The sequence below is a fragment of the Lagenorhynchus albirostris genome, chromosome X, assembly GCF_949774975.1.
Source record: "Lagenorhynchus albirostris chromosome X, mLagAlb1.1, whole genome shotgun sequence".
Lineage (NCBI taxonomy): Eukaryota > Metazoa > Chordata > Mammalia > Artiodactyla > Delphinidae > Lagenorhynchus > Lagenorhynchus albirostris.
This window is the reverse complement of record NC_083116.1, coordinates 78,629,711-79,206,426: the sequence shown is the minus strand read 5'-3', so window position 1 is coordinate 79,206,426 and position 576,716 is coordinate 78,629,711. Positions and strand designations below refer to the sequence as shown.

Below are 576,716 nucleotides of genomic sequence, written 5' to 3'. Positions count from 1 at the left end.
TGCCTGGCATTTCTCATCTTCCTGTGGTTCCTTAGAACACTTCAGGTCACATGGCCACTTCGATTTGGTCAAATTTCTCTTTGGAACAAAACAGTGAAGAGTGTAAAAGCTCAGGGTTTCCATGGTGTCTGGCACTCCAGTATCTTCAGCAGGGCATCGTTCTTCTCAGCACAAACACGAGGTTCTCTGCCCAGCTCAGTATGGACACAGGGGAGAAGAGAAGGAGAAGATGATCTGATGCTGCAGGAGTTGATTTCAGGTCTGTATGCTGTTTCCTCCAGCTGACTATTTAAAATGACATCCACTTACCAATAATGCCTGGGATTTTCCTGAAGAGTCTCTTTTAGGAAGGTTGAAAGATATATTCTTGCTACTAGAGGTATAGTTACACTAAAAAATACAGCAGAGAGACTTTCAAGGTAGCAGAGAAATAACATGTGGAGATCACCCTCCTCTCCACAAATACATCAGAAATACATCTACATGTGGAACAACTCCTACAGAACACCTACTGAACACTGACAGAAGACCTCAGACTTCCCAAAAATATACATGTTTTTTTCCCTTTTTCTCTTTTTGTGAGTGTGTACATGTATGCTTCTTTGTGTGATTTTGTCTTTAGAGCTTTGATTTTACCATTTGTCCTAGGGTTCTGTCTGTCTGATTTGTTTTTGTTTTTGTTTTGTACAGTTTTTGGTGCTTATTATTGGTGGATTTACTTTTGGTTTGGATGCTTTCTTCTCTCTTTCTTCTTTATATTACTTTTTATTTTTTAATTTTTTTTAATTTTCATAATTTTATTTTAGTTTTTCTTTCTTTCTTCCTTTTTTTAGCCATTTTTGTCTGAGCTGTGTGGCTGACAGGGTCTTCCTGCTCTGGCCGGTTATCAGGCCTGTGCCTCTGAGGTGGGAGAGCCAAGTTCAGGACATTGGTCCACCAGAGACCTCCTAGCTCCACATAACATCAAATGGCAAAAGCTCTCCCAGAGATCTCCATCTCAACGCAAAGATCCAGCTCCACTCAACGACCAGCAAGCTACAGTACTGGACACCCTATGCCAAACAACTAGCAAGGCAGGAACACAACCTTACCCATTAGCAGAGAGGTTGCCTAAATCATAATAAGGTCACAGACACTCCAAAACACACCGCCGAACATGGTCCTGTCCACCAGAAAGACAAGATCCAGCCTCATCCACCAGAACACAGGCACCAGTCCCCTCCAACAGGAAGCCTACACAACCCACTAAACCAAACTTAGTCACAGGGGGCAGACATCAAAAACATTGAGAACTATGAACTTGCAGCCTGAGAAAAGGAGACCCCAAACACAGTAAGATAAGCAAAATGTGAAGAGAGAGAAACACACAGAATATGAAGGAGCAAGGTAAAAACTGAACACTAAGATCTGGCTCCACCCAACAGCCAGCAACCTCCAGAGCTGGATGCCTCATGCAAAACAACTAGCAAGAGAGGAACACAAACACACCCAGGCTGCCTAAAGTCATGCTAAGCTCACACACACACCAACAGATGCAGCCCTGCCCATCAGAGGGACAAGATCCAACTCCACCCACCAGAGTAATGGTTCCAGTCCCTCCATCAGGAAGCATACACAAACCACTGGACCAACTTCACCCACTGGAGACAGACAAAAGAAGTAAGAGGAACTATGAACATTGAAACCTGTGGAAAGGACACCCCAAACACAATAAGTAAGCTAAACAAAATGAGAAGACAGAAAAATATGTAACAGACGAAGGAGCAAGGTAAAAACCCACAAGACCAAGCAAGTGAAGAGGAGGCAGGCAGTCTACCAGAAAAGAATTCAGAGTAATGATAGTAAAGATATATAAAATCTCAGAAATACAATGGAGAAAATAGAAGAAATGTTTAACAAGAACCTAGAAGGAGTAAAGAACAAAGAAATAGTGATGAAGAACACAATAACTGAAATTAAAAATATTCTAGAAGGAATCAATAGAAGAATAACTGTGGCAGACTAATGGATAATTGAGCTGGAATATAAAATGATGGAAATAACTGTCACAGAGCAGAATAAAGAAAAAAGAATGAAAAGAAATGAGGGCAGTCTCAGAGACTTCTGGGAAAACATTAAACACACAAACATTTGAATTATAGGGGTCCCAGAAAAAGAAGAGAAAGAAAAAAGGTCTGAGAAAATATTTGAAGACATTATAGTCAAAAAGTTTCCTGATATGGGAAAGGAAAGAGGCAATCAAATCCAGGAAGCACAGGGAGCCCAACACAGAAAAACCGAAGTGGAAACACGCCAAGACACATATTAATCAAACTATCAAAACTTAAATACAAGGAAAAAATATTAAAAGCAGCAAGGGAAAAGCAACAAAAAACATACAAGGGAATCCTCATAAAGTTATCAGCTGATTTTACACAGAAACTCTGCAGGCCAGAAGGATATACTTAAAATGATGAAAGGGAAAAACTTACAACCAAGATTACTCTACCCAGCAAGGATCTCATTCAGATTTGACAGAGAAATCAAAAGCTTTACAGACAAGCAAAACCTAAGAGAATTCACACAATCAAACCAGCTCTATAACAAATGCTATAGGAACTTCTCTAAGCGGGAAACAAAAGAGAAGAAAAGAACCTATAAAACCAAACACCAAACAATTGAGAAAATCGTAATAGGAACATACATATTGATAATTACCTTAATTGTGAATGGATTAAATGCTCCAACCAAAAGGCAAAGAATGGTTGAATGGATACAAAAACAAGACCCGTATATATGTTATCTACAAAAAACCCACTTCAGACCTAGGGACACATAGAGACTGAAAGTAAGAGAATGGAAAAAGATATTCCATGCAAATGGAAATCTGGAGTACCAATACTCATATCAGACAAAATAGACTTTAAAATAAAGACTTTTACAAGAGGCAAAGAAGGACACTACATAATGATCAATGGATCAATCCAAGAAGAAGATATAACAATTGTAAATATTTATGCACCCAACATAGGAGCATCACAATACATAAGGCAAATGCTAACAGCCATAAAATGGGAAATCAGCAGTAACACAATAATAGTATGGGATTTTAACACCCCAATTTCACCAATGGACAGATCATCCAAAATGAAAATAACTAAGGAAACACAAGCTTTAAATGATACACTAGACCAGATGGACCTAATTGATATTTATAGGACATTCCAACCAGAAACAACAGAATACACATTTTTCCCAAGTGCACATGGAACATTCTCCAGGACAGATCACATCTTGGGTCAAAAATGAAGCCTCAGTAAATTCAAGAAAATTGAAATGATATCAAGTATATTTTCCAACCACAAAGCTATGGGATTAGAAATGAATTACAGGAAAAAAAAACTGTAAAAAAAATACAACCACATGTAGGTTAACAACATGCTCCTAAATAACCAAGAGAACACTGAAGAAATCAAAGATGATATCAAAAAATACCTAGAAACAAATGAAAATTAAAACGACCCAAAACCTATGGGATGCAGGAAAAGCAGTTCTAAAAGGGAAGTTTATAGCAATACAATCTTACCTCAAGAAACAAGAAACATCTCAAATAAACAGCCTAACCTTACACCTAAAGCAATTAAAGAAAGAACATTTAAAAAACCCAAAGTTAGCAGAAGGAAAGAAATCATAAAAATTAAATCAGGGGCTTCCCTTGTGGTGCAGTGGTTGAGAATCTGCCTGCCGATGCAGGGTACACGGGTTCGTGCCCCAGTACGGGAAGATCCCACATGCCGCAGAGTGGCTGGGCCCATGAACCATGGCCGCTGAGCCTGCATGTCCAGAGCCTGTGCTCCGCAACAGGGGAGGCCACAACAGTGAGAGGCCCGTGTACCGCAAAAAATCAAAAACAAAAACAAAACAAAAAAAACAAAAACAAAACAAAAACAAAACAGACAAAAAAACCATACATCTTTAAGTAGAAAAAAAAGCTGTATTTATAAAAAAAAAACTAAATCAGAAATAAATGAAATGAAGGAAAGAATGTCAAAGATTAATAAAACTAAAAGCTGTTTCTTTGAGAAGATAAACAAAATTGATAAACCTTTAGCCAGACTCATCAGAAAAAAAAAGGGAGAAGACTCAAATCAACAGAATTAGAAATGAAAAAGGAGAGGTAAAATCTGACACGGCAGAAATACAAAGAATCATGAGAAACTACAAGCAACTATATGCCAATAAAATGGACAACGTGGAAGAAATAGAAAAATTCTTAGAAAAGCACAACCCTCCAATAGTGAATCAGGAAGAAATAGAAAACATGAATAGACCAATCACAAGCACTGGAATTGAAACTGTGATTTAAATTCTTCCAACAAACAAAAGCGCAGGGCCAGATGGCTTCACAGGTGAATTCTATCAAATATTTAGAGAAGAGCTAACACCTATCCTTCTCAAACTCATCCAAAATATAGCAGAAGGAGGAATACACCAAAACTAATTCTACAAGGCCATCATCACCCTGGTACCAAAACCAGACAAAGATGTCACAAAAAGAGGAAACTACAGGCCAATATCACAGATGAAAATAGATGCAAAAAACCTCAACAAAATGTTAGCAAACAGAATCAAACAGCACATTGAAAGGATCATACACCATGATCAAGTGGTGCTTATCCTAGGAATTCAAGGATTCTTCAACATAAACAAATTAATCAATGTGATACACCATATTAGAAAATTGAAGGAAAAAAACATGACAATTTAAACAGAGGCAGAAAAATTTTGACAAAATTCAAAACCCATTTATGATAAAAATCTCTCCAGAAAGTGGTCATAGAAGGAACTTACCTCAACATAATTAAGGCCAGATATGACAAATCTACAGCCAACATCATTCTGACTGGTGAAAAACTGAAACCATTTCTTCTAATATCAGGAACAGGACAATTTGCCCACTCTTGCCACTATTATTCAAAATAGTTTTGGAACATTTAGCCATGGCAATCAGAGAAGAAATAGAAATAAAAGGCATCCAAATTGGAAAAGATGAAGTAAAACTATCACTGTTTGTAGATGACATGATAATATACATAGAAAATCATAAAGATGCCACTAGAAAACTACTAGAGCTAATCAATGAATTTGGTAAAGTAGCAGGATAGAAAATTAATGCACAGAAATCTCTTGCATTCTTATACACTAACAATGAAAAATCAAAAGGAGAATTTAAGGAAACTCTCCCATTTACCATCACATCATAAAGAATAAAATACCTAGGAATAAACCTACCTAACTAGGAAAAAGACCTGTATGCAGAAAACTATAAGACACTAATGAAAGAAATTAAAGATGATACAAACAGATGTAGAGACATACCATGTTCTTGGATTGAAGGAATCAACATAGTGAAAATGACTATACTCCCCAAAGCAATCTACAGATTCAGTGCAAACCCTATCAAATTACCAATGGCATTTTTCACAGAACAAGACCAAAAAATTTACAATTTCTGTGGAAACACTAAAGACCCCAAATAGCCAAAGCAATCTTGAGAAAGAAAAACGGAGCTGGAGGGAGGGATCATGTTCCCTGACTTCACACTAAACTACAAAGCTACCATAATCAAGAAAGTATGATAGGGACTTCTCTGGTGGCGCAGTGGTTGAGAGTCCGCCTGCCAATGCAGGGGACAGGGGTTCGAGCCCTGGTCCGGGAAGACCCCACATGCTGCGGAGCAACGAAGCCCATGAGCCACAACTACTGAGCCTGCGCTCTAGAGCCCATGAGCCACAACTACTGGAGCCCATGCTCTGCAACCTACAACAAAGAGTAGCCCCCGCTCGCCACAACTAGAGAAAGCCCACACGCAGCAACGAAGACCCAATGCAGCCTAAATAAATAAATAAATTTATAAAAAAAAAAAAAGAAAAAAGAAAGTATGATAGTGGCACAAAGACAGAACTATAGTTCAATGGAGCAGGATTGAAACCCAGAAATAAACCCACACACATATGGTCAACTTATCTTGGACAGAGGAGGCAAGTATATACAATGGAGAAACAACAGTGCCCTCAATATGTGGTGCTGGGAAAACTGGACAGCTACATGTAGAAGAATGAAATTACAACACTCCCTAACACCGTACACACATACACAACAAAAAACAACAGCAACAACCACACTCAAAGTGGATTAAAGACGTACATGTAAGGCCAGACACTATAAAACTCTTAGAGGAAAACATAGACAGAACACTCTATGACATAAATCACAGCAAGAACCTTTTTGAGTTGCCTCCTAGAGAAATGGAAATAAAAGCAAAAATAAAGAAATGCAGCCTAATGAAACTTAAAATCTTTTGCACAGCAAAGGAAACCATAAACAAGACACAAAGACAACCCTCAGAATGGGAGAAGATATTTGCAAACGAAGCAACTGAGAAAGGATTAATCTCCAAAATATACAAGCAGCTCATGCAGATAAATATCCAAAAAACAAACAACATAAACCAAAAATGGCCAGAATACCTAAATAGACATTTCTCTAAAGAAGACAAACAGATGGCCAACAAACACATGAAAAGATGCTCAACATCGCTAATCATTAGAGAAATGCAAATCAAAACCACAATCAGGTATCACCTCACACTGGTCAGAAGGACCACTATCAACAAGTCTACAAACAATGAATGCTGGAGAGGGTGTGGAGAAAAGGGTCCCCTCCTACACTGTTGGTGGGAATGTAAATTGGTACAACCACTATGGAAAACAGTATGGAGGTTTCTTAAAACACTAAAAATAGAACTACCATATAATCCACAATCCCACTACTGGGCACATACCCTGAGAGAACCATAATTCAAAACATATATGTACCACAATCTTCATTGCAGCACTATCTACAATAGACAGGTCATGGAAACAACCTAAATGCCCATCGACAAAGGAATGGATAAAGAAGATGTGGCACATATATACAATGGAATATTACTCAGTTATAAAAAAGAAAGAAATTGAGTTATTTGTAGTGAGGTGGATGGACCTAGAGTCTGTCATACAGAGTGAAGTAAGTCAGAAAGAAAAACAAATATCATATTCTAAATCATATATATGGAATCTAGAAAAATGGTACTGATGAGCCTAGTTGTAGGGAAGGAATAATGATGCAGACATTGAGAACAGACTTGGGGACACTGGGAGGGAAGGGGAGGCTGGGACGTGGTGAGAGAGTTGCATTGATATATATACACTACCAAATTTAAAATAGATAGCTAGTGGGAAGCAGCTACATAGCACAGAGAGATCAGCTTCGTGCTTTGTGACCACCTAGAGGGGTGAGATAGGGAGAGTTGGAGGGATGGGATTTGGTGATATATGTATGCATAGAGCTGATTCACTTTGTTATACAGCAGAAACTAACACAACATTGTAAAGCAATTATACTCCAATAAAGGTGTGTTAAAACAAAAAAAAAAAGAAAAGAAAAAGAGCCCTTGGTTTCAATGATATTTTCTATTATTTTTTGGTCACTAGTTTATTTATTTCTGCTCTGATCTTTATTGTTTTCTATATTCTGATGGTTTGGGATTTTGTTACCTCTTCTTTTTCTAATTATTTTAGATGGGAGTTTAGGTTTGTTATTTGAGATTTTTCTTGTTTGTTGCAGAAACCCTGTATTGCTTTAACATCCCTCTTAACATCCCTATTTGCTGCATCCCATTGATCTTAAAAAATTGTTGATTTATTCACATTTGTATCAAGGTATTCTCTGATTTCCTCTTTGATTTTACAATGGGCCCATTTTATTTTGAGTAGTATGTTTTTTAGTCTCCATGTGTTTGTGTCTTACTCTTTTTATTCTCTTAATTAATTTCCTTTTTCATACAGTTGTGTTTGAATGAATGCTTGATATAATTTCTATCCTCTTAAATTTGTTGAGACTCATTTCGTGGCCTTGCTTGTGATCTGTTCTGGAGAACGTTTTACATGCGCTTGAAAAGAATTTGAATTCTGCTGTTTTGGGGTGGAATGTTCTGTAGATAACTATTAAGTTCAGCTGGTACATTTAAGCTCACTGTTTTCTTATTGATTTTTTTGTCTGGATGATATGTCCATTGATGTAAGTGAAGTGTGAAAGTACACTACTATTTTTGTATTATTGCCAATTTCTCCCTTTATGTCTGTTAGTATTTGCTTTATATGTTCATGTGCTCCTGTATTGGGTGCATATATGTTAAATGATATATCCTCTTTTTGTATTCATCTCTTTATCATTATATAACACCCTCTTTGTCTTTTTTTATAGCCTTTGTTTTAAAGGCTATTTTCTCTGATGTGAGTATTGCTACCACAGCATTCATATCATTTTTTTTTACATCTTTATCGGAGTATAATTGATTTACAATGGTGTGTTAGTTTCTGCTGTATAACAAAGTGAATAAGTTATACATATACATATGTTCCCATATTTCTTCCCTCTTGCATCTCCCTCCCTCCCACCCTCCCTATCCCACCCCTCTAGGTGGTCACAAAGCACCAAGCTGATCTCCCTGTGCTATGCCACTGCTTCCCACCAGCTACCTATTTTATATTTGGTAGTGTATATATGTCCATGCCACTCTCTCATTTTGTCACATCTTACCCTTCCCCCTCCTCATATCCTCAAGTCCATTCTCTAGTAGGACTGTGTTTTTATGCCTGTCTTACCACTAGGTTCTTCATGACACTTTTTTCCTTAAATTCCATATATATGTGTTAGCATACGGTATTTGTCTTTTTCTTTCTGACTTACTTCACTCTGTATGACAGATTCTAGGTCCATCCACCTCATTACAAATAGTTCAATTTCGTCTCATTTTATGGCTGAGTAATATTCCAGTGTATATATGTGCCACATCTTCTATATCCATTCATCAGATGATGGACACTTAGGGTGTTTCCATCTCTGGGCTATTGTAAATAGAGCTGGAATGAACAGTTTGGTACATGACTCTTTTTGAATTATGGCTTCCTCAGGGTATATGCCCAGCAGTGGGATTGCTGGGTCATGTGGTATTTCTATTTGTAGTTTTATAAAAACCTCCATACTGTTCCCCATAGTGGCTGTCCCAAATCACATTCCCACCAGCAGTGTAAGAGTGTTCCCTTTTCTCCACCCCCTCTCCAGCATTTATTGTTTCTAGATTTTTGGATGATGGCCATTCTCACTGGTGTGAGATGATATCACATTGTAGTTTTGATTTGCATTTCTCTAATGATTAAAGATGTTGAGCATTCTTTCATGTGTTTGTTGGCTATCTGTATATATCTTTGGAGAAATGTCTATTTAGGTCTTCTGCCCATTTTTGGATTTGATTGTTTGTTTTTTGGTTATTGAGCGGCAGGAACTGCTTATAAATTTTGGAGATTAAACCTTTGTCAGTTGCTTCATTTGAAAATATTTTCTCCCATTCTGAGGGTTGCCTTTTGGTCTTGATAATGGTTTCCTTTTCTTTGCAAAAGATTTGAAGTTTCATTAGGTCCCATTTGTTTATTTTTGTTTTATTTCCATTTCTCTAGGAGATGGGTCAAAAAAGATCTTGCTGTGATTTATGTCATAGAGTGTTCTGCCTATGTTTTCCTCTAAGAGTTTGATAGTTTCTGGCCTTACATTTAGGTCTTTAATCCATTTTGAGCTTATTTTTGTGTATGGTGTTAGGAAGTGATCTAATCTAATACTTTCACATGTACCTGTCCAGTTTTCCCAGCACCACTTATTGAAAAGGCTGTCTTTTCTCCATTGTATATTCTTGCCTCCTTTATCAAAGATAAGGTGACCATATGTGCTTGGGTTTACCTCTGGGCTTTCTATCCTGTTCCATTGATCTATCTTTCTGTTTTTGTGCCAGTACCATACTGTCTTGATTACTGTAGCTTTGTAGTATAGTCTGAAGTCAGGGAGCCTGATTCTTCCTGCTCTGTTTTTCGTTCTCAAGATTGCTTTGGTTATTCGAGGTCTTTTGTGTTTCCATACAAGTTGTGAAATTTTTTCTTCTAGTTCTGTGAAAAACGCGAGTGATAGTTTCATAGAGATTGTATTGAATCTGTAGATTGCTTTGGGTAGTAGAGTCATTTTCACAATGTTGATTCTTCCAATCCAAGAACATGGTATATCTCTTCGTCTCTTCATATCATCTTTAATTTCTTTCATCAGTGTCTTATAATTTTCTGCATACAGGTCTTTTGTCTCCTTAGGTAGGTTTATTCCTAGATATTTTATTCTTATTGTTGCAATGGTAAATGGAAGTGTTTTCTTAATTTCACTTTCAGATATTTCATCATTATTGTATAAGAATGCCAGAGATTTCTGTGCATTAATTTTGTATCCTGCTACTTTACCAAATTCATTGATTAGCTCTAGTAGTTTTCTGGTAGCATCTTTAGGACTCTCTCTATATAATATCATGTCATCTGAAAACAGTGATAGCTTTACTTCTTCTTTTCCGATTTGGATTCCTCTTATTTTCTTTTCTTCTCTGATTGCTGTGGCTAAAACTTCCAAAAGTGTGTTGAATAAGAGTGGTGACAGCAGGCAACCTTGTCTTGTTCCTGATCTCAGTGGAAATGCTTTCAGCTTTTAACCACTGAGGATGTTGTTGGCTGTGGGTTTGTCATATATGGCCTTTATTATGTTGAGGAATGTTCCCTCTATGCCTAGTTTCTGCAGGGTTTTTATCATAAATGGGTGTTGAAATTTGTCAAAACTTTTCCGTGCATCTATTGAGATGATCATATGGTTTTTCTCCTTTAATTTGTTAATATGGTGTATCATGTTGATTGATTTGCGTATATTGCAGAATCCTTGCATTCCTGGAATAAACCCCACTTGATCATGGTGTGTGATCCTCTTAATGTGCTGTTGGATTCTGCTTGCCAGTATTTTGTTGAGGATTTTTGCTTCAATGTTCATCAGTGATATTGGATTGTAGTTTTCTTTGTTTGTGGCATTCGTGTCTGGTTTTGGTGTCAAAGTGATGGTAGCCTCGTAGAATGAGTTTGGGAGTGTTCCTCCCTCTGGTATATTTTGGACAAGTTTGGGAAGGATAGGTGTTAGTTCTTCTCTAAATGTTTGATAGAATTCTGTGAAGCCATCTGGTCCTGGGCTTTTGTTTGTTGGAAGACTTTTAATCACGGTTTCAAATTCAGGGCTTGTGTCTGGTCTTTTCATATTTTCTATTTCTTCCTGATTCAGTCTTGGCAGGTTGTGCATTTCAAAGGGTTTGTCCATTTCTTCCAGGTGGTCCATATTATTGGCATAGAGTTGCTTGTAGTAATCTCTCATGATCTTTTTTGTTTCTGCAGAGTCAGTTGTTCCTTCTTCCTTCTCATTTCTAATTCTATTGATTTGAGTGTTCTCCCTTTTTTTCTTGATGAGTCTGGCTAACGGTTTATGAATTTTGTTTATCTTCTCAAAAACCAGCTTTTAGTTTTATTGATCTTTGCTATCATTCACTTCATTTCTTTTTCATTTATTTCTGATCTGATCTTTATGATTTCTTTCCTTCTGCTAACTTTGGGGTTTTTTTGTTCTTTTTTCTCTAAATGCTTTAGGTGAAAGGTTAGCTTGTTTATTCGCGATGTTTCCTGTTTCTTAAAGTGGGCTTGTATTGCTATAAACTTCCCTATTAAAACTGCTTTTGCTGCATCCCATAGGTTTTGGGTCATCATATCTCCATTGTCATTTGTTTCTACGTTTTTTTGATTTCCTCTTTGATTTCTTCAGTCATCACTTCGTTATTAAGTTGTGCATTGTCTAGCCTCCATGTGTTTGTATTTTTTACAGATCTTTTCCTGTAATTGATATCTAGTCTCATAGCGTAGTGTTCGTACAAGATACTTGGTACAATTTAAATTTTCTTAAATTTACCAAGGCTTTATTTGTGACTGAAGATATGACCTATCCTGGAGAATGTTCCATAAGCATTTGAGAAAAATGTGTATTCTGTTGTATTTGGGTGGATTGTCCTATAAATATCAATTAAGTCCATCTTGTTTAATGTATCATTTAAAGCTTGTGTTTCCGTATTTATTTTCATTTTCGATGATCTGTCCGTTGGTGAAAGTGGGGTGTTAAAGTCCCCTACTATGAATGTATTACTGTCGATTTCCCCTTTTATGGCTGTTAGTATTTGCCGTATGTATTAAGGTGCTCCTATGTTGGGTGCATAAATATTTACTATTGTTATATCTTCTTCTTGGATTGTTCCCTTGATCATTATGTAGTGTCCTTCTTTGTCTCTTCTAATAGACTTTATTTTAAATTCTATTTTTTATGATATGAGAATTGACACTCGAGTTTTCTTTTGGTTTCCACTTGCATGCAATATCTTTTTCCATCCCCTTACTTTCAGTCTGTATGTGTCTCTAGGTCTGAAGTGGGTTTCTTGTAGACAGCATATATATGGGTCTTTTTTTTGTATCCATTCAGCCAATCTGTGTCTTTTAGTGAGAGCATTTGTCCATTTACATTTAAGGTAATTATTGATATGTATGTTTCTATTCCCCTTTTCTTAATTGTTTTGTGTTCGTTATTGTAGGTCTTTTCCTTCTCTTGTGTTTCTTGCCTAGAGAAGTTCCTTTAGCATTTGTTGTAAAGCTGGTTTGGTGGTGCTGAATTCTCTCAGCTTTTACTTGCCTGTAAAGGTTTTAATTTCTCCATCAAATCTGAATGAAATACTTGCTGGGTACAGTAATCTTGTTTGCAGATTTTTCTCCTTTATCACTTTAAATATGTCCTGCCAGTCCCTTCTGGCTTGCAGAGTTTCTGCTGAAAGATCAGCTGTTAACCTTATGGGGATTCCCTTGTGTGTTATTTGTTGTTTTTCCCTTGCTGCTTTTAATATGTTTTCTTCGTATTTAATTTTTGACCGTTTGATTAATATGTGTCTTGGCGTGTTTCTCCTTGGATTTATCCTATATGGGACACTCTGTGCTTCCTGGACTTGTTTAAATATTTCCTTTCCCATTTTAGTACAGTTTTCAAGTATAATCTCTTCAAATATTTTCTCAGTCCCTTTCTTTTTCTCTTCTTCTTCTGGAACCCCTATAATTCAAATGTTGGCATGCTTAATGTTGTCCCAGAGGTCTCTGAGACTGTCCTCAGTTCTTTTCATTCTCTTTTCTTTATTCTGCACTACAGTAGTTATTTCCACTATTTTATCTTCCAGGTCACTTATCCATTCTTCTGCCTCAGTTATTATGCTATTGATCCAATCTAGAGTATTTTTAATTGCATTTATTGTGTTGCTCATCGTTGCTTATTTCCTCTTTAGTTCTTCTAGCTCCTTATTAAGTGTTTCTTGCATTTTGTCTATTGTATTTCCAAGATTTTGGACCATCTTTACTATAATTATTCTGAATTATTTTTCAGGTAGACTGCCTATTTCCTCTTCATTTGTTAGCTCTGGTGGGTTTTTATCTTGCTCCTTCATCTGCTGTGTGTCTTCCAATCTTCTCATTTTGCTTATCTTGCTGTGTTTGGGGTCTCCTTTTTGCAGGCTGCAGCTTCATAGTTCCCGTTGTTTTTTGTGTCTGTCCCCAGTGGCTAAAGTTGGGTCAGTGTGTTGTGTAGGCTTCCTGGTGGAGGGGACTAGTGCCTGTGTTCTGGTGGATGAGGCTGGATCTTGTCTTTCTGGTGGGCAGGTCCACGTCTGGTGGTGTGTTTTGCATTGTCTGAGGACTTATTATGATTTTAGGCAGCCTCTCTGCTACTGGGTGGGATTGTGTTCCTGTCTTGCTAGTTGTTTGGCATGGGGTTTCCAGCACTGTAGCCTGCTGATCGTTGAGTGAAGCTTAGTGCTGGTGTTGAGATGGTGATCTCTGGGATTTTTTCGCCATTTGATATTATGTGGAGCTGGGATGTCTCTTGTGGACCAGTGTCCTGAAGTTGTCTTTCCCACCTCAGAAGCATAGCATTGACTCCTGGCTGCAGCACCGGGAGTCTTTCATCCACATGGCTCAGAATTAAAGGAATAAAATGAAGAAAGAAAGAAAGAAAGAAAGAGAGAGAGAAAGATGGAAGGAAAGGAGGGAGTGGGGGTTGGGAGGAATTAAGGAAGGAGCGAAGGAAGGGAATAAAAAAGAAAGAAAGAAAGAAAGAAAGAAAGAAAGAAAGAAAGAAAGGGAGAAAGAAGGAAAGAAAGGAGGGAGTGGATTTTGGGAGGAAGGAAGGAAGGAGTGAAGGAAGGAAGGAAAGAAAGAAAGAAAATTAAATACAGTAAGATAAAATAAAGTAAGATAAAATAAAATAAAATAATTAAAATAAAAAATAATTATTAAGAAAAAGAAATACTGAAGAAAAAAAATGAACAAATAGGACCCTAGGACAAATGGTGGAAGCAAAGCTATACAGGCAAAATCTCACACAGAAGCATACACATATACACTCTCAAAAAGAGGAAGAGGGGAAAAAATAATAAATCTTGCTCTCAAAATCCACCTCCTCAATTTGAGATGATTTGTTGTCCATTCAGGTATTCCACAGGTGCAGTGTACATCAAGTTGATTGTGGAGCTTTGAATCTGCTTCTTCTGAGGCTGCTGGGAGGGATTTCCCTTTCTCTTCTTTGTTCTCACAGCTCCCAGGGGCTCAGGTTTGGATTTGGCCCCACTTCTGCGTGTAGGACGCCAGAGGGCGTCTGTTTTTTGCTCAGACAGGACGGCGTTAAAGGAGCAGCTGCTTCAGGGACTCTGGCTCACCCATGCTGGTGGGAGGGAGGGGCATGGAGTGCGGGGTGAACCTGCAGCAGCAGAGGTATGTGTGACATTGCACCAGCCTGAGGCATGCCATGTGTTCTCCCGGGGATGCTTTCCCTGGATCCCAGGACCCTGGCAGTGGTGTGCTCTACAGGCTCCCCAGAAGAGAGGTGGGGAGAGTGACCTGTGCTCACACACAGACTTTGTGGTGGCGGCAGCAGCAGCCTTAGCATCTCACGCCCATCTCTGGGTTCTGCACTTACAACCGCGGCTTGCGCTCGTCTCTGGAGCTCCTTTAAGCAGTGTTCTTAATCCCCTCTCCTTGCACACCAGGAAGCAAATAGGGAAGAAAAGTCTCTTGCCTCTTCTGCAGGTCCAGACTTTTCCCTGGACTCCGTCCCGGCTAGCCATGGTGCACTAACACCCTGCAGGCTGTGTTCTTGCCACCAACACCAGTCCTCTCCCTGTGGTCAGACCAAAGCCTGAGCCTCAGCTCCCAGACCTGCCCACTCCAGTGGGTGAGTAGACAAGCCTCTCGGGCTGGTGAGTGCCAGTCGGCACTTATCCTCTGTGCGGGAATCTCTCCACTTTGCCCTCCGCACCCCTGTTGCCGTGCTCTCCTCCACGGCTCTGTAGCTTTCCCCCTCTGCCACCTGCAGTCTCCTCCCACAAAGGGGCTTCCTAGTGTGTGGAAACCTTTCCTCCTTCACAGCTCCCTCTCACTGGTGCATGTCCTGTCCGTATCCTTTTGTCTCTGTTTATTCTTTTTTCTTTTGCCCTACCCAGGTATGTGGGGACTTTCTTGCATTTTCGGAGGTCTGAGATCTTCTGCCAGCATTCAGTAGGTGTTTCGTAGGAGTTGTTCCACGTGTCGATGTATTTCTGGTGTATCTGTGGGGAGGAATGTGATCTCCGCATCTTACTCTTCCGCCATCTTCCCCCCTACCTCATGTCATTTCTATTTGCATGAAATATCTTTTTGCATCCCTCACTTTCAGTCTGTGTTTGTCTTTAGCTCAGAAGTGAGTCTCTTATAAGCAGCATATAAATGGGTCATTTTTAAATCCAATCAGCCACTCCATGTCTTTTGATTGGAGCATTTAGTCCATTGACGTTTAAAGTGATTACTAATAGACCTGTACTTATTGCTATTTTGTTACTTGTCTTCTGGTTGTTTAGTTAGTTCTTCTCTGTTGTTCTTCTTTTAGTTTCTTCACTGGTGGTTGGATAGTTTTCTTTGGTGATATGCTTGTGTTCCTTTCTCTATAGTTTTTGTGTATCTATTTTAGGTTTCTGGTTACCATGAGTTTCATATATGTTAACTTTGAACTATATGTACTTGTTTTAAATTGGTAGTCATTTAAGTTCAAACACATTCTAAGACATCTACATTTTTTACTCCCCTCTCCCACATTTTGTATTTATGGTGTCATAGTTTACATCTTTTGCTTTAATCCCTTAATTTTTTATTGTAGATATAGCTTTTTTCATTTTTTTTAGTCCTTTAATCTTTGGACTTGGCTTATGTAAATTGTTGATTTTCAACCCTTACTATATTTGCATTTTCTATGGGATTTTCCCTTTCTTATAGATTTTTACTTCTTTTCCACTTAGAGAAGATGCTTCAGCATTTCTTTTAGGGTACATTTTGTATTGATGAACTTTTAAAATTTTTCTTGTCTGAGAAGCTCTTTCTCTCTGCTTCAATTCTAAATGATAACCTTGCTGGGTAGAGTATTCTAGGTTGCATGTTTTTCCCCTTTCATCACTTTCAATATATTGTGTCAATTGACACTTAGGTTGCTTCCATGTCCTGGATATTGTAAATAGTGCTGCAATGAACATTGCGGTACATGACTCTTTTTGAATTATGGTTTTCTCAGGGCATATGCCCAGTAGTGGGACTGCTGAGTCTTATGGTAGTTCTATTTTTGGTTTTTTAAAGGACCTCCATACTGTTCTCCATAGTGGCTGTATCAATTCTCATTCCCACTAATAGTGCAAGAGGGTTCCTTTTTCTCCACACTCTCTCCAGCATTTATTGTTTGTAGATTTTTTGATAATGGCCTTTCTGACCAATGTGAGTTGACACCTCATTGTAGTTTTGATTTGCATTTCTCTAATGATTAGTGATGTTGAGCAATGGATAAAGAAGATGTGGCACATATATACAATGGAATATTAATTAGCCATAAAAAGAAACGAAATTGAGTTATTTGTAGTGATTTGGATGGACGTAGAGCCTGTCATACAGAGTGAAGTAAGTTAGAAAGAGAAAAACATACTGTATGCAACACATATATATGGAATCTAAAAAAAAAACTGGTTATGATGAACCTAAGGGCAGGACAGGAATAAAGACGCAGACATAGAGAGTAGACTTGAGAACACGGGAAGTGGGAAGTGTAAACTGGGTCAAAGTGAGAGAACAGCACTGACATATGTACACTACCCAATGTAAAATAGATAGCTAGTGGGAAGCAGCTGCATCACATGGGGAGATCAGCTTGGTGCTTTGTGACTACCTAGAGGGGTGGGATTAGGAGGGTGAGAGGGAGATGCAAGAGGGAGGGGATATGGAGATATACGTATACATATAGCTGATTCACTTTGTTATAAAGCAGAAACTAACACACCACTGTAAAGCAATTATATACCAATAAGGATGTTAAAAATATATATATATATTATCATGCCACTCCCTTTTGACCTCCAAGTTTCCTCCAGATAAATTAGGTGATAGCCTTATGGGGATTTCTCTTGTATATGACTGTTTTTTCTTGATGCCTTTAGAATTCTCTCTTTATCTTTAAATTTTGCCATTTTAATTATGATATATCTTGATGTGGGTGTGTTTGAGTTCAATTTATTTGGGACCCACAGTTTATCTGTTCCTGGATATCTGTTTCCTTCTTCAGGTTTGGTAAGTTTTCAGCCATAATATCATGAAGTACATTTTCTGATCCTTTGTCTCCCTCTCCTCCTTCTGGGACTCCTATAATATGAATGTTAGTATGTTTAATGTTGTCCTAGAGGTCCCTTAAACTCTTATCTTTTTAAATTTTTTTCTTTTTTTGCCGTTTTTATTGGATGACTTCCATTATTCTATCGTCCATATTGCTTATGCATTCTTCTGTATCTCCTAGTCTGCTGTTAATTCCTTCTAGTGTATTTTTCATCTCAGTTATGGTATTATTCAGTTCTGTTTTTAATATTTTCTACTTTCTTCTTAAACTTATCAGTGTGTTCATCTAGTCTTTTTCCTAATTCAGTTAACATTATTATTACTAATACTTTGAATTATTTATCAGTAAATTATATATCTGTTTATTAGTTGTTTTTCAGGGTTTTCATTGTTCTTTCATTTGAAACAAATTTCTCTTTCTTCTTATTTTTCTTAACTTTCCCTGACTCTATGAGATTAAGGTGAAAGAGTTACCTCTCCCATTCTTGAAAGGGTGTCTTGTGTGGGAGCATTCATATGCAGTTTTCATGATCCCAGTGGCTTTTGTGGGGGTACTGGATTTGAAGTGATTATGGGTCACATTTTCCCCCAGGTTACACTGGCAGCTACTACCTTAGTGGGATATATGGCTGTATTGGATTGGCTAGAGCCAGAACCAGAGCCAAATGTGAGCTGTGCTCAATGGTCAACACCACCCTATAGTGGCAGGGGCAGGGCCCAAGGTTCTGGAGTAGAAGCCCTGATTTTCAGGCCTGAGCTGGTTCTATTCCCTCCAAGTGTGTGCTCTCTCCCAAGCAATATTATCTCCACTCTAGTGGAGAGCAATGTGAAGCATGATGGGCTGAAGCATGCACCCTGTGTGGACTGAGGTTCATGCTGGAAGAGTCCTATCAAGTCTGTCAAAGGCCCAGCCTGTTTTCAATCCACTCCCTCTGCCCTGTTCCCAGGAGTAAGCAAACATGTGTGCACACTCTTCAGGATCAGTCTCAGTTTCTTACAGCTCTCCATTAAGTCCCATTGGTTTCCAAATCAGTTAATGGGACTCATCTTTGCAGTGTTGGACCCCAGGTTTGGGATGCCCAATATGTGGCTGGAACCCCTCACTCCCCAGGAAGGATTCCTGAGCCCATGGTATTCTCCTCTTCTTCTGTCTCCCCTGCTAGGAGCATGGATGCCAAACTAATTGCTTCTCTATTTCTACCCAATTCCATGTGGATCTTTCTTTATAGCTTTGTTTATAGAAAAGCCTTAGTGCTAGTCTCCAGTTTGTTTTCAGTGAGAGTTGTTCCACATGTAGATGTATTTTTTATGTGTTCACATAGGAAGCTGAGCTCAGTGTCTTCCTAATCTGCCATCTTGATCTCCCTTCCTCTCAAGTTTTTCTCTTTTGATCTTCTTTAAGCCACCATTTCTTCTGTTCCCATCTCTAAACAGCTTCTTTCTCTTCTTTGTGCCTGATGTCACCACCTGACAATTACAGTAGTATATTGAAGGTCCATAATATACTTCAACACGTCTCATCCAAACAAAGTCAGGGGGAGTACTCAATCCAAGTCTTACTGAGTGTCAGGCATCCATGCTAAACACTTCACATAAATTATGTTACTTATCTGATCACAAAACACAGGATATAAACTGGAAAGGGAAGAGAGGTTATTTCTTCACACCCATTCAAGGTTCAAAGGTCATAGGGACTGGTTAGAGCTTCTAACAAGGGGAAAGGCACCCTAGAAGAGATGGTGTTTCAGACCTGGGGCTTGGTTTATTACCTTTTGAGGAAGAGACAATCTAGGGCTGGTCATTAATTATTAACTAAAAGAGAAGGTCCAGCTGCCTCCTCAGCTTTACCCAAGGAATCACACTCTAGTCCTCAATTGTAGGAACATCCATACTTCTGAATTTTCCTATTGCCAGCTGCATAAAAGCTGAGCCCTGGTCTCAATAGGCTTCTTCACAAGGTCTGACCCCAGCCACTGTTTTGTGAAGCAGTTACCATAAATATAAAAATCATAGTACTGATACTATGATAAGAGCTTGAGGAACTGCCCAAGAAGTATCTTGTGGCTGGCTTTTACATCCTAGTGCGTAATTGGAAGCCTCAGTTTCCCTATTTGCATGACTAACTCTGTGTCTTTGGAGCCTCTCAAGGAAGACTAAAGATAAGGCATAAAGATCTTTCTGCATTGAGAAGTTAAGGCTTTGTTTCTATATGTTAATGTACACTTTTGGAAAATGCACTTTTAGTGAAAACTCCATTTCTGATTCTTTCCTATCCTAGTTTCCCAAAACACTATGGATGAGACTTCTTCAGATCACCCAGGTTCAGGAAGATACTTATTGGGATTTTTTTGGTGATAGGTAGATGGTTAGAGATGATGCTGAGACCCAGTACATTTCCTTATCAGTGACTTCTACACCACTAAGGTGTTTGGGAGAGGAGGGATTGTAGAACACACTTGAGAATTTTAGACAAACTTATTAAGGAGAGAAAGGAGGCTAAAGTGAAGTCATCCAAAAGACACAGACATTTCACTGAAGGTAATATAAAGATGGCAAATAAACACTTGAAAAGACGATCAACGTTATTAGTCATAGAGAAATGCAGATTAAAACCACCGTGAGATATCATTATACACCTATCAGAATGTGCATCAAAAATCAAGTATAGAAATTAAAAATAAAATAGTGATAACACCAAATGCTGGGAAGGATGTAAAAAACTGGATCACTTGTCCATTGCTGGTAGGAATGTAAAATGGTCAGCTATTCTGGAAAACAATTTGACGGTTTCTTAGACAAGAAACCATGCAATTACCATGACCCAGCAATTGAACTCCTGGGCATTTATCCTCCAGAAAAAAACAAAAAAACAAAAAAAACCCCACAAAGCTATGTTCACAGTAACACTTGTATATGAATATTCTTAGAAGCTTTACTGTAACAGCAAAAACCCAGAAACAGCCCAGATGTCCTTTAGCAGCTGAATGGTTAAATCAACAGTGGTACATCCATGCCATAGAATACAACTCAGCAATAAGAAGAAGTGAACTATTGATACACACAACAGCTTTGATGAACCTAGAGGGAATTATATTGAGTGAAAAAAAAAGGCAATCCCCAAAGTTACAAAGTGTATGATTCCAATTTTATAACGTTCATGAAATGACAGAATTATAGATATTAGTGATTTCCAGCAGTTAGTAAGCATAATAGGATGGTGGTGACTGTGGCTATAAAAAGGTTACATGAAGGATACATTCTATGAAACAGTTCTATAGCTTATTTCTGGTGATGATTACACGTTATAAAATTGTATAGAACTTAATCACCACACACACACACACACCTGAGTGCATCTAAAACTGGTGAAATCTGAAAACTGGATTGTATCAGTATCAGTATCCTGGTTATGATATTGTACTACAGTTATGCAAGATGTTATGAATGGGGAAACTGGATAAAGAGTACACAGGATCTCTCTGCATTATTTCTTACAACCGCATGTGAATCTACAATTATCACAAAATGAAGTTTTTTTTTCTATAAAGAGGATAAGTCAGGCCAAGTGTAATATATATTTTTGTCAAGATCTTAATTAGAGGGAATCAAATCAGTTATCAAAGCATTAAAATTTTAATGAATAATTTTTAAAAGAACATTTACCCTATAATACCACTGGTTAAAAAAAAGGGAGATAAATTTGGTAAAGATGATCAACCAACATATAAATTTGTACAAAATCTCATAGAGGTAAATAAATTAGAAACTCCATTTAAAAAATATATATATATATGAAGCTATGGTTTTATTCTGTTTTGACCACAGAGAATGTAGATGTGGTCACCATTGACTGTCCAAAGTGCTTTACCCTTTATTATAAGTACCCCTTTAAAAGCATCTTTTGTTCTGAGGGCTGTAAGCTCTACCCTTCCACCCAAGACTGATTAGAAGCCAACCAATTTGAGTCAATCCCCAAGCTAATGTCTAGAAAAGAACTAAACATCTCTGATTGTACATCCCCAGTCAAGCCAGCAAGATACTGAACGTTGATTTGGCCACTTGCCATTCCCTAACTAAGCCAGGTTCCCCATGTCTAGGATCATGTGCTGAATTACACCAGTGTGCACTTCAGGTGTTTGTGTGTGTTGGAGGTGAGGGGTAGACTGGGAAGGGCTGCTATATTTTGTTGCATCCTGGTTTTCTTGCCTACAGAACTTTTAACTAGCTTATTGAGTTCATCTATTGCAATTAAACCCAGGACTAAAAAGGAGCAGACTGCCCTGCCCAGTACTCCAGCTAGAGGAACTACTGAATATAAAATAGGGGAAAAGATAAACAAAGTATTGCTTTCTGAATCACCCAGTAGGTAGAGAGAGGAAGGTAAGAAAAGGAGGGGGAGTAGTTTCCTGGTTCCTGGGCAGAGAAAAATAACCTCATAGGTCTTTCCGGTCTTGGATTCTTCTGATGCACCTAATAATAACTGAGCACTATGTCTTGGCATGAGGCCCAGACTGTGACTCTGGGTTGTTCCCACACCATTGCTGAGGCAACCCCTTTTCTCACAACTCTGGTGGTGAGTCACACAAGAAAACAAACATTTCCTCACATGAAGTATGCCTGTAGACCGGTGCTGAGACCCCAGTGGGCAGGCTCTTGCCAGCAGGATTTGATGCAAGGTGGCCACTCCCTTCTGAAACAAGCATAGATGTAAGCTTCAATAAGTCTGACATTAGCTAATCAGTAGTTAGATATTTGATTACCCATCCCGGGGGAGTTATCCATGGCTTCCCTTTCCCCTCCATTCAAAATCCTGATGGTTTAAGAAGAACCCAGAAGGTTCCTCTGATAGTAGGGCCTCCTCTGATTAGCTAAAGTTTCCAACTTCGTTTCACAATCACATCCTTCAAATCTGGAAGAATTATATTCTAAATCAGCAGAATTGTCCATTTTGGGGGCAATCCTCTTAGAAGTGTGGAAAGTAAAGACTGTTATTAACCATGGGATGGTAAAACGTAGACCTTGAAGAAATTAAAATATTAGTGGATAGATCTAGGATGTTACATTATTAAACCCTTCTGTTTTATCCACAACCAAAAAGTCAGCCAAGAAAATGTTATCTCTATTGCTTCTGGAAAAGCCATGTCTTGTGCAGAGAAATTCTAAAGATGCTTGTTAGGGACATTACATTGAATAAGAAATGAAAATGTATAAGCTCAAAAGAGCCAAAGAAGAAGATAAAAGAAGTATTCCCTCTCTTGAACACTTTAGTCTTGTGTGGGGACTGCTAGTGAAGGCTGAGGCTGCAAGAGGAAAGGGAAGTTGAGTTATATCCATTATTACTGTTGTTCCTGAACAAAGGGGATGTGGGGGTTGTCTCACTTCCCCTCCATCTGCTTTCAACATAGTAGAAGTGCATTAGAAGAATACAGAGGCTTTACTTGCTATAGAAACCAGTTGGGCTCCTTTGTGCCTTTCTGATCACAAAGATCTCAGAGGGCCAATAAGTTGCTCAATTCCAAGGGGTACCACTCACATTGAAGTCTAGGTGAATGGTACTCCCTGAACTTGCACACAGTACAGGCTGTGCAACCCTATATACAGCAACTGTAACTCTGTTAAGAGACCCTTAACAAAAACAGAAAGGAAGCGGGGAGATAGGGGTGATCATGGGCTGCTGATTACTGCTTTCACAACAGCCAGACAAGACAGAAATGATGCCAAGAGCAACAGTTCAGCTTCTAGGTAGGTATTATTAAACACTTCCTGACTGTGAGACACAAGGAGATGTGATCCAGAAATGTTTCAGAACAGCTTCTTTAGGAGAGCTAAGGAAAGGATCCATTGCAGGAAACAAAATACAAAACAAAACAAAAAGCAGCAATTCATACATTACTATTTGAAAACTACTGTCACTGTTGTGCACAAAAAAAAAAGCCTTCTGCCATATCAATAAACAAATGGTGTTGCAGCCATCAAGCCATCAGCTGTCCCTGACTGTGCACCTTGAGGGGATTCAGGATGGAGAAAAATAGGATACTGGCCCTAGATAGTTAAGGTGCATATCAAAGGAATGATTTAAATGAGCCCAGACTCTTGTACCTTCCCATACATAAAAAGTACTAAACTCATTAACTTGAGATTTCTTGTTTTTCTTAAATTAACAGTAATCTTTTGATGTCCCGACTACTTGGTTTTTGTTGCAAATACTCCTATATATCCTGGCTCATCTCTTAACTCTTTGAAGTAGTCCCTCAGAGCTCTGCGAAAGGTGCCTCCCAGGCTTAAGTTATCAGCAAGTCTGCCGAATAAAACACAATTCTCAACTTTTAGTATGTGCATTTTTTTTTTAGTTGACTGCTTTTGGTGACCAAAAAAGGGATCCAGAGCAGGCTTTTCTCCTTTGCCTAAACTCTACAAGGATATGGAGCCTAGTATCAACAGAGGCCTCTTGGGCCTGTCCACCTCTTTGCAGATTCTGGATGAATTTTGGTGAGTCTCTACTGGTTCTTGGATCTCCCATTATTGGCTGATGATAGTAAGTTTTATTTGGTGGTGTTAAACCCTCTGGAGAAGAAAGTTATCCTTGAAACTTGGTTTCAATAATTGGTACCTGGATTATATTCAGCTGAAAGACACTGGGAAGATTTTGTTCAGTTTAGACACTGAGTTGGTTATCCTCAGTTGAAAGGCTGAGAAGACTTTGCTCAATTGAAAGACACTGAGTGAGGTTGAACTGGGTAATTAGGTAGAAGAATGGCTTGTTGTTTTCCTTGAATTGGCTACTTTAAAAGAATGTTAAAAAAAAAAAGTGAAGATATCTCATGAGAGAGTTCAACTCCAAAATGAGACATCTCCTCTCAGCCAGCAATGACTTTCTCAGGCAACTGAGAAACTTATGGGAGTAGTGGAGGCAAGTTCTCATACCATGCAGCCATCCCTATAGGGAAACACATTCATTTTAATTATCCTGACACAGTGTCCTTAGAAAGGGGAAGAAAACTTTCAAAATGAAAGAAAAAGGAATGACATATTTCCAGCCTCCAACTAATACCCCAGACAGGTTTATATATGTACAAAACTTATACTTAAAATACTTATTTAACTGTAAATTAAAGGCAATCTCACCTTGAAAATAACTAAGACAGGGCTCTTTTATTACATGTGCAGTTAAGTTAGATAAAGCCAACCTGACAAAACAGTTTTTAAGGATTCTGACCTTAAAGAAACAAAAGCCCTTTGAGGAGGAACTTGTATTTCTCTTGCTGTGTCTTTGAGATGTAAATGTTCTACATGATCTTCTTCTGTGTTTGTGTGTGTGTGTGTGTGTGTGTGTGTTTTGAGAATGTGGTCTCTGCCATCTATTAGGTACACATATGGTGTACATTTGGCAGCCAATCAAATAGACAGGGATACTGAGCAGTCTTTTGTCTGACTGTGCCATCTCTCAGGGTCTTTTTTGCCATCTTAACCTTTGTTACGTCAGCTTGTACAATGAAGGCCTTTACTTTTTTAGACCATTTTTGGGAATAAACTTTCTGGGTCTTGCTTAGGTAGCATCTTTTCACTCTCTTCTAGGGATGTCGCTTTCATCTTACTGGTTTGAGTCATGATTACGATATATCTCCTTAATGGACAAGTGATAAATCCTTTAAATTGGAAAAACTTCTAAATTGATAAAATTTTAAAGAGCACTCGTTATAAACAGCTGTTTTATTGGTACCTATATAAACAAAAACAACTTAGAAGGTGAAAGAAAAAAATATATATATATATACAATAGTTAACCTAAGAACTTCTTTAATTTAAAGTAAACAAAAGCAAGCAAACAAACAAAAAACAGTTTGGGAAGCCTTATTTCTGGTCTCTGCTTCCACTCAATGGGTCCTAGAGATGCTAATAAAAACATTAGAATAATTAGTGTTAATTATGTTGATTAACAGGGAAATAAGAAAAAACTGAAGATGAGAGAGGACAAGATGGCAGGGATGTTGGAGGACATGGAGTTCATCTCTCCCAACAAATGCATCAAGAATATATCTACAAATAGGACTCTTCTCATAGAGCAGAAGACCTCGGGCACCTAAAAGGACAAGAAAGATCTCTGCATAAGTGGGTATGATGAAAGAAAGAATAAGGGAAAAAAGAAGAGGAGAGGAAGCAGGACAGGACTGGTGCCCAGGGGTAGGGGGAGCCAAAGGAGAGGAGAGGTTCCCACATCCAGGGAAACCCCCTCACCAATGGGGAGATCAGTTGGGACAGAAGGGGAGCTTCAGGGGCTATTGAAGGAGAGTGCAGCAACCTGTCTGTGGCAGGCAGGATAAAGTGAGACTTACACAGATGGTCCATACCACAGCCATGTGCACCTCAGCCTGAGACATGTGTCTGCAGGTGAAGATGGGGGCTGGGTGCTGGAACGTGGGATTTGGAGAGAAAACCCTGGGAGAGGACTACTGATGGCTGCAAGAAGAAGGCCTGAGGGGACAGGAGTGAGGATGTCCTCAACTGGGAATGGTTGTGGAGGAAATATGGAATGCAGTAGAAGCAAGTCATTGTCAAGTGATGTGCAAGGGGAAGAGCCACCATTACAGCTTATTTCCACATGTACCAGCTCCTGTCCCCCCAGGCACTGGGAGGGTGTCCCACCGGGGCCGGCTCTCCCATGCACACAGCTGCTGGCCTCACTGCACACCTCATCACTGCTGGGCCTGGCTCTCATGTCCACAGCCCAGCACTGGGAAGGGCCATGCCAGGGATGAAACTCCTGGGCCCACAGCTGCTGGCTCACCCATTCACCCCTCGCCACCAGGGCTCCCACAACCCCAGCCACCATGCTGCCTCTGCATGCCCTCCTTGCTGGGGAAGACCCATGTGCTCCAAGGCAGCCTCAGGAGTAGGTAACTGTGGGTAGCCTACATACAGAGGTGGGGCTGAAACTACAGCTGAGCCCCAGGGGGCCATGCAACTAAGGAAGAAGAGCTGAAATCTCTCCTCACAGCTGCACAAACTGCATACTGAAACCTCCACAACCAGCTTTGTAAACTCAGTGCCTACAGAACATCAGAATAGACAATGACTGCTCCTGAAGCCAAGACGGGCATAGCTTTAGCAGCAGTAGACTTTTGTGGGCATATGCACATGGGGCTTGGGCCAGGCTAATCTGACCTGCCCCAAGGGCACCCACAGCAGGTCCAGATCCATGATTACTGCAATCCTGGGACCTGACTTCAGTAGATCTACACTTGTGGCCTGGTGAAAAAAATGACTCAGAGACACCAGGGCTAAATGCCAGCATACGAAAAGTTAAGGTGGGGCTGAAAGCAGTGCCAACAACAGTGTAATCTGAGAGCTCACACAAAGGGTGAAAGTTGACACAACAGAGCACACACACAGGTGAACAGCTCCAGAGGAGGAATACTCAGTCACTTCCTTCCCAGTGGGAATGCTACAATTCTGACTACCTTGCACTATGGATCAGAAACACAGTGAAGAAACAAATCTGGGACCCTCTACTCCAACAACTAGGGAACAGACCCCACCCCTGACTGGTCAGTGACAACCATGGAGCAAAGAGGAGGCCCCAGTCAATATCCAGGGCAAGCTCTTGTCACCACACACCAGTCAAATCCCCTATCAAAAGGATAATGGCACAAGCCTCTAGACCAACCTCACCCAACAGGGGGCAGACAACAGAAGCAAGAGGAACTATGACCCTGCAGGCTGTGGAAAGGAGATGACAAAAACTGAAAGTTAGACAAAATGAGACAACAAAGAAATATGTTGCGGATGAAGGAGCAAGATAAAAACCTACAAGAACAACTAAATAAAGAGGAGATAAGCAATCCACATGAAAACTATTTCAGAAAAATGATAGTAAAGATGATCCAAGATCTTGGAAAAGGAATGGAGACACAAATTGAGAAGATACAAGAAATGTTTAACAAAGACTTAGAAGAACTAAAGAACAAACAAATGGAGATTAACAATACAATAACTGATATAAAAGATACACTAAAAGGAATCAATAGCAAAATAACTGAGGCAGAAGAACAAATAAGCAAGCTGGAAGATAGAATGGTGGAAATCACTACTGTGGAACAGAAGAAAGAAAAAAGCATGAAAAGAAATGAGGACAGTCTCAGAGACATCTGAGACAACATTAAACGCAACAACATTCCAATTATACAGGTCCGAGAAAAAGTAGAAAAAAAGGGCCTGAGAAAACATTTGAAGACCTTATAGTCGGAAACTTCTCCAACATGGGAAAGGAAATAGTTACCCAAGCCCAGGAAGTGCAGAGAGTCCCATGCAGGATAAACCCAAGGAGGAACGTGTTGAACATCTATTAATCAAACAAACAAACAAACAAAAATACAAAGAAAAAAATATTAAAAGCAACAAGGGAAAAGCCACAAATAACATACAAGGGAATTCCCATAAAGTTATTGGCTGATTTTTCAGCAGAAACTCTGCAGGCCAGAAGGGAGGGGCATGATATGTTTAAAGAGATGAAAGGGAAAAACCTACACCAAAGAATACTCTACCCAGCAAAGCCCTCATGCAGATTTGATGGAGAAATCAAAAGCATTACAGACAAACAAAAGCTAAGAGAAATCAGCACCACCAAACCAGCTCTACAGCAAATGGCAAAGAAACTTCTCTAGGCTGGAAAGAGACCAGCAACTTAAAACAACCTTGTACATATATAGACTGCTAAATCACAACCTCATAGGAACAGCAAACCCCAAAACTACAATACATACACACACACAAAAGAAAAAGCATCCCAAACACAACACTGAAGTTGGTCCTCAAACCAAAAGAGAAGAGAACAAAAGAGGAAGGGAAGAAAAAAAGACTTACAAAAACAAACCCAAAACAACTAAGAAAATGACAATAGGAACTTACATACTGATAATTACCTTAAATGTAAATGGATTAAATGCTCCAACCAAAAGACATAGACTGGATGAATAGATACAAAAGCAAGATCCATATATATGTTGTCTACAAGACACCAACTTCAGACCCAGGGACATATACAGAATGAAAGTGAGGGGATGTCGTCCTGTCTAAGCGAAAAACAGACACCCTCTGGCGACCTACAAGCAGAGGCAGGGCCAAATCCAAAGCTGAGCCCCTGGGAGCTGTGAGAACAAAGAAGAGAAAGGGAAATCTCTCCCAGCAGCCTCAGAAGCAGCGGATTAAAGCTCAACAATCAACTTGATGTACCCTGCATCTGTGGAATACATAAATAGACAACGAATCATCCCAAATTGAGGAGTGGGACTTTGAGAGCAAGATTTATGATTTTTCCCCTTTTCCTCTTTTTGTGAGTGTGTATGTGTATGCTTCTGTGAAAGATTTTGTCTGTATAGCTTTGCTTCCACCATTTGTCCTAGGGTTCTATCTGCTCGTTTTTTTAAAATTTTTTTCTTAATAATTATTTTTTAATTTAATAACTTTATTATAATTTATTTTATTTTACTTTACCTTCTTTCTTTCTTTCCTTACTTCCCTCCTTTAGACAGCGAATCATCCCAAATTGAGGAGGGGGACTTTGAGAGCAAGATTTATGATTTTTTCCACTTTTCCTCTTTTTGTGAGTGTGTATGTGTATGCTTCTGTATGAGATTTTGTCTGTATAGCTTTGCTTCCACCAATTGTTCTAAGGTTCTATCCATCTGTTTTTTTGTTTGTTTGTATTAATTTTTTTCTTAATAATTATTTTTTAATTTAATAACCTTATTATATTTTACTTTATTTTATTTTACTTTATCTTCCTTCATTCTTTTTTCCTTCCTTCCCTCCTTCCTTCCTTCCTTCCTCACACCATCCCTCTCTCCCTCCCTCCATCCCTCCCTCCTTTCTTTCTTTCTTTCTTTCCTTCTTTCCTTCTTTTCTTCTTTCTTCCTTCCTTCTTTCCTTGCTTCCTTCCATCCTTCCTTCCTTCCTTCCTATCTTTCTTTCTTCCCTCCTACTTCTACTAATTCTTTCTCTCTATTTATTCTCTCTTTTATTCTGACCCATGTGGATGAAAGGCTCCTGGTGCTGCAGCCAGGAGTCAGAGCTCTGCCTCTGAGGTGGGAGAGCCAACTTCAGGAAACTGGTCCACAAGAGACCTCACAGCTCCACATAATATCAAATGGCAAAAATCTCCCAGAGATCTCCATCTCAATGCCAGCACCCAGCTTCACTCAACAACCAGCAACCTACAGTGCTGGACACCCTGTGCCAAACAACTAGCAAAATAGGAACAGAACCCCACCCATTAGCAGAGAGGCTGCCTAAAATCATAATAAGTCCGCAGACACCCCAAAACACACCACCAGACGTGGACCTGCCCACCAAAGAGAAAAGATCCAGGCTCATCCACCAGAACACATGCACTAGCCCCTTCCATCAGGAAGCCTACACAACCCACTGACCCAACTTTAACCACTGGGGACAGACACCAAAAACAACAGGAACTATAAACCTCCAGCCTGCAAAAAGGAGACACCAAACACAGTAAGATAAGCAAAATGAGAAGACAAAAAAACACACAGCAGGTGAAGGAGCAAGATAAAAACCCAGCAGACCTAAGAAATGAAGAGGAAATAGGCAATCTACCTCAAAAGGAATTCAGAATAATGATAGTAAAGTTGATCCAAAATCTTGGAAATAGAATAGACGAAATGCAAGAAACATTTAACAAGGACCTAGAAGAACTAAAGATGAAACAAGCAATGATGAACAACACAATAAATGAAATAAAAAATAATTTAGAAGGAATCAAGAGCAGAATAAGTAAGGCAGAACAATGGATAAGTGACCAGGAAGATAAAATAGTGGAAATAACTACTGCAGAGCAGAATAAAGAAAGAAAAATAAAAAGAACTGAGGACAGTCTCAGAAACATCTGGGACAACACTAAGTGCACCAACATTCAAATTACAGGGGTCCCAGAAGAAGAAGAGAAAAAGAAAGGGACTGAGAAAATATTTGAAGAGATTATAGTTGAAAACTTCCCTAATATGGGAAAGAAAATATATAATCAAGTCCAGGAAGCACAGAGAGTCCCATAAAGGATAAATCCAAGGAGAAACATGCCAAGACACATATTAATCAAAAATTAAATACAAAGAAAGCATATTAAAAGCAGCAAGGGAAAAACAACAAATAACACACAAGGGAATCCCCAAAAGGTTAACAGCTGATCTTTCAGCAGAAAATCTGCAAGCCAGAAGGGACTGGCAGGACATATTTAAAGTGATGACGGAGAAAAACCTACAACCATGATAATTCTACCCAGCAAGGATCTCATTCAGATTTGATGGATAAATTAAAACCTTTACAGAAAAGTAAAAGTTGAGAGAGTTCAGCCCCACAAAAGCAGCTTTACAAGAAATGCTAAAGGATCTTCTCTAGGCAAGAAACACAAGAGAAGGAAAAGACCCATAATAACAAACAGAAAACAATTAAGAAAATGGGAATAGGAACATACATATCAATAATTACCTTAAATGTAAATGGATTAAATGTTCCCACCAAAAGAAACAGATTTGCTGAATGGATCCAAAAACAAGATCCATATATATGATGTCTACAAGAGACCCACTTCAGACCTAGAGAGACATACAGACTGAAAGTAAGGGGATGGAAAAAGATATTCCATGCAAATGGAAACCAAAGGAAAGCTGGAGTAGCAATTCCCATATCAGACAAAATACACTGTAAAATAAAGACTATTAAAAGAGAAAAAGAAGGACACTACATAATGATCAAGGGATCGATCCAAGAAGAAGATATAAAAATTGTAAATATTTATGCACCCAACTTAGGAGCACCACAATACATAAGGAAAACACTAAGAGACATAAAAGGGGAAATTGAAAGTAACACATTCATAGTAGGGGACTTTAACACTCCACTTTCACCCATGGACAGATCATCCAAAATGAAAATAAATAAGGAAACACAAGCTTTAAATGATACATTAAACATGATGGATGTAATTGATATTTACAGGACATTCCATCCAAAAACAACAGAATACACATTTTTCTCAAGTGTTCATGGAACATTCTCCAGGATAGATCATATCTTGGGTCACAAATCAAGCCTTGGTAAATTTAAGAAAACTGAAATTGTATCAAGTATCTCTTCTGACCACAACATCAGGAGACTAGATATCAATTACAGGAAATGATCTGTAAAAATACAAACACATGGAGGCTAAACAATACACTACTTAATAGAGAAGTGATCACTGAAGAAATCAAAGAGGAAATCAAAAAATACCTAGGAACAAATGACAATGGAGACATGATGACCCAAAACTTATGGGGTGCAGCAAAAGCAGTTTATAGCAATACAAGCCCACCTTAAGAAACAGGAAACATCTCGAATAAACAACCTAACCTTGCACCTAAAATAATTAGAGAAAGCAGAACAAAAAAATCCCAAAGTTAGCAGAAGGAAAGAAATCATAAAAATCAGATCAGAAATAAATGAAAAAGAAATGAAGTGAATGATAGCAAAGATCAATAAAACTAAAAGCTGGTTCTCTGAGAAGATAAACAAAATTGATAAACCACTAGCCAGACTCATCAAGAAAAAAGGGAGAGGACTCAAATCAATAGAATGAGAAATTAAAAAGGAAAAGTAACAACTGACACGGCAGAAATACAAAAGATCATGAGAGATTACTACAAGCAACTCTATGCCAATAAAATGGACAACCTGGAAGAAATGGACAAAAACTTAGAAATGTGCAACCTGCGAACTGAATCTGGAAGAAATAGAAAACATGAACAGACCAATCACAAGTGCTGAAATTGAAACTGTGATTAAAAATCTTCCAACAAACAAAAGCCCAGGAAGAGATGGCTTCACAGGAGAATTCTATCAAACATTTAGAGAAGAGCTAACACCTATCCTCCTCAAACTCTTCCAAAATATATCAGACGGAGGAACACTCCCAAACTCATTCTACAAGGCCACCATCACCCTGATAGCAAAACCAGACAAAGATGTCACAAAGAAAGAGACCTACAGGCCAATAACACTAATGAAGATAGATGCAAAAATTCTCAACAAAATACTAGCAAACAGAATCCAACAGCACATTAAAAGGATCATACACCATAATCAAGGGGGGTTTATTCCAGGAATGCAAGGATTCTTCAGTATATGCAAATCAGTCAACGTGATACACCATATTAAAAAATAGCAGGAGAAAATTCATATGGTTATCTCAATAGATGCAGAGAAAGCTTTTGACAAAATTCAACACCCATTTATGATAAAAACCCTGCAGAAAGTAAGCATAGAGGGAACCTTCCTCAATATAATAAAGGCCATATATGACAAACCCACAGCCAACATCGTCCTGAATGGTGAAAAACAGAAAGCATTTCCACTAAGATCAGGAACAAGACAAGGTGGCCCACTCTCACCACTCTTATTCAACATAGTTTTGGAACTTTTACCCACAGGAATCAGAGAAGTAAAGGATATAAAAGGAATCCAAATCGGAAAAGCTGAAGTATAGCTGTCACTGTTTGCAGATGACATGATATTATACATAGAGAATCCTAAAGATGTTTCTGGAAAGCTACTAGATCTAATCAATGAATTTGGTAAAGTAGCAGGATACAAAATCAATGCACAGAAATCTCTGGCGTTCCTGTACACTAATGATGAAAAATCTGAAAGTGAAATTAAGGAAACACTCCCATTTACCATTGCAACAAAAATAATAAAATATCTGTGAATAAACCTACCTAAGGAGACCTAAGACGTGTATGCAGAAAATTATAAGCACTGATGAAAGAAATTAAAGATGATACAAATAGATGGAGAGATATATAATGTTCTTGGATTGGAAGAATCAATATTGTGAAAATGACTACTACTGAGAGCAATCTACAGATTCAATACAATTCCTATCAAACCACCACTGACATTTTTCACAGAAGTAGAACAAAAAATTTCACAATTTGTATGGAAACACAAAAGACCCCGAATACCCAAAGCAATCTTGGGAACGAAAAATGGGGCTGGAGGAATCAAGCTCCCTGACTTCAGACTATACAACAAAGCTACAGTATTCCAGACAGTATGGTACTGGCACAAAAACAGAAATATAGATACATGGAACAGGATAGAATTCCTATAGAAAAACCTACGCACATATGGTCACCTTATCTTTGATAAAGAAGGCAGGAATGTGCAGTGGAGAAAGGTCAGCCTCTTCAATAAGTGGTGCTGGGAAATCTTGACAGGTACATGTAAAATATGAGATTAGATCACTCCCTAACACCATACACAAAAATAAGCTCAAAATGGATTAAAGACCTAAATGTAAGGCCAGAAACTATCAAACTCTTAGAGGAAAACATAGGCAGAACACTCTATTACATAAATCACAGCAAGGTCCTATTTGACCCACCTGCTAGAGAAATGGAAATGAAAACAACAATAAACAAATGGGACCTAATGAAACTTCAAAGCTTTTGCACAGCAAAGGAAACCATAAACAAGACCAAAAGACAACCCTCAGAATGGAAGAAAATATTTGCAGATGAAGCAACTGACAAAGGATTAATTTCCAAAATTTCCAAGCAGCTCATGCAGCTCAATAATAAAAAAACAAACAACCCAATCCAAAAATGGGCAGAAGACCTAAATAGACATTTCTCCAAAGAAGATATACAGACTGCCAACAAACACATGAAAGAATGCTCAACATCATTAATCATTACAGAAATGCAAATCAAAACTACAATGAGATATCATCTCACACCAGTCAGAATGGCCATCATCAAAAAATCTAGAAACAATAAATGTTGGAGAGGGTGTGGAGAAAAGGGAACACTCTTGCACTGCTGGTGGGAATGTGAATTGGTTCAGCCACTATGGAGAACAGTATGGAGGTTCCTTAAAAAACTACAAATAGAACTACCATATGTCCCATCAATCCCACTACTGGGCATATACCCTGAGAAAACCAGAATTCAAAAAGAGTCATGTACCAATATGTTCATTGCAGCTCTATTTACAATAGCCAGGAGATGGAAACAACCTAAGTGTCCATCATCGGATGAATGGATAAAGAAGATGTGGCACATATGTACAATGGAATATTACTCAGACATAAAAAGAAACGAAATTGGGCTATTTGTAATGAGGCGGATGGACCTAGAGTCTGTCATACAGAGTGAAGTAAGTCAGAAAGAGAAAGACAAATACCGTATGCTAACATATATATATGGAATTTAAGGGAAAAAATATGTCTTGAAGAACCTAAGAGTAAGACAGGAATAAAGACACAGACCTACTAGAGAATGGACTTGAGGATATGGGGAGGGGGAAGGGTAAGCTGTGACAAAGTGAGACAGTGGCTGGACATATATATACACTACCAAACGTAAAATTGATAGCTAGTGGGAAGCAGCCGCATAGTACAGGGTGATCAGCTCGGTCCTTTGTGACCACCTTGAGGGGTGGGATAGGGAGTTTGGGAGGGAGGGAGATGCAAGAGGGAAGGGATATGGCAACATATGTATATGTATAACTGATTCACTTTGTTATAAAGCAGAATCTAACACACCATTGTAAAGCAATTATACTCCAATAAAGATGTAAAAAAAATATGATCATCTCAATAAATGCAGGATAAGCTTTTGAGAAAATTCACCAGCAATTTAGGTTAAAAGCTCTCCAAAGGTGGACATAGAGGGAGCCTACCTCAGCATAATAAAGGTGATATATAACAAACCTACAACTAACATCATTCTAAACAGTGAAAATCTGAAAGCATTTCCTCTAAGATCAGAGAAAAGACAAGGGTGTCCACTCTTGCCACTATTACTTAACATAGTTTTGGAAGTCCTAGCCATATCAATCAGAGAAGAAAAAGAAATAAAAGAATCAAAATTGGAAAAGAAGAAGTAAAGCTATCACTGTTTGCAGATGACATGATACTATACATATAAAATCCTAAAGATTCTATCAGAAAACTACTATAGCTCATCAATGAATCTGATAAATTTTCAGGTTACAAAATTAATACAGAGAAATTTCTGGCATTCCTGTACACTAACAATGAAAGTTCAGAAAGGGAAATTAAGGAAACACTCCCATTTACCATCACGTCAAAAAGAATAAAATACTTGGGAATAAACCTACCTACGAGGAAAAAGACATGTATGAAGAAAACTATAAGATACTGATGAAAGAAATTAAAGATGACACAAACAGATGTAAAAGATATACCATTTTCCTGGATTGGAAGAATCAATAATTTCAGAATGGCTATACTGCCCAATGTAACCTACAGATTCAATTCAATTCCTATCAATTTACCAATAGCATTTTACACAGAATTACAAAAACAAAATTCCAATTTGTATGGAAACACAAAAGACCCCAAATAGCCAAGGCAATCTTGAGAAAGAAAAATGGAGCTGCAGGATCAGGTTCCCTGAGTTCAGATGATACTGCAAAGCTAAGTCATCTAAACAGTATGATACAGGCACAAAAACAGAAATATAGATCAATGGAACAGGATAGAAAGTCCAGAGATCACCCCATGCATGTATTGTCACCTCATCTATGACAAAGAAGGAAATAATATATACAATCGAGAAAAGACAGTCTCTTCAATAAGTGTTGGTGGGAAAACTGGATAACTACATGTAAAATAATGAAATTAGAACATTCTCTAACACCATAACCGAAAAAAAAGTCAAAATGAATTACAGACCTGAATGTAAGACTGGACACTGTAAAATTCTTAGAGGAAAACAGAACCCTCTCTGACATGAATTGCAGGAAGATCTTCTTTGATCCACCTCTAAGAGTAATAAAAACAAAAATAAACAAATGAGACTAAATCAAACTTAAAAGCTTTTACACAGCAAAGGAAACCACCAACAAAATGAAAAGAAAGCCCACAGAAAGGGAGAAAATATTTGCAAATGAGGTGACTGACAAGGGATTAATCTCCAAAATATACAAACAGCTCATGTAGCTCAATATCAAAAAAGGAAACAGCCTAATCAAAAAACGGGCAGAATATCTAAAAAGATATTTCTCCCAAGAAATCATACAGATGTCCAAGAGGCACATGAAAACATGTTCAACATCACTAATTATTAGAAAAATCAAATCAAAACTACAATGTGGTATTACCTCACACCAGTTAGAATGGCCATCATCATGAAATCTACAAACAATAAATGCTGGAGAGGGTGTAGAGAAAAGGGAACCCTCCTACATAGTTGGATGCAATGTAATTTGGTACAGCCACTATGGGGGGACAGTATGGAGATTACTTAAAAAACTAAAAATCAGGCTACCATATGATCCAGTTGTCTCACTTCTGGGCATATTTCCAGAGAAAACTGTAATTCGAAAGGATAAATTCACCCCAATATTCATTGCAGTACTATTTACAGCAGCCAGCACATGGAAGCAACCTAAATGTCCTTTGATGGAGGAATGAATAAATAAGATCTGGTACATATATACCATGGAATATTACTCGGCCATAAAAAAGAAAGAAATAATGCCATTTGCAGCAACATGGATAGACCTAGAGTTTGTCATACTGAGTGAAGTAAGTCATACAGAGAAAGACAAATATCATATGATATTGCTTATATGTGGAATCTAAAAAATGGTACAAATAAACTTATTTACAAAACAGAAATGTACTTTTTTACAGAACAGAAAGCAACCTTATGGTTACCAAGGGGGAAAGGTGGGGGGTGGTGGTGGTGGTGAATAAATTGAGAGATTAGGATTGACATATACACACTACTGTATATAAAAGATAACTAATAAGAACCTACTTTATAGCACAGGGAACTCTATTCAATGCTCTGTAATGACCTCTGTGGGAATGGATTCTAGAAGAGAGTGGATATATGTATATGTATGGCCGATTCACCTTGCTGTACAGCAGAAAATAGCACAACCTTGTAAATCAAGTATACGCCACTAAAAAAATAATAATAATTTAAAAAAAGATGAACGGGAAGCCATCCCAATAAACACATTTTGGATTAAAAAGATACTAGATGGGAATCCTTTCACAATGTATGCATATATCAAATCATCATGATGTACAATTTTAATATGTTACAATTTTGTCAAGTATACCTCAATAAAGCTGAATGAATGAATGAATGAATACAGAAAGAAAGAAGAAAGAAAGAAAGAAGAAAAGAAAAAACTGAACAGAAAATCTAATGGTTTTTTGCCCTGCAAGGTAGAAATTTTAAAGAGACTCATCCCAAATGAATAATGAAATCTTTAGATGATTGTTTAAAAATGGGATAAATTAAACAGACATTAATGAGAGTAAATCAAAGGTTTGATACAACACTACCTAAGTTTGGATGGGCCAAAGGGACATTGTATTGATCTCCAATATTAAAGGGCCCCAAACAAGTCTGTTCTATTTACCCCAGTTTAAAAAACATATATTAAAAAGGCTGGAAGAAAACTACACTGAGATACCTGAGCAACTTGGGGCAACAATTATGTCAATTCATCAAGTTAAAAGATTGACAAAAAGGCCTGAGTCCCTTGACCCAAGCCCTCACTGGGGACTCCAGAGCCCTTTTTTATTTTATTTTATTTATTTATTTATTTACTTTTGGCTGTGTTGGGTCTTTGTTTCTGTGCGAGGCCTTTCTCTAGTTGTGGCGAGCGGGGGCCACTCTTCAACGCAGTGCACGGGCCTCTCACTATCGCGGCCTCTCTTGCTGCAGAGCACAGGCTCCAGATGCGCAGGCTCAGTAGTTGTGGCTCACAGGCCTAGTTGCTCCGTGGCATGTGGGATCTTCCCAGCCCAGGGCCCGAATCCGTGTTCCCTGCATTAGCAGGCAGATTCTCAACCACTGTGCCACCAGGGAAGCCCTCCAGAGCCTTTTATACAAAGTAGATTAAATGGTTGGGGGATAAAAAGTAAGAAAACTTCTAGGATCCCTTGTAAGTTTAAGCCTTGTTGATTGGGTTTTAATGGAAACTGAAGTTAAAGGTATAAAGGTTGACAGAATTGAGATGAAAGTTTATAAAAATTGTTATATTTAAATGGGCTTTATATATTTAAGATGGTTATATCTCTTTTGCTTAATTATACTGTGTGAGAGACATGTTTCACAGGGGAATGCTTCCCCTGTTTGGTATGATAAGACAGGGCATATAGATCTTCCCCTCAGGAAATATTAATTAAACATTCTAAAGGAAATCAATAGGGTTACCTGAGCCCATACAATATAAAGTAAAAAGTGGGAACAATATTCACGTACTAATAAAAACAATAGAGATTTTGTTCTGGGTCTAACCTGTGTCCTCAGAAAGAGGGCCTTGGTTGAATGCCTTATGCAGCCTTTGTAGATATGATAAATTAAACACTAAAGTTTTACAACATAGAACTCTTCACTTTCAGTTCAGTTGGAAATCTTCTCACTCACATAAGAAAACAGATTAAAGAAAATATAGTTGGGCAAATCAACCTTTTAATATCATTTAGGTGACAGACTTGTTCTTTGCAGAATTAAAGGCAACTGCCTTTGTCTTGCAAATCTCAACAAATCAGAAATGTAAATACAGCCCACAGTGACCTAAGCCTGAGCCTAATTAGTTCAATCAGGTAAAACTTGAATTAAGAAAAAAAAAAAGGTGGCAGGGGAGACCTTCTAAACTCAAACTGCTGGAAGGCTCCCTCACCCCAAATATAATTTACAACCTCCTTAAATGTTTATCAAGGACAAATTCAAATCTTAAAGTCTTTTCCACAAGTAGGAAAGTCTTAGTCATCTGAGAAAAAAATTTAACTTCTTCCATCTGTTATTTATAAACTAGTAAGTTTGTATTGTAATACCTGATTCAAAACTAAGTTTTTAAAGTGAAGCTATGAGATCTCTAGATTTGTCTATTCATATGTCTCTGTACATATTATACACATGAAATGTCTCTGCCTCCAGGAAACATTATCAAAATTAAACTTATAAAAGAGCTCTGATTAATTGACTCAAAAGTAAGCGTTTATGTTACAAGGAAGAACGAAATCTGACTACATGTTGGATCTGTTTCTTTTACTTTAACCTTTGCTTCCTGTTGCTTTTGCTCACTAAAAGGATACTGTCTATACATAATGGCCTGCCTTGGGGAACCCTGCCCCTCTGCCTGAATGTTAAACCAAAGTGCCTTTGTTCAGGGAAACATCCTGACACTGTCCACCTGTGAATGGCTACAAGAAAGAAGAAATTAACACATCCCCTCCCCAAGGCTGACCATTCTAGGAGATATTTGCAAGACTTATGACCTTTTTACTTTATTTCCTCACCTCCTCCCCCTCTCTGTTCTATAAAAGAATCTGGCATTCCAGACCCCAAGAAGATGATCTTTTTGAGACACTAGATTGCCATCTTCTCAGTCTGCCAGCTTTCTGAATACTGCCACTATTCCTTGTCTCAACACCTCGTCTCCCAATTTATTGGCCTGTTGTGCATTGAGAAGACTGAGCTTGGACACAGTAACACTTACGATTACATATTTCTAAATGTAAAAGAAACTGGTCAGAATAAATTTCATATTTATGTGATCTAGGAACTATTCAATATTAAATTAATATCTGATATTAAAGCTAGCTTAAGCTTGTTGGTTTAATCAATATAGACATGTCTTATTTTCTTGTACCTAGGTTTACTGAAGGTCAATAAGTTCATGTTATTTTTGTTACAGAGTTTGTCAGCAAGAAGAAAATTAACTTGGTATGTTAATATATGTTCATAAATTATAAAATAAAGGTAAACGACATAAGAGTTTTCAGTTGAACTCTTTAGGAATAATTATTTTTGGCGTATTGTCGACTTAATAAATACTCACAACCTAAAAGTTGAGAGTTATGTTTTATTCGGTGGGAAATTTTAGGACTTCAAGCCTGGGAGACAGCATCTCAAGTAACCCTGAGAGAATTACTCTGGGGAGGTGAGGGGGAGCTAGGATATATAGGAGTTTGCAACAAAGGTAATCAGGAACATCAAAAGATTATTGTTAATTAAGGAAAACCAGGGACTTCCCTGGTGGTGCAGTGGTTAAGAATCCACCTGCCAATGCAGGGGACATGGGTTTGAACCCTGGTCCAGGAAGATCTCACATGCTGCAGAGCAACTAAGCCCATGTGCCACAACTACTGAACCTGTGCTCTAGAGCCCGCAACTGCAACTACTGAGCCCGCATGCCACAACTCCTGAAGCCCACACACCACAACGAAGAGTGGCCCTCACTCGCCACAACTAGAGAAAGCCCATGCACAGCACCAAAAACCCAACATAACCAAAAATAAATAAATAAATTTATACATTATAAAAAAGAAAAACAGATATCCCAAGCTAAGGAATTTAGCACTTTTCTATTGTATGGGAAGATGCAAGAGTTTGGGCTCACTGAAATCATTCTTTTAATATGTATCAATACCTCAGCTCTCTGGGCCAGTATCCTGTGCTTTCACATCCTGAGTTTCCTCAGAGCTCACCATAGGGAGTGGCTGCATTCTGATGGCTGCTAAATGGCAGGTATTCTTTCCTTCCCAAGTTCCCTTAGGGCTCACCAGCTGACCGTCTGGTGGTGGCTGCAATCGCTTATGACTGTGACATACTTTGTTTATTGATATGGCAGGCAATATTCCATTTTTCAGTATGTTTATCTAAAATAGTTTCTCTAGAGTTTTGGTAACTTGAATTTTGCTAAATTAAGTTAAATGATGAGAATCCAATGAACACCCAAGTCATTTCAAATAAGATAAAATATTGAAACTTTAATTGCTAAACAGGTCTAAGTTTAACTACTTTTGTCTTCTTACAAGAGGAAAACTAAAGATATTTGGGGTTTATTAGACACATCTTGTAACACATTAAAGAAAGAAATTATACTGTGAAATGATGTATGTTTCTAAAGGTTATATAATATTCCTAAATTTGACAACCAGGACATGCTGGTATGACAAACAGTTCACAATTACTTGCTTCTTGGTTTTCAATAGAGATTAAGGCTCTTAAGTGTTAAAATTGTAATATATGTAATTAATTAGGTAATTGAATTTTGTTTTTAAAAGTAAGCTAGTGCAGGACTGCAGTTTAGTTCTTTCTTTCTCTGTAAGGAGAAGAAAGTTACCTTGGAATATTACTTTTGTGGACAGATTGTGTGAATTTATTTGCCTTTAAGTGATCTGTATTTGTTTTTCAAAATCTTTTGTCACTTTGGTTAAGTGAATAAGTATTGTTTCACATGACCTATGATTCTATTTGATCAAGTGTTTTAAAACCTTTTTGATATTTTTGACAAACTCCCCAAGTATCAAATTCTAACTAAAGTTATTTTGACTTCCAGCTAACTCTGGGATGCTTCAAAGGAAACCTGAGTCATATCAGAGAGAAATGTTAAACTAATTAGGCTTACTTGATATGTTAAATTATTTGAGAAGCATTGTCAAGTGATTGGAGGTAAACCTTCTTAGGTTACATTTTATGGGTAAATGTCATTAATATAGATGTTCCAAAAGTTATATGCAATTCCTAAAAATCTGATATGTCCTGGTATAATGTTATTAGGCATAATCCTAGTTATTATCTTAAAATGTTATATGTCACAGAAATATCCAAGTTTCTTGTCAATTGCATTGTAATTAGATCTTTAACCACACCATTTTAAGTCTTGTTGTTTATAGACAATCATTGCTTAATCTGACGCTTTTATAAAATGAATCACTTTGAAAGGATTCATAAAAAGGACTTTTTGATAAATATAAGTTTCTGATAACTTTTAGATCATTCCACTGAACTGGGTAAGAAATTACAGAACTCTAATGGAAAACCTGATGACTTCATCCAGATCAACAGGAATTATTTTTATGAGAGTGAATGAGCTGATAAATTTAATTTATAATTTTATGACTTTTTCTGAAACATACTGGCTTTTAATCTTTGTTTTCCAGAAAAACCTTTCCTCTTGCACTATGACCTACAACAAGTTGATGAAGTATACCATTGTAAACAAAGATGAAACATTTGTCTTTTTCTCTCTACCTGATCCCTCCAGAATTTGGTTTCTCCAGTGGCTCCCCTGTGAACTTGATGGTTTATTGCGACCAGATTGCACTAGTTATACTAATCATTGTTTTAATTTGTTCTCTTTATTTTCAAATTATTTATGCCTTGTGCCTCTCTCTGCTGCACTATGACTTTATTAATGTTACTAGCTGTATTACTTATATCCTGCCTGTTTTATAAGATTGTTGTCTCTTGCATTACCCAATGTGTACCCAGGCCTCTGACAAAATGATGGCTAAAGGTCTTGAGGCAGATGATCATATATATAACTCTACATAGAATAATTGTAATAGTGCCACTCTAGATATGGGAAGAAGCAACATGGGAAAACATTTCCTGGATCATAATAAACTAGTAAGACAGGCAATCCAGAGTATTTTAGATTATCAACAGGGGCTGATACAAAAAGAAACAAAATCAGCACATTGAGTGGCCTATCATCAAAATCTTTGCCTGATCTAAGAATGAGCCCTCCTAGCACCATGGGACAAAATTGGTCATGAAATTCCTCCCAACAGTGGTGGAGTTTATGACCAAGAGGAGGTACTGTGAATGAGGAATGTCGCCTGCCATATCAGTAAGCAAAGGATGTTGTAGCCATCAAGTTATCAGCCACTGCAGCCGCCTATGGCTGTGCACCCTGAGGGAGTTCAGGATGGAGAAAAGCAGGATACTGGCCTAGAGAGTTAAGGTACATATCAATGATCAATTGATATGTATGATCAATTGATCATATCAATTGATCAAATGATCATATCAATTGATCAAATGATCAATTAAATCATTTAAATCAATGATTTAAATGACCCCAGACTCTTTAATCTTCCCTGACACAGAAAAATATTAGTTCATAACTGGAGATGTCTAATGTTTCTTTAATTAACAGTAAAAATTTTAATGTCTCTCTACCTGGGTTTTGTTGCAAATACTCCTACATATCTGATAAGGATAAAGTAGAATAATTAAATATTTAGTTTAAAATCCCACTAGGGGATTAAAAACAGAAAGGGAATTTTAAGGGAGTTTGGGAGACTGTTGTAAGCTAATGACCACTCAAGAAAATAATCCAGTAACCTAGCAACAATCTACTCTACCTTGAGGTAAGACCAGATGCATTCAAGTGCCAGGCACACTCAAGCCACTAGTCCTGATACTTCAAACACAAGACAATAGATATGGGGTCTGAATCTTTTTTACATAAAGTCAGGGAGTTAATTGTTCTTGAAGAATAGCATATCTGCATGTAACCGAGACAGAAAAGGGGTGAAACTATGTGAAAAGGGACAGAAACTAAGTGAAAGGGGACATTATACTAAAACTTGAGATGAATTACCATATATTAGTATATGTTACCACCCTTTTACTAATATATATATGATTAAAATAGTGCCTTGACAGTCCCAGTTAGACCATATAGGGTCTAAAGAGGGACAAATGATGTAAGCCTTGATGTCTACCCCACGTTTTCTTTGATTATAAAAATGTAGCTCCCTTTGTTCTCTGGGCTGTGCTCCCTTGCCTGCCCGCTTGTATCTCTCACAAATGTCCTATGCTAATAAACTCACTCTTTCTATATCACTTTGCCTCACACTGAATTCTTTCTGTAACAAGACAAAAGAATCTGAGTTTCAGTAACTACTGGCACCAGGTGTGCAGTTTTAATTAAAAGAGAGTGGATTCGCATTCTAGGGCCACTGTTGAGCTGCCTGTGATTATCCAAAGTGCTACTTAAAAATTACATTTCACAGGCAAAACAATAGAAACATTAATATCAGAAACTGGGACCTTCAAGATGGTGGAGGAGTAAGACATGGAGATCACCTTCCTCCCCTCAAATACATCAGAAACATATATACATGTTGAACAACTCTTATAGAACACCTACTGAACACTGGCAGAAGACCTCAGACTTCCCAAAAGGCAAGAAAATCCCCACATACCTGGGTAGGGCAAAAGGAAAAACAGAGACAAAAGAATAAGGATGGGACCTGCACTTCTGGGAGGGAGCTGTGAAGGAGGAAAAGTTTCCACACACTTGGAAGCCCCTTCACTGGCAGAAACAGGGGAGGGCGAGGGGACAGCTATGGAGCCATGGAGGAGAGTGAAGCAACAGGGGTGCAGAGAGCAAGGAAGACAGATTCCCGCACAGAGGACTGGTGCCAACCAACACTCACTGGCCTGAGAGGCTTGTCTGCTCACCCGCTGGGGTGGGTAAGGGTTGAGAGCTGAGGCTCAGGCTTTGGAGTTCAGATCCGAGGGAGAGGACTGGGGTTGGCTACATGAACACAGCCTGAAGTGGGCTAGTGTGCCACAACTAGATGGGAGGGAGTCCAGGAAAAACTTGAGACCTGCCTAAGAGGCAAGAGACTATTGTTAAGGGGTGTATGAGGAGAGGGGATTCCTTCCCTGTCTGGTCACAGAAGGAAGAGCACCACCTAAATGAACTCTGGAGGAGGGCACGAGCCCTGGCTATCAGCTCAGACACCACAGATGGCCATGAAACACTAATGCTACTGCTACAGCCACCAAGAATCTTGTGTGCAAGCACAGGTCGCTTTACACACAACTCTCCCCAGGATCCTGTGCAGCCCGCAACTTCCAGGGTCCTGTGACGTAGGGATAACTTCCCTGGGAGAAAGAAGGGTATGCCTCAGGCTGTTGCAATGTCCTGCTGGCCTCTGCCATGGCAGGCTTGCCCCACATTCCAATTATAACTACCGTACCCCTCCCTCTCCCTGGCATGAGTGAGTCAGAGCCCTCTAATCAGCTGCTTTAACCCCATCCTCTCTGGGCAGGAACAGATGCCTGAGGGTGATCTACAGTCAGAGGTGGGGCCAGAACCAAAGCCGAACCCCAGGAGCTGTGCAAACAAAGAAGAGAAAGAGAAATTTCTCCATACAGCCTCAGGAGCAGGGGATTAAATACCCACAATCAACTTGAGGTACAATGCATTTGTGGAATACCTGAATAGACAATGAATCAACCCAGAATGGAGGTGGTGGACTTTGGGAGGAAATGTAGACTTGGAGTTTACTGTATGTGACTGACTTATTTCTGATTTTTATGTTTATCTTAGTATAGTTTTCAACGCTTGTTATCACTGGTGGATTTATTTATTGGTTTTGTTGCTCTCTTCTTTATACTATTATTATTACATTTTATTTTTTTAAATTTTAATAACTTTATCTTATTTATTTATATTCTTTCTTTTTCTCTCCCTTTTCTTCTGAGCCATGTGGCTGACATGGTCCTGGTGCTCCAGCCTGGTGACAGGTGTAAGCCTCTGAGGTGGGAGAGCCAAGTCCAGGACATTGGACCACCAGACGTCTCCTGGCCCCACATAATATCAATTGTCAAGAGCTTTCCTAGAAATCTGCATCTCAATGCTAAGACCCAGCTCCACCCAATGGCCAGCAAGCTCCAGTGCTGGAAGCCTCATGCCAACCAACTAACAAGACAGGAACACAACCCCACCCATTAGCAGACAGGCTGCCTAAAATCATACTAAGTTCATAGACCACCCAAAAAACAGCATCAGAAGCAGACCTTCCCACCAGAAAGACAAGAACCAACTCCACCCAAAAGAACACAGGCACCAGTCCCCTCCACCAAAAAACCTATGCAAGCCACTGAACCAATTGTACCCACTGGGGGCAGGCACAAAAAAACAATGGAAACTATGAACCTGAAGCTTGCAAAAAGGAGACACCAAACACAGTAAGTTAAGCAAAATGAGAAGACAGAGAAACATACAGCAGTTGAAGAACCAAAGGAAAAAGGCACTAGATCAAAAAATGAAAAGAAAATACACAGTCTACCTGAAAAAGAATTCAAAATAATGATAGTAAAGATGATACAAAATCTTGGGAAAAGAATGGAGAAAATACAAGAAAGGTTTAACAAGGGCCTGGAAGAACTGAAGAACAAAAAAACAATGATGCAAAACACAATAAATGAAATTAAAAGTTCTCTAGAAGGAATCAATAGCAAAATAACTGAGGCAGAAAAACAGATACGTAACCTAGAAGATAAAATACTGGAAATAACTATCGCAGAGCAGCATAAATGAAAAAGAATGAAAAGAATTGAGGAGAGTCTCAGAGACCTCTGGGACAACATTAAATGCACCAACATTCGAATTTTAGCAGTCTCAGAAGAAGAAGAGAAAAACAAAGGGACTGAGAAAATATTGAAGAGATTATAGTGGAAAACTTCCCTAACATGGGAAAGGAAATAGTCAATCAAGTCCAGGAAGTGCAGAGAGTCCCATAGAGGATAAATCCAAGGAGAAACACGCCAAGACACATATTAATCAAACTATCAAAACTTAAATACAAAGGTAAAACATTAAAAGCAGCAAGGGAAAAGCAACAAATAACATGCAAGGGAATCCCCATAAAGTTAACAGCTAATCTTTCAGAAGAAACTCTACAAGACAGAAGGGAGTGGCATGATATGTTTAAAGTGATGAAAGGGAAAAACCTACAACCAAGATTACTCTACCCAGCAAGGATCTCATTCAGATTAGATGGAGAAAATAATACCTTTACAGACAAGCAAAAGTTAAGAGAATCCAGCACCACCAAACCACCATTACAACCAATGATAAAGGAACTTCTCTAGGCAGGAAAAACAGGAAAAGGAAAAGGCCTTTGTGACCACCTAGAGGGGTGGGACAAGGAGGGTGGGATGGAGATGCAAGACAGAGAGGATATGCAGATATATGTATGTATATTGCTGATTCACTTTGTTATACAGCAGAAACTAACACAACAATGTAAAGCAGTTATAGTATAATAAAGATATTTAAAAAAAGAAACCCAAAACAATTAAGAAAATGGTAATAGGCAAAACATATTAATAGTTACCTTAAATGTAAATGGATTAAATGCTCCAACCAAAAGACATGGACTGGCTGAATGCATACAAAAACAAGACCCATAAATATGCTGTCAACAAGAGACCCAATTCAGACATAGAGAAATATAAAGACTGAAAATGAGGGGAATGGAAAAAGGTATTCCATGCAAATGGAAATTCAAAAGAAGCTGGAGTAACAATTCTTATATCAGAAAAAATAGAATTTAAAATAAAGACTACTACAAAAGACAAAGAAGGACATTACATAATGATCAAGGGATCCATCCAAGAAGAAGATATAACAATTGAAATATTTAGGCACCCAACTTAGGAGCACCTCAATATATAAGGCAAATGCTAACAGCCATAAAAGGGGAAATTGACAGCAACACAATAATAGTAGGGGACTTTAACACCCACTTTCACCAAAGGACAGATCATCCAAAATGTAAAAAAGATAAGGAGGGACTTCCCTGGTGGTCCAGTGGTCAAGAATCCACCTGCCAATGCAGGGCACACAGGTTCGAGCCCTGGTCCAGGAAGATACCACATGCCACAGAGCAACTAACCTCGTACACCACAACTACTGAGCCTGCACTCTAGAGCCCACAAGCCACAACTACTGAAACAGCAAGCTGCAACTACTGAAGCCCACGCACCTAGAGCCTGTGCTTCTCAACAACAGAAACCACCACAATGAGAAGCCCGTGCACCACAACAAAGAGTAGCCCCTGCTCACCACAACTAGAGAAAGTCTGTGCACAGTAACAAAGACCCAATGCATCCAAAAATAAATAAATAATAAAAATAAATTAATTATAATTTTTTAAAAATAAAAAAAATAAGGAAACACAAGCTTTAAATTACACATTAAACAAAATGCACTTGATAGATATTTATAGGACCTTCCATCCAAAAAAAACAGAATAAAATTTCTTCTCAAATACTCATGGAACATTCTCCAGGATACATCATATCTTGGGTCACAAATCAAGCCGTGGTAAATTTAAGAAAACTGAAATCATATCAAGTATCTTTCTACAACACAATGCTATGAGACTAGATATCAATTACAGGACAAAAAACTTTAAAAAAATACAAAAACATGGAGACAAAACAATGCACTATTTAATAACCAAGAGATCACTGAAGGAATCAAAGAGGAAGTCAAAAAATACCTAGAAACAAATGACAATGAAAACATGATGACGCAAAACCTATGGGATGCAGCAAAAACTGTTCTAAAAGAAGTTTATAGCAATAAAATCCTACCTCAAGAAACAAGAAACATCTCAAATATAGAACCTAAACTTACTCCTATAGAAATTAGAGAAAGTAGAACAAACAAAATGGAAAGTTAGCAGAAGGAAAGAAATCATAAAGACCAGATCAAAAAGAAATGAAAGAAACAAGACCAAAGAACAATAAAACTAACAGCTGGTTCTTTGAGAAGATAAACAAAATTGATAAACCACTAGCCAGACTCATCAAGAAAAAAAAGAGAGAAGACTCAAATCAACAAAATTAGAAATGAAAAAGGAGAAGTAACAGCTGACACTGCAGAAATACAAAAGCTTATAAGAGATTACTACAGGTAACTATATGCCAATAAAATTGACAACCTGGAAGTAATGGACAAATTCTTAGAAAAGCACAGACTTCTGAGACTTAACCAGGAAGAAAGAGAAAATATAAACATAACAATCACAAGCACTGAAATTGACACTGTGATTAAAAATCTTCCAACAAACAAAAAGCCAGGACCAGATGGAGTCATAGGTGAATTCTATCTAACATTTAGAGAAGAGCTAACACCTATCCTTCTCAAACTCTTCCAAAATATAGCAGAGGGAGGAACACACCAAAACTCATTCAAGGAGGCCACCATCACCCTGATACCAAAACCAGACAAAGATGTCACAATGGAAAAAACTACAGGCCAATATCACTGATGAACATAGATGCAAAAATCCTCAAGAAAATACTAGCAAACAGAATCCAATAGCATATGAAAAGGATCATACACCATGATCAAATGAGGTTTATCCCAGGAACGCAAGGATTCTTCAATATACACAAACCAATCAATGTTAAACATCATATTAACAAACAGAAGTATAAAGAGCATGTGATAATCTCAATAGATGCAGAAAAACTTTTGACAAAATTCAACACATTTATGATAAAAACTCTCCAGAGAGTAGGCATAGAGGGAACTTACCTCAACATAATAAGGGCCATATATGACAAACCCACAGCCCACATCGTTCTCAAGGGTGAAAAAGAGATACCATTTCCTCAAATATCAGGAACAAGACAAGGATGCCCGCTCTCACCCCTATTATTCAACATAGTTTTGAAAGTTTTGGCCCCAGAAATCAGAGAAGAAAGAGAAATAAAAGGAATCTGAATCGGAAAAGAAGAAGAAAAACTGTCACTGTTTGCAGATGACATAATATTATATAGAGAGAATCCTAAAGGTGTTATGAGAAAACTAGTAGAGCTAATCAATGAATTTGGTAAAGTAGTAGGATGCAAAATTAATGCACAGAAATCTCTGGCATTCCTATACACTAATGATGAAAAACCTGAAAGAGAAATTAAGGAAACACTCCCATTTACCACTGCAACCAAAAGAGGAAAATATCTAGGAAAAAACCTACCAAAGGAGACAAAAACCTGTACGCAGAAAACTATGACACTGATGAAACAAATTAAAGATGATATAAACAGATGCAGAGGTCCGGGGGAAGATGGCGGAAGAGTAAGATGTGGAGATCACCTTCTGCCCCACAGATACATCAGAAATACATCTACATGTGGAACAACTCCTACAGAACACCCACAGAACACTGGCAGAAGACCTCAGACCTACCAAAAGGCAAGAAACTCCCCACATACCTGGGTAGGGCAAAAGAAAAAAGAATAAACAGACACAAAAGAATAGGGATGGAACTTGCACCAGTGGGAGAGAGCTGTGAAGGAGGAAAGGTTTCCACACACTAGGAAGCCCCTTCACGGGCAGAGACTGTGGGTGGCAGGGGGGTGGGGAGCTTCGGAGCCACAGAGGAGAGCGCAGCCACAGGGGTGCAGAGGGCAAAGTGGAGAGATTCCCACACAGAGGATCAGTGTTGACCAGCACTCACAAGCCCAAGAGGCTTGTCTGCTTCCCCGCCAGGGCAGGTGGGGGCTGAGAGCTGAGCCTCAGGCTTCAGTAGGATTGCAGGAAGAGGACTAGGGTTGGAAGTGTGAACTCAGCCTAAAGGGGTTAGTGCAACACTTAACCAGGAGGGAGTCCAGGAAAAAGTCTGGACCTGCCGAAGAGGCAAGAGACTTTTTCTTCCCTCTTTGTTTCCTGGTGCATGAAGAGAGGGGATAGAGCGCTGCTTAAAGCAGCTCCAGAGACGGGCATGAGCCACGGCTAAAAGCACGGACCCCAGAGCCGGTCATGAGACGCTAAGGCTGCTGCTTCTGCCACCAAGAAGCCTGTGTGTGAGCACAGGTCACTAACCACACCTTCCCTCCTGGGAGCCTATGCAGCCCGCCACTGCCAGGGTCCCATGATCCAGGGTCACATTCCCTGGGAGAACACATGGAGTGCCTCAGGCTGGTGCAACATCATGCCGGCCGCTGCAGCCACAAGCTTGCCCCGCTTTTCATGCCCCACCCAACCCTGGCCTGAGTGAGCCAGAGCCCCCGAATCAGGGGCTCCTTTAACCCAGTCCTGTCTGAGCGAAGAACAAACGCCCTCCGGCAACTTACATGCAGAGGCGGGGCCAAATCCAAAGCTGAACCCCGGGAGCTGTGTGAACAAAGAAGAGAAAGGGAAATTTCTCCCAGCAACCTCGGAAGCAGCGGATTAAATCTCCACAATCAACTTGATGTAGCCTGCATCTGTGGAATACCTGAATACACAACGAATCATCCCATAATGAGGAGGTGGACTTTGAGAGCAAGACATATTATTTTTTCCCCTTTTCATCTTTCTGTGAGTGTTTACGTGTATGCTTCTGGGAGAAATTTTGTCTGTAAATCTTTGCTTTCACCATTTATCCTAGGGTTCTGTCCGTACATTTTTGGTTTGCTTGTTTGTTTTTTATTTAAAAATTTTTTTTCTTAATAATTTTTTTATTTTAATAACTTTATTTTATTCTCTTTCTTTCTTTCTTTCTCCTTTCTTTCTTTCTTTCTTTCTTTCTTTCTTTCTTTCTTTCTTTCTTTCTTTCTTTCTTTCTTTCTTTCTTTCTTTCTTTCTTTCTTTCTTTCTTTCTTTCTTTCTACTTTTTCTCCCTTTTATTCTGAGCCATGTGGATGAAAGGCTCTTGTTGCTGTAGCTGGGAGTCAGTGCTGTGCTTCTGAGTTGGGAGAGGCAACTTCAGGACACTAGTCCACAAGAGACCACCCAGTTCTATGTAATATCAAATAGCGAAAATCTCCAAGAGATCTCCATCTCAACACCAACACCGAGATTCACTCAACGGCCAGCAAGCTACAGTGCTGGACACCCTATGCCAAACAACTAGCTAGAGAGGAGCACAACACCACCAATTAGCAGAGAGGCTGGCTAAAATCATAAGAAGGCCACAGACACCCCAAAACACACCCTCAGATGTGGATCTGCTCACAAGAAAGACAATATTGGACCTCATCCACCAGAACACAGGCACTAGTCCCCTCAACCAGGAAACCTACACAACCCAATGAACCAACTTTAGCCACTGGGGAGAGACACCAAAAACAATGAGAAATATGAACCTGCAGCTGGCAAAAAGGAGACACTGAACACAGTAAGATAAGCAAAATGAGAACACAGAAAAACACACAGAAGATGAAGGAGCAACATAAAATCCACCAGACAGAACAAATGAAGAGGAAATAGGCCATCTACCTGAAATAAGAATTCAGAATAATGAGAGTAAAGATGATACATAATCTTAGAAATAGAATAGAGAAAATGCAAGAAACATTTAACAAGGAATTAAAAGAACTAAAGAGGAAACAAGCAACAATGAGCAACAAAATAAATGAAATTAAAAATACTCTAGAAGGGATCAATAGCACAATAAGTGAGGCAGAAGAATGGATAAGTGAACTGGAAGATAAAATAGTGGAAATAACTGCTGCAGAGCAGAATAAAGAAAAAAGAATGAAAAGAACTGAGGACAGTCTCAGAGACTTCTGGGACAACATTAAATGCAGCAACATTCAAATGATAGGGGTCCCAGGAGAAGAAGAGAAAAAGAAAGGGAATGAGAAAATATTTGAAGAGATGATAGTCGAAATTTTCCCTAACATGGGAAAGGAAATAGTTAATCAAGTTCAGGAAGCACAGAAAGTTCCATACAGGATAAATCCAAGGAGAAACATGCCAAGACATATATTAATCAACCTATCAAAAATTAAATACAAAGAAAACATACTAAAAGCAATAAGGGAAAAACAACAAATAACACACAAGGGAATCCCCATAAGGTTAACAGCTGATCTTTCAGCAGAAACTCTGCAAGCCAGAAGGGAGTGGCAGGACATATTTAAAGTGATGAAGGAGAAAAACCTACAACCAAGATGACTCTACCTAGCAAATATCTCATTCAAATTTGATGGAGAAATTAAAACATTTACAGAAAAGGAAAAGCTGAGAGAGTTCAGCACCACCAAACCAGCTTTACAACAAATGCTAAAGGAACTTCTCTAGGCCAGAAACACAAGAGAAGGAAAAGAACTACAATAACAAACCCAAAAGAATTAAGAAAATGGGAATAGAAACATACATATCGATAATTACCTTAAATGTAAATGGACTAAATGATCCCATCAAAAGACACAGACTAGCTGAATAGATACAAAAACAAGACCCATATATATGCTGTCTAAAAGAGATCGACTTCAGAGCTAGGGACACATACAGACTGAAAGTGTGGGGATGGAAAAAGATATTCCATGCAAATGGAAACCAAAAGAAAGCTGGAGTAGAAATTCTCATATCAGACAAAATAGACTTTAAAGTAAAGATTATTAGAAGAGAGAAAGAAGGACACTACATAATGATCAAGGGATCAATCCAAGAAGAAGATACAACAATTGTAACTATTTATGCACCCAACATAGGAGCACCTCAATACATAAGGCAAACACTAACAGCTATAAAAGAGGAAATCAACAGTAACATATTCATAGTAGGTGAATTTAACACCCCACTTTCTCCAATGGACAGATCATGCAAAATGAAAATAAATAAGGAAACACAAGCTTTAAGTGATACATTAAACAAGATGAACTTAATTGATATTTTTAGGACATTCCATTCAAAAGCAACAGAATACACATTTTTCTCAAGTGCTCATGGAACATTCTCCAGGATAGATCATATCTTGGGTCACAAATCAAGCCTTGGAAAATTTAAGAAATTTGAAATCATATCAGGTATCTTTTCTGACCACAATGTTATGAGACTAGTTTTCAATTATAGGAAACGATTTGTAAAAAATACAAACACATGGAGGCTAAACAATACACTAATTAATAGCGAAGTGATCATTGAAGAAATCAAAGAGGAAATCAAAAAATACCTAGAAACAAATGATAATGGAGACACGACGACCCAAAACCTACTGGATGCACAAAAGCAGTTCTGAGAGGGAAGTTTATAGCAATGAAATCCTACCTTAAGAAACAGGAAACATCTCGAATAAACAACCTAACCTTGCACCTAACGCAACTGGAGAGGGAAGAACAAAAACCCCCAAAGTTAGCAGAGGGAAAGAAATCATAAAGGTCAGATTTCAAAAATGGGGAAGAAATGAAGGAAACAATAGCAAAGATCAATAAAACTAAAAGCTGGTTTTTGAGAAGATAAACAAAATTGATAAACCATTAGTCAGATTCATCAAGAAAAAAAGGGAGAAAACTCAAAACCAATAGAATTAGAAATGAAAAAGAAGTAACAGCTGACACTGCAGAAATACAAAGGATCATGATAGGTTACTACAAGCAACTCTATGCCAATAAAATGGACAACGTGGAAGAAATAACAAATTCTGAGAAATGCACAAACTGCCAAGTCTGAAAAAGGAAGAAATAGAAAATAAGAACAGGCAAATCACAAGCACTGAAATTGAAACTGTGATTAAAAATCTTCCAACAAACCAAAGCCCAGGACCAGATGACTTCATATGCGAATTCTTACAAATATTTAGAGAAGAGCAAAAACCTATCCTTTTCAAATTCTTCCAAAATATAGCAGAGGGAGGAACACTCACACACTCATTCTATGAGGCCACCATCACCCTGATACCAAAACCAGACAATGACGTCACAAAGAAAGAAAACTACAGGCCAATATCTCTGATGAACATAGATGCAAAAATCCTCAACAAAATGTTAGCAAAGAGAATCCAACAGCACATTAAAAGGATCATACACCATGGTCAAGTGGGGTTTATTCCAGGAATGCAAGGATTTTTCAATATATGCACATCAAGCAATGAGATACACCATATTAAAAATTGAAGGAGCAAAACCATAAGATCATCTCATTAGATGCAGAGAAAGTTTTCTACAAAATTCAACACCCATTGATTATAAAAACCCTGCAGAAAGCAGGCATAGAGGGAACTTTCCTCAGTATAATGAAGGCCATATATGACAAACCCACAGCCAACATCGTCCTCAATGGTGAAAACCTGAAACCATTTCCACTAAGATCAGGAACAAGACAAGGTTGCCCACTCTCACCACGATTATTCAACATAGTTTTGGAACATTTAGCCACCAGAGAAGAAAGAAAATAAACGGAATCCAAATCAGAAAAGAAGAAGTAAAGGTGTCACTGTTTGCAGATGACATTATACTATACATAGAGAATCCTAAAGATGCTACCAGAAAACTACTAGAGCTAATCAATGAATATGGTAAAGTAGCAGGATACAAAATTAATGCACAGAAATCTCTGGCATTCCTATACACTAATGATGAAAAATCTGAAAGCGAAATGAAGAAAACACATCCATTTACCATTGCGACAAAAAGAATAAAATATCTAGGAATAAACCTACCTAAGGATACAAAAAACCTGTATGAAGAAAATTATAAGACACTGATGATAGAAAGTAAAGATGATACAAATAGATGGGAAGATATACCATGCTTCTGGATTGGAATAATCAACATTGTGAAAATGAATCTACTACACAAAGCAACCTACAGATTCAATGCAATCGCTATCAAACTACCACTGGCATTTTTCACAGAAGTAAAACAAAAAATTTCACAATTTTTACAGAAACACAAAAGACCCTGAATAGCCAAAGCAATCTTGAGAAAGAAAAACAGAGCTGGAGGAATCAGGCTACCTGACTTCAGACTATACTACAAAGCTACAATTATCAATGCAGCAGGGTATTGGCACAAAAAGAGAAATATAGATCAATGGAACAGGATAGAAAGCCCAGACATAAAGCCAATCACATATGGTCACCTTATCTTTGATAAAGGAGGCAAGAATGTACAGTGGAGAAAGGACAGCCTCTTCAATAAGTGGGGCTGGGGAAAATGGAAAGATACATATAAAAGTATGAGATTAGAACACTCCCTAACACCATATACAAAAATAAGCTCAAAATGGATTAAAGACCTAAATATAAGGCCAGAAACTATCATACTCTTAAGGGAAAACATATGAAGAACACTCCATGACATAAAGCACAGCAACATCCTTTTTGACCCACCTCCTAGACAAATGGAAGTAAAAGCAAAAATAAATGAATGGGACCTAATGAAACTTCAAAGCTTTTGCACAAAAATGGAAACCATAAACAAGACCAAAAGACAACCCTCAGAATGGGAGAAAATATTTGCAAATGAAGCAATTGACAAAGGATTAATCTCCAAAATTTACAAGCAGCTCATGCAGCTCAATAACAGTAAAACAAACACCCCAATCCAAAAATGGGCAGAAGACCTAAATAGACATTTCTCCAAAGAAGATTTACAGATTGCCAAGAAACACATGAAATAATGCTCAACATCGTTAATCATTAGAGAAATGCAAATCAAAACTATGGTGAGATATCATCTCACACAGGTCAGAATGGCCTTCATCAAAAAATCTAGAAACAATAAATGCTGAAGAGGGTGTGGAGAAAAGGGAACACTCTTGCACTGCTGGTTGTAATGTGAATTGGTACAGCCACTATGGAGAACCATATTGAGGTTCCTTAAAAAACTACAAATAGAACTACCATATGAACCAGCAATCCCACTACTGGGCATATACCCTGAGAAAACCAAAATTCAAAAAGAGTCGTGTAACAAAATGTTCATTGCAGCTCTATTTACAAAGGCCAGGACATGGAAGCAACCTAAGTTTCCATAATCGGATAAATGGATAAAGAAGATGTGGCACATATATACAATGGCATATTATTCAGCCATAAAAAGAAACGAAATTGAGTTATTTGTAGTGAGGTGGATGGACCTGGAGTCTGTCATACCGACTGAAGTAAGTCAGAAAGAGAATGACAAATACTGTATGCTAACACATATATTTGGAATCTAAGGAAAAAAAATCATGAAGAACCTAGGGGTAAGACGGGAATAAAGATGCAGACCTACTACGGAGTGGATATGAGGAGGGGGAGGCGTAAGCTGTGACAAAGTGAGAGAGTGGCATGGACATATATACACTACCAAACATAGAATGAATAGCTGGTGGGGAGCAGCCGCATAGCACAGGGACATCAGCTCGGTGCTTTGTGACCACCTAGAGGGGTGGGATGGGGAGGGTGGGAGGGAGGGAAATGCAGGAGGGTGGAGATATCGGAACATGTGTGTATTGCATGTATGACTGATTTGCTTTGTTATAGGGCAGAGACTGGCATACATTGTAAAGCAATTTTACTCCAATAAATATGTTAAAAACAAAACAAAACAGGGCTTCCCTGGTGGTGCAGTGGTTGAGAGTCTGCCTGCTGATGCAGGGGACACGGGTTCGTGCCCTGGTCTGGGAAGATCCCACATGCTGTGTATGCTGCGCCCGTGAGCCGTGGCCGCTGAACATGCACGTCCTGAGTTTGTGGTCCGCAACAGGAGAGGCCACAACAGTGAGAGGCCCACATACTGCAAAAAAAAAAAAAAAAAAAAAAAAAAAAAGCTGGAGAATTATACCATGTTCTTGGACTGGAAGAATCAACATTGTGAAAATGACTGTACTACCCAAGCAGGCTACAGATTCAAGGCAATCCCTATCAAACTACCAGTGGTGTTTTTCATATAACTAGAAGAAAAAATTTCACATTTTGAAGGAAACACAGAAGACCCCAAATAGCCAAAGCAATCTTTTATTTTTAACATATTTAATGGAGTATAATTGCTTTACAATGGTGTGTTAGTTTCTGCTTTATAACAAAGTGAATCAATTATACATATACATATATTCCCATATCTCTTCCCTCTTGAATCTCCCTCCCTCCCTCCCTCCCTTTCCCACCCCTCTAGGTGGTCACAAAGCACCGAGGTGTTCTCCCTGTGCTATGCGGCTACTTCCCACTAGCTATCTATTTTACGTTTGGTAGTGTAAATATGTCCATTCCACTCTCACGTTGTCACAGCTTACCCTTCATCCTCCCCATATCCTCAAGTCCATTCTCTAGTAGGTCTCTTTCTTTATTACCATCTTACCGCTAGGTTCTTCATGACCTTTTTTGTTTTCTTAAATTCCATGTATATGTGTTAGCATACGGTATTTGTTTTTCTCTTTCTGACTTCTTTCACTCTGTATGACAGACTCTAGATCCATCCACCTCACTACAAATAACTCAATTTTGTTTCTTTATATGGCTGAGTAATATTCCATAGTATATATGTGCCACATCTTCTTTATCGATTCATCCAATTATGGACACTTAGGTTGTTTCCATCTCCTGGCTATTGTAAATAGAGCTGCAATGAATATTTTGGTACAGGACTCTTTTTGAATTTTGGTTTTCTCAGGGTATATGCCCAGTAGTGGGACGGCTTGGTTGTATGGTAATTGTACTTGAAGTTTTCTGAGGATGTTCCATACTGTTCTCCACAGTAGCTGTATCAATTTACATTCCCACCAGCAGTGCAAGAGTGTTCCCTTTTCTCCACACCCTCTCCAGCATTTATTGTTTCTAGATTTTTTGATGATGGCCATTCTGCCCAGTGTGAGTTGACATCTCATTGTAGTTTTGATTTGCATTTCTCTAATGATTAATGATGCTGAGCAGGCTTTCATGTGTTTGTTGGCAATCTGTATATCTTCTTTGGAGAAAAGTCTATTTAGGTCTTCTGCCCATTTTTGGATTTGGTTGTTTTTTTTTTTTTTTTTGTATTGAGCTGCATGAGCTGCTTGTAAATTTTGGAGATTAATCCTTTTTCAGTTGCTTCATTTGTAAATATTTTCTCCCATTCTGAGGGTTGTCTTTTGGTCTTGTCTATGGTTTCCTTTGCTGTGCAAAAGCTTTGAAGTTTCATTAGGTCCCATATGTTCATTTTTGGTTTTATTTCCATTCCTCTAGGATGTGGGTCTAAAAGGATCTTGCTGTGATTTATTTTGGTTTTATTTCCATTCCTCTAGGATGTGGGTCTAAAAGGATCTTGCTGTGATTTATGTCATAGAATATTCTGCCTATGTTTTCCTCTAAGAGTTTGATAGTTTCTGGCCTTAAATTTAGGTCTTTAATCCATTTTGAGCTTATTTTTGTTTATGGTGTTAGGGAGTATTGTATTCTCATACTTTTACATGTACCTGTCCAGTTTTCCCAGCACAACTTATTGAAGAGGATGTCTTTTCTCCACTGTACATTCCTGCCTCCTTTATCAAAGATAAGGTGACCATATGTGCGTGGGTTTATGTCTTGGCTTTCTATCCTGTTCCATTGATCTATATTTCTCTTTTTGTGCCAGTACCATACTGTGTTGATTTCTGTAGCTTTGTAGTAGAGTCTCATGTCAGGGAGCCTGATTCCTCCAGCTCCATCTTTCATTCTCATGATTGCTTTGGCTATTCGGGGTCTTTTGTGTTTCCATAAAAATTGTGAATTTTTTTGTTCTAATTCTGTGAAAAATGCGAGTGGTAGTTTGATAGGGATTTCATTGAATCTGTAGATGGCTTTGGGTAGTAGATTCATTTTCACAATGTTGATTCTTCCAATCCAAGAACATGGTATATCTCTCCATCTATTTGTATCATCTTTAATTTCTTTCATCAGTGTCTTATAATTTTCTGCATAGAGGTCTTTTGTCGTCTTAGGTAGGTTTATTCCTAGATATTTTATTCTTTTTATTGTAATGGTAATTGGGTGTGTTTTCTTAATTTCACTTTCAGATTTTTCATCATTAGTGTATAGGAATGCCAGAGACTTCTGTGCATTAATTTTGTATCCTGCTACTTTACCAAATTCATTGATTAGCAGGACCTGGTGGGCAGGTCCACGTCTGGTGGTGTGCTTTGTGGTGTCTGTGGACTTATTATGATTTTAGGCAGCCTCTCTGCTAATGGGTGGGGTTGTGTTCCTGTCTTGTTAGTTGTGTTGGCATAGGGTGTCCAGCACTGTAGCTTGCTAGTCGTTGAATGAAGCTGGGTGCTGGTGTTGAGATGGAGATCTCTGAGTGATTTTCAACGTTTGATATTATGTGAACCTGGGAGGTCTCTTGTGGCCCAGTATCCTGAAGTTGGCTCTCCCACCTCAGAGGCACAGCACTGTCTCCTTTCTGCAGCACCAATAGCCTTTCATCTGCATGGCTCAGAATAAAAGGGAGAAAAAGTAGAAAGAAGGAATTAGAAGAAGAAAGAAAGAAAGAAAGAAAGAAAGAAAGAAAGAAAGAAAGAAAGAAAGAAAGAAAGAAAGAAAGAAAGAAAGAAAGAAAGAAAGAAAGAAAGAAAGAAAGAAAGAAAGAAAGAGAAGAAGGAAAGAAAGAAAGAAAGAAAGAAAGAAAGAAAGAAAGAAAGAAAGAAAGAAAGAAAGAAAGAAAGAAGAAAGAAAGAAAGAAGGAAAGAAAGAAAGGAGGGAGGGAGGGAGGAAGGAAGGAAGGAGGGAGGGAAGGAAGGAAGGAGGGAGGGAAGGAAGGAAAAAAGAAAGAAAGAAGATAAAGTAAAATAAAGTAAGATAAAATATAATAAAGTTATTAAAATAAAAAATAATTATTAGGGAAAAAAATTTTTTAAAAAGGAAATGGATGGAGGACACATGGTGGAAGCAAAGCTATACAGACAAAATCTCACACAGAAGCATACACATACACACTCGCAAAAAGAGGAAAAGGGGAAAAAAATCATAAAGCTTTCTCTCACAGTCCACCTCCTCAATTTGGGATGATTCTTTGTCTATTCATGTATCCCACAGATGCAGGGTACATCAAGTTGACTCTGGAGCTTTAATCCGCTGCTTCTGAGGCTGCTGGGAGAGATTTCCCTTTTTCTTCTTTGTTCTCACAGCTCCCAGGAGCTCAGCTTTGGATGTGGCCCCGCCTCTGTGTGTAGATCACCAGAGGGCATCTGTTTTTCACTCAGAAAGGATGGGGTTAAAGGAACAGCTACTTTGGGGGCTCTGGCTCACTCAGGCCTGGGGGAGGGAGGGGCACGGAGTGCGGGGCGAGCCTCGCCCGCAGAGATCGGTGTGATGTTGCACCAGCCAGAGGCGTGCCGTGCGTTCTCCCAGGGAAGCTGTCCCTGGATCCCGGGACCCTGGCAGTGGCGAGCTGCCCAGGCTCCCCGGAAGAGGGGTGTGGATAGTGACCTGTGCTCACACACAGGCTTCTTGTTGGTGGCAGCAGCAGCCTTAGCATCTCATGCCCATCTCTGGGGTCTGCACTTTTAGTCGAGGTTTGCACCCCTCTCTGGAGCTCCTTTAAGCAGCGCTCTTAATCCCCTCTCTTTGCGCACCAGGAAGCAAAGAGGGAAGAAAAAGTCTCTTGCCTCTTCTGCAGGTCCAGACTTTTTCCTGTACTCCCTCCCAGCTAGCCGTGGTGCACTAACCCCCTGCAGGCTGTGTTTGCTGCCAACACCACTCCTCTCCCTGCGCTCCAACCGAAGCCCAAGCCTCAGTTCCCAGCCCCGCCCTCCCCGGCCGGTGAGAAGACTAGCCTCTAGGGCTGGTGAGTGCCGGTCAGCACCGATCCTCTGTGCAGGAATCTCTCCGCTTTGCTCTCCGCACCCGGGTGGCTGTGCTCTCCTCGGCGGTTCCATAGTTTCCCCCTCCGCCACCCACAGTCTCCACCCACGAAGCGGTTTCTAGTGTGTGGAAACCTTTCCTCCTTCATGGCTCCCTCCCACTGGTGCAGGTACTGTCCCTATCATTTTGTCTCTGTTTATTCTTTTTTCTTTTGCCCTACCCACGTACGTGGGGAGTTTTTTGCCTTTTGGGAGGTCTAAGATCTTCTGCCAGCGTTCAGTAGGTGTTCTGTAGGAGTTGTTCCATGTGTAGATGTATTTCTGATGTATCTGTGGGGAGGAAGGTCATCTCTGCGACTTACTCTTCCACCACCTTACCTCAGCCCCCCAATGTCTGCCTTTTTACTTATTTATTTATTTTGGCCTCACTGTGTGGCATGCAGGATCTTAGTTCCTCAAACCTAGTCCCTTTGGAGTGGAAGCATGGAGTCTTAACCACCAGACCACCAGAGAAGTCCCTCAATTTCTGCCTTTTGAACAAAATGTTTAATCCATTTATATTTAAAATAACAAGAAGGCTTCTTTCTCCCATTTTTCTATTTGTTTGCTATATATCTTGCACAATTTTTCTCCCTCATTTCCTCCATTAATGCCTTCTTTTGCATTTAATTTTCATATTGAACCATTCTGTTACTCTTTTCATTTTATTTTGTGCATTTTCTGTAGATATATTTTGTGGCTACCATGAGGATGATATTAACATTCTAAAGTAATAAAAATCTAATTTAAATATATACCTACTTAACTTCAATGGTATACAGAAACTCTGCTTTTCTACAGCTCCAACCACATTTTTCTGTTAGTGCTATCAAGATTACATCTTAGTACATTTCATACACAATAACATAGTTAAATAATTATTTTATGCATCTGCCTTTAAAATAATGTAGAAAATTAAAAAGTGGAGTTTACAACAAAATCACAATAACACATGATTTATAATTGTCCATGCGCTTACATTTTCCAGGGATCTTTATTTATTCATACAGCTTCAAGCCATTCTGTTGTGCTTTTTCATTTCAGTCTGATGAACCCTGTTTGCATTCCTTTCAGGACAGATCTTTTGCTAATGAATCTTCTTAGCTTTTGTTCATTTGAGAGTGTATTAATTTCTTCCTCATTCTTTTTAACATCTTTATTGGGGTATAATTGCTTTACAATGGTGTGTTAGTTTCTGATTTATAACAAAGTGAATCAGTTATGCATATACATATGTTCCCACATTGCTTCCCTCTTGCTTCTCCCTTCCTCCCACCCTCCCTATCCCACCCCTCTAGCCAGTCACAAAGCACTGAGCTGATCTCCCTGTGCTATGCGGCTGCTTCCCACTAGCTGTCTACATTACGTTTGGTAGTGTATATATGTCCATGCCTGTCTATCGCTTTGTCAGAGCTCACCATTCCCCCTCCCCATATCCTCAAGTCCATTCTCTAGTAGGTCTGTATCTTTATTCCTGTCTTACACCTAGGTTCTTCATGACAGATTTTTTTCTTAAATTCAATATATATGTGATAGAATACAGTATTTGTCTTTCTCTTTCTGACTTACTTCACTCTGTATGACAGACTCTAGGTCTATCCACCTCACTAAAAATAGCCCAATTTCATTTCTTTTTATGGCTGAGTAATATTCCATTGTATACATGTGCCACATCTTCTTTATCCATTCATCTGATGATGGGCTCTTAGGTGGATTCCACCTCTGGGCTATTGCAAATAGAGTTGCAATGAACATTTTGGTACATGATTCTTTTTGAATTATGGTTTTCTCAGGGTATATGCCCAGTAGTGGGATTGTTGGGTCATATGGTAGTTCTCTTTGTAGTTTTTTAAGGAACCTCCATACTGTTCTCCATAGTGGCTGAACCAATTAACATTCCTACAAGCAGTGCAAGAGGGTTCCTTTTGTCCACACCCTCTCCAGCATTTATTGTTTCTCGAGTTTTTGATGATGGCCATTCTGACTGGTGTGAGATGATATCTCATTGTAGTTTTGATTTGCGTTTCTCTAATGATTAATGATGTTCAGCATTCTTTCATATGTTTGTTGGCAATCTGTATATCTTCTTTGGAGAAATGTCTATTTAGGTCTTCTGCCTATTTTTGGATTGGGTTGTTTGTGTTTTTTGTTATTGAGCTGCATGAGCTGCTTGTTAATTTTGGAAATTAATCCTTTGTCAGTTGCTTCATTTCCAAATGTTTTCTCCCATTCTGAGGGTTGTCTTTTGGTCTTGTTTATGGTTTCCACTGCTGTGCAAAAGCTATGAAGTTTCATTAGGTCCCATTTGTTTACTTTTGTTTTTATTTCCATTTCTCTAGGAGGTGGGTCAAAAAGGATCTTGCTGTGATTTATGTCATAGAGTGTTCTGCCGATGTTTTCCTCTAAGAGTTTGATAGTTTCTGGACTTACATTTCAATCTTTAATCCATTTTGAGCTTAATTTAGTTTATGGTGATAGGGAGTGGTCGAATCTCATACTTTTACATGTACCTGTCCTGTTTTCCCAACACCACTTATTGAAGAGGCTGTCCTTTCTCCACTGTACATTCTTGCCTCCTTTATCAAAGATAAGGTGACCATACGTGCGTGGGTTTATCTCTGGGCTTTCTATCCTGTTCCATTGATCGATCTCTCTGTTTTTGTGCCAGTACCATACTGTCTTGATTACTCTAGCTTTGTTTTATAGTCTGAAGTCAGGGATCCTGATTCCTCCAGCTCAGTTTTTCATTCTCCAGATTGCTTTGGCTATTCGGGGTCTTTTGTGTTTCCATACACATTGTGAAATTTTTTGTTCTAGTTCTGAGAAAATTGTCAGTGGTAGTTTGATAGGAATTGCATTGAATCTGTAGATTGCTTTGGGTAGTAGAGTCATTTTCATAGTGTTGATTCTTCCAATCCAAGAACATGATATATCTCTCCATCTATTTGTATCATCTTTAATTTCTTTCATCAGTGTCTTATAATTTTCTGCATACAGGTCTTTTGTCTCCTTAGGTAGGTTTATTCCTAGATATTTTATTCTTTTTGTTTAAATGGTAAATGGGGGTGTTTTCTTGGTTTCACTTTCAGATTTTTCATCATTAGTGTTTAGGAATGCCGGAGACTTATGTGCATTAATTTTGTACCCTGCAACTTTAACAAATTCATTAATTAGCTCTAGTAGTTTTCTGGTAGCATCTTTAGGATTCCCTATGTATAGTATCATGTCATGTGCAAACAGTGACAGCTTTACTTCTTTTCTGATTTGGATTCCTTTTATTTCCTTTTCTTCTCTGATTGCTGTGTCTAAAACTTCCAAAACTATGTTGAATAAGATTGGTGAGAGTGGGCAACCTTGTGTTGATCCTGATCTTAGTGGAAATGCTTTCAGTTTTTCACCATTGATGATGATGTTGGCTGTGGGTTTGTCATATATGGCCTCTATTATGTTGAGGAAAGTTCCCCCTATGCCTAATTTCTGCAGGTTTCTTTTCATAAAGTGGTGTTGAATTTTGTAGAAAGCTTTCTCTGCATCTATTGAGATGATCATATTGTTTTTCTCCTTCAATCTGTTAATATGGTTTATCACATTGATTGATTTGCATATATTGAAGAATCCTTGCATTCCTGAAGTAAATCCCACTTGATCATGGTGTATGATGCTTTTAATGTGCTGTTGGATTCTGTTTGCTTATATTTTGTTGAGGATTTTTGCATCTATATTCATCAGTGATATTGGCCTCTAGTTTTCTTTCTCTGTGACATCCTTTTCTGTTTTGGTATCAAGGTGATGGTGGCCTTGTAGAATGAATTTGGGAGTGTTCCTCCCTCTGCTATATTTTGGAAGAGTTTGAGAAGAATAGGTGTTAGCTCTTCTCTAAATATTTGATAGAATTCTCCTGTGAAGCCATCTGTTCCTGGGCTTTTGTTTGTTGGAAGATTTTTAATCACAGTTTCAATTTCAGCACTTGTGATTGGTCTGTTCATGTTTTCTATTTCTTCCAGATTCAGTTCGCAGGTTGCACATTTCTAGGTTTTTGTGCATTTCTTCCAGTTTGTCCATTTTATTGGCATAGAGTTGCTTGTAGTAATCTCTCATGATCTTTTGTATTTCTACCATGTCAGTTGTTACTTCTCCTTTTTAATTTCTCATTCTATTGATTTGAGTCCTCTCCCTTTTTTCTTGATGAGTCTGGCTACTGGTTTATCAATTTTGTTTATCTTCTCAAAGAACCAGCTTTTAGTTTTATTGATCTTTGCTGTCATTCACTTCATTTCTTTTTCATTTATTTCTGATCTGATTTTTATGATTTCTTTCCTTCTGCTAACTTTGGGGTTTTTTGTTCTGCTTTCTCTAATTACTTTAAGTGCAAGGTTAGGTTGTTTATTCGAGATGTTTCCTGCTTCTTAAAGTGGGCTTTTATTGCTATAAACTTCCGTCTTAGAACTGCTTTTGCTGCATCCCATAGGTTTTGGGTCGTCGTGTCTCCATTGTCATTTGTTTCTAGGTATTTTTTTATTTCCCCTTTAATTTCTTCAGATATCACTTCGTTATTAAGTAATGTATTGTTTAGCCTCCATGTGTTTGTATTTTTTACAGATCTTTTCCTGTAATTGATATCTACTCTCATGGCGTTGTTGTTGGAAAAGATACTTGATACAATTTCAATTTTCTTAAATTTACCAAGGCTTGATTTGTGACCCAAGATATGATCTATCCTAGAGAATGTTCCATGAGCACTTGAGAAAAATGTGTATTCTGTTCTTTTTGGATGGAGTGTTCTATAAATATCAATTATCTCCATCTTGTTTAATGTATCATTTAAAGCTTGTGTTTCCTTATTTATTTTCATTTTGCATGATCTGTCCATTGGTGAAAGTGGGGTGTTAATGTCCCCTACTATGAATGTGTTACTGTTGATTTCCCCTTTTATGGCTGTTAGTATTTGCCTAATGTGTTGAGGTGCTCCTATTTTTGGTCCATAAATACTTACAATTGTTATATCTTCTTCTTGGATCGATCCCTTGATCATTATGTAGTGCGCTTCTTTCTCTCTTCTAATTGTTTTTATTTTAAAGTCTATTTTGTCTGATATGAGAATTGTTACTCCAGCTTTCTTTTGGTTTCCACATTTGCATGGAATATCTTTTTCCATCCCCTTACTTTCAGTCTGTATGTCTCTCTAGGTCTGAAGTGGGTCTCTGGTAGACAGCATATATATGGGTCTTGGTTTTGGATCCATTCAGCAAATCTGTATCTTTTGGTGGGAGCATTTAGTCCATTTACATTTAAGATAATTATCAATATGTATGTTCCTTTTCCCATTTTCTTAATTGTCTTGGGTTCGTTATTGTAGGTCTTTTCCTTCGCTTGTGTTTCTTGCCTAGAGAAGTTCCTTTTGCATTTGTTGTAAATCTGGTTTTGTTGTGCTGAACTCTCTCAACTTTTGCTTGTCTGTAAAGGTTTTAATTTCTCCATCAAATCTGAATGAGATCCTTGCTGGGTAGAGTAATCTTGGTTGCAGGTTTTTCTCCTTCATCACTTTTAATATGTCCTGCCACTCCCTTCTGGCTTACAGAGTTTCTGCTGAAAGATCAGCTGTTAACCTTATGGGGTTCCCTTGTGTGTTATTTGTTGTTTTTCCCTTGTTGCTTTTAATATGCTTTTCTTTGTATTTAACTTTTGACAGTTTGATTAATATGTGTCTTCGTGTATTTCTCCTTGGATTTATCCTGTATGGGAATATCTGTGCTTCCTGGACTTGATTAACTATTTCCTTTCCCATATTAGGGAAGTTTCCAACTATAATCTCTTCATATATTTTCTCAGTCCCTTTCTTTTTCTCTTCTTCTTCTGGAACCCCTATAATTTGAATATTGGTGCATTTAATGTTTTCCCAGCAGTCTCTGAGACTGTCCTCAGTTCTTTTCATTCTTTTTTCTTTATTCTGCTCTGCAGTAGTTATTTCCACTATTTTATCTTCCAGGTCACTTATCTGTTCTTTTGCCTCAGTTATTCTGCTACTGATCCCATCTAGGGTATTTTTCATTTCATTTATTGTGTTGCTCATTGTTGTTTGTTTCATCTTTAATTCTTCTAGGTCCTTGTTAAATGTTTCTTGCATTTTGTCTATTCTATTTCCAAGATTTTGTATCATCTTTACTATCACTATTCTGAATTCTTTTTCAGGTAGACTACCTATTTCCTCTTCATTTGTTAGGTCTGGTGGGTTTTTATCTTTCTCCTTCATCTGTAGTGTGGTTTTCTGTCTTCTCATTTTGCTTATCTTACTCTGTTTGGTGTATCTTTTTTGCAGGCTGCAGGTTCATAGTTCCCGTATTTTTTGGTGTCTGTCTCCAGTGGCTAAGGTTGGTTCAATGTGTTGTGTAGGCTTCCTGGTGGTGGAGACTATTGCCTGTTTTCGGGTGGATGAGGCTGGATCTTGTCTCTCTGCTGGGAAGGTCCACGTCTGGTGGTGTGTTTTGGGGTGTCTGTGGGCTTATTATGATTTTAGGCAGCCTCTCTGCTAATGGGTGGGGTTGTGTTCCTGTTTATTTTGTTGTTTGTCATAGGGTGTCCAGCACTGTAGCTTGCTGGTCGTTGAGTGAAGCTGTGTACTGGCATTGAGATGGAGATCTCTGGGAGTTTTTTGCCATTTGATATTATGTGGTGCTAGGAGGTCTCTTGTTTTCCCATGTCCTGCAGTTGGCTCTCCCACCTCAGAGGCACAGCACTGACTCCTGGCTGCAGTACCAAGAGCCTTTCATCCCCACGGCTCAGAATAAAAGGTAGAAAATGTGGAGAGAAAGCATTAGTAGAAGTAGGAAGAAAGAAAGAAAGAAGGAAAGAAAGAAAGAAAGAAGGTAGGAAGGGAGGGAGGGATGGTGGAAGGAAGGAAAGAAGGAGGGAAGGAAGGAAAAAAAGAAAGAAAGAAAGAAGATAAAGTAAAATACAATAAAGTAAAATATAATAAAATTATTAAATTAAAAAATAAGAAAAAAAATTTTAAAAAATGGACGGATAGTAACTTAGGACAAATGGTGGAAGGAAAACTATACAGACAGAATCTCATATAGGAGCATACACATACACACTCAGAAAAAGAGGAAAAGTTGAAAAAAATCATAAATCTTACTCTCAAAGTCCACCTCCTCAATTTGGGATGATTCGTTGTCTAAAGGGGGGAAGGAAGTAAAGAAAGAAAGAACAAACGAACGAACGAAAGAAAGAAAGAAAGAAAGAAAGAAAGAAAGAAAGAAGATAAAATAAAATAAAATAATGTTGTTAAAATCAAAAACAATTATTAAGAAAAAAATTTTTTTTTAAAAAAATGGACGGACGGAACCCTAGGACAAATGGTGGAAGCAAAGCTATACAAACAAAATCTCACACAGAAGCATTCACATACACACTCACAAAAAGAGGAAAAAGTGAAAAAATCCTAAATCTTGCTCTCAAAGTCCACCTCTTCAATTTGGGATGATTCGTTGTCTATTCATGTATTCCACAGCTGCAGGGTACCTCAAGTTGATTGTGGAGATTTAATCCGCTGCTTCTGAGGCTGCTGGGGGAGATTTCCCTTTCTCTTCTTTGTTCTCACAGCTCCCAGATTTGGCCCCGCCTCTGCGTGTAGATCACCGAAGGGCGTCTGTTTTTCGCTCATACAGGACGGGGTTAAAGGAGCCACTGATTCGGGGGCTCTGACTCACTCAGTCTGGGTGGGAGGTAGGGGGATGGAATGCGGGGCGAGCCTGCAGCGGCAGAGCCTGGCGTGATGTTGCACCAGCCTGAAACTCACCGTGCACTCTCCCAGGGAAGTTCTCCCTGCATCCCAGGAACCTGGCAGTGGCGGGCTGCACAGGCTCCCCCAAGGGAAGTGTGGATAGTGACTTCTGCTCACACACAGGCTTCTTGGTGGCAGCAGCAGCAGCCTTAGCGTCTCCTGCCCGTCTCTGTGGTCTGCGCTTTTAGCCACGGCTCCCCCCCATCTCTGGAGCTCCTTTAAGCAGCGCTCTTAATCCCCTCTCCTCACACACCAGGAAACAAAGAGGGAAGAAATAGTCTCTTGCCTCTTCGGCAGCTCCAGACCTTTTCCTGGACTCCCTCCTGGCTAGCCGTGGTGCACTAACCCCTTCAGGCTGTGTTCACGCCGCCAACCCCAGTCCTCTCCCTGCACTCTGATCAAAGCCCGAGCCTCAGCTCACAGTCCTGCCCTCCCTGGCGGGTGAGCAGACAAGCCTCTAGGGCTGGTCAGTGCCGGTTGGCACCCATCCTCTGTGCAGGAATCTCCCCGCTTTGCCCTCCACACCCCTGTTGTTGTGCTCTCTTCCGCGGCTCTGAAGCTCCCCCCCCTCTGCCACCCACAGTCTCCCTCTCCCTCATTTTTGAAGGGTGATTTTGCTGGATATAGTATTCTCAGTTGATTTTATTTTTTTCTTTCAGCACTTTGAACATATCAACCCATTGCATTCAGGCCTCCAAGATTCTTGATGAGACATCAGTTGATAAAGTTACTTAGGATCCTTTAAATGTGATGAGTTGCTTCTCCCTTTTTGCTTCCAAGATTCTCATTTTGTCTTGGCTTTTGACAGTTTGATTATAATGTATCTCAGTGTGGGTATCTCTTTATTCTACTTGGAGGTTGTTAAGAGTCTTGAGTTTATAGATTCATGTATTTCATCAAATTTGAGAAGTTTTTAGCCATTATTTCTTTAAATATTCTTTTTAACCACTTCCCTTTCTCTTTCTGGAGCTACCACAATGCATATGTTGGTCTGCTTGATGGTATCCCATGGGTGTCTCAGTCTCTGTCCACTTTTCTTCCATCTTCTTTCTCTCTTTATCAAACTTGATAATTTCAATTGTCCTGTCTTCAGGTTTGATTCTTCTGCCTGATTAAACCTGCTTTGAAACCTATAATTGATTTTTCATCTTAGTTATTGTATTGTTCAGGTCCAACATTTCTTTTCAGTTTCTCTCTGTATTTTCTCTTTATTGATATTCTCACTTTGTTAATGCACTGTTTTCCTGTTTTTGTCCATGTCTTCCTTTAGCTCTCTGAGCATCTTTAAGACAATTGTTTTAAAGTCTTTATTTAGAAATTCTATCATCTGAACTTCCTTACAGGAGGTTTCTATTGATTTATTTTATTCATTTAAATTGGCTATACTTTCATGTTTCTTTATATGCCTTTGTGGGTTTTTGTTGTTGTTGTTGAAAACAAAATCTGAACCTTGGTGTGCTAAATCTGAAAATCAGATTTCACCACTTGGTTAAAGTTTGCTATTTTGGCAATTGTTGTAGGGTGTCTCTGTGCCAGGTATCAGCCTGAGGTGAAAGTGTAAGGTCTTCTCAGGTCTTTTCTGAGCCTGTGTCTTTCTCTGGTCATATGTGGTAGCTTTCTAAATTATCTGATATATGCAGTTACTTTTGAATTAACTAATCCTTAAATTCTTGTCTCCCAAAATGAGAAAAAGGGAAAAAAGAAGAAAAAAAATACAGGAGCTGTTCTTATAAATCTCCTGGAAGCCATTTCAACTTGAAGGAGAGGAAACAATGGATGTTGGGGATGAAACAGTGACAGCCTGACTCTTTACCTGAACCTCTGTGATCAGAAGCAATAATCAGTGATCAGAACATAGACCCCCCAATATTTGGAGGATAATGTCCTTATTGTCAACTCTGGCTCTCACAAGCCTTTTCCAGAATGCAGGCATTGCTGCTCATTATGGGGGAGTCTCCCTAATGTGAAATTGACTGAAATTAATCATAATTTACCAGTCTGATTTCCCCTGGAAACTTCAGTTGTTTGAATAGAATCCATAGTTCCAAAATAGATACTCTAGCAGTTTCTGAAAATACAATTCTTGTCTAGTGTACAGAGACAGATCCCTATTCTTTTCTACTCTGCCATCTTCCCTCTCACCTTCACTTTATTGCTTTCTATGAATGAATTATATTTCATTGTGTGGATATAACACATTTTGTTTTCCTGTTCATGAGTTGATAGACATTTGTGCTATCTTGACCTTTTTGTCTACCTATGAATAATGTTGCTATGAACATTTGTGTACAAGTTTTGGTATGGACATAAGTTTTCATTTCTCTTGGGTATATACCTAGGAGTGAAACTGTAGAGTCAAATGGTAACTTTATTTTTAACTTTTTGTGAAACTGCCAGGCTCTTTTCCATAGTGGGTGCACCATTTTACATCTCCATCAGTGATATATAAATGTTCCTCCACATCCTCATCAACAGTTGTTGCTAATTTTTATTATAGTCATTATAAAAGGTATGAAGTGGCATCTCATTGTGGTTTTAATTTGCATTTTCCTAATTCAAATTGACTAACGATGTTGAGCATATCTTCATGTGACTATTAGACATTTATATATCTTTGGATAAGTGTCTATTGGCATTCTTGTACATTTAAAAATTGTGTTATTTGTCTTTTACTTTGAGTTGTAATATATTCAGTTCTTTATACGTTTTTGGATACTAGACACTTAACAGGTATATGATGTGTAAAAAAATTATGTTTATTGTCTTTTTCACTTTACTGTTAGTATCTTTTGAAGTGCAAAGTTTTAAATTTTGATGAACTCCATTTTTCTTTTATTGCTTATGTTTTTGGCATCATATCTAAAAAGCCACTACCAAACTCAAGGTCATAAAAATGTGTATCTATATTTTCTTAAAAGTGTTTTATTGTTTAAGCTCTTACATTTAGGACTTTGATCCATTTTGAGTTAATATATGTATAAGGTCTGAGATAGGAGTCCAAATTAATTATTTCTCATGTGACTATCTAATTGTTCTAATGAAATTTGTTGAAGAGATTATTATTTCCCTCATAGCATGGTCTTGGCATCATTGTTAAAAGTAAGTTGGCCACAAATATATGTCTTATTCATTTATAGAAACCAAAATATTTCATCTGTCAGTTCATCTATATCCTTTATAATAAATAGTAAACATTTAAAATTTTTATTTACTTCTATGGGCCTTTATGCTATTAATGTTAATAATATAACATCAGTAGCCACAATGTTAGCAGTAACCATAGCAGTAACCATATATTGGGTATAATCATTTAGCTTATTACAAATTCACCAAACTGCCCTGTCAGTCAATCTTTATTTATCTATGTAGACCAAGAAGCAATCAGAAAAGACATGGTAAGTTTCTACCTTTGGCCAGATAATCATTTATCTCCTTTTTCCCAATTCATAAGGCTAGTTTCATTGCATAAAAGCAATGCAGTTGACTCACCTGACATGTTTGCATTCCAGGCAAGCCTATTATGGTTGTCCTGATTACCACTTCCTTTTCTAAGTTTCCACACATCGTTATTTGCATAGTCTGTCCCAGAATTTTGCCTAATGTAAAAATTAAGCTGTTTGGTCCCTGGTTTTCAGTATCTGCTCATTTCATTTTGGAAAAATGAAGCATTTTTCTGTTTCTTATCCTTCATAATTTCTCCAACTCTCCATGATCATTGGTTAATGCTTGTACTTGAAATGGAACCCAGCATGGCAACAAGAATTTTGAAAACATTAGTGAGGTACTCATGACATGCTCAATATACTTTGCCTGGGAGCAGAAAAATCTTCTTATTTTAGGATTCCCTTTTTTCTCTGGGTTACCCTGAGTAAAATTTTTAGTTCATGACAAATTTAGAGGCCCCAGAGAATGGAACTGCTACTCATCTGAGCCACTTGATTCTCTAAGGAAAGTCTAAAGACTCACAAAAGAGATAACTCACTGAGCAACCTTGGGTAAATTATTTCCACTTCTCTAGACTTTGATTTTTCTGCCTTAAAAATGATGGGATAGTCTAAGGAAATTGCGAAGGTCTTTTTCAGCTCTGAGACTGGATTTGCCTATATAGTTACCTACAGGACTCCAGAATATTGAGGTTAGAGAGATACTTATAAAAGAGGTAAAGAAAAGGTACCAATTCCTTTCCCCAGAAAAAATATCTTGGCTTTTCCCTCACACCTTCTCCACTACCAATGTATTCTTGACCCCAAAATAAACATACACAAACAAGGCTTAGAGGAAGGCAGGCTGACAGGAACGTGCAAGGCTCTAACCTCTCGGCTATTTCCATTGCTTGGTTCCCAGGGGCCTAGAACAGGAAGTCTCAGGAGAAAAGGCAGACAGGGCTGTACCATGCAGCAACATATTCTCCACCCCTTCAAGGAGAAGAGATGACATTCTCCACTGCCAAAATGGAGGTTGGGGGCAGTGGTGCATTAGAGAGCACAATTGCTCTACGGAGTATTAAAACAAATCTAGGAAAAGCAATTATAAAGCAACAGCCATCGGTTCCAGAGTGGTCAAGTACTAACAAGAAAATGGCCCAGAGTCAGTCTGATGACCCACAATAACAGCACTTCCGCAGGGGGTGGAACAGCTATCCCGAGTCAGAAGTCTGTCCTGTGGAGAAGATTCAGTCTCCCAGCAGCTAGGTGGTTGGGGACTAAGACCTCTTGGGAATTAGCAGAGGACAGGATAAAGAGGGAGTTGGTGGAGATGAGTAAAGAAGAAAGTATTTGGGAACAAAGCAGGGTGACAAGTAGACAATAGTAGGAAGAGAAAGAAAACTCATTTTGATTATATTCCATGTATCTGTTTCTATACTAGGCATTTTGTGGGTGTTGTTTCCCCTGTTACTCACAACATATCTAGAAGTAATTATTAGACCCATGTTACTAATATAGAAGAAGCTGAGGCACAAGCTGTGCAATGATTTGACCAAGGTCACACAAATATTAATAGTGAAGCTAGGATTCTAAGCCAAGTATACCTGCCTCCAAAAAAGCTCCTTTCACTACACCAACCTGCTCCTTATCTTTTTAAAACTGTAGTCACTTGCTTCCACTCTGACTCTCATCTCTCCTTAGCTGATTGATTCATTTTTTAATTTCATCCATCTATTTTGCAAGCATTTCTTGAGCCCTTATTACATAGTGGGTATGTTCCAGGCACTGGGAACATAAATAGGACTTTCATCTAATCCTGACCCATGAGGATCTCCTAGCTACTGGAGGATTCCAAAGGTAAGTAACTTTAATATGATATAGTCTGTGCTACAATAAGAGTATTTAAGAGAAAGTGTGTTGGTATGGGCTCCTCCAGAAAAGTTGATGAGTGTGCAGAGCCTCCTGGGATCGAAAGGAAGTCTACCAGTTGAGAAAGGGGCAAGAGTACACAAAACATTACTGCAGTATGAAAGAATGTGGTGCATTCAAGGGCAATGACATTGTTTGATAGGCTTAGAGCCTAGAGTGCAAGAGGATGGGGAAGTAGGGGATGAGACTGGAGAAATAAACCATGGTCCGATTATGGGAGGTCCAAATACAATTATTTTATTTAGTCAATAAATATTCATTGAATACTTACCATGTGCTAGGTGAAACTGAGCCAGACCCTGTGGGGCCTTCCCAGATGCAAGTCTCCCTGAGTCGCCTGCTTAACTTTAGCCTCCTAGGCCTTCTCTGAATTCCAAATAGCAAATTTGATTAGTTAACAATTACAGAAGTGAAAAAAGGCAGAAACTAGGGAAAGCAGTTAAGCTATCCTGATGCATATCCTTGAGTAATTTTGTAGAAACTATGACCCTCCACTTGGTGGAAGAAATTGACTGCATGCTGATAACAAACACATAGACCACAGACTGGTTGGAGCCAGAAAATTGATGATTGAGATTCCCCAAATTCCCAAAATATCACCCTGTTACCTCACCACCAACCAATCAGAAGGATGTCCACAAACTGATCATGCACCTGTGACCCTCACACCTAATGTTGCCTTTAAAAACCTCTACATGTAAGCCAATGCAGAGTTCAGATCTTTTGAGCATTATCTGGTCATTCTGCTTGCTTGGTACCTTGCAAATAAATGCTGTACTTTCCTTCACCTCAACCCAGTGTCAGTAGATTGGCTTTGCTGTATGCCAGACAAGTGAACCCGAGTTCAGTTTGTTAAAAATTTTGATGACCATGAAAGGCATCACTCTCCCGGGTAAGCATCTTGCCCATGGCACATCAGCATCTGGCTGGTGGAGGCTTGGAGGCTCTCAGATTCTGTACTGAGCACCTTTGTCTCAGGGGCATCCCTGAGCACCTGCCTCAAATCAGGCGTCATTTGCTTACAATTCTTTCGAGTTTCTGTTAAAGAAAACAAGGTATTGGCTGTTTGAGACATCTCTGGTAAATAGCAGAACTCACATATGACAACACCAGGGTATTATTCTCTGCCATTTGACTCCATTTGTTGGGACTTTCCCTTTTGGACTATGGAACTGAGACCCAGAGAGACCACTTAGTATTTATTTTCTTGTTTGCTAGATAATTGACAACACCATCTGTGAATAACAAAAATGAGATGCACAGTTCTGTCCCATCTTGTAGCCCATTAAGATGTTTTTTACTGAATTGAGAAGTATTTTGTTTTGCAACTATGAGAAAAAAAAAAGATATTTTACTTGTAACACCACATGGACACAATATTCTTTAGACTCCGGAAAAAGATGCTCAAGATGGGGCTCATTTGACATTCCAAAACTGGATTTGCCAGCTTAATAATACATCTTTTCAGAATTCTAAGGAAACAAGTCCTTCTAGGACCTTGCTTTTTCCTTCCTATGCCTTTAAGATGTAAATGTTCTACATGGGCTCTCAGGAACTTTTATCATGTCCTTGAAATGCAAACACAATAAACATTGCCTGAGACTACAGCCTTGGTTCCATTAGCAGAACCTAAAATTGAAAAAAAAAAAAAAAAGGAAAAGAGGGGCCTTTTAAAACTTGAGTAACCTTAACTTATTACAACTTCTATTTACAAAATAATGAGTTTATATTTTAATATCTGATTCATGACTATATTTTAAAATAAAACTATGAGGTATCTGGTTCTGTCTTTACATCTGTGTGTACATTATAAATATGATATATCTTTACCTCCAGAGGATTATACCAAAATCAATTTATGAATGAGCTCTATTTAATTGGCTTAAAGAAAATTAAGAGCTTATATAAATCCTCAAAAATACAAAAGAAACTAATGTGGGAAATATTTAATATTAAATTAATATTTTATATTAAAGTTTGTTGATTTAATTAATACAGACATGTTTTGGAGTCACTAACTTTGAATATAATATTTTTATTGTACCTAAGTTTACTATAAATCAAATAAGATATTATTTATGTTGCAATATTTGTCAACAACAAAAAATTAACTTTGTATGATAATATTTTCATAATTAATGAAATAGAGGTACATGAGATAAAAGTTTTTAGATTAACTCTTTAGGAATAATTATGTTTTAGGTATGTCTATCTAAAATAGTTTTTCAAGATTTCTGGTAACTTGGAACATTAGGGTTTTCCTAATTAAGTTAAATAATGAAAATTTGTAAAAAGTCTAGATGATTTTTAAATAAGATAAAACTGGAACATTGATTACTAGACAAATCTAAGTTTACTTAATTTTGTCTTCTTATGAGAAGTAACTAAAGATATTTGGGTTTATTGGACACATGTCCCACATTGAGAAAATAAATTCTGCTATGAGAAAATATATATTTATAGAAGTTATAGAATATGTTTATAAGTTTGCCAATCAAAAAATGCTGGTATGATAATTTCTTGCTTCTTGGTTTTTGCTAGAGATTAGGGTTTTATGGGTCAAAATTTTAACATATATGTAATTAAATTTGCTAGAACTTATAAGGGAAACTTTTCAGTGTGTAAAGAAAGTAGGATGCCATATCCCTTGAATTCTGAAAGCATGTTGATTTACAATTTTATTTCCTTTTTTTCTTGAATTTTAAAGCAGAACTGAAATGATGCTTTACATTATTTACTTTAACTATTAAAATTACTTCTTTGGTAATTCAATAACTTTGAAATTTTTGCAGACTGATAATAAGAAAAAAGAAGTCAAATTCTTTTTTGATTAAAAAACAGTAGGATATATGTTGTGGTAAGAGAAGTTATGAAGAATGGATAGATTTTTGTTAAGGGAAAATAAAATAATTTTGTCCTAAAGCTGGTAGTTTCTGGATGGGAAAGAAAATAAGGGACAGACTAATATGGATACAGAAGTTATAGAAGGAAAAGGAACCCTGAGAAAATAGTTTTGTGCATGGTCAAGACTGGCTAAGATTAGATTGAATTTAACAAAGTAAATGAATTTTTTATTTAAAGTAAGTTGGTACAAGACTGGAGTTTGGTTTCATCTCTCTGTTAAGAGAATAAAGTTTTCCTGGAGTACTGAGCTGCTTTAGATAACAGATTCTAAGTTTCTTTACATTTTAAGTAATCTGTTGTAACTTTCCATACTTGCCTTAGAAATCATTTATTGTCACTTTGGTTAACTGAATAAGTATACTTTCACAGTCACATATGATCTTATTTGACCAAGTAAGCATTTTAAAATATTTTTGATATTTTTGACCCTGAAATCAAATTATAAATGAAATTGTTTTGAACTCTAGCTAACTTTAGGACATTTCAGAGGGCCCCTGATACATCTCAAAGAGAGAAATTAAAATAAAGCTTATTTAGTATATTAAATTACATGGGAAGCATTGCAAAATGAATGGTGATAACCCTTCTTAGGTTACTTTGTATGGGTAAATGTTATTAATATAAAAATTAGGGAAATTATATGGAGTTGCTAAAATTTAAAAATGTCCTGGTATGCTATCAGTCATAATTCTAGTTATTATCTTAAATTATTATATGTCACAAAAATAACCAAGTTTCTTTGTCAATTGCATTGTAATCAGATCTTTAATGATGCCTTTTTAAGTATTTAGTCATTTGTTGACAGTTATTGTTTTACTCTGATGTTTTTGCAAAACTGTTTCATCTTCAAGAAAATTCACAAAAAAGACTTTTTGACAAGTACAGGTTTCTGAAAACTTTCAGATCACACCACTGAACTGGGTAAGGAATTAAAGAATTATAATTTAAAAAATGATGGCTTCATAAACACTTAACAGAAGATCAAGAATTAGTTGTTACACAGGACTGAGTGAACTGATACATGTGGTTATAATTTTTATGGGCTTTGTCTAAAATAATATTGGCTTTTAATCTGTGTTTTCCAGATATAAGGAAATCTTTATTTCTTAAGCAAAATATGACATATAGCAATTTGATAAGTTATACATTTTACATAAAATACATATTTATCCTTCCTCTCTACCCAATCTTTCCAGAATTTGGAAACTCTTAGAGAGCATTCTTATTTTTATGGCAATATAGTTATTTGCATGAATTCAGTAAGAATCTGTTCTCCTAAACAGCACACAGTTGGAAATATTTTTTATATTACCATGGTTTTGACTGAAATGTCATATTTGGAATATATGTAAAATCAAATATGACCAGAAAGCTTCAAAGAACTAAGGTGGACTTTATGGAGTCATAAAGCCCCTTGGAAAAACAACTTGGTACCTTGCTTACAGGGTTTCCAGAAGTATTTCCAGGTGAATAAGAGAGGCAACTTTCTGGCAAGTGCAGGAATCTCAAGATATTTGGGGGACCTAAAGAAGAGAGGAGTTTGCCCAAATCTGTAGATGTTGCAGGCAAAATCCGATGGCAAATCCTTGAGGTAACTTTCCTGGCCTTGAGAAGATTTTTAAAAGTTTGAGATTCCTTATGAAAACTTCCAACACAGCCAATTTAAAAGAGCTTATATGATCAATTGCACTTATGTAAATAATCAGGACAAGTTAATTGAAACCAGACTTATTTTGCAAGCAAATCAGTCTTATTTGGCTAGATTTAGTAGAAATGAGGATAATTTAGAGAGAAAAAATATGTTTCAATAATATACCTTTATGGATATTGAGGTTTTGTATATACCTTTGTGAATATTGAGGTAATGTATTTATTTCCTGCATCCAACATGGCTCCTTGTTGCTATGTTACATTTTTGTAAAGTTTAATTTTTTTTTTTTTTGCAGTACACGGGCCTCTCACTGTTGTGGCCTCTCCCATTGCAGAGCACAGGCTCCGGACACGCAGGCTCAGTGGCCATGGCTCACAGTCCCAGCTGCTCTGCGGCATGTGGGATCTTCCTGGACTGGGGCACGAACCCGTGTCCCCTGCATTGTCAGGTGGATTCTCAAACACTGCGCCACCAGGGAAGCCCTGTAAAGTTAAATTATTAAAAAGATATTCTAAACTTGTTTCTGAAGCTGATCACAATAATCTTTGGATGAAGATCAGATGCCCCATGACCAGCAACTAGGGGATTATGCACACTGTAAAAGACATAATATAAAGGTCTCTCATTTTAACCTAGATGAAAGGACCCTTATCAGTATTCTTAAGTATCTCACACACTGTAAAACTGCAGGGAATTGGCTCTTGAATTCATATTTCTGACTTTAAGAAAGCCTATACACTGGACTGGTCTATAGGAAGGACTTGTGATCTCAAATGACACCCACACCAAGATGAGAAGAAGACAACAGCAATAGTAGGTGGCTGACCCAAGAATTCGGACCAGGCCTATAAGACTCATCCTACTAATTCAATTTAACTACCCTATCAAAATTGAAAATTATTCTTTTATTTCTAGGTATACGTTTGCCTAGTGTTCAGGAGGGAAAACAAATTCTTTAGTAAAGTGTCAAAGTGCATAACTACTCATGACATATATCACTGCTTGTTTCAAGTCTACTGCTAAAAGCACACATATAATGTTTGTGTGGCTGTTTTGTATAACTGATAAAATATATAGCCCATAAAATGTTTCCCAATTAGCATACCTCTGTGCTTGTTCATTATGACTTAGTTTTCTCCTAACATTGATAACTAGACAGAAGTATGTCAACAAAAAGAGGCCTTTCAACCTTCTGTATTGATTAGATCCTTTGTCCCATGGAGCTGGGATGGATTTCTCCCAGGAAGTCTGTATCAATTAGATTTTTCTTTTTGTCTCACGGATCTGTCCCAGGAAGTCTGCATTTGGGGCAAAAGGAGTGAGAGGAAAGAGTTTTAGTGTTTCAGGCTTGGGCCACATTTGAGTAACAAGGGGCTTTAGGGGTAAGATCTCAGGCAAGTCAAATCTCAATTAAGTTCAGAGTTAGTTGATCTCTCAGGGGATGCAAGGCAGGTTATGAGGTGAAGGCTTGCCCCATTCTCTGCTTCACCATTATCCTTATAGATCTGATGTTTAAACATTTTTGAAATAAAACATACAATTAGTTTGAATAACAACCAAATAGATAGGGCTAAGATTACAATTAGGAATACAAATTTCAGTCTTGATTTTAAAAGGGACCTTACTCAAGAAGGCAACCAACTATAGGTCTGTCCAGTTCCAAGGGGTTTCTCAGATTTTTTTAAATAGTAATATTAGCCTTTAATATTTCTAATTGTTGGACCATCTTTTATGATTTATATATATAAAAACAGCACTTTCCTCCAAGGAGAGCACAGGTTCCTCCTTGTTGTGTGGTTATAGACAAAGAAAAAAATAAATTTGTTAGAAATTGACAAGACCAAGATACTTCGGTTTTGGGTACACAACTAGTGAAAAATCTGAATAGAGTTTGGATTTAGGGTAGTAAATTAAAGAAGTAACAAAGTTTGTTTATATAAGCTTCTTGATCTGAATTTCCTAATCTCTAGCAATAAGAATGTCCTTCTACTTTCAGATGCACCTTTCACATAGATTTATTTCCTGCTTTTGGGGAGACAGAAAGTAGGGTCAGAGTGTTACCTTGAGCTGGTTGCTACTTAATTAACTTTAATTTAAAATAATCAATATGCCATATTTTGGTGCAAGCTACCCTGGCCCCCAACAGTTCCTTCCTCCAAAACATCTCTGGAAATTTCACATATTAAAAGATGAGCTAGTGACTGTAATTGTGAGAAAACAGGTTAGTACAGTTTTCCTTTTCTTTGAACCAGTTTTTTACTTCTGAGAACAGGTCAGTTAGTTAAACAGTTATATTTTATTTAAGGAGGTGGTGATGCAGGTGGGCTCCCAAAGCTAGGCCTATAGTTCAAGCAATCAGGTATTTAACAAGAGACACTTCTATGGAAACAAAAGAAAAACAAAGGTTAATGATTGGAGCAAATTATAAACTATTGCTACCAACAGTGAAGGAGGGTTCATTTTTCTCCACACTCTCCAGCATTTATTATATGTAGATTTTTGATGATGGCCATTCTGACCAGTGTGAGGTGATACCTCATTGTAGTTTACAAATGAAAGTCCACAGACAGATGGCTTCACAGGCAAATTCTGTCAAACATTTAGAGAAGAGTTAACACATATCTTTCTGAAATTATTCAAAAAACTTGCAGAGGAAAGAATACTTCCAAACTCATTCTATAAGGTCACCAACACCCTGATACCAAAAACAGACAAAGATACCACAAAAAAAGAAAATGACAGGTTAATATCACTGATGAACATAGACGCAAAAACCCTCAACAAAATACTGGCAAACCAAATTCAACAATACACTAAAGGATGCAGGGACTTCGCTCGTGGTCCAGTGGTAAAGAATCCTCCTTAAAATGCATGGGACATGGGTTTGATCCCTGGTCAGGGAAATAAGATCCCACATGCCTCGGGTAAACTAAGCCTGTATGTCACAACTATTGACCTTGCACACCTCAACTAGAGCCTACGTGTCAAAAGCTACAGAGCCCACACACTCTGGAACCCATGCACCACAACTAGAGAGAAAAACCCACATGACACAACTAGAAAGAAGCCAGAACACCACAACTAGAGCCTACAACGAAGAGCCCACATGCCACAAGGAAAGATCCTGCATGTCTCAATGAAGATCCTGCATGCTACAACTAAGACGCAAAGTAGCCAAAAATAAATAGATAAAAATTAATTAATTAATTAAAAATAGATCATACACCATGATCAAGTGTGATTTATCCCAGGGAGGCAAGGATTTTTCAATATCTGCAAATCAATCAGTGTGATACACCACACTAACAAATTGAAGAATAAAAACCATATAATCATCGCAATAGATGCAGAAAAAGCTTTTGATAAAATTCAACATTCACTTATGATAAAAACTCTCCAGAATGTGGGCATAGAGGGAACCAACTTCAACATGATAAAGGCCATATATGACAAACTCACAATTAACATCATACTCAATGGTGAAAGCTGAAAACATTTCCTCTAAGATCAGGAACAAGACAAGTATTCCCACTCTCACCACTTTTATTCAACATAGTTTTGGAAGTCCTAGTTACAGCAATCAGAGAAAAAAAAGAAATAAAATGAATCCCAACTGGAAAAGAAGAAATAAAACTGCCACTGTTTGCAGATGACATGATACTATACAGAGAAAATCCTAAAGATGCTACCAGAAAACTACTAGATCTCATCAATGAATCTGGTAAATTTGCAGGATAAAAAATTAATACACAGAAATCTGTTGCATTTCTATACACTAACAACAAAAGGTCAGAAAGAAAAGTTAAGAAAGCAATCCCAGTTACCACTGCATCAAAAAGAATAAAATACCTAGGAATAAACCTACCTAAGGAGGTAAAATATCTTTACCGTGAAAACTATAAGACACTGATGAAAGAAATTAAAGATGAAACAGATGGAAAGATATACCATGTTATTGGGTTGGCAGAATCAATATTGTCAAAATGACTATATTACTCAAGACAATCTACAAATTCAATGCAATTCTTATCAAATTACCAATGGCATTTTTCCCAGAACTAGAACAAATCTTTTTTTTAATTTGTATGGAAACACAAAAGACCCTGAATAGCAAAAACAATCTTGAGAAAGAAAAATGGAGCTAGGGGAATCAGGCTCCCTGATTTCAGACTACAGAGTAATCAAAACAGTAGGTACTGGCACAAAAACAGAAATATATATCAATACCACAGGATAGAAAGCCCAGAAATAAACCTACACAACTATAGTCAATTAATCTATGACAAAGGAGACAAGAATATATAATGGAGAAAAGACAGCCTCTTCAATAAGTGGTGCTGGGAAAACTGGACAGCTACATGTAAAAGAATGAAATTAGAACACTCCCTAACACCATATACAAACATAAACTCAAAATGGATTAAAGACTTAAATGTAAGACCGGATACTATAAAACTCCTAGAGGAAAACATAGGCAGAACACTCTCTGACATAAAACCAGCAATATCTTTCTGGATCTATCTCCTAAAGTAATGGAAACAAAAACAAATGGGACCTAATTAAACTTAAAAGCTCTTGCACAGCAAAGGAAATGATAAACAAAACAAAAAGACAACCTACAGAATGGGAGGCAATATTAGCCAATGTTGCAACTGACAAGTGATTAATCTCCAAAATATACAATTTGCTCATACAGCTCAATATAAAGAAAACAAACAACCCAATCAAAAATGAGCAGAAGATTTATAGTTAGACATTTCTCCAAAGAAGGCATAAGGATGGCCCAAATGCACATGAAAAGATGCTCAACAATGCTAATTATTAAGAGGGCAGATTCGTATTGAATTTATGCAAACAACTATATTATAAGAAAATAAGAATACTCACGGAGAGTTTCTGAATTCTGGAAGGTTCAAGCAGGGAGAAAAATATAAACTTAAATTTTCTTGCAAAGGTATAATTTACCAAATTGTAAGTATTTTTAAAAATTTTCTTGTATCTGGGGAACAAAGGGTTAAAAACGGGTAATATTTTAGACAAAAATGACATAAAAATTATATTTTTCAGTTCACTTGATCCTATGAAATTAATTCTTGTTGTACTTGAGTCCAGTTTTTCCATTAGTTCTGTAGATCTTGCCAGATGATTGAGGGTGATAGTGACAGGGATAATTTCAAGAAATTTGCAAAGTTTTTGTTAAAACTCATATGATTTGGGACTTCCCTGATAGCGCAGTGATTGAGAGTCTGCCTGCTGATGCAGGGGACACGGGTTCGTGTCCCGGTCCGGGAAGATCCCACATGCCGTGGAGCGGCTAGCCCCGTGAGCAATGGCCACTGAGCCTGCATGTCTGGAGCCTGTGCTCTGCAACGGGAGAGGCCACAACAGTGAGAGGCCCGCGTACCGCAAAAAAAAAAAGAAAACCACAAAAATCTCATATGATTTGCCCAGTTAAGTGGGTGCCTTGGTCATTGGAGATTGTGGAAGGTATACCCCAAGTGGAAAACACATTTTCTAACAGTTTCTTTGCCATTGTGTTGGCATCAGTCTCACAGTAAGGGAAGGCTTTAACGCACCTAGAAAATTTCCATTCAATAACAAAAACATTTTTGTAAACCATACAAAGTTTCAGTTGAATGTAATAAAGTTGCAGATGTTCAAAGGGTCTAGAGGGAAGATGTCTGAGGCCTTTGGGAACAAAAATATTTCCCCCAAGCTCATGGACCTGACAGGTTAGACATTGTTTCTAGAATATTTTCACAATTTTATAGAAATCTCCCTGCCAATGACTATTTACAACTTGAATCATCTTAGCTGCACTATGGTGGGTGAAGGAATGCAAAATAAAAGTTTAAAATGGGATTGTCAGGTAGCCTGGAGGAGCAAAGTGGCTGTCTTCAGTTTCCCATAGCCCCAACTATTTGTTAAATGTACAGCTATTGTTTACCCATCCTAATTTTTCTGATTTAGAAGCAGAATGTTGCCATGTTACAAGGATATGAGGATGGCAAAATCAGGCAATGAGGGTTTATTTATTTTGCAGAAGCAGAATGGACTTCATCCCCATGTGCCATACATAATTTTTCTTTATTTGTTTGTTTGTTTGTTTATTTTTGGCTGCGTTGGGTCTTTGCTGCTGCACAGGAGCTTTCTCTAGTTGTGGAGAGCAGGGGATACTCTTCGTTGTGGTCATGGGCTTCTCACTGCAGTGGCTTTTCTTGTTGCAGAGCACGGGCTCTAGGTGCACAGGCTTCACTAATTGTGGCATGTGGTCTCAGTAGTTGTGGCTCACAATCTCTAGAGTGCAGGCTCAGTAGTTGTGACTCACAGGCTTAGTTGCTCCACAGCATGTGGAATCTTCCTAGACCAGGGATCAAACCCATGTCCCCTGCACTGGCAGGTGTATTCTTAACCACTGTGTCACCAGGGAACTCCCTACCATATATAATCTTTACAGATTCTTTCCTTGTTGCTGCCTTTGCATGAAAGTCAGGACATTTCCCTGATACTTGGGTTCAGTTCCTTTAGTGTGAGCCTGAATTTTGATGGCAGGCAACATTTTATGTCAGAATGTATAAGATTCCTGGAATTTCATACAATTTCTGGAACATTTAAAATACATAACTATACAGAAATAGTGTAAAGAAGACTTAATCTTACTTCTTATCTGATAATGGTTTCCATGTAGTTTAACATATCAAGTGTGCATAATTAGTGTTATATCCCTTTTTGTAAGTAGAAAGAACAAATCTCAAAGTCAGTTCTAAGTCAATAATCTTCATTTAGAATTTGATTTTAGGGAAATTTGTCAAAAGTATCAAAAAGTTTTTAAAACACTTAGTCAAAGAGGTCACTGTGAAATAATGCTTAATTACTCATTTAACCAAATAACAATTAAAACCTTCAAATATAGACGGTTAGATAGTTTTAAGCAAAACTTAGCTGTTTTAATATTGAAAGGACTACGTCACTTAAATCATCAAAGACCTGATAAAGACAGTATAGAACATAAGTGATTCTTTTGACAAGACATAAAATTTTTTTTTGCAGATTATGTAAAGATAGAGAAAAACTTTTCATAATCTCTTATTACTGACAGCAGACCAAAAGAAAAAAAATATTTTGTCCTTTTAACAGAGATCAAACCAAACTGTAATTTTGCACCAGTTTATTTTTTCATATTAAAACACAATTAATTAAATTAATGTCAATGTTATCTAGTCCTGACCACACATAAAATTCCTTTCTGAAGATTCCTTTTTCACAAACCTTTTAAAACTTTCTGTGCCCATTTTAGTTTATCCCTTGTTTTTGTCCCATTTAAAAATGAACAGCTTGAAAGCATTACTGCTAAAATCTGGAACAAGACAAGGATGCCCACTCTCACTACTTCTATTCCACATAGTATTAGAAGTCTTAGCCACAGCAATCAGCAAGGAAAAGAAATAAATGATATCCAAATTGGAAGGAAAGTGATAAAATTGTCATAATATGCAGATGACATGATACTATATATATAGAAAACCCTAAAGACTTCAGACAAAAACTACTAGAACTGGTAAACAAATTCAGCAAGGTAGCAAGATAAAATATTAGCATACAGAAATCTGCTTCATCTCTTTATACTAACAATGAAATATAAGGAAGGGAAAGTAAAAAAATCCATTTTAAAATCTCATCAAAAATACCAGAAATAAACCAAGGAAGTGAGATAATTATATGCTAAGAACAATAAAACATTGATAAAGTAAATTGAAGAAGATTCTAAGAAATAGAAAGATATCACATGTTCTTGGATTGGAAGAATTAATATTGCTAAAATGGCCATACTCCACAAAGCAATCTACAGATTTAATGCAATCCTTATCAAAATACCCATGATATTTTCCACAGAGCTAGAACAAATTATCCTAAAATTCACAAGGAACCACAAAAGACTCAGAATTGTGAAAGCAACCCTGAGGGGAAAAAACAACAAAAACAAAGCTGGAAGCATAACCCTCCCAGACTTCAGACAATACTACAAAGCTACAGTGATCAAACCAGAGTGATATTGGCACAAAAACAGATATATGAACAAATAGAACAGAATAGAGAGCCCAGAAATAAACCCACACACCTATGGTCAATTAATCTTTGACAAAAGAGGAAAGAATATATAATGGAGTAAAAAAAAATCTCTTCAACAAGTGGTCCTGAGAAAATTGGATGGCCACATGTAAAACAATAAGATTAGAACATTCCCTCACACCATATAAAAAATAACTGCAAAATGGATTAAAGACTTAAATGTAAGACCAGAAACCATAAAAGTCCCAGAAGAGAACATAGGCAAAACATTCTCTAACATAAATCGTAATAATATTTTCTTTGGTCAGTCTCCCAAGGCAAAATAAATAAAAGCAAAAATAAACAAATGGGACCTAATGAAACTTAAAAGCTTTTGCACAGAAAAGGAAAAGTATCAACAAAATGAAAAGACAACCCTCAGAAGGGGAGAAAATATTTGCAAATCATGTGACTGACAAAGGATTAATTTCCAAAATATACAAACAGCTCATACAGCTCAATATCTAAAAACAAACAACCCAATTGAAAAATGGGCAGAAGACCTAAATAGAACTTTCACCAAAGAAGACATACAGGTGGCCAACAAGCACATGAAAATATGCTCAACATCCCTAATTATTAGAGAAATGCAAATCAAAACTACAATGAGGTATCCCCTCAAACCAGTCAGAATGGCCATTGTCAAAGTGTCTACAAATAATAAATGCTGGAGAGAGTGTGAAGAAAAAGGAACCTCCCTGTACTGTTGGCGGGAATGTAAATTAGTACAGCCATTGTGAATAACAGTATTGTGGTTCCTTAAAAAACTAAGTTGCCAAGATAGCCAGATCCACCAGAAGGCAGAGAGCAGAAGCAAGAAGAACTACAATCCTGCAGCCTGTGGAACAAACACCACACTCACAGAAAGATAGACAAGATGAAAAGGCAGAGGGTTACGTACCAGTTGAAGGAACAAGATAAAACCCCAAGAAAACAAATAAATGAAGTGGAGATAGGCAACCTTCCAGAAAAAGAATTCAGAATAATGATGGTGAAGATGATCAAGGACCTCGGAAAAAGAATGGAGGCAAAGATCGAAAAGATGCAAGAAATGTTTAACAAAGAACTAGAAGAATTAAAGAACAAACAAACAGAGATGAACAATACAATAACTGAAATGAAAACTACACCAGAAGAATCAATTGCAGAATAACTGAGGCAGAAGAACGGATAAGTGACCTGGAAGACAGAATGGTGGAATTTACTGCTGCGGAACAGAATAAAGAAAAAAGGATGAAAATAAATGAAGACAGCAAAAGAGACCTCTGGGACAACATTAAACACAACAACATTTGCATTATAGGGGTCCCAGAAGAAGAGAGAGAGAAAGGACCTGAGAGAATATTTGAAGAGATTATAGTCGAAAAATTCCCTAACATGGGAAAGGAAATAGCCACCCAAGTCCAGGAAGTGCAGAGAGTCCCATACAGGATAAACCCAAGGAGAAACACACCGAGGCACATAGTAATCAAATGGGCCAAAATTAAAGACAAAGAAAAATTATTGAAAGCAGCAAGGGAAAAATGAAAAATAACATACAAGGGAACTCCCATGGTTAACAGCTGATTTCTCAGCAGAAAATCTACAAGCCAGAAGGGAGTGGCATGATATACTTAAAGTGATGAAAGGGAAGAACCTACAACCAAGATTACAGTACCCGGCAATGATCTCCTTCAGATTCAAGGAGAAAACAAAAGCTTTACAGACAAGCAAAGCCTAAGAGAATTCAGCACCACCAAAACAGCTCTACCACAAATGCTAAAGGAACTTTTCTAAGTGGGAAACACAAGAGAAGAAAGAGATCGACAAAAACAAACCCCCCAAAATAAGAAAATGGTAATAGGAACATACATATCAATAATTACCTTAAACGTGAATGGACTAAATGTTCCAAACAAAAGACAGAGGTTTGCTGAATGGATACAAAAACAAGACCCATATATATGCTGTCTACAAGAGACCCACCTCAGACCTAGAGACACATTCAGACTGAAAGTAAGGGGATGGAAAAACATATTCCATGAAAATGGAAATCAAAAGAAAGCTGGAGTAGCAATACTCATAAGAGATAAAATAGACTTTAAAATAAAGAATGTTACAAGAGACAAGGAAGTACAATACATAATGATCAGGGGATCAATCCAAGAAGAAGATATAAAAATGATAAATATATATGCACCCAACATAGGAGCTCATCAATACATAAGGCAACTACTAACAGCTATAAAAGAGGAAATCGACAGTACCACAATAAAAGTGGGGGACTATAACAACTCACTTACAGCAATGGACAGATCATCCAAAATGAAAATAAATAAGGAAACAGAAGCTTTAAATGACACAATAGACTAGATAGATTTACTTGATATTTATAGGACATTCCATCCAAAAATAGCAGATTACACTTTCTTCTCAAGGGGGCATGGAACATTCTCAGGGATAGATCACATCTTGGGTCACAAAGCAAGCCTCAGTAAATATAAGAAAATTGAAATCATATCAAGTATCTTTTCTAACCACAACAGTATGAGATTAGAAATGAATTACAGGGAAAAATATGTAAAAAACACAAACACATGGAGGCTAAGCAATATGTTACTAAACAACCAAAAGATAAATGAAGAAATCAAAGAGGAAATCAAAAAATACCCAGAGACAAATGACAAGGAAAACACATGGGGCAAAAACTATGGGATGCAGGAAAGCAGTTCTATGAAGGAAGTTTATAGGTATACAAGCCTACCTCAAGAAACAAAAAAAAAAACCTCAAACATTCTAACCTTACACCTAAAGAAATTAGAGAAAGAAGAACAAACAAAACCCAAAGTTAGCAGAAGGAAAGAAATCATAAAGATCAGAGCAGAAACAAATGAAATAGAAACAAAGAAAACAATAGCAAAAATCAAGAAAACTAAAAGCTGGTTGTTTGGGAAGATAAACAAAATAGATAAACCATTAGCCAGACTCATCAAGAAAAAGAGGGAGAGAACTCAAATCAATAAAATTAGAAATGAAAAATGAAAAGTTACAACAGGCACCACAGACATACAAAGCATCCTAAGACACTACTACAAGCAACTCTATGCCAAAAAAATGAATAACCTGGAAGAAATGGACAAATTCTTAGAAAGGTATAACCTTCCAAGACTGAACCAGGAAGAAAGAGAAAATATGAACAGACCAATCACAAGTAATGAAAATGAAACTGTGATTAAAAATCTTCCAACAAACAAAAGTCCAGGATCAAATGGCTTCACAGGTGAATTCTATCAAATATTTAGAGAAGAGCTAACACCCATCCTTCTCAAACTCTTCCAAAAAATATCAGAGGAAGGAACACTTCCAAACTCATTCTATGAGGCCACCATCACCCTGATACCAAAACCAGAAAAAGATACTACAAAAAAAGAAAATTACAGACCAATATCACTGATGAATATAGATGCAAAAATCCCCAACAAAATACAACCAAAGAGAATCCAACAACACATTAAACGGATCATATACCATGATCAAGTGGGATTTACACCAGGGATGCAAGGATTCTTCAATATACACAAATCAATCAATGTGATACACCATATTAACAAATTGAAGAATAAAAACCATATGATCATCTCAATAGATGCAGAAAAAGCTTTTGACAAAATTCAACACCCATTTATGAAACAAACTCTCCAGAAAGTGGGCATAGAGGGAACCTATCTCAACATAATAAAGGCCATATAGGACAAATCTACAGCAAACATCATCCTCAATGGTGAAAAATTGAAAGCCTTTCTTCTAAGATCAGGAACAAGAGAAGGTTGCCCACTCTCACCACTATTATTCAACATAGTTTTGGAAGTCCTAGCCACAGCAATCAGAGAAGAAAAAGAAATAAAAGGAATACAAATTGGAAAAAAAGAAGTAAAACTGTCACTGTTTGCAGTTGACATGATACTACACATAGAGTATCCTAAAGATGTCACCAGAAAACTACTAGAGCTAATCAATGAATTTGGTAACTTAGCAGGATACAAAATTAGTGCACAGAAAGCTCTTGCATTCCTATACACTAATGATGAAAAATCTGAAAGTTAAATTAAGGAAACACTCCCATTTACCATTACAACAAAAAGAATACAATAGCTAGGAATAAACCTACCTAGGGAGACAAAAGACCTGTATGCAGAAAACTATAAGACACTGATGAAAGAAATTAAAGATGATACCAGCAGATGGAGAGGTATACCATGTTCTTGGATTGGAAGAATCAATATTGTGAAAATGACTCTACTACCCAAAACAATCTATAGTTTCAATGCAATTCCTATCAAATTACTAATGGTATTTTTTATGGAACTAGAACAAAAAACCTTAAAATTTGTATGGAGACACAAAAGATCCCGAATAGCCAAAGCAGTCTTTAGGGAAAAAAAAACGGAGCTGGAGGAATCAGACTCCCTGACTTCAGACTATACTATAAGGCTACACTAATCAAGACAATATGGTACTGGAACAAAAACAGTAAATAGATCAATGGAACAAGATAGAAAGCCCAGAGATAAACCCATGCACCTATGGTCAACTAATCTATGACAAAGGAGGCAAGGATTTACAATGGAGGAAAGACAGTCTCTTCAGTAAGTGCTGCTGGGAAAACTGGACAGTTACATGTAAAAGAATGAAATTAGAACATCCCCTAACACCTTACACAAAAATAAACTCAAAATGGATTAGGGACCTAAATGTAAGACTGGACACTGTAAAACTTAGAGGAAAACAGAGGAGGAACACTCTTTGACATAAATCACAGCAAGATCTTTTTTGATCCACCTCCTAGAGTAATGGAAATAAAAACAAATGCGACCTAATGAAACTTGAAAGCTTTTGCACAGCAAAGGAAACCATAAACAAGACGTAAAGACAACCCTCAGAATGGGAGAAAATATTTACAAATGAATCAACGTACAAAGGATTAATCTCCAAAATTTATAAACAGCTCATGCAGCTCAATAGTAAAAAAACAAACAACCCAATTCAAAAATGGGCAGAAGCCCTAAATAGATATTTCTCCAAAGAAGACAGACAGATGGCCAAAAGCACATGAAAAGCTGCTCAACATCACTAATTATTAGAGAAATGCAAATCAAAACTACAATGAGGTAACACCTCACACCAGTTAGAATGGGCATCATCAGAAAAATCTAAAAACAACAAATGCTGGAGAGAGTTTGGAGAAAAGGGAACCCTCTTGCACTCTTGGTGGGAATGTAAATTGATACAGCCACTATGGAGAACAGTATGGAGGTTCCTTATAAAACTAAAAATAGAATTAACATATGATCCAACAATCCCACTACTGGGCATATACCCAGAGAAAACCATTATTCAAAAACACAGATGCACCCCAATGTTCATTGCAGCACTATTTACAATAACCAGGTCATGGAAGCAACCTAAATGTCCATCGACAGACGAATGGATAAAGAAGTTGTGGTACATATGTACAATGGAATATTAGTCAGCCATTAAAAGGAACAAAATTGGGTCATTTGTTGAGACATGGATGGATCTAGAGACTTTCATACAGAGTGAAGTAAGTTAGAAAGAGAAAAGGAAATATCATATATTAACACATATACGTGGAATGTAGAAAAATGGTACAGATGTACCAGTTTGCAGGGCAGAAATTGAGACACAGATGTAGAGAACAAATGTATGGATACCAAGTGGGCAAGCGGTGGGGTGTTGGGTGTGGTGGTGTGCTGAATTCGGCAATTGGGATTGACATGTATGCACTGATGTGTATAAAATGGATGACTAATAAGAACCTGCTGTATGAAAAAAATCAATAAAATAAAATTCAAAAATTAAAACAAAACAAAACAAAACAAACCTAAGCTGCCATATGATCCAGCAATCCCACTCCTGGGCATATATGTGGAAAAAACTCTAATTCCAAATTTTACATGCACCCCAATGTACATAGCAGCTCTATTTATAGTAGCCACAACATAGAAGCAACCTAAATGTCCATAGACAGATGAGTGGATAAAGAAGATGTGGTATATATGTATAGGATGGAATATTAGCCATAACAAAGAATGAAATAATGCCATTTGCAGCAACATGGATGGATCTAGAGAATATCATACAAAATGAAGTAAGTTAAAGACAAATTTCATATGATATCACTCACATGTGAAATCTAAAAAGGAAAGATACAAAAAACTTATTTACAAAACAGAAGTAGACTTACATACATAGAAAACAAACTTATGGTTACCAAAGGGGCAAGTGGAGGGGGAGCTATATATTAGGAGTTTGGGATTAGGAGATACAAACTATTATATATAAGATAAACAAGGTCCTACTGTATAGCACAGGGAACTATATTCAATATCATGTAATAAACCATAATGGAAAAGACTACAAAAGTATCTGAGAAACAATATATTGAATACATGTGCATATATATATGAATATATACCTACATATAAAAATATAACTATATATATATAACTGAATCACTCTTCTGTACATCAGGAAGTAACACAACCTTGTAAATCAACTATACTTCAATTTTAAAAAATAACCATCTTTAGGATAAAATCACTTTCTTTTTTCTTAACAAAAATCATCTCTATAGCATATACCTTTTCTTACCCTAATATATATCATATTTCTACTATTATACCTGGTACCTTTGACCAAATATATTAATTAGAATCTTAATCCTTTGAAATTTTAATTTTTAAATGAAAATACAAAAGAATTAATATTTTCTGTCTTAGCCAACATAAATATATTTTAGAAACATGTACACTTCATAGTACAATCTTTCAATAAAGCACAAAATATATTTACTAGTATACCCAAACATTCTTAGTCTCTGTAATAAGAGGTCAAAAGTAGGTAAACTTAGACTAGTTTAGCAATTAATATTTCAGTATTTTACCTTGTTTGGAAATGATCTAGGCATTCAATTAATTCTCATCATAATTTAACTTAGCACAACTCTAAGGGTGCAAACTACCAAAGAGATTTAGGGAACTATTTAAGTAGACATATAATAAAAGTTATTGTTAAAATGTTTACCTAAAATCCTTACCTCATTTACATCTTTTTAATTCACTTGTTCTTAACAATCATACTTACTCATTAAATTTTCATAAGACATTAAAGTAGTTAATAATTATTTTAAGATTTTTTTTAAAAAAGTAAACTTAGCAACAGAGGCAACATTAGCCCATTTGGCTAGTAAACCCAGGTAGAACAAGAGTTGTTTATCTCCATTATTTTTAATGCTAACTCTGAAGACATACCTGTATTAATTAAACCAACAAGCTTAAAATTAGCTTTTAAACTAACCTAGACTGTATGAACTTGAAAAATATTTGGGTTAGTTTTTGAAAGTTTTTACATAAGTGTCTGTTTGCTTAAGTCAATTAAATAGAACTCTTTTACAAATTAATTTTGTCAGCATTATCTTCAGGTAGGAAGATACCATATTTATAACATACACATATAGATATATAGACAGCCAGAGATCTCATAGTTTTCATTTAAAAAAATTAGTCATGAATCAGATACAGTACAAAACTCGTTAGTTTATAAATGATGGTTTGAATAAATTAGATTATTCTCTCAGGAGACTAAAGTATTTATTATTTGTAGAGAAGATTTAAAAAATCTTTCTTTGCCCTTGACAAGGAATTCTGAGGAGGCAAGAGGGTCCTTTTAGCAGTTTGTGTTCAAAAGGCTGTTTTTATTGTTAGTTTGTTTTTTTAAGTTTCAGGTTCTACTGATTCAGCCAAGGCTGCAGTGTCAGACAATGGAGACTGTGTTTACTTTTCAAAGACATAAAAAGATTTATAACTTTAAGGAACAGAGAAAGAAAATATAAATTTTCTCCTAGGAGTTTTTGAGTACATTTGTCTATTATCATGTCATGGGGTAATTTTTATTAACTTTTTCTTCAGTACAGAACAATTTTGCTCTAATATCCTGGTCTTTTATAATACTTACAATCACTTTGAGAGGAATAGATGAGACCTTGGGACTGGTAAAATAGGTAGTCCTTGATTTGTTTTTAGAGTTGTACTTCTGGTGTTGTAGAGATTTGCAAGAGAAAGACAGTTGTTTCTATTAGCCCTTGAATATTGGTTTCCAGGTGATTTATTTTCTGATTATTTGTAGGAAGGCACAGGGAATTGCTGAAATGGAACAGTATTTTTCCCCTTGTCAAGTGGACTTAGTTTTTAAAGGGGCTGCTACAACAGGGTGGTAAAGAGGCACTTCAGGCTCAGGGATGTCAATTGGTGGAGGAGGAGCATGGAAGGAGTCATTTGGACAAAAAAAGGGGGCTTGGGAAAGAAGCAGGTAAAGGGATGGAGGAAAAGATGCAGAATTGGGGGAGGAGACAGGAGAAGGGTGACAATGTTCAGCTGATTTTTCAAGTTTAGAGACAGTGTAAGTCAACTTTTCATTTACAGCTTGGAGGGAGACAATTTTCTCAGTGTTATGTTTAGAAGCCTCTAGGTACCAGTTACACTATACTTCCCATTATTTGTCTGGTTCTGATACTTTTCTCTACTCATGCATGATGATAAACTCATTTGGGAAGTTTACAATTTCCCCATTTTGGCCTATATAACTTTAAATCACCCCAAGCTAAATGAACTCATTTTTATAGGTAGCTATAGAATGAAGGTACATAGGTGTTAAACATAAAACCAGCAGGGGTTCCTGGGGGGGGGTACACCTTTCTTTGAATCTCTGCTATAAGAACTTCCCATTATTCTGAGTATTCACCAAAAGTAAAAAGAAAACCTGAAACCCAAATTTCTCACCAAGTGGCAGAGACAGAAAAACCTGAAACCTGAATCTAAAGTTGTAAAAAAATTTGAACCTGAATCTTGAGATAGAAAAGACCTTGAACCTGAGTCTCGAGGTGGAAAAAACATGAAAGAAATGCCCAAATAAAGATCTGAACCTTGACCAAATGGGAGGTTCACATCCAGGAGCACTCACCTTCCAGTCCCCATGTGACCGAATTGAACAAAATGGATCCGTGTAGGTACTGTACACTAAGTCTGAAGAAGTATGGGATTTCGGAAAGGGTCACTCTGGATCCTGCCCACTATGCCAGTTATGTCAACCAAAATTTCAGAAACAGAGACATGATTGAAGTAAAGAGACATTTATTGGAGGTTTATTAGGACTACAGCCCAGGAGACACAGTTTCAAGGAGCACTTGGCTTGTGTTCCACCAGATGACAAAATGGAGGAAGCTAACAAAGGCAAAAACTGCAAAGCCACAGTTAGTTACATAAATTATTTCTCAAGAATTATAATTGGAGTGGGCAAGAAGTAAGGGTGCAAGAATTTGTTGGAGTCTGAAATGGTTGCATATTTAAAAGAGGGACCTTGAGATTATAAGTTTGGAGCTGGTGGGTGTTCTAAATAAGACTGGTGGTGTTCTTGGGTTTAATATGATTCAGAGAAAAATTGTAGGTCTCAGTGGTGCAGAGACATACCTTAATGACCACTTGACTCAATTGTTGTATTCCTGAACTATGATTACTCCATTATAATTTCAATTTGTCATCAGTATCCAATATAAATTTTTGCTTTGTGGTTACCATGAGGTTTATATATATATATATATATATATATATATATATATATATATATATATATATATATATAAATATATATAATCTAATATATATATAGTTTAATCTTTTATATGTGTATGTACGTGTATACACACACACACACACAATGAAGAGAGGGAGTTCACTCTAGCATTTTGTGGTTTGCCAGCTATCATTATGTCATTGATTTCTAACTTAATTTCATTGTAGTCTGAGAGCATATTTTGCATGAATGCTATTCTTTTAAAAATTGTTATGGGATGTTTTATAACCCAAAATGTCTTGCTCAATGTTCTGTGTGACATGAGAAGAATGTGTATTCTGTTGCTGTTCGGTAAAATATTCAATATATGTGACATATCCAGTTGACTGATGGTACTTTTCTGTTCAACAATGCCCTTACCAATTTTCTGTCAGCAGAATTTGTCAATTAGTAACAGAGGGGTGTGGAAGTCTTCAACTATAATAGTGGATTAAGCTATTTTTCCCTGCATTTCTATTATTATTTGCATCACCTATTTTGTCACTTTGTTGTTAGGCACATACACATTAAGCATTGTTATGTCTTCTTGGAGAATTGACCCCTTATCAGTGTGTAATGCCCCTCTTTACCTTTTAATTTTCCTTGCTCTGAACTTGACTTTGTCTGAAATTAATACAGCTACTCTAGCTTTATTTTGATTAGTGTTAGCATATTATGTTTTTCCATCTCTTTAATTTTAATCTCTATCTTTATTTTAAAATGCATTTCTTATTATAAGACACTAATGAAAGAAATTAAAGATGATACAAATAGATAGAGAGATATACCATGTTCTGCATTGGAAGAATCAATATTGTGAAAATGACTCTACTACCCAAAGCAATCTACAGATTCAATGCAATCCGTATCAAACTACCACTGGTATTTTTCACAGAACTAGAACAAAAAATTTCGCAATTTGTATGGAAACACAAAAGACCCCGAATAGCCAAAGCAATCTTGAGAAGGAAAAAAGGAGCTGGAGGAATCAGACTCCCTGATTTCAGACTATACTACAAAGCTACAGTAATCAAGACAGTATGGTACTGGCACAAAAACAGAAAGATAGATCAATGGAACAGGATAGAAAGCCCAGAGATAAACCCACGCACATATAAACACCTTATCTTTGATAAAGGATGCAGGAATGTACAGTGGAGAAAGGACAGCCTCTTCAATAAGTGGTGCTGGGAAAACTGGACAGGTACATGTAAAAGTATTAGATTAGATCACTCCCTAACACCATACACAAAAATAAGCTCAAAATGGATTAAAAACCTAAATGTAAGTCCAGAAGCTATCAAACTCTTAGAGGAAAACATAGGCAGAACACTCTATGACATAGATCACAGCAAGATCCTTTCAGACTCAACTCCTAGAGTAATGGAAATTAAAAAAAAGTAAACAAATGGGACCTAATGAAACTTCAAAGCTTTTGCACAGCAAAGGAAACCATAAACAAGACCAAAAGACAACCCTCAGAATGGGAGAAAATATTTGCCAATGAAGCAACTGACAAAGGATTAATCTCCAAAATTTACAAGCAGCTCATTCAGCTCAGTAACAAAAAAACAAACAACCCAATCCAAAAATGGGCAGAAGACCTAAATAGACATTTCTCCAAAGAAGATATACAGACTGCCAACAAACACATGAAAGAATGCTCAACATCATTAATCATTAGAGAAATGCAACTCAAAACTACAATGAGATATCATCTCACACCAGTCAGAATGGCCATCATCAAAAAATCTAGAAACAATAAATGCTGGAGAGGATGTGGAGAAAAGGGAACACTCTTGCACTGCTGGTGGGAATGTGAATTGGTTCAGCCACTATGGAGAACAGTATGGAGGTTCCTTAAAAAACTACAAATAGAACTACCATATGACCCAGCAATCCCACTACTGGGCATATACCCTGAGAAAACCAAAATTCAAAAAGAGTCATGTACCAAAATGTTCATTGCGGCACTATTTACAATAGCCCAGAGATGGAAACAACCTAAGTGCCCATCATTGGATGAATGGATAAAGAAGATGTGGCACATATATACAATGGAATATTACTCAGCCATAAAAAGAAATGAAATTGAGCTATTTGTAATGAGGTGGATAGACCTAGAGTCTGTCATACAGAGTGAAGTAAGTCAGAAAGTAAAAGACAAATACTGTATGCTAATACATATATATGGAATTTAAGAAAAAAAATGTCATGAAGAACCTAGGGGTAAGACAGGAATAAAGACAGAGACCTACTGGAGAACGGACTTGAGGATATGGGGCAGGGGAAGGGTGAGCTGTGACAGGGCGAGAGAGAGTCATGGACATATACACACTAACAAACGTAAGGTAGATAGCTAGTGGGAAGCAGCCGCATGGCACAGGGCTATCGGCTCGGTGCTTTGTGACCGCCTGGAGGGGTGGGATAGGGAGTGTGCAAGGGAGGGAGACGCAAGAGGGAAGAGATATGGGAACATATGTATATGTATAACTGATTCACTTTGTTATAAAGCAGAAACTAACACACCATTGGAAAGCAATTATACCCCAATAAAGATGTTAAAAAAATGCATTTCTTGTGGACCACATGTAGTGTAGTCTCATTATTTTCATGTTTCAAAAGATAATTTCTGCACTTTAGTTGGTATATTTAGAATAATGATGTTTTAAGCGATTGTTTATATATCTGGATTAATATCTATCATATTTGTTAATGGTTTCTATTTGTTCATCATGTTCTGTTTTTCTTTTTTGTCTTCTACTCTTTTGTTCTTCTCTGGTTTTAATTGAGCATTTTGTAAGGTTCTATTTTCTTTCCTCTCAGTATATCTTTCATACTTCTTTTTTAACTTTTTTAAAGTGGTTGTCATTGAGCTTTGCAGTATACATTTACAACTAATCCAAATCGTCTGTCAGATAATACTATACCACTTCTCATGTAGTGCATGCAAATAACTTATAACAGAGTATTCCTAATTCCACCCTCCAATTTCTTATAATATTGCTGTTGTTCATTTCACCTGTCCATAAGCTATAATTAGTGAATAAGTTGTTCCTGTTATTATTTTCACTATTAAATCAATTAATAATAAGAAAAATAAAAGATCCTAATTTGCTTTCATTTATTCATTTAATAATGATTTTCCTTTTTTCATATAGATCTGAGTTTCTGATCTATATTCTTTCTAAAAAAAGTTTTTAAAACATTACTTACAAGGCATCTGTATTGGTGACAAAATGTCTCAATTTTTGTCTGCCTGAGAAAGTATTTCTCCTTCACTTTTGAAGGATAATTTCACTGGATACAAAATTCTAGGTTGGTGTGTTTCTTCCTTTCCACACCTTAAATATTTCACTCTACTATGTTCTTGCATGCATGGTTTTTGAAAAGAAATCTAAGCTAATTCTTTTCTTTACTCTTTGATAAATAGATTCCCCCACTCCTCCACCCTGGATCCATTCAAATTTTTCTCTTTGTCCTTGATTTTATGCAGTTTGAATATACCTCAGTGTAGATTTTTAAACATTTACCTTGTTTGGTATTCTACGTTTTCCTTTTCCTTTTGGTATTCTCAGTATGTGTATGTTACACCTTTTGCAAATGTCTCACAAATTTTAGTAATTCTGCTCTGATATTTCTTTCTTTTTTCTCTTTCCATTTCAGTTTTGGAAGTTTCGGTTTATGTTTCTTCAAGCTCACTGACATTTTCTTGGCCATTTACAAGCTATCAATGAGTCCATCAAAAGCTTTCTTTATTTCTGTTGTATAATGTTTGATTTCTAGCATTTCCTTTTCAATCTTTTTGATAGTCTTTATCTCACTCTCACTCACACATCTATTTTTTGCGTGTTTTCCACTTTTCCAGTAAAGCCCTTAGTTTTTAAATCATGGATGTTTTAATACTTGGTCTGATAATTCCAACATCCTTGCCATACCTGTGTCTGACTCTATCTCTTAAAATGTTTTTTTGTTTGTTTGTTTTGTTTTGTTTGTTTTTGCGGTATGCAGGCCTCTCACTGTTGTGGCCTCTCCCATTGTGGAGCACAGGCTCCAGATGCACAGGCTCAGTGGCCATAGCTCACGGGCCCAGCCACTCTGCGGCATGTGGGATCTTCCCAGACCAGGGCATGAACCCATGTCTCCTGCATCGGCAGGCAGACTCTCAACCACTGCACCACCAGGGAAGCCCCTTAAAATGTGTTTTTGCACTTTTGTATGCCTTGTAATATTTTTGTTGAAAGCCAAACATGATGTATTGACTAAAAGGAATCAAGGTAAATAGAGCTTCAGTATGAGGTTCTGTGTTTACCTGAATAAGAGTTAGTCTGTTGTTTACTGTTTGCTATAGTTGTAAAAGTCAGAGGTTAAATTACCTCTGGTTCCCCTGTTATTGTCCCCCTGATGTCTTGGGATTTCCTGGAGGTTTTTTTCTTAAACACGTTCTGAAACATGCAGTACATTTATTACATTACCTTGTTGCTAAACAGAAAACCTGTTGATATGCTGGGAAGATAGGAGAGGAGGAGCATTCTCTGATTAGGTCTCAGACTTTTAGTGAGCCTGTGCCCATGGGATGTAACCTCTACAAGTGCTTCTGTTTTTGTTCCCCTGTCAGGTGAGAAAGGGAAGCTAGGTGGGGCTGGAGCTGGTTATTTCTCCTTAACTTACCCCAGTCAGTTAAGATATGGTGAAATAGTTTATCTTGAGGGCAGGCCTTATTAAGAAGAATAGAATGTTCTGACTTTACTTTAAAATGTCTATTTTCCCTTTCCCCTGCTAGAAGTGGGAGGGGGTTTCTCACAGATCTTCCCTGTGGTAACACAGCATGGCTTCTAGAGGTAAAATTCACAAAAGTAGGTGCCCCACCCCGTGTCCAAACTGAGCCTCCAGGATTCAACTCTTTGAGGGAAATGTTTTCTATTCCTGTACTGGTTTCATTGAAGGGTTTTGCTCCTGGTCTTCTACTCCAGTTCTGTGATTCTCTGTATCTGCCCTTCTTTCTGTCCAAATTGGGGGGAAGTGGTTTGCCCTATGACTGCAATTCCATTTTTTTAACATTATACCAAATATATACTTTATTCTTTTTTTAAAAATTGAAGTATGGTTGATTTACAATATTATGACTTTCAGGCATACAGAATAGTGACTCAGTATTTTTGCACATTATACTTCATTATAGGTTATTACAAGATAATGTGTATAATTCACTGTGCTATATAATATATCCTTGTTGCTAATCTATTGTATGTATAGTAGTTTGTATCTGTTAATCCCATACACCTAATTTGTCCCTTCCTCCTTCCCTTCCCCTTTGGTATACACAAGTTTGTTTCCATATCTGTGAGTCTGTTTCTGTTTTGCATATACATTCATTTGTATTATTTTTTAGATTCCATAAGTGATATCATACAGTAGTTGTCTTTCGCTGTCTGACTTATTTGACTAAGGATAGTATTCTCTAGGTCCATCCACGTTGCTGCAAATGGCAGTATTTCATTCTTTCTTAGGACTGAGCTAATAGTCCATTGTGTATATATACAGCACATCTTATTTATCCAATCTTCTGTTGATGAGAATGTGCCTGGCTTCCATTTCTTTCTTTCTTTCTTTTTTAAACATATTTATTGGAGTATAACTGCTTTAAAATGGTGTGTTAGTTTCTGCTTTATAACAAAGTCAATCAGTTATACATATACATATATCCTCATAGCTCATCCCTCTTGTGTTGCCCTGTCGCCCATCCTATTCCACCCTTCTAAGTGGTCACAAAGCACCGAGCTGATCTCCCTGTGCTATGTGGCTGCTTCCCACTAGCTATCTATTTTACATTTGGTAGTGTATATATGCCCATATTACTCTCTCACTTCATCCCAGCCTACAGTTCTCCCTCCCTGTGTCCTCAAGATCATTTTCTATGTCTGTATCTTTGTTGCTGTCCTGTCCCTAGGTTCTTTAGAAAACTTTTTTTTTTTTAGATTCCACACACAAGTGTTAGCATACAGTATTTGTTTTTCTCTTTCTGACTTACTTCACTCTGTATGGCAGACTCTAGATCCATCCACTTCATCACAAACAACTCAGTTTCATTTCCTTTCATGGTTGAGTAATGTTCCATTGCATATATGTGCCACATCTTCCTTATCCATTCATCTGATGATCGACAGTTAGATTGCTTCCATGTCCCGGCCATTGTAAATACAGCTGCAATGAACATTGTGATTCTTTTTGAATTATGGTTTTCTCAGGGTGTATGCCCAGGAGTGGGATTACTGGGTCATATGGTATTTCTATTTTTGGTTTTCTAAGGAACCTCCATAGTGTTCTCCACAGTGGTTTTATCAATTTAGATTCCCAACGACAGTGAAAGAGGGTACCGTTTTCTCCACCCTCTCTCCAACATTTATTGTTTGTAGATTTTTTAATGATGGCCATTCTTAATGGTGTGAGGTGATACCTTATTGTGGTTTTGATTTGCATTTCGCTAATGATTAGTGATGTTGAGCATCCTTTCATGTGATTGTTGGCAATCTGTATATCTTCATTGGAGAAATGTCTATTTAGATCTTCTGCCCATTTTTGGAATGGGTGTTTTGTTTTTTGTGATATTGAGCTGCATGAGCTTCTTGTACATTTTAGAGATTAATGCTTTGTCAGTTGCTTCATTTGAAAATATTTTAGCCCATTCTGAGGGTTGTCTTTCATCTTGTTTATATTTTCCTTCACTGTGCAAAAGCTATTAAGTTTCTAGGTCCCATTTGTTTATTTTTGTTTTTATTTCCATTTCTCTAGGAGGGGGGTCAAAAAGGATCTTACTGTGATTTATGTCATAGAGTGTTCTACCTATGTTTTCCTCTAAGACTTTTATAATGTCTGGCCTTACATTTAGATCTTTAACCCATTCTGAGGCTATTATTGTGTATGGTGTTAGGGAGTGTTCCAGTTTCATTCTTTTACATAAAGCTGTCCAGTTTTCCTAGCACCACTTATTGAAGAGGCTGTCTTTTCTCCACTGTATATTCTTGCCTCCTTTATCAAAAATAAGGGGACCATAAGTGTGTGGGCTTATCTCTGCGTTTCTATCCTGTTCCATTCATCTATATTTCTGTTTTTGTGCCAGTACCTTACTGTCTTGATTACTGTAGCTTTGTACTATAGTCTGAAGTCTGGGAGCCTGATTTCTCCAGCTCCATTTTCCTGTCTCAAGATTGCTTTGGCTATTCGGGGTCTTGTGTGTTTCAATACAAATTGTGGAATTTTTTGCTCTAGTTCTGTGAAAAATGTCACTGGTAGTTTGATACGGATTGCATTGAATCTGTAGGTTGCTTTGGGTAGTATAGTCATTTTCACAATGTTGATTCTTCCAATCCAAGAACATGGTATAACTCTCCATCTGTTGATATCATCTTTAATTTCTTTCATCAGTGTGTTACAGTTTTCTGCATACAGGTCTTTTGACTCTTTAGGTAGGTTTATTCCTAGCTATTGCATTCTTTTTGTTGCAATGGTAAATGGGAGTGTTTTCTTAATTTCTCTTTCAGATTTTTCATCATTAGTGTATAGGAATGCAAGAGTTTTCTGAGCATTAATTTTGTATCCTGCTACTTTACCAAATTCATTGATTAGCTCTACTAGTCTTCTGGTAGCATCTTTAGGATTCTCTATGTACACTATCATATCATCTGCAAACAGTGACAGCTTTACTTCTTCCTTTCTGATTTGGATTCCTTTTATTTCTTTTTCTTCTCTGATTGCTGTGGCTAAAACTTCCATAACTCTGTTGAAAAATAATGGAGAGAGTGGACAACCTTGTCTTTTTCCTGATCTTAGAGGAAATGGTTTCGGTTTTTCACCATTGAGAATGATGTTTTCTATGGGTTTGTCATATATGGCCTTTCTTATGTTGAGATAAGTTCCCTCTATGCCTACTTTCTGGAGGGTTTTTGTCATAAATGGGTGTTGAATTTTGTCCAAGTTTTTTCTGCATATATTGATATGATAAAGTTTTTATCCTGCAATTTTTAAATATGGTTTATCACACTGACTGACTTGTGTATATTGAAGAATCCTTACGTTCCTGGAATAAACCCCACTTGACCATGGCGTATGATCCTTTTAATATGCTATTGGATTCAGTTTGCTAGTATTTTGTTGAGGATTTTTGAATCTATGTTCATCAGTGATATTGGGCTGTAGTTTTCTTTCTTTGTGACATCTTTGTCTGGTGTTGGTATCAGGGTGATGGCAGACTCATAGAATGAGTTTGGGAGTGTTCCTTCCTCTGCTATATTTTGGAAGAGTTTGAGAAGGATAGGTGATACCTCTTCTCTAAATGTTTGGTATAATTCGTGTGTGAAGCCATCTGGTCTTGGGCTTCTGTTTGTTGGAAGATTTTTAATCACAGTCTCAATTTCAGTGCTTGTGATTGGTCTGTTTATATTTTCTATTTCTTCCTGGTTCAGTCTCAGAAGGTTGTGCTTTTCTACGAATTTGTCCATTTCTTCCAGGTTGTCTATTTCATTGACATATAGTTCCTTGTAGTAACCTCTGATTATCTTTTGTATTTCTGCAGTGTCAGGTGTTACTTCTCCTTTTACATTTCTAATTCTATTGATTTGTGCCTTCTCCCTTTTTTTCTTTTGAGTCTGGCTAATGGTTTATCGACTGTGTTTATCTTCTCAAAGTACCAGCTTTTAATTTTATTGATCTTTGATATTGTTTGCTTCCTTTCTTTTTCAGTTATTTCTGATCTGATTTTTATGATTTCTTTCCTTCTGATAACTTTGGAGGTTTTTTGTTCTTCTTTCTCTAACTGTCTTAGTCGTAAGGTTAGGTAGTTTATTTGAGATGTGTCTTGTTTCTTGAGGTAGGATTTTATTACTATAAACTTCCCTCTTAGAACAGCTTTTGCTGCATCCCATAGGTTTTGGGTCATCTTGTTTTCATTGTCATTTGTTTCTAGGTATTTTTTGATTTCCTCTTTGATTTCTTCAGTGACCTCTTGTTTATATAATAGTGTATTTGTATTTTTTATACATTTTTCATGTAACTGATATCTAGTCTCATAGTGTTGTGGTTGGAAAATATACTTGATACAATTTCAATTTTCTTAAATGTACCAAGGCTTGATTTCTGACCCACATATGGTCTATCCTGGAGAATGTTCCATGAGCAAGTGAGAAGCTGTTGTATGCAAGTGTATGCTGTTGTTTTTGGATGGAATGTCCTATAACTATCAAGTAAGTCCATCTTGTTTAATGTATCATTTAAAGCTTGTGTTTCCTTATTTATTTTCATTTTGGATGATCTGTCCATTGGTGACAGTGAGGTGTTAATGTCCCCAGTATTACTGTGTTACTGTCGATTTCCCCTTTTATGGCTGTTAGTGTTTGCCTTATGTATTGAGGTGCTCCTACGTTGGGTGCATACATATTTACAATTGTTATATCTTCTTTTGCAATTGATGCCTTGATCATTATTAGTGTCCTTCTTTGTCCCTTGTAATAGTCTTTATTTTAAAACATATTTTGTCTGATATGAGAATTGCTACTCCAGCTTTCTTTTGATTTCCATTTGCATGGAATACCTTTTTCATCCCTTCACTTTCAGTCTGTGTGTGTCCCTAGGTTTTGACATGGGGCTCTTGCAGACAGCATATATATGGGTCTTGTTTTTGTATCCATTCAGCTAGTCTATGTCTTTTGGTTGGAGCATTTAATGCATTTACATTTAAGGTAGTTATCAATATGTCTATTTCTATTTCCATTTTCTTAATTGTTTTGGGTTTGTTATTGAAGGTATTTTCCTTCTCTTGTGTGTACTGCCTAGAGAAGTTCCTTTAGCATTTGTTGTAAACTGGTTTGGTGGTGCTGACTTCTCTTAGGTTTTGCTCATCTGTAAAAGTTTTAATTTCTCTGTCAAATCTGAATGAGATCTTTGCTGGGTAGAGTAATCTCGGTTGTAGATTTTTCCCTTTCTTCAGTTTAAATATGTCCTGCCCCTCCCTTCTGGCTTGCACAGTTTCTGCTGAAAGATCAGCTGTTAACCTTATGGGGATTCCTTTGTATGTTATATGTTGTTTTGTTCTTCCTGCTTTTAATATTTTTTCTCTGTATTTTATTTTTGATAGTTTGATTAATATGTTTTTTGGTGTGTTTCTCCTTGGATTTATCCTGTATGGGCATCTCTGTGCTTCCTGGACTTGATTGACTATTTCTTTTCCATTATTAGGGAAGTTTTCAACTATAATCTCTTCAAATATTTTCTCAGTCCGTTTCTTTTTCTCTTCTTCTTCTGGGACTCCTATTATTTGAATGTTGGTGGGTTTAATGGTGTCCCAGACATCTCTCTGACTGTCCTCAATTCTTTTCATTCTTTTTTCTTTATTGTGCTCTGTGGTAGTTATTTCCACTATTTTACCTCCAGGTCCCTTATCTGTTCTTCTGCCTCAGTTGTTCTGCTATTGATTCCTTCTAGAGAATTTCTAATTTCATTTATTGTTTTGTTCATCATTGTTTGTTTGCTCTTTAGTTCTTCTAGATCCTTGTTAAACGTTTTTTGTATCTTCTCCACTGTATTTCCAACATTTGGATCATCTTTACTATCATTATTCTGAATTCTTTTTCAGGTAGACTGCTTATTTCCTTTCCATTTGTTTGATCTGGTGAGTTTTTACCTTGCTCTTTCATCTGCTGTGTTTCTCTGTCTTCTCATTTTGCTTCACTTACTGTGTTTGGGGTCTCCTTTTCACAGGCTGCAGGTTCATAGTTCCCATTGTTTTTGGTGTCTTCCTCCAGTGGCTAAGTTTGGTTCAGTGGGTTGTGTAAGCTTCCTTGTGGAGGGGACTGGTGTCTGTGTTCTGGTGGATAAATCTGGATCTTTTCTTTCTGGTGCACAGGACCATGTCCGGTGGTGTGTTTTGAGGTGTCTGTGACATTATGGTTTTAGGTAACCTCTCTGCTAATGGGTTTTGTTGTGTTCCCCTCTTGCTAGTTGTTTGGCATAGGGTATCTAGTACTGTATGCTGGTCATAGAGTGGAGCTGGGTCTTAGCGTTGAGATGGAGATCTCTGGGAGAGCTTTCACTGTTTGATATTATGTGGAGCCTTGAAGTCTCTGGTGGACCAATGTCCTGAACTTGGCTCTCCCACCTCAAAGACACAGGCTTGACACCCGGTCGGAACACCAAGACCCTTCCAGCAACATGGCTCAGAAGAAAAGGGAGATAAAATGAAGGAAAGAAAGAAAAAAATTAAATAAAATTATTAAAATAAAGAAATTATTAAAAATAAAATATTTAAAAGTAATAAAAAAGAAAGAAAGAAGGGAACAACCTAACCAAAAAACAAATCCAGTAATGATAACAAGCTCTAAAATCTATACTAAAGTTGAAGAAGGAAAAAAAAAAACTGACAGACAGAGCCCTAGGACTCTCTAGGTAAAAACAATGCCATACAGACAAAATCATACAAAAAAGCATACCCATGCACACTCACAAAAAGAGAGAAAGGCAAAATATATATATTTTTTTAAAAAAGGAAGAGAGCAACCAAATCAATAAACAAATCTACCAATGATAATAAACTGTAAATACTAAACTAAGATAAACATAAAACCAGAAACAAATTAGATGCAGAAAGCAAACCCCAAGTCTACAGTTGGTCCCCAGTTTCACTGCCTCAATTTTGGGATGATTCACTCTCTATTCAGGTATTCCAGAGATGCAGGTTACATCAAGTTTATTGTGAAGATTTAATCCACTGCTCCTGAGGCTGCTGGGAGAAATTTCCCTTTTGCTTCTTTGTTCGCACAGCTCCTGGGTTTCAGCTTTTAATTTGGCCTTGCCTATGCGTGTAGGTCACCTGAAGGTGTCTGTTCTTCATTCAGACAGGACGGGGTTAAAGGAGCAGCTGAGTAGAGGGCTCTGGCTCACTCAGGCCAGGGTTAGGGAGAGATACAGAATGCAGGCTGAGCCTGTGGTGGCAGAGGCCCGTGTGACATTGCAACAGGCAGAGGTGTGTTATGTATTCTCCCAGGGAAGTTGTCCCTGAATCATGGGACCCTGGCAGTGTCAGGCTGTACAGGCTCCCGGGAGGGGAGGTGTGGATAGTGACCTGTGCTTACACACAGGCTTCTTGGTGGCTTCAGCAGCAGCCTTAACATTTCATGCCAGTCACTGGTGTCCATGCTGATTGCCACGGCTTGTGCCCACCTCTGGACCTCGTTTAGGCAGTGCTCTGAATCCCCTCTCCTGAAGCACCCCTCAACAATGGTCTCTTGCCTCTTAAGCATATCCAAACATTTTCCTGGACTCCCTCCTGGCTAGCTGTGGTGCACTAACCCCCTTCAGGCTGTGTTCACACAGCCAACTCCTGTCCTCTCCCTGGGATCTGAACTCTGACGCCTGAGCCTCAGCTCCCAGTCCCCTCCTGCCCCAGTGGGTGAGCAGACAAGCCTCTCAGCCTTTTGAGGGCTGGTCAGCATTAATCCTCTGTGTGGGAATGTCTCCACTTCGCCCTCTGCACCCCTATTGCTGTGCTTTCCTCCATGGCTCTGAAACTTGCCCCCCCTCCACCCTCATTTCCGCCAGTGAAGGGGCTTCCTTGTGTGTGGAAACTTTTCCTCCTTCACAGTGCCCTCCCAGAGGTGCAGGTCCTGTCCCTATTCTTTTGTCTCTGATTTTTTCTTTTTTCTTTTGCCCTACCCAGATACATGGGGAGTTTCTTGCCTTTTGGGAATCCAAGGTCTTCTGCCAGCTTTGAGTAGATGTTCTTTAGGAGTTGTTCCACATGTAGATGTATTTCTGATGTATTTATGGGAAGGAAGGTGATCTCCACATCTTAGTCCTCCACCATCTTGAAGGGCTCCCCTGGCTTCCGTTTCTTGGTATTGTAAGTAGTGCTGCTATGAACATTGGGGTGGATGTATCTCATTGAATTACTGTTTTCATTTTATCCAGATATATGCTCAGGAAAGGAATTGCTGGATCATATGGTAGTTCTATTATTTGTTTTTTGAGGAACCTCCATACTCTTTTCCACAGTGGCTTCACCCATTTACATTCTCACCAAGAGTGTACAAGTGTTCCCTTTTCTCCACATCCTTGCCAAAGTTTATTATTTGTAGATTTTTTGATGATAGCCATTCTGACAGGTGTGAGGTGATATCTCCTTGTGGTTTTAATTTGCATTTCTATAATAATTAGTGATGTTGAGCACCTTTTCATGTGCCTGATAGCCATCTGCACATCTTCTTTGAAGAAAGGTCTATTCAGGTTCTGTCGATTTTTCAATTGGGTTGTTTGTCTTTTTGATATCAAGATGTATGAGCTGTTTGTTTACTTTTGATATTAACCCCTTTTGTCAGTTGCAACATTTGCAAATATTTTCTCCCATTCTGTAGGTTGTCTTTTCATTTTGTCAGCAGTTTCCTTTACCATGGAAAAGCTTTTAAATTTAATTAGATCCCTTTTGCTTAATTTTGTTTTTATTTCTTTTGCCTTAGGAGACTGTCAAAAAAATATTGCTCCATTTCATTTCAAAGAATATTCATTCTATGTTCTCTTCTAGGAATTTGATAGTTTTGGGTCTTACATTTAAGACTTTAATCCATTTTGAGTTTATTTTTGTATATGGAATGTTCTAATCTCATTGTTTTACATGTGGCAGCCCAGTTTTCCCAGGATCACTTATTGAGAGACTGTCTTTTCTCTGTTGTATATTATTTCTTTCTTTGTTGTAGGTTAATTGACCATAGGTGCACGGGTTTATTTCTGGACATTCTATTCTGTTCCATTGACCTAGGTGTCTGTTTTGTGCAAATACCAAGCTGTTTTCATTACTGTAGCTGTGTAGTATAGTGTTAAGTCTGGGGTGGGGGTTACCACCAGCTTTGTTCTTTTATCTCAAGGTTGCTTTGGCAATTTGGTTTCTTTTGTGGTTCCATGTGAATTTGTTGTAGTTCTGTGAAGAATGTCATGGTATTTTGATAGGGACTGCATTAAATCTGTAGATTGCTTTGGGGATTATGACCATTTTAACAATATTAATTCTTCCAATACAGGAGCACTAAGTATCTTTCCATTTCTTTGCGTCATCTTCAGTTTTCTTCCTCAATATTTTACAATTTTCATAGTATAAATCTTTCACCTCCTTGTTTAGGTTTATTCCTAGTTATTCTATTGTGTCTTATCTGATTTTTAACTGGATTTTTAAACTTTCTTTTTATGATACTTCATTATTATTGTATAGAAATGAAACAGATTTCTGTATATTAATCCTGTATCCTGCAACCTTGCTGAATTCATTTATTATTTCTAATATTTTGAGGGTGGAAGCTTTTGGGTTCTCTCTATAAAATATCATGCCATCTGCAAATAGTGACAGTTTTTCTTCTTCTATTCCAGTTTGGATCATTTTTATTTGGTGTTCTTGTCTGATTACTCTGTCTAGGACTTCCAAATGATGTTAAATAGAGTTGGTGAGAGTGAGAATGCTTAACTTTTCCTGAATTAGCAGAAAGACTTTCAGCTGTTCACCATTGCTTACGATGTTGGCTATGGTTTTGTCATAAATTGTCTTTATTATGTTGAGATATGTTCCTTCTATATCCACTTTGATGAAAGTTTTCATCATGAAGTATGTTAAATTTTGTCAAATATTTTCTCTGTGTCTATTTTGATGATCATGTGATTTTTATCTTTCCCTTTTTTAATGTGGTGTATCACATTGCTCCATTTGAGAATGTTGAACCATTGTTGTGACCCTGCAGTAAATTGAACTTGATCATGGTATATGATCCTTTTTATGTATTGTTGGGTTCAGTTTCCTAATGTTTTGTTGAGAATTTTGCATCTATATTCATCAAAGATATTGGCCTGTAAGTTTTTTAAGTGTCTTTGTTTGGTTTTTGTATCAGGGTAATGGTGGCATTGTAGCATGAATTTGGGAGAGTTATCTCCTATTCAATTTTACTCAGTGGTTTGAGAAGGGTAGATATTAATACTTCTTTATTGGACTTTTGTGCTGGGAGGGTATTTTTTATTACAAATTCAATTTTACTTCAGTCTGTTCAAATTCTCTGTTTCTTCTTGACTCAGTCTTGGCAGGCTGTATGGTTCTAGAAATTTGTCCAATTTGTTGGCATATAAAGGTTAATTGTATTCTCTTATGATTGTTTTAAATCTCTGTGGTATCAGTTTTTATTTCTCCTCTTTCATTTTTTATTCCCTTTATATGGGTCCTTTCTCTGTTCATCTTGGTCAACCTGGCTAAAGGTTTATCAATTTTGTTTATCTTTTCATAAAAAAAGAGCTCATTTCATTGATCTATTGTTTTTCTATCTTTGTCTTATTTATTTCCTCTCTGATCTTTATTATTTCTTTTCTTCTACTTAGTTTGAGCTTTGTTCTTCTTTTTCTGCTCTTTTAGGTGGTAGGTAAAGTTGTTTATTTTAGATTTTTTCTTGTTTTATGAGGAAGGCCTATATCACTATGAACTTCCCTCATAACTTTTTGCTGCATCCCATAAATTTTGGAAAGTTGTGTTTTTATTTTCATTTGTCTCAAGGTATTTTCTGATTTCCTCTTGATTTCTTCATTGACCCATTCGTTTTTTAGGAGCATGTTGGTTAGTCTCCATGCGTTTGTTATTTTCCCATATTTCTTTCTGTAGTTGATTTCTAGTTTCATTATATTGTAGTCAGAGTAAATACATGATATAATTTCTATCCTCTTAAATTTGCTGAGGCTTGTTTTTTAGTGTAGTATGTGACATCTTGGGGAGAATGTTCCATGTTCACATGAAAAGTGTTTATATGCTGCAGTTTTTGAATGTAATAACCTATAAATACCAATTTATTCCAACTGGTCTATTGTGTCATATAAGGCCACTCTTGCCTTATGGACTTTTTGTCTGGGTGATCTGTTCATTGATGTCAATAGGGTGTTAACGTCTTCTACTATTATTGTATTATTTTCAGTTTCTCCCTGTATGTCTGTTAGTATTTGCTTGATACATTTAGGTGCTCCTGTATTGGGTGCATATATGTTAATGAGTGGAATATCCTCTTCTTGTATTGATCTCTTCATCATTATATAATGCCCTCCTTTGTCTTTTGTTATGGCCTTTATTTTAAAATCTAGTTTGTCTGATAGAGTATTATTACCCTCTCTTTCTTGTTTCCATTTTCATGAAATATCTTTTTCCATTCCCTCATTTTCAGTCTGTGTGTCTTTATCCCTGAAGTCTGTCTCTTGCAGACAGCATATTGAAGGGTCTTAGGGTTTTTGTTTGTTTGTTTTTCATTTTTGTTTGTGTGTGTGTGTGTATGTGTGTTTATCCAGTCAGACACCCTTTGTCTTTTGATCAAAGCATTTAGCCCACTCACATTTTAAGTACTTATTGATAGTTTTGTACTTATTGCCATTTTATTACTTGTTTTCCAGTTTTTTGTTTGTTTGTTTGTTTTATTTGTAGTTCTCTGTTCATTTCTTCTACTTTCTGTTATGGTTCAATGATTTTCTTCTTTAATATGCTTCAGTTCCTTTCTTTGTGTTTGTGTGTGTGTAGTTATTGTAGGTTTTTAATTTGTGTTTAAAATGTGGTTCATATATGTTGACCCATAATTATATCTACTTGATTTATACTGATAGTCATTTAAATTCAAACACAATCTAAATGATCTATATTGTTTATTACCTTCCCCCACATTTTTTGTGTTTGATGTCCTATTTTACATCTTCATGCTTATCCCTTTACTATTTATTGTAATTATATTTGCTTAGAAATATTTTTGTCTCTTAATCCATGTACTGGCTTATTTAAGTAATCTTCAATCCTTATTATGTATTTGCCTTTCCTATTGGGATTTTCCCTTTCCTATATATCTTACTACTTTTCCATTTAGAGAAGACACATCAACATTTCTCTTAGGGTATGTTTAGTACTTCTAAATTCATTCAGTTTTTGCTTGTCTGAGAAGTTCTTTGTCTCTCCTTCTGTTCTAAATGATAGTCTTGCTGGGTAGAGTATCCTAGGCTTCAGGTTTTCTTCCTTTCAATACTTTGAATATATCATGCCACTCCCTTCTGGCTTACAAAGCTCTGTAGAGAAATCAGCTCATAGCCCTCAGAGGTTCCCTTGTAACTGATTATTTGTTTTTTCTTGTTGCCTTTAGAATTCTCTTTTATCTTTAACTTTTGCCATTTTAATTATGTCTTTTTGTGGATCTGCTTGAGTTCATCTTGTTTAAGAAACTCTGTGCTTCCTGTACCAGGATATCAGTTTCGTTATTTAGGTTTGAGAAGCTATGAGCAGTACTTTCTTCAAATACATTTTTTGATACTCCTCTCTCTCTTCTTCTGGAAACCCTATAATTCAAATTTTGATATGTTTGATGTTATTCCAGTGATATTATATGGTGTGCTCATTTTTTAAAAATTTGTCTTTCTGTCTGCTGTTCTGATTGGGTCATTTCCATTTATCTATCTTCCAGATCACTTATTCATTCTGTGTCATTTAGTCTGCTGTTCATTGCTTTTAGAGGGCTTTTTATCTCAGATATTGAATTAACTATTTTTGATTGGGTCTTCTTTGTATTTTCTAGTTTCTTGTTAAGGTGATCTCTGTTTAGTTCAACGCTCTTCCCTAATTCAGTTAGCATTTTTATTACCAGTGTTTTTAACTCTTTTTCTGGTAGATTGTTTATTTCTCTTTCATTATTTAATTTTTCAGGCATTTTCTATTGCTTTTTCAATTGAGAGTAGTTCCTCTGCCTTTTCATTTTACCTAACTTTCTCTGTCTCTATGAATTTGGGTGAAACAGTTACCTACTGTGGTCTTGAAAGGGTGTTTTTATGTGAGAGCATCCCTATGTAGACTGTGTGTGCCCAATGCCTTTAGTGGGAAGGCTAGGTTTGATGTGGAAACCAGTCACATTTTTCCTCAGGATTTGCTGGTCACTGTCACCTTGGTAGGGATTGTGGCTGGTGATGGAGGAGATAGAGCCTATGTAACCTGTGAGATGGGGACCTCCTCTCTCCTCAGTGGCCATAACAGGGGTGGGGTCTTCCTAGTTGCTGGAGTGGAAGCCCAGAGGGTTGAGCTCAAGCTGGCTCTGTTCCCTTTGTGTGTGTTTTCTCTTCTCCACACACTGGGGCCTTTGTCTTAGAGGAAGGGAGTGCTAAAGTGGGGCTCATATACTTAGAGATGTCCAATGCACTGCCTGTGTAGGTGTCTACAGCTCCACTCAGACAGAGCCCATGTTCATATCTTTTCCCCTTCATAGCTGCCCCAGATCTAGTGCTATTCTGTGACATGGAGTGGGTGGGGCTGGAGCATTCATCCAGCTTGGGCTCAGGCATGTAATGAGGCAGTCCAAGAATTCCATCTGCTGCACTTCTGTCAGAAGTCTGGGCTGCTTCTGGGGTGCTGTTTGAGTGAGTGCCAGAAATGTCTGCCACTGCCCACTTGGGCAATGTTTTGGGCCCTTGGGTCACTTCTATGTCCCTAGATTGAGTCTTTTCCCAGGTCCTGGTTGCCCTAGATCTAGTGCCAAGCTGTGGCATGGAGAAAGTGAGGCCAGCATGTTTGCTAAGCTCAGACTGGCAAGCTCGGCAAGGCAGCAGCCATTAAGGAAGACCTCTCTCAACCCTGCCTGGGGGCAAACGAGCACCTGTGCCGTCCTCATGAGTCTATGCTTCTCTAGTCTTTCTATCTGTCCCAGAATTTCTCCAAGCAGCCAGTGGGCCTTGTCTCCTATGTGTAGGACCCCAGGACTGGGATGCCAGTCTGTGGCTCAACCCACTCACTCCCCAGGGCAAATGTTTATCCATGGGATCTCCCTTTTCTTCTTAGTACCCTCTTAGAAGCACAGGCCCTAACTTGATGCTTTTCTTCCCATCCTACCTGATTACATGTCTATCTTTCTTATAGCCTTCATTGTATAAGAGTCCTTCTGCCAGTTTCTAGTTAGTTTTCTGTAAGAATATTTTCACATGTGTATGTACTTTTGATATGTTCATGAAGGGAGAATCTACATCCTCTTACTTCACCATCTTTATTTTGACCTAAATTCTTTTTTAACTAATTTTTACTGGAGTATAGTTGTTTTACAATGTTGTCTTAGTTTCTACTGTACAGCAAAGTGAATCAGCTATACATATACATATATCCACTCTTTCTTGGATTTCCATCCCATTTAGGTCACCACAGAGAATTGAGCAGAGTTCCCTGTGCTATACAGTAGGTTCTCATTAGTTATCTATTTTATACATAGTAGTGTATATATGTCAATCCCAGTTCATCCCACCCCCTTCCCCCTACACTGTATCCATATGTCCATTCTCTACATCTATGTCTCTATGCTTTGCAAATAAGTTCATCTGTATCATTTTTCTAGATTCCACATATAAGCGATATTGTATGATATTTTTCTCTTTCTGGTTTGCTTCACTCTGTATGACAGTCTTTGGGTCCATCCATGTCTCTGCAAATGGCACAATTTCATTCATTTTTATGGCTGAGTAATATTCCATTGTATATATGTACCACATCTTTATCCATTCTTCTGTTGATAGACATTTACATTGCTTCCATGACCTGGCTGTTATAAATAGTGCTGCAATGAACATTGGGGTGCATGTATCTTTTTGAATAATGTTTTTGTCTGGGCATATGCCCAGGAGTGGGATTGCTGAGTCATATGGTAGTTCTATTTTTAGTTTTTTAAGAATCTTTCATACTGTTCTCCATAGTGGCTATATCAATGTACATTCTCACCAACAGTGTAAGAAGGTTCCCTTTTCTCCACATCCTCTCCAGCATTTATTGTTTGTAGATTTTTTGAAGATGGCCACTCTGACCAGTGTGAAGTTATACCTCATGGTAATTTTGATTTGTGACCTAAATTCTTAATGGATCTAAAAAGAGTTGTTGGTTTTCCATTTGTTTAGCTTTGTTCTTATTGTGAGAATGAGAGCAACAATTTCCAAGCTCCTTACATGCCAGACTGGAACCCAGAATTACATTCATTCTTTTTAAATTAATTCAATAGCATTCATTGAGTACTTACTACATGCCAAACATTGCTCTAGGATCTGGGAATACAATAGTGAGTGAGATAGACAAATGTCCTTCTCCTATGGAGTATACATTCTCATTGAAAAAGACAGGCAGTAAAGAAATAGACATTCAAAGTCTACCTATGTGACTACATTTAATTTTTTGTTTAAATCTACTTTTTACTTACAGACATTTATTTTTAAAGGAAATTATAACATTATTATAAGTGGAGAACCAGTAATATGTCATTATTAGAAGATAAGTATAAAATAAATTTGTTACTGTTAAAGAAATCATCATGGGAATTACCTTCTATAAGCATGCCTGATGTCATCTCTGGAATACATGCTACACTTTTTTAGGGCATTGATTTAGTTGAACCCATCACTTTTCTCTATGGGAAAATTGATTCAGAAGTCAAAAATAGTTTGAGCACATCCCCATAGTCAGATCTCATATTTCCAAGGGCCAAATATATTCTCAAAACTTCCTTTATCAAAGGGAAGAAACTCACTGGAAAACTGCATATGATCACACAGTTTGTGCATGGCACAATTCTGGTACTCCCTAGAGTTGTACCATGCATAAACTGGACTAATGTGAATGGAACTCCTTGAATAGTGAATAACCTGTGTAACCATACACAAGGCCCTCAGGACTCAATACCAAGGAAATAGAGCACAATGTTTAGAACTGCAGGATCTAGAGATAGCTGTTATCAGCTGACTTCAGAAAAGTGACTTTTCTCTCTAAATATCATAATTATAATATTTTCTTCACGATGTTGGGGTAGAAATTAAATGAGATTACTGATGTCACTCAGCAGTGTGCCTGGTAACTGGCAAGCACTCAATACACATGAACCATCATTATTGTTACAGCTCCAACACCAAAGAATTTCAGATAGGTACTTGATTTTCCATTGCCTCCAATATCTCTATATGCTTTTCAAATTACTTCTCTGTCCTTTATCAGTCTCTACAAATGCTTGGTCATAAGTCTCAACAGCTATTTATATACCTAAATACAAGATGCAATTTTTTTTTTTTGGCAGTACGTGGGCCTCTCACTGTTGTGGTCTCTCCCATTGTGGAGCACATGTTCCGGACTTGCAGGCTCAGCGGCCATGGCTCACGGGCCCAGCCGCTCTGTGGCATGTGGGATCTTCCCAGACCGGGGCACTAACCCGTGTCCCCGGCATCGGCAGGCGGACTCTCAACCACTGCGCCACCAGGGAAGCTCCCAAGATGCAATTTTAAAGAAAGCAAAACTAAAAACCATTTGCAACAAATAAGACAAAATGTTCAAAAACCTTAAAATATGAATAATTCACAGGAATGAACAAGCCTCCCAGTGCATACAGAGTAAAAGATGTGAACAGACAAATCAGTAAAGAAATACAAATGGATAATACACACATTGAAAAATACTCAAAGTCATATGTAATTAAATAAATGCAAATTAAACAAGTCAGTATTTTTCTCCTATCAAATTAGCAAAGCCCTTTTAGAATATGCATACCAATTGCCAGAGAGAGTGTAGAGTAACTGAGACTGCTGGTGGAAATAAAAATTGACGTAGCCAATCTGGAAAGAATTCCAGCTACATATATCATGAGCCTTCAAACAACAAGTTCCTGAGCCCAGGAATTCCCACTTCTGGGAGTTGAGCCTAAAGACATTACTTGAAATACAGAAACATTTTATGCACATAGATTTTCACCACAGCTTTATTTAAAATAATAAAAATTCAGTAGCGACCTCAACTTACATTCATTTTAGAAAGCATTCATAAGCTAAAATATGCTTATTCTAAAATATATAGCATATTGACAAATAATTCTCAAGTGACTTGAGAGGGGAAATGGTTATGTGGTTGTGTTCAATGAATAAAGCAAGAACCAAAATTACATACACAGCATGATATAAACTCTATAAATATATACAATGCAAAAAACTCTGGAGGAAAATAAAATATTCATTAACAATGTCTCTAGGGGTGGAGTGGAATCATGAAAGATTTAAAAATTTTCCTTGCTAACTTTTCTGTATTTTCCAGAATTTCTACAATGAGCATTTATTTGGTAAGTTTATTTTTTTTAATTTTTATTGGAATATATTTGATTTACAATGTTGTGCTAGCTTCAGTTGTACAACAAAGTGAATCAGTTATACATGTATATATATATATATATAGCCACTCTTTTTCAGATTCTTTTCCATATAGGTTATTATAGAATATTGAGTAGAGCTCCCTGTGCTATACAGTAGGTCCTTGCTAGTTATCAATTTTATATATAATAGTGTGCATATGTTAATCCCGATCTCCTAATTTATCACTTCCCCTCACATTTCCCCTTTGGTATATTTGGTAAGTTTATAATCAGAAAAGTTTTCATTTTTTATAAAACCTGAGCATAAGTCCTCGTCCTCTAGTGGTTATATCTGAGTATTACAGACCTGTGTGCCAGGGCTATTCCAATCCCATTTCTAGTCAGGTTTCCAGCATCATGTCTTCTTCTGCAAGCCATTTCCTGTGCGATGCCATGTCCTAAACAACAGAAAGAGTTAAATGCCCCACCTGCCTGCTGATGTCTGAAAAGTAACTTCTCAAGACTGTGGACCACATTTAGTGTACCAGTTGCCCTCAAATACAGTATTTCAACTCTTATAATACTCCTGAAGAACAGGAATTACTAAATGTTTATTATACAAATAAGGCTTTTATTAAAGTCCAGAGAGGCAAAGGAACTTGCTTAAAGCACACAGTTTATAAGAGGCAGGGTCAGAATTTGAGACAGGCTTGACAGGTTCTAAAGTCTGACATTTTTTTCTTTCCACATTAAAATTTGAGCTGAGAAGGCAAATCTTCTAGGACAGTGAACTTAGACACGAGCGTGTCCCTATCAAAAGAAGGATCATGGTGCTGGGCTCTCCTGAGAAGGGTGTGGCTATGACAGCATTTCCCAAAATGTGACATACTCCTCTAAAAGGAGGACTCCCTGTTCAAGTAAGTTTAAGAAATGCTGTAACTTTATCTTTCTTTTTGGAGATTCACAAGGTACGTTAGCAGAGTAGAGGCTCCTAAAAATGTTTAATTTTCTTTTTCATGAAATATGATCATAGGACACCTCACCCTCCCCTCAGGAAAAAAAAAACTATTAATGTTCAGCAGGATATCCATTTGAAGGGAACATACAGATCAAGGGTTAGTTTGTAGGTATCTTTTGAAGAGATAAGACAGAGAATAGAACAAATGATCCAGAAAAGGGAAAAAGAAGCCAGAGTGCAGTTTCATGAAACATCAGTAGCTTGCCAAAGTCTTTCCCCAGCATACACTCTATACATGGTCTGTAACAAACCCTATCAAAGTCAGCCCATCCTGGAGCCTCAAGATACGCTGACTGCCAAGATAAGTGTAGTCTCCCTTCCTGCCTGAGGCAACTTCTACTCTACCTAATTGCAGACAGCTTACCCACAGAGCCTGAGTTGGCCATATGAGCCTCCTCTGTTTATCTCCTGGATCCCAATAGAAGGAAGACCAAGTCAGAGGCAAGAAGTAGACAAAATAATAAACATAAAGTGAGATCCAGAGCACATAGTTGGACGAAGTTTACAAAGTTGCAAGTGAATCCACTAAAAGGGAGAATTGTAACAAGTAACAGAGCATTTACTCTATGACAAGCATGGTTCCAAGTGCTTTAACCATTAATTTACGTAATCCTTACAACAACCCTGTTATGTAGGTACTATTATTATCACTGCTATTATCCCCTTTGTGCAGATGGGGAAACTGTGGCCCACAGATTTAAAAATTTGCCAAAGGCCACAGGCTATAGCACTGAGATTTGAAGCTAAGCAGCTTGGCTCCAAAGCCCATATTTTAACTACTTGGATTACACCGCTCCCTTACCTAAACTTTCTCATCTCAGAAAATAATACAAACACCAGTCTTGTTGCAGAAAAATCCCAAACTTTGGAGTCAGTCTTGATTTATATCTTTTCTCTCAGCTCTCCTCCCACTGCTAAGCCAACAACAAATCCTGGTAATACTATCTCCAGAACACATCCCAATTACAACACTGTATCTCCTCTCCACTGACCACACCCTAGTCTCAGACACCAATCATATGTCACATGGATTAGTACAATGGCCTCATCATTGGGCTCCCATTCTGCTACAAGCATTCATGCTACAACCAGAAGGATCATGTTTAAAAATCTGCATCAGATTATGCCATGCCTTTACTTAAAATTTCCTATCACATTTAGAATAAGTCCAAACTCCTTTTTGTGTTTTACAAAGCTACATGTGATCTAGCCCCTGTTTCCTATTTTACTTCATTTTATACTCACTTCCTACACACGACTATATACCAGCCTTATCAAGCTTTCTTTTGTCCCTCAAACACTTGAAGGTAGTTCTTACCTCTGGGCCTTTGTTTTGCTGTTTTAACTACCTGGAATGTTCTTCCCCTACTCTGCTTGACTGGCTTTTCTCATCCTTCAGATCTCAGCTGAAATGTTACCTCTTCATAGAAGCCCTCCCTGATCACTCTACTGATGGTACATTCCGTGTCCAGTCACTCCGTAGCACATTATCATATTTTGCTTTCTTCATGGTTCTCATTGTCATTTAAAAGAATCATTTCTTTGTTTACTGGTTCTCACCACTAGAATGTTAGCCACATGAATGCAGGTATTTAGCTATGTTAAGTCATCACTATATCTCCAGCACCCAGAATAGTTCATGGCACATACCTTTCCTTTAGGTCACAAGTGAGGAGCTGGAGGCCCAGAGAGTGAAGGATATGTGCTCAGGTGAGTGGCAGAGGTGAGACAGCAGAGGTGGGGACCCTCAGGGGAGTCTTCCATGACAGCCAAGTTCCAGCAGTCAGGCCTGGGGCAAGCATGGAGGCCTCAACTGGACCAGGCAGGGATCCTTCTATACACTATCTCAGCAAGATCATGATCCTCTCAGACTCTTTCTTATTTGATGCCCAGGGAGAAAAAACAAAAGAAGATGAACTGAGGTCTTATAAGTTTGCCAGCACTGGCCTCAGGCCACTCCTAAGGACAGTGAGTATACAGGAGGCTCCAAAATTGAACACAGTTTGGCTTACATATTTCCCTATCTGCTCTGTGCTTCAACTCCTCATCTGCAAAATGGAACTAGTATCTCATCCTATTCATCTCATAGGGTAGTTGTGAGGATTAAACAGGATAGCACAGGATATACATAAAGCACTTAGCACAAGTCCTGGCATGTAGTAACATCTCAATAAGTGTTATTATTATTACTGTTATTGTTACTATTATCCACCCATTCTCCTGCTTAAAACTTTTCCTCAGCTTCAAGTTTCTCAAAAGTAGATTTTAAAAATATTTTGATATTAAAAAAATACTCATTCAAGGATCTTTGTAATCTGGCTGTTTTATACCTCTGCAGCCCCATCTCTTTTCATTCTCTTGCCTATACTTTGATCACATATTCTAGCCACTCTGCCTAACTCTAGCCTCCAAACACAGTGTATGCCTTCCCACCTCTAGGGCTTGGCACATGTTGTCTTTCTATTAATATCCTTCCTGTCTGCCTCCATATTCATTTTTCTTCCTGTCAAAATACTAGTAACTTTTAAGGATTTCTCTCAAAACAGACTAAACAGACCTTATCCATAGGGGTGAACACAGATATTCTTTACATTAGCCTCAATAGACCCAACTCCTAGAAGTCCTCCAGCCTGGGACAGAGAGTGACAGAGGGATTGCCATCCTCAGACCTTGCAGCTTGCTTAAGCTGTTACTTGGGGCACTACTCTTCCCTAAGCACTTTCTTTCTCTGCTGGGTTTGATGCCACCCTGGAGAGTAAAGATGAGTAAAGGTAGCAAAACTGAAGCTCAGCTTAGTATATAAGAAATAGCCCCTGGTGGGAAGTAGCAGTATGCCCTTCAAGAATGTCCAGTTATACTAAAAGCCATTATCCTACTTATGGGGTTAAGGGAAAATGCCAGAACCCCAGCATCCATCTGCATGTCCCTCTTTCCCAGGCTTTGTGTTCCCAGACTACCATGATTCCTAGATCCTCTGCTCTAATGGAAGATTAGCAGGTACTGTGACAGATGCGAGGAACTACCACCTGTCAAACAATCCCCTTCTCTTCAAGTCCTTTGTGGTTTACTAGACTCATAAGGGTAGAGAAGAGAGTTGACTGTTCTGTTCTTGGGCTGTCAGGGTCTGAGGTAGACCAAAGCATAGTGAAAAAACAAGAGAGAGAGAGAGAATAAGAGAGACAGACTAAACAAGGTAGATGATGAATGGAGGCAGAGCATCTTCCTGGACCTTCCCTTTCTGGACCTTCAATACAATTATTATGCTAGGATATCCTCCTCTCACTAGCTGTATCACCTTGACTAATTTCTCTGTGCCTTAGTTTTCATATATGTAAAATGGCAATAATAATATCTACCTCAAAGAGTAGAATCCTTACTAATATTAAGCAAGTAGTCACTGAATTAATATATATCTGAAGAATTTACAATGCCTAGCACATAACAAATGTTCAATTAATGTTAGTTATTCTTATTGTTTCTGTTATTTTACTCAGTAACTTACTTCTCCCAGGGAATGCAAGGCACAGAATATGAGAGCAGCGTGACTTCTTAGATACCATCTAGCCTTACTCTCTCAAGTTTCAGATAGGGAAACTGCGTCCCAGAGTTTCCCCATCTGAAATTCTGAGAAGGGATGCACCCCAATTCACTCAACTAGTAGTGGGCAAACCAGGAATAAAACCCAGGCCTTGTGACTCCCACTGTTGTTTTCATCCCACAGAGACCCTGGTTACTAGTTCCTTGGTGGGAATAGAAGAAAATGGCAGTCTTCATGTTTTCTCAACTGGCATACTCAGCATTCTAGGCCTGATTCTTTTCTATGGAAAAAAGGCCTAAATTCCAGCTGAAAAATTTGTAGGCCTCAGTGAACAAGGGAATGAACAAAAAGACTTGGGTGGAGTGGCATGAATCCAGCCTGGTGTGGAGTGGGGGGTGGATGAGGGAGATTGACCTTTAAGAGCTGAGGCAGGCAAGACGTCAAGAGTTCTGCCAGGTCTGGGGAGGAAGGAGGCTCTAGACACTCAAGTCTGGGAAGTACTGGGTAGAAGGAACCTCCAGGGTGTCTCAGGGTGTCCCAAGATGAAAGGCCTGCTGAGAGGCTCAGGGGAGTGCCTCTGGGCTTTAGTTTCCACCACAGAATATTAGTTCACCTTCCTGAGAAGGCTAGGAAAGCATTGCCTGGCAGGGCTCTGACTCACTTCCCCCAAACAACAATGTGTCTTCATAGAGGGCCAGATGGCACTTCACTCCCACCACAACCCCATACCCTCCCAGGAGTTCCAAGAGACACAGGGACCTAGAAAAACTGAAAGACTTCACAGTCTGCCACTGACCCCATCCACTGCTCTTTTCCAGACTACTCACCCCACCCTTGTATACAGGGCTGGGGCCCTAAATCCTCAGACCCTTCCCTCTCTCTCTTAGAAAGCACTGGCCTTTCTAAGTAACCTGGCACATCCAGCTGAAAGTACTGGCTGTTTCTCTTTCCATGATGGGGATCACTTTGAATAAGGAACCTTGAGTGACTGAAAAGCCTCAAATTTCTGGCAGTTTGAGAAGTGGGTAAAGGAGAAGTTATAGAACAAATTGGATTCCTGTAGCAACTTTTGCTGTGTGATCTTCAGAGAATTACTTAAGCTTTCTGTGCCTCATTTATAAAATGAGAACTACTACTACCTAGCTCATAGTGATTAAGAGAGACTATGTAGAAAGCACCTAATATAGTACCAGGCAAATGGTAGTTGATTAAACAAGAGATAGTGTGATGATGCAGTTAAGAGAAAGGACTCTGGTGCCAGACCACCTAGGTTAGAATCCTGACTTTGCCATTCACTAGATGCATGCCCTTGAGCAAGCCATTGCCTATTCCCCCACAAAAGGGCTTCACCTTTTCTGTGTCTCAATTTACTCCTGTACAAAATGGGAGTGATAACAATAGACATACCTCACAGGCTTGTTCTCAGAACTGAATGAATTAGTGTTTGTAACATATTTAGAAAAGTCCCTGACATGTAGTAAATTATTATTAAATATTAGCTGCTATTGAAATAGAGACGCAGACATAGAGAACAAACGTATGGATACCAAGAGGGGAAGGGAGGGGGTGCGATGAATTGGGAGATTGGGATTGACATATATACACTACTATGTATAAAATAGATAACTAATGAGAACCTACTGTATAGCACAGGGAACTCTGCTCAATTCTCTGTGGTGACCTAAATGGGAAGGAAATCCAAAAAAGAGGGGATGTATGTATACTTATAGCCAATTCACTTTGCTGTACAGTAGAAACTAACACAATATTGTAAAGCAATTACATTCCAATAAAAATTAACTTAAAAATATTGGATTGTATTATTACTATTGTTTTTATTACTATTGTTATTGTTGTTTTACTATTACTATTGTTATTACTATTGTTACTGTTGTTACTGTTGTTTTTGTTATTGTTATTTGTTATTCTTTTTGTTATTGTTTTTCAATTTGTTATTGTTTTTGTTATTCTCTGCTGAAAAGTGGTGAGAGCTACAGAAAGTCAGAGCAGGTTCTAGCCTCTTACAATTCAAAGTGTGATCCATGGACCAGCAGATGGGCATCACTTTGGAGCCTGGGAGAAATGCAAAATCTCAGGCTCTTCCACAGATCTGCTGAAAACAAATTTGCATTTTCATAAGATTCCCCAGGGATTCCCATACAAATAACAGTTTGAGAAGCACTGAACTCTAGATAACAGACTAAAAGCTTCAAGGGGGAAAGGTAAACAATGAGAATGTTAGGAGAGAAAACAAACAGAAGGGCTAGGCAGTCTGAGGTAAGAGCTGGGGAATGAGGATGGAATGAGGTCAAAGCAAGTCCTCTGATAGAATGAGCCAGGCAAATCTGAGTGATTTTTGGCCCAAATATCTCAGGTGATACCCTAATGAAAAATTTTAACAGGCACATATTGTTTGGGAAGATGCAGCCTTACAAGGGCAAGACTTGGTAAGTGGAGCTCAGGCTCTGTTTCATCACCTATTTTCCCACTTGGCCTGGAGCCCTAGTTCAGTGTCCCAATTTGCACAACTATGCATTATGGGCCTGGATAAAAAAGCAGAAGGACAGATACCAGGAAGTCACAAATGTTCATGAACCCAAGTGGCTATGTGGCTACAATATATATGTAGTAGCCACCATCCAAGACAGCCCCTGATAACTCTTGCCACTTGGTATTTACACCCTTATGTAGTCTCCTACATAGGGCAGATCTATTTGACAAATAGAATATTGTGGAGAGTGTGACTTCTGAGACTAGTTCATAAAGAAAACATTGCAGTTTCCACCATGGCTATCTCCTGGATCACTTGCTGGGAAAATCCAGGTGCCATGCCATGAGGACACTCAAGAGGCCTTCATGGTGAAGAACTGAGACCTCTAACCAAAAACTAACATTAATATGCTAGTCATGTGAGAGAACCATTTTGGAAGCAGATCCTCCAGCTCTAGTCAAGCTTCAGATGACTCTAGCCCTGGCCAAAATCTTGTCTGTAACCACATGACAGCATCTGAAACAGAAGCACCCAGATAAATCAGTCCTGACCCACAGATGTGTGAGATAACATGTTTACCTCACTTTTGAGATATTTTTAACACAGGAAAATATAAACAATACAGCAGGTTTTCAAAAAGCCAAAGTCACCAGGGAAAACATAAAGGGGCAAGGTATAAAACAACCACAACAGTGATAGATACTTCCATTCAAAGGCCAAATACTCAGCCTGGGTGAGTCCTCAGAGGACATGAACTCCAAGCACCTTGAGCTACAGATAGGGAAACTGAGGCCCAAAGGCACACAGCCAGCTGCTGGCCAAGTATACCTATGACCCCATTATGATGGGGATCCACATACTTCTTAGCCTACAAAGTTGGCAAGAGGAGGTAGTCAAAATAGAAGTCCCTTGAACCATTCTGCTACAGTGCCTGGTGAAAAGGCAAATACTAGAGGAGGAATGCATGTCCTTTATTTTCTCTCTTCTCTTTCTCTCTCCTCTCTCTCTCTCTCTCTCTCTCTCTCTCTCTCTCTCTCTCTCTCTCAGGCTTTAATACCTCAACATTAATGAGATGATAATTCTCCCACAAGGCCCTCATCTGATTGTCTAAAGGATTATTCCCTTCTCTGTCAAAGTTCCTTTCCATGGCCTAGGAAAAATGTCAGGTCCAGAGACAAAAGTAAAATTCTGGGTTATGTTCCATAAGCTCAAAGCTGAAGTACACATATCAAAGATTTCTATTCTTTAAGATGAAAACTGGAAAATTTATGAATACACGGAAATTAAACAACACTTTCCTGAATAACTGATGGATCAAACAAGAAATTAATGGGGAAGATTAGCTCAAGATGGTGGAGTAGAAAGACATAAGCTCGGAGAGAGGGGGAAGATGGCTGAAAAGTAGGACGCGGAGATTACCTTCCTCCCCACAGATAAACAAGAAATACATCTACACGTGGAACAACTCCTACAGAACACCTACTGAATGCTGGCAGTAGACCTCATACCTCCCAAAAGGCAAGAAACTCGCCACATACCTGGGTAGGGCAAAAGAAAAAAAGAATAAACAGAGACAAAAGAATAGGGAAGGGACCTGCACCAGTGGGAGGGAGCTGTGAAGGAGGAAAGGTTTCCACACACTAGAAGCCCCTTTGCGGGCAGAGACTGTGGGTGGTGGAGGGGGGAGCTTCGCAGCCACAGAGGAGAGCACAGCCACAGGGGTGCGGAGGGCAAAGTGGAGAGATTCCCACACAGAGGATCGGTGCCAACCAGCACTAACCAGCCCGAGAGGCTTGTCTGCTCACCCGCCGCGGTGGGCGGGGCTGGGAGCTGAGGCTCAGGCTTTGGTCGGAGTGCAGGGAGAGAACTGGAGTTGGCGGCATAAACACAGCCTGCAGGGGGTTAGTGCACCACGGCTAGCCGGGAGGGAGTCAGGGAAAAGGTCTGGACCTGCCAAAGAGGCAAGAGACTTTTTCTTCCCTCTTTGTTTCTGGGTACACGAGGAGAGGGGATTTAGAGTGCTGCTTAAAGAAGCTCCAGAGATGGGCACAAGTCGCGGCTAACAAAGCGGACCCCAGAGGCGGGCATGAGATGTTAAGGCTGCTGCTGCCGCCACCAAGAAGCCTGTGTGTGAGCACAGGTCACTCTCCACACCTCCCTTCTGGGGAACATGTGCAGTCCGCCACTGCCAGGGTACCAGGATCCAGGGACAACTTCCCCGGGAGAACAAGCAGTGTGCCTCAGGCCGGTGCAACGTCACGTCGGCCTCGGTGACCGCAGGCTCGCCCCGCAAACCGTACCCCTCCCTGCCCCCAGCCTGAGTGAGCCAGAGCCCCCGAATCAGCGGCTCCTTTAACCCCGTCCTGTCTGAGCGAAGAACAGATGCCCTCCAGTGACCTACATGCAGAGGCGGGGCCAAATCCAAAGCTGAACCCCTGGAGCTGTGCGAACAAAGAAGAGACAGGGAAATCTCTCCCAGCAGCCTCAGGAGCAACGGATTAAATCTCCACAATCAACTTGATGTACCCTGCATCTATGGAATACATGAATAGACAACGAATCATCCCAAATTGAGGAGGTGGACTTTGAGAGCAAGATTTACTATTTTTTCCCCTTTTCCTATATTTGTGAGTGTGTATGTGTATGTTTCTGTGTGAGACTTTGTCGGTACAGCTTTGCTTTCACCATTTGTCCTAGGGTTCTATCCATCCGTTTTTTTGTTTGTTTTTTACTTTTTTTAAAAAAAAATTTCTTAATACTATTTTTTTTATTTTAAAACTTTATTTTATTTTACCATACTTTATTATATTTTCTTTATCCTCTTTCGTTCTTTCTACATTTTCTCACTTTTATTCTGAGCCGTGTGGATGAATGGCTCTTGGTGCTGCAGCCAGAAGTCAGTGCTCTGCCTCTGAGGTGGGAGAGCTAACTTCAGTACACTGGTCCACAAGAGACCTCCCAGCTCCACGTAATATCAAATGGCAAAAATCTCCCAGAGATCTCCATCTCAACACCAACACCCAGCTTCACTCAATGATCAGCAAGCTAAAGTGCTGGACATCCTATGCCAAACAACTAGCAAGACAGGAACACTACCTCACTCATTAGCAGAGACGCTGCCTAAACTCATAACAAGGTCACAGACACCCCAAAACACACCACCAGACGTGGACCTGCCCACCAGAAAGACAAGATACAGCCTCATCGACCAAAACACAGGCACTACTCCCCTCCACCAGGAAGCCTACACAACACACTGAACCAACTTTAGCCACTGGGGAGAGACACCAAAAACAATGGGAACTACGATCCTGCAGCCTGCAAAAAGAAGACCCCGAACACAGTAAGGTAAGCAAAATGAGAAGACAGAAAAACACACAGCAGATGAAGGAGCAAGATAAAAACCCACCAAACCTAACAAATAAAGAGGAACTAGGCAGTCTATGTGATAAAGAACTCAGAGTAATGATAGTAAAGATGATCCAAAATCTTGGAAATAGAATAGAGAAAATGCAAGAAACATTTAACAAGGACCTAGAAGAACTAAAGATGAAACTGGCAATGATGAACAACACAATTAATGAAATTAAAAATATTCTAGAAGGGATCAATACAACAATAACAGAGGCAGAAGAATGGATAAGTGACCTGGAAGATAAAATAGTGGAAATAACTACTGCAGAGCAGAATAAAGAAAAAAGAATGAAAAGAACTGAGGACAGTCTAAGAGAACTCTGGGACAACAATAAATGCACCAACATTCGAATTATAGGTGTCCCAGAAGAAGAAGAGAAAAAGAAAAGGACTGAGAAAATATTTGAAGAGATTATAGTTGAAAACTTCCCTAATATGGAAAAGTAAATAGGTAATCAAGTCCAGGAAGCACAGAGAGTCCCATACAGGATACATCTAAGGAGGAACATGCCAAGACACATATTAATCAAACAGTCAAAAATTAAATACGAAGAAAATATGTTAAAAGCAGCAGGGGAAAAACAACAAATAACACACAAGGGAACCACATAAGGTTAGCAGCTGAACTTTCAGCAGAAACTTTGCAATCCAGAAGGGACTGGCAGAACATATTTAAAGTGATGAAGGAGAAAAACCTACAACCAACATTACTCTACCCAGCAAGGATCTCATTCAGATTTGATGGAGAAATTAAAACCTTTACAGAAAAGCAAAAGCTGAGAGAGTTCAGCACCACCAAACCAGCTTTACCTCAAATGCTAAAGGATCTTCTCTGGGCAAGGAACTCAAGAGAAGGAAAAAACCTATAATAATAAACACAAAACAAATAAGAAAATGGGAATAGGAACATACATATTGATAATTACCTTAAATGTAAATGGAGAAAATGCTCCCACCAAAAGACACAGACTGGCTGAATGGACACACAAATAAGACCCATATATATGTTGTCTACAAGAGACCCACGTCAGACATAAAGACACATACAGACTGAAACTGAGGGGATGGAAAAAGATATTCCATGCAAATGGAAACCAAAAGAAACCTGGAGTAGCAATTCTCATATCAGAAAATATAGACTTTAAAATAAAGACTATTACAATAGACAAAAAAGGACAGTACATAATGATCAAGGGATCAATCCAAGAAGAAGATATAACAATTGTAAATATTTGTGCACCCAACGTAGGAGTACCTCAATATGTAAGGCAAATACTACCAGCCACAAAAGGGGAAATCTACAGTAACACATTCATAATAGGGGACTTTAACACCCCACTTTCACCAATGGACAGATCATCCAAAATGAAAATAAATAAGGAAACACAAGCTTTAGATGATACATTAAACAAGATGGACTTAATTGATATTTATAGGACATTCCATCCAAAAACAACAGAATAAACATGTTTCTCAAGTTCTCATGGAACATTCTCCAGGATAGATCATATCTTGGGTCACAAATCAAGCCTTTGTAAATTTAAGAAAATAGAAATTGTATCAGGTATCTTTTCCGACCCTCATGCTGTGAGACAAGATATCAATTACAGGAAAGATCTGTAAAAAAATACAAATACAAGGAGGCTAAACAATACACTACTTAATGATGAAGTGATCAATGAAGAAATCAAAGAGGAAATCAAAATACACCTAGAAACAAATGACAATGGAGACACGATGACCCAAAACCTATGGGATGCAGCAAAAGCTGTTCTAAGAGGGAAGTTTATAGCAATACAATCCTACCTTAAGAAACAGGAAACATCTTGAATAAACAACCTAACCTTTCACCTAAAGCAATTACAGAAAGAAGAACAAAAAATCCCAAAAGTTAGCAGAAGGAAAGAAATCAAAGGTCAGATCAGAAATAAATGAAAAAGAAATGAAAGAAATGATAGCAAAGATCAATAAAATTAAAAGTTGGTTCTTAGAGAAGATAAGCAAAATTGATAAACCAATAGCCTGACACATCAAGGAAAAAAGGGAGAAGACTCAAATCAATAGAATTAGAAATGAAAAAAGAGAAGTAAGAACTGATACTGCAGAAATACAAAAGATCATGAGACATTACTACAAGCAACTCTATGCAAATAAAATGGACAACTTGGAAGAAATGGACAAATTCGTAGAAATGCACAGTGTGCCAAGACTGAATCAGGAAGTAATAGAAAATATGAGCAGACCAATCACAAGCACTTAAACTGAAACTGTGATTAAAAATCTTCCAACAAACAAAAGCCCAGGACCAAATGGCTTCACAGGCAAATTCTATCAAACATTTAGAGAAGAGCTAACACCTATCCTTCTCAAATTCTTCAAAAATAGAGCAGAGAGAGGAAGACTCCCAACCTCATTCTATGAGGCCACCATTACACTGATACCAAAACCAGGCAAAGATGTTACAAAGAAAGAAAACTACAGGCCAATATCACTGATGAACATAGATGAAAAATCCTCAACAAAATACTAGCAAACAGAATCCAACAGCACATTAAAGGATCAAACACCATGATCAAGTGGGGTTTATCCCAGGAATGCAAGGATTAATCAATATACACAAATCAATCAATGTGAGGCACCATATTAATAAATCAAAGGAGAAAAACCGTATGATCATCTCAATAGATGCAGAGAAATTTTTGACAAAATTAACACCCATTTATGATAAAATCCCTCCAGAAACTAGACATAGAGGGAACTTTCCTCAACATAATAAAGACCGTATATGACAAAACCACAGCCAACATCATCCTCAATGGTGAAAAACTGAAAGCATTTCCCCTAAGATTAGGAACAATAGAAGGTTGCCCACTCTCATCACTCTTATTCAACATAGTTTTGAAAGTTTTAGCCACAGCCATCAGAGAAGAAAAGGAAAAACAAGGAATCCAAAATGGAAAAGAAGAAGTAAAGCTGTCACTGTTTGCAGCAGACATGATACTATATATAGAGAATCCTAAAGATGCTACCAGAAAACTACTAGAGCTAATCAATGAATTTGGTAAAGTAGCAGGCTACAAAATTAATGCACAGAAATCTCTGGCATTCCTATACACTAATGGTGAAAAATCTGATAGTGAAATCAAGAAAACACTCCCATTTACCACTGCACAAAAAAGAATAAAATATCTAGAAATAAACCTACCTAAGGAGACAAAAGACCTGTATGCAGAAAATAATAAGACACTGGCGAAAGAAATTAAGGATGATACAAATAGATGGAGAGATATATCATGTTCTTGGATTGGAAGAATCAACATTGTGAAAATGACTCTACTACCCAAAACAATCTACAGATTCAATGCAATCCGTATCAAACTACCACTGGCATTTTTCACAGAACTAGAACAAAAAATTTCACAATTTGTATGCAAACACAAAAGACCCCAAATAGCCAAAACAGTCTTGAGAACGAAAAAAGAACTGGAGGAATCATGCTCCCTGACTTCAGACTATACTACAAAGCTAGAGTAATCAAGACAGTATGGTACTGGCACAAAAACAGAAATACAGATCAATGGAACAGGATAGAAAGCCCAGAAATAAACCCACATGCACATATGGTCACCTTATCTTTGATAAAGGAGGCAAGAATATACACTGGAGAAAAGACAGCCTCTTCAATAAGTGGTGCTGGGAAAACTGAACAGGTACATGTAAAAGTATGATATTAAAGCACTCCCTACACTGTACACAAAAATAAGCTCATAATGGATTAAAGACCAAAATCTAAGGCCAGAAACTATCAAACTCTTAGAGGAAAACATAGGCAGAACACTCTATGACATAAATCACAGCAAGATCCTTTTTGACCCACTTCCTAGAGAAATGGAAATAAAAACAAATATAAACAAATGGGACCTAATGAAACTTCAAAGCTTTTGCACTGCAAAGGAAACCATAAACAAGACCAAAAGACAACCCTCAGAATGGGAGAAAAGATTTGTTAATGAAGAAACTGACAAAGGATTAATCTCCAAAATTTACAAGCAGCTCATGCAGCTCAGTAACAAACAAACAAGCCAATTCAAAAATGGACAGAATACCTAAATAGACATTTCTCTAAAGAAGGTATACAGACTTCCAACAAACATAAGGAAGAATGCTCAACATCATTGATCATTAGAGAAATGCAAATCAAAACTACAGTGAGATATCATCTCACACCAGTCACAATGGCCATCATCAAAATATCTTGAAACCATAAATGCTGTAGAGGGTGTGGAGAAAAAGGAACACTCTTGCACTGCTGGTGGGAATGTGCATTGGTACAGCCACTATGGAGAACAGTATGGAGGTTCCTTAAAAATCTACAAATTGAACTACCATATGACCCAGGAATCCCACTACTGTGCATATACCCTGAGAAAACCATTATTCAAAAAGAGTCATGTACCAAAATGTTCATTGCAGCTCTATTTACAATAGCCTGGAGATGGAAACAACCTAAGTGTCCATCATCGGATGAATGGATAAAGATGATGTGGCACATATATACAATGGAATATTACTCAGCCATATAAAGAAATGGAATTGAGCTATTTTTAATGAGGTGGATGGAACTAGAATCTGTCATACAGAGTGAAGTAAGTCAGAAAGAGAAAGACAAATGCCGTATGCTAACACATATATATGGAATTTAAGAAAAAAATGTCATGAAGAACCTAGGGGTAAGACAGGAATAAAGACACAGCCCTACTAGAGAATGGACTTGAGGATATGAGGAGTGGGAAGGGTAAGCTGTGACAAAGTGAGAGAGTGGCATGGACATTTATACACTACCAAACATAAAATAGATAACTAGTTGAAAGCAGCCGCACAGCAGAGGGAGATCAGCTCAGTGCCTTGTGACCACCTAGAGTGGTGGGATAGGGATGGTGGGTGGGAGGGAAACACATGAGGGAAGAGATATGGGAACATACGTATATGTATAACTGATTCACTTTGTTATAAAGCAGAAACTAACACACCATTGTAAAGAAATTATACTCCAATAAAGATGTAAAGAAAAATAAATAAATAAAAATAAAACCATAGTCGAAAAATTAAAAAAAAACATTTTTGAACCTACCAAAAAAATACCCTGCATCCAAAGGCAAAGAAGAAGCCAAAACAAGACAATAGGAGGGATGCAATCATGATAAAATCAAATCCCATACCTGCCAGCTGGGCAACTCACAAACTGGAATACAATTATACCACAGAAGTTCTGCCACAGAAGTGAAAAACATGAGCTCCATATCAGGCTCCCCAGCCTTGGCGTCTGGCAATGGGAAGAGGAGGCCCCAGAGAATTTGGCTTTTAAGGGCAGTGAGGTTTGATTGCAGGAATTCCACATTGCTGAGGGAACCAGAAAATCCACACTTGGAGGTTGCACACATGGTTGAGTGCACAATAGAACCCAAGGGAAGAAAGTAGTGACCTCATAAGAGATTGGGACAGACCTACCTGCTAGTATTGGTGGGTCTCCTGCAGAGGTGGGGGGCAGCTGTTGTTTACAGTGAGGACAAAGACACTGGCAGCAGCAGGCCTGGCATGTAATCATTGGTGTGAGCCCTCCTGGAGACCACCATTAACCCCACCGTACAGCCTGCAGGTTCCAGTAGTGGGAATCCTCAGGCCAAGCAACAAACCAGGCAGAAACAAAGCTCCACCCATCAGCAGACAAGCTGTTAAGAGTCTTCCTGAGAACAGCCCTGCCCACCAAAGGGACAAAACCCACCTTGACTCCACAGTAGGCAGAACAAGCCTCTCCCATCAGGAAGACTGCACAGGCCTCTTAGACATCCTCATCCACCAGAGAGCAGACAGCAGAAGCAAGAAGAGCTACAACCCTGCAGCCTGCCAAATGAAAACCACAATCACAGAAAGTTAGACAAAATGAGATGGCAGAGGAATATGTCACACATGAAGGAATAAGATAAGATGCAGAACAACTAAGTGAAGTGGAGATAGGTAATCTACCAGAAAAGGAATTCAGAATAATGATAGTGAAGATGATCCAAGATTTTGGAAAAAGAATGGAGGCAAGGATAGAGAAGATGGAAGAAATATAAAAAAGACCTAAAAGAACTAAAGAACAAACAGAGATGAAAAATACAATAAGTGAAATGAGAAATACAGTAGAAGTATCAGTAGCAGAATAACTGATGCAGAAGAATGGATAAGTGACTTTGAAGACAGAATGGTGGAAATCACTGTCATGTAACAGATTAAAGAAAAAAGTCTGAAAGGAAATGAGGACAGTCTCAGAGACCTCTGGAACAAGATTAAATGCACAATCATTCACATTTCAGGGGTCTCAGAAAGAGATGAGGGAGAGAAAGGATCTGAGAAAATATTTAAATAGATAATAGCTGAAAATATCCCTAACATGGGAAACAGTCACCCAAGTCCAGGAAGTGCATAGAGTCCTAAGCAGGATAAATCCAAGGAGGAACATGCCAAGACACATAGTAATCAAACTGACAAAAATTAAAGACAAAGAAAAATATTAAAAGCAACAAGGGAAAAGCAACAAAAAACATACAAGGGAATCCCCATAAGGTTATCAGCTGGTTCTCAGGAGAAACTCTACAGGCCAGAAGGGAGTGGCACAATATATTTAAAGTGATGAAAGGGAAGAACCTACAAACAAGAATACCCTACCCGCCAAGGCTCTCATTCAGATTTGATGGAGAAATCAAAAGCTTTATAGATAAGCAAAAGCTGAGACAATTCAGCACCACCAGATCAGCTTTGCAACAAAGGCTAAAGGAAATTCTCTAAGCAGAAAAGAAAAGGCCACAACTAGAAACAGGAGAATTACAAATGGAAAAGCTCATCAGTAAGGCAAACATACAGCAAAGGTACGAAATCATCTGCACACAAATATGATATAAAAACAAGCAATTGTGAGAATAGGAGAGCACAAAAGCAGAATATTGGAAATGTATTTGAAATTAAAAGACCAACAATTTAAAACAATCTTGTTTAAATACAGACTGTAATATCAAAATCTCATGGTAACCACAAACCAAAAATCTACAATAGATGCACACACACACACACACACACAAAAGAGTCCAAACACAACACTAAAGTTAGCCATCAATTCACAAGAGAAGAGAACAAAAGAGGAAGGAAAGAGAAAGGACCTACAAAAACAAATCCAAAACAATTAACAAAATGGCAATAAAAACATACATATTGATAATTACCTTAAACACAAATTGATTAAATGCTTCAAACAAAAGACATAGATTAGCTGAATGGATACAAAAACAAGACCCATATATATAATCTACAAGAGACCCACAACAGACCTAAGGACACATACAGGCTGAAAGTGAGGGGATGGAAAAAGATATTCCATGCAAATGGAAATCAAAAAAAACTGGAGTAGCAATTCTCATATCAGAAAAAATAGACTTTAAAATAAAGACTATTACAAGAAACAAAGAAGGACACTACATAATGATCAAGGGATCAATCAAAGAAGAAGACATAACAATTGGAAATATACATGCACCTGATATAGGAGAACCTCAATATATAAGGCAAATGTTAACAGCTATAAAAGGGGAAATCAATAGTAATACAATCATAGTAGGGGATTTTAACACCCCACTTTCACCAATGGATAGATCATCCAAAATGAAAATAAATAAGGAAACACAAGCTTTAAATGATATATTAAACAAGATGGACTTAATTGATATTTATAGGACATTGCATCGAAAACCTACAGAATACATTAGCTTCTCAAGTGCTCATGGAACATTCTCCAGGATAGATCATATCTTGGGTCACAAATCAAGCCTTAATAAATTTAAGAAAATTGAAATTGTATCAAGTATCTTTTCTGACCACAATGCTATTAGACTAGATATCAATTACAGGAAAAGATCTGTAAAAAAAATACAAACACAAGGAGGCTAAACAATACACTACATAATAATGAAGTGATTACTGAAGAAATCAAAGAGGAAGTTAAAAAAATACCTAGAAACAAATGACAATGGAGACACGACGACCCAAAACCTATGGGATGCAGCAAAAGCAGTTCTAAGAGGGAAGTTTATAGCAATACAATCCTACCTTACAAAACAGGAAACATCTCAAATAAACAACCTAATCTTGCACCTAAAGCAATTAGAGAAAGAAGAACAAAAATCCCCAAAGCTAGCAGAAAGAAAGAAATCAAAAGGATCAGATCAGAAAAAAATGAAAAAGAAATGAAGGAAACATTAGCAAAGATCAATAAAACTAAAAGCTTGTTCTTTGAGAAGATAAACAAAATTGATAAACCATTAGCCAGACTCATCAAGAAAAAAAGGGAGAAGACTCAAATCAATAGGTTTAGAAATGAAAAAGGAGAAGTAACAATGGACACTGCAGAAATACAAAAGATCATGAGAGATTACTACAGGCAACTCTATGCCAATAAAATTGACAACCGGAAAGAAATGGAAAAAAATTCTTAGAAATGCACACCTGCCAACACTGAATCAGGAAGAAATAGAAAATATGAACAGACAAATCACAAGCACTGAAGTTGAAACTGTGATTAAAAATCTTCCAACAAACAAAAGCGCAGGACCCGATGCCTTCACAGAAGAATTCTATCAAACATTTAGAGAAGACCTAACACCTATCCTTCTCAAACTCGCCCAAAATATAGCAGAGGGAGGAACACTCCCAAACTCATTCTATGAGGCCACGATCTCCCTGATACCAACACCAGACAAAGATGTCACAAAGAAAGAAAACTACAGGCCAATATCACTGATGAACATAGATGCAAAAATCCTTAACAAAATACTAGCAAACAGAATCCAACAGCACATTAAAAGGATCATACACCATGATCAAGTCGGGTTTATTCCAAGAATGCAAGGATTCCTCAATATACCCAAATCAATCAGTGTGATACACCATACTAACAAATTTAAGAGAAAAACCATATCATCATCTCAATAGATGCAGAGAAAGCTTCCGACAAAATTCAACACCCATTTATGATTAAAAACCCTGCAGAAAGTAGGCATAGAGGGAACTTTCCTCAACATAATAAATTCCATATATTTTAGCCACAGCAATCAGAGATAAAAAGGAATTCAAATAAGAAAAGAAGAAGTAAAGTTGTCACTGTTTGCAGATGACATGATACTATACATAGAGAATACTAAACATGCTACCAGAAAACTACTAGAGCTAATCAATGAATCTGGTAATGTTGCAGGATACAAAATTAATGCACAGAAATCTCTGGCAGTCCTATACACTAATGATGAAAATTCTGAAAGTGAAATTAAGAAAACACTCCCATTTAGCATTGCAACAAAAAGAATAAAATATCTAGGAATAAACCTACCTAAGGAGACAAAACACCTATATGCAGAAAATTATAAGACACTGATGAAAGAAATTAAAGATGATACAAATAGATGGAGAAATATACCATGTTCTTGGATTGGAAGAATCAACATTGTGAAAATGACTCTACTATCCAAAGCAATCTACAGATTCAATGCAATTCCTATCAAACTACCACTGGCATTTTTCACAGAACTAGAACAATAAATTTCACAATTTGTATGGAATCACAAAAGACCCCGAATATCCAAAGCAATCTTGGGAACGAAAAACAGAGCTGGAGGAATCATGCTCCCTGACTTCAGACTATATTACAAAGCTAGAGTAATCAAGACAGTATGGTACTGGCACAAAAACAGAAAGATAGATCAATGGAACAGGATAGAAAGCCCAGAGATTAACCCATACACATATGGTCACCTTATGTTTGATAAGGGAGGCAGGAATATACAGTGGAGAAAGGACAGCCTCTTCAATAATTGGTTCTGGGAAAACTGGACAGGTACATATAGAAGCATGAGATTAGAACATGCCCTAACACCATACACAAAAATAAGCTCAAAATGGATTAAAGACCGAAATGTAAGGCCAGAAACTATCAAACTCTTAGAGGAAAACATTGGCAGAACACTCTATGACATAAATCACAGCAAGATCCTTTTTGATCCACCTCCTAGTGAAATGGAAATAAAAACAAATATAAACAAATGGGACCTAATGAAACTTCAAAGCTTCTGCACAGCAAAGGAAACCATAAACAAGACCAAAAGACAACCCTCAGAATGGGAGAAAAGATTTGCAAAGGAAGCAACTGACAAAGGATTAATCTCCAAAATTTATAAGCAGCTCATGCAGTTCAATAACAAAAAAAACAAACAACCCAGTCCAAAAATGGGCAGCATACCTAAATAGACATTTCTCCAAAGAAGATATACAGACTGCCAACAAACACATGAAAGAATGCTCAACATCATTAATCATTAGAGAAATGCAAATCAAAACTACAATGAGATGTCATCTCACACCAGTCACAATGGCCATCATCAAAAAATCTAGAAACAATAAATGCTGGAGAGGGTGTGGAGAAAAGGGAACACTCTTGTTCTGCTCGTGGGAATGTAAGTTGATACAGCCACTATGGAGAACAGTATGGAAGTTCCTTAAAAAAACTACAAATAGAACTACCGTATGACCCAGCAATCCCACTACTGGGCATATACCCTGAGAAAACCATAATTCAATAAGAGTCATGTACCAAAATATTCATTGCAGCTGTATTTACAATAGCCCAAAGATGGAAACAACCTAAGTGTCCATCATCTAATGAATGGATAAAGAAGATGTGGCACATATATACAATGCAATATTACTCAGCCCTAAAAAGAAACGAAATTGAGTTATTTGTAGTGAGGTGGATGTACCTAGAGTCTGTCATAGAGTGTGAAGTAAGTCAGAAAGAGAAAAACAAATGCCGTATGCTAACACATATATATGGAATCTAAGAAAAAAATGTCATAATGAACCTAGGGGTAAGACAGGAATAAAGACACAGACCTACTATAGAATGGACTTGAGGTTATGGGGAGGGGGAAGGGTAAGCTGTGACAAAGTGAGACAGTGGCATGGACATATATACACTACCAAACGTAAAATAGATAGCTAGTGGGAAGCAGCCTCATAGCACAGGGAGATCAGCTCAGTTTTCTGTGACCACCTAGTGGGGTGGGATAGGGAGGGTGAGAGGGAGGGAGATGTAAGAGGGAAGAGGTATGGGTGCACATGTATATGTATAACTGATTCACTTTGTTATAAAGCAGAAACTAACACACCATTGTAAAGCAATTATACTCCAATAAATATGTTAAGAAGTATATATATTTTCTGAGTGTCAACCATGTGCCAGAAACAATTTTAGGCACTTTGATGTATGAAACAAAAATAAAGATAAATAAAGATGTTAAAAAAAATGGGTACAGTCTCCCAAGACTGAACCAGGAAGAAATATAAAATATAAACAGACTAATTATAAGTACTGAAATTGAATCTGTGATTTTAAAACTTGCAATGAACAAAAAGTCCTGGACCAGATGCCTTCACAGTTGAATTCTATCTAACATTTCGAGAAGTGTTAACACCTATCATTCTGAAACTATTCCAAAATATTGCAGAGAAAGGAACACTTCTGAGCTCTTTTTATAAGGCCACCAAAACCCTGATACCAAACCCAAAGATACCACACAAAAAAAGAAAATTGCAGGCAAATATTACTGATTAACATAGACTCCGAATGTTCAACTAAATTCTAGCAAACTGAGTGCAACAATACATCAAAAAGAATAAATTACCTCGGAATAAACCTAGTTAATGAGGCAAAATAACTGCACTACAAAAACTATAAGACGCTGATAAAAGAAATTGAAGATGACACAAACAAATGTAAAGATATATGATGTTCTTGAATTAGAAGAGTCAATATTGTCAGAATGACTACACTACCCAAGCCAATCTACAGATTTAATGCAATCACCATCAGATACCAATGGCATTCTTCACAGAACTAGATGAATGGATAAAGATGTGGTATATTTATACAATGGAATATTGCTCAGCCATAAAAAAATGAAATAATGCTATTTTCAGCAACATGGATGGACCTAGAGATTATCATACTAAGTGATGTAAGCCAGACAAAGACAAATATCATTTGATATTGCCTATATGTGGAATCTTAAAGAATATGATGTCAATGAACTTATATATAAAACATAAATAGATCCACAGAGAGCAAAGAAACTTATGGTTTCCAAAGTGGAAGGTGGGGAATAGATTAGGAGGTTGGGATTAACATATACATTCTACTATATATAAAATAGATAACCATCAAGGACCTACTGTATAGCACAAGGAACTATACTCAATATTTTAAAATAACGTATAAGGGAAAAGAAAAGAATCTGAAAAAAAAGAAATATATATGTATGTATAACTGAATCCCTTTTCTGTACACCTAAAACTAACAAAACAATGTAAATCAACTATACTTCAATTAAAAAAAGAAACCTGTATTCTAGAATACTTGTCACAGTCCTTCCCATGTATCTTTCTGAAGATGTTGCATTTTTGCCGGACACATTTTAAAAATTAATTATTTTTTATTGAAGTATAATTGACTTACAGTATTATATGTTTCAGGTATATATATAGTGATTTGAATTGTTATAAATTATAATCCATGCAAACTTAAAATATAATATTGTCTCTACTCCCTGTGCTCTACATTACATCCCTGTGACTTATTTATTTTGTAACTGCTATACCTCTTAATTGAGTTTGTACCTCTTAATCATTTTTACCTATTTCACCCCTCCTGCACCCCATCCTCTCCTAACCACTAGTTTGTTCTCTGTATGTGTAACTCTGTTTCTGTTTTGTTGTTTGTTCATTTGTTTTTTTTTTTTAGATTCCACATATCAGTGAAAGCATACAGTATTTGTCTATCTCTGTCTGACTTATTTATCTAAGTATAATAACTTCCAGATCCATATGTGTTGTCAAATATGGCAAGATTATATTATTTTATTACAGCTGAGTAATATTCCATTGTGTCAATGGGCATACTTCTTTATTCAATAATCTGTCAATGGGCACTTAGGTTGCTTCCATATCTTAGTTGGCTATATTTTTAAAAGCTACTATAAACATTGAGGTTCATATATCTTTTCAAATTAGTGTTTTCAATTTTTTTGGATAAATATCTAGAAGTGGAATAGCTTGGTCATATGGTAGTTCTATTTTTAATTTTGTGAGGAATCTCCACACTGTTTCCCATAGTGACTGTACCAATTTATATTCCCACCAACAGTGCACAAGTGTTCCCTTTTCTCCACATCCTCACAAAACTTATTTGTTGTCTTTTTGATGATAGCCATTATGGTAGGTGTGAGGTGATATCTCATTGTGGTTCTGATTTGCATTACCCTGTTGACTAGTGGTGTTGAGCATATTTTCTTGTGTCTGTTGGCCATCTGTATGTCATCTTTGGGGAAAATACCTATTCAGGTCCTCTGCCCATTTTTTAATTGGATTGTTTGTTTTCTTTGATATTAAGTTGTATGAGTTCTTTATATATTTGGATATTACCCTTATCAGACAAATTGTTTGCAAATATCTTCTCCCATTTAATAAGTTGCCTTTTAATTTTATTGATCATTTCTTCACTGTGAAAAAGCATTTTACTTTAAGTCCCACTTGTTTATTTTTGCTTTCGTTTCCCTTGTTTGAGAAGGCAGAGCCAAAAAATATTGCTAAGATTGATGTCAAAGGGCATACTGCCTGTGTTTTCTTTAGGGGATTTCATGGTTTTGGGTCTTACATTTAAGTCTTTAACCCAATTTGAGTTTATTTTTGTATATGGAGTGTTAAAATATTTTATTTTTTTACATGTATCTGCCTAGCTTTCCCAATACCACATACTGAAGTAATTCTCTTTTCCCCAATGTATTTCCTTAACTCCTTTGTAGGAGACTGACCACATATGGCTGGTTTTATTTCTGAGCTCTCTATTATTCTCCATTAAGCTTTAGGTCTGTTTTGGGGGAAATACCATATTTTTTATTACTATAGCTTTATGGCATTGTTTGAAGTCAGAGAGTATAAGAACATTTTGACTATTCATGGTCTTTTATGGTTCCATACAAATTTTAGGATTATTTGTTCTAGTTCTATGGAAAATGCCTGGGCATTATGATAGGGATTGCATTAAATCTGTAGATTGCTTTGAATAATATGTACATTTTAATAATACTAATTCTTCCAATTCATGAACACAAAATATCTTTCCACTTATTTGTATAATTTTCAGTTTTTTTCAACAACGTCTCATAGTTTTCAGAGTATAGGTCTTTCACTCCCTTGGTTAAATTTATTCCTAGATATTATATGGTTTTGAGTAAATGTAAATGGAATTGTTTTCTTGCTTTCTCTTTCTAATAGTTCATTATTAGTGTTAATATATAGAATATGTTCTATATTAATACATAGAGATACAACACGTTTCTGTATATTAATCTATCCTGCAATATTTCTAAATTCATTTATTAGTTCTAATAGTTATTTTGTGGAGTCTTTAGGGTTTTCTACATATAGTATCCTGTCATCTGTAAATAGTGACAGTTTTACTTCTTCCCTTCCAATTTGGATGATTTTTATTTCTTTTTCTTGTCTGAATGCTGTGGCAAGGGCTTCTGATACTATATTAAATAGAAGCAGTGAGAGTGGGAATACTTGTATTGTTCCTGATCTTAGAAGAAAAGCTTTCTGCATTTCACATTGATTATTACATTAGCTGTGTGTTTCTCATAGATGGCCTTTATTATGAGCTATGATGTTTCCTCTATACCAACTTTGTTGAGAGTTTTTATCATTAATGGATGTTGAATTTTGCAAATGCTTTCTCTGCATCTATTTAGATGATCATGTGATTTATATTCTTTGTTTTGTTAATGTGGTGTATCACACTGATTTATTTGTGGATATTGAGTCATCCTTGCATCCCTGGAATAAATCACACTTGATCATGATGTATGATCCTTTTAATGTACTGTTGAATTCACTTAGGTAATATTTTGTTGAGGATTTTTGCATCTTTGTTCATCAGGGATATTGGCTTGCAATTTTCTTTTTTGTAGTTTCTTTGGTATCAGGGTAATGCTGGTCTCATAGAATGAGTTTGGAAGTATTCCATCCTCCTCAACTTTTTGGAATAGTTTGAGAAGGATAGGCATTAACTCTTCTTTAATTCATATGGTAGAATTCCCCCTGTGAAGCCATCTTGTTCCTGATTTTTATTTGTTGGGAGTATTTTGACTACTGATTTAATTTCATTACTAGTAATAGGTCTGTTCAGATTTACTATTTCTTCCTGATTCAGGGTTGGAAGATTGTATGTTTCTTGGAATTTATTCATTTCTTCTAGGTTGTCCAATCTGTTGGCATATAACCTTCATAGTATTCCATTATGATTCTTTGTATTGCTGTGATACCAGTTGTAACTTCTCTTTCATATCTAATTTTATTTACTTAGGCTCTCTCTTTGTTTCTTGATGAGTCTAAGTAAAGGATTATTAATTTTGTTTATCTATTCAGTGAACCAGCTCTTTGTTTCATTGATCTTTTCTATTTTTTGTCTCTATTTTATTGATTTCAGCTCTCACCTTTATTATTTCCTTCTGCTGATTTTGTGCTTTGCTTTCTTCTTCTTTTTTTCTATTTACTTTAGGTAAAAAAATAGGCTGTTTATTAGAGATTTTTCTTCTTTCTTGTGGTAGACCTATATCACTAAAAATTTCTCTCTTAGAAATGCTTTTGCTGTGTTCCATAGATTTTTGAAAGTTTTATTTCTATTTTCATTTGTCTCAGGGTACTTTTTGATTTCTGTATTGATTTCTTCATTGACCCCTTGGATTTTTGGTAGCCATTGTTGTTTAGCCTCAATATATCTGTGATTTTTCCAGTTTTTTCCTATAATTGATTTCTAGTTTCACACTCTTTTTGCCAGAAAAGATGCTTGATATGATTTCAATCTTCTTGAATTTATTGAGACTTGTTTTGCAGCCTAGTATATTATCTATCCTGGAGAACAGTACATGTACACTTTAAAAGAATGTGTATTCTGTTGTTTTTGGAAGGAATGTTCTGTAGATATCTATTAAGTCTGTTTAGTCTAAAGTATCACTTGAGACCACTGTTTTCTTTTTTTAATTTATTTTTATTGGAGTATAGTTGCTTTACAATGTTGTGTTAGTTTCCACTGTACAGCAAAGTGAAGCAGCTATACATATACATATATCCCCTACTTTTTGGATTTCCTTCTCATTTAGGTCACCACAGAGCACTGAATAGAGTTCCCTGTGCTATACAGTTAGGTTCTCATTAGTTATCTATTTTATACATAGTAGTGTATATATGTAAATCTCAATTTCCCAATTCATCCCACCCATCCTTTCCCCCTTGGTATCCATATGTGTGTTGAGACCACTGTTTTCTTATTAATTTTCTGTCTGATCTATCCATTGATGTACATGGGGTATTCAAGTCCCCTACTGTTATTATACTACCTTCAAATTCTCCTTTTATGTGTGTTAATATTTATTTTATATGTTTAGGTGTTCCTACATTAGATGCATATATGTTTATGTATGTTATATCCTCTTTTTATATTGACCCCTTTATCATTACATAATGCCCTTCTTTGTCATTTGTTATAGCCTTTGTTTTAAAGTTTATTTTGTCTGACGATTATTGCTACCTCAGTTTTCTTTTCATTTCTGCTTGCATGGAATATTCTTTTTTTATCCTTTCTACTTTCATTGTCTGTGTGTCTTTAACACTGAAGTGAGTTTCTTGTAGGCAGCATATAAATGAGTCTTTTTTTTTTAACATCTTTATTGGGGTATAATTGCTTTACAATGGTGTGTTAGCTTCTGCTTTATAACAAAGCGAATCAGTCATACATAAACATATGTTCCCATATGTCTTCCCTGTTGCGTCTCCCTCCCTCCCACCCTCCCTATCCCACCCCTCCAGGCTGTCACAAAGCACCGAGCCAATATCCCTGTGCCATGTGGCTGCTTCCTTGTTTTTTATCCATTCAGCCCCTCTTTTGAGCAGAGTACTTAGTCCACTTATTTTAAAGTGATTATTGATAGGTATGCTTTTATTGCCATTCTGTTACTTGTTTCCTGGTTGTTTTTTTTTTGCTTGTTCTTTTCTTCTTTTAGTTTCTTCCTTTTTGGTTTGATACTTTTCTTTAGTGTTCTGTTTGGGTTCCTTTCTGTTTGTTTTCTGTGTCTCTTTTGTAGGTTTTTGGTTCATGACTACCATGAGATAGATAGATAGATGATAGATAGATAGATGATAGATTGATAGATAGATTGATTGATTGATAGACAGATGATAGATAGATAGATAGATGATAGATAGCTAGATAGATGATAGATAGATAAATGATAGATAGATTGATTGATTGATAGATAGATAGATGATAGATAGATAGATGATAGACTGATAGATAGATAGATTGATAGATAGATAGATGATAGATAGATGATAGATGGATAGATAGACAGATGATAGATTGATAGATAAATAGATGATAGATAGATTGATAGATAGATGATAGATAGACAGATGATTGATAGATAGATAGATGATAGATTGATTGATAGATAGATGATAGATAGATAGATAGATAGATGATAGATAGATAGATAGATAGATAGATGTTTTAAACTGATAGTCATGTAAGTTCCAAAACATTCTGAAAGCTCTACATTTTATTTCCCCCCAACATTTCATGTTTTTGATGTCATATTTTACATCTTTACATGAGTTCCTTAACTGTAATAACTGTTAGTAGTTATAGCTGATTTTACAATTTTTGTTTTTCATCCTTTGTAATAAATTTTTAAGTGTTTGTTCCACTTCCTTTACTATATTTGCCTTTAGGAGTGAGATTTTTTCCTTTATATATTTTCTTATTTCTTGTCATGGCCTTTTATTTTTTGCTTAAAGAAGATCCTTTAACATTTCTTGTAAGACTGGTTCAGTGGTGATGAACTCTTGGTTTCTGCTTGTCTGAGAAACTCTGTATCTCTCCTTTCATTCTGAATGATTGCCTTGTTGGGCATAGGATCCTTGGTTGTAGGTTTTTTTTCCTTCAGCACTTTAAATATATCACACAACTCCCTTCTGGCCTGCAAAGTTTCTGCTGAACAATCAGCTGATTTTGTGATGGAAGTTTCCTTGTTTGTGATTCTTTTTATCTTGCTGCTTTTAAAATTCCCACTTTTACTTTGTGCCATTTTAATTATGCTATGTTTTTGTGTGGATCTCTTTGAGTTCATTTTCTTTAAGATTCTCTATGCTTCCTGTACCTGGATATTTGTTTCCTTCTTTAGGTTAGGGAAGTTTTGGGCCATTATTTTATCAAATACATTTGCTACTCCCATTTTCCTCTTCTCCTAGGACCACTATAATGCTAATGTTAGTACACTCGATGTTTTCCCAGAGTTCCCTTAAACTATCCTCATTAAAAAATATATTTTTGTTTTTCTTATTTGGTGATTTCTACTATTCTGTCTCCAGGTCACTTATTCATTCTTCTATATCATTCAATGTGTTTTGATTCCTTCTAGTGTATTTTTCAGTTCAGTTGTTATATTCTTCAACTTTGATTTTATATTTTCTGATATTATATTTTCTAATTATTTGTTGAAGTTCTCACTGTGTTCTTCTATTTTATTCCCTGAGTTCAGTGAGCATATTTATGACAATTACTTTGAACTCTTTATCAGGTAAAATACTTATATCTTTTTCATTAGAGTTTTTCCCTGAGATTTTATATTCTTTTTTTTTTGGAACATATACCTCTATTTTCTCATTTTGTTTGACTTTTTGTTTGTGTCTATGAAATTAGTGAAACAGTAACTTATCCTGTTCTTGAAGGCATGTCCTTGTGTGGGAGCATCCCTTTGCAGTCTGCTTGTGCCCAGTGGCTTTGGTGAGAGAGGTTGATCTGAAGCAAGTGTGGGCCAAGGCTTTTTCTGGGGTGCGCTGGTGGCTGCTGCCTTCATGGAGGGGTGGTACTGGAGCTGCATGGGCTAAAACTGGAGTCTCATGTGAGGTGGAGCTTTTCCAAGGGCACCCTGGAATCTGCTGCCTCAGCAGGGGTTGTGAGTGGACTTTGAAAGGTTAAAGCCAGAGCCTTGTTCAAGGTACAGTTTCTCCTGGGGTTAGCTGGTGGCCACCTGGTTTGCTAGTGGCCATCCAGAGCCCAGTACAGGCTGGTGGGCATGCTGAGTTAGTTTTGGCAGACCACTTTAAGCACGAGGAACTTTGCAATCTGAGCTTCTGTGCTGGGACTGGGAATAAGTAAGTTTGTTCATGCACCCTTTAGCAGCAGAGTCATTGTTTCCTAGAGTCCTCCAGTTCTCCCAGTCATCAGGTCTACTGGTTTTCAAAACCAGTTATAGGGTTTTATCTTCCTGGTGGAGGACCTCAGGGCTGGGGTGCCCAATGTGGGGCTCAAATTCCTCACTCCATAGGGGGGATCTCCGAATTTGTCATATCCCCTTCCTCTTCTTGTTTGCCCACAAGGGGTATGGGTTGTGACTGGATCACTTATCTTCCCCTCTTACCTGTCTTGATACGTTTTCTTCTTTATATCCTTAGTTGTAGAAGAGCCATCCTGCTAGTCTTCAGGTCATTCTCAGAGAGAGTTTTTCTATATGTTTTTCACAGAGCTGTAATTTTGGTGTGTTTGTGGGAGGAGGTGAGCTCAGCATCTTCCTACTCCACCATCCGATCCTACCTCCAAGCTTTTCATAGGAACACTTTTATAAATGCATCAGAGTAAAACAATAGCTGTAAATGACAAAAGACTTAAAAATGTCCATGCTTAAAGAACTGCTTAAAGTTACAATTGCCAAAAAAATTTGGTTATTTCTGTGACACATAACATTCCAAGATAATAACTAGAATTACAAGTGATAACATGCCAGGACATATCAGATCTCTAGGAATTTCATATAATTTCTGGAATATTCATGTTAATAACATACCTGCATAAACATAATCCCATCAACAACTAGCATCACTTATTTGACAATGATTTCCCCATAATTTAACATATCAAATAAGCCTAATTAGTATAATATATTTCTTTATAAGTAGAGAGAACAAATCTTTTGAGATGTTCCCTGGGACCTCTCAAAAATCCCAACGTTTGTTTGAGGTCAAAAAGACTACATTTAGAGTTTGATTTTGGTGGGGGAGTTTGTAAAAAATATCTAAAGATTTCAAAACCCTTGGTTAAATAAGATCATAGGTCACTGTGAAAAAATACATAGTTATCTAGTGAACCAAGGTAACAATTAAGCACTTCACAGGCAAATACAGGTTACATAGTTCTGAGCAAAACTAACCTCTTTTAAAAATGAGAGGATTAGGTTTTCTTAAGTAATCAAAGACACTGTGTAGACAGTGTGAAACAAAATCTTTGCTTTCAAGCAGATTACCTAAAAGGGTTAGGAAAAAACTTTCATAATCACTTATCAGGAGCTGACCAATAGTCCAACCAAACTTTGTCCTTTTAACAGAGGAAAAAAATAAGTTCCACTTTTACATAAGTAGACTACTGATATTGAAGCTTAATTTTAAAACCCTTATAATAGTCATTCAAACTTGATCACACATAAAATTACTTTTCTGATATATCTTTTCCACAAACCTTCTACAACTTTCCTATATCCATTTAGACATTGTACAATCTTTTTCCTTTCTTATTCTGGAACAATCATTTTACTTTAGGACAAAAATAATGCATCTTAGCAAAAATGCATCTTTATTTTTCATACCTTCTTTTACCAAAAACATAGTCCACTTTTTATAGTATATTTTTTTATTTTTGAATTTTATTTTATTTATTTTTTTATACAGCAGGTTCTTATTAGTTATCTATTTTATACATATTAGTGTATATATGTCAATTCCAATCTCCCAATTCATCCCACCACCACCACCACCCCTGCCACTTTCCCCCCTTGGTGTCCATACATTTGTTCTCTACATCTGTGTCTCTATTTCTGCCCTGCAAACAAGTTCATCTATACCATTTTTCGAGGTTCCACATATATGTGTCAATATATGATATTTGTTTTACTCTTTCTGACTTACTTCACTCTGTATGACAGTCTCTAGATCCATCCACGTCTAGTGTTATTTTCTTTCCATCATTATTTTATTAGTTTTATAAAAAACAAAAAGCAAAACAACAACTTTGTTCTTTTACAAATCTGTTTTCTATTTTTTTAATATTTATGTATTTATTTTGGCTGTGCTGGGTTTTAGTTGTGGCATGGGCTTCTTAGTTGTGGCCTGTGAACTCTTAGTTGTGGCATGTGGGCTCTAGTCCCCGACCAGGGATTGAACCCAGGTCCCCTGCATTGGGAGCACAGAGTCCTACCCATGTACTACCAGGGAATTCCCTGTTTTCTACATTTTAAGACTCCTTTTTTGCTGACAATTTCAACTTTATTAATTAAAATGTTATTTTTTTCAATTTCCAAAACATACAAAGCTTGTCTAGAAAAGAAATTATGCAAGGCATTTGTTACAGAATAATTACAGATTTACTCTTAGAGGATAGCATAAGTTCCTATGCACCACATTACCCACATTATTGCTGGAGAGGGTTGCTGTAAATTGAGTAGGCAGAATAAAAATTTAAAATATGGGACAACAGCTTCTAAACTGATGTCAGAGCTATCAGTATCTGGGAAACCACCTTCAGGGTTCCCAGTCTTGCAAGTAGTTATAAGAAATGGGGGAGGGGGCTCTTTTAAGCAAAAATTGCTGCCCGGCTACAAATCTGAAAAGACAAAGGCAAAGATGTTTGAGCTTATCAAATAGCGATTATAGCCTGGCCTTAAGGAATTATCTCTGTGTATGTACCGGACAAAAAAGGGTCTGTTTTTTTGTCTTTTCAGCTGGCTGCACAACCCTTTTGTAGGTTAACTCATTGTGGCATAAGAGCAGTGGCTTTCAAACATGTTTGCTCATTCCACAGCAGGAGAAAGCTCTCATGGTAGCCTCATCATCCCCCACACCCCAAACGGGTACCTGCTGCCCTGATTGTATCCTCTCAACACCAGTGCATAGCTCATGCAGAGTCAATTCATGATTATCACTCCAAATGTTCTAACACTATTCCCTGGCTTACACTGCACTTCATCTCTTCCAAACCTTCTTTCAACCATCTGTAATCTTTGCCTTCCAGTGAATATTAGGAAGCAAGCAATTGTGAACTATCATATTCTGAAGTAGACTAGCAAACTTTTATAAATACATTTAAAATTTTTAGAAGTGTACTTTTCCTCATAATAAATTTCAGTAGACCCAAATATTTTTGTCTCTGTAAAAATTAAAAAGCTATAAGTAGATAAACTTATGTTTAGTATTTAATGTTTATCTTATCTGGAAAGGATTTAGATATTTAATGAATATCCATTATTTAGTTTAACTTAGCATAAACTTTTATCTTATTTTCATTTATTTAAAACATTTTTAACAGTTATGCTTTGATTAGACATTAAACAGCTAGCCATCACCTTAAGTTGTTTTTTTGTTGTTGTTGGCAAATTCTGTAACAGAAATAACATGAGCTCATTTGATCAGAAAACCCTGGTAGAAAAAGTTGTACCTTTGCATTTCATTCAATATTGATAATGCTGAAAACATACTTGTTTTCATTAAACCAACAAATTTAAACTAGTTCTTATTTATTAAAAATTATCTCAGATCATGTGAACTCAAAGAATATTTGGGTTAGTTTTTATATATCTAATTGTATACTTGATTTTTATATATATATATATATATATATACACTTAATTTTTCTTTAAGTCAGTTAAATAGAGCTCTTTACAAATTAATTTTGACAATACCACCAGGAGGTATAAAAATATCATATACTTATAACAAACACATATAGACAGACATAATATACAGACACAGAGATCTTACAAGGTTTGCTTTTTAAAAATTTGCCATGTCTCAGGCAGAAAATGCAAAGGAGTAGTTAGATCCAAACTGTGTTTCTGACAGACAGAGTAAATTAAGGTTACTTGCTCAGATGGCCAAAGATTTTACTAATTTTTTTAATTTGCATCCTGTAAGTCATTTTGTTTTTAGAAGTTTCTGCATACTAATCAAAGAATGCATTCCATTGTCTGAGAGATTTGGGATCTTCTCTTTTAAGGGCACTCTTTAAGGTGGACTTATTAAAACAAAGTTTCCCCAGAATGGCCATTATAATTCCAAATTATTCAAGAGTTCACCCATTTTTCCAGAAGGGCACAAGACCATGGTCCAAGGACCAGGTGGAACATATCTTGCCTTTGAATTCCCTAAAACATCTTAATTATGAGGGGACCCTGTTTTCCAACAGCTGTTCTAAAACACCAGGAATCACGTTTTCCCCTCTTTTGAACAGAATAGTTGACTTACCAGGAATCTTCATAAAAACAGATCCCAAATAAAGCCAGAGAACTCAAAACAGGAAAGGAGCACAGCTATGATCCAGGAGAGACTTATCTTCAAACTCCAGGGTTGATGAGAAAGCAGTGTGCTCAGTGGACTCTGTGAGTACCAGTACCTATTTGTTCACCAGCCTCAGGGTCATCTGGGTTCTTCTTTGGACCCCACTTCTGGTCACCAGTTAATGCCAAACTCAAAAATTAAACAGCCAGTTATTTTACCAGAAAAAAAATTGTCTATTCAGGAATAGCAGACAATTGCAATTCGAGACAAGCAAGCTATGGTGAATCATAGCCAAGTCTGAAGAGACAAAGGGAACATCAGTTTTTATTAGGCTTTAGGAGGAAACTGAGGAGGGTGGTTCTGAATAAAAATTAATTGAAAAAGAACAAGAGTTCAAGGTTGTGGCGGTTTCTTATTGGCTGCAAGTGGTGGTTAGCTCATTGCTGCTGGGGCAGGGAGGGATCTTCCTTCCTTTTTTAAAAGAGCAGGAGATTAAATTCCCATGTGAAGTATGTCCTCACTTTTATCAGAAGAAAAGTAACATTCTTATCAACAGGAATAAGAAATTGAGACTGAGAGAATTTTATACAAAGCATTCTATACAAACAAACCTTTTAAAAATAATTCTTATCTTCCTTCTTCCTGCTGGTTTTGCAGGCTGCAACAAGTGATATGTGCATGAGAACTTTCCCATCAGGGCTTCCAATTCCTTTTTTAAAAAAAATATTTATTTATTTATTTGGCTGTCTCAGGTCTTAGTTGCGGCAAGCAAGATCTTCAAGGAAGCACGCGGGATCTTTCGTTGCAGGGCACAGACTCTTTGTTGTGGCACATAGGCTTCTCTCTAGTTGTGATACGTGGGCTCCAGGGCATGTGGACTCTGTGGTTTGTGGCACACGGACTTTCTATTTGAGGCGCACAAGCTAAGTAGTTGTGGCGCACGGGCTTAGTTGCCCCACAGCATGTGGGATCCTACCTCCCCAACCAGAGATCGAACCCACATTCCCTGCATTGGAAGGCAGATTCTTTACCACTGGACCACCAGGGAAGTCCCTTCTAATTCCATTTTAAAAGACGGTTTTTGTTATTTATTTTTACAGACTCAATACAGTCCCTATCAAGATTCCAATGACATTTTTTACAGAATTTTTTTTTACCTTGGAGCCAGCTTATTGATTTATTTAGTTAGTTAGTTAGTTAGTTTACATCTTTATTGGAGTATAATTGCTTTACAATCGTGTGTTAGTTTCTGCTTTATAACAAAGTGAATCAGTTATACATATACATATGTTCCCATATCTCTTCTCTCTTGCATCTCCCTCCCTCCCACCTTCCCTAGCCCACCCCTCTAGGTGGTTACAAAGCACCAAGCTGATCTCCCTGTGCTATGCCACTGCTTCCCACTAGCTATTTATTTTACGTTTGGTAGTGTATATATGTCCATGCCACTCTCTCCCTTCTAAAAATTGTATGGAACCACAAAAGACCCCAAATATCCAAAACAATCCTGAGAAATAAAAACAAAGTGGGAGGCATCACTCTTGCTGATTTCAAACTATACTATAAAGCTATAGTATGCTACTGGCATAAAAACAGACAAATAGATCAATGAAACAAAACCAAGAGGTTAGAAGTAAACCAAAGCATATATGGCCAACAAATATTTGACAAGGGAACCAAGAATACACGATGGAGAGAAGACAGTCTCTTCCACAAATGGTGCGGGAAGAATCAGACGTAAAAGAATGAAACTCAGCCCCTATTTTTTTAAGAGTGAAATTTATTATTATTATTATTATTGGCTGCACCACACGGCTTGTGGGATCCCTGACCAGAGATTGAACCCGGGCCCTCTGCAGTGAAAGTGCAGAATCTTAACCATTGAACTGCCAGGGAATTCTCTCAGCCCCTATCTTACATCACTCAAAAAATTAACTCGAAATGTATTAAAGACTTAGATGTAAGACCTGAAACCATGGAACTCCTGGAAGAAAATGTCCTTGACATAGGTCTTGGATATGACACCTAAAGCACAAGCTACAAACTAAAAAAATAAACAAGTGGGACTACATCAAACTAAAAAGCTTCTGCACGGCAAAAGAAACAATTGACAAAGTGAAAAGACAACCTACAGAGTGGGAAAAATATTTTCAAACCCTATATCTGATAAGGGGTTAATATTCCAAATATATATAGACATCTCTCCAAAAAAGATATACAAAAGGCCAACAGGTACATGAAAAGATGCTCAAGATAATCACTAGTCATTAAGGAAATGCAAATCAAAATCACAATGAGGGCTTCCCTGGTGGCACAGTGGTTGAGAGTCTGCCTGCCGATGCAAGGGACATGGGTTCGTGCCCCGGTCCGGGAAGATTCCACATGCCACAGAGCAGCTAGGCCCATGAACCATGGCCGCTGAGCCTGCGCGTCCAGAGCCTGTGCTCAGCAAGGGGAGAGGTCACAACAGTGAGAGCCCGTGTACTGCAAAAAAAAAAATCACAATGAGATATCACCTCACTCCTGTTAGAATGGTCAACATCAAAAAGACCAGAGATAACAAATGCTGACAAGCATGTGGAGTAAAGAGAACTCTTATGCACTGTTGGTAGGACTGTAAACTGGTACAGCCTCTATGGAAAACAGTATGAAGAATCCACAAAAAATTAAAAATAGAACTACCATATAATCCAGCAATTCCACTTCTTGGAATATATCCAAAGGAAACAAAATCACTAACTTGAACAGATATCTGCACCCCCATATTTATAGCAGCATTATTTACAATAGCCAAGACATGGAAACAACCTATGTGTCCATTGACAGATGAATGGATAAAGAAGATGTGATATATATATATATATATATATATATATATATATGCCATTAAAATTAAGGAAATCCTGCCATTTGCAACAACATGGATGGACCTTAGGGCATTATGCTAAGTTAAATAAGTCAGAGAAAGACAAATACCATGTGATCTCACTTATATGTGGAATCTGAAAACAAACAAAACTCATAGAAAAATGGATCAGATTTGTGGTTGCCAGAGGAAGAGGGTGGGGAGAGGAGAAATAGGAGAAAGGCAGTCAAAATGTACAAACATCCAGCCTGATGACTATAGTTAACACTGTTGTATGATATATATGAAAATTGTTACCAGAGTAAATCTTGAGTTCTCATCACAAGGAAAAGTGTTTTTTCTTTTCTTTTTTGCTTTTGCTTTTTATTGTATCTATATGAGATAATGAATGCTAACTAAACTTATAGTGGTAATCATTTCACAATGCATGTAAGTCAAAACATTATGTTGTATGCGTTAAACTTATACTGTGATGTATGTTGATTATATCTCAATAAAACTGGGGAAAAATTATTTCTGTTCTCTCATTTGAAACTCCTAGGAGTGGGAAAAGAGAGAGAGAGAGAAAGGATAAATGAAGTAAAGGGGTGGAAAGTGAAGATCAATAAATACACAGATTTGGGAACTATGTGGGGAAGGATAACTCTGTTTCACCAAGACCCACCCTAGACAATATCATAAATAGCAGGCACCCTCACTCTACCTCACAGGCATATTACTTTTTATTCCCAATCTCTTATCGAATGTTTCTTCAGCTAAGGTATAAACCATTGAGAACAGCTTAAACCACATTTCCCAAAGTCTATTCTGGACAACACTCCTTCCATGGAATGCTATTATGTTAAAAAAAAACAGAAGTCTCATCTTCAGATGAGATCTGGTGCATTCAGGGTGGTATGGCCGTAGACAAAGTCTCATCTTCAAATAAGTTTAGGAAATGGTGAGTTAAATAAAGATCAACACTTTCCCTGCCACAGAACTTCCCAGAGTTTTAAATGTACACTGTGGGGCTTCCCTGGTGGCGCAGTGGTTGAGAGTCCGCCTTCCGATGCAGGGGACACGGGTTCGTGCCCCGGTCCGGGAGGATCCCACATGCCGCGGAGCGGCTGGGCCTGTGAGCCATGGCCGCTGAGCCTGCGCGTCCGGAGCCTGTGCTCCGCAAGGGGAGATGCCACAACAGTGAGAGGCCCGCATACCACCAAAAAAAAAAGTACACTGCGAATTTTCAAGGTCAAAGAACCCCCTGTTTTTTTTAACTATTAACGCCTAGTAATATTACCCTACCCCATATGTCCAAAACAGGTTGCACTTTGAGAAATATTTATGTTATTACATTTTCCCTTGGAAGCTGTATTTTAATGAGGAGAGCCTTAAGCTAGAAGGATGTTGCTTTTAATGGAGGAATTTCAGGCATTTGTCAGTTGGAATGGATAGATTGGACATCTGAAATCACACCATGAGTGGTGCCAACACAAGTGCTATACCCCACCCTAACTTAGCACTCTCTCTTCCATCCTTACATTAGACGCTCAAGTGAATCAGGCTCAGTCTGTGGATGTGAATGCTGATGTGCTCAGCTTCATGAGTAAATTGTCTTGGAATCAGAGCCTCTCTGTTATTACATAAATATATTATATGTGATTGCCAAATAAAGAGATGAGGTTTTTTTCTTCAAGTTACATATCCCAGCAAGGTTGTTTTGCAAAGTTCTCTCCCTGAGAAGCTGTCCACTTTTTCCTATGAATCTGCTGTGGTTCAGAAGGTGGGAAGCAGACAAACCATTCAAATCTCACTCTGTCACTTACTATCTGAATGATATTGGATAAGCTACTAAGTTTCTCTGAACTTTAGTTTCCTCATCAGTGGAATAGAGCTAATAAAGCCCAGCTAGCAGGTTGTTTGGAGTTATCTTCTCTGTTGCCTCGATACTCTTGCCTATAAAATAGTACTTACTTCATAGCAATGTTATGAGACTATAATGAGATAATCCACATAAGGAGGCACATTTACTATGCCTGGCACATAGTAAATGCAAGATAAGTGTAAGTTCATCATCATCATCATCATTCATGGAATCCTACCATCTAGGTCCTAGCTTTCTAGGCCAACCACTCCCATTGTACAGGGAAGGAAACTGAGGCCTAGGGAGGGAAAGATACTGATCCAAGATCACACAGAAAGTGACATAATCTAAATAGACTGTACTGTAGGTAGAACTGAAGACTGAAATCTGGAAATGCCAAGTAACGTAAAGCAAGGGTCTCTGTCACAATTCAAAGCTTAACACATACAAGTTTTCTGGCAAGATATGGCTCTCTGCAACACACTGGAAGATTTGGGAAATGCTAACTTGACTGCAATTCAATGACACTTTTCCTTTCTCAGTTGTTAATTATTAATCAAAGAAGACATTGCTTCCCAAACCAAGCAACATTTATCCCTGGGAACAAAAAGCCAAAGAGAACATTAATGAGCAAAATTGATACATTGCTCTGCTTAAGATTGGAGGCATTTTAAAATGTTTTCTACTGAGCACTGGTGGGCCTAGCAGAAATCCTCTCATACTTGTCACAGGCTATCTAGGTTCAATGCTGGGACATTCCTCCATTCCCTCACCTAGAGGTTGCCCACAGCTACTGCCAAAATGACCACAATCTTGTCATAGCCCAAAAGAACTCCAATGCTGGGTGCTGAAAGGTTCTTAGAGATGATTTAATCCAACTTCTCTCATTTTTCAGATGAGATTTGAGGTCCAGAGAAGAGAAAGAACAGGCCCAAGGTCACACAGGGAAGAGTTGGGATTTGGACCCAGGTCTTCCAAACAGGGGTACTGGATTCCCCTAAGTCAATATATATATGGAGCAAAGGGAAGAAAATAACTATAACTATGAGATATTCCAAAATATACTGTTGACAGAAACAACACACCAGTAGAAATGCCAAAGACAGCAAATCCAAAATGTAGCCCAGACCCGTGGTGTGAAGATTTAAAAATAATATGTGCTCTAGGTGGTGGTCATTGTTGGGGGTCAATTGAGATTTATATACAAAAACAGCACTATACAGGAACACAACTTTTGTACATAGTTGGAAAAAAAAAGAATACCTTTGTTGAGTGCTTAACTATGTAATTATGTGCTGAGATTTTTCACACGTCACTTCATTTGACCCATGCATCAACCCTGGGATATATCTCTCATCACTATTTTTATTGAGCCTCAGAGAGGTTAAATGACTTTTCCAAGTTCATAGCTTGGTAGTAGGGGAGCTCACACTGTCCCACTTCAAATCCCAGACCATATCCACTATGGTATGCACCATATTAAACCCATCTGTGTGGAAACCAAGGAAAACACTAAACTTCCTTGGGTAAAACATAATTTAACCTGATAACTTTAGAAAGTAGTTAAATCTTCTATGCTTTGGTTTTCGCAGCTGTAAAAAATGGAGCTTGCTATGAACTGAATGTTTGTGTCCCCCCAAAATTCGTATGTTGGAACCTTAATCACACTGTGATGCTATTTGGAGATGGGGATTTGGGGAGGTAATTAGGTAATGAAGGTGGAGGCCTCGTGATGGGATCAGTGCCCTCATAAGAAGAAAAGTGAGAGAACTTGCTTCCCCTCTCTGCTTTCTACCATGTGAGAACACAGCAAGAAGATGGTCATTTGCAAACCAGGAAGAGGGCCATCATCAGGAATTAAATAGGTTTCTGATCTTGAAACTCCAGCCTCCAGAACTGGGAGAAATAAATGTTTAATTAAGCCACCCAGTCTATGATATTTTTGTTATTGAAGCCCGAACTGACTAAGACAGAACAAATATTAATACCTATGTCCTGGGATTGCCATGGGGATTAAAAGTGTTAATATGTATTAAGTACTTGGAAGAGCACCAGGTACATAGAAATATTATGTAAGTTATTGTTATAATATTATTATTACAGTTTTGTCAATAAACGGAGACTAAGTACCTAGACCTTGGCATCAGGCAACCAGGGTAACCCTTTGACCTTGTCAGGCTTTAATTTCTTCACCTGTAAAATACAGGAATGGTAAAATTTACTGAAATCAGGAGACACAAGCTGAAATGATTTCAGGGGTTTAACAGCACTAATACTTCTATAGCACTTACTATTTGCCAGGCACTGTTTTAAGCCCGTAATGAGTATTATTACATTTAATACTTGCAACAGCTCTATGAGGTAGAGCTCATAGTAATACCATGCTATTTTATTAACTTCATTTTTACCGATTCAGGAATTAAAGCCCAAAGTAAAGTACTTAGTAAAAAATCACAAATAGAAGAGCCAAACTTGCACCCAAGCAGTCTGGCTTCAGAGGCCACATTTTTCATCTTTCCATTCTATTTCTCAGGCTTTAAGAAAATGTATGAACCCTGGTATAAGACACTAAGGAGTGGTGAGGACTGTGTCAAAAACTGGACCATGCGTGCCCTACTTAAAGTCTTTCAGATTCAAACATTTAAAAGGAAATACTGGGTTGGCCAAACAAAACACATTCACAGGCCTAATTTCACCCAAGAGGCTACCAATGTACAAAGCCCACAATGGGTTTTTTTCCAGTCCTGACATTCTGTTAATTCCATAAGAATCTAAATCATACACTATTAACTCTTGCCTGCCTTCTCCTCTTTGAAGATGGAGTAATGTCTGACAGATGGCCTTTACAGAGATTTGGTATTTTAACCATTTCCTCCTCGGTCCCTCCCCAGTATATGAAACTTCAATTGTTCATTGGAGAGGGCAGAAAATAGAAGTGCAGTGTTTCGATTACTGGAAAGAAAGACAGAAATCATTTGTTCATACCCAGAAAGATTTTACCTCCTTTTTCAGTTGCAGTTCTGCTGGACTGGAAAAAGAAAACAAAAGAAATGACTGTGTAGTTTTTCTAGAAGTGCTAAGAAAATATCAATAAATCCACTGGTGTACCTGCTATATCTTGGGTTTGGGAAAATCAGGGATATCTGCCCCATGGAGGTCCCACATCTTTTGTTCTGGGAGAGGTGAAAGGAAAGCATGGATTAGGTAAACCAGAAGTAAAAATTAGTTTGGCTGATAAAGCAAAGCTGGCTTTAATGACCTCAGTTACAAGACCTCAAAAGCAGTATCAGGCTGGGATTCCAGCCCTAGAGAAGCTAAAGTGACAAGAACTCTACAAGGAAAGTGAAAGTCACAAGGATAAACTCAGAACTTCAGATACTTTCACAGACTGGGGACAAATTCACCAAGTGTTAGGGGGTTATAAAACCAGCCAGTGAATGACCCCATAATTATAGAGCAAGGTAAACCCACTGCGTAGGCAGAATTCTAGGGTAGCCCCCAAGATTTCCCACCCCCGTCATGTACATGCTCTGCATAACTCCTGAGGACTGTGAATTTGATTAGATTCTCTGGTGAGACTGAGAAGGGCTTGAAGTGTTATTGCTAGCTTAAAGATGGAAGAGGCCAAGTAGCAAGGAATGTGGGTGGCCTCTAGGAGCTGAAAGCAGTCCATGACTGACACTCAGCTAAGAAATGGGGCCCTTAGTCCTATAACTTCAAGACACTAAATTCTGTCAACAACAAGAATAAGCTGGAGTAGATTTTTTTCCCCAGAGCCTCCAGATGAGAAGTCACCATAACCGTCACTTTGATTTCAGCCTTGGGATATTCTGTGCAGAGAACCCAGATGCACTGTGCCCAGACTTCTAACTTAAAGAACTTTGAACTAATAAATGATTGTGGTTTGAAACTTCTAAGTTTGTGGTAATTTGTTTTACAGCAATAGAAAACTAATACAGATTTTGATACCTGGAAGTGGTGTGCTGCTGTAAATACCAAAAAATATGGGAACAATTTTGGAATCAGGCAATGGGTGAAGGCTGGAAGAATTTTAAGGAGTATGATAGAGAAAACCTTGATTGCCATGAATAAAGTGTTATTAGAAATATGGACACTAAAAATATTGCCAGTAAAGGGGCTTAAGAGACACGAAGCTCCAGTTATAAAAGAAAATAAATAAGTCATAGGTATGTAATATACAGAATAGAAAATATAGTCAATAACATTGTAATATCTTTAAATGCTGATAGATAGTAACTAGACTTATTGTGGTGATCATTTCATATGTATATAAATGTTGGATAACTATGCTGGATACCTGAAACTAATAGAACATTGTAGTCAATCAATTATACTTCAATTTAAAGAAGCAGTTTTCTTAGTCTGGTGGCAGAAGAGGAGGTTAAGAGATACAAAGAAAGAGAAGAATTCAGCATGCCCTGGCTAGTCTGAAGGTAGATGAGGCCACATGGAAGGACCTAAGAGGTTGGACCTAGGACTTTGCTTCTAGGAGCAAGGAACTGAATCTTGCCAACAAGATTTAGCTTGGAAATGGATTTTTCTCCAGAACCTCCAGTTAGAAACACAGCACAGACAACACTTAGATGTTAGCTTTGTGATACCCTGAGCAGAAAACACAGTCATGTTATGCCAGACTTCTGACTTATAGAACTGAGAAATGTGAAATGGGTGTTGTTTTAAGTCTCTGAGTTTGTGGTAATTTATTATGCAGCAATAGAAAATTAATACACCAACAAACCAATAAGATCTTGGCTTGTCCTAGTGTTGAAGTTAATATGATCAAATACAGTAGGCCTCATGGAGGTCCTGGGAGCCTCACAAGCTATCTCCAAGGAAAGAAAATGTGAAAGGCCTTAAGGAACTGCCTCCACACCTCTCAATGATTTGCATTTATATGAGAAGTGGTCTGTGGAATTAGAAGGAGAAAATTGACCTCACCCTGACCATATGCTCTATAGATAAGGCAGGGGAGAAAAAATACACTTATTGAGTGTCTACTATGTGCCAGGAAGAGGATGATAAAGGCCCCAGGGGTAAATAAGAAGCCCACTTGTGCCATCTGAATATTTGCTGGCAGGAGGCTGGAGCTTTGCTTGAGAGTGTGCCTGGAGACTCTCAGTTTTGATTGCCTTTGTACATCTCAATTCCTCAGCCTTGCATTCCAGCTCCTTTGTAAAATGGTCCCACATTACCTTTCATCTATATCTCCCACTCTTACCCAACAAGGATTTCTTCTTCAGCTAATCTGGTTACTCCCAGATTTTGCTATTCCTGTCTCCACACATTTAGCCATTCTGTTTCCCCTCCTGGGATGCCCTCCCAGTTGTCTTCTATTCATTCAAACCTGGCCACTCTTCCAGGCTCAGCTCAATCCTCCTGTTCTTAGGAAGTCTCCTCCACCTCTTCTGGCCCTCACTGAACTTTTATACTGGTAGAAGGAGTAGAAACATGAGATGTTCAACTATACTTTTATTTGGCTGCTTACAGGACAGAAAAGCATCAGAAGAGTAAACCTAGGATTGCAGCCACCACTCAGGGAATTTAACACAGTGGAATCCAACAGGCTTGGAAGCAGTTTCATTAAGAAACAAGTCAGACCCCAAATAGCCAAAGCAATTTTGAGAAAGAACAAAGCAGGAGGCATCACGCTCACTGATTTCAAAAAACATTACAGACTTACAGTAATAAAAATAATATGGTATGGGCAAAAAAACAGAGACATAGCTCAATGGAACAGAATAGAGTCCAGAAATAAACCCATGCATATAAGGTCAATTAATCTGCAACAAAATAACCAAGAATATACAATGGAGAAAGGACAGTCTGTTCAATAAATGATGTTGGGAAAACTGGAAAGCCACATGCAAATGAATGAAACTGGACCACTATCTTACATCATACACAAAAATTAATTCAAAATGAATTAAAAACTTGAATGTAAGACCTGAAACTGCAAAACCCCTAGAAGAAAACATAGGCGGTAAGCTCTTTTTTTTTTTTTTTTTTTGCGGTACGCGGGCCTCTCACTGCTGTGGCCTCTCCCGTCGCGGAGCACAGGCTCTGGACGCACAGGCCCAGTGGCCGTGGCTCACGGGCCCAGCTGCTCCATGGCATGCGGGATCCTCTCGGACCGGGGCATGAACCCGTGTCTCCTGCATCAGCAGGCGGACTCTCAACCACTGCACCACCAGGGAAGCCCGTGGTAAGCTCTTTGACATTGGTCTTGGTGATAATTTTTTTGGATTTAACACCAAAATAAAGCCAACAAAAGCAAAAATAAGTGGGACTACATCAAACTAAAATGCTTCTGCACAGCAAATGAAACCATCAACAAAATGAAAAGGCAACCTACCAAATGGGAGAAAATATTTGCAAACCATATATCTGATAAGAGGTTAATATGTAAAGAACTGTTACAACTTAATAGCAAAAAACAAATAAACAAAAAAAAACAATTAAAAACTGGCCAGAGGATTTGAACAAATATTTTTCCAAAGAAGACATACAGATGGCCAACAGGCACATGAAAAAATGTTAATATCACTAATCATCAGGGAAATTCAAATCAAATCCACAATGAGTTATCATGTCACACATGTTAGAATGGCTATTATCAAAAAGACAAGAAATAACAAGAGCTGGTGAAGATGTAGAGAAAGGGAATCCTTGTACATTGTTAGTAGAAGTGTAAATTGATGCAACCACTGTGGAAAACAATATGGAAGCTCCTCAAAAAACTAAAAATAGAACTACTTTATGATCTAGCAATTCCACTCCTGGGTATATATCCAAAGAAAACCAAAAAAGATATTGTATTTGAAAAGATATACACACCCCAGTGTTCATAGCAGCATTATTTGCAATAGCTGAGATATGGAAGTAATCTAAGTGTCCAACAACAGATGAATGGATAAAGAAGATATAAAATTTTGCCATGTGCAACAACATGGATGGAATTGGAGGGCATTATGTTTAGTGAAATAAGTCAGACAGAGAAAGGTAATACTCTATGAAATCACTTATATGTGGAATCTAAATATTAAAACAAACTAGTTAATATAACAAAAAAGTTGCAGACTCACAGATATAGAGAACAAACTAGTGGTTACCAGAGGGGAGAGGAAAAGGGAGGAGGGGCAAGATAGGGGTAGGGGATTAATAGGTACAAACTGCTATGTATAAAATAAACTACAAGGATATATTGTACAGCACAGGGAATATAGCCAATATTTTATAACTTTATTTTTAATTAATTTTATTGGAGTATAGTTGATTTACAATGTTGTGTTAGTTTTTACTGTACAGAAAAAGGAATCAGTTGTACATATACATATATACACCCTTTTTAAGATTTTTTTCCCATACAGGTCATTACAGAGTAGGTAGTAAGTAGAGTAGAGTTCCCTGTGCTATACAGTAGGTCCTTATTAGTTATCTATTTTATATATAGTAGTGTGTATATGTCAATCCCAATCTCCCAATTTATCCCTCTCCCCTTTCCCCTTGGTAACCATAAGTTTGTTTTCTACATCTGTGACTCAATTTCTGTTTTGTAAATAAGTTCATTTGTACCATTTTTTTAAGATTCCACATATAAATGATATATGATATTTGTATTTCTCTGTCTGGCTTACTTCACTCAGTATCACAATCTCCAGGTCCATCCATGTTGCTGCAAATGGCATTATTTTGTTCTTTTTTATGGCTGAGTAATATTCCATTGTATATCTGTACCACATCTTCTTTATCCATTCATCTGTTGATGGACATTTAGGTTGCTTCCATGTCTTGGCTATTGTAAATAGTGCTGCAGTGAACATTGGGATGCATGTATAATAACTTTAAATGGAGTATAATCTGTAAAAAAATTTGAATTCCTGTTTTGTACACCTGAAACTAATAAATATAATATTGTAAATCAACTATACCTCAATAAAAAATAACAAAAAGAAAGAAAAGAAAAATAAATAATAAAATATGGAGAATCCTCAGTATTCAACAGTAAAGAAAAACTGAGCATTGCAATAGAATAAAGGAAAGACAAGAAGAGACTTTTCACTGAAGATGATATAGAGGTGGCAAATAAGCACATGAGATGTTCAACTGCACTAGCCTTTAGGGAAATGCTGAATAAAACCAAAATGAGATTTCATCATGTCTTTCAGAATAGCTAAACTAAAAATAAGAACAAAAAAGACAGTAATGACGATATCAAAAGTTGAGGATAAGGAAAAACTAGATTACTCATACGTTGCTGATGGGAATGTAAAATGGTACAGCCACTCAGGACAGCACTTTGAAAATTTCTTAAGAAACTAAACATACAACAAAACTACCACAGGCCCAGATAGCATAATCCTGGGCATTTATCCCAGGGGTATGAAAACTTAAGTTAACCACAAACCTGTATATGAATGTTCATAACAGCTTTCTTTGTAAGAAATAGTACAAAACTAGAAATAACCCAGATGTTTTTCAACATGGGAATGGTTAAACAAACAGTAGTATAGTCATACCATGAATACTGCACAGCAATAAAAAGGAACAGACTATTGGTATATGCAATAATCTAGATGAACTCCAGGTAATTATGTTGAGTAAAAAAGTCCAATCTCAAAACTTACGTCATATGATTAAATTTATGTGGCATTTTTTAAATGACAAAATAAAAAATATTGAGGGTAGAAAAAAAAGAAAATATATATGCAACCCCATGTTCACTGCAACATTATTTACAATAGCGAAGACATGGAAACAGTCTAAGTGTCCATTGATGGATGAATGGATAAAGAAAATGTGATATATATATATATATATATGTATATAAAATGGAATATTGTTCAGCCATAAAAAGGAAATATTGCCATTTGTGACAACATAGATGGATCTTGAAGGCATTATGCTAAGTGAAATTAGTCAGACAGAGAAAGACAAATACTATATGATCTCACTTATATATGGAATGTTTTAAAAATCCTAAAAAAACAAAAACTGAACTCATATATAGAGAAAACAGATTGGAGGTTGCTAGAGGTGGGGTGTGAGGAGTGAAGAAAATGAGTAAGGAGGTCAAAGGTACAAATTTCCATTTATAAAATAAGTCCTGGAGATGTAATTTACAGAATGTTGACTATAGTTGAAAATACTGTATTGCATATTTGAAAGTTGCTAAGAGAGTAGTTCTTAAAAAGCTTTTTTACAAGAGAAAACTTGTAACAATTTGTGGTGGTGGATGTTAACTAGATTTATTGTGGTGAGCATTTCCCAATACATACAAATATCCAATCATTATGTTGTACACCTGAAACTAATATGTTATATGTCAATTATATTTCAATATAAAGAAGAATTTGTTGAATTTAGTGACTGATCAGATGTGGGATGGAAGACAAGAAAAAAGAGAAGAGACTAAAGAGGATCTTGGGCACAGGAATCAGACTGCCTTAGTCTCATTTCTGACTCTGCCATTTATTAGCTATGCAAACATAAGCAAGTCACTGTGCCTCAAGTTCCCTCATCTGTAAAATGAGGTTGATAATTGTACTTATCTCAGAGGATTGCTGTGAGGATTAAGTAAGACACTACACATAGAGAGAAGTACCCAGCACATAGGAGGCACTCATGTGTGTGAGCTATTATTTCTCCTTCTACTGAGAAATGCATTGCTTCCCCTTTCTGTACTTCTCACTCTGCCCACTTCTCAGAGAGCTGGCTGCCGTGAAAAGCTCACCTGACTAGGATTGGTGGGGCCTGATTCAGTAATTATCTGTTTGGGCCTATCTATAAAATAAAGAAATATTAGGTGATCTACAAGGTCCTGTAAAGCTCCATATTTTTAGGATCCTGAGATTCTGTATCTACTGCTTTGAAGCTGGGGAGACATTAGTTAAAATACCAGGGGAAAGATATGCCAACTTGGAAAAACTATCAATTTGCTATGAATCCATACCCTGGCTGGGGCTGCATTGGTGAAATGTGATCTCTAGAGGGCGCTCAAAACACAAAGTACACCATTAAAAGTTCAAAGAAAGAGGTGTGAGTAAGAATAAACAGAGGGGAACATATGTATATGTATAACTGATTCACTTTGTTATAAAGCAGAAACTAACACACCATTGTAAAGCAATTATACTCCAATAAAGACGTTAAAAAAAAGAATAAGCAGAGGGAGCAGCTGTTTTCAAAGAGAAAGTCTAATTTGGGACTTCTGGTCTGGATAGGCTGGAGCTCTCTCAGAGTACAGTTGGGGGTGGTAAGAGTCCTCATTTATCAGGCTGTGTCATACAGCTTAGCTGTGATCATACTCGCAATGTAAACATGAGCTAGTACTGAGTTTCTGACATGTTATTTTCCGATATCTTCCCTGCTGGGTCTCAGTGTCATGTGGTAGTATTTCAGGGACCCTGGGAAGGGGTGATCTAAGGGGGAGGTACAGACAAGACTTCACTCCCTAATAAGATTTGGATGTGGGGGCGGGGAGAGGAATGTGAATAGCCTAAGAAGAAGAACATACAGATATTCGGAAGATCACTTGATCCTGAACTGGGCTAAGTGACCATGGAACCCTCTGGAAAGATATCCAAGCTAATGAAGCCAAAGTGAGCCCATGTTACAAAGAGGTCTTAAACTTTCTTCAGTGAGTTTGCAAGACACAGCAGGCCCCTTTCCTGCTACAAACACCTCTGGAATTCAGAGGAGCCAATTACTGATAAAAAGCTTTTTGCATTCTGCTTCTTTCCAATTCTTGTAAAACAAAAATCTTATCATCTCTGGGTTTGAGTAGGTGCTCACCCACACACTTTGGCTGGTATTCTTCCACCCCCACTACCTTTCCTCTCCCCAAACAAACACCAAATAAGGGCTCTAAAAAACACAAGGGAAAGAAGCTGTCTCCTGGAGATCCCTCTCCAGGACTGGTGTCCTGCTTTTTTTTTAAAACATATTTATTGGAGTATAATTGCTTTACAATGGTGTGTTAGTTTCTGCTTTAAAGCAAAGTGAATCAGTTTTACATATACATATGTTCCCACAAAGCTGATCTCCCTGTGCTATGCAGCTGCTTCCCACTAGTTATCTATTTTACGTTTGGTAGTGTATGTATGTCCATGCCACTCTCTCACTTTGTTCACAGCTTACCCTTCTCCCTCCCCATATCCTCAAGTCCATTCTCTAGTAGGTCTGTGCTGTTTTATTTTTTCTCAGACCTGATTCCAGCTGAACATAAATCTCATCAAGAAAGAAGATGGTTGAAGAAATCAAGATGGCAGAAGAGTAGGAAGCAGAGTTCACCTTCTTCCACAGAAACATTGAAAATACATCTACAAGTGGAACGATTCACAGGGAACAGCTACTGAGCACAGACAGAAGACCTCAGACATCCAAAAAGACAAGAAAACCTCTACATAATTGAGTAGGACAAAAGGAAAAAGAAAAAGAAGGAATCAGAACTCAGGACGCAGCTTGTGCCCCAGGGAGGGAGCTGCAAAGGAGGAAAGGTTCCCGCACCTTGTGAAGTCTCCTCACCAGCGGCAGGGAGATCAGCCTGGATGGAGGGGGAGCTTCAGAGCCTAAGAGGAGAGAGCAGTAACCGATTTGTGAAAGGCAAAATGGAGAGTAACCTGAACAGGGGGGTGACACCACTACCCTGCACTCCCCAACTAGAGACACTCCTCTGTCGGAGTGAGGGGAGGTCAGGTACTGAAGCTCAGGCTCTGGAGGTCAGTCACAGGGAGAGGACCAGAATTAGGTGTGGAAACAGCCTGAAGAGGCTGGGCTGTGGCAACGGAAGGTGTACTAGGAAGAAGCCTGGACCTGCCAGAGATGTAAGGCACCATTATTGGGAAGTGCATGAGGAGAGGGCAGGACTACCATAAGAGTCTCTTCCCCTGTGAGCACTCCCAGGAAACAAGACATTGCTACACTGCCTACAGGAGCTCGGGGGTGGGCGCAAGTCACTGCTGCCAACTTAGGCTCCAAAGGTAGGTACTGGCTGCCTCTTCCAAACCTGCAGGGAGATGCCAGGCCCTACCTCCACTGACCCAGAAGGGCATGGACAGCTCCTACCACTAGAAGTGCTGCCAGTGGGCCCCAGGACCTGCCCGTACTGTCCTGGGAAGTCGTGGATAGCTTCTATGACTACAAAATCCAACAGTGGGTGCCAGGACCTGCCCTGCTGTCCTGGAAGTGTGGATAGCTCTCACTACTAGGAAATCCATCCGTGGGTGCCAGGACCTGTCTTATTGTTCTGGGAGAGTGAGGATAGCTCTTGCTACTAGGAAACCTGTCAGTGGGGGCTGAGGCCCACCCCGCTGTCCCAGGAGGTCACAGATAGCTTCCCCTCACTAGGAAGTCCATCCTGAGGTGTGGCTGAAACCACAGCTGAGGCCCAGGGGCTGTGTGACTAAGGAAGAAGAGCTGAAAATCTCTCCTCACACTGTACGAACTGCAGAGTTACTCCTCCACTGACAGCTTCCTAAAACCAGCACCTGTGAAACATCTGAAAGGACACCAAGGGCTCTTGCAGCTGGGACAGGTTGGGCTTTAGCAGCTGTGAACTTTGTGGGCATGTACATGTGAGGCTTGGGCCAGGCCAGAGTCTGAGCCTCATCCATAGCTCCCACAGCAAATCCAGGTGCACAAGTACTGCAGTCCTGGGACCTGAACTCAGTGGATCTGCACTGGTGGCCTGGTGAAAACAACTCCTGAGAGAAACCAGGGCCAATTGCTGGCATACCCACAGTTAAGGTGGAACTGAGAGCAGTGCCAACAACAGTGTACTTTGAGAGCCTGCACAATGGGCAAAAGGGTACAAAAAAGCACATTCACAGGTGAACAGCTACAGAGGACGAATACTTAGTAACTTCCTTCCCAGTGGGAGTGCTCCAATCTCACCTATCTTGCACACACAGATCAGAAACACAGTTAAGAAACAGATCTGGGGGCCTCTACTCCAACAATTAGGGTGAAGACCCTGCCCCTGACAAGACAGTAACAACCACAGAGCAAAGGGGAGCCCCTGCTTGATATCCAGAGCAGGCTAGGGTCACTAAAACACCAGTCAAACCCCTTATCAAGGGCATAACAACCAGCGTACAGTAAGGGAAGAGGCAGCAGTCATCCATACCAAAAACAGCTCTCACACCAAAAACAAACCAAAAAACAAATTAAACCTGTACAGGTCACACAGGGATATTCCCACATAAAAATAGCCCTCCAAGACAGTCTGTGGGGCTGTCATAGGGAGGAAGAACCCACAGAGCATTTGGCCTTGAAAGCCAGGGGCTTGAGTGCAAGAGCTCCACAGGGCTGGGGGAAACAGAAACTCCACTCTTGGAGGGCACACTCAAGTTCTCATGTGCACTGGGACCAAGCACAAATCCATAGCTCCATAGGAACATGGACTAGACCTATGTAGGGGTCTTAGAGGGCCTGCTGAGGAGGTGGGGGTCGCCTGTGGCTTGCTGTGGGAGCAAGGGAACTGGTAGCAGAGTACCCAGTGTATATTAATTGGTGTGAGCTCTCCCAGAGGTCCCCACTTTGGCAACAAATCCCAGGCCCACCAACCAGCCTACAGTCTCCAGTACTAGAATGCCTCAGGCCAAATAACCAGCAAGACAGGAAAACGGACCCACTCAGCAGCAGACAGGCTGCCTAAAGTTGTACTAAGCTCACAGCCACCCCAAAACACACCCCCTGATATGAACCTGCCCACCAGAGGGACACAAACCAGCTCCATGCTCCAGAGAGCAAGCACCACTCCCTCCCAACAGGAAGCCTGCACAAGTCCCTGGGTCAACTTCACCCACCATGGGGCAGACACCAGAATCAAGAGGAACTACAATTCTGAAGCCTGCGGAAAGGAGACCTCAAACACAGTAAGTTAGACAAAATGAGATGATGGAGAAATATGTTGTAGATGAAGGAGCTAGATAAAAACCTATAAGAACAAAAAAATTAAGAAGACATAGGCAGGTCACACCCCCTGCACCCAGAATGGAGCCCATGTTTCCACAGGCCTGGAACTCCTGGCTCAGGGTCTCTTCCCTCAACGATCATCGAATTACCCCGGAGCCCAAGGGGAGGGCAGCCTCACTGAGGCTGCCGGCTCTGGAGGGGCCCCAGCAGCTGAAGCCACGACAGTCCTGGGGACCGCGGGCTGATCACTCATCCTGGGGTAAGCCAGCTGCCATGTCATGGGGACACTCTAGCAGCCCTAAGAAGAGATCCATGTGGCAAGGAACTGATGCCTCCTACCTACAGCCACATGACCGTGTGGATGACAGACACTTGGTGCTCCAGCCAGGTGTCAGGGCTGTGCCTCTGAGGTGGGAGAGCCAAGTTCAGGACACTGCTGCACAAGAGACCCCCCAGATCCACATAATATCAAATGGTGAAAATCTCCCAGAGATCACCTTCTCAACACCAAGACCCACTTCCACTCAACAACCAGCAAGCTACAGTGCTAGACACCCTATGCCAAACAATCAGTAAGACAGGAACACAACCCATTCCATTAGCAGAGAGGCTGTCTAAAATTATAAAAAGAACACAGACACCACAAAACACACAGGCAGACATGGACCTGCCCACCAGAAAGATAAGATCAATCCTTATCCACCATAACACAGGCACTAGTCCCCTCCACCAGGAAGCCTACACAACCCACTGAACCAAATTAAGCCACTGGGGACAGACACCAAAAACAACAGAAACTATGAACCTGCAACCTGTGAAAAGGAGACCCCAAACACAGTAAGTTAAGCAAAATGAGAAGACAGAGAAACACACAACAGATGAATGAGCAAGGCAAAAACGCACCAGACCTAACAAATGAAGGAAAAATAGGCAGTCTACCTGAAAAAGAATTCAGAATGAAGATAGTAAAGATGATACAAAATATTTGAAATAGAATGGAGAAAATACAAGAAACATTTAACATGGACCTAGAAGAACTAAAGAGCAAACACTGATGAACAACATGATAAAAGAAATTAAAAATTCTCTAGAAGGAATAAATAGCAGAATAACTGAGGCAGAAGGACAGATAAGTGATGTGGAAGACAAAATAGTGGAAATAACTACTGCAGAGCAGAATAAAGAAAAAAGAATGAAAAGAATTGAGCACAGTCTCAGAGACTTCTGGGACAATATTAAACACACCAACATTCAAATTATATTGTTCCCAGAAGAAGAAGAGAAAAAGAAAGGGACTGAGAAAATATTTGAAGAGATTATAGTTGAAAACGTCCTTAACATGGGAAAGGAAACAGTTAATCAAGTCCAGGAAGCACAGAGAGTCCCATACAGGATAAATCCAAGGAGAAACATGCCAAGACACATATTAATCAACCTATCAAAAATTAAATACAAAGAAAACATATTAAAAGCAGCAAGGGAAAAACAACAAATAAAACACAAGGGAATCCCCATAAGGTTAACAGCTGATCGTTCAGCAGAAACTCTGCAAGCCAGAAGGAAGTGGCAGAACATATTTAAAGTGATGAAGGAAAAAAACCCTACAAAAAAGACTACTCTACCCAGCAAGGATCTCATTCAGATTTGATGGAGAAATTAAAATCTTTACAGACAAGCAGAAGCTAAGAAAATTCAACACCATGAAACCAGCTTTACAACAAATGCTAAAGGAACTTCTCTAGGCAGGAAATACAAGACAAGTAAAAGACCTACAATAACAAACCCAAAACGGTTAAGAAAATGGTAATAGAAACATACATATTGATAATTACCTTAAATGTAAATGGATTAAATGCTCTAACCAAAAGACATTGACTGGCTGAATGGTTACAAAAACAAGACGTGGGGCTTCCCTGGTGGCGCAGTGGTTGAGAGTCCACCTGCCAATGCAGGGGACACAGGTACGTGCCCCGGTCCAGGAGGATCCCACATGCCACGGAGCAGCTGGGCCCGTGAGCCATGGCCACTGAGCCTGCGCATCTGGAGCCTATGCTCCACAATGGGAGAGGCCAAAACAGTGAGAGGCCCGTGTATCACACACACACACAAAAAAATATAAGACCTGTATATACGTTGTCTACAAGAGACCCACATCAGAACTAGGGACACATAACACTGAAAGTGAGGTAATGGAAAAATATATTCCATGCAAATGGAAATCAAAAGAAAGCTGGAGTAACAATTCTCATATCAGACAAAATAGACTTTAAAACAAAGACTATTACAAGAGACAAACAAAGACACTACATGATGATGAAGGGATTAATCCAAGAAGAAGCTATAACAATTGTAAATATTTATGCACCCAACATAGGAGCACCTCAATACATAAGGCAAATGCTAACAGCCATAAAAGGGGAAATCGTCAGTAACACAATCATAGTAGGAGACTTTAACACCACACTGTCACCAATGGACAAAACACTGAATATGAAAATCAATAAGGAAACACAAACTTTAAATGATACATTAAAACTGATGGGCTTATTTGATATTTATAGGACATTCCATCCAAAAACAAGAGAATACACATTCTTCTCAAGTGCTCATGGAACATTCTCCAGGATAGATCATATCTGGGGTCACAAATCAAGCCTCGGTAAATTGAAGAAAATTGAAATCATATAATGTATCTTTTCCTACCACAGTGCTATGAGACTAGATATCAATTACAGGAAAATATCTATAAAAAATTCAATAACATGGAGGTTAAACAATAAACTACTTAATAACCAAGAGATCACTGAAGAAATCGAAGAGGAAATTAAAAAATAGCTAGAAACAAATGACAATGAAAACACAATGACCCAAAACCTATGGGATGCAGCAAAAGCAGTTCTTAGAGGGAAGTTTATAGCAATACAATCCTACCTTAAGAAACAAGAAACATCTCAAATAAACAACCTAACCTTACACCTAAAGCAATTAGAGAGGGAAGAAGAAAAAAAAAACAAAATTAGCAGAAGGAAACAAATCATAAAGATCAGATCAGACCAAACGTAAGGTAGACAGCTAGTGGGAAGCAGCCTCATAGCACAGGGAGATCAGCTCGGTGCTTTGTGACCACCTAGAGGGGTGGGATAGGGAGGGTGTGAGGGAGGGAGACGCAAGAGGGAAGATATCTGGGAACATATGTATATGTATACCTGATTCACTTTGTTACAAAGCAGAAACTAACACACAATTGTAAAGCAATTATACTCCAATAAAGATGTAAAAAAATAAAAGAGCAGATCAGAAATAAATGAAAAAGAAATGAAGGAAACGATAGAAAAGATCAATACAACTAATATCTGGTTGTTTGAGAAGATAAACAAAATTGATAAACCATTACCCAGACTCATCAAGAAAAAAAGGGAGCAGACTCAAATCAATAGAAATAGAAAAGAAAAAGGAGAAGTAAAAACTGACACTGCAGAAGTACAAAGGATCATGAGAGATTTCTACAAGCAAATATATGCCAATAAAATGGACAACCTGGAAGAAATGGACAAATTCTTAGAAATGCACAACCTTTCGAGACTGAACCAGGAAGAAATAGAAAATATGAACAGACCAATCAAAGCACTGAAATTGAAACTGTGATTATAAATCTTCCGACCAACAAAAGGCCAGGACCAGATGGCTTCACAGGCGAATTCTATCAAACATTTAGAGTAGAGCTTACACCTATCCTTCTCAAACTCTTCCAAAATATACCAGAGGGAGGAAGACTCCCAAACTCATTCTACGAGGCCACCATCACCCTGATACCAAAACCAGACAAGGATGTCACAAAGAAAGAAAACTACAGGCCAATATCACTGATGAACATAGATGCAAAAATCCTCAACAAAATACTAGCAAACAGAATTCAACAGCACATTAAAAGGATCATACACCATGATCAAGTGGGGTTTATTCCAGCAAAGCAAGGATTCTTCAATATACGCAAATCAATCAATGTGATACACCATATTAACAAAGCGAAGGAGAAAAAACATATGATCATCTCAATAGATGCAGAGAAATCTTTCGACAAAATTCAACACCCATTTATGATAAAAACCCTCCAGACAGCAGGCAACAACAAAGGCATTGTTCCCTTTATTATGTTGAGGGAACTTTCCTCAACAAAATAAAGGCCATATATGACAAACCCACAGCCAACATCATTGTCAATGGTGAAAAACTGAAGCCATTTCCACTAAGATCAGGAACAAGACAAGGTTGCCCACTCTCACCACTATTATGCAACATAGTCTTGGAAGTTTTAGCCTCAGCAATCAGAGCAGAAAAAGAAATAAAAGGAATCCAAATCAGAAAAGAAGAAGTAAAGCTGTCACTGTTTGCAGATGACATGAAACTATACATAGAGAATCCTAAAGATGCTACCAGAAAACTACTAGAGATAATCAATGAATTTGGTAAAGTAGCAGGATCCAAAATTAATGCATAGAAATCTCCTGCATTCCTATACAGTAATGATGAAAAATCTGAAGGTGAAATTAAGAAAACACTCCCATTTACCATTGCAACAAAAAGAATAAAATATCTAGGAATAAACCTACTCAAGGAGACAAAAGACCTCTATGCAGAAAATTAATAAGACACTGATGAAAGAAATTAAAGATGATACAAATAGATGGAGAGATATACCATGTTCTTGGATTGGAAGAATCAACATGCTGAAAATGACTCTACTACCCAAAGCAATCTACAGATTCAATGCAATCCCTATCAAACTACCACTGGCATTTTTCACAGAACTAGAACAAAAAATTTCACAATTTGTATGGAAACACAAAAGACCCCGAATAGCCAAAGGAATCTTGAGAAAGAAAAACGGAGCTGGAGGAATCAGTCTCCCTGACTTCAGACTATAGTACAAAGCTACAGTCAACAAGACAGTATGGTACTGACACAAAAACAGAAATATAGGTCAATGGAAAAGGATAGAAAGCCCAGAGATAAATCCACGAACATATGGTCACCTTATCTTTGATAAAGGAGGCAAGAATATACAGTATAGAAAAGACAGCCTCTTCAATAAGTGGTGCTGGGAAAACTGGACAGCTACATTTAAAAGAATGAAATTAGAACACTCCTTAACACCATACACAAAAAATAACTCTAAATGGATTAAAGACCTAAATATAAGGCCAGACACTATCAAACTCTTAGAGGAAAACATAGGCAGAACACTCTATGACATAAATCACAGCAAGATCCTTTTTTACCCACCTCCTAGAGAAATGGAAATAAAAACAAATGGGACCTAATGAAACTTAAAATCTCTTGCACAGCAAAGGAAACCATAAAGCAGACGAAAAGACAAACCTTCAGAATGGGAGAAAATATTTGCAAATGAAGCAACTGGCAAAGGATTAATCTCCACAATTTACAAGCAGCACATGCAGCTCAATATCAAAAAAACAAAAAACCCAATCCAAAAATGGGTAGAAGACAAAAATAGACATTTCTACAAAGAAGATATACAGATTGTCCACAAACACATGAAAGAATGCTCAACATCATTAATCATTAGAGAAATGCAAATGAAAACTACAATGAGATATCATCTCACACCAGTCAGAATGGCCATCATCAAAAAGTCTACAAACAATAAATGCTGGAAAGGGTATGCAGAAAAAGGGAACCCTCTTGCACTCCTAGTGGGAATGTAAATTTATAAAGCCACTATGGGGAACAATATGGAGGTTCCTTAAGAAACTAAACTTAGAAGTACCATATGACCCAGTAACCGCACTGCTAGGCATGTACTTGGAAAAAAACATAATTCGAAAAAATACTTGCACCCCAATGTTTATTGCACCACTATTTACAGTAGCCAGGAGATGGAAGCAACCTAAATGTCCATCAACAGAGGAAGGGATAAAGAAGATGTGGTACATATATACAATAGAGTATTACTCAGTCATAAAAAAGAAGAAAATAATGCTATTTGCAGCAACATGAATGGACCTAGAGATTGTCATACTGAGTGAAGTAAGTCAGACAGAGAAAGAAAATATCATATGCTATCAGTTTTACATGGAATCCAAAATTGTGTACAGATGGACTTATTTATAAAACAGGAGTCACAGATGTAGAAAACACACTTATGTTTACCAGCGGATAAGGTGGGGGAGGGATAAATTGGGCAATTGGAATTGATATATACACACTACTATATACAAAATAGATAACTAATAACCTACTGTATAGCACAGGGAACTCTACTCAATAGTCTGTAATGGCCTATATGGGAAAGCAATCTTTAAAAAGATTGGATATATGTAAGTGTATAACAGATTCACTTTGCTGTACTCCTGAAACTAACATAAATTTGTAAATTAACTATACTCCAATAAAAATTAAAAAGAAAAAGACAGACGATGGCTATCTCTATGGGCTTGTTTCCATGTTGAAACTTATCTATGCTGAGTTTCAGCAGATCTATGCTGACATTAAACCTCTTTTAGAATGCCAAAGACTGTTAGCTGAGCTTTTCCTGAGAGCCATTTGAAGAAAGGTAAGGAAGAGAACATGAGAAGGGTTTAGAAACCTTTAGAGAGGTACTATCACAGAGGGACTCAACATGCTGGGGGGGAACACTTACTTCTAACAGTCTTATACTGCCTGAAGGCTGTGATTCGATTCCCCAGCAGGCAGAAATAAAGACCCCTCTGTGAGTTTATCTCCCCACACCATTCCTGGTTCTGACTAGAACCCTCCTCAGGCACAGCAGTCCATTGAACTACAATATGCTGGATCCTACTGTGAGAATCTAGGATTTTATTTTGCAAGGTGACTTGTGGGCCTGGGCATCAGACAACTCCCTGTCACCTAAGCTCAAGTACTTCTGCTTGGGTGACCCCAAGCAACTTACCTAATTTCTCTATGACCTACTTTCCTCATCTGTAAACTAAGGTGATCATACTCTGATTCTTGTTGTATATTGACTATAATGTACCCAACTAGAGTGTTCAGTTTATGTGTGTACTCAGAAATGTGAATGTTTCTTTCCTCAGGTTTCACTGCTTATAGAATAGCTCCTGAGAAACATTCTGTAATTTTTCTTGGCCAACTCTTCTACATCTGCAGAATTGGGATGGGGTGAGGGAGAGACTGTCACTTAGAGGAGATGTGGGACTAAGCGGGATGAAGTAGTGGATTGCCAGGGACATTTATTACATCTCAAGAGCAAATATAGGAAAAACCTGTAGTTGGAGAAACCAAACACCTGATGATTTTACCAGCTGGTTTGGAAGCCAGTTTTTGTTTCATCCCAGTTGGCTCCTCAGTTTGTTTTTGTCCAGAAAGTTAGGTTTGGAAGAACAGTGGAACACTGAACCCAGCCCATTTTCCCTAAGATGGAGAGGGAAATAAACTGTTCACTCTGAGTAACTCAACTATTCCTTACGTAAATCACAGACTGGGCACACTAGGCAGGAGGACCTTGTCACTTGCTACCCCTGCCAAGGTAAGGTATAGAATGGGACTCCAGTTCTAGTACTGAGCTCAGGTCCATTTGAGGTTAGGTACTCAGTGCCATGGGAAAGAAGACATAGAGAAAGGCGGACAAACACAGAGTCTGCCTTATGGTGTCCAAACTGACCACTCTACAGCTACCTTCATTTTGACCCTCTATTGACCCATGTGCACATGTGTATACATATACATACACACACTAGGATGCAGGGAGCTAGGAGGGAAGGAGATAAGGATTTTACACCCAGGAGAGATTTCCTGATGATATTTTGTCAGAGAGAATGGGATAGGGGATCCAGAGATTTTTTAGAATGGAAATGCTTTCACTTCACTTGTCTGAAATCCCCAGGCCTTGGTCAGCTGAGGCTTCCACCTCAAATGGTCAGGGTTATAGTCACCTGAAGGGCAGCTTCTCCTTACCAGGCTGAGAGAGCAATGGGGAGAGGAGGCACATGCACTTATCCAACTGCCTGAAAAGCTTAAAGTGCTGTATAAATGTCAGGAACAACAGTTTTTACTGCACTGATCAGGTTCTGCTTGTTGGAAATAAGGTCAGCCCTGAATATGATTTTGTTCCAAGTCAAATAAGTACCGTAGTTAACACTTGTTGTTGTTTTTCCCTTCTGACTTTAGGAAGTTCTTTGGAGAAAATGATGTTTCCTACAAGTTAGCTGGAAGTATTTTTAACATCTCCCAGATTAAATTGGAAATACTAGAATTTTGTCACTGAAAGACCCCTTTTAAATCCTTTAGAAAATCATCCTCATGTTATAGAGAAACTGAGGCACAGAGAAGGTACACATAAGGTTAGAAAATGAATCAAGTCTAAAGTCAGTGAATAAGGCCCAGGTCTGACAACAAAAGGCTCCTTTTAAAGAAATTAGGGTCATTCCCAGGTCCAGTCTCTTCCCCCAGAACCAGGAAGGAGAAGAGAGAATGGTTGGAAGGACCAACACTTACCTATTTAGCCCTTCTACACAATTCAGAAATAAATCTTCCAGATCCAGGGGGTCTGATGTAAGAGGCCCTGAATTAGAGTCAGATAGTAGTGAGATAAAAATTAAAGCAATGTTAACAGTAGTTCAAATTATAACAGATAATACTGACTTTGTATCTCAAGTTTTTACCCGGTACTAAATGCTTCACATGCAATCTCTCATTTCATCCTCACATTCATCCTACAGAGTGGGTCAAGATATCTCCATTTTATGATGAAAGAACTGAGGTTTAAAAAGGTTGAGTAACTTGTCTAAGGGCACATAGCTAAGGAGTGGGTGTGCTGGCTTTGGAAGCCAAGTCTGGCTAAACCCAAGTTCCAGGAGCTTAATTATTATAGTCTTCTGCATAGGGGCTCAAATGTCACCTCCATTTGAGAGTCACCTGGTCTTTCCATGGAAGACCTCTTTCTCCCTCTACTGAATTCCTGTGTCATAGCTTCCTGTCTTATTTCCTCCACAGACTATGAGCTTCTTGAGATTATAGGTTGTGCCTGTGTGTGTGTGTTTGTGTGTGTGTGTGTGTTGTATGTGATCAGCACCTAACACAGTGCCCAGCACATAGAAAGTACTTGTACTTGATAAATGTTTCTTGACTGACCAACTGACTGAAAGATGTTGCTGAAGATACTCAGTTTCACAGAGCATCTGTGAGAAAATGACAAGTGTGGTTCACATCCCTCTCTTCCTACAAGCTTGGAGTACAAAGGTCATATTTAGGCTCTACCTGAGGGTATATCCTTGACATCAAGCCACTAGTGGTTAGAGACTTTCATATACCCCCTTTCCTCCTCCAACTCCAAGGAAACCCCCATCCTATCCTCACCTTCTCCTGGGGAAAAAGGAACCATCACAGAGTGGCCCTATGGCTGACAGAAGCAGGAGGGCTGACCTTATTCTAAACAGGAGGCTTTGGGTCACAAAATGCTCCCAGACCTCAATGGCAGGTGCTGGTGACAGGCTGATCATCACATTTGTCATGTCAGCCAAGTCACTGTGAGTCAGAACCGAAAATCTCCATAGAGAAATGAGAGACTGGACCCTACATTTTATGAACAGGGAAACTGAGACCCAGAGAGGGGAAAGGATTTTCCAAGTGCCACATGATTTTTAAATGGCCAAGCTAAGGCTGGACCCCTAGGTATCTTTTTACTCAGTATGGGACTGTTTCTGCCCTACCATTCTGCCTCTTTAATCAAAAGGCTTCCATCAGTTGCCATCTTAATGAAAAGCTTTTATTATAGGGCTCCTTAATGTAGATTTGAAAAATGGTACAATAGTTCCATTTTCTAGGCCTGGACAGTGAATTCCCTCATGGAAAATTATCTTCAATAAAGAGGGAATTTTCCTATGAGGAGGGAGGAGGAGAGGGTTCTAAATAAATCTTTCTCTTGCTCTTTTCAAGAGTCTTTCTTCATCTTTGTTTTTGGCAGTTTAATTGTGGTTAGACATGGATATTTTTGAATTTATCCTACATGAAGTTCATTGAGCATCTTGGATGTATAGATTACTGTTTTGTTATCAAAATTGGGATGATCTCAACTAATATTTCTTCAAGTATTCTTTCTTTCCCTTTCTCTCTCTTATTGCCTCTGGGACTCCCACTGTGTGTATATACCCTTGATGGTGTCCCACGTGCCTCTTTATTCTTTCTCATTCTTTTTTTCTTCCTGTTCCTCAGACTGGATAATGCCAATTTATCTATCCTTCAAGTTTATTGTTTCTTTCTTTTATCAGTTTAAATCTTCCATTGAGCACCTTTAATGAATTTTTTATTTCAGTTAACTTTTCGATTCCAGAAGTTTTATTCAGTTCTTCTTAAGACTTTCTCTTTATTAAGTCTATATTTAGTGAGACATTGTTCTAATAATTTTCTTTAGTTCTTTAGAAATGTTTTCTTTACATGTGCCATAATTTTTGGTGAAAAAATAACCTTTTAACTAATATAATGTGACAACTCATGAAATCAATTGCTGTCTTCCACAGGGTTTGTTTTTGTTGCTCTTATTTTTGTTGCTGTTTTTTTGCTTAGTGGCTCTCCTCATCTAACTCTGTAAAGTCTGTATTCTTTAACATATGTGGCCACTGAAGTCCCTGCTTGGATAACTTAATGATCAACTAATAAATGGATAAAAATGTCCTTAAATGCCTGGAACCAGTACATTTTCCAACTGTTGCCAAGGAGCTCAGTGTATACGTTGGAGCAAGGCTTCAAAATTCAGTCAGGCAGTTTTCAACTCTGCCTTAGCTTTCATGTTCATAGTGAAGTGCCTCAAAGTCAGCCAGAAGTGAGAGATTAAGACCTTTTAGTGTCTTTCCATTCAAATAAGGAAAAGAGCATAAATAAATGAAATAGAGAATATTAAAAAAAATAAAGAAAATCTGCAAAAAAACAAAAACAAAAAAAACCTTTGTTCTTTGAATAGGTAAAAAACTGGCAAACTTTTACCTCGTGATGAAGAAAAAAAGAGAGAGAAAACTCAGATTACTAAAATCAGGGATAAAAGAGGGTGTATTAATAACAATTTTACAGAAATAAAAAGAATTATAAGGGAATACTATTAACAATTGTATTGCAACAAATTAGTTATCCTAGATGAAATGGACAAATTCCCATGAAAACACAAATTATTGAAAATTATTCAATTAAAAAATAGAAAACTTGAATAGACATATTACATATAAAGAGATTGATTTAGTAATCCAAAATCTTACTAAGAGAAGCCAAGGATAAGATGATTTCCTTATTGAATTCTACTACAGTTTTAAAGAGGAATTAACATAAATACTTCCTAAACTCTTCCAAAATAGTAGAAGAGAAAGGACCACTTTCCAACTCATTTTATGAGGCCAGTATTACTCTGATATAAAAATTAGATGAAGACATCATAAGAATATGGGACTACAGACTAATGTCCCTTATGAATATGATGTAAAAATCCTCAACAAAATACTAGCAAACAAAATATAGCAGCTTATAAAAAGGATCACACATCATGACAGAAGTGGAATTTATTACAGAAATGAGAGGTTGGTTCAACATATGAAAATCAGTCAGTGCAAATCACCACATAATAAAGAAAAAAACTATCAAATGGTCATCTCAATAGATAAAAAGAAAGCATCTGACAAAATCCAAGACCCTTTCATAATAAAAATATTCAACAAATTAAGAATAGAAAAGGACTCCCTCAATCTGATAAAGCGTGTCTACAAAAAACCCACAGCTAACATCATACTCAATGGTGAAATAGTGATATCTTTCCCCTTAAGATCTGGAACAAGACAATGATATTCATTCTGGCCACTTTTATTCAACGTTGTAGTTGAGATTCTAGTCAGAGCAATTAGACAAGGAAAAATAAAAGTTTTGCATATTAGAAAGGAAATAATAAAAGTATTTCTATTGTAGATGACATCATCTTAATAAATATACCCCCAAAAAGTAAACATTAGAGTTGATAAATTAATTCAGCAATGTTGGAGGATACAAGGTTAATATACAAAACTCAATTGAATACACTAGCCATGAACAATCTGAAAACTAAAAAATAGTAATTCAATTTATAATTAAATCAAAAAGAATAAAATAAGTGGGTACAGACTCAACAAAAGAAGTGCAAGGTTTGCCATCTTAATGAAAAGCTTTTATTATAGGGACACGGCAAAACATTGTTGAAAGAACTTAATACCTAAATAAACGGAAAGCAACCCCATGTTCCTGGACTGAAAGACTTCACGTTAAGATTGCAATACTTTCCAAACTGATCTACAGATTGAATGCAGTCTAATAAAATTCCAACTTTTTGCATAAATTAACAAGTAGATCCTAAAATTCATATTGAAATTCAAAGGACCCAGAAAAGTCAAAATAATATTGAAAGAGAAGAACAAATTTGGAAGACTCATATTCCTAATTTCAATTCTTACTACAAACCTATATTAATCAAGATTGTGTGGCACTAGCAAAAAGATACACACCTAGATCAATAAAATAGAATTGAGAGTCCGTAAACATGCTCTTACATTATTTGTCAATTGATTTTTGACAAAGATGCCAAGATATTTCAATGGGGGAAAGATTAATCTTTTCAACAAACGGTCCTGGGACAACTGGATATCCACATGCAAAAGAGGGAATTTGGATGCTTACCTCCTGCCATATACAAAAATTAACTCAAAATGGAACAGAGAACTACATGTAAGAGCTAAAACTAAATTAAAATTATAAAATTTCTAGAGAAAAACTGTTATGGGTTAAATTGCATTTACCCCCCAAAATATGTTGCACTTCTAAACCTCAGCATGTGACCATATTTGAAGATAAGGTATTTACAGAGATAGTAGTTAAAATGAGGCTATTAAGGTGTGCCCTAACCCAACATGACTGGTCTCCTTATAGAAAGGGGAAATTTGGACACAGAGACATACACACACAGAGATGATGTCACATGAAGATGACAACTGAGATCAAAGGATGCCTCTATGAGCTGAGGAATTCCAACAATTGCCAGCAAACCACCAGAAGCTAGGCAAGGGGCATGGAATGGAATTTTTCTCATAGATCTCAGAATGAACCAATCCTACTGACACCTTGATCATGGACTTCTAGCTTCCAGAACTGTGGGACAATACATTTCTGAAGTTTAAGCCACCCAATTTGTGGTGCTTTTTTACAACATCCCAAGTATACTAATACATAAACATAGGAGTAAATCTTCATGACCTTAAGTCAAGCAATGTTTTCTTACATATGAAAGCAAAAGAATTAGTGACAAAAGAAAAATACAGAAAAATTGGACTTCATCAAAATTTTTAAATTTTGTGAATCAAAGGACTCTATCAAGAAAGTTAAAAATAACCCACAGATGGAGAAAATATTTGGAAATCGTATATCTGATAAGAGCATAGTATTTAGAATATATGAATAAATTACAGCACAACCAGAAAAAAAGGTAAATAATCTAATTAAAAATGGGCAGAGGATTTAAATAGATGTTCCTCCAAAGAAGTATACAGTGGTAAATAAGCACAAGAAAAATGCTCAGCATCATTCTTTATTAGGAAAACACAATTCAAAAAGTGCAATGCAATGCCACTTCACACCTACAGTTATGACAGTAACAACAGCAAAAAAGTTTCTCCCTTTATGTAACTTATCTTTTCATCCTCTTGCTAGTCTTTTGCAAATCAAAAGTTTTTTAGAGAGGAACCAAGAGGGTGGAATAGAAGGACGTGCTCTCACTCCCTCTTGCAAGAACACCAAAATCACAACTAGCTGCTAGACAATCATTGACAGGAAGACATTGACTGGAACTCACCAAAAAAGATACCCCACATCCAAAGACAAAGGAGAAGCCACAATGAGATGGTAGGAGGGGCGCAATCACAGTAAAATCAAATCCCATAACTGGAGGGTGGGTGACTCCCAGACTGGAGAACACTTACACCACAGAAGTTCACCCACTGGAGTGAAGGTACTGAGCCCCATGTCAGGCTTCCCAACCTGGGGATCGGGCAACAGAAGGAGGAATTCCTAGAGAATCAAACTTTGAAGCTTAGTGGGAATTGATTACAGGACTTCAACAGGACAGGTGGAAACAGAGACTCCACTCTTGGAGGGCACACAAAAAGTAGTGTGTGCATCGGGACCCAGGGGAAGGAGAAGTGACCCCAGGGGAGACTGAACCAGACCTACCTGCTAGTGTTGGAGGGTCTCCTGCACAGGGTGGGGGGTGGCTGTGGCTCACCGTGGGGACAAGGACACTGGCAGCAGTTCTCAGAAGTACTCCTTGGCATGAGCCCTCCCAGAGTCTGTCATTAGCACCACCAAAGAGCCCAGGGAGGAGCCAGTGTTGGGTTGCCTCAGGCCAAACAACCAACAGGGAGGGACCCAGCCCCACCCATCAACAGTCAAGTGGGTTAAAGTTTTACTGAGCTCTGCCTACCAGAGGAACAGTCAGCTCTACCCACCACCAGTCCTTCCCATCAACCCTCTTAGATAGACTCATCCACCAGAGGGCAGACAGCAGAAGCAAGAAGAACTACAATCCTACAGCCTGTGGAACAAAAACCACATTCACAGAAAGACAGACAAGATGAAAAGGCATAGGGCTATGTACCAGATGCAGGAACAAGATAAACCCCAGAAAAACAACTAAATGAAGTGGAGATAGGCAACCTTCCAGAAAAATAATTCAGAATAATGATAGTGAAGATGATCCAAGACCTCCAAAAGAGAATGGAGGCAAAGATCAAGAAGATGCAAGAAATGTTTAACAAAGACCTAGAAGAATTGAAGAACAAACAAACAGGAATGAACAATACAATAACTGAAATGAAAACTACACTAGAAGGAATCAATAGCAGAATAACTGAGGCAGAAGAACGGATAAGTGACCTGGAAGACAGGATGGTGGAATTCACTGCTGAGGAACAGAATAAAGAAAAAAGAATGAAAAGAAATGAAGGCAGCATAAGAGACCTCTGGGACAACATTAAACCCAACAACATTTGCATTATAGGTGTCAAAGAAGGAGAAGAGAGAGAGAAAGGACCAGAGAAAATATTTGAAGAGGTTACAGTCTAAAAGTTCCCTAACATGGGAAAGGAAATAGCCACCCAAGTCCAGGAGGCACAGCAAGTCCCATACAGGATAAACCCAAGGAGAAACACGCTGAGACACATACTAATCAAATTGGCAAAAATTAAAGACAAAGAAAAATTATTGAAAGCAGCAAGGGAAAAACGAAAAATAACATACAAGGGAACTCCCATAAGGTTAACAGCTGATTTCTCAGCAGAAACTCTACAAACCAGAAGGCAGTGGCATGATGTACTTAAAGTGATGAAAGGGAAGAACCTACAACCAAGATTACTCTAACCAGCAAGGATCTCATTCAGATTCGATGGAGAAATCAAAAGCTTTACAGACAAGCAAAAGCTAAGAGAATTCAGCACCACCAAACCAACTCTACAACAAATGCTAAAGGAACTTCTCTAAGTGGGAAACACAAGAGAAGAAAAGGACCTACAAAAACAATCCCAAAACAACTAAGAAAATTGTCATAGGAACATACATATTGATAATTACCTTAAATGTAAAAGGATTAAATGCTCCAACCAAAAGATATAGAGTGGTTGAATGGATACAAAAACAAGACCCATATATATGCTGTCTACAAGAGACCCACTTCAGACCTAGGAACACAAACAGACTGAAAGTGAGGGGATGGAAAAAGATATTCCATGCAAATGGAAATCAAAAGATATCAAGAGTACCTATACTCATTTCAGATAAAATAGACTTTAACATAAAGAATGTTATAAGAGACAAGGGAAGACACTACATAATGATCAAGGGATCAATCTAAGAACAAGATATAACAATTATAAATATATATGCACCCAACATGGGAGCACCTCAATACATAAGGCAACTGCTAACAGCTATAAAAGAGGAAATCAAAAGTAACACAATAATAGTGGGGGAATTTAACACCTCACTTACACCAATAGACAGATCATCCAAAATGAAAACAAATAGGGAAACAGAAGCTTTAACTGACACAATAGACCAGATCGATTTAACTGATATTTATAGGACATTCCATTCAAAAACAGCAGATTACACTTTCTTCTCAAGTGTACTCAGGATAGATCACATCTTGGGTCACAAATCAAGCCTCAGTAAATTTAAGAAAATTGAAATCATATCAAGCATCTTTTCTGACCACAACGCTATGAGATTAGAAATGAATTTACAGGGAAAAAAACGTAAAAAACACAAATGCATGGAAGCTAAACAATACGTTACTAAATAACCAAGAGAACACTGAAGAAATCAAAGAGGAAAAAAAAATACCTAGAGACAAATGACGATCCAAAACCTCTGGGATGCAGCAAAAGCCGTTCTTAGAGGGAAGTTTATAGCTATACAAGTCTACCTCAAGAAACTAGAAAAATCTCAAGTAAACAATCTAACCTTACACCTAAAGGAACTAGAGAAAGAAGAACAAACAAAACCCAGTGTTGGCAGAAGGAAAGAAACCATAAAGACCATACTAGAAATAAATGAAATAGAAACAAAGAAAACAGTAGCAAAGATCAAAAAAACTAAAAGCTGGTTCTTTGAGAAGATAAACAAAATAGATAAACAATTAGCCAGATTCATGAAGGAAAAGAGGGAGAGGACTCAACTCAATAATATTAGAAATGAAAAAGGAGAAGTTACAACAGACACCGCAGGAATACAAAGCATCCTAACTGACTACTACAAGGAATTCTATGCCAATAAAATGGACAACCTGGAAGAAATGGACAAATTCTTAGAAAGGTATAGCCTTCCAAGACTGAACCAGGAATAAACAGAAAATATGAACAGACCAATCACAAGTAATGAAATTGAAACTGTGATTAAAAATCTTCCAACAAACAAAAGTCCAGGACCAGATGGCTTCACAGGTGAATTCTATGAAACTTTTAGAGAAGAGCTAACACCTATCCTTCTCAAACTCTTCCAAAAAATTGCAGAGGAAGGAACACCACCAAACTCATTCTATGAGGCCACCATCACCCTGAAACCAAAACCAGACAAAGATACTACATAAAAAGAAAATTACAGACCAACGTCACTGATGAATATAGATGCAAGGATCCTCAACAAAATACTCGCAAATAGAATGCAACAACACATTAAAAGGATCATACACTATGATCAAGTGGGATTTATCCCAGGGATGTAAGGATTCTTCAATATATGCAAATCAGTCAATGTGATACACCATATTAACAAATTGAAGAATAAAAACCATGTGATCATCTCAATAGATTCAGAAAAAGCTTTTGACAAAATTCAACACCGATTTATGATAAAAACTCTCCAGAAAGTGGGCATAGACGGAACCTACCTCAACATAATAAAGGCCATATATGACAAACCCACAGCAAACATCATTCTCAATGGTGAAAAGCTGAAAGCACTTTGTCTAAGATCAGGAACAAGACAAGGATGTCCACTCTCACCACTATTATTCAACATAATTTTGGAAGTCTTAGCCATGGCAATCAGAGAAGAAAAATAAATAAAAGGAATACAAATTGGAAAAGAAGAAGTAAAACTGTCACTGTTTGCAGATGACATGATACTACACCTATAAAATCCTAAAAATGCCACGAGAAAACTACTAGAGCTAATCAATGAATTTGGTAAAGTTGCAGGATACAAAATTAATGCCCAGAAATCTCTTGCATTCCTATAAACTAATGATGAAAAATCTGAAAGAGAAATAATGGAAACACTCCAATTTACCATTGCAACAAAAGAATAAAATACCTAGGAATAAACCTACCTAAGGAAACAAAAGACCTGCAAGCAGAAAACTATAAGACACTGATGAAATAAATTAAAGATGATACCAACAGATGGAGTGATATACCATGTTCTTGGATTGGAAAAATCAATATTGTGAAAATGACTGTACTACCCAAAGCAATCTACAGATTCAATGTAATCCCTATCAAATTACCAATGGCATGTTTTACAGAACTAGAGCAAAAAATCTTAAAATTTGTATGGAGACCCAAAAGACCCCTAATTGCCAAAGCAGTCTTGAAGGGAAAAAACAGACCTGGAGGAATCAGTCTCCCTGTCTTCAGACTATACTACAAAGCTACAATAATCAAGACAATATGGTACTGGAACAAAAACAGAAACATATATCAATGGAACAAGATAGAAACCCCAGAGATAAACCCACGCACCTATGGTCAACTAATCAATGACAAAGGAGGCAAAGATATATAATGGAGAAAAGACAGTCTCTTCAATAAGTGTTGCTGGGAAAACTGGACAGCTACATGTAAAAGAATGAAATTAGAACACTCCTTAACACCATACACAAAAATAAACTCAAAATGGATTAGAGACCTAAATGTAAGATCAGCCACTATAAAACTCTTAGAGGAAAACATAGGAAGAACACTCTTTGACATAAATCACAGCAAGATCTTTTTTTTTTTTTTTTTTTTTGTGGTATGCGGGCCTCTCACTGTTGTGGCCTCTCCCGTTGTGGAGCACAGGCTCCGGAAGCGCAGGCTCCGGAAGCGCAGGCTCAGCAGCCATGGCTCACGGGCCCAGCCGCTCCGCGGAATGTGGGATCTTCCCGGACTGGGGCACGAACCCGTGTCCCCTGCATCGGCAGGTGGACTCTCAACCACTGCGCCACCAGGGAAGCCCGCAAGATCTTTTTTGATCCACCTCCTAGAGTAATGGAAATCAAAACAAAATTAAACAAATGGGACCTAATGAAACTTCAAAGCTTTTACACAGCAAAGGAGACCATAAACAAGACGAAAAGACAACACTCAAAGTGGGAGAAAATATTTGCAAATGAATCAACGGACAAAGGATTAATCTCCAAAATATATAAAAAGATCATGCAGCTCAATATTAAAGAAACAAACAACCCAATCCAAAAATGGTCAGAATACCTAAATAGATATTTCTCCAAGGAAGACATACAGATGGCCAAGAAGCTCATGAAAAGCTGCTCAACATCACTAATTATTAGAGAAATGCAAATCAAAACTACAATGAGGTATCACCTCACACCAGTTAGAATGGGCATCATTAGAAAATCTACCAACAACAAATGCTGGAGAGGGTGTGGAGAAAAGGGAACCCTCTTGCAGTCTTGGTGGGAATGTAAATTGATACAGCCACTATGGAGAACAGTATGGAGGTTCATTAGAAAACTAAAAATAGAATTACCATTTGATCCAGCAATCTCACTACTGGGCATATATCCAGAGAAAACCATAATTCAAAAAGACACATGCACCCCAATATTCATTGCAGCACTATTTACAATAGCCAGGTCATGGAAGCAACCTAAATGCCCATCAACAGATGAATGGATAAAGAATTTGTGGTACATATATACAATGGAATATTACTCAGCCATAGAAAGGAACGAAATTGACTCATTTGTTGAGACATGGATGGATCTAGAGACTGTCATACAGAGTGAAGTAAGTCAGAAAGAGAAAAACAAATACCATATATTAATGCATGTATGCGGAACCTAGAAAAATGGTACATATGAACTGGTTTGCAGGGTAGAAGTTTAGACACATGTATAGAACAAACGTATGGACACCAAGGGGAGAAAACCACGGTGGGGTGGGGATGGTGGTGTGCTTAATTGGGCAATTGGGATTGACATGTATACACTGATGTGTGTAAAATTGATGACTAATAAGAACCTGCAGTATAAAAAAACAAACAATAAAAAGATAATACTAAACTTTCTTTGGGTTATTTGTATGGAAATATGTTAATATAAATGTTTTCAGACATTACATGAAATTTCTAAAAGTCTTATATGTTCTGGTACAATGTTATAAGTCATAATTCTAGTTATTAGTTTAAGTGTATATCTCAGAAATAACTAAATTTTCTTGTCAATTTCATTATTATGAACTTTCATCAAATCTTTAACTGTGGTCATTTTTAAGTCTTGTCATTCACAGACAGTTCCGGGTGTACTCTGATACTTTTGCAAAAATGTTCCTATAAAAGGGTTTCATCTTCAAGGAATTCATGGAAAAAACTCTGACAAGTACAGGTTTCTGGTAACTGACTATATTGCTGAACTGAATGAATAAGCATTTTCAGAACTCTAATGGAAAACTGATGAATTCATAGAAGTGCTAACAAAAGACCAAGATGAAAAAATAATTAATTACATGGGACTGAGTGAACTGATGAGTATGATTATAATTTTTGTGACTTTCTGTTTGAATAAGAAATAAAAAATCCCACAAGGACTAAGAGGCAAAAAATATACAAATCAATTTTCACTGCAAAGTAAAGGAGCTGTTACAGTGGAGGATTACTGGACTGAATGTCAATATTATGACATAGTATGAGAGTGTTTCGTGTTTGGTAATTGCAATCATTGTTGCTTTTGTTGTGGTCATCCATTTATAATGCTTGGGTCAGTTTATTCATCTCTTGTAAAAATAAAAATAAAAAATAAAGTTTTTTAATTTTCCGAAGATCCAATTTAATAGTTTTTCCTTTTATATATCACACTTTTGTTATCAAGTCTAAGAACTCATGGCCTAGCTCTAGATCTCTCCAAATTTTCTTCTATTTTTTAAGTGTTATAGTTTTACATTTCACTTTTAAGTACCTGATCTGCTTTGAGTTGTAAATGATATTGGGTCTTTAATTTTTGCTTTACACATGTTCATTGTTATTATATAGGGTTGCAATTAACTTTTGTGTATTGATCTTATATTCTCAACCTTGCTGAACTTTCTAGTCTTGGTTTTCCAAGAATGCTTTTATTTATTTCCCTTTATTCACAGGACACTGAATTCACAGTTCATTCTTCTTTTATTTCAGCATTTGAAAAATATTCTGCCACTTCCCTTTGTCCTTCATGTTTTTTTGTTTTGTTTTGTTTTGTTTTTTGCGGTACACGGGCCTCTCACTGCTGTGGCATCTCCCGCTGCAGAGCACAGGCTCCGGACGTGCAGGCTTGGCTCACGGGCCTAGTCGCTCCGTGGCATGTGGGATCCTCCTGGACTGGGGCACGAACCCGCATCCCCTGCATTGGCAGGCAGACTCTCAACCACTGCACAACCAGGGAAGCCCCGTCCTTCATGGTTTTTGATGAGAAATCTGCTGCCATTTAAATTCTTGTTCCCCTGGGGGATAGATCAAGATGGCAGCATAGGAGGATGTGGTATTCACCTCCCTCCATGCACACATCAAAATTACACCTACATGTGGAACAATTCTCACTATAAACTAACTGGAAACTTGCAGAAAGACTTCTGTACAACCAAGGTTGCAAGATAGATCCACATGTAATTGGGTAGGAAGGGAATGAAAGTGATAAGGTCAGGACTGGTGCACCTGGGAAGAGACTCAGAGGAAAAGAGAGAATACATGGGTGGAGATCTACCCTGGGGAGTAAGTGATTTGAGCCATAGATTGGGTGCCCCAGTCTTGGGGTCTTACACAGGGGAGATGAGCCTGCTTGGCCTGTTGGAGAGCTGGGACTTAAAAGAAGGCTGAGGGAAGCCTGGATTCTGCTCTTGAGGAGCATGTGAACCCTGGTTTGCCCTCCAGGCAGGGCAGAAAGGGTAGATTGAAACCACATGTCTGGCTGACTCCTTCCTGATGACCATCTAGCCCTGTGCCCTAGCCTGAGCCAAGCAAATACTCCAGCCCCACTTACTCCATGTCACAGTGTAGCACTGGATCTAGGGCTTCCACAACTTAAGAGAAAACTCGACCATGGGACAGATAGGTGACCTGGTCCCAGGGAAGACCCTGGGTGGTGCAGCAACAGCCGTTGTTGGCACTTATTCAAGCACTGCCTCAGAAACAGCCCAGAACTGTGACTGCAGCCACTCCACCACAGCTCACATGCCAATATACACCAAGAGTCCACACAGGATTGCCTGCCCCGTACAACAAGAGGGTGGGGGCTGCAGAGGCTGTAAGGAGTTGCCAGCTGTGGGGGACAAAGGAGACTTGGACCCAGGGCTGTGTCTGAGCAAAGCAAAGGAAACAATTGCTGGTGCTGGCACAGGCAACACATCAGAGACAGCTCAGAACTCTCTCTGTGATCAACATGAGTTGAGAGCTTACATGGGTTCTCCTTGCCTCAGCACTCTCCCTCTCTGGGGCAAGGGTCCCAGTGCTGGGGAGGGGAAAGCATACACTTAAAGGAAACTGAGCCATCTCAGGCCAACCCTCAGGGCTGCTCCAGCAACTTGGGATCAGACCTCAGCCCAATCAGGTGGTGATAGCCATTGAGCAGAGGAGAAATCCTATCTAACACCTGGCTCCAGCTGTAGCCCTTCCATCTCCAGCCCCACCCCTTATGAAGGTGATAGCTCCCAGCACATCTTGAGGAAAGATGTGACTTGTATCCATGTCAAATTCAGCTCTCCTACCAAAAGCACTAGGCACACACAGTCTGTATAGAGATGCTCCCACATCAGAATACACCTTCAAGATCACAATAGGCAACAGTTTCACCTAAATTCATTAAATAAAAGGAAGTTAAGCAAAAGGAAAAGGCAAAAGAACTCATCACAATTGAAAGAGTGAGAGAAAAACCCTGAAAAAATAATGAAACAGAAATAAACAATTTACCAGATAAAGAATTCAAAACATTGGTAATAAGAATGTTAATTGGATTAGGGAAAATAATATATGAATACAGTGAGAATTTTGACAATGAACTGGAAAATATTTTTTAAAACCCAATCATAAAGGAAGAATTCAATAACTGAAATGAAAAGCACACTAGAAGGAATGAATAGCAGACTAAGTGTTACAGAAGAACACATAAGTGATCTGGAAAATAGAATAATGGAAATCAACTGTCAGAACAGAAAATTAAAAAAACAAATTTTTAAAATGAGAACACTTTAAGAGATCTCTGTGATAACAATAAGCATATTAACATTCGCATTATAGGGTCAAAGAAGGAGAAGGGAGAGGGAAGGAGATCAAAAAGTATGTGATGAAATTATGGCTGAAAAATTCCCAAATCTTAAGAAGGAAACAGATCCAGGTACAAAAGCACAGAGGGTCCCAAACAAGTTGAACTCAAAAAGACCTACACTAAGACATATCATAATTAAAATGGCAAAAGTTAAAGATGAAGAAAGAATTCTAAAGGCAGCAAGAGAAAAAGAGTCATATACAAGGGAACTCCCATAAGGCTGATTTTTCTGCATGTAATTTGTAGATCAGGAGGTAGTGGAAATGATATATTCAGAGTGATGAAAGGGAAAAGCCTGCAACCTAGGATACGGTACCCAGCAAGATTATCATTTAGAATTGAAGGAGAGAAAAAGATCTTCTCAGGCAAGCAAAATTTTAAAAGTTCATCAATACTAAATCTGTATTAAAATAAATGCTGAAGGGCCTTCTCTGAGTGGAGGAGAAGTAAGAATCTATACAAAAAGGGAAAACCATGTAAAATGAACTAAAACTATGATAAACAGTTAAAGGATTAACATGAAGATTAAAAATATGACATCAAAAACACAAGATATGAGGAAGGGAGAAAAAACATAGATATTTTAGAATGTGTTTGAACTTAAATAACTACCAGTTTAAAACAAGAAGATATAGGTCAACATATATGAAACCCATGGTAACCAGAAACCTACAATAGATACACAAAGACTAAAAATAAAGGAACACAAACATAAAACTAAAGAAAAGCAGCAAACCATAAGGAAAGAAACAAAAAGAAGTAATGGTCAGAGCAGAACTAAAAAGACAACCTGAAAACAAGTATTAAATTGGCAATAAGTACATACCTATGAATAATTACTTTAAATGTCAATGGAATAAATGCTCCAATCAAAAGACATAGGGTGACTGGATAAAAAAGCAAGACCCATCTATATACTGCCTACAAGAGACCTAAAGACCTCAGACCTAAAGACACACACAGACTGAAAGTGAGGGGATGGGAAAAGACATTTCATGCAAACAGAAAGGACATGCAAGCAGAGGTAGCAATACTCAAATCAGACAAAATAGACTTTAGAACAAAGGCTAAAACAAAATATGAAGAAGGGCATTATATAATGATGAAGGGATCAATACAAGTAGAGAATATTATACTCTTAAGATATATGAACCCAATACAGGAGCACCTAAGTATATAAAGCTAATACTAACAGATATAAAGGGAGAAATATATAATAATACAATAATAGTAGGTGACTTTAACACCCAACTGACATCAATGGACAGATCATCCAGGCAGAAAATCAATAAGGCAACAGTGGTATTAAATGACACAATAGACCAGTTGGAATTAATAGATACCTACAGGATATTCTAACCAAAAACAGTGGAATACACATTCTTTTCAAGTGCACATAGAACATTCTCCACGGTATGTCACATGTTAGGTCACAAAACAAGGCTTAACAAATTTAAGAGGATAGAAAATATATCAAGCATTTTCTCTGATCACAATGTTATGAAACTAGAACTCAATTACAGTAAGAAAAATGGGAAAAGAGCAAACACGTGAAGATGAGACAACATGCTACTAAAAACCAAAGGGGTAAAGGAGGAAATCAAAGAGGGAATCAGAAAATACCTCAAGTCAAATGAAAATGGAATCACAGCTCTCCAAAATATATGGATTCCAGCAAAAGCAGTTCTAAAATGGAATTTTATAGTGATACAGGCCTCCTTCAAGAAACAAGAAAAATCTCAAATAAACAACCTAAACTACCATATTCAACAGTTAGAAAAACAAGAAAAAAAAGCCTGGAATTGGCAAAAGGAAGAAAATAATAAAGGTCAGAGAGAAAATAAATGACATAGAAACCAAAAAAAAAAAATCAATGAAACCAAGAGCTATTTTTTTAAAGATAAACAAAATTGATAAACCTTTAGCCAGACTAACCAAGAAGAAAAAAGAGGGGACGCAAATAAACAAAATAAGAAATGAAAAAGGGAAAATAGCAACCAATACCACAGAGATACAAAAAATCATAAGAGAATACTATGAGCTATATCACAACAAATTGGACAACATAGAAGAAATGGACAAATTTCTAGGAGCATACAACCTGCCAAGAATGAATCAAGAAGAAACAGATAATTTGAAAAGACCAATCAGTAGAAGTGAAATTGAATTTGTAATAATAATTAAAAAAATTCCCAGAAAGCAAAAGTCCAAGACTGAATGGCATCACAGGGGAATACTACCAAGCATAGAATGAAGAAATAATTCCTATCCTTCTAAAACTACTCCAAAAAATTGAAAAGGATGCACCAATCCTAAATTCATTCTACAAGATCACCATTATCCTGATACCAATACCAGACAAAGACCCTACCAAAAAAGAAAATTTCAGGACAATATCTTTGATGAATATACATGCAAATATCCTCAACAAAATATTAATGAAATGAATCCAACAATATATAAAGTGGTCATACACCATAATCAAGGAGGATTTATTCCAGGGACTCAAGGATGGTTCAACATTCACAAATCAGTCAATGTAATATACCACAGTAACAAAAAGAAGGATAAAAATCATATGATCACCTCAATAGATTTAGAAAAAGGATTTGACACAATTCAATATCTATTCATGATAAAAACTCTCACCAAAGTTAATATAGAGGGAACATATCTTGACATTAGCAAGACCATTTATGACAAATCCACAGTTAACATCGTACTCATTGGTGAAAACCTGAAAGGCTTTCCTCTAAATTGAGGGAAAAGACAAGGATGCCCATTCTCACCACTTCTATTTAACGTAGTATTGGAAATCCTAGCCATAGCATTCAGACAAGAAAAAGAAATAGATGGCATCCAAATTGGGAGGGAAGAAGTAAAACTCTCACTACTGTCATCTACATGATACTTTATATAGAAAACCCTAAAGTCTCCACCAAATAACTATTAGAACCAATAAGTGAATTTAGTAATATTGCAGGATACAAGATAAACATACAGAAATTTGTTACTTTTCTATACACTAATAAGAAACTATCAGAATGAGAAAGTTAAAAAAATAATCGTATTTAAAAATCACATCATAAAGAATAACATACCTAGGAATAAACCTAACCAAGGAGTTGAAAGATTTATACTCTGAAAACTATAAAACACTGAGGAAGAAAATTAAAGATGATACAAAGAAATGTAAAGATATCTGGTGCTCTTGTATTGGAAGAATTAATATTGTTAAAATGGCCAAACTTCCCAAAGCAATCTACAGATTTTATGTAATTCCTGTCAAAACACTCATGACATTTTTCACAGAATTAGAATAATAATCCTAAACTTTATATGGGACAACAAAAGATCCCAAATTGCCAAAGCAATCTTGAAAAAAAAAATACAAAGCCGGAAGTATCACCCTCTCTGAATTACAAAGCTACAGTAATCAAAAGAGTGCGATACTGGCACAAAAACAGACACATAGAACAATGGGACAGAATAGAGAGCCCAGAAGTAAACCCACACACCTATGGCCAATTAATCTATAACAAAGGTGGGAAGAATATACAACAGGGAAGAACAGTCTCTTCAATAAGTGGTGCCAGGAAAACTGGACAACTACATGTAAAAGAATGAAATTAGATCATTTCCTCATACCATAAAAAAGTAAACTCAAATGGATTAAAGGCTGAAATATAAGACCTGAAAGCTTAAAACTCCTAGAAGAGAACATAGGCAGAACATTCTTTGACATAAATCATAGCAATATTTTTTTTGGATCTGTCTCCTCAGGCAAAAGATATAAAAGCAAAATTAAACAAATGGGAGGGCTTCCCTGGTGGTGCAGTGGTCAAGAATCCGCCTGCCAAAGTAGGGGACAAGGATTCGATCCCTGGCCCAGGAAGATCCCACATGCCATGGAACAACGAAGCCCATGCACCACAACTACTGAGCCTGAACTCTAGAGCCCACAAACCACAACTACTGAGCCCGTGTGCCTAGAGCCCGTGCTCCACAACAAGAGAAGCCATGACAATGAGAAGCCCGCTCACTGCAACGAAGAGTAGCCCCCGCTCGCTGCAACTAGAGAAAGCCTGTGCACAGCAACGAAGACCCAACACAGCCAAAAATAAATAAATAAACAAATGGGACCTAATTAAACTTAAAGGCTTTTGCATAGCAAAGGAAACCATCAACAAAATGAAAAGACAACCTATGGAATGGGAGGAAATATTTGTAATTGATATCACTGCCAAGGGGTTAATATCCAAAATATATAAACAGCTCATACTACTGCATATCAAAAAAATCCAATCAAAAAATGGGCAGAAGACTTGAATAGACATTTTTCCAAAGAAGATACACAGATGACTAACAGGCACATGAAAAGATGTTCAACATCATTAATAATCAGAGAAATTCAAATTAAAGCCACAATGAGATATCACCTCACACCTGTCAGAATGGCTATCATCAAAAAGTCTACAAATAACAAATTTTGGCGAGGTCGTAGAGCAAAGAAAACACTTGTACACAGCTGGTGGGAATGTAAATTGGTGCAGCCACTGTGGAAAACAGTACAGAGGTTCTTTAGAAAACTCTAAATGGAACTACCATATGATTCAGCAATTCCACTCTTGGGTATACACCTGGAAAAAATGAAAACAATAATTCGAAAAGATACATGCACCCCAATGTTCATAGCAGCACTATCTACAATAACCAATATGTGGAAGCATCCCAAGTGCCCATCAACAGAAGAATGGATTAAGAAGATGTGTTATGTATGTACAACGGAATACTCAGCCATACAAAAGAATGTAATTCTGCCATTTGCAACAACGTGAATGGACGTAGAGAATATTATGCTTAGTGATTTAAGTCAGATATATCACTTATATGCGGAATCCAATAAATAGTTTGTTTTATTTAACAAACTAATATATATAGTAAAATAGAAACAGATTCATTGATATAGGAAACAAACTAATGGTTCCCAGTGGGGAGAGGGAAGGGCAGAGGTACAGGATTATGAGATACAAACTACTATGTATAAAATAGATAAGCAACCAAGAATATATTGTGCAGCACAGGGACTTATCACCATTATTTTGTAACATCTTTTAATGGAGTATAATATAAAAATAATAAAGCACTATGCTGTACACCTGAAACTAATATATTATAATCCAACTATATTTCAATATGAAAAGAATTATTTCTGAACCATTGAAAATTTTTTATTTATCTAATAAAACCAGAAAAAATAAATTGAATAAAATTGTGACTTTCTTTAATAATTATTAAAATAAAATCAAATTCTTGTTCCCCTATAAGTAATATATTGGTTCCCTCTGGATCCTTTCAAGGTTTTTTTCTTTTCTTTAGTTTTCAAGTTTTAATTATGATTGTTTGTATTGGTCCTATTTGAGGTTCACTCAGTTCCTTGAATATGTAAGTTTATATCTTTCACCAAAATTTGGAAGTTTTCATCCATCATTTTCTCATATACTCTTTCACCTCCATTCTCTTTTCTCTCCTTCTGTGACTCAAATGATACAAATGTTATATCTTCTGTTTTTGTCCCAGTGGTATTATGGTTTTGTTCATTGTTTTCAACCTATCTTCCCTCTATTGTTCAGATTGCATAAATTCCACTAATCTGTCCTCAAGTTCACTGATTCTATCCTCTGTTATATCCTTCAATTTTGAGTCTATCCAGCATTTAAAAAAAATTCAGTTACTGTTGTTTTTTTCTTTAGTTTTAAAATTATCATTCGGTTCTTTTTGATGACTTCTAATTCATTGTTGAGATTTTCTAATTTGCTTCAGGAGAATTTGTTATTGGCTGCTGAGGCATTTTTATGATGGCTGCTTTAAAATCCTTATCGGATTATTCCCAACATGTGATTTATCTCAGTGTTGGCATCTGTTGATTGTCATTTCTCAACAGAAATGTCATATTAGTTAAAGTTTGATTTTCCTTGCTCTTGTATGATGGGTGATTTTTTATTTTATCATGGATATTTTGCATAGTATGTTAGGAGACTCTGCATCCTATATAAATGTTTTATGTTAGCAGGCAGTCACCCTGTTTAGGTTTAACATGCAGGTCCTGGACTACTTTTGTGGGCTGTGGCTTCAATGGCAATTTAGTTTTCTTTGTGGTCTTTATGGTACTATTTTACTCTTCTTGGTCTATCTGGTGCTGATGGAATTCCCATTTGTTTCTGATGTTGCTGCCTGAGGGGTGGAGAGAATCCCCCAGGCCAGGCTACCTGGTGAACCTAGGTTAAGGGGAAAATAGTCACTGTCCTGCAAGGAGGATGAGCATATCCCAAGCTGGGCCACTTGTTTTGCTAGGATAACCCTTGCGGGTACCACATAGTTACCTGATGTCTCTTAATAGTAGAGAGGAATCTGAAGCCTAGCAGAGAAAGAGAATGATTCCTTTTACTGCCTATTATTAGCAGGATTCCCAGTCAATCCTCTTTGCTGGTGCTGTTGGAATCACATGATGTTGTCAGAGGGACATCTGTTCCTTCTGGGAGAGGGTTAAACTTTCCTTGGCTGCTTTCTGTTGTTAGGTTTGGGGTCAGGAAATGCCAGGTCCATGTCACCATTTTTTCATGGGTTGGAGGATGCATGATGTCCTGCTGTTGTGCTATTTTCCTCCAATTCTATGATCCCTAGCCAGCTCACCTCTTCTTTCCACTTATAAAGTTCTCCTTTGGTTGTGTCTTATGTTATTTCCAGAATTTATAATTGTACTTTAGGGGAAGTACTTCTGGACCAGAAGACCCTGTAAAACATTTTTTAAAAGTCATTATTACCTGTCATAAAGATGAGTAATGTATTACTTCTGCCCTTAGGGAACAATAGGCTAGTAAGAGAGATGAGACAAGAATATAAATATAACAGCAGCATTTATTATGTTTCAGTTTACAGTTAACAAACATTAAGTTAATAAATGTTTAACATTTTATAACAACCTCTGAGGGAGGTACTAATATGTTGCCATTTTAAATATGCACAAGAAAACTTAAGCAACTTGCTCAATGTGACACAGCTAGTAGGTAGCAAAGCCAGGACTGGGACCTAAGCAGTCCGGCTTAAAAGCTACTACTCTTACCACTATACTAAGTTGGTTAACAACACAGAAAGGCAAATGAATAGGGTTCAGAACACCAAATGAACCTCCTATGATGTGGAAAACAGGAGGAGGTGGCATTTAGGAAGTGTAATGAAGGATAAGTAGGATTTCAATGGGTGAAGGTGGTGGAAGTCTAGTTAGAGGGAAGAGCATGTATAAAGGTCCTGTGGTGGTAACAGTGGGGGCCTATTGAGGAATCAGCTAAAGCATCTAGTATATAGAGTGGTGAGAGTTAGGACTACAAAAATGTTTGGAGCTGTAAGATAGAAGGTTTTGAATGCCAGGTTGAGGAAGTCAGTATTAATTTCACAGGCAATAGTGACTTCACAAGAGGCATGGCCTGAACAGTTGGGTGATTTTAAAGAACATTCTGGTGGCAGCAGCTGAGAGTAGATGCATGGAGCTCAGTGGAGACTAGGGTTGAAGGCCTGACCTAGGACCATGGCAGCTGAGATGGAGAAGAGGTGATGGATTCAAGAAATATTTAAGGGGTAGAGTCAACAGAATTTAGTGAACAATTAGATATGGCAACTGAGCATAAGAAAGGAGTCAATGATGACTCTTTTTAGGAGTCTGACTGGCTGGTAATGCCATTAAGTGAAATGTTGAATTCTTCTGGCTTCAGGAAATGGAAAAAAGCAGTATAGCGTCCCCAGTATATCTGTATTTTGAGATGTGGACATTATTATCCTGTTGACAGGCAAATTTCTTTTCTCAAGGCAAACTTCCTTTCACCTTTCCTCATAGATCCTATTTCCAACTGTTATAATAACTTTCCTTTGCTCTCCTCTGGACATACTCTAATTTCTTGCACTCTTAGGATGCAAGACACAGGCAGACTGGTGAGGGTGGGGGTGAAGAGAAAGAGTGAGTGAAAGAGTAAATGTGTGTTTGGGACAATGAGGCTACGGAATAAGGATATGACCTGAATTCTAACCTTAACTTAGAGAAGGCAATGAGGTAAAAGGCCTGTGGTTATCTTACCTAATCAGTACTGTTGTTTTCATGTCAGAGCCTTGTCCATTTTGACAAGGAATCAGAGGAAAATAAAATGGTAATGGAGCCTTCAGTGTTAAGACAAGGAACTAGGAGTCCCGGGGCCTAACTCCAGCTCAGCCTTAGGTCATCTGAGGGGACTTGAGAAATCCTTTTCCATTCCAGGTACTCCCCTCTGCTAAAGATGACATTCTATTAGGTTGAACTACATGAAATTGCCAGTACTCACCTAGTTTTGACTGGCACAAACAGCAATATCACATGGTTCAACTTAGTACTTTCCTCTATTGTAATCATATGCCTGCTTGCCTTACCACTTTCCCACAGCATGTATGCATGTGCAGTCACAGACATACACACACAGAAATACACACATACACACAATCACTAAATTGGAAGCTCCTTTATGATTGAAACAGTTCTAGATCTCTGAAAAAAAAGTTCCGTATTTGTAGTGTTTGCCAATTTCCATGGTGGTAATTACTCTCACCGCTGCCAATTTCATCTACCAATGTGATATCATTGAATGTGGAGTTGGAAAGAGATGTGCACAATCGGTTCTTGAGAGCTGGTACAAGCTGGCTGTAATACACCACTGCTTATCTCTACATCCATTTATAACACTTAGCACAAGATCTCAGACTTAGTATGAGGGCAGTAATTGTCAGTTTGAAGATGCAGCCTCCTCCAGAAGAATCCAAGCTGCACAGATAATGCCAGTAATAATGACAACAAGGGGCTTCCCTGGTGGCACAGTGGTTGAGAGTCCACCTGCCAATGCAGGGGACACGGGTTCGTGCCCCGGTCTGGGAAGATCCCACATGCCGCGGAGCGGCTGGGCCTGTGAGCCATGGCCGCTGAGCCTGCACGTCCGGAGCCTGTGCTCTGTACGGAAGAGGCCACAACAGTGAGAGGCCCGCGTACCGCAAAAAAATAAAAATAAAAAAAATAATAATGACAACCATTTGGCACCTTGCTTTACAGTTTTCCAACTAACTTGTATATCCATTTCAGGAGGAAGACAGGAGGGAGACAGGACAGGAATTCATATTCTTACCTGATGGATGAGGAAGTTGGGGATAAACTGAGATTGAGGAGTTGGGAGAATCAAGAAAGTGAATTCCTTTAGTTACAGCAATTTTTCAAAATAAAAAAAAGAAAACATACCCCCCCACATACACGTCAAAAATAAGATTTTAAAGTCACTGTATCCAATGACTGGGTTGTTACAATGTAGGATGTGGCTACTGGCTTTTCATAGGGCCCTGGCTTTGTGAGAGAGATGAGCTCATAGAGGGCAGACAACCAGTGCCAAAGCATTTGAGTACTACTATCACCTTGCATTTCTGTAGCCTTTTACAATTTTTTATAAAGTACTTTCACATTTAGTGTCTACTGCATTTTCCAGTAGGAAAATGAAGGTGGTCTCTGCTGAAGTACAGGATTGGTGGGAGGGTGGCTGAGTAGACATTAATGGCCCCATTTAGCAGGTGAGAAAACATGCTCAAGGCTGATGACAGACCTATTCAGAATCTCAAGGACTTGCCTGTTACACACTCTGGCTGCTCCCAGCACAGGGCTGCCTCAAGACATTTTTTCAGCTTCCAGGTGAGTAGAGTCCTTCTTCAGACTGGCCTACCACTAAGCCCAGCCCCAGAAGTGGCATTATAAATACCCTACAAGTACTTGGCTTTAAGGCCTGAAGGCAGCCCTCAAGGTAGGGACCCTGAGGAAAGCATTTTGGTTAGTCCTCTGTTTGCACCCTGTATGTAGATACAGCTCACATGCTTACACAAACAGTTGTTGGGAACTCATAAAAGCCCAGCCTTGACACCAAGCACCAGCCACTGTTATCTTCTTCGCACTCACCTGTTTGGTCCTCCTGTTCCTCACTTTCTTCCTCCCTTTGTACCTGGGCTTCTCATGCCTACTTTAAGCTCCTTACTTAGATGATGGTTTTAATCCTGATTATACAGCTCAGACCTTAGCATGCTCTTCCAGGTACAGCCCACTACAGCTTTCAGGCACCTCCAATTTCTGATAAAAGAAGTCAAACTTGTCATGCATTCTCCTTGAAGTCTCCAATCCTACCTCCCTTGGGGTAGGACATGGGACCTTGATCCTAGATACTGACAGCCCTGGCTTTTCTGGGAGCCCCAAGTCCAGCCATCAACAGGCACTCACAGAACTCAATGGGAGAAACATGATAGGCCCATACTCTCACTTACCCAGCAGCTTAGGCCTTCACAGAGGGTGACCAGGTTGACTAGATTCTCTCTCACTACAGGTCCACACCTACCAAGGATCCAAAGTGAGGCTGTCTATGTGCCAAGGATACAAGCCACAATGACAACTGAGATTGACCATCATCTGGGTAGGGCTCACATGGGCCAGGCACTGTACAGAGAAGCTTTATACACACCATCACTAATCCCCACAAGATACAGATTATTTCTTCCATTTTACAGATGAAGATGTTGAGGCTTAGAGAAGGTCTCACTTATCCAAGCTCACATAGCTGGAAGGTCGTGGAGCCAAGAAGAGTATCCAGGTCTGTTTGACTCCAAAACTCATACCACTTAGCTTCTTGTAGGTGCCCAGGAGTAATGAAAATGGACCCAGGTGAATTTGTCTAAAGAGTCTTGTTCTGGGACCCAAACTTGAAGAGGGCCACTAATACTGGAGTGCGTCCAGGAGGGATTGAGAAGGCTGGGGAAGGGGCTTAGACCAAGGACATATGAGGAAAGGTTGGAAGGACCTAGGGCTGTTTAGCCTGGAAAAGAGACAACTCCAGGTAACATGAATCAGGTCATGTCATTCTCTGCTCCCATCTAACTAAGGACAAGAGTCAAAGACTTTACAATGGTCTTCCCACCTCCCCTACTCCAACATTATCTCTGTGACCTCATTTCCTATTACTGCCCCCTTCACTCACTCCAATTCAGGCACACTGGACTCCTGGTTGCTCCTGGTATTTATTATCTGCTCTCACCTCAAGGTTTTAGTTCTTCTCTCAAATGTCACCTGCTCAGTGAGTCCTCTCTTGACCACTCTATTTTATTTATTTAATTTTTTTAACATCTTTATTGGAGTATAATTGCTTCACAATGGTGTGTTAGTTTCTGCTTTATAAAAAAGTGAATCAGCCATACATATACATACGTTCCCATATCTACTCTATCCTGCGTCTCCCTCCCTCCCACCCTCCCTATCCCGCGCCCCCAGGCGGTCACAAAGCACCGAGCTGATCTCCCCGCGCCACGCAGCTGCCTCCCACCAGTTATCCACCTCACGCCCAGTAGTGTATATACGTCCATGCCACTCTCCCACCCTGTCACAGCTTACCCCTCCCCCCCATATCCTCAAGTCCATTCTCTAGTAGGTCTGTGTCTTTTTTCCCATCTTACCCCTAGGTTCTTCATGACCTTTTTTTTTTTCTTAGATTCCATATATATGTGTTAGCATATGGTATTTGTTTTTCTCTTTCTGACTTACTTCACTCTGTATGACAGACTCTAGGTCCATCCACCTCACTACAAATAACTCAGTTTCGTTTCTTTTTATGGCTGAGTAATATTCCATTGTATATATGTGCCACATCTTTATCCATTCATCCGATGATGGACACTTAGGTTGCTTCCATCTCCTGGCTATTGTAAATAGAGCTGCAATGAACATTTTGGTACATGACTCCTTTTGAATTATGGTTTTCTCAGGGTATATGCCCAGTAGTGGGAATGGGAGAAAATATTTGCAAATGAAGCAACTGACAAAGGATTAATCTCCAAAATTTACAAGCAGCACATGCAGCTCAATAACAAAAAAAACAAACAACCCAATCCAAAAAAGGGCAGAAGACTTAATAGACATTTCTCCAAAGAAGATATACAGATTGCGAACAAACACATGAAAGAATGCTCAACATCATTAATCATTAGAGAAATGCAAATCAAAGCTACAATGAGATATCATCTCACACAAGTCAGAATGGCCATCATCAAAAAATCTAGAAACAATAAATGCTGGAGAGGGTGTGGAGAAAAGGGAACACTCTTGCACTGCTGGTGGGAATGTAAATTGATACAGCCACTATGGAGAACAGTATGGAAGTTCCTTTAAAAACTACAAATAGAACTACCATACGACCACTCTATTTTAAATTGCAACCTCCTATCTTTCCTTTATTTTTCTCCATTGTACCTATCACCATCTGACATACTATAACTTGTTTATTTATTTTGTTTTATTCTCTGCCCACCTGTGGAAATAAGTAAGCCCCAAAAGGACAGGGATTTTATTTTTATTTTGCTTATTCACTGTCACACCCTCAGAACCTAGAACAGAACCTGGCATATAATAGGTACTCAATATTTGTTGAACCAAAGAACACCATCTGTGACTTCCGATCTGGAAGGACTGTTACAGGGCAAAGAGAGTAGATAGCAAACGGGATCTGTGTGGCTCCCAGGGACTAAGCTAGGCCTATTCCAGCTCAATATATGTAGGGACATCTTAGGTATTAAAATTGCCCCAGGATTCTATGTTAGGGGATATGAGCAGGAACAAGACAGATGTTGTAGGAGAAATTTAAGCATCAAAAAGGAAAGGGTAAGGAAAGGACCACAGCCTGAGATTCTGTGTTCTCCAACCCTTCATTTAAGGATGTAGAAACTGAGGCTCTGAGCAATCAAGTTTCTATCAGTTGCAGGCGAACTAAAGGGACTAAAATCTTGGTGTTCTAAATTCTAGGACAGTGGAATAATTTTTTTCTTCAATAAGGCAGTATTTTGTGGCAGGGTACTTTCTGGAAATATTTGTGTTTGTTTGTGTGTTGTCCCTCTATGTCCCCACTCCCCATTCTCCTGCTCCATGGAGGTAATCAGGCCTTTGAAAGACCTCTTGCAAGATGGATTTCACAGTATAGAAAGCCAAAGCAGACTGAAGTCACCGAATCTATCATTCTTTTATAAAAGTATGACAATCCCATTGAAGATATATAGTCATAAAGGAAAAGGAAAAGCCCAGAGAGAGAAAAAAATAAAAGAACAGAGATCCCTACCACTCCCAGCCCCACCTGGAAAGGGAGAGCTCCTGAGTCTGGGGCAGTAGAGAAACACAAGCACTGCTTAGGGCAGTGCCTCAAAGATGGGGAGGAGATGGCTCTAAGGTACCCAGAAGGAGGCAGGACCTAGGACCTCAGAGCTCTCACCTTCCCTTCCCTCACTGCTGGCATGGAAAATGAGGGTATCAGTGGTGACTGGAATAGATTAGAGATTAGTTGTCCTTGCCTTAATTTCTGGGTAATCGAAGTACCCCTTGGATTCCAGTGCCACCCTTGAGTGGATCCCCAGTCATGACAAACATGGAATTTTCTGCTTCCCTGCTAGGATGGGAGGTTTGGAGTCAGAATTCAGTTACTTTAAATAAAACAAACAAGGACTATTTCTTGCCCACAAGAAATTGTGGGAAACCTCATGAGGTTCTTGATGGGCTGGGAGAACCACTTAGAAAATATGCTCAGGCATCCAGGAGGAAGTGGAAAAGCAGGAGAGAAACTGAAGGAGCAGCCTTCAAGAGCCCATCAGACAGCAATTATTCTTCCAGAGAATGAGACTTTCCCACTGTGACTATTAAGTGATTTGCAATTAAGTAACTCTTCATGAGGCAATGCTCCAATTGATGGTGAAGGTCTGAGTGGACAGAGGTCAGTTCTCCAGGCTCATGTCTATTGATTCACTCTGCTATTCATCATTTTTCCCAGGCTGCTTATTAGCAGGTTTAAGTGGGAGGAGGGTTGGGCCCACCTGGCTGGGAACAATTCCCAGAGATCCAAGGCTTCAGGTGGGAGTGGGGGAAAGGGGTTGCTCCCTGGGCTCACAAGGGCCTCTGACCTGGGCTTGGAGCTGGGAAGTTAGGCTGGGCTCAGTGGGATAAGGAAGCAGCCAGAGGTCCCTTTTAGCTTTAGGATGCTCTGACTTTGGGCCTGCTGCTGGGAACATTGCTGGGATTCACCCCTAGCACCCATAATGTACATTGTAACAGCAGCTTCACTACAACAGAAATAGCAGGAGATTTGAAGTCTATTTATCTGGTTGTGTGAACTTTGACAAGGGTCTTAACGTTTCTGAGGTCCTGTTTTCTTATCTGAAAATGCAGATAACAACAATGTTGACCTCATACAGTTAAGGTAAGGATTACACAAGATAATGTAAAGTGTCTATGGCCTGGCACACATCAATGATATTATTATGTGTTTGGAAAATTATTATTATTAATCTTTCTCTTCCACCACATCTTCCACCCCAGCCTGCCCATCCTCTTTCCAACCCTGATTTGCAGTCAATGTTCTAGATCACCATGAGCAAGTCATTTCACTTCTCTATGCCTCCATTTCCTTACCTGTAAACTGGGTATAAAATAATCTGTTCTGCCCACCTGCTTCAGGGGCCTTTTAGAAGAAAATGGAGACAGAAGGAATTTGCAGACTAGAAAGTGCTACCACAGGTCACTTGCTCCTATTGGCTAGGTTTGGCTCCTGAAAGTCATGCAGGCCAAAGTCTAGGAATTATCCAGAAGAGGAACACAGTCAGTAGGGCCCAGAGCCCAGTCAGGGTGGGGGCAGTGGGGAGCTAGCAGCTTGCCCACAGCATCCTCCAAAAGTCTTGCACAAAGTTCTCTTCTCTGCAGGGTTTCCATCTGCTCTAAACAGAAACTGAGAACAAAGGAAGCCCATTTGCTAGGCACAACCCCAGCCCTCAAGCAGACCAGAAAATAGCACTAGAGCTGACTGAGCCAGTTTTCTTGATGATCTAAGGAAGATCTTAGGAGGTTCCCTCCACCAATGGCCCTCTCTAGTATTGCAAAGGACTCCCCAGGAGGTCACAGTGAAGGTAGCTATCAGTCACAGCAGAACAGGAAGAGGTGCAATACATCAGTCATGTCGGGTACCACAAAAAGAACTCCCCCCAAGGCCAACTGAGTTAGAATCAGTGTGGGAAGTGCTGGACTTAGGTAGTTGACAAAGTTCCATTGGTCACTCTGAGGTAGCCCAATCTTCTGTCTTGCATACGGAAACTAGTCTAGTCAAATCTATGCCCATGCCACCCGCATATTATTGTTGGGGAAACTGAGACTCAGAAGGAGAAGGGATTTGCCCAAGTCCTCATAGATTAATGAGGGGCAAAGATTAGGGCAGAAGGCCCAGCCTCCCTGACTCCATGACTCCCGTGAATTTCCAATGGATGTAATAAGGCCTTCCCAGAAACTCTTGCTCCAAAAGCTCCCTGAGCAGCTACAACACTCTTCTTCCTTTCATGAGCAGCCCAGGGCGGACAATTCCATTTCTATACATTATCAACTTCCCTCCCAGGATGTTCTCTTTTCTCTCTTGGAATTTGCTTCTATTTTGGCTTTGCTTGATTCACGAGGTCCTGAGGGCCATCAAGCTTATTATCTAGTCTGAAAAGGGGCCCCAGGGAGCCTAGCAACACTATCCACTGCACAAGCAGCTGCTATTTCAGGCCTTCTGGCTTGTACATGGCAATTGGGCAGAACTCAAGGAAGCCCATCAACAGGTGCCAGATGCCCTTGCTTACCAGGAGCCAGTGGTAAGAGTTTGGATTAGAGAAACCTGAGCCATTAGCACAATCACCTTCTCCTGTTTGATGGCACAGGTAGGCCTTTATGTGGGTAATAGAAAAGGGAAGGTGATTACTGCCTAGGCTTGGACAGGCCTGGATATCACGATATGACACAGGTGACTGAGTTGTTGCTGTGACATCTGTTGACCCAGGTGACATCTGTTGCTGGTGCCAACAGATGAGCTGCCTTGCAATAAGGGGCAGAAGCCACATGCTCCCCAATCATTCTCACAGCTGAATAGGTGGGGCAGTCAGCTGCCTGGCCAGCATCTCTGCCCACAGGCCTGGGTAAAGGATGCTATTCCTTTCAGGTTGGTCTGAGAGTCCCACCATTAGATGCATCCTTTTGCTGGAGCCATCAGTAGGAGGTCCACACCTCTGCCTCCTGGCTGGTGGGGAAACCAGCACACTTACATGAACTGAGGCTAATTTCAGAAGTGCTAGCCAGCCCCCAGGCAGGTCTCAGGGCATGCATGGTGTGATGGAGAGCAACACATCATCAGACTGAGATGCAGGGAATGGCTTGGATGAACTGAAGTTTCCTCTACTTTCAGTTTCAGCTCTGGCTTCTGTTCCCCCTACTTGTTGACTCCCACACACCCCCTTGCTTTTTTTCATTTCCCTTCAAGGGCAAACCCAACAACCATGGGTCACAGGCATGTTGCTGTGGAACAAACCATAAGAATGCACTTTAGTGACTGGGGGTCCCTCTTGAACCCAGTTTATTAGCATTCAGCAAAAGAAATATTTGTTACAAACAGGCAGTGCATCAAGATATCCAGATGTCAATGAGAACTAGGATTGGAGAGATCACAATCCAGGCAATTCCATGATGTCTCAGGGATAGGGAAGGGGAAGTTAGGGCACATCCAGGGGCCATGCTCCCCTTTTTGCACTGGGAGAGAAAGAACTCTTACACCTGGGGTGAGGATGTACTGCAGTTTCTAATTTCTTCCCTTTGTCCCCCAGCCGTTTTATTTAACATGACCTAAATATACATTCCTGGTTTCTTCCCCCCCCCCACCCCATATACATCAGGGAAAATAAGCACCAATAGTAACAAGAATAATAATTAAAGCCCTGCCTCTCAGTAGGCCCAACCCTCACACATATACACGCCATGTGGATTTTCTTCTTTGGAGTGACTATAGGATGGAAAAGTAGGGATCAGGCCAGCAAGCCATCACCCTAACAGTCACTATTCCCCAAAGTCCCATCCATGTGTGAGCTGGAGCAGGGCAGGGGAGTAAGAATGGCGGCAGAGGAAGAGATTCCCCCAAAGCAGCAAGAGGGGTCAAGGAATTCCCCAACGTCTCTTCTGGGTGAATATCACAATGAACTGAGCTCCTGGAAAGTCCCATGTAAGGGTTTCCTCAATGAGATGGTCAATTCCTGATGATTCAAGCATCACTTCCATCCATCTCCCCCAGCTTCTTGGGGAGAGGGGGAATAGTTGAAACCCCCTGCCCTCCTCACTGGGCGGAGAATGTCCCCAAAATGCTCCTTTGGAGAAACTCAACACGACAAATAGCAAAACGTGGGCACTCTGGTTTCAAAACTAGAGCACAAAACATAAAGAGGAAAGAGAGACAGAAGGTCTATACACGGGTAAGGGCAAGGTCTGAAAGAAAAAAATAAACCATAAACAACACACTGTCTACCAGGTTCCACATGCCTGAGTCACCTGGCATTTGTCTTAGTACCTGGGCATCTTCTGCTGTCCCTATCATAGAGGGAGGGTATGGACAGTACGATACATCAGGGATGGGGAGAGGGGAAAGAGCGAGAGTCCTGGGCAATTGAGATGCCAGCCCTCTGCACAAGCAGCAATTTTTGTGTCATCTTCGTTTTGTCTAAAACTGTAAACAGCACCGCTTAAAAATAAAATATATCAGAAAAGAATAATTGATAAACATTGTTTTCCATGAATATAAAATGCAAACAATACAAAAATAGATAATTGACTTTTGATATATATATATATATATTAAAAACAACTTGGATGCAACATACACATGGGTAAACTTGAAGTCTCCCTGCTAACCCCCCTATGCCTCCCTCTAGCTATTGGGCCCAGGGGCCGAGGGTAGGTGGGGTGGTAGCACTGGCAAGGGTGGGAAAGTCACTGGCAGCAGGATGAGGGGAATGCACCCTGGGTGTGGGAAGCTACTTCCCTCCTTGGTACAGTACTGAGGGAGAAAGACTGGTTTTGACCAAAGCCTTTGGCCCAAGAGGCTCATGGACTGGTGCCCAAGCTGAGTCCAGACGATTGGGGCAGGCCCTAACTGAGCCCCAAGGCAGGACTTCCTTGAAGGTGTTAAAGCACTAAGAAACTGACAGCCCTGGGAGAGACCTTCTAGGTGGCCTTCTCTATCCAGTCACTGGTCCCCTGAAGACCAGTCTCATTTGAGAATTCTCAGGATCAGAGCTGACACTACATAAGCCTGCTTGCTGGGTAGCAAGATAAGAGCAGTCACCTTCTCTCAAGTCATATCTTCCCTTGAAGTCATATCCAAAAGCATTATCCCATGACCTTGCAGTGCAGAAATGGTGTTCATTTGTGGACTTTACATCTACACATTTAGTAGTCCGGGACATATTTGGTGTTAGCTAAGCAAACACTGGCATATGCTTGGGGAGAGGCCTGGAGCTTGACTGGCTCTCCCAGTGTCACCCTGTTCTGTCATCATGAGTCCCCAGCCAGTCTTCCTTCCTCTTCTAGGCTGCAGCTGGGATTCAGCCATGAACTGCTTGGATCTAGAGTGAGACTCAGAGGAGCCTGCTTCTGCAGCCATGCACCCTGACTGCCTTACTTTTGCTGGTGAGGATCCTGTCTCTGGGCTGGCCGGGACAGTGAAAGGACTTGCAGGCAACAGTGTTCAAACAATGAGCTGATGCTCAGTCCTAAAACTTACTGTGATATGCGACCTTCCAAAGCCCAGCAAAGTATGTCAAGGCTATGACTGCCCCCTGCAGAGGTGGCACCTCTTGCTGCCCTCTTGTTACAGAGGGCAGCTCTCAGCCCTTGGCCAAAGGCTGACAACCTACTTTTTCTCTTCTCAGATAGACTCAGCAGGCTCTGGAGGTTGGTGATGGCTCTACTACCTGCTGTGGCTGGCACAGTCCACATATAAACAGCAGCTTAGGCTGCCATGAAGGACAAGCAGAGGCAGAAGAGGCAAGTGGTGGGTTTTCCCCTGTTGTAAAGGCATTTGGTGAGTGTTTCCTGCCTGCCAAACAGCCAGGCCAATTTCAGCCCCACTCTCATAGGTCAGCTTTGGTGAGAGGCCAGAATTTGGGCACTTCTCTCCTGGAATGCTGTGCTAGGGGTGAGGAGGGCCTTCCTCACCCTCTTTGATTCTCCAGCTCCATGACTAATGCATTTCTTCACAATGCAGACAAAGTCAGCCTGGAGAGATGGTCTGGGTCCCTTGAGTGTTGGTGTCAGTGCCATGCAAATTCATGTGGTGCTTCCAGGGGTACAGCTTCTACCATCCAGGTTTGCTCTTTGTGGTGAGGGGCACTGGGCCAACCCCAATCTGAGAAATGGTGACAAAGACCAGCACAGACACATCCCTTGTCCAGGTGGCGGTTTGCCCACAGTCATCTTGACTTGGGGGGCCAACAGCATCTGTTCCTAAGCTAAGTTGCCATATCTTGGGAATAGCAAGAGCCCTGTTTACCACTTCTCTTAACTGGCATGGAGATGGGTGGGGGATAGGGACAGGGTCAGGGGAGCAAGGATCATAATTTGGGTCAACATATCCAGGTAAAAAATGTTCCATAACCATTTCCAATAAAGAAATTTAAAAGGACCCCTCTCATGTTGGTGATTAATGAGGTAGAGCCTAGCAAGATTAGCCTGTTGCGATGTTTTCCTGACAGCAACTCTTCCCCACAAATATTTCCAAGCTAGTTTAACATGAAAACTGTGTGAATGCAGAAGGGAGGGTGCCATTCATTCCATAAAGGGCTGCAATTACCACACAAATCAGTCCTTCAGCTTGGCAGAGTAAGGGCAGGTCACAGTCTTTTCTCTCAAGAAGCACGGTCCTTTGATGATGCTAAGAACTTGGCTAATTGGAAAATGAAAGGTCTTTAGAGAGCCTGGAACAGCAGCCTAAATGCCCTTGGTGTCCTGTCTCTTGGGAATGCTAGCATGGAGCCTCTTTACTGAATCCAGTGAAGGGGTAGGCAAGGCTTAAGGAAGTTTTTGTCTTTAAGGGGGAAGAAATTTTCCCAAAAGAAGCTGAGTTGCCATGAGCTCTGCAATGTATGAAATCCTCTCTCCTGATGGCTGGACAAATGAACCTCCTTTTTCTATCCTATTGCAACCTGCAAAAACCCCAGCCCCTACAGCCAAACCTAATTTAGGCCGCTTCTCTTCCTGTATATCAATTAAAAGAATGTGTTCCTTGTAATGAGATAATAAAAATTTCCTTTGGAGGAAAAAAGAACCAAAATTCAAAAGCATCTGCAATTCAGGCAGTTACAAGCTTGAAGAAACAAAGAAGGAAAAAATCCTATCATTCCAGAGCTCAAGACTTATGGCAGTGTCTACAATGGAACGCTATTTTGTCTTCTGTTTGCAACGAGATGAATTTGATCACTCCATTAAGGGAATTAACGTTTTTGTCTTCAACCCAAGCTGTAGCAGGCCAGGATAAAAGGCCCTCATCTGGTTATGATGCCAAAGTCCACAGCAATAGGCAGTGAGACACATGCTACTTGATCCTCTCTGAGGACAGCTAGCTGGGGCTAATAGATTATATCATCTGATGTAATGGTGGCAGCTATGCCAAGACCAAAGGAAGTAGGGGTAGGGGGATCTGTACCGTAATTTCACATTGCTAACAGCAAACAAGCTCCCTGTCCCCAAGTGGGAGGCAGTGTAGATGCGGCTGCTCATCAGTGGTTCATCATTCACTGGGTGGAGAAGTTGCGGAGGGTGCTAAGGGTTCAGTCTGTGTCAAGGATGCATGCTATATATATATATAAAATCACTACCTTGGCAACTGGAATAGGCACAAAATTACAGCATCCCAAACCCTGCACGGGTCACAAGAAAAAAACCCAAAAGCGAAAATTGAAGCACAGCAGCAGCAGCAGCAATCTCCCAGGGCAGATGTACTTGAGCTGAATGTGGCCACAGATGGCAGACAAGGGAAGTGGGGAAAAAAAAAGGTGAAAACTCATAGGAGCTTTCCTTGGCCAAAAGGATTTTCAAGTTAAACAGCAACCCCCACCCCCCACCCCTCTGCCCAACCCTGATCCCCATTCACATGCTCAGGCCCCACGCCCCCCACTCCAGAACTGATGATGACTACTCAGCTAGGTTTCCATTCATGGCAGTGGAGGAGTAGCTGGTGGGGAGAGAGGCACCTTGCTCAGCCCTCTCCTTTGACAGGTCAAGGCTGGAAGCCCCATAGTGAATGGGCTGAGGCTCTGGGGGCTCAGGCTGGACCCTGGGCAGCTGAGGGATGCCATGGGTAATGCCTACAGGCTTGGCCTGGGGCAGAGGGCTGGGGCTGAAGCCTCCAGGAATGGAGGAGCAACTGGGTTCATCAACAGGCAGCAGCACATCTCGAGGCCTGGCCCTCGGACTCTGGGAGGCCTTCCGCTGAAGGTTATAACAAGGGCCCATGGGCAGGGGTAGGTGCGAAGGTCGAGCTAGCTGAGACTTGGCTTCCCCAGGTGCCCTTGGCTCTGGCCCTGATACTGACAGCAACATTGACATGGCGACAGGAGATATGCAACAGACTGCCTGTCCATATAGAGACTGGCTGGAAGGCCCACCCAACTGGCTAGGACTTATTCCTGCAGGGCCTGACCCCACTGCGAGAGGACAGGGAGCCCAGGCAGGCCAGTCGTAGGTCCCTGGAGGTTCAGTATAGAGGGACAGGGGACTGTCTCGGCCCCATTCTTCCTCCTCTTCTTCATCTGAATCTTCTTGCTGAGCCTGAAGCTCATCAGACTCCATGTAGCCCTGGCCCAGGTGAGAATTGGAGAGCTCCAGCTCCAGGGTCTCAGCAGTGTCGAGGGAGCGGCTCCTCCTGTTGAGGGCCATGGCAGCAGGTGGAGGACGAGGGTGCATGCCAGGCAGTCCCAAGTATCGAGGGAGACTGCTCACACCCCAGGGTAGGCCTTGGTAGAATCGGCTGTGGTAGCTGTTGAAGGCGCGTTTCTGGTAGTAGCCCAGTTCAAAAGCTTCCAAGGAGGCTGCAAGGTCTTCATCATTGTGGAACTCAGGATTTTCTTCACACTTGCCTTCCCCATCCCGTTCCACATCAACAATGTCAAAGGTCACCATGGGGGGCAGCTCAGGGAGGTTTTGAGTGAAGGATGAGTCAGAGTCAGAGCTGCAAGACATGCTGGAGAAGAGGTTCCCATTGCTGGTGAACTCCACAAGGGCCTGAGAGAAACTCACAGTGACATTCCCTTCCTTCTCAACCTCCTCTTCCTCTGGCTCCTCAGGGGGTGAATAAGTAGGGTAAGCCCTCCTGGGAGATCCTCCAAAATTTGCTTCTTGCATGTCTGGCTCAAACATAGCATCACTCTGGAAGAGCTGCATCAGGCAAGTACTTTGATCTTTCTTGGAGCAGGTTCCCTCGAAACGCTTCTCCAAAGGACGGAAGTCCCTCCAGTCTGGCTCACTGCTTGCAGTGGCAGGGAAAGCTGAGGTGGTTCCTCTGTGGGAAGTCTGAGAGGCCCCTGATGCCCCTTCCACCAGGCCCATCACTGATGGCCCTAAAGGCCTCATCTGATACTCCATGATGGGCTTCTCCTGCCGGACTTGGACCTCTCGGACTTGAGCCTCTCGAGCACGGACCTCTCGGCCACAGGCCTCCCTGGCATAGGCCTCTCGAGCTCGGGCCTCTCTGACATAAGCTTCCCGGGTGTGGGCCTCTCGAGCATGGGCCTCCCTGGTGTGAGTTTCTTGGGTGTAGGCCTCCCTGGTGTGAGCCTCTCGGGCACATGCCTCGCGGGCCTCTCGCTGCTCCCGCCGAAGCTCCCAATACAGCAACTGTTTCTGGATGGTCACTAGCCGTTCTTCCTCTGTCTCCATTGCCCCAGGTGGCCGAGAGGAAGAAAAGGGCTCAAAGTTCAAGAAGGGGTCAAACATCTCAGAGCTGTGACCATGGAGGTCATAAAGGCAGTCATCCCCAGGTGGGGAGTTCTCAAGACTATCATCTGGCTCATAGAACTCATAGAGGGCATCGCCACTATAGCTGTCTCGGGGCAAGCAATCCCTGCGGACAATCCCCAGGGCCTCACCTGAATCATCCTCAAGTCCAGGTGTGGTGGAGTCATAATAACCCTCATCACTATTGGGGGCAGACTCTTGCTGATCGCTCTGAGGAGTCAAAAGGTCCCCAGGGGCTAGGCCAGGATAAGACCTAACTGGGTCAAGGAGCATGTAACCAAGGTGGCCTGAGGATGTGGTGGGATGGTAGCCTGGATTTAGAATGGGCCTTGGGTACACCTGGGAACTTGTCCACAGATATTCTAAGTCATCGTCTTCTTCCTCCTTGACTTCCTCTTCTTCCTCCTCTAATTCCACCTCCTCTTCCTCTTCTTCCTCGTCATCATCATCAGCCAAGGCCATCTCCTCGCCCCCTCCTTGGTAGGTCACCAGGCAGGAACTTCGTTTGGTCCCATCTCGGTTGGCCCTCTGGCCTCCAGAGGCCATGCTGTCTGTCATACTGTCCATGTCCTGTTCTGCTATTATGTCACCACAACCTGTCAGTGAGTCAAAACTTTTCAGGGATGTAACATCCCCAAAGAGGAGGCTCAGCTGGTCCCCCACAGGGCCATTGGGTGGATTTACCTCTCCTGACACAACCTTCTCCCCTGTTTCTGGGCTATGGGGCTCCTCTGGGCCACTGGCTTCAGGGGCAGGTTTGGGCTGCAGGAGTGCTGAGGCACAGGCCTCCATGGTTTTTTCTGGATCTTTGCAGGCTGTCTGCTCAGTGGCTGCTGGAGAAGTCTCTGGTACTGAAGAAACTTTTGGCCCAGGGACATCTTGGGATTTGGCATTTTCCTTTCTTGGGGCTTGGAGGTTCTCAGTGTGGGACAGAAGGGCTGAGCTCACATGCTCATGAGGCCTGTCTCTGGCCCCCTCAGGCTCCTTGGCTCTTGGATCACTTTGCTCAGCCCCAGAGACCTTGCTCTTCCGGTGACGGCGGATACTGCTGAAAAAACCTTTCAGGCCTTTTTTTGGCTTGGGCACAAAGGGAGCCTTCTCAGCCCTAGCTTTCTCTGTGGCTCCAGCCACAGATGTCTTGCGTCTGGAGTCTGCCTCCAAAGATCCATGGGCACTCTGAGAGCCGGGAAGTCGGCAGGATGACTCAGGCAAAGGTAAGGAGAGGCCATCTCCTTCACTGACAATGTCTTCAGGGCCATGGACTGCTTCACTCAGGCCATCGTGGGTCTTGCTCTTGCTAAGACCCTTCTTAGAGCTGCCTTTCCCAGAACCTTTGCTTCGTCCCCCTCCAAAGAAACTAGGCAGGGTACAGATGCTCTTCTTGCCACCAAAGAGTTTCATGGCAGTTTTCTTCAGCCTACCTGGGCCAGATGAGGGTTGCTCTGATGCTGGCCCTTCTGTCATCTCAGCTGCCTTGCTCTTGGCTCCTTTCTCTGCCCATTGGTCCTGGGTATCCACAGAGACTGCTGTTCCCTTGGCCTGAGCAGCTTCATCCTTTTGGGTCTCCATGATGGTGGGGACAACTCAGGTATGTTCAGCTGAAAAATGCAGCCTTCTGGCTTCTGGGCACTGTTATAACATCATCAGTCAGGAAGCATCACAGTTGGGGCTGAAGATGAGAGAGACAAAGACAGAGAGACAGTACTGGTGAGCAAGCAACCAGGCTGGGTTTGTTTTCACAGGTGTCTGTGGTTTCAGGCTTGAGTGGAACCAGAAAGTAAGAGAAAATGTAGGGAAAACCTTAATGCACTCCATATGCTTGACTTGCTGGGCCAGCCTCCTCTGGGCCCCAAGGCAGCAAAACCCTACACTGAGCAACAGGCAGCCATCACCCCTACCCCACTTGCTGGGTCCACTCACTTCAGGTCACCTTAAGCTCAGGGGAGCACTGGGCAGGGGGAACTGCAGATATGAAAAAGGCCCATGGTACTATTGGTCATGAGAGGGATTATCAAAGGGGGTGGAGTAGAGAGGCAGGAAAGGCAGAAGGGAAGTCAACTCTTATGACACAGAATTTTTGAAAAGCATCTGGCAAAATAGCCTACTAAGTATTCACTGGGTTCTGCAACATCCAGGCCTCAATTTCACATAAGCCAGGGCTCTCACTGACATTTTGCCTTGGGCTGGGTAGAAAAGTAGACCTGAAGTTTCACCTTCTTCCCCAGGCTCCCTAAATTGCCTGTAGGACCATGCTCATACCTGCAAAAGCTCAGAGTAGAAGCCTTGCATACCCACATTCCAGAGCTGCAATCCAGGATCAGCTAAAATGGCATGGTAGCCTTGGGGCAAGGTACTCGCTGGGATTCAGTATCCTCTGTCCAAGACACCTAGAAATACCTCCCTGTCATAGTGGTTATGTGAGGGGTAGGTCTAGGTCAGACTCTCTAGTGATTGTCCTGCTCGGAACAGATTTTAATGTGGCCCTCAGCAACTGAAACCTCCAAGTTCCACTTTAGAACCATGAGGCAGACTGTTTCTTCTCTGCTCCTTTCGTTACTTTGGCCCCCATCTAGCTCCCTATCTAGAAAGGGAACTCCTTGAAGGCACAACTCCACATGATTCATGTCCCTGGTCTGGGAGTTAGGCTCTCAACAGCTATTTAAATAAATAAACCTGGTGCAACAGGGCACTCTACTCAATGCTCTGTGGTGACCTAAATGGGAAGGAAATCCAAAAAAGAGGGGATATATGTATACGTATAGCTGATTCACTTTGCTATACAACAGAAACTAACAAAACATTAGTTTCTATATGCTAACATATAGTAAAGTAACTATACTCCAATAATTTTTTTTAATTAATAAATAAATAAATAAACAAACCTGGTGCAAGACACACCCTTCTGGTCTAAGCTCCCAATCCTCTAAATATCCAAATGTCACAGAGATGGAATAAAAAGAAGAGCTAGCCAGCACCTACCCCAACCTATCCCCCTCCCCAACCCCATTGTCTGAGGTATTGATTCCAGTGACTACAACTGATTGACAGCTGGATCAGTGACCAGCCTGCTAAAACCCAATGACACTTCCCTGGAAAGTCCCTCACCACTGTCCCCTCTCTGTAGGGTAGCCGCCAGCAGATAAGGAGCTTGGGTAGGGCAGGGAGGCAGAACAGCTGCTGGGAGCCAGAGAGAGAGAAGGAGAGGCAAGCAACACTGTTGTCCTAAGAGCAGCTAGCCAGCACATCAGCCCTGTGATTGGTTGCCATGGTAATAACACTCACACATTCACCTGCAGTGAAACTAAGGGTCAGCACTGGAGGTGGAGAGAGCCTGGCAGCTACACTCTGGCCTCTGACCTCTGACCTCATTAGAGGAACCTTGCTGGAGTCCCTGATCTTGTCTAGCAAATATTAACTTTGTGCCTTGTGCCTTGTTTGGCCTGACACTTGAATCATCAATGTGATCCAGGCTTCCATCAGGGGCTCTGCAGAACTGAATATTAAACTAGGAGCAAGATAATGGCTGGTTATCCAGAAAATAAGAGAAAAAAAAAAACCTCATCTGATCCCCTCTCTGCAGAGATCTGTATTGCCATTTGCTCAAGTTAGGTTTTTGTTTTTTTGATTCTGTGTGACATACTTTAACATGGCATTGTTCCAGCTCAGCCCTGTAACTGATAGGCCCACAATAGACAGTGCTACCCCTCAAATACACAATCATACACACATACACTCAGAGTCCTCTGCACCAGGGTCGTATGGGAATAAGGGCCCTATCATCTATCTGAATCGCTCATTTTCCAGAGCACAGATGTTTTTACCTCAGCCCAGAAATTACTGACAGTGTTGTCATTATGGTGCTGGGCATTGAGGAGATGGGGTGGCAATAAATGGAGTTATTTGTGAAATTCTACTCCCCTCTGTGGAATTCATGAAATGAACCTCTCCAGAACATTTGGTTAAATGATAGTTATTAAGCTGCCAGAAGGGGAAACCCCAGTCCTTGCTTTTGGGGATCCCCTAGGCTAACAGGTAGAAAAACCTATATATAATAGTCTGAAGGCACAATATGATGCAGGCCTTAGAGAAGAGTCCCCATTATTGCTTAAGCAGAGTGTTGAAGTATCATTCTTCAGACCTTGTGATCATATCCCAGGATAAACTTGAAAGGCAGAAAGATAGCTCCTGGGCTCAGAAAAGCTGCCTTGATAAGGAGGCATTCAATCTGGGCCTTGTTAGACAGGAGTGAGTAAAAACAGCAATTATTTAGGGGAAAGGATGGGCAAGACTAGTCATCAAGGAAGACCAAGGGCTAAGTGAAAAACCTTATGGGCTTACCCATCCTTGTGAATCAAAGGCTTAATTGTCCTACTGGTTTTGGAGCTGGAATTCCTGTGAACAGAAGAATTAGGCAGACTGAATCTCAAAGAGGGCTGCTTTCCAGAACCTTGATGCCTTGGCTTGAGGGTAGTCCCTTTGGGCTTTCTCTTGCCCTTGCTTCTGTGCTCCATTGGAGTAGAGGCCAGCCCACTGCTCTCTACATTGTCCCCTTCCCTGTCACAGGGATCTGCAGTATGTTGTGGAAGGAGCCATGGACCACAGGGCTGTGTTGCATACCATGCCAAGGGACCCTGACCAGGCCAAGGCACTCCTCTGAGCCTTGGGTGCTTGTGAAATGGAGATCAAAATATCTCCTCTATCTACCCCCTCTATCTCCCCAGTCCACTGCAGTAATGTGAGGTTAGATGGGATAATAGACACCAAAAGCACTTTGTAAACTGTAAAGTGCAAAGCAAATGAGAAAGGTTGGCATTACCATTATTTCAGGTCAGATCCCAGTTTCTTAGAAAGTAGTAGACCATGTGTAAAAGGCCACTCATCTGAGAAAGCCATTTACTACAGGAAGTCCAAGGGACTAGCTGCCTTGGCTCATGCTGAGGAAGAGCCAGGTGTGAGGGGATTTTAAAGACATGTTCCTGGATTTATACAAAGTCCTCCATTAAGGGCAGTTTAAAAAGCCCTCTGTGTATGTGGTGGGAGTGGGTGAACTAGGCAAGGTTGTATCCCTGGGAATGAAATTCTCTTCCTCCAGCTTCAGGCTTTCCTCCTAACTAGGCCCAGGGTTATCTTTGCTGGCAAGGACCAGCCTTGAAACTATGCTGTCTCCTACCTCCCTGCCTTGTCCCTCCCAGAGCCATGTACCCCACTCATAGTGTCTCTTCCCTGTATCCCCCTGCAAGACAGTAGGACAGGAGGTGGCAGGAATCACCCATAGCTAGTAGCCCCCTAGCCCAGCCCCACCTAGCCACTTCTGGCCCAGGCCCCTTCTCCATACACCTTACTACCTCACCAGGTCCCAATGCTGTCCTTCCCCAGTGGGCTATGCTGCCATTACTCAGGGCCACAGAGTACACTGGTCAGGAGAGTGAGGTGGGGCAGAAGGCGAAGGGGACAGCAAAGGGACAGATTCTGCAGCTCCCCCAGGCTGAGGCTGGCTCCCTTCATGGTTCCTGCCAAGAAAGTGGTCCTGCTAAATGCAGAGCCCCTCCACCCTTAGGTTCCTCAACCTGTATGGCTGTCTAAGTTTCAGGTGGACTGGTGGGTGAGGGAACCCTCTAAGGTTACTCTGTGGTCCCTGGCAGGGACCACTTGCTACAGCTGTTGCTAGCATGGCCAGAATTGGGCTGTGGGCATCCCTGCTCCCAAGGCCAGCCTCAAGCCATTCTCGGACCAGTGAAAGGCTAGGGCAGAGCTAGGGCAGAGCTTCTTCCTTCTCCCCTCCTCTCAAAATACAGGCAGGAGACCAGTCACAAACCTGCCCCAGGAATCCTTCTCCATAAGGAGGTAACAGCTCCACCAAGTCTTAAACATTCTGCTCCCAGCCCTATTTCCTGGGGCCAGCTCAGCCAACTTAGAGAAGGCTGAGTTCAGGGAAGAAGTGTGTGGATTTACGCAGTAGCTCCAGAGGCATGGCCTCAACCAGTCATAGTTTCCCAGACCTCCTCCAAGAAGTTTTCCTGGGAGCAAGCCCACTCTGGGCCCATCCTGCCCTCATGTATGTGGAGGAGGGTGGTCTAAGGAAGGAGTAGTAAGGACAGGAAGCCCAGCCCCCCACTCCCTGAGAGTCAGCCAGTTCTGCACTGTAATCAGCTCTGCCTACCTGGGGGAAATCCAGCAAGTTCTTTCAGTTTCCCCAACTGGTAAATGATGCTATTAAAAGTGCCTACCTCTTAAAGCTATTTTAAGGAACAAAACCGATGTATATAAAGTACCAAATAAAATGCATTATATAACAGAGGCTCAAAAACATGGCGACTAGTTTTATATGTATTTTATTCAAACTATAGTTGGACAGTTTCTAGCAGCAAAACTACCTCAGTCAGGGTTGACTAAAGTGCTCCCCAGTGCTCTAAGGGTATGTCACCAAACCTCCTTGGGCCTCAGTTTACCCAAATGGTAAATGAGAGTGACTGTGCAGTTATCTCACAGGAGGCTTTACTTGTTCTTTTAGCCAACCTTTGACATTCAGGAACTCAAAATGTTGCCTCAAATCAGCTACTGGCTAACAGCTCTGGATTATCTGGGAATTTCAGGTAGCCAGGTTCTCTAGCCCAAGCCAGAAAGGTCAACAATTCAAACTCAGCTAAAGTACCAGCATCAAAGGAAATGCAAATCAACGGATGTCCTTTATCCACTCACGGTACTTACCAGCTTACAAAGTGTTCCCTACTTCCTCACTCCCCATTTCTCCTTCCCAGAAATCCATTAATCAGGCCTGGTAGGGGATGGTAACTCCTTGTCACAGAAAAGGAAACTGCCTAGGCTTGGGAAAAGACTTGCCTAAGGTCACACAGTGGGATGATGACAGAGCCACACCAGTTTCCAGGCCTCTTTGAGTCCCAATTCTATGCCATTCTGCTGTACCATTCTGGCCCCTAATCAAAGGAAGAAGACTGAGAGTAAGGACTGTGCAGGTTCCCCTCACACCTGCAAGAGCCATCATCTCCCCCTCCCATCACACTCCTGTCCCAACCCAGCTGAGCCTTCTCTGAAGCATTTCCAGTCCTCACTGGCTGCCACTATTTTGGCTCCACCTAGCACATTCCAGAAAGCCTGCTGACTTCAGAATCCAAGAGCTGCCAACCCAGCCTGTGGCTGTTCTCCTCATCAGCAACCCCATCATCACTACTCCCAAACCGTGGAATATGTTCCTCTACTCCTCTTTTCCTTGGGAGATAAGTTTGAGGGGCCAAAAAAAAAAGGTCCAAACAGAAACCTGCCAGTGGGGACAAAGATAAAGGTAAAGATAAAACGGGGACAAAGAATTTGAGCTATTATTTAAGGAAAATGATCTTTGAGATTTGGAATTTGAATCAACCATTTCTAAAGCCCACAGCCAAAGTCTACTCTCAAAACCATTTTTTTCAGGACCTGAAGGAAGGGCTGTCTAGCTTGGTATTCTTTGGTGGAGCTGTAAAAGCTGCTGGCAGAGCCCGACCCAAGCTATCCCTGAAACCACTCCTCTCCTAATGTGCAGGCTTCCTGAGGGGTACCTCTTCTCAAGGGGGCATCCCACCAACTCTAGATGCAGCACAGACCCCAAACTGGGCCCTCTAGCCCCTGCTCCTATTCCCCCACCACTAGTCTGTTAAATGAATTAACATACTCAGCCTTGGGCAATTCATTCTGGCAGGCCTCAGTCTGCCTTTTCATTTCTCTCAATGCACCCTCCTTCATCTTATACAGTAGTCACCATATCTAGCACAGAGCAGGAGCTCAAACAACGTTGGTTCAACTGAATTCTAATTTAGCTGGAGTTTGTCAGCCCAGAACTAAAATGCCAGCTTCATCTCTTTCAGGCTGTGGGATATGAGAAAGTGGCCTAACCTTTCTGAAACTCAAACGCCTTATCTATAAAATGAAGAAAATGCTACCTACCATCTAGAATTGCAGTAAGGATTAGAGATGATAAATGTAAAAGACAGATTATTTGCCATGTACCAAGCAGATGTTCAATAACGTGCCCTTGTGATGGGGCCTCTTGCAGCTACCTTCTCCACTCCAGCTCGTCAGATTCCCCCCCACTCCTCCCGGTCCTATGAGGATGACAAAAGCGTCTTAGCAGAGTTTCCTCTGGTTCCTCCCTGCCATGACACTGAAATCCCACCCCGTGTCTCCCCACTTCCATCTCATCCATCCTGCACACCCTTGCCAGATTCATTTTCTTACAATCCTGATTTCAGCACATCACTCCTCTACTTACCAAATATTCCGCATTGCCTACAGGATCAAGGCCAAACCCCTTTGCCTGACTTTCAAGACTTGCTCTCTGCATGCCCTTTGCAGGTTTCCTAGGCTCATTTCTCTGCCCCTTAGCTTCAGCCTCAAATATACAGGGGCTTCTCCAGTCTGGGAGGTGTGGTCACCCAGACACTGCCTCTCCCTAGAAACAGGCCTTCCTGGTGGATGTTCTTGATGCTCTGTCTTTCTCCTCAGGCTGCTGAGGCTGCCTACCCAACTTGCCTGGAACGGTGGGGGCTCTGGGAGCCACCTACTTGCCACTACCCTCTCAGGCTCCCAACCCCCTTAGAGAGGAATGTATCCAAGGAAGGTGTCATGCCTGCATCATAAGGCTTCCACTATGTCAGTACTAACCCAGCAAGGGTGAGATCAAAGACAGGCACTACCTCCTTCCATCCCTGTTCAGATGAAGAACAAGAGAGGAGTTAACCCCAGGGAAACAGATGTGACAAGGAAGCCGAGGAAAGCCTGCAGAGGAGCAGCTGGGTGGAGTGAACAATAGAGACTCCTGACTTTCCTATGTATCCACCCCTCTGTATGCACCATACCCTATGTGAGAGACCAGGTAAGGAAACTGAGGTTTGGCGGAGGGGGCGGGGAATCCGGATCAGTGTGCTTAGAGAAAGAAGCCTAGAATTGGGGGGCAGGAGCTTTGTGCTCTCATGTAACCTTGGGCAAATAAATCCCTTCCCTGTTCTGGGCCTCTGTTTTCCCATGTAGAAATGGGAGATTGGACCGGGGATCTGCTTCCCCCAGGATGCATGAGAAGCTGGGGAAAGGGCGGTCCTGTGTCCAGTTTTCTAGTGGCTGCTGAGTCAGGAGGCATGTTGAGGGAATGGGATGTTGGGTATCTTAGGCTTCACTGGGAGGCCTGGACGCCTAGCTGGTTGGGTCCACTGCAGAACAGAGGTGTACTGTGGCCCAGCCTCACTCCTCATGCCTCTCACTTCTACCCCCTACAAGCCCACCCAGCATTTTACTCTTTCTGAATGCAGGAGGCCTAGCCTATGAATATTTCATACATATACAGAGAGGAGGGGGACCACAACTGTCTGGGCCTAGCCCTCTCTCTCCGGAAGGAGCTGCAGCCCCCCGAAAGGGAGGGCTGAGGAGTACTGGCTAGAGAAGAGGGGTTAGTATCTGCTTCGAAACCCAGCAAGGGAAATAAAAACCCTGTAGGAGATGAGAGCAATGAACGCTCTGCAGCAAGAAATGTAGATCAAAAGGTTGCAAAGCTCCCCCACCCCCACCCCCTGCAGCACCACCATGGCTGCCTCTGACTCCACCAAGCTCCCTTGGGCCATTTCCTCCATTGTTCATATTATCTCCTAATCCCAAAAGGGGAGGTGCAGGGGAGCAATGCACCCTCACTCGGCTGGCACCTGCACCTCTGCAGTGGTTCTGGTTTCCCTGCCTGCCTTGCTCGCGATATACTTACACACGCACAGGTTTGAAAAATAGACCAAGGAGAGGTGAAAAGACTGTGATTATTTAATTCAGAGAACAGAAGTTGGAGGTGGAAGAGATGGTTTAATGCCCATGAAATCTCCAATGAATTGTTAAGCAGAAGAGCAATGGTGGCCAGCTGCTCTCAACCCCACCCCCCAACACACACACACACACACACACACACACACACACACACACACACAGTTGGTTTAAGCATAGCATGAGAGGCTCAGGTTAGATCTGAGAAAGAACTTCCTGGCAATGAGATGGGTAACTCAGGAATGAATGACACAGGAAGGCTATGAAACGCCTCCTCCGAGGGCTTTACTTTTATCACCTAGTCTATCTGCCAGGTCAGGATTTGAGGCAGGGGCACTGATGAAATAACACTGGGCATGCCCTCTTATAGCCCATCTGTAAATGAGGGGGCTGGAAGCCCTTCTCCCTCTTTGATTCTACAAGCAAGCCAGACTTGTTGCTATTTCTCTCATTCCCTTCATCCCCTGGTTCAGAGATTGTAAATGTAACAGTTCTTGAGGAATTTTTAAAACCTCCACTATACTAGGAGAGAATCACTGGACTGCCAACTTCTTTCAATTACCTCCCTTCCTGAAACTTTCAGCCCCTGATAGGCTGTAGACCAAGACTAAAACGCAAGAGACATGCCAGGGGAGGAGTTCCTAGCAAGCTAACTTAGCATCCCTTCACTCTTGATGAATGGGTGAGGTAAGATGAGGGGTTAGTTAATGCAATTTGTGCTGATTTGTGTTGAATGGAGGCTGCTGGAGACAGTGGGATACAGTGGAGTCACTGCACAGGAGGCAGCAGCCTCTCCCTAAATGCTGTGTGACGTTAAGCAAGTCCCTGCTGCTTTCCAATGCCTCAGGATTCCCATCTGTAAACATAGGTGTCCAAACTGGTGCTCCGTGAAGGCCTGTCCAGCTGGGAGAAAAAGGATCAGCAGAGGCCTGAGGGACACTTAGCCTCCACCATGTTGGTATGTAGGCTCCAGGCTCCCTCCTTTCCCCCAACCCCCTGCAAGGCCAAAGAGAGGCTGACAAGATACAGTTTCCCTCTAGAGATAGCCTGCCCCCCAGTTCTTTCAGATCCAAAGGTGGCCTCTTACCTGCCCAATTTATGGTGCTCTTCCTATCCCTTTCTAAGACCCCATTCTAAAACCCTTTCTAAAATCCCATTTTATTGTGGCATGTCTGCACACCAAAAATATCAAAACCTCCCAATTCCCCATTCTTTGATGGCCCCTTCCTCCATTCCCCCAAGATCAGATCCTCATTCCACAACCTGGCATTTGGGAACACCACCACCACTGGGCCCCAACCTCCTTTCTACCTTACAGTATCAACCAGAAAAGACTGTCACTGCACTCACCCTGCTTGCAAGCCACCCGCTCCTACTCGTAATTTTGCTTATACCACTATCCTTTGCCTAACCAAACCCCTCTAATTTCTGGAGGCTTCCCAGGACAATTCCCCTGTATATACAGATCTCTCATCTCTCTCCATAGTAGTTTGCCTCTAGACTCATGAATCAGCAACCAAAGGTAGTGTAGTCTGGGGACTGGGCAGTCCAGGTCCTGAGCTTATTGAAGGGAGACATCATGATTTATTTACTTTTAATTTTAGATGTAACCCACCCCCTTCTCAATCTTCATTAAGTATACTCAATAAATATCTGAGCCTTCAGTATCATTTTTCTAATCATTTTCATATGAACCAGGACAAGTGCCAGTGGAGAGGTAAAGGTCTCCAAAGCTTTACAGACGGCAAGTCCTTCTGGAGCATTCATTAACTGCTATGCATTGCTAGGCTTTGAGGGGATTGTGGCTGAGATCCAGGTTTCCTTTACCCCCCTGAGAGGTTCCAAAAGAACCCAAACATCCATGATATCAGGGAGACAAAGTAGAGGCAGGGAAACTCAATTATTATTTGTCTCCTATTATAATTTAAGCCCCAAAATGCCCAAGGGATGCAGGCAGCCTGGAGGAATTCTGAGTTCTGAGAAAGAAGAGGTCATCATGGACTGCAAGAGACAGGCAGGAAAGGCACTAAGGAGATAGGCCCAGAGCTGAGAGGGAAGAGAATTTGGACAGTGCAGGGTGAGTGGGTTTGGGTGTGGGGAGGGAGTTATATAGGGCAGGTATGTTAGATGGCTGTTGGTTTGAGGCAGTGCAGAGGACATGTCCAGCTCTGGGCCGGGGATGCGCAGCTGCAAGTAGGGGGACTGTACTGGTGCTTGGTCAAAGTGAGAGGAGGTGACTGTAGTGTAGTATCTGCAGTCCTGGCTAGTGTCACAAAGGTCCCCAGCTAGCCTTCCCTTAAGTGAGTGATTTATTGGATCTCACTGTCTCCTCTTAAAGGTGCCTAGGCTTTGCCTGGGCCCTGCAGCCCACAGAGTTCTCCACCCTCAGAGGTGGGTCAAATGTCCAAGAAGAGCCTTTCAAGCCCCTAGGTAGCTCCCTCCCTCTTGTTCCTCAGAAAGGCCTAGAGTCTATTGCCAGAGGCACACAGCGGTGGATGGGGCCGAATGAGCGGAGCTGCACTCGGGGAGGGGGCTCTGCTGGAATCCCCAAGGGGTGGGGTGCAGAGTCCAACAGCGCAGCACCCTCCACCCAGCCCAGATGAATGCAGCAGGCAGGCAAAGCTGCAGAGGGAGATGTTAGTGTGTGAGGGGCAAAGGCTCACCTTGACCCCGCGGCCCGTGCCAAGACAAGTCTGGCCAAACCGAGGCCGGCTCTGCGGAGCCAGTCCAGCTGCCGCCTGGGCTGTGGCGCGCCTGGAGGGCACAAACCCTCACCACCGGAAAGCCGAGGCAAAGTCCAGCGGTCACCAGTGTCAAAGGTGTCTGCAGCAGACAATGACAGCAGCCTGGCAGCCTGGGTATTTTAAGTAACTGCCAAGTTGGAGGGTTTGGCTGCCTCTCTAGCTCTCTCACACACACCCAAACGGTTCGTTCCCTACTACAATAATTGCTCCCTCGGCCTCTGGCACAGAACACCCTCCCCCCCCACATACACACACACACCCCACCATGCTTATCGCTATTTTTAAACCGTTGACTGGAGAGAAAAACGCGGCCAGTGCCCTCCAAGGGGAGAGGAGGCGAGGGGCGGGGGGCGGGGTAGGTGGGGGACACAAAGCGGCCTTGCAGCTCTAACCCAAGGACTAGCTTGAGCTGCTGCACTAACGCAAGGTACAGCGAGAGCCGGGTTGCCAGCCCGCCTGCCCGCGGAGGCGGGGGGGGGGGGGGCGCCAGATGCGCCTGGAGGCCCAGGAGCAGGGGGCGCGGCTGTTGGGGCCTCAAGGCCGACGTTCCAAAGGGAAGTGAGCAGACCACAGGCCCAACTGAGTTCCCCCAGGGAGGAGGCAGACAATGTAGATACCCCAATCCACGCCAAAGTAAGTACCCGTCGGGCCCAGCCTAGCGCGCTGGCTTCGTCCCTAGAGGACAGGGAGAGGCAGGAGATGCGCAGGGGAGGGGAGGGGAGGGGAGGGGAGGGGAGGGGAGGGGAGGGGAGGGGAGGGGAGGGGAGGGGAGGGGAGGGGAGGGGAGGGGAGGGGCGGGGCGGCAGACGAGCCATACCCGCGTAACACAGCTGTTCCAGCTAATGTGCTACAACAAAGCTGTAAAGCTCCTGGCCTACAAATGCACCGCTGGGAGTGCTGGTTGGCTGCTCCCCTCCCGAGACCGCAGGGCAGCACGTGCGGGCCCCATCCCCGCCTCCCCCGAGAGCCCCAAGGCATGGCCCAGGATAGCCCGCCGGCCTGCCCACCTCTTCTCCGCCTCTAGCCGCGGTCGCTTGCGCCCAGGGGACACTGCTCTGGCCCTCACCGGACAGTCCTCAAAGCGGGTTTCAAAGGGGAGCGCAGAGCGGTCCGGATGCCGACCAGCCCAGCCCTTAGAGCTCCTCTACAGGCGGCCAGAGCGGAGCACGCGAGACTGCATTGGACGGCGGGCAGGCGGAGGCTCCTGGCCGCGCGCAATGCTTACCCGGCCCGGTCCGGTTTCCAGCCCGCTTATTGTCTTTTGCGCCTCCCTGGCCGGGGCTGGAACCTTGGCTGCCACGGCTGAGAGTGTCGCCACAGCCACCCCTGCCGCCGCCGCGGCTCCAGTCACCTCCTGCACCGGCTCCCCTACCCCAAGCTCTGGGCAGCTCCCCCATACCCTTCCCCCCGGACTCCACAGCCACAGGGTGGGGCATCGGCGCCCTGATTGGCAGGCGTATGGCCCAATCGCCACGGTGAGAAGGCGTTTCCCGACTCGCCCACTGTTTTCCTTGGTGCGTTTCTCTTTAAATGCAAATAAGCGCGGGCGTGGTGTTGGCAGGGGACGTAGAGGCTGCAGAGCCCCTCGCTGGGACTCCCCACTCCCCCTTCCACGCCGGGCTGGTCGCTGCTTGGCGACACCGCAAGCTCTAGGGGCCGGTCCCGCCCGGATGGGGCTCGCTGGAGCCTTGGAGCTCGGTTTCGATTTTGCATGCGTTCCCATTTCCGTGGCCGCGGTGCAATCGCGCTGCGGCGCCCTGGCCGCCACCCGGCAGTTTATTCCAGAGCAAGAGGCCGGCGGGGAGAGGCGGGGGCGGAGAGGTTGGGGACTACAAAGCCCCTTGGCACCTTGCCGGGCCCATCCTTAGGCATAGAAACAGGGCCCCGGGGCACGCGCCCCTGGGCCGCGCCGAGGGACTCACCTGCCAGGAAAGCGAATTGCAGCGCCCGCGTCCCAGCTTCCTCCGCCTCTTTGGCACGCTGGAGCCTTAAGAGACCATAGAGTCCAGCTTCCACCAGTTACTGAAGGGCCTGCTGCTGCCCAGAGAAGAGAAAGTGCTTCCCCAAGGTCACCTACCCTGCCAGCGACTGGGGCAGATTTGGAGTTCAGAACCCAGGCTCCCAGTCCAGGGCTGCTTTCACTTTTCTCTGTAAAGACCTGTTTTCGTGATTGACCCTCACCCAAATTTCCCAACTTTTACGGAACTTGAGGGGATCCCCAAAGTCTCTAGTGGCCTCCTCAACCTTTTAATGGTGAGCTAGGCTTTGTGCAGTTTCCTGTCCCTGAAAAATATGGATATTTAGAGAAAAATCTTGTCTGGGCCCAGACTGGAGGTCAAAGTTGAAGGTGGAGTGAGGAGGCCTGTACTAGCTTTGCCGCTGATGTGTCAGATGTGGCAGGGGGCCAGCCTTGAACTTCGGTGGTCTCTAACTAGCCTGAGGGCATTAAGTGGCATTGGTGGCTGCCAGGGTCAGGTGAGCAGAGGAAACAAAGAATCCAGTTCTACCACTAGCTCAAGAATATCCAGAAGGCCCAGCCCTAAAACGCTGTGAAAGTCTAAAAAGCAGGGGGTTGGGGGTGGAGGTGGTAAAGTTGAGGAGAGGGGAAGGGTTAGAGAACAATGCTTGCCATTTTTGCATTGCAGGAGGAGTGTTCTCTGCTGCTCTATTGGGTCCTGTCTGCCTTGAAAAGATCCAGCTGCTAAACTAGTAAGAGGAGGACTGCTGCCCCTGCATGTGTGGGGCACAGGAAGTGACATGGCTGCTAGAGCTGGGATCTGGCTCCTACTCTGCCTCAGAGTTGCTGTATGACCTTGGCCAGTCCGTTTTCTTCTCTGGGCCAGTCCATTACCCCATCTCCACAAGGAGGGAGTAAGACTGTTCAAGCTCATTGATGTCTTCCAACTCGGACAGTTCAACTCAATTCTTTTTATAATATTATGTGACTTTCCATGACATTCTATACATGGCCAACAAAAATCAGTATTTGAACATCAGACCTCCGCTCCTAGTCCTAGGTCCAAATAAATGTCAGGGAGGAGGGGGCTGTGGCTAACTCATTGTGCAACTTTGTTGGGCAAGTGCCTTCTTCTCCCTAGCCTCAGTTTCCCCATCAGAATGGCTGGACTATAATGTTTCCCTGGTGCTGTGCTTTCCTGCTTTGCAAAGTCCTGATTCTCATTTATTGGACCTGATTTGGAGGTGTCTTTTTTTTTTCCCAGCACCTCCTTCATAGGCTTTCTCACTGCCTCGTGCCTCTGGTTGCCTGCCATCTGTTCCCTTTTCACCCAGAACCTTGATTCACTGGAGTAGACCAAAGATTACAATTTGGAGAAGACAGTTTCCAAATCTGGAGCCCAGGTAAACACAGGGCCAGGACAGTCTCAGCTGTGGTAACAGGGAGAAGAGACGTACAAAGTAGTCAAGTGGTGGGCTTGAAATAACCCTGAGGTGAGGGGGCACTGTTGCACGGCTCCTGTCACAGGAGCTAGTCCTCCATATCCTCTGTCCAGCTACCAAACATTCTGCCACACCAGTCAGATTTGGGACTGATAGATATTTGATGTTGGGCTGGGCCCAAAATAAATAGGGATTGATGAAAATGAAAGTAGTCTTTGACATGCTAAAGAGGTCTCAGCTGGGTGCCCTTCTTCTTGGTCCTGATATTTCTAAGTCTCAGGTAGAGATTGTGTATGTACACATTAAGGTAGGAGGGATATTGGGGGGGGGTGGCACAGCACCTTGTTTGTATAGCCCACTCCTCCCCAGGGACAATGTATGGCAAGACCAAGTATGGGCATAAACTTATACCTCAAACTGCCTTCTTGAAGAGGGTACCCTCCAGGCCCCCATTACACATGCTGAGTGATACGTGATCAACTTGTTTGGTCACTACAGGGGCTGGTGGTGGGGAGCAAGAATACTTTCTCGTCTTAAGTTTATTTACCTACAAAGTGGAGATAATCACTCTGCTGCTTAATACCTTGTTTCTGTGGTGAAAAGCCCATGAGAACAGATGTGCAGGCTGTGTGGAGGCAACTCTATAAACTCAGGTAGACAGACTGATTCACATGACTACACTGCTCATTTCTTTCTTCACCAAATGTTCCATGGGCACCTCCTCTATGCCAGGCCTGGTGATAGGCATTGGGAGGAGTGGGTACAGTGGTAACATTCTGGGAGAAAGGGGACTCTGGCGATGGAGTTCTGAGAGGAGCTGAAAGCTAGACGTCTGGCAAAGGTGATCTGGAGCATTGCAGATGAAGAGGTTCCTTCCCTCCAGGGTAGGGAAGGGCATCAGAGAAAAGTTCCATGGAGGATGGCCTTGAGGATTATGTCAAGTCAGAAAAGTAGGGAAAGGATTCCTGCCCAATACAAAGCCCATCAGTCTGAGAGAGTATGGTGGGTTAAGCAAAAGCTAGGATTCTGGACATCTGGGGCTGAGTATTTGTATATAGAGAGAGGAAGAGCTGGAAACTGGGCTGGAAAGATAGGTCTGGAATGAAAGTGTAAAAGACCATGGCTGTCTGGCTAAATTGAGGCTCAGCTAGCTAAGTTTGTCCTTCCCATGGAAGCAAGCTAAATAGTGTAGTGGCACTGCTACCAGACTGCCTGGGCTGGGATGCTGGCCATACCACTTTGGAGCAGTGTGAACTGGGCAGGTTAATTCGCCTCTCTGAGTTTCAGTTTTCTCTTCTGAAAAAAAGTAATAATAGGAGTGCCCATGTCACAGAGTTGTGGTAAGAATTAAATGAGTATTACACGTAAGTACTCAGTACAGAGCCTGATACATACAAAAACTCTCAATAAATGTTAGCTGCTGCTACTGTATTATTATTGTTGGTCTACTTCTGATTCAGTGTACAGCTCTTCAAAGTTATAGAACTAATTTTGAAACCATTTTTTCATATAAACACACAAGAGCCTGTGACTCTTTATACAGAGATTTTTTTAAACTTGCTTATTTTATTGAAATATACTTGATATACAATGTTGGGTTAGTTTCAGGTGTTTAGCAAAGTGATTCAGTTATACAACATATATATCTTTTTTTTCCCAGCTTCTTTTCCCTTATAGATTATTGCAAAATGCTGACTCTAGGTCCCTGTGCTATACAGTAGGTCCTTGATGGTTATCTATTTTATATATAGTAGTTAATCCCAAACTCCTAATTTATCCCTCCCCCCAACTTTCTCCTTAGGTAACTATAAGTTTGTTTTCTATGTCTGTAGATCTGTTTCGGTTTTGTATATAAGTTCATCTGTATCTTTATTTTTTTTAAGGTTCCACATATAAGCGATATCATATGATATTAGTCTTTCTCTGTCTGGCTTATTTCACTTAGTATGATAATCTCTAGGTCCATCTGTATTGTTGCAAATGGCATTACTTCATTCTTTTATATGGCTGAGTAATATTCCATTATATAAATATACCACATCTTCTTTATCCATTCATCTGTTGATGGACATTTAGGTTGTTTCCATGCCTTGGCTATTGTAAATAGTGCTGCAATGAACATTGGACTGCATGTATCTTTTCGAATTATGGTTTTCTCTGGATGTATGCCAGGTGTGGGATTGCTGTATCACATGGTAGTTATTTATTTATTTTTTTTAAGGAACCTCCATACTCTTCTCCATAATGGTTGCACCAATTCACATTACCATCACCAGTGTAGGAGAGTTCCCTTTTCTCCACACCCTCTCCAGCATTTATTGTTTGTAGACTTTTTGATGATGGCCATTCTGACGGGTGTGAGGTGATACCTCACTGTAGTCATTTCTCTAATAATTAGTGATGTTGAGCATATTTTCATGTGCCTTTTGGCCATCTGTGTGTCTTCCTTGGAGAAATGTCTATTTAGATCTTCTGCCCATTTTTTGATTGGGTTGTTTGTTTTTTTGATATAGAGCTACATGAACTGTTTGTATATTTTGGAGGTTAAACTCTTGTCGGTTGAATGATTTTCAAATATTTTCTCCCATTCTGTAGGTTGTCTTTTGGTTTTGTTTATGGTTTCCTATGCTGTGCAAAACCTTTTAAGTTTAATTAGTCCCATTTGCTTATTTTTGTTTTTATTTCCATTACTCTAGGAGACAGATCCAAAAAGATATTGCCATGATTTATGTCAAAGAGTATTCTGCCTATATTTTCCTCTAAGAGTTTTACAGCATACAGTCTTACATTTAGGTCTTTAATCCATTATGAGTTTATTTTTGTGTATGGTGTTAGAGAATGCTCTAATTTCATTCTCTTACATGTAACTGTACAGTTTTCCCAGCACCACTTATTGAAGAGACTGTCTTTTCTCCATTGTGCATTCTTGCCTCCTTTGTCATAGATTAATTGACCTTGGCACATGGGTTTATTTCTGGGATTTCTATCCTGTGACATTGATCTATATTTCTGTTTTTTGTGCCAATACCATACTGTATTGATTACGGTGGCTTTGTAGTATAGTCTGAAGTCAGGGAACCCGATTCCTCCAGCTCCCTTTTTCTTTCTCAAGAATGCTTTGTTATTTGGGGTCTTCTGTGTTTCCATACGAATTTAAAAAAGTATTTTATGCTAGTTCTGTGAAAAATGCCATTGGTAATTTGATAGGGATTGCTTTGAATCTGTAGATCGCATTGGGTAGTATAGTCATTTTAACAATATTGATTCTTCCAATATAAGAACATGGTATATCTTTCCATCTGTTTGAGTAATCTTCGATTTCTTTCATCAGCATCTTATAGTTTTTGTAGTGTAGTTCTTGTGCCTCCTTAGGTAGGTTTATTCCTAGGTATTTTATTCTTTTTGATGCAATGGTAAATGGGATTGTTTCCTTAATTTCTCTTTCTGATCTTTCATTGTGAGTGTATAGAAATGCATCAGATTTCTGTGTATTAATTTTGTATCCTGAAACTTTATGAAATTCATTGATGAACTCTAGTAGTTTTCTGGTAGCCTCTTTAGGATTTTCTATGTATAATGTCATCTGAAAACAGTGACAGTTTTACTTCATCTTTTCCAATTTGGATTCCTTTTATTTCTTTTTCTTCTCTAATTGCCATGGCTAAGACTTCTGGAACTATGTTGAATAAAAGTGATGATAGTGGAAATACTTGTTCCTGATCTTAGAGGAAATGTTTTCAATTTTTCAACATTGAGTGTGGTGTTAGCTGTGGGTTTGTTATATATGACCTTCATTATGTTTAGATACATTCCCTCTATGACCACTTTTTGGAGCGTTTTTATCATAAATTGATGTTTAATTTTATCAAAAGCTTTTCCTGCATCTTTTGACATGATCATATGGTTTTTATTCTTCAGTTTGTTAGTGTGGTGTATCACACTGATTGATTTGTGGATATTGAAATTTCCTTGCATCTCTGGTATAAATCCCAGTTGATCATGGTGTATGATCCTTTTAATGGATTACTGCATTTGGTTTGCTAGTATTTTGTGGGGATTTTTGCATCTGTGTTCATCAATGATATTGGCCTGTAATCTTTTTTTCCTGTGGTATCTTTGTCTGGTTTTGGTGTCAGGGTGATGGTGGCTCCATAGAATGAGTTTGGAAGTGTTCCTTCCCCTACAATTTTTTGGAACAGTTTCAGAAGGATAGGTGTTAACTCTTCTCTAGATGTTTGGTAGAATTTGCCTGTGAAGTCATCTGGTCCTGGTGTTTTGTTTATTGGGAGTTTTAAAATATAGATTCAATTTCAGTACTTGTAATCATTCTGTTCATATTTTCTGTTTCTTCCTGGTTCAGTCTTAGAAGATTATACCTTTCTAAGAATTTGTCCATTTCTTCTAGGTTGTACAATTAATTGTCATATAGCTGCCTGTAATAGTTTTTTTATGGTCCTTTGTATATATGTGGTGTTGTTTGTAACTTCTCCTTTTTCATTTCTAATTTTATTGATTTGAGCCCTATCCCTTTTTTTCTTGATGAGTCTGGCTAATGGTTTATCAATTTTGTCTATCTTCTCAAAGAAACAGCTTTTAGTTTCATTGATCTTTACTATTGTATTCTTCATCTCTATTTCATTTATTTTTGCTCTGCTATTTATGATTATCCATCTACTAACTTTCGGTTTTGTTTGTTCTTCTTTCTCTAGTTGCTTTAGGTGTAAGGTTATGTCGTGTATTTGAGATTTTTTTGTTTCTTGATGTAAGCTCGTATCACTATAAACTTCCCTCTTAGAACTGCTTTTGTTGTATCCTGTAGGTTTTGGATCATCGTGCTTTTGTTTTCATTTGTCTCTAGGTATTTTTTTATTATTATTCTTTGATTTCTTCAGTGATCCATTGGTTATTTAGTAGCATATTGTTTAGCCTCCACATGTTTTGTGTCTTTTGCAGTTTTTCTCATGTAGTTGATTTCTAATCTCATAGTGTTGTGGTTGAGAAAGTTTCTTCATATGATTTCAATTTTCTTAAATTTACTGAGCCTTGCTTTGTGGGTCAGCATGTGATCTATCCTGGAGAATCCATGTGTACTTTATTAGAAGGTGTATTCTGCTGCTTTTGTATGGAATGCTCTATAAATATCAATTAAGTCAATATGGTCTAATATGTCATTTAAGGCCTGTGTTTCCTTATTGATTTTCTGTCTGAAATATCTGTCCATTGATGTAGGTGGGGTGTTAAAGTCCCCCAATATTATTGTGTTACTGTTGATTTCACCTTTTATGGCTGTTAGAATTTGCCTTATATATGGTATGCTCCTATATTTGGTGCATATATATTTACAATTGTTATATCTTCTTTTTAGGTTGATTCCTTGATCATTATGTACTATCCTTCCTTGTCTCTTGTAACAGTCTTTATTTATTTATTTATTTATTTTGTGGTACGTGGGCCTCTCACTGTCGTGGCCTCTCCCATTGCCGAGCACAGGCTCCAGACGTGCAGGCTCAGCAGCCATGGCTCATGGGCCCAGCCGCTCCGCAGCATGTGGGATCTTCCCAGACCGGGGCATGAACCCGTGTCCCCTGCATCGGCAGGCAGACTCTCAACCATTGCACCACCAGGGAAGCCCACAGTTTTATTTTAAAGTCTGTTTTGTCTGATATGAGAACTGCTACTCCAGCTTTCTTTTGATTTCTATTTGCATGGAATACCTTTTTCTGTCCCCTCATTTTCAGTCTGTATGTGTCTCTAGATCTGAAGTGGGTCTCTTGTAGTCAGCATATATATGGGTCTTGTTTTTGTATCCATTCAGCCAGTCTATGTCATTTGTTGGAGCATTTAATCCATTTACATTTAAGGTAATTATCAATATGTATGTTCTTACTGCCATTGTGTCCATTGTTCTGGATTTTTTTGTAAGTCTTTTTTCTTCCTTTCTTCTTTTGTTCTCCTCTCTTATGATTTGTTGACTATCTTTAGTGTTGCATTTGCATTCCTTTTTCTTTTTTGTGTGTATATCCACTGTAGAGTTTTGGTTATAGGTTTCTGAGGTTTTGTTATAGCAGTCTATATAGATTCATGATTGTTTTAAGTTGCTGATCTCTTAATTTCAAATACATTTCAAATATCCTGCATTTGTACTCTCCTCCTCTCACAATTGCTGGTTTAGATATATTTGTGTGTGGATGATTTCCTACTTTTACTGTATGTTTGCCTTTACCATTGAGCTTTCCCATTTTGTAATTTTCTTATTTCTAATTTTGCCCTTTTCTTTTCCTCCTAGAGAAGTTAATTTAACATTTCTTGTCAAGCTGAATTCTTTAGCTTTTGCTAGTCTGCAAAGCTTTTGATTTCTCTGTCAAATCTGAACAAGAGCCTTGCTGCATAGAGTATTCTTGGTTTTAGGTTTTCCCCTTTCATCACTTTAAATACATTGTGCCACTCCCTTCTGGCTTGCAGTGCTCCTGCTGAAAAATCAGGTGATAACCTCATAGAGATTCCCTTGTATGTTATTTGTAGCTGTTCCCTTGTTTCTTTTAATATTTTCTCTTTATCTTTAATTTTTGTTCATTTGACTAGTATGTGTCTTGGTGGGTTCCTCCTTGGGTTAATCCTATATGGAACTCTCTGTGCTTCCTGAACTTGGTTGACTGTTTCCTTTCCCATGTTAGGGAAGTTTTCAGCTATCATCTCTTCAGATATCTTCTCAGGCCCTTTCTCTCTCTTCTTCTGGGATGCCTATAATGTGAATGTTGGTGCATTTGACATTGTCCCAGAGGTCTTTTAAAGTGTCCTCATTTCTTTCCATTCGTTCTTCTTTCTTCTATTTCATAGCAGTGATTTCCACCACTCTGTCTTCCAGCTCACTTATCCATTCTTCTGTGTCATTTATTCTGCTATTGATTTCTTCTAGTTTGTTTTTCATTTCAGTTATTGTATTCTTCAACTTTGTTTGGTTGTTCTTTATATTTTCTAACTCTTTGTGAAAATTTTATTGTAACTTATCACTCTGTGCATCCATTCTTTTCCCGAGTTATTGGATCATCTTTATGGTCATTACTCTGAACTCTTTCTTGGGCATATTGCGTAACTCCATGTTAGTTATTCTTCTGGGGTTTTATCCCATCCTCTGCCATCTCATTTTGTCTCGATTTATTTTTGTATTTTTATGTGTGGAAGGTTAGTTATGTTTCTCGACCCTAGAGAAGTGGCCCTTTGTAGAGTATGTCCTATGTATCCCAACAGTACACTCCCCTCTTGTCACCCATGGGCCAGGAAACAACTGGTCCCAGAGCAGGTTCTAATCTGTATTTGCGGATTCAGTTCTGCAGTGTCCTGGATAGTAGCTTTCTTGCTTCTTGTGTTTGCCTCTGGTGGGTGAGGCTGGTCTAGATGTTTGTGCAGGCTTCTTGGCAGGATTGGCTGATGCCTGCCCACTGGTGTGTGGAGTTGGTCCTTGGCCCTCTAGTGGGCAGGGCTGTGTCGAGGGGCATGTCTAGAGTCAGCTTTGGGCTTGGAAAGTCTTTAGCCAGCCTGTCTGCTGATGGGTGGGGCTGTGTTCCCACCCTATTGGTTTTTTGGCCTCTGGCATCCCAGGGCTGGAACCAACAGGCTGTTGGGTGGGGCCAGGTTTTAGTGCCAAATGGCAACCTCCAGGAGAACTCACACTGATGAATATACCCTGGTACCCCTGCCTCCAGTTTTCTTGTCCCCACAGTGAACCATAACCCACCCCTGCGTCCCGAGGAGACACTCCAAGACCCACAGGTAGGTCTGGCCCAGGCTTCTATGAAGTCACTGCTTTTGCTCTGGGTCCTGGTGTGCATGAGACCTTGTGTGCACCCTCCAAGAATGGATTCTCTGTCTCCCCCAGTTCTGTGGAGCTCCTTCACTCAACCTCCCCTGGCCTTCAAAGCCAGATGCTCTGGGGGCTCTGACATAGTTACTGACATAGTTTGTGCCTCATTTCCTTCAAATGTCTCTCAAATGTCACCTTATTAGTGAAACCTTCCTGGATACTTGAATATAAAATAGCAATCCCCATTCCTAACCCCTTTACTCTCCAATCCCTTAATTGGCCTCTTTTTCTTACCCATAGCATTTACCACTTTCTGGTATATTATTTTTATTGTTATTTATTTGTTTTTATTGTCACTTTTTAACTTTCTATTTCCCATCATTATAATGAAAGCTCCATGAGGGCTGACAATGAACAAAATACATAAGTAAAGTATATAGTATGTCAGATGGCAATAAATGTTATGAAGAAAAATAGAGCAGGAAAGGGGTAGAAGGAGTATTGGTGGGAGGGTGCTGCTTTAAACAGGGCAGTTGGGGTAGGCCTCACTGAAAAGGTGAAAGTCAAACAAAGATCTGAGGGAACTGAGGGAGCAAACTATGAGACTATCTGGAGGAGAAGCATCCCAGGCGGAAAGAACAACAAGCACAAAGATCCAGAGGTGGGAACATGCTGGAATATTAGAGGAAAAACAAGGCAGGCAGTATAGCTAGAGTAGAGTGATTGTGGAGAAAAGTGGTGGGAGAGGGGGTCAGAGAGAACATGGGAGGCAGATGGCATATGACTTTTTGCATTATTTTAAAGACTTTAAACTTTGCAGATTTTGAGCTGAGGAGTTGGCATGGTCTTAGTGAAATGTCTAGGGAGCTGTAGCAGCAAGGAAGGAGGAAGCAGTGAGATCAGGACAGAGGCCCCTACAGTGATCCAGGTGAGAGGAGGGTAGAGGCACTAGAGGCAGTGAGAAGTAGTTGAGTTCTAGATGTATTTGGAAAATAGAACTGGCCAGACTTGGTGATGAAGGGTGTGAGAGAAAGAGAAGAGTAAGGAATAGGAGATTTCAGAACTCTGAGAGGGAGGGATTGGCAAGGTGAGACCAGAACCAGGAGAGCTGACTCTCCCAGAAGCCAGGGGAGACACAGGGGTTTTATAAAAGGTGATATTACCAAGAGTGTATGTGTCAGATGCTGCCCAGAAGCACAGCAAGATAAAAGTAGAAAAGGTGCCATTGGATATGGATCTGAGTAGTCACTGGTGATGTGGGCAAGGCCAGTTTGGAGCAGACATGAGGGTGTATGCCAGACTGCAGTGGAGTGTCAAGAATTTGGTCTGCAAGGAAAGGGAGAATGTATGCAGCTTCCTTGCTCTAGAAGTTTGTCTGCAAAGAGATAGTAGGTAGAGGGGGTTCTTGGGTTCAGGTTGTTTTTACAAGATGGAAAGATATGAGCTTGTTTATATGCTGAGGGGGAAAACCAATCAAGGTGAAGATATAGGAAACAGGATAATTGATGGGTGGGAGGCCCTGGATGTGGTTGGGGATGGGAACCAGAGCCCCTACAGATGAGTGGGCCTTGGCTGGGAGGAAAGACTAAGACAAGAGGGAAGGATGTGTGGATGCCATAGAATGTGTTGTTATGGAAAGTTGATGATATCACATCTAATGACCTCTACCTGCTCTGGGAAGTGGAAGGCAAAGTCCCCAAAGTGAGAGGAAAAGCAGTAACTGGGGAGGTTCAAGGAAACTTGCTATTATTGGACAAAGTTTGAAATAGTTACTGTAGAGAATGGGAAAGTTGATAAAGACCTTTTTGTTATTATTATTTCTTCTATAGTGTTCATCAGTCCAGGCTTAGGAGAGTACAATGGCTTGATCCAAAGTTTGTGTGTTACTGGATGAGAGATTGAAGTGATTTAATGAACACAGGGTCAAAGATAGACAGGGAAGGAAGTGAAGACAGGGGAGGGAAACAAATGAAGAGAAGGTAGGAGATAACATAGTCCTTAAAACACAGAGCCTGGCACAGAGTAGATCTCAGTAAATATTTGTTGTGTGAAAGAATGGGAGATTCTGTGGGGTCAAACCATAAGTTTCCAGGAATGTAACTTCTGGAAACAGGCAATTCTAGCTAGAAAGGAGGACCAGCATTTCCAGGTGAAGCCAAGGGAGCAGGTGGTAAAATGGAGGGTAGATGATGTTGTGAGAGTCAAGGAGGTGAAGGAACTGCAGGTGAAGGCATTGGATGAGTCACTTGAGCAGACCTTGCCATCAGCCCAGGCTCCACTTTTCTACTGGGAGGAGGCAACCTCTACTGCGAGGAGACTGGCAAAGTAGGAGCTAGCAAGTAGACTAGTTTCTGGAAGCCAATGTCGACTGTGACTGTAACTCAGAAGGTACCAGGATGAAACAGATGGTTGTTCGTCTTACATCTTCATCAAGAAGATGGCTTGAACATGGAAGAGCAGGGTTCCCTGAGGCTAGGAGAGCAATGAAACCCCTTTAGAGTTTGGAAATAACCAAAAAAATAGAGCAGGGAGAGGGAGAGCTCTGCTCCTCCCATATGTCCAGACCCTCACTTTGGACTTGCCCCAAACCCTTTAGCCTATCCTCAGTGCCTGGGACCGCCACTGTTCCTTGCTTGCTGCATTACTCCTGAGTGCCCATTCTATCATGGGGATAAGGGCTGGGGCCTCTGACAACTAAAGGGCTGCCACCATTCTCAGTAAGAGAGAGCCCTGTATATCCACTGCCCAGGCCTATGAAATGAAGTCAGGGCTTGCCCCCGTCTTCCCCAGTGCTCCCACTCACATATGAGGCAGAACATGGTATCCTGTGAAAGCCCTGTCTTAGACAAGAAGCCTCATGGGTTCTAGTTCTGGCTCTACCATTGCCTCACTGTGTGACCTTGGGCAACTTTCTTCCCTTCTCTGGCCCTTAGTTTCCACATCTGTACAAAAACTGTTCTGCCTACCTCAGAGTCATAATAGAAGTAAATGAAATATGGATGTGTAAATGTTTTGTAAGCAGTCAAATGCTCTGGGCCCACAAGAGAGTGGTTAAATTAATGCTGCCGGAATAAACCTAAGCATATATGGTCAATTAATTTATGACAAAGAGCCAAGATATACAATGAGGACAGGACAGTCTCTTCAATAAATGGTGTTGGGATGACCATTTATGGAAAGTTGATGATATCACATCTAATGACTTCTACCTGCTCTGGGAAGTGGAAGGCACATGCAAAAAAAGTCACATGCAAAAAAATGTCACATGCAAAAAAATGAAACTGGAGAGTCACATGCAAAAAAATGAAACTGGACCTCTATTTTACACCATACACAAAAATTAACTCAAAATGGATTAAAGACTTGAACATAAGACCTGAAGCCATAAAACTCCTTAAAGAAAACATAGGTGGTAAGCTCCTTGACATCAGTCTTGGCAGTGATTTTTTTGGGTTTGACAACAAAAGCAAAGGCAACAAAAGCAAAAATAAACAAGTGGGACTACATCAAACTAAAAAGCTTCTGCACAGCAAAGGAAACTATCAACAAAATGAAAAAGCAACCTACCAAATGGGAGGAGATACTTGCAAACAATATATCCTATAAGGGGTTAATATAAAATATCAAAAGAACTCATACAACTCAACATCAAAAAAACAAACAACCTGATTAAAAAATGGGCAGAGGACCTGAATAGACATTTTTTCAAAGAAGATACAGGTGCACAACAGGTACATGGAAAGGTGTTCAATATCACTAATCATCAGGGAAATGCAAATTAAAACCAAAATGAGATATGACCTCACCCCTGTTAAAATGGCTGTTATCAAAAAGATAAGAAATATCAAATGCTGGCAAGGATGTGGAACAAATGGAACCCTTGCGAACAGCTCATGGGAATGTAAATTGATGCAGTCACTATGTAAAAAAGTATGGAGGTGCCTCAAAATTAAAAATAGAACTCCCATATGATCAAGCAATCCTGCTTATGTGTATTTATCCAAAGAAAACAAAGACACTAGATATGTGTTCACTGCATATGTGCACACTAGATATGTGTTCACTGTTCCATGTTCACTGCAGCATTATTTACAATAGCCAAGACATGGAAGCAACCCAAGTGTTCAAGAATGGATGAATGGGTAAAGAAAATGTGATGTGCGCGTGCGCACACACACACACACACACACACACACACACACACTGGAATATCATTTTGCCATAGAAAATAATGAAATCTTGTCATTTGCAACAATATGGATTGAACTGGAGGGCATTTTGCTAAGTGAATAATTCAGAGAAAGACAAATACTATATGATTTCACTTATATGTAGAATCTAAAATTAAAAAAAAAAAGCGAGCTTATACACACAGAGAACAGATTGGTGGTTGCCAGAGCAGGGGTTGGGGGTGGACAAAATGGGTGAAGGGTGTCAAAAGGGACAAACTTTCAGTTATAAAATAAATAAGTCATGAGGATGTAATGTACAACATGGTGAATATAGTTAATAATACTGTATTGCCTATCTGAAAGTTGCTAAGAGAATAGATCTTAAAAGTTCTCATCACAAGAAAAAAATTGTAACTGTGTGGTGATAGATGTTAACTAGATTTGTTGTGGTGATTATTTCACAATATACACAAATATTGAATTCTTATGTTGTACACTTGGAACTAATATAATGTTGTATGTCAGTTATATTTCAGTAAAAAATGTAATTGTGCCAGATTTGCCCTGGGAAATCAGGGAACATGTTCTCTATGCATTCAGTAAGTCATTCCTATGACTATGCATGCCCCATTCTAAGGACTGAAATCTTCAAGTCCGAAAGACCAGGATATTCAGGGCCCTCTCCAGTCTAGTCCCCAGCCTAGCTCTTGTTGAAACACATTGAACTTGAACCAGACTAAATTGGTTACCCAAACTGCCCTGCTTTTTCCCACTTCTATGTCTTTGCTCACTGAGTTCCCTCTACTAATACCTTTTCTTTCCTTTCTACTAATTAAAACACTTTACACCCTTCAAGGCCAAGATCAAACACTACCTCTTCCATTATCCTTTCCCTCAAGTTAGCAGCTGAAGGGGAACTCTGTGGTTTCTGCAGTACAGTGGACCATTTGCACTTTGGATCTTGTCTTTGTGGGCCACCTTTCTGAATAAAGCGAAAGAATTTTCCCATTGCAGGAAAGAATGCAGACTGGTCAGTGGCATGTGCAGAGCAGATCCAGCCCTAGGCTAATGGCAATTCCAGGAAGGGAGGGAGGGAAGGAGAGAGGGAGAGAAGAAAGAAGGAAAAAAGGGAAGTTACGAGGAGACAGGGAGAGAGGGAGAGAAGGGTTAAGATTCAGCTTTCTTGGAAGCTGCATTCCCACTTGTTCAGTTTACAGTCAAGATCTAACTGGGAAAACAAATTACCTGGAAACTGGTGGTTGTAATGGAGGGTTTGGGGGGGCTAGGTTATTATCTGGGGGCAATGCCAATAAGAGACTAAAGGCCAAGGGTGACATTTCATTCTAGGAACCTCCTCCTCGCACCTCCTAGGGAAATTTGCCTCAGAAGATTCATCATCAGAATTTGAGATGATCCATTTTCACTCCAGGCCTGTTGTCTGGATGGGGAAGAAACCAAGGCAGCGGGCCTTAAAGTTTCTGCCCACAGCAGCACAGGCAACTGGAAGAACAACAGCTCAGAGAGGTCTGGAGAGCTGAGCTGCCAATAACATGGGCACTTAACTTTGAAAGTTTCTCAGTCTGCTCATCTGGGAAATGGGGCAAAGAGTTTCAGCTCTTCCTCTGCCTAGAATTTGGTATACTCCTACATCCTAGTCAAATGCAATTCTTTTGATATGCCCAGAGTTATCTACATACTTTCAAGTGTCAACCAGAGAATTGGTGTTCCAGATGGCACAAGGGAGGCCACCCTGGCCAGGCCCCATTTGAAGGGTGTACTTTCCTGGGGTCCTAAAGTAGATGGAGCTGCTGAGCTTGACTCCTAATCTCCTAAACCCTGACTAAGGGGATGGGGAGCAAAGTGAGGAGTGCAATCCCAGATAACTCACCCTCAGGAACCCAGATTGAAAGAAAGGTAGAAGAGACCTGCAGCTCACTGCCCTAAAGTCTGTGTTTACAGTCCAGTCCTTCAGTTCTCTTGCCCCTTGGAGAAAAACAGTTGCACTGCTCTCCAAAATGCTTTATGCATTTGAAAGTCTGGAAGCTGAGTGGGGCAGGACCATGGGGATAGATGTCCAGTATTCTTGCCTTCCTTCCTAAAGTCTCTTAGGCACTAGGAGCTAGGGAGAGTGGGAGAGGTAAGAATGGGGAGAGGCAAGTCAGTTCAAGACCCCATTCCCTGCCTCCCTTCCTGCATGATGGGAGATATTTATGTAGGGGCGTGGGGGGTGGGTCTGTCAAGGCAGCTCCCAGGAAAAGCTCCAAACATCTAAAGTACTCCCCATATACAGATTATCTGGGCTTGCATCCTCTACCCCTTCACCTTGTGTCTTTTTCACTGCTCATACACATCCTCACCCATAGTGGTTTAGGAGATATAAAAGAAGGTACTGTGGAAAGATGAAGATTTAGCGAAATTGAAGGTGCCTGGATCTGGATTTGGGTGGTTATATGTGCTGATTGAGGCCCTGGTTGCCTGGACCAGTTAGGAGGACTAAGCACTGCAGGCTGTGTTTCCCAGGCTCTCATATTAGTTGACTTCTAGTTTTCCTCAGTGAAACAGACATTGAAAGCAGATTGAAGGACAAGAATGAGGGAAAGGAGAGGGTATTTCTTCCTTTTCTCTTGTTTGGATACCCATGATAAGCCTGTGATTCTACTTTCTATCAGGTGACCCCTGTCCCTAGAGTCTGGCCATACCTCCTCCCTCACCCCTCCAACCTAAGGGTGATGTTGGCCTCCTGCTGTCACTAAACTCTGGGTTAACTTCCTGTCCTTCTTAGATTCTCTGCCTATCACCTGTGTAACCAATTTATTCTCTGTGTTAAATTCGTTGTGACAAATATTTGGTAGTTTGTTTTCCTAGTTTCCTATATAAAATAGACTAGTGTAATTGCAGCCTATGATTCAAGGTGAGTGAATGGGAGACTCCTTGGTCATTTGACTCAAATAGGGTATTGGGCAACAGCCCCTGAAAAGGGTGAAGCCCTTTTACTTCGCCACAACCCGGTGTCAGTAGATTGGCTGTGGACCCAAGTTTGGTTTGGTGACAATAGCAGCCAGAGATTCAATGGAGATACAGGGCTGAGCAAGATGATGCTACCCTTATACCTACCTGAATTCTTCAGGACTTGCTTCTAGGACATTACAGCTCCAAATTCTCTCAAGGATCTTAGTGGGGATGTATAGGCCATTGGGTTAGTTTTCTCTTTCAGTGGCTAGGCTCCTATGCCTGTTGAATGCCAGATCACTCTAATCCTTCCCCATGGCCAACCAGACCCGTTCCCCCGGTGAACTTCCCCACCCCACACACACAACACAACAGCCCCCAGGATTTATTTTGTTGAGGATTTTATTGTGGAGGATAATACAGGAGAGCAGCTTCAGACGAGTGGGTAGAGCTGTAGTGCCCTCAAGCTACCTGGGTCCCCAGGTGGTTTTTTGGAGGCATTGTGTGTTTCTGGGCAGGCTGCAAGGTTACAGTTGGTGTTTAAGATAGCTAATCAACACAGGAGGAATATCCAGCTGGTCGATGGCTTGTGGCTGGCTGGCGTGGCGCAGGGCTCTGCGGATGACTAAACGAGCCTGTGATAGTAGTGACCGTGGAGTGGCTACAGGAAGGAAAAACAGGTCATGAGAAGCAATTCTCAGTGTAGTTCTCCCACCCAAGCTTACATCCATCCTGCCCTGGCTACTGCAGCCCTAATTGCTCTCTCCCTTCTAAGAAATGTCCCCTCCCTTCCCTCAATGCATGGTACCAATGGGGACACACTGAGGCCTAGAGAGGGCATGTTCAAGGCCACAAAACAGTCATGGGCAATGCCAGAAGAAGAAACTGGACTAGTGCTATCCCCTACCTCATCTTAGTGATCCCTTCCCTAAAAAGGAATCTGTAACCTCTTCTCCACTGGGGCCCCAGGGAAGAAGATGATGTTTTCTCCAACTCATCCCAGAAGGATTAGCTTGGGGGGTGATTTGGGGCCCTCGGCCCTCCAAGCCAGGAGGCCTATTAGAGCTGGGCTGCATGACACTCACCTCGGGCCTGTAGCAGCAATGCAGTGCCCTTATCATATTGTGAGTTCAGGTCCAGGGAGAGAGATGGAAGGTAGATGTTAGCACCAAAATCAATTAACAGCCGGATGTACTCTGGCTCACAATTATGGTGCAGGCAGATTTCGAGGAGGGTGCGGGACCGTGGGACTCGAGTCAGTAGGTGCTGGTCAGTACAGTTGTAGTCAGGGTCTGCCCCATGGAGCAAAAGCAGGCGGAAACAATCAAGGTGACCGTAGACTGCAGCCAAATAGAGGGGTCCAGAACATGAAGCTATGTTCGATGCCCAGACTGGTAGTTTTGCCTTGACGTTGGCCTCTGCACCATGACCCAGGAGCTCCTGCAGGATGGCAACAGCACCATCACGGGCAGCTGTGAGCACAGGAGAGCAGTTGTTGTAGATGCTACCACCAGGACAAGCACCAGCTTCCAAAAGCACACGCACACAGTCCAGATGGCCATGACTGACGGCGGTAAAAAGTGGTGTCTGTGCCTTGACGTCCAAGCTGTCAACATCAGCACCATGTGCCAGGAGGACCTGCAAGCAGCTAAGGTGGCCATAAGAAGCAGCCAAGCGCAAGGGTGTCCCAGGGATGCCCCAGCCACTTCTACTGTTGATGAATCGTTTATAACGCTCCTGGCGCAAAAGCTGGTCCAAGGTATAAGAGTCATTGTTGTACACTGCTTGATTGAGAGCCTGCTTCTCCCCCGTGTCGGTGTCCTCCTCCTCCTTATCGGGCTGCAGGAGGGAGAAGATTTTGGTGATGTCCATGAGGTTCACCTTGGCTAATTGGAGCAGAACTATTCTCATTATGAGCAGGAGGATATGCCAGATCTGTGGATGACAAAAACAGGAGAGACTGAGGGCTCCCATCAAAAGCCTGGATGCTTGGCCCCCATCTTTCACCATCAGGCTCTTCAATCATGGGTCCCTTGCTTCTAACTCCTACTCCATCTTATTTCAGACCCCAGAGATGGCTGCCAAAATAGATCAGGCCATTTCACAGCCTGATGCCTTTGCATATGCTCTTCTGCCTTCCCTTCAAACTCCTACTTCTGGGAAACCTTCCATAATCTCCTCCTACTCTGCTCAGGGATTCCAAAGGATTACAACTAGGCTTTAGCTATGAATTTTCACATCACATTTCCACTTATCTGTGCTTCATCAGTGCATAAACTCCAGGGTGAGGACTCCTGTCTCCATCTTATTATTTTTTTTTTAAAGAAGATGTTGGGGGTAGGAGTTTATTAATTAATTAATTTATTTTTGCTGTGTTGCATCTTTGTTTCTGTGCGAGGGCTTTCTCTAGTTGTGGCAAGCGGGGGCCACTCTTCATTGTGGTGCACGGGCCTCTCACTATGGCGGCCTCTCTTGTTGCGGAGCACAGGCTCCAGACACGCAGGCTCAGTAGTTGTGGGTCACGGGCCTAGTTGCTCCGTGGCATGTGGGATCCTCCCAGACCAAGGCTCGAACCCGTGTCCCCTGCATTAGCAGGCAGACTCTCAACCACTGTGCCACCAGGGAAGCCACTGTCTCCATCTTATTATTCCTCCACTCCCAGTAGAACCTACATCATGGCTGGGGTGTTGGTAGATACATCTTCCTTGGTTCAGAATGTGTGGACTAATGAGGTGGTTCTGGTCTGGTAATTGCTAAGCCAACAGAATGGTGTTTTGTGGTGTCAAGCTGTGATCCCTGAGCATTCTGACATCAGTCTCATGGGGCAGGCCCTCAACTCTACCTCTCAACCTTTTAGATGAGATTCAGCCTCTTCACAGCCCCTCGTATGTGACCTCCCCTCAGACTCAGGCCCCATGCTTCAGGCAACAGGGTTGCTCAGGAAATGGATGTTGAATGGCATTCACTGATTAAATAAAGAGGTGACATTAAAAGTAAAAGTAAAAGGGACGTCAAGTAAAACATAGTCAAAGAGATAGTAGGAAATAGTTGAGGTTTCCAGGACAAGTCCTCCTCTCTGTTGACAACTAGTTTTTCCACCAGGACCATTTCAATCCAGGAGTCCCTTTGATTGCCAGCATATTTTTGGAAACTATGGCTTCCCAGTCTCTCCGAGTCAAGGCTTTTCCCATCCTCTCTGTTCCACCCAGCCTGGAGCCTTGCCTCAACCCTCAACTCTTCTCTCCTCATTATCCCCAGGCCCTACAAAATCACCCATGGCCCAATGACTGACTCAACCTAAACCCTTGGCATTTCTAGTCCTGTTCCTAATGCTCCAAAATCAGTCACTCATCTCAGTTGGTAATGTCATCAGGGTAAGCTGGTAGGGTTTTCAGAGGTTGAGTCTCCCTCTTCTCCCATACCCTGCAGCCCTGGGCTCAGGGCCTCACACCTCCTTTTATTCACTGTCCACCTCCACCCCTCTTTGTTAGCCTGGGACCTCAAATACACACCTCATAGAATAAACTTTGAGGTGGGTGGGTGGGGTCTCCCTCAACTTTAGCCCCCCTGCCACAAGTCAGCATCAACTCCATATATGGTCTTTTATTTACTCACTTTTGGGGTACAATTATAAGAAGATAATTTTAGAAATCAGGCAGGCCTAAGTTTGCAACTCAGCACCCCCATTTCCTATCTGAGTAAGCTTTGGGAAAGTCTATTCCCTTCTTTGGGATTCAGTTTCCTCATTTATAAGACAGAAATGATAGTCCCTGCCTCATGGGGCTGTTAAGAGAAAGAAAGCTACCATATACTAGATCTTCAAGGGTGAGCTTCCTATGTGCCTTCAACCTCTCCCCTGGCTCCTCCCCCTCAATCATCTTTGGAAACAAAACACTTCTATGGTCCTTTGTCCTGCTCTAGCTACCTTTCTTTTCTTCTCTCTCTTTTTCACCAAACATCTCCAAAGCGTTGTCTACCATCCATTTCCTCACCTCCAATTCCACCCTCTGCAGTCTATCTCCATCCATCCTCAATCACACAGAGATATTTCTTTAAAAGTCATCCTTGTGGTTAAATCTACTGGCTGTTTCTCAGCTCTTTCCTTTTCTGACTTTTCTGGGACATCTGTCTCCACTGACCACTTCATAGGAGGCTTCCTGGCCTTCCTTGACTTCCTGGCCAGCACACTCTTCTGATTTTTCTCCCCTGAAATAGTTTTGTTCCCCTTGTTCTCTCCTTTTTCTAGAGCTGTAGCTCTCACCTTTATCAGGATGATTTCAAGCCTACCACTCCAAGTCCCCCAGCTCTCTCTTCAGCAAAAGGTATGTATTCACTGAGTTCTTTCAAGTACTTCAAAGTCAGCAGTATCACACCACCACTACTACTATCACCATCACCAAACTAGATCCACATCTCAGTTCTTCATCATCCAACTGGTCAACCAAACCAAACGCTCAAGACTAATGTCAGGCCTCTTATCTCATTGTTCCACTCGCATCTAATTGGTCATCAAATCTAGGATTTTACTTCCTAGAGGCCTCTATAAGCAACCCGATTGCTAGTGCTTTATCCAGACCCCCATCATCTTTTGCATCAACTGTTGTAGTAGTCTCCTAGCTAGTTTATCTTTTCAATAATTTCTCCACATTTTGGCTAAAGTGATCATTTAAAAGTACAAATCCTCTCTGTGCCAATCTTCTATTTTAAATCCTTTAATCACTCCCCTTTCTTTCAGAGTATAGCCCAGATGCCTTGCCAGGCTCACAGGTCCTTCATGAGAAAACCTTGGCCAATATCTCCAGCCTCATTTCCTACCACTCCTCTATTTATACCCCAAGATTCACTGATAAGGGAAGAGAAATGATGGCTGTTGATATACATCATGCTTCCTTCTGTCACATGTAACTCCTTCTAACGGGTTAGTTCCTTGAGTCTTTGCTCTTAATAGTACTATAGCAGTCATCACACTATATCATAACTCCTTCTATATAGGTCTGTTTTGCCCCCAGTGCAGATTGGGAAGCCATATATGGAAGTGGTAAAACATGGTCTAGGATTCTGCTTCAATCTCAGCTCTACCAATTAGTAGTTGTGTGATCTAGGGCAGATCATTTAATCTCTCTGTGCCTATTCCTTCATCTGTAAAGTAGTATGATAGTAGTATCTGCCTCAGAGGGTTATTGTTAGGATTAAATGAGTTAATATCAATACATCTTAAATGTTTAGAATACCACCTGTATGTAGTACTCAGTAACTATTTTCACTATAATTTTTATTATTACTTAGGTATCTAATTTCTATGGCTGTTGCTCCCTCCTGAGGTTAAAGCTCTATAACTTCAGAGATGGAATGCACATAATAAATTATTTCCTTTAATTTCCTCAATTTAGAGATGGGAAAACCAAGGCTTAGAGGAGAGCAGAGACTTTTTACTAAGGTCACATGGCTGTTATTGACAGTTGTCTCATTAGCAAGAACTCAGCCACCTGAAAAGTAAACACATACCCCTCCCCCTTGCCTCAAACAGTCATATTGTAGCTCTCAGGATCCTCAAGTTTGAGGGTCATACTGGATTCCAGGATCTCAATCATAGGTTGCTTTACAAATCATTTCTTCTGACAGCCAGTAGGGATTCTCTCCTTACTATTTTATTTGGGGGAGTTGTGTTCAGAGAAATGAAGAGGAAAGGGAGTGTGAAGGGAAATGCTGAAGCTCTCACCAAGGTCATACGATGAGCCCACTTCAGGGCCCATATAATGAGCCTCCAGAGAGAGAACAAGGCATGACCCCAGCTACCTTGGGCACTTGAGTGAATTGTGCCTCATCTCATTAGATAGGATAAAAAACCTAACTCATCTTTTGTCTAATCTCACCGTACTGTGGTTTATTAATCAAAGAGTTTCTATGTGTGACCATTTTGTGCAAAGATCCTCGTCCTGCTCCCCAAAGTGCAGGGGTTTTAAACCCTTTTTCGGTGGCATTGGCCCCTGTGACAATCTGGCTAAGTCTCTGGTCCCCTCTCAGAATGATTTTTAATACATAAAATATATAGAATTAAAGGAAACCAATTATATTGAAATACAACTATCAAAATATTTTTAAAACTGCGTGATATGGTAATAGAAGTTCTTTACCAACACGTTAAATAACAAGATCTACTAATAATTTCTAAGTGATTATGAGTATAAATGACATTTCCAGATCTCTGCTGCAACTGTAATATGATAGGGAATATCTATGATTTCTTCTGGTGACCAAGTTACAGGAACTAGTAATACTACTGCCATTTGCTGCCTGCATTCATCCTTGAAGGAAATAGTAAATTTCAGTTAGAGATTAGGGGAATAGAAAGGTGATTGTTTGCCCCATCTGTATTTTTGGACCCTTTGAATTCTATCTAAGGCCCTCTTGGAGGGGGGTCTGTGAATCTAGGTTAAGAACTCCTACGGGAGAGTGGCTGGTTTCAGCGGGCCCTAGAATAGTATGCCAGGCATTAGTAGACTATTTTTAGTACTCATCTTCCCCCCCCACACACACACACACTGAGGAGCTCTGCCCTTCTGCCCTGAGCCCACCCTGCTGCATCTACACACAGACTCACAAGTACTACACAGGGACACAAAGACAAAACTTCACCCTCCCTGTATTGCATAACCGCAGCAATTTCCCTCAAGAAGTAGGCCCATTTGAACCCCAGAGCCTAGGCAGACACAGTTTCCTGTGACAGATGCAGCAGGAAACCATCCTTCCCTCTGCGGGAAGCTTTCCCCACTAACCTCCCAAGCATCCCCAGAAACAAGACCCAGTGGAAACGGACTACTAAGGGTGGTGATCACAGGTCCACTGGCTGGCAGCCCTTAGGGTTCACTCGTCCCTGACAGCATCATCACGTCCTAAGCTCCAGGTACTCACCAGGCTGACCCTACCCCTCTGCGAAGCACTTGGCCCTGGTGGCCCCTCCAAGGGGAGCCCCCTACTGCCCCGGGGGCTGGTGCAGGCTGGGCCCTCAGTTTCCACTGTTAACAACACCGCCTAAAGGGCTGGCTGAACAGGTCCAGAGGGCTAATTTTAGGTTACCCTCCACCCTCCCTCCCAGGGCCGTATTATCTTACTAATGCCATACTGGGAGAGATCCCAGTGAGAGGAGGGCCATCCTCAGGGAAGTCCTGGAAGGACTGACAGGAAGGTGTCTGGCTGGGTCAGGACTCAGGCTCCTAGTGTGTCCTAGGGTACCCCTCCCCACCATTCATATGGGCTACAAGGCCAGACTCCTGTGCTGTGAGTGTTCTCATCCTTTCACCAAGGGGCCTGAGGAGGCCTGGTCTCCCTTAGCGCACCTTCCTCTGGCCCAGGCCTCTTCTTTTTCTCTCCCTAACTTAGCCACTCTGGAGTTCCTTTTTCCTTTTTTGAAGGACCCAGCAACACATTGCTCTCTCCTTCCCCCACCCCAATGCCCCCACTCCCAAGAGTGAGGAGGATGGTGGGAAGCAAAGACCTCCATACTGGTACATATATCAACAAGGTTTTCTAAAATTTAAAAGGCCTGATCATTTATAAATGCCTCCCCAGTCCACCAACCTACCAGGCTCAGCTTGAAGAAAATACCCATAGCCTCTACACTCTTCTCACACCTAAGGGATCAAACCAGATTCATGTGTCCAGCACTGGGAACTTTGTCAAAGCTCAGGTCTTAAATGTATTGTTTTAGCTCCCTGGTTGCCATGAAATGAAGGAAGTGGTAGGGAGCTACCTTTAGAAATAATCACATTATCTACTTTAGATGTCACCCAAAAGAAAGTGGAAGCCAGCTCTTTCTTCCCTGGGGGAGGAAATGCCAGCCTAACATTTGGTATACAAACTACATTACAAACCATCTGATCATGTCTAAGAAACACTTTATGGAGAAACTATCAAGAAGCCACTATGTGTAAGGTTCCAAATGCAGGAAGAACACAAAGAAATGTAAAATATAGTATCCCTGAAAGAGTTTAGAGTTTATTAGGAAAAACAGACACGAAAACAATTGTATTTCTCATAATGCAAAAATGCCAGAACTAAAAGCTGTCTATGGTTATCTTGTGTCCTTGTCAATCTCCCAGATTAGTCTGGGGAGGTTACTGCAGGGTTCTATGTCCCTACATCCACCAAACCCAATAGTAACTTGAATTTTCCTGCAAAGAGATTCCAGTCTATATAGAATATTGATCCCAAGGCCTCAGAGTCCCTTTCTTTCCCTTCCAGTCATCAAGGAAGAGAAGGTTCCAGTCAGGAAAAAAGAAAAGCCAGTGAGGGAATGAGATATGTGTTGGAATAAAGCACTGGCAGCCCTGTTTCACATGATTACTTTGGTGTTAGAATCTGCATATTGAAAGGAAATTTCCACATTTCTGAGAGATGTTTAATGACTTCTGCTTAAATGCTTCCAATAATAGGGCACTCTCTACATCCAGAAGTAACACATCTCATTATTGAACAGCTCAGCTAGTCCTTCTTTTTGCTAAGCCTATATCTGCATCTATAAAGCATCCCTGAGGTCAACTGCTGATCCTATCTTCATTTACCCTTAGGACCTCAGAGAACACAGTTACTTTCTTTGCCTCAAAACAGCCCTCTAGGGATCTGAACCCAGGTATCTTATCCTTCATGTCACCTTATCTCAGTGAAAACAGCTCAGCTCCTTCAAGTATTTATTTCAAGCTGGTATCTATCCAGTCACTTCCCAAGTATTGTCTACCACACTCCTGAAGTGGTCATGCAGCCTGCTTGCACATTAACAGCACCAGGGAGTTCACAGGAGGTCAGATGACTTCTTAGGAAAGTGTCAAGTGTGTCTCAGTGTGATCAATGACTCTGACTATCAGAAACATCAAAAAGCATATCTGTTTCACCTCAGTTTGAACCAGTGGCCTGTAGCTGTTTATTATGAGGTTTCATGCAAACCTGATTAGCAGCCAATAAACAAGCTATTATGATGCAGTATTATTCTTGAAATAAAAGATTAGTAGGATTTTTTAATAGAAAATTTTGGAGATAATTGTATATTAACATACAGTTGTAAAAATAATACAGAGATCCCCTGTAGACTTTACTATTTCCTCCAGTAGAATTTTGCAAGACAACGCAGTGCCACAAGTAGGATATTGACATTGATACAATCTACCTATCTTATTCAGATTTCCCAAAGTTTACCTGTAGTCGTGTGTGTGTGTGTGTGTGTGTGTGTGTGTGTGTGTGTTTACTTCTGTACAATTTTATCACATAGTAGGCTCTTGCATATACCACCACAGACAATATACAGAATAGTTCTATCACAATAAGGATACCTCAGATTTCCTTTTTATAGCCATATCCACTCCTTTCCCACTCTCCCTCCTTGGTCCCTAACCCCTGGCAACATCTAATCTCTTTTCCATTTCTATAATTTTGGCATTTCAAAATTATATAAATGAAACCATACTTTTCTTAAAAAAGTATTTTCCATGTGTCTATTTGACTTTTAAAAAAATTATTTATTTTTGGCTGCGTTGGGTCTTCGTTGCTGCATGCAGGCTTTCTCTAGTTGCAGTGAGCTGGGGCTACCCTTCATTGTGGTGTGCGGCTTCTCATTGCAGTGGCATCTCTCATTGCAGAGCACAGGCTCTAGGCGCAAGCTTCAGTAGTTGTGGCACGTGAGCTTGGTAGCTGTGGCTCACGGGCTCTAGAGAACAGGCTCAGTAATTGAGGTGCACAGGCTTAGTTGCTCTGCAGCATGTGGGCTCTTTCAGGACTGGGGATCGAACCTGTATCTCCTGCATTGGCAGGTGGATTCTTAACCGCTGCACCACTAGGGAAGTCCCGAAACCATACCTTTTGAAAGTAGCTTTTTTTCATCCAGCATGCCCTTGGGACTCATCCAAGTTGTCGCCTGTATCAAGTTTTTGTTTTTGTGGTATGTATGTACCATGATTTTTTTAACCATTGACCCAGTGAAGGACATCTGAATTGTATGTAGTATTTGGCTATTAAGAATAAGGCTTCTATGAACATCTGTGCATAGGTCTTTATCACTCTAGTAATATCATAGGCCTTATTGAGTAAAGTGATTACCCTAACCCTAACCCTAAAGTGATTACTCCCACTTTACTCTTCTGTGTCAGAATTCCTTTAGCTATACTAGGGCCTGTGGCTTTTAATATACTTTTTAGAATAAGCTTGCCTATGTCTACTAAAAAAAAAAAAACTTGAGATTTTGGTAGAAACTGTGTTAAGCCTATATAACAATTTTAGGAGAATTGACTGCTTTACTGTGTTGAACCCATGCACATGGTATGCTTTTTTTTAATTGTTATTGGAGTATAGTTGATTTACAATGTTGTATTAGTTTCTGCTGTACAGCAAAGTGAATCAGTTATACATATACCTATATCCACTCTTTTTAAGATTCTTTTCCCATATAGGCCATTACAGTGTCTTAAGTAGAGTTCCCTGTGCTATACAGTAGGTTATTATTAGTTAACTATTTTATATATAGTAGTGTGTATATGTCAATCCCAAATCTCCCAATTTATCCCTCATCTCCCCCCACTTTCCTCCCTGGTAACCAAAAGTTTGTTTTCTACATCTGTAACTCTATTTGTATTTTGTAGATAAGTTCACTTGTACCCTTTTTTTAGATTCCACATATAAGCAATATCATATGATATTTGTCTTTCTCTGAACATGGTATGTTTTTACATTTATTTAAGTCCTTAATTTCTTTCATCACATTTTGTAGTTTTCAGCATATGTATCATGTACATATTTTGTTAAGTGTATACCTATGTATTTGAATTTCTTTGGATAAATTATAAATTACATTGGGTTTTGATTACATTGGGTTCATGTAGAAATTTGATTTTTTTTGTGTGTGTGTATATTGATTTTATATCTTGCCACAGTGCTGACTTCACTAGTTCCAGTGTTTTTGTTTTTGTATATTCCTTGGGAATTTCTATGTAGTCAATCATGTCATCTGCAAATAGGGACATAGGGACAGCTTTATTTCTTCCTTTCCAATCTGAATGCCTATTTCCTTTCCTTGCCTTTTGCAGTGGCTAGAACTTCCAGAAATATATTGAATAAGAGTGGTGAGAGTGGACGTCTTTGCTTTTTCCCAGTCTTGGGGGGAAGCATTTAGTCTTTCATCATTCGGTATGATGTTAACTGTAGGTTTTTTATAGATGCCCATTGTTTTATAGACAAAAACCTAGGTTCACGAAATTCCCTTCTATTCATATTTCACTGAGAGTTTATATCAGGAATGGATGTTGGATTTTGATAAATGCTTTTACTGCATCAATAGATGTGGTCATGTAAGTTTTCTTCTTTAACCTGTTCCTATGGTGGATTATGCTCATTGATTTTGAAATGTTGAATCAGCCTTTCATCCTTGGAATAAATTCCACTTGGTAATGGTGTATAATTTTTTAATGCATTGTGGGATTAGGTTTGCTAATGTTTTGGCAAGAAATTTTATGTTTAAGTTGATGAGAAATATTGGTATGTAGATTTCTTATTTTATTTTTCTTCTCTCCTTGATTTTGGTATCAGGGTAATACTGACCTCCCAAAATGAGTTTAGAAGTCTACTCTTTTCTTCTGTTTATGGAAAAGATTGTGTAAATCCATAAGATTGGTGCTAATTCTTTAAATGTTTTGTAGAATTCTCCAGTGAAACCATCTGGGCCTTGAGATTTTGGGGGGAGGGGAGCTTTTACATAATGAATTGCAGTTCTTTAATGGGTATAGAACTATTCATATCAGATACTTCATCTTTATTAAAGTTTTAGTAGTTTGTGGGTTTTGAAGGTCAATTTTCTCTAAATTGTCATATTTATAAGTGTGAAGCTGTTCATAGCATTCCCTTTTACAATTAATCAATTATTTTATTGTGGATATATATTTACCATTTTACTCACATTAAAAACATTATTTTTTGGTTTTATGTTCTGTTTTATGTTCACAGCAAAATTGAGAGGAGGCAAATAGATTTCCCATATGCCCCACCCCTATGCACAAATAGCCTTCTCCTTTATCAACATCCCCCACCAGAGTGGGCTATTAACAATTCATGAACCTACATCAACACATTGTAATCACGCTAAGTCCATAGTTTGCATTAGGGTTCATGCTGCTCAGTGTTGTACATTCTATGGGTTTGGACAAATGTATAATGATATGTATCCATCATTACAGTATCATACAGAATATTTTCATTGCCTAATAATTACTCTGTGCTCCACCTATTCATCCCATCCCCATCCAAGCTCAGGCAACACTGACTTTTTATTGTCTCCAAAGTTTTGCCTTTTCAAGAATGTCATATAGTTAGAGTCATACAATATGTAGCCTTTTCAGAATGCCTTCTTGCACTTAGTAATATGCATTTAAGTTTGTGTTGACCTAAAACAAATAGACTACCAAATATTTCTCCAGCCAAAATGGCTTTCTTCAACATCAGCAGAGAATTGTAATTTGGGGTCTGTAATCATGGTGAGACATGTGCAAGTCCCCCCACAGCAAGGAAAGAAGCACACTTTTTTAAAAAACACCTTTATTGGAGTATAATTGCTTTACAATGTTGTATTTGTTTCTGCTGTATAACAAAGTGAATCAGATATATGTATACATATATCCCCATATCCCCTCCCTCTTGCATCTCCCTCCCACCCTCCCTATCCCACCCCTCTAGGTGGTCACAAAGCACTGAGCTGATCCCCCTGTGCTATGTAGCTGCTTCCCACTAGCTATCTATTTTACATTTGGCAGTGTATATATGTCAATGCTACTCTCTCACTTCGTTCCAGCTTATCAATCCCCGTCCCCATGTCCTCAAGACAATTCTCTACATCTGCGAATTTATTCCTGTCCTGCCCCTAGTTTCATCAGAACAATTTTTTTTTAGACTCCATATATATGTGTTAGCACATGGTATTTGTTTTTCTCTTTTTGACTTAATTCACTATGTATGACAGACTCTAGGTCCATCCACCTCACTACAAACAATTCAATTTTGTTTCTTTTTATGGCTGAGTAATATTCCATTGTATATATGTGCCACATCTTCTTTATCCATTCATCTGTCGATGGACAACTAGGCTGCTTCCATGTCCTGGCTGTTGTAAATAGTGCTGCAATGAACATTGTGGTACATGTCTCTTTTTGAATTATGGTTTTCTCAGGGTATATGCCCAGTAGTGAGATTGCTGGGTCATATGGTAGTTCTATTTTTAGTTTTCTAAGGAACCTCCATACTATTCTCCATAGTGGCTGTATTGATTTACATTCCCACCAACAGTGCACTAGGGTTCCCTTTTCTCCACACCCTCTCCAGCATTTATTGTTTGTAGATTTTTGATGAAGGCCATTCTGACTCCTGTGAGGTGATACCTCATTTTACTTTCGATTGGCATTTCTCTAATGATTAGTGATATTGAGCATTCTTTCATATGTTTGTTGGCAATCTGTATATCTTCTTTGGAGAAATGTCTATTTAGGTCTTCTGCCCATTTTTGCATTGGGATGTTTCTTTTTTTGATATTGAGCTGCGTGAGCTGCTTGTAAGTTTTGGAGATTAATCCTTTGTCAGTTGCTTCATTTGAAAATATTTTCTCCCATTCTGAGAGTTATCTTTTCATCTTGTTTATGGTTTCCTTTGCTGTGCAAAAGCTTTTAATTTTCATTAAGTCCCATTTGTTTATTTTTGTTTTATTACAATTTCTCTAGGAGGTGGGTCACAAAGGATTTTGCTGTGATTTATGTCATAGAATGTTCTGCCTATGATTTCCTCTAAAAAGAGTTTTATAGTGTGTGGCTTTAGATTTAGGTCTTTAATCCATATTGAGTTTATTTTTGTGTATGGTGTTAGGGAGTGTTCTAATATCATACTTTTACATGTAGCTGTCCAGTTTTCCCAGCACCACTTATTGGGGAGGCTGTCTATTCTCCATTGCATATTCTTGCCTCCTTTATCAAAAATAAGGTGACTATATATGTGTGGGTTTATCTCTGGGCTTTCTATCCTTTTCCATTGATCTATATTTCTGATTTTGTGCCAGTACCATACTGGCTTGATTGCTGTAGCTTTTTAGTATAGTCTGAAGCCAGGGAGCCTGATTCATCCAGTTACATTTTTCTTTCTCAAGATTGCTTTGGGGCTTCCCTGGTGGCACAGTGGCTGAGAGTCTGCCTGCTGATGCAGGGGACACGGGTTTGTGTCCCAGTCTGGGAAGATCCCACATGCCACGGAGCGGCTGGCCCATGAGCCATGGCCGCTGAGTCTGTGCATCGGAGCTTGTGCTCTGCAATGGGAGAGGCCACAACAGTGAGAAGCCCACGTACTGCAAAAAAAAAAAAAAAAAAAAAAAAAAGATTGCTTTGGCTATTTGGGGTCTTCTGTGTTTCCACACAAATTGTGAAATTTTTGGTTTTAGTTCCGTGAAAAATGCCATTGTTACATTAATAGGAATTTCATTGAAACTGTAGATTACTTTGGGTAGTATAGTCATTTCCACAATGTTGATTAATCCAATCCAAGAACATGGTATATCTCTCCATCTCCTTGTATCATCTCTAATTTCTTTCATCAGTGTCTTATAGTTTTTTATATACAGGTCTTTTTTCTCCTAGGGTAGGTTTATTCCTAGGTATTTTATTCTTTTTTTGCAAAGGTAAATGGGAGTGTTTCCTTAATTTCTCTTTCAGATTTTTCATTAGTTTATAGGAATGCAAGAGATTTCTGTGAATTAATTCTTATTTTTTGTGGTACGTGGGCCTCTCTCTGTTGTGGCCTCTCCCATTGTGGAGCACAGGCTCCAGACGTGCAGGCTCAGCAGCCATGGCTCATGGGCCCAGCTGCTCCATGGCATGTGGGATCTTCCTGGACCAGGGCACGACCCCGTGTCCCCTGCATCGGCAGGCGGACTCTCAACCACTGGGCTGCCAGGGAAGCCCCCTGTGCCTTAATTTTGTATCATGCTACTTTACCAAATTCATTGATTAGCTCTAGTAGTTTTCTGGTAACATATTTAGGATTCTCTTTGTATAGTATCATAACATCTGCAAACAGTGACAGGTTTACTTCTTCTTTTCTGATTTGGATTCCTTTTATTTCTTTTTCTTCCCTGATTGCTGTGGCTAAAACTTCCAAAACTATGTTGAATAATAGTGGTGAGAATGGGCAACCTTGTCTTGTTCCTGATCTTAGTGGAAATGGTTTCAATTTTTCACCATTGAGAACGATGTTGGCTGTGGGTTTGATATATATGGCCTTTATTATGTTGAGGTAAGTTCCCTCTGTGCCTACTTTCTGGAGGGTTTTTATCATAAATGGGTGTTGAATTTTGTTGAAAGCTTTTTCTGCATCTATTGAGATGATCATATGGTATTTATCCTTCAAGTTGTTAATATGATGTATCACATGGATTGATTTGCGTATACTGAGGAGTCCTTGCATTCCTGGGATAAACCCCTCTTGATCATGGTGTTTGACCCTTCTAATGTGCTTTTGGATTCTGTTCGCTAGTATTTTGCTGAGGACATTTGCATCTATGTTCATCAGTGATATTGGCCTGTAGTTTTCATTCTTTGTGACATCTTTGTCTGGTTTTGGTATCAGGGTGATGCTGACCACATAGAATGAATTTGGGAGTGTTCCTCCCTCTTCTATGTTATCGAAGTGTTTAAGAAGGATAGGTGTTAGCTCTTCTAAATATTTGATAGAATTCGCCTGTGAAGCCATATGGTCCCGGGCTTTTGTTTGCAGGAAGATTTTTAATCACAGCCTCAATTTCAGTGCTTGTGATTGGTCTGTTTATGTTTTCTATTTCTTCCTGGTTCAGTCTCAGAAGGTTGTGCATTTCTAAGAATTTGTCCATTTCTTCCAGGTTGTCAAGTTTATTGGCATATAGTTGCTTTTAGTAATCTCTCATGATCCTTTGTATTGCTGCAGTCAGTTGTTACTTCTCCTTTTACATTTCTAATTCTATTGATTTGAGCTCTCTTCCTTTTTTTCTTCATGATTCTGGCTAATGTTTTTATCAATTTTGTTTGTCTCCTCAGAGAAACAGCTTTTACTTTTATTGATCATTGGTATTGTTTCCTTCTTTTTTTTTTCATTTATTTCTGATCTGATCTTTATGATTTCTTTCCTTCTGCTAACTTTGTGGTTTTTTGTTCTTCTTTCTCTAATTGGTTTAGGTGCAAGTTTAGGTTCTGTATTTGAGATTTTTCTTGTTTCTTGATGTCGGATTTTATTGCTATAAACTTCCCTCTTAGAACTGCTTTTGCTGCATCCCATAGGTTTTGGATCATTGTGTTTTCATTGTTATTTGTTTCCAGGTATTTTTTGATTTCCTCTTGGATTTCTTCAGTGATCTCTTGGTTATTAAGTAGGGTAGTGTTTAGCCTCCATGTGTTTGTAGTTTTTACAGATTTTTTCCTGTAATTGATATCTAGTCTCATAACATTGTGGTCATAAAAGATACTTGATGAGATTTCAATTTTCTTAAATTTACTAAGGCTTGATTTCTGACCCATGGTATGATCTATCTTGGGGAAAGTTCCATGACCACTTGAGAAGAGAGTGTATTCTGCTGTTTTTGGATGGAATGTCCTATACATATCAATTAAGCCCATCATTTTTAATGTATCATTTAAAACTCTGTTTCCTTATGTATTTTCATTTGGGATTATCTGTCCATTTGTGAAAGTGGGGTGTTAAAGTCCCCTGTTATGACTGTGTTACTGTTGATTTCCCCTTCTATATGGCTGTTAGCATTTGCCTTATGTATTGAGGTGCTCTTATGTTGGGTGCATAAATTTTACTATTATTATATCTTCTTCTTGGATTGATCCCTTGATCATTATGTAGTGTCCTTCTTTGTCTCTTGTAATAGTCTTTATTTTAAAATCTAGTTTGTCTGACAAGAGAATTACTACTCCAGCTTTTATTTGATTTCCATGTGCATGGAATGTTTTTTCCATCCTCTTGCTTTCAGTTTCTATGTGTCCCTAGGTCTGAAGTGGTCTCATGTAGATAGCATATATACAGGTCTTGTTTTTGTATCCATTCAGTCAGTCAATGTCTTTGAGTTGGAGCATTTAATCCATTTACATTTAAGGTAATTATCAATATGTATATTCCTATTACCATTTTCTTAAATGTTTTGGGTTTATTGTAGGTCTTTTCCTCTCTTGTGTTTCCTGCCTAAAAAGTTCCTTCAGCCTTTGTTGTAAACCTGGTTTGGTGTTAGCTTAGCTTTTGCTTGTCTGTAAAGGTTTTAATTTCTCCATCAAATCTGAATGAGATCTTTGCTGGATAGAGTAATCTTGGTTGTAGTTTCCTCCCTTTCATCACTTTACATATGTCCTCCCACTCCCTTCTGGCCTGCAGAGTTTCTGCTGAAAGATCAGCTGTTTACCTTATGGAGATTCCCTTGTATGTTATTTGTTGTTTTTCCCTTGCCACCTTTAACATTTTTTCTTTGTATTTAATTTTTGATAGTTAGGTTAATATGTGTCTTGGTGTATTTCTCCTTGGGTTTATCCTGTATCGGACTCTCTGCATTTTTTGGACTTGATTAACTGTTTCCTTTCCCATATTAGGGAAGGTTTCAACTATAATCTCTTCAAAAATTTTCTCAGTCCCTTTCTTTTTCTCTTCTTCTTCTGGGACCCCTATAATTCGAATGTTGGTGCATTTTATATTGTCCCAGAAGCCTCTGAGACTGTCCTCAATTATTTTCATTCTTTTTTCTTTATTCTGCTCTGTGGTAATTATTTCCACTATTTTATCTTCCATGTCACTTATCTGTTCTTCTGCCTCAGTTATTCTGTTATTGATTCCTTCTAGAGAATTTTTAATTTCATTTATTGTGTTGTTCATCACTGTTTGTTTGCTCTTTAGTTCTTCTAGGTCCTTGTTAAATGTTTCTTGTATTTTCTCCATTCTATTTCCAAGATCTTGGATCATCTTTACTATCATTATTCTGAATTCTTTTTCAGTAGACTGCCTATTTCCTCTTCATTTGTTTTGTTTGGTGGGTTTTTACCTTGCTGTTTCATCTGCTGTTTGTTTACCTGTCTTCTCATTTTGTTTAACTTACTGTTTTTGGGGTCCACTTTTCACAGGCTGCAGGTTCCTAGTTCCCGTTGTTTTTGGTGTCTGTCCCCCATGGCAAATTTTGTTTCAGTGTGTTGTGTAGGCTTCCTTGTGGAGGGGACTAGTTCCTGTGTTCTGTTGGATGAGGCTGGTTCTTTTCTTTCTGGTGGGCAGAACCACGTCTGGTGGTGTGTTTTGGGGTGTCTGTGACCTTATTATGATTTTAGGCAGCCTCTCTGCTAATGGTGGTGTTGTGTTCCTGTCTTGCTAGTTATTTGGCATAGGGTGTCCAGCGCTGTTGCTTGTTGGTCGTTGAGTGGATCTGGTTCTTAACATTGAGATGGAGATCTCTGGGAGAAGTTTCACCATTTGATACTACCTGGAGCCAGGAGGTCTCTCGTGGACCAATGTTCTGAACTTGGGTCTCCCACCTCCAAGGTACAGGCATGACACCTGGCCAGAGCACCAAGACCCTGTCAGCCACATGGTTCAGAGGAAAAGGGAGAAAAAAAAGAAAGAAAGAAAAATACATAAAATAAACTTATTAAAATAAAAAATAATTATTAAAACAATTAAACAGTAATTTAGAGAAGAATAAAAGAACGAATGAAAGAAAGAGAGCAACCAAACCAAAAAACAAATCCACCAATGATAATGAGCACTAAAAAGTATACTAAAAACACCCAAAACAAATAAAACGGACAGAGAGACCCTAGGACAAATGGTAAAAGCAATGCTATACAGACAGAAACACACAACGAAGCATAAACATGCTCACTGACAAAAAGAGCAAAAGTAAAAAAATATATATATTGTTTCTCCCAAAGTCCACCGCCTCAATTTTGGTATGATTCCTTGTCTATTCAGGTATTCCACAGATGCAGGGTACAGCAAGTTGATTGTGGAGATTTAATCCACTGCTCCTGAGGCTGTTGAGAGATTTCCCTTTCTCTTCTTTGTTTGCATAGCTCCTGGGGTTCAGCTTTGGATTTGGCTTTGCTTCCACATGTAGGTCACCTGTGGACATCTGTTCTTCACTAAGACAGGATGTGGTTAAAGGAGCAACTGATTAGGGGGCTCTGGCTCACTCAGGCCTGGCGGAGGGTTAGGTACAGAAGGTGGGGTGAACTTGCAGCGGCAGAGGCCGGCGTGATGTTGCAACAACCTGAGACATGCTGTGTGTTTTTCCGGGGAAGTTGTCCCTGGATCATGGGACCCTGGCAATGGAGGGCTGCATAGGATCCCTGGAGAGGAGGTGTGGATAATGACCTGTGCTTGTACACAGGCTTCTGGGTGGCTGCAGTAGCAGCCTTAGCGTTTCATGCCCCTCTCTTGTGTCTGCGCTGATTGCCGCAGCTTGCGCCCATCTCTGGAGCTTGTTTATGCAATGCTCCGAATCCCTTCTCTTGACCACCCCAAAACAATGGTCTCTTGCCTGTTAGGCAGGTCCAAACTCTTTCCTGGACTCCTTGATGGCTAGCTGTGTCGCAGTAGCCCCCTTCTGGCTGTGTGCACACAGCCAACCCCAGTCTGCTCCCTGGGTTCTGAACTCTGAAGCCTGAGCCTCAGCTCCCAGCCCCCACAAGTCCTGGTTGGCGGGTGAGCAGACAAGCCACTCGGGCTGGTGAGTGTTGGCCAGCACTGACCTGCTGTGCTGGAATCTCTCAGCTTTGCCCTCTGCACCCCTGTTGCTGCACTCTTCTCCGTGGCTCTGAAGCTTCCCTTCCGCCACATGCCCCAATCTCCACCAGTGAAGGGGCTTCCTAGTGTGTGGAAACTTCCTCCTTCACAGCTCCCTCCCAGAGGGGCAGGTCCCATCCTTCTTTTTTTGTGTGTGTGTGGTATGCGGGCCTCTCACTGTTGTGGACTCTCTTGCCATGCAGCACATTCTCCAGACGCACAGGCTCATGGGCCCAGCCACTCTTCAGCATGTGGGATCTTCCCGGACCAGGGCACGAACCCATGTCCCCTGCATCGGCAGGTGGACTCTCAACCACTGTGCCACCAGAGAACCTCCCCATCCTTATATTTTTGTATCTGTTGTTTTCTTTTTTCTTTTGCACTACCCAGATATGTGGGGAGTTTCTTCTCTTTGGGGAAATCTGAGGTCTTCTGCCAGTGTTCAGTAGGTGTTCTGTAGGAGTTGTTCCATAGGGAGATGTATTTCTGATGTATTTGTGGGGAGGAAGGTGATCTCCACATCTTACTCTTCTGCCATCTTGAAGGTCTCCCCCAGTACCATGCTGACTTGATTACTGTAGCCTTGTAGTAGTCTGAATTGGGGGAGCCTGATTCCTCCAGCTCCATTTTTCTTTTTCAAGATTGCTTTGGCTCTTCAGGGTCTTTTGTGTTTCCATACAAATTGTGAAATTTTTTATTCTAGTTTTGTGAAAAACGCCACTGGTAGTTTGATAGGGATTGCATTGAAATTGTACATTACTTTGGGTATTATAGTCATTTTCACAATGTTGATTATTCCAATCCAAGAACATGGTATATCTCTCCATCTCTTTTTATCACCTTTAATTTCTTTCATCAGTGTCTTATAGTTTTCTATGTACAGGTCTTTTGTCTCCTAGGGTAGGTATTCTATTCTTTTTGTTGCAAAGGTAAATTTGAGGGTTTCCTTAATTTCTCTTTCAGATTTTTCATCATTAGTGTATAGGAATGCAAGAGCTTTCTGTACATTAATTTTGTATCCTGCTACTTTACCAAATTCATTGATTAGCTCTAGTAGCTTTCTGGTAGCGTCTTTAGGATTCTCTATGTATAGTATCGTGTCATCTGCAAACAGTGACAGCTTTACTTCTTCTATTCCGATATGGATTCCTTTTATTTCCTTTTCTTCTCTGATTGCTGTGGCTAAAACTTCCAAAACTATGTTGAATAAGAGTGGTGAGAGTGGGCAGCCTTGTCTTGTTCCTGATCTTAGTGAAAATGCTTTCAGTTTTTCACCATTGAGGATGATGTTGGCTGTGGGCTTGTCATATATGGCCGTTATTATGTTGAGGAAATTTCTCTCTTAGCATACTTTCTGCAGGGTTTTTATCATAAATCTGTGTTGAATTTTGTCGAAAGCTTTTTCTGCATGTATTGAGATGATCATATGGTTTTTATCCTTCAATTTGTTAATATGTTGTATCACATGGATTGATTTGCGTATATTGAAGAATCCTTGCATTCCTGGGATAAACCCCACTTGATCATGCTGTATGATCCTTCTAATATGCTGTTGGATTCTGTTTGTTAGTATTTTGTTGAGGTGTTTTGCATCTATGTTCATCAGTGATATTGGCTTGTATTTTTCTTTCTTTGTGACATCTTTGTCTGGTTTTGGTATCAGGGTGATCGTGACCTTGTAGAATGAGTTTGGGAGTGTTCCTCCCTCTTCTATATTATGGAAGAATTTGAAAAGGATAGGTGTTAGCTCTTCTCTAAATGTTTGAAAGACTTTGCCTGTGAACCCATCTGGTCCTGGGCTTTTGTTTGTTGAAAAGTGTTTTAATCACAGTTTCAGTTTCAGTGCCTGAGGTTGGTCTGTTTATATTTCTATTTCTTCCTGGTTCAGTCTCAGAAGGTTGTGCTTTTCTAAGAATTTGTCCATTTCTTCCAGTTTTTCCATTTTATTGGCATATAGTTGCTTGTAGTAATCCCTCATGTTTCTTTGTATTTATGCGGTGTCAATTGTTACTTCTCCTTTTTCATTTCTAATTCTGTTGATTTGAGTCTTCTCCCTTTTTTTCTTGATGATCCTGTCTAGTGGTTTATCAATTTTGTTTATCTTCTCAAAAACCAGCTTTTAGTTGTATTGTTCTTTGCTATTATTTCATTCATTTCTTTTTCATTTATTTCTGATCTGATCTTTATGATTTCTTTCCTTCTGCTAACTTTGGGTTTTGTTTGTTCTTCTTTCTCTGATTGCTTTACGTGTAAGGTTAGGTTGTTTATTTGAGATGTTTCTTGTTTCTTTAGGTGGGATTGTGTTGTTATAAACTTTCCTCTTAGAGGTGCTTTTACTGCATCCCATAGGTTTTGTGTCATCGTGTTTTCATTGCCATTTGTTTCTAGCTATTTTTTGATTTCTTCTTTGATAGCTTCAGTGATCTCTTGGTTATTTTGTAGTGTATTGTTTAGCCTCCATGTGTTTGTATTTTTTACAGGTTTTTTTCCTGTCATTGAAATCTAGTCTCACAGCATTGTGTTCAGAAAACATACTTGATAGGATTTCAATTTTCTTAAATTTACCAAGGCTTGATTTGTGACCCAAGATATGATCTATCCTGGAGAATGTTCCATTAACACTTGAGAAAAATGTGTATTCTGTTGTTTTTGGATGGAATGCCCTATAAACATCAATTAAGTACATCTTGTTTAATGTGTCACTTAAAGCTTGTGATTCCTTATTTATTTTCATTTTGAGTGATCTGTCTATTGGGAAAAGTGGGGCGTTAAAGTCCTGTACTATGATTGTGTTACTGTCAATTTCCCCTTTTATGGCTGTTAGCATTTGCCTTACGTATTGAGGTGCTCCTATGTTGGGTGCATAAATATTTACTATGATATATCTTCTTCTTGGATTGATCCCTTAATCATTATGTAGTGTCCTACTTTGTCTCTTGTAACAGTCTTTATTTTAAACTCTATTTTGTCTGCTTATTTACTACTGCAGCTTTCTTTTGATTTCCATTTGCATGGAATATATTTTTCCATCCCCGCACTTTCAGTCTGTATGTCCTTAGGTCTGATGTGGGTCTCTTGTGGACAGCATATACATGCATCTTGTTTTTGTGTCCATTCAGCCAGTCTACATCTTTTAGTTGGAGCATTTAATCCATTTACATTTAAGGTAATTATTGATATGTATGTTCCTATTACCATTTTCTTATTTGGTTTGGTTTTGTTTTTTTAGACCTTTTCCTTTTCTTGTGTTTCCTGCCTGGATAAGTTCTTTTATCATTTGTTGTAAAGCTGGTTTGGTGGTGCTAAATTCTCTTAACTTTTGCTTGTCTATAAAGGTTTTAATTTCTCTGTCGAATCTGAATGAGATCCTTGCTGAGTAGAGTAATCTTGTTTGTAGGTTTTTCCCTTTCATCACTTTAAATATGTCCTGACACTCCCTTCTGGCTTACACAGTTTCTGCTGAAAGTTCAGCTGTTAACCTTATGGGGATCCCCCTGTATGTTATTTGTTGTTTTTCCCTTGCTGCTTCTTTATATTTTTTCTTTGTATTTAATTTTTGATAGTTTGATTAATATGTGCCTTGTCATGTTTCTCCTTGGATTTATCCTGTATGGGACTCTCTCTGCTTCCTGGACTTGATTAACTATTTCCTTTCCCATATTAGGGAAGCCTTCAACTATAATCTCTCCAAATATTTTCTGTCCCTTTTTTTTTTCTTCTTCTTCTGGGACCCCTATAATTCGAACGTTGGTGCATTTAATGTTGTCCTAAATGTCTCTGAGATTGTCCTCAATTCTTTTTAGTCTTTTTTCTTTATTCTGTTCTGTGGTAATTATTTCCACTATTTTATTTTCCAGGTCACTTATCTGTTCTTTTGCCTCAGTTATTCTGCTATTGATTCTTTCTAGATTATTTTTAATTTCATTTATTTTGTTGTTCATCATTTGTTTGCTCTTTAGTTCTTCTATGTCCTTGTTGAACGTTTCTTGTATTTTCTCCATTCTATTTCCAAGATTTTGGATCATCTTTACTATCATTACTCTGAATTCTTTTTCAGGTAGACTGCCTATTTCCTCTTCATTTGTTTTGTTTGGTGGGTTTTTACCTTGCTCCTTCATCTGCTGTGTATTTCTGTGTCTTCTCGTTTTGCTTAACTTACTGTGTTTGGTGCCTCCTTTTTGCAGGCTACAGGTTCATAGTTCCCGTTCTTTTTGGTGTCTGACCTCAGTGGGTAAGGTTGGTTTCATGGGTTGTACAGGCTTTCTGGTGGAGGGGACTGGTGCCTGTGTACTGGTGGGTGGTGCTGGATCTTGTCTTTCTGGTGGGTAGGACTGTGTCTGGTGGTGTGTTTTAGGGTGTCTGTGAACTTACTATGATTTTGTTCAGCCTCTCTGCTGATGTGTGGGGTTGTGTTCCTGTCTTACTAGTTGTTTGGCATGGGGCATCCAGCACTGGAACTTGCTGGTCATTGGGTGGAGCTGGGTCTTAGTGTTGAGGCAGATATCTCTGGGAGAGCTCTTGCTGATTGATATTACATGGGGCCTGGAGGTCTCTGGTGGTCCAATGTCCTGAATTTGGCTCTCCCACCTCAAAGATTCAGGCCTGACATAAGGGTGGAGTGCCAAGACCCTGTCAGCCACACCATAGATGAGTGGCTTATTATTGAGGATATTTAACCACACAACAAACAGCCAGATGAAGAGATTCATAGGCTGAGGTTGAGAACAAAGAAACTTCAATCCTCTTGGAGTTTAGAGCCCAGCACAGTGGCACATGGAGGCATTCTGCTTCACCAACCTGGAAGCTCTCTGAAACCCCTCCTTTTGGATTTTAATGGTGGTTTCACTACACAGCCATGGTTGATTAAATCCTTAGTCATTGGTGATTAATTCAACCTCCAGAACCTTTCTCCTCCTTCTGGGTAATCAGGGTGTCGGCCTGAAAGTTCCAACCGTCTAATCAAGTTGGTTTCAGAACACTTTTATAGAGGGGAAAAGGAAGTTCGGAAGGCTATAGTAAACAGAATTCATCACTTTTCATTGGCAGAGTCCTTGCCAGGAAAAAAGTCCTCTTCTTCCTATTGGGCTCTGCTATCCTCACAGAGCATGAGAGCTCCCCCTTCTTGTCTCCCAACTATTTAATTGAGGGTTCTCTTGTTTTACTTTTACAGTTCTTCCATGTCTTTTTATCACTTAATATCTCATTTATTTTCAGTTGTGGATTACTTTCCATTGTTTGGATGTTCCACAATTTATTTGTGAATTCACCTACTGAAAGACATTTTGGTGGCTTTCAAGTTTTGGCGATTATAACGCTGCTAGAAACATTTGTATGTGAGTTTTTGTGTGGATATAAGTTTTCAATTCCTTTGGGTAAATTCCAAGGAGTGCAGTTTCTGGAATGTATGGTAAAATTATGTTTAGCTTTGTAAGAAACTGCCAAACTGTCTTCCAAAGTGGCTGTACCATTTTGCATTCCCACCAGCAATGAACAAGGGCTCCTATTATTCCAGATCCTTCACAGCATTTGGTCTTAGTGTTCAGGATTTTGGCACTTCTAATAGGTGTGTAGTAGTATCTCATTTTTTTTAATTTTGCATTTCCCTGATGAATATGATGTAAGCATCTTTTCATATGAATATTTGCCCTCTGTATATCTTTTTTGGTGAGGTGTCTGTTATGACCTTTGTCCCATTTTTTAATTGGGTTGTTTGTTTCCTTATTGTTAAGTTTTAAGAGTTCTTTGTGTAATTTGTATAGAAGTCCTTCATCAGATGTGTCTTTTGCGAATATTTTCTCCCAGTCTTTGGCTTTTCATTCTCTTAAAAGTGTCTTTTGCTGAGCAGACTTAAAAAAATTTAACTAAGTCTTGCTTGTCAATAATTTCTTTCATGGATCATGCCTTTGGTGTTGTACCTAAAAAGTCATTGCCATACCCGAGGTCATCTAGGTTTTCTTCTAGGTTATCTTCTAGGAGTTTTATAGTTTTCCATTTTACACGTAGGTCTGTGATGCATATTTAGTTAATTTTTGTGAAAGTGTAAAGTCTGTGTCTAGACTCATTTTTTTTTGCATGTGGATGTCCAGTTGTTCCAGCACCATTTGTTGAAAAGACTATCTTTGCTACATAGTATTGCCTTTGCTACTTTTTCAAAGATCAGTTGACTATATTTATGTGGGTCTATTTCTGAGCTTTCCATTGATCTATTTGTCTATTCTTTGCCAATAACACACTGTCTTGGTTACTGTAGATTTATAGTAAGTCCTGAAGTCGAGTAGTGTCTGCTCTCCATTGTTCTTCTCCTTCAATATTGTGTTGCTTATTATGGGTCTTTTGCCCCTCTATATGAAATTTATAATAACTTTTAAATCAGTTTGTTGATATTCACAAAATAACTTCCTGAGATTTTGATTGAGATTGCATTGAATCTATATATCAAGTTGGAAAGAACTGACATCTTGACAATATTGTGTCTTCTATCCATTAACAAGAACTTTCTCTCCATTTATTTCATTCTTGATTGATTTCATTCATCAGAGTTTTGTAGTTTTCCTCATGTAGATCTTGTACATATTTTGTTAAGTCTATCCTTATGTATTTGATTTTTGGGTGCTAATATAAATGGTATTGTGTTTTGGATTTCAAAATTATTCTTATTCATTGCTGGTATATAGGCAAATGATTGGCTTTTGTATATTAATCTTGTGTCCTGCAAGCTTGCTATAATTGCTTATTAGTTCCAGGAGTTGTTCTGTCCATTCTTTTGGATTTTCTACATGCAGTAATGTCATCTAGTACAAAGACAGTTTTATATCTCCCTTCCAAATTTTATACATTTTATCTTCTTTTATTGTCTTATTACATTATCTAGGACTTCCAGTATGATGTAGAAAAGGAGTGGTGAGAAGAGATATACTTGCTTCTTGCCAATCTTCGTGGGAATGCTTTGAAGTTCTTACCATTACATATGATCTTAGCTGCAGGTTTTTCACAGATATTGTTTATCAATTTGAGGACGTTCCCCTCTACTCATGTTTTAATGAGTTTTTGCCATAAATGAGTGTTTGATATTGCAAAGGCTTTTTCTGCATCTATTGATATGATGATGTGATTTTTCTTTTTCAGTATGTTGCTATGATGTATTGCATTAATTGATTTTCAAATGTTGAACCAACCTTGTCATCATTCCACTTGTTCATGTTGTATTATTCTTTTTATACATTGATTTTATTTGCTAATATTTTGTTAAGGGGTTTTGCATCTATGTTCATGATAGATATTGGTCTGTACTTTTCTTATGAAGTCTTTGCCTGGCTTTGGTATTAGGATAGTGCTGGCCTCATAGAGTGAGTTAAGAAGTACTCCCTCTGCTTCAATTTCTGGAAGAAATTATAGGTAATTGGTATAATTGTTTTCACTTAAGTGTTTGGTAGAATCCACCAGTGAACCCATCTGAGACTGGTGATTTCTGATTTGGAAGGTTATTAATTTTTTTAGAAATTATAATTGACATACAATATCATATGAGTCTCAGGTATACAAGATAGTGATTCATCAACATGATAGGTCTAGTTACCATCTGTCACCAGACAGGGTTATTACAATATTATTAACTATATTCCCTATACTGTACTTTACATCCCCATGACATTTCTTTTATAGCTGGAAGTTTGTACCCCTTAATCCCCTTCATCCATTCACCCATCACCCAACAACCCTCCCCTCTGGCAACCACCAATTTATTCTTCATACCTATGAGTCTGTTTCTGTTTTAGTTTGTTTGTTTGTTCATTCCTTTTGTTTTATAGATTCCAAAACATATAAGTGAAATCATACAATATTCATCTTTCTCTGGCTTATTTCACTCCACCCATATTGTCATAAATTGCAATATTTCATTCTTTTTTATGGATGAATAATATTCCATTATTTATATATCCCACCTCTTCTTTATCTATTTGTCTATCGATGGACACTTAAGTGGCTTCCATATCTTAGCTATCGTAAATAGTACTGCAATTAATATAGGGGTACATATATCTATTTGAATTAGTGTATTTTTATTTCTTTGGATAAGTACTCAGAAGTAGAATTGTGGATTACATAGTAGTTCTATTTTTAGTTTTTTGAGGAATCTCCATACTGTTTTTCATAGTGGCTGTACCAATTTACATCCCCACCAACAGTGTATGAGGGTTCCCTTTTCTCCACATGCTCTCCAACACTTGTTTCTTGTCTTATTGATAATAGCCATTCTGACAGGTGTGAGGTGGTATTTCATTGTGGTTTCAATTTGCATTCCCCTGATGATTAGTGATACTGAATATATTTTCATGTGCCTGTTGGCTATCTGTATGTCTTGCTTGGGAAAAAAAATCTATTCAGCACCACTGCTTATTTTTTAATAGAGTTGTTGGTGTTTCGATATGGAATTTTTTATATATCTTGGATATCAACCCCTTATTGGATATATTGTTTGCAAATATCTTCTCCAATTCAGTAGGTCACCTTTTTGTTTTGTTGACAGTTTTCCTCACTGTGCAAAAGTGTTTTTGTTTGTACTGTCATTTGTTTACTTTTTCTTTTGTTGCCATTGCCTGAGAAGACATGTCCCCAAAAATATTGCTAAAACCAATGTCAGAGAGCATACTGCCTATGTTTTCTTGTAGGAGTTTTATGGTTTCAGGTTTTACATTTAAGTCTTTAATCCATTTTAAGTTTATTTCTGTATGTGGTGTAATGAAGTGGTCCTGTTTCATTCTTTTGCATGTAGCTGTCTAGTTTTCTCAACACCATTTATTGAAGAGACTGTCTTTTCCCCATTGCCTCCTTTGTTGTAGATTAATTGAGCATGTAAGTGTGGGTTTATTTCTGGGCTCTCTATTCTGTTTCATTATTATTTCTTTTTTTTTTTTTCTATACGTGGGCCTTGCACTGTCATGGCCTCTCCCGTTGCGGAGCACAGGCTCCAGACGCGCAGGCTCAGTGGCCATGGCTCACAGGCCCAGCTGCTCCACGGCATGTGGGATCCTCCCGGACCGGGGCACGAACCCGCATCCCCTGCATCGGCAGGCGGACTCTCAACCACTGCACCACCAGGGAAGCCCTCATTATTATTTCTTGATTAAATGTTGAAATAGATATATGCCTATTCAGATTGTCTATTTCTTCTTGTGTGAATTTTTGTTGATTTTGTCTTTCAAGGGATTGGTCTGTTTCATCTGGGTTATCAAATTTCTGGGCATACAATTATTCATAATATTCTCTTACTATCCTTTTATTGTCCAATTAATAATTTGCATCTTCTCTCTTCTTTGCATAATTAACTTGGCTAGAGGCTTAGCAATTTTAGTAATCTTTGCAGAGCACCAGCTTTTGGTTTTGTTGATTTTCTTTATTGAATTTCTGTCTTATTTGATTTTTTGATTTTCCTCAATGTCTGCTCTAATTTTAATTTTTTTTCTTCTCCTCTCTTTGGTTTAATTTGCTCATTTTCCCTAGTTTCCTAATGTGGAATCATTTGTTCTAGATCTTTCTTGTTTTCTATTCAATGCTATAAGTTTCTCTCAATGCATTACTTTCACTGCATCCCATGAATTTTGATAAGTTGTATTTTAATTTTCACTTAGTTAGAAACATTAAAAAATTTCTCTTGAGGCTTCTTCCTTGACCCATGTGTTATTTAGAAGTGTGTTGTTCAATCTCCTAGCATACTGGGCTTTTCCAGCTATATTTTGATTATCAGTTTCTACTGTAATTCTATTGTGGTCTGAGAATAAACTTTGTTTAATTTCTATTCTTTTATTTATTTTTCCAGCTTTATTGTGATATAATTGACATACAACATTATGTAAGTTAAAGTATACAATGTGATGATTTGATACACATATATATTGTAGAATATCTACCAAAACAAGGTTAGTTAAAACATCTTTTACCTCACATAATTATCATTTGTTGTTATGGTGAGAACATTAAAACTCTATTCTCATAGAAACTTTCAAGTATAGAATATAATATTGTTAACTGTATTTAACATGCTGTACCTTAAATCCCCTGAACTTATTCATCTTGTAATTGCAAGTTTGCACACTTTGACCAATGTCTCCCGATTTGCCCCATCCCTCAAACCCTGACAACCACCATTCTACTGTTTCTATGAGTTTGATGTTTTTAGATTTCACATTTAAATGAGATCATTCAGTATTTGTCTTTGTTTGTCTGAGTTATTTTATTTAGCATAATGCCCTCAACGTCCATCCATGTTGTCACAACTGGCAGGATTTCTTTCTTTGAAATGGCTGCATAATATTATATATCTGTATCTATATTTAAAATATTTTCTTTATCCATTTATCTTTCAGTGGACACTTAGGTTGTCTCCATGTCTTGGCTGTTGTGAATAATGCTGCTATGAACATGGCAGTGCAGATACATCTTTGAGACAATGATTAAATTTCCTTTGGATACACACTCAAAAGTGAAATTACTGGATCATATGGTAGTTCTACTTTTAATCTTTTGAGTAACCATACCATTTTTCATAGTGGCTCTACTAATTTACATTCCCACTAGCTGTGCACCAGGATTCCCTTTCTCCACATCTTTGCCAGCATTTTGCCATCTTGTCTTTTTGGTAATAGTCCTTTTGAAACATGTGAAATGATATCTCATTGTGGTTTTCATTTGTATTTCCCTGATGATTAGTGACATTGAACACATTTTCATGTACTTATTGCCATTTGTATATCTTCCTTAGAGTCATGTCTCTTCAAGTCCTTCGCCCATTTTTTTTTTTTTTTTTTTTTTTTTTTTGCGGTACGTGGTCCTCTCACTGTTGTGGCCTCTCCCATTGTGGAGCACAGGCTCCAGACGCGCAGGCTCAGTGGCCATGGCTCATGGGCCTAGCCGCTCCACGGCATGTGGGATCTTCCCAGACCGGGGCATGAACCCGTGTCCCCCGCATCGACAGGCAGACTCTAAACCACTGCGCTACCAGGGAAGCCCTGCCCATTTTTAATCAGGTTCATTTTGGGGTTTTTTTGTTGAGTTGTAGTGTTTCTTTATATATTTTAAGTACTAATCCCTTATCAGATATATGCTTTACAAATATTTTCTCTTATTCTATGTTTTACCTTTCCATTCTGTAAGTAATGTGTTTTGAGAGACAAAAGTTTTTAAATTTGGTGAAATCCAATTTATATATCTTTCCTTTTGTTGTCTCTGCTTTTGATGACATGTACAAGAAATAACTGCTAAATCAAATATCATGAAATTTTTCCCCTATATTTTCCAATTCTATTCATTGGTAGTAGATATCATTTTACCAGTACCACCTGTTGAAAAGACCATCCTTTCTCTATTGAGTGATCTTAGCACTGTTATTGAGAATCACTTGATCATATATATGAGAGTTTACTTCTTGACACTCTACTCCATTAGTGCATTTGCCTATCTTTATGCAAGTACCACATTGTTTTGATAACTGTAGCTTTCTATAATTTATGAAATCAGGAAGTGTGAGGTCTCCAGCTTTGTTTTTCTTTTTCAAGATGTTTTTGTCTCTCTGGGGATACTTAAAATTCCATATGAATTTTTGGATGGAATTTTCTCTTTCTGACAAAAAATGTCTCTGGATTTTGATAGGGATTGTACTGAATCTGTAGATTACTTTGGGTAGTATTGACATTTAACAAAATTAATTCTTCCAATCCATGAATATGAATGTCTTTCCATTTGTGTCTTATTTCTTTCAGCATTCTTTTGTAGTTTCAGTGTACATTTCTTTTACCTCCTTTGTTAAATTTACTCCTAGGTATTTTATTATTATACATGCTTTTGTAAATGGAATTGATTTCTTAATTTCCTTTTCAAATCATTCATTGTTAGCATATAGAAATCCAACTGATTATTTGCATGTTGATTTTGTATCCTGCAGTCTTGCTGGGTACATTTATAAGTTCTAACACTATATTGTAAATTTCATTTATTTTATATCTTTATGTCTTCAAACATAGACAACAGATTATTTTGCCTCTTCCTTTCCAATTTGGAGCCTATATATATATATATATATATATATATATATATATATATATATATAATTTTTTTTTCTTGCCAATAGCTCTTCCTAAAACTTCCAGTACAATGCTGAGTAGAAATGGTGTAAGCAGGAACTATTGTCTTGTTTCTGACTTTAGAGAAAAAGTTTTCACCATTGAGTATGATGTTCACTTTGGATTTTTCATATATGACCTTTATTGTGTTGAGATAGTTTCCTTCTATTCCCAGTTTATTGAGGTTTTTTTTTAATCATAAAATAGTGTTGAATTTTTTTCAAATGTTTTTACTTCATGAATTGAAATGATCATGTGATTTTTCCCCTTTCATTTTATTAATGTAATAGGGAAGAACATATCTGACTCCATATTAGAGCCGTTCTTTTTACTTTAACCTTAATTTAAGCTTTGTACTCTGTTGCCTGTTCTTAGGCTGTCTCTGCACCTTTTGTAAGAGAATGTTGCCTATATCTTGAAATATACAAAATAGCCTGACCATGACCTGACCTGAACAGAGAATAGCATTTGTCTTGTTGGAGGTTTACAGGAACATTGTGACCTGACTGTGACTTGACCTACATGGACAGCTGCAAGAACAAAGGATCCGACACCAAGAAGTTTGCAACAACTAACTACACTCCTCCCTCACCTTGCCTTTAAAAGGGCTTTGCTGAAAGCCTTCGGGTGTTTGGGCTTTTTAAGGCATGAGCTATCCGACTCCTTGCATGGCCCTGCAATAAACCTTTCTCTGCTTCAAACTCTGATGTTTTGGTATTGTTTGGCCTCACTGTGCATTGGGCACACAGACTTGCATTTGGTAATGTTAATGTGACATATTATACTTATTGATTTTAGTATGTTGAACGATTTTTGTATTCCAGGAATGTATCCCACTTGGCTATAGTGTATGTGCTTTCAATGTGCTGTTGAATTGTTTGCTAGTATTTTGTTGAGGACATTTACTTCAATATTCAAAAAAGAATATTGGCCTGTACTTTTCTTATAGTGTCTTTGTCTGGCTTTTGTATCAGGGTAATGCTGGCCTCATAGAATAATGTAGTAGGTGTTCACTGCTCTACAAGTTTTTCATAATCGTTTAAGAAGAATTGAATTAATTCCTCTTCAAGTGTTAGAATCCACCAGGATTGCCATTTTGTACTGGGTTTTCTTGTTGGGAGGTTTTTGATTATTGATTCAATATCCTTAGTAGTTATGGGTCTATTCAAATTTTTCTTTCTTCATGATTCATTCTTAGTAGGTTGTGTGTTTCTAGGACCTTGTTTATTTCATCTAAGTTATCCAAGTTTTTGGTATCCTCTATTATAATCCATTTCTATAAAATTCTATAATTAGAATATAGAAATGTATGGAAAATTTATAAAATTAGTAGTAATCCTATTAAATTCTATATTTTAGATATAAAAATATATAGAAAATTCTATAAAATTGGTAGTAATTCTATAAAACCAGTAGTAATGTCCACTCTTACTGATAATGTGTCATTTCACTCTGGCTGTTCTCAATAGATTTTTTTCTCTCAATATGTTTTGCCTTTAGTTTTTAGAAGTTTAATTATGATGTGTCCTGGCATGGATTTCTTTGGGTTTATTCTGTTTGGGGTTTGCTCAGCTGAAATCTGTAAGTTTGCACTTTTCACCAAATTTGGGAAGTTTTCAGTCATTATTTCTTCACATACTCTTTCAGCCCCATTCTCTTTCTACTTTCCTACTCCAATTCCAAAGATACGAATGCTGGCTTAAAAAAATGTTACACAGAGGCTTCCCTGGTGGCGCAGTGGTTGGGAATCCACCTGCCAATGCAGGGGACATGGGTTCAAGCCCTGGTCCAGGAGGATTCCACATGCCATGGAGCAGCTGGGCCTGTGCACCACAACTACTGAGCCTGCACACCACAATCACTGAGCCCACACACCACAGCTACTGAAGCCCACACGCTTGGAGCCCATGCTCCATGGCAGGAGAGGCCACCACAATGAGAAGCCCACACACCTCAACGAAGAGTAGGCCCCCCTCGCCACAGCTAGAGAAAGTCCACGTGCAGCAACAAAATCCCAACACAGCCAAAAATAAATAAAATAAGCAAACAAACAAAAAATGTTACACAGGTCCCTGAGGCTCTATTTATTTATTTGTTTATTTTAAAAGTCAATTTTCTATGTTTTTCAGATTGGGTAAATTCTATTAACCTGTCCTTAAGTTCACAGATTTTATCCTGTTATCTTTATTCTACTAGGATACCATCCAGTGAAGTGTTTTTCTTTCTTTTTTTTAATATGAAGTGAGAGAGTAGCATTGATATGTACACTACCAAATGTAAAATAGATAGTGGGAAGCAGTTGCATAGTACAGGGAGATCAGCTCTGTGCTTTGTGACCACCTAGAGGGGTGGGATAGAGAAGGTGGAGGGATGCTCAAGAGGGAGGGATATGGGGATTTATGTATACATATAGCTGATTCACTTTGTTATACAGCAGAAACTAACACAACATTGTAAAGCAATTATACTCCAATAAAGATGTTAAACAAATTTATTGTATTTTTCTGTTGTATAATTTCTGTTTGTTTTTTTTTAAAAAAATAACTTCTATTTCTTTGCTGTGACTTTTTATTTTTCATTTGTTTTCAAATAATTTACTTGCCTTTTTATTAGTATTTTATGATGAGTTATAAAATCCTTTTCAGATAATATGATTCATCTCAGTGTTGATGTCAGCTGTTTGTCTTTTCTTATTCAAATTGTGATTTTCCTGGCTGGAAAATGACTTTCTATTGTATCCTGAACATTTTAGTTTTGTATGTTAGGAGACTCTGGGTCCTATTTAAATCTTTTTTAGTAGGCAGTCACCTTAATTTTAGCATGTGGATTCTGGCCTACTTCTGTCAGCTGTGGTTCCAATGGAAGTTTAGGTTTTAGAACGTTTGTGGTGCTATTTTTCTGCCTGATTTATCTGGTGTCACCAGGGCTCCCACTGGTTTCTGCTTGTGCTACCTCAGAGGGTGGAAGGGCTTTCACCAGGCCTGTTGCCCAGTGTCTCTCACTGGGGGATGGAAATCTCAGGTCTGCAAGAACAAAGAGGCTTCCCTGGATGGTCATTTACTTTTACAGGGTCCTCCCTGCCTGTGGAAATGGAGAGAGCTTCCTGGGATGAGCACTTGTTGTGGCAGGTCATCTCTTTTTGTTGCCTCCTGGCTACTGCAGTGTCTCTGGGTGAGAAAGGGCAGAGATGAGAGTCCTTCATTTAGTTTATTATTATTAGTGGGGAATATGGTCTTGATCAATCCTCTTTGCTGATGCTGCCAGGCTCACCTCCTGTTAGAGGGAATCCTGTTCAATCTGGGGGAGAAATGATCCTCCCTGGGCTGCCTTCTGTTGTTAAGTTGGAGGTCAGGAAATACCCAAGAGAAGCCTAGAGAAATGAGGGAGACTTTCAAATGTGCTGTGACTCACATATACCCAAGTGACATTTTCCACTTAAAGAATTGACATTGTCAGTTCTCAATTATTTGGTTCCTTGCTTCTGTGTGATAGCTTCTATGTTTGATGGGAAACCTGAAACTTATAGGTTCAGTTTGACGGGATTTACCAATTTATATATGAAAAGCACCTCCAAACTTATAAAGTGCTTTTGCAGCCACAACTTCCCTTGATTTCCACAATCACAGTGTGAGACCAGCAAGATTGAGATTATTCTTATTTTGCTAATAAGAAAACATAGTAAGTTGGGAGACTGAGACTCATCCAGAAGTGATTTCTCATTCAGAGCCTTCCATTGATACTTTTCCCCTTGTGAAACCAGACCTTTACTGGGTGACAGGAGGCTGTGGAAATAGTTGATTTAAGGGGACCCAGCTTGCCATGTCCTCGGCTGCAACTAACACAGTAGGTTACCATGGAACTATAGAGTGGATAAATTCCAAGTTCAAGCTTATGTTCCATATAAAGTACCCTGAGAATTTGGAAATCAAATTACCCTTAGAGAATCTGTTGGTAAAAAATCTTCCCAGGTAGATGAAATTACCCATCTGAACAGGTCACCTCAGGGGAGAGGGTATCATATCAGAAAGGAGGTTGATAAATTCCAATAGAGGGAAATGGGGTGTAATCCACAGAGGTAAGATTGAAATTTGATGTAGAAAGCTGTAGCCTGACCAAACAATAGGGAGTTGGTTGAATAGCTCATATAGTGAGATACAATGTGATCATTAAAAGTGAGATCAATTTATATATAGAGATAGAAAGGTGTTCAAAATATATAAGCAAGAAACATATAGGAGTGTATAGTATGATCTGATTTTTATTCTATATGCATGCATGTAGATTTACCTCTGCATAGAGGAATTATGAAGTCTTTTTTTAGTTCTCTATATTTTAAAAACATTTTATAATGAACAAATGTTTCTCAGTTAATTATAAAAGAGCCATAGCCTAATCCACTTGTTATGAACTGAATGTTTGTGCCCACCAAAATTCATATGTTGAAATTCTCCCTCCCCCAATATGATAATAGGAGATGGAACCTTTGGAGGTGATTTGGATTAGATGAGATGATGAAAATTGAACCCTCATGAATGGGATCAGTGACATTTTAAGAGTCATGAGAGAGCATGCTTCTCTGCTCTCCACCATGTGAGGATACAGTGAAAGATAGATGTCTAGAAAGCAGGCTTTCATCAGACACCAAATCTGCCAGGTCTTGGGCTTCCCAGCCTCCAGACCATGAGAAATAAATGTTTGTTTTTTATAAGCCACCCAGTGTTTGGTATTTTGTTATAGTAGGCTAAGTGGACTGACAGAAATTGTATTGTAACCTTATTGTATTGTAACTTGATTGTCTAAAGACAATGTGTCAAGAATAAGAAGGGTGTTGAATGGATTGAAGAAAAAGGAAGCCTAAGACTAAGAACTGGTTAGTTTAATTAGTAGCAACAGGGCTGAAATTAGAAGGAGCCTGACTAATGTATTTTGATTGATTTTTTAAAAATTTGCCAGGCACTTAACCAGGTAGTACTTCACATGTTAGCTCAGTTAATCTGCATAACCACTCTGTGTGGAAGGTATGATTATTACCCCCATTTTCCAGATGAGGCCTCTGAGGCTCACAGAGGGGAGGTAACTTGCCCAAGGCCATACAGCTAATAAATGGCAAAGCCAGGACTAGAACCCAGATCTCCTTGTGTTCTACCTGCTGGAGGCCCTGAGCATGTAGTTTCCAGAGAGGGAGGCTCTGCTTTGGGGCAAGGAGAGATCACTGGCCTCTTTTGTGGCCTGGAGGAAATAACCCCTGAGTTCATGAGGCTCCATGTGTGAATATTCTTGTTGGATGGGAGGTGGAGAAAAGAGAAGGGACCCTGGAGGGGGTGAAGAGCCAGATCCCTGGATAGATCTATCCCCCAATGTGAATTAACAAACGTGTTCAGTCAGTATGCTTTTGTGAGTTAAGTGGGTGTCAGTCTTTTCCTCCCATCTCATCAATGCTAGATAGACTCTGCACTCCACAGTGCTGTCAGAACCAGGCATTCTCTCTGATACCTGTTTTGTCTTATTTTAACATCAACATTTAACCTACCTGCAGATTCTGTCTTTATAAAGAGGTTCATCCATTAAGGCTAGGTTAGGGTACCTTTTTTTTAAGGTACGCCACCTTTCTTTTAATTTGTAGCTATTACACAGTAAACTCACACACATAAATGATTGAAGGTTTTAAATTCTAGACCAAAAAACTGTATCAACCAACATCTTCAAATCGGAACACAAGTGCAGAAGGGAGCCAGTGAGCCATTTAGCACTGGACTAAACAAATGACAGTGAACATTCTAACGGGGTCACACACCCATACCCCACTGGTGTGACAGGTTCAAGATAACACACAACAGGAAGTTTAAAGTCAATCATATACACTGTTGTACCTTGGAAAGTTCAGACTTGATCTGCTGTGACAATCATTCTGTAAACCTGGGGCTAATGAAAAGTCAGGTTCTCAAAGAACCTACACAGCCTGGGTTCTGATTTATACATCAGTTGCATGACGTTCATGCAGGTATATGGCTAACAGTATCACACTACAGGTAACAATGGTCATATATTTGAATACTGCTTTTAAAGCTGCCTGATCAATACACCCCAGCAAAAAGGACAATTACTTCACCATCACTTTGGTTTATATCTCTGGCTTAACAAGTCCTAAAGTCCCCATGGCACTTAGCTGGACAATATCAAAGTTAGAGGTCTAGCACTAAAACAGTTTTTTATTCTTGAATAAATTCTCTTCATCTGAATGCCCAAATGACCTGTACAACCAGATGCTACTGAAGTTGCAGTAAACACATACACATACACAAATACTCTTACTATGAGTTACATTCCAAAAAGACTGAATTTATTACCTGTTCCTAAGCCTGAGGCACTGTTAACTAGAATACAGGACATGTTATGTTTCAAAACTAGTATACATGCTCTGCATTTCTATTGGCATTCACAAAATACAGAAATAACCCTGTCTGCAAATGTGAGGTAGTGGCATGGAAATACTTTATATGAACTGGTGTGGCCAACTGCGTGTGAGGTAGGATCAGAGACATGAGTCTTTTGACAGTGATCACCTAGTGACTTTGGTGTACATAGTCTCATGTGACTGGTGGAAGGGGGTCCAATGATGTTTCACCTACAAAGAGGCAAAGAAGGAACTCAGGACTCAACAGCCTTAGAGACATATATTAATAGGAGAGAATACCACCTACCATCCTTGACACTTTAAAAGAAAACCCAGGACCACATAACCTAGAAGAGAAAATTGTTGACATAGAAAGTACACAACTCAGAGCATTCTAAAGGAAAGAATTTCTACCAGTGTAAAAGACAGCCTTAAAAGAAAATATGTCAGCCATAATACTACCTGGAAAAGAGGACCTTTTTCGGACCTTATTGGAGCACATTCAATCTTAATTAATTGGTATGCTTGTCATCCTGGACTAGCATATACTCCTTCAGCTTAATTGGCCAGGTGTATTTCTATATTACCTTCTCTTTCCTCCTCCATTCCCCCCACCTTCTCCACAACTGGGATTCTACAAGGGCTAGTGTAGAGCTCTCTAAAGAGTCAGAGTACAAAGCCATGAAAGTGGTTGAAAAGCAACAAAGCTTTGGAAGAGAAAGAGGCTTTTAGGTCACCCCCAAAGCTTTAGAAAATGCCAGGGAAGAGGGCACCAGGCTTGACACAGAAGCTGTTGGTTTCACACAGGCCAACTTCTGAATATGTTTTTGTTTAGCCCCAGCAAGACACATGGGCCTAAATTAGCTTTCAAAGCGCACTTGCCTTTTGTGAAGACAAGTCACAAATCACAGAGCATGTAACACACTTTTACTTGCACTGACATCTAAAGGAGACATGGGCTGCTGTGACTGGTGATGAAACCAATACTTCCTATTTAAGGGGAAGGCACAGACTGTCAAGTCTCACAGCCGGGGAATCAGAGAAGACATGTTCTGTATGGCTTGAAAATCACTTTTTTTTTTTTTGCATTGGAAAAGCTTCTGTTACTGCCATCAAATGCTTCGAAAATGGAACTGCCTCTAAAAGGGAAACAAACTAAGAGTCCTTTACAACCCCAAATCTTTTCCCTTGTCCTTTTTTTGTTTGGCGTCATCTAATAGCTAAGCCATTTCTTCACATTATGTTTAAAAAATAACCGAATAGGAAAAAAATTTAAGGCTTAATCCATGTCTACTTTTTGTTTATAAATGTCTATATAAAAACTCAGGTCTAGATTTGGCACTTAGAAGAAAGTAACCAGATTTGGTTACAATCACATCTGCCTGTATCATACATAGAATTCTGGGAGGGTGAGGCCTGAGGGTGGGGGAGAGATTTGGTACAACAGATATCATTAAATCATATACTTTGGAAACTGAGAGAGAAAGTGAGAATAATCTTCCTAGGAAGAAACCAATCTGAAGTATAGTATACCCCTTTTGAGACAAGTATTTTTTTTCTTACAGGAAATTTACTTTTCCCTACACAAATGTTTTTATAAAATGCCACTTTATAAAATGCTCTCAGAAAGATTTCCCAGTGGTACATCAAAGCTTAATAGCATCAAGAAAAGGTGTTATGTGTTTAATAAAATTCACTATGTAACAAAGATCGGACATAGTTATTAAACTTCTCTGTCTGCTAAATTCAGGCCAAGCTTAAATATTTACAAATCTGGTTTGAAAGTAACTCATAAAAAGACTTGGATTCCTTCTGGTTGGAAGTGTTCAAGGAAAGATCTTGCATTCAGTGAAATGTGAAGTGTTTCTTAGACAAAATATGTCCATGCATGTTGACAGGCATGACAACTGACTTGGTAGTAATTTAGCAGTTTCTAGGGTGACTTTCCAAATGATACCTGTGCCTAATATATGTACCATAAGCTTTACGTTCTTGCCCAGTTAGTGCCAAATAGAGTTTCATGCTTTCTTTCATACAGCAAACCCCATCCTTGAATTTCTTCTTTAAAAAGCTGTTACTTAGGTTTGTTATTTAGGATTGTTTTAGTTATTACCATGAGGAATCTGTTATTCTATAAACTAATACTTAATGAATTTTTAAGAAAGGTGTTCATGTAGAATCTGAGCATGGCCACACTCCCAGGCACAGAGCCTGCCTCATGCTTGGAAAAGATAAGGAGTGACCCCAGGCCCATGTAACCTGTGTAGGAAACAGGCAGATGTCAGGCTCATGGATGAGACAGTGGCAGGTGGTTAAATGCCTTCCTATTTAAGTCAGGCAGTCACATGAGAATGGAATTTTCTGCTCAGGGAACTGGAAGGGTAGGGCAGTGGCGGAGGGCGTCACATTTCTTTCACAGCATAGGTGCTATATGAGGGTATGAAATGAAAGCCATTAATAGATGATATTTTCTAGTACACCCAGTAACTTTCCTTCAGGAGCCTCCCCTCTATTGCTAGGCTCCTGACTACAGATAGCTACTGGGTTTTTGCCAGTGCATAAATATTTGGATTCTACTGAACTTTTTTCCTCCTTCAGATTTACAAATCCAACTGTAAAACAGGGAGGTGTTATGTGTTGAGAGTAAATAGGGGATTTTTACAAGGTTTTCCTTAGTTCCATGTATGTCATATACAGGTAACATAGGACATGCTGGGGAATAAAAATAATAAAAGACCAAACAAATTGACTGGAATAGCAGTGTTGCTCTTCACCACTTCTCATTCTAGAACTATATTGAAAAGAACTTGTCACTAATGATTAATTTTGTTTTGGATCTAAGAAATAAGGTTTGGTACTATGTGCCACCCTTGTACAGGTCTGTAGAAATAAATCTGAGACCCTTAAGCTAACTTTTTATAGGATTTGCAAAGGTCATTTGCCTTTTTTATTTCTCTGAAAAGACCTTAACACACTATCAGAAATATCATACTAGTTAATAGACTATAAAATTCAGATTGAGATATGGGAGAAAGCCCTGGGTATAAAGCAAGATCCAGAATAAACTCATTTGTAGCAGATGATTGGTATTGTCATCCTCTTTGATAACTTCCTTCACAAAGCCAGGGTTTAGATGGAGCTTTCAGATCAAAATGACTAGTACAAATCCCAATTTTTTTCCAGAAGTAAGAAGTAAAATGACAACTGGCAACATCTGATGATTTATGTTATACAAGCCAAAGACCAAACAGTGGAAAGAGGGGATGAGAAGATACAATAGGAAATCACATTGATATTTTAAAATTATAGGAACAAGGCAGCTATCAAGGAGAGATAAGTAGAAAAATGGCCCCTATTTACATATAAAGAAAGATAACCAAAATGACTTAGAGTTCTTCCTCTAAATAGGAATATTTTTTTATGTCCATAGTTTAGCTAGGGGTAAGAAATCAAGGAACTATCCTTGGTCTTCTCTGCTACTTCTAACACTTCGATTAAAAGATCCCTCTTTCTTATAGAGAAAAGTAACAAATGAGGTGATCCTTCAGAGATGTCTGTATTTACAAATGGATATGGTAGTAACAGAGGTGGCTTTTTCACTAAGACATCTAATTTTTTAGCTTAAACCAGACATATGGTATACAGAATAGACATCTTAGGTGAAGACATGGATGCTATTGGCAATGGGAGTTCTGAAAATGCTGACAATATGTAGTGAACGACGCAAACTACCCAAGACTCACCTTACCCCAGCATGTGGAAGTGGATAAACTATGACTGGATATCCAATAGGAAAGTGTACAGCGTGCATCAACCCCAAATGGGGGAAAGTTTGGTGTTTAAACAACACATCCCCTTCTCCCTGGAGTATTTGGGCATGCTTTAAGAATAGACTTTTTTCAAAAGTCTACATTAGCACAAGGTGTTAAGACTACCAGATTTTAAAAGTAGTGCCAATTATGTCTAAAAATCCACAAACTTGATGTGATGTCTAGGGAAGTAAAACCACTGGACTTCATAAAAAGACCTAAGAAGAGGGACTTCCCTGGCAGTCCAGTGGTTAAGATTCCATGCTTCCACTACAGGGGGAACGGGTTTGAAACCTGGTCAGGGAACTAAGATCCCACATGCCACGCGGTATGGCCAAAAAAAAAAAAAAAAACGACCTAAGAACAGTCCTGTTTTAGGAAAACTTAGATGAGCACATATGCCATGTGCAAGCCAGGGTTTAAAGCACTGAGATTTTCAGTTGTCTCCTGAACTGATGTTGAGAATGCTATTGATCAATATTATTAATTCAGACCTCACTATTTTGGAATTGATCATTTTAGAATGTAGTGGATTTAAGTTTATCAATGGGCTATCTATGAAAAAGGGATTTGGCTGAGACCTAACCAGGGTGTGAGTTGGGGAAAACAAGTGTTGTAACTTAAGAAAACTATTTTCTTATATGTTCTAAACCACCAAGCACACATGGATCTTTTTTTTTTTTTTTTTTTTTTTTTTTTTTGCGGTACGCGGGCCTCTCACTGCTGTGGCCTCTCCCGTTGCGGAGCACAGGCTCCGGACGCGCAGGCTCAGCGGCCATGGCTCACGGGCCCAGCCGCTCCGCGGCACGTGGGATCCTCCCGGACTGGGGCACGAACCTGTGTCCCCTGCATCGGCAGGCGGACTCTCAACCACTGCGCCACCAGGGAAGCCCTGGTTATTACTTTAAAAGGAAGCCTTACTTACTTTTGAACTTTAGAATCAGAAAGTGATCTGATTCTATCTAGAATGAATCTGATTCTCTTAGGAATTAGGCAGGAATAAGTGAAAGGGCTGGGTTTAGAATAGGACACCTGCTCGGGAGACCTTGTGGAGAAGGTTGCTAATAGGTAAAAAAGGAGGCAGGAGACATTAGGAAAAAGGTTTCCTACTTCTCAGTTCTGCCTAGGGCTTGACCTTCCTGGGGCTGCTTGTTTCCTTTGTTTCCTATGATTTTAAGTTATACTTCAGTTTTTTCCTTCCTCTTCCCCTTCTTTTTTTTTTTTAATGGAACCAAGTAATTAACTGACTGTTACCTGCCAAGAGGACATTCAAAAGTTTAGGATCTGATGTAATCACAATACATTTATTTTCACAATAAAAGGATATTTGTTTACTTACAGTGAGCAGAAAAGCTATGCCTTATCTGGTCAAAAGTAGTTTCACACCCAGTACCTAAACAGCACACCCTTTCCAAGAATTCTTTTCTAAAAAATATCCCTCCCCTCTACTTCAAACACACCCCTAGGAACCTCTGGATTCCAGAAGCAGCTCAGCATTTTCCATTTATTGAAAGGAAATCCCTGTTGACTTGTTTAACCTCTAATTAAAAACAAGTGTGTGACTTTAGTTTTGCTGGTACAACGAGCAGAGTTTATAATCTACATGGGAAGGAAATCAGATTTTTTATAAGGTTTTCCTAATTGGAAATATAACAATTTCATTGTTCTCATTAGTACACCCAAGAAGTTATACTTATTGATGGATAACAAATACTTGTATTACTTCCCTGTCATTCCCTCTTGTTCCTCCTAATAATTCCATCCAGATCCAAAAAGGGAACCAATCCACTTGTTTAACTGAGTGTTATATTTGCCACTTAATATGGAACGTAAAAAAAGGGTTGTGCCTTAGAGCTTTATAGACACAGGATGCTTGGAATGCAGAGAGTATAACAAGCCAGCCAGGCAGCTTCTCACAAGTACCAATTCAACTCTCAGTGGATTGGGCCTACTCAGAAGGGGCAAGAGGTTCTCATTTTGAGATTTAACTCTTCACCTTTTCTAGTTTGTGCACATCTGCTTCCAGGATTGATCTCTGCTTCTTAATTTCCAAGAGGCTCTCTAGCATACTCTGCTTGGGCTGCAGCCCTTTGTCAAAGTAGTTATACATCCCACACCAGAACCTTGAATAAACAAAAAGAAAAAAAGTGGGTTAGCTTAGCTGGAGAAATAGATTATTTATGTTTTCCTCATGTCAAGAAAATATTAGCCTGGTAGGTAGGCAGATCTCAAAAGTAAGGTAACTTTGATGACATTAAAAAGACTGGACATGCTCATAATTTAAGAGTAAAGTTCCTAGCAGAAAGATCTCTGCTGAAGACAGGCTTCCTAAAGTCGTACTGAGCTCACAGCCATCTCTAAACCCACCCCTTGACATGGCCCTGCCCCCATAGGGACAAGACACAACTTCACCCAACAGTGGGCAGGCACAAGCCCCAGGACCAACCTTAACCACCAGGGGGCAGACACCAGAAGCAAAAGGAGCTACGATACTGCAGGCTGCAGAAAGGAGACCACAAACACAGAAAATTAGACAAAATGAGATGGCAGAAAAATATGATCCAGAAGAAGGCACCAGATAAAAATCCAGAACAGCTAAGTGAAATGGAGATAGGCAATCTCCCTAAAAATATAATTCAGAGTAATGATAATAAAGATCTCAGAAAAAGAATGGAGGTACAGACAAAGAAGATATAAGAAATGTTTAACAAAGAGCTAGAAGATTCAAAGAACAACTAACAGATGAACAATACAATAATTGAAATGAAAAATACACTAGAAGGAAATCTATAGCAGAATAAATGAGGCAGAAGAATGAATAAGTGAGCTGGAAGACAGAGTGGTGGAAATCACTGCCACAGAACAAAGAATGAAAAGAAATGAGGACAGTCTCAGAGACCTTTGGGAAAACAGTAAATGCACCAATATTTGCATTATAGGGGTCCCAGAAGGAGAAGAGAGAGAGAAAGGGTCTGAGAAAATATTTGAAGATATAATAGCTGAAAACTTCCCTAACATGAGAAAGGAAATGCTCATTCAAGTCCAGGAAGTGCAGAGTCCCATACAAGATAAACCCAAGGAGGAACACAGCAAGATACATATTAATCAAACTGACAAAAATTAAAGACAAAGAGAAAACATTAAAAGTAACAAGGGAAAAGCAACAAATAACATACAAGGGAATCAAAATAAGGTTATCAGCTGATTTTTCAGCAGAAACTATGCAGGCCAGAATCCAGTGGCATGATATATTTAAAGTGATAAAAGGGAAGAACCTACAACAAAGAATACTCTGCCCAGCAATGCTCTTATTCAGACTTGACAGAGAAATCAAAAACTTTACAGACAAACAAAAGTTAAGAGAATTCAGCACCACCAAAAAAGCTTTACAACAAATGCTAAAGGAACTTCTGTAGGAGGAAATGAAAAGGCCACAACTAGAAACAATAAAATTACAAACGGGAAGGCTCACCAGTAAAGGCAAACAAGAATTTGGTAAAGCTGCAGGATACAAAATTAATACACAGAAATCTCTTGCATTCCTTTACACTAACAATGAAAGGTCAGAAAGAGAAATTAAGGAAACAATCCCCTTTACCATTACATCAAAAATAATAAAATACCTACAATAAACCTTCTTAAGGAGGGAAAAGGCCTATACTTTGAAAACTATAAGACACTGATGAAACAAATTGAAGATGATGCAGACAGATGAACACATATACCATGTTCTTGGACTGGAAGAATCAAAATTTTGAAAATGACTATACTACCCAAGGCAATCTATAGATTCAATGCAATCCCTACCAAATTACCAATGGCATTTTTCACAGAACTAGAATAAAACATTTTAAATTTGTATGGAAACACAAAAGACCCCAAGTTACAAAATCAATCTTGAGAAAGAAAAAGGGAGCTGGAGGAATCAGGCTCCCTGACTTCAGACTATACTTCAAAGCTACAGTCATCAAAACAGTATGGTACTGGCACAGAAACAGAAAGATAGATCAATGGAACAGATAGAAAGCCCAGAAATAAACTCATGCTCCTATGGTCAATTAATCTATGACAAATGAGGCAAGAATATACAATGGAGAAAAGACAGTCTCTTCAATAAGTGGTGCTGGGAAAACTGGACAGCTATATGTAAAAAATGAAATTAGAACATTCTCTAACACCATACACAAAAATAAACTCAAAATGGATCAAAGACCTAAATGTAAGGCCAGACATTATAAAAGTCTTAGAGCAAAACAAGCAGAACATGCTCTGACATGAGATTAGCTCAAGTTGGTGGAGTACAAGGATGTAAGCTCACACTTTTTTATGAGAACACCAAAATCACAACTAACTGCTAAACAAACATTGACAAATAAATGCTAGAACTGACCGAAATGATACCCTATATCCAAAGACAAAGAAGAAACCACAATGAGATGGTATGATGGGCACAACTGTGATAAAATCAAATCCCATTCCCACCAGGTGGGTGACTCACAAACTGGAAAACAATGAAACCACAGAAGTTCTCCCACAGGAGTGAAATTTCTGAGCCTCACATCAGGCTTCCCAGCCTGGTGGTCAAGCACTGGGAGGAGGAGCCCCCAGATGATCTGGCTTTGAAGGCCAGCAGGGTTTGATCTCAGGAATTCCACAGGACTGGAGGAAACATAAACTCCACTCTTGGAGGGTGTACACATGGTCTCGTGTGCACCAGGACAGAGGGGAAAAAAGCAATGACCCCATAAAGACTGGGCCAGACCTACCTGCTAGTATGGGAGCATCTCCTGCAGAGGCAGGGGGCAGCTGTGGCTCACTGTGGAGACAAAGACACTGGCAGCAGCAGTTCTGGGGAGTACTCACTGGCATGAGCCCTCCTGGAGGCTGACGTTAGTCCTACCCAACAGCCTGTAGGCTCCAGTGCTGAGATACCTCAGGCCAAACAACCAACAGGACGGGAACACATCCCCACCCATCAGCAGACAAGCCTCTTAAAGTTTTCCGGAGCATGGTCCTGCCACCAGAGGGACAAGACCCAGCTCCACCCACCACTGGGCAGGAACCAGTCCCTCCTATTAGGAAATCACAGCAATCTCTTTTTTGATCCACCTCCTAGAGTAATGAAAAAGAAACAAAAATAACAAATGGGACCTAATTAAACTTAAAAACTTTTGCAAAGCAAAGGAAACCATAAACAAAACAAAAAGACAATGCACAGGTTGGGAGAAAATATTTGCAAACAACGTGACCGACAAGGGGTTAATCTCCAAAATATACAAACAGCTCATGCAGCTCTATGTCACAAAAACAAAACAACACAATAAAAAAAATGGGCATAATATCAAAATAGACATTGCTCCAAAGAAGTCATACAGATGGCCCAAAAGCACATGAAAAAATGCTCAACATCACTAATTATGAGAGAAATGCAAATCAAAATTACAATGAGGTATCACCTCACACTGGTCAGAATGGCCATCATCAAAAAATCTACAAAGAAATGCTGGAGAGGGTGAGGAGAAAAGGGAACGGTCCTACACTGTTGGTGGAATGTAAATTAGTACAACCAATATGGAGAACAGTATGGAGGTTCCTTAAAAAATTAATATAGAAGTACCATATGATCCAGCAATCCCACTCCTGGGCATATATCCAGAGAAAACCATAATTCAGAAAGATACATGCACCCCAATTGTAATTGCAGTGCTATTTACAATAGCCAAGTCATGGAAGCAACCTAAATGTCCATTGATAGAGTAATGGATAAAGAAGATGTGGTACATATATACAATGGAATATTACTCAACTTTAAAAAAGAACAAAATAGTGCCATTTGCAACAACATGGATGGACCTAGAGATTATCATATTAAGTGAAGTAAGTCACACAGAGAAAGACAAATAACATATGATATCACTCATATGTGGAATCTAATTTTAAAAATGATACAAATGAACTTATTTACAAAACAGTTTCACAGATTTCAAAAACAAACCGATGGTTACCAAAGGGGATACATGGGGATGGGGAGGGATAAATTAGGATCCTAGGCTTATCATACACACACAACTATATATAAAATAGATAACCAACAATGACCTACTGTACAGCATAGGGAACTCTACTTAATATTCTATAATAACCTATATGGGAAATGAATCTGCAAAAGAATGAATATATGTATATGTATAACTGAATCACTATGCTGTACACCTGAAACTAATACAAAATTGTAAATCACCTATATTCCAATAAAACAAACAAAAAAACAAAGAACCTGAATCATTTTTTCAAATAAGAGATACAAATGGACAATAAGCACATGAAACTATCATCACTACTCATTAGGGAAATGCAAACTAAAACCATAACATATCATCTCATACCCAATAGAATGGCTACTATTTGAAAAAGCAAAAACAAGTGTTGGCAAGAAGGTGGAGAAATTGGAACTCTTGTGCACCACTGTTGGACTGTAAAGTGCTACAGCTTCTATGGAAAACGCTATGGTCATTCCTCAAAACAATTTAAAATAGATTAACCATATGATCCATTAATTCCACTTCTCAGTATATATCCAAAAGAATTTGAAAATAGGGTCTCAAAAATACTTTTACACCAACATTCATGGCAGCATTATTTACAAGAACCAAAAGGTGGAAGTTATCCAAGTGTCTATAAATAGATGAATGGATAAACAAAATGTGATATGCAATCAATGAAATATTACTCAGCCTTAAAAGAGAATGAAACTTCTGACAGAAGGTTCATATGGATGAACCTTGAGGACATCATACTAAGTGAAATAAGCCAGAGATGAAAGGACAGATAATATATGGTTCCACTCATATGAGGGATCTAGAGTATTCAAATACACAGAGACAGAAAGTAGAATGATAGTTGGCAGGGGATGGAGTGAGGCGGAAATCGAAAACTGTTTTAATGGATACAGAGATTTCAGTTTCGTAAATGGAAAATTTCTGGAGATTGATTGAACGATGCTTAACATTACTTAACATTACTGAACTGTACACTTAAAATATACTTAACATTACTGTTATATACTTAACATTACTGTTAAGTATATACTTAACATTACTGTTAAGTAATGTTAAGTAATGTTAAGCTTAACATTACTGAACTGTACACTTATATACTTAACATTACTGAACTGTACACTTAAAAATGGTTAAGATGGTAAATTTTGTGCTATGTGTATTTTACCACAATTTAAAAAAGTAATAGGGCTTCCCCGGTGTCGCAGTGGTTGAGAGTCCGCCTGCTGATGCAGGGAACGCGGGGTCGTGCCCCGGTCCGGGGGGATCCCGCATGCCGCGGAGCGGCTGGGCCCGTGAGCCATGGCCGCTGAGACTGCGCGTCTGGAGCCTGTGCTCCGTGGCGGGAGAGGCCACAACAGTGAGAGGCCCGTGTACCGCAAAAAAAAAAATAAAAAAATAAAAAAATAAAGAGTGATCCCCAAAATGCTTTACCCAGGTTCTTCAAAGGATAACTAATATAATATCACAACTAGGATGATATTGATATAGTAAAGATAACAATTCCCTCACCACAAGGAGTACTTCTATTGTACTTTTATAGCCACACACACCTCCGTACCCTCTATCCTCCACCCTGTCCTTAACCCCTGGTAACCATTAATCTTAACCATTAATTTTGTCTTTTTAAGAAATTTATATAAATGGAAGCATAAAGTATGTAACATTTTGAGATTAGATTTTAAGATTCATCACAATTCTCTGCAAGGTCTTGCATGTATCAATAGTTCATTCCTCTTTATTGCTGAGTAATAATCTCTGGCATTGATGTACCAGAGTTATTTTTACCTATAAACAATTTACTTGTTGAAGGAAATTTGGGTTGTTTTCAGTTTTTGGCTATTATGAATAAAATTGCGATGAACATTAGTGTACAGGTTTCTGTGTGAACAAAGTTTTCATTTTTCTGAGATACATGTCCTGGAGTGCAATTAGTGCAATTGTTAGATCATATGGTAGTTGCATGTTTAGTTTTTTAGGAAAGTGAAAATCTGTTTTCCATAGTGATTATACCATTATACATTACTGTTATATAAATGAGCTAAAGATGGTCTCTGCATAATGGCTCTATATTGTTTACTCCTTCATAGAAGGCTGGGACCTGTTAGCTGCAAAGCCCATCAGTACCAAACTCAAAATTTTACCCATCCAATTGTTTTAAACATAGCCCAAATAAGCAGTTTTTAGCTATTTAAAGCCTACTTGCTTTGCATACCCTGAGAAACTGCACTCAGTATCTGCAAGCCATAGAAAACATGAATTTCTGCGCAATAACTGAACAGGTGCTCTGAACCACTAGACATGTGTTGAATTCTGCCAGAGGGTGCTTCTCACCAGGGCACTGCCTAAATATGAGGTAGAAACTTAAACTTCTGGGGGAGATGAAATGGAAGGCAGGACCCTATGAAAGAGGACTAGTGCCCACTGGAGGGCAAGGCAGCACGATACCATCATGATAGTGATGAGGTTATATTACCCTCTGCTTTCCTGGTAACTACTTGCAAAAGTTAAATATAGAAATGGCACAAGGGCAGGGCCAAAAAGGAGGGGCTGGTTCTCAGTTGGATAAAGAGATATATCCTTTCCTTTTTCCCGAGGCCCAGTCTCTCCTTAAAGACCTAACCCTGGAATCAAGTAAAAAAGGGGCTGCCTGTCTATATAGAATAGATCTGGTGAGGAAAAAGCTTCACCTTATGGGGGCTGAAGTTAAGCAATTGGTTGCCAGAATTGGTGGCTCAAAATGGAAAAAAAATGGTGTCCCTACTAATTAGCGTGAAAGGTGGGAATGACCAACAGAGGAGGCTTTGGACCCCAGTCTATATATACCTTTTGATACAGATTTTTATGGCTTGGAGGGCTAACCATCCTATGTTAGGCCTCATAAAGGCCTAGGAAGACTGGCAATGGAAAATGTTAACTGAGGCCAAATATCTCCTCCATCAGCTGGGACGTTGGAGTGGACTTACTACGTAATATAGGATGCAGTATGGCATGAAGTATGATGACTCTGCAAGTCCAGAGGTGACTTAATTAGGTCCTGAGTCTACCTAGTTGTTTGTCAGGAGGGCTCCTCTTAAGTATAAGTTCTTTTTATGAGCCATGACAGCTAATGCTAAAACAATTGAAGAGGTCAGAGCTGCCCTACATTTAAAAGAAACTCATGAAAGACAAACTCAGAGTTGTGTCACTTGTTAACTCTACAAACAATACCCTATTTGGCCTAAATTGAAATTGCTATCAACAGTGATGCCTCTTTCCTCTAGGCTAAACAAACCAATTACAACCAGGTCCGTGCTTAAGTGTGAACTATGAGATGAACAAGAGAGGTTATACTGGATCCAAAGAAACAAAGGGAATCCAAATTGGATTATCTCTGGTAAACTGGTGGAGTAATTACAATATTTACTAGGGTTAGATTACAATCCTCAAAATGCATCACTTTCAAAGACAGCTACCCCTGCAAAGACTACTTCTGATCTCCTCCAGTGGCAGGCACCAGCCCCCATATAGGGATCTGGCAGTCACAGAAGGGGTGGTTGTAGAAGCTGGCCCCTTCTAGTAGACAATCACACTTTCAACATATTAACTATAGTTTTTATTTTTTTGATATTGAGCTGCATGAGTTGTTTGTAAACTTTGGAGATTAATCCCATGTAGGTTGCATCATTTGCAAATATTTTCTCCCATTCTGTGGGTTGTCTTTTTGTTTTGTTTATGGTTTCCTTTGCTGTGAAAAAGCTTTTGAGTTTAATTAGGTGCAATTTGTTTATTTTTGTTTTAATTTTCATTACTCTAGAAGACTGATCAAAAAAGATATTGCTGGGCTTCCCTGGTGGCGCAGTGGTTGAGAGTCCGCCTGCCGATGCAGGGGACACGTGTTCGTGCCCCAGCCTGGGAGGATCTCACATGCCGCGGAGTGGCTGGGCCTGTGAGCCATGGCCGCTGAGCCTGTGCGTCTGGAGCCTGTGCTCTGCAACGGGAGAGACCACAACAGTGAGAGGCTCGTGTACTGCAAAAAAAAAAAAAAAAAAAAAAAAGATACTGCTGCGATTTATGTCAGACAGTGTTCTGCCTAAGTTTTCCTCTAAGAGTTTTATTGTGTCTGGCCTTACATTTAGGTCTTTAATCCAATTTGAGCTTATTTTTGTATATGGTATTAGGGAGTGATCTAATCTCATACTTTTACATGTACCTGTCCAGTATTCCCAGCACCACTTATTGAAGAGGCTGTCCTTTCTCCACTGTACATTCCTGCCACCTTTATCAAAGATAAGGTGACCATATGTGCGTGGGTTTATCTCTGGGCTTTCTATCATCTTCCATTGAGCTATCTTTCTGTTTTTGTGCCAGTACCATACTGTCTTGATTACTGTAGCTTTGTAGTATAGTCTGAAGTCAGGGAGCCTGATTCCTCCAGCTCTGTTTTTCTTTCTCAAGATTGCTTTGGTTATTCAGGGTCTTTTGTGTCTCCATACAAATTTTAAAGTTTTTTATTCTAGTTCTGTGAAAAATGCCATTGGTAATTTGATAGGGATTGCAGTGAATCTGTAGATTGCCTTGGGTAGTATAGTTATTTTGACAATATTGATTCTTTGAATCCAAGAACATGGTATATCTTTCCATCTGTTTGTGTCATCTTTGATTTCTTTCATCAGCGTCTTAGTTTTTGGAGTACAGGTCTTTTGCCTTCTTAGGTAGGTTTATCCCAGGTATTTTATTCTTTTTGATGCAATGGTTAATGGGATTGTTTCCTTAATTTCTCTTTCTGATCTTTGGTTGTTAGTGTATACAAATGCAACAGAATTCTGTGTATTAACTTTGTAACCTACAACTTTACTGAATTCACTGATGAGCTCTAGTAGTTTTCTGGTAGCATCTTTAGGATTGTCTATGTATAGTATCATGTCATCTGCAAACAGTGACAGTTTTACTTCTCTGTTTCTAATTTGGATTCCTTTTATTTCTTTTTCTTCTCTGATTGCTGTGGCTAGGACTACCAAAACAATGTTGAGTAAAAGTGGGGAGGGTGTACATTCTTGTCTTTTTCCTGATCTTAGAGGAAATGCTTTCAATTTTCACCATTGAATATGATGTTAGCTGTGGATTGGTCCTATATGGCTTTTGTTATTTTGAAGTAGGTTCCCTCTATGCCCACTTTGCAGAGAGTTTTCATCATAAATTGGTGTTGTATTTTGTCAAAAGCTTTCTCTGCATTTATTGAGAGGATCATATGTTTTTTAGTCTCCAATTTGTTAATGTGGTGTATCACACTGATTAATTTGTGCATACTGAAAAATCCTTGCATCCCTGGGATAAATCCCACTTGATCATGGTGTACAATCCTTTTAATGTATTGTTGGATTTGGTTTGCTAGTATTTTGTTGAGGATTTTTGCACCTATGTTCATCAGTGATATTGGCCTGTAATTCTCTTTTCTTTGGTATCCTTATCTAGTTTTGGTATCAGGGTGATACCATAGAATGAGTTTGAAAAAACCAAAAAACCCAATCAAAAAATGGGCAGAAGACCTAAATAGACATTTCTCCAAAGAAGATATACAGATGGCCAAGAGGTACATGAAAAGATACTCAACACCACTAATTATTAGAGAAATGCAAATGAAAACTACAATGAGGTATCACCTCACACCAGTCAGAACGGCCATCATTAAAAAGTCTACAAGCAATAAATGCTGGAGAGGGTGTAGAGAAAAGGGAACCCTCCTGCACTGTTGGTGGGAATGTAAATTAGTACAGCCAGTATGGAGAACAGTATGGAGATTTCTTTAAAAACTAGACATAGAGCTACCATATGATCCAGCAATCCCACTCCTCAGCATATATCTGAAGAAAACCACAGTTCGAAAATATACATGCATCCCGATGTTCACTGCAGCCCTGTTTACAATAGCCAAAACATGGAGGCAACCTAAATGTCCATCTACAAATAAAGAAGATGTGGTACATGTAGACAATGGAATATTACTCAGCCATTAAAAAGCATGAAATAATGCCACTTACAGCAGCATGGATGGGCCTGGAAATTATCATACTAAGTGAAGTCAGACAGAGAAAGACAAATATGATATCACTTATATGTGGAATCTAAAACAAAAACCAAAAAGCAAATGAACTAATTTACAAAACAGAAACAGACTTACAGACATAGAGAACAAATTTTTGGTTACTAGGAATGAAGGGTCAGGGGCAGTGATAGACTGGAAGTTTTGGATTGACATATATACACTACTATATTTAAAATAGATAACCAACAAGGATATAGCATAGGGATATAACCTATCCAAGCATAGGGAGATAACCTATCCAAGGGATAGGTTATCCATAGGGATATAACCTATCCAAGCATAGGGAGATAACCAACAAGGATATAGCATAGGGAACTCTGCTCAATATTCTGTAATAACCTAAATGGGAAAATAATTTGAAAAAAGAAGAGATATGTGTATATGTATAATTGAATCACTTTGCTATACACCTGAAACTAATACAACATTGTAAATCAACTATAGTCAATATAAAATGAAAAAAAATTAAATAACTATTGTTTGGGTTTCAAGATCTAAACAGCACTGGCTGGCTTTATTGGCCACGTTTTTCCAAACCTCCCTTATCCCAGAAATCACTCATGTTTTAAAGGGACCCCTTGACTCCCCACCCCACCCAAGAGGTGATCAGCTTGAGAGGAAGAATAATTAAAATAGTAATTACCCACTTTATTAAAATTGGCCCAGTTCTACAAAAAGAAGTTTCTGCTCTGGTTGTAACTGTCACCCCCTATACAAAGACTATCCACTTTCCTATTATGGGAATGGAGCTCTTCAGTCAGCAAGTATTACATGGAACAAGTTTAAGTGGTAGGCATTGCATGGTAGAAAACAGTTAATCATCCATTACTGGTGCAGGTGGTAAATATGACACAGTATCAGCTAAGACAAGGCACTGAAGGATTATGGCCTGACTTAAAGATCCCAGTAGGAAGCCTCACCTGTAAAAGGGTGCTATCAGGTGATCCATCCAGAACACCAAGGTATGCTGACTAGGAATATCCTTGTTGAAGTGAATCTGTGAGGTCTGGAAGAGGAGACTGCTTACTCAAATGTGCAGATCAGGTAAATATGACACCACCAAAGGAAATTAATAAAGTTCCAATAACTGACCCTAAAGAAATAGAGATCTATGATATGTCTGGCAAAGTATTCAGAATAATGTTCTAAAAGTTTAGTGAACAACAAGAACACACAAACAACTAAATAAAACTAGGAAAACAATCCATGAACACAATGAGAAATGCAATAAAGAAATAGAAACAAAAAAGTATATTCTAGAGCTGAAGAATACAATGACTGAACTGAAGAATTCAACAGAGCTTCAACAGCAGTCTGAATTAAGAATAAGAAAGAATCAATGAACACAAAGATAAATCATATGAACTTATCCAGGCAGAGGAGCAAAAAGAAATAAAAAGTATGAAGAAAGCCCACTGGATTTATGGGAAAAACCAAAAGAAACAAAAAATGCATTATGAGAATCCAGGAAGAAGAGAAAGATAAAGGAACAGAAAATATATTTAAAGCAATAAAGGCTGAAACTTACCAAATATATTGAGAGAAATGGACTTCCAGATTCATGAGCCCCAAAAGGCCCCCAAAAGTTTGAACCCTTTTGACACCAAAAGCAAAGGCAACAAAAGCAAAAATAAGCAAGTGGGACTATATCAAACCAAACACGTTTCTACACAGCCAAAAAAAACATCAACACAATGAAAAGGCAACCTACCAGTTGAAAGAAAATATTTTCAAATCAAATATTTTACATGGGGTTAATAGCCAAAATACATAAAGAACTCATGCAACTCAGCAGCGACAAAAAAAAACCCATTTAAAAAATGGGCAGAGGCTCTGAATAGGCATTTTTTGAAAGAAGATATACAGGTGGGCAAAAGGCACATGAAAAGATGCTCAACATCACTAATCACCAGGCAAATGCAAATCAAATCCACAATGAGATCTCATCTCACGTATGTTAGAATCACTGTTATCAACAAGACGAGAAGTAACAATTGTGGGCAAGAATGTGGAGAAAAAGGAACACTTGTGCATTGTTGGTGGGTTAGTTGGACCACTATGGAAAACAGTATGGAGGTTGCTCAAAAAATTAAAAATAGAATTCCCAGATCCAACAACTCCACTTTTAGGTATATACCTGAAAGAAATAAACTCACTATTTCAAAGACATATCTGTACCCCTATGTTCACTGCAGAATTATTTACAATAGCCAAGACATGGAAATAACCCAAGTGTCCATTGATGGATAAATAGATAAAGAAACTGTGGTATATATATATATATATATATATATATATATATATATATATATATATATATAATGGAATCTTATTCAGTCATAAAAAAGAGGAAATCCTGTCATTTGTGACAATATGGATGAACTTTGAGGGCATTATGCTAAGTGAAATAAGTCAGTGGAAGACAAATACTGTACGCTCTTACTTGTATGTGAAATCTTAGAAAATAAAACTTAAACCTAATACTAATACACTATTAAATGTCAATCAAATCTCAATTTAAAAAAGAAATGGACAAACAATTTGAATAGACCTTTCTCCAAAGAAGATACACAAATGGGTAATAATTACATGAAAAGAGGCTTAGTACTAACCATTAGGTAAATGCAAATCAAAACAATGAGATACAATTTCACACTCATTTGGATGGCTATTATAAAACAAACACACAAAGTAAAACAGAAAATAACAAGTGTTGACAAGGATATTGAGAAATTGTGCCCATTATGCAATGCTGGTAGGAATGTAAAATGGTGAAGTTATTATAAAAAACAGTAAGGAAGTTCCACAAAAAATTAAAAATAGAATTACCATATGATCCAGCAATTTCATCTCTGGGTATATGCCCAACAGAATTAAAAGCAAAAACTCTAACTGATGTTGTGCAACCATGTGGATAGCAGCGTTATTCGCAATAGCCAAAAAGTGGAAGCAACACATCCATCAACAGATAAACTGACAAAAAAAATTTCATGTAAACATACAACGTAATATTATTGACCCTTCAAAAGGTAGGAAATTACTTTTTATTGAGGTTTAGATGACGTAAAATGTTATATAAGTTTCAGGTATACAATATAGTGATTCACAATTTTTAAAGATTATATTCCATTTACAGTTACCATAAAATAGTGGCTATATTCCATGTGTTGTACAATATATCCTTTTAGCTTATTTATTTTATACATAGTAGTTTATACCTGTTAATCACATACCCCTATCTTGCCCCTTCCTCTTTCCCTCTCCCCACTGGAAACCACTAATTTGTTCTCTATATCTGTTAGTCTGCTTCTTTTTGATATATTCACAAGTTTGTTTTATTTTTTAGATTCCACATAGAAGTGATAACATACACTATTTGTATTTCTCTGTCTGACTCCTTTCACTAAGCATAAAGCCAACCAGGCCCATCCATATTGTTGCAAAGGGCAAAATTTCATTCTTTCTTATGAGTGAGTAGTATTCCATTGTGTGTGTGTCTATATATGTATATATGTATATATACACATATATACCACATATTCTATTTAAAAACATTTTTTATTGGAGTATAGTTGATTTACAATGTTGTGTTAATTTCAGGTGTATAGCAAAGTGAATCGGTTATATATATATATATATATACATTCTTTTTCAGATTCTTTTCCCATATAGGTTATTAAACAATATTGAGTAGAGATCCCTGTGCTATATAGTAGGTCTTTGTTGGTTATCTATTTTATATAGTGTGCACATGTAAATCACAGTCTCCTAATTTATTCCTTCACCCCATGTTTCTCCTTTAGTAACCATAAATTTGATTTTGAGATCCGTGAGTCTGTTTCTCTTTTATAAATAAGTTCATTTGTATCATTTTTAAATTAGATTCCAGATAGAAGTGATATCATTTGACATTGGTCTTTCTATGTCTGACTTACTTCACTTAGTATAATAATCTATAGGTCCATTCATGTTGCTGTAAGTGGCATTATTTCGTTCTTTTTTATGGCTGAGTAGTATTCCATTGCATATATGTACCAATCTAGGTTTCATAAAAAAAATTTATAAGAGTATAGTTGATTCACAATGTTGTGTTAGTTTCAGGTGTACAGTAAAGTGAATCACTTATACACATACATATATCCAGTTTTTTTTTAGATTATTTTACCATATAGGTCATTACAGAGTATTGGGTAGAGTTCCCTGTGCTACACACTAGGTCCTTATTAGTTATCTGTTTTATATATAGTAGTATGTATATGTCAATCTCAATCTCCCAATTTATCCCTCCCCACCTTCCCCCCTGGTAACCATAAGTTTGTTTTCTACATCTGTGACTCTATTTCTGTTTTGTAAATAAGTTCATTTGTATCATTTTTTTAGTTTCCACATATAAGTGATATCATATGGTATTTGTCTTTCTCTGTCTGACTTCCTTCATGCAGTATGACAATCTCTAGGTCTATCCATGCTGCTGTGAATGGCATTATTTCATTCTTTTTTATGGCTGAGTAATGTTATATTGTATATATGTACCACATCTTCTTTATCCACTCATCTGTCAGTAGACATTTAGGTTGTTTCCATGTCTTGGCTATTGCAAATAGTGCAGCAATGAACATTATTATGCATGTATCTTTTCAAATTATCTGTTTTTCTCCAGATACATGCCCAGGAGTGGGATTGGTAGATCATATAGTAGTTCTATATTTAGTTTTTTAAGGAACCTCCATAATGTTCTACAAAATGGTTGAACCAATTTACATTCTCACCAACAGTGTAGGAGGGTTCCCTTTTCTCCACACCTTTTCCAGAATTTATAGTTTGTAAATTTTTTGATGATGGCAATTCTGGCTGGTGTAAGCTGATATCTCACTGTAGTTCTGATTTGCATTTCTCTGATAATTAGTGATGTTGAGCATTTTTTGATGTGCTTTTTGGCCATATATCTGTCTTCTTTGAAGAAATGTGTATTTAGATTTTCCACCCATTTTTTGATTTTTTTTTCATATAAGTGCATGAGCTCTTTGTATATTTTGGAGATTAATCCCTTGTCAGTCACTTCACTTGCAAATATTTTCTTCCATTCTGTGGGTTGTCTTTTCATTTTGTTTATGGCTTTCTTTGCTGTATAAAAGCTTTTACGTTTAATAAGGTTACATTTGTTTATCTTTGTTTTGATTTTCATTACTCTAGGAGATGGATCAAAAAGACATTGCTGCAATTTATGTTAGAGAGTATTCTGCCTATGTTTTCATCTAAGAGTTTTATAGTATCCGGCCTTAAACTTAAGTCTTTAATCCACTTTGAGTTTATTTTTGTTTATGGTGTTAGAGAATGTTCTAATTTCATTCTTTTACATGTAGCTGTCCAGTTTTCCCAGCACCACTTACTGAAGAGACTGTCTTCACCATTGTATAATCTTGCCTCTTTTTATTGAAGATTAACTGACCATAGGTGCGTAGGTTTATCTCTGGACTTTCTATCCTGTTCCATTAATCTATATTCCTGTTTTTGTGCCAGTACCATACAGTCTTGATTACTGTAGCTTTTTGGTATAGTCTGAAGTCAGGGAGCCTGATTCCTCCAGCTCCATTTTTCTTTCTCAAGGTTGCTTTGGTTATTCAGGGTCTTTTGTGTCTCCATACAAATTTTAAAGTTTTTTTATTCTAGTTCTGTGAAAAATGCCACTAGTAATTTATAGGGATTGCAATGAATCTGTGGATTGCCTTGGATAGTAGAGTCATTTTGAAAATATTGATTCCTCCAATCGAAGAGCATGTTATATATTTCCATCTGCTTGTGTCATCTTTGATTTCTTTTGTCAGCATCTTATAGTTGTCAGAGTACAGGTCTTTTGCCTCCTTAGGTAGGTTTATCCCTAGGTATTTTATTCTTTTTGATGTGATGATAAATGGGATTGCTTCCTTAATTTCTCTCCCTGATATTTTGTTGTTAGTGTATAGGAATGCAACAGATTTCTGTGTACTAATTTTGTATCTTGAAAATTTACCTAATTCATTGATGAGCTCTAGTAGTCTTCTGGTAGCATCTTTAGGATTTTCTATGTATAGTATCATGTCATCTGCAGTGACTGTTTTAGATACTCTTTTTCAATTTGGATTCCTTTTATTTCTTTTGCTTCTCTGAATGCCGTGGCTAGGGTTTCCAAAACTATGTTGAATAAAACTGGCAAGTGTGGAATCCTTGTCTTTTTCCTGATATTACAGGAAATGCTTTCAATTTTTCACCTTTGAGTCTAATGTTCACTGTGGGTTTGTCATATATGGCCTTTATTATGTTGATGTAGGCTCGCTCTATGCCCAGTTTCTGGAGAGTTTTTATCATAAATAGGTGTTGAATTTTCTCAATAGATTTTTCTGCATCTGTTGAGATGATCATGTGGTTTTTATTCTTCAGTTTGTTAATATGGTGAATCACACTGATTGCCAATATTGAAGAATCATTGCATCACAGGGATGCATGGTATATGGTCCTTTTAATGCATTGTTGGATTCGATTTGCTAGTATTTTGTGGAGGATTTTTGCGTCTGTGTTCCTCAGTGATATTGGCCAGTAATTTTCTTTTTTTTTTTTGTAGTATCTTTGTCTGGTTTTGGTATCAGGGTGATGGTGGCCTCGTAGAATGAGCTTGGGAGTGTTCCTTCCTCTTCAATTTTTGGAAGAGTTTAAGAAGGATAGTTGTTAACTCTTCTCTAAATGATTGATAGAATTTGCCTGTGAAGCCACCTCGTCCTGGACTTTTGTTTGTTGGAATTTTAAAATCACAGTTTCAATTTCAGTACTTGTGATTGGTCTCTCATGTTTTCTATTTCTTCCTTGTTCAGTCTGGGAAGGTTGTACATTTCTAAGGATTTGTCCATTTCTTCTAGGTTGTCCTTTTTATTGGCATACATTTTCATATAGTAGTCTCTTATGATCCTTTGTATTTGGGTGGTATCAGCTGTAACTTCTCCTTTTTCATTTCTAATTTTGTTGATTTGAGCCCTCTCCTTTTTGTTCCTGATGATTCTGACTAAAGGTTTATCGATTTTGCTTATCTTTACAAAGAATCAACTTTTACTTTCATCAATCTTTTCTATTGTTTTCTTTGTCCCTATTTCATTTATTTCTGCTCTGATCTTTATGATTTACTTCCTTCTAAGAACCTTGTGTTTTTTGTTCTTGTTTCACTAGCTGCTTTAGGTGTAAGCTTAGGTTGTTTATTTAAGATTTGTCTTGTTTCCTGAGGTAAAATTTTACTGCTACGTACTTTTCTCTTAGAACTGCTTTCACTGAGTCCCGTAGGCTTTGGATCATCGTGTTTTTGTTCAAATCTGTGTCTAGGTATTTTTTGATTTCCTCTTTAATTTCTTCAGTGACCCATTGGTTGCTTAGTAGTATATTGTTTAGGCTCCATATGTTTTTGTTTTTTAGAGTTTTTTTCCCCCTGTAATTGATTTCTAATCTCATAGTGTTGTGGTTGGAAAAGGTGCTTGATATAATTTCAGTTTTCTTAAATTTACTGGGGCTTGATTTATGCTTCAAGATCCTCAGAAATGTTCCATGTGCACTCATGTGTTCCATGAGAAGAAAGTGTATTCTGCTTTCAGATGGAATGTTCTATAAATATCAATTAAGTCCATCTGGTCTAATGTGTCATTTAAGGCCTATGTTTCCTTAGTGATTTCCTGTCTGGATGATCTGTCCATTGGTGTAAGTGGGGTGTTAAAGTCCCCCACTATTATTTTGTTGTCAATTTCTCCTTTTATGGTTGTTAGCATTAGCCTCATATATTGAGTTGCCCCTATGTTTGGTACATATATATTTGTAACTGTTATATCTTCTTCTTGGAGTTATCCCTTGATCATTTTGTAGTGTCCTTCCTCGTCTCTTGTAACAGTCTTTATTTTAAAGTCTATTTTATCTGATATGAATATATTGCTTCTCCAGCTTTCTTTTGATTTCCATTTGCATGTACACTGGTTTCCATCCCCTCACTTTCAGTCCATATTTGTCCCTAGATCTGAAGTGGGTCTCTTGTAGACAGCAAATATATGGGTCTTATTTTTGTATCCATTCAGCCAGTCTATATCTTTTGGTTGAAGCATTTAATCCATTTACTTTTAAGGCAATTATCAATATGCATGTTCTTATTACCATTTTCTTAATTGTTTTGAAATTTATTTTTTAGATCTTTTTCTTCCCTTCATCTTTTGTTCTCTTCTCTTGTGATTTAAGGACTATATTTAATGTTGTGTTTGGATTCCTTTTTATGTTTTGTGTGTGTATCTATTTTAGTTTTTTGGTTTGCAGCTCCTATGAGGTTTTGATATAGCATTGTATACATATACAAGTTAGTTTTAAGTTGCTGGTCTCTTAATTTCAGATGCATTTCCCATTTCCTGCATTTCTACTCTCCTCTTCTCATTGTTGCTGGTTTTGATGTCATATTTGTGTATGGATGATTGCTTACTTCTACTGTATGTTTGCCTTTACCATTGAACTTTCCTATTTGTGATTTTCTTTTTTTTTTTTTACTATTTTTTAAATTTAAATATAGTTGATTTACAATGTGTCATTCTCTGTTGTAAAGCAAAGTGACTCAGTTTTACACATATAAACATTCTTTTTTAAAATATTCCTTTCCATTATGGTTTATTCCAGGAGGTTGGATATAATTTCCTGTGCAATACAGTAGGACCTTGTTGTTTATCCATTCTAAATGTAATAGTTTGCATCTACCACCCCAAATTCCCAGTCCATCCCTCTCCCTCCTTCCTGCCCCTTGGCAACCACACAGTCTGATCTCTATGTCTGTGAATCTGTTTCTGATTTGTAGATAGGTTAATTTGTGTCATATTTTATATTGATATATATGTGATATCATATGGTATTTGTCTTTCTCTTTCTGACTTACTTCACTTAGTATGATAATCTCTAGTCACATCCATGTTGCTGCAAATGGCATTATTTTGTTCTTCTTTATGGCTGAATAGTATTCCATTGTATATATGTACCACATGTTCTTTATCCATTCATCTGTCAATGGACATTTAGATTGTTTTCACATTTTGTCTATTGTGGATAGCACTGCTATGAACATAGTGGCACATGTATCTTTTGGAATTATAATTTTGTCCAGGTACATGTCCAGGAGTGGGATTGCTGGATCATATGGTAATTCTATTTTGAGTTTTCTTAGGAACCTCCATACTGTTTTCCATAGTGGCTGCACCAACTTACATTCCCATCAACAATGTAGGAGGGTTCCCTATCTCCACACCCTCTCCAGCATTTGTTATTTGTAGGCTTTTTGATGAAGATAGAATAATGGAAATTACCCAGTCAAAATAGCAGACAGAAAGTAAAATGAATAATAAAATGAAAGCAATATAAGAGACCTGTGGGATAATATAAAGCATCCCAATCTATGTATAATAGGGATTCCAGAAGGAGAAGAAAGAGAAAAGGGAATTGAAAATGTATTTGAAGAAATTATGGTAGAAAACTTCCCAAATGTAAAGAAGGAAACAGATATCCAGATACAAGAAGCACAGAGGTTTCCAAACAAGATGAACCCAACAGACATATGCCATGACATAGTATAATAAAAGTGGCAAAAATTAAAGATAAAGAGAGGATTATAAATGTGGCAAATGAAAAACAAAGAGTTAATTACATGGGAACCCCCACTAAGGCTGTCAGCTGATTTCGCTACAGAAACACTGCAGGGTAGAACAAAGTGGCAAAATACATTCAAAGTCTTGAAAGGGAAAAATCTGAAACCTAGAATATTCTATCCAACAAGATTATCATTTAGAATAGGAGGAAAAATAAGGAATTTCTCAGACAAGCAAAAACTAAAAGAATACAACAATGCAAAACCTATCCTAAAAGAAATATTGAAAGATCTTCTCTAAATAGATAAGAAGCAAAAAGATATAGAAAGAAGGAAATAATAATTTGAAAGTAAATCAAATTAGCCAGTACATAGATCAAATAGAGAAAAAAAAACCCTATTTGTGAAAGTGATCATAAACACAAACAACATCAAAAGGATGAATATGAAGATGTAAAAAAGGAAATAAAAATCATAAAATGTGGGAAAGGAGAGTACAAAAATGCAGGCTTTTTTAGAATGTATTTGAGCCTGTATGACTATCAGTGTAAAGCAAGAAGATATAGGAAGGGCTTAACATACATGAAAAACAGGGCAACAAAACATAAAAAGCATACAGTATATTCATAAAAGCCAAAAAGGAGAGAATATGTGCATAAAATAAAGGGAAATCATCAAAACACAAAAAGAAAGACAAAAAGAGAAAGAAAGGAACAAAGAAGAAACAAAGAATCAACAGGAAAACATGGTATAAAATGGCAATAAATACACATATATCAATAATTACTTTAAATGTCAATGGACTAAATGCTCTAATCAAAAGACACAGAGTAGTAGATTGGATGAAAAAAAAAGAAGAAAAACAAGAGCCAACAATATCCTGCCTACAGGAGACCCACCTTAGGGCAAAGGACACACACAGGTTGAAATTGAGGGGATGAAAAAAGATATTTCATGCAAACTGAAATGAAAAGAAAGCAGGAGTTGCCATACTCATATCAGATAAAATAGACTTTAAAGCAAATGCTATAAAGAAAGATAAAGAAGGACACTATATAATGATAAAAGATCAATAAAAGAAGAGGATTTTACAATCATCAACATATATGAACCTAACACAGAAGCACCCAAATATGTAAAACAAATACTAACAGACGTAAAGGGAGAAACTGATTGGAATACAATAATAGTCGGAGTTTTTAACACCTCACTCACATCACTGGACAGATCTTCTAGAGAGAAAAATCAATAAGGCAACAGAGATCCTAAATGATACAATAGAAAAGTCAGACTTAATTAATATTTTCAGGACATTACATCCAAAAAAAAACCCACATTCTTTTCAAGTGCACATGGAACATTCTCTAGGATTGACCACATACTAGGGCACAGAAATAACCTCAACAAATTTAAGAGTATAGAAATTATTTCAGTCATTTTCTCTGACCACAACAGCATGAAATTAGAAATCAACCACAGGAAAAGAAATGAGAAAAAAATGGCCACATGGAGACTAAACAACATGTTACTAAAAAAAAACAATGGTTCAACAAGGGAATCAAAAAAGAAATTAAAAATTACCTTGAGACAAATGACAATGAAAATACCACCATACAAAATCTATGGGATGCAGCAAAAGCAATTCTTAGGGAGAAGCTGATAGCAATACAGGCCTTCCTCAAAAAACAAGAAAAATCTCAAATAAACACCTAATCTACCACCTAAAAGAATTAGAATAAGAAGAACAAACAAAACCTAAAGTCAGCATGAAGGAAATAATAAAGATTAGGGAGGAAATAATAAAATAGAGATAAAAAACAATAGAAAAAAATCAATAAAATCAAGAGCTGATTCTTTGAAAGGGTAAACAAAACTTACAAACCTCTGGCTAGGCTCACCAAGAAGAGAGAGAACCCAAATAAACAAAATAAGAAATGAGAAAGGAGAAATATCAAATGATACCCTAGAAATACGAAAAAAAAACCATGAGAATACTATGAACAATTACATGCCAACGAATTTGACAACTTAGAATGGAGAACTTTCTAGAAACATAAAGCCCACCAAAATTGAATGAAGAAGAAATAGATAATTTGAACAGACAGATCACTAGATGTGAAATAGAATCTGTAACAATTAAAAAAAACAATTCCCGGGCTTCCCTGGTGGCACAGTGGTTGGTAGTCCATCTGCCGATGCAGGGGACACAGGTTCATGCCCCGGTCTGGGAAGATCCCACATGCCGTGGAGCAGCTAGGCCCGTGAGCCATGGCCGCTGAGCCTGCACGTCTGGAGCCTGTGCTCTGCAACGGGAGAGGCCACAACAGTGAGAGGCCCACGTACCGCAAAAAAAAAAAACAAAAAAAAAAAAACAAAAAAAAAAAAACAAAAAAAAACAATTCCCTACAAACAAAAGTCCAGGACCAGATGGCTTCACATGCAAATTCTACCAAACATACAAAGAAGAACTTATACTGATTCTTCTCAAATTGTTCTAAAACACTGAAGAGGAGGGAACACTCACAAAGACATTCTCTGAAGCCACCATCACCCTGATACCAAATCCAGACAATTATACCACCAAAAAAAGAAAATTACAGCAAAAATTCTCAGCAAAATATTAGCAAACTGAATCGAACAACACATAAAGAAGATCATAACCCATGACCAAGTGGGATTCATCCCAAGCTCACAAGGATGGTTCAACATATGCAAATCAATTAATGTAATACACTACACTAACAAAAGTCAAAATCCCATTTCTGATTTTCTTGTTTCTAGTTGTGGCCTTTTTTTTTTTTTTTTTGTCTCCCTCCTAGAGAAGTTCCTTTAGCATTACTTGTAAAGCTGGTTTGGTGGTGCTGAATTCTCTTAGCTTTTGCTTATCTGTAAAGCTTTTGATTTCTCTATCAAATCTGAATGAGAGTCTTGCTGTGTACAGTATTGATTTGAGGTTTTCCCCTTTCATCACTGGAAATATATCATGCCACTCCCTTCTGGCCTGCAGTGTTTCTGCTGAAAAATCAGCTGATAACCTTATCTTGATTCCCTTGTATGTTATTTGTTGCTTTTAACATTTTTTCTTTCTATTTAATTTTTGTCACTTGGATTAATATGTGTCTTGGCATGATCCTCCTTGGGTTTATCTTACATGGGACTCTTTATGCTTGCTGGACTTGAGTGCTTCCTTTCTCATGTTAGGGAAATTTTTGGCTATAATCTCTTCAATTATTTTCTCAGGACCTTTCTCTTTCTCTTCTCCTTCTGGGACCCCTATGATGCAAATATTGGGGCATTTAATGTTGTTCCAGAGGTCTCATTTCTTTTAACTTTTTTTCTTTATTTTGTTCTGTGGCAGTGATTTCCACCACCCTGTCTTCTAGCTCACTTATTCATCCATCTGCCTCAGTTATTCTGCAATTGATTCCTTCTAGTGTATTTTTCATTTCAATTATTGTATTGTTTATCTCTGTTCTTTAAATCTTCTAGCTCTTTGTTAAACATTTCTTGTATCTTCTCGGTCTGTGCCTCCATTCTTTTTCTGAGATTTTGCATCATCTTTATTATAATTACTCTGAATTCTTTTTCAGGTAGATTGCCTATCTCCTCTTCATTTAGTTGTTCTTGTCTGAAACCTATTTCTCTCTCATCTCATTTTGTCTAACTTTCTGTCTAATTTTTTTTGTTTTCCACAGTGCCTGCAAAAATTTACATTCCCACCAACAGTGAAGTAGGGTTCCCTTTTCTTCACATCCTTGCCAACATTTGTTGCTTGTGACCTATTTTTTTTTTTTTTTTTTTGCGGTACGCAGGCCTCTCACTGTTGTGGCCTCTCCTGTTGTGGAGCACAGGCTCCAGATGCGCAGGCTCAGCAGCCATGGCTCACAGGCCCAGCCGCTCCGCAGCATGTGGGATCTTCCCGGACTGGGGCACGAACCCTTGTCCCCTGCATCAGCAGGCAGACTCTCAACCACTGCACCACCAGGGAAGCCCCACAATTTTTAAATCTATGCTCTATTTATAGTTATTATAAAATGTTGGCTATATTCCCTGTGTTATAAAATGGTCAACAGAGTTTTTACAAGGGTTCTAAGACCATTCAATGTGGAAATAATGGTCTTTTCAACAAATAGTGCTGGGAAAACTGGATATCCACATGCAAAAGAATAAAGTTGACCACACACAAAAATTAACTTGAAATGTATTAAAAACCTAAATATAAGAGCTAGATTATAAAATTCTTTGGAGATAAATAAAGAAAATCTTCACAACATTGGATTTGACAATGATTTCTTGGATATGACACCAAAAGCACAGACAACAAAAGAAACAAATAGGTGAAATGGACTTGATCACAATTAAGAAATTTTGTGTATGAAAGGGCACTATCAAGAGAGTGAAAAGACAAAATAGAGAGTGGGAGAAAGTATTTGCAAATCATATATATGGTAAGGGATTAATATACAGAATATATAAGGAATTGCTAAAGATCAACAACAAAAAAACAAACAATCCTATTAAATAATGGACAAAGGACATAAGTGCCTCTCCAAAAAAGGTATACAGATGGCTAGTGAGCACAATTAAAGATGCTTATCATCACTGATTGTGAGGGAAATGCAAATCAAAACAATAATGGGATACCACTTCACACACGTTAGGATTGCTGCTATCAAAAAAATTGGAAAAAAGAAGAGTCAACAAAGATATGGAGACATTGGAATACTTGTGCATTGCTGGTGAGAACAGAAAACTGCAGTCACTGTTGAAAACAATTTAGCAACCCTTCCAAAAGTTAATCATAGAATTACCATGTAATCCAGTAATTCCACATCTAGGTATATCCTCAAAATAACTGAAAGCAAGGACTCAAAAAGGATATTTTTAAACCAATGTTAATAGGAGCATTATTCACAAGAGCCAAATATGGAAACAACCATATGGCTATCAACAGGTGAATGATTAAACAAAATGTTGTACAGACATACAAAGGATATTATTCACCCTTAAAAAGCAATAAAGTTCTGGGAGAGTGGACAAGATGGGGGAGTAGGAAGACCATAAGCTCACTTCCTCCCAAGGGCACAATAAGATTACAACTATTTACAGAGTAACTATCAATAAGAATGACCTGAAGACTAGAAGAAAAGATCTTTTACAAATAAAGGTATAAAGGAGGAACCACAGTGACACAGGCAGAGGGGTCGAGATACAGTATAGTCAAAACTCATACACCCAGGTGGGCAACACATAAATGGGAGGATAATCAGAACTGCAGAGGTTCTCCCCAATGAGCGAGGGGTCCAAGGTCCACATTGGGTTCCCCAGCCTGAGGGTATTGCACTGGAAGACAAATCCTAGAATATCTGGCTTTGAAGGCCAGTGGGGCTTACTTTCAGGAAAGACAGAGAGCTGTGGAAAAAAGACTTCACACATAAAGGCTGCACACAAAATCTCACACACACCAAAACCCAAGGCAGCAGCAGTAATTTGAAAGCAGTCTAGATTAGACCTACTTGCTGATCTTGGAGAGCCTTCTGGAGAGGCAGGAGGCAACTGAGACTCACCCTGGAGAGACAGATGTTGGTGGCAGCCATTTTGGGGAGCTCCTTCTACTACAGGGACACTGATACTGTCAAGCAGTATTTTGGAATCCCCCCCTCCAGCAGATTAGAGACGGGACTCCACCACACTGACCAGCTGGTCCTCACCAGTCCTGGGATGCCCCAGACAAAGCAGCTGCTGTACGATTCCCTGAGCACCAAGTCTCCGCTTGATCCTGCCCCACCCACAAGAAGGCCCAGGACCCGGCCTCAACTACTAGTGGGCTGGCACTAACCCCAGGACCCCTGAGGCCTGCAACCAGGAAGAAACTCAGCCCCACACTTCAACAGGCAGATACCAGTTCCAGGACCCTTGGGCCCTGCAGCCAAAGATCCCAGGACATGGCTCTGCTCACCAGTGCTATCCTCAAGATCCTCTGGGCCCTGGCCTTGCCCATCAATGGGCAGAAACCAGCTCAAGGAAACCTGGGCCCTGAAGGCAGACTCTAGCACATGATGGCACCCACCAGTGGCCAGACATCAGCCCCAGGACCACCTGGAACCCAAACTGGCCAACCAACGAGCTGACACCAGCTCTGAGACATTTTGACATTGCAGCCAGAGACTCCAGGAACTTCTTCTGTATACCAGTGGGCTGAATTAGCCCCAGGACATGACCTCATCCACCAGAGGACCAACACCAGCTCTGGGATAACTTGGAACCCACAGCCAGCCAAGTCAGAAAACAGCCCCACCCATCAGCAGGCTGACACTAGCTCCAGGACCCACAGCAGCACATACAGCCATCCTGGGACAAATTCCACCCACCAACGGGCCAGGAGTAGCACTGGGACCCTCCAGAGCATTGCACCCAACTGCCTCATGACCTGGCTTCACTCACCAGCAGACTAGCAACAGGACTGGGACTGCCCAGGACATGCAGCCAGCCATGCCAGGACCTGCCCACACCCACCACCAGCTAGCAGTCTTTGCACTAGGCAGGGCCTGGCAACCAACTGGACTGTGGGCCATCCAGTCAGGGCTACAAGCACATCCACAGTAGTAAACCTGCTACAACAGAAGGACAAATGCAGGCCATGTAGAAGGTAACCTTAGAACATATAGCACTAATGACCAGAGGAGAGTGTGCTGATGGAACCCATAGCATGTCTCCTACATAAGGCCACTTCTCCAAGAAATGTAACATGCCAAATATATAGAAATAAAAACAGCAAATTACACAAAATGAGACAACAGAGGAATATGTTCCAAACAAAAGAACAAGATAAAATACCAGGAGAACTAAGTGAAGTGCAGATAAACAACTATCCCAATAAAGAGTTCAAAGTAATGATCATAAAGATGCTCAAAGAACTGGGGAGAAGAATAAATGAACACAGTGAGAAGTCATAAGTTTCTAAAAAATGGTAAGAAAATATTTTTAAAAAAGCAGAGCTGAAAAATACAATAACTGAAATAAAAAAAAATAGACTGAGAGGAACCAACAGTAGATTCAATGATATAGTGGAAAGGATCAGTGAACTAGAAGAAAGAGTAGTGTAAATCACTCAAGCTAAACAACAACAAAAAATAATTTAAAAAAATGAGGACAGGACTTCCCTGGTGGTCCAGTGGTTCAGACTCCATGCTTCAACTGCAGGGGGCATGGGTTTGATCCCTGGTTGGGGAAGTCCCACATGCCGCGTGGTGTGGCAAAAAAAAAAAAAGACACTCTAAGAGACCTCTGGGATAACATCAAGCATACAAACACATCCTCATTATAGGGGTCCCAAAAGGAGAAGAGAGAGAGAGGAAGTTGCAGAGAGTATGTTTGAAGACATAACAGCTAAAAACTTCCCTAACCTGGGAAAGGAAACAGACATCCAAGTCCAGGAAGCACAGAGAGTCCAAAACAAGATGAAACCAAAGAGAACCAAACAAAGACACATTGTAATTAAAGTGGCAAAAATTAAAGAGAATGTTAGAATCAGCAAGGGAAAAGCAACTAGGTATGTACAAGAGAAATCCCATAAGGTTATTACTTGACTTTTCGGCAGAAAGTCTGCAGGCCAGAAGGCAGTGGCATAATATATTTAAAGTAAATATAGGAAAAAAACCTGTAACCAAGAATACTCTACCTGGCAAGGCTATCATAAATATATGAAGGAGAGGTCAAGAGTTTTACAGAGAAACAAAAGCTAGAAGAGTTCAGCACCATAAAACTGGCTTCAGAAGAAATGTTAAAAGGACTTCTCTAAGTGGACAAAAAAAGTCACAATTGGAAATATGAGAGAAAAATATCTTTGGTAAAGTAAAATATGCAGTAAACGTAAGTAGATCAACCATTTATAAAGCTAGTAGGAAGGTTAAAAGACAAAAGTAGTAAAATCATCTGTTCCACAATAAGTAATTAAGGGATACACTGAAGAAAAAGCTGTAAAACATGATTCCTAAGACATCGAATGTTGGAGGGTAGTAAAAATGCAGGGTTATGAAATGTGTTTGATCTTAAGAGATCATCAACTTAAAATATCATACATGTGTGACCCAGCAATCTCACTCCTAGGCATATATCCAGAGAAAACCATAATTTGAAAGGATGCATGAAACCCAGTAGACTATTTACAATAGCCAGGACATGGAAGCAACCTAAATGTCCATTGACAGAGGAATGGATAAAGGAGATGTGGTACATATATACAATGAAATATTACTCAGCCATAAAAAGAAATGAAATAGTGGATGGACCTAGAGATTGTCATACAGAGTGATGTAAGCCAGAAAGAGAAAAACAAATATCGTATAATATCACTTATATGTGGAATCTAGAAAAATGGTACAGATGAACTTATTTGCAAAGCAAAAATGGAGTCACAGATGTCGAGAAAAAACTTATGGTTACCAAGGGGGAAAGGGGGGGTGGGATGAATTGGGAGATTGGGATTGACATATATACATTACTATGTATAGAATAGATAACTAATGAGAACCTACCGTATAGCACAGGGAACTCTACTGAATGATCTGTGGTGACCTAAATGGGAATGAAATCTAAAACAGAGTGGATATATGTATATGTATAATTGATTCACTTTGCTGTAGAGCAGAAACTAACACAACATTGTAAAGCAACTGTACTCCAATAAAAAATATCACATATGTGTATATGTAGATTTCTATATATAAACCTCATAGTAATGACAAACCAGAAACCTATAAGTGATACATATGCAGAAAAACAGAAAGGAATCCAAAAATAACACTAAAGATAGTTATTAAATCAAAAGGGAAAAGAGAAAAAGGAAAAGAAAGACAAAAAAAGTCCTAAAAAATATGAGTGGACTAAATGCTCTGATCAAAAAATACAGAGCGGCTGAATGGATAGAAAAACATTACCCATCTATATGCTGCATACAGTAGAATCACTTCAGATGTAAAGAAACACATAGACTAAAAGTGAGGCAACGGAAAAAGTTATTCCATGCAAATGGAACTCAAAAGAAAGCTGGGGTAGCAATACTTTTATCAGAGAAAAGACATTTAAATAAAGACTATAACAAGAGATAAAGAAGAACATTACATAATATTGAGATCAATCTAAGGAGAAACTATAACAATGGTAAATATATATGAACCAAAAATAGGAACACCTAAATATATAAAGCAAATATTAAGAGACATAAAGGGAGAAATTGATAGTAACACAATAATAGTAGGAGACTTTAAACCCCACTTACATCAATGCACAGATCATCCAGATGGAAAATTAATAAGGAATCACTGGCCTTAAGCAACACATTAGACGTATGAATATATATATATATATATATAATATATATAACATTCCATCCAAAAGCAGCATAACAAACATTATTTTTAAGTGAACATGGAACATTCTCTAGGAAAGAGCACATGATAGAACACGAAACAAGATTCAGTAAATTTTAGAAGACTGAAAACATATTAATCATCTTTTCAAACATAATGCTGAGTCTAGAAATCAATGATAAGAAAAAAATGCAGAAAAGACAAACATATGGAGTTTAAACGCTATGCTAATAAAGAACCAATGGGACACTGAATAAATCAAAGTGTAAATTAAAGAAATACCTAGAGACAAATGAAAATAAAAACACAGTAATTCAAAAATTATGGCACACAGCGAAAGCAATTCTAAGAGGAAAATTTATAGTGATAAAAGCCTACCTCAGGAAACAAGATAAATCTCAAATAAACAGCCTAATATTATACCTGAAGGAAACAGAAAAACAAGAACAAACAAAACCAAAGTTAGTAGAAGGAAAGAAATAATAAAAGTCAGAGTAGAAATAAATGAAATAGAGACTGAAAAACAATAAAAAGATTAATGAAACTAAGTGCTGGTCATTTGAAAAGATTTTAAAAAATGATAAAACATTAGCCAGACTCATCAAGAAAAAAAGACAGAGGGCCCAAATAAATAAGTTCAGAAATGAAAGAGGAAAGTTACAACAGATACCACAGAAATACAAACTATCATAAGAGATTACTACGAACAATTATTTACCAATAAAATGGACACCTAGAAGAAATAAATTCCTAGAAATGGACAGTCTCCCAAGACTGAAGCAGGAAGAAATAGAAAATATGAAAAGACCAATTACCAGTAATGAAGTTGAACCAGAAAAAAAACAAGAAAAACAAAAAATCAATGAAACAAACAAACAAAAAACAACTCCCAACAAATGAAAGTCCAGGGCCAAAAGTCTTCACAGGTGTATTCTGTCAAACATTTAAGAGTTAACATTTATCTTCTTCAACTATTCCAAAAAAATAACAGATGAAGGAATGCATCCAAACTCACTTTATAAGGCCAACATCACCCTGGTACAAAAACCAGAAAAAGACACCATAAAGAAAGAAAATTACAGGCCAATATCACTGATGGACATAGATGTAAAAATCCTCAATAAAATACTAGCAAATAGAATCCTACAGCACATTAAGAGTATCATACACCATGATCAAGTGGGGTTTATCCCAGGAATGCAAGGATACTTCAGTATATGCAAATCAAACAATGTTATACACCATGCTAACAAACTGAAGGAGAAAAACCATATGATCTTCTCAATAGATGCAGAAAAAGCTTTCAATAAAATTAAACACTGATTTATGATTAAAACCCTCCAGAAAGTAGGCATAGAGGGAATGTTCCTCAATATAACAAAGGGCATATATGACAAACCCACAGCCAACATCATCCTCAATGGTGAAAAACTGAAACCATTTCAACTAAGATCAGGAAAAAGACAAGGTTGCCAACTCTCACCACTATTATCCATAGTTTTGGAAGTTTTAGCCACAGCAATCAGAGAAGAAAAAGAAACAAAAGGAATGCAAATCAAAAAGGAAGTAGTAAAGCTGCCACTGTTTGCAGATGACATGATACAATACATAGAGAATCCTAAGGATGCCACCAGAAAACTACTAGAGCTAATCAATTAATTTGGTAAAGTAGCATGGTACAAAATTAATGCACAGAAGTCTCTAGCATTCCTATACACTAATGATAAAAAAATCTGAAAGTGAAATTAAGGAAACACTCCCATTTACCATTGCAACAAAAAGAATTAAATACCTAGGAATAAACCTACCTAAGGAGACAAAAGACCTGTATGCAGAAAATTATAAGACACTGATGAAAGAAATTACAGATGATACAAATAGATGGAGAGATATACCACATTCTTGGATTGGAAGAATCAACATTGTGAAAATGACTATACTACACAAAGCAAACTACACTTTCAATGCAATCCCTTTCTAACTACCACTGGCATTTTTCACAGAAATAGAACAAAAAATTACACAATTTGTATGGGATCACAAAAGACCCCGAACATACAAAGCAATCTTGAGAAAGAAAAACAGAGCTTGTGGAATCAGACTCCCTGACCTTGGACTATACTACAAAGCTACAGTAATCAAGGCAGTATGGTACTGGCACAAAAACAGAAATATAGATTGATGGAACAGGAAAGAAAGCCCAGTGATAAAGCCAACCACATATGGTCACCTTATCCTTGATAAAGGAGGCAAGAATATACAGTGGAGAAAACACAGCCTCTTCAATAAGTGGCGCTGGGATAACTGGACAGGTACATGTAAAAGTATGAAATTAGAACACTCCCTAACACCATACACAAAAATAAACTCAAAATAGCTTAAAGACCTAAATGTAAGGCCATACACTGTCAAACTCTTAGAGGAAAACTTAGGCAGAACACTCTATAACATAAATCACAGCAAGACCCAACTCCTATAGAAATGGAAATAAAACCAAAAATAAACAAATGGGACCTAACGAAACTTAAAAGCTTTTGCACAGCAAAGGAAACCATAAACAAGACTAAAATACAACCTTCAGAATGGGAGAAAATATTTGCAAATGAAGCAACTGACAAAGGATTAATCTCCAAAATTTACAAGCAGCTCATGCAGCTCAATATCAATAAAACAAACAACCCAATCCAAAAAAGGGCAGAAGACTTAATAGACATTTCTCCAAAGAAGATATACAGATTGCGAACAAACACATGAAAGAATGCTCAACATCATTAATCACTAGAGAAATGCAAATCAAAGCTACAATGAGATAACATCTCACACAAGTCAGAATGGCCATCATCAAAAAATCTAGAAAACTAGAAAAGGGAACCCTCTTGCACTGTTAGTGGGAATGTAAATTGATACAGCCACTATGAAGAAGAGTATGGAGGTTCCATAAAAAACTAAAACTAGAAGTACCATACGACCCAGCAATCCCACTACTGGGCATATACCCTGAGAAAACCATAATTAAAAAAGAGTCATGTACAAAAATGTTCATTGCAGCTCTATCTACAATAGTCAGGCTGTGGAAGCAACCTATGTGTCCATCAACAGATGAATGGATAAAGAAGATGTGGCACCTATATACAATGGAATATTACTCAGCCATAAAAGGAAATGAAATTGAGTTATTTGTAGTGAGGTGGATGGACATAGAGTCTGTCATACAGAAAGAAGTAAGTCAGAAAAAGAAAAACAAATACCATATTCTAACATATATATGGAATCTAAAATAAAATGGTAATGAAGAAACTATGGGCAAGATAGGAATAAAGACACAGGCCTACTAGAGAATGGGCTTGTGGATATGGGGAGGGGGAATTGTAAGCTGTGACAAAGTGAGAGAGTGGCATGGACATATATACACTACCAAACGTAAAATAGATAGCTGGTGGGAAGCAGCTGCATAGCCCAGGGAGATCAGCTCGGTGCTTTTTGACCACCTAGAGGGGTGAGATAGGGAGGGTCGGAGGGAGGGAGATGCAAGAGGGAAGAGATATGGGAACATATGTACATGTGTAAATGATTCACTTTGTTATAAAGCAGAAACTAACACACCATTGTAAAGCAATTATACTCCAATAAACATGTTTAAAAAAAGTGAGTCTCTTGAAGACAGCATGTAGTCAGATGCTTTTATCCCTTTTGCCAACTTTTGCATTGTAATTAGACAGTTTAGTCCATTTATATTTAAAATAATTACTGGTAGGAAGACTTCTGCTACTTTGCTGTTCTTTTCTTTGTATCTTACACCTTTTTTTGTTCCTTAGTTTCTTCATTACTATTTTGCTTTGTCTTAAATTGAATGTTATGTGTATCATTTTGATTTTCCTCTCCTTTCCTTTTCTGTATGTTTTAGTTACTCTCTTATTGTTAACATTGGCCGTTACAATTCACATCTTAAATTCATAACAATCTAGTTTTAATTCATGCCAACTTTGCTTCAATAGTGTACAAAATCTCTGCTTATATAGAGCTCCATTCTCCTCTTTATGTTATTGCCACAAATTACATTCTGTATATATTATACCCATTAACAAAGACATAGTTATTTAAGGGGGAAAAATCAGAATTATGAACCAAGAACACAATAATGTTGGCTTTTATATTTATCTAATTAGTTGCCTTTACTGGTATTGTTTATTTTTTGTTTGGATTAGAATTACTATATAATGTCTTTTAATTTCAGCCTGAAGTTTACTTTACAGCTTTTCTTATAGCTTGAGACTGCTAATGATGATCTCCTTCAGCTCTACTTTATCAAGAAATATCTTAATTTCTCCTTCATTTTAGAAAGATCTGCCAGATACATAATTCTTGGTTGACAGGTATTTTTCTTTTAGCATTTTAAATACACCATACTACTGCCTTCTGTCCTCCATGGTTTATAATGAGAAATCAGCTGTTAATATTATTGAGGCTGGGTCCCTTGTATGTGGTGAGTAGCTTCTGTTTTGTTGCTTACCCGATACTCTCACAGTGTGGACCGCTTTGAATTCATCCTTCTTTTTGTTTATTGAGCTCTTTAGATGCACAGATTCATATCTTTCATCAAATTTAGGATTTTTTGGGGGGTGTTATGTTTTGAATATTTTTCCTTCCCATTTCTTTAGTTTCTTTCCTTCTGGGACTGTCGTTGTGTGTTTGTTGGTATGCTCATGGTCTCCCACAGGTCCCTTATGCTCCCCACTTTTCATTATTGCTTTTCTTTCTGCCTCTTAGAGTGGGTAATTTCAGTGAACCTATCTTTGAGTTAAGTAATGCTTCTGACTGCTCATATCTGTTGTTGAGTACCTCCAGTGAATTTTTCATTTCACTTATTGTACTTTTCATCTCCAGAAACTCTTATCTGATTCTTTTTTTAAAATAATTTCTCTCTCTTTATTAATACTCATTATCTCATGAGATTTCATTTACCTCTTTTCCTTTAGTTCTTTTAGCATATTTAAGACAATTAATTTAAAGTCTTATCCTAGTAAGACCAATGTCTGTGCTTCCTCATGGACAGCTTATATTTGCTTCTTTTTTCCTGTGAATGGGCCATACTTTCTTGCTTTCTTCCATGCATCATTTTTTGTTGAAAACTGGACAGTTGAATAACATAATGTGATAATTTCAGAAATCAGATTCTCCCCCCTCTTTAGAGTTTGTTGTTGCTAATTGTTGTGGGTTGTAGTTTTCTGATTACAGGCTTTTGAAAACTATTTTTGTCTAGACTGTATTCATTGTCATCAGTCATGACTGAATTCTCTTTCCATTAGCTTAGTTGTCAACTAGTGATTTGCAGAGATTTCTTTAAATGCCAAAAATAAAAATAGTCTCCTGTCTGTGCAGATTGACTCTGTATTGGTGTATACCTTCAGTGCTTAACCAGATCATTTATAACTCTTCCTTAACCATCACTTCCTGCTTGAGCAGAACCTAGAAGTCAGCAACAGATGAAAGCTTAAGGTCTTGTCAGATATTTTCTGAACATGTGTCCAGCCCTGGTCATGTACCTGGCTGTCTACTTTCCCTTGTATATACGGGAGCTTTTCAGTGCCCTTATTTTCCCATGTATCTCCTTGCCAAGCCTCTTCCTAGGCTTTTCAGTCTGTCTGCTGTTTGCCCCATATATTATCCCTTCCCTCAGGTGGCTGTGGATGGTATATTTGCCTTTAAATTTTTTGACAATGCCAGGAAGGCCACTCTAGCCCTGAAAAAGTTCTGAAGTGGACAAAAAAAGCCCCTGAACTCATCTAGGAGGAGCTACCAGGGAGGTCAAAATATACAACCACAATAATTTAATAACGAGGTCTGTGTTGTCCCCTCTGGTACCAGAAAGCCACACTGTTAATGTGAACTGCCATTCCCAAAGTTTCTGGTAAGCTGGAGAGTGAGACTGGAAGGCAGGTAATTCAAAATGTTATAATACTCTCTTACCAAAATTTAGCAGGTTTTTCTTTGATTAAGTCTTCCCCTGATTGTTGTAAGCTTTTGCTTAGATTTTGAAGTTTAAAATAAGTTGATTATTGCCTGCTTAATCATTGCTTTAGTGAGGGGACAGAGTTTTGGAGATCGCTACTTCAGCCTCATCTTTGTTGCTTCCAGGTTTTAGCGTCTATGAATTAGGTTGCTATAAACATTTTTGTGCAGGTTTTTGTGTGGACATAAATTTTCAACCCCTTTGGGAAAATATCAAGGACCACAGTTGCTGGAATATATGATAAGAATATGCTTAGTTTAGTAATAAACAATCAAACTATCTTTCAAAGTGTCTATACAATTTTGCATTCCCACCAGCAATGGAAAAAAGTTCCTGTTGTTCCAGAGCCTTCTCAGCATTAGGTTCTGATATTTTGGCCATTCTAATAGGTATGTAGTGGTATCTCATTGTTTCATTTTGCATTTCCATGATGGCATATAATATAAGCATCTTTTCATATGCTTATTTGTCATCTGTATACCTTCTTTGGTGAGGTATCTGTTATGATCTTTGGCCCATTTTCTAATCAGGTTGTTTGTTTCCTTATTGTTGAGTTTTAAGATTTCTTTATGTAATTTGTATAGCAGTCCTTAATCATATTTGTGTTTTGTAAATATTTTCTCCCTGGTTTTGGCTTCTCATTTTCTTAAGTGTCTTTAGTAGAGCATACAATTTTCTTCTTAATTTTAATGAAGTCCAGCTTATCAATGATTTCTTTCATGGATTGTGCCTCTACTGTTTTATCTAAAAAGTCACTGCCAGACCTTCAAGATGGTGGGAGAGTAAGACGCAGAGCTCACCTTACTCCCCACAAATACATCAGAAAAACGTCTACATGTGGAACAACTCCTACAGAACACCTACTGAAAACTGGCAGAAGACCTCAGACTTCCCAAAAGGAAAGAAACTTCCCACGTTCCTGGGTAGGGCAAAAGAGAAAAGAAAAAAACAGATACAAAAAAATAGGGACAGGACCTGCAACACTGGGAAGAAGCTGTGAAGGAGGAAAAGTTTCCACACACTAGGAAGCCCCTTCACTGGCGGAGACAGGGGGTGGCGTGGGGGAATCTTCAGAGACACAGAGGAGAATGCAGCGATAGGGAGGGGTGCAGAGGGCAAAGTGGACAAATTCCCACACAGAGGATTGGTGCCAACCAGCACTCACCAGCCCAAGAGGCTTGCCTGCTCAACCGCCAGCCAGGACAGATGGGGTCTGGGAGCTGAGGCTCGGCCTTTGGAGGTCACATCCCAGGTAGAGGGCTGGGGTTGGCTGCATGAACATAGCCTGAAGGTGGTTAATGCACTACAGATAGCCAGGAGGGTGTCCGGGAAAAGGTTTGGACCTGCCAAAGAGGCAAGAGACCATTGTTTCAGGGTGCGCCAGGAGAGGGGATCCAGAGCACCACCTATACGAGTCTCAGAGATGGGCAAAAGCTGAGGTTATCAGTGCAGACACCAGAGACTGGCATGAAATGCTAAGGCTGTTGCTGAATCCAACAAGAAGCTTGTGCGCAAGCACAGATCACTATTCACAACTCCACTCCCGGAAGCCTGTGCAGCCCACCAATGCCACGGTCCCGCGATCCAGGGGCAACTTCCCCGGGAGAACACATGGCACACCTCAGGCTGTTACAATATCATGCTGGCTTCTGCGACCACAGGTTCAACTCGCATTCCGTACAGCTCCCTCCCCACAGCCTGAGTGAGCCAGAGCCCATTAATCAGCTGCTACTTTTTTTTTTGAACATCTTTATTGGGGTATAATTGCTTTACAATGGTGTGTTAGTTTGTGCTTTAAAACAAAGTGAATCAGTTATACATATACATATGTTCCCATATGTCTTCCCTCTTGCATCTCCCTCCCTCCCACCCTCCCTATCCCACCCCTCCAGGCTGTCACAAAGCACCAAGCCGATATCCCTGTGCCATGCGGCTGCTTCCCACTAGTTATCTACCTTACGTTTTTTAGTGTGTATATGTCCATGACTCGCTTTCGCCCTGTCACAGCGCACCCTTCCCCCTCCCCATATCCTCAAGTCCGTTCTCCAGTAGGTCTGTGTCTTTATTCCTGTCTTACCCCTAGGTTCTTCATGATATTTTTTTTTCTTAAATTCCATATATATGTGTTAGAATACGGTATTTGTCCTTTTCTTTCTGACTTACTTCACTCTGTATGACAGACTCTAGATCTATCCACCTCATTACAAATAGCTCAATTTCGTTTCCTTTTATGGCTGAGTAATATTCCATTGTATATATGTGCCACATCTTCTTTATCCATACATCCAATGATGGGCACTTAGGTTGCTTCCATCTCCGGGCTATTGTAAATAGAGATGCAATGAACATTTTGGTACATGACTCTTTTTGAATTTTGGTTTTCTCAGGGTATATGCCCAGTAGTGGGATTGCTGGGTCATATGGTAGTTCTATTTGTAGTTTTTTAAGGAACCTCCATACTGCTCTCCATAGTGGCTGAACCAATTCATATTCCCACCAGCAGTGGAAGAGTGTTCCCTTTTCTCCACACCCTCTCCAGCATTTATTGTTTCTAGATTTTTTGATGATGGCCATCGTGACTGGTGTGAGATGATATCTCATTGTAGTTTTGAATTGCATTTCTCTAATGATTAACGATGTTGAGCATTCTTTCATGTGTTTGTTGGCAGTCTGTATATCTTCTTTGGAGAAATGTCTATTTAGGTCTTCCGCCCATTTTTGGATTGGGTTGTTTGTTTTTTTATTATTGAGCTGCATGAGCTGCTTGTAAATTTTGGAGATTAATCCTTTGTCAGTTGCTTCATTGGCAAATATTTTCTCCCATTCTGAGGGTTGTCTTTTGGTCTTGTTTATGGTCTCCTTTGCTGTGCAAAAGCTTTGAAGTTTCATTAGGTCCCATTTGTTTATTTTTGTTTTTATTTCCATTACTCTAGGAGGTGGGTCAGAAAGGATCTTGCTGTGATTTATGTCATAGAGTGTTCTGCCTATGTTTTCCTCTAAGAGTTTGATAGTTCCTGGCCTTACATTTAGGTCTTTAATACATTTTGAGCTTACTTTTGTGTATGGTGTTAGGGAGTGACCTAATCCCATACTTTTACATGTAGCTGTCCAGTTTTCCCAGCACCACTTATTGAAGAGGCTGTCATTCCTCCACTGTACATTCCTGCCACCTTTATCAAAGATAAGGTGTCCATATGTGTGTGGGTTTATCTCTGGGCTTTCTATCCTGTTCCATTGATCTATCTTTCTGTTTTTGTGCGAGTACCATACTGTCTTGATTACTGTAGCTTTGTAGTATAGTCTGAAGTCAGGGAGCCTGATTCCTCCAGCTCCTTTTCTCGTTCTCCAGATTTCTTTGGCTATTCGAGGTCTTTTGGGTTTCCATACATATTGTGAAGTTTTTTGTTCTAGTTCTGTGAAAAATGCCAGTGGTAGTTCGATAGGGGTTGCATTGAATCTATAGATTGTTTTGGGTAGTAGAGTCATTTTCACAATGCTGATTCTTCCAATCCAAGAACATGGTATATCTCTCCATCTATTTGTATCATCTTTAATATCTTTCACCAGTGTCTTATAATTTTCTGCATACAGGTCTTTTGTCTCCTTAGGTAGGTTTATTCCTAGATATTTTATTCTTTTTGTTGCAATGGTACATGGGAGTGTTTTCTTGATTTCACTTTCAGATTTTTCATCATTACTATAGGAATGCCAGAGATTTCTGTGCATTAATTTTGTATCCTGCTACTTTACCAAATTCATTGATTAGCTCTAGTAGTTTTCTGGTAGCATCTTTAGGATTCTCTTTATATATTATCATGTCATCTGCAAACAGTGACAGCTTTACTTCTTCTATTCCGATATGGATTCCTTTTATTTCCTTTTCTTCTCTGATTGCTGTGGCTAAAACTTCCAAAACTATGTTGAATAAGAGTGGTGAGAGTGGGCAGCCTTGTCTTGTTCCTGATCTTAGTGAAAATGCTTTCAGTTTTTCACCATTGAGGATGATGTTGGCTGTGGGCTTGTCATATATGGCCGTTATTATGTTGAGGAAATTTCTCTCTTAGCATACTTTCTGCAGGGTTTTTATCATAAATCTGTGTTGAATTTTGTCAAAAGCTTTCTCTGCATCTATTGAGATGATAATATGGTTTTTCTCCTTCAATTTGATAATATGGTTTATCACATTCATAGATTTGTGTATATTGAAGAATCCTTGCATTCCTGGAATAAACCCCACTTGATCATGGTGCATGATCCTTTTAATGTGCTGTTGGATTCTGTTTGCCAGTATTTTGCTGAGGATTTTTGCATCTAGGTTCATCAGTGATATTGGCCTGTAGTTTTCTTTCTTTGTGACATCCTTGTTTGGTTTTGGTATCAAGGTGATGGTGGCCTTGTAGAAAGAATTTGGGAGTGTTCCTTCCTCTGCTATATTTTGGAAGAGTTTGAGAAGGATAGGTGTTACCTCTTCTGTAAATGATTGCTAGAATTCGCCTGTGAAGCCATCTGGTCCTGGGCTTTTGCTTGTTGGAAGATTTTTAATCACAGTTTCAATTTCAGTGCTTGTGATTGGCCTACTCATATTTTCTATTTCTTCCTGATTCAGTCTTGGCAGGTTGTGCATTTCTAAGAATTTGTCAATTTCTTCCAGATTGTCCATTTTATTGGCATAGAGTTGCTTGTAGTAATCTCTCATTATCTTTTTTATTTCTGCAGTGTCAGTTGTTACTTCTCCTTTTCCATTTCTAATTCTATTGATTTGAGTCTTCCCCCCTTTTTTTCTTGATGAGTCTGGCTAGTGGTTTATCTATTTTTTTCTGTCTTCTCAAAGAACCAGCTTTTAGTTTTATTGATCTTTGCTATTGTTTCCTTCATTTCTTTTTCATTTATTTCTGATCTGATTTTAATGATTTCTTTCCTTCTGCTAGCTTTGGGTTTTTTTTGTTCTTCTTTCTCTAATTGTTTGAGGTGCAAGGTTAGGTTGTTTATTCGAGATGTTTCCTGCTGCTTAAGGTGGGCTTGTATTGCTATAAACTTTCCTCTTAGTACTGCTTTTGCTGCACCCCATAGGTTTTGGGTCATTGTGTTTCTACTGTCATTTGTTTCTAGGTATTTTTTAAATTTCTTCTTTGATTTCTTCAGTGATCACTTCATTATTAAGTAGTGTATTGTTTAGCCTACAAGCGTTTGTATTTTTTACAGATCTTTTCCTGTAATTGATATCTAGTCTCATGGCGTTGTTGTCCGAAAAGATACTTGATACAATTTCAATTTTCTTCAATTTACCAAGCCTTGATTTGCGACCCAAGATATGATCTATCCTGGAGAATGTTCCATGAGCACTTGAGAAAAATGTGTATTCTGTTGTTTTTAGATGGAGTGTCTTATAAATATCAATTAAGCCCATCTTGTTTAATGTATCATTTAAAGCTTGTGTTTCCTTATTTATTTTCATTTTGGATGGTCTGTCCATGGGTGAAAGTGGGGTGTTAAAGTCCCCTACTATGAATGTGTTACTGTCGATTTCCCCTTTTATGGCTGTTAGTATTTGCCTTATGTATTGAGGTGCTCCTATGTTGGGTGCATAAATATTTACAATTGTTATACCTTCTTCTTGCATCGATCCCTTGATCATTCTGTAGTGTCCTTCTTTGTCTCTTCTAACAGTCCTTATTTTAAAGTCTATATTGTCTGATATGAGAATTGCTACTCCAGCTTTCTTTTGGTTTCCATTGGCATGGGATATCTTTTTCCATCCCCTTACTTTCAGTCTGTATGTTTCTCTAGGTCTGAAGTGGGTCTCTTGTAGGCAGCATATACAAGGGTCTTGTTTTGTAACCATTCAGCCAATCTGTGTCTTTTGCTGGGAGCATTTAGTCCATTTACATTTAAGGTAATTATCGATATGTATGTTCCTATTCCCATTTTCTAAATTGTTTTGGGTTCATTATTATAGGTCTTTTCCTTCTCTTGTGCTTCTTGTCTAGAGAAGTTCCTTTAGCATTTGTTGTAAAGCTGGTTTGGTGGTGCTGAACTCTCTCAGCTTTTGCTTGTCTGTAAAGGTTTTAATTTCTCCATCAAATCTGAATGAGATCCTTGCTGAGTAGAGTAGTCTTGGTTGCAGGTTTTTCTCCTTCATCACTTTCAGTATGTCCTGCCACTCCCTTCTGGCTTGTAGGGTTTCTGCTGAGAGATCAGCGGTTTACCTTATGGGGATTCCCTTGTGTGTTATTTGTTGTTTTTCCCTTGCTGCTTTTAATACACTTTCTTTGTTTTTAATTTTTGACAGTTTAATATGTGTCTTGGCATATTTCTCCTTGGATTTATCCTGTATGGGACTCTCTGTGCTTCCTGGACTTGATTAACTATTTCCTTTCCCATATTAGGGAAGTTTTCAACTATAATCTCCTCAAATATTTTCGCAGTCCCTTTCTTTTTCTCTTCTTCTTCTGGAACCCCTATAATTGGAATGTTGGTGCATTTAATGTTGTCCTAGAGGTCTCTGAGACTGTCCTCAGTTCTTTTCATTCTTTTTTCTTTATTCTGCTCTGCAGTAGTTATTTCCACTATTTTATCTTCCAGGTCACTTATCCGTTCTTCTGCCTCAGTTATTCTGCTATTGATCCCATCTAGAGTACTTTTAATTTAATTTATTGTGTTGTTCATCGTTGCTTGTTTCATCTTTATTTCTTCTAGGTCCTTGTTAACTGTTTCTTGCATTTTGTCCATTCTATTTCCAAGATATTGGATCATCCTTATTATCATTATTCTGAATTCTTTTGCAGGTAGACTACCTATTTCCTCTTCATTTGTTAGGTCTGGTGTATTTTTATCTTGCTCCTTTAACTGCTGTGTGTTTTTCTGTCTTCTCATTTTGCTTATCTTACTGTGTTTGGGGTCTCCTTTTTGCAGGCTGCAGGTTCGTAGTTCCTGCTGTTTTTGATGTCTGTCTCCAGTGGCTAAGGTTTGTTCAGTGGGTTGTGTAGGCTTCCTTGTGGAGGGGACTAGTGCCTATGTTGTGGTGGATGAGGCTGGATCTTGTCTCTCTAGTGGGCAGGTTCACGTCTGGCAGTGTATTTTGGGGTGTCTGTGGCCTTATTATGATTTTAGGCAGCCTCTGCTAATGGGTGGGGTTGTGTTCCTGTTTTGCTAGTTGTTTGGCATAGGTTGTCCAGCATGGTAGCTTGCTGGTCATTGAGTGAAGCTGGGTGCTGGTGTTAAGATGGAGGTCTCTGGGAGTTTTTCGCTGTTTGATATTATGTGGAGCTGGGAGGTCTCTTGCTGACCAGTATCCTGACGTTGGCTCTCCCACCTCAGAGGCAGAGCCCTGACTCCTGGCTGGAGCACCAAGAGCCTTTCATCCACACAGCTCAGAATGAAAGGGAGAAAATGTAGAGAGAATTAGTAGAAGTATGAAGAAAGAAAGAAAGAATGAAAGGAGGGAAGGAAGGAAGAAAGAAAGAAAGAAAGAAAGAAAGAAAGAAAGAAAGAAAGAAAGAAAGAAAGAAAGAAAGAAAGAAAAGCAAAGAAGGAAGGCAAGAAGGAAAGAAAGGAGGGAGGGAGGAAGGAAAGAAGGAGGGAAGGAAGGAAAAAAGACAGAAAGAAAGAAGATACAGTAAAATAAAATAAAGTATAATAAAGTTATTGAATTAAAAAATAATTATTTAGAAAAAAAAGAAAAAAGGGACAGATAGAACCTTAGGACAAATGTTGGAAGCAAAGCTATACAGACAAAATCTTACACAGAAGCATACACATACACCCTCACAAAAAGAGGTAAAGGGGAAAAAATCATAAATCTTGCTCTCAGAGACCACCTCCTCAATTTGGGATGATTCGTTGTCTAAAGGAGGGAAGGAAGGAAGGAAGGAAGGAAGGAAAGAAAGAAAGAAAGAAAGAAAGAAAGAAAGAAGAAAGAAAGAAAGAAAGAAAGAAAGAAAGAAAGAAAGAAAGAAAGAAGAAAGAAAGAAAGAAAGGAAGAAGGTAAAGTATAATAAAGTTATTAAAATTAATTATTAAGAAAAAAATTTAAAAAAAAACCATGGACGGATAGAACCCTAGGACAAATGGTGGAAGCAAAACTATACAGAGAAGATTTCACACAGAAGCATACACATACACATTCACAAAAATAGGAAAAGGGGAAAAAATCATAGATCTTTCTCTCGCAGCCCACCTCCTCAATTTGGGATGATTCGTCGTTTATTCATGTATTCCACAGATGCAGGGTACATCAAGTTGATTGTGGAGCTTTAATCCGCTGTTTCTGAGGCTGCAGGGAGAGACTTCCCTTTCTCTTCTTCGTTCTCACAGCTCACATGGGCTCAGCTTTGGATTTGGCCCTGCCTCTGCGTGTAGGTCGCTGGAGGGCATCTGTTTTTTGCTCAGACAGGACGGGGTTAAAGGAGCCACTGATTCGGGGGCTCTGGCGCACTCAGGCCGGGGGAGAGAGGGGCAATGCGTGCGGGGCGGGCCTGTGGTGGCAGAGGCCATCATGACGTTGCACCAGCCTTAGGCCTGCCATGCGTTCTCCCAGGGAAGTTGTCCCTGGATCCCGGGAACCTGACAGTGGCGGGCTGCACAGGCTCCATGGAAGAGCGGTGTGGATAGTGACCTGTGCTCGCACACAGGGCCCTTGGTGGCGGCAGCAGCAGTCTTAGTGTCTCCTGCCTGTCCCTGGGGTCTGTGCTTTTAGCCGCAGCTCGCACCCGTCTCTGGGGTCCGCACTTTTAGCCGTGGCTTGCGCCCATCTCTGGGGTTCGCGCTTTTAGCCACGGCTCGCACCCGTCTCTGGAGTTCCTTTAAGTAGCGCTCTTAAACCCCTCTCCTCAGGCACCAGGAAACAAAGAGGGAAGAAAATGTCTCTTGCCTCTTTGGCAGGTGCAGACTTTTCCCCGGACTCCCTCCCGGCTAGCCGTGGTGCACTAACCCCTTCAGGCTATGTTCAAGCTGCCAACCCCAGTCCTCTCCCTGCGCTCCGACCGAAACCCGAAACCCGAGACTCAGCTTGCAGCCCCGCCCGCTCCGGCGGGTGAGCAGACAAGTCTCTCGGGCTGGTGAGTGCTGGTCGGCACCGATCCTCTGTGCAGGAATCCCCCTGCTTTGCACTCCGCACCCCTGTTGCTGTGCACTCCTCCGTGGCTCCGAAGCTCCCCCCTCTGCCTCCTGCAGTCTCCGCCTGCGGAGGGACTTTCTAGTGTGTGGAAACTTTTCCTCCTTCACAGCTCCCTCCCACTGGTGCAGGTGCCGTCCCTATTCTTTTGCCTCTGTTTTTTCTTTTTTTCTTTAGCCCTACCCAGGTACGTGGGGAGTTTCTTGCCTTTTGGGAGGTCTGAGGTCTTCTTCCAGCCTTCAGTAGGTGTTCTGTAGGAGTTGTTCCACGTGTAGATGTGTTTCTGGTGTATCTGTGGGGAGGAAGGTGATCTCCACGTCTTACCCTTCCGCCATCTTCAAGGTCCCCCCAATCAGCTGCTACTTTAACCCCATCCTCTCTGAGCAAAGAACAGATGCCCTCAGGTGACCTACATGCAGAGGCAGGGCCAAATCCAAAGCTGAAACCCAGGAGCTGTGTGAACAAAGAAGAGAAAGGGAAATTTCTCCCAGCAGCCTCAAGGGTAGCAGATTAAAACACCACAATCAACTAGATGTACCCTGCATCTGTGGAAAACCTGAATAGACAATGAACCATTCCTAAATAGAGGCAGTGGACTTCAGGAGGAAATATATACACACATTTTTTTTTCCTTTTTCTCTTTTTCTGAGTGTGTTTCTATATGTTTCTTTGTGTGATTTTGACTGTATAGCTTTGCTTTTACCATATGTCCTAAGGTTCTCTCTGTCTGTTTGTTTGTTTTTTTTTTTTGTATAGTTTTTAGTGCTTGTTACTATTGGTAGATTTGTTATTTGGTTTGATTGCTCTCTTCCTTCTTTCTTTGTTCTTTTTTCTTTTTAAAATTACTTTTTAATTTTTAATATTACTTTTAAAATCTTATTTTAATAACATTATTTTATTTTTTTCTTTCATTCTTTCTTTTTTTTTTCTCCCTTTTCTTCTGAGCCGTGTGGCTGACAAGGTCTTGGTGCTCTGGCTGGGTGTCAGGGCTGTTCCTCTGCGGTGGGAGAGCCAAGTTCAGGACATTGGTCCACCACAGATGTCCTGGCTCCATGTAATATCAAACCATAAAAGCTCTCCCAGAGATCTCCATCTCAACACTAAGACCCAGCTCCACTCAACGAAGAGCAAGCTACAGTGCTAGAGAGTCTATACTGAAAAACTAGCAACAGAGCACAACAACTCCACCCATTAGCAGAGAGGCTACTAAAAATCAACATGTCACAGACACCCCAAAACCCACCACAAGATGCCATCCTGCCCAACAGAAAGACAAGATCCAGCTTCATCCACGAGAACACAGGCACTATTTCCTTCCACCAGGAAGCCTACACAACACACTGAACCAATCTTAGCCACTGGGGGAAGACACCAAAAACAATGGGAACTATGAAACTACAGCCTGCAAAAAGGAGAAGCCAAACACAGTAAGTGAAGCAAAATGAGAAGACAGAGAAACACAACAGATGAAGGAGCAAGGTTAAAACCCACCAGAGCAAAAAAATGAAGAGCAAATAGGCAGTCTACTTGATAAAGAATTCAGAGTAATGATAGTAAAGATGATGCAAATCTTGGAAATAGAATGGAGAAAATAACAGAAACATTTAAAAATGACCTAGAAGAACTAAAAAGCAAACAATGATGAACAAGATAAATGATATAAAAAATTCTCCAGAAAGAAATTATACCAGATTAACTGAGGCAGAAGAAAGGAAAAGTGACCTGGAAGATAAAATAGTGGAAATAACTACTGCAGAGCAGAATAAAGAAAAAAAATGAAAAGAATGGAGGACAGTCTCAGAGACCTCTGGGACAAGAGTAGATGTACAAACATTCCAATTATAGGGGTCCCAGAAGAAGAAGAGAAAAAGAAAGGGATTGAGAAAATATTTGAAGTGATTATAGTTGAAAACTTGCCTAATATGGGAAAGGAAATAATTAATCAAGTTCAGGAAGTGCAGAGAGTCCCATACAGGATAAATCCAAGGAGAAACACAACAGGACACATATTAATCAAACTATTAAAAATGAAATACAAAGAAAAAATATTAAAAGCAGCAAGGGAAAAGGAACAAATAACATGCAAAGGAATCCCCATAAGGTTAACAGCTGATCTTTCAGCAGAAACTCTGCAAGCCAGAAGGGAGTGGCAGGACGTATTTAAAGGGATGAAAGGGAAAAACCTACCACCAAGATTATTCTACCCAGCAAGGATCTCATTCAGATTCGATGGGAAACTAAACTTTTACAGACAAGCAAAAGCTAAGAGAATTGAACACTAACAGCTTTACAACAAATGCTAAAGGAACTTCCCTAGGCAGGAAACACAAGAGAAGGAAAAGACCTAGAATAACAAATCAAAACCAATTAAGAAAATGGTAATAGGAACATACATATCGATAATTACCTAAAATGTATATGGATTAAATGCACCAACCAAAAGATGTATAGTAGCTGAATGGATACAGAAACAAGACAGGTATGTATGCTGCCTACAAGAGATGCACTTCAGACCTAGGTACACATACAGACTGAAAGTGACGGGATGGAAAAGGATATTCCATGCAAATGGAAATCAAAAGAAAACTGGAGTAGCAATTCTCATATCAGACAAAATAGACTTTAAAGTAAAGACTATTAGAAGAGACAAAGAAGGACACTACATAATGATCAAGGGATCAATCCAAGAAGAAGATATAACAATTGTAAATATTTGTGCACCCAACACAGGAGTACCTCAATACATAAGGCAAATGCTAAGAGCCATAAAAGGGGAAATTGACAGAAACATAATGATAGTAGGGGAGTTTAACACTCCACTTTCACCAATGGACAGCTCATACAAAATGAAAATAAATAAGGAAACACAAGCTTTAAATGATACTTTAAACAAGATGGACTTAATTGATATTTATAGGACACTGCATCGAAAAACAACAGAATACACTTCCTTCTCAAGGGCTCATGGAACATTTTCCAGGATAAATCATATCTTTGGTCACAAATCAAGCCTTGGTAAGTTTAAGAAAACTGAAATCATGTCAAGTATCTTTTCTGATCACAATGCTATGAGACTAGGAATCAATTACAGATAAAAATATGTAAAATATAGAAACATGGAGGCTAAACAATACACTACTTAATAACCAGGATATCACTGAAGAAATCAAAGAGGAAATCAAAACATACTGAGAAAGAAATGACAATGAAAACACGATGACCCAAACCCTATGGGATGCAGCAAGAACAATTCTAAGAGGGAAGTTTATAGCAATACAATCCTACCTCAAGAAACAAGAAATATCTCAAATAAACAACAACCTAACCTAACAACTAAAGCAATCAGAGAAAGAAGAACAAAAGAACCCTCAAAGTTAGTAGAAGGAAAGAAATCATAAATATCAGATGAGAAATAAATGAAAAAGAAAGGAACCAAACAATAGCAAAGATCAATAAAACTAAAACCTGGTTCTTTGCGAAGATTAAAAAAAAATGATAAGCATTAGCCAGACTCATCAAGAAGAAAGGGAGAAGACTCAAATAAATAGAATTAGAAATGAAAAAGGAGAAGTAACAACTGACACTGCAGAAATATAAAGGATCATGAGAGATTGCTACAAGCATCCTTATGCAAATGAAAGGGAAAACCTGGAAGAATTGGACAAATTTTGAGGAAAGTACAACCTTCTGAGACTGAACCAGGAAGAAATAGAGCATATAAACAGAACAATCACAAGCACTGAAATTGAAACTGTGATTAAAAATCTTCTAACAAACAAAAGCCCAGGATCAGATGGATTCACAGGCAAATTCTTTCAAACATTTAGAGAACAGCTAACACCTGCCATTCTCAAACTCTTCCAAAATGCAGCAGAGGGAGGAGCACTTCAAAACTCATTCTACGAGGCCACCATCACCCTGATACCAAAACCAGACAAAGATGTCACAAAGAAAGAAAACTACAGGCCAATATCACTGATGAACATAGATGCAAAGATCATACTAGCAAATAGTAGCAAACAGAATCCAACAGCACATTAGAAGGATCATACGCCATGATCAAGTGGGGTTTATCCCAAGAATGCAAGTATTCTTCAATATATGCAAATCAATCAATGTGATACACCACATTAATAAACTGAAGGTTTAAAAACCTATGATCATCTCAATAGATGCAGAAAAGCTTTTGACAAAATTCAACACCCATTTATGATTAAAAACCCTCCAGAAAGTAGGCAAAGAGGAAACTTACCTCAACATAATAAAGGCCATATATGACAAGCCCAGAGCCAATTTCCTTCTCAATGGTGAAAAACTGAAACAATTTTAACTAAAATCAGGAATAAGACAAGGTTGTCCACTCTCACCACTGTGATTCAGCATAGTTTTTGAAGTCTTAGCCTGAGGAATCAGAGAACAAAAAGAAATAAAAGGAATCCAAATAGGAAAAGACGAAGTAAAGCTGTCATTGTTTGCAGATGACATGATACTGTACATAGAGAATCCAAAAAATGCTACCAGAAAACTACTAGAACTAATCAATGAATTTGGTAAGTAGCAGGATACAAAATTAATGCACAGAAATCTCTTGCATTCCTATACACTAATGATGAAAAATCTGAAAGAGATATTAAGGAAACACTCCCATGTACCACTGCAACGAAAAGAATAGACTACCTAGGTATAAACCTACACAAGGAGACAAAAGACCTGTATGCAGAAAACTATAAGACAGTGATGAAAGAAGTTAAAGCTGATACAAACAGATGGAGAGATATACCATGTTCTTGGATTGGAAGAATCAACATTGTGAAAATGACTCTACTACCCAAAGCAATCTATAGATTCAATGCAATCCCTATCAAACTACCAATGGCATTTTTTGCAGAATGAGAACAAAAATTTTCACAATTTGTATGGAAACACAAAAGACCGCGAATAGCCAAAGCAATTTTGAGTACGAAAATCGGAGCTGGAGGAATCAGGTTCCCATACTTCAGACTATACTACAAAGCTACAGTAATCAAGACAGTATGGTACTGACACCAAAACAGAAATATAGATCCATGAAACAGGATAGAGAGCCCAGATATAAACCCATACTTATGGTCACCTTATTTTTGATAAAGGAGGCAAGATTATACAATGGAGAAAAGGCATCCTCTTCAAAAGGTGGTGCTGGGAAAACTGGACAGCTACATGGAAAAGATGAAATTAGAACACTCCCTAACACCATACACAAAAATAAACTCAAAATGGGTTAAAGACCTAAATGTAAGGCCATACACTGTCAAACTCTTAGAGGAAAACATAGGAAGAACACCCTATGACATAAATCACAGCAAGATCCTTTTTGACCCACCTCCTAGGGAAATGGAAGTAAAAGCAAAAATAAACAAATGAGACCTAATGAAACTTAAAAGCTTTTGCACATCAAAGGATACCATAAACAAGACGAAAAGACAACCCTCAGAATGGGAGAAAATATTTGCAAATGAAGCAAGTGACAGTGGATTTATCTCCAAATTTTACAAGCAGCTCATGCAGCTCAATATCAAAAAAACAAACAGCCCAGTCCAAAACTGGGCAGAAGTCCTAAATAGACATTTTTCCAAAGAAGATATACAGATTGCCAGGAAGCACTTGAAAGGGTTCTCAATGTCACTAATCATTAGAGAAATGCAAATCAAAACTACAATGACATATCATCTCACACCGGTCAGAATGGCCATCATCAAAAATTCTACAAAAAATAAATGCTGGAGAGCGTGTGGAGAAAATGGAACCATCTTGCACTGTTGGTGGGAATATAAAGTGATATAGCCACTATGGAGAACAGTATGGACGTTTCTTAAAAAACTAAAAATAGAACTACCATACAACCCAGCAATCCCAATACTGGGCGTATACCCTGAGAAAACCATAATTCAAAAGGAGTCATGTACCACAGTGTTCATTTCAGCTCTATTTACAACAGCCAGGTTATGGAAACAACCTAAGTGTCCATCGACAGATAAATGGATAAAGAAGATGTTGCACATATATACAATGGAATATTAGTCAGCCATAAAAAGAAATGAAATTGAGTTATTTGTAAAGGTGGATGGACCTAGAGTCTGTCATAAAGAGTGAATTAATTCCGGAAGAGTAAAACAAATACCATATGCTAACACATTTATATATGGAATATAAAAAACAGAAAAGAAAAGAAAAAGGTCTTTAGAACCTAGGGGCAGGACAGGAATAAAGATACAGACGTAGATAATGGACTTGAGGACACGACGGTGGAAGGACCAGCTGGGATGAAGTGAGAGAGTGGCATGGACTTATATATACTTACAAATGTGAAATAGACAGCTATTGGGAAGCAGCTGCATAGTACAGGGAGATCAGCTCGGTGCTCTGTGACCACCTAGAGGGGTGGGATAGGGAGGGTGGGAGGGAGATGCAAAATGGAGGAGATATGGGTATATATGTATATGTATAGCTGATTCACTTTTTTATAAAGCAGAAAGTAACACACCATTGTAAAGCAATTATACTCCAATAAAAATGTTTAAAAAATTAAAAATAAAAATAAAAGTACCAAAAAAATTTCATTGCCATACCCAATGTCATCTAGGTTTTCTTTTGTGTTATCCTCTAGGAGTTTTATAGGTTTTCATTTTACATGTAGACATCTGTGATCAAGTTTTAGGTAATTTTTGTGAAGGTGATAAAGTCCGTGTCTAGATTCCTTTTTTTTTTAAGTTTGTATGTGGATGTCCAGTTGTTCCAGCAGTTGTTCAAAAGTTTATCTTTGCTCCACTGTATTGTATTTGCTACTTTGTCAAATATCAGTTGATTAAATTTATCTGGGTCTATTTCTGGGCTCTCTATTCTGTTCCGTTGATCTATTTGTATATTATTTTGCCAATAGCACACTGTCTTGGTTACTGTAGGTTTATAGTAAAAAAAGTTTATAGGTTTATAATTGAAGTTCAGTAGTGTTAGCCCTCCATTTTTCTTATCATTCAATATTGTGTTGGTTAGTATGGGTCTTTTGCCTCTCTCTATAAACTTCATAATCATTTTCTTGATATTTATAAAATAACTTGCTGGGATTTTGACTGAATTTGCACTGAATCTATAGATCAAGTTGGGAAGAACTAAATATTTAGTCTTCCAATCCATGAAGAAGGGCTATCTCTCTATTTATTTAATCTTTGAGTTCCTTCATCAGAATTTTGTAGATTTCCTCATGTATATCTTGTACATGTTTTATTAAATTTATACCTATATATGTGATTTTTTTCAAGTGCTAATATAAAGTGGTATTATTTTAAAATTTATTTTTTATATTTGAATTATAATTAAACTATAATTTAATTTATAATTAAATTAAATTAAATTGGGTATTAATTTCAAATTCTACTTGTTCATTATTGGTATATAGTGAATCGATTGACTTCTGTATACTAACCTTGTATCCTGCAACCTTGATATAATTGCTTATTACTCCCAGGAGATTTTCTGTCCAGTCTTCCATGTTTTCTACATATAATCATGTCATCTGTAAACAAAGACAGTTTTATGTCTTCCTTCCCAATCTGTATACCTTTTATTTCCTTTTCTTGTCTATTACATTAGCTAGGACTTCCAGTATGATGTTGAGAAGGAGTGGTGACAGGGGACATCCCTGCTTTGTTCCTAATCTTAGGCTTTGAGTTGCTCACCATTAGTTATGACATTATATGTAGGATATTTGAAGATATTCTTTATCAAGTTGAGGAAGTTCCCTTCTATTCCTAGTTTACTGAGAGAATGTTGGATATTGTCAAATGCTCTTTCTGCAACTGTTGACATTATGACTTTTCTTTTTAGCATGTTTCTGTGATGGATTACATTAATTGATTTTCAAATGTTGTACCACCCTTGCATACCTGGAATAAATCCCCTGTTGTTATGGTGTATAATTCTTTTCTTTTCACTTTTATTTATTCAGTTTATTGTTTTAGCACCCACCTGCCCACAGGGACAGGAGTTCCCCTTATTTCCCAAAACCTCCTCCAACCACCCTGCTTGGGCAGGAACACTAGAAACTTAGTTCAAAGAAGACTGGTCCTGCTGCAAGAAGCCAGGAAGAGAGAGAAAACCAGGAAGCACACCAGTCCACTAACACCGTGGCTTGGGTCTCTGCCACATGAGGTTACAGGTGGTCCTGCACACTCTGATTGCAGGAAATTTGTTCATGGTTGCTATGATACTCCTATTAACTCAGCTCTTTTCTTTGAATCACCCCTGAAGCATCCCGGAGCTCTGAGGACGCTTCTCATTTAGATCACAGTCCCATACTCAACCCTTTCTGCCTAATGCTTAGCACAGTGCCAGGTGGGCCACATTGGAGAAGAACCCAGCCCCAGCCTCCTGAGGTGCTGGAATAAATCTTCCCCATGGAGGGAAGATTCACTCCCCATGCATGGGACCACCTCAGCACATCCCAACAAGGGATCTCCTCATTGCACATAAAGGGAAAAGACAAATGTTGATAAGCAACACACATTTTACATACCTACACCTATGCCTACACACAAACTTTCACTGGCAAGGATGGCCTGTTTGCCTTAAATTTTCATCACTTAGGGAGTCTTTTAAATCCTTCTCTACAATGAAGCAGTATCCTCCAAGGGACTGTTCTTGGCTTTACAGTAGAAATGGCACCTCATTCCAATACTAATTTTTCATAAAGAAAAGTCTGCTCCAAGACTATGGCTATTGAGTGAGCCCAGGTAATCATTATTCAGGGCTTGAATGCTCATGGGGGAGAGTTAATCAGCCATTTTCATCTTCCCCAGCATCTGGTAGTTTTACCCAGCATTAACATTTTTTTAATTTGTAACACATGTAACTGCAAAGGATTAATATCAAAAATATATAAAGGGTGCCAATGGTCAAGAAAGAGCGTAGTAGAAAAATGGTCATTTCACACAAAGGACTAATATCCAAAATATATAAAGGATACCAATAATTCTTTTTATAAATTTTTGGATTTGATTTAATAATATTTTGTTGAGGACTTTCACATCTACCTTCATGAAACGTATTGGTTTATACTTCTTTTTCAAACTGTTTTAATGATTCTGGTTCCTTTGCCTTTCTATATACATTTCAGAATATTGACAATATCTCCAAAAATATTTCTGGAATTTTGATAGGAAATGCATTATATCTATATAACAATTTGAGGAGAATGGACATCTTTACTATATTAAGTTTTCCAATCCATGACTATCTTATGTCTTCCCATTTATTTAGTCTTTTATTTCTTTCAGCAGTGTTTTATAGTTTTCAGCACACAAGACCTATATATATTTTGTTAGATTGTCACTTAAGTATTTCTTTTTTTTAAATTAGATTGGTTAGATGAAATGTTTCCTGGTCACATTTTTTTTTATTGTGGTAAAAAAGACATAACATTAAAATTACCATCTCAACCATTTTTAAGTGTAAAGTTCAGTAGTGTATCATTACATTATTGTGCAACAGAACTCTAGAACTCTATTTTGCAACACTGAAACTGTACACTTACTAAACATAAATTCCCTCCTCACCTGCACCCAGACCTTGGCAACCACCCCTCTACTTCCTGTTTTTCTGATTTTGACTACTTTAGATACTTCATAGGAGTGGAATAATACAACAGTTGGCCTTTCATGACTGACTGATTTCACTTAGTATAATATCCTCAAGGTTCTTCCATGTTGTAGCACATGACAGAAAGCCCTTCTTTTTTAAGGCTGCATAATATTCCATTTTGTTGTATATACCATATATCCTTTATCCATTTCTGTGTCAATGGACATTTGGGCCACTTCTAACTTAACTCTTGGCTCTTGTGAATAATGCTGTGATTAATGTGGGTATGTGAAAGTTCTTAGAGATACTGAATTATTTTAGATATAAATCTAGAAGTATGATTGCTGTACCATATGGTAATTCTATATTTAATTTTTTAAGGACTGCCAAATTATTCTCAACAGTGAGTACATCATTTTACATTCCCACCAGCAATGCACAAGGGTTCCAACTTCTCTAAATCCCTACTAATTTATCTTTTTTACCATTTTTTGATAGTAACAATCCTAATGGGTGTGAAGTAGTATCTCACTGTTGTCTGATTTGCATTTCTCTTATGTTCAGTGATGTTGAAGGCTTATTGTCCTTCTTGTTCTTATTGGCCATCTGTATACCTTCTTTGGAGAAGCATTTATTTAAATCCTTTGCACATTTTTGAGTAGGATTATTTGTTTTTTTGTTGTCAAGCTTTTAGAAGTTCATTATATACTCTGGATATTAATCTCATACCATATATGTGACTTGAAAATATTTTCCCATTTTCTAGTATGACTTTTCACTCTCTTGATAGTACCATTTTTTTGAGGGGGGGGCACACCATGTGGGATCTTAGTTCCCTGACCAGGGATTGAACCTGTGTCCCCTGCAGTGGAAGCAAGGAGTCTTAACCACTGGACTGCCAGGGAAGTCCTGATAGTACCCTTTCATGCACAAAAGTTTTTAATTGTGATCAAGTCCATTTTGCCTAGTTTTTCCTTTTGGTTCACTCTTGGTGTCATATCCAAGAAACCACTGCCAAATCTAATGTTATGAAGATTTTCTCTATGTTTACAAATTTTATAGTCTAGATCCTACATTTAGGTTTTTAATCAATTTTTAGTTAATTTTTGTATTTGGTGTAAGGTAAGGGTCCAACTTCATTCTTTTGCTGTGGATATCCAGTTTTTCCAGTACCATTTGTTGAAAAAACTGTCCTTTCTCCATTGAATGGTCTTCCAACTCTCATTGAATATCTATTGACTATATATGTGTGGGATTATTTTTAGGCTCGCTATACTATTCCATTGGTCTATATGTCTATATGGTCTATATGTCTGTCCATATGCTAGTACACTATTTTGATTACTGTTGAGTTGTAGTAAGATTTGAAATCAGAAGGTGTGAGTCCTTCAACTTTGTTCTTTTAATTTAAGATTGTTTTCTGGCTAGTCAGGATCTCAAGCATTATATTTATGGAAATGTTTATAAACAGTATACACATTTTTGTTTCTGTGTCCCTTTTTTCATTACTAATACATGCAAACACAATTGATTTTTGTACATTCACCTTGTATCCTGTAATCATGAACTCACCTATTAGTTCTAAAAGGATTTTTACAAAATTTTTATTAGATTCCTTGGGCTTTTGAGCTTATCCATTCAGTATTTTTTTTAATTCCTATTATTTTATTTTTCAGTTGTATAATTTCCAATTGGTTCTATATGTTTTCAATTTCTTTTCTGAGTTTCTTCATTTGTAAATGTTTGTTGAAGAATTTTAATGATGGCTATCTAAAATCTTTGTCAGACAATTCTAACATCACTGTTATCTTTCTGTTGATGTCTACTGAATGCTTTTTTAATTTAAGTTGATACTTATTCTTGGTATGATGAGTAATTTTCAACTGAAACTTAAGAAATTTTGGTAATATTGTTATGAGACTCTGGTGCTTATTTAAACCTTCTATTTTAGCAAGCTGACTATGACACTGTACTGGCAGAGGAAATGTGGGTGCTTCTTATTAGTGACAGGAGGAAACAGAGTTTAAGGTTCCCCACATAGCTTCCACTGACACTCAAGTTGGGGAGGGCCCCCACAGTATTGCTGCATGGGTGTGGGGATTCAAGCACCTCACTAGTGTTATGCTGAAAGTACCCCAGCTGGAGTGGGCAGACGTACTTCATTACTTCTCCCCATGTAAATTCTAATGATGCTATAGGGTTTGGCCTCATTAATGCTGTGTGGTAGTTAAATTCATGACTCTCCACTAGGCCCCCTTCAATACCAACAAACTGGGGAGAGGGAAAGGTAACTTATCATCAATGAGTAGAGGTGGAAGTCCAGGTTCCCCACATGATCTCTATTGACACTAGCAGGAGGAGAGTATCTGGTGGTGATAAAAATCCCAGCTCCTCACTTGACCTTCTCTGACACCACTCTGGGGAGAGGATATAAGGGCACTTGGGTGCTTTGTTACAGCTTGATGAGGGTAGAAATCTAGGCTCTTTACTTGGCCTTTGCTAGATAGGTAGGGCCACAGTCTGCTTTCATAGTGTTTGACTGGAGGAGAACAGTTATTATCTAAAAGTTTTGTTTTGGTAGGCTGCTCCTTTTTTGGTCCTTTGGCTAAAGAGAGCAGGATTCACATATGTCTATTTCTTCTGTCTCCTTGATGTTTCTTGGTTGCCAACTTCTTCAGCTTCAAGTCTAGAATATATAAAGCAAACGAACAAAACACAACAAAAAACCCCAAAACCATGGAACTCACCATTGTGTTTTCCTTTAGTTCTGTGGACCACAGTTGGTCTGCCATCTTCTTTCCACCTTTTGTAGTAGCTTAATGTTTGCTTTATAATACCCGGGGGTTTTAGTTTTACTTAGTGGGAGAAGCAGGGAAAAACATTTCTCCTACATCATTCCCTTAATAGGTATTTTGTTGCTTTTTAGTAACAAAAAAATATCTATCGTTGGTGATATTACTGAAAAGGATGAAGTAGGGATCTCCAAAACTCTGTCCCCTCACTAAAGCAATGATTAAGCAGGCAACAATCAACTTATTTTAAACTTCAAAATCTAAGCAAAAGCTTACAACAATCAGGGGAAGACTTAATCAAAGAAAAACCTGCTAAATTTTGGTAAAAGAGTATTATAACATTTTGATTTACCTGCCTTCCAGTCTCACTCTCCAGCTTACCAGAAACTTTGGGAATGGCAGTTCACATTAACAGTGTGGCTTTCTGGTACCAGAGGGGACAACACAGACCTCGTTATTAAATTATTGTGGTTGTATATATTGACCTCCCTGGTAGCTCCTCCTGGATGAGTTCAGGGGCTTTTTTTGTCCACTTCAGAACTTTTTCAGGGCTAGAGTGGCCTTCCTGGCATTGTCAAAAAATTTAAAGGCAAATATACCATCCACAGCCACCTGAGGGAAGGGATAATATATGGGGCAAACAGCAGACAGACTGAAAAGCCTAGGAAGAGGCTTGGCAAGGAGATACATGGGAAAATAAGGGCACTGAAAAGCTCCCGTATATACAAGGGAAAGTAGACAGCCAGGTACATGACCAGGGCTGGACACATGTTCAGAAAATATCTGACAAGACCTTAAGCTTTCATCTGTTGCTGACTTCTAGGTTCTGCTCAAGCAGGAAGTGATGGTTAAGGAAGAGTTATAAATGATCTGGTTAAGCACTGAAGGTATACACCAATACAGAGTCAATCTGCACAGACAGGAGACTATTTTTATTTTTGGCATTTAAAGAAATCTCTGCAAATCACTAGTTGACAACTAAGCTAATGGAAAGAGAATTCAGTCATGACTGATGACAATGAATACAGTCTAGACAAAAATAATTTTCAAAAGCCAATAATCAGAAATCTACAACCCACAACTAGTAGCAACAAAAAACTCTAAAGAGGAGGAAGAATCTGTTTTCTGGAATTATCACATTATGTTATTCAACTGTCCAGTTTTCAACAAAAAATGATGCATGGAAGAAAGCAAGAAAGTATGGCCCATTCACAGGAAAAAAGAAGCAAATATAAGCTGTCCATGAGGAAGCACAGACATTGGTCTTACTAGGATAAGACTTTAAATTAATTGTCTTAAATATGCTAAAAGAACTAAAGGAAAAGAGGTAAATGAAATCTCATGAGATAATGAGTATTAATAAAGAGAGAGAAATTATTTTAAAAAAAGAATCAGATAAGAGTTTCTGGAGATGAAAAGTACAATAAGTGAAATGAAAAATTCACTGGAGGTACTCAACAACAGATATGAGCAGTCAGAAGCATTACTTAACTCAAAGATAGGTTCACTGAAATTACCCACTCTAAGAGGCAGAAAGAAAAGCAATAATGAAAAGTGGGGAGCATAAGGGACCTGTGGGAGACCATGAGCATACCAACAAACACACAACGACAGTCCCAGAAGGAAAGAAACTAAAGAAATGGGAAGGAAAAATATTCAAAACATAACACCCCCCAAAAAATCCTAAATTTGATGAAAGATATGAATCTGTGCATCTAAAGAGCTCAATAAACAAAAAGAAGGATGAATTCAAAGCGGTCCACACTGTGAGAGTATCGGGTAAGCAACAAAACAGAAGCTACTCACCACATACAAGGGACCCAGCCTCAATAATATTAACAGCTGATTTCTCATTATAAACCATGGAGGACAGAAGGCAGTAGTATGGTGTATTTAAAATGCTAAAAGAAAAATACCTGTCAACCAAGAATTATGTATCTGGCAGATCTTTCTAAAATGAAGGAGAAATTAAGATATTTCTTGATAAAGTGGAGCTGAAGGAGATCATCATTAGCAGTCTCAAGCTATAAGAAAAACTGTAAAGTAAACTTCAGGCTGAAATTAAAAGACACTATACAGTAATTCTAATCCAAACAAAAAATAAAGAATACCAGTAAAGGCAACTAATTAAATAAAAATAAAAGACAACATTATGGTGGTCTTGGTTCATAATTCTGATTTTTTTCCCCTTAAATAACTATGTCTTTGTTAATGGGTATACAATGTAGAGAATGTAATTTGTGACAATAACATAAAGAGGAGAATGGAGCTCTATATAAGCAGAGATTTTGTACACTATTAAAGCAAAGTTGGCATGAATTAAAACTAGATTGTTATGAATTTAAGATGTGAATTGTAACTTCCAAGGATAACAATAAGAGAATAACTAAAATATATACAGAAAAGAAAGAAGAGGAAAATCAAAATGATACACATAAAACTCAATTTAAGACATAACAAAATAGTAATGGAGAAATGAAGGAACAAAAAAAGGTGTAAGATACAAAGAAAAGAACAGCAAAGTAGCAGAAGTCCTCCTACAAGTAATTATTTTAAATATAAATGGAGTAAACTGTCTAATTACAATGCAAAAGTTGGCAAAAGGTATAAAAACATCTGACTACCTACTCTCTTCAAGAGACTCACTTTTTTTTAGCATATTTATTGGAGTATAATTTCTTTACAATGGTGTGTAAGCTTCTGTTTTATAACAAAGTGAATCAGTTACACATATACATATGTTCCCATAACTCTGCCCTCTTGCATCTCCCTCCCTCCCACCCTCCCTATCCCACCGCTCTAGGTGGTCAAAAAGCACTGAGCTGATCTCCCTGGTCTATGCAGTTGCTACCCACTAGCTATCTATTTTACGTTTGGTAGTGTATATATGTCCATGCCACTCTCTCTCTTTGTCACAGCTTACAATTCCCCCTCCCCATATCCACAAGCCAATTCTCTAGTAGGCCTGTATCTTTATTCCTGTTTTGCCCGTAGGTACTTCATGACCATTTTGTTTTTTAGATTCCATATATATGTGTTAGAATATGATATTTGTTTTTCTCTTTCTGACTTACTGCACTCTGTACGACAGACTCTAGGTCCATCCACCTCACCAGAAATAACTCAATTTCATTTCCTTTTGTGGCTGAGTAATATTTCATTGTACATATGTGCCACAGCTTCTTTAGCCATTCATCTGTTGATGGACATTTATGTTGTGTCCATGGCCTGGTTATTGTAACTAGAGCTACAATGAACATTTTGGTACATGACTCTTTTTGGATTATGGTTTTCTCAGGGTATATGCCCAGTAGTGGGATTTCTGGGTCGTATGCTACTTCTATATTGAGCTTTTTAAAGGAACCTCCATACTGTTTTCCGTAGTGGCTGTAACAATTTACTTTCCCACCAATATTGCAAGAGGGTACCCTTTTCTCTACACCCTCTCCAGCATTCATTGTTTGTAGATATTTTGATGATGGCCATTCTGACTGGTGTGAGATGACATCTCATTGTAGTTTTGATTTGCATTTCTCTAATGATTAATGATGTTGAGCATTCTTTCATGTGTTTGTTGGCAATCTGTATATCTTCTTTGGAGAAATGTCTATTTAGGTCTTCTGCGCATTTATGGATTGGGTTACTTGATTTTTTGATATTGAGTTGCATGAGCTGCTTGTAAATTTTGGAGATTAATCCTTTGTTATTTGCTTCATTTGCAAATATTTTCTCCCATTATGGTTTATGGTTTCCTTTGCTGTGCAAAAGGTTTGAAGTTTCATTAGGTCCCATTTGTTTATTTTTGTTTTTATTTCCATTTCTCTAGGAGGTGGGTTTTGCTGTGATTTATGTCATAGAGTGTCCTGCCTATGTTTTCCTCTAAGAGTTTGACAGTGTCTGGCCTTACATTTAGGTCTTTAATCCATTTTGAGATTACTTTTTGTATGGCGTTAGGGAGTGTTCTAATTTCACACTTTTACATGTACCTGTCCAGTTATCCCAGCGCCACTGATTGAAGAGGATGTCTTTTCTCCACTGTATATTCTTGCCTCCTTTATCAAAGATAAGGTGACCATATGTTGGTGGCTTTATCACTGGGCTTTCTATCCTGTTCCATTGATCTATATTTCTGTTTTTCTGCCAGTACCATACTGCCTTGATTACTGTAGCTTGTCAGGGAGCCTGATTCCTCCAGCTCCATTTTACTTTCTCAAGATTAATTTGGCTATTCGGGCTCTTTTGTGTTTCCATATAAATTGTGAAATTTTCTCTCCTAGTTTTGTGAAAAAATGCCAGTGGTACTTTGATAGCGATTGCATTGAATCTGTAGATTGCTTTGGGTAGTAGAGTCATTTTCACAATATTGATTCTTCCAATCCAAGAACATGGTATATCTCTCCATCTGTTTGTATCATCTTTTATTTCTTTTATCTGTGTCATAATTTTCTGCATACAGGTCTTTTGTCTCCTTAGGTAGGTTTATTCCTGGTATTTTATTCTTTTTGTTGCAATGGTAAATGGGAGTGTTTCCTTAATTTCACTTTCAGATTTTTTTATCATTAGTGTATAGGAATGCTAGAGACTTCTGTGCATTAATTTTGTACCATGCTACTTTACCAAATTAATTGATTAGCTCTTGTAGTTTTCTGGTAGCATCCTTAGGATTCTCTATGTATACTATAATGTCATCTGCAAACAATGACAGCTTTACTACTTCCTTTTCGATTTGGATTCCTTTTATTTCCTTTTCTTCTCTGATTGTTGTGGCTAAAACTTCAAAAACTATGTTTATTAATAGTGGTGAGAGTGGACAACCTTGTCTTGTTCCTGATTTTAGTTAAAATTGTTTCCGTTTTTCACCATTGAGGATGATGTTGGCTGTGGGTTTGTCATATATGGCCTTTATTATGTTGAGGAAAGTTCCCTCTATGCCTACTTTCTGGAGGGTTTTAATCATAAATCAGTGTTGAAATTTGTTGAAAGCTTTCTCTGCATCTATTGACAAGATCATATGGTTTTTGTTCTTCAGTTTGTTAATATGGTGTATCACATTGATTGATTTGTGTATATTGAAGAATCCTTGCATTCCTGAGGTAAACCCCACTTGATCATGGTGTATGATCCTTTTATTGTGCTGTTTGATTCTGTTTGCTAGTATTTTGTTGAGGACTTTTTACATCTATGTTCATCAGTGATATTGGCCTGTAGTTTTCTTTCTTTGTGACATCTTTGGTTTTTGTATCAGGGTGATGATGGCCTCGTAGAATGAGTTTGGGAGTGTTCCTCCCTCTGCTATATTTTGGAAGAGTTTGAGAAGGATAGATGTTAGCTTTTCCCTAAATGTTTGCTAGAAGTCGCCTGTGAAGTCACCTGGTACTGGGCTTTTGTTTGTTGGAAGATTTTTAATCACAATTTCAATTTCAGTGGTTGTGATTGGTCTGTTTATATTTTTTATTTCTTCCTGGTTCAGTTTTAGCAGGTTGTGCATTTCTAAGCATGTGTTCATTTCTTCCAGGTTGTCCATTTTATTGGCGTAGAGTTGCTTGTAGTAATCTCTCATGATCCTTTGTACTTCTTCAGTGTCAGTTGTTACTTCTCCTTTTTCATTTCTAATTCTATTGACTTGAGTCTTCTCCCTTTTTTTCTTGATGAGTCTGGCTAATGGTTTATCAATTTTGTTTACCTTCTCAAAGAACCAGCTTTTAGTTTTATTGATCTTTGCTATCGTTTCCTTCATTTCTTTTTCATTTATTCCTGATCTGATCTTTATGATATCTTTCCTAACTTTGGGTATTTTATGTTCTTATTTCTCTAATTGCTTTAGGTGTAAGGTTAGGTTGTTTATTTGAGGTGTTTCTTGTTTCTTAAGTTAGGACTGTATTGCTATAAACTTCCCTCTAAGAAATGATTTTGCTGCATCCCATAGGTTTTGGGTCATCATGTTTACATTGTCGTTTGTTTCCAGGTACTTTTTGATTTCCTCTTTCATTTCTTCAGTGATCTCTTGGTTATTAAGTAGTATATTGTTTAGCCTCCATGTTTTTGTATTCTTTACAGATATTTTTCCTGTAATTGATATCTAGTCTCATAGCATTGTGGTCGGAAAAGATACTTGATAAGATTTCAATTTTCTTAAATTTACCAAGGCTTGATTTATGACCCAAGATATGATATATCCTGGAGAATGTCCCATGAGCACTTGAGAAGAATGTGTATTCTGTTAATTTTGGATGGAATGTCCGATAAATATCAATTATCTCCATCTTGTTTAATGTATCATTTAAAGCTTGTGTTTCCTTATTTATTTTCATTTTGGATGATCTGTCAATTGGTGAAAGTGCGGTGTTAACGTCCCTTAATATGATCATGTTACTGTCGATTTCCCCTTTTATGGCTGTTCGCATTTGCCTTATGTATTTTGGTGCTCCTATGTTGGGTGCATAAATATTTACAGTTGTTATATCTTCTACTTGAATCGATCCATTGATCATTATGTAGTGTCCTTCTTTGTCTCTTCTAACAGTCCTTATTTTTAAGTCTGTTTTGTCTGACATGAGAAGTGCTACTCCAGCTTTCTTTTGGTTTCCATTTGCATGGAATATCTTTTTCCATCTCCTCACTTTCAGTCTGTATGTGTCCCTAGGTCTGAAGTGGGTCTGCTCTAGACAGAGTATATACAGGTCTTGTTTTTGTATCCATTCAGCCAGTCTATGTCTTTTGTTAGGAGCAATTAATCCTTTTACATTTATGGTAATTATCAATATGTATGTTCCTATTACCATTTTCTTAATTGTTTTGGGTTTGTTATCGTAGGTCTTTTCCTTCTCTTGTGTTTCCTGCCTAGAGAAATTCCTTTACCATTTGTTGTAAAGCTGGTTTGGTGGTGCTGAATTCTCTTAGCTTTTGCTTGTCTGTAAAGGTTTTAAATTCTCCATCAAATCTGAATGAAGTCCTTGCTGGGTAGAGTAATCTTGGTTGTAGGTTTTTCTCCTTCATCACTTTAAATATGTCTTGCTACTCCCTTCTGGCCTGCAGAGTTTCTGCTGAAAGTTCAGCTGTTACACTTATGGGGATTCCCTTGTGTGTTAATTGTTGCTTTTCCCTTGCTGCTTTTAATATTTTTTCTTTGTGTTTAACTTTTTATAGTTTGAATAATATGTGTCTTGCCATGTTTCTCCTTGGATTTATCCTTTATGGGACTCTCTGTGCTTCTTGGACCTGATTAATTATTTCTTTTCCCATATTAGGCAAGTTTTCAACTATAATATCTTCAAATATTTTCTCAGTCCCTTTCTTTTTCTCTTTTTCTTCTGGGACCCCTGTAATTCGAGTGTTGGTTCATTAATCTTTTCCCAGAATTCTCTGAGACTGTCCTCCATTCTTTTCATTTTTTTTTCTTTATTCTGCTCTGCAGTAGTTATTTCCACTATTTTATCTTCTAGGTCACATATTCAGTCTTCTGCCTCAGTTATTTTTCTATTGATCTCTTCTAGAGAATTTTTAATTTCATTTATTGTGTTGTTTATCACTGTTTGTTTGCTCTTTAGTTCTTCTAGGTCCTTGTTGAACATTTCTTGTATTTTCTCTATTCTATTTCCAAGATTTTGGAGCATCTTTACTATCATTATTCTGAATTCTTTCTCAGGTAGACTGTGTATTTCCTCTTCATTTGTTAGGTCTGGTGGGTTTTTCCCTTGCTCCTTCATCTGCTGTGTGTTTTTCTGTCTTCTCATTTTGCTTAACTTACTGTGTTTGTCGTTTCCTTTTCACAGGCTGCAGGTTTGTATCTCCCATTCTTTTTGGTGTCTGTCCCCAGTGGCAAAGTTGGTTCAGTGGGTTGTGTAGGCTTCCTGGTGGAGCAGAGTAGTGCCTGTATTCTGGTGGATGTGGCTGGATGTTGCCTTTCTGGTGGACAGGTCCACGTCTGGTGGTGTGTTTTGGGGTGTCTTTGACCTTATTATGGTTTTAGGCAGTCTCTCTGCTAATTGATGGGTTTGTGTTCTTGTCTTGCTAGTTGTTTGGCATAGGCTGTCCAGCACTGTAGCTTGCTGGTCATTGAATGAAGCTGGGTCTTGGCATTGAGATGGAGATCTCTGGGATATTTTCACCATTTTATATTACTTTGCACTGGGAGGTCTGTTCTGGACCAGTGTCCTGAACTTGGGTCTCCCACCTTAGGGGCACAGCTCTGACACCTGGCTGGAGCACCAAGAGCCTTTTGTCCACATGGCTCAGAATAAAAGGGAGGAAAAAAAAATAAAGAAGATAATATAAAATAAAATAAAGTAAAATAAAATAATTAAAATAAAAAATATTACGATTTTTAAAAATTAAAAAAAAAACAAACAAAAACGGACAGGCAGAAACCTAGGACAAGTGGTAAATGCAATGCTATAAAGACAAAATCACACACAGAAGCATACACATACATACTCACAAAAAGAGAAGGGAAAAAATATATGTATCTTTGCTCCCAAAGTCTACCTCCTCAATTAAGGATGATTCATTCTCTATTCAGGTATTCCACAGATGCAGGGTACATCAAGTTGATTGCGGAAAGTTAATCCTGTGCGCCTGCGGTTGCTGGGAACAATTTCCATTTCTCTTCTTTGTTCTCACAGCTCCCAGGGTTCAGCTTTGGATTTGGACCCACCTCTGCGTGTAGGTCACCTGAGGGCATCTGTTCTTTGCTCAGACAGAATTGGGGTAAAGGAGTAGCTGATTCGGGGGCACTGGCTCACTCAGGCCGGGAGAAGGGAGGGGTACAGAGTGTGGGGCTAGCCTGTGGTGGCAGAGGCCAGTGTGACATTGCAACAGCCTGAGGCACGCTGTGTTTTCTCCAGTGGAAGTTGTCCCAGGATCACGGGACCCTGGCAGTGGTGGCCTGCCACAGGTGTTCTGTAGGAGTTGTTCCACATGTAGATGTGTTTCTGATGTATTTGTGGATATGAAGGTGATCTCCACATCTTACTCTTCTGCCATCTTGAAGCTCCTCCCCCAAGAGACTCACTTTTGATTCAAAGTGAAAAACTTGACTGAACAGAAAAAAGATATTCCATGCAAAGAGTAAACAAAAGAGAGCTGGTGCAGCTGTACTAATAAAGACAAAATAGGCATTAAGTCAAAAATTGTTACAAGAGACAATGAAGGACATTATGTATTCCTAAAAGAATAAATTCATCTAGAATATATAAATTATAATCACATAAGCACCTAACAATGAAGCCCAAAGTATATGTAGCAAAAATTGATGGAATTGAAGGGAGAAATAGACAATTTCACAGTTAGAGTCAAGACTTCACTATCCTACTTTCTATAATGGAGAGAACAATGAGATGGAAGATAAATAAGAAAACAGAAGACCTGAAAAACATCATATACCAAGTAACACTAACAGACGCATAGAACATTATGTCTAAAACAGTAGAATCAACATTCTTCTCAAATGATTCATATCATTCACAAAATAGATATTCTCCAGGACAGAACACATGTTAGCCATAAAACAAGTCATTAAAATTTAAAAAGATTGAAATAATACAAAGTATGTTCTCTGATAAGAACTGAATAAAGTTAGAAATCAATTACAGTTAAAGAAGGACAACCAGAGAATTCACAAATAAGTGGGGATTAAACAACACACTCTTAAAGTATCAGTGGATTAAAGAAGGAATATAAAACATATTTTGGGATTGCTGATGTCAGCATCGTGGTAATGTGAGACAATCTCTTTGTCTATCCCCTTCAATCTATAACCAGTAAAACATCCATAACTCAACAAAGGTTCCTTTGCTCAACACACCAGGACACTGAACAGTTCCATATATCTGTTCATCTAAAGGTGTGTGGACTGGAACAAATACAGGAGGTGAAACCAGAGGAACAGTGGAGGAGGTGCCTGTGATCACAGTGCCCCATCTGCAGTGGCTAAGCGTGCAGCCTCAGAGAACCTGGTGGCAGCAGGGGAGGTGATGCACATGACACTGGTTTCGCAGCTTCAGTGTTGTCTGTGGCCACAGCAAACCAGGTATCAGCAGCAGTGGGGCCTGCAATCCCACCACTCCAGCCATGGAGGCACCTGTGGTACTAGACCCCCACTCTCAGTGGCAGAGCCCAAGAACTCAACAACCCTTAGACATAGCAGAGGTGCCTGTAACCCCAGGTCCATGACCCCAACATGCTCTCCTGAGGAAGTGGTGCTTGTTACTGAGAGGAACCCAGATGTTTTGGAGGCACCTCTCATCTTGGCAGCCCAGGCAGCAATGCTGAAGACAGCAGTGACACTGGCAGCAATAATGTACCAGTAAACCCAGAGGCACAAGGGCCTGGAAAGAAAGCACTGGGTGAAATCTCTGGCAGAGATGGTGGATGGTTGAAAGTGCCATTCTGAAATATAGCAAGAGGCAGCTTAGAATCAAGTTATAAAAACTTTACTAGACATCATGGGTTTGCTCTATCCTTGGGCCAAATTGAATTTGTTGACCATTCTGAATGTTGTTTCCCTGAGGCCTATAACAGATTCCAAACAAGATGGTAGAGTAGAAGGACTTGAGCTCACCTCCTATCATGAAAACACCAAAATCACAACTAGCTGCTGAACAACTATTGACAAAACAGGATGGAACCTACTGCAAAAGATATTTTACATACAAAGACAAAGAAGAAGTCACAATGAGATGGTATAAGGGGCACTTTTGTGATATAATCAAAACCATAACTGCCAAGGGGGCAACCCACGAACAGAAAATAATTATATTGCAGAGGTTCTCCCACAGGAGTGAGAGTTCTGAGACCCACAACAGGATCCCCAGCCTGAGGGTCCAGCATTGGGAAGAGGAACACCCAGAGCATTTGGTTTTGAAAGCCAGTGGGCTTGAGTGCAGGAGCTCCACAGGACTGGGAGAAACAGAGACTCCACTCTTGGAGGGCACACACAAGGTTTCATGTGCACTGGGGCTCAGGACAAAGCAGTGACTCCATAGAAGACTGGGCTAGACTTACCAGCAGGTCTTAGAGGGTCTCCTGGGGAGATGGGGGTTGGCTGTAGCTCACTGTGAGGACAAGGACACTGGTGGAAGAAGGCCCAGGGAATACTGATTGGAGTGAGCTCTACCAGAGGTCACCATTTAGGCACCAAGATCTGGCCTGACCTAAGAACCAGCAGGCTCCAGTTCTGGAATGCCTCACACCAAACAACCAGCAGGGTGAGAACACAGCCCCACCCAACAGTAGACAGGCTACCTAAAGTAATACTAAGATCACAGCCACCTCTAAACACACCCCTTGACATGGCCCTGCCCAACAGAAGGACAAGACCCAGCTCTACCCAACAGTGGGCAGACACAAGTCCCTCTCACCAGGAAGCCTGCACAAGCCCCTGGACCAAATTCACCCACCAGGGGGTAGGCAACAGAAGCAAGAGGAACTATGAACCTGCAGGTTGCAGAAAGGAGACCACAAACACAGAAATTTAGACAAAATGAGATGGCAGAGAAATATGGTCCAGAAGAAGGAAGAAGATAAAAACCCAGAACAACTAAGTGAAGTGGAGACAGGCAACCTACCTGAAAAATAATTCAGAGTAATAATAGTAAAGATGATTCAAGATCTAGGAAAAAGAAAGGAGGCACAGATTGAGAAGATATAAGAAATGTTTAACAAACCGCTAGAAGATTTAAAGAACAAACAAACAGATGAAAAATACAATAACTGAAATGAAAAATAAACTAGAAGGAATCAGCAGCAGAATAACTGAAGCAGAAAAAAAAATGAGCTGGAAGACAGAGTGATGGAAATCAATACCACGAAACAGAATAAAGAAAAAAGAATGAAAAGAAATGAGGACAGTCTCGGAGACATCTGGGACAATATTAAACACACCAACATTCACATCATAGGGGTCCCAGAAGGAGAAGAGAGAGAGAAAGGGCCTGAGAAAATATTTAAACAGAGTGTAGCTTAAAACTTTCCTAACAGGGGAAAGGAAACACTCACTCAAGTCCAGGAAGCACAGAGAGCCCCATACAGAATAAACCCAAGGAAGAGCACATATTAATTAATTATTAATACACATATTAATCAAACTGACAAAGACTAAAGACAGAGAAAATATTAAAAGCAACAAGGGGAAAGCAACAAGTAACATACAAGGGAATCCCCATAAGGTTATCAGCAGATTTTTCAGCAGAAATTCTGCAAGCCAGAAGAGAGTATAATGAAGTACTTAAAGTGATGAAAGGGAAAAACCTACAATCAAGAATACTCTATCCAGCAAGGTTCTCATTCAGATTTGATGGAGAAATCAGAAGCTTCACAGACAAGCAAAAGCTAAGAGACTTCACCACCACCAAACCAGCTTCACAACTAATGCTAAAGGAACTTCTCTAGGTGTAAAAGAAAAGGCCACAACAAGACACAAGAAAATTACAAATAAGAAAGCTCAACAGTAAGGGCAAACATACAATAAAGGTAGGACATCATCCATACTTAAATATGATATCTAAATCAGGAATCATGAGAAGAGAAGAGTATAAATGCAGGATATTGAAAATGCATCTGAAATTTAGAGACCAGCAACATAAAACAATCTTGTAGATATATGATATGCTCTATCAAAACTTTATGTGGAATGCAAATAAAAATCTACAATGGATACACACACACACACAAAGAAAAAGAAATCCAAACACAACACTAAAAAATAATAATCAAAACACAAGAGAAAAAGAATGAAAGAGGATGAAAAGAAAAAGACCTACTAAAAATCCAAAATAATTAACAAAATGACAATAAGTACATACAGATTGATAATTACCTTAAATGTAAATGGATTAAAGGCTCCAACTGAAAATCATAGACTGGCTAAATGGATACAAAAACAATATCCATATATATGCTTTCTACAAGAGACCAACTTCAGATCTAGGGAAACAAACAGACTGAAAGTGAGGGGATAGGAAAAGTTATTTCATGCAAATGGAAATCAAAAGAAAGCTGGAGTAGCAAATTTCATATCAGACAAAATAGATTTTAAAATAAAGACTGTTACAGGAGACAAAGAAGGACACTACATAATGATCAAGGGATCAATCCAAGAAGAAGATATAACAATTGTAGATATATATGCTCTAACATAGTAACACCTCAATATATAAGGGGAATGCTAAGAGCCATAAAAGGAGAAATTGACAGTAACACAATAATAGTGGGGGAATTTAACACCTCACTTACATCAGTGGATAGATCATCCAGATGAGAAATCAATAAGGGAAAGCAAGCCTTAAATGACACATTAGACCAGATGGCCTTAATTGATATTTATAGAGCACTGCATTCAAAAGCAACAGAATACACATTCTTCTCAAGTGCCCATCGAACATTCTCCAGGATAGATCACATGCTGGGCCACAAAGCACACCTTGGTACATTTAAGAAAATTGAAATCATATCAAGCATCTTTTCTGACTACAATGCTATGGGCTTACAAGTCAATTAGAAGAAAATAAAGTGTAAAAAACACAAACACGTGGTGGCTAAACAATATGTTACTAAACAACCAATGCATAAGTGAAGAAATCAAACAGGAAATCAAAAAATACCTAGAGACAAATGACAATGAAAACACGACAATTCAAAAACCTATGGAACACAGCAAAAGCAGCTCCAAGGGGGAAGTTTATAGCAATACAATGTTACCTCAGGAAACAAGAAAAATCTCAAATAAACAACCTAACCTTACACCTCGAGCAACTAGAGAAGGAAGAACAAAGAAAACCCAAAGTTAGTAGAAGGAAAGAAATCATAAAAATCAGAGTATAAATAAATGAATTGCAGATGAAGAAAACAGTAGAAAAGAACATTGAAACTAAAAGCCAATTAGTTGAAAAAATAAACAAAATAAATAAACCTTTAGTCAGACTCATCAAGAACAAAAAGTAGGGGCCTCAAATCAATAAAATTAGAAATGAAAAAGAAGTTACAATTGACATCACAGAAATAATAAGGATCATAAGAGACTACTACAAGCAACTATATGCCAAAAAAAGGACAACTTGCAAGAAATGGACAAATTCTTAGAAAGGTACAATCTTCCAAGGCTGAACCAGGAAGAAATAGTAAACATGAAAGGACCAATCACAAATACTGTAACTGAAAGTACTATTAAAATAATTTCAACAAACGCAAGTCCAGGACCAGATGGCTTCACAGGTGAACTCTATCAAACATTTAGAGAAGAGGTAACACCCATCCTTCTGAAATTCTTTTTTAAAATTGCAGACAGGGCTTCCCTGGTGGCACAGTGGTTGAGAGTCCGCCTGCCAATGCAGGGGACACGGGTTCGTGACCTGGTCTGGGAACATCCCTCATGCTGCGGAGTGGCTAAGTCCGTGAGCCATGGCTGCTGAGCCTCTGTGTCCAGAGCCTGTGTTCCACAACGGGAGAGGCCAAAACAGTGAGAGGCCCATGTACCACACAAAAAAAATTGCAGACAAAGGAACACTTCCAATCTCATTCTATGAGTCCATCATCAGCCTGACACTAAAACCAGAAAAAGATACCACAAGAAAAGATAATTACAGGCAAATATTACTGATGAACATCAACACAAAAATCCTCAACAAAATGGTTGGAAACCGAATCCAACAATACATTAAAAGGATCATACACCATGATCAAGGGAGATTTATTCCAGGGATGCAAGGATTCTTCAGTATCCACAGGTCAATCAGTGTGATGCACCACATCCAAAAACTGAAGAATAAAAAACATATGATCATATCAATACATATAGAAAAAGCTTTTGACAAAATTTAACACCCATTTATGATAAAAATTCTCGAGAAAGAGGGCATAGAGGGAACATAACGCAATTTAATAAAGGCCATATATGACAAACACATAGCAAACATTATTCTCAATGGTAAAAAACTGAAAGCATTTCCACTAAGATCAGGAACAAAGCAAGGATGTGCACTCTCACCACTTTTATTCAAAATTAGTTTTGGAAGTCCTAGCCATGGTAATCAGAGAAGAAAAAGAAATAAAAGGAATTCAAATTGGAAAGAAGTATAACTGTCACTGCTTGTAGATGACATGATACTATACATAGAAAATCCTAAAGCTGCTACCAGAAAACAAGTAGAGCTCATCAATGAATTCAGTAAAGTTGCAGGATACAAAATTAATACACAGAAATCACTTGCATTCCTATACACTAACAATGAAAGAGAAATTAAGGAAACAATACCATTTACCATCCGATCCAAAATAATAAAATACCTAGGAATAAATTGACCTAAGGAGGTAAAAGACCTGTACTCAGAAAACTATAAGACACTGATGAAAGAAATTGAAGATGACTCACATGAAAAAATATACCATGTTCTTGGATTGAAAGAATCAATACTGCCAAGATGACTATACTACCCAAAGCAGTCTACACATTAATTAATCTTAAAAGCTTTTGTACAGCAAAGGAAACCATAAACAAAATGAAAAGTCAACCCACAGAATGGGAGAAAATATTTGCAAATGAAGCAACCAACAAGGGATTAATCTCCAAAATATACAAACAGCTCATGCAGCTCAGTATCAAAAAAACTAACAACCCTATAAAAAACGGGCAGAAGTTGTAAATAGACAACTGTACAAAGAAGACATACCAATAGCCAAAAAGCACATGAAAAGTTGCTCAACACTGCTAATTATTACAGAAATGCAAATCAATACTACAATGAGGTATCACCTCACACCGGTCAGAATGGCCATCATCAAAAAGACTACAAAAAATAAATGCTGGAGAGGGTGTGGAGAAAAGGGGAACCCTCCTACACTATTGGTGGGAATGTATATTGGTGCGGCCACTGTGGAGAACAGTATGGAGGTTCTTAAAAAACTAAAAATAGAGCTCCAATATGATCCAGCATCCCTCTCCTCGACATATATTCAGAGAAAACCATAATTCGAAAAGATACATGCCAATGTTCACTGCAGCACTATGTACAATAGGCAAGATGTGAAAGCAACCTAAATGTCCATTGACAGATGAGTGAATAAAGAAGATGTTGTACATATATTCAATGGAATATTACTTAGCCATAAAAAGAATGAAACAATGCCATTTGCATCAACAAGGATGGACGTAGAGATTATCATACTAAGTGAAGTAAGTCAGAGAAAGACAAATATCATATAATATCACTTATTTGTGTAATCTAAAAAATGATACAAATGAACTTATTTATAAAACACAAACAGACTCACAGACTTAGTAAACAAACTTATGGTTACCAAAGGGAAAAGGTGTGGGGGAGGGATAAATTAGGAGGCTGGGATTAACATATACACACTACTATATATAAAAGATAATGAAGAAGGTCCTACTGTATAGCACAGGGAACTATACTCAACACTCTGTAATAATGTATACGGGAAAATAATCTGAAAAGAATAGATATATGAATATGTATAACTAAATCACATTGCTGTATATCTGAAACTAACACAATATTTTAAATCAACTATATTCTAATATAAAATAAAAAATTAAAAAAAAATAAAAGCTTTACCTGAAGAAGAAATGCTTTTCTGACTTCACATACACTGGTAGATAAATGACTCATCAAGCACCATGAAAAAACACAGTAATACTGTTACACAAAAAGAAAATGACAATTCACCAGAAATCAAACTTAAAGTCATGGAATAGGTTAAGACTGTGGCAGAGAAAGCAGAGTAGAAAGACCCTGAGTTGATCTCCTCTTAGAGGCACACCAAAATCACAACTATTTGCAAAAACAATTGATGAAAAAACCTAGAACGTAACAGAAAAGATTTTCTACAACTAAAGAAATAAAGATGGAATCACAACAATTTGGGCAAGAATGACTGTTCTCAATATAGTCAAGTCTCAATATAGCCAAACACCCCTGGGCTGGCGACCCACAAACAGGAGAATCATTACAATTGTAGAGGTTCTCCTAAATTAGTGTGAGGTCTGAGCACAATATTGGGCTCTCAAGCCCTTGGGTCCTGCACTAATAAGACAAGGGCCCAAGAGCATTTGACTTTGAAGGCCAGTGGGACTTACTGTCAGAGGGCTGTGAAACAGAGACTTTACTTTTAAAGGGTGCACACAAAAATCTCACACACTCTGGGACACAGGAAGAAGCAGTAATCTGATAGGAGCCTGGGCCAGACCTATTTTCTGATCTTGCAGAGTCTGCCAGACAGGCGTGAGAAAACTGCAGCTCACCCTGGGGAAATAGGCACTGGAAGCAGCCATTATAGGGATTTTGTTATACCATGTGGACACTGGTGCTGGCAAGTGCCAATGTCGAATTCTCCCTGTATCCAATTAGCCCCAGGGTCCAACCCCACCCCACCCCAGGCCAATGGACTATAGATGGCAGTACTGGGATGCCTCAAGTCAAGCAACTAACCAGGTAGGGACACAGACCCACCCACCAGCAGACAAGCAACCTTAAGACCCCTCGAGCCCACAACTGCCTTTGGACACGGTCATTCCCACCAGATGGCCCAGGACCCAGCTCCACTCACCAGTTGGCCGGAACTAGCCCCAGAATCCCCAAATCTTCCAGAATTCCATGGAGGGCCTTGTCCTCCAGGGGGCCTACCATAGCATCTGGACCAGCTGCACCCATCAGGGGGCAGACACTACAAACAAGAAAACCACAGTCCTGCAATTTGTGCACCTGATCTGCTCACCAGAAGGCCAGCCCCATTCTGGGACAAGCTGGGCCCTGACAATGCCACACTAGCAAACCTGCTCTAGCCTTGGGCTCAGCCTAACCCACCAGAGGGCAGACAGAAGCCATAAGAAAACAGCAGCTACGTATCCACTGGACCCAGCCTACCCACTAGCAGGCCAGATTCTGCACTGGAACCATCTGGGCCCTGGCCCCAACTACAAGTGGGTCAACAGAAGATTTAGGAGACCCCAGACTGTATAATGAACTGTGCATGGAACATGCCCCAAGCACCAGCAATCCAATAACAGCCCTTGGACCCCCGGGCCTTGTAGCCAGACTCTAGGACATGGCACTGCCTGCAAGTAGGCCAGCACTAGACCCAGGACCTGGCTTCACCCACCAGCAAACAGGCAAAATACCTGGAGTCTCCTAACCTTGACTCTTCCCACTAGTGACCCAGCACTTGCACCAGAGCCCCCCAGGGTTCCACAAAGACACCCTATGTCCCACTCCCACCAACCAGCAGCCAGCAGCCTCCATGTAAGGTAAGACATGGCAACCAACCAGACTGGCGGCCAACCAAATTTACCAGACTGCCCACATAATCAGCATAACACAAAACAAAGACCCACAAATCCTACATAGCAGGAGCCCCTAGAGCATATATCTAGGGTTATGAGAGAGGAATTTGCTGCTGGGATGCATTAGGACGTCTTCTACAAAAGGCCACTTCTCTATGGCTGGGAACATAATCAACCTACAAGATACATAAAAATAAATACAGCAACTTAGGAAAAATGAGGTGACAGAGAAACATGTTCCAAACGAAGGAACAAAATAAAACACCAGAAGAAGAACTAAGTGAAGTGGAAACAGGCAATCTACCTGACAGAGTTCAAGATAGTGATCAAAAATATGATCAAAGTACTCGGGAAAAAAATGGAGGCATAGAGTGAGAAGTTAAAAGTTTCAACAAAGAGAATGAAAATATAAAGAACAACCAGGAATGAAAAATACAATAACTGAAAGGAAAATAGAAAAGAAGGAATCAATAGTGGACTAAATGATACAGAGGAACATGTTAGCGAGCTGGACGACAGAGTAGTGGAAATTAATGATGCTGAACAGAAAAAGAAAGAAAAGAATGAAATGAAATAAGGACAGTTTTAGAGACCTCTGGGACTATATCAAACAGGCAATATTTGCATTCTAGGGGTCCCAGATGGAGAAGAGAGAGAGAAAGTGTCTGAGGTCCCAGATGGAGAAGAGAGAGAGAAAGTGTCTGAAAGTTTCCTTAACCTGAAAATGGAAAGAGACATCCAATTCAAGGAAGCACAGAGCCCCATATAAGATTAACCCAAAGATGAACATACCAAGATACATTGTAATTAAAATGGCAAAAATTAAAGATAAAGAGAGGATATTAGAAGGAGCAAGGAAAAAGTAACAAATAGCATACAAGGGAACACCCAAAAAGCTCTCAGTTGACTTTTGAGCAGAAACTCTGTAGGCCTGAAGGGAATAGCACCATATATTTAAAGTGATGAAGGGTAAAAACCTATGACCAAGAATTCTGTACCTGGGAAGGTTCTCATTCAGATTTGATGGAGAGATCAAAAGCTTTACAGACAAGCAAAAGCTAAAGGAGTTCAGCTTTACATTAAATGGTAAAGAATCTTCTCTAAGAGAAAAAGAAAAGGTTACAACTAGAAACATGAAAATTATGAAAGAAAAGCTCATGGGAAAGACAAACATACAGTAAAGGTAGAAAATCATCCACACACAAAACTAGTAGGAAGGTTAAAAGATAAAAGTAGTAAAATCATCTACATCCACAATAAGCAGTTAAGGAATATACGAAAATATTAGATATAAAATATGATATCAAAAACCGTAATCATGAGGAGAGGAGAATACAAATGCAGGGTTGTAAAAATGCATTTGAAATGAAGATATCAGCAACTTAAAACAATCGTGTATATAGATCAATTGCTATATGGTAACCACAAACTATAAAAAATACACACACACAGAAGAAAAAGGAATCCAAACATAACACTGAAAACAGCTATCAAGTCACAAGAGAAGAGAATAAAAGAAAGGAAGACAAAAAACCTACAAAGACAATGCCAAAACAATTAACAGAATGGCAATAGAAACATGCATATCAATAATTACTTTAAATGTAAATAGATTTAAAGCTCAAATTAAAAGACATAGACTGGCTGAATGGATACAAAAACAAGACCTGTATATACAGGAGACTCAATTCAGATCTAAAAACAAAACATAGACTGAAAGTGATGGGATGGAAAAAGATATTTCATGCAAATGGAAATCAAAAGAACACTGGGGTAGTAATACATATATCAGACAAACAGACTTAAAAATAAAGGCTGTTATAAAGACAAAGAAGGACATTACATAATGATCAAGAGATTGATCAAAGAAGATATAACAATTGTAAATATATACGTACCCAACACAGGAGCACCTAGATACATAAAGCAAATATTAACAGACATACAGGGAGAAATTAACAGTAATGCAATAATAGTAGGGGACTTTAATACCCCACTAACATCAGTGGACAGATCATTCAGACAGAAAATCAATTAGGAAATACTGGCCTTAAATGACATATTAGACCAAATGGACTTGATATATATATTATATAAAACAGTCCACACAAAAGCAGCACAATACACAATTTTTAAGGTCACATGGAACATTCTCAGGGGTAGATCACATACTAGGTTGCAAAACAAGCATCAGTAAATTGACGAAATTTAAAACTTATCAAGCATCTTTTCCAACCACAAAGCTGTGAGACTAGAAATCAACTACCAAAAAAACCTGCAAAACAACAAACACACGAGGCTAAACATATGGTACTAAACAACCAATGGGTCACTGAAGAAATAAAAGAGGAAATCAAAAAATACCAGGAGACAAATAAACACAAAACACAATGATCCATAATCAATGAGACACAGCAAAAGCAGTTCTAGGAGGGACGTTTGTAGCATGACAAGCCTACCTCAGGAAACAAGAAAAACCTTGAATAAATAATCTAACCTCACACCTAAAGGAGCTACAAAAAGAAGAACAAACAAAACCCAAAGTTGATAGAAAGAAAGAAATCATAAATATCAGGGCAGAACTAAGAGTAATAGAGACTAAAAAATAAAGATCAATGAAAATAAGAGCTGGTTCTTGGAAAAGATAAACAAAACTCATAAACCATTAGCCAGACCCATCAACAACAAAAAAAGAAGGCCCAAATAAGTAAAATCAGAAATGAGAAAGAATTTACAACTGACACCAGAGAAATACAAAGGATCATAAGAGATTACCATGAATAATTACATGCTAAAAAAATGGACAACTTAGAAGAAAAGGACAAATTCCTAGAAATGTGCAATCTCCTAAGACTGAACCTGAAAGAAATAGAAAATATGAATGGACCAATTACCAGTAATGAAATTGAATCAGTAATAAAAATACTCTCAACAAAAAAACCCTCAAGAACCATACGGCCTAACAGGTGAATTCTACCAAACATTTAGAGAAGAGTTAACATATCTCCATAAATTATTCCAAAAAATTGCAGAGGAAGGAACCCTTCTGAACTCAATCTATAAGGCCAGCATCACCCTGATACAAAAACCAGACAAAGAAAACACTAAAAAGAAAATTACAGGCCAGTATCACTGATGAACACAGATGTAAGAATCCTCAAAAATATATTAGCAAACCACATGCAAAAACATATTAAAAGGATCACACACCATTATCAAGTGGAATTCATCTCAAGGATGTAAAGATTTTTCAATATCTGCATATCAATCAGTGTGATATATCACATTAACAAATTGAAAAACAAAAACCATATGATTAGTTCAATAAATGCAGAAAAAGCTTTTGACAAGATTCAACTTCTATTCATGATAAAAAGAACTCTCATCAAATTTGGTATAAAGGGAACATAACTCAACATATGGATTGGAAGAATTAATTTATTGAAATGAGCATACAACCCAAAGCAATATACATAATCAATGCAATTCTTGTCAAAGAAAGGAACTTTTAAGAGAACTAGAACAAGTAATTTTAAAACTTCTATGGAAAAAATGAAAGATCTCAAATAGACAAAACATTCTTGAGAAAGAAAAACAGAGCTGGAGGAATCATGTTCCCTGACTCCAGATTATACTACAATGCAAATCAAAGCAGTATGGTATTGGCACAAACACAGAAACGTAGATCAATAGAACAGAATAGAGAGTCCAGTAATAAACCCACACAACTATGGTCAATTAATCTATGACAAAGGAGGCAGAAAATTACAATGGAGAAAAGATAGTATCTTCAATAAGTGGTGCTAGGAAAACTGGACAGCTACATGTAAAAGAATGAAATTAGAACATTCTCTAACATCAAATACAAAAATAAATTCTAAATGGATTAAAGACCTAAATGTAAATCTACAAACCATAAAACTCCTAGAAGAAAACATAGGCAGAACACTCTTTGAAATAAAGCATAGCAGTATTTTTTTGGAACTGTCTCCTGAAACAAAGAAAATAAAAGTAAAATAAACAAATGGGACCTAATAAAACTGAAAAGCTTTTTGCACAGCAAAGGAATCCATTGACAAAACAAAAAGAAAACCTACTGAATGGGAGAAAATATTTGCAAATTATATGACTGATAATGAGTTAACACAAAAAATACATAAAGAGTTCATACAACTCAACATTAAAAAAAAAAACAACAACCCGATTGAAAAATGGGCAAGAGAACTGAATAGACATTATTCCAAAGAGGAAATGCAGGTGACCAGCAGGGACATGAAAAGATGCTAAACTTCATTAATAATCAGAGAAATGCAAACCAAAACCCCAATGAGATATCACCTCACACCTGTCAGAATGGTCAAAAGATGTCAGAATCCAAAAAGAACACAAATAAGGATGTGGAGATAAAGGAACTCTTGTACACTGTTGGTGGGAATGTAAATTGTTATAGTCACTGTGGAAAATAGTATGGAGGTTTCTCAAAAATCTAAAAATAAGACAGGAGACGAGGGGAAGATGGCAGAAGAGTAAGACGCGGAGATCACCTTGCTCCCAACAGATACAACAGAAATACGTCTACACGTGGAACAACTCCTATAGAACTCCTACTGAACGCTGGCAGAAGACCTCAGACCTCCCAAAAGGCAAGAAACTCCCCACACACCTGGGTAGGGTAAAAGAAAAAAGAATAAACAGAGACAAAATGATAGGAACACGACCTGCACCAGTGGGAGGGAGCTGTGAAGGAGGAAAGGTTTCCACACACTAGGAAGTGCCTTCATGGGCAGAGACTGTGGGTGGCAGAGGGGGAAAGCTTCAGAGCCACAGAGGAGAGCAGAGCAACAGGGATGCGGAGGGCAAAGCTGAGAGATTCCCACACAGAGGATCGGTGCCGACCAGCACTCACCAGCCCAAGAGGCTTGTCTGCTCACCCGCCGGGGCGGGCAGGTCTGGGAGCTGAGCTGAGGCTCGGGCTTCAGTCAGAGTGCAGGGAGAGGACTGGGGTTGGTGGCGTGAACACAGCCTGCAGGGGGTTAGTGCACCACGGCTAGCCGGGAGGGAGTCCGGGGAAAAGTCGGGATCTGCCACAGAGGCAAAAGACTTTTTCTTCCCTCTTTGTTTCCTGGTGAGCGAGGAGAGGGGATTAAGAGCCCTGCTTAAAGGAGCTCCAGAGATGGGCGCGAGCCACGGCTAAAAGCATGGACCACAGAGACGGGCATGAGACGCTAAGGCTGCTGCTGCCACCACAAAGAAGCCTGTGTGCGAGCACAGGTCACTATCCACAACCCCCTTCTGGGCAGCCTGTGCAGCTCACCACTGCCAGGGTCCCGGGATCCAGAGACAACTTCCCCGGGAGAACGCAGGCCACGCCTCAGGATGGTGCAACGACATGCAGGCCTCTGCTGCCACAAGCCCTCCCCCGCACTCCAAGACCCTCCCTCCCCCCCGGCTTGAGTGAGCCAGAGTCCCTGAAGCAGCTGTTCCTTTAACCCCGTCCTGTCTGAGCGAAGAACAGACACCCTCAGGCGACCTATATGCAGAGGTGGGGCCAAATCCAAAGCTGAGCCCCTGGGAGCTGTGAGAACAAACAAGAGAAAGGGAAATCTTCCCCAGCAGCCTCAGAAGCAGCGGATTAAAGCTGCACAATCAACTTGACGTACCCTGCATCTGTGGAATACATGAATAGACAACGAATCATCCCAAATTGAGCAGGTGGACTTTGAGAGCAATATTTATGATTTTTCCCCTTTTCCTCTTTTTGTGAGTGTGTATGTGTATGCTTCTGTGCGAGATTTTGTCTGTATAGATTTGCTTCCACCATTTGCCCTAGGGTTCTACCCATCCGTTTTTTTCTTAATAATTATTTTTATATTAATAGCTTTATTTTATTTTACTTAATCTCCTTTCTTTCTTTCTTTCTTTCTTTCTTTCTTTCTTTCTTTCTTTCTTTCTTTCTTTCTTTCTTTCTTTCTTTCTTTCTTTCTTTCTTTCTTTCTTTCTTTCTTTCTTTCTTTCTTTCCTTCCTTCCTTTCCTCCCTTCTATCCTTTAGACAACAAATCATCCCATGTTGAGGAGGTGGACTTTGAGAGCAAGATTTATGATATTTCCCCCTTTTTCTCTTTCTGTAAGTGTGTATGTGTATGCTTCTGTGTGAGATTTTGTCTTTATAGCATTACTTCCACCATTTGTCCTAGAGTTCTATCCATCCATTTTTTAAAAAAATTTTTTCTTAATAATTATTTTTTATTTTACTTTATTATATTGTATCTTACTTTATTTTATTATAATTTACCTTTTTTCTTTCTTTCTTTTGTTCCTTCCTTCTCTCCTTCCCTCCTCCTTCCTTGCTCCCTCCGTCCATCCCTCCTGCCTTTCTGTCTTTCTTTCTTTCTTCCTTCCTTTTTTTCTTCCTCTACTAATTCTTTCTTTCTACTTTTTCTACCTTTTAATCTGAGCTGTGTAGATGAAAGGCTCTTGGTGCTACAGCCAGGGGTCAGTGCTGTGCCTCTGAAGTGGGAGAGCCAACTTCAGGACACTGGTCCACAAGGGACCTCCCAGCTCCACATAATATAAAATGGCAAAAATCTCCCAGAGATCTCCATCTCAACACCAGCACCCAGCTTCACTCACCAACCAGCAAGCTACAGTGTTGGATACCCTATGCCAAACAATTAGCAAGACAGGAACACAACCACACCATTAGCAGAGAGGCTGCCAAAAATCATAATAAGTCACAGACACCCCAAAACACACCACCAGATGTGTACCTGCCCACCAGAAAGACAAGATCCAGGCTCATCCACCAGAACACAGGCACTAGTCCCCTCCACCAAGAAGACTACACAACCCACTGAACCAACCTTAGCCACTGAGGACAGACATCAAAAACAACGGGCACTATGAACCTGCAGCCTGCAAATAGGAGACCCCAAACAGAGTAAGATAAGCAAAATGAGAAGACAGGAAAACACACAGCAGATGAAGGAGAAAGATAAAAACCCACCAGACCTAACAAATGAAGAGGAAATAAGAAGTCTACCTGAAAAAGAATTCAGAATGATAGTAAAGATGATCCAAGATCGTGGAAATAGAATAGAGACAAAATGCAAGAAACATTTAACAAGGATATAGAAGAACTAAAGATGACACAAGCAATGATGACCAACACAATAAATGAAATTAAAAATACTCTAGATGGGATCAATAGCAGAATAACTGAGGCAGAAGAATGGATAAGTGACCTAGAAGACAAAATAGTGGAAATAGCTACTGCAGAGCAGAAAAATGAATGAAAAGAACTGAGGACAGTCTCAGGGACCTCTGGGACAACATTAAATGCACCAACATTCGAATCATAGGGGTTCCAGAAGAAGAAGAGAAAAAGAAAGGGACTGAGAAAATATTTGAAGAGATTATAGTTGAAAACTTCCCTAATATGGGAAAGGAAATAGTTAATCAAGTCCAGGAAGCACAGATACTCCCATACAGGATAAATCCAAGGAGCAATACACCAAGATGCGTATTAATAAAACTGCCAAAAATTAAATACAAAGAAAACATATTAAAAGCAGCAAGGGAAAAACAACAAATAACACACAAGGGAATCACCAGAAAGTTAACAGCTGATCTTTCAGCAGAACACTGCAAGCCAGAAGGGAAAGGCAGGACATATTTAAAGTGATGAAGGAGAAAAATCTGCAACCAAGATTACTCTACCCAGCAAGGATCTCATTCAGATTTGATGGAGAAATTAAAATATTTACAGACAAGCAAAAGCTGAGAGAGTTCAGCACCACCAAACCAGCTTTACAACAAATGCTAAAGGAACTTCTCTAGGCAAGAAACACAAGAGAAGGAAAACACCTACAATAACGAACCGAAAACAATTAAGAAAATGAGAATAGGCATATACATATTGATAATTACCTTAATTGTAAATGGACTAAATGTTCCCACCAAAAGACACAGATTGGCTGAATGGATACAAAAACAAGACCCATATATTTGCTGTCTACAAGAGATTCATTTCAGATCTACAGACACATACAGATTGAAGGTAAGGGGATGGAAAACTATATTCCATGCAAATGGAAAGCAATAGAAAGCTGGAGTAGCAATTCTCATATCAGACAAAATAGACTTTAAAATAAAGACTATTACAAGAGACAAGGAAGGACACTACATAATGATCAAGGGATTGATCCAAGAAGAAGATATAACAATTGTAAATATTTATGCACCAAACATAGGAGCACCTCAATACATAAGGCAAATACTAACAGGCATAAAAGGGGAAATCGACAGTAACACATTCATAGTAGGGGACTTTAACACCCCACTTTCACCAATGGACAGATCACCCAAAATGAAAATAAATACGGAAACACAAGCTTTAAATGATACATTAAACAAGATGGACTTAATTGATACTTATAGGACATTCCATCCAAAAACAACAGAATACACATTTTTCTCAAGTGCTCATGGAATATTCTACAGGATAGATCATATCTTGGGCCACAAATCAAGCCTTGGTAAATTTAAGAAAATTGAAATTATATCAAGTATCTTGTCTGAGCACACTGCTATTAGACAGATATCAATTACAGGAAAAGATCTCTAAAAAATACAAACACATGGAGGGTAAACAATACACTACTTAATAACGAAGTGATCACTGAAGAAATGAAGGAAGAAATAAAAAAATACCTAGAAACAAATGATAATGGAGACACTATGAACCAAAACCTATGAGAGGCAGCAAAAGCAGCTCTAAAAGGGGAGTTTATAGCAATATAATACTACCTTAAGAAACAGGAAACATCTCGAATAAACAACCTAACCTTGCAACTAAAGCAATTAGAGAAAGAAGAAGAAAAAAAAACCCAAAGTCAGAAGAAGGAAAGAAATCATAAAGATCAGATCAGAAAAAAATGGAAAAGAAATGAAGGAAATGATAGCAAAGATCAATAAAACTAAAAGCTGGTTCTTTGAGAAGATAAACAAAATGGATAAACCATTAGCCAGACTCATCAGGAAAAAAAGGGAGCAGACTGAAATCAATAGAATAAGAGATGAACAAGGAGAAGTAACAACTGACATTGCAGAAATACAAAAGATCATGAGAGATTACTACAAACAACTCTATGCCAATAAAATGGACAACCTGGAAGAAATGGACAACTTCTTAGAAATGAACAAATTGCCAAGACTGAATCAGGAAGAAATAGAAAATATGAACTGACCAATCACAAGCACTGAAATTGAAACTGTGATTAAAAATCTTCCAACAAAAAAAGCCCACAACCTGATGGCTTACCAGGCGAATTCTATCAAACAGTTAGAGAAGAGCTAACACCTATCCTTGTCAAAGTCTTCCAAAATATAGCAGAGGGAGGAACATTCCCAAACTCATTGTCACGAGACCACCATCACCTTCATACCAAAACCAGACAAGGATGTCACAAAGAAAGAAAACTACAGGCCAATATCACTGATGAACATAGATGCAAAAATCCTCAACCAAATCCTAACAAACAGAATCCAACAGCACATTAAAAGGATCATACAACATGATCAAGGGAAGTTTATTGCAGGAATGCAAGGATTCTTCAATATATGCAAATCAATAAATGTGATAAACCATATTAACAAATTGAAGGAGAAAAAATATATGATCATCTCAATAGATAGAGATAAAGCTTTTGACAAAATTCAACACACATTTATGATAAAAACACTGCAGAAAGTAGGCATAGACAGAAATTTCCTGAATATAATAAAGGCCATATATGACAAACCCACAGCCAACATCATCCTCAATGGTGAAAAACTGAAACCATTTCCACTAAGATCAGAAACAAGACAAGGTTGCTCACTCTCACCACTCTTATTAAACATAGTTTTGGAAGTTTTAGCCATAGCAATCAGAGAAGAAAAGTAAGTAAAAGAAATCCAAATCGGAAAAGAAGAAGTAAAGCTGTCACTGTTTGCAGATGACATGATACTATACATACAGAACCCTAAAGATGCTACCAGAAAACTACTAGAGCTAATCAATGAACTTGGTTAAGTAGCAGGATACAAAATTAATGCACAGAAATCTCCGGCATTCCTATACACTCATGATGAAAAATCTGATAGTGAAATCAAGAAAACACTTCTATTTAGCATTCCAACATATAGAATAAAATATCTAGGAATAAACCTACCTAATGAGAAAAAAGATCTGTATGCAGAAAATTATAAGACACTGGTGAAAGAAATTAAGGATGATACAAATAGATGGAGAGATATACCATGTCCTTGGATTGGAAGAATCAACATTGTGAAAATGACTTTATTACTCAAAGCAATCTACAGATTCAATGCAATCCCTATCAAACTACCACTGGCATTTTTCAGAGCACTAGACCAAAAAATTTCACAATTTGTATGGAAACACAAGAGACCCAAAATAGCCAAAGCAATCTTGAGAACAAAAAATGGAGCTGGAGGAATCAGGCTCCCTGACTGCAGACTATAATACAAAGCTACAGTAATCAAGACAATATGATACTGGAAGAAAAACAGAAATACAGATCAATGGAACAGGGTAGAAAGCCCAGAAATAAACCCACACACATATGGTCACCTTATCTTTGATAAAAGAGGCAAGAATATACAGTGGAGAAAAGACAGCCTCTTCAATAAGTGGTGCTGGTACAATTGGGCAGATACATGTAAAAGTATGATATTAAAGCACTCCCTAACATCATACACAAAAATAAGCTCAAAATTGATTAAAGACCTAAATGTAAGGCCAGAAACTATCAAATTCTTGAGGAAAACATAGGCAGAACACTCTATGACATAAGTCACAGCAAGATCCTTTTTGACCCACCTCCTAGAGAAATGGAAACAGAAACAAAAATAAACAAATGGGACATAATGAAACTTCAAAGCTTTTGCACAGCAAAGGAAACCATAAACAATACCAAACAACAACCCTCAGAATGGGAGAAAAGATTTGCAAATGAAGCAACTGACTAAGGATTAACCTCCAAAATTTATAAGCAGCCCATGCAGCTCAATAACAAAAAACCCAAAAAACCCAATCCAACAATGGGCAGAAGACCTAAATAGACATTTCTCCAAAGAAGATATACAGACTGTCAACAAACACATGAAAGAATGCTCAACATCATTAATCATTAGAGAAATGCAAATCAAAAGTAAAATGAGATATCATCTCACACAAGTGTGAATGTCCATCTTCAAAAAATCTAGAAAAGTAAATGCTGGAGAGGGTGTGAAGAAAAGGGAACACTCTTGCACTGCTGGTGGGAATGTGAATTGGTACAGCCACTATGGAGAACAGTATTGAAGTTCCTTAAAAAACTGCAAATAGATCTACCATATGACCCAGCAATCCCACTACTGGGCATATACTCTGAGCAAACCATAATTCAAAAAGAGTCATGTACCAAAATGTTCATTGCAGCTCTATTTACAGTAGCCTGGAGATGGAAACAACCTAAGTGTCCATCATCAGATGAATGGATAAAGAAGATGTGGCACATATATACAATGGAATATTACTCAGCCACAGAAGAAAGGAAACTGAGCTATTTGTAATGAGGTGGATACACTTAGAGTCTGTCATACAGAGTGAAGTAAGTGAGAAAGACAAATAACATACGCTAACATATATATATGGAATTTAAGAAAAAAAATGTCATGAAGAACCTAGGGGTAAGACAGGAATAAAGACATAGACCTACTAGAGAATGGACTTGAGGATATGGGGAGGGGGAAGGGTAAGCTTTGACAAAGCAAGAGAGAAGCATGGACATATATACACTACCAAACCTAAGGTAGATAGCTAGTGGGAAAGAGCCACATAGCACAGGGATATCAGCTCGGTGCTTTGAGACAGCTTGGAGGGGTGGGGTAGGGAGGGTGGGAAGGAGGGAAATGCAAGAGGGAAGAGATATGGGAACATATGTATATGTATAACTGATTCTCTTTGTTATAAAGTAGAAACTAACCCATCATTGTAAAGCAATTATACTCCAATAAAGCTAAATAAATAAATAAATAAATAAATAAATAAATCTAAAAATAGAACTATTATACCATATAACCCAGCATTTCCCCTGCTGGGTGTATATCTGAAGAAAATGAAAACACTAATTCGAAATGCTGATTGTGCTCCAATGTTCACAGCAGCATTACTTACAATTGCCAAGATACGGAAGCAACCTAAGTGTCCATCAACACACTAACGAACAACCAATAGGGAGGGAATCCAGCCCTACACATTAACAGTCAAGCAGATTAAAGTTTAACTCAGCTCTGCCCACCAGAGCAACAGTCAGCTCTACCCAATACCAGGCCCTCCCATCAAGAAACATACACAAGCCTCTTAGATAGCCTCATCCACCAGAGGGAAGACAGCAGAAGGAAGAAGAACTACAATCCGCAGCCTGTGGAACAAAAACCACATTCACAGAAAGATAGACAAGAAAAGATAGAGAGCTATGTACCAGATGAAGCAACAATATAAAATCCCAGAAAAACAATGAAATGATGTGGAGATAGGCGACCTTACAGAAAAACAATTCAGAATAATGATAGTGAAGATGATCCAGGACCTCGGAAAAAGGATGGAGGCAAAGATCGAGAAGATGCAAGAAATGCTTAAAAAAGAACTAGAAGAATTAAAGAACAAACAAACAGAAATGAACAATACAATAACTGAAATGAAAACTACACTAGAAGGAATCAATAGCAGAATAACTGAGGGAGAAGAACGGATAAGTGACCTGGAAGACAGAATGGTGGAATTCACTGCTGTGGAACAGAATAAAGAAAAAAGAATGAAAAGAAATGAAGACAATCTAAGAGACCTCTGGGACAACATTAAATGCAACAACATTCACATTATACGGGTGCCAGAAGAAGAGAGAGAGAAAGGACCCAAGAAAATATTTGGAAGAGATTATAGTCAAAAAGTTCCCTAACTTGGGAAAGGAAATAGCCACCCAAGTCTAGGAAGCACAGTGAGTCCCATACAGGAAAAACCCAAGAAGAAACATGCCAAGACACATAGTAATCAAATTGGCAAAAATTAAAGACAAAGAAAAATTATTGAAAGCAGCAGGGGAAAAATTAGAAATAACATACAAGGGAACTCCCATAAGGTTAACAGCTGACTTCTCAGTGGAAGCTATACAAGCCAGAAGGGAGTGGCATGATATACTTAAACGTGATGAAAGGGAAGAACCTACAACAAAGGTTACTCTACCCGGCAAGGATCTCATTCAGATTTGGCAAGGATCTCATTCAGATTTGATGGAGAAATCAAAAGCTTTACAGACAAGCAAAAGCTAAGAGAATTCAGCACCACCAAACCAACTCTACAACAAATGCTAAAGGAACTTCTCTAAGTGGGAAACACAAGAGAAGAAAAGGATCTACAAAAACAAACCTAAAGGGCTCCCCTGGTGGCACAGTGGTTGAGAATCAGCCTGCCAATGCAGGGGACACGGGTTCGAGCCCTGGTCTGGGAAGATCCCACATGCCGCAGAGCAACTAGGCCCGTGAGCCACAACTACTGAGCCGGCGCGTCTGGAGCTTGTGCTCCGCAACAAGAGAGGCCGTGATAGTGAGAGACCCATGCACCACTATGAAGAGTGTCCCCCACCTGCCACAATTAGAGAAAGCCCACGCACAGAAATGAAGACCCAACACAGCAAAAATAAATTAATTAATTAATAAACTCCTACCCCCAACATCTTCTTTAAAAAAAAAAAAACCTAAAACAATTAAGAAAATGGTCATAGGAACATACATATTGATAATTACCTTAAACGTGAATGGATTAAACACTCCAACCAAAAGATACAGGCTTGCTGAATGGATACAAAAACAAGACTCCTATATGTGCTATCTGAAAGAGACCCACTTCAGACTTAGGGACACAAACAGACTGAAAGTGAGGGGATGGAAAAAGATATTCCATGCAAATGAAATCAAAAGAAAGCTGGAGTAGCTATACTCATATCATATAAAATAGACTTTAAAATAAAGAATGTTACAAGAGACAAGGAAAGACACTACATAATGATCAAAGGATCAATCCAAGAAGACATAACAATTATAAATATATATCCACCCAACATAGAAGCACCTCAATACATAAGGCAACTGCTAACAGCTATAAAAGAGGAAATCGACAGTAACACAATAATAGTGGGGGACTTTAGCACCTCACTTACACCAATGTACAAATCATCCAAAATGAAAATAAATAAGGAAACAGAAGCTTTAAATGACACAATAGACCAGATAGATTTAATTGATATTTATAGGACATTCCATTCAAAGACAGCAGATTACACTTTCTTCTCAAGTGCGCTTGGAACATTCTCCGGGATAGATCACAGCTTGGGTCACAAATCAAGCCTCAGCAAATTTAAGAAAATTGAAGTCATATCAAGCAATTTTTCTGACCACAACACTATGAGATTAGAAATGAATTACAGGAGAAAAACGTAAAAAACACAAATGCATGGAGGCTAAACAATAGGTTACTAAATAATCAATAGATCAATGAAGAAATCAAAGAGGTAATCAAAAAATGCCTAGAGAGAAATGACAATGAAAACACGATGAGGCAAAACCTACAGGATGTAGCAAAAGCAGTTCTAAGAGGGAAGTTTATAGCTATACAAGCCTACCTCAGGAAACAAGAAAAATCTCAAGTAAACAATGTAACTTTACAAGTAAAGGAACTAGAGAAAGAAGAACAAACAAAACCCAAAGTTAGCAGAAGGAAAGACGTCATAAAGATCAGAGCAGAAATAAATGAAATAGAAACAAAGAAAACAATAGCAAAGATCAATAAAACTAAAAGCTGGTTCTTTGAGAAGATAAAAAAAATGATAAAACATTAGCCAGACTTATCAAGAAAAAAAGGGAGAAGGCTCAAATCAATAGAATTAGAAAGGAAAAAGGAGAATAACAACTGACACTGCAGAAATACAAAGGATCATGAGAGCTTACTACAAACAACCATATATCAATAAAATGGACAACCTGGAAGAAATGGACAAATTCTTAGAAATACACAAGCTTCCGAGACTAAACCAGGAAGAAAGAGAAAATATGAGCAGGACAATCACAAGCACTGAAATCGAAACTCTGATTAAATATCTTCCAACAAAAAATAGCCCAGGACCACATGGCTTCACAGGCGAATTCTATCAAACATTTAGGGAAGAGCTAACACCCCTTCTCAAACTCTTCCAAAAAACTGCAGAGAAAGGAACACTCCCAGACTCATTCTATGAGGCCACCTTCACCCTGATGCCAAAATCAGACAAAGATACTACAAAAAAAGAAAATTACAGACCAATATCTCTGATGAATATAGATGCAAAAATCCTCAGCAACATACTACCAAACAGAATCCAACAACACATTGAAAGGATAATACACCTTGATCAAGTGGGGTTTATCCCAGGGATGCAAGGATTCCTCAATATAAACAATTCAGTCAATGTGATATACCATATTAACAAATTGAAGAATAAAAACAATATGATCTTCTCAATAGATTCAGAAAAGGCTTTTGACAAAATTCAATACCGATTTATGATAAAAAGTCTGCAGAATGTGGGCATAGAGGGAACCTACCTCAACATAATAAAGGCCATATATGACAAACCCACAGCAAACATCATTCTCAATGGTGAAAAACAAAGCATTTCTTCTAAGATCAGGAACAATACAAGTATATCCACTCTCACCACTATTGTTTAACATAGTTTTGGAAGTCCTAGCCACAGCAATCAGATAAGGAAAAGAAATAAAAGGAATACAAATTGGAAAAAAAGAAGTAAAACTGTCAATCTTTGCAGATAACATGATACTATACATAGAGAATCCTAAAGATGCCACAAGAAAACTAGTAGAGCTAAGCAATGAATTTGATAAAGTTGCAGGATACAAAACTAATGCAGAGAAATCTCTTGCATTCCTATACACTAATGATGAAAAATCTGAAAGAGAAATTATGGAAACACTCCCATTTATCATTGCAACAAAAAGAATAAAATACCTAGGAATAAACCTACCTAGGGAGACAAAAGACCTGTATGCAGAAAGCTATAATACACTGAGGAAAGAAATTAAAGATGATACCAACAGATGGAGAGATATACCATGTTCTTGGATTGGAAGAATAAATATTGTGAAAATGACTCTACTACACAAAGCAATCTACAGATTCAATGCAATCCCTATCAAATTATAAATGGCATTTTTTATGGAACTAGAACAAATCATCTTAAAATTTGTATGGAGACACAAAAGACCCCGACTAGCCAAAGCAGCCTTGAGGGAAAAAAACAGAGCTGGAGGAATCAGACTCCCTGACTTCAGACTATACTATAAAGCTACAGTAATCAAGACAATATGGTACTGGCACAAAAACAGAAACATAGATCATAACCCAGAGATAAACCCACACACCTATGGTAAACTAATCTATGACAAAGGAGGCAAAGATATAGAATGGAGAAAATACAGTCTCTTCAATAAGTGTTGCTGGGAAAACTGGACAGCTACATGAAAAAGAATGAAATTAGAACACTCCTTAATGCCATACACAAAACTAAACTCAAAATGGATTCGAGATCTAAATGTAAGACCGGACACTATAAAGCACTTAGAGGAAAATATAGGAAGAACATTCTTTGACATAAATCACAGCAAGATCTTTTTTGATCCACCTCCTAGAGTGATGGAAATAAAAACAAAAATAAACAAATGGGACCTAATGAAACTTCAAAGCTTTTGCACAGCAAAGGAAACCATAAACAAGATGAAAAGACAACACTCAGAATGGGAGAAAATATTTGCAAACGAAGCAACGGACAAAGGATTAATCTCCACAATATATAAACAGCTCATGCAGCTCAATATTAAAGAAACAAACAACCCAATCCAAAAATGGGCAGAAGACCTAAATAAACATTTCTCCAAAGAAGACATACAGATGAGCAAGAAACACATGAAAAGCTGCTCAACATCACTAATTATTACAGAAATGCAAATCAAAACATTGAGATATCACCTCACATCAGTTAGAATGGGCATCATAAGAAAATCTACAAAGAAGAAATGCTGGAGAGGGTGTGGAGAAATGGAACCCTCTTGCACTGTTGGTGGGAATGTAAATTGATAGAGCCAATATGGAGAACAGTATGGAGGTTCCTTAAAAAACTAAAAATGGAACTACCATATGATCCAGCAATCCCACTACTGGGCATATACCCACAGAAAAGCATAATTCAAAAAGACACATGCACCCCAATGTTCCTTGCAGCACTATTTACAATAGTCAGGTCATGGAAACAACCTAAATGACCATCGACAGACAAATGGATAAAGAAGTTCTGGTACATATATACAGTGGAATATTACTCAGCCATAAAAAGGAATGAAATTGAGTCATTTGTTGTGATGTGGATGGACCTAGAGACTGTCATACAGAGTGAAGTAAGTCAGAAAGAAAAAAACAAATATCGTATATTAACGCATGTATGTGGAATCTAGAAAAATGGTACAGATGAACCGGTTTGCAGGGCAGAAGTTGAGACACAGATGTAGAGAACAAATGTATGGACATCAAGGGGGGAAAACCACGGTGGGGTGGGGATGGTGGTGTGCTGAATTGGACGATTGAGATTGACGTGTATACACTGATGTGTATAAAATTGATGACTAATAAGAAGATGCAGTATAAAAGAACAAACAAACAAAAAAACAACTAATACTAAATTTTTTTGGGTTATTTTTATGGAAATATGTTAATATAAATATTTCAGACATCACATGAAATTTCTAAACATCTTATATGTTCTTGTATAATGTTATGTCATACTTCTAGTTATTACTTTAAAATGTATATGTCAGAAATAACTAAACTTCCTTGTCAATTGCATTATCATGAACTTTCATCAAATCTTTAACCATGGTCATTTTTAAGTCTTTTGTCATTTACAGACAGTTCTGGGTGTACTCTGATGCTTTTGCAAAAATGCTCCTATAAAAGGGTTTCATTTTCAATGAATTCATGGAAAAGACTCTGACAATTACAGGTTTCTGGTAACTGACTATACTGCTAAACTGAATGAATAAGCATTTTCAGAATTCTAATGGAAAATGGATAAATTTATAAAAGTGCTAACAAAAGATCAAGATTAAAAAATATTAATTACATGTGACTGAGTGAAATGATGAGGATGCTTATAATTTTTGTGAGTTTCTGTTTGAATTAAAAATATCCCACAAGGACTCAGAGGCAAAAAATATACAAATCAATTTTCACTGCAAAGTAAAGGAGCTGTTACAGTGGAAGATTACTGGATTGAGTGTCAATATTATGACATAGTATGAGTGTGTTACGTGTTTGGTAATTGCAATCATTGTTGCTTTTGTTGTGGTCATCCATTTACAATGCTTGGTGTCAGTTTGTTTATCTCTTGTAAAAATAAAATACAGTGTGTGTGTGTGAAAAAAATAAGAATGAAATGTTGCCATCTGCAATTTCATGGATGGACTTGGAGGATATTAGGCTATGTGAAATAAGTTATACAGAGAAAGACAAATACTTTATGCTATCACTTACATGAGGAATCTAAAAAATAAAACACACTAGTGAACATAACCAAAAGAAACTGACTCACAATTATAGAGAAGAAACTAGTGGTTACAGGTGTTGAGAGGGAAGATGGGTGTGGCAAATCAGGGGTAGGGAATAAAGAGATATCAACTACTATGTATAAAATGTGTAAGCTACAAGAATATATCATACAGCATATGGCCATTATTTTAAAATAACTATAAATGGAATATAACCTTAAACAATTGTATCACCATGTTGTATACCTGAAACATATAATATTGTGCATTAACTATACCTCAGTGAAAAAAATGTCATGGATTATGGTGATCTGATTGAAAATTCAAAATATCTCTCATGAAGAAACTCAATACGCTATAAGAAAACTAAGAAAGGCAGTTCAATGAGCTCAGGAATAAAATTAAGTAACAGAAGGAATAATTTACCAAACAGATTAAAACTCCAATAAAGAACCAAACAGTAATTCTAGAACTAAAGACCACAATAAACGAGATGAAGAATGCAACAGAAACCATTGGAAAACAGAGTTGACCATATGGAAGAGAAAATTATTGAGCTTGAAGATAGGAATCTAGAAATGACACAAGTAGAAGAGGAAAGACAAATGAGATATTAAACAATGAAGAAATTGCATGAGAGCTATCCACCTCTTTTAGGCAGGTCATCATTAGGGTAATGTGTATCCCAGAAGGATAAGAGAAGGAAAGGGAGTATAGAGTTCATTTGAAGAAGTAATAGCTGAGGACTTTCCCAACCTGGGTAAGGAACTAGATATATATGTCCATGAAGCCAAGAGAACACCTAATTATCTTGGTGAAAAAAGACCTTCTCCAAGAAATATTATATTAAAACTGTCAAAAGTTAATGACAAAGAAAAAAATTCTAAGGCACCCAAGGAAAAATAGACAGTAACCTACAAAGGAACCTACATTAGGCTATCAGCATATTTCTAAGCAGAAACTCTACAGGCCAGGAGGGAATGGGATGTGATTCTAAAAATACTGAAATATTAAAAACTGTAACCCAAGAATACTCTCTCCAGTAAAGTTATCATTCACTTATGAAAGAGAAATGAAGGTTTTCCCCAGAGAACAAAAGCTGTGGAAGTTCATCAGCACTAGACTTGCCTTACAAGAAATGTTAAAAGGAGCTCTTCTACCAGAAAGAAAAAGGCAAAAGTACAGAAAATGTTGAATAAGGTGGTAAATAGACAGAATCAGAAAATTACAACTGTATATTAGAATAGATTGTTTAAAACTTAATTATAACATAAAAGTTAAATTGAAAAAGAAGCAAAACTGACTATAGCTACTTCAACTTAGTAACAAACTCACAACTTAAAAAGGGATAATTTGAGACAACAGAAATATAAAAAGGGAAGAGGAAAAGGATGGAATCTGTATAGAAAAATGAAGATAAGATGTTATCAGAAGAAAAAAACTACTTTATTTAAGAGACACTTTGTGTAAACCTTATAGTAACCACAAAACACAAATCTAAAGCAGAGCACAAAACATGAAAGAAGTAACTGAGAAAAACGTCATAGGAAACCACCAAACTAAAATAGCAGACAGAAGCACAAAGGAAAAGAAACAATAGAGATATATATCAACCATAAACAAAAGTGTATATGGCATTACTAAGTCCTTGATAGCAATAATCACCCTAAATGAAAATCGGTTGAATTTAGCAATCAAAAGACACAGAGTGGCTGGACAAATTAAAAAACAAGACCCTACTACATGCTGCTTCCAGGAGACTCACCTCAGCTCTAAAGACAAACATAGGCTCAAAATGAATGAAATGACAGCCAAAAAATAAAGCGGGTGTAGCCATACCATATCAGACAAACATACTATGCCAAAAAAAATGTAACAAGAGACAAAGATGGACATTATAAAATGAAAAAGGTACAATTCATCATAAAGCTATAAAAATTATTAATATATATGTATCATATTAAGGAGCACCAAAATATATAAAGGAATTATTAACAGAATTAAAGGGGTACATTGAAAGCAACATAATAATTATAGCAGACATTAACACCACACTTACATCAATGGACAGATCATCCAGGCAGAAAGTCTTCAAGGAAACAGCAGCCTTGAAGGAAACATTAGACCAGGTAGATCTGATAGATTTGTATTGAACATTCCTGAAAAATACAGCATAATACACATTCTTCTCAAGTGCACATGGAACATTCTCAATGATAGATCATATACTAGGACACAAAAAAAGTCTCAATAAATTTCAGAAGCCTGAAATCATATCAATCCTCTTTTCTGATCACAGTGGCATATATAATTAGAAATCAACTACAAAAAAATAAGCTGGAAAAAAATCACAAATACTTAGAAACTGAAAAACATGCTACTAAACAACTCTTTGGTCGATGAAGAAATTAAAGGAAAAGTCAAAATATACCTGAAGACAATGAAAATATGACATACCAGCAGAAGGAAAGAAATAATAAAGATCAGAGTGGAAATAAGATAAATAGAGATTAAACAGACAATAGAAAAGGTAAATGAAACTAGGAGATGGTTCTTTGAAAAGATAAACAAAATTGATCAACATTTACCTTAACTTATAAAGAAGAAGAGAAGGCTCAGCTAACTAAAATCAGAAATAAAAGAAAAGAAATTACAATGGATACCACAGAAATACAAATGATTATAAGAGAATACTATGAACAGCTATATGGCAATAAATTAGACAACCTAAAATATGGACCTTCCAAGACTGAATCATGAAGAAATGGAAAATCTGAATAGACCGATCACTAGTAAAGAGACTGAAGCAGTAATCAAAAACTCCCCCCAAGAAAAAAAATCAAGAACCAGATGCCTTCACAGGTAAATTCTACCAAACATTTAAAATTGATTTAATGCCTACCCTTCTCAAACTCTTCCAAAATATTGAAGAGGAGGGAATGCTTGCTAACTCATTTTATGAGCTCAATACTACCTGATACCAAAACCAGACAAGGGCAATGCAAAAAAAGAATTGTATACATCAGTATTTCTAATGAACATAGATGCAAAAATTGTCAACAAAATATTAACAATGCATATACAACAATACATTAAAAGGATACAAAATGATCAAGTGGGATTTATTCCAGGCATGCAAGGATGGTTCAACATTCACAAATCAGTCAATGTGATATACCACATCAACAAAATGAAGGGTAAAAATCATATGATCATCTCAATAGATGCAGAAAAATAATTTGACAAGAATCAACACTTGTTTATGATAAAAACTCAATAAAATGGGTATAAAATAAAGTACCTCAACATAATAAAAGCCATACATAACAAGCCCATAGCTAACAACATACTCAACAATGAAAAACTGAAAGCTATACCTCTAAGATCAGGAAAAAGACAAGGATACCCACTCTTGGCAGTCTTATTCAAAATAAGAAGTCCTAGCCAGAGCAATTACAAAAGAAAAATAAATAAAAGGCATCAAAATTGGAAAAGAAGAAGTAAAACTGTAACTATTTGTGGATGACATAATTTTATATATAGAAAAACCCTAACAACTCCACCAAAAATCTATTAGAAATAGTAAATGAATAAAGTTGCAGCATACAAAATCCATATGCAAAATCTGTTGAGTTTCTACACACTAAAAACAAGCTAGCAGAAAGAGAAATTAAAAAGAATATAATCCCACTTACAGTCACAACAAAAAGAATACCTAGGAATAAATTTAACCAAGGAGGTGAATGACCAGTACACTAAAATCTGTAAGATACTGTTGAAATAAACTGAACAAGACACAAAGAAATGGAAAGATATTCCGTGGTTGTGGCTTAGAAGAATTAACATTGTTAAAATGTCCATATTACCTAAAGCAATCTACTGATTCAATACAATCCCTATCAAAACCCTGATGACATTTTTCACAGAAATAGAACAAATCATCTGAAAATTTATGTGGATCCTTAAAAAACCCTGAATAGCAAAATAAATCCTGAGGAAAAAGAACAAAGTGGAGGTATCATCCTCCCTGATTTCAAAGTATACCACTAAGCTGCAGTATCAAAACAGCATAGCATTGGCAGAAAAAAGACACATAGACCAATGAAACAGAAATGATAGCAAAGAAATAAACTCATGCATATATGGACAATTAATTTATGACAAAAGAACAAAGAATGTACAATGGAGAAAGGTATCTTTTCAATAAATGGTGTTAGGAAAACTGGACAATCCACATACAAAGAAAAATGAAACTAGACCACTATCTCATACCAGACACAAAAATCAAATCAAAATGGATTAAATCCTTGAATACAGACCTGAAACCATAAACCCCCTAGAAGAAAACATAAGCAGTACACTCTTTGACACTGGTCTTAGCAACATCTTTATGGATATTTTCCTCAGGCAAGAAAGACAAAAGCAAAAAACAAACAAATGGGACTACATCAAACTAAAAACTTCTGTACAGTAAAGGAAACCATCAGCAAAATGAAAGGACAACCTACCAAATGGGAAAAGTTATTTGCAAATCATATATCTGATATGGGGTTAATATCCAAAATATATAAAGAACTCATACAACTCAACAACAAAATAAACAATATGATTAAAAAATGGGCAGAGGATCTGAAGAGACATTTTTCCAAAGAAGACATACAGATGGCCAACAGGCACATGAAAAGATGTTCAACATCACTAATTATTAGGGAAATGCAAATCAAAACCACAACATATCACCTCATGCCCATCAGAATGGCTAGTATCAAAAAGGCAAGAAACAACAGGTGTTGGAAAGGATGTGGAGAAAAGGGAGTCCTTGTGAACTGCTAATTGGAATGTAACTTGATGCAGCCACTATGGAAAGAAGTATGGAGATGCCTCAAAAAGTTAAGAACAGAAATATCATACTATCCAGCTAATCCACTTCTGGGTATTCATCTGAAGAATGCAAAAATAATAATTTGAAAAGACACATACAACACCTATATTTGTTGCAGTTTTATTTACAATGGCACACAACCACTATATTTGTTGCAGCTTTATTTACAATAGCCTAGGTATGTATGGAAACAACCCAAGTGCTCACTGATGGATGAATTGATAAAGAAGATGTCACATATGTGTATACACACACACACACACAAAATACACAATGGAATACTACTCAGCCATAAAAAAGCCAAAATCTTGCCATTAGTGATAACATGGATGAATAATAAGGGTTTTACGTTAAGTGAAATAAGTCAGATGGAGAAAGACAAATACTGTATGATTTCACTTATATGTGGAATAAAAAGAAAAATGAACAAACAAAACGAAACAAGACAAACACATAGATACAGAGAACAGGGTAGTGGGAGAGGGGAGGCACGGATACAGGCCCATTGCAATAGGCTTCAATATAGCTCATCACAGCACTGGTCAGAACCCTAAATTGTTGATGAAACAGGTCAGGGGAAAAGGGCAGGGGCTGTCTCCTGAAAGAAGTAGGTAGAGGGGCTGGTCTGGGAAGTCAAGCTCTGCCTGCTGAGAGAGAGAGGAGCAGATGACCCCAACAAGAGGGTCAGGCTCAAGAAGAAACAACTAAGGCTAATCTGGCATCACCTACTAACAAATTAAACACACACATTCCCTTCAATCCACATATTCCCTTCCTTCGAATGTATTCCATAGACCTTTAAGGAATAAAGTGATTTAACTGACTGCTTCCTGGAACTTCCATGGGAAAAGGGATGTCCAGGGGGTCTCACCTGGGTGAAGATGACACCAAGGGAGATGAGAAAAGTTGTGCCTTGAACGCCCCAATTCACCATTTCTTACTCTTTTTTTTTAACATCTTTATTGGAGTATAATTGCTTTACAATGGTGTGTTAGTTTCTGCTTTATAACAGTGAATCAGTTATACATATACATATGTTCCCATATCTCTTCCCTCCTGGGTCTCCCTCCCTCCCACCCTCCCTATTCCACCCCTCTAGGCGGTCACAAACTACCTAGCTGATCTCCCTGTGCTATGTGGCTTCTTCCCACTAGCTATCCACTTTACGCTTGGTAGTGTATATATGTCCATGCCACTCTGTCACCTCGTCACAGCCTACCCCTCCTCCTCGCCATATCCTCAAGTCCATGCTCTAGTAGATCTGTGTCTTTATTCCCGTCTTACCCCTAGGTTCTTCATGACCTTTTTTTTTTTTCTCCTCAGCTTCCATATATATGTGTTAGCATATGGTGTTTGTTTTTCTCTTTCTGGCTTACTTCGCTCTGTATGACAGACTCTAGGTCCATCCACCTCACCTTAATTTTTAACTGTAACTTTCAATTCCATTTCTTTATACATTTTAGAACTGTCTTTAAATGCATTAAAGGGACATATCATCCAAGCTTTTTAAGCAAATTATTTTTTGTTTATCTGAAATTCAAATTTAAAAATACTTTGGGATGGGTATAAACAAAAACACAATATACCAAAACTTATGGGATACAGAGAAAGAACTGCTAAGAAGGAAATTTATGGCTGTAAATGCATTCACTAAAAAAGAAGAAAGATCTCAAGTAAATCACTTTATACCTTATGAAACAAAAAAAGAAGAGCAAATTAAAACCAAAGTCAGCATAAGGAAAGAAATAATAAGGATTAGAACAGAGACAAAAGAAATAAAGATTATAAAAAAATAGAGAAAATCAACAAAACTAAAATTGGTTCTTTGAAACGATCAATAAATTCAACAAAACTTTAAGCTAAACTGGTTAAAAACAATGAGAGTGCTCACTTTAGCAGCACATATAATTGGAATGATACAGGGATTAGCATGGCACGTGTGAAAGACTAACATGCAAATTTGTGAATTATTCCATATTTTTGCTATGAGTGCAGAGCTTTAATATTCTCACCATAACAACAGCAACAGCAAAATGGTAATTGTATGAGGTAGAGGATGTGCTAACTTATCTTATTGTGGTAAGCATTTCACAATATTTACAAGTATCGATCACCACATTGTACACCTTAAACTTACACCATGTTATATGTCAATTATATCTCAATAAAGTGGGAAAAATGCCCCCCAAATCCCTAAATGTCATAGAAATGTATAATTTAATATGTATTATCCAGTTTACGTACAGGATGCTTTGGATATTAAAGTATTTCGGCCTCAAAAAATAAAAGAAAAAAGAGAAAAGTCTCAAATTACTAAAATCATAAATTAAATTAGGGATGCTACTACTGAACTTACAGAAATAAAGAAAAATATGAGAGAATATCCTGAACAATTGCATGCCAACAAATTAGACAGATGAAATGGACGAATTTCTAGAAACATAAAAACTACCAAAAATGACTCAAGAAGGAATAAAACATTTGAACAGGCCTATAACAAGTAAAGACACTGATTCAGTAATCAAAAACTTCCCAACAAAGAAAAATCCAGGACCAGATGGCTTCACTGGTGAATTCTACTAAACATTTAAAGAATTAACAACAATCCTTCTCAAAGTATTCCAAATATTGAAGAGAATGGAACACTCCCAGCTCATTCTATGTGGTCACCATTACCCTGATACCAAAGCCAGACCAGGACATCACAAAAAATGTAGATTAATATGCTTTATGAATATAGATGCAAAAATCCTCAACAATATAGTAGCCAACTGAATGCAGCAGCATATTAAGAGGATTATACACCATGGCCAAGTGGGATTTACCCTAGGAAAGCACGGGTGGTTCAACATCTGAAAATCAATCAAATTTATACACCATATTAATAAAATTAAGGAGAGGGAGCTCCCTGGTGGCCTAGTGGTTAAGATTCTGGGCTTTCACTACTGTGGCCTGGATTCAATCCCTGGTCAGGGAACTGAGATCCTGTAAGCTGTGCAGCATGGCCAAACAAAAAAGAAACAAAAAAGTAAATAAAATTAAGGAGAAAATAACACATAGTCATCTCATCTGCATCTCAACATGATTCAGGAAAACATCTGATATAATCTAACATCCTTTCATCACAAAAGCACTCAACAAACTAGGAACAGAAGGAATGTCCTAAACGTGATAAAGGTCATTTGTAAAACAAAACAAAACAAAAATATAACATACTCAATGGAGAAAGACCAAAAGGTTTCCCCCTAAGATCAGGAACAGTACAAGGATGTCTGCTTTCACTACTTCTATTCAACACTGTAAGTTCTAAACAGGGCATTAGGCAAGAACATAAAAGGCATCCAAATTGGAAAGGAATAAGTAAAACAATCTCTATTCAGAAATGACATGATCTTACATATATAAAATCCTAATGAATATACAAAATAAACCGCTAGACTTAATAAATGCATTCAGTTCTGTCTTGTACTCATTGAGTTGTGGTCAGTGAACACGGCACCCTATACTTTACACTTTTTGGGGAAAGTAGAGCAAACAATACCAGCACATTCTCTTTCTCTGTTTTTCCTTCTCTTTGTTAGGGAAAAGGATGGGAAAGAAGAGGAATATACAAGGAAAGACTCAAAGGAATGAAACAACCTACATCTTTACTGGTTGTATTACTACAAATCAACTATTGTTTCTTGTTTATTTCCCTCAGCAAGTAACAACAACCAAAGGGAGTGTGGTCTTGTTTTCAGAGGCAGCAAGAAATGGGTGATCTGGGGAGAGAGTGTCCTACTCCATAGCCAGGCTTATGGAGATGATGTCAGCTATAAAAGGAGAGGCAAAGCAGCTGAGGCCCTGGGCTTGCTGTAAGAAAGGATGGGACAGCTTAGGAACTTACTGAATGTTGTAGGGCACAGTACTAGGATTGAGTACCCCATACACAGTGAAGACTATATAGAGAGGGTTCCTGAAGTCTGGTTTCCTCTGAACCAAGAAAGGCCACACGGAATGGGTTTTCTCATAGATTCTGTCAGAAATAAAAAGCAAGCCAAAAAATTAAAAGCAGCAAGCAAGTAAAATCAACAGTCCTGTTGAACTTGATAATCATCCAAATTTTATTAACAATTAACCTAATTCAAGACAGAGGGATAGGATATGATAGAAGGAAAGTGAAAATAAGTGGTAATGAACACTGATAGAGTAACAAATTATCTGGGCTTCAACTTACCCATTTTTAAATGAATTAGAGGTTAGAAAGAGTTCCACATTGAAGAGCAACAGATGCTGAGTATAGTCTCTGCCATGGAGTAGCTATGTAATCTGAGGAATGTCTCTAGCTCTTTCTGGGACTATTTCCTCATTTGTAAAATATGACCTTTAAGGTCTCTTCCAAATCTCAGATTCTATGAACTAATGACCTTCCCAGTTATAAAAAATCTAGAATTGCTTTAAAAAATCTGGTAAGTTAACAGAAAGACCAGAGGGTGAATTTCTGGCTTTTCTATATTTTATTTTTTTTCAAGCTAGCTTCTCCTCCTCTCAGAAGGTGTAAGACAGTGAAAGACAATTAGCAATTTATATTAGCAAATATATGTGAGTTATCTAGGTGAGCAGCACAGACTGTGATATTTATATTGCAAGACTGATTCTTCTTATACCTTAGTTGAGTCCTTCAGGAGCCACTTAGTTAACACTGCAAAAAACATGGGATCCATTGTCCCAATGAGAGCTGCTGTGTAACCATGCATGGATAGTTCATTTACTCACACAGTGTCAAAGAAAGTTCAAGGAGGACAACAAAGAGAAGCGGTATGGGTTGTAGGACCTAAACATTGTAGTCTTGTAACTTTTAGAATCCTCAGACCATTTCAATGAGGTCAAAGGACTTGTATATCCATCTTTCTCATTTGTTTTTGGTTGAAAAAAAATCTTGCAGAGGTAAGGTAACTAGTATTTGTTGAGTATGTACTATGTGTGAAACACTGTTCCAGACTCTACCTATAATACTTCATTAAATTTTCATAATAAAACCCTGTGAAATATTTTATCCCTAAAATAATAATGAGAAAATGAGACAAAAAATAATTTGAAAAAAGTTACATAGCTAGTAGGTGACAGAGCCAAAATCTGAACCCCAGTCTCTCTGATTCTAGAGTCCATGCCTTTTCTTTTATGGATGAATGATATTTCTGTTTATTTTATGCAATCACTATTTTAACATGTTAAAATTTTCAACTTTTGTACTTTTACATGGAGATTCAGATTTGTGTGGGGAATGGGTCTAGGATATATTAGCCTCACTTTAAGAGGGTGGAAAAAAGAATATGGAAAAGATCTTAGATTTTAATGCTAGAAAAGCAGGTCAGAGACAGAATGAATGTGTCTGAAAGCATCTGCGAAGAGGGTAAGAAAGGTCTAGTTGCAAAATGAAATAGAAATGTGCGTAGAAGCTACCAAGTAAGCACAAATGTTAAAGCAGCAAGATCCATCTCTGTGTTGACAAGAAAACAGAATTAGAGATGTCATCCAATTCATCCAGGATACATCATAGAGGGGTCTGAGAACTTGAGCTAACTGCCACTCAACCAACAGCTATGAAACAAGAGTGGGCTGTGCGACAGCTACTTCCCTCTCTATTTCATTTTCTCTGACTCTAAAACAAGGAGAATACTATTCACAGAAACTCTATCTTGTCAACTTCAAAAATTATTTACGTTTTATATATTGTGAGGATGTTAGAGTTTTAAGTCTGGTGCAAATCTAACTGCCTATAGGAGCTGGGAAGATAACATTAGAAGTGCGCTGAGAATAAACTATAGAGAGTGGTGAGAACTGTGACAAACGAGAGTGTGTGCTTCATTCAAGTGGAGCAGCTGTTATTCAGCTTTAGCTGATTACTGCCATTAGAAAATGCAGGTCCAGTACTGCCAGAGCTCCTGATTTTGCAGAATATCTTGGCACAACAGCTTTTTGATTTAGGAAAAAATCCTAAAATAACTGGATTTTTATGTGAAATATCGTGATATTTAAATGTTGACAACTTATTCACAGTTTAAAGAATACTCCACAGACTAAACAAAATATACCTGTTAAGCTAGATTTGGCCTATGAACTGCCATTTAGTGATCTCTGACACAAATGATAAAGGACTGTAGCTATTGACTACTCATACCTGCACAGTAGTTCATTCCTTACAAAGTCCTTGCACATCCATTGTTTTACTGGTTCCTCAGGATTGCTCTGAAAAGTAGGTATTATCCCTATTTCACAGATAAAGAATCTGAGGTTTTGAGGAATCTCCATGCAAACACTGAGTGATTTATGCTTCAAAAGTTATTTTTAGAGTTGTCATCTCCTCCCCTTTCGTGAACTGCTGTCCCAAATTCAAGGTGATGGGTAAATTTCTTTTACACTGATCCCCTCTCCCTATTCAGTGTTTTTTCACAAACTGAATTCACCTCAGATCTTCTCGATCCTTCTGGCAGTTTCCAAGGAAGTTCCGAAACTGGCAGGAGAAAACATGGTCATGAATTTCCAGCAAGAAATTTTCATTAAACTCAAAGGCACAAGGAAATTGTTCCATTAACTGCCAGATACAGTCTAGGAACTGTGTGAAGATAGGGGATACTTCTTTAGCGTCCCCATCCAGGTGGCCACACCTGAGAGATGCAAATAAAGGTAAAGAAAGACAATGATTAACATCAGGGATTACACTGTTTGGAATAGGCTATAGCAAGTTCACCTTTTGTCTCTGTTGGCATTGGTAAGGAAATGCTTAATGCCAAAATGTCACCCAGAATCTCAAAGTTCATTAATCCCAATGGACCTCTTAGCCACCAGCATCCTTCATTATTATCAAGATTGTAAGCCCTTGGTAATCTATTCTATTTCCTTTTACATCCTCTACAATAGAACTTTCTGCAATGATCAAAATGTTCCATATTTGTGCTGTCCAATATGGTAGTCACTATTAAGCCCTTGAAATGCAGCTAGTGTGACTAAGGAACTGAATTTTCAATTGTATTTAATTTTAATTAATTTAAACAGCTACCTTTAGCTTCATGTGAGCAAGGACCATATCTATCTTGTTTACTGGACAGTGCCTGGTATGAAAAGGGTATTTAATAAGTTTATTAAATGAATGAAAAAACCTCATCCCAGAATTGTTTAATGTTTCCTCTCTCATGATGTCCTCTTTCCCAACTCTACCATCCATTAGAAACACTATTCCACTAGAAATAAACATGGCATCCTTAGCTTTTACATTGAATGTTCTACCTTTTGATTTAATTGAAATCCATCTCACCAAGGACACTACTTCTTCTTGGGGCCCAAATCAAATGGAGAATGCTCATCATTCCACTCTCCATGTATAATAATCCTAAAGCACAGCAGAAGTGGGATCGGCTTTCTCCTTTCTACTACTCCTTTCACTCTCTTAAAAACACTTCCACTATGGGTCATGCTGTTGTTCACTTTCCTCGATGTTGTGTTCCACAATCTTCGGGTCACTTCTCCACATTTTCTGAAGAATCTGACTCCAGTCATAAGTACTTATCTTTGGAGTCGATGCAGATGACATACACTTGGCTTAGCAGGTTCCTTAACTAACTCGAATCTAATTATCTTCACCGATCTTTACCTCTAATTCACATCAGCCTCTCGTATCCATGGCTGTTTCTTGATGTTAGCTAAAGGTCCTTCCTCCACTTTGAAACCTTAATCTCAATATCCTACTCTGATCACCGTATATTATATTTCCAAAGGCTGCTCATCTTATCTCCTCCAGCCCAATCTCTGGACCTATCACCTTTCCAGATTCCTACTAGCTTCCCTCTCTTCCTTACCCAGACTATATTCTGCCCCATCAACTATTCTGTCCCCATTTTCTTCAATTTTCTGGTCATTTTTTTGTCATTATTCTCCTTCAATATCCAACCATTGATGAGCCGAAGAAGCTATGTTCTCTACTCCCAAATCTTGACTGATAAATGCTGCTTGAGAAAATTATAAAACCATGCAAATTGATACCATAAGTCTCCATACTCAGCTGGAACTTAATTGCTCCCAAATAACCTTTATGTATATCCTTAACACAGTTTTCCCATTAAACCTTACAGCTCTTGCAAATTTTAACCTATCTTCTTAAACCCTAACCCATTTCACATTGATGTATACAGTGTTAATGAAAAAGATCAAGGCTATCAAGTAAAAATATCTAACTTCTGCCTTGGACACTCAAAAACTTAGTTCCTTCTCCTCCTGTCCTTCCATGGAGTTTCCATGTAGAGAAAAGGGAACCATCCTACACTGCTGGTGGGTATGTAAATTGGTGCAGCCACTGTGGAAAACATTATGGAGATTTCTCAAAAACTAAAAATAGAATCAGCCTCATCTTCTTAATGTTCTAAAATGCCATCAGTTCTAGAAAGCTTTCTTTGCCCAGAATAGGTAAGGTTCCCTTGTATATGTTTACCTTTGACTTAGCACTTATCATACTATACTATCATCATTGATTTTATTTTCTATAAAAGAAGGGACAGAGACCATATCTGATCTAATACAGTCTCCTTAAAACCTGGCATATTGCCTGGCCCAATGTTTGTTGACAAAGGAAGAATGAATGGATGGATCCAAATAGCTAGAGAGTGACAATCAAATGAAATTAAATGGATATACACCAATGCAGGAGAATAAGACCTGAATAATAACCTCCTTGAGGGTAAAACTCACATTGCATATGCCTTTGGCACCAGCTCAGTGTCTGATATAGTATACAGCATATTGTTAGGTGTTCAGTAAACATTTGTTATTGTTCTCATAACACACATAAAGTCTCAGTGAGGCTGTTTGGCTTATAGCAGCATTAGGTCACTAAAGAAATGTAAGTCCTTGCATCCACCTCTTACCAAAGAACAGAAATGCGCACATGCCTTTTCTTCTTATACAAGGTTAAAAGGTACATTGTGGGCTTCCCTGGTGGCGCAGTGGTTGAGAGTCCGCCTGCTGATGCAGGGGACATGGGTTTGTGCCCTGGTCCGGGAAGATCCCACATGCCGCAGAGTGGCTAGGCCTGTGAGCCATGGCCACTGAGCCTGCACATCTGGACCCTGTGTTCCGCAACGGGAGAGGCCACAACAGTGAGAGGCCCGCGTACTACAAAAAAAAAAAAAAAGGTACATTGCCTTAGATATTATTCCCTCTGCCTGAATGCCCACTGTTCTCTCTAGCAAACACCTATTCATTCCCTAAAATTCACTTTTAAATACTGCTTATTCCTGGAAGGCTATCCTGTCTTCTTCAGAAACAGTTAAGCACTTTTTCCTCTGTGGCCCATGATGTCTGTTCTTCCCTGAAATATTTAACAATTTGATATAATCATTTGCTCACTTTGAAGGCAGATATGATATTCTAGTCACCCTTGTAGCCCTAGTCCCTTAGCATAGTGTCTGGAATATGTGTTTCTTGATGAAAAGAGATTTATGCCATGTTCAACCTACTCTTCCTTCTTTCACAAGAACATATTGGGGTTTTTGATAAATCTCACTCTAATAAATTCTCCTTAGCCTCTACCTTTAAAGTAATATTTTTACCTTTGGGAGAACTTGTGGCCCATGGATATCCATTCCTTCTCTATCAGGATCTTCATTTTTATACAAAAAGAAAATTTTGCATTAGAAAAATCATAAAATTAATTAACCATACCTATAAAATATCAAAACACTTTGCTGAAGTAGACTTTGTACAAATTTGCATTGAACTGATCATAAAGTAAATTTCCCAAATGATAAATAAGTTACTTGGATTTCATTTAAAAGCCTATACAGGCTGCCTTCAAATTTCAAAGCTCTCAGGAGAAATTATTCTGGATTTGTATCCATTGTCACATTTCTTTTGGCTTTTACATAATGTGTGACAAGCCATTTGAGCCATCACTAAGTGCAATCTTGATAAACATATTACATTCAACCTATGAAAAAACAGGGATCCAAAGGCAGTACTTGAGTTTATACCAAGAACAAATCTTGATATAAACACATTTTCAAGCATTAAAAAAAATAAAGTATTTCCAAAAGAAAAATGAGGATAAACCCCTACTGTGAGTTCTGTTTCATAGAAAGACAAACTAAGAAACACTGGATTCAGCACCAGAAAAAAATCATGAGTCTGACATCCAGACAGCTGATGCTGAAGATGATGAGCCCATCAGTCTGCTTATTTAACAGTCATCCATTAAATTTTGCAAACTTTTGGAGTCTTTCCTACCCCTTACATCAGCCTATTACATCCAACTTATCTTCTGATGGATAAGAAACTATGTTGAGTGTGAAATGTAAAGTATATAGACTGTAAATGCCTGGTTTAGTAGAAAGAAGTAAAATTGAAAAACAGAGCTGTTTTCGTAGTCCTCTTTCTTGTAGAAAACCAGTTGGCTTAGAGTTATTTTTGATATATTCACTATCTCCCACTTGTGCAAAGTAAAATCCAATCACTTGTTCTCTTACCATGAGTCCCTTGAATGTCCTACAAAATAGATCTAGGAAGATGCTGGCCACAGAGCAGACCTGTGCTGTGTGGTCCCACCCATCAAAACAATGGACTAAGACATTGGTCTTTTCTACCTTCACTGCCTGTGAAGACAAGAGGCAAAAAGTAGCATAGACAATTTTTCATAGCATGCCGGGTTAATAAATAGGGTTACCACCCCTACAGCAGAGAACTTGGTCTTACTGGGCTACATGAATTTCTTCTCAAAATATTAACACCCTGTATGGGAATGACAAAGAAAATAAAGGGGAGCCGTGAAGGAGAGCGCAGCCACAGGGGTGCGGAGGGCAAAGTGGTGAGATTCCCGCACAGAGGATCAGGGCCGACTGGCACTCACCAGTCCGAGAGGCTAGTCTGCTCACCCACCGGGGTGGGCGGGGCTGGGAGTTGAGCTCCGGTTTCAGTCAGAGCTCCTGGAGAGGACTGGGGTTGGTGGCCTTGAACACAGCCTGCAGGGGGTTAGTGCGCCACAGCAAGCTGGGAGGGAGTCCGGGAAAAAGTCTGGACCTGCCAAAGAGGCAAGAGACTTTTTCTTCACTCTTTGTTTCCTGGTGCACGAGGAGAGGGGATTAAGACGATTGCTTAAAGGACCTCCAGAGATGGGCACGAGCCGCGGCTAAAAGCGAGGACAACAGAGACGGGCATGAGACGCTAAGGCAGCTGCTGCTGCCACCAAGAAGCCTGTGTGCAAGCACAGGTCACTATCCACACCACCCTTCCGGGGACCCTGTGCAGCCCACCACTGTCAGGGTCTCCGGATCCAGGGACAACTACACCGGGAGAATGCACGGCGTGCCACAAGCTGGTGAAACGTCATGCCAGCCTCTGCCACCGCAGGCCCACCCCACACTCTGTGCCCCTCCCTCCTCCCGGCCTGAGTGAGCCAGAGCCCCTGAATCAGCGGCTCCTTTAACCTCGTCCTGTCTGAGCGAAGAACAGACGCCTTCTGGCGACGTACACGCGGGGCCAAATCCAAAGCTGAGCCCCTGGGAGCTGTGAGAATAAAGAAGAGAAAGGGAAATCTCTCCCAGCAGCCTCAGAAGCAGTGGATTAAAGCTCCACAGTCAACTTGATGTACCCTGCATCACTGGAACATATGAATAGACAATGAATCATCCCAAATTAAGGAGGTAGACTTTGAGAGCAAGATTTATGATTTTTCCCCCTTATCCTCTTTTTGTGAGTGTGTATGTGTATGCTTCTGTGTGAGATGTTGTCTGTATAGCTTTGCTTCCACCATTTGTTCTAGGGTTCTATCCATCCGTTGTTTTTTTTTTAATTTCATTTTCTTTTCTTTTTATTTCTCTTAATAATTATATTTTTTATTTTAATAACTTTATTATATTTTATCTTTATTTATTTTACTTTATCTTCTTTCTTTCATTTTTCCTTCCTTCCTTCCTTACTCCCTCCCTTCTTTCTTTCTTTCTTTCTACTTCTACTAATTCTTTCTTTCTACATTTTCTCCCTTTTATTCTGAGCTGTGTGGATGAAAGGCTCTTGGTGCTGCAGCCAGGAGTCAGTGCTGTGCCTCTGAGGTGGGAGAGCCAACTTCAGGACCCTGGTCCACAAGAGACATCCCAGCTCCACATAATATCAAATGGCAAAAACACCAGCACCCAGCTTCACTCAACAACCAGCAAGCTACAGTGCTGGACATCCTATGCCAAACAACTAGGAAGACAGGAACACAAACCCACCCATTAGCAGAGAGGCTGCCGAAAATCATAATAAGTCCACAGTCACCCGAAAACACACCACCAGATGTCGACCGGCCCACCAGAAAGACAAGATCCAAACTCATCCACCAGAACATAGGCACTAGTCCCTTCCACCAGGAAGCCTAAACAACCCACTGAACCAAACTTAGCCACTGGGGACAGACACCAACAACAACGGACACTACAAACATGCAGCCTGCAAAAAGGAGACACCAAACCAGCTTTATAACAACTGGTAAAGGAACTTTTCTAGGCAAGAAACACAAGAGATGGAAAAGACCTAAAATAACGAACCCAAAACAATTTAAAAAATGGGAATAGGAACATACATATCGATAATTACCTTAAATGTAAATGGACTAAATGCTCTCACCAAAAGACACAGATTGTCTGAATGGATACAAAAAGAAGGCCCATATATTTGCTGTCCACTTCAGACCTAGAAACACATACAGACTGAAAGTAAGGGGATGGAAAAAGACATTCCATGCAAATGGAAGCCAAAAGAAAGCTGGAGTAGCAATTCTCATATCAGACAAAATAGACTTTAAAATAAAGACTATTAGAAGAGACAAAGAAGGACACTACATAATGATCAAGGGATCGATCAAAGCAAAAGATATAACAATTGTAAATATTTATGCACCCAACATAGGAGCACCTCGATACATAAGGCAAATACTAACAGCCATAAGCAGGGAATTCGACAGTAACACACTCAGAGTGGAGGACTTTAACACCCCACTTTCACCAATGGACAGATCATCCAAAATGAAAATAAGTAAGGAAACACAAGCTTTAAATGATAGACTAAACAAGATGGACTTAATTGATATTTGTAGGACACTCCATCCAAAAACAACAGAAAACACATTTTTCTCAAGTGCTCATGGAACATTCTCCAGGATAGATCATACCTTGGGTCACAAATCAAGCCTTGGTAAATTTAAGAAAACTGAAATTGTATCAAGTATCTTTTCCGACCACAATGCTATGAGAGTAGATATCAATAACAGGAAAAGATCTGTAAAAAATACAAACACATGGAGGCTAAACAATACACTACTTAATAATGAAGTGATCACTGAAGAAATCAAAGAGGAAATAAAAAAAAAAACTTAGAAACACATGACAATGGAGACACGATGACCCAAAACCTATGGGATGCAGGAAAAGCAGTTCTAAGAGGGAAGTTTATGGTAATACAATCCTACCTTAAGAAAGAGGAAACAACCGAATCTTGCAGCTAAAGCAATTAGAGAAAGAGGAACAAAAAAACCCATAAGATAGCAGAAGGAAAGAAATCATAAATAAGATCAGAAATAAATGAAAAAGAAATGAAGGAAACGATAGCAAAGATCAATAAAACTAAAAGCTGGTTCTTTGAGAAGATAAACAAAATAGATAAATCATTAGCCAGACTCATCAAGAAAAAAAGGGAGAAGACTCAAATCATTAAAATTAGAAATGAAAAAGGAGACGTAACAACTGACATTGCAGAAATACAAAAGATCATGAGAGATTACTACAAGCAACTCTATGCCAATAAAATGGACAACCTGGAAGAAATGGACAATTTCTTAGAAATGCACAACCTGCCAAGACTGAATCAGGAAGAAATAGAAAATACGAACAGAGCAGTCACAAGCACTGAAATTGAAATTGTGATTAAAAATCTTCCAACAAACAAAAGCCCACAACCTGACGGCTTCACAGGAAAATTCTATCAAATATTTAGAGAAGAGCTAACACCTAATCCTTCTCTAACTTTCCAAAATATAGCAGAAGGAGGAGCACTCCCAAACTCATTCTATGAGGCCACCATAACCCTGATACCAAAACCAGACAAGGATGTCACAAAGAAAGAAAACTACAGGCCAGTAACACTGATGAACATACATGCAAAAATCCTCAACAAAATACTAGCAAACAGGATCCAACAGCACATTAAAAGGATCATACACCATGATCAGGTCGGGTTGATTCCAGGAATACAAGGATTCTTCAATATACGCAAATCTATCAATGTGATAAACCATATTAACAAATTGAAGGAGAAAAACCATATGATCATCTCAATAGATGCAGAGAAAGCTTTTGACAAAATTCAACACCCATTTATGATAAAAACCCTGCAGAAAGTAGGCATAGAGGGAACTTTCCTCAACATAATAAAGACCATATATGACAACCCCACAGCCAACAACATCCTCAATGGTGAAAAACTGAAAGCATTTCCACTAAGATCATGAACAAGACAAGGTTGCCCATTCTCACCACTCTTATTCAACATAGTTTTGGAAATTTTAGCCACAGCAATCAGAGAAGAAAAGGAAATAAAATGAATCCAAATTGGAAAAGAAGAAGTAAAGCTGTCACTGTTTGCAGGTGACATGATACTATACATAGAGAATCCTAAAGATGCTACCAGAAAAATACTAGAGCTAATCAATGAATCTGGTAATGTTGCAGGATACAAAATTAATACACAGAAATCTCTGGCATTCCTATACACTCATGATGAAAAATCTGAAAGTGAAATCAAGAAAACACTCCCATTTACCATTGCAACAAAAAGAATAAAATATCTAGGAATAAACCTACCTAAGGAGACAAAAGACCTGTATGCAGAAAATTATAAGACACTGATGAAAGAAATTAAAGATGATACAAATAGATGGAGAGATATACCATGTTTTTGGGTTGGAAGAATCAACATTGTGAAAATGACTCTACTACCCATAGCAATCTATAGATTCAATGCAATCGCTATCAAACTACCACTGGCATTTTTCACAGCACTAGAACAAAAAATTTCACAATTTGTATGGAAACACAAAAGATCCTGAATAGCCAAAGCAATCTTGAGAACGAAAAACAGAGCTGGAGGAATCAGACTCTGTGACTTCAGACTATACTACCAAGCTACAGTAATCAAAACAGTATTGTACTGGCACAAAAACAGAAAGATAGGTCAATGGAACGGGATAGAAAGACAAGAGACAAAGCCACACACATATGGTCACCTTATCTTTGATAAAGGAGGCAGGAATGTACAGTGGAGAAAGGAAAGCCTCTTTAGTAAGTGGTGCTGGGAAAAATGGACAGCTATATGTAAAAGTATGGGATGAGATCACTCCCTAACACCATACACAAAAATAAGCTCAAAGTGGATTAAAGACCTAAATGTAAGGCCAGAAACTATCAAACTCTTAGAGGAAAACACAGGCAGAACACTCTATGACATAAATCACAACAAGATCCTTTCTGACCCACCTCCTAGATTAATGGAAATAAAAACAAAAATAAACAAATGGGACCTAATGAAACTTCAAAGCTTTTGCACAGCAAAGGGGACCATAAACAAGACCAAAAGACAACCCTCAGAATGGGAGAAAATATTTGCCAATGAAGCAACTGACAAAGGATTAATATCCAAAATTTACAAGCAGCTCATGCAGCTCAATAACAAAAAAACAAACAACCCAATCCAAAAATGGGCAGAAGACCTAAATAGACATTTCTCCAAAGAAGATATACAGACTGCCAACAAACACATGAAAGAATGCTCAACATCGTTAATCATTAGAGAAATGCAAATCAAAACTACAATGAGATATCATCTCACACCAGTCAGAATGGCCATCATCAAAAAATCTAGAAACAATAAATGCTGGAGAGGGTGTGGAGAAAAGGGAACACTCTTGCACTGCTGGTGGGAATGTGAATTGGTTCAGCCACTATGGAGAGCAGTATGGAGGTTCCTTAAAAAACTACAAATAGAACTACCATATGACCCAGCAATCCCACTACTTGGCATATACCCTGAGAAAACCAAAATTCAAAAAGAGTCATGTACCAAAATGTTCATTGCAGCTCTATTTACAATAGCCCAGACATGGAAACAACCTAAGAGCCCATCATCGGATGAATGGATAAGGAAGATGTGGCACATATATACAGTGGAATATTACTCCGCCACAAAAAGAAACGAAATTGAGCTATTTGTAATGAGGTGGATAGACCTAGAGTCTGTCATACAGAGTGAAGTAAGTCAGAAAGAGAAAGACAAATACCGTATGCTAACATATATATATGGAATTTAAGAAAAAAATGTCATGAAGAACCTAGGGGTAAGACAGGAGTAAAGACACAGACCTATTGGAGAACGGACTTGAGGATATGGGGAGGGGGAAGGGTGAGCTGTGACAAAACGAGAGAGAGGCATGGACATATATACACTACCAAACCTAAGGTAGATAGCTAGTGGGAAGCAGCCGCATAGCACAGGGATATCAGCTCGGTGCTTTGTGACCACCTGGAGGGGTGGGATATGGAGGGTGGGAGGGAGGGAGACGTGTAGTGGAATAACTGAGGACATGGAAAGGAGACGTGGCCCATGAGCACCCCCCCCCCAGCAAACTGGGGGCTGGCGAATAAGCCAGAACTGGAAACAGTCCTGATTGCTTTGAGCCCCCGCCCCCCCGGCAAAACGGGGGCATGCAAATAAGCCAGAACTGCAAACAGTCCTGGATGCTTTGAGTCGCCCCCCCCTCCCCGGCAAACCGTGGGCTTGCGAATAAGCATTGAGTGCTTTGGGCACTGATCCATGAGATGTCCTCAGTATAATCAGAATGGTGGGAACACAAGGAAATGTCCTTGTGCTACTTCAGTATAATCAGAATAATGGAAACACAAGGCAATATCCTTGTGCTGCTTTTGCGCTCAAGGACGAAGCACGGCATGTTTTCAAGAAAGCCCATTGTTGCTTGTATAATCAATAAAAGCATATGTTGCTGCTTTGGCATTTCTGGAATGTTAAGAAAACAAGTCTTAAAATGTAAACATAGATAATGCTTAAATAAAAGCTACCACAGCAGGACAGACAGCGCTGTTTTGCCTGAGCGAGAGGCAGCCCTCTACTGCTGTGTTTCGGCACAGTTCATCTCGTGTGATGAGCTTGCTTTCGGAAACCCTGTCATAAGAAAAACTGCAACATTTGGCGCCCGAACAGGGACCTGAAAGTAAGTAATCGCGTGATCGCGGGACCGAAGGGGAATTTGGTACGCTCAAGAGTAAGTGAAACCTTCGGGAGCAGTAGAGTAACTGTAATGGGGAATTCCCATTCAGTAGAATTTCAATACATTAGACTCCTGAAACAGTTATTACGGATTTCAGGAGTGAAAGTGAAACCAGAATCTTTTGATGAATTGTTTGCACTGGTTCGTAAACATTGTTACTGGTTTCAACCTACTGGTCATAACCAGTTGAATTTAAAAGTTTGGAAACAGGTTATGCGAACCTTAAGAAGAGCTCATCAGCGTGGAGACCCTATATCTGTCCGTGTTTGGTCTCTTTGTAATTTAATTTCCCTTGCCCTGGAACCATTACAATCTGAAACTGAAAGTGAAAATGGGGTGCGCCCTCAGCGTCCGAATTCTTCTCCCGATCATTCTGCTGCTTTTTGTACTCTGTTTCGTGAATCTCCTATAGAGGACCTTCCTCCGCCTCCTCTTCCCCTTGTGTCTGAGACATGAGAGGATTTTTCAGGTTTCAGTGATGAAGGGGCTTTTTCTGATGATGATAAAGATCGGGAGCAGGCTAGAAAACAAAATGAGATGCCACTTTCTCAACAGAATGAGATTTCTGATATACTTTCAAAGTTAAAAAATTTGATGGTTAAATTGGAAGAAAATAAAAACAATGTTACCACTCCTTTATATCAAGAGCCATGTCCTACTATTCCTTCGGCTCCTCCTTTAGAATTAGCAGCTTATCCTGTTGGAGCCTCTCGTCAGTTTCACTTTCCTCTAAAACCTGAATCTAATAGACTATTGTTGGAAGAAGAGATGAATAAGGAAGAAAAGCAATAATCTGAATCATTTTTTGCTTTCCCTATTGTTAGACAAGCTATGCCTGCTAATGATCAATTTCCGAATGGATATGTAAATGTTGTGTATAACCATCATGATATAAAAATTTTAAAAATGCTAAAAGAAGCCATTAATGCATATGGGATGCATTCTAATTATGTTCAAGGTCTTTTGTCTAGGTATGCTTCTGAAAACATATTAATTCCTCAGGATTGGGAGGCACTTGCCAAGACTGTTCTTGAACCTGGACAATATATGCAGTTTAAGACTTGATGGGAAGAAGAAGGCGCCTCCATTGACCTGGTGGCAAGTGAAAAAGTTTACAGACACTACCAAAAATCTTATCATTTCACAGGGTAAACCCCTCAATAGCACCAGTCTTTTTGAGGCCATGCTGGCAGTGTTGTCTGCACAGGTAATAAGCATATCAGCCAATGAGAAAAATTGTACTAACCATACTTATTGGACATATATTCCTAACCCTCCTCTTAATATGGGGGTTACCTGGTGGGATGCCCCAATTCTTGTATAGGTAAATGAGTCTGGATGGTTGCCTGGTCCTTTTGATGATAGAGGCCCTTTGAAGCCGGAAGAAGAAGGAAGGATAATAGAGAATTACACGGTGGGTGTTAGTGGACCTCCTATTTGTACGGGAAAGGGAGATCATTGCCTTAAAATGAATTATCAGGCATGGTTAAGTGTTGTCAAAAATGAAAGCAGATATCATGGGTTATATCTTTTGAGTGCTTATAGTTTTAAAAGTTCTAATTCCACTCTTAATGAGAATGTTTCCGCACCTTACTTGCCTCCATGCCAGGTGCCTCTTCTGGATCAATTATCGGATTGGGTCCATTGGACTCGATGCCGAGGGGAAATGGCTCGGGTTCTTGTTAATACTTCTTGGGGAAGTGTCACTGATTGGAGCCCTTTTGGCTCCACCTGAGGAAAAAGGGGTCTGAAGAATTTACACTGGCATAGAGAGGACAACACTATTTATAGCAATACTATTAATGATACCATAGTATGGCATGCAGGAGGGTTTTCTCCTCCTGGTCCTCATTTAAATGGATATCCCATCAAAAAGGACTTGTGGAAGCTTATGGCAGCTTTGGAAAAGATTAATGCTTGGGTAGGACATACGGTTAACAAATCTGGAAATCATAGTTTGACTTTTCATAAAAATGTTACTCGGTATACTCGTAGTTGTGTAAAATTACCTTATATATTGTTAAAGGGACCAGCTGAATGGAATAAGACTCTAGGTATTATAATATGTAAAAATTGCTCTCTGTATACCTGTATTAACTCTAGTATATCTTTTAACATATCTACTAAAAGTTTGTATATCTTACAAGTTCGGACAGGTTTTTGGCTTCCTGTCAATCTTGGAAGGGAATGGCAAGAATCTCTTCCTATGGCTGTTTTGCAATATTTAACTGATGCATTAAAAACAAGTAAAAGATTTGTAGGAATGTTGATTACAGCTGTCATGGGTATTATAGCCATAACAGCTACTGCTGCAGTAGCTGGAGTTGCTTTAGAACAATCTATTCAGACCGTTGATTATATAACTGATTGGCATAAAAATTCTGAAATGCTTTGGTCCTCTCAACAACAAATTGATTCGGAAATACATTCGGAAATAGCAGACTTACAACAAGCTGTGGTTATGTTGGGGGACCAACTTGTAAATTTACAAAGACAAATGAAGCTACGTTGTGACTGGAATCAAAGTGCCTTTTGTGTCACTTCGGTTCTATATAATCAGTCTGCATTCCCCTGGGCAAAAATAAAAAAGCATTTATTACATCACAAAAATTTGACAGAAGAAATTGTGAATTTACAAGGGAAAATTCAACAAACTTTTCAGAAGAAATTACGACTTAATTCACAAGAAATATGGTCTGGAATTATTCAAGGATTTAATAATTTAAATCCCATGTCTAAATTACATGCTTTATTTGGTTCTACTGCAGGATTGCTAATGCTCATTATAATAATAATCATATGTTTAATTGTAGTCCGACGACGAGTGAAAGCTACCCGCCATGCAACCCCGCAACAAGCTGCTGTGTTCTCCTTGATGCTGCACAAGCTGGAAAACAAAAAGGGAGAAATGTAGTGGAATAACTGAGGACATGGAAAGGAGACGTGACCCATGAGCCCCACCCACCCAGCAAACTGGGGGCTGGCGAATAAGCCAGAACTGGAAACAGTCCTGATTGCTTTGAGCCCCCTCGGCAAACTGGGGGCATTCAAATAAGCCAGAACTGCAAACAGTCCTGGATGCTTTGAGCCTCCCCCCCACCCCCGGCAAACCGGGGGCCTGCGAATAAGCATTGAGTGTTTTGGGCACTGATCCATGAGATGTCCTCAGTATAATCAGAATGGTGGGAACACAAGGAAATGTCCTTGTGCTACTTCAGTATAATCAGAATAATGGAAACACAAGGCAATGTCCTTGTGCTGCTTTTGGGCTCAAGGACGAAGCACGGCATGTTTTCAAGAAAGCCCATTGTTGCTTGTATAATCAATAAAAGCATATGTTGCTGCTTTGGCATTTCTGGAATGTTAAGAAAACAAGTCTTAAAATGTAAACATAGATAATGCTTAAATAAAAGCTACCACAGCAGGACAGACTGTGCTGTATTGTCTGAGCGAGCAGCAGCCATCTACTGCTGTGTTTCGGCATAATTCATCTCGTGTGATGAGCCTGCTTTCGGAAACCCTGTCATAAGAAAAACTACAATACACGCAAGAGGGAATTGATATGGGAACATATGTATATGTATAACTGATTCACTTTGTCATAAAGCAGAAACTAACACACCATTGTAAAGCAATTATACCCCAATAAAGATGTTAAAATAATCCTCAACAAAATACTATCAAACAGAATCCAACAGCACATCAACTGGATCATACACCATGATCAAGTGGGGTTTATTTCAGGAATGCAAGGATTCTTCAATAGAAGCAAATCACTCAACGTGATACACCATATTAAAAAATTGAAGGAAGAAAAACTTATGATCATCTTAATAGATGCAGAGAAAGCTTTCAACAAAATTCAACACCCATTTGTGATAAAAACCCTGCAGAGCGAGCCGCGGCTAAAAGCACGGACCCCAGGGACGGGCGGGAGACGCTAAGGCTGCTGCTGCCGCCAAGAAGGGGCCTATGTGCGAGCACAGGTCACTATCCACACCCCTCTTCCATGGAGCCTGTGCAGCCCGCCACTGCAAGGTTCCCAGGATCCAGAGACAAATTCCCCGGGAGAACACACGGCGGGCCTCAGGCTGGTGCAACGTCACGCTGGCCTCTGCTACCGCAGGCCCGCCCCGCACGCAGTGCCCCTCTCTCCCCCCCCGCCCCCGCCACCTGACTGCGCCAGAGTCCCCGAATCAGCGGCTCCTTTAACCCCGTCCTGTCTGAGCAAAAAACAGATGCCCTCCAGCGACCTACACGCAGAGGCAGGGCCAAATCCAAAGCTGAGCCCCTGTGAGCTGTGAGAACAAAGAAGAGAAAGGGAAATCTCTCCCAGCAGCCTCAGAAACAGCGGATTAAAGCTCCACAATCAACTTGATGTACCCTGCATATGTGGAATACATGAATAGACAACGAGTCATCCCAAATTGAGGAGCCGTGAGGATAAAAGGTTCTTGGTGCTGCAGCCAGGAGTCAGGGCTCTGCCTCTGAGGTAGGAGAGCCAACTTCAGGACACTGGCCAACAAGAGACCTCCCAGCTACACATAATATCAAATGGCGAAAATCTCCCAGAGACCTCCATCATAACACCAGCACCCAGCTTCACTCAACGACCAGCAAGCTACAGTGCTGGACAACCTATGCCAAACAACCAGCAAAACAGGAACACAACCCCACCCATTAGCAGAGAGGCTGCCGAAAATCATATTAAGGCCACAAACACCCCAAAACACACAGCCAGACGTGAACCTGCCCACTAGAGACACAAGATCCAGCCTCATCCACCACAACACAGGCACTAGTCCCCTCCACCAGGAAGCCTACACAACCCACTGAACCAACCGTAGCCACTGGAGACAGACATCAAAAATAGCGGGAACTACGAACCTGCAGGCTGCAAAAAGGAGACCCCAAACACAATAAGATAAGCAAATTGAGAAGACACAAAAACACACAGCAGATAAAGGAGCAGATAAAAATGCACCAGACCTAACAAATGAAGAGGAAATAGGCAGTCTACCTGCAAAAGAATTCAGAATAATGATAGTAAGGATGATCCAAAATCTTGGAAATAGAATGGACAAAATGCAAGAAACAGTTAACAAGGACCTACAAGAAATAAAGATGAAACAAGCAACGATGAACAACACAATAAATTAAATTAAAAGTACTCTAGATGGGATCAATAGCAGAATAACTGAGGCAGAAGAACGGATAAGTGACCTGGAAGATAAAATAGTGGAAATAACTGCTGCAGAGCAGAATAAAGAAAAAAGAATGAAAAGAACTGAGGACAGTCTCAGAGACCTCAGGGACAACATTAAACGCACCAACATTCGAATTATAGGGGTTCCAGAAGAAGAAGAGAAAAAGAAAGGGACTGAGAAAATATTTGAAGAGATTATAGTTGAAAACTTCCCTAATATGGGAAAGGAAATAGTTAATCAAGTCCAGGAAGCACAGAGAGTCCCATACAGGATAAATCCAAGGAGAAATACGCCAAGACACATATTAATCAAACTGTCAAAAATTAAATACAAAGAAAGCATATTAAAAGCAGCAAGGGAAAAGCAACAATTAACACACAAGGGAATCCCATAAGGTTAACAGCTGATCTCTCAGCAGAAACCCTACAAGCCAGAAGGGAGTGGCAGGACATACTGAAAGTGATGAAGGAGAAAAACCTGCAACCAAGACTACTCTACCCAGCAAGGATCTTATTCAGATTTGATGGAGAAATTAAAACCTTTACAGAAAAGCAAAAGCTGAAAGAGTTCAGCACCACCAAACCAGCTTTACAACAAATGCTAAAGGAACTTCTCTAGACAAGAAACACAAGAGAAGGGAAAGACCTATAATAATGAACACAAAACAATTTAGAAAATGGGAATAGGAACATACATATCGATAATTATCTTAAATGTAAATGGACTAAATGCTCCCAACAAAAGACACAGATTGGCTGAATGGATACAAAAACAAGACCCTTATATATGCTGTCTACAAGAGACCCACTTCAGACCTAGAGACACATACAGACTGAAGGTAAGGGGATGGAAAAAGATATTCCATGCAAACGGAAACCAAAAGAAAGCTGGAGTAGCAATTCTCATATCAGACAAAATAGACTTTAAAATAAGGACTATTAGAAGAGACAAAGAAGGACACTACATAATGATCAAGGGATCGATCCAAGAAGAAGATATAACAATTGTAAATATTTATGCACCCAACATAGGAGCACCTTAATACATACGGCAAATACTAACAGCCATAAAAGGGGAAATCGACAGTAACACACTCAGAGTGGAGGACTTTAACACCCCACTTTCACCCATGGACAGAGCAACCAAAATGAAAATAAAAAAGGAAACACAAGCTTTAAATGATACATTAAACAAGATGGACTTAATTGATATTTATAGGACATTCCATCCAAAAACAACAGAATACACATTTTTCTCAAGTGCTCATGGAACATTCTCCAGGATAGATCATATTTGGGTCACAAATCAAGCCTCGGTAAATTGAAGAAAATTGAAATTGTATCAAGTATCTTTTCAGACCACAACGCCATGAGACTAGATATCAATTACAGGAAAAGATCTGTAAAAAACATAAACACTTGTAGGCTAAACAATACACTACTTAATAATGAAGTGATCACTGAAGAAATCAAAGAGGAAATAAAAAAATACCTAGAAACACATGACAATGGAGACACAATGACCCAAAACCTATGGGATGCAGCAAAGCAGTTCTAAGGGGGAAGTTTATAGCAATACAAGCCCACCTTAAGAAGCAGGAAACATCTCGAAAAAACAACCTAAACTTGCACCTCAAGCAATTAGAGAAAGAAGAACAAAAAAACCCAAAGGTAGCAGAAGGAAAGAAATCATAAAAGTCAGATCAGAAATAAATGAAAAACAAATGAAGGAAACAATAGCAAAGGTCAATAAAACTAAAAGCTGGTTCTTTGAGAAGATAAACAAAATAGATAAACCACTAGCCAGACTCATCAAGAAAAAAAGGGAGAAGACTCAAATCAATAGAATTAGAAATGAAAAAGGAGAAGTAACAACTGACACTGCAGAAATACAAAAGATCATGAGAGATTACTACAAGCAACTCTATGCCAATAAAATGGACAATCTGGAAGAAATGGACAAATTCTTAGAAATGCACAATCTGCCAAGACTGAATCAGGAAGAAATAGAAAATATGAGTAGGCCACTCACAAGCACTGAAATTGAAACTGTGATTAAAAATCTTCCAACAAACAAAAGCCCAGGACCAGATGGCTTCACAGGCGAATTCTATCAAACATTTAGAGAAGAGGTAACACCTATCCTTCTCAAACTCTTCCAAAATATAGCAGAGGGAGGAACACTCCCAAATTCCTTCTACAAGGCCACCATCACCTTGATACCAAAACCAGACAAGGATGTCACAAAGAAAGAAAACTACAGGCCAATATTACTGATGAACATAGATGCAAAAATCCTCAACAAAATACAAGCAAACAGAATCCAACAGCACATTAAAAGTATCATATAACATGATCAAGTGGGGTTTATTCCAGGAATGCAAGGATTCTTCAATATACGCAAATCTATCAATATGGTAAACCATATTAACAAACTGAAGGAGAAAAACCATATGATCATCTCAATAGATGCAGAGAAAGCTTTTGACAAAATTCAACACCAAATTTATGATAAAAACCATGCAGAAAGTAGGCATAGAGGGAACTTTCCTTAACATAATAACGGCCATATATGACAAGCCCACAGCCAACATCATCCTCAATGGTGAAAAACTGAAAGCATTTCCACTAAGAACAGAAATAAGACAAGGTTGCCCACTCTCACCTCTGTAATTCAACATAGTTTTGGAAGTTTTAGCCACAGCAACCAGAGACGAAAAGGAAATAAAAGTAATCCAAGTCGGAAAAGAAGAAGTAAAGCTGTCACTGTTTTCAGATGACATGATACTATACATAGAGAATCCTAAAGATGCTACCAGAAAACTACTAGAGCTAATCAATGATTTTGGTAAAGTAGCAGGATACAAAATTAATGCACAGAAATCTCTGGCATTCCTATACAGTAAGGATGAAAAATCTGAAAGTGAAATCAAGAAAACACTCCCATTTACCATTGCAACAAAAATAATAATATATCTAGGAATAAAACTACCTAAGGAGACAAAACACTGGTATGCAGAAAATTATAAGACACTGATGAAAGAAATTAAAGATGATCCAAATAGATGGAGAGATATACCATGTTTTTGGATTGGATGAATCAACATTGTGAAAATGACTCTACTACCCAAAGCAATCTATAGATTCAATGCAATCGCTATCAAACTACCACTGGCATTTTTCACAGAACTAGAACAAAAAATTTCGCAATTTGTATGGAAACACAAAAGACCCCAAATAGACAAAGCAATCTTGAGAACGAAAAACGGAGCTGGAGGAATCAGGCTCCCTGACTTCAGTCTATACTACAAAGCTATAGTAATCAAGATAGTATGGTACTGGCACAAAAACAGAAGATAGATCAATGGAACGGGATAGAAAGCCCAGAGATAAACCCACGCACATATGGACACCTTATCTTTGATAAAGGAGGCAGGAATGTACAGTGGAGAAAGGAAAGCCTCTTCAATAAGTGGTGCTGGGAAAAATGGACAGATACATGTAAAAGTATGAGATTAGATCACTCCCTCACATCATACACAAAAATTAGCTCAAAATGGATTAAAGACCTAAATGTAAGACTAGAAACTGTCAAACTCTTAGAGGAAAACATAGGCAGAACACTCTATGACATAAATCACAGCAAGATCCTTTCTGACCCACCTCCTAGAGTAATGGAAATAAAAACAAAAATAAACAAATGGGACCTAATGAAACTTCAAAGCTTTTGCACAGCAAAGGGGACCATAAACAAGACCAGAAGACAGCGCTTAGAATGGGAGAAAATATTTGCCAATGAAGCAACTGACAAAGGATTAATATCCAAAATTTACAAGCAGCTCATGCAGCTCAATAACAAAAAAACAAACAACCCAATCCAAAAATGGGCAGAAGACCTAAATAGACATTTCTCCAAAGAAGATATACAGACTGCCAACAAACACATGAAAGAATGCTCAACATCATTAATCATTAGAGAAATGCAAATCAAAACTACAATGAGATATCATCTCACACCAGTCAGAATGGCCATCATCAAAAAATCTAGAAACAATAAATGCTGGAGAGGGTGTGGAGAAAAGGGAACACTCTTGCACTGCTGGTGGGAATGTGAATTGGTTCAGCCACTATGGAGAGCAGTATGGAGGTTCCTTAAAAAACTACAAATAGAACTACCATATGACCCAGCAATCCCACTACTGGGCATATACCCTGAGAAAACCAAAATTCAAAAAGAGTCATGTACCAAAATGTTCATTGCAGCTCTATTTACAATAGCCCAGACATGGAAACAACCTAAGTGTCCATCATCGGATGAATGGATAAAGAAGATGTGGCACATATATACAATGGAATATTACTCAGCCATAAAAAGAGACGAAATTGAGCTATTTGTAATGAGGTGGATAGACTTAGAGTCTGTCATACAGAGTGAAGTAAGTCAGAAAGAGAGAGACAAATACCGTATGCTAACACATATATATGGAATTTAAGAAAAAAAAGTCATGAAAAACCTAGGGGTGAAACAGGAATAAAGACACAGACTTACTAGAGAATGGACTTGAGGCTATGGAGAGGGGGAAGGGTAAAGGGTGACAAAGCGATAAAGAGGCATGGACATATATACACTACCAAACTTAAGGTAGATAGCTACTGGGAAGCAGCCGCATAGCACAGGGATATCAGCTTGGTGCTTTGTGACCGCCTGGAGGGGTGGGATAGGGAGGGTGGGAGGGAGGGAGACGCAAGCGGGAAGAGATATGGGAACATATGTGTATAGATAACTGATTCATTTTGTTGTGAAGCTGAAACTAACATACCATTGTAAAGCAATTATACTCCAATAAAGATGTTTAAAAAATAAAAATAAATTTAAAAAAATAAAAAAAAATAATAAAAAAAAAGAAGCAAAATTGAGCTATTTGTATTGAGGTGGATAGACCTAGAGTCTGTCATACAGAGTGAAGTAAGTCAGAGAGAGAAAGACAAATACCGTATGCTAACACATATATATAGAATTTAAGAAAAAAATATCATGAAGAACCTAGGGGTAAGACAGGAATAAAGACACAGACCTACTAGAGAATAAACTTGAGGATATGGGGAGGGGGAAGTGTAAGCTGTGACAAAGCGAGAGAGAGGCATGGACACATATACACTACCAAATGTAGGGTAGATAGCTAGTGGGAAGCAGCCGCATAGCAGAGGGAGATCAGCTCGGTGCTTTGTGACAGCTTGGAGGGGTGGGATAGGGAGGGTGGGAGGGAGGGAGAGAGACGCTAGAGTTAAGAGATATGGGAACATATATATGTGTATAACTGATTCACTTTGTTATAAAGCAGAAACTAACACACCATTGTAAAGCAATTATACTCCAATAAAGATATAAGAAGAAGAATAATAAGAATCTGCCTTCTAATGCAGGGGACGTGGGTTTGATCCATCGTCGGGGAACGAAGATACCACATGGCATGCGGCACCTAAGCCTGTGTACCACAGCTACTGATCCCGCCCACTCTGGAGCCCGTGCACCACAACTAGAGAGTAGCCCACACGCTGCAACTACAGAAGCCCGTGTGCCTCAACAAGAGACCACATGCAGCAATGAAAGATCCTGCATGCAGCACCAAAGATCCTGCGTGCCAAAACTAAGACCCGACATGGCCAAATAAATAAAATATTTAAAAAAAAAGAAAATAAAGGAGTGTAACAGAAGGTGAGCTTACCTAATAAGGAAAAGAAAATCAAAGTCAACACATGATACAGGGTAAAAAGAAAAACTGAAGGAGGTCTACATTCATAAAACTTCTGAAAAAGACATGGATCAATTCTCAGAGAGAGAAGTGGGCAAGAGGAAGAATTCATGCTCAAAAACAGACAGGACTGTTCTGCATTCCAGTCCCAGACCTGACAATAATTTCCTCTGGAAGCTTTATCCATTTAGCCTTACTAATATAAATCCTTCCAACTTAAGATGGAGAGGTTTTCCTGTCTTAGGTCAGTTTCTGTACAATCAGAACTATGTAAAAATATGGGCATTTACTCAACCTGTGCAATTTTGGCAATGGTAGATATTGAGCATTCACTTATTCATTCTAACACTTCATTATGTATACCTCTGTGCCAGGTATGTGCTAAGTATTAGAGATACAAAGATGAGACTCAGTTTCTGACTTCAAAGAGCAAACTAGTCAGGGTGACCAAAGGTAAATAAATAAATACACTGCAGTGCAAAAACTGCTGTTATAGGGTAATGTGTAGTAACTATATCCTTTTGCAGGAGCCAGGGAAGCTTGAGCCTTGAAGAAAATGTAGGATTTTCTCAGGTGAGGAAGGAGAAGGAAATTTATTCACTCATTCATTCATCTACTCACCTAGCCAATAATTACTGAGTGACTATACAAGATGCACTGTTGTGTGCACTAGGTACACAAAAAAGACAAACATTTAAATGAATGACTACAAACCAATGATAACCAAAACAATAAAAGTTTATACCAGGTACAACAAAGGCACACAATAGGTAAAGAAGAGGAGACAACTAAAGTGGGTCTTGTCAGATGAGTAGGCATTTGTCAGATGGACCAGGAGGAAAGGACATTCCAGGCAAGGGGCATAATATAACAACATGTACAAAGGCAAGGATGTGAGGCATAGGTGAGGAATTCTTAACTAGCTTGGTGGTTGAGGCTAGGCTGGGAGTGAGGGAGTGAGGAGAGACAGGTCTGGCCAGGAGGGCAAGGGTCAGACTGACAAGTGTGCATTTTATCTGGTGGCAGCAGAGAGTCACTGGAGTGTTAAAAGCAGAGGAGTGCCATGATCAGATGTACTCACTGTGGTGACAGTAGGAGAATAGAGGACATAAATTTGGATTTATGAAGACTAGTCAAAGAGTTACTAAAATTGTGAAATGCAACAAGGACCTGAATTAATGCAGTAGCAGTGGGGCTGAAAAGGAGAAGAGGGATGTTAAGAATGAAGATTCAACAGGACATAGTAAGAGAATGGATGTGGAATGAAGGAGAAAGAAAAGTCAAAGATGACCCTTAAATATGTCACTTAGTAACTAGGTGGATTACAGTACCATTATCCTAAACAGTGAACATAGAAGAAGAAACAAGTTTTAGTTGGTGTTGGGAGTAGATAAGATTTCATTTGGGGCCATGGAGATTCTGAGGTAGTTGAGGGACATCTAATGGAGCATCCAGTGGACAGCTGCATATGTGGGTCTGGAGTTCAGGAGAAGGAGGAATCTGAGCCAGAGTATAGATTTGACCACTATATGAATACAGATGATAGTGGAAACTGTGCATGGCTGGTGCTGTCCAGGCAGAGACCAAAGTGAGAAAAGGAAAGACCTTAAAAAGTAGTAACGTTTAAAGGGAAAGTAGAGGAAGGGGGGGGGGCTATTACAGGAGTCAGCTTGTGAAAAAGAAGGCTGAAAGGTAGAAAGAGAACCAGGAAGTAGCAGTGGGATTAAGGCCAGAACTACAAAAATGGTTCAAAGAGAACGGGGATAACAATGTCAAATGCAGCAGAGTGGTCAAAATAGAATAAAGATTAAAGAGTGACCCTGAGATCGATAAGTTAGGGGTCATTAGTGACCTCAGCAAGAACAGTAGTAATGGTATGTAAACTGGATCACAGTGACCTGAAGAGTGAAGGGAGGTGAGGAAGTGCGTATAGGGAAGGCCAATTACTTTCAAGAAAGCTCTAAGCAAGAGGAAAGAGAACAGTAACTAGAAGAGAATAAGAAAAGTTCTTTTTCTTAGGAATAAGAAATTATTGAGCGTATTTCTGAGGGATGAAGCCAGTGAAAGGAAAAGTTTGAAAATGTAGGGGAAAGAGGTTCCTTGAAGGAGGGGTTGGGATTAAGAATACAGGTAAAGGGATTAGTCTTACACAGAAGATGAGGCACCGTTTCCTCTGAGATAGCAAGAAAGGAGCAAAAAAAAGTTGGTAAGAATAGTAGTGGGAAGATGAGAGATTACCTTTATTTTTCTATGAAGAAGGAGACATGTCTGAATATGTGTTTACTGAGAGGGGAGTAACAGTGGTGTAGACAGCTTGAAAGTAAAATACAAATTAGGAATATCTGCTTGGTGGAACAGGGCTGGGAACCAACCAGGGACACATAAAATGACTGTTAAGTGGTCCTAAGGCTATAGGACTACAGTCAATATTATAGATCATAAACCTGTAATTATACCAAGTAACATGGCTATGGGATTTATTTCTTTGTGGCAATGTTTAGTTGTCAGGGCATAAGAGCAGAGAAAGTAGAGAATGAATGGGATTAACAGGGCGGGTAGAGTGGAAGGATAAAGAGGCAAGGTGGAATAGATGAGGTGCTACACCACTAGGTTTTGGCTTGATACAAAAGAAGGTAGGAAAAGGTGGAAAAAGTGGAGTTAAAAGTGTAGAGGTCTCCATGGGATAGAAGAACCAGGTTAGCTGGAGTAAGAGTGTAAGAACTGGAGTACAAAAGCTCAAAGAACTATCAGTGCAGAGTGTTTTATAGGTTGTACATGGACATTCAAATCTCCTGGGATTGAGAGGAAGAATCAGGATGGAGAGGAAACCACCTACCTAAAGTGGTTTCCAAAGTCCTTAATGGAGAAAGAAGAGTCATTAGGAGAGGTACAGAGTGGTATAGCTAAATGCAATAGACCTAAAAGGAGGAAGGAGTTTTGTAAGGAACAAGGGGAGTATTGAACCTGTCATGGACCGTGCAGTTCATGGGGTGTGGGAAAATGAGTAACTTTTGTAGTAGAAGGTAAAAGAGAAATGATATTCCTAGAAGGATATATAGGTTGCGAGTAAGACAAGAGTCAGAGAGATCTGGAAAAAAGTTTCTCAACCTTTTAAACCCCTCAGTTAACCAGATACCTCAGATAATATCAGAGGCCTAATAGTAGCGACTATACTCTTTCCTTAGGACTCCAAATGGAGTGAAAGGTCAAAAGTCACTGGTGGACAGGAAAAGATGCTCAATTTCACTAATGATTAAAGAAATGCAAATTAAAACATGACATAAAATGCATAACCTATCAAATTGGCAAAGATTAAAAAGATTGATGATAACCATTGCTGGCTATGTGGAGAAAGAGGCATTGTTGGTGGGAATGGAAACTGGTGTATCCTATTTGAAGGGCAATTTGGCCACATCTAGTAAAGTCTGAAATATTCATACTCTTCAACTGAAAATCCACTTTTAAGAATGCCCACACATATAAAGATATATGTTCAAGGATATTTGATGCAACAATGTCTGCATTTGTGAAAAATGTGAATAACTGAATTGCCCATGAACAGGGACCATGATAAATTCACTTAATGGAATATTATACAGTCACTGAAAAGAATGAGGTCACACTGACTGAACTGACCTGGAAAATGTTCACCATACATTAAGTATAAAAAGTTAGTTGCAGAAAAATATGCACAATACAATCTCATTTTTACAAATTAGTAATAATATATGTAGTTATATATATGTTGAAAAATTCTAGACCTGTACTGTCCAATATGGTAGTCACTAGCCACAAGTGGCTATTTAAATTTAAATTGATCAAAACTAAATAAAATTAAAAATTCAGTTCCTCACTCTCACTAGCCACATTTCAAATGCACAACTGCCACATGTGGCTAGTGGCTATTGTATTAGTACAGATCCAGAACCTTTCCATCATCACAGAAAGTTCAAATAGTGCTGATCTAGCAGCATACATTAAACTATTAATAGTGTGTGTTGTGGGGCAAACTACAGGGAATATTTACATTTTACATTATATATTTCTGAAATGTATACTTCTTAGATAACGTACATGTATAACTTTTGTAATGAGAAAAAAATAAATTAAATAAAGATAATGAGAGACAAAACGAGAGAGGGAGGGATACTATAGTGTTTTGGGGAGAAACAAGAATCTCACTAATTACCAGGGTCTTATGGGCAATGGGGAACCATTGGAGTATTTTGAGTTTAAAGTGACATTATCATATGTGCTCAAGAAAGATGGCTTTAGAAGCAATCTGGTGGCCATACTGGGGGGAGCAACTACTAAAGACAAGTAAACCAGTCAGGAAGTTATTATAGTACTTAATGCAGAGGTGGGGAAGAACGGATATTTGAGAAACACTTTTGAGGAAAACTGACAGGATGAGGCAATTGCCAGATGGAGGGGAAGAGAAAGAATTCAAAGCTTACTTGAGTTTTCAAGCTTGGGATACTGGATAGGTACTGATGGAGATGGGAAGCACAGGATAATCGTGCAATCACAAGTCTATCTTTTTCATCCACTCATTTTAATTCAACCAATATTTATGAGGTTGTATGGTCTATCAAATCTATCCCTCTTCTCCATTCTCACTCTCTTTGGTCTAATAAAGTCAGTTTCAGAAAGGAAATAGAAATTTATGGGTATAGGGCATGCGAAAAAGGAACAGTATAAAGAATGGCTAGAACAGTGGGCTTGAAATGACCAAGGGGGTCACATAGTAAGCACTAATAATAAATTACAGTGAAAAATGTAGGCAACAGGACTAGGAAATTGTAAAACAATAGGGCTGGATATTTAAGACAGTTAATTACACACACTCTCTAAAAACCTTTTAAGCCAGAAGCTATAAATCTCATTATCTTCAACTGAAAAAATGACAGCAGAGAGGTGAAGAGTGATTCTCTCCTTTTCTTTACTTCTACCAAATAATAGGGGTGTGGTGAAAAGAGCAAGTTCTCATGTAAGAATGTATAAACAAAACTTCAAAATGAGAAAATGTACACTCCAAATTTCTTCTTCTTTTTTTTTAAATATCACCTAACAAATGATACAGAAGCCAGGGTTCTGAAGGTCAGAAAATAAGTGAGTCAGCATAAATGAGTGATGAAGCCTACTTAGACTGCATTCAGAGGCATACCTAGACAAAGAAGTCAGAAAAGTCTGCTTTATACTCAGAGCTCTGAAAACCCATAGAAACACAAACTCTGCATTTATTTTACAACCAGTCTTACTTCCAATTGATACCTTAGAATCAACACAAAAATACATCAGAGTATTTGAGCTGGAAAGACTATGAGAATATTTGAGCTGAAAGGACCATGAGAGATTATCTAAGAGTTTTTAACTTGAGATCTGGGGTCTGTGTACCCCCTGAAATTAAGGTCTATTTTCTGTATGTATAGCCATATGTACATTTTTCTAGGGGCAGAAAGTCAATCATATTCTCAAAGAGTTCAGTGGGCCCCCCAAAACTTATACCATTAGATTCTAGTAGAACCAACTTGTTTTACAGACAGAGAAACTGAGGCCCACAGAAGGGAAGAGATTTTCCAAGGGCACGCAGTAAATTAGTGGCTGACCTGAATCTAGAAACCAGGTTGTTTTTCAATATTCTTTCCACCATGAATACACTGCTACCTCAAGAGATCCCATAATAAAGTCAGTGCAAGTTCTTAAAAGTCCTGATTATTACCTTTGCAATGAAAATTCCAGCATCCATAATAGCTTTAATGTGTCTCAACCACCCTGAGCTCTCCAGGCTGCTAAGAAATTCACTCATTGTTGGAGTTTTCAATTCACAAACTAAGGTAGAAAAGGAAGCAGAGATTGAAATTCACAATTACCTCAGTTTATTCACCAAGAAAGGGGACAAAATGGTTCACCATTTTGTAAATGAGGAAGCTGAGGCACAGAAAGTTTAAATGATTAGTTGGAAACCGCAAAGTGAATCAGGGACAGGACTAGGGCTAGAGCCTACCATATCTCCTAGCTCGGGTCTCTGCTTTCTTGACTTGTAGAACCCACCCCAAGCCCACAGAGATCTCTGAAGAACAGAGCCAGAAGACTGAGTCAGCATCCACAGGAAAATACTCACATCTCCTCTGATTAGAAAACACATTTGATTCCCATCTTAACTCCTCCTACTGAGCCTAACTTTGTAGACCCTTAACATCTGTCTCTGCTTCCACATCCCCACTTACTCCCTTGCAGCCCTGTGCTGTCTCAACAGGTTGAAAAAACCATCAGTTAATTTTCATGCATTTTGCACTGGTTATCCAGCAGACGGCAATCTTTTGCCTCAAAAAATCTGCAAAATGTCCTCTTACACTCCTACTATAGAATATTCTGGGACAAAAAAGAAAGGAGGAAGAGACCCAAGGAAGAGGAACATTAATATCCAAAAAGGGCTGCAGACTGAGAAGACAGGATCTGATAAGGGTTGTGTAAGGGAGAGGTCCTGGCAGACAGCATAAGTGAACAATTGAAGAAAAGAGAGGAAGAACGGGGAGTTCACTTAATGAGGGCAGGTTTTCCCTATGTGTGCCTGAGATGACATACCACATCATGGAATCCTGGGTAGTGGCTTTGGGAGAAATGTTCTAGACTCAAGAGTCCTGTAAAGCCCTGATCTCACCTTGCCCGCATTCTGATCCCAATTACATTGCTGTGATGACAGATGACCCAAATTGTCTGATAGCAGCTTTATTCCTTTGAAGTCTAAATTCGCCCCCTTCATCAGCACAGTGATGAAATTGAACTGACCCCTTACAGCAGATTAAATGAGGAAGATGAAATAAATCCCAGTTCATTTATATTTATGTTGACCTACCCACCCCTATACAGCAGTCTCTGTAATTCTATAGAGAGAAATTATTTCCATAGCCACTAAACCCAGATGAACTCCACAGAGTTATGAAAACTAAACATTGTAGTTCCTCTGTCAGACCAACACTGCTATAATTCAGTACTACCTATGCAAACTGGATTTATACTATAGTCAAAAATCTTATCACCTGTTAATTCTGCTCACCTGGTTGCTTTTATGTTTCACCACAAAATCAGGCATACTTTTTGCTTACGTAATTATGCAAGCTATATAGCCTCTGGTCTAGCCCAGGTGAAATCCCTGTACCTTCCAAGAGTTTCTGCAGGCTGCTCTGCATCACATGGATGTTCTCAATGCCTATGAACCTGAAGCGAATGTTGGCATAGTTGCCTTCATTTTCATAACCCTTCCCAGCTGCTCGGTTGGCCATGGCATTTAACTGCAATATAGAGGACATAACAGAACAGATGGGGCAGATGATAAAAGAACATGGTTCATCAATCTCAATGCTTCATTCTAAACAGTTTTAAATCTTACCCATTTAAAAAGAAGTTAGATCACATAGGGCACATTCTGGGATGAAGAGAATCTCACTGGCATTTAGATCAGGTATCTTAAGTAACAGTAGTATAGGGAAAGAGAAGGAGATTTAGTGTTTTTATTTTATTATTAAAACTCTGCTTAAGAGATTGATTGAAGGATATGGGAGCTATGAGGATATCTGATCCGAAGAACTAAAATTATAATTTTGAGCTTCCTATCACAAACAAATGGGCTTTATACTGAGAAACATGTGAAAATTCAAAAATCCTTATTACTGAGAAGCTCTAGAAAGAAGTCTAAGAACTTCAGGGCCAATTAATTATAAACAGCTACTCTAGAAAAATGTCTAGAACATGACTGCATAAGATAAAGGACTTTCATTCACTGATAAAATTGAAATGGAGATACCAAGAGTTGTTTTAACACTATATTCAGCTTGTGGTAATCAGAATACTTCTAGGTCATATGAAGAATGTTGGATGGGGTAGTGAGTAAATGAGACTTGCAGAGAGGAGATATTAATCCAAAAACTAGAAAGGGGCTTCCCTGGTGGCACAGTGGGTTGAGAATCCACCTGCCAATACAGGGGACACGGGTTCAATCCCTGGTCTGGGAAGATCCCACATGCCACGGAGCAACTAAGCCCGTGCGCCACAACTACTGAGCTGGCATGCTGCAACTACTGAAGCCTGCGTGCCTAGTGCCCGTGTTCCACAACAAGAGAAGCCACTGCAATGAGAAGCCCGCGCACCGCAATGAAGAGTAGCTCCCACTCGCTGCAACTAGAGAAAGCCCGTGCACAGCGATGAAGATCCAACAGAGCAAAAAATAAATAAAATAAATAAATTTATATATAAAAAAACTAGAAAGCAGCCAAGATATCTTATATGATTATAACCATCTTAATAATTAAATGATTTTCTGTTGTCTGGGCCTATTTTCTAATCTCCCATTATTGTGCATTTCAGAAGGTAGGAGGAGAATGTATATGGATAGGGTGTCATTTTTGCATTAATAAAAAAAGAATGCCATTAAAAACCTCAAAAGCACAAACTATTCACATTAACATATGCAGGGAAGAAAAATCTACATGTCAACATATTCTATTTAGCATGCAGGATATTTGTTAAAGGGAGAAACATGATGGTAATTTTGATCTCTTATCACACAAAGAATGTCACTGAGCTTTCATTAAATTAATGACAAATCAATGGGACACCTGAGGAGGTGTAAGCAACAGCAACCTAGTAACAAAAAAGTCTGTTATGACTGATGGATGCTTCAGCAAATGAAACAATAATTACGGCAGTCCCTACCCAGGTCTGGGCAGCAGTAGAAAGGCCAGCTACTACAGATAGCTAGCTACATCATATCAGTATACACTCTTTGGGAATAGGACTGGCATATCTGAGAAACTGCTACATATTAGTAGCCTAATGTTCAAGTAGGAAAGAACATATAATATTTACTGAGCCCCTAGTATGTATGTGCCAGACACTGTGCTAGATCCTTCACTTATATTATCTCATTTAATCCTCATGACAGCTCCTAAAGATAGGTACTATTATTATTCCCATAAGGAAACAAGTTCAGAGAGGTAAACCAATTTCAACCAGGATCATATGGATAAAAGCTGAAGGCAGGATCTGACCCCAGATTTGACTGACTCCTAAGAATGTAACTTTGTCACTACAATACAGTTTCTACTAAAAGTATATATCTAGCCATCCAGAAGAGGAGTGTTGCTAGATATTTCTAGGCTCTCTGAGAGAGGAAAACGGGACCTATTAAAAAGGACTTTTTGGTCTTTCATTTGGCCAAAGGGCATCAATCCTTTAGTTTTTCAAAAGCTTGGTACTTCTCTTTATCATTTTAAGACTAATACGATGGAAGACACAGATTTGATTAAACTCTTTCTAATCCCAGAATGTCAAACGCAGTTATAGTTGAAGCAAGACAGCAAAGTTCTGAGAAACTGAAGGATGGTACCTGAGCAGAAAGGGAAATTATTTTTTCTATTGAGCCCAGTCAGTTATAGGTAGCCCTGCAGAACAGTCAGTGAGAGATCCCCAAAATGGGCAGACATCTGTCTAAGACCACTATCTGGTTTCAAGCACAACCAATTGCTTAACTCTGAAGTCACAACCACCTGGCTTAGGCTTAGAATATAAATCACTTACTTAGCAATCCCTAGTTAGCAATGAAACCTCCTAATCATCCACAGTCAACATATCAAAGTATAAGCAAAATTATTTCTTTCTGGGGCTGTTTGTGAAAAGAACAGCCTTTAAAAAAAGGAAATCTGTCCTTTACTTGCCTTGTGGGGCACAATTAATTCCTCTACGATTCCTTATTAAAGCTAGACAAAATGTTGAGGGTCAAGGAATTAATGCAGAGAGTTTAGGTTGATCTGAGGACCCTCCTCTCTGTGACATTCACAGGCAGTGGCAAGACTAAGTTGTTCAAAGTACCTTCTCATAGTCTTGCTTGACAGTGACAGCTATGATAAAAGGAGTTCCAAATGGCTTACTCAAATGATTTTACACAGTTATGACATAATAAGCCCATATACACAAACCTAACTTTCCCATTAACACTGCAAAACTCAACATGTGGGGAAGGGAATTATAACATGAGTAAAGTAGGGGTATTAGAGAGGTCATTGATACATAGATACTTTTGGTCTTGTGTCTACAACATACATAAACTGGCTCTCTGGGTTCGTCTGGCTAATAACCTCTAGCAGGAGCTCATCATCTATGCAATGAGTATAAAATCCAGACAGAGGCTGGCTACAGTGGTAAATGGCAGGCTGTAAGGAAAAAATATATCAGTTGAGTGGTCCAACGTACAGGTGGTCAAAAATCCTCCTTGATCCCATATTCAGTGAGTAGAAGAAGAGGATGAGACAACTCAGGATAGTGAAGTAAAAAGAAATGTAGCTCTGAAGCCCAGGCATTCCACTGACATTAGGCTCAGCCTCCTGCCTCCATCCCCACTCTAGCATGTGGGCTGTATTACCACAAACTGTTGCTCAGATAGTCTTTTTTTCTTCTACATGGCTATGATTCCCAACCCAGTCTCGGCAAATCCAGACTTCAAGAAAATGACACCCTGAGTGTTTCCTTAATAGAATTCTATGTATTTTCAATATGTATTAGGCTAGTATTTACCGGAACCTTTCTTGCTTTTTATAGTCCCAGTAATATCATCCATATAAACCAGAGGCTCACAGTGACAGCAGAATTCAAAGACCTAGTGTCTCTTAAGAGAACAGGGTTCACTCGTTTCAGGAGTTAATGCCAAATCAGAGGGCTGGTTTGTTTCAAGCCATTTCAATAGGAAAACAACATAGCTATTTAGCAGATACATCTGGTAATAATTAGTTAGTGAACTGCATTACACTTTGGTGTGTTTTTTATAGAGTCTGCTTACTTTGATAGTTTGACACAAAGACACCCACTTGTATTACTGTACTTTTTAGCACTTGATAGTTGCCTACCTGAGAACTTGACTGTCTAATTCCAGATCTCAGAGAGACCACAAGAGGCAAGAACTATTATCCCTTCCTATGGAAGGGGACTCAAATAGAGGAGTCAAGCGAAATATTCCCCTACTAGCTTAAATTGTATGAAAATAGTGAGAAAGAATCAAGGACATGTGTGTTCTAATGGGAAGCCACAGTGCCCAAATATCCTTTCATACAGCTGTTCCCTTTTATTCAACAACTTGCCATCAAGCAGGAGCCCATAGAGAAGAAAAGAAATAAATGAATGCACTACAAATGACACTTAACATCTGCACAACACTTTAAAATTTACAAAGTACACATATATTTTTCTCTCATATTACACACTTAAAAACTCTCAGAACTACCAAAGTTCAGAGTAGTAACTTGCTTGAGGTCACATAGCTAGTAAGTGGCAGTGGTGTGACTTAAACTCAGGTCTTCTAGCACCAAGTAAAGTTCTCATGAGAGAACTTTGCTCAACTCACATTGTTCTCTTTGTAGAGGTAGGAAAGCATAGGCACACATTCTTTACTTCTGAACTTCGAACTTCCAACTACCATTCCCAATGTAAGAGATTTAGGAACCACTATTTCAGGAGGGTAGGTACTGCATATCTAAAACAAAATAAACTCAATTTTTTAAACTCAATTTTTTTTACATATTTTTACCTGCTAGCAACAGGTTAGAATAGCAATCACTCAAGAATTAGCTGTCTGTTATTTATCATCTAGAATCATCCATTCCTCAGAAATAAGAACAAACTTATCCTTGATGGGAGGACATTCAAGACGGCGAAGGAGTAAGACATGGTGATCACCATCCTCCCTAAAAATACATGAAAAATACATCTACATGTGGAACAACTCCTACATAACATCTACTGAATGCTAGCAGAAGACCTCAGACTTCCCAAAAGGCAAGAAACTCCCCACTTACCAGGGTAGGGCAAAAGAAAAAAGAAAAAAACAGAGACAAAAGAAAAGGGATGGGACCTGCACCTCTGGGAGGGAGCTGTGAAGGAGGAAAGTTTCCACACACTGGGAAGCCCCTTCACTGGCAGAGACGAAGGTGGTCAGGGGGAAGCTTTGGAGCCACAGAGGAGAATGCAGCAATAGGGGTGTAGAGAGCAAAGCAGAGAGATTCTCGCACAGAGGATCAGTGCCGACCAGCACTCACTAGCCTGAGAGGCTTGTCTGCTCATGTATTGGGGCAGGTGGGGACTGGGAGCTGAGGCTTGGGCTTCGGAGTTAAGATCCCAGGGAAAGGACAGGGGTTGGCTGCGTGAACACAGCCTGAAGGGGGCTAGTGCAACACAGCTAGCTGGCAGGGAGTCTGGGAGAGAGTATGGACCTGCCTAACAGGCAAGATACCATTGACTCAGTGTGCACAAGGAGAGGGGATTTGGAGCATCGCATAAATGAGCTCCAGAGATGGGCACGACTACGGCTATCAGCATGGACAACAGAGACGGGCATGAAACACTAAGGCTGCTGCTGCAGCCAACAAGAATCCTGTGTGCAAGCACAGGTCACTATTCACACCTCAACTCCCGGAAGCCTGGGCAGCATGCCACTGCCAGGGTCCCGTGATCCAGGGACAACTTCCCCGGGAGAACACATGGCATGCCTCAGGCTGTTGCAATGTCACCTTGGCCTCTGCCGCTGCAGGCTCACCCCACATTCCGTACCCCTCCCTCCCCACAGACTGAGTGACCCAAGGCAACCTAATCAACCACTCTTTGAATGCCCTCCTGTCTGGGCAAGGACCAGATGCCAGACGGGGACCTACAGGCAGAGATGGGACCAAATCCAAAGCTGAACCCCAGGAGATTTGCGAACAAAGAAGAGAAAGGGAAATTTCTCTGGGCAGCTTCAGGAGCAGTGGATTAAATAGCAACAATCAACTTGATGTACCCTGCATATCTGGAATACCTGAATAGACAATGAATCATCCCAAAATTGAGGTACTGGACTTTGGGAGCAACTGTAGACTTGGGGTTTTTGCTGTATGTAACTGACTAATTTCTGATTTTAGGTTTATCTTAGTATAGCTTTCAGCACTTGTTATAAGTGGTGACTTTGTTTATTGGTTTCGTTGCACTCTTTTCTTATTTAATTACATTTAAAATTTTTTAAATTTTAATATTTTTTATTTTAATAACTTTTTATTTTATTTTTTTTATTTATCTTTTCTTTTTTTTTCTCCCTTTTCTTCTGAGACGTGTGGTTGACTGGGTCTTGGTGCTCCGGCCGGGTGTCAGGCCTGAGTCTCTGAAGTGGGAGAGCCGAGTTCAGGACGTTGGACCACCAGAGACCACCCGGCCCAACGGAGCATCAATAGGCGAGAGCTCTCCCAGAGACTTCTAACTCAATGCTAAGACCCAGCTCCATTCAACAACCAGCAAGGTCCAGTGATGGACACCCCATGACAAACAACAGCAAGACAGGAACACAACACGATCCATTAGCAGAGAGGCTGCATAAAATCATAATAAGGTCACAGACACCCAAAACACACCACCAGATGTGGTCCTGCCCACAAGAAAGACAAGATACAGCCTCATCCATCAGAACACAGGCACCAGTACACTCCACCAGGAAGCCTACACAATGCACTGAAGCAACCTTACTGACTGGGGGAAGACACCAAAAACAACAGGAACTACAAACCTGCAGCCGGCGAAAAGGAGACCCTAAACACAGTAAGTTAAACAAAATGAGAAGACAGAGAAATATGCAGCAGATGAACGAGCAAGGTAAAAACCTACTAGACTAAACAAATGAAGAGGAAATAGGCAGTCTACCTGAAAAAGTATTCAGAGTAATGATAGTAAAAATGATCCAAAATCTTCAAAATAGAATGGAGAAAATAAAAGAAACATTTAACCTAGAAGAACTAAAGAGCAAACAATGAGGAACCACACAATAAATGAAATAAAAAATTCTATACAAGGAATCAACAGCAAATTAACTGAAGCAGAAGAACGGATAACTGACCTGGAAGATGAAATAGTGGAAATAACTACTGCAGAGAAGAATAAAGAAAAAATAATGAAAAGAATTCATGACAGTCTCAGAGACTTCTGGGACAACATTAAACACACCAACATTTGAATTATAGGGGTTCCAGAAGAAGAAGAGAAAAAGAAACAAACTGACAAAATATTTGAAGTGATTATTGTTGAAAATTCCCTAATATGGGAATGGAAATAGTCAATCAAGTCCAGGAAGCACAGAGTCCCATACAGGATAAATCCAAGGAGAAACACGCCAGGACACATATTAATCAAACTATCAAAATTTAAATACAAAGAAAAAATATTAAAAGCAGCAAGGGAAAAGCAACAAATAACATAAAAGGGAATCCCCATAAGGTTAACTGCTGATATTTAGCAGAAACTCTGTAAGCAAGATGGGAGCGGCAGGACACATTTAAAGTGATAAAACGGAAAAATCTACAACCAAGATTACTCTTAATGAGCAACGATCTCATTCAGATTCAACAGAGAAATTAGAATCTTTACACACAAGCAAATGCAAAGAGAATTCAGCACCACCCACCAGCTTCACAACAAATGCTAAAGGAACTTCTCTACACAGGAGACACAAGGGAAGGAAAAGACCTACAATAACAAATACAAAGCAATTAAGAAAATGGTAATAGGAACATACACATCGATCATTACTTTAAATGTAAATGGATTCAATACTCCAACCAAATACACAGATTGGCTAAATGGATACAAAAACAGGACCTGAATATATACTGTCCAGAAGAGACCCACCTCAGACCTAGGGAAACATACAGATTGAAAGTGAAGAGATGGAAAAAGATATTCCATGCAAATGGAAATAAAAGAAAGCTAGAGCAGTAATTCTCATATCCAACAAAATAGACTTTAAAATAAACACTATTACAACAGACAAGAAGGACACCACATAATGATCAAGGAATCAATCCAAGAAGAAGATATAACAATTGTAAATATTTATGCAGCCAATGTAGGAGTACATCAATACATAGGGTAAATGCTAACAGGCATAAAAGGGGAAATCAATAGTTACACAATAATAACAGGGCACTTTAACACCCTAGTTTCACCAATGGACAGATCATCCAAAATGAAAATAAATAAGAAAACACAAGCTTGAAATGACACATTAAAAAAAGATGAACTTAATTGAAACTTATAGGACATTCCATACAAAAACAAGAGAATACACTTTCTTCTCAAGTGCTCATGGAACATTGTCCAGGATAGATGATATCATGGGTCACAAATCAAGCCTTGGTAAATTTAAGAAAATTGAAATTGTATCAAGTATCTTTCCTGACCACAATGCTATGAAACTAGATATCAATTACAGGAAAAAAAACATAAAAAACACAAACACATGGAGGATAAACAGTACCCTACTAACTAACAAAGAGATCACTAAAGAAATCACAGAGGAAATCAAAAAATACCTAGAAACAAATGACAATGAAAACACAACGAACCAAAACCTATGGGATGCAGCAAAAGCAGTTCCAAGAGGGAAGATTATAGCAATAGAATCTTACCTCAAGAAACAAGAAATATCTCAAATGAACAGCCTAAACATACACCTAAAGCAATTAGAAAAAGAAGAACCAAAAAAACCCAAGGTTACCAGAAGGAAAGAAAACATAAAAATCAGATCAGAAATAAATGAAAGAAATGAAGGAAACAATAGCAAAGATCAATAAAACTAAAAGCTGGTTCTTTGAGAAGATAAACAAAATTGATAGCCATTAGCCAACCTCATCAAGAAAAAAAGAGAGAAGACTCAAATCAACAGAATTACAAATGAAGAAGGAGAAGTAAAAACTGACACTGCAGAAATACAAAGGATCAGGAGAGATTACTATAAGAAACTCTATGTCAATAAAATGGACAACCTGGAAGAAATGGACAGATTCTTAGAAAAGCACAACCTTCTGAGACTGAACCAGGAAGAAATAGAAAATATAAATAAGCCAGACACAAGCACTGAAATTGAAACTGTGATTAAGAATCTTCCAAGAAACAAAAGCCAAGGACCAGATGGCTTCACAGGTGAATTCTAGCAAACATTCAGAGAAGAGCTATCATGTATCTTTCTCAAACTCTTCCAAAATATAGTAGAGGGAGGAATACTCCCAAACTCATTCCACGAGGCCACCATCACCCTGATAAAAAAACCAGACAAAGATGGCACAAAAACAGAAAACTACAGGTCAATATCACTGATGAATATAGATGCAAAAATCCTCAACAAAATACTAGCAAACAGAATCCAACAGCACATTAAAGGGATCATACACTGTGATCAAGTGGAGTTTATCCAAGGGATGCAAGAATTCTTCAATATATGCAAATCAATCAATGTGATACACCATATTAACAAACTGAAGGATAAGAACCATATGATAATCTCAATAGATGCAGAAAAAGCTTTTGACAAAATTCAACACCCATTCATGATAAAAACCGTCCAGAAAGTAGGCATACATGGAATGTATCTCAATATAATAGAGGCCATATATGAAAAACCCACAGCCAACATTGTTCTCAATGGTGAAAAAATGAAACCATTTCCTCTAAGATGAGGAAGAAGACAAGGTTGCCCACACGCAACACTATTATTCAACATAGTTTCAGAAGTTTTAGTGACAGAAACAAGAGAAGAAAAGAAATAAAAGGAATCCAAATCAGAAAAGAAGTAAAACTTTCACTGTTAGCAGATGGCATGACACTATATATAGAGAATCCTAAATATGCTACAAAAAACTACTAGAGCTAATCAATGAATTTGGTGAAGTAGCAGGATACAAAATTAATGCACAGAAATCTCTTGCATTCCTATACACTAATGATGAAAAATCTGAAAGAGAAATTAAGGAAACACTCCCATTTATCATTTCAACAAAACAAATAAAATACCTGAGAATAAAGCTACTTAAGGAGACAAAAGACTTATATGCAGAAAACTATAAGACAGTGATAAAAGAAACTAAAGATGATACAAATAGATGGAGAGATACACCATGTTCTTGGATTGGAAGAATCAACATTGTGAAAATGACTCTACTACCCAAAGCAATCTACAGATTCAATGCAATTGCTATCAAACTACCAGTGGCATTTTTCACAAAACAAAAACAAAAAAACTGCACAATTTGCATAGAAACACAAAAGACCCCAAATAGCTAAAGCAATCTTGAGAAAGGAACACAGAGCTGGGGGATTCAGGCTCCCTGACTTCAGACTATACTACAAAGCTAGAGTAATCAAGACACTATGGGACTGTAACAAAAAACAGAAATATAGGTCAAAGGACCAGGATAGAAAGCGCAGAGATAAACCCACCTACATATGGTCACCTTATCTTTGATAAAGGAGGCAAGAATATAAAATGGAAAAAAGACAGCCTCTTCAATAAGTGGTGCTGGGAAAACTAGACAGCTACATGTAAAAGAATGAAATTAGAACACTTCCTAACATCATACACAAAAATAAAGTCGAAATGGATTAAAGCCCTAAATGTAAGACCAGACACTATAAAACTCTTAGAGGAAAACATAGGCAGAACACTCTATGACATAAATCACAGCAAGATCCTTTTTGACTCACCTCCTAGAGAAATGGAAATAAAAATAAACAAATGGGACCTAATGAAACATAAAAGCTTTTGCACAGCAAAGGAAACCATAAAGAGGCCAAAAGACAACCCTCAGAATGGGAGAAAATATTTGCAAAGGAAGAAAATGACAAAGGATTAATCTCCAAAGTTTACAAGCAGCTCATGCAATTGAATATCAGTAAAACAAAGAACTCAATCCAAAAATGGGCAGAAAACCTAAACAGACATTTATCCAAGGAAGATGTACAGATTACCAACAAACACATGAAAGAATGCTCAACATCACTAATCATTAGAGAAATGCAAATCAAAACTACAATGAGGTATCACCTCACACCAATCAGAATGGCCACACCAATCAGAATGGCCAGCATCAAAAAAATCTACAAACAATAAATGCTGGAGAGGGTGTGGAGTAAAGGCAACCCTCTTGCACTGTTGGTGAGAATGTAAATTGACAGAGCCACTATGGAGAACAATATGGAGGTTCCTTAAAAATCTAAAAATAGAACTACCATACGACCAAGAAATCCCACTACTGGTCATATACCCTGAGAAAACCATAATTCAGAAAGAGCCATGTACCACAATGTTCACTGCAGCTCTATTTACAATAGCCAGGACATGGAAGCAACCTAAATGTCCATCAACATATGAACGGATAAAGAAGATGTGGCACATATATACAATAGAATAATATTCAGCCATAAAAAGAAACGAAATTGAGTTATTTGTAATGAGGTGGATGGACCTATAGTCTGTCATACAGAGGGAAGTAAGTCAGAAAGAGAAAAGCAAATATGCTAACAGATATTTATGGAATTTGAAAGAAAAAAAGGTTCTGAAGAACCTAAGGGTAGGACAGGAATAAACACACAGACATACAGAATTGACGTGAGGACATGGAGAGGGGTAAGGGTAAGCTGGGATGAAGTGAGAGTGGCATGGACATATATACTCTACAAAATATAGCCAGTGGGAAGCACATGCATAGCAGAGGGAGATCAGCTCGGTGCTTTGTGGCCACCTAGAAGGGTGGGATAGGGAGGGTGGGAGGGAGACACAAGAGAGAGGGGATATAGGGATATATGTATACATATAGCTGATTCACTCTGTTACTCAGCAGAAAGTAACACAACGTTGTAAAGCATTTATACTCCAATAAAGATGTTAAAAAAATATCCTTGATGTAAAAAGCTCTTCCAAGTATGCTATTATTTTCTAGAAAGGAAGATGTTGAGATATATAAGAACAAAATGTACCTTTACAATAACTTTATAGGTAGAAATGAATGTATAATCTACCCTGAAATTCCTACACTTGCCTAACTGAGAAAACAATGTATATTATAAGCAAGTAAATTAAAACAAATAGACTCAAATGCAAGCCAGACAGGTAAAGAAGGAGGAAACATGATTAATCTTTTCTTAAAATGCCTACTAGGTTCGTAATATGCACATCTTGAGGACCTTTAAAATCCTAGTCAGGGTAGAAGTGTCGACATTTTAGGTAGGACTTACTCTATAAGACTGATAAACTATCTCTAATTTATCACCTTTTAGTGGTATCCAAAATATATCGTTCCTAAGAGACAGTGACAAAATATTATAATGGCACAGACCTGATATTAGCATATTAATTCTAATCACTCCTCTAAGAATGGATCAAACAAATTAAAAAATGAATATGCAAAAGAAGTCCAAGGTGGAATAGATCAGGAATGGCTCTATGTAAATTCCTAAAGCCAGTGTCTCAGAATGCAGAACATTTGAAAGAGAAAAAGTTCTCTACCCATCCCCTTACCTAGATGTAGGCTTTGGATAAGCTGGTCATAAAAAGAGAAATAAATGCAGTTTCCCTTTCAACTCAGAAGGCTACACGTGTGAAAGGTGCCAAAGGAGCTATTTCAGCCCTCATTTGGGGGACTTACACACATATTTGAACTGGAAAGAATCCACATCATCTCTTCTCATTCCTGTTAATTATGACTCTAAGGAGCCACCTCACCCTGCTGAGTGACAGCTCATCAATCCAGTGTCTAGTGGATATTCAAAATGTAATTACTGGAGAAGGACCTTCAAGATGACAAGGAGTATGACATGGAGATCACCTTCCTCCCCACAAGTACATCAAAAATACATCTACATGTGGAAAAACTCCTACAGTACACCTACTGAAGGCTGGTAAAAGACCTCAGACTTCCCAAAAGGGAAGAAACTCCCCATGCACCTGGTTATGTGGCTGACAGGATCTTGGTGCTCCGGCCAGGTGCCAGGCTTGAGTGTCTGAGGTGGGAGAGCCGAGTTCAGGACACTGGACCACCAGAGTCATCCTGGCCCCACATAATATCAATCGGCGAGAGCTCTCCCAGAGACCTGCATCTCAATGCTAAGACCCAAACCCACTCAACGACCAGCAAGCTCCAATGCTGGACACCCCATGCCAAACAGCTAGCAAGACAGGAACACAACCCCACCCATTAGCAGAGAGGCTGCCTAAAATCATAATAAGGTCACAGACACCCCAAAGCACACAACTGGATGCTGTCCTGCCCACCAGAAAGACAAGATCCAGCCTCATACATCAGAACACAGGCACCAGCCCCTCTACCAGGCAGCCTACAAAAACCACTGAACCAACATTACCCAATGGGGGCAGACACCAAAAACAACACAAACTACAAACCAGCAGCCTGCAAAAAGAGGATGCCAAAAACAGTTAGTTCAGCAAAATGAGAAGACAGAGAAATACGCAGTAGATGAAGGAACAAGGCAAAGATCCACCAGACCAAACAAATGAAGAGGAAATAGGCAGTCTACCTGAAAAACTATTCAGAGTAATGATAGTAAAGATGATCCAAAACCTTGGAAACAGAATGGAGAAAATAAAAGAAACGTTTAACATAGAATAACTCAAGAGCAAACAATGATGACCAACATGATAAATGAAATAAAAAATTCTCTAGAAGGAATCAATAGGAGAACAACTGAGGCAGAAGAGTGGATAAGTGACCTGGAAGATAAAAACATGGAAATAACTACTACAGAGCAGAATACAGAAAAAGGAATGAAGAGAATTGATGGCAGTCTCAGAGACTTCTGGGAAAACATTAAGCACACCAACATTCAAATTATAGGGTTTTCAGAAGAAAAAGAGAAAAAGAAAGAGACTGAGAAAATATTTGAAGAGATTTTAGTTGAAAACTTCCCTAATACGGGAAAGGAAATAGTCAATCAAGTGTAGGAAATGCAGAGTCCTATACAGGATAAATCCAAGGAGAAACATGCCAAGACACATATTAATCAAACTATCAAGAATGAAATACAAACAAAAAGTGTTAAAAGCAGTAAGGGAAAAGCAGCAAATTATATACAAGGGAATTCCCATAAGGTTAACAGCTGATCTTTCAGCAGAAACTCTGCAAGCCAGAAGGAAGTGGCAGGACATATTTAAAAGGATGAAAGGGAAAAACCTACAAACAAGATTACTCTACCCAGCAAGGATCTCATTCACATTCGATGGAGAAATTAAAATCTTTACACACATGCAAAAGCTAAGAGAATTCAGCACCACCAAACCAACTTCACAGCAAACGTTAAAGGAACTTCTCTACGCAGAAAAGACAAGAGAAGGAAAACACCTACAATAACAAATTCAAAGCAATTAAGAAATGGTAAGAGGAACATAAATATCAATCAATACTTTAAGCAAAAATGGATTAAATGCTCCAACCAAAAGACACAGATTGGCTGAATGGATACAAAAACAGGACGTGTATATATCCTGTCAACAAGAGACCCACTTCAGACCTAGGGACACATACAGACTGAAAGTGAGAGGATGGAAAAAAATATTCCATGCAAATGGAAATCAAAAGAAAGCTGGAATAGAAATTCTCATATCATACAAAATAGATTTTAAAATAAACACTATTACAACAAAGAAGGATACTACATAATGATCAAAGAATCAATCCTACAAAAAGATATAACAATTGCAAATATTTATTAGGCCAACATAGGAGTACGTCAATGTATAAGGCAAATGCTTACAGCCTTAAAAGGGAAAATCGATAGTTACACAATAATAATAGAGGACTTTAACACCCCACTCTCACCAATGGAGACATTATCCAAAATGAAAATAAAAAAGGAAACACAAACTTTTAATGGCACATTAAGCAAGATGCATTTAATTCATATTTATAGGACATTCCATCCAAAAACAAGAGAATACACTTTCTTCTCAAGTGCTCAACGAACATTCTCCAGGATGAATCCTATCTTGAGTCACAATTCAAGCCTTGGTAAATTTAAGAAAACTGAAATCGTATCAACTATCTTTTCTGACCACAACTATGATATCTCTAGCTATGAGGCTAGATATCAATTACAGGAAAAAAAACTGTAAAAAACACAAACACATGGAGGATAAACAATGTGCTACTAAATAACCAAGAGATCACTGAAGATATCAAAGAGGAGATCAAAAAATATCTAGATACTAATGACAATGAAAACACGATGATCCAAAACCTATGGGATGCAGCAAAAGCTGTTATAAGAGGGAAGTTTATACCTATACAATCCTACTTCAAGAAACAAGAAAAATCTCAAATAAACAACCTAACATTCCACCTAAAGCAATTAGAGAAAGAAAAACAAAAGAAACCCAAAGTTAGCAGAAAGAAAGAAACCATAAAAATAAGGTCAGAATAACTGAAAAAGAAAAGAAGAATATGATAGCAAAGATCAATAAAACTAAAAGCTGGTTCTTTGAGAAGATAAACAAAATTGATAAACCATTAGCCACACTCACCAAGAAAAAGAGTGAGAAGGCTCAAATCAACAGAATTACAAATGAAAAAAAGTAACAACTGACACTGCAGAATTACAAAGGATCATGAGAAATTACTACAAGCAACTATATGCCAATAAAATGCACAACCTGGAAGAAATGGACAAATTCTTAGAAAACACAAACTTCTGATACTGAACCAGGAAGAAACAGAAAATATAAATAGATGAATCAGAAGCACTGAAATTGAGACTGTGATTAAAAATCTTTCAGCAAAAAAAAGCCCACAACCGGATGGCTTCACAGGCGAATTATATCAAGCATTTAGAGAAGAGATGACACCTATCCTTCTCAAACTCTTCCAAAATATAGCAGAGGGGGGAACATTCCCAAACTCATTCTACGAGGCCACCATCACCCTGATACCAAAACAAGACAAAGATGTCACAAAGAAAGAAAACTACAGGCAAATATAACTGATGAACATAGATGCAAAAATCCTCAACAAAATACCAGCAAACAGAATCCAACAGCACATTAAAAGGACCATACACCATTATCAAGTGGGGTTTATACAAGGAATGCAAAGATTCTTCAGTATATGCAAATAAATCAATGTGATACACCATATTAACAAGCTGAAGCCTAAAAACCATATGACCATTTCAAAAGATGCAGAAAAAGCTTTTGACAAAATTCAACACCGATTTATGATAAAAGGCCTCCAGAAAGTAGACATAAAGGGAAGTTACCTCAACATAATAAAGGCCATATATGACAAACCCACAGACAACACTGTTCTCAATGGTGAAACTGAAACAATTTCCACAAAGATCAGGAACAAGACAAGTTTGCCCACTCTCACCACTATTATTCAATATAGTTTTGGAAGGTTTAGCCACAGCAATTTAGAGAAGGAAAAGAAGTAAAAGGAATTCAAATTGGAAAAGAATTAAAACTGTCACTGTTTGCAGATGACATGATACTATACATAGAGAATCCTAAAGATGCCACCAGAAAACTACTAGAGCTAATCAATGGATTTGGTAAAGTAGCAGGATAAAAAATTAATGCACAGAAATCTCTTGCACTCCTATACACTAATGATGAACAATCTGAAGAGAAACTAAGGAAACACTCCCCTTTACCATTGCAACAAAAAGAATAAAATACCTAGGAATAAACCTACCTAAGGAGACAAAAGACCTGTATGCAGAAAACTATAAGATACTGATAAAAGAACTAAAATATGATACAGATGGAGAGATATATCATGTTCTTGGATTGGAAGAATCAACATTGTAAAAATGACTATACTACCCAAAGCTATCTACAGATTCAATGCAATCCCCATCAAACTACCAATGGCATTTTTCACAGAAGTCGAACAAAAAATTTCACAATTTGTATGGAAACACAAAAGACCCTGAACAGCCAAAGCAATCTTGGGAAGGAAAAACGGAGCTGAAGGAATCAGGCTCCCTGGCTTCAGGCTATACTACAAAGCTACAGTAATCAAGACAGTATGGTACTAGCAGAGGAACAGAAATAGAGATCAATGGAACAGGATAGAAATCCCAGAGATAAACCCACACACATTTGGCCACCTTATCTTTGATAAAGGAGGCATGAATATACAAAGGAGAAAATACAGGATCTTCAATATGTTGTGCTTGGAAAACTGGACAGCTACATGTAAAAGAATGAAATTAGATCACTCCATGACACCAGACACAAGAATAAACTCAAAATGCATTAAATACCTAAGTGTAAGTCCAGACACTATAAAACTCTTACAGTAAAACAGGCAGAATACTCTATGACATAAATCACAGCAACATCCTTTTTGATCCACCTCCTAATGAAATTGAATTAAAAACAAAAATAAACAAATGGGACCTAATGAAATGTAAAAGCTTTTACACAGCAAAGTAAACCATAAACAAGATGAAAAGACAACCCTCAGAATGGAAGAAAATATTTGCAAACGGAGCAACTGACAAAGGATTAATCTCCAAAATATATAAGCAGCTCATGCAACTCAATATCAAACAAACAAACAACCCAATCCAAAAATAGGCAGAAGACCTAAATAGACATTTTCTAAAGAATATATACAGATTGCCAACTAACACTTGAAAGGATGCTCAACATCACTAATTGTTAGAGTAATGCAACTCAAAACTGTAATGAGGTATCCCCTCACACCAGTCAGAATGGCCATCATCAAAAAATCTACAAACAATAAATGCTGGAGGGGGTGTGGAGAAAAGGGAACCCTCTTGCACTGTTGTTGGGACTCCAAATTGATACAGCCACTATGGTGAACAGTATGGAGGTTCCTTAAAAATCTAAAAATAGAACTACCATACGATGCAGCACTACTGAGCATATACCCTGAGAAACCCTTAATTCAAAAAGAGTCATATACCACAATGTTCATCGCAGCTCTATTTACAATAGCCCAGACACGGAAGCAACCTAAGCGTCCATCGACAGAGGAATGGATACAGAAGATGTGGCACATATATACAATGGAATATTACTCAGCCATAAAAAGAAATGAAATTCAGTTTTTTATAGTGAGGTGGATGGACCTAGAGTCTGTCATACAGAGTGAAGTAAGCCAGAAAGAGAGAAACAAATACCATATGCTAACACATATTTATGGAATCTAAAAAAAAAAAAAGGTTCTGAAGAACCTAGAGGCAGGAGAGGAATAAAGACACAGACGTAGAGAATGGACTTGAGGCCACCAGGAGGGTGAAGGTTAAGCTGGGTTGAAATGAGAGAGTGGCATTGACTTACATATACTCCCAAATGTAAAACTGATTACATTTGATTACACTGATTACACATAGCATACATGTGCTATGTGGGAAGCAGCCGCATAGCACAGGGAGATCAGCTTGTGCTTTGTGACCACCTAGAGGGGTGGTATAGGGAGAATGGAAGGGAGATGCAAGAGGGAGGAGATATGGGGATATATGTATAAGTATAGCTGATTCACTTTGTTATAAAGCAGAAACTAACACACCATTGTAAAGCAATTATACTCCAATAAAGATATTAAAAGAAAACAAAACTGAAATGTCAGAAAGTCATTAAATTTACTGTCTTTTTATGATAGTAAAAAGCTGGAAATGAAGATTCAACAATTCAGAAATACCACTTAAACTCCCTATGCAGAAAAGTTATCATAGCAGGCCTGACTGCTGTCCTTGGAAAGGCCAACTTGCAAGGTTGCCCCTTGGCTGATGCCTGTGAGCTTGAATTTTGGAAAGGTTCCCTCCATTCCATAACTGATAAAAGTGACTCACTGTGCCTAAACTGTACAAACAATGTGGCTTATGCTAAATACTTGCTTTCCTTGTGAGCATCTAGAACTTTGGTATACACCAAGCAGAGTGCTTATGTGACCAGCCCCCAATAAAAATCCTGGCACTGATTCTCCAATGAGCTTCTCTAATAAACAACACTTTTCACATGTTGTCACAAGTTGTTTCTAGAGGAGTTATAGCATGTCCTATGTGACTCCACTGGGAGAGGACTCTGAAGCTTGTGCCTGGTTTTCTCCAGACTTCACCCCTTTTCCCTTTGCTGATTTTGCTTTCTATCCTTTCACTGTAATAAATCACACTCACAGGTATGACTATATGCCAGGTCCTGAGAGTCCTCCTACTGAATCAATGCGCTTGACGGATGGTCTTGGGGACCCCCTAACACATTCCCAAACTTCTATATTTGGCTCAGAGCTCTTTCTTGAGACCTAGACACAAATGCTTGATATCAAATACCTGATATGTCTTTAATCACCTTGTATTCAATCTAAAACTGAAGACACTGTCTGTCCTTCTTCTTGTGCTCCTTATCTTGCTAACATATCCATAACCACTTGGGTCACCTAAGCCAGAATCCAGGAAACCTGGGATGCATACTAAACTTCTCCCTCTTTCTCCCAACCACATTAATGTGTCACCAGGTTCTTTTAATTCTACCACCTAAATATCTCTTAAAATCATCTCCTCCTCTCCATCCACAGTCATTGCCTTAGTTCAGGTTCTCATCACTTCTCATATCATTCTCCTGCATGCTTAGCTCCAGCAAACCAATTCTCCATACCAAAACCAATGTCATCTTTCTAAAATAAAAATATACTTACAGCCCTTTCCAGCTTAAAATAAATACTCTTGTGGTTGCTTTCTTCAGGATAATGTTCAAATTCTTCAGTCTAGCCATGAAGCCTTTCATGATCTGAGTTCACTTACTGACCTCTTTCCTTCTCTCCCTGCGTAAGTTAGGATAGAATTCCTTCTCCAGGCTATTACCCAATGAATAAGGCTGTTTCTGGCTTCCCAGTCTGAATTCCATATTCTTCATCTATGCTCCCTATGCTTTAGACTATGAGAACTCTGACTCGGTGTTTTGAGTGCACTAGTTATTTAATAAAAGCTTGTTGAATTGCTGAATGTTGAATGAAAAGTAGAGATCATGAGTTGTTTTTTCCCTTTTTTAAAAAAATTGTTTGCTGGTATTCTTCTGTTTTAATTAAATGAACTAAAAGAAAGCAACAATGAAAAAATTACCTCATAGTTTCTGTTGGCGTCTGTTATGGTCCAGTACCTGTTGGGAAGTCCCAAACGTCCAAAGTCTGATATTGGGTCAATCAGCTTCAATCCATTTTCCCTCATCTCTTTTGAGGATTTTGGATTGTAAGAAAAAGCATACAGATCTTCATGTAATTCTAGAGAAGAAAGATAGGCATGAAAACAAAGTAATAATGAGTGAAACTTAATACCAAATAGTACAAAAAAGCCTAGATTTTCTTCTCTCTAAGGGAATGTTTGTCAACAGCCCCTGAAAAGGACAATAGTTTGTGTATAAGGTTGCTTTTATTTGTATACAAGGCATAAGAATTGAAATATTGCTTCAGAGTCTTCTTTTAAAAATATTTAAATTTATATGATACCAATACAAAGCAGGAACATTCTCCCTGGTTTCCTGTGAATTGTTGGATAATGGACTGAACTCAAGCTTCCAGGTTTCACATGCTAAGAAAGTGGTCCTTACCATAAGTTTTTAACAGAACTTCAATGTTCCAATTGCACTGTTTGTTGTAACATACTGCAAAACATTAACAGTGTTCTTGCATTCTACTCTTCAGGTCAATACCTGATTCTGGCTGATAAATGGCCATTTCTTCTCTTCTTCCTGTCAACCCCACTTCCTCCCTTCACAAAGTTCAACATGTAATCAATAACTCATTTGACCAACTTATGTGGCAGTAACTTTTCCAGAGATGGATGGAGTCTTCCAGAGCCTTTTACAAAGTTTTGGGCCAGCTAACAGATAGCCTCTGTCAATAGAGCACCAGCAAATTCTGAGAAATTGTTCTAGGAAAAGGGTAGAAGAAAATGGGGAGGGAAATGTAATTTTAATCCACAGACTAGGACATTAGTCCACAGACTAAAATCAGAGGAAGCTGATGGGTTAGCAATCTGGAGTTGGGGCTGGAAGACGAGAGGGTGAGGCTGGAGGAAGCAGGGATAACTGCATTAAGGACTCTGATAAACTTCCCTAGTTTGCTAGTTGGAACTAAAAGTAGGGGTAGGAAAAATAGGCCAAACATAAAGCTTGCAAGACAACAGTAAACAAATTTTGCTCCAAAGCAGTCTTACTTCCTGAAGTGTTGAAAAATTTACAAGTTGATACTTAAGAGGAAAGAGGGAAAGTGAAGGAAATAACAGCTGTTAAACATCTACTATATACCAAGTACAGAGTAAAAATGCACACATACATTTAAACCTCAAAACAACCACCACAGGGACCTTATACTATCATTATTTTTACAGGTGAGGAAGCTGAGTTCAAAGGTTATGTATATTGTCCAAATACCATGGAACTGTAATAGGCAAAACCCAGATTCAAACTCTGCTCTATTTAACTCCATAACCAATGATCTTTCCATTATGCCATTCTGGGAGAAAAATTACAATGGTTTTAGATAAAAAATACTATCATAACGACCTGGCTGAGAAAGCTTTAACAGTGGAATGTAAACCTCATGGCACACAACGTCAGATTCTAAAACAAAGTGGGCCACCCGGAAGTTCTTACAGCGGAGGATCAGGGGACAACCCAGGCTAGTGATGGACGACTTCTCCACAGTGGCAATATGATGCAGTGCAATCTACAAAACAGAAAAGAACCAAAATAATTCACAGACATGCACTAGATCTATCACTCTCAGTGTGCCTGACTCTCAGTAACGGTAACAGCATGGCCAGAGATGTGATCACATCTACAGCCTACAACCATCCTTTGTAAGGTAAAACTGGGTTTCTTTTAAACAGAAGTAAATAGTGGTAAAGCAATGAAAAGCAAATTATGATATTATAAAACTTACCTCTCCTTAGGGATATAAGGTTAAGAGATTTACGGGGCAATTGTGGTGAACTGGCTCAGAACAAATGGCTTCTAGCACGCTGTGGTGGAGTTTGAAAATCATAGTAGAATGATTGTCAGAGAGGAAAATAGAACTTCCTTTTGTTCTAACAAATTACTAATTAAAATGATTAATAATTGGTATTGTGCTTTACTGCTCATGAGGTAGTCCATAATCATTAACTATTTAATCCCTGTAACAACACTTTTGACGTATAATCATCCCATTTCAGGAATGAAGAAACCAAAGCTCTGAGAAGTGAACTCTTCATCAGAGGCCACACAGCCAAAAAGTGGCACAAACAGGATTTGAACCATGGCAGTCTAACTTTGTTCAGGGTTATTTCTCTAGAAATTCTAAACTCTAGTCCTGGAATTAGGATTTAACTAGAAATATTACAGGGAAAATTTCTCTTCCACATTTTAGACTCTAGTGACAGTAAAGCAAAGAATGAAATGGGGGAAATTTTTACCTAAGTGACTAAGGGAATGAGTGGAGACTGTAAGACTAAGGACTAAAGGAACTATACATAAGCACCGTACTGCAGTTAATAAAGTTGTTTCCCATGGGAGTACAGGTTAATAATTCAGATGTTTTTAAAAAATGAAGGATTATTAAATTTTTAGTCTCATCATTCCTGCTCATGCTGATGCCAGCAAAAAAGAAATGCATGGAAAGGGAACTGGTACAAGAAACTGTATACAAATAATACAAGTCTCTCTTTATAATTTCAAAAAGCCATGGGATCATGGTTTTACATTTTAGTCTTTGATGTTCTCCTCCTATCTGTGTCTCTGATGTTTCCTACAACTAGAGCCTGAATGTACTCTTTTCATTCTCTGGACTCCCTGTCCTGTGCCTGGAATGGCCTTCCGATCATCATTGTCTTTTCTTTTCTTCCATCTTACACAGTCTATGCCCCAGCCCCCATTTATTTGGAAAATAAATCTCTTCCTGGAAATCTTTCAATCATATCCATCATCTAAGAATGGGTTAGATGTAGGGACTATTCACATATTCTGAGAAGGAATTTTCCATCTTAATTTCTGTCTTAACTATTCTGTCAAACTCAATTCCTGTTATGGCAGTTTTGAAGGGTCATAAAAACTACTGATAATGTAACAGGAATTAATGTATCAAATTTCAAGAAAATCAAAGCCCTGTTGATCAATATGGGAGACCTGTGTTTGGGTAGTAAAACAGTGATCATCGAGATCAGATGCCAGGCAAAAACTGGTGAATTGGAAAGAGGCAGAAAGTGAAGCAGACTAAGGATGGAAGGAGCTTCATTAATAGTATTAATTGGGTAAATATGCCTCCCTTGACATATAGAAATAATTAACATAAGTTCTTCCTTCCTGATCTAGTCCATTAGGTTTGAAATAATATCCAGTAGAAACAAATCTGGAGACATGTGCTGTCTGTAAATGCAGGTAGAAAGGGGAAAGTCTCATGGTACAGTACTAAAGAACTGGTTCCCAAACTGTTAGAAATGGAAGAGTCCTTACTAATTATATAATCTAACAACCTCGTTTTACATATGAGGAAACTGAAGCCCAGAGAGCAAGAGTAACTTACCCAAGGTCATATAGCCAGTTAGTGCACGACTGAGTCTAGCTAGAATGAACTCTCCTGATTCCTCTTTTCTCATTCCTTTCATCATACCAAAGTGAACAAGATACAATGTCATATGGGGAAAGCTCATGGTGTTTTTAAAAAGGAAGTTTTAAAATGCTTCTTTCAAATGTATATTCTGTTTAATTCATTTTATACTTATATAATCGTATCTATCATGTGCCAAACACTGTTTTAAGCATTTACAACATTAACTTTTTTATTCCATAGCCAGGTATTATTTCCTCTATTTTATAGATGAGGGAAGTGAGCCTCAGATAAGTTAAATAACTTGCCCAAGGTTACAAAGGTAGTAAATGTTGAAGCTGGGATTTCACCTGGAGCAGACTGGCTCTAGAGTCTATGATCTTAATCACTATGCTATGCCATATACCAGAAACATGTTTTACTTGTTACAGAGGACTAAGAATAAGTCTGGCTAATGATTAAGATTAAACAGTCCTACTTTAGGATGAGGTAGGCATAAAGTAACATTAGTGGTGCTAAACTAATTAGACAACATTGTTTAAAGGTATAACAAAACATACACACACACACACACACACACACACACCACCCTGTCTTAGGTCAGAGTGTTGGTCTAAATTATTGATACCCAAAATGTAGTCCATGAGCCACCAGCATCACCTGAGAGCACTTTAGAAATTTAAAATCTGAGGCCTGAGATTCTGCATTTTTAACAAGCTCCCAGGTGATACACATGTTCTTGGTTTTTGGACCACATTTTATGGGTAGCAAGGCTTTAAATTACTTCGGGATGCTTACCAAGTAAACTCAGAAAATGAGCAGAGACTACTTTGCCTAAAAATATTGAGGAAAAGTCCCATGTAGCTTAAGATGACTATAATCAACAACTTGAGGGACGAGAAATCATATGATTCAATCTCTGAAAAGACCTCCCCCCAGAATAGATTCTTTGAAGAAAAGGTTTTACAGCAATTTAACTGTTAACTGAAATTTAACCATTTTAGAAAGCATGTATACACAACTCTTCCAGACCCTTTGATATTTCTTCTCATGAACATACCCATGTCTCTTTTCGGGCTGCACCAGAAGTCTCCACATAGATCAGGTGGGTTGCAATAAGATATAGACTCCCATTAGCTGGTTTCTTACCTACATAATGATCCAGTAATTTCACATTTTCTACCTGTTATATGAGGGGGGAGAAAAACACTGATTAAGTTATCAACTCACTACCTGTGATTAAAGTGGTGTAATTCAAAGCAAGATAAATGCTGTTAATTTGCTATAAAACTTCTTTGAGGCTTTCTAGGTCCTGTCAAGGTGGCAAACTGGTATGATCTGTGTTTCCTTTTCCTAAATCAGCCCTGAAGAAACTATAAAAGTGAGAGGGAAACGTGGATTCTAAGAAGGATTAAAATTCTAGATGATGTTACTATGATGGGGTAGAAGTGTGTGGAAGATAAATAGGACATAAGAGCCTGCTGAGGTACTAATCTTGTTAGAGGGAAGTGGCAGTTACTGTATGTGGAAAAATCAATAGGTGTAAATAACGTGAGATTAGATCTTAAGTTAAAGGGCAAGAAAGTAGAGTATATAATTTTCTAAAAAGCAGGAGAAAACTTGATCTATCCAGTGGAAAGTAGGAATGAAAAAAAAAAGAAGCAAACAAACAAACAAAAAACCAAAAAGAGTACCATAAATGGAAAGCATAAAATTAAATGCCAGAAATAAGTCCCAATATAAGAGAAATAAAAAATGTACACAAATTAAACTTACCAGTTAAAAGACAGACTTACAGACTGAATTAAAACAAATACTCAACAATATTCAGTCTAGAAGATTATACCTAAAATAGAGATGTAAATAAGTTGAAAATAAAAAGATAGAAAAGATATACTAGACAAATGTGAACAAAGCTTGAGTAGATTTAATATCTGACAAAATAGAATCAAGAGACAAAAAACAACAGGACAAGAAAATATATTTATCATAAATATATACGCATCTTATAAGAAGTTTCAAAATACATCTGCCTTGATGTACTTGCTTGTAGCAGAACTGCAGAGAGAAAATAAACACTTGGATACTTTAACACTTTAGTTAGGAATTGATAGATCAAGCATACAAAAATAAAAAACAAAAATGAATATATAGTATACTTGCACAGTACAACTACAAAGTTCAAGCTATTAGATATACAGAGAACACTATATCCAACAAATGAAGAACATAAAGTCATTCAAGACAACTAATAGAACATTTCTAAAAAGACATCATGATAATGGCTGTAAAGGAAGCCTCAATAAATTCTAAAGGTTCAATATCATACAGTCTACATTCTCCAACCATGACACAATGACATTAGAAATTAATAACAAAAAATAGGCAAAGTTAGCATATGTTTTGAAACAAAATAGCATATTATTAAATTAACCTTGGGTTAAAAGGAAATCATAAATAAAATTAATAAATATTTAGAAGTGAATAATAATAAAAACACAACAAATGAAAATTTGTGGGGCACAGCTAAAGCAGAACTAAGAAGAAATTTATACCTTTAAGTACACTTATCATTAAAGAAGAAACGTTGATAAACTAGTAAAGCATTCAATGCAATGAAGAAAGCAAAAGAACAGAGAAACAAGGAATACAATGGACAGAAATTAAAAAGCAGAGAATTGCCCCCCCACATACACACACACACCAAAAAAAAAAAAACAGAAAAGATGAACAAAACTAGAATTTACTTATTTAAATAGGTTAATAGATCTTTTTAAATTAATTTTTATTGGAATATGGTTGCTTTACAATGTTGTGTTAGCCTCCACTGCACAACAAAATGAATCAGCCATATACATACAGATATCCTCTCCCTTTTGGACTTCCCTCCCATTTAGGTAGAGTTCCCTGTGCTATAGATTATGTTCCCAAGAGTTGTCTATTTTATACATAGTATCAATAATGTATATGTGTCAATCCCAGTCTCCCAATTCCTCCTACTGCACACCTTTCCCCATTGGGATCCATACATTTGTTCTCTACGTCTGTGTCTCTATTTCTGCTTTGAAAATAAGATCATCTATACCATTTTTCTAGATTCCACATATATGCATTATTATATGATATTTGCTTTTCTCTTTCTGACTTAACTCACTCTGTATTGCACTCTCTAGGTCCATCCACGTCTCTACAAATGACCCAATTTCATTCCTAAAGGTTAATACATCTTTGACAAGACTGATCAGGAAAAAAAGGGAAAAGAGGCAAATACACAAGCTACAGAATGAAAAAGGGAAGACAATGTAACAAATTTCTTTAAATGAGAGTATTATGAACAATATGCTAATAAATTGAAAAACCTACGTGAAGTGAAAAAATTCCAAGGAAAATACCTCAGTATGACTTATTAGTGAATTCTACCAAATTTCCAAGAAACAAACTACCTTATCCAATTGATTCCAGTTATTAGAAAAAGAATGACAGTCTATTTTATGTATGAGGCTAGCATAATCTTGATTCTAAAACCAAACAGACAGCTATAAGAAATGAAAATTTATACCCATTTCACTTAAGAAATGTAGATGCAAAAAAATCCAAATAAAAATTATTTAGTGAATCAACAGTATATTTTTAAAAATACATTTGATCAAGTAAATTTAACTCAAGCAAGCAAAGATAGTTCAACATTGGAAAACTTCAATGGAAAACATCACATTAACAGATTAAAAGAGAAAAATCAAATGTTTTATCTCAATTAATAGAGAAAAATACTTTTGAGTTCACTTCTATTCACTTCTTAGTGAATTAGGAACTGAAGTAAACATCCTTAACTTGGTAAAGATTATACATCAAGAGCCTACAAAGAATGTCATGTGTAATGGAGAAACTAAATGCATTAATTTAAAAATCACAAAAATGACAAACTGGACCCATTTATCACTGCTACTCTTTTAGATATCCTAACCAATACAATAAGAAAAAAGAGGGGGGAAATTAAGACATGAAAGGATTGGAACTGAAGTGCTATATCTGGCACAACTTACTGGGAAGATAATTTTCCCAATAAAAAGATAACAGAAGATCTTCTACCAAGAAAAAAACAAAAGAAGCAACAAACTATTAGAACTTAAATCAGAGGAATTCAGCAAGGTTGCAAGATAAAATATCAACCTACAAAAATCAAGTGTTTCTCTAAACCAGCAAAAACCATTAAGAAAATACCATTCACAGTGGCAACAAAAACCATGATGAATCCAGGAATTAGCTTAACCAAGCATATATGAGACTTTTACAGAGAAAACTTTAAAACTCTAATAAGAAAACTAAAGACAACTTAAAGAAATGAAGAGACATTCATGCTCTTGGATGGGACAACTTAATTTTGTAATGTTGGCAATTATCCCACAAATTAATCTATAAATTTAATGCAACTACAATTAAATTTCAAAGAGGATTTTCCACAAATAAATTCTAAATTTAAGTAGAAGACTATATCCATAAGTACCTAAATAAATCTTAAAAGAGAACAGTGAAGAAGGGAAGACTTGCTCTGCTAGATATTAAGATATACCCAAAGCCATGGGGTAAAAAAAAAAAAAAAAGCTTGAAGTCCTAGTGCAACAACAGACAAATAGACCACTGATAAAGGACCATAGCTCAAAGGCAGACTCGTGTATGAATGGGTACTTTATACAGGATAAATGTGGTACTACAAATTATGAAAAAAGGGTAAGAGTACTTATTAAATGTGTTGGGGAAACTGTATGAATACATGGAGGAAAATAAAACTACATCCCTGAAACACTATATAGTGGAATCTAGATATATCTATATGTAAGAAGTAAAACTATAAAATTACTAGAAAAAATGCAAAACACCCTAGGTCTAGAGACAGGAAACTACTTCAAAACTTAATAACAGGGCTTCTCTGGTGGTGCAGTGGTTGAGAGTCCACCTGCCAATGCAGGGGACATGGGTTCATGCCCCGGTCCAGGAAGATCCCACATGCCATGGAGTGGCTAGGCCTGTGAGCCATGGCTGCTAAGCCTGCACGTCCGGAGCCTGTGCTCCACAACAGGAGAGGCCACAACAGTGAGAGGCCCGCATACCGCAAAAAAAAAAAAAAAACCTTAATAATGGAATAGAAGAAAATATATAAAATGTCTGAAATTAACAAGAGATTATTAGGGAGGAACCAAGATGGTGGAGTAGTAGGACGTGCTCGTACTCCCTCTTGTGAGAACATCAGAATCACAACTAGCTACTGGACAATCATCAACAAGAAGACACTGGAACTCACCAAAAAAGATAGCCCACACCCAAAGACAAAGGAGAAGCCACAATGAGACTGTAGGAGGAGCACAATCACAGTAAAGTCAAATCCCATAACTGGTGGGTGGGTGACTCACAGACTGGAGAACACTTATACCACAGAATTCCACCCACTGGAGTGAAGGTTCTGAGCCCCACGTCAGGCTTCCCAACCTGGAGGTCCGGCAACAGAGGAGGAATTCCTAGAGAATCAGACTTTGAAGTCCAGTGGGATTTGAGTTCAGGACTTGGACAGAACTGGGAGAAACAGAGACTCCACCCTTGGAGGACACACAAAAAGTAGTATGTACATCGGGACCCAGGGGAAGGAGCAGTGACCCCAGGGGAGACTGAAACAGACCTACGTGCTAGTGTTGGAGGGTCTCCTGCAGAGGCAGGGCATGGCTGTGTATCACCATGGGAACAAGGACACTGGCAGCAGAAGTTCTGGGAAGTACTCCTTGGTGTGAGCCTTCCCAGAGTCCGCCATTAGCCCCACCAAAGAGCCAGGGTAGGCTCCAGTGTTGGATTGCCTCAGGCCAAAGGACCAAGAGGGAAGGAACCCAGTCTCACACATTAGCAGTCAACCGGATTAAAGTTTTACTGAGCTCTGCCCACCAGAGCAACAGTCAGCTCTACACACCACCAGTCCCTCCCATCTAGAAACTTGCACAAGCTTCTTAGATAGCCTCATCCACCAGAGGGAAGACAGCAGATGAAAGAAGAACTACAGTCCTGCAGCCTGTGGAACAAAAACCACACTCACAGAAAGATAGAAAACATGAAAAGACAGATAGCTACGTACCAGATGAAGGAACAAGATAAAACCCCAGAAAAACAACTAAATGAAGTGAAGATAGGAAACCTTCCAGAAAAAGAATTCAGAATAATGATGGTGAAGATGATCAGATGAAAGAAATGTTTAACAAAGACCTAGAAGAATTAAAGAACAAACAAACAGAGATGAACAATACAATAACTAAAATGAAAGCTACACTAGAAGGAATCAATAGCAGAAAAACCGAGGCAGAAAAACGGATAAGTGACCTGGAAGACAGAATGGTGGAATTCACTGCTGTGGAACAGAATAAAGAAAAAAGAATGTAAAGAAATGAAGACAGCCTAAGAGACCTCTGGGAAAACATTAAATGCAACAACATTCACATTATAGGGGTGCCAGAAGGAGAAGAGAGAGAGAAAGGACCGGAGAAAATATTTGGAAGAGATTATAGTCAAAAAGTTCCCTAACTTGGGAAAGGAAATAGCCACCCAAGTCCAGGAAGTGCAGAGAGTCCCATACAGGACAAACACAAGGAGAAACACAAGGAGACACATACTAATCAAATTGGCAAAAATTAAAGACAAAGAATAATTATTGAAAGCAGCAAAGGAAAAACAACAAATAACATATAAGGGAACTCCCATAAGGTTAACAGCTGATGTCTCAGCAGAAACTCTACAAGTCAGAAGGGAGTTGCATGATGTACTTAAAGTGATGAAAGGGAAGAACCTACAAGCAATATTACTCAACCCAGCAAGGATCTCATTCTGATTTGATGGAGAAATCAAAAGCTTTATTACAGACAGACAAAAGTTAAGAGAATTCAGCAGCAGCAAACCAGCTCTGCAACAAATGCTTACAGGAACGTCTCTAAGTAGGAAACACAAGAGAAGAAAAGGACCTACAAAAACAAACACAAAGCAATTAAGAAAATGGTCATAGGAACATACATATTGATAATTACCTTAAATATGAATGGATTAAATGCTCCAACCAAAAGACACAGGCTTGCTGAATGGATACAAAAACAAGACCCATCAATATGCTGTCTAAAATAGACCCACTTCATATCTAGGGACACATACAGACTGTAAGTGAGGGAGTGGAAAAAGATATTCCATGAAAACTGAAACCAAAAGAAAGCTGGAGTAGCAATACTCATATCAGATAAAATATACTTTAAAATAAAGAATGTTACAAGAGACAAGGAAGGACACTACATAATGATCAAGGGATCAATCCAAGAAGAACATATAACAATTATAAATATATATGCACACAACATAGGGGCACATCAATACATAAGGCAATTCCTAAAAGCTATAAAAGAGGAAATCGACAATAACACATAAATAGTGGGAGACTATAAAACCTCACTTACACCAGTAGACAGATCATCGAAAATTAAAATAAAGAACGGAAAAGAAGCTTTAAATGACACAATAGACCAGATACATTTAATTGATATTTATAGGACATTACATGCAAAAACAGCAGATTACACTTTCTTCTCAAATGTACAAAGAACTTTCTCCAGGATAGATCATATCATGGGAAATAAATCAAGCCACAGTAAATTTCAGAGTATTGAAATCATATCAAGTATCTTTTCTTTTTTTTTTTTCAGTTTAAGAGAACACTTTTTTTTTTAACATTTTTATTGGGGTATAATTGCTTTACAATGGTGTGTTAGTTTCTGCTTTATAACAAAGTGAATCAGTTATACACATACATATGTTCCCATATCTCTTCCCTCTTGCGTCCCTACCTCCCACCCTCCCTATCCCACTAATCCAGGTGGTCACAAGGCACCAAGCTGATCTCCCTGTGCTATGCGGCTGCTTCCCACCTTACGATACCTTCCCACCTTAAGATACCTTAAGCTATCTACCTTACGTTTGGTAGTGTATATAAGTCCATGCCTCTCTCGTGCATTGTCACAGCTCACCCTTCCCCCTCCCCATTTCCTCAAGTCCGTTCTCTAGTAGGTCTGTGTCTTTATTCTTGTCTTACCCCTAGGTTCTTCATGACATTTGTTTTTCTTAAATTCCATATATATGTGTTAGCATACGGTATTTGTCTTTCTCTTTCTGACTTACTTCACTCTGTATGACAGACTCTAGGTCTATCCACCTCATTACAAATAGCTCAATTTCGTTTCTTTTTATAGCTGAGCATTATTCTATTGTATATATGTGCCACATCTTCTTTATCCATTCATATGTTGATGGACATATAGGTTGCTTCCATGTCCTGGCTATTGTAAATGGAGCTGCAGTGAACATTGTGGTACATGGCTCTTTCTGAATTACGGTTTTCTCAGGGTATATGACCAGTAGTGGGATTGCTGGGTCATATGGTAGTTCTATTTGTAGTTTTTTAAGGAACCTCCATACTGTTCTCCATAGTGGCTGTAACAATTCACATTCCCACCAACAGTGCAAGAGTGTTCCCTTTTCTCCACAACCTGTCCAGCATTTATTGTTTCTAGACTTTTTGATGATGGCCATTCTGACTGGTGTGAGATGATATCTCATTGTAGTTTTGATTTGCATTTCTCTAATGATTAATGATGTTGAGCATTCTTTCATGTGTTTGTTGGCAGTCTGTATATCGTCTTTGGAGAAATGTCTATTTAGGTCTTCTGCCCATTTTTGGATTGGGTTGTTTGTTTTTTTTGATATTGAGCTGCATGAGCTGCTTGTAAATTTTGGAGATTAATCCTTTGCCAGTTGCTTCATTGGCAAATATTTTCTCCCATAACTGAGGGCTGTCTTTTGCTCTTGTTTATGGTTTCCTTTGCTGTGCAAAAGCTTTTAAGATTCACTAGGTCCCATCTGTTTATTCTTGTTTTTATTTCCATTTCACTAGGAGACAGGTCAAAAAGGATCTTGCTGTGATTTATGTCATAGAGTGTTCTGCCTATGTTTTCCTCTAAGAGTTTGATAGTTCCTGGCCTTACATTTAGGTCTTTAATCCATTTTGAGTTTATTTTTGTTTATGGTGTTAGGGAGTGATCTAATCTCATCCTTTTACATGTAGCTGTCGAGTTTTCCCAGCACCACTTATTGAAGAGGCTGTCCTTTCTCCACTGTACATTCCTGCCACCTTTATCAAAGATAAGGGGACCATATATGCCTCGGTTTATCTCTGGGCTTTCTATCCTGTTCCATTGATCTATCTTTCTGTTTTTGTGCCAGTACCATACTGTCTTGATTACTGTAGCTTTGTAGTATAGTCTGAAGTCAGGGAGCCTGATTCCTCCAGCTCCATTTTTCGTTCTCAAGATTGCTTTGGCTATTCGGGGTCTTTTGTGTTTCCATACAAGTTGTAAAACTTTTTCTTCTAGTTCTGTAAAAAATGCCAGTGGTAGTTTGATAGGGATTGCATTGAATCTGTAGATTGCTTTGGGTAGTAGAATCATTTTCACAATGTTGATTCTTCCAATCCAAGAACATGGTATATCTCTCCATCTATTTGGATGATCTTTAATTTCTTTCATCAGTGTTATAATGTTCTGCATATAGCTCTTTTGTGTCCATAGGTACGTTTATACCTAGATATTTTATTCCTTTTGTTGCAGTGGTAAATGGGAGTGTTTTCTTGATTTCACTTTCAGATTTTTCATCATTAGTGTATAGGAAAGCCAGAGATTTCTGTGCATTAGTTTTGTATCCTGCAACATTACCAGATTCATTGATTAGCTCTAGTACTTTTCTGGTAGCATCTTTAGGATTCTCTATGTATACCATCATGTCCTCTGCAAACAGTGACAACTTTATTTCTTATTTTCCGATTTGGATTCCTTTTATTTCCTTTTCTTCTCTGATTGCTGTGGCTAAAACTTCCAAAGCTATAGTGAATAAGAGTGGAGAGAATGGGCAACCGTGTCTTGTTCCTGATCTTAGTGGAAATGCTTTCAGTTTTTCACCATTGAGGATGATGTTGGCTTTGGGTTTGTCATATATGGCCTTTATTATGTTGAGGCAAGTTCCCTCTATGCCTACTTTCTGCAGGGTTTTTATCACAAAGAGGTGTTGAATTTTGTCAAAAGCTTTCTCTGCATCTATTGAGATGATCATATGGTTTTTCTCCTTCAATTTGTTAATATGGTTTATCACATGGACTGATTTGTGTATATTGAAGAAACCTTTTATTCCTGGAATAAACCCCACTTGATCATGGTGTATGATCCTTTTAATGTGCTGTTGGTTTCTGTTTGCTAGTATTATGTTGAGGATTTTTGTATCTATGTTCACCAGTGATATTGTCCTGTAGTTTTCTTTCTTTGTGACATCCTTGTCTGGTTTATGTATCAAGGTGATGGAGGCCTCGTAGAATTAATTTGGGAGTGTTCCTCCGTCTGCTATATTTTGGAAGAGTTTGAAAGGATAGGTGTTAGCTCTCCTCTAAATATTTGACAGAATTCTCCTGTGAAGCCATCTGGTCCTGGGCTTTTGTGTGTTGGAGGATTTTTAATCACAGTTTCAATTTCAGTGCTTGTGATTGGTCTGTTCATATTTCTATTTCTTCCTGATTCAGTATTAGCAGGTTGTGCATTTGTAAGAAGTTGTCCATTTCTTCCAGGTTGTCCATTTTATTGGCATAGAGTTGCTTGTAGTAATCTCTCATGATCTTCTGTATATCTGCATTGTCAATTGTTACTTCTCCTTTTTCATTCCTAATTCTATTGATTTGAGACTTCTCCCTTTTTTTCCTGATGAGTCTGGCTAATGGTTTATCTATTTTGTTTATCTTCTCAAAGAACCACGTTTTAGTTTTATTGATCTTTGCTATCATTTCCTTCATTTCTTTTTCATTTTTTATTGATACGATTTTTATGATTTTTTTCCATCTGCTAACTTTGGGATATTTTTGTTCTTCTCTCTCTAACTGCTTGGCTGCAAGGTTAGGTTGTTTATTCAAGATGTTTCCTGTTTCTTCAGGTGGTCTTGTATTGCTATAAACTACCCTCTTAGAACTGTATTTGCTGCATCCCATAGGTTTTGGGTCATCGTGTCTCCATTGTCATTTGTTTCTAGGTATTTTTTGATTTCCTCTTTGATTTGTTCCATGATCACTTCGTTATTAAGTAGTGTATTGTTTAGGCTCCATGTGTTTGTATTTTGTACAGATCTTTTCCTGTAATTGATATCTAGTCTCATAGCGCTGTGGTCAGAAAAGATACTTGATACAATTTCAATTTTCTTAAATATACCAAGCATTGATTTGTGACACAAGATATGATCTATCCTGGAGAAAGTTCCATGAGCACTTGAGAAAAACGTGTATTCTGTTGTTTTTGGATGGAGTGTCCTATAAATATCAATTAAGTCCATCTTGTTTAATGTATCATTTAAAGTTTTTGTTTCCTTATTTATTTTCATTTTGGATGATCTGTCCATTGGTGAAAGTGAGGTGTTAAAGTCCCCTACTATGAACGTGTTACTGTCGATTTCCCCTTTTATGGCTGTTAGTATTTGCCTTATGTATTGAGGTGCTCCTATGTTGGGTGCATAAATATTTACAATTGTTATATCTTCTTCTTGGATCGATCCCTTGATCATTATGTAGTGTCCTTCTTTGTCTCTTCTAATAGGCTTTATTTTAAAATCTACTTTGTCTGATATGAGTATTGCTACTACAGCTTTCTTTTGGTTTCCATTTGCATGGACTATCTTTTTCCATCCCCTTACTTTCAGTCTGTATGTGTCTCTAGGTCTGAAGTGGGTCTCTTGTAGACAACATATACACGGGTCTTGTTTTTGTATCCATTCAGCCAATCTGTGTCTTTTGCAGGGAGTATTTAATCTATTTACATTTAAGGTAATTATCGATACGTATGTCCCTATTCCCATTTTGTACATTGTTTTGGGTTCGTTATTGTAGGTCTTTTCCTTCTCTTGTGTTTCTTGCCTAGAGAAGTTCCTTTAGCATTTGTTGTAAAGCTGGTTTGGTGATACTGAACTCTCTCTGCTTTTGCTTGTCTGTAAAGGTTTTAATTTCTCCATCAAATCTGAATGAGATCCCTGCAGGTAGAGTAATCTTGGTTGCAGGTTTTTCTCCTTCATCACTTTAAATATGTTCTGCCACTCCCTTCCGGCTTGCAGAGTTTCTACTGAAAGATCAGCTGTTAACCTTATGTGGATTCCTTTGTGTGTTATTTGTTGTTTTTCCCTTGCTGCTTTTAATATGCTTTATTTGTATTTAATTTTTGACAGGTTGATTTATATGTATCTTGGTGTATTTCTCCTTGGATTTATCCTGTATGGGATTCTCTGTGCATCCTGGACTTCATTTACTATTTTCTTTCCTATATTAGGGAAGTTTTCAACTATAATATCTTCAAATATTTTCTCAGTCACTTTCTTTTTCTCTTCTTCTTCTGGAACCCCTATACTTTGAATGTTGTTGCGTTTAATGTTGCCCCAGAGGTCTCTGAGACTGTCCTCAGTTCTCTTCATTCCTTTCTCTTTATTCTGCTCTGCAGTAGTTATTTCCACTATTGTATCTTCCAGGACACTTATCCGTTCTTTTCCCTCAGTTATTCTGCTATTGATCCCATCTAGAGTATTTTTCATTTCATTTATTGTGTTGTTCATCGTTGTTTGTTTCATCTTTAGTTCTTCTAGGTCCTTGTTAAATGTTTCTTGCATTTTCTCTATTCTATTTCCAAGATTTTGGATCACTTTTACTATCCTTATTCTGAATTCTTTTTCAGGTAGACTGACTATTACCTCTTCATTTGTTAGGTCTGGTTGGTTTTTATCTTGCTCCTTCATCTGCGGTGTGTTTTTCTGTCTTCTCAGTTTGTTTATCTTACTGTGTTTGGTGTCTCCTTTTTGCAGGCTGCAGGTTCTTAGTTCTCGTTGATTTTGGTGTCTGTCCCCAGTGGCTAAGGTTGGTTCAGTGGATTGTGTCAGCTTTCTGGTGGTGGGGACTAGTGCCTGTGTTATGCTGGATGAGGGTGGATCTTGTCTCTCTGGTGGGCAGGTCCAGGTCTGGTGGTGTGTTTTCGGGTGTCTGTGGACTTATTACTATTTTAGGCAGCCTCTCTGCTAATGGATGGGGTTGTGTTCCTGTTTTGCTAGTTGTTTGGCATAGGGTGTCCAGCACTGTACGTTGCTGGCCGTTGATTGAAGATGGGTGCTGGCGTTGAAATCGAGATCTCTAGGATATTTTTGCCATTTGATATTATGTGGAGCTGGGAGGTCTCTTGTTGACCAGAGTCCTGAAGTTGGCTCTCCCACCTCAGAGGCACAGCACTGACTCTTGGCTGCAGCACCAAGAGCCTTTCATCCACATGGCTCAGACTAGAAGTGAGAAAAAGTAGAGAGAAAGAATTACTAGAAGTAGGAAGAAAGAACGAAAGAAAGAAAGGAGGAAAGGAAGGAAGGAAGGAAGGAAGAAGAAAAGAAGGAAAGAATGAAAGAAGGCAGGGATGGAGGGAGGGAAGCTGGGAGGAAGGAAGGATGGAAGGAAGGAGGGAGGGAAGGAAAAAAGAAAGAAAGAAAGAACATAAAGTAAAATATAATAAAGTTATTAAATTAAAAATAATTATTAAGAAAATAAATTTTAAAAAAACGGACAAATAGAACCTTAGGACAAATGGTGGAAGCAAAGCTATACAGAGAAAATCTGATACAGAAGAATACACATACACTCTTACAAAAAGAGGAAAAGGGGAAAGAATCATAAATCTTGCTCATGTATTCCACAGATGCAGGGTATATCAAGTTGATTGTGGAGCTTTATTCTGCTTCTGAGGCTGCTGGGAGAGATTTCTCTTTCTCTTCTTTGTTCTCACAGCTTCCAGGTGTTTGGATTTGGTCCTGCCTCTTCGTGTAGGTCGCCAGAGGGCGTCTGTTTTTCGCTCAAACAGGACGGGGTTAAAGGAGCCGCTGATTCGGGGACTCTGGCTCACTCAGACCTGGGGAAGGGACAGGCATGGAGTGCGTAGAAGGCCTGCGGTGGCAGAGGCCAGTGTGACATTGCACCAGCCTGAGGCTCGCCATGCATTCTCCCAGGGAAGTTGTCCCTGGATACCCGGATCCTGGCAGTGGTGGGCTGCACAGGCTCCCCAGAAGAGGGGTGTGAATAGTGACCTGTGCTCACACGCAGGCTTCTTGGTGGCGGCAGCAGCAGCCTTAGCGTCTCATGCCCATCTCTGGGGTCCGTGCTTTTAGCCTTGGCAAGCGCCCATCTCTGGAGCTCCTTTAAGTAGCGCTCTTAATCCCCTCTCCTCATGCACCAGGAAACAAATAGGGAAGAAAAAGTCTCTTGCGTCTTCAACAGCTTCAGACCTTTTCCCAGACTCCCTCCCAGCTAGCCGTGGTGCACTAACCCCTTCAGGCTGTGTTCACGCCGCTAACACCAGTCCTCTCCCTGCACTCTGACCAAACCCCAAGCCTCAGCTCGCAGCCTCGCCTGCCCCGGCGGGTGAGCAGACAAGCCTCTGAGGCTGGTGAGTGCCAGTCGGCACTGATCCTCTGTGTGGGAATCTCCCCACTTTGCCTTCCGTACCCCTGTTGTTGCGCTCTGCTCCATGGCTCTGAAGCTCCCCCACTGCACCAACCGCAGTCTCCACGTGCAAAGGGGCTTCCTAGTGTGTGGAAACATTTCCTCCTTCACAGCTCCCTCCCACTGGTGCAGGTCCCGTCCCTATTCTTTTGTCTCTGTTTTTTCATTTTTTCTTTTGCCCTACCCAGTTATGTGGGGAGTTTCTTGCCTTTTGTGAGGTCTGAGGTCTTCTGCCAGCATTCAGTAGGTGTTCTGTAGGTGTTGTTCCACGTGTAGAGGTATTTCTGGTGTATCCGGCCCGTCGTCCGCATGACTGTCATGGCTTCGGGCACTGGGGACCCTGCAGAGCCGGCAGCCTCAGTGAGGCTGCCCTCCTCTCGGCCTCTGGGGCAGTTCTGTGATGGCAGAGGGAAGAGACCCCGAGCTGCGGTAGTTCCAGCTCTCTCAAGCATCTTTTCTGACCACAACACTATGAGATTAGAAATGAATTACAGAGAAAAAAATGTAAAAAATACAAACACATGGAGGCTAAACAATAAGTTACTAAATAACAAAGAGATCACTGAAGAAATCAAAGAGGAAATCAAAAATACCTAGAGAAAAATGACAATGAAAACATGATGATCCAAAACCTATGGGATGCAGCAAAAGCAGTTCTATGATGGAGGTTTATACCTATACAAGTCTACCTCATGAAAAAAGAAAAATCTACCCTTACACCTAAAGGAACCAGAAAAAGAAGAACAAAACCCAAAGTTAGCCGAAGGAAAGAAATCATAAAGATGAGAGCAGAAATAAATGAAATGGAAACAAAGAAAACAATAGCAATGATCAATAAAACTAAAAGCTGGTTCTTTGAGAAGATAAAGAAAATTGATAAACCATTAGGCAGACTCATCAAGAAAAAGAGGGAGAGAGCTCAAATCAATAAAATTAGAAATGAAAAAGGAGAAGTTACAACAGACACCTCAGAAATACAAAGCATCCTAAGTGACTACTACAAGAAACTCTATGCCAATAAAATAGAACACCTGGAAGAAATTGACAAACTCTTAGAAAGATATAATCTTCCAAGACTGAACTAGGAAGAAATAGAAAATATGAACAGAACAATCAAAAAGAATGAAATTGAAACTGTGATTGAAAACCTTCCAACAAACAAAAGTCCAGCAACAGATGGCTACACAGGTGAATTATATCAAACATTTAGAGAAGAGCTAACACCCATCCTTCTCAAACTCTTCCAAAAAATAGCAGAGGCAGGAACACTCCCAAACTCATTCTACGAGGCCACCATCATTCTGATACCAATACCAGACAAAGATACTACATAAAAAGAAAATTACATAACAATATCATTGATGAATATAGACACAAATATCCTCAACAAAATACTACCAAACAGAATCCCACAATACATTAAAAGGATTATATACCATGATCACATAGGATTTATCCCAGGGATACAAGGATTCTTCAATATACGTAAATCAATCAATGTGATAAACCATATTAACAAATTGAAGAATAAAACCCATATGATCATCTCAATACAAGCAAAAAGCTTTTGACAAAATTCAACACCCATTTATGATAAAAACACTCCAGAAAGTGTGCATAGAGGGAACTTACCTCAATATAATAAAGGCCATATATGACAAACCCACAGCAAACATCATTCTCAATGGTGAAAAACTGAAAGCATTTCCTCTAAGATCAGGAAGACAAGGATGTCCACTCTCAGCACTAATATTGAACATGATTTTGGAAGTCCTAGCCAAGCAATCAGAGAAGAAAAAGAAATAAAAGGAATACAAATTGGAAAAGAAGTAGTAAAACTGTCACTGTTTGCAGATGACATGATATTATACAGAGAGAATCCTAAAGTTGCCACCAGAAAACTACTATTGTTAATCAATGAATTTGGTAAAGTTGCAGGATACAAAATTAATGCACAGAAATCTCTGGCATTGCTATACACTAATGATGACAAATCTGAAAGAGAAATTAAGGAAACACTCCCATTTACCACTGCAACAAAAAGAATAAAATACCTAGGAATAAACCTACCTAGGGAGACAAAGACCAGTACGCAGAAAACTATGACACTTATGAAAGAAATTAAAGATGAAACCAACAGATGGAGAGATATACCATGTTCTTGGATTGGAAGAATCAATACTGTGAAAATGACTATACTACCCAAAGCAATCTACAGAATTAATTCAATCCCTATCAAATTACCAGTGGCATATTTTAAGGAACTAGAACAAAAAAATCTTAAAATTTGGATGGAGACAAAAAAGACCCCGAATAGCCAAAGCTGTCTTGAGGGAAAAAAACGGAGCTGGAGGAATCAGACTCAGTGACTTCAGACTATACCACAAAGCTACAGTAATCAAGACAATATGGTACTGGCATAAAACCAGAAACATAGATCAATGGAACAAGACAGAAACCCAGAGATAAACCCATGTACCTATGGTCAACTAATCTATGACAAAGGAGGCAAAGATATACAATGGTGAAAAGACAGTCTCTTCAATAAGTGTTGCTGGGAAAACTGGACAGCTACATGTAAAAGAATGAAATTAGAACACTCCCTAACACCATACACAAAAATAAACTCAAAATGCATTTGAGACCTAAATGTAAGACCGGACAATATAAAACTCTTACAGGAAAACATAGGCAGAACACTCTGGCAAAAATCACTGCAGTATCTTTTTTGATCCACCTCCTAGAGTAATGGAAATAAAAACAAAAATAAACAAATGGGACCTAATGAAACTTCAAAGTTTTTGCACAGCAAAGGAAACCATAAACAAGATTAAAATACAACCCTCAGAATGGGAGAAAATATTTGCAAATGAATCAACAAAGGATTAGTCTCCAAAATATATAAACAGCTCATGCAGCTCGATATTTAGAAAACAAACAACCCAGTCCAAAAATGGGCAGAAGACCTAAATAGACATTTCACCAAAGAAGACATACAGGTGGCCAAGAAGCACATGGAAAGCTGCTCAACATCACTAATTATTATAGAAATGCAAATCGAAACTACAATGAGGTATCACCTCACAACAGTTAGAATGGGCATAATCAGAAAATCTACAAACAATAAATGCTGGAGAGAGTGTGGAGAAAAGGGAACCCTCTTGCACTGTTGGGGGGAATGTAAATTGATACAGCCACTATGCAGAACAGTATGGAGGTTCCTTAAAAAACTAAAAATAGAATTACCATATGACCCAGCAATCCCACTACTGGGCATATACCCAGATAAAACTATAATTCAAAAAGACACATGCACCCCAATGTTCATTGCAGCACTATTTACAGTAGCCAGATCATGGAAGCAACCTAAATGCCTATCGACAGAGGAATGGATAAAGAAGATGTGGTATGTATATACAATGGAATATTACTCAGCCATATAAAGGAATGAAATACGGTCATTTGTTGAGACATGGATGGATCTAGTGACTGTCATTCAGAGTGAAGTAAGTCAGAAAGGGAAAAACAAATATCATATATTAACGCATATATGTGGAACCTATAAAACAGGTACAGATGAACCGGTTTGCAGGGCAGAAATTGAGACACAGATGTAGAGAACAAATGTATGGACACCAAGGGGGGAAAGCAGCAGAGGGGTGGGAGTGGTGTTGTGATGAATTGGTCTATTTGGACTGACACGTATACACTGATGTGTATAATATTGATGACTAATAAGGACCTGGTGTATAAAAAAATAAAATAAAATGAAAAACCAAACAAGAGATTATTATCTAGACAATATAAAGGACTACTGTAATTCAAAGAGAAAAAGACAGAGGCTGTAATAGAAAAAGAGGCAAAACATAAAAAGGCAAGTTACAGAATAGGAAATCCAATAAGCATACAACCATGAAGAGACACTCAAAACATTGGAATCATATAAACGAAAATTAAAACCAAAAGATATTGCTTTAAGGCTGTAAGACTGGCAAAAACTGGAAGGCTAGAAAATGCCAAGTGTTGATAGGGGTATGGGGATAAAAGAACCCTCATCTACTACAACTGGCAGGGGGCGAGGGGGTATAGAGAGATTGAGACTATTTAGGAGGGCAATCTGGTACTACATAAGCAAAATACACATAAAAAAGTACACTCTATGACAGAGGAATTCTATTCTTGAAAATGAGCCCAAAGAAATTTTCATACAGGTTCTAAAGAGGATATATACAAGAATGAACATTTCCATCACTGGCAGAATAGATAGGTCAGATGTGGTGGAGCATTAAGCAAGTATTAGAACCAATGCATTGGAGGTACACATAGCAACATGAATAGATCCAAGAAATGCATAATTTAGTGAAAAAGTAAGAAACAGAATGATATACTGCAGATATCACTAGTTACATAAATTAAAAATTCATGCATATGAAACAGCCATCATGTTTTAAAGGACATATTCATTGAATCTGTAGATTGCTTTGTGTAGTATAGTCATTTTTACAATGTTGATTCTGCCAATCCAAGAACATGGTGTATCTCTCCATCTATTTGTACCATCTTTAATTTCTTTCATCAGTGTCTCATAATTTTCTGCACACAGATCTTTTGTCTCCTTAGGTAGGTTTATTCCTAGATACGTTATTCTTTTAGTTGCAATGGTAAATGGGAGTGTTTTCTTAATTTCACTTTCAGATTTTTCATCATTAGTGTATAGGAATGCAAGAAATTTCTATGCCTTAATTTTGTATCCTGCTATTATACCAAATTCATTAATTAGCTCTAGTAGATTTCTGGTAGCAACTTTAGGATTCTGTATATATAGTATAATGTCATCTTCAAACAGTGATAGTTTTACTCCTTTCCCAATTTGGATTGCTTTTATTTCTTTTTCTTCTCTCATTGCTGTGCCAAAAACTTCCAAAACTATGTTGAATAAGAGTAGTGACAGTGGGCAACCATTTCTTTTTCCTGATCTTAGTGGAAATGGTTTCAGTTTTTCACCATTGAGGATGATGTTGGCTGTGGGTTTGTCATATATGGCCTTTATTATGTTGAGGAAAGTTCCCTCTATGCCTACTTTCTGGAGGGTATTTTAACATAAATGTTTGTTGAATTTTGTTGAAAGATTTCTCTGCAACTATTGAGATGATCATGTGGTTTTTCTCCTTCAATTTGTTAATATGGTGTATCACATTGATTGATTTGCGTATATTGAAGAATGCTTGCATTCCTGGGATAAATCCCACTTGATCATGTTGTATGATCCTTTTAATGTGCTGTTGGATTCTGTTTGCTAGTATCTTGTTGAGGATTTCTGCATCTATGTTCATCAGTGATATTGGCCTGTAGCTTTCTATCAAACTAACACTGGCATTTTTCACAGAACTAGAACAAAAATGTTCACAATTTGTATGGAAAAACAAAATAACCTGAATAGCCAAATCAATCTTGAGAAAGAAACATGGAGCTGGAGGAATCAGACTCCCTGACTTAAGACTATACTACAAAGCTACAGCAATCAAGCCAGTATGGTTCTGGCACAAAAATAATAATATAGATCAATGGAACAGGATAGAATACCCAGCAATAAACCCACGCATTTATGGTCACCTTATCTTTGATAAAGGAGGCAAGAATATACACTGGAGAAAAGACAGCCTCTTAAATAAGTGGTGCTGGGAAAACAGGACAGCTACATGTAAAAGAATGAAATTAGAACACTCCTTAACAACATACACAAAAATAAACTCAAAATGGATTAAAGGCCTAAATGTAAGGCCAGACAGTATCAAAGTCTTAGAGGAAAACATAGGCAGAACACTCTATGACATAAATCACAGTAAGATCCTTTTACACCCACCTCCTAGAGAAATGGAAATAAAAACAAAAATAAACAAATGGGACCTAATGAATCTTAAAAGCTTTTGCACAGCAAAGGAAACCATAAACAACACCAAAAGACAACCCTCAGAATGGGAGATAATATTTGCAAATGAAGCAACTGACAAAGGATTAATCTCCAAAATTTACAAGCAGCTCATGAAGCTCAATAACAAAAAAACAAACAATCCAATCCAAAAATGGGCAGAAGACCTAAATAGACATTTCTCCAAAGAAGATATACAGACTGCCAACAAACACATGAAAGAATGATCAACATCATTAATCATTAGAGAAATGCAAATCAAAACTACAATGAGATATCATCTCACACCAGTCAGAATGGCCATCATCAAAAAATCTACAAACAATAAACATTGGAGAGGGTGGGGAGAAAAGGGCACCCTCCTGCACTGTTGGTGGGAATGTAAATTGATACAGCCACTATGGAGAACAGTATGGAGGTTCCTTAAAAACTAAAAATAGAACTACTATATGACCGAGCAATCCCACTACTTGGCATATACCCTGAGAAAACCATAATTCAAAAAGAGTCATGTACCAAAATGTTCATTGAAGCTCTATTTACAATAGCCAGGACATGGAAGCAATCTAATTGTCCATCAACAGATAAATGGATGAAGAAAATATGGCACATATATACAATGGAATATTACTCAACTGTAAAAAGAAATGAAATTGAATTATTTGTAGTGAGGTGGATGGAACTAGAGTCTGTCATATAGAGGGAAGTAAGTCAGAAAGAGAAAAATAAATACCGTATGCTAACACACATATATGGAATTAAGAAAAAATAAGGTCATGAAGAACCTAGGGGCAAGACGGGAATAAAGACACAGACCTACTAGAGAATGGACCTGAGGATACAGGGAGGGGGAATGGTAAGCTGGGACAATGTGAGAGAGTGGCATGGACATATATACACTACCAAACGCAAAATAGATAGCTACTGGGAAGCAGCCGGATAGCACAGGGAGATCAGCTCGGTGCTTTGTGACCACCTAGAGGGGTAGCATAGGGAGGGTGGGAAGGAGGGAGATGCAAGAGGTAAAAGATATGGGAACATATGTGTGTGTATAACTCATTCACTTTGTTATAAAGCAGAAAATAACACACCATTTTAAAGCAATTATACTCCGAAAAAGATGTTTTAAAAAAAGACATATTCAAATATAACATTAGTCACATTAGAATGCTTGCATATAATAAGGAAGGGAAATAGAAGAAAAGGGGGATAAATTAATAGGTCCAGGCATACCTTGTTTTAATGTGTTTCATTGCTCTCTGCAGATATTTAGTTTTATACAAATTGAAGGTTTGTGGCAAACCTGTGTCTAACAATTCTATCTGTGCCATTTTCCAAAAGGATTTGCTCATTTCATGTCTCTGTGCCAAATTTTACTAATTCTCACAATGTTTCAAACCTTTCCTTATTATTATATTTGTTATGGTGATCAGTGATCTTTGATGCTTCTATTATAATTGTTTGGGGATGACATTAACCATGTGCATACAAGACAGGGAACTCAATCAATAAATGTTGTCTGTGTTCTCACTACTCCACCAACAGCCATTCCCCTTCTCTCTCCCTCTCCTTGGGGCCTCCCTATTCCCTGAGACACCACAGTATTGAAAATAGGCCAATTAACAACACTACAATGGCTTCTACTGTTCAAGTAAAAGGAAGAGAAGCATGTCTCTCACTTTAAGTCAAAAACTAGAAATGATTAAGATCAGTAAGGAAGGTAGACCTTCAAGATGGTGAAGGAGGGAGAAGGCGGAAGATGGCGGAAGAGTAAGACGCGGAGATCACCTTCCTCCCCACAGATACACAAGAAATACATCTACACGTGGAACAACTCCTACAGAACACCTACTGAAGGCTGGCAGAAGACCTCAGACCTCCCAAAAGGCAAGAAACTCCCCACGTACCTGGGTAGGGCAAAAGAAAAAACAGAGACAAAAGAATAGGGACGGCACCTGCACCAGTGGGAGGGAGCGGTGAAGGAGGAAAAGTTTCCACACTCTAGGAAGCCCCTTCGCGGGCGGAGACTGCGGGAGGCGGAGGGGGGAGCTTCGAAGCTGCGGAGTAGTGCACAGCAACGGGTGCGGAGGGCAAAGCGAGGAGATTCCCGCACAGAGGATCGGTGCCGACCGGCACTCACCAGCCCGAGAGGCTTGTCTGCTCACCCGCCGGGGCGGGCGGGGCTGCAAGCTGAGGCCGGAGGGCAGGGAGAGGACTGGGGTTGGCGGCTTGAACATAGCCTGAAGGGGTTAGTGCACCACAGCTAGCCGGGAGGGAGTCCGGGGAAAAGCCTGCACCTGCAGAAGAGGCAGGAGACTTTTCCTTCCCTCTTTGTTTCCTGGGGCGTGAGGAGAGGGGTTTAAGAACGCTGCTTAAAGGAACTCCAGAGACGGGCGCGAGCCGCGGCTAAAAGCGCGAACCCCAGAGACGGGCGCGAGCCGCGGCTGAAAGCGCGGACCCCAGAGACGGGCGCGAGCCGCGGCTGAAAGCGCGGAATTCAGAGACGGGCGCAAGCCGCGGCTAAAAGCGCGGACCCCAGAGGCGGGCGGGAGACGTTAAGGCTGCTGCTGCCGCCACCGAGGGGCCTGTGTGTGAGCACAGGTCACTCTCCACACCCCTCTTCCGCGGAGCCTGTGCAGCCCGCCACTGCCGGGTTCCCGGGATCCAGGGACAACTTCCCCGGGAGAGTGCACAGCGCGCCTCAGGCTGGTGCAAAGTCACGCCGGCCTTTGCCACCGCAGGCCCGCCCCGCACTCTGTGCCCCTCCGTCCCCGCCGGCCTGAGTGCGCCAGAGCCCCCAATCAGCGGCTCTTTTAACCCCATCCTGTCTGAGCAAAAAACAGACGCCCTCCAGCGATCTACACGCAGTGGCAGGGCCAAATCCAAAGCTTAGCCCTGGGAGCTGTGAGAACAAAGAAGAGAAAGGGAAATCTCTCCCAGCAGCCTCAGAAGCAGCGGATTAAAGCTCCACAATCAACTTGATGTACCCTGCATCTGTGGAATACCTGAATAGACAACCAATCATCCCAAATTAAGGAAGTGGACTTTAGGAGCAAGATCTATGATTTTTCCCCTTTCCTCTTTTTGTGAATGTGTATGTGTATGCTTCTGTGTGAGATCTTGTCTGTATAGTCTTGCTTCCACCATTTGTCCTAGGGTTCTATCCGTCCATGTTTTTTTTTTTTTAATTTTTTTTCTTAATAATTAATTTTAATAACCTTATTATACTTTACCTTCGTTCTTTCTTTCTTTCTTTCCGTCCTTCCTTCCCTCCTTTAGACAACGAATCATCCCAAATTGAGGAGGTGGTCTCTGACAGCAAGATTTAGGATTTTTCCCCATTTACCTCTTTTAGTGAGGGTGTATGTGTATGCTTCTGTGTAAGATTTTGTCTGTATAGCTTTGCTTCCAACATTTGTCCTAAGGTTCTTTCCGTCCCTTTTTTTTTTCTAAATAAGAAGTTTTTAATTCAATAACTTTATTATACTTTATTTTATTTTTACTGTATCTTCTTTCTTTCTGTCTTTTTTCCTTCTTTCCCTCCTTCCTTCCTTCCTCCCTCCCTCCTTCCCTCCTTTCTTTCCTTCTTGCCTTCTTGCCTTCTTTGCTTCTTTCTTTATTTCTTCCTTCCTTCCTACCCTCCTTTCCTTCTTTCTTTCCTCATACTTCTACTAATTCCCTCTACTTTTTCTCCCTTTTATCCTGAGCCTGTGGATGAAAAGCTTTTGGTGCTACAGCCAGGAGGCAGGGCTCTGCCTCTGAGGTAGGACAGCCAACTTCAGGACACTGATCAATAAGAGACCTCCCAGCTCCACATAATATCAAATGGCGAAAATCTCCCAGAGACCTTCATCTTAACACCAGCACCCAGCTTCACTCAACGACCAGCAAGCCACAGTGCTGGAAAACCTATGCCAAACAACTAGCAAAACAGGAACACAACCCCACCCATTAGCAGAGAGGCTGCCTAAAATCATAATAAGGCCACAGACGCCCCCAAACACACCACCAGACGTGAACCTGCCCACTAGAGAGACAAGATCCAGCCTCATCCGCCACAACACAGGCACTAGCCCCCTCCACCAGGAAGCCTACACAACCCACTGAACCAACCTTAGCCACTGGAGACAGACATCAAAAACAGGAGGAACTACAAACCTGCAGCCTGCAAAAAGGAGACCCCAAACACAGTAAGATAAGCAAAATGAGAAGACAGAAAAACACACAGCAGATAAAGGAGCAAGATAAAAATGCACCAGACCTAACAAATGAATAGGACATAGGCAGTCTACCTGAAAGAGAATTCAGAATAATGATAGTAAGGTTGATCCGAAATCTTGGAGATAGAATGGACAATAGATTGGACAAAATGCAAGAATCAGTTAACAAGGACCTAGAAGAACTAAAGATGAAACAAGCAACGATGAACAACACAATAAATGAAATTAAAAGTACTCTAGATGGGATCAATACCAGAATAACTGAGGCAGAAGAACGGATAAGTGACCTGGAAGATAAAATAGTGGAAATAACTACTGCAGAGCAGAATAAAGAAAAAAGAATGAAAAGAACTGAGGACAGTCTCAGAGACCTCTGGGACAACATTAAACGCACCAACATTCGAATTATAGGGGTTCCAGAAGAAGAAGAGAAAAAGAAAGGGACTGAGAAAATATTTGAAGAGATTATAGTTGAAAACTTCCCTAATATGGGAAAGGAAATAGTTAATCAAGTCCAGGAAGCACAGAGAGTCCCATACAAGATAAATACAAGGAGAAATACACCGACACATATTAATCAAACTGTCAAAAATTAAATACAAAGAAAGCATATTAAAAGCAGCAAGGGAAAAACAACAAATAACACATAAGGAAATCCCCATAAGGTTAACAGCTGATCTCTCAGCAGAAACCCTACAAGCCAGAAGGGAGTGGCAGGACATACTGAAAGTGATGAAGGAGAAAAACCTGCAGCCAAGACTACTCTACCCAGCAAGGATCTCATTCAGATTTGATGGAGAAATTAAAACCTTTACAGACAAGCAAAAGCTGAGAGAGTTCAGCACCACCAAACCAGCTTTACAACAAATGCTAAAGGATCTTCTCTAGGCAAGAAACACAAGAGAAGGAAAAGACCTATAATAATGAACCCAAAACAATTTAGAAAATGGGAATAGGAACATACATATCGATAATTACCTTAAATGTAAATGGACTAAATGCTCCCACCAAAAGACACAGATTAGCTGAATGGATACAAAAACAAGATCCTTATATATGCTGTCTACAAGAGACCCACTTCAGACCTAGAGACACATACAGACTGAAAGTAAGGGGATGGAAAAAGATATTCCATGCAAATGGAAGCCAAAAGAAAGCTGGAGTAGCAATTCTCATATCAGACAAAATAGACTTTAAAATAAGGACTATTAAAAGAGACAAAGAAGGACACTACATAATGATCAAGGGATCGATCCAAGAAGAAGATATAACAATTGTAAATATTTATGCACCCAACATAGGAGCACCTCAATACATTAGGCAAATACTAACAGCCATAAAAGGGGAAATCGACAGTAACACATTCATAGTAGGGGACTTAAACACCCCACTTTCACCCATGGACAGATCATCCAAAATGAAAATAAATAAGGAAACACAAGCTTTAAATGATACATTAAACAAGATGGACTTAATTGATATTTATAGGACACTCCATCCAAAAACAACAGAATACACATTTTTCTCAAGTGCTCATGGAACATTCTCCAGGATAGATCATATCTTAGGTCACAAATCAAGCCTTGGTAAATTTAAGAAAATTGAAATTGTATCAAGTATCTTTTCTGACCACAACGCCATGAGACTAGATATCAATTACAGGAAAAGATCTGTAAAAAATACAAACACATGGAGGCTAAACAATACACTACTTAATAATGAAGAGATCACTGAAGAAATCAAAGAGGAAATCAAAAAATACCTAGAAACAAATGACAATGGAGATACAACGACCCAAAACCTGTGGGATGCAGCAAAAGCAGTTCTAAGGGGGAAGTTTATAGCAATACAAGCCCACCTTAAGAAGCAGGAAACATCTCGAATAAACAACCTAACCTTGCACCTCAAGCAATTAGAGAAAGAAGAACAAAAAAACCCCAAAGCTAGCAGAAGGAAAGAAATCATAAAAATCAGATCAGAAATAAATGAAAAAGAAATGAAGGAAACAATAGCAAAGATCAATAAAACTAAAAGCTGGTTCTTTGAGAAGATAAACAAAATAGATAAACCACTAGCCAGACTCATCAAGAAAAAAAGGGAGAAGACTCAAATCAATAGAATTAGAAATGAAAAAGGAGAGGTAACAACTGACACTGCAGAGATAAAAGAGATCATGAGAGATTACTACAAGCAACTCTATGCCAATAAAATGGACAATCTGGAAGAAATGGACAAATTCTTAGAAATGCACAACCTGCCAAGACTGAATCAGGAAGAAATAGAAAATATGAACAGACCAATAACAAGCACTGAAATTGAAACTGTGATTAAAAATCTTCCAACAAAGAAAAGCCCAGGACCAGATGGCTTCACAGGCGAATTCTATCAAACATTTAGAGAAGAGCTAACACCTATCCTTCTCAAACTCTTCCAAAATATAGCAGAGGGAGGACCACTCTGTAACTCCTTCTACGAGGCCACCATCACCTTGATACCAAAACCAGACAGGGATGTCACAAAGAAAGAAAACTACAGGCCAATATCACTGATGAACATAGATGCAAAAATCCTCAACAAAATACTAGCAAACAGAATCCAACAGCACCTTAAAAGGATCATACACCATGATCAAGTGGGGTTTATTCCAGGAATGCAAGGATTCTTCAATATACGCAAATCTATCAATGTGATAAACCATATTAACAAACTGAAGGAGAAAAACCATATGATCATCTCAATAGATGCAGAGAAAGCTTTTGACAAAATTCAACACCCATTTATGATAAAAACCCTGCAGAAAGTAGGCATAGAGGGAACTTTCCTCAACATAATAAAGGCCATATATGACAAGCCCACAGCAAACATCATCCTCAATGGTGAAAAACTGAAAGCATTTCCACTAAGATCAGGAAAAAGAAATGGTTGCCCACTGTCACTACTCTTATTCAACATAGTTTTGGAAGTTTTAGCCACAGCAATCAGAGAAGAAAAGGAAATAAAAGGAATCCAAATCGGAAAAGAAGAAGTAAAGCTGTCACTGTTTGCAGATGACATGATCCTATACATAGAGAACCCTAAAGATGCTACCAGAAAACTACTAGAGCTAATCAATGAATTTGGTAAAGTGGCAGGATACAAAATTAATGCACAGAAATCTCTGGCATTCCTATATACTAATGATGAAAAATCTGAAAGTGAAATCAAAACACTCCCATTTACCACTGCAACAAAAAGAATAAAATATCTAGGAATAAACCTACCTAAGGAGACAAAAGATCTGTATGCAGAAAATTATAAGACACTGATGAAAGAAATTAAAGATGATACAAATAGATGGAGAGATATACCATGTTCTTGGATTGGAAGAATCAACATTGTGAAAATGACTCTACTACCCAAAGCAATCTATAGATTCAATGCAATCCCTATCAAACTACCACTGGCATTTTTCACAGAACTAGAACAAAAATTTCACAATTTGTATGGAAACACAAAAGACCCCGAATAGCCAAAGCAATCTTGAGAACGAAAAATGGAGCTGGAGGAATCAGGCTCCCTGACTTCACTCTATACTACAAAGCTACAGTCATCAAGACGGTATGGTACTGGCACAAAAACAGAAAGATAGATCAATGGAACAGGATAGAAAGCCCAGAGATAAAGCCATGCACATATGGACACCTTATCTTTGATAAAGGTGGCAGTAATGTACAATGGAGAAAGGACAGCCTTTTCAATAAGTGGTGCTGGGAAAACTGGACAGGTACATGTAAAAGTATGAGATTAGATCACTCCCTAACACCATACACAAAAATAAGCTCAAAATGGATTAAAGACCTAAATGTAAGGCCAGAAACTATCAAACTCTTAGAGGAAAACATAGGCAGAACACTCTATGACATAAATCACAGCAAGATCCTTTCTGACCCACCTCCTAGAGTAATGGGAATAAAAACAAAAATAAACAAATGGGACCTAATGAAACTTCAAAGCTTTTGCACAGCAAAGGAAACCATAAACAAGACCAAAAGACAACCCTCAGTTATGGGAGAAAATATTTCCAAATGAAGCAACCGACAAAGGATTAATCTCCAAAATTTACAAGCAGCTCATGCAGCTCAATAACAAGAAAACAAACAACCCAATCCAAAAATGGGCAGAAGACCTAAACAGACATTTCTGCAAAGAAGATATACAGACTGCCAACAAACACGTGAAAGAATGCTCAACATCGTTAATCATTAGAGAAATGCAAATCAAAATCACAATGAGATATCATCTCACACCAGTCAGAATGGCCATCATCAAAAAATCTAGAAACAATAAATGCTGGAGAGGGTGTGGAGAAAAGGGAACCCTCTTACACTGTTGGTGGGAATGTAAATTGATACAGCCACTGTGGAGAACAGTATGGAGGTTCCTTAAAAAGCTACAAATAGAACTACCATATGACCCAGCAATCCCACTACTGGGCATATACCCTGAGAAAACCATAATTCAAAAAGAGACATGTACCAAAATATTCATTGCAGCTCTATTTACAATAGCCCGGAGATGGAAACAACCTAAGTGCCCGTCATCGGATGAATGGATAAAGAAGATGTGGCACATATATACAATGGAATATTACTCAGCCATAAAAAGAGACGAAATTGAGCTATTTGTAATGAGGTGGATAGACCTAGAGTCTGTCATACAGAGTGAAGTAAGTCAGAAAGAGAGAGACAAATACCGTATGCTAACACATATATATGGAATTTAAGAAAAAAAATGTCATGAAAAACCTAGGGGTAAAGCAGGAATAAAGACGCAGACCTCTTAGAGAACGGACTTGAGGTTATGGGGAGGGGAAGGGTGAGCTGTGACAGGGCGAGAGAGAGTCATGGGCATATACACACTAACAAACGCAGTAAGGTAGATAGCTAGTGGGAAGCAGCCGCATGGCACAGGGATATTGGCTCGGTGCTTTGTGACAGCCTGGAGGGGTGGGATGGGGAGGGTGGGAGGGAGGGAGACGCAACAGGGAAGACATATGGGAACATATGTTTATGTATGACTGATTCACTTTGTTATAAAGCAGAAACTAACACACCATTGTAAAGCAATTATACCCCAATAAAGATGTAAAAAATAAAAAAATAAAAAAAATAAAAGATGGTGAAGGAGTAAGACTTGGAGATCACCTTCCCCCTACAAATACATCAGAAATACATCTACATGCGGAACAACTCCTACAGAATACTTACTGAACGCTGGCAGAAAACCTCAGACTTCCCAAAAGGCAAGAAACTCCCCATGTACCAGGGTAGGGCAAAAGAAAAAACAGAGACAAAAGGATAGGGACAGAACCTGCACCACAGGGATGGAGCTGTGAAGGAGGAAATCTTTCCCCACACTAGGAAGCCCCTTCACTGGCAAAGATGGGGGGGGTGGGAAGCTTCGGAGCCATAGAAGAGAATGCAGCAGTAAGGATGCAGAGGGCAAAGCGGAGAGATTCCCGCACAGAGTATCAGTGCCAACCAGCACTCAGCAGCCTGAGAGGCTTGTCTGCTTACCCACTGGAATGGGTGGGAAAAGGGAGCTGAGGCTCCAGCTTTGAAGTTCAGATCCCAGGGAGAGGACTGGGTTTGGCTGTGTGAAGACAGCCTGAAAGGGGCTAGTGCACCACAGCTAACAGGGAGGGAGCCCAGGAAAAGGTCTGGAACTGCCTAAGAGGAAAGAGACCATTGTTTTGGGGTGCAGGAGGAGAGGGGATTCAGAGCACTGCCTAAACGAGCTCCAGAGTTGGACGTGATCCGTGACTATCAGCGCAGACACCAAGACGGGCATGAAATGATAAGGTTGCTGCTGCAGCCACCAAGAAGCCTGTGTGCAAGCAGGAGCATGCTCCTCCCAGGAGCACGCACAGCCTGCCACTGCCAGGGTCCTGTAATCCAAGGAAAACTTCACCGGGAGAACAAATGGCACGCCTCAGGCTGCTGCAACGTCACACCGGCCTCTGCTGCCAAAGGCCTGCCCCGCATTATATAACCCCGCATTATATAACCCTTCCTCCCCCCAGCCTGAGTGAGCCAGAGCCACCTAATCAGCTACTACTTTACCCCTGTCCAGTCTGAATGAAGAACAGATGCCCTCAGGTGACCTACACACAGAGGTGGGGTCAAATCAAAAGCTGAACCCCAGGACCTGTGGGAAAAAAGAAGAGAAAGGGAAATTTCTCCCAACAGCCCCAGGAGCAGTGGATTAAATCTCCACAATCAACTTGATGTACACTGCATCTGTGGAATACCTGAATAGACAACTAATCATCCCAAAATTGAGGCAGTGGATTTTGGGAGCAACTGTAGACTTGGGGTTTACTTTCTGCATCTAACTTGTTTATGGTTTATGTTTATCTTAGTTTAGTATTCAGAATATATTATCATTGGTAGATTTGTTTTTCGGTTTGGGTGCTCTCTTCTTTCTTTCTTTCTTTTCTTATTACTTTTTATTTTTTCTTAATTTTTAATAATGTTTATTTTTTATTTTAATAACTTTATTTTATTTATTTATTTATTTTTCTTTCTTTCTTTCTATCTTTCTTCTCCCTTTTCTTCTGAGCTGCGTGGATGAAAGGATCTTGGTGCTCTGACCAGGTTTCTGACCTGTGCCTCTGACGTGGGAGAGCTGAGTTCAGAACATTGATTGACAAGAGACCTCCCAGCTCCACATAACATCAAATGGCGAAAACTCTCCCAGATAGCTCCATCTCAACACTAAGACCCAGCTCCATTCAATAACCAGCAAGCTTCAGTGCTTGACACCAGATTCCAACAACTAGCAACATAGGAACACAACCCCACCCATTAGCAGAGAGGCTTCATAAAATCATAATAAGGTAGCAGATACCCAAAAACAAACCACTGAATGCAGTCCTGCCCACCAGAAAGAGAATATCCAGGCTTATGCAACAGAAAACAGGCACCAGTCCCCTTCACCAGAAAGCCTACACAACCCACTGAACCAACCTTAACCACTGGGGTCAGACACCAAAAACTATGGGAACTACGGACCTGCAGCCTGCAAAAAGGAGACACCAAACACAGTAAGTTAAGCAAAATGAGAAGACAGACAAACACACAGAAGATGAAGAAGCAAGGTAAAAACCCAACAGACCAAACAAATGAAGAGGAAATAGGCAGTCTACCTGAAAAAGAATTCAGAATAAGGATAGTAAAGGTGATCCAAAATATTGGAAATAGAATGGAGAAAATACAAGAAACGCTTAACAAGGACCTATAAGAACAAAAGAGCAAAGAAACAATGATGAACAACACAATAAATGACATTAAAAATTCTCTAGAAGGAATCAATACCAGTATAACTGAGGCAGAAGAATGGAAAAGTGACATGGAAGATAATAGTGGAAAAAACTACCTCAGAGCAGAAAAAGGAAAAAAGAATGAAAAGAATTGAGGACAGTCTCAGACCCCTATGGGACAACATTAAATGCACGAACAGTGGAATTATAGGGGTCCCAGAAGAAGAAGAGAAAAAGAAAGGGACTGAGAAAATATTTGAAGAGATTATAGTTGAAAACGTCCCTAATATGGGAAAGGAAATAGTCAATCAAGTCCAGGAGGCACAGAGAGTCCCATACAGGATAAATCCAAGGATAAACATGCCAGGACACATATTAATCAAACTATCAAAAATTAAATACAAAGAAAAAATATTAAAAGCAGCAAGGGAAAAACAACAAATAACATACAAGGAAATTCCCATAAGGTTAACAGCTGATCTTTCACCAGAAACACTGCAAGCCAGAAGGCAGTGGCAGGACATATTTAAGGTGATAAAAGGGAAAATCCTACAACCAAGATGACTCCACCCAGCAAGGATCCCATTCACATTTGATGGAGAAATTAAAATCTTTACAAACAAGCAAAAGTTAAGATAATTCATCACCACAAAACCACTTTTACAACAAATGCTAAAGGAGCTGCTCTAGGCAGGAAACACAAGAGAAGGAAAAGACCTACAACAACAAAGCCAAAACAATTAAGAAAATGGTAATAGGAACATACATATCGATAACTACCTTAAAAGTGAATGGATTAAATGCTCCTACTAAAAGGCAGAGACTGGCTGAATGGATACAAAAACAAGACCCATATATACGCTGTCTACAAGAGACCCATTTCAGACCTAGGGACACATACAGACTGGACATGAGGGTATGGAAAAAGATATTCCATGAAAATGGAAATCAAAATAAACCTGGAATAGCATTTCTCATATCAGACAAAATAGACTTTAAAATAAAAACTCTTCCAAGAGACAAAGAAAGACACTACATAATGATCAAGGGATCAATCCAAGAACAAGATATAACAATTGTAAATATTTATGAACACAGTATAAGAGCACCTCAATACATAATGCAAATGCTAACAGCCATAAAAGGGGAAATCAACAGCAGCACATAAGAGTAGGGGACTTTAACACCCCAGTTTCACCAATGGACAGATCATCCAAAATGAACATAAATAAGGCAACACAAGCTGTAAATTACACATAAAACAAGATGGACTTAACTGATAGTTATAGGGCATTCCATACCCCAAAAAACAGAATACCCTTTCTTCTCAAGTGCTCATGGAACATTCTCCAGAATAGATCATATATTGGGTCACAAATCAAGCCTTGGTAAATTTAAGAAAATCGAAATTTTATCAAGTATCTTTCATGACCACAATGCTATCAGACTAGATATCAATTACAGAAAAAAACCTGAAAGAAATACAAACACACAGAGGCTAAACAATACACTACCAAATAACCAAAGATCACTGAAGAAATCAAAGAGGAAATCAAAAATTACCAAGAAACATATGACAATGAAAACACAATGACCCAAAACCTATTGGATGCAGCAAAAGCAGTTCTAAGACGGAAGTTTATAGCAATACAGTCCTACGTCAAGAAACAAGAAACATCTCAAATAAACAACCTAACCTTGCACCTAAAGCAATTAGAGAAAAAATAACAAAAAAAACCCCAAAGTTAGCAGAAGGAAGGAAATCATAAAGATCATATCAGAAATACATGAAAGAAATAAAATAAAAGAAATTAAGGAAACAGTAGCAAAGATCAATAAAACTAAAAGCTGGTTCTTTGAAAAGATAAACAAAACTGATAAACCATTAGCCAGACTCATCAAGAAAAAAAGGCAGAAGACTCAAACGAACAGAATTACAAATGAAAAAGGAAAAGTAACAAGTGACACCGCAGAAATACGAAGGATCATGAGAGATTACTACAAGCAACTATATGCCAATAAAGTGGACCACCTGGAAGAAATGGACAAATTCTGAGGAAAGTACAACGTTCTGTGACTGAACCAGGAAGAAATAGAACATATAAACAGACCAATCACAAGCACTAACATTGAGACTGTGATAAAAAAATCTTCCAACAAAGAAAAGCCCAGGATCAGATGGATTCACAGGAGGATTCTTTCAAACATTTATAGAAGTGCTAACACCTGTCATTCTCAAACTCTTCCAAACTATAGCAGAGGGAGGAGCACTCCCAATCACATTCTATGAAGCCACCATCACCCTGATACCAAAACCAGACAAATATGTCACAAAGAAAGAAAACTACAGTCTAATAACACTGATGAATATTGATGCAGAACTCCTCAACAAAATACTAGCAAACACAATCCAACAGCACATTAAAAGAATCACACACCATGATCAAGAGGGGTTTATCCTAGGAATGCAAGGATTCTTCAATATACATGAATCAATCAATGCAATACACCATATTAACAAACTGAAGGAGAAAAACCACATGATAATCACAATAGATGCAGAAAAAGCTTTTGACAAAATTCAACACCCATTTATGATAAAAACTCTTCAGAAAGTAGGCATAGAGGGAACCTACCTCAACATAATAAAGGCCCCATAAGACAAACCCACAGCCAACATCATTCTCAATGGTGAAAAACAGAAACTATATCCACTAAGATCAGAAACAAGACAAGGTTGCCCACTCTCACAACTATTATTCAACATCGTTTTGGAAGTTTTCACTACAGCAATCAGAGAAGAAAAAAAAAAGGAATTCAAATTGGAAAAGAAGAAGTAAAGCTGTCACTGTTTGCAGATGACATGATAGTATACATAGAGAATCCTAAAGATGCTACTGGAAAACTTCTAGAGCTAATCAATGAATTTGGTAAAGTTGCAGGATACAAAATTAATGCACAGAAATCCCTGGCATTCCTATACACTCATGATGAAAAATCTGAAAGAGAAATTAAGGAAACATTTCCATTTACCACTGCAACAAAAATAATAAAATACCTAGGAATAAACCTACCCTAGGAGACAAAAGACCTGTAGGCAGAAAAGTATAAGTCACTGATGAAAAACTAAAGATGATACAAACAGATGGAGAGATATACCATGTTCTTGGATTGGAAGAATCAACATTGTGAAAATGACTATAGAATCCAAAGCAATCTACAGATTAAATGCAATCCCTATCAAACAACCAATGGCATTTTTCAAAGAGTGGGAACAAAAAATTGCACAATTTGTATGGAAACACAAAAGACCCTGAAGAGCCAAAGCATCTTGAGAAAGAAAAACGTAGCAGGAGGATTCAGGCCCCCTGACTTCAGACTACACTACAAAGCTACAGTAATCAAGACAGTACACTACTGGCAGAAAAACAGAAATATAGGTCAATGGAACAAGATAGAAATCCCAGAGATAAAGCCACCCACATATGGTCACCTTATCTTTGATAAAGTAGGCAAGAATATGCAGTGGAATAAAGACAGTCTCTTCAATAAGTGGTGCTTGGAAAACTGGACAGCCTCAAGTAAAAAGTATGAAATTAGAACACTCCCTAACACCATACACAAAAATAAACTCAAAATGGATTAAAGACATAAATTTAAGGCCAGACATGATCAAACTCTTAGAGGAAAACATAGGCAGAACACTATTACATAAATCACAGCAAGATCCTTTTTAACCCATCTCCTAGAGAAATGGAAATAAAAACAAAAATAAACAAGTAGGACCTAATGAAACTTAAAAGCTTTTGCACAGCAAAGGAAACCATAAACAAGACGAAAAGACAACACTCAGAATGGGAGAAAATATTTGCAGATGAAGCAATTGACAAAGGATTAATCTCCAAAATTTACTAGCAGCTCATGCAGCTCAGTAACAAAAAAAACAACAACAACCTAATCCAAAAATGTGCAGAAGACCTAAATAGACATTTCTCCAAAGAAGATATACAGATCGCCAACTAACACATGAAAGGATGCTCAACATCATTAATCATTTGAGAAAGGCATATCAAAACTACAATTAGGTATCACCGCAAACCTGTCAGAATAGCCATCATCAAAAAATGTACAAACAATAAATGCTGGAGTGGGTGTGGAGAAAAGGGAACCTTCCTGCACTCTTGATGGGAATGTAAATTGATACAGCCACTATGGAGAACAGTATGGAGGTTCCTTAAAAGTAAAAAATATAACTACCATATGACCCAGCAATCCCACTACTGGGCATATACCCCGAGAAATCCATAATTCAAAGAGTCATATACCACAGTGTTCATTGCAACACTATTTACAGTAGCCAGGACATGGAAGCAACCTAAGTGTCGATTGACAGATGAATGGATAAAGAATATGTGGCACATATATACAGTGGAATATTACTCAGCCATAAAAGGAAATGAAATTGAGTTATTTGAGGTGAGGTGGATGAACGTAGAGTCTGTCATACACAGTGAAGTAAGTCAGAAAGAGAAAAACAAACACCATATGCTAACACATATATATGGAATCAAAAAAAATAGTTCTGATGAACCTAGGGACAGGACAGGAATAAAGACGTAGATCTAGAGAATGGACTTGAGGACACGGGAGGGGGAAGTGTAAGCTGGAATTAAGTGATAGAGTAGCACTGACATATATACACTACCAAATGTAAATAGATAGCTAGTGGGAAGCAGCCACATAGCACAGGCAGATCAGCTCAGTGCTTTGTGACCACCTAGAGGGGTGTGATAGGGAGGGTGGCGGGGAGATGCAAGAGGGCAGGGATATGGGGATATATGTATACACATAGCTGATTCAATTTGTTATACAACAGAAACTAACACAACATTGTAATGCAATTATACTCTAATAAAGATGTTAAAAAACACATATCTGAAAAATGACTGGTATACATATATATAAAGAACAATTAAAACTCAGCAATAAGACAACAGACAACCCAATAAACAAATCGGCAAAGTTCTGAATAGACATCTCACTAAAGAAGATATGCAGGACTTCCCTGGTGGTGCAGTGGTTAAGAATCGCCTCTCAATGCAGGGTACATGGGTTCGAGCCTTGGTGCAGGAAGATCCAACATGCCGCGGAGCAACTAAGCCCATGCACCACAACTCCTGTGCTTGAGCTCTAGAGCCCACGTGTTGCAAATACTGAAGTCCGTGTGCCTAGAACCTGTGCTCCACAATGAGAGAAGCCACTGCAATGAGAAGCTGGCACACCACAACAAAGAGTAGCCCCCTCTCACCACAAGTAGAGTAAGCCTGGGCACAGCAATGAGGACCCAACACAGCCAAAAATAAATTTAAAAAAAAGAAGATATGAAGATGGCACATAATCATATGAAAAGATGCTCCACATCATAAGTCATGAAGGAAATGGAAATTAAAACAATGAGATACCACTATACACCTATTAGAATAGCCAAAATCCTAAACACTGACAACAGATGCTGGTGAGGATGTAGAGCAAAGGGAACTCTCATTCATTGCTTATAGGAATGCAAAACAGTACAGTCACTTTGGAAGACATTTTGGTGGTTTCATACAAAACTAAACATAATCTTACCATAAAATACAGCAGCTGTGCTCCTTGGTATGTGCCCCAATCAGTTGAAAATTTATGCCCACATAAAACGTGCACACATTTATTGCAACTTTATTCATAATTGCCAAAACTTGGAAGCAACCAAGATATGCTTTAATAAGTGAATGGATAACGAAACTGTGTTACATTCAGTCATTAGAATACTATTCAGTGATTTAAAAAATGAGCTATCAAGCCATGAAAAGACATGGAGAAATCTTCAATGTATATTGCTAAATGAAATAAGCAAATATGAAAAGGCTACGTACTGTATGATTCCAACGCCGTGGCATTCTGGAAAAGGCAAAACTCTGGAGGCAGAAAAAAGATCTATGATTCCAGGAGTTGGGGGGTGGGAGGAGATATGAATGGGCAAAGCATGCAGGCATTTTAGGGCTATAAAAATATTCTATATGATACCATACTGATGGATACATTTGTCCAAACCCATAAAACGTACAAAACCAAGAGTGAACCCTAATGTAAATGATGAACTTAATCATAATAATGTTTCAATATTGGGTCATCAATTGTAAGAAATGTATCACACTAATGCAAGATGTCAATAACAGGAGAAACTGAACAGGGCAGGGGGAGGGTGGATGAGGGTGTATATGGGAAAACATCCCAATTTTTCTGTAAATCTAAATTGCTCCAAAAAACTGAAGTTTTCTTTTTTTAAAGAAAGAATGAAAGGAGTGGCCTGAATTCTCAGTAATTATCTCACTTGATCTACAAGCAGACATAGTTAGCAATCCTTCCTCCTTGAAACACATAGAAAGTTAATGGCAAACCTGAGTTGAAACTGAATAGATATAGAAAAAGAGGGTTGGATCAAAAAAGATTCTACTCAAATTGGGTGATTATTTATTCTGGTTAAAAGACTGAAAGAGAGTATGTACTCATACTGGAGGGAAAATATTTTTTTCAAGGTTGTGTGCATGGCATATTATAGAACAACACTGTGCAATAGGAAACCTGGGTACAAATTCAGCTCTGCCAATAGGGTAACCTTAGGGAACGTACTTCAACTCTCTGTACCAGTTGCCTCACCTATAAAATGGGGAAAATTATGCCTGCCATGTGAATTTATTATAAATATCAAATGTATATAATGGCACTTAATAAACCATAAGAGGTGATTACTACAGGATAGTTTGACCCAGAAAAGCTCACATATTTAGATTCCAACTAAAGAATTAGGTTATATCTATAGCAATTAAAACTCTGCAGTGTCTTAGTCTCACAAGCACAAATTTCCTTTCAGGTAAATTAATGGTCTTCAACATGGGTTATATACCAGAGGAGCTTTAAAACAATGTAAAAACAAAACAAAACAAAAGGACTATGCAGGCCTCAGCCCCCAAACTGATTTTATTGGTCTGGGATGGGGAAGTGGAATTTTTTAAAACCCCACAGGTGATTCTAATGTGTAGCCATCATTGAGAACCAGTGAATCATTCCAAACAATATATCTAAGTAAAATATACAGTCGAGAAAAACATAGACATGCAAAATTAATGGAAGCCAAAATCATTAAATATATAAATGTAAATATAGATTAATAAATATAAATATATATACACACACACACACACACACACACACACACACATATATATATAAATGCTTAGCTAAATATTGGAATCAACTGGGCAACTTTAAAAATACTGATGCCTGATTCCCACTCCTAAGGGTTTTGATGTAATTTGTTTGGTCTTGGAAGTTTGAAAAAGTTTCCCCAGGTGATTCCAGTAAGTAGCCAGATTGAGAACCACATCTTTAGGGAGTTACAACTTCATCCTTTTATTTTCCAGGGTTAGGTTCCAAGTTTCACCTCTCAAACACAGGAACAACTGTAATAACAAAATATAGAAGTTACTATGCACCAATTATTGTGCATTACATGCTATGTTTCATTTTAATCTTTACTATGACCCAAAGTAATTATGATTGAGAAAAAAATCTCTCTTGAACACTGGCCCCTAGGACTCAATCCAGTAAAGTCATTCTTAAAACTGTTCTCCAGTACTGAAGGTCCTAACCAGAGCAATCAGACAAGAAAAAGAAATAAAAGGCATCCAAATTGGAAAAGAAGAAGTAAAATTATCTCTGTTCACAGATGACATGATCTTATATGTAGAAAATTCTAAGGATTCCACCAAAAAACTGTTACAATAAACAATTTCAGTAATGTTTCAGGATACAAAATCAACATACAAAAATCAGTTGCATTTCTATAAGCTAAAAATGACCAATCCAAAAAGGAAAATAAGACAACAATCCCATTCACTATAGCATCTAGAAGGATAAAATACTCAGGAATAAACTTACAAGGAGGTGAAAGACTTGTACACTGAAAACTAGAAAACATTGTTAAAAGAAGTCAAAGAAGATACAAATAAGTAGAATTGATATTCCATGCTTGTCGATTGGAAGACTTAATATTGTTAAAATGTCCACACTGGGCTTCCCTGGTGACACAGTGGTTGAGAGTCTGCCTGACAATGCAGGGGACACAGGTTCGTGTCCCGGTCTGGGAAGATCCCACACGCCGCGGAGCAGCTGGGCCCATGAGTCATGGCCACTGAGCCTGCACGTCCGGAGCCTGTGCTCCACAACGGGAGAGGCCACAACAGTGAGAGGCCTGTGTACAGCAAAAAAACTCCACACTACCCAAAGTGATCTACAGATTCAATGCAGTTCCAATCAAAATCCTGAAGTAATATTTTGCAGAAATAATAGAATGATCCTAAAATCTAAAATTCATATGGAATCTCTAAGGATCCCAAATAGCAAAATCGATCTTGAAAAAGAAGAATAAAGTTAGAGGTCTCACACTTCCTATTTTCAAAACATACTACAAAGCAACAGTAATCAAAATGTGTGCCACTGGCATAAAAACAGATATACAGACCAATGCAACAGAATAGAGCCCAGAAATAAACCTATGCATATTTCAGTAAATGATTTTTGATAAGAGTACCAAGACTACACAATGGCGAAAGGACAGTCTCTTCCACAAATGGTGTCAGGTAAACTGGCATGATGTTAGACCCTTACGTTATATCATATAAAAAACTTAACTCAAAATGAATTAAAGAGCTAAATGCAAGAAAAAAACTATAAAACTCCTAGAATAAAACATAGGGGAGGGCTTCCCCAGTGGCATAGTGGTTGAGAGTCCGCCTGCCAATGCAGGGGACACGGGTTCATGCCCCAGTCCAGGAAGACCCTACATGCCACGGAGCAGCTGGGCATGTGAGCCATGGCCACAGACACTGCACATCCGGAGCCTGTGCTCCACAATGGGAGAGGCCACAGCAGTGAGAGGCCCGCATACCACAAAAAAAAAAAAAATAGGGGAGGGATGAGAAGATGGCGGAAGAGTAATATGTGGAGATCACCTTCCTCCCCACAGAAACACCAGAAATACATCTACACGTGGAACAACTCCTACAGAACACCTACTGAACGCTGGCAGAAGACCTCAGACCTCCCAAAAGGCAAGAAAGTCCGTACGTACATGGGTAGGGCAAAAGAATAAACAGAGACAAAAGGATAGGGACGGGACCTGCACCAGTGGGAGGGAGCTGTGAAAGAGGAAAGGTTTCCACACACTAGGAAGTCCCTTCACGGGTGGAGACTGTGGGTGGCAGAGGGGGAAGCTTTGGAGCCATGGAGGAGAGCACAGCAACAGGGTTGTGGAGGGCAAAGCGGAGAGACTCCCGCACAGAAGATTGGTGCCGATCAGCACTCACCAGCCCGAGAGGCTTCTCTGCACACCTGCTGGGTGGGGCGAGGCTGGGAGTTGAGGTTCTGGCTTCCCTTGGAGCACAGGGAGAGGACTGGTGTTGGCTGCATGAACACAGACTGCAGGGGGTTAGTGCACTACAGCTAGCCAGGAGAGGGGATTAAGAGTGCTCCTTAAAGGAGCTCCAGAGACGGGCACGAACAGTGGTTAAAAGCGCAGAGCCCAGAGACGGGTATGAGATGCTAAGGCTGCTGCTGCCACCACCAAGAAGCCTGTGTGTGAGCACAGGTCACTATCCACACCCCCCTTCCGGGGAGCCTGTGCAGCCCGCCACTGCCAGGGTCCCGGGATCCAGGGAAAACTTCCGTGGGAGAATGCACGGCGCGTCTCAGGCTGGTGCAATGTCACACAGGCTCTGCCACTGCAGGATCAGCCCACACTCCGTACCCATCCCTCCCCCAGGCCTGAGTGAGCCAGAGTCCCCGAAGCAGCTTCTCCTTTAACCCCATACTGTCTGAGGGAAGAACAGATGCCCTCTGGTGACCTACACACAGAGGTGGGAACAAATCCAAGGTTGAGACCCGGGGACCTTGAGAATAAAGAAGAAAAAGGGAAAACTCTCCCAGCAACCTCAGAAGCAGTGGATTAAAGCTTGACAATCAGCTTGATGTACACTGCATCTGTGGAATATATGAATAGACAACAAATCATCCCACATTGAGAAGGTGGACTTTGAGAGCAAGATTTATGACTTTTTCCCCTTTTCCACTTCTTGTGAATGTGTATGTGTATGCTTCTGTGTGAAATGTTGTCTGTATAGCTTTGCTTACACCATTTGTCCTAGGGTTCTATCTGTCCAATTCTTTTTTTATTTTTTTAAAATTTTTTTTTCTTAATAACTATTTTTTATTTTAATAACTATTTTAATTTATATTAATTTACTTTATTTTATCTTCTTTCTTTCTTTCTTGCCTTCCTTCCCTCCTTCCTTCCTTCATTGCTTACTCCCTCCCACCCTCCCTCCCTCCTTTCTTTCTTTCTTTCTTTCTTTCTTTCTTTCTTTCTTTCTGTCTGTCTGTCTGTCTTTCCTTTTTTCTTTCTTTCTTTCTTCCTTCCTGCCTTCCTTCCTTCCTTCTTTTCTTTCTTTTTCTTTCTTTCTTTCTTTCTACTTTTTCTCCATTTTATTCTGAGCTGTGTAGATGAAAGGCTCTTGGTGCTCCAGCCAGGAGTCAGGGCTCTGCCTCTGAGGTGGGAGAGCCAACTTCAGGACAATGGTCCATAAGAGACTTCCCAGCTCCACATAATATCAAACGTCGAAAATCTCCCAGAGATCTCCATCTCAACACCAGCACCCAGCTTTACTCACCAAACAGCAAGCTACAGTGCTGGACACCGAATGCCAAGCAACTAGCAAGACAGGAACACAACACAACCCATTAACAGAGAGGCTCCCTAAAATCAAAATAAGTCCACAAACACCCCAAAATACACCACCAGACGTGGACCTGACGACCAGAAAGATAAGATCCAGCCTCATCCACCAGAACATAGGCACTAGTCCCCTCCACCAGGAAGCCTACAGAACCCCCTGAACCAACCTTAGCCACTGGGGACAGACACCAATAACAACGGGAACTACGAACCTGCAGCCTGCAAAAAGGAGACAACAAACACAGTAAGATAAGCAAAATGAGAAGACAGAAAAACACACAGCAGATAAAGGAGCAAGATAAAAACCCACCAGACCTAAAAAAGGAAGAGGAAATAGGCAGACTACCTGAAAAAGAATTCAGAATAATGATAGTAAAGATGATCGAAAATCTCAGAAATAGAATAGACAAAATGCAAGAAACATTTAACAAGGACCTAGAAGAACTAAAGATGAAACAAGAAATGATGAACAACACAATAAATTAAATTAAACATTCTCTAGATGGGATCACTAGCAGAATAACTGAGGCAGAAGAATGGAAAAGTGACCTGGAAGATAAAATAGTGGAAATAACTGCTGCAGAGCAGAATAAAGAAAAAAGAAAGAAAAGAACTGAGGACAGTTTCAGAGACCTCTGGGACAACATTAAATGCACCATCTATCAAATTATATGGGTTCCAGAAGAAGAAGAGTAAAAGAAAGGGACTGAGAAAATATTTGAAGAGATTATAGTTGAAAACTTCCCTAATATGGGAAAGGAAATAGTTAATCAAGTACAAGAAGCACAGAGAGTCCCATACAGGATAAAACCAAGGAGAAATACACCAAGAAACATATTAATCAAACTGTCAAAAATTTAATACAAAGAAAACATATTAAAAGCAGCAAGGGAAAAACAACAAATAACACACAAGGGAATCCCCATAAGGTTAACAACTGAACTTTCAGCAGAAACTCTGCAAGCCAGAAGGAACTGGCAGGACATATTTAATGTGATGAAGGAGAAAAACCTGCAACCAAGATTACTCTACCAGCAAGGATCTCATTCAGATTTGATGGAGAAATTAAAACCTTTACAGAAAAGCAGAAGTTGAGAGAGTTCAGCACCACCAAACCAGCTTTACAACAAATGCTAAAGGAACTTCTCTAGGCAGGAAACACAAGAGAAGGAAAAGACCTATAATAACGAACCCAAAACAATTAAGAAAATGGGAATAGGAACATACATATGGATAATTACATTAAATGTAAATGGACAAAATGCTCCCACCAAAAGACACAGACTGGCTGAATGTATACAAAAACAAGACCCATATATATGCTGTCTACAAGACACCCATTTCAAACTTAGAGACATACACAGACTGAAAGTAAGGGTATGGAAAAAGAAATTCCATGCACATGGAAACCAATAGAAAGCTGGAGTAACAATTCTCATATCAGACAAAATAGACTTTAAAATAAAAACTATTAGAAGAGACAAAGAAGGACACTACATAATGATGAAGGGATCGATCAATAAAGAAGATATAAGAATTGTAAATATTTATGCACCCAACATAGGAGCCAATACATAATGCAAATATTAACAGCCATAAAAGGGGAAATCGACAGTAACACATTCATAGTAGGGGACTTTAACACCCAATTTTCACCAATGGACACATCATACAAAATGAATATAAATAAGGAAACACAAGCTTTAAATGAAACATTGAAGAAGATGGACTTTATAGATATTTATAGGACCTTCCATCCAAAAACAACAGAATACACATTTTTCTCACGTGCTCATGGAACATTCTCCAGGATAGATCAAATCTTGGGTCAAAAATCAAGCCTTGGTAAATTTAAGAATTTGAAATTATATCAACTATCTTTTCCGACCACAACACTATGAGACTAGATATCAATTACAGGAAAAGATCTGTAAAAAATACAAACACATGGAGGCTAAACAATACATTACTTAATAAAGAAGTGATCACTGAAGAAATCAAAGAGGAAATCAAAAAACACCTAGAAACAAATGACACTGGAGACACGACGCCCCAAAACCTATGGGATGCAGCAAAAGCACTACTAAGAGGTAAGTTAATAGCAATACGATCCTACCTTAAGAAAGAGGAAACATCTCGAATAAACAACCTAACCTTACACCTAAAGCAATTAGAGAAAGAAGAACATAAAAAATCCCAAAGTTAGCAGAAGGAAAGAAATCATAAAGATCAGATTAGAAATAAATGAAAAAGAAATGAGTGAAATGATAGCAAACATCAATAAAACTAAAAACTGGTTCTTTGAGAAGATAAACAAAATTGATAAACCATTAGCCAGACTCATCAAGAAAACAAGGGAGAAGACTCAAATCAATAGAATTAGAAATGAAAAAGGAGACGTAACAACTGACACTGCAGAAATACAAAAGATCATGAGAGATTACTACAAGCAACTCTATGCCAATAAAATGGACAACCTGGAAATAATGCATAAATTCTTAGAAATGCACAAACTGCCAAGAAAGAACCAGGAAGAAATAGAAAATATGAACAGACAAATCACAAGCACTGAAAATGAAACAGTGATTTAAAATCTTCCAACAAACAAAAACCCAGGTCCAGATGGCTTCAGAGGCGAATTGTGTCAAACATTTAGAGAAGAGCTAACACCTATCCTTCTCAAACTCTTCCAAAATATACCAGAGGGAGGAAGACTCCCAAACTCATTCTACGAGGCCACCATCACCCTGATACCAAAACCAGACAAGGATGTCACAAAGAAAGAAAACTACAGGCCAATATCACTGATGAACATAAATGCAAAGATCCTCAACAAAATACTAGCAAACAGAAACCAACAGCACATTAAAAGTATCATACAACATGATCAAGTGGGGTTTATTCCAGGAATGCAAGGATTCTTCAATATACGCAAATCAATCAACGTGATACACCATATTAACAAATTGAAGGAGAAAAAACATATGATTATCTCAATAGATACAGAGAAAGCTTTTGACAAAATTCAACACCAATTTATGATAAAAACCCTGCAGAAAGTAGGAATAGAGGGAAATATTCTCAACATAATAAAGGCCATATATGACAAACCCACAGCCAAAATCATCCTCAATGGGGAAAAACTGAAAGCATTTCCACTAAGATCAGGAACAAGACAAGTTCGCCCACTCTCCCCACTCTTATTCAACATAGTTTTGGAAATTTTAGCCACAGCAATCAGAGAAGAAAAGGAAATAAAAGGAATCCAAATCGGAAAAGAAGAAGTAAAGCTGTCACTGTTTTAGATGACATGATACTATACATAGAGGATCCTAAAGATGCTACCAGTAAACTCCTAGAGATAAACAATGAATTTGGTAAGGTAGAAGGGTACAAAATAAATGCACAGAAATCTCTGGCATTCCTATACACTAATAATGAAAAATCTGAAGGTGAAATCAAGAAAAGACTCCCATTTACCATTGCAACAAAAAGAATAAAATATCTAGGAATAAACCTACCTAAGGAAACAAAAGACCTGTATGCAGAAAATTATAAGACACTGATGAAAGAAATTAAAGATGATACAAATAGATGGAGAGATATACCATGCTCTTGGATTGGAAGGATCAACATTGTGAAAATGACTCTACTATCCAGAGCAATCTACAGATTCAATGCAATCCCTATCAAACTACCACTGGCATTTTTCACAGATCTAGAACAAAAAATTTCACAAGTTGTATGGAAACACATAAGACCTCGAATCACCAACGCAATCTTGAGAACGAAAAACAGAGCTGGAGGAATCTGGTTCCCTGACTTCAGACTATACTACAAAACTACAGTAATCAAGACAGTATGGTACTGGCACAAAAACAGATAGATCAATGGAACAGGATCGAAAGCCCAGAGATAAACCCACGCACATATGGTCACCTTATCTTTGATAAAGGAGGCAGGAATGTACAGTGGAGAAAGGACAGCCTCTTCAATAAGTGGTGCTGGGAAAACAGAACAGGCAGTTAGGACTCCCAGCCTGGGAACTAAGATTTTGCTTCCAGCTACTGCTCGCTGAAAGCTGTTGCTTACTGATGTATGCATTCAAAATCAGGAAGGCATTTATTTGCAGCACAGAGTCACCTGTGCTAGAGGTACAGTTATAGAAGGTGGCTAAAGGTTGACTGGAGAAAAAGAAGGAAGGGAAAGATAGCAAGAAGTGCCCAATTAGAGAAGGGAAGAAGGGTGGAAGGACAAGGCCAGAGAAGGAGTAGAGTTAAGCAAAAAACCAAACTCAGAAGGCCCAGTATAAGATAAAGAAAAAAGAACTATTAGAACCTAAGAGATACTTTAAGGTCAAAAACCCAAATGGAGAAGGAAGGTGCTTTGGTCTGAATGCTTGTGTCCACACTCCAAATTCATATGTTGAAATCCTAATGCCCAAATGTGATGGTATTCAGAGGTTGGGCCTTTGGGAGGTGATTAAGTCATGAGGGCAGAGCTCTCATAAATAGGAGTAGTGAGATTAGTACCCTTATAAAAGAGGCTTCAGAGAGACTCCTTGCCTGCTTTTGCCATGTAAGAACAGGGTGAGAAGTCATCGGCAGTTTGCAACTCAGAAGAGGGACTTTACCAGAACCAAACATGCTAGCACCCTAATGTTACACTTCTAGCCTCTATAACTGTGAGAAATAAATTTCTGTTGTTTATAAGCCACCAAACTGTGGTGTTTGTATAAAAGCCCAAATGGACTAAGAAGAGAAAAAAAATAAAAAAAGAAGCCACAGCACTCTTCAGGCAGAGAACAAGTAGAAGAAGGTTAGGAATGAGGTACGGGGTAAAAATGCTTATACGTCCCATTTGTTTATTTTTGTTTTGTATTTCCATTTCTCTAGGAGGTGGGTCAAAAATGATCTTGCTGTGATTTATGTCATAGAGTGTTCTGCCTATGTTTTCCTCTAAGAGTGGCTTGGACATATATACACTACCAAATGTAAAATAGATAGCTAGTGGGAAGCAGCCGCATAGCACAGGGAGAACAGCTCGGTGCTTTGTGACCACCTAAAGGGGTGGGATAGGGAGGTTGGGAGGGAGGGAGATGCAAGAGGGAAGAGATTTGGGAACATATGTATATGTATAACTGATTCACTTTGTTATAACGCAGAAACTAACACAACATTGTAAAGCAATTATACTCCAATAAAGATGTAACAAAAAAATGCTTATTGGAAATGCTGCAAAGTAATGCTGCAAAAGAAACATGAGTGCATACCATTTCCTTTCCTGATGAGGAAGCTGTATGTAGGCATTTGCTAATCTGAATGCAGGAGGCAATTTAAAATTGATAAGAATAGTTTGGTAAAAGCATGTGATTGCTTCAGCTAATTGAAAGTTAAAAGGAAGTAGTCTTGCTGTTGCTAGAAGGAACTATATTGTGATTAGGTTAACAAAAGACATCAGTGCCAGTTGGAATAAGGGCTCACTCTCTCATACTCAGGAAAATAAGTCACACTTCAGGAAAATAATGGCAATGGGTGACGAGTAGAAATTGAAACTATAAAGCATCTTTAGCGCTCTCCTGCTTGTCCCAGGACAGGCAGCCTTGCATGGAAGGAAATATGCAACAAAGGGGAAAATCAGCCACTCAAAAGGAGTTGCTGCTAAGGCCCAGGGCACTATCTACCAAAAGGCTACAATGTCCGTGTATGAAGGTTACCAAGTGCCTCAGAGAGAGGGAAATTGTTAATATTGAAACTGTTAATATGGACTTCCTGTGGGGTTCACACTGCAGGGAACCTGTGTGTATTAGCAGGTAGGACCTTTTAGGAAACCTGAGATTACTCAGACCCACCCCTTTCTCTATTCATAGGCACCAGAGATCCCTCTGGTTCTAAGACAGTGTGTAAGAGGGTGTCTCTGCCTGGTGTGCTTTTTTCCCACAGAAATCTGTGTCCCATTGTATGTGTATAGGGGGAAGAGAGAAAGAAAAAGAGAGATGTGGGGAAGAGACTTAAAAGACCTGAGGGTAGGGCTTCCCTGGTGACGCAGTGGTTGAGAGTCCGCCTGCTGATGCAGGGAACACGGGTTCATGCCCCGGTCTGGGAAGATCCCACATGCTGTGGAGCAGCTGGGCCCGTGAGCCATGGCCGCTGAGCCTGCGTGTCCGGAGCCTGTGCTCTGCAACGGGAGAAGCCACAACAGTGAGAGACCCGTGTACCGAGAAAAAAAAAAAAAAAGACCTGAGGGAGGGTAGGGTGACGGGAGAGAAAGGATAGAGGGGGGAGAAAAGGGAAAAAGGAGAGAGGAAGAGAGAAGGGAGGAGAGGGAGAGTAAAGAGAGAGAGATGGAGCGAGAAAGAAAAGAGGTGAGAAGAAGATGACCACCACTAAGTACTATAGAGACTCTAATTACCAGTAAGGCCACCCAACTGCTTTGTTAGTTTTGCACACCTGGACTGTAAACAGAACATGCCGACATTTACAAGATCTTTGCTCTTAGAGAAGATGTAGACCATAAACCATGTTGGTTTTTTTGTTTTTCATTACCCTTCCAGGAAGGGAGGAAGGGAGGAAATCAGGTGCACTTCATAGTTCTCTGAATTCATTTACCATCTTTATTTGTCACAATTACTGGTAACAACTTGGAAACACTGCAAAAATAATTAAATAAAAGACAGGACATCTGGCTCGAGGACTAACAGCTTGGTGATATCTGACAGCCCGTGTTCCACATAAGCCCTGCTACATGTGGTGTCACCTCTGACAACAAAGAGTATTCATCATGAAAACAATTGCTTCACCCTGCACATATTAAAAAAGCTTTCTCCTATTTTCATAACAAGCATCTCTGATTTAAGTCTCTTCTTTTAAGTAATAAGTGAGAAAATATGTAACAGTTGAGGAAGGAGGAAAGGAAAAGGTAGAGGGCAAATGAAGTCTTTTGTGTTAAGGCGTACAAGGTCATTTGAAGCAAGTGTTAAAAATGCAACCCAGACCAGCCTTGAATTTATACCTCATCACACCGTAATTTGCAGCACCCCTCCAATTAAAGAAAATTTGAGACTCAGAAAGGAATGCTGCATTTTACAGTCCACACAGCTATCATTATTAAGTGCTGGAAGCACTTAAGATAATGAATCTTCCAGATTAACACCAGCATTTCTTAAAGCACGTTCTATAAACCCTAGTTCCACAGAATGTTAATAGGTGTGTGTGCATGCACACGCACGCACACGCACATGCACACATACACACAGAGTTCTGTGGTCAGGTTAGGGAAACACTGCATTATAAGCAGGTTTCTTACAGGGTTTCTTAGAGACCTTAACAGGTGAAAATTCACTATCAATCTCCACAGTGTTTGTGGTGTCAACATATTTTACCTTAGAATACTTTTTTTCTTTTTTAAACAACTTATCTTGTGGGACTAGTGGTCATCAGGAACAAAGTTTAAGAAGTGCTGGTATAATCCAATCTGCTGATTTTATTGAAGCAGTACAGTGTAGGGGTTAAGAGCACAGGCTTTTGAGTCCAGACTGCTTTCTGACTCTCAGCAAGTTGCTTAAGCTTTCTGGGTCTTGATTTCTTTATCTTTCAAATGAGGATAATGATAGTTATTGTTGTGAGTCTTAAATGAGTATATAAATATGCAATATTTATGTAAAGCACTTACAATAGTGCCTGGAACTTAGTAATTGCTCAATAAATGTTAGATATTATTATTTTATCCACAAGGAAAATAAAACCTAAGGTCATGCAGCATGTAAGTATCAGCACAGGCCTCCTGACTCCCTGTCCAGTATGCATTTCTCAACCAAGGAAAATGTCTTTGGAGATTATCAAAAACTCTTTCTAAAGCACTTAAATATTGCACCACAAAGCCACAAAATAATTTTTAAAAGACACAACCCTAAAATAAATCCCAATGGTTTCTAGCAGTAACAGCTTCATTGGGGTTTCCCAAGTATAAAGTTATGTCAAAGGAGGAAGTTCTGGTGGTGAGGAGAACAATTCCAATCCCTATAAAATAGTGGCCACAATGTCAGACCACTGCTACCAGGGCTTCCTTGGTAGGCTTTCTCTTTGAACTGTAATACCAAGAGCCTTGGTACTCAGGATGCTCAGGAAAATACTCCTCTTTGAGACGGGCTGATCTTTGAGACTTTCGAGGACTAATATATATACTAAAGCCTCTACCATTGTTGTTTGGCTCTGATGGAAAAAGAAGGGAATACATAGTCATGGAACACTTAATTTATGTCAGTCCATTATCATACAATATTTTAATCTTCATCATAGTCCCAAGATGTAAATATTACCTCCATTTTACAAAGGAGGAAACTGAGACACAGATCTTTTGAGTGATTTGCCCAAGAACTCAGAGTTAAGAAATAATACATCTGGAATTCAAACCTGGCTCTGTCCACGTTTTTTCGCCACTACATGATACTACTTCCGTGACTGAAAGGATCAAAGCGAAGCCAACTGGATTTAGGTTTTTGAGAACTGAAAGAGAAGTACAAACGTTGTCTCAAGAAGTCACATTTCTTTGCTAATGAAAAACACTTTACCCACTTACATCTTGATTGATTTTGACCTTACCTCTTTCCTAAATTAATTTGAGTTGGTTTATAATAAAACATAAATCTACAATTAGGCTATCTAAACAGAAAATCAAAGCCGTGAAAAAGGAGGAGGAAGAAATAATGCTAAATACAAGGGCTAATGTAGTTAAAATTATTGAACACTAAATTTATTTCTCAGTTTCCTGGAAGTCAAGCCAAAAATTATCTGCTTTTAGGAAAGCTTCATATAAATTTTTTTACCTTAATTGGAGTATAATTGCTTTCCGATGGTGTGTTAGTTTCTGGTTAATAACAAAGGGAATCAGTTACACATATACATATGTTCCCATATCTCTTCCCTCTTGCATCTCCCTCCCTCCCACCCTCCATATCCCACCACTCTAGCTGGTCACAAAGCACCGAGCTGATCTCCCTGTACTATGTGGTTGCTTACCACTAGCCATCTATTTTAGGTTTCGTAGTGTATATATGTCCATGCCACTCTCTCACGTTGTCACAGCTTACCCTTTGCCCTTCCCATATCCTCAAGTCCATTCTCTAGTAGGTCTGTGTCTTTATTCCTGTCTTACCCCTAGTTCTTCATGACATTTGTTTTTTCTTATATTCCATATATATGTGTTAGCATATGGTATTTGTATTTCTCTTTCTGACTTACTTCACTCTGTATGACAGACTCTAGGTCCATCCACCTCATTACAAATAGCTCAATTTCATTTCTTTCTATGGCTGAGTAATATTCCATTGTGTATATGAGCCATATATTCTTTATCCATTCATCCGATGATGGACACGTATGTTGTTTCGATCTCCTGGCTATTGTAAATAGAGCTGAAATGAATATTTTAGTACATGACTCTTTTTGAGTCATGGTTTTCTAAGGGTATATGCCCAGTAGTGGGATTTCTGGGTCACATGGTAGTTCTATTTGTAGTTTTTTTTATGAACCTCCATACTGTTCTCCATAGTGGCTGTAACAATTCACATTCCCACCAGCAGTGCAAGAGTGTTCCCTTTTCTCAACACCATCTCCATCATTTATGGTTTCTATATTTTTTGATGATGCCATTCTGACTGGGGTGAGATGATATCTCATTGTAGTTTTGATTTGCATTTCTCTAAAGATTAATGATTTTGAGCATTCTTTCATGTGTTTGTTGGCAGTCTGTATATCTTCTTTGGAGAAATGTCTATTTAGGTCTTCTGCCCATTTTTGGATTGGGTTGTTTGGTTTTTTTTTGTTATTGAGCTGCATGAGCTGCTTGTAAATTTTGGAGATTAATCCTTTGTCGGTTGCTTCATTTGCAAATATTTTCTCTCATTCTGAGGGTTGTCTTTTGGTCTTGTTTATGGTTTCCTTTGCTGTGTAAAAGCTTTGAAGTTTCATTAGGTCCCATTTGTTTATTTTTGTTTTTATTTCCATTACTCTAGGAGGTGGGTCAAAAAGGATCTTGCTGTGATTTATGTCATAGAGTGTTCTGCCTAAGTTTTCCTCTAAGACTTTGATAGTTTGTGGCCTTACATTTAGGTCTTTAATCCATATTGACCTTATTTTTGTGTATGGTGTTAGGGAATGACCTAATCTCATACTTTTACATGTACCTGTACAGTTTGCCCGGCACCACTTATTGAAGAGGCTTTCCTTTCTCCACTGTACATTCCTACCTCCATTATCAAAGGTAAGGTGACCATATGTTTGTGGGTTTATCTCTGGGCTTTCTACCCTATTCTACTGATCTATCTTTCTGTTTTTGTGCCAGTACCATACTGTCTTGATTAATGTAGCTTGGTAGTATAGTCTTAAGTCAGTGAGCCTGATTCCTCCAGCTCCATTTTTCATTCTCAACATTGCTTTGGCTATTCGTTTTCTTTTGTGTTTCAATACAGATTGTGAATATTTTTGTTCTAGTTCTGTGAAAAATTCCAATGGCAACTTCATAGAGATTGCATTGAATCTGTAGATTGCTTTGGGTAATAGAGTCATTTTCACAATGTTGATTCTTCCAATTCAAGAACATGGTATATCTCTCCATCTTTGTATCATCTTTAATTTCTTTCATCAGTGTCTTATAATTTTCTGCTTACAGGTCTTTTGTCTCCTTAGGTAGATTTATTCCTAGATATTTTATTCTTTTTGTTGCAAGGGTAAATGGGAGTGTTTTCTTGATTTCACCTTCAAATTTTTCTTTTTGTTTTTCTACGTGTTTATGGGAGTATAATTGCTTTACAATGGTATGTTAGTTTCTACTTTATAACAAAGTGAATCAGTTATACACATACATATGTTCCCATATCTCTTCCCTCTTGTGTCTCCTTCCCTCGCAACCTCCCTATCCCACTCCTCCAGGTGGTCACAAAGCACCAAGCTGATCTCCCTGTGCTATGCAGCTGCTTCCCACTAGCTATCTACCTTACGTTTCATAGTGTATATATGTCCATGCCTCTCTCTCGCCTCATCACATCTTATCCTTCACCCTCCCCATATCTTTACGTCCATTCTCTAGCAGGTCTGTGTCTTTATTCCTGTCTTACCCCTAGGCTCTTCATGATATTTTTTTTCCCTTAAATTCCATATATATGTGTTAGCATACGGCATTTGTCTCTCTCTTTCTGACTTACTTCACTCTGTATGACAGACTATAGGTCTATCCACCTCATTACAAATAGCTCAATTTCGTTTCTTTATATGGCTGAGTAATATTCCATTCTATATATGTGCCCCATCTTCTTTATACATTCATCTGATGATGGACACTTAGGTTGTTTGCATCCCCTGGCTATTGTAAATAGAGCTGCAATGAACATTTTGATACATGACTCTTTTTGAATTATGGGTTTGCCAGGGTATATTCCAAGTACTGGGAATGCTGGGTCATTTGGTAGTTCTATTTGTACTTTTTTAAGGAACCTCCATACTGTTCTCCATAGTGGCTGTACCAATTCACATTCCCACCAGCAGTGCAAGAGTATTCTCATTTCTCCACACCCTCGCCAGCATTTACTGTTTCTACATATTTTGATTATGGCCATTCTGACTGGTGTGAGATGATATCTCATTGTAGTTTTGATTTGCATTTCTCTAATGATTAATGATGTTGAGCATTCTTTCATATTTTTGTTAGCAGTCTGTATATCATCCTTGGAGAAATGTCTATTTAGGTCGTCTGCCCACTTTTGAATTGGGCTGTTTGTTTTTTTGTTATTGAGCTGCATGAGCTGCTTATAAATTTTGGAGATTAATCCTTTGTCAGTTGCTTCATTTGCAAATATTTTCTCCCATTCTGAGGGTTGTCTTTTCGTGTTGTTTATGGTTTCCTTTGTTTTCCAAAAGCTTTGAAGTTTCATTAGGACCCATTTGTTCAATTTTGTTTTTATTTCCATTTCTCTAGGAGGTGGGTCAAATAGAATTTTGCTGTGATTTATGTCATAGTGTCTTCTCCCTATGTTTTCCTCTAATAGTTTGATAGTTTCTGGACTTACTTTTAGGTCTTTAATCCATTTTGAGCTTATTTTTATGTATGGTGTTACGGAGTGATCTGATCTCACACTTTTAAATGTACCTGTCCAGTTTTCCCAGCAGCACTTATAGAAGAGGCTGTCCTTTCTCCACTGTATGTTCCTGCCTCCTTTATCGAAGATAAGGTGACCATATGTGCGTGTGTTTATCTCTGGACTTTCTATCCTGTTCCATTGATCTATCTTTATGTTTTTGTGCCAGTACCATACTCTCTTGATTTCTATAGATTTGTAGTACAGTCTGAACTCAGGGGGCCTGATTTCTCCAGCTCCATTTTTCGTTCTCAAGATTGCTTTGGCTATTCGTGGTCTTTTGTGTTTCCATACAAATTGTGAAATTTTTTGTTCTAGTGCTGTGAATAATGCCACTGGTAGTTTTATAGGGATTGCATAATATCTGTAGATTGCTTTGGGTATTAGAGTCATTTTCACAATGCTGATTCTTCCAATCCAAGAACACGGTATATCTCTTCATCTATTTGTATCATCTTTAATTATTTTCATAAGTGTCTTATAATTTTCTGCATACAGGTCTTTTGTCTCCTTAGGTAGGTTTATTCCTAGATATTTTATTATTTTTGTTGCAGTGGTAAACGGGAGTGTTTTCTTAATTTAATTTTCAGATTTTTCATTATTAGTGTATAGGAATGCCAGAGATTTCTGTGCATTAACTTTGTATCTTGCTACTTTACCAAATTCATTGATTCACTCTACTAGTTTTCTGTTAGACTCTTTAGGATCCTCTGTGTATAGTATCATGTCATCTGCAAGCAGTGAGAGCTTTACTTCCTCTTTTCTGATTTAGATTCTTTTATTTACTTTTCTTCTCTGATTGCTCTGGGTAAAACTTCCAAATCGTGTTGAATAAGAGTGCTGAGAGTGGGCTACCTTGTCTTGTTCCTGATCTTAGTGGAAATGCTTTCAGTTTTTCACCATTGAGGATGATGTTTGCTGTGGGCTTGTCATATATGGCCTTTATTATGTTGAGGAAAGTTCCCTCTATGCCTACTTTCTGCAGGGTTTTTATCATAAATGGGTGTTGAATTTTGTCAAAAGCTTTCTCTGCATCTATTGAGATGATCATATGGTTTTTCTCCTTCAGTTTGTTAATATGGTTTATCACATTGATAGATTTGCGTATATTGAAGAATCCTTGCATTCCTGGAATAAACCCCACTTGATCATGGTGTATGATCCTTTTAATGTGCTGTTGGATTCTGTTTGCTAGTATTTTGTTGAGGATTTTTGCATCTATGTTCATCAGTGATATTGGCCTGTAGTTTTCTTTCTTTGTGACATCCTTGTCTGGTTTTGGTATCAAGGTGATGGTGGCCTCGTAGAAGGAGTTTGGGAGTTTTCCTCCCTCTGCTATATTTTGGAAGAGTTTGAGAAGGATGGGTGTTAGCTCTTCTCTAAATGTTTGATAGAATTCGCCTGTGAAGCCATCTGGTCCTGGGCTTTTGTTTGTTTGAAGATTTTTAATCACAGTTTCAATTCCAGTGCTTGTGATTGGTCTGTTCATATTTTCTATTTCTTCCTCTTTCAGTCTTGCCACGTTGTGCATTTCTAAGAATTTGTCCATTTCTTCCACGTTGTCCATTTTATTGGCATAGAGTTGCTTGTTTTTATCTCTTATGATCTTTTGTATTTCTGCAGTGTCGGTTGTTACTTCTCATTTTTCATTTCTGTTTCTATTGATTTGATCTTCTCCCTTTTTTTCTTGATAAGTCTGGCTAATGGTTTATCAATTTTGTTTATCATCTAAAAGAACCCGCTTTTAGTTTTATTGATCTTTGCTATCATTTCCTTCATTTGTTTTTCCTTTATTTCTGATCCGATTTTTATGATTACTTTCCTTCTGCTAACTTTGTGGGTTTTTTGTTCTTCTTTCTCTAATTGCTTTAGGTGCAAGGCTGGGTTCTTTTTCGAGATGTTTCTTGTTTCTTAAAGTAGGATTTTATTGCCATAAACTTCCCTCTTAAAACTGCTTTTGCTGCATCCCATAGGTATTTGGACGTCGTGTCTCCATTGTCATTTGTTTATAGGTATTTTTTGATTTCCTCTTTGATTTCTTCAGTAATCACTTCGTTATTGAGTACTGTATTGTTTAGGCTCCATGTGTTTGTATTTTTTACAGATCTTTTCCTGTAATTGATATCTAGTCTCATAGCATTGTGGTCGCAAAAGATACTCGATACAATTTCAATTTTATTATAGTTACCAAGGCTTGATTTGTGACCCAAGATATGATCTATCCTGGAAAATGTTCAATGAGCACTTGAGAAAAATTTCTATTCTGTTGTTTTGGATGGAATGTCCTATAAATATCAGTTAAGTCCATCTTGTTTAATGTATCATTTAAAGCTTGTGTTTCCTTATTTATTTTCATTTTGGATGATCTGTCCATTGATGAAAGTGGGGTATTATAATCCTGTATTATGATGTGTTACTGTCAATTTCCCCTTTTATGGCTGGTAGTATTTGCCTTACATATTGAGGTGCTCCTATGTTGGGTGCATAAATATTTACAATTGTTATATCTTCTTCTTGGATCGATCCCTTCAACATTATGCACTGTCCTTCTTTGTCTGTTGTAATACTCTTTACTGTAAAGTCTATTTTCTCTGATATGAGAATTGTTACTACAACTTTCTTTTGGTTTCCATTTCCATGGAATATATTTTTCCATCCCCTAACTTTCAGTCTGTATGTGTCTCTAGGTCTGAAGTGGTCTCTTATAGACAGCATATATATGTGTCTTGTTTTTGTATCCATTCAGCCAATCTGTGTCTTTTGGTGGGAGCATTAATCCACTACATTTAAGGTAATTATCGATATGTATGTTCCCTTTCTGATTTTCTTAATTGTTTTGTGTTCGTTATTGTAGGTCTTTTCCTTCTCTTGTTTTTCTTGCCTAGAGACGTTCCCTTAGCATTTCTTGTAAAGTTGGTTTGGTGGTGCTGAACTCTCTCAACTTTTGCTTGTCTGGAAAGATTTTAATTTCTCCATTAAATCTGAATGAGATCCTTGCTGGGTAGAGTAATCTTGGTTGCAGGATTTTCTCCTTTATCACTTTAAATATGTCCTGCCACTCCCTTCCAGCTTGCAGAGTTTCTGCTGAAAGATCAGCTGTTAACCTTATAGGGATTCCCTTGTGCGATATTTGTTTTTTCTTCCCCTTGCTGCTTTTAATATGTTTTCTTTGTATTTAATTTTTGACAGTTTGATTAATATGTGTCAGCATATTTCTCCTTGGATTTATCCTGTCTGGGACTCTCTGTGCTTCCTAGACTTGAATAACTATTTCCTTTCCCATATTAGGGAAGTTTTCAACTAAAATCTCTTGAAATATTTTCTCAGTCCCTTTCTTTTTCTCTTCTTCTTCTGGAACCCCTATAATTCGAATGTTGGTGCGTTTAATGTTGCCCCAGAGGTCTCTGAGACTGTCCTCAGTTCTTTTCATTCTTTTTTCTTTATTTTGCTCTGCAGTAGTTATTTCCACTCTTTTATCTTCCAGGTAACTTATCCATTCCTCTGCCTCAGTTATTCTGCTATTGATCCCATGTAGAGTATTTTTAATTTCATTTATTGTGTTGTTCATCATTCTTTGTTTCACCTTTAGTTCTTCCTAGTCCTTGTTAAATGTTTCTTGCATTTTGTCTATTCTATTTCCAAGACTTTGGATCATCTTTACTATCATTATTCTGAATTATTTTTCAGGTAGAATGCTTATTTCCTCTTCATTTGTTAGGTCTGGTGGGTTGTTATCTTGCTCCTTCATCTGCTGTGTGTTTTTCTGTCTTTCCATTTTGCTTATCTTAGTGTATTTGGGGTCACCTTTTTGCCGCCTGCAGGTTCATAATTCCCATTGTTTTTGGTGTCTGTCCCCAGTGGCTAAGGGTGGTTCAGTGGGTTGTGTAGGCTTCCTGGTGGAGGGGACTAGTGCCTGTGTTCTGGTGGATGAGTCTTGATCCTGTCTTTCTGCTGGGCCAGTCCTCATCTGCTGGTGTGTTTTGGGGTGTCTGTGGACTTATTATGATTTTAGGCAGCCTCTCTGCTAATGGGTGGGGTTGTGTTCCTGCCTTGGTAGTTGTTTGGAAAAGGGTGCCCAGCACGGTAGCTTGCTGGTCGTTGAGTGAAGCTGGGTGCTGGTATTGAGATGGAACTCTCTCGGAGATTTTCACCGTTTGATATTAGGTGTAGCTGGGAGGTCTCTTGTGGACCAGTGTCCTGAGGTTGGCTCTCCCAACTCAGAGGCACATCACTGACTCATGGCTGCAGCACCAAGAGACTTTCATCCTCACGGTCAGAATTAAAGGTAGAAAAATTAAAAGAAAGAATTATAGAAGAAGAAAGAAAGAAAGAAAGAAAGAAAGAAAGACAGAAAGAAGAAGGGAGGGAGGGAGGAGGAAGGAAGCAAGGAAGGAGGGAAAGAAGGAAAAAAGAAAGAAAGAAGATAAAGTAAAATAAAATAAAGATAAAATATACTAAAGTTTTTAAAATAAAAAAATAACTATAAAGAAAAAACATTAAAAAAACAAAAACATGGATGGATAGAACCCTAGGACAAATGGTGGAAGCAAAGCTATATAGACAAAATCTAATTCAGAACCATACACATACACACTCACAAAAAGAGGAAATGGGGAAAAAATAATAAATCTAGCTCTCAAATTCCACCTCCTCAATTTGGGATGATTCGTTGTCTTAAGGAGGGAAGGAAGGAAAGAAAGGAAGAAAGAATATAAAGTAAAATAAAGTTATTAAAATAAAAAATAATTATTAAGAAAAAACACAGACAGATAGAACCCTAGGACAAATGTTGGAAGCAAAGCTATACAGACAAAATCTCACACAGAAGCAAACACATTCAAACTCACAAAAAGAGGAAAAGGAGAAAAAATCATAAATCTTGCTCCCAAAGTCCAACTGCTCAATTTGGGATGATTCATTGTCTATTCATGTATTCTATAGATGCAGCGTACATCAAGTTGATTGTGGAGCTTTAATCTGCTGCTTCTGAGGCTGATGGGAGAGATTTCTCTTTCTCTTCTTTGTTCTCACAGCTCCCAGGGGCTCAGCTTTGGATTTGGCCCCATCTCTGCGTGTAGGTCTCCGGAGGGCATCTGTTCTTCACTCAGACAGGACGGCGTTAAAGGAGCAGCTGCTTCGGGTACTGTGGCTCACTCAGGCCAGAGGGAGGGTGGGGCACGGAGTGCGGGGCAGGCCTCTGGTGGCAGAGGCCAGTGTGACGTTGCAGTAGCCTGAGGCATGCAGTGCAATCCCCCGTGGAAATTGTCCCTGGATCCTGGGACCCTGTCAGTGGCGGGCTGCACAGGCTCCCTGGAAGGGGGGTGTGGATAGTGACCTGTGTTCGCACACAGGCTTCCTGATGGCAGCAGCAGCAGCCTTAGCATCTCATGCACGTCTCTGGGGTCCGCGCTTTTAGCCGCGACTCACGCCCGTCTCTGGAGCTCTTTTAAACAGTGCTATTAATCCCCTCTCCTTGCACACCAGGAAACAAAGAGGGAAGAAAAAGTCTTTTGCATCTTCAGCAGGTACAGACTTTTACCCGTACTCCCTCCCGGCTAGCTGTGGTGCACTAACACCCTGCAGGCTGTGTTCACGCCACCAACCCCAGTCCTCTCCCTGTGCTCTGACCGAAGCCTGAGCCTCAGCTCCCAGCTCTGCCCACCCCGGTGGGTGAGCAGACAAGCCTGTCGGGCTTGTGAGTGCCAGTCGGCACTGATCCGCTGTGTGGGAATCTCTCCACTTTGCCCTCCGCACCCCTGTTGCTGTGCTGTCCTCCTCGGCTCCGAACCTTTCCACCTCCATGAACCACAGTCTCCGCCCATGGAGGGGCTTCCTACTTTGTGGAAATCTTTCCTCCTTCACAGCTCCCTTCCACTGGTGCAGGTCCCATCCCTATCCTTTTGTCTCTGTTTATTCTATTTTCTATTGCCCTACCCAGGTATGTGGGGACTTTCTTGCATTTTGGGAGGTCTGAGGTTTTCTGCCAGCGTTCAGTAGGTGTTCTGTAGTTGTTCCACTTGTAGAAGTATTTCTGGTGTATCTGTGGGGAGGAAGGTGATCTCTGCGTCTTACTCTTAGCCATCTTCCCCTCGTTCCCCCCTCACCTTCTGATTTTTCATTAGTGTATAGGAATGCCAGAGATTGCTGTGCATTATTTGCTATCCTGATACCTTACCAAATTCATTGATTAGGTCTAGTAGTTTTCTGGTAGCATCTTTAGGATTCTCTATGTATAGTATCACGTCTTCTGTAAAAAGTGACAGCTTTACTTCTTCTTTTCTGATTTGGATTCCATTTATTTCCTTTTCTTATCTGATTGCTGTGGCTAAAACTACCAGAACCATGTTGAATAAGAGTGGTGACAGTGGACAAACATGTCTTGTTCCTGATCTTAGTGGAAATGCTTTCAGTTTTTCATCATTGAGGATGATGTTGGCTGTGGGCTTGTCATATATGGCCTTTATTATGTTGAGGAAAGTTCCCTCTATGCCTACTTTCTGGAGGGGTTTTATCATAAATGGGTGTTTAATTTTGTTGAAAGCTTTCTCTGCATCTATTGAGATGATCATATGGTTCTTCTCCTTCAAATTGTTAATATGGTATATCACATTGATTGATTTGTGTATATTGAAGAATCCTTGCATTCCTGGAATAAACCCCGCTTGATCATAGTGTATGATGATTTTATATGTTGTTGGACTCCGTTTGCTAGTATTTTCTTAAGGATTTTTGCATCTATGTTCATCAGTGATATTGGCCTGTAGTTTTCTTTCCTTGTGACATCCTTGTCTGGTTTTAGTATCAGGATGATGGTGGCTACATAGAATGAGTTTGGGAGTGTTCTTCCCTCTGCTATATTTTGGAAGAGTTTGAGAAGGATAGGTGTTAGCTCTTTTCTAAATGTTTCAAAGAAATCGCCTGTGAAGCCATCTGGTCCTGGGCTTTTGTTTGTTGGAAGATTTTAAATCACTGTTTCAATTTCAGTGCTTGTGATTGGTCTGTTCATATTTTCTCTTTCTTCCCGATTCAGTCTTGGCAGGTTGTGCATTTCTAAGAATTTGTCCATTTCTTCCAGGTTGTCCAATTTATTGGCATAGAGTTTCTTGTAGTAATCTCACATGATCTTTTGTAATTCTGCAGTGTCACTTGTTACTTCTTTTTCATTTCTAATTCTACTGACTTGAGTCTTCTCCCTTTTTTTCTTGATGAGTCTGGCTAATGGTTTATCAATTTTGTTTATCTTCTCAAAGAACCAGCTTTTAGTTTTACTGATCTTTGCTACTTTTTCCTTCATTTCTTTTTCATTTATTTCTGATCTGATCATTACGATTTCTTTCCTTCTGCTAACTTTGGGGGTTTTTTTGCTCCACATTCGCTAATTGCTTTAGGTGCAATGTAAGGTTGTTTATTCGAGATGTTTCCTGTTTCTTAAGATATGATTTTATTGCTATAAACTTCCCTCTTAGAACTGCTTTTGCTGCATCCCATACGTCTCCGGACGTCGTGTCTCCATTGTCATTTGTTTCTAGGTATTTTTTGATTTCCACTTTGATTTCTTCAGTGATCACTTTGTCCTTAAGTAGTGTATTGTTTAGCCTCCATGTATTTTTTACAGATCTTTCCTGTAATTGATATCTAGTCTCATAGCGTTATGTTCAGAAAAGATACTTGATACAATTTCAATTTTCTTAAATATACCAAGGCTTGATTTGTGACCCTAGATATGATCTATCCTGGAGAATGTTCCATGAGCACTTGAGAAAAATGTGTATTCTGTTGTTTTTGGATAGAATGTCCTATAACTATCAATTAAGTCCATCTTGTTTAATGTATTATTTAAAGCTTGTGTTTCCTTATTTATTTTCATTTTGGATGATCTGTCCATTGGTGAAAGCGGGATGTTAAAGTCCCCTATTATGAATGTGTTACTGTCGATTTCCCCTTTTATGGCAGTTAGTATTTGCCTTATGTATTTAGGTGCTATGTTGGGTTCATAAATATTTACAATTGTTATATCTTCTTCTTGGTTCGATCCCTTGAGTATTATGTAGTGTCCTTCTTTGTCTCTTCTAAGAGTTGTTATTTTAAAGTCTATTTTGTCTGATATGAGAATTGCTACTCTAGCTTTCTTTTAGTTTCCGTTTGCATGGAATATCTTTTTCCATCCCCTCAATTTCAGTCCGTATGTTTCTCTAGGTCTAAAGTGGGTCTCTTGTAAACAGTATATATAAGGGTCTTGTTTTTGTATTCATTCAGCCAGTCTGTGTCTTTTGGTGGGAGCATTTAGTCCATTTACATTTAAGGTAATTATCGATATGTATGTTCCTATTCCCATTTTCTTAATTATTTTGGGTTTGTTATTGTAGGTGTTTTCATTCTCTTGTGTTTCTTGCCTAGAGAAGATCCTTTAGCATTTGTTGTAAAGCTGGTTTGGTGGTGCTGAACTCTCTCAGCTTTTGCTTGTCTGTAAAGGTTTTAATTTCTCCATCAAATCTGAATGAGATCCTTTCTGGGTAGAGTCATCTTGGTTGTACATTTTTCTCCTTCATCGCTTTAAATATGTCCTGCCATTCCCTTCTGGCTTGCAGAGTTTCTGCTGAAAGATCAGCTGTTAACCTTATGGGGATTCCCTTGTGTGTTATTTGTTGTTTTTCCATTGCTGCTTTTAATGTTTTCTTTGTATTTAATTTTTAACAGTTTGATTAATATCTCTCCTGGTGTGTTTCTCCTTGGATTTATCCTGTATGGGACTCTATGTGCTTACTGTACTTGATTAACTATTTCCTTTCCCATAATAGGGAAGTTTTCAACTATAATCTCTTCAAATATTTTCTCAGTCCCTTTCGTTTTCTCTTCTTCTCCTGGAACCCCTATAATTCGAATGTGCATTTAATGTTGTCCCAGAGGTCTCTGAGACTGTCCTCAGTTCTTTTCATTCTTTTTTCTTTATTCTGCTCTGCAATAGTTTTTTCCACTATTTTATCTTCCAGGTCACTTATCTGTTCTTCTGCCTTAGTTATTCTGCTATTGGTCCCATCTAGAGAATTTTTAGTTTCATTTATGTGTTGTTCATCATTTCTTGTTTCATCTTTAGTTCTTCTAGGTCCTTGCTAAATGTTTCTTGCATTTTGCTTATTCTATTTCCAAGATTTTGGATCATCTTTACTATCATTATTCTGAATTCTTTTTAAGGTAGACTGCCTATTTCCCCTTCATTTTTTAGGTCTGGTGGGTTTTTATCTTGCTCCTTCATCTGCTGTGTTTTTCTGTCTCCTCATTTTGCTTATGTTACTGTGTTTGGAGCCTCCTTTTCACAGGCTGCAGGTTCGTAGTTCCCGTGGTTTTTGGTGTCTGTCCCCAGTGGCTAAATTTGGTTCAGTGGGTTGTGTACGTTTCCTGGTGGAAGGGCCTAGTGCCTGTTTTCTGGTGGATCAGGCTTGATCTTGTATTTCTGGTGGGCAGGTTCACTTCTGCTCGTGTGTTTTGGGGTGTCTGTGAACTTATTTTGATTTAGGCAGCCTCTCTGCTAATGGGTGGGGTTGTGTTCCTGTCTTGCTAGTTATTTGGCATAGGGTATCCAGCACTGTAACTTGCTGGTCGTTGAGCGAAGGTGGGTGTTGGTGTTGACATGGAGATCTTTCGGAAATTTTCGCCATTTGATATTACGTGGAGCTGGGAGGTCTCTTGTGGTCCAGTGCCCTAAGTTGGCTCTCCCACCTCAGAGGCACAGCACTGACTCCTGGCTGCAGCACCACGAGCCTTTCATCCACACGGCTAAGAATAAAAGGGAGAAAACATAAAACAAAAGCAGGAAAGAAAGAGGATAAAATAAAATAAAGTTATTAAAATAAAAAATAATTATTAAGAAAAAAATTTTTAATGTAAAAAAAAAAATAGGATGGATAGGACCCTAGGACAAACTGTGAAAGCAAAGCTATACAGACAAAATCTCATCCTGAAGCATTCACATACACACTCACAAAAAGAGGAAAAGGGGGAAAATAATAAATCTTGCTCTCAAAGTCCACCTCCTCAAATTGGGATGATTCATTGTCTATTCAGGTATTCCACAAATGCAGAGTACATCAAGTTGATTGTGGAGATATAATCCACTGCTCCTGAGGCCACTGGGAGAGATTTCCCTTTCTCTTCTTTGTTCGCACAGCTTCCAGGTTTCAGCTTTGGATATGGCCCCGCCTCTGCGTGTTCCTCATAGGAGGATGTCTTTTCTTCGCTCAGACAGGACGGGGATAAAGAAGCTGCTGATTCAGGGTCTGTGGCTCACTCAGGCTGGGGTAAGGGAGGGGTACAGAGTGTGGGGTGAGCCTGCAGTGCCAGAGGCCAGCGTGCCATTGCACCAGCCTGAGACATGCCGTGCGTTCTCTCAGGGAAGTTGTCCCTGGATCCCGGGACCCTGGCAGTGGCGGACTGCACAGGCTCCCTGGAAGGGAGGTGTGGAGAGTGATCTGTGCTCACACACAGGCTTCTTGGTGGTGCCAGCATTAGCCTTAGCATCTCATGCCCATCTGGGGTCTGCGCTGTTAGCCACAGCTTGCGTCCATCTCTGGAGCTCCTTTAAGCAACGCTCTTAATCCCCTCTCCTCACACACCAGGAAACAAAGATTGAAGAAAAAGTCTCTTGCCTCTTTGTCAGGTCCAGACTTTATCTCGGGCTCCCTCCTGGCTAGCCCCTTCAGGCTGTGTTCACGCCGCCAGTCCTCTCCCTGCACTCTGACCGAAGCCCGAGCCTCAGCTCCCAGCCCTGTCCACCCCGGCAGGTGAGCATACAAGCATCTTGGGCTGGTGAGTGCTGGTCGGCACTGATCCTCTTTGCAGACATCTCTCCTCTTTGCCCTCTGCACCCCTGTTGCTGCAGTCTCCTCCGCGGCTCTGAAGCTCCCCCCTCCACCACCTGCATTCTCTGCCCACAAAGGGGCTTCTAGTGTGTGGAAACCTTTCCTCCTTCACAGCTCCCTCCCACTGGTGCAGGTCCTATCCCTATTCTTTTGTCTCTGTTTATTCTTTTTTCTTTTGCCCTACCCATGTACATGGGGAGTTTCTTGCCTTTTGGGAGGTCTGAGGTCTTCTGCCAGTGTTCAGTAGGTGTTCTGTAGGAGTTGTTCCATGTGTTGATGTAATTCTGATGTATCTGTGGGGAGGAAGGTGATCTCTGCATCTTACTCTTCTGCCATATTTCGATATCTTCATATAAATTTTTACGTTGAGAGCAGGTAGGGTGGCTTGAAAAGCACTTTGTAAACAGTAAGGTAGTATAAAGTGTTATTACTTACTACTATTATCCAGAATAGCATTGCATACCCATCCAGCATTCTCAATTATTTTGGCTCTTGTTTCAATGATAATTCCATACAATTTATCATAGTCTGAACCAGTCATGCATACTAAACAACAAAAAGAGAATGCTGGCTCTGACACTTGCTAGATGTTTGACCTTGGACAAGAAACTTCAGCAATCTGTGCCACAGCTTTCGCATTTGTGAAATAAGAGGCTTGGACTATCATGAGATGATCTTACTCATTCATTCGTTCATTCATTCATAACTTTAGTGAACTTACATACCATAAAATTCACTTATTTTGCATGTACAATTCATTGATTTTTTAGTGAATTTACAGAATTGTAAAACCATCACCACAACATAATTTTAGAACATTCCCATCATGCAAAAAAGAAACTGCATTCCCATTCCTCATTTAGATAATATTTTTAAAGGTCCTTTCTAACTTTTGCATTTTATGTTCTAGACTTACAAAGCTTAAGCAGGTTGTTGCTACCTGTAGAACCAAGTTCAAGTTCCTCATTGTAACATTCAAGGCATTCTACAATCTACAAAACCTATTTCTCCAACTTAATTCCTTTCTTCATTCCTCTCAATCCTGCCTCTGAGCTTAAGCCTCTGAGCTTATGCTCTTGCAGTTCCCTTGGTAGGGAGTCCCTCTCACCTTCCCAATCTCTGAAGAGTAAAATCCTATTATTCAGACTCAGCTTACAAGCCACTCCTTCTATAAAGCTTTCTTCATTTCATACTCTTCACACTCATCTAGAACTGGATCCTATTTGTCTTTAAACTCCAATAGTATTTCATTTGTCCCTCTCTTGAATGTTCTCACTTTCATTCTTGAATCTTATGCTTAACATCTCATCACCTTACTTAAGAGATCCTAGAGGATAGTTCCTATATCTAAGATAGCTATGTATCATTAACAACTCCCAATGTGGGGTTCTGTAAATAATAACAATTAATAATGATGATGATGATAGTAATCAGTAGCTAAATTAAGCATTCACAATGTGCCAAGCACTGTTCTAAGCACTTTTACAAATATTAACTCATTTAATCCTTATAACAACCCTGAGAGATAGGTACTATTGTTATCATTACCATTTGACAGATGAAGAAACTGAGGCACAGAGAAGTTACATACTTGTCAAGATCAAAATGTTAGTTAAGTAGCAGAGTTGAGATTGAATTCAGACAGTCTGGATCCAAAGCACACACTCTTAATCACTACAGTAAATTTCTAAGCCAGTTGAAACTCAATAAATGTTAACTGAAAAAAATCCTAATTAATAAAGTTCCATTCCAGGAATGTAAGGTAATTAAGAACTCTATGTGCTAAATAACACAGAAGTGATGGGGGTAGGATAATTTCTGATTTAGACAGGAGAGTCACTAAACTTTTGGGTAGTCCTGAGGTGCTACAAAATTCATAATTAAACTCTAAGGCTATAACTTTAAAGGACAAAGCCTCTCTTATACATAGGTGTTGGGAGTGCAAAACTGGTAGTATCTACTCTCTCTGAATGAATGCATATCCTACTATCCAGAAATTCACTTCTATGTATATATCCCAACAAAAATGCATGTGTATAGCTGTCAAAAGAATGCTCTACTTGTAACAGTCAGAACAGGAAATTTCCCATCAACAGAAAAGTGGATACATCACATGTGGCATCCTATTCTGTTGGAAGTCAGGGTAGTGGTTACCCTTGGGAGGGGTATTGACTAGAAGAGGAATGAGGGGATTCCTAGTAATGTTCTGTATCTTGGACCACGGTGCTGGTTACATGGGTATGCGCAGCTTGTGAATATTCATGGAGTACAAACTTATAATCTATGAACTTTATGTATGTTATACTTTAATAGTTTTTTTTAAAGTCTTCCCAAGAAGAGAAAAAGACTCAAAAAAGAGCCAAAAATAAAAGTCACTTTTGCACTTGACATGCAGAACTAATGACTGACAAGCTCATGGTTATCTCTTTGTCCTGAAATGAACAAGACAGATGCATTTCCCTTTTGTGGAAATGGTGAATAAATAAGAGAGAGGCAATTCTAAGTCCTTGTCATTAGTTCAACCCTAATTCTTCCCAGAACTTATAATAAAGTAAAAATAGTAGACTTCTGGCAAGATATCACCTATTGGCACTCACAGCCCTGCCAGGCACCAAAGGAAATGCCAATGTTATTTAAAGAACTAAGTCTTCATTTGGAATTTTTATTTATTTTCAAGACTTACAATCCCATCCATGAAGTACAAAAGGAGTCTGAACATGATGCCAGTTAAAGTTTTCTTGAGCACTAACCCCATCTCCACATCAGTCTAAAACTTAACACTCCTATCTTTATTAGACAAGTCACTTCACCTCTAATGGTCCCAGTTTCCTCATTTGTGACATGGGAGTATTAATACTACCTCCCTTATGGGTTGTTTAGCACAGTGCCTGCCATATAGTTAAATACTCAATGTATTAGCTGCTTCTATTATTTTGATGTGGGTGGGATAATGGTATCTTCTCCCTTACCATACAACTAGCCCAGTTTTATAGCTTGAATCCCCCAATATGGGGGTTTTAATTTTTTAAATATTTTAACACTCAAGTACAAGGGCAGTTCTGCCTCCCCTTCTCCCCCAGGTGAAAAGGTCAAAAAAGGAAGAATTCAGATAAACTCATTATTAACTGGACAAGTACGGTGGCCCAGGGTTAGGTGGGTTGGGAGAAGAGGCTGTATGAATAGCAGAAGCCCCTTTTCTTTGTGAGGTCACCTTCCTCTACCATGCCAGGGAACCTGGTGCAAATGATATGACCTGGAAAGGAAGGGACCCAGAAAAAAGCAAGGCTGGATCCTACCAGGGATCTTGCTTGGAGTTCCTGCTTTGCCCATCAAGCATCATCATAATCTTAAGTTAACAAATAGGGAGAAGACTTTTCTAGTACGAAAATAACTGTCAGGAATGACTGAGACATGACCTGAGCACCTCCATGTTTGCTGCCCACGCTGGACTTTTGCTTAACACTCCAAATTGAAACTGCTATATAGTTGCTGAGTTGCTAAAAGGAAAGAATAATGTTGAGAACTGGACTTTATTTGGCCTAAGAAAACATACCTTTCTTTAGTAACAAATGAGATGCATTCCATAACCCAAACATATTATATAGAATAATTTTGACCTTCAATCCAAATTCTTGGTAAACAACTTGTGTAAACCTACATTAACTTCCCTCTTTTCCTATAAAAATCCCTGCTATTCTCCTCTAGTGAGACACTATTCTGGTATCCTCCAGAATCTATGATTCCTGAATTGCAGTTCTAAGACCCCAAATAAACTGCTTTTTGCCTTTTTACAGACCGTGGTCATTTCAGCTGACATTATTAGTGTCAGAAGTGGGATCTGAAGTGATATGCCCAGCTCCGAAGCTGCCATGTGTTTGAGCAAGGTACCTGCATGAGTCTCTCATGCTTTACTGCCTCCCTTGTGGCTCCAGGCCTGGGCAGTAAGTCCTTTTGGTCCAGAACCTCCTTCTTTGGTTGAGGTTGAGGCCTTTATTCTGGCTGTCTTTTGTTTAATCAACTGATCGCTTAAGGACTTACTTCCTTTTGGTGAGTGCATAATAATGGGACGGTCACAGTCTCAGACTGCTATGGGGGAAGATTCTCACCCATCTGGGACTCCTGCTGGGTACATATACAAAAAGTATGGGGCTGCCTCCTGTGCTTACCTAGGTAAATGGCAATGGTATACCAGAGACGACATAAAAGAATCTTGCTGGCACATGTTATCTGGCAGACTATAGGGTTTGGTCACCTGCAGAATTACAGGCCATAGCTCAGGAATTTCCCAAGGTCACTGAGGACCACCTCCCTGGTTTGTGGAAGAATTTAACTTTGCGATACGAACCTATGATCCAGGCTTCTCTGACTTGTATCAACTAACCCACATCTTAATTGGAGAAAGCCAAGCCAGACATTGGCAAACTACTGCCAACTGGCTTCATAGGAAGATATCCATAGAAACGACATTGATGCAGTGGCACCAGCTTCTCAGGTAGCTCGAGCCTTTCATGAAGCAACTCCTCAGGCTTTTCCCTGTGCCACTGCCCGGGGAAAAATTCAGTCTACTACACAACGACCTGATGAAACTGTTCACGATTATTACTCATGCCTATAGACAGTATTCTGGGAAAAACTGCAGAATACCTGCTGGGGCAAACAATACTCAAACACTCTTTAATTCAATCTTTGTTGGGGGATTTGATGAGGAACTCAGACTGCTGGTGAAACAGGTACAATTAAATTGGGAAATAATGGCCACTCCTGATGTGGTCAATTTGGCTAATTAGCTATCTAAAATAATCAAACATACAGAAAAACACAAGACCATTAAAATCATGAATTTGCAGCTGCAGCAACTGGCCACTGCTGCTCAGCGGCCACCTCAACAGAAAGACCACAATTCCTCTTATGGACCCTACCAAGATCAAGGCCCCAGCCTGACCAGTGGAAGAAGCACCCAAAGTTAAAAAGAGGGCCCTATCAGCATCCCAAACCCCCTCACCCTGGCCCCTTGCATGAACTCTCTGAGAAATTTGAGAAGCACCTCCTTTTTTTAGACAATCACAAATAGGGATGCTCTGGAAGAAAGTGTTGGGGTCTTCCCACTATTCCCACTAACACCGTTGGGAGAACTGGACCATTTTATAGGAGCTGAAGCTATTACTGCTCTTCTGAACACAGGAGCAACTTTGTCTTGAAACTCACCAACCTCAAGCCTCCCCGTTCCTCGAAGTACAGAAAAGGTACAAATGGTGGGAGTTTCCAACACAGTTATGAAGGTAAGCAAATTGTCCCCATTTTTTTTTCAGGGGAGAGCATGCACACAGTCCCACCCCACCACAAATTATGCAGTCGAGTTTCCCCCATTTGGGGAAATCGCAGGGGTCAGCACACTTGCAGTGCAATGAGTGAGCCTCACCCTTGGAAAACCACCTTCATGAGCATGGTATCTCCCCTGTCAGGTAAGTATCCCATTGTCTTTTGAGATAGGCTCTTTTCAGGGAATCCACCCCAGTTCCTTCTTGTTCCTTCTGCTCCTGTACACCTTTTGGGCCAAGACCTACTAGAAAAATTACAAGCTAATATTTCCTTTTACCCAAAAAAGGAAATACATTTACAAATTCTTGACCCCTTGAGATTTACTTCTGAATCTAGTACTAATATTGAAATTCCCCTCCTTGCTCATACCTTGTCAATTCTCAGTCATAAGGATTTGATAGATTCTGTTCCTCCTACCTTAAGGTCCACCTCTTCAAATGACACAGAATACATTCATTCAGTCCCACCAATTAAGATACAGATAGACCCTAATAAACCTTCACCTCACCTCAGACAATACCCTCTCAGACCTGAGGCTCTGGAAAGAATTCATCCCACTGCCAAGGTACACCTCCAGAAGGGTCTCATAATCCCATGCACCAGTCCTTGTAACACAACAATCCTTGCGATATTCAAGCCTCATGGTCGAGTTTGTCATATTATTCAATATCTCCGAGCCATAAACAATATACTCATACCACGTTACCCTGTAGTCACCAACTCTCATACCATTCTCAATTTAATCTCTTTAAACACACAATTTTTTACAATCATAGATTTATATAGTACTTTCTTCACCATTCCTGTCCATCCAGATTGCCAATACCTGTGTGCCTTCAGGTGTGAGGGATGTCAATTTACTTGGACCATTATGCCTCAGGGCTACATGGAAAGCCCTACTTATTTTTCACAAATATCGAGACAAGACCTGGCCAATGTGAATTTAACCCATGGCTCTACTTTACTCCAATATGTTGATGAACTTTTGTTATGCTCCCCCACTGAGGAAGCAAACCTCAAGGACAGGCTACATCTCCTCACTCAGCTAGCACACAAGGGGCATAAGGCTTCAAGGGCTAAGCTCCAATTTGTTCCAACTCAGGTACGATATTTGGGTTATTTGCTTATGCCCCACCCCAAGGACTACTGCTTCATCCTACACACATCCAGGTCATATCTCAGTTACCACTTCCTGGCACCAAATGTAAATTGAGAGGCTTTCTCAAGCTAGGAAGCTATTGCAGAAGTTGGGTTCCCAATTTCTCCTTGTATGCACAACCCCTTTATTCCCTTTTAAAGGACAACAGAGACCTTCAAGATGTCAGAGGAGTAAGACTTAGAGATCAACTTCCTCCCCACAAATACATCAGAAATACATCTACATGTGGAACAAATCCTACAGAACACCTACTGAAAGCTGGCAGAAGACCTCAGACCTCCCAAAAGGCAAGAAACTCACCACATACCTGGGTAGGGCAAAAGAAAAAAAGAAAAAAACAGAGGCAAAAGAATAGGGACAGAACCTACACCTCTGGAAGGGAGTTGTGAAGGAGGAAAAGTTTCCACACACTAGGAAGCCCCTTCACTGGTGGAGACAGTGGTTTGGCGGGAGGGAAGCTATGGAGCCATGGAAGAAAGTGCAGCAATAAAGGTGCAGAGGGCAAAGCGGAGGGACTCTCGCACAGAGGGTCGGTGCTGACCAGCACTCACCAGCCTGAGACGATTGTCTGCTAACCTGCTGGGGCATGTGGGGGCTGGGAGCTGAGGCTCCGGCTTCGGAGGTTACATCCCAGGGAGAGGACAGGGGTTTGCTGCATGAACACAGCCTGAAGGAGGCTAGTGCACCACAGCTAGCCAGGAGGAAGTCTGGGAAAATGTCTGGAACTGCGTAAGAGGCAAGAGAACATTGTTTCAGGGTGCACGAGGAGAGGGGATTCAGAGCACTGCCCAAAAGAGCTCCAGAGATGGGCACGAGCTGAGGCTATCAGTGCAGACACCAGAGACAGGCATGAAATGCTAAAGTTTGTGCTGCAGCCACCAAGAAGCCTGTGTGCAAGCACAGGTCACAATACACACCTCCCCTCCTGGGAGCCTGTGCAGCCCACCACTGCCAGGGTCCCGTGATCCAAGGACAACTTCCCCGGGAGAACACATGGCATGCCACAGGCTGTTGCAATGTGACGCCAGCCTCTGCCACCTCAGGCTGGCCGCACATACCATATCCCGCCCTCCCCAAGGCCTGAGTGAGCCAGACACCCCTAATCAGTTGCTACTTTAACACTGTCCCGTCTGAGTGAAGAACAGATGCACTCAGGAGACCTACATGAAGAGGTGGGGCCAAATCCAAAGCAGAACCCTAGGAGCTGTGCGAACAAGGAAGAGAAAGGGAAATCTCTCCCAGCAGCCTCAGGAGCAGCTGATTAAATCTCCACAATCAACTTGATGTATCTTGCATCTCTGGAATACCTGAAGAGACAATGAATCAACCCAAAATTAAGGTGGTGGACTTTGGGAGCAACTGTAGACTTGGGATTTGCTTTCTGTACCAAATTTGTTTCTGTTTTTTTTTTAATTTATTTATTTTTGCTGTGTTGGGTCTTCATTTCTGTGTGAGGGCTTTCTCTAGTTGCGGCAAGCAGGGGCCACTCTTCATCGTGGTGCGCGGGTCTCTCACTATTGCAGCCTCTCCTGTTGCGGAGCATAGGCTCCAGACGCACAGGCTCAGTAGTTGTGGCTCATGGGCCTAGTTGCTCCATGGCATGTGGGAACTTCCCAGACCAGGGCTCAAACCCGTGTCCCCTGCATTAGCAGGCAGACTCTCAAACACTGCACCACCAGGGAAGCCCCTGTTTCTGGTTTTATGTTTATCTTATTTTAGTACTTAAAGTTTATTACCATTGGTAGATTTGTTTAATAATTTGGTTGCTCTCTTCCTTTTCTTTTATATATAGATATATACATGGTTTTCCTTTTTCTCTTTCTGTAGCTGTGTATGTATATGCTTCTTTGAGTGATTTTCTCTCTATAGCTTTGCTTTTACCATTTGTCCTAGAGTTCTCTCTGTTCTTTTCTAATGGTTTTTTCTTAGTATAGCTTTTAGTGCTTGCTGTCATTGGTGGATTTGTTTCTTGGTATGGTCGCTCTCTTCATTCTTTCTTTCTTTCTTTCTTTTTCTTTTTTTATTACTTTTTCATTTTTTATTTTTAATAGCTTTTTAATTTTTTTTACCATAATAACTTTATGTTATTTGTTTTTTCTTCTTTCTTTTCTTCTCCCTTTTCTTCTGAGCTGTGTGGCTGACAGGGTCTTGGTGCTCCAGCCAGCTGTCAAACATGTGCCTCTGAGGTGGGAGAGCCGACTTTAGGACATTGGTCAAACACAGACCTCCAGGCTCAACATAATATCAAATGGCAAAAGCTCACCCAGAAATCTCCATCTCAACATAAGACCCAGCTCCACTCAATGACTAGCAAGCTACAGTGCTGGACACCCTATGCCAAATAACTAGCAAGACAGGAACACAACCCCACCCATTAGCAGAGAGGCTGCCTAAAATCATAATAAGGTAACAGATAACTCAAAACACACCACCAGAAAGACAATACCCAGCCTAATCCACCAGAACACAGGGACCAGTCCCCTCCACTGGGAGACCTACACGACCCACTGAACCAAAATTCGTCACTGGGGGCAGACATCAAAAACAACAGGAACTACGAACCTGCAGCATGTGAAAAGGAGATGCCTAGCACAGTAAGTTAAGCAAAATGAGAAGACAGACAAACACACAGCAGATGAAGGAGCATAGCAAAAACTTACCAGACCAAAAAGATGGAGAGGAAATAGGCAGTCTACCTGAAAAAGAATTCAGAATAATGATACTAAAGCTGATCCAAAATCTTGGAAATAGAATGGAGAAAATATAAGTACTGTTTAACAAGAACCCTGAATAACTAAAGAGCAAAAACACAAGAATGAACAACAGAATAAATGAAGCTAAAAATCCTCTAGAAGAAATCAATAGCACTATAACTAAGGCAGAAGAATGGATAAGTGACCTGGAAGATAAAGTAGTGGAAATAACTACCACAGAGCAAAATAAACAAAAAAGAATGAAAAGAATTGACCACAGTCTCAGAGACCTCTAGGACAACATTAAATGCATCAACAGTGGAATTATAGGACAACATTAAATGCACCAACAGTGGAATTATAGGGGTCCCAGAAGAAAAAGAGAAAAATAAATGGACTGAGAAAATATTTGAAGAGATTATAGCTGAAAACTTGCCTAATATAGGAAAGGAAATAGTCAATCAAGTCCAGGAAGTGCAGAGAGTCACATACAGGATAAATCCAACGAGAAACACGCAAAGTCACATATCAATCAAACTACCAAAAATTAAATACAAAGAAAAAATATTAAAAGCAGTAAGGGAACAACAACAAATAAAAAAGAAAGGAATCCCCATAAGTTTCACAGCTGACCTTTCAGCAGAAATTCTGCAAGCCAGAAGGGAGTGGCACGACATATTTAAAGTGGTAAAAGGGAAAAACCTACAACCAAGATTACTTTACACAGCAAGGATCTCATTCAGATTCAATGGAGAAATTAAAATGCTTACAGACAAACAAAAGCTAAGAGAATTCAGAACCACAAAACCACCATTACAACAAATGATAAAGGAACTTCTCTAGGCAGGAAACACAAGAGAAGAAAAAGACCCACAATACCAAACCCAAAACAATTAAGAAAATGGTTATCAGAACATACATATCAACAACAACCGTAAACATAAATGGAATAAATGTTCCCACCAAAAGGCATAGACTGCTGAATGGATAAAAAAAACAAGACCCGTATATATGCTGTCTATAAGAGACCCAATTCAGACCTAGGGACATATACAGACTGAAAGTGAACAGATGGAAAAAGATATTCCATGCAAATGGAAATCAAAAGAAAGCTGGAGTAGCAATTCTCATAACAGACAAAATAGACTTGCAAATACAGACTATTACAAGAGACAAAGAAGGACACTACATAATGACCCAGGGATCAATCGAAGAAGAAGATACAACAGTTGTAAAAATTTATGCATCCAACATAAGAGCACATCAATACATAAAGCTATAAAAGGGGAAATCAACAGCAACACAGTCATAGAAGGGGACTTTAACTCCCCATTTTCACCAATGGACAGATCATCCAAAATGAAACTAAATAAGGAAACACAAGCTTTAAATGATACATTAAACAAGATGAACTTCATTGATAATTATAAGACATTCCAACCAAAAACAACAGAATACACTTTCTTCTCAAGTGCTCATGGAACATTCTCCAGGATAGATCATATCTTGGGTCACAAGTCAAGCCTTGGTAAATATAAGGAAACTGAAATCATATCAAGTATCTTTCCCGACCACAAGGCTATGAGACTAGATATCAATTACAGGAAATAATCTGTAAAAAATACAAACACATGGAGGCTAAACAATACACTATTAAATAACCAAGAGATAACTGAAGAAATCAAAGAGGAAAACAAAAATTATCAAGAAACAAATGACAATGAAAACAAGATGACCCGAAAACTATGGGATACAGAAAAAGCAGTTCTAAGAGGGAAGTCTATAGCAATACAAACTTACCTCACAAAACAATAAACATCTCAAATAAACAACCTAACCTTACACCTAGAGCAACTGGAGAAAGAAGAACAAAAAAACGCAAAAGTTAGCAGAAGGAAAGAAATCATAAAGATAAGATCAGAATAACTGAAAAAAATATGAAGGAAACAATAGCAAAGATCAATAAAACTGAAAGCTGGTTCTTTGAGAAGATAAACAAAATAGATAAACCACTAGCCAGACTCATCAAGAAAAAAAGGGAGAAGACTCAAATCAATAGAATTAGAAATGAAAAAGGAGAAGTAACAACTGACACTGCAGAAATACAAAAGATCATGAGAGATTACTACAAGCCAAAAAAACGGACAACCTGAAAGAAATGGACAAATTCCTAGAAAACCACAACCTCCTGATATTGAACAAGGAAGAAACAGAATATATAAACAGACCAACCAGAAGAACTGAAATTGAGACTGTGATTAAGTCTTGCAAAAAAAAAAAAGCCCATGACCAGATGGCTTCACAGACGAATTCCATCAAACATTTAGAGAAGAGGTAACACCTATCCTTCTCAAACTCTTCCAAAATATAGCAGAGGGAGGAATACTTCCAAACTCATTCTACAAGGCCATGATCACCCTGATACCAAAACCAGACAAAGATATCACAAAGAAAACTACAGGCCAATATCACTGATGAACATAGATGCAAAACTCCTCAACAAAATACTAGCAAACAGAATCCAATAGCACATTAAAAGGATCATACACCATGATCAAGTGGAGGTTATCCCGGGAATGCAGATTCTTCAATATATACAAATCAAGCAATGTGATAAATCATATTAACAAATTGAAAGAGAAAAATGATAAAATCATCTCAATAGATGCAGAAAAAGCATTCAACACCGATTTATGATAAAAACCCTCCAGAATGTAGGCATAGAGGGAACTTACCTCAACACAATAAAGACCATATATGACAAACACAGAGCCAACATTGTTCTCAATGGTGAAAAACTGAAACCATTTCCACTAAGGTCAGGAACAAGACAAGGTTGCCCACTCTCACTGCTATTATTTAACATAGTTTTGGAAGTTTTAGCCACAGCAATCAGAGAAGAAAAAGAAATAAAAGGAATCCAAATTGGTAAAGAAGAAGTAAAGCTGTCACTGTTTGCAGATGACATGATACTATACATAGAGAATCCTAAAGACGCTACCAGAAAACTACTAGAGCTAATCACTGAATTTGGTAAAGTAGCAGGATACAAAATTAAAGAACAGAAATCTCTTGCATTCTTATACACTTATGATTAAGAATCTGAAAGAGAAATTAAGGAAACACTGCCATTTACCACTGCAACAAAAAGAATAAAATACCTGGGAATAAACCTACCTAAGGAGACAAAAGACCTATATGCAGAAAACTATAAGACACTGATGGAAGAAATTAAAGATGATACAATCAGATGGAGAGATATACCATGTTCTTGGATTAGAAGAATCAACATTGTGAAAATGACTATATGACCCAAAGCAATCTACAGATTCAATGCAATCAATATCAAACTACCAATATCATTTTTCACAGAACTAGAAATAATTTCACAATTTGTATTGAAACACAAAAGACCCCAAATAAAAAAAGCAATCTTTTGTTATTTGAGGAATCAGGCTCTCAGACTTCAGACTATACTACAAAGCCAGAGTGATAAAGACAGTACGGTACTGCCACAAAAACAGAAATATAGATCAATTGAAGAGGACAGAAAGCGCAAAGATAGAAGATGGCAGAAGAGTAAGATACGGAGATCACCTTCCTCCCCACAGATACATTGTAGTGGAATAACTGAGGACATGGAAAGGAGACGTGACCCATGAGCCCCCCCTTGGCAAACCGAGGACTAGCAAATAAGCCAGAACCCCTTGGCAAACCGAGGGCTGGCACCTCTCGGCAAACCGAGGGCTGGCACCCCTCAGAAAACCGAGGCCTAGAAAATAGGCCAGAACCCCTCGGCATATCGAGGGCTGGTGAATAAGCCAGGACTGCAGGCAGTCCTGGATACTTTGGGCACTGATCCATGAAATGACCTCAGTATAATCAGAACACAAGGAAATGTCCTTGTGCTACTTTAGTATAATCAGAATGATGGGAACACAAGGAGATGTCCTTGTGCTGCTTATGAGCTCAAGGAAGAAGCACGGCATGTCTTCAGGAAAGCCTATTGTTGCTTGTATAATCAATAAAAGCATATGTTGCTGCTTTGGCATTTGTGGAATGTTAAGAAAACAAGTCTTAAGATGTAAACACAGATAATGCCTAAATAAAAGTCACCACAGCAGGACAGACGGCGCTGTATTGCCTGAGCGAGCAGCAGCCCTCTACTGCTGTGCTTCTGCACAATTCATCTCATGTGATGAGCTTGCTTTCGGCCCTGTCATAAGAAAACTACAACATTTGGTGCCCAAATAGGGACCTGAAGTTAAGTAATCGCGTGATCGCAGGACTGAAGGGGAATCTGGTACGCTCAAGAGTAAGCGAAACCTTCAGGAACAGTAGAGTAATGGGGAATTCCCCATCAGTAGAATGTAATTACATTAGACTCCTGAAACAATTATTACGGAGTTCAGGAGTGAAAGTGAAACCAGAATCTTTTGATGAACTGTTTGCGGAGATTCGTAAACATTGTTACTGGTTTCAACCTACTAGTCATAACCAGTTGAGTTTAAAAGTTTGGAAACAGGTTATGTGAGCGTTAAGAAGAGTTCATCAGCATGGAGACCTTATATCTGTCCGTGTTTGGTCTCTTTGTAATTTAATTTCCCTTGCCCTGGAACCATTACAATCTGAAACTGAAAGTGAAAATGGGGCGCGTCCCCAGCGTCCGAATTCTGCTCCCGATCGCTCTGCTGCTTTTCGTACTCCGTTCTGTGAGTCTCCTATAGAGGACCTTCCTCTGCCTCCTCCTCCTCTTATGTCTGAAAAAGGAGAGGATTTTTCGGGTTCCAGTGATGAAGGAGCTTTTTCTAATGATGATAAAGATCGGGAGCAAGTTAGCAAACCAAATGAGATGCCACCTTCTCAACAGAATGAGATCTCTGATATACTTTCAAAGTTAAAAAATTTGATAGTTAAATTGGAAGAAAATAAAAACAATGCTACCACTCCTTCATATCAGGAGCCATGTCCTACTATTCCTTCAGCTCCTCCTTTAGAATTAGCAGCTTATCCTGTTGGAGCCTCTCATCAGTTTCGCTTTCCTCTAAAACCTGAATCTAATAAACTTTCATTGGAAGAAGAGATGAATAAGGAAGAAAAGCAATATTCTGAATCATTCTTTGCTTTCCCTATTGTTAGACAAGCTATACCTGCTAATGATCAATTTCCAAATGGATATGTGAACGTTGAGTATAACTCTCATGATATAAAAATTTTAAAAATGCTAAAAGAAGCCATTAATGCATATGGGATGCATTCTAATTATGTTCAAGGTCTTTTGTCTAGGTATGCTTCTGAAAACATATTAATTCCTCAGGATTGGGAGGCGCCTGCCAAGACTGTTCTTGAACCTGGACAATATATGCAGTTTAAGACTTGGTGGAAAGAAGAAGGCGCCTCCATTGACCTGGGGGCAAATGAAAAAGTTTACAGGCACTGCTGAAAATCTTGCTATTTCACAGGGTAAACACCTCACTAGCACCAATCTTTTTGTGGCTATGTTGGCAGTGCTGTCTGCACAGGTAATAAGCATATCAGCCAATGAGGTAAATTGTACTAACCATACATATTGGACATATATTCCTAACCCTCCTCTTAATTTGGGGGTTACCTGGTGGGATGCCCCAATTCTTGTATATGTAAATGAGTCTGGATGGTTGCCTGGTCCTTTTGATGATAGAGGCCCTTTGAAGCCGGAAGAAGAAGGAAGGATAATAGAGAATTACACGGTGGATGTTAGTGGACCTCCTATTTGTATGGGAAAGGGAGATCATTGCCTTAAAATGAATTATCAGGCATGGTTAAGTGTTGTCAAAAATGAAAGCAGATATCATGGGTTATATCTTTTGAGTGCTTATAGTTTTGAGAATTCTAATTCCACTCTTTATGAGAATGTTTCCACACCCTATTTGCCTCCATGCCATGTGCCTCTTGTACATCGATTATCAGTTTGGGTCCACTGGACTCGATGCCAAGGAGAAATGGCTCGGGTACTTTTTAATACTTCTGGGGGAAGCATCATTGATTGGAGCCCTTTTGACTCTGCCCGAGGAAGAAGGGGTCTGAAGAATTTACACTGGCATAGAGAGAATAACACCATTTATAGCAATACTATTAATGATACCATAGTATGGCATGCTGGAGGGTTTTCTCCTCCTGGTCCTCATTTAAATGGATATCCTATACAAAAGGATTTGTGGAAGCTTATGGCAGCTTTGGAAAAGATTAACGCTTGGGTAGGACATATGGATAAAAATCTGGAAATCATAGTTTGACTTTTCATAAAAATGTTACTCGGTATACTCGTAGTTGTGTGAAATTACCTTATATATTATTAAAGGGACCAGCTGAATGGAATAAGACTCTAGGTATTATAATGTGTAAAAATTGCTCTCTGTATACCTGCATTAATTCTAGTATATCTTTTAACATATCTACTGAAAGTTTATACATTTTACGAGCTCGGACAGGTCTTTGGTTTCCTGTGAATCTTGGAAGGGAATGGCAAGTATCTCTTCCTATGGCTGTTTTGCAATATTTAGCTGATGCATTAAAAAGAAGTAAAAGATTCATAGGAATGTTGATTGCAGCTGTCATGGGTATTATAGCCATAACAGCTACTGCTGCAGTAGCTGGAGTTGCTTTAGAACAATCTATTCAGACCGTTGATTATATAACTGATTGGCATAAAAATTCTGAAATGCTTTGGTCCTCTCAACGACAAATTGATTCGGAAATACATTCGGAAATAGCAGACTTACAACAAGCTGTGGTTATGTTGGGGGACCAACTTGTGAATTTGCAAAGACAAATGAAGCTACGTTGTGATTGGAATCAAAGTGCCTTTTGTGTCACTTCGGTTCCATATAATCAGTTTGCATTCCCCTGGGCAAAAATAAAAAACCATTTATTACATCACAAAAATTTGACAGAAGAAATTGTGAATTTACAAGGGGAAATTCAACAAACTTTTCAAAAGAAATTACAACGACTTAATTTGCAAGAAGTATGGACTGGAATTATTCAAGGATTTAATAATTTAAATCCTATGTCTAAATTACATGCTTTATTTGGTTCTACCGCAGGATTGTTAATGATCATTATAATAATCATATGTTTAATTGTAGTCTGACAACGAGTGAATGCCACCCACCAGGCAACACCGCAACAAGCTGCCGTGTTCTCCTTGATGCTGCACAAGCTGCAAAACAAAAAGGGGAAAATGTAGTGGAATAACTGAGGACATGGAAAGGAGACGTGACCCATGAGCCCCCCCTCGGCAAACTGAGGGCTAGCGAAGAAGCCAGAACCCCTCGGCAAACCGAGGGCTGGCACCACTCGGCAAACCAAGGGCTAGCGAATAGGCCAGAACCCCTCAGCAAACCGAGGGCTGGTGAATAAGCCAGGACTGCAGGCAGTCCTGGATACTTTGGGCACTGATCCATGAAATGACCTCAGTATAATCAGAACACAAGGAAATGTCCTTGTGCTACTTTAGTATAATCAGAATGATGGGAACACAAGGAGATGTCCTTGTGCTGCTTATGAGCTCAAGGACAAAGCATGGCATGTCTTCAAGAAAGCCCATTGTTGTTGTATCATCAATAAAAGCATATGTTGCTGCTTTGGCACTTCTGGAATGTTAAGAAAACAAGTCTTAAGATGGAAACATAGATAATGCTTAAATAAAAGTCACCACAGCAGGACAGAGGGTGCTGTATTGCCTGAGTGAGCAGCAGCCCTGTACTGCTGTGCTTCTGCACAATTCACCTCGTGTGATGAGCTTGCTTTCCGCCCTGTCATAAGAAAACTACAATATACATCAGAAATACATCTACAGGTGGAATAACTCCTACACAACATGCACTGAATGCTGGCAGAAGACATCAGACCTCCCAAAAGGCAAGAAACTCCCCATGTACCTGGGTATGGCAAAAGAAAAAATAAACACAGACAAAAGAATAGGGATGGGACCTGCACCAGTGGGAGGGAGCTGTGAAGGAGGAAAGGTTTCCACACACTAGAAGCCCCTTTGCGGGCAGCGACAGCAGGTGGTGAAGGGGGAAGCTTTGGAGCTGTGGAGGAGAGCACAGCAACAGGGGTGCGGAGAGCAAAGTGGAGAGATTCCCGCACAGAGGATCAGTGCCGACCAGCACTCACCAGCCGGAGAGGCTGGTCTGCTCACCTGCTGGTGTGGGCGGGGCCTGCGAGCTGAGGCTCGGGCTTCGGTCAGAGTGCAGGAAGAGGACTGGTGGCGTGAACACAGCCAAAAGAGGTTAGTGCATCACGGTTAGCCAGGAAGAAGGCCAGGAAAAAGTCTCGACCCGCCTAAGAAACAAGAGAGTTTCTCTTCCCTCTTTGTTTCCTGGTGCACGAGGAGAGGGGATTAAGAGGGCTGTTTAAAGGGGCTCCAGAGATGGGCACAAGCTGCGGCTATTAGCGTGGATCCCAGAGACAGGCATGAGACACAAAGGATGCTGCTGCCGCTACCAAGAAGCCTGTGTGCGAGAACAGGTCACTATCCACACCTGCCCTACCGGGAGGCTGTGCAACCCACCACTGCCAGGGTCCCGTGATCCAGGGACAACTTCCCCAGGAGAATGCACTGTGCACCACAAGCTGCTGCAGTGAAACGCCAGCCTCTGCCGCCACAGGCTCACCCTGCACTCCGTGCCCCTCCCTCCCCCCGGCCTGTGTGAGCAGGGCCCCCGAAACAGCGGCTTCATTAACCACTTCCTGTCTAAGTGAAGAAAAGATGCCCTCCGGCAACATACACACAGAGGCAGGGCCAAATCCAAAGCTGAACCCCGGGAGCAGTGTGAACAAAGAAGAGAAAGGGAAATTTCTCCCAGCAGACTCAGGAGCAGCGGATTAAATCTCCAAAATCAAGCTGATGTACCCTGTATCGGTGGAATACCCAAATAGACAACTAATCATCCCAAACTGAGGCAGTGGACTTTGAGAGCAAGATATATTATTCTTTCCACTTTTCATGTTTTTGTAAGTGTGTATATGTATGCTTTTGTGTGAGATTTTGTCTGTATAGCTTTGCTTTCACCATTAGTCCTAGGGATTGGTCTGTCCGGTTTTTTTGTTTGTTTGCTTGTTTGTTTTTTTGTAACTTTAAAAAGAAAATTTTGTCTTAATAACTACTTTTTATTTTAATAAATTTATTTTATATCATCTTTATTTTATTTTATCCTCTTTCTTTCTTTCTTTCTTTCTTTCTACTTTTTCTCCCTTTTATTCTGAGCCATGTGGATGAAACGCTCTTGTTGCTGCAGCCAGGAGTCAGTGCTGTGCCTCTGAGGTGGGAGAGCCAAATTCAGGACACTGGTCCACAAGAGACCTCCCAGATCCACCTAATATCAAATGGCAAAAATCTCCCAGAGATCTCCGTGTCAACAGCAACACCCAGCTTCACTCAATGACCAGCAAGCTACAGTGCTGGACACCCTATGCCAAACAAGTAGCCAGACAGGAACACAACCCCATCCATTAGCACAGAGGCTGCCTGAAATTGTAATAAGGTCACAGACACCCCAAAACACATCACCAGACGTGGACTTGCTACCAGAAAGACAAAATGCAACCTCATCCACCAGAACACAGGCAATAGTCCCCTCCACCGGGAAGCCTACACAACGCACTGAACCAACTTTAGCCACTGGGGAAAGACAAAAAAAAAAATGGGAAATACGAATCTGCAGCCTGCAAAAAGTAGACCCCAAACACAGTAAGATAAGCAAAACGAGAAGGCAGCAAAATACACAGCAAATGAAGGAGCAACATAAAAACCCACCACACCTAACAAATGAAGAGGAACTAGTCAGTCTACCTGAAAAAGAATTCAGAATAAGGATAGTAAAGGTGATCCAAAATCTTAGAAACAGAATAGAGAAAATGCAAGAAATATTTAACAAGGACCTAGAAGAACTAAAGAGGAAACAAGCAATGATGAACAACACAATAAATGGAATTAAAAATACTCTAGAAAGGATCAATAACAGAATAACTGAGGCAGAAGAATGGATAAGTGACCTGGAAGATAAAATAGAGGAAATAACTAATGCAGAGCAGAATAAAGAAAACAGAATGAAAAGAACTGAGGACAGTCACAGAGACCACTGAGACAACATTAAACATACCAACATTCAAATTATAGGGGTCCCAGAATAAGAAAAGAGAAAGAAATGGATGGAGAAAATATTTGAAGAGATTATAGATAAAAACTTCCGAAATATGGGAAAGGAAATAGATAATAAAGTCCAGGAAACACACAGAGTCCCAAACAGGATAAATAAAAGGAGAAACACGACAAGACACATATTAATCAAACTGTCAAAAATTAAAAAAAAAAGAAAACGTATTAAAAGCAGCAAGGGGATGAAAAATGATATTCCATGCAACTGGAAACCAAAAAAAGCTGGAATAGCAATTCTCATATCAGACAAAACAGACTTTAAAGAAAAGACAAGAAACAAAGAAGGACACTACATAATGATCAAGATATCGACCCAAGAAGAAGATATAGCAATTGTAAATATTTATGCATCCAACATAGGAGCACCTCAATACATAAGGCAAATACTAACAGCCATAAAATGGGAAATCAACAGTAACATATTCATAAAAGGGACTTTAACACCCCACTTTCACCAATGGCCAGATCATCCAAAATGAAAATAAATAAGGAAACACAAGCTTTAAAAAATACATTAAACAAGATGGACTTAATTGATATTTATAGGACATTCCATCCAAAAACAACAGAATACACATTTTTCTCAAATGCTCATGGAACATTCTCCAGGTTGGATCATATCTTGGGTCACAAATAAAGTCTTGCTAAATTTAAGAAAATTGAAATTGTATCAAGTATCTTTTCCGAAAACAATGCTATAAGAGTGGATATCAATTTCAGGAGAAGATCTGTAAAAAATACAAACACATGGAGGCTAAACAATACACTACTTAATAACGAAGTGATCACTGAAGAAATCAAAGAGGAAATCAAAAAATACCTAGAAACAAATGACAATGGACACAACGACCCAAAACCTATGGGGTGCAGGAAAAGCAGTTCTAAGAGGGAAGTTTATAGCAATGCAATCCTACCTTAAGAAACAGGAAATATCTCAAATAAAAAAAACTAACCTTGCACGTAAAGCAATTAGACAAAGAAGAACAAAAATACTCTAAAATTAGAAGAAGGAAAGAAATCATAAAAATCAGATCAGAAGTAAATGTAAAAAATGAGGGAAACAGTAGCAAAGATCAATAAAACTAAAAGCTGGTTCTTTGAGAAGATAAACAAAATTGATAAACCATTAGCCAGACTCATCAAGAAAAAAAGGGAGAAGACTCAATTCAATAGAATTAGAAATGAAACAGGAGAAGTAACAACTGACACTGCAGAAATACAAAAGATCATGAGAGATTACTACAAGCAACTCTATGCCAATAAAATGGACAACCTGAAAGAAATGAACAAATTCTTAGAAAGGCACAACCTGTTAAGACTGAATCAGGAAGAAATAGAAAATATGAACAAACCAATCACAAGCACTGAAATTGAGACTGTGATTAAAAATCTTCCAGCAAACAAAAGTCCACAACCTGATGGCATCACAGGCAAATTCTATTCAAACATTTAGAGAAGAGCTAACACCTATACTTCACAAACTCTTCCAAAATATAGCAGAGGGAGGAACACTCCCAAACTCATTCTACGAGGCCACCATCACCCGGATACCAAAGCCAGACAAACATGTCACAAGGAAAACTACTGCCCAATATCACTGACAAACAGAGATGCAAAAATCCTCAACAGAATACAAGCAAACAATTCACCAGCACATTAAAAGGATCACACACCATGATCAGGTGGGGTTTACTCCAGGAATGCAAGGATTCTTCAATATAAGCAAATCAATCAACGTGATATACCATATTAACAAACTGAAGGAGAAAAACCATATGATCATCTCAATAGATGCAGAGAAAGCTTTCTACAAAATTCAACACCCATTTATGATAAAAACTCTGCAGAAAGTAGGCATAGAGGGAACTTTCCTCAACATAATAAATGGCATATATGACAAACTCACAGCCAACATCATCCTCAGTGATGAAAAGCTGAAAGCATTTCCACTAAGATCAGGAACAAGACAAGGTTGCCCAGCCTCAACACTCTGACTCAACATTGTTTCGGAAGTTTTAGCAACAGAAATCAGAGAAGAAAAAGAAATGAAAGGAATCCAAATTGGAAAAGAAGAAGTAAAACTGTCACTGTTTGCAGATGACATGATACTATACATAGAGGATCCCAAATATGCTACCAGAAAACTACTAGAGCTAATCAATGTATTTGGTAAAGTAGCAGGATACAAAATTAATGCACAGCAATCTCTGGCATTCCTATACACTAATGATGAAAAATCTGAAAATGAAATTAAGAAAACACTCCCATTTACCACTGCAACAAAAAGAATAAAATATCTAGGAATAAACCTACCTAAGGAGACAAAACACCTTTATGCAGAAAATTATAAGACACTGATGAAAGAAATTAAAGATGATACAAATAGATGGAGAGATATACCATGTTCTTGGATTGGAAGAATCAATATTGTGAAAATGACTCTAGTACCCAAAGCAATCTACAGATTGAATGCAATCCCTATCAAACTACCACTGGCATTTTTCAAGAACAAGAACAAAAAATTTCACAATTTGTGTGGAAACACAAAATATCCTGAATAGCTCAAGCAATCCTGTGAACGAAAAATGGAGCTGGAGGAATCAGGCTCCCTGACTTCAAACTATACTACAAAGCTACAGTAATCAAGACAGTATGGTACTGGCACATAAACAGAAATATAGATGAATGGAACAGGAAAGAAAGCCCAGATATACATAATGCACATATGGTCACTTTAGCTTTGATAAAGGATGCAAGAATATACAGTGGAGAAAAGACAGCCTCTTCAATAAGTGGTGATGTGAAAACTGGACAGGTCCATGAAAAAGTATGAGATTAGAACACTCCCTAACACCATATACAAAAATAAGCTCAAAATCGATTAAAGATCTAAATGTAAGGCCCAAAACTATCAAACTCTAGAGGAAAACATAGGCAGAACACTCTATGACATAAAACACAGCAAGATTCTTTTTGACCCACCTCCTAGAGAAAAGGAAATAAAAACAAAAATAAACAAATGGTTCCCATGAAACCTCAAAGCTTTTGCACAGCAAAGGAAACCATAAACAAGAACAAAAGACAACTTCAGAATGGGAAAAAATATTTGCAAATGAAGCAACTGACAAAGGATTAATCTCCAAAATTTACAAGCAGCTCATGCAGCTCAATAACAAAAAAACAAACAACCCAATCCAAATATGTGCAGAAGACCTAAATAGACATTTCTCCAAAGAAGATATACAGATTGCCAACAAACACATGAAAGGATGCTCAACATCACAAATCATTAGAGAAATGCAAATCAGAAGTAAAAGGTATCACCTCACACCATTCAGAATGGCCATCATCAAAAAATCTAGAAACAATAATGCTGGAGAGGGTGTGGAGAAAAGGGAACCCTCTTGCACTGCTGGTGGTAATGAAAATTGATACAGCCACTATGGAAACAGTATGGAGGTTCCTTCAAAAACTACAAATAGAGGACAAGTGGAAGATGGTGGAAGAATAAGACGCAGAGATCACCTTCCTCCCCACAGATACACCAGAAATACATCTACACGTGGAACAACTCCTACAGAACACTTACTGAACACTGGCAGAAGACCTCAGACCTCCCAAAACGCAAGAAACTCCCCAGGTCCTGGGTAGGGCAAAAGAAAAAACAGAGACAAAAGAATAGGGACTGGACCTGCACAAGTGGGAGGGAGCTGTGAAGGAGGAAAGAGTTCCACACACTAGGAAGCCCATTCGCAGGCAGGACTGCAAGCTGAGGCTCTAGCTTTGCTCAGAGCGCAGGGAGAGGACTGGGTTTGACGGCATGAACACAGCCTGAATGGCTTAGTGCACCATGGATAGCCGGGAGGGAGTACGGGAAAAAGTCTGGACCTGCCAAAGAGGCAAAAGACTTTTTCTTCCCTCTGTGATTCCTGGTGCACTAGGAGAGGGGATTAAGAGCTCTGCTTAAAGGAGCTGCACAGACGGGTGGGAGCCTCGCCTAAAAGTGCGGACCCCAGAGATGGGCATGAGATGCTAAGGCTGCTGCTGCCGCCAACAAGAAACCTGTATGTGAGCACAGGTCACTCTTCACACCTCCCTTCCGGGGAGCCTGTGCAGCCCGCCACTGCCAGGTTCCCAGGATCCAGGGACAACTTCCCCAGGAGAACACATGGCGAGCCTCAGGCTGGTGCAACGTCATGCTGGCCTCTGCTGCCGCAGACTTGCCCCGCACTCCGTGCCCCTCGCTCCCCCAGGCCGGAGTGAGCCAAAGCCCGCGAATCAGTGGCTCCTTTAACCCTGTCCTGTCTGAGTGAAAAACAGATGCCCTCCGGTGACCTACACACAGAGGCGGTGCCAAATCCAAAGCTGAGCCCCTGGGAGCTGTGCGAACAAACAAGAGAAAGGGAAATCTCTCCCAGCAGCCTTAGAAGCAGCGGACTAAAGCTCCACAATCATCTTGATGTACCCTGCATCTGTGGAATACATGAATAGACAACGAATCATCCCAAATTGAGGAGGTGGACTTTGAGAGCAAGATTTATGACTTTTTCCCCTTTTCCTCTTTTTGTGAGTGTGAATGTGTATGCTTCTGTGTGAGATTTTGTCTGTGTAGCTTTGCTTCCACCATTTGTCCTAGGGTTCTATCTGTCCGTAGTTTTGGGGTTTTTTTGTGTTTTTTTTCTTAATAATTATTTTGTATTTTAATTATTTTATTTTACTTTATCTACTTTCTTTCTTTCCTTCCTTCCCTCCTTTAGAAAATGAATCATCCCAAATTAAGGAGGTGGACTTTCAAAGCAATTTTATGATTTTTTCCCCTTTTCCTCTTTTTGTGATTGTGTATGTGTATGCTTCTGTGTGAGATTTTGTCTGTACAGCTTGCTTCCACCATTTGTCCTAAGGTTCTATCCGTTCGTTTTTTTTTAAATTTTTTTCTTAATAATTATTTTTTATTTTAATAACTATTATATTTTACTTTAAATTCTATCTTTATTTCTTTTTTCCTTCCTTCCCTCCTTCCTTCCTTCTTCCCTCGTGCCCTCCCTCCCTCCTTTCTTTCTGTCTTTCCTTCCTTCCTTCTTTCCTTCTTTTCTTCTTTCTTTCTTTCTTTCTTTCTTTCCTTCTTTCTACTTCTACTAATGCTTTCTCTCTACGATTTCTCCCTTGTATTCTGAGCCGTGTGGATGAAAGGCTCTTGGTGCTGCAACCAGGAGTCACTGCTGTGCCTTTGACAGGGGAGAGCCAACTGCAGGACACTGGTCAACAAGAGACCTCCCAGCTCCACATAACATCAAATGGTGAACATCTACCAGAGATGTCCATCTCAATGCCAGCACCCAGCTTCAATAAACGACCATCAAGCTACAGTGCTGGACACCCTATGCCAAACAACTAGCAAAACAGGAGCACAAGCCCACCCATTAGCAGAGATGCTGCCTAAAATCATAATAAGTCCACAGACACCCCAAAAAACACCACCAGACGTGGACCTGCCCACCAGAAAGACAAGATCCAGCCTCATACACCAGAACACAGGCACTAGTCCCTTTCACCAGGAAGCCTAGACAACCCACTGAACCAAACTTAGCCACAGGGGACAGACATCAAAAACAACGGGAACTACGAACATGCAGCCTGCAAAAAGGAGACCCCAAACACAGTAAGATAAGCAAAATGAGAAGACAGAAAAACACAGAGCAGATGAAGGAGCAAGAAAAAAACCCACCAGACCTAACAAATGAAGGGGAAATAGGCAGTCTACCTGAAAAAGAATTCAGAATAATGATAGTAAAGATGATCCAAAATCTTGGAAATAGAATAAGCAAAATGCAAGAAACATTTAGCAAGGACCTAGAAGAACTAAAGATGAAACAAGAAATGATGAACAACACATAAATGAAACTAAAAACACTCTAGATGGGATCAGTAGCAGAATAACTGAGGCAGAAGAACGGATAAGTGACCTGGAAGATAAAATAGTGGAAATAACTAGTACAGAGCAGAATAAAGAAAAAAGAATGAAAAGAACTGAGGACATTCTCAGAGACCTCTGGGACAACATTAAATGCACCAACATTCGAATTATAGGGGTTCCAGAAGAAGAGAAAACGAAAGGGACTGAGAAATTATTTGAAGAGATTACAGTAGGAAACTTCCCTAATATGGGAAAGGAAAGAGTTATCAAGTCCAGTAAGCACTGAGAGTCCCATACAGGATAAATCCAAGGAGAAATATGCTAAGACACATATTAATCACACTGTCAAAAATTAAATACAAAGAAAGCATATTAAAAGCAGCAAGGAAACAGCAACAAATAACACGCAAGGGAATCCCATAAGGTTAACACCTGATCTTTCAGCAGAAACTCTGCAAGCCAGAAGGGAGTGGCAGGACATATTTAAAGTGATGAAGGAGAAAAACCTGAAACCAAGATTACTATACCCAGCAAGGATATCATTCAGATTTGATGGAGAAATTAAAACCTTTACAGACAAGCAAAAGCAGAGAGAGTTCAGCACCACCAAACCAGCTTTACAACAAATGCTAAAGGAACTTCTCTAGGCAAGAGAAGGAAAAGACCTACAATAACGAACGCAAAACAATTTAGAAAATGGGAATAGGAATATACATATCGATAATTACCTTAAATGTAAATGGACTAAATGCTCCCACCAAAAGACACTGATTGGCTGAATGGATACAAAAACAAGACCCATATATATGCTGCCTACAAGGGACTAACTTCAAACCCAGAAACACACACAGACTGAAAATAAAGGGATGGTAAAATATATTCCATGCAAATAGAAACTGAAAGAAAGCTGGAGTAGCAATTCTCATATCAGACAAAATAGACTTTAAAATAAAGACTATTAGAAGAGACAAAGAAGGACACTACATAATGATCAAGGGATCGATCCAAGAAGAAGATATTACAATTGTAAATATTTATGCACCCAACATAGGAGCACCTCAATACATAAGGCAAATGCTAACAGCCATAAAAGGAGAAATCGACAGTAAAACATTCATAGTAGGGGACTTTAACACCCCACTTTCACCAATGGACAGATCATCCAAAATGAAAATAAATAAGGAAACACAAGTTTTAAATGATACATTAAACAAGGTGGACTTAATTGATATTTATAGGACATTCCATCCAAAAACAACAGAATACACATTTTTCTCGAGTGCTCATGGAACATTCTCCAGGATAGATCATATCTTGTGTCACAAATCAAGCCTTGGTAAATTTAAGAAAATTGAAATCATATCAAGTATCTTTTCCGACCACAACGCTATGGGACTAGATATCAATTACAGGAAAAGATCTGTAAAAAACACCAACACACGGAGCCTAAACAATACACTACTTAATGACAAAGTGATCACTGAAGAAATCAAAGAGGAAATAAAAAATACCTAGAAACAAATGACAATGGAGACACAACAAACCGAACCAATGGGATGCAGCAAAAGCATTTCTAAGAGGGAAGTTTATAGCAATATAAGCCCATATTAAGAAACAGGAAACATCTCAAAAAAACAACCTAACCTTGAACGTAAAGCAATTAGAGAAAGAAGAACAACAACAAAAAGCCCCGAAAGTTAGCTGAAGGAAAGAAATCATAAAAATCAGATCAGAAATAAATGAAAAAGAAATGAAGGAAACAATAGCAAAGGTCAATAAAACTAAAAGCTGGTTCTTTGAGAAGATAAACAAAATTGATAAACCGTTAGCCAGACTCATCAAGAAAACAAGGGAGAAGACTCAAATCAATAGAATTAGAAATGAAAAAGGAGAAGTAACAACTGACACTGCAGAAATACAAAAGATCATGAGAGATTACTACAAGCAACTCTATGTCAATAAAATGTACAACCTGGAAGTAATGGACAAATTCTTAGAAATGCACAACCTGCCAAGACTGAATGACGAAGAAATGGAAAATAAGAATAGACCAATCACAAGCACTGGAATTGAAACTGTGATTAAAAATCTTCCAACAAACAAAAGCCCACGACCTGATGGCTTCACAGGTGAATTCTATCAAACATTTAGAAAAGAGCTAAGACCTATCCTTCTCAAACTCTTCCAAAATATAGCAGAGGGAGGAACTCTCCCAAACTCATTCTACGAAGGACCATCACCCTGATACCAAAACCAGACAAGGATGTCACAAAGAAAGAAAACTACAGGCCAATATCACTGATGAACATAGATGCAAAAATCCTCAACAAAATACTAGCAAACAGAATCCAACAGCCCATTAAATGTATCATACACCATGATCAAGTGGGGTTTATTCCAGAAATGCAAGGATTCTTCAATATATGCAAATCAATCAATATCATAATCCATATTAATAAATGGAAGGAGAAAAACAATATGATCATTTCAATAGATGCAGAGAAAGCTTTCTACAAAATTCAACACCCATTTATGATAAAAACTCTGCAGAAAATAGGCATAGAGGGAACTTTCCTCAACATAATAAAGGCCATATACGACAAACCCACAGCCAGCATCATCCTCATTGGTGAAAAACTGAAAGCATTTCCACTAAGATCAGGAACAAGACAAGGTTGCTCACTCTCACCACTCTTATTCAAAATGGCTTCAGTAGTTTTAGCCACAGCAATCAGAGAAGAAAAGGAAACAAAAGGAATCCAAACTGGAAAAGAAGAAGTAAAGCTGTCACTGTTTGCAGATGACATGATACTATATATAGAGAATTCTAAAGATGCTACCAGAAAACTACTAGAGCTAATCAATGAATTTGGTAAAGTAGCAGGATACAGAATTAATGCACAGAAATATTTGGCATTCCTATACACTAATGATGAAAAATCTGAAAGTGAAATGAAGAAAACACTCCCATTTACCATTGCAACAAAAAGAATAAAATATCTAGGAATAAACCTACCTAAGGAGACAAAAGACCTGTATGCAGAAAATTATAAGACACTGATGAAAGAAATTAAAGATGATACAAATAGATGGAGAGATACACCGTGTTCTTGGATTGGAAGAATCTATGTTGTGAGAATGACTCGACTACCCAAAGCAATCTACAGATTCAATACAATCCCTATCAAACTACCACTGCCATTTTTCACAGAACTAGAACAAAAAAATTCACAAAATGTATGGATACACAAAAGACGCTGAGTACTGAAAGCAATCTTGAGAACGAAAAATGGAGCTGGAGGAATCAGGCTCCCTGACTTCACGTTACAGTACAAAGCTACAGTAATCAAGACAGTATGTTACTGGCACAGAAACAGAAAGATAGATCAATGGAACAGGATAGAAAGCCCAGAGATAAACACACGCACATATGGTCACCTTATCTTTGATAAAGGAGGCAGGAATGTACAGTGGAGAAAGGACAGCCTCTTCAATAAGTGATGCTGGGAAAACTGGACAGCTACATGTAAAAGCATGAGATTAGATCACTCCCTAACACCACACACAAAAATAAGGTCAAAATGGATTAAAGACCTAAACGTAAGGCCAGGAACTCTCAAACTCTTAGAGGAAAACATAGGCAGAACACTCTATTACATAAATCATAGCAAGATCCTTCTTGACCCACCTCCTAGAGAAATGGAAATAAAGACAAAAATAAACAAATGGGACCTAATGAAACTTCAAAGCTTTGCACAGTAAAGGAAACCATAAACAAGACCAAAAGACAACCCTCAGAATGGGAGAAAATATTTGCAAATGAAGCAACTGACAAAGGATTAATCTCCAAAATTTAAAAGCAGCTCATGCAGCTCAATATCAAAAAAAAAACAAACAACCCAATCCAAAAATGGGCAGAAGACCTAAATAGACATTTCTCCAAAGAAGATATACAGACTGCCAACAAACACATGAAAGAATGCTCAACATCATTAATCATTAGAGAAATGCAAATCAAAACTACAATGAGATATCATCTCACACCAGTCAGAATGGCCATCATCAAAAAACCTTAGAAACAATAAATGCTGGAGAGAGTGTGGAGAAAAGGGAACACTCTTGCACTGCTGGTGGGAATGTGAATTGGTTCAGCCACTATGGAGAACAGTATGGAGGTTCCTTAAAAAACTACAAATAGAACTACCATATGACCCAGCAATCCCACTACTGGGCATATACACTGAGAAAGCCATAATTCAAAAAGAGTCATGTACCAAAATGTTCATTGCAGCTCTATTTACAATAGCCCGGAGATGGAAACAACCTAAGTGTCCATCATCGGATGAATGGATAAGGAAGATGTGGCACCTATATACAATGGAATATTACTCAGCCATAAAAAGAAACGAAATTGAGCTATTTGTAATGAGGTGGATAGACCTAGAATCTGTCATACAGAGTGAAGTAAGTCAGAAAGAGAAAGACGAATACCGTACGCTAACACATATATATGGAATTAAAAGAAATGTCATGAAGAACCTAGGGGTAAGACAGGAATAAAGACACAGACCTACTGGAGAACGGACTTGAGGATATGGGGAGGGGGAAGGGTGAGCTGTGACAAAGCGACAGAGAGGCATGGACATATATACACTACCTAACGTAAGGTAGATAGCTAGTGGGAAGCAGCCACATAGCACAGGGAGATCAGGTCGGTGCTTTGTGACCGCCTGGAGGGGTGGGATAGGGAGGGTGGGAGGGAGGGATATGCAAGAGGGAAGAGATATGGGAAAATATGTATATGTATAGGTGATTCACTTTGTTATAAAGCAGAAACTAACACACCATTGTAAAGCAATTATACCCCAATAAAGATGTTAAAAAAAAACTACAAATAGAACTACCATACGACTTAGCAGTCTGACTACTGGGCATATACCCTGAGAAAATCATAATTCAAAAAGAGTCATGTACCAAAATGTTCATTGCAGCCCTATTTACAATAGCCAGGAGATGGAAGCAACCTACGTGTCCATCATTGGATGAATGGATAAAGAAGATGTGGCACATATATACAATGGAATATTTCTCAGCCATAAAAAGAAACGAAATTGAGTTATTTGTAGTGAGGTGGATAGACCTAGAGTCTGTCATACAGAGTGAAGTAAGTCAGAAAGAGAAAAAAAAATACCTTATGCTAACACAGATATATGGAGTCTAAGGAAAAAAACAAAAGGTCACGAAAAACCTAGGTGTAAGATGGGAATAAAGACACAGACCTACTAGAGAATGGACTTGAGGATATGGGGAGGTGGAAGGGTAAGCTGTGACAAAGTGAGACAGTGGCATGGACATATATACACTACCAAACGTTAAATAGATAGCTAGAGGGAAGCAGCTGCATGGTATAGGGAGATCAGCCTGGTGCTTTGTGACCACCTAGAGGGGTGGGATAGGGAGTATGGGAGGGAGGGAGATGCAAGAGGGAAGAGATATGGGAACATATGAATATGTATAACTCATTCACTTTGTTATAAAGCAGAAACTAACACACCAATTAAACAATTATACTCCAATAAAGATGTTAAAAAATAAAATAAGATAAAAAAAAAGAAATCCAAAGGATAAACCTACACACCTTTGGTCAATTAATCGATGACAAAGGACACATGAATATACACTGGAGAAAAGACTGTGTCTTCAACAAGTGGTGCTAGGAAAACTGGACAGGTACATGTAAAAGAATGAAATTAGAACACTCCCTAACACCATAAACAAAGATAAACTCAAAATGGATTAAAGACCTAAATGTAAGGCCGGACACAATAAAACTCTCAGAGGAAAACATAGGCAGAATATTTTTTGGCAAAAATCACAGCAAGCTCTTTCTCGAACTGCATCCTAGAGTAATGAAAATAAAAACAAAAACAAAGAAAAGGAACCTAATGAAACTTAAAACCTTTTGCATAGCAAAGGAAACCATAAACAAGACAAAAAGATAACTCTCAGAACAGGAGAAAATATTTGCAAATGAAGCAATGGAGAAGAGATTAATCTCCAAAATATACAAACAGAGCTCAATATAAAAAAAAAACCGCAATCAAAAAAATTGGCAGAAGACAGAAATAGACATTTCTACAATGAAGACACACATATGGCCAAGAGGCACATGAAAAGATGCTCAACATCGCTAATTATTAGAGAAATGCAAACCAAAACTATAATAAGGTATCACCTCACTCCAGTTGGAATGGCCAACATCAAAAAATCTACAAACAGTAAATGCTGGAAAGGGTGTGGAGAAAAGGGAACCCTCCTGCATTGTTGGTGGGAATGTTAATTGATACAGCCACTATTGAGAACAGTATGGAGATTCCCTAAAAAACTTAAAATAGAAGTACCATATGACCCAGAAATCCCACTACTGGGCATATACTCTGAGAAAACCATAATTCAAAAAGACACATGCAACCCAATGTTCATTGCAGCACTCCTTACAATATCCAGGTCATGGAAGCAACCTAAATGTCCATAACAGATGAATGGATAAAGAAGATGTGGCGCATATATACAATGGAATATTACTCAGCCATTATTAAAAGAACGAAATTGAGTTATTTGTAGTGAGGTGGATGGGCCTAGAGTCTGTTATACAGAGTGAAGTAAGTCAGAAAGAGAAAAACAAATACCGTATTCTAACACATATATATGGAATCTAAGAAAAAAAAAGTCATGAAGAACCTAGGGGCAAGATGGGAATAAAGACACAGACCTACTAGAGAATGGACTTGAGGATATGGGGAGGGGGAAGGGTAAGCTGTGACAAAGTGAGACAGTGGCATGGACATATATACACTACCAAACGTAAAATAGATAACTACTGGGAAGCAGCCTCATAGCATAGGGAGATCAGCTCAGTGCTTTGTGACCACCTAGATGGGTGGGATAGGGAGGGTGGGAGGGAGGGAGATGCAAGAGGGAAAAGATACGGGAACATATGTATATGTATAACTGATTCACTTTGTTATAAAGCAGAAACTAACACAAAATTGTAAAGCAATTATACTCCAATAAAGATGTTAAAAAAAGAAAAGAAGATGTGGTACATATACAGAATGGAATATTACTCGGCCATAAAAATAAACATGTGGGGTCATTTGTAGAGACATGGATGGACCTTGAGACTATCACACAGAATGAAGTAAGTCAGAAAAAGAAAAACAAATATCGTATATTAACACATATATGTGGAATCTGGAACAAATGCTACAGAAGAACTTGTCTGCAAGGCAGAAACAGACACACAGACATAGAGAACAAATGTATGGACACTAATGCTAAAGTGGGGGTGGGATGAACTGGGACATTGGTATAGGTATATATACACTAATATGTATAAAATAGATAACTAATGAGAACCTGCTGTATGGCATAGGGAACTCTACTTAATGCTGTGTTGTGACCTAAATGTGAAGGAAATGCAAAAAAAGAGGGGATATATGTATATGTATAGGTGATTCCCTTCACTTTACAGCAGAAACTAACACCACAATGTAAACCAACTCTACTCCAATAAAAAAAAATGTCGCCAAATATTTTAAGTAATGGGCAGAAGACCTAAATAGACATTTCTCCAAAGAAGACAGACATATGGCCAACAAACACATGAAAAGATTCACAACATCACTAATTATTAGAGAAATGCAAATCAAAACTACAGTGAGGTATCACCTCACACTGGTTAGAATGGCCATCATCAAAAAATTTACAAACAATAAATGCTGGAGAGGTTGTGGAGAAAGGGAACCCTACACTTTTGGTGGAAATGTAAATTGGTACAGCCACTACGGAGAACAGTATGGAGGTTCCTTATAAAACTAAAAATAGCAGTACCAAATGACTCAACAATCCAACTCCTTGGCATATATCTGGAGAAAACCATAATTCAAAAAGATACAGGCACCCAAATGTTCATTGAAGCACTATTTACAATAGCCAGGACATGGAAACAACCTAAATGCCCATCAACAGAGGAATGGATAAAGAAGATGTGGTGCATATATACAATGGAATATTACTCAACCATAAAAGTGAACGAAATTGCATTATTTGTAGAGACATGGATGGACCTAGGGACTGTCATACAGAGTGAAGTAAGTCAGAAAGAGAAAAAAAATATCGTATATTAACGCAGATATTTGGAATCTAGAAAAATGGTATAGATGAACTTATTTGCAAAGCAGAAATAGAGACACAGACGTAGAGAATAAACATATGGATACCAAGGGGGGAATGGGGAGTGGGATTGATTGGGAGATTGGGATTGACATATATACACTACTATGTATAAAATAGATAACTAATGAGAACAGACTGTATAGCACAGGGAACTCTACTCAAGGCTATGTGGTGATCTAAATGGGAAGGAAATCCAAGGAAGAGGGGATACATGTATACATGTGGCTGAATCACTTTGCTGTACAGCAGAAACTAACACAACATTGTAAAGCAACTATTTTCCAATAAAAGAAAAAAGGATATTATTAGAGATGGGCAATTGCATGCTATAGCTAAGTAACAGAGGTGGTTTTCTGAAGGATGCACATTTGATCAACTTACTGGGCTTTGGTATAAGCCAACGGCCACCCTCCTCTTTCTGAAGCCACTCAAGAAACCATACTAAAATTAATACATTAAATGACTCACTGGGGGAACTGATAAAATGATAGCCTGGGGAAAACAATACTTTTGGAAACCTTCCCCCGAAATAGTAGCTGAAATATGTCAGAGGTGTCAGATCTGTCCTAAGTATAACCCAGAAAAACCTATTTATACTTCTCAGAACCACTTTCCTTTGCCTCCTGGTCCCTTTGCTATCTGTCAACTGGGTGTTATCTACCTGTCTCCCTCTCAAGGATACAAATATGTTCTGATGATGATGTGCATGTATTCCCATTTGGTGGAAGCCTTTCCTTGCAGACGTGCAACTCCCCTTACAGTGGCCAAAATATTGTTGGAAAGGATTATTCTTTTTTTTAACATCTTTATTGGAGTATAATTGCTTTACAATGGTGTGTTAGTTTCTGCTTTATAACAAAGTGAATCAGTTATACATATACATATGTTCCCATATCTCTTTCCTCTTGCATCTCCCTCCCTCCCACACTCCCTATCCCACCCCTCTAGGTGATCACAAAGCACCGAGCTAATCTCCCTGTGCTATGTGGCTGCTTCCCACTAGCTATCTATTTTACGTTTGGTAGTGTACATATGTCCATGATAAATACCATATGCTAACACATATATATGGAATCTAAGGGAAAAAATGTCATGAAGAACCTAGGGGTAAGATGGGAATAAAGACACAGACCTACTAGAGAATGGACTTGAGGATATGGGGAGGGGGAAGGGTAAACTGTGACAAAGTGAAAGGATTATTCTTAATTGGGGAATTCCTCTGCAATTACATAGTGATAATGGTGTCCATTTCACTGGACAAATTCTAAATGCTGTTTGTGAAATCTGGCCTATGCTACCACATTTCCACTGTGCCTATCATCCTCAATCTTCTGGTGTAATGGAAAGAACAAATGACATAATCGAGACCTAACTAGCAAAAATCTCTGAGGCCTTCGGCCTTCCTTGGCCTAAATTGCTACCCATAGTTCTGGTAAACTTAATATCTATACCCTTTCGAAAACACAAACTGTAACCATTTGAAAAAATTATTGAAAAACCCATGATTCTTGACTCAGGACTATGTAAGCCCCTTCTAGTCAAGGGAGATCTTTTACATTATTGTCAAAGTCTCATTAAGGCTCTAAAAAAATGAGCACCTGGTTGAAAACTTTTTCCACAGTGAGCTCCTGGGAGATGGAGATACAGAACACCACAATTTAAAACCAGTGGACTATGTTTATTGAAAAAGACATATTTTAAAGGACTCCTTACAACCCAGATAGAAGGGACCCTATTAGGTACTTTTAACCAACACCCTGTGCTGCTAAACTTAAAGGCGTTGATTCTTGGATTCATGTTTCCAATTTTTAAAAAAAGGCTTCCCCACCTGTGTGGGCCTCTGAAACAGTTGGAGACCTAAAGCTGAAAGTGATCCAGAAGTGACTCAGATGGCACCTAATGTAGATGGCTCTCCCAAGACTTTGGACAAGGCTGGTACTCTCCATGATCCTCATTGATGAAATCCCTCAAGTTACCCTCGTTCTAATTACTGTCATCATAGAGTTGTTACATCTTCTTCATTATGTAATAACTGATGAGGCACCAAATTGCCTTTCCTTCTTATAGACACACTTTCAAGGAGTGAAAATTTTCATGAATAGGTTTATGGCCAGGAATTAAAGTTTAGTGGAAATGACCCTGGCCCTTTGGTCCTTCGATTTTGACTATGAAGGACTGGAGAATTGAACTTTTGGGACTCCTCCTTGAAGTTACAGTTTTATTAATGTGCTTTACCCTATTACATACAGTAGGCATCCTCCATGAGTGGCAATTCTATCTTGCATTAACTCTGCTGGGAATAAGCCTCTGGCTCCAAGTCTTGCCCATTCGATTAATTTATTCCACTTGGTATTCTTTCACCAACCAAGACCAGGAGTTACCCTTAGTCTTCTTTATATTAAAATAGCTGACTTTTCTTGGGATACTTCCTTTACTAGAGTTATGTTATTATCTCTCTTATTATCCACCCAGGCTCCTTATGACTGGGAAAATAATGCCTTATTCTGCATTTCCCAAAGTCTAGCCATGGAGGAAATCTAAAAGACTATTGGATATGCCATCAGCACCCTAGATAATTCACTGAATACCCAGGATCCCCTTGCCTTGGCTATCTCCAATCTTACTCGTATCCCTCTACCATACCCTTTTCAGAATTCATCTATTCTCCAAGCATACCATGTTCATCTACTCAAATCCACAGTTCCCTTTCCTTGTTTGCCTTGTTTGGAACCAGATAAAACCCAGAATATTCCCATAGGAACATGTGTTCCAACGAAGCCCTTTGGTTACCTGGAAACATCAGATCCAGCTTCCAAACACCCAACTTTACTTCACTGTGCCAAGAAAAACATATTCTCATGATAACCGCCATGTATTCCTACAAGGAAGGCTTCTAGACTGCTCAAATATAACCAACACATGGTTGAATTTCACCTTTGACACCTCCTTTCTCTATGCTCCATCTATGTCTTTATTTGTGGTTGGAAGAGTAGCACCTGGGGGATGTCCTGCCCCAACACCCTAACCCCACGTTCTCAATGTGCTCTAGGACTTTTAATAGTTCCTTTGACTGTGTTAAATTCTTCAGAAATTACCAAATGGCACACACACTCTACTTTCAGCCTATGCCAAGAAACCCCTTCTGAGGGATTTCAGAGGTTCCCAAGAATTATTCAAACCACGTGGGGAGATGGAGCCATTGAAAAAATTATTCAAAATCTCTCTGCTACCATAGCAGACACAGCTAATGCCACAGCTAGAGCATTAAGTGCCCAAAAAGACTTCCTGAATTTGCTTGCTCATGTTATGTTAGATAAAAGATTTTCCTTGGATTACCTTCTTGCAGAACTTGGAGGTATCTGTGTCATCTTAAATAACACCTGTTGTACTTGGATAAATGCCTCTGGTATAGTAGAAACTCAAATTAAGATCTTAACAAAAGAAGACCAATTGACTTCATTCTGATAGTCTTAATACTCCCCTAATGTTTGATTTTTTTATTTGGTTACCCTCAAACATTGTATCTTGGTTCAAAACTGTTCTGCAAACTGGGTTATTACTCTTAATAATTGTTGTCAGCTTCTTTATATTGATAAAGTGCTTGCTTAAATTGATTACTTCTATACTTAGCCATTCTACTGCTCAGTTGATGTTCACACAAGTCGATATACTCGAGGCAGCACATCACGGTGCCTCCAATGAATTTTACAGTCCATCCATTGATTCATTCACACAACCACCCTCTAAGGGACATGATGGACCTGGAGCAGGCAACCAAGCCATTCTGGCTATGTAGGAATAAGAATTGCTCCAATGATGTTTTCTTCAGGAAAAAGCATGGGCAAAAGGGGGAAATGTGAAAAGAACTATGTCAGGAATGACTAAGACATGACCTGAGGACCTCCACGTTTGCTGCCCATGCTGGACTTTTGCTGAACACTCTAAATTAAAACTGCTAAAGAGTTGCTGAGTTGCTAAAAGGAAAGAATAATACTGAGAACTGGACTTCATCTGGACTAAGAAAACATAACTTTCCCTAGTAATGAATGAGATGCATTCCATAACTCAATCTTATGTACAGAATAATTTTACCCTCCAATCCAAATTGTTGGTAAACAACTTGTATAAGACTGCATTGATGTCCCTCTTTTCCTCTAAAAACCCTGGCCATTTCCTCTAGTGGGACACTATTCTGGTTTCTTCCAGACTTTCTGTGATCCCTGAATTGCAATTCTAAGATCCCAAATAAATTACCTTTTTGACTCTTTACAGTTAGTGGTCCATAAAGGTTGATACAAAAAAAGCTTAGTCACAAAAAAGCTTTCACACACATCCTTTTATTTAGTCCTTACAACCACCCTGTGAAGTGAGGAGAACTAATTTCATTATCCCCATTTGGTAAAGGAAGAAAGACAGTCTCAGAGAGGTTAATAAATTTGTCCAGTCATAAGCTACTAGTTGAGGGGACCAGCATTCTAACTCGAGTCTTCCGGCTTCAAAATCCGTGATCTTTCGATTACAACATACTGGGCTTTTATGTGCGTGTCAGTTAGCCTGGGCCACATCTGTTATGATGGATAGAAAAAAATTAAGCAGAGACCAGTTGTAACTCTTCTCTGATCCTCAGCCTGACAGTAGAAAGAAAACTGACTGGAGGGACGTGGAATTCGAATAGAAAGAGGCTGAAGTTGGGGAGGGAAAGAGTAGGCTCTGGAAAGAAAAGAAGTAGAAGAAGCTCTAACTGGGGGGTCAGCTATACACAGACGCCAGCTGGCCTGGCAATGTCACCTCTCGCGTTTTCCTTCCCGGCTGAGCAAGTCCAGGTCCACTCTGCTACACCTCCTTCCTTTCTCATAGCCCACCTTGGGGCTGCACAGATGTTTTTGCCCCCAAAACCCACACATGCATGCGGGGGAGCTGGGGTGGGGGTGATGGTGGTGGTCTGGGCAACTGCTGGGGCAGGTCAGGGGAGGAGTCAAGAGGAGAGTAGGGAAACACTGGATAAAGGAAGTAACTCTCCGGGAGGCAATGCCAAGCGCGGCGCTCAAGAAAGGCTGTTACAACTGCAGCGAGTGTATATAAAAGGCTGGAGTAAAGGCGTGTGTGAGGTAACGACTGGGGAGCCGGGAGGAGCTGGGGTCGGAGGGACAGGTCAGGGAGGGACCCATCAGGCAAACACCCGGCGCGGGGTCCGCGTCACGTGAGAGGACAGTTGGCACAGGACCACCTCTCCTTCGCGCCGCAGCCGCCAGCAGGCAGATCCCAAGGAGAAGAAAGTTCAGATTGGGTGAAAGGGGGTGTGAACCGAGGAATATCACTCGGGTCCCGCGCGGAAGAGGGCGTCAAAGAGCACCCTGAGAAGGCTTGAGGGGGCGTGCCTGGGCTCACGGCAGAGCACCGAGAGGGAGCCCAGGGTTCCCAGCCTCGCCAAACTCTTCTCCTTACCTTGGGCACCGTGATATGGTCCATGACCGCGGCTCCCGCCACCCGACTGCCTCACCGCTACTCGGGCTGCTGCCGCCACCACCTTTCTACTTGCCTCCTTGCCCAACCCGGGTTCCATCTCCCGCCCTACCCTACTGGATCAAGCTCTCGTCACCTGATCCTCGGGAGGCTCCTATCGCGGCACTTCGCCCATGGCTGCTCCCGCCATCTTGCTTCCTGGCAAATGCCCTTTTCTTTGGGGGAGCCTGTCAAAATGCTGTTTCTTTGGCAGGGGAAACTGTTAAATATACATTCTAGCTTTCTAAGAACACTTAGTTTAAGTAAAATCCAGTGATTGTGAGCTTTTTCATATTTTTTATGTGCAAAGCTACTAGGAATGTAGACAGGAGGCAAAAGAGTGACATATTAGGCTCACAAATATTTCTAGGACTGCTTCCATTTTCTTAAGATTAAAAAACAATGACAGATTGTTCTAGCTCAGACTCCAGGTTTGGCCGGGGAGTTCTTAAGTCCCAGACTCGAGTACTGACACCCTTCTCACATCCCATGATGCTGTAAGGATTCTGAGCACCAATATCATTCCACTACTATTTAATGTTATCAGCGATGCACCAGGCAAAGATAATACAGACTGCCTTGTGGTGAAGACTGGTTTTCTGAAGAGTTTCCTGTGAGACCTTGAGCAAGTCACTGTAGAATATTTTTGAAATGGCTTATAACCATATCCTCCTTTCACTCCCCTTATCCAGGGGGAGCCTACTACCATCAATCTAGTTAAAGCCTGGACTATTACAGTAGCCTCATAACTTTTGTCATCACAGATGTGGGGAAAGGACCAAGGACCCACTGGACCACCTCTCAGATGAGATGCAGTTACTCAGTGGTGTTCTCTGAATCAGACTTGTGATGGCCAAAACAACAGTCTGGGAGTTAGAAAACCTGTTTGTTTTTTTTAACATCTTTATTGGAGTATAATTGCTTTACAATGCTGTGTTAGTTTTGGGTGTATAACAAAGTGAATCAGCTATATGTATACATATATCCCCATATCCCCTCCCTCTTGCATCTCCTTCCCACCTTCCCTATCCCACCTCTCTAGGTGGTCACAAAGCACCGAGCTGATCTCCCTGTGTGATGCAACTGCTTACCACTAGCTATCTATTTTAAATTTGGTAGTGTATATATGTCGATGGAAAACTTGGGTCTTACTCTCAGGTCTGCCACTAACTTGCTTTGTGACCTTGAGCAAATCATGTCACCTCTCTGGGCCTTAAGTTGACCAAGGTTACAATGAGGGTATTGGCCACAATTTGTAGGGTCATTTCTACCTCACTATTGTGGTTATGGTTTGAAATATCACCTTCCCTACAAAGTGATTTTTTTCTTCTTTTAGTATCCATAACATTTGCTAGTTAAACTACTCATTCCTCATATTTTGCTTTTTTCCCTAGCCTAAAAACCCTTCCCTCAACCCATGACCCGAGTATCCCTTCACTTCCACGTCTTCAGAAGATACTCACTGCATGCTAAACACTCCTCTCAATTGGCTCTTTTACAATCATCTTGAACTCCAGTTGCTTCATCCAATAGCTCTTCGCAGTGTTCAATCTCCATTTGTTTTGCAGCTTTTTACACTGTTGATTCATTTTCCTTTTTGACATTCTCTCTTCCCTTGGCCTTTATTGTAAAGCAGATTCATTGCCGGCATCCCTCAGTATTCCTTTTCTGCCTTCCTCCCAACTCCTCTTTGCCCTTATTTATCCATTTCCCTGGCTTCTGTCCTCAATCTTCTACTCTCTCTGTTTTCTTTCCCTTGGTAATCTTGATCTCATTCTCAAGTTATATCCTTATCTGCTGGTAGGGTACTCCCAAATTTACATCTCAAGTCCTGTGACCTTTCTCCTGTGCTCAAGTTTGGAACTTCCAACTCTCCCCTGAGAGTTCCGCTTTGGTGTTCCAGCTAGCACATTAAACGCATCACGACTGAAAACAAACTCATCTTTTACACCTTCCTCCTGCCTCTTGCCCTCTCCCACTTCTGCCACCGGCTCTTTCTCAAGTTTTCTTTATCCCTAGTAATACCACCATCATATACTCAGTTACTTAGACTTTAACCTCATGTCCATGCTCTTTGGGATAGTTAAAAGGAGTATGGACTTCAAGTTAAAATTTCGACTCTGCTATTTGCTAATGGTATATGACCCCGGACATGTTACACAACATCTCTGAGTCTCAGTTTTCTCATCTGTAAACCAAGTCTAGTAAGGTGCTTGTGAGGATTCAAGGAAGTAACGTATATCAGGTATCAGGAACATCATAAGGGCACAATGAATATTGGCGGTTACCTTCCCTTCCTCAACTCAGTTATTAAATATTTCTGTTCTCCTCTCTCTCAGATGATTACCCTGCTTCCTTGTTCACTGATAAAATAGAAGGCATCAAAAAGGAACTTCCACATCCTCCCACAACCAAATCTAATTGCTGCGCTTCATGTGAACCCATATAATCTTCCTTCAATGAATCAACTGTTCCTGAGCCTTCCTAAGGCAACTCCTCCACTTGTCCACTCAATTTCATACTCCCTCGACTACTAAATTGTCCCTTCTTTCCTTTATCATAAAACATTCCCACTTTACCAGATCATTTCCATCAGCACAAGGACATGTTTATAATAACATGTTTATTTCCAATTTTAAAAAACCCTTTCTTGACCCACATTCCTCTCCCCCACCTACCATCCCCTACCCCATTTCTCTATTGCACCTTATAGCAAAATTCCTCCCAAGATTTGTCTAAATTATCTACCTCCACTTCTTTTTCTCTCCTCTCATTCTCTATTGAAAGCACTCTAATCAGGTTTTACCCCCACCACTCCAACAAACTGTCCTTGTCAGTGTTACCAGTAATCTCCATATTGCAAAATCCAATGGGTAATCCTCAGACTTCTTTTTCTCTCAGCAGTATCTGATCACTCCCTTCCCTTTGATACATTTTTTTTTCACTTGGTTTCAGAGACACTGCTCTCTCTCCTACTTCTCTGACATCTCTTTCCCAATCTCCTTTGCTATTTCTCACTTATCTTACCTTCTTTATATGTTGGAATGCTGTCAGTACTCAGACCTTGGTCCTCTTCTCTATTTACACTTATTCCCTGGGTGCTGTCATCCAGTCTCATGCCTTTAAATACCATATTTGCAAAGAACTTCCAAAATTTTATCTCTATTCCTGATCCATCCTGTTAACTCTTAAACTTATATAGTATCCAACAGCATACTGACATGTCTACTTGGATGTCTTAGAGGCACCTCAAACTTACCATATCCAAAGCAGAATTTTTGATTTCTACCTATCTTCTCAAATCTGCTCTTTTTATAGTATATCTCATATCAAAAATGGGCAACTCCAGTTGTTTAGGACAAAAGCCTTGGAGACATTCTCTTTCTTTCATACCCCATACTCAATTCATCATCAAATCCTATTAGCTCTTCTTTCAAAATATTCCAAATTTAACCACTTCTCACCCCTGTATTCTGGCCCCAACCTCTATTTATCTAGCCTGGATTATTGTCATAGTCTAGTCTCCATGTTTTGGCCCTGGTTCCCCTAGCATCTATTCTTTACATAGCATCTTCTAGACTCTAGAATCTATAGAGACATCTCTCCTTTGCTTAAAACCTACCAGTGGCTCCCCATCTCAGAGTAAAAGCCAAATCCTTACATGGCCTATAAAGCCCTACATATGATCTAAGCCTAGTGCCTCTCTGACTATGCCTTCTATCACCCTTTGCTTTCTCTGTTTAAGTCATATTGATCTTCTTGTTCTTTCTCAAATATACCAGACATGCTCCTGCCTCACGAGCACTTGCTGTTCCTTCTGCTTAGAATGCTCTTCCCCCAGAAATCCACATGTTCACTCCCTCATCTCTGTCAGGTCTCTGATTAAATGTCACAATATCAGAGAATCCTTACTCGAGCACCTCATATTAAATAAAACCGCCACCACTTCTTCCCCAGCATTCTCTATCTTCTTAACATTTTTTCTTTATAGTTATCAACACCACCTGATATGCTATAAATGTCTTTCTCAGTTATTTGTCTCCCCCTCTAGGATGTCAGCTTCATGAGGGCAGGGACTTTCTGTCCACTGCTAGATCTCCAAAGTCTAGAACAGGACTGGAACACAGTAGGTACTCAATAAATATTTGTTGAATAAATGAATTTTCTAAGCTATCCCAGATTTTCTCCACCATTAAATTTAATCATTCCTCCTAACATTCCCTCCTTAAGGCAAGTTAGTGTCATTTCAGAGGAAATTAAGATACAGATGGTGAATTGTCAAAGGTTGCAGAAGAGTCACATGTCAGATTGGACCCCCACAGGAGTAGAGAAGGCCTGGGACTAAGAGGAAAATTATGGAAGAAGAAAGTATTAGACTTGTAAAATATTTTCTGTGAAAGGGATACTATCATCTATTATTTATTTGTTTTCTGCCATTATGATATCAACCCCATGAGGTTTTTCTCTGTGCACTACTGTACCCCAGTGCTTAGAAAAATACTTGGCACATAGTTAATGCTTGATAAATACTTGCTGAATGACTAAATGAAAATGAATTACTCTAGACTCACAGCTGGTGTGGGCCAGAAGGTAAACAACTAAAGGGAAAGAGTCTGGAGGCAAGGAAATCATTAGGAGGCTATTATGTTTATCCCCAAAAGGTTGTAAGCCAGTGAGCCTGTGGACATTTTGACTTTGTACCTAGAGCTCAGATCTTAGATTAGCCAACGTCTGAGATACTAGTTGCCACACTAAACCTCACCTGTCCTGCTTTATATGCAAACCTCCAACTCAGTTATGACCCACTTATTTTCTACTTTGAGGGATTTTCTGCTATTAGGGGTTGGTGTCCTTCCCATGGTATCCTAGGGAAGTAAGTAGGTGTGCTTTGCCCCAATATCTCACTAGCTGGAGATATAACCTAAGAAAGCTACTGCCAAAAGTCACCCATGAAGTGGTGCATTATGACTATTTAAGAAGCCACAGAGCCTTTGTGACCTCACTCCTGTTCCAGAGGTAGCTTGATAAGTCACAGCAGAGGGCAGTTGGGGCATAACTTCACACAAGTCATCAAGACCTCCTCCACCTTGTTTCTGAGGAGAAGCCATCAGAAACGAACTGTGCTTTTAGCTTATTTCAGTTTCAGTTTATCAGTCATCTTGGGCCAACTACCAACCAACTTCTTTTGAAGACCAACTTGCCAGAAAGCACTTTTTTCATCTTTCAGATACAGCTTACTTGAATCATGCAGTGCATAGGGGATATCAGTGAAGAAGTCTGGCAAGACTACATCACCCTCTTCCTACAGACTGGAATGTGCTGTGATGCAGCGATAATCACCAATTCCCCTCCCTGGTTGTTAGCTTCTTATCCTGAAGTCAACTTGTTCCAATTGACCCAGGAAGAAATGCAGATCTTGCTGGTGAGAGAGGAGAGAGAAAAGTTGTTTCTTCAGGGAATCACCCTTACAGGGACCAAATGCTTGTTGATCCGGGACAACCTGTACACTGAGGGCAACAACACCATGGACCTCCACACCAAAGGCCAGAGTCGGGGCAGCCAGGCAGTGACAGTAGTTCAGATCGAGTCTGTATACCTTGTGGTGATAGGACACAAAGGAACAGGAGGAGGGTCTCTCAACTTCAAGGCTTTCAGGATGGCGGGTTACATCAGAGAGGCCATTCATCAACACCTGGCGCATTTCTAACTAAATAAAAAGGCACTGGTGTTTGACCTGGAATTTGAATTCAGTGTTATCTGATTCACCTTCTAGATTAACATAGTCTTGAGGAAAATAAAAGGAGATCCCAGATCAGGTTTGGAGATGTGTGTGTGTGTGTGTGTGTGTGTGTGTGTGTGTGTGTGTGTGTGTTAGGAAAGGGGCAGATTGGGGAGTGAGTATTCAAGCATTTGTTTCTTTGCACATTTTTTACACCTAGAACACAATCTCTCCCTTCTCAACACTTGGAGGGAAGAGTAGTGGACTAGGAAGTAGAAAATCTTGGTTGTACTCCCAACTTTTTCCTGACTTACTATATTTTTCTCTGGGCCTCAGTTTCCTTATCTGTACAATGAGGAGTGCACTATGTCTCTAAGGGCTCTTCAAGCTCTGGAAATCTATGCTTTTGTAATAATCACATACATCCTTCAAAATCCAGCACAAGTACTACCTCCTTGAGGAAGCTTTCTCTGCCTGCCTGTACCTTAGGACTGACCATAATTTGAATTACTAAAGCACTAATTCTCTGGGTAATTGGTTTGGACTTAATCATACTTTGCCCAACATTTCTTGTATGATTGTCCTGTGATCTTGTTTAACTTTTCACGTACACATTAGTTTTGTTTCCCAACTTTATTATAATCTCCTAAAGGGCAGGTTGTTTGTCTTCTACTTCTCTATTTCCCTCCTGGGATAACCCAGCATGGGGCTTTGCTAGGGGAGTTGGCTACACACATAAAATCACTTATCAGGAATAGAGAGATTTTCCAAAGTGGGGATTCTGCTGGGTGTTGATGATCCAGGGCACTTGTGGCTAGATTTTATTCTTCCAATTTGTAGCTCACCTTTGGACCATTTATCTGTTCATTGTTGTCACCATCAGGGGAAACATGGGTGGGCAGAAGCTAAGACAGAAAGTAAAAAGTTCTAAACATTCCATCTGGCTTGTTGCTAGCTGCTGTGGACATGCTGGAGTGAAAGAAGACAGGAATGAGAAAGATGAGGTTGAGTAATAAAGCATAGTGCTTATTTGACCCTGCTGCCACCAGTCCCCAGGAGCAGTGATTATGGAGAACCCTCTTCTCTGTCAGTTACAGGGAACCACTTCAAACCCCCCCATACACACTCTCAAAAGCCTGTAAAGGTCAAGGTTTAAACATGGAGGTTGTAAAATATCTGTGTGCTATTCAATACAAGTATAATGCCTGTCATATATGTAACTTAAATATTTTAAGAGCCACATTAAAAATGAAAAATGATACAGGTGAATTTAATTTTAAGAATGTATTTTATTTAACCCATTACATCCAAAATATTATTATTTAACACATAATCAATAAAAATATTATTGATGAGATATTTTACATGTTTGCATACAAAGTCTTCAAAATCTGGTGTGCATTTTACATTTGCAACACATCTCAATTCAGACAAGTCTCATTTCAAATGCTCAATAGTCACAAGTATCTAGTGGCTACCGTATTTGGCAATGTGGGTCTAGGCCAATGCCATCCAATGTTTGAAACCCCTCTACAACATCCTTGCTAGCACATCCATCCATCCAACACTTTTCATGCCAGGCATTGGCTAGGTAATTAATAAAAATGTCAAAATAATTGAGAAAAGAATTTTCTTAGATAAAATTCTAGTGGGGACAAGACAAATGAAAAATAAGTTGCAATACAATGAGGTAGATGGCATGAAAAAGTTTGTTTATGCAAATATGTATTGAGCTCCCACTGTGTCGGGCACTGTTCTAGACACAGCCGTAAAGAAAACACACAAAAACCTATGTTCATAGAGCTTACATTCTAATGGAAGAGATAGAATACGTGTCAGGAGTTAATAAGTGTCATGAAGACAAACAAAGCAGTATAAAGGGAGATAGAGCGTGATGGGATGGACTATTTTAAATAGGAGGTCAGGGGCAGCGTCTTTGGAGAGACAATATCTGTACAGAGGCCTAATGAAGTGAGGAAGTGAGTCATGAAGAGAACTAGGGAAAGTGTTTCAGGTAGAGACAAGAGCCATTCAAAGGCCCTGAGACAGGAGTGTGCCTGATCTTTTGAGGAACTATCAGGAGACCAATGTGGTTGCAGCCTCCCAGGACAATGCCCCTTTCCCTTCCCACCTGCAGCATCCTCAGGCATGTTGGTGAGGCAGCAGATACTGTCTTCTGGGGTGGAAGAGCAAAGCAGAGCAAATGGTCTCATTGCTCTCCTTCTGGGTCCTCTTTTTCTAATGAAATTGCTTTAACTTTTATTTTGGCAGTCATATTATACTGCTGACTGACATTGAGCTCCTAGTTAACTAAACCCCTAAGGCTTTTTCACACTGGCTGCTGTTAAGAAAAGAGCTTGAAATAGTGGTAGGGCAATAAGCCAGAGAAAAAATTAAATGTGGAAGTGGCTTCAGTAGAGCCTTCATCTTGGATAGAGCCTCCATGTGGCATGATACATATCCCTGAAGGGAAAGAGAGCGAGGTGAGATGGAGGGAAAAGAAGGAAAATTCTTAAGTTAATTGAGCCTTCTACATTATTCTTTGCAGCCTGGATCTCCCAGGCAAAACGACATGTTCAGGAATTAGGGCCACTGAGGAAAATGGCCTTGCCAGTTAGAAAGGCCGAGGCAAATCTTTCATTAGAGGACAAGCTAAAGTACGCAGATTCCCCATTGAACAAGAGACTTAATTGGGTGTATGGCTGACTGAGGCCCAAGGTGGTAAGCTGGGAAGGGGAAGGGAGCCTAGGTGGGCCACATAGCAGAGATCCTGCCCTTTCCAGCCAGAGAGAAGCACTTCACTGTGGTACCAGTCCATGCCTAGCTTGTTGCCATGGTGAATCTTTCCCTGGAAGCTGAACGTGTCTTGCATAAGTAAGGTACAACTGAAAGTAGAGAAAAATTCGTGTGGGCCCTTCTATTCCCAGAAGGGATCAGGAGAAACTCTGTGAGGGCTCAGTGTCAGTACAGAGAAGCTTGAAACTTGCTGTGAGGATTCATCTCCTCTCTCCATCCACCCTGTGTGACTTTGTTGCTTTAGGTATTCACAGTGGAATTCTGAAGCTAGCCTTAACCTTCGTCTGCCACCTTGGTGCCCACTTTTCCTTTCTTGTACTCTGCAGTCCAGCCACACTGAACAGGTCATTGTTGTCAGGACATGCTTCACAATTTCTTCCATGGTGTTCTCAGAATTCACTGCTACTTGCCCTCCTCTCTTCTCTAACAATCTCAAGCACATATCCTACTTACTTGCCTAGGCCCAGGCACCAGGTCCATTCCTATAATGATATTCCTTACTCCCCAGGTTTGGAGGTGTTTCCTCATGACTTGGAATCCCCCATCTTGTGCTTTGCACCTCTCTCATAACACTTAACTCCTCAACTTTCAGTTCTTACTATGCATGTACATATCTTCTCTCCCTTATTAGCCTACAAGTTCCCCTAGAGATGACTATTTTGTTGTAATTCCCATTATCAGGCGTTTGTGCTGGAAGTTCTCAATGCTGGATGATTAAATAAATGACAGACATAATGAATGGATAAAGGCTGATTTTCCAACCAAGCCACTTCCTTGGTTTCATGCATTTTAAATTAATGGAGACTAGAGGTGTGGAGGGAAGATGGCGGAAGAGTAAGACGCGGAGATCACCTTCCTCCCCACAGATATACCAGAAATACATCTACACATGGAGCAACTCCTACAGAACACCTACTGAATGCTGGCAGAAGACCTCAGACCCCCAAAAAGCCTCAGAAGCAGCGAATAAATCTCCACAATCAACTTGATGTACCCTGCATCTGTGGAATACATGAACAGACAACCAATCATCCCAAATTGAGGAGGTGGATTTCGAGAGCAAGATTTATGATTTTTTCCCCTTTTCCTCTTTTTCCAAGAGTCAGTGCTGTGCCTCTGAGGTGGGAGAGTCAACTTCAGGACACTGGTCAACAAGAGACCTCCCAGCTCCACATAATATCAAAAGGTGAAAATCTACCAGAGATCTCAATCTCAACACCAGCACCCAGCTTCACTCAATGACCAGCAAGCTACAGTGCTAGACAACCTATGCCTAACAACTAGCAAAATAGGAACACAACCCCACCTATTAGCAGAGAGGGTGCCTAAAATCATAATAAGTCCACAGACACCCCAAAACAAACCACCAGACGTGGACCTGCCCACTACAGACACAAGATCCAGCCTCATCCACAAGAACACAGGCACTAGTCCCCTCCGCCAGGAAGCCTACACAACCCACTGAACCAACCTTAGCCACTGGGGACAGACATCAAAAACAACGGGAACTACGAACCTGCAGCCTGCAAAAAGGAGACCCCAAACACAGTAAGATAAGCAAACTGAGAAGACAGAAAATCACACAGCAGATGAAGGAGCAAGATAAAAATGCACCAGACCTAACAAATGAAGAGGAAATAGGCAGTCTACCTGAAAAAGAATTCAGAATAATGATAGTAAAGATGATCCAAAATCTTGGAAATAGAATAGAGAAAATACAAGAAATGTTGAACAGGGACCTAGAAGAACTAAAGATGAATGAAACAATGATGAACAACACAAGAAATGAAATGAAAAAGACTCTAGATGGGATCAATAGCAGAATAACTGAGGCAGAAGAACAGAAAAGTGACCTGGAAAATAAAATAGTGGAAAAAACTATTGTGGAGCAGAATAAAGAAAACAGAATGAGAAGAACTGAGGACAGTCTCAGAGACCTCTGGGACAACATTAAACGCACCAACATTCGAATTATAGGGGTTCCAGAGGAAGAAGAGAAAAAGAAAGGGACTGAGAAAATATTTGAAGAGATAATAGTTGAAAACTTCCCTAATATGGGAAAGGAAAGAGTTAATCAAGTCCAGGAAGAACAGAGGGTCCCATAAAGGATAAATCCAAAGAGAAATACACCAAGACACATATTAATGAAACTGTCAAAAATTAAATACAAAGAAATCATATTAAAAGCAGTAAGGGAAAAACAACAAATAACACAAAAAGGAATCCCCATAAGGTTAACAGCTGATCTCTCAGCAAAAACTCTGGAAGCCAAAAGGGAGTGCCAGGACATACTGAAAGTGATGAAGGAGGAAAACCTGCAAGCAAGATTACTCTACCCAGCAAGGATCTCCTTCAGATTTGATGGAGAAATTAAAACCTTTACAGAAAAGCAAAAGCTGAGAGAGTTCAGCACCACCAAACCAGCTTTACAACAAATGCCAAAGGAACTTCTCTAGGCAAGAAACACAAGGGAAGGAAAAGACCTATAAGAACGAACCCAAAACAATTTAGAAAATGGGAATAGGAACATACATATTGATAATTACCTTAAATGTAAATGGACTAATTGCTCCCACCAAAAGACACTGATTGGCTGAATGGATACAAAAACAAGACCCATATATATCCTGTCTACAAGAGACCCACTTCAGACCTAGAGACACATAGAGACTGAAAGTAAGGGGATGGAAAAAGACATTCCATGCAAATGGAAACCAAAAGAAAGCTGGAGTAGCAATTCTCATATCAGACAAAATAGACTTTAAAATAAAGACTATTAGAAGAGACAAAGAAGGACACTACATAATGATCAAGGGATTGATCCAAGAAGAAGATATAACAATTGTAAATATTTATGCACCCAACATAGGAGCACCTCTATACATAAGGCAAATACTAACAGGCATAAAAGGGGAAATCGACAGTAACACATTCATAGTAGGGGACTTTAACACCCCACTTTCACCAATGGACAGATAATCCAAAATGAAAATAAATAAGGAAACACAAGCTTTAAATGATACATTAAACAAGATGGACTTAAATGATATTTATAGGACACTCCATCCAAAAACAACAGAATACACATTTTTCTCGAGTGCTCATGGAACATTCTCCAGGATAGATCACATCTTGTGTCACAAATCAAGCCTTGGTAAATTTAAGAAAATTGACATGGTATCAAGTATCTCTTCCGACCACAATGCCATGAGACTAGATATCAATTACAGGAAAAGAGCTGTAAAAAATACAAACACATGGAGGCTAAACAATACACTACTTAATAATGAAGTGATCACTGAAGAAATCGAAGAGGAAATAAAAAAATACCTAGAAACAAATGACAATGGAGACTCAACGACCCAAAACCTATGGGATGCAGCAAAAGCAGTTCTAAGAGGGAAGTTTATAGAAATACAAGCCCACCTTAAGAAGCAGGAAACATCTCGAATAAACAACCTAACCTTGCACCTCAAGCAATTAGAGAAAGAAGAACAAAAAACCCATAAGTTAGCAGAAGGAAAGAAATCATAAAAATGAGATCAGAAATAAATGAAAAAGAAATGAAGGAGACAATAGCAAAGATCAATGAAACTAAAAGCTGGTTCTTTGAGAAGATAAACAAAATTGATAAACCATTAGCCAGACTCATCAAGAAAAAAAGGGAGAAGACTCAAATCAATAGAATTAGAAATGAAAAAGGAGAGGTAACAACTGACACTGCAGAAATAAAAGAGATCATGAGAGATTACTACAAGCAACTCTATGCCAATAAAATGGACAATCTGGAAGAAATGGACAAATTCTTAGAAATGCACAACCTGCCAAGACTGAATCAGGAAGAAATAGAAAATATGAACAGACCAATCACAAGCACTGAAATTGAAACTGTGATTAAAAATCTTCCAACAAAGAAAAGCCCAGGACCAGATGGCTTCACAGGCGAATTCTATCAAACATTTAGAGAAGAGCTAACACCCATCCTTCTCAAACTCTTCCAAAATATAGCAGAGGGAGGAAAACTCCCAAACTCCTTCTACGAGGCCACCATCACCTTGATACCAAAACCAGACAAGGATGTCACAAAGAAAGAAAACTACAGGCCAATATCACTGATGAACATAGATGCAAAAATCCTCAACAAAATACTAGCAAACAGAATCCAACAGCACATTAAAAGGATCATACACCATGATCAAGTGGGGTTTATTCCAGGAATGCAAGGATTCTTCAATATACGCAAATCTATCAATGTGATAAACCATATTAACAAACTGAAGGAGAAAAACCATATGATCATCTCAATAGATGCAGAGAAAGCTTTTGACAAAATTCAACACCCATTTATGATAAAAACCCTGCAGAAAGTAGGCATAGAGGGAACTTTCCTCAACATAATAAAGGCCATATATGACAAGCCCACAGCAAACATCATCCTCAATGGTGAAAAACTGAAAGCATTTCCACTAAGATCAGGAACAAGACAAGGTTGCCCACTCTCACAACTCTTATTCAACATAGTTTTGGAAGTTTTAGCCACAGCAATCAGAGAAGAAAAGGAAATAAAAGGAATCCAAATCGGAAAAGAAGAAGTAAAGCTGTCACTGTTTGCAGATGACATGATCCTATACATAGAGAACCCTAAAGATGCTACCAGAAAACTACTAGAGCTAATCAATGAATTTGGTAAAGTGGCAGGATACAAAATTAATGCACAGAAATCTCTGGCATTCCTATATACTAATGATGAAAAATCTGAAAGTGAAATCAAGAAAACACTCCCATTTACCATTGCAACAAAAAGAATAAAATATCTAGGAATAAACCTACCTAAGGAGACAAAAGATCTGTATGCAGAAAATTATAAGACACTGATGAAAGAAATTAAAGATGATACAAATAGATGGAGAGATATACCATGTTCTTGGATTGGAAGAATCAACATTGTGAAAATGACTCTACTACCCAAAGCAATCTATAGATTCAATGCAATCCCTATCAAACTACCACTGGCATTTTTCACAGAACTAGAACAAAAAATTTCACAATTTGTATGGAAACACAAAAGACCCCGAATAGCCAAAGCAATCTTGAGAACGAAAGAAGGAACTGGAGGAATCAGGCTCCCTGACTTCAGACTATACTACAAAGCTACAGTTATCAAGACGGTATGGTACTGGCACAAAAACAGAAAGATAGATCAATGGAACAGGATAGAAAGCCCAGAGATAAACCCACGCACATATGGTCACCTTATCTTTGATAAAGGACGCAGGAATGTACAGTGGAGAAAGGACAGCCTATTCAATAAGTGGTGCTGGGAAAACTGGACAGCTACATGTAAAAGTATGAGATTAGATCACTCCCTAACACCATACACAAAAATAAGCTCAAAATGGATTAAAGACCTAAATGTAAGGCCAGAAACTATCAAACTCTTAGAGGAAAACATAGGCAGAACACTCTATGACATAAATCACAGCAAGGTCCTTTTTGACCCACCTCCTAGAGAAATGGAAATAAAAACAAAAGTAAACAAATGGGACCTAATGAAACTTAAAAGCTTTTGGACAGCAAAGGAAACCATAAAGAAGACCAAAAGACAACCCTCAGAATGGGAGAAAATATTTGCAAATGAAGCAACGGACAAAGGATTAATCTCCAAAATTTATAAGCAGCTCATGCAGCTTAATAACAAAAAAACAAACAACCCAATCCAAAAATGGGCAGAAGACCTAAATAGACATTTCTCCAAAGAAGATATACAGACTGCCAACAAACACGTGAAAGAATGCTCAACATCATTAATCATTAGAGAAATGCAAATCAAAACTGCAATGAGATATCATCTCACACCAGTCAGAATGGCCATCATCAAAAAGTCTAGAAACAATAAATGCTGGACAGGGTGTGGAGAAAAGGGAACACTCTTGCACTGCTGGTCGGAGTGTTCAGCCACTATGGAGAACAGTATGGAAGTTCCTTAAAAAATTACAAATAGAACTATCATATGATCCAGCAATCCCACTACTGGGCATATACCCTGAGAAAACCAAAATTCAAAAATGAGTCATGTACCAAAATATTCATTGCAGCTCTATTTACAATAGCCCGGGGATGGAAACAACCTAAGTGCCCATCATCGGATGAATGGATAAAGAAGATGTGGCACATATATACAATGGAATATTACTGAGCCATAAAAAGAAACGAAATTGAGCTATTTGTCATGAGGTGGATAGACCTAGAGTCTGTCATACAGAGTGAAGTAAGTCAGAAAGAGAGAGACAAATACCGTATGCTAACACATATATATGGAATTTAAAAAACATGTCATGAAAAACCTAGGGGTGAAACAGGAATAAAGACACAGACTTACTAGAGAATGGACTTGAGGCTATGGGGAGGGGGAAGGGTAAACGGTGACAAAGCGATAAAGAGGCATGGACATATATACACTACCAAAAGTAAGGTAGTTAGCTAGTGGGAAGCAGCCGCATAGCACAGGGAGATCAGCTCGGTGCTTTGTGACCGCCTGGAGGGGTGGGATAGGCAGGGTGGGAGGGAGGGAGATGCAAGCGGGAAGAGATATGGGAATATATGTATATATATAACTGACTCATTTTGTTGTGAAGCTGAAACTAACATACCATTGTAAAGCAATTATACTCCAATAAAGATGTTACAAAAAAAAAAGAGGCATGGACAAATATACACTACCAAAAGTAAGGTAGTTAGCTAGTGGGAAGCAGCCGCATAGCACAGGGAGATCAGCTCGGTGCTTTGTGACCGCCTGGAGGGGTGGGATAGGGAGGGTGGGAGGGAGGGAGACGCAAGCGGGAAGAGATATGGGAATATATGTATATACATAACTGATTCATTTTGTTGTGAAGCTGAAACTAACATACAATTGTAAAGCAATTATACTCCAATAAAGATGTTAAAAAAAAAATCTTCCAACAAACAAAAGCCCAGGACCAGATGGCTTCACAGCCGAATTCTATCAAACATTTAGAGAAGAGCTAACACCTATCTTCTCAAACTCTTCCAAAATATAGCAGAGGGAGGAACATTTCCAAATTCCTTCTATGAGGCCACCATCACCTTGATACCAAAACCAGACAAGGATGTCACAAAGAAAGAAAACTACAGGCCGATATCACTGATGAACATAGATGCAAAAATCCTCAACATAATACTAGCAAACAGAATCCAATAGCACATTAAAAGGATCATACAACATGATCAACCGGGGTTTATTCCAGGAATGCAAGGATTCTTCAATATACGCAAATCTATCAATGTGATATACCATATTAACAAATTGAAGGAGAAAAACCATATTATCATCTCAGTAGATGCAGAGAAAGCTCTTGACAAAATTCAACACCCATTTATGATAAAAACCCTGCAGAAAGTAGGCATAGAGGGAACTTTCCTCAACATAATAAAGGCCATATATGACACGCCCACAGCCAACATCATCCTCAGTGGTGAAAACCTGAATCCATTTCCACTAAGATCAGGAACAAGACAAGGTTGCACACTGTCACTACTATTATTCAACATAGTTTTGAAAGTTTTAGCCACAGCAATCAGAGAAGAAAAGGAAATAAAAGGAATCCAAATCGGAAAAGAAGAAGTAAAGCTGTCACTGTTTGCAGATGACATGATAATATACATAGAGAATCCTAAAGATGCTACCAGAAAACTACTAGAGCTAATCAATGAATTTGGTAAAGTAGCAGGATACAAAATTAATGCACAGAAATCTCTGGCATTCCTGTATACTAATGATGAAAAATCTGAAAGTGAAATCAAGAAAACACTCCCATTTACCATTGCAACAAAAAGAATAAAATATCTAGGAAGAAAGCTACCTAAGGAGACAAAAGACCTGTATGCAGAAAATTATAAGACACTGATGAAAGAAATTAAAGATGATACAAATAGATGGAGAGATATACCATGTTCTTGGATTGGAGGAATCAACATTGTGAAAATGACTCTACTACCCAAAGCAATCTATAGATTCAATGCAATCCCTATCAAACTACCACTGGCATTTTTCACAGAACTAGAACAAAAAATTTCACAATTTGTATGGAAACACAAAAGACCCCGAATAGCCAAAGCAATCTTGAGAACGAAAAACGGAGCTGGAGGAATCAGGCTCCCTGACTTCAGACTGTATTACAAAGCTACAGTAATCAAGACAGTATTGTACTGGCACAAAAACAGAAAGATAGATCAATGGAACACGATAGAAAGCCCAGAGATAAACCCACGCACATATGGTCACCTTATCTTTGATAAAGGACGCAGGAATGTACAGTGGAGAAAGGACAGCCTCTTCAATAAGTGGTGCTGGGAAAACTGGACAGGTACATGTAAAAGTATGAGATTAGATCACTCCGTAACACCATACATAAAAATAAGCTCAAAATGGATTAAAGACCTAAATGTAAGGCCAGAAACTATCAAACTCTTAAAGGAAAACATAGGCAAAACACTCTATGACATAAATCACAGCAAGATCCTTTTTGACCCACCTCCTAGAGAAATGGAAATAAAAACAAAAATAAACAAATGGGACCTAATGAAACTTCAAAGCTTTTGCACAGCAAATGAAACCATAAACAACACCAAAAGACAGCCCTCAGAATGGGAGAAAATATTTGCCAATGAAGCAACTGACAAAGGATTAATCTCCAAAATTTACAAGCAGCTCATGCAGCTCAATAACAAGAAAAGAAACAACCCAATCCAAAAATGGGCAGAAGACCTAAATAGACATTTCTCCAAAGAAGATATACAGACTGCCAACAAACACGTGAAAGAATGCTCAACATCATTAATCATTAGAGAAATGCAAATCAAAACTGCAATGAGATATCATCTCACACCAGTCAGAATGGCCATCATCAAAAAGTCTAGAAACAATAAATGCTGGACAGGGTGTGGAGAAAAGGGAACACTCTTGCACTGCTGGTCGGAGTGTTCAGCCACTATGGAGAACAGTATGGAAGTTCCTTAAAAAATTACAAATAGAACTATCATATGATCCAGCAATCCCACTACTGGGCATATACCCTGAGAAAACCAAAATTCAAAAATGAGTCATGTACCAAAATATTCATTGCAGCTCTATTTACAATAGCCCGGGGATGGAAACAACCTAAGTGCCCATCATCGGATGAATGGATAAAGAAGATGTGGCACATATATACAATGGAATATTACTGAGCCATAAAAAGAAACGAAATTGAGCTATTTGTCATGAGGTGGATAGACCTAGAGTCTGTCATACAGAGTGAAGTAAGTCAGAAAGAGAAAGACAAATACCGTATGCTATCACATATATATGGAATTTAAGCAAAAAACATGTCATGAAGAACCTAGGGGTAAGACAGAAATAAAGACACAGACCTACTGGAGAACGGACTTGAGGATATGGGGAGGGGGAAGTGTGAGCTGTGACAGGGCGAGAGAGAGGCATGGACATATATACACTAACAAACGTTAGGTAGATAGCTAGTGGGAAGCAGCCGCATAGCACAGGGAGATCAGGTCGGGTGCTTTGTGACGGCCTGGAGGGGTGGAATAGGGAGGGTGGGAGGGAGGGAGACGCAAGAGGGAAGACATATGAGAACATATGTATATGTATAAGTGATTCACTTTGTTATAAGGCCGAAACTAACACACCATTGTAAAGCAATTATACCTCAATAAAGATGTTAAGAAAATAAATAAATAAAATAAAATACCACTTACTACTGTCTTACATAAGATATATTTATTTGTTTATTTATTATCTATATTGCATAATAGAATATAAGTACCATGAGAACATAGATGTTTGACTGTTATGATTATTGTTATATCCCCTGTAAAACTAGCACAGTGCCTGGCACATAGGAGGTTCTCAATAAATACTTATTGAAAGAGTATATGAACAAACATTTTCAAGGGCCTAATATGCTGCAGATCTTGTGTTAGGCTATACTGAGAGGAGTGAGGTAGTTGGAGATAGACCTTCTATCCTGTGGTGGGAGGAGGAGGCTTACAAATTAGTCAGGGAGTCAAATCCACCCACTAGTAACTCTCCTGAGGTAGAATGTGGTAGCTACTATGAGTGTGTATAATCTTCAATGCAATGTCAGGGGTGAGATAACTTATTTCAGAATAGGGTAGTTTCTGAAATCTTTGGAAGAAGGTGGGATATGACCTGTGGTTATGGAGATGTACAGAACTGTCAAAGGTGAGAAGAAGCAAAGGGAAGGAAATTTCAGATAGAGGGGACACCTTGAGTAAAGGCACAGAGAAGAAGTGGCAGAAATGTTTGGACAGACAACAGAAGGTTGTCTAGGGTGGCTGGCTGGAAAGTAAGCTGCATCAGAGTGAGTGGAAGAGGCAGACTAGGTTCAGGGCAGGAGGCTTCTGGCTCTCTAGGCCAACTATGAAAACTGAGAAACATCTTACAGAAATGAATAGTGTGTATTTATGAAAGCAAGCAGCAAGAATACTGGATTAAGTTTATATCAAAAAGAAACACCAACCTTCACTGTGGAATTAATGCTTGGCACCATCAGAAAAATCCCTACAGGGGTACTAGTGGATAGTGAAAAATATAGAGGATATTTATCAGGTTTTTATATTTTTCTGAACCTGCCTGCAAGCTTGATTTTAGATGTCCCAAAAGGTTTCTCACTCAGTTCTCACAGCTGGGACAAATTGTTGCCATCAAAGACATCTGTTCTTTGTTAAATGGCCCAACACCCAGGCAATCTGGAAGAATTGCATGTTATGTATAAAAAAATCATTTGCACATTGCTTAAAAAAAAAATCTTCCAAGCCCACATTGCTGCTTCTCAGTACTCTTACAATGTCAGCTATCTAGTGCACTCTACCCCATCCTCATCCTCATCATTGTCCTCGCCATCATTATCATTATTACTATCACCACCATCATATTATTGCTTTAGGGTGAGGAGGGGGGACAGGATTATTTCAGTCGTTACTTTAAGAGGCCATTCATTTTCATAGATCTCTCCTTTCACTCATAGTATGGGCATCTTTATTTTTGAGTGTTCTTCATTTTTATCTTACCAGCATCCCTTTTCTTCCTTTTGATAGCTGTCTCCCCAGTTTCCCTTTCCTCAGTGGGTCAGGTAGGTTGGCACACCTCCTCTTCCTGACTCATTGTTCCCCTGACCACAGTGAGTGGTTCAGGACCAGAAAGTGACCAATGCTGAGCCAATCCTGGGACTTTTGCTGAAACGACTGGTAATATTATATTTTATTTCCATTGGAATTACTAGATATAAGGATGAGGATAATAACAGAAATCCCTTGTTGAGTATTTACAATTATTCTAAATCCTTTACATGGATTAACTCATTTCATCATCACAGTAACTCAATGAGGTAGGTAGTATTATAAACCATGTTTTACAGAGGGTACATAACATCAAGTAATTGTCAAAGTCACACAGTAAGTGGCAGAACAGGGAGTCTTCTGGCAGTGGAACTTCACAACTTGTGCTCTTGACCATTAGGCTATATTGTAGATGAATATATTATATAAGTCTAAAGTAGTTGGGGGTGAAGCCGGAGTGACTGAGAATGAAACTGGACTATTAAGAGAGAGAAGTCACATCCTAAAGATGTCATTGAGCTCCTGAATCCAGATACCCTTGATCTTCTGAGGTCTCTGAATCAATAAATTCCCTTTTTTGCTTACGCCAGTTTGAATTGTGTTTCTGACACTTGCAAAACTAATCTTCTTTCAATTTTGTCTTACTCAGAGCCTCAGATTTCCGTGAATTGGAAGTGGAGGAGGAAGAGTCTTGGACCACTTCAGGCCCTGACTGGCTCCATTATCTCCTCCTCTTGGAGCCACATGACCTCTGCCTGTAGTTCCAAGACGACCTTAGTCTTTGGAACTATCACTGACCTATGAAAAGGGAATCTAAATCATGGCTGAGGAGATTCCCCAACAAGTACCATTGACTGGAAGCCTTGCTTGGACATTGAATCACAGTACTACTCACTAAGCTTTTGCCTTGCTATCAAAACCTTGTCCCCACCTTAAAGTCTGGTTTTGGTAGTTCAGTTGCTTCCTGCATTCCTCTTTTTTTCACTGCCTCAGCAATCTGCTTGATGTCATCATCCTTCAGGAAAAAGGGTCCAGGCTTTTCCTTGTCTTTTCATTTCCCAGCCACCAGAATCCATCTTGAAACCTCAAGTTGATGGCTGAGGTTCTGCTACTTGCTAAGTAAGAGGCTTCTCAAATGCCAAATGCCCACCTGATATTCTTGTATCATATATATCTGACTTACATATGGTACTTGCTGCCAGTCTGCTTTGGTCTGGTTTTGGCATATAGGACATGCTCAATAAAAAGTTGAGCATGCCCTATAAGGTTGTAGTAGGCATTTATTGTTTACCTTCATAACATCCACTCCCCAGCATCCCTCTTCCCCTAAATCCTTGGTTTCTTTTATGGATCCATGATGAGGTTTCAGAGAGGCTGATTCTACCCTTAACTCCAGGAGTTGATCAATCAACACATTCTACCCTTTATTTGCAAAGATTAGTTCAAGGGTGATTATGTGATCAAAGCTGGTCAAATCAAAATGAATGTCACACATATAATGGGAAAACTGGAACAAAGATGCTTTCTTTTTTCTTTTAGATGTAAAAATTGAAGAATGTATCCCTTGAAGGTGTTGGCAACCATCTTGGGGAACTAGCCTTAGGCTGAAGCCAAAATCATGGAAGGCAGGGTGAAGAGAGGGAAAGAAATCAGACCCTCTTGACATTGTTGAGCTACCAGAAAAAGCCTCACCTGAAGCTAGCCCTATCTCTGGACTTATCGCTTGTGTGAAATAATTTTATTTTTCAGTCAATTTGAGCAGGATTTCCTTTCAAATTTAACCATAAGAATCTCAAATGATATACCTACTGTTTTTGTGGTCCCAATTATTTCTGGTTGGATGCTAACTGGGCCATATACAGTAGCATGGAGAGATACAAAACTAACATATGCTTTAGGAAAGGC

At 38.9% G+C, this 576,716-nt stretch overlaps 3 protein-coding genes, 1 long non-coding RNA gene, 1 other non-coding gene and 1 pseudogene across 8 annotated transcripts; 2 read left to right on the top strand and 4 right to left on the bottom strand.

Moving 5' to 3' along the window:
* Positions 1 to 201,165: 201,165 nt before the first annotated feature.
* AMER1 (APC membrane recruitment protein 1) lies at positions 201,166 to 231,902 on the bottom strand. 2 transcript variants are annotated; one of them, XR_009538461.1, is made up of 2 exons: positions 231,799 to 231,867; positions 201,166 to 201,909 (listed from the first exon to the last, which is right to left on the bottom strand). XR_009538461.1 is itself a non-coding variant. In XM_060137724.1 (2 exons), exon 2 carries the CDS (start codon positions 219,607 to 219,609, stop codon positions 216,220 to 216,222), a length of 3,390 nt encoding a protein of 1,129 aa, XP_059993707.1. In that variant the 5' UTR covers positions 219,610 to 219,709; positions 231,799 to 231,902; the 3' UTR covers positions 216,206 to 216,219. The 2 variants fall into 2 exon arrangements, 1 of the variants encoding a protein (XP_059993707.1); XM_060137724.1 differs by lacking the exon at positions 201,166 to 201,909 and adding an exon at positions 216,206 to 219,709 and having other exon boundaries at positions 231,799 to 231,902.
* A 17,376-nt stretch (positions 231,903 to 249,278) lies between these two features.
* ASB12 (ankyrin repeat and SOCS box containing 12) lies at positions 249,279 to 255,944 on the bottom strand. 2 transcript variants are annotated; one of them, XM_060137726.1, is made up of 3 exons: positions 255,807 to 255,944; positions 249,980 to 250,829; positions 249,279 to 249,555 (listed from the first exon to the last, which is right to left on the bottom strand). In XM_060137726.1, exons 2-3 carry the CDS (start codon positions 250,803 to 250,805, stop codon positions 249,422 to 249,424), a joined length of 960 nt encoding a protein of 319 aa, XP_059993709.1. In that variant the 5' UTR covers positions 250,806 to 250,829; positions 255,807 to 255,944; the 3' UTR covers positions 249,279 to 249,421. The 2 variants fall into 2 exon arrangements, with proteins under 2 accessions (XP_059993709.1, XP_059993708.1); XM_060137725.1 differs by lacking the exon at positions 255,807 to 255,944 and having other exon boundaries at positions 249,980 to 250,846.
* A 37,050-nt stretch (positions 255,945 to 292,994) lies between these two features.
* Positions 292,995 to 522,072, bottom strand: MTMR8 (myotubularin related protein 8). Its single transcript, XM_060137340.1, has 13 exons — positions 521,938 to 522,072; positions 451,294 to 451,416; positions 448,214 to 448,376; positions 446,773 to 446,930; positions 431,231 to 431,359; positions 429,912 to 430,046; positions 426,998 to 427,130; positions 425,558 to 425,667; positions 402,032 to 402,157; positions 401,120 to 401,169; positions 397,985 to 398,185; positions 395,425 to 395,553; positions 292,995 to 293,133 (listed from the first exon to the last, which is right to left on the bottom strand). The coding sequence occupies exons 1-13, from the start codon at positions 522,070 to 522,072 to the stop codon at positions 292,995 to 292,997; spliced, it is 1,731 nt and encodes a 576-aa protein (XP_059993323.1).
* Positions 393,422 to 393,520, top strand: LOC132514142 (U6 spliceosomal RNA; annotated as a pseudogene).
* On the top strand, positions 408,405 to 412,318 carry LOC132513409 (uncharacterized). 2 transcript variants are annotated; one of them, XR_009538463.1, is made up of 3 exons: positions 408,405 to 408,819; positions 409,848 to 410,083; positions 411,690 to 412,318. It is a non-coding gene; the product is annotated as an uncharacterized LOC132513409 (long non-coding RNA). The 2 variants fall into 2 exon arrangements; XR_009538462.1 differs by having other exon boundaries at positions 409,835 to 410,083.
* Positions 521,417 to 521,580, bottom strand: LOC132514197 (U1 spliceosomal RNA). Its single transcript, XR_009538684.1, has one exon. It is a non-coding gene; the product is annotated as a U1 spliceosomal RNA (small nuclear RNA).
* Positions 522,073 to 576,716: the final 54,644 nt, after the last annotated feature.

Coding starts and splice junctions, on each gene's coding strand:
- MTMR8 (XM_060137340.1), bottom strand. CDS start 522,072: ATGAGGCTTGAATATCGCAAGGATTGTTGTGTTACAAGGACTGGTGCA. Junction 402,158..425,557: donor CTGGAATTTTCATTGCAAAG/GTAATAATCAGG, acceptor TTGTCTTCACAG/GCAGTGAAGGTAGAAAAGAC. Junction 398,186..401,119: donor GGCCACAAGTTCTCCCAAAG/GTAAAAATATTA, acceptor TGCATCTCTCAG/GTGTGGCCACCTGGATGGGG.
- AMER1 (XM_060137724.1), bottom strand. CDS start 219,609: ATGGAGACCCAAAAGGATGAAGCTGCTCAGGCCAAGGGAACAGCAGTC.
- ASB12 (XM_060137726.1), bottom strand. CDS start 250,805: ATGAGAATAGTTCTGCTCCAATTAGCCAAGGTGAACCTCATGGACATC. Junction 249,556..249,979: donor ATTGCTGCTACAGGCCCGAG/GTGAGTGTCATG, acceptor TCCTTCCTGTAG/CCACTCCACGGTCACTACTA.